Source organism: Pan paniscus, chromosome 12 (assembly GCF_029289425.2).
Source record: "Pan paniscus chromosome 12, NHGRI_mPanPan1-v2.0_pri, whole genome shotgun sequence".
Classification (NCBI taxonomy): domain Eukaryota; kingdom Metazoa; phylum Chordata; class Mammalia; order Primates; family Hominidae; genus Pan; species Pan paniscus.
The window spans coordinates 54,470,652-54,955,290 of NC_073261.2; the positions used below are offsets into that span (position 1 = coordinate 54,470,652).

A 484,639-nucleotide genomic window follows, 5' to 3' on the forward strand; every position below is an offset into this window, starting at 1 on the left:
AGGTAGTCTGAGCCTTTCAGCTTTGTTTTTCAAAATTATTTTGACTATTCTAGTTCTCTTGCTTTTCCATATAAATGTTAGGGTTAGCATGTCAATTTCTACCAAAAAACCCACTGAATTTTTATTGGGATTTCATTGAAACTATAGATCAATATGGGGAAAGTTTGGGGGTTTTGGCAGTTTGACTATATGTAATATGTCAGATTTTATTTCTTTTTTGTATTTTTTTTCTCTGAGCTTCTTGGATCTATAGTTTGTTTTCCTTCAGTAATTCTGGAAACGTTGTCACCCACTACCTCTTCATATATTTCTTCTTCCAAGTTCTTTGTCTCTTGTTCTGGGACTCCAATTTCACGTTGTCCTACAGCTTTTGGATCTGACTTAAAACCTTTTTTTCCTTTGTGCTTCAGTTTAGAAAATGTCTATGGACCTATCTTCAAGTTCAATGGTTCTTTTCTCTTCTGCATTGTCTGCTGATAGGCTTGTCAAACAAATTCTTCTCTGTCTCTGATGTCATATTTTCTCCATTTGACATTTTTATAGTCTCAAACTCTATGGTGAAATTTTTCATCTGTTTAAGTATTTTGCTCACCTTTTTCACTAGATCCCTGAATATATTAATCACCATTATTTTAAGGTGCCTATTTTATCATTGCAACATCTGAGTCATCTGTGGGTCTATTTCTGTTGATCACCCTATCTCTTGATAATTTTTAAATTGCTTCTTTGTGTCTTTTAATTTCTTTTTGAATATTAGACATGGTGTATAGAAAAATAGCAGAGATGGAGATAAATAGTACTTACACCTTGGGGTTGGTGCAGTGGCATGTGCCTGTAATCCCAGCCACTCAGGAGGCTGAGGCAGGAGGATAGCTTGAGCCCAGGAGTTCAAGATCAGCATGGGAAATAAAGAAAGGCCCCATTTCTAATTTAAAAAAGGAAAAGGAAAAAATAGTACTCACACCCTGAGATAGGGATGCCTCTTTTTTTTTTTTTTTTTTAATGTGAGGCCATTAGTGTGTGGGGGGGGGAAGGGGAGGTAAGGAAAGTGTTAAGTTAATCTAGTCAATAGTTGAACTAAGTTTCAGTTTTGTTATTGCTACAGTTATCTTTACCATATCAGAGCTTGCAAAGTCTTCCAGCAGTGGGCTGCTGCCACCTCTTTCTTCTGTGTTCTGCCAAAGGAAACCAGTTTGCATGTTCCATCTCTCCTCAAATGGGCTTTTCACTCTTTGAAATCCAGTTCATCTTATAGCCATGTGACAACAGCGCTCTAATGGGCTCAGGAAAAGTCAGTTTTGTAGATTTTCTGGCTTTTTACAAACATTGTTTATGGAGGGGAAGTAACATTTCCTTGTGATTTTCTGCATCCTAAGAGAAACCAGATTTTTTCTTGCCTTTTCATACCTATCTAGATGATTATAGAGTTTCTCCTTTGACCTAAAAATGCAGTGAACTACTTTAATAGATCTCCTATTAAACCATGTTTACATTATTTTTAATAATGTCAGTTGCCTCATGTTATATTATTCTTTTACTGTAGTGTTGGATTTGATTTTCTAGCATTGGTAAGTAGTTAAGTAGTTTATTTTATGCTATTCGTGTATTTATTGGGTTTTTGTATCATAATTAACCTAGGTTTAAAAAACTGACTGTAATCTATTACATCTTTTTTTACTCTCTGTAACAGTTTGTGTAGCATGAAAATCCTCAATTTCATGAGCATTTGAGTAACAAATCAGTCAGATTATTGTACTATTTTTGAAGGTAATTCTGCATCAATCTTTTCAATTTATTTCTTATTGTTTTTTAAAGGCTTTATGCTTCTTGAATTCATGTGGCAATTCATATTTTTCAAGAAAACAATGTGTTTTATTGAGTGCTTTAATGTACAGACTTGACTGAATCTAAGGCTTGGCATGACATGAGAAGAAGAAGGAGCCTGGACAGGACCCCAAGGAACACCAGTGTTCAAGAGCAGAGGAAGAAGTGTTGCAAAGCAGTTGAGCAGCGTCCTAAGAAATAGGAGGAAATCAGGAGGCCATGCAAGCACAGAAACTAAGGGGAGAAAGATTTTTCAAGATTGAAAGCAATCAAGCTGGGCTCATATTTCTTTGCAACTTTAGGTAGTGGAATAAACTAGAAATCTATCTGTAGAATTTTGAAAGGAAAAGTTGTGATCCAAGAATTCTATGTGCAAGATAAGGTGTCATTTGTGTATTAAGGCAATACAATTATTACATATTCAGGGAAAATACCACAAGTCTACATTTTCTGAAAAGACTTACTTAAAAATATAGTGAATTCACAAGTGGGGAGGTCATGGTATAAAAGAAATGGTGGTGATTATTGAAGTAATGTAAAACACAGAACTAAGTCTAAACAATTGTCCTTAATATTGTTTTGAAGCAGATGGCTTTTTAAGTTCTATTTTTAAAAGACAAATGTATAAAAACAATAATGACACTACTGAAGTAAAAATATCTAATTACTTGACAAAAATTGAGAGGAGGAATGTGGGATTACATAACAAAACATAAACATGTACCAGAGCTTTATCTTTTATGGGGATAGCTTGATAGGTACTCTTTTAAAAGATAAACTTCACTGGGGTAAAATTTACTACAATAAAATGCACACATTGAAAGCATATGAAGGATAAATTTTGACAATGTATATAACCATGTAACCACTACTACAGTCGAGATACAGAACATTTTAATTGCCCTAGAAGCTTCACTTGTGGTACTTCCCAATTAATCTCTACCTTCTACCTCCACCCTTGGCCCCAGGAAACCATTACTCTGTTTTCTATTTCTCTAGATTAATTTTTCAAGAGTTCAATATAAATGGAATCATATAGTAATGCTCTTTTGTGCCTGTCTTCTTTTGTTCAGTATAATATAGTAAGCTTTGAAATCAAGTATTGTAAGTCCTCCAAACTTGGTTCTTCTTTCCAAAATTATTTTGACTATTCTGGTTACTTTGCTTTCCCATATAAATTGTAGAATCAACTTGTCAACTTCTATTACAAAGCTTGCGGGGATGCTGATTGAGTTTGTAGTTGAATCTATAGATTCACTGGGCAGAATATGCATCTTAATGATTTTGAATCTCCCAACCCAAGAACATGATCTCTCTCTCTACTTACTTAAATTTTCTTACTTTTTCTCAGCAGTGTTTTGTAAGTTGCATGGTATAGATCATACAAATATATATTTTTACTCCTAAACATACCATGTTTTTGATGCTGTTGCAAATGGTGCTTTTTTAATGTTTAATTTCCAGTGAAGTTCCATTGCTAGTATATAAAAGTACAATGTATATTTGTTTATTGACACTTTATTCTGTAACTCTTCTGAATGCATGTATTTGTTCTAGTAGGAATTTTTTTGGTAGATTGATTCCCTATGATTTGTGTACCCGATCATGTCATCTCTAAATAGAGTTTACTAATATTTATCCAAATTTACTCCTTTGTTTCATTTTCTTTCCTTATTGTACTTGCTAGGATCTCCAGTAAAACACTGAATAGAAGAGGTCAGAGTGGACATCTTTGTCTTGCTTTCCACTTTAGGAGGAAAGCATTGTGTGTCATCATTAAGTATTATTTGAGGTATAGGTTTTTCATAAATTTTTTTTAAAAAACTGGTTGATATAGTTACCTTTTGTTCCTAGCTCATTGAAAATTGTTATCCATGCTCATGGGTAGGAAGAATCAATATCATGAAAATGTCCATACTGCCCAAGGTAACTTACAGATTCAATGCCATCCCCATCAAGCTACCAATGCCTTTCTTCACAGAATTGGAAAAAACTATTTTAAAGTTCATATGGAACCAAAAAAGAGCCCGCATCACCAAGTCAATCCTAAGCCAAAAGAACAAAGCTGGAGGCATCACACTACCTGACTTCAAACTATACTACAAGGCTACAGTAACCAAAACAGCATGGTACTGGTACCAAAACAGAGATATAGATCAATGGAACGGCACAGAGCCCTCAGAAATAACGCCGCATATCTACAACTATCTGATCTTTGACAAACCTGAGAAAAACAAGCATTGGAGAAAGGATTCCCTATTTAATAAATGGTGCTGGGAAAACTGGCTACCCATATGTAGAAAGCTGAAACTGGATCCCTTCCTTACACCTTATACAAAAATCAATTCAAGATGGATTAAAGACTTAAACGTTAGACCTAACACCATAAAAACCCTAGAAGAAAACCTAGGCATTACCATTCAGGACATAGGCATGGGCAAGGACTTCATGTCTAAAACACCAAAAGCAATGACAACACAAGACAAAATTGACAAATGGGATCTAATTAAACTAAAGAGCTTCTGCACAGCAAAAGAAACTACCATCAGAGTGAACAGGCAACCTACAAAATGGGAGAAAATTTTCGCAACCTACTCATCTGACAAAGGGCTAATATCCAGAATCTACAATGAACTCAAACAAATTTACAAGAAAAAAACAAACAACCCCATCAAAAGGTGGGCGAAGGACATGAACAGACACTTCTCAAAAGAAGACATTTATGCAGCCAAAAAACACATGAAAAAATGCTTACCATCACTGGCCATCAGAGAAATGCAAATCAAAACCACAATGAGATACCATCTCACACCAGTTAGAATGGCGATCATTAAAAAGTCAGGAAACAACAGGTGCTGGAGAGGATGTGGAGAAATAGGAACACTTTTACACTGTTGGTGGGACTGTAAACTAGTTCAACCATTGTGGAAGTCAGTGTGGTGATTCCTCAGGGATCTAGAACTGGAAATACCATTTGACCCGGCCATCCCATTACTGGGTATATACCCAAAGGACTATAAATCATGCTGCTATAAAGACACATGCACACGTATGTTTACTGCGGCATTATTCACGATAGCAAAGACTTGGAACCAACCCAAATGTCCAACAATGATAGATTGGATTAAGAAAATGTGGCACATATACACCATGGAATACTATGCAGCCATAAAAAATGATGAGTTCATGTCCTTTGTAGGGACATGGATGAAATTGGAAATCATCATTCTCAGTAAACTATCGCAAGAACAAAAAACCAAACACCGCATATTCTCACTCATAGGTGGGAATTGAACAATGAGATCACATGGACACAGGAAGGGGAATATCACACTCTGGGGACTGTTGTGGGGTGGGGGGAGGGGGGAGGGATAGCATTGGGAGAGATACCTAATGCTAGATGACGAGTTAGTGGGTGCAGCGCACCAGCATGGCACATGTATACATATATAACTAACCTGCACAATGTGCACATGTACCCTAAAACTTAAAGTATAATAATAAAAAATAAATAAATAAATAAAAATAAAAAAAGAAAATTGTTATCATGAAAGGAAGTTGCATTATGTCAAGTGCTTTTCTTGATTGATTGAAATTTTTATTGTATTATTTTTTACCTTGGTGAAACACATTGATTGATTATTGAAAGTTAAGCCAACCTTACATTCCTGGGAAAAATAAACCTCCTTTGCTCAACATTATACATATTGCTGGATTCAATTTGCTAGTGTTTTGTTGAGGATTTTCGTGTCTATGTTGTGAGGGATATTGTCCTGTTATTTTCTCTTTTTGCAATGTCTGCATCTAGTTTGGTATTACGGTAATGCTGGCCTCTTCCTCTATTTTATGAAAGAGTTTATATCTGATTAGTTATATTGGAAATATTATTTCTTAAATATTTGATAGAATTCATGAGTGAGCTAGTTGAGCCTAGTGTTTTGTGTGACTGTTTTTAATTTTAAATCTACTTTTAACAGATTGCTTACTTACAAAAATTATGTATTTCCTGTAAGTTGTCAAATTTATTGTCATAGCCAAATTCCTTTATGACTCTTTAATGTATATAAGATCTGAATTAACTTCCCCTCTTTTATTCCTGCTGTTGGTCATTTGTGTCTTCCTTTAATTTGATAAATTTAGCTAGAGATTTCTAATTCGAAAAATTCTTTTCAAAGAACCAACTTTTGCTTTGAGTTTCTCTCATGTTTTTCTGTTTCCTATTTCTTTGATTACTGCTCTTACTAATATCACTGTTTTCTACTTCCTTAGGCTTAATTTTTTTCCTCTTTTTGTAAATTCTTAGACTGATTAGTTATGTTATTAATTTTGGACCTTTCTTCTTCTTTATTTTTCTTTTCCCATGACACAGCCTCAGGAGATCCTGATGACGTGTGATCCCCTTTCTTCTTTTTAATATAAACAGTTTGCGATATAAATTTACCTCTAAGCACTGCCTTAACTAGAGACCATGAATCTGATAGACCTCTTTCATTTTCATTCTCTTCAAACTATTTTGTGATTGTATATGTAATTTCTTCTTTGGTCCATTGGTTATTTATAAATGACTTGTTTAATTTCCAAACACTTGGGTGTTTTCCAAATATCTTTCTTTTATTGATTTCTAGTTTAGTTCAATTGTTTCCAGATAACATACTCTATAAAGTTCAATCCTTTTCTAGTTTATTGAGATTTTTGAATAAGTGGCTGAGCATATGATCTGTCTGCTGACTGTGTCATATGCCTTTGAAAAGATATATGTTTTGTTGATGTATAGATTTTCTATAAATTTCAATTAGGTCATTGTCTTAGTCACCTTGAGCTGCTATGACAAAATACCATAGACTCAGTGGCTTAAACAACAGACACATTCCTCACAGTTCTCGAGGCTGGGAAGTTCAAGATCAAGGTGCCAGCAGACTCAGTGCCTGGTAAGGGGCCATTTACTGGCTTTCAGACAGCCACCTTCTTGCTGTGCCTTCACATGGTGGACAGAAAGTCTCTGGTCTCTCCCTCTTCTTACAGGAAACATAATCCCATCATCTACTCTCAAGACCTCATCTAAACCTAATTACCCCAAAGGCCCCACCTCCAAACATCATAACATTTGGGGTAGGGTGACATAAACATTCAGTTCATAACAATCGTGTTGCTTAATAGTGTTATTTGGGTTTTCAATAGACTTGCTGATTTTCTGTCTACTTATTCTTTCAATTACTGGGAAAGAAGTGTTAAAAATTCTAATTATACTTATGGATTTGTCAAATTTTTCTTTCAGTCTGTTGGCCTTTGTTTCATCTATTTCAAAGCTGTTTTATTGGGTGCAGGCACATTTATGATTGTTATATTTTTTTTCATGAACTTACTCTTTCATCATTATGAAATATCTTTATCTCACATATAATTTGTTCTTGAGTTAATCTTGATATTAAAATAGCCTCTCCAGCTTTCTTATGATTAATGTTTACATTGCTTATCTTTCTCCATCTTTTTACTTTTCAACTATCTGTGAATTTATATTTAATATAGTTTACAGCATGTAGTTGGGGTTTGCTTTTCTCCATAGACTGACAACTCCGCCTTCTATTTGAAGCATTTAGATCAAGAGTCAGCAAACTACACCCTGTGGACTAAACATGGCCACATTATTCATTTATGTATTGTCTATGGCTGCTTTTACTCCACAATATCAGAGTTGAGTAGCTTCAACACAGACTGTATGGACCACAAAGCCTAAAATATTTACTATCTAGGCCTTTACAGAAGAAGTTTGCCAAACTCTGGTTTACACCGTTTACATTAAATGTGATATAAATATGGTTGTACAGAAGGCTGTCATCATACTCTTTGTTGTCTGTCTCATTTACACATTTTCTTTTTATATCTTTTGAGTTAATCATTTTAATAATTTTACTTCATCTCCACTATTGCCTTATTAGCCATGCTTGTTTCATTTTTAGAGATTGCACTAGTGTTTATTATGTGTCTCTTAAACTAATCACAGTCTATCTTGAAATGGTATGATACTTTTTCATGTATTATGTAAAATCTTATGATGTACTTCTAGTTCCTCATCTCTTGTGCTTTTGTTGTCATATATTTTTACCTCCTCATAGATTTAAATCCTGTAAGGCATTGCTACTTTTTTTTTGCTTAAACAATTAATTGTATTTTAAAGAAATTTTTAAAATGAGAAAACGCATTTTATATTTATCCATGTATTTACCCTTTCCAGTGTTCTGCATTCCTTGATGTGATCCCAATTTTCCATCTGATATATTTTTCTTCCACTTGAACTACTTCCTCTAATATTTCCTGTAGTGAAAGCCTATAGATGATGAATTATCTCAGTTTTTCTCTGAAAATGACTTAACTGTACTTACATTTAAAAAATAAGTATTAACTGGATTTAAAATTCTAGGTTGACACCTTGCTGCAGTGCTTTATTTTTTGTTGTTTTTGTCTTGGTTTGTTTTGTTGAGACAGAGTCTCACTCTGTTGCATAGGCTGGAGTGTAGTGGCACCATCTCAGTTCACTGCAACCTCTGCCTCCCAGGCTCAAAGGATCCTCCCACCTCAGCCTCCAGCTATTTTGTTGTTGTTGCTGTTGTTATATTTTTTGCCATGTTGCCCAGGCTGGGCTTGAACTCCTGCACTGAAGCAATCCACCTACCTCGGCCTCCCAAAATGCTGAGACTACAGACTTGAGCCACGGTGCTCAGCCATTGTTTCAGTGCTTTAAAGATTTCATTCCATTGTTTTCTGGCTTGCATAGTCTTTGATGAGAAGTCTGTGATAAGCTTATATTTATCTGTATATGATGTTTCTTTTTCCACTGGCTGCCTTTAAGATTTTCTCTTTAAAAAGTCATTAAGAAATCTGAAAACCCATGAAAGCTCTTTTTGGAAATTTTTGTAATGGTGTGGTTCTCTTTGTGTTACTCCTTCTTGGGGTTTGTTGACCTTTCTGGGTCTGTGGGTTTATAATTTTCATCAAATTTAAATTTTTTTCAGTCAGTTTCTTCGAGTACTTTTATGCACCTCTCCTGTTTCCTTCTGACACTCCAATAACAAATGGGTACGCATTATACCCTTGATCCCTTGATATTGTCTCACACATCACTGAGACTCTGCTAATTTTTTCCCAGTTTTCTCTCTGTGCTTCATTTGTATAGTTTCCATTGTTATGCCTTCAAGCTCACTAATTTTCTTCTGCTGTTTCTAATATTCTATTGATTCCACCCAGTATAATTTTCATTTCAGATATGTGTATGTTTGTGTATGTATGTATGTATATGTGTATATATATATCTTCCATTGTCTCCACTCACTATTTTCATATCTCTTGTTTAAATTTTTGAATATATTCATAATAGCTGCTTAAGCAACCTTTGACAATTCCATCATTGATACCTTCTGTATCTTTAAACCTATGTCACCAGTGAGTGATTTTTTTCTGGTTATGGATTACATTTTCTGCTTCTTTTCATGTCTAAAAATTTTTAATTGGAGGCTGGGCAATGTATCAATGCTGATACATTGTTGAGAGTCTGGATTTTGTTGTCTTCCTTTAAATAGCATTGAGCTTTGTTATAGTAGGTAGTTAAGGTACTAGTGGTTCAGTTTTATCTTTTCACAGACTATTTTTAAGCATTTTTCTGGTGGGCCTTTAGGGCTAACTTAGTCCTACTACTAAGATGTGATTCTTTTAGGATCTCTACTGAATGCTTTGCATGTTCAATAAGGAATCTCCCATCCCTGTTTGATCTCTTAGAATTGTTCAGCTTGTGGCTCCCTGATTATTCTTTTCCCAGTCTCATGAAGCTTCATTCTATAACCACCTTAGTATTTCATCAAAGACCAAAGGGCACCTTTATGTATATCTTTCAAGCTCTTTTGCTACATGGCTTACTACACCTGGTAATTATTTCCTCAACTTTGTGAGACTGCCATTCACATCTTGGAATCCCTTCCCTGTTTGATGGTCTGGAGAGCTTACAGGCCCAGTGCAATCATAGGGATCTCGTCATTTGTTTTTCTTTCTTCAGGAATCATAATGCTCAGCTGCCTATTGTCCAATATCTAAAAATAGTCATTTCATTTATTTCAACTTCTAATTGTTTAGGTTGGAGGGCAAATCCTATCTCTGTTAATTCATCATCACTAGAAGTAGAAGAGTAGATACTCTTTTCATTCTTGACTTGGATAACTACAAAAATATAGATTCAAATTAATTGCAGAAATTAGTTTTGCTGACTTTGCTGATATTTACTGTAAATATTACCAAAATACAGAAGTTATGACAAAATAACTACGGTTAACATTTTGGCATGTATCCTCACAACTTTTGTCAAGATTTGGAGACATTAATAGATGTGAATTTTACAAATTTAATTTTGTGGTAGCCATGAAAACCTTGGGAATTAAACAAAATTCAAATAAGTAGTATAGATGTTAGAATGGAGTTAGTAATGTTATCATTACTTACAGATAATATGATTACCTATTTAGAAAGCCCAAGAAAACAAGCTAAAAATGACTAGAAAGATTGTTCAAAAATAAGATTTTTATATGTCAATAGTAACTAAAAATTAATGGGAAAATGATTTAATACAATAGTAACAAATATGCAATGTCATACATATTTAGGTTTATAGAAATAGACAGGAATAGATTGTATGAATAAAATTACAAAGCTCATTTGAATGATAAAATTTTAAAAAATAACTAATGAGACTATTACGTTCTCATTTGGGAACATTTAATACTGGGAAGTTTCCAATTTCTCACAAATTATAAATTTTTTGTGATCTTCATAGAAATCCATATGGATTTTTTTTAGAGCTAGGCAAATTGATTCTACAAGTCATTGAAAGAATAAATTTTGAGAAGATTTAGGGAATTTTTGAAAAAGGAGAGTAATGAAATGGGAGTTTTCCTACCAAATATTAAAATGTATAATAAAGTTGCAATAATCACAATCATATGGAACTAGGACAGGAATAGACAAAACACATCAGTTGGAACAAAACACAAAGCCCAGAAAAAGTCCAGAAATATTCAAGAATGTATTGCAAGATCAAAGTGGCATTTCAGTGGGGAAAAGATACATTTATTCAGTAAATACACTTGAATTTACTGTTTAATATATGTGGGACTGGAGTATATGTGAGGAGTTAAAATATGATTTATATCAGAATAAATCCAGGTAGATGTAAATATGAAGCTAATCAAAGGGGTGGGAAACAGGTACTCATACATTTTTTGTGAAGAGAAAATTTGTGTAACTCTTTGGATGGCTATTTGGCAATATCTAGTAAAATAAAAGGATGCTCATACGCTTTGGCCCTACCATTTCTTTTCTGTTAATTCATCTGGCAATTCATGTAGATATACCGGTCCATGTGCACAAATAAATATCTTTGGACAAGAATATTAATGGCAGTGTTATTTATGATATTATAACAAGATACTAGCATGGAAATCTTCTTGGCTCAGGACACCAGAGTGAATGTGTCATAGACTCCCTCTGTTACTGTAGATGGACAAAGGAATTTGGCCTAGAATCTGTGCAATGATTCTTGGGTTACTCAGCCAGATCAAGGATGAAAACAAGGTCAGAGACCGCCAGGGTGGGAGACTTGGGGAAGGAATTCTTTAGAGCTATTTTTTTTATGGGGTCCTCACTGTACCTTTAGGGGAGCAGCGTGGGAGCCTACCATGACAACTAGGAAGGGAGGTTGCACAGAATCTCTTGGATAAGTTCAAGAGGAACTTCCAGCAGTGAGAGACACAGAAGACCAATGCCCACGCTGGACTTGAGGGTGCTAAACTGGCCTGGGGCCAGGGATTGAGTCTTCTATGAAATCCAGAAGACAAAGAAGGGCTGCCTTGTACTTTTAGTGGCAGAGCCCTGCAATCACTGCTGTGTTGGGACCAGGGACACCTCGGTCAAGGGACAGATGAGTGTTTCCAAGACCAGATATGGGCCATGTGCCCAAGGTAGGACCAGCCCGAGGTTTCCCTGGGTCTGGTTCAATAAGACCAAGAAGAATTTGGTGGAGCAAGGTTGGAGATACCTCCACATGCCCATGCCAAGGAGTCCCAAAAGACCATCAGGAACAGATCAGAAGAACTGTAGGGAAGAGCTGCCTCCAAAACTCCCAAAAAGCTCCATAAGAGAAGGAGGCAGCATGAGCCATCCATCAGAAGCAGAGAATTCAGAATCATTCAGCCAAATGACAACAACGATTTCTTCCCTTCACCTTTCCTTTCTCACTCCCCAACAGCCCCACCTTGACCCTCACTGGGTAATGGAACAGCAACTAGTGGGGGGATGATGCAGGGAAGAGAGGCAGGTAGACAAGGCCCTTTCCCCACTGCAGGTTTCCTGCCAGAGGGGGAAAGATGTAACAGTAGGTCAAGTTCAGTGTTTTATTACAGAGCAACAGATCTAACTTCTGAATTGATGCTGTGTTTTTGACTAAAAGGGAAAAATCATGAGAAAAGCCAATATTTTCAAACAAAGGCAGAAAGTATTATCCTAAAGAAATACTTGTAAAGCAATGATAGAAGAAAAAGTTGTCTTTTGATGATGTCATGAGTCATGCTTGTTCAACATACCAGTTACAGCAGTAAAGCACTGGACAAAGTTAAAGGCCCACTACAAAGGACTGAATAAATCCACTGCTGTGTCCATATAATAAAATATGATGCTGTTCTTCAAAATATGAAGGAAGACTTTTATGCATCACTGATGAGGAATGATCTCCAAATAAAGTGTTCAGTGGAGACAAAAACATATAAAACACTTTATATAGTGCATCATTCTATGTGGAAGAAAAATCTGAAAATTACCTAGGAAACTGGTCATCCAATTTGCCTCTGAAGAAGATAAATTGGAGACTGGAGAGCAGGCATGAGAGGGACATCTCTTTTCTACTATGTACATTTGTTACATATTAAAATAAATCGTAAATTGAATTATGAAAGATTGAAAAACAAATGGGTGAATTTTACTTATTGAAATAAAACCTGGGCAGCTTACAGTTCAGTCTCAACATGGAATAAGAGTCAAACAGTCTATACAGAATAACATTCAAACCATCATACAGAAAAACATAGTTGAGAGACCTTTAAATCTTTTCTCTCTCTAGTAAACACCAATGCGCTGTAGTGATAGTATACACATGCATAAGAGAATAACATTCTTGATGAACCACAAAACATTTAAAAAACTTTCCCCACATCTCTGCGATTCTCTGTGTCCTCCACATGCATAGCAACTGGTAGCTACAAAATTCTGTCCTTATTCCACCCTTAAACTTCCAACAAAAACTTCCAAAACTGAGAATTCATGGCTCAAGTCTGTCTTCTTCTTCCCTCTCCTGTAGATAGACTTTTTTCTTTTACTAGAATTATTTCTCTTTCTATTTAAAGTCTCCCTACCTCTTTTCTAGCTCCTTCGGATTCTGCAGCTCTTTCTACCAATTCTTTGTAAACATGATAAAGAAACAGGAATCTAAGTAAACAGATACGGAATAGTCTTTGGCACAGAGAAGGATGGAAAAAGCTATCAACTATTTATACATTGTCCCTCTGACATTTATGCAATCTTGGGTGGGGCATACCTTTCCAAACACAAAACTAAATATAAGTGGGAAAATGTTATATTTGACTACATTTTAAAAAACAACTTTGGAAAAAAAAAACCTGCACAGGAACTTTTTTGATCATGCATCAAGACACCATAAAGGTCTGATTCATATAATGTGGTATTGGAGGAACTGGCAAGGAGAGCAGTCGGGCAGGACAGAGATCACAGAAACAGAATCACTCAGATACAGAAAGTTGATATGCCAAAAAAGGCAGTAACTTACCAGTGGCAAAGGATGAACTATTTCATAAATGGTTCTGGGAGAGCAGGTTATCCATCTGGAAAGAATAAAATTAAATCTCTATGTCACACCATATAAAAGATAAATTCTAAGTATATTAATGATCTAAATATGAAAAGCAAAAGTTTTTAATTTTTAAAAGAAAGTATAGACTATCTTTGTGATCTTTGGGTAAGGAAAGACGTATTTAAAACAAACACACACAGCCCAAACTCTGAAGAAGAAGACTGATAAGTGAGATTACATTAAGGTTTGAGACAAAGACACCATGCAAATTTATTAAGCCAACCAGAGACAGTAGAACAATCTGCAACATGTATAGTTATAAAGGAATACTGCAATTCAATGGGAAGGAAAAATAGAATTGGCAAACCATGTAAGGATTTGCCTTAGAGGGAACCCTGATGGCCAATGAGTGCATGAAAAGAGAACCAAAGTCACTTGCAATGAGGGAGATGTAAAAATAAAACAATGAGATACCACTTTTCACCCATAACATTGTCAAAATATAAAGTCTGATAATACTAGAAATTGGGGTGAAAAAGACGGTATTCGTAAGAGAGTAAAATGGTACCACTGCTTGTGGAAACTATTTGGCACTATCTGGGAACTCTGAAAATGTGTACATAGTTATGCAGACAGTTCACGTATTGGCATATGCCTGGAGAAACTCTTGCATAAAGAGTCATGTACAATAATGTTCATTGCAATGTTGTTCTTCTAATAAAAATTTAGAAAAAACCCTATGTGCCTAATACAGGAAAAGGGATAAATTGTGGTACGCTTATAAAATTGGAAACCATCATTCTCAGTAAACTATCGCAAGAACAAAAAACCAAACACCGCATATTCTCACTCATAGGTGGGAATTGAACATTGAGATCACATGGACACAGGAAGGGGAATATCATACTCTGGGGACTGTGGTGGGGTGGGGGGAGGGGGGAGGGATAGCATTGGGAGATATACCTAATGCTAGATGACGAGTTAGTGGGTGCAGCGCACCAGCATGGCACATGTATACATATGTAACTAACCTGCACAAGGTGCACATGTACCCTAAAACTTAAAGTATAATAAAAAAAAAGAAAAAAAAAGAAAAAGAAAAAGAAAAAAAAACTAAAATAGAGTATAATGCCTCCATTAAAATGAATGAATTAAAGCTGATATTTCAATATGAATACATTTCTAAAACATAATGTTGAACAAAACAAATTACGGAAGGACACAGATTACAGTATGATTCCATTTATGTAATGTTTCAAAACATGAAACACAAAAAACAGTTATCATATACATCAATTATGGATACACATATATATTGTACTGCTATTAAAACATGCATGGGAATGATAGACAAAAATATTAGGATAGTGATTAGATTTGGAAGGGAGTAATGGAAATCCAATCGTGAGGAAGAACACAGAGTACATCAATTATAATGGAAGTGTTTTGCTGCTTTTTTTAAAAGTTTTTTTCTGAGATGAATTGACGAGTTCTTGATATTTCATAAGACCATGTGACAGAATACACAGATATTTACTATGTGATTTTATATGGCTATTATGTCATAATGTAAACTGTGAAAAATATTTGCCATATGTCTAACAAAAAGGGGTTAATATTGTTTATATGCATGGAATGCTGAAAATTTAATAACAAAATTACATAATCACCCCTCTTAAAATCTAAATCTAGACAACTATGTAAGTTTGTCTCAAAAGAAGGATACAATTTCCAACTGTATTCAATCTGCCTAGTAATCAAAGAAACTCACATTGAAATAAGATGCCTCTTTTTTTTTTCAGATGGGCAAAGATGAAAAAGAATGATAAAATCAGTTAGTGAGAGTGAAGATGAGGCAAGCTCCAACAAAACGAACAAAATTATAAATCCCCTTATAACTGCTGGTAGGACAATATGGCGTAAATCAAATATTTTTTAGAATATGTATATCATTTGACTCACCAATTTCATTTTTAGGAATTTATCCTAACTGGGACAGGGGAAGGACACAGTAATTAGACTATTCTAAAAAGGAAGTATATTGTAAGTCTATTTAGAATACTAAAAATTGGAGACAATTTCAATGTCCTAAAATAGAAGCTTAATTGAATAAATTACAATTCAAAGACATAACAGCAATATGAAAGTATGGTATAGATATATTTATGTTCCTGAAAATGCTTTCATAATATAGAAAGTTTAAAATCCACGTTACAAATAACGTCTACTTTTATATCTATAAATTCATATTTTAAAATATATACACATATAAATTTGCATAGAAAATAATCGGAAAAGAAAATACAAATGTTAAGATAGATGGTTGCATTTCAAGTCAGTTTAATTAAAAAAATTTTGAACTATGTACATATAGTACTTGTGTGCAAAAAGGAAACAAAACTAGCACAAGGCAAATATGTGTTCTTCCTCTTGAGGGTCATGCTTTCCTCTTTGTTGGTCTAAATATTGAAGTGGAAGAGAAAAATGCCACTATTTGCAGATTATAATATTGTTTACCTAAGAAAACCAAAGCAAAGCAATTAGAAAAATATTAGAAACAGAAGGGACAGTGGCTTATTAACAAAAATAGATACATAGATCTCAAATCTTTCCTATACACTAAAAATAACAAACTAGGAGGCATAGTGAAAAAAAAAATGTATCACCAATAGCAATAAAAGCCATAACATATCTAGCAATAAGCTTAATAAGCACAATGAGATCCATGTAAACACACATGTGCACACATCCTACACACACATAACCCCTCATACAGGATCACATACATGCTTCCCCATGCATACCCTTCCATACACACAACCATACCAGAAAGAACTTTAAAAAACATTTCAAACAAAACTTTAATAAGTAGACATATGTCCTTTGATGGGAAGTTAGTTTTAATATTATAAAGATATTCTGGAAGAACTGACATCAATAAATTTAATACATTCCAATCAAAATCTCAGTGCAGTTTTGGGAGGTGGAGCACTTGTCAAATTGACTCTATAATTATCCTAAAAGAATAAACTCATGACACTATTGAAAGAGAAGAAAAATGGCTTGTACTTTTAGATATTAGAATCTACCTCAAAAATATAACAATCAAAAAATTGGCTGGAGTCTAGAGTAGAATAAAAAACTCAGAAAGAAACTCAATTATATGGTGGAATTTAGTACATATGTAAAGGTGTTATTTAAAGTCAGTAGAAAACTTATTTTAAAAAACTGGTGCTAGGACAATTGATGAAACACTGAAAAAAAAGTGAAATTAGATCCCAATCTCACAAGACATGTTCTAAAACCTCCAATTATATTTGAAATCATAAATTACCTAGAACAAAATTTAGGTATTTATCTCATCTCAGGATTGGAAGGCCTTTCTAAACACTCCCACAGGGCAGAATCCAAAAAGAAAGAGATTGCTAGATTTAACACTAGAAAAATACGTTAGCACATTAACCCAACCACCATTTTTACAGGTGTGTTATCTAGGAAGCTGACTCTGAGGTGGAAATCAGAGGGTAGCAGGTTGATCAGAGGGTGCTCTTGGGAACATCACATGTGAAAAGGAAGGAAGAGTGAAGGAAGGGAGGGAGGGAAGGAGGAAGGAAGGAAGGAAGGAAGGAAGGAAGGAAGGAAGGAAGGAAGGAAGGAAGGAAGGAAGGAAGGAAGAAAGGAAGAAAGGAAAGAAGGAAGGAGGGAGGGAGGGAAGAAGGAAGGAGGGAGGGAGGGAGGAAAGGAAGGAAGGAAAGGAAAGGAAAAGAAAGGAGGAAGGAAGGAAATGAAAGGAAAGGAAGGATTGGGCAGTGGGAAGTTGAGCTGTGTTGTATCTCAATGAAGGCTTCAGCTGACCCCACAGGGAGCTCTGAAGCTGGTATGGCTCTTCAGAGTTGTCCTGAATTGGGGGAAGGGCCCTGGCCTTTACATTCTTGGGTGACCATAAATTGGATATATGGGTTCCTCTAGGAATGCAGGATTGTGGTGGTTTAAAAATATGTCCACAAATTGGGAAGCTCTAATTCCTCTCCCTTTGCAGGAGGACTGGACGTCTTTGTAAGTCACCTCTATCAAATAGCATGTGGCAGAAGTGATGGCATGTGACTTCCAAGGCTAGGTCATAAAAGACATAGCAGCTTCTTCCTGGACTTCCCTTTTGAAGGAAGAAAGGCTGCCATGTTGTGGGGACACACAGGTAGCCCTCCATAGAGCCCCTTGGGTGAGAAACCAAGACCTTGTGCCTATAGCTATTTGAGTGAGCACCTTTAAAAGCCAATCCTCCAGCCCTAGTCAAACTTTCAGATGACAGCAGCCCTGGCTAACTCTTGACTATTACCTCATGAGAGACCAGAACCACCCAGATAAGCTGTTCCCATGTTCCCAACCCACAGACTTTAAGACAACAAATGTTTTAGGCTTCTGCTTGGGAATAATTTGTTACATTGGATGGCTATTACACGTGTGATCTTGAGCAAGTTGGCTAACCACTGAGAACTTTTTGTGAGCAGCACTCTCTGCAACTGGGTGAGCAAGCTCTGCAGTCCCAGAAGGAGATCTGGGAGGCATATCACAGTGTCCACCACAACCACAGAGAAAATGCATAGCCTAACGGTAAACTGGGTTCAAAATTATTTGCATAATCCAAATATCAACTCCTGGTTCTCCTAGGCATCTTGATGGTTTGGGTTTATCAGTTAAGGGAGCAAGGGAAACCCAAGGATAACTGGCTCTGATGTCCCCCAGCTTCATGGTTTGATGTCACTTCATGTCATCTGGGGTGCAGAAATCAGACCAAAAGAATCACATTTGCACCAAGCCTCCAGTGGGCTTCTCTGAAGGTTTGAGAGTCCTGGGGAAGCATCATATTCTGGAACTTGCTCATGTTTTTCTTTCACTCTTACCTCTTCCTCTCTCATTTCCATCTCTCCTCCTCACTCTGCCTTCCAGAAGTCCTCCACTTCCAAATTCTTCCCTTTCTATTATGCAGAGCAGTTCAGCTCTTCCCTGCTTTGTCTCATAAGCAAAACTACCCCAATCTTTGAAGCTCAGCAAAACTTAGAGCCTGCAGTTAACAGTCGCCACCGACCCCAGAGGGCAGTTGATTCTTAGTACATTTGTAACAAATGACAAACAAAGGATCAATATATTCCATTTTAGAGTAATAATCTCACTTGAACATTGATTATGTGTTCAACATTATGCTAAACATTACAACAATTTTCTCACTTAATCCTCTCAACAACTGCATGAAGAAAGTACTATTATTATCCCCATTTCAAATGTGAGGAAACTGAGGCACAGAGAGGTTAAGTAACTCACCCAAAGTTACATAGCTAATGAATAGTGGAGATAGATTTTGAACCCAAACTGAGTAGCTGCAGAGCATAGTTTCTTAACCACTGTGCAATATAATCTCCTAAATGTATTTACTGCTAGGGAATTATACCTGAGCAGCAAGAATGAGAATCTTGCATAAAGGACAAGACAGTGAAACAGGCAACAATAGTGAAAGCAGTTGTGGGGGTGGAGAGAAAGAGAGAGAGAGAGAGAATGCAAATGCGAGAGGACTTACATCAATCAATAAGAAAAGATTAAACACTTCAGTAGAAAAATAAGAAGTGGGTCTGCACAGTACTTAGGTGGTTGGAGGTCAGCTGCCCTGGTAGGAAAGGCTGACATTGGGGGCTGGTGCCAAGCAAAGGGTGATCTGGGGCTGCAGGATACCCTGCCTAGGTCCCAGTGCCCAGGACCACTCTTGGCCATGCTCCTCTCCCAAACCTGGGAAGTAGTTTCATGTGTGTGCAGCCGCAGAGCAGGTGAACTTCCTAAAGAGCACGTTTTCACTCTAACCCTAATGACTGAAAGAGAAAAATGGTATCAGAACTCAGAATTTAGGGTTGACCTAGATATTTGAAACATTTCATCCCAGCCTTTCGGGGAGTCCACTTGTCTTAGTCCATTCTCATACTACTGTAAATACATATCCGAGACTGGCTAATTTATAAAAGGAGGAGGTTTAATTGACTCACAGTTCCACATGGTTGGGGAGGCCTCAGGAAACATACAATCACGGCGGAAGGGGAAGCAGACAAATCTTACATGGCGGCAAGAAGGAAGAGAAGTGTGAGCACAGGAAAAACTGCCACTTTTAAAACCCTCGGATCTCGTGAGAATTCACTCACCATCACGAGAACAGCATGGGGGAAACTGCTCCTATGATCCAATCACCTCCCACCAGGTTCCTCCCTTGACGTGTGGGGATGACAGTTTGAGATGAGATTTGGGCGGAGACACAGAGCCAAGCCATATCAGCACTCTTTCTTCTTCTCTGTCCTTTCCTTCTCTGTGTCCTCTTCATTTGCTAATCCCTCCAATGGCCCATCCATCAGCCTGCCACGGTGTCTGAAACACCGCTGTTGGCACTTTTTCCCCCAGAGCCGTGGAGCCCCGGTCCCCGTGCCTGGATGTATCTGCTTCTCCCTTCATCAAGTCAGGTTCTGCCAGGCCCCCAGATCCAGCCCAAGTCCTGCCTCATCGATGAAGCCACCTTTGAATGCTCCCCTCACCTCCCCTGAGCAGGCAGTCAACTCACTGCCCCGTGTAGTGCTGGGCGGTTTAATCAGTGCTCTCTGACTATGCTAAGTGGTTTCATGTGTGCGCAGCCGCAGAGCAGGTGAACTTCCTAAAGAGCACGGCCTCATCTCTTCCCTCTGTTCCCTTACCGTGCAGCTGAACACAGGGCTCGAAGACAAGAGATGTGACCTTGGGTGAGGGTGCAGGTCCTACTCGAGATCTACCCACTCATAATCATGGGACATGGGGCCAGAGAATCCAGTCTGACACCAGCCCCTCGGGTAATGGCTGAGCCCCGTTAGGGTTTAGAACCACTGCAATGTACCCCACTCCTTACTTACCGCATGCATCTTGAGCCAGATGGTTTGATAGAACCTTTATTCCTTGGTGTCCTGAGTGGGGTGAGGAGGAGGGACTCAGGAAGGCCACCAAAAGAGCAAAGAGATAAAGGGAGGAAGATAAAAGCTGCCCCTCAGAAATGCGCCTGAGGCCAGGGGCGTACAGGGGTTTCAGCGAGGTGGACGCTCAGTGAGGCTGCGGGAAGCCTGGAGGTGGGGGCTGGATGCCTCCCCACTTTATGGGCAGCCCTTCGCTTCTGCCCTGGAGGTGAGGAAAAGCTTTCAGGCCCCAGTGGAGTCCTTTGGGCAGCCCCTAGCTGACCAGGGAAGGCTACCGACAAGGGGGAGTTACCTGGGGGAGAGGGGTTCAGGAGAGAGAGTGAACAAAAGAGACTGAGCCAGGCCCCTGGCTACCGACTGAGTCGGGGCCAGATTTGTGAGGATGGAGACAGTGTTCTCCACCTCTCTGGGGAATGGGACCTGAAGAAGTAGAATCAGATATAAGGGAACGTTTTCTGGATGTAAAATAAGTAATGGACAAAGAGAGATGGGCCAGCTTCAAGAAGAGATGGACCAGCTTCCATTGGTCCTGCATGGATTGCAGTTTTGCTCACAGGACACACGGAGCTGAGGAGGGAGCCTCTCCAAGTCCTCCAAGCACAAAGGCTCTAGGGTTCCTACCTGGGCGAGCAGAGGAAAGACCGGCTGCAGGCTTTGTGTATGTTTGCAGATCAGCTGGGTTTCCTACGCCCCTGCCCCTGCCCCTGCCCCCAAGTGCTGGGTTTGGGAAGACTCGGAGGCTGACAAATGGTTCTGAATGTGTGCTCCGGTGGGGATAAGCAGCCAGCTGCTTTTTGCCTGCTGCAGGCAAGCTGAGAGGTAATGGGGAGGCCCAGGTGTGGGAACCACCTGAGAACAGCATTAGTGCAGGGAGGGCGTCTGCTCCCACCCCTTCTGCTGCCCTCAGCTTGGCCTCTGGCCTAGTCAAATGTGCTTATTTAGGGGCTAATTTAGAACAGTTGCAGACAGAATTGAGAAAAGGAAGGCATAGTGGGTTGGTGCAATCAGGGAAGGCTTTCTGGAGAAGACCAAACTGGGTCTTGAGGTTCTAGCCAGGTTTGATGTGTGGATAGAACTACTCATATTTTGTTGTTTGTCAGGTTCCTAGAAAGCAAGCCTTAGAAAAGCCACTCTATACTGTGTCACTATATCCTTATTCCCACAGACTTTTCTTATCACACAGAAGTCCCGACAGTTTTTGGGTGGAAGGGAAATTGGAGTAGGTTTTGCTTCTGATTAGTCCCCAGGCCTGGTTTTAGGGCTGTGGAGGTGGAGGCCTAGGGCAGAGCTGCCTGGCTTATCTGGGGCAGGCACTGCATGGTGCAGAGCTGAGGGGCAGGGGAGCAACTTGACATTTCCAGAACAGAATATGGCTTCCTTCCTCCTGGCAGGCGGATAGTAGGTACTTAGCTTGTTCCTGGGCAGGGACCATGGCAACAGGCCCAGTGTTTCCCACGTGCTGCATGGCCAGGGCCTGGGCCTGCCCTTGGCAGTGCCTGGTGCTCACGGCCACGTGGAGCTGGCTGTGAGGAGGGTTCTGGGCCCCTCCCTGTGATGGGCCGGCACGGAGGATGCTGGGCTGGCAAGCGAGGAGACCACCTCTGTCCCCAGCACACCCTGCAGCCAGAACATCTGCCTACCTCCTGAAGGGGGTGTTCATGGCTTAATGAGGAACTTGCTAAGCATGTCTCGGGAGACCCCAAACCACATATGGTGGAACTATAGCCACATCTTGACCCTGAATTCAGACTGATGCTAACCGACCTCACATTGACCACAACCCTGCTTCAGGCTGGTGACTGGGGGCCTGGCTTAGCATTACGGGCACTAGAACCACACATTCCTTACTATGTGCCAGGAACTAGTGTGAGCACTTTGTGCATATCAACTTATCTAAATCCACACAGCAACTCAGCAAAGCAAGTCCTACTCTCACCCGAGGCACAGTAAAGTAAAATAATGTACCCCAAATTACACAGTGAGCAGGTGGTGGAGCAGGGCTGGCGCTCAGGTGGCCTGGCACTGGAGGCTGCTCCTTAATCATCACAGCATACCCTCTCCATCCTGTCCCTGCTGCTGGGGAGGAAGGGCAGAGCTCGTGCTGGCTGACAGATGGTCTGGGGCCTCATATTCCTGGTTAGATGAGAACACACTCACACTTGTCACCCAAAAGATGATAGAAGAGGGGCAGAGCAAAACTGGAAATCATCTGGCCCCCAAGCCTCGTCGCTGGGCCTCACAAGAGCCCACACTATCCAGGGGAGGTTTGAAGACAGCAGCTGCTGACAATTAATTCTAGACCCCCTGGACATCTGCCAGCTTCCTGCTCGACCCAAGACTTGCCCTCCTCCAACTATCCATCCATCCACCCATCCATCATTATTGTGTGCCCAACTCTGTGCTGGGAATGGGGGCAGCACAGTGACAGATAATGCTCCCTATGTGTCCTAACAGTCTGATGGAGGTGACAATTAAATCTATGTATGTATATATGTATCTATCTGTCTACCTATCTATCTGTCTATCTATCTATCTATCTATCTATCTATCTATCTATCTATCTATCATCATCATCTATCTATATATCAGTCTGGCCTGGGGGAGAGGAGAGTTGATTGGGGAAGCCTTCCTGGTATCTTAGAAGGAGCTGGGAAGAGGTGGCACCTTAGCTCAGTGTTGAAGAAGACAGGAGAGTTAGCCCGGTGTAGGGCTGGGGCCCTGAGCAGTGCAGGAGGAGGCTGCTGGAACAGAGACTCTGGGCTGAGGCAGCAGAGCAGGGCTGTTCAAGAGTTGCCATTTGGGGTACAGGGGGTGAGGGGCTTGGCAAGGGGAACTGCAGAGTTAGGTGTAGCTAACCTCCTAGGAGGCCCTTGGAAAATAGTCTGGAACTTGCTCCCCCAGGCTGAGACAACTGGCCCTCCCCAGGGTTGTTAGAGAAGGTCCCAGGTGGGCCTCCAGGGAGTATCCTTGGGTCCTCTCTCCTGAGCCAGGAGCTCTCTCAGCCGCACCCTAGGTTCTGGGAATGGCCAGGCCTGCTGAGGGGCCTATGGGCCGCATCTCATGAGTCTGCCCCATGAGTCACTCAGGTGCTCAAGGCCAGTTTTCCTGGGAGACAGGAGGCCATCCGTGAGCCCTGGGGGTGCCGAGCATTTTGGCAAAAAGGTGCTAGGCTGCTGGGTGACCAACCTGTCTGGTTGAAAAAGGGCCTGTCAGCCAAACCGCAGGTTGCATATGGATTGGTTGCTGGCTGAGCCCTTAGGCTTATCTCCAAATTCACTGACTCCATGCCCTACGGCGTTAGCCCAGTACCCTACAGCCGGAGTGAGGTGGCCAGCCAGCCACAGAGGAGCCAGGGGCAGTTTCCTCAGCTCTTCTGCTGTGAGGAAGTGTCCACTGCAGTGGACTGTTGTTCGTAAGAATAGCTGAGGGACTAGAAGAGACAAAAAATAGCAACCCCTATCAGCACCAGTGACTCTCTTCAGGAGAGACCTCAGAAATGTAACAAATCAATCTTTATAAAAATTAACATTTTTGGCAGGAGATTCTTTGATACTTCCTTGAAACTGCAGAGGGAAAGGATTTTGAGGAGCAAAGAGAAAAGGAGGAGAGAGGGAGGGAGAGAGGAAAGGAAGAGGGAAAGCAGTGGGGCCTTCCTGGGAACCAGACAGTCTAACTTTTGTAGGTCCCACCCCAGAGTATATAAAAGAATTAAAATGCACCCACATCCCACATTAAATGGAATTATTTTGCTATAAAATACTTGGAAAGAATTTTTATAATTTTGCTTTTGAAATTATTTGGCTTAAGTTTACTCACTTAGTTTACGATTGGCTCTGACTTCCCAGCCATCATCAGACCCAGACATCTGTACAAGGCGAGAAAATCGAAGGTACAAATTGTTTTCAAATGGAAAGAAACTTTCATGAGGACGAAATTGAACAATTAATAAAATTTGAATGCATTCATTAAATATTTATTATCTCCAATTTTTCTCTTTTGTATTTTGGAGCAAATTCATCTTTCCCAGGTTGTAACATTTTGTTGGGTAAAATGCTCATGGGTGCGAATCACTGTGAAGGGCTTGCAGTGGAGCCATCCTGGGGAGGGGTGAGAGGAGACGGAGCTCGCATGCGAGGGGCTCATCTCACCAGCAGGCGGGGCCACTGTCTTCTGGACAGTCCTTCCAGCTCCCTGTCTAGAGCCCACCCGCTGGACCAGGCAAGTGCTGGGGTTGGGGAAAGGGGCTGCTCAGCAGCTCCCTGCCTGGGCACCTAGAAGGGGCACCTTGGAAAATGTGGATCCACGTGGGTCAACCTGTCACACTCAATTGTGGCCCTGGGATTCTGAGAACCTCATTCCAGGGACTTCTGAGGCCACCTGGGGCCGGGCCACTTGGAGCCTGCACTTTGTAACTTGGACTCCTTGTAACTCGCCCTGGGGAGACAGAGCGGGAAACAGAAAGCCACTAGATGGGCTCCTGCTTTCAGTCACTGTGGAGGTTTTATGATCTGAGAGGTGAACAGAGGAGCAGCCGCAGGCCATTTAATCTTGATATTCACATACTGAATGAAAATGCAGACAAACCATTTTGTGTTTGGATTTTTTATTTTTTTAAACAAAAAAGAAATAAAACTCAGAGCTCACTTCAGGTAGTGCTGCTGGGGTTTTGCAACCTTCCAGGTGGAGCTGGAGTAGCCCCTGGTCTCCTGACAGCTTCCTGAGGAAACCTCTCAGCTTTGCCTCCGTGACCCCGTCACAGACAGATGCCCCCAGAAGCCTGTCTCTAGGGCCCAGAACTGAGGCTTGGAAGCCATGCTGTCCATCTGCAGGGTGCAGGCTGCCGTCCCGGACAGCCAGCCACCCACCCACCTCAGGACGGCTGGGCCTCCCTCCCTGGCGGAACACAGCCGAGGAAGTCACATTGGCAAATGAGGTGTTGTGATTAATGGGGTCTCTTCTGCACATCAGGATGATGTATGGGCTGCGGGGAGGGGGCCTGACCACAGGACAGGGGGCCGTGCTGGGACCACACCCAGCAGAGCCCCGTCATGCTGGGACTTCGTGCTAACACATGGTAGAGATGTATTACATGTTGAATGAATGGTCTGTTGATGAAAACTTCAATATAAAGTCAGCACTGCGTTGGGGAGGCAAGTGGTGGGCTGGATGTTGTCAACTGTTTTCTGAGGCACTGGCATATGCTGAGCGAGCCCTTGACTTTGTAGTTCATTGCACTCTTCCATTTCTCCAAGCTCCCACCACAGGTGCCCTTCCTCCCCACAGCTGCCCACATTGGTGTGTGTTTAGTTAAGGTGCTGGCATAAATTAACCCCTGAATTTCAGTGCCTCATTCAACTGTGGTTCGTCTGTCACTTATACGGCCATCCAAGGTAGGAGTTATTGGCTGACCAAAGACTTTCCTCCAGTGGTGACTCAGGGATCCTGGTTTCTTCCCTCTTGCCGCTCCATTGTCCCACAGGGTCTCAGAGGCCTCTCCATTATCCAGTGGATGGGCAGGATGTGGAGAAGGCACACTATTTTTCATAATCCCTTAGCTCAGAAGAGACCCCCATATACCATTGGTGAGAATTAGTCACATGGCACATTATACGTCTGGATGAAAGAGGGGCTGGGACTGCACCTCCCTGGACAGTTGATTTCCTGTTCTACAGAGCAGAACCATGGAGAGTGAGTCATTTCATCGTCCATTCCTCAGAGACCTTCATCAATGCCATTCTTCTCTTCAGTAGCCAAATAGCTAACACACAGATGGTGCTATGTGCCAGTCACTGCTCTTGGCGCTACACATATTTTAAGTTATGTAATTCTCACAGCAACTCTATGGGTAGATACTACACTATTTCGTTGGTTTTAAGATGCACATTTTTTTTTTCACTTTAGCCTCTCTGAAATCAGGGCATAGTCAATGGCATCTTGCAACTGCTGTCAGCCAGGCAGAAGTCATGGTGGCTTTGTGGAAAACCTGACACTTTTTTGAAAGATCAAGAAAGCTCTAGCAACTACAGATGTGGAAACTGAAGCCCAGAGAGGTTAAGTAACTTGTCCCAAATCACATCCAGTGAGTGGTGCATCCGAGATTTGAAGCCTGGCACTCTCCACTTCTCTGCTTCCAACAGATTGCAAGACCTGCTCTGGGAAAACAGCCTTTTAATCAACTTTTCTCTCCCAGGCCCCTCCTTGGGGGCTGAGAGCTCCTGGCCCTCTTGTGGAAGGTGAAGGGGAAGTATGTCTCCAAGTCCAAGATCAAGGCCCTGAAGTGTCGGAAGCCAGCTCCTGGCCAGAGTGATGGGACTGTAGTTACAAGGACATCTGCTAAAGCCAGGATGACTGCTACATTCTTGCCGGCTGATAATTTAATCTCTCAAAAAGCAACAAGTGGAACTGGCAGGATACACTGAACTCTGATCAACTAAGAGGGGCACAGTGGTAAAATGACAGGGGCGTGGGAAGAAAAGGACTTTATCATCCTTCACAATGTTACAGGAAGGGAGTGGTGGCAACACCAGTTGTGTAGGGTGGACCTTGAGAAAGTAGATTGCTTTCAAGTAGAGAGAATATAGTGGCCCAAAGAAGATGACTCAAAAGATCAATGTGGCCCCTTGAAAAATCCAAGACAAAAAAACAAAAACCACCACCGCCACCAAACAAGAAATAGGGTGGTGGGAGAAGGGAAATTCAGCATATAGCCAAGAACAAAAATAACTCCCCCACCAAAAAAACCCAAGTCCTCAGATCAGATGGTACAAATGTGTCAAGAAGGCAGACCCCAGGGCAGAATGCCTCAAAACTTATGAGGGCCTTTGATGAGAGGGATGGCTGAACCCTTGCCTCCTGAAAATGCTCCTATCTTCTTTGGAGAGTGAGCAAGCCTCCCTCAGAACAGTGTGCATGTGGGGGCGGCCACCTGACACCCAGGAGAAGTTTGGCTTGGTCTGGGAGAGCACAGAAGTCACTCTAATAGACTGCCATGAGTTGTGTTTTGGGCTCCAAGAGAAATGACCTACAAAACCCCTTAGATAAGAGAAGAAAGGTGGAAACCAGAGATGGATAAAGACTTTTGATTTTCAAGATAGATTTTGGAAGCTAGAGACAGGGAAGCCTATCTCCAGCCATAGAACAGGGCAGGTTTTTGTATTTATAAAATCATTAGCAGAGCTAGGTCAGATCCATCCTGTACAGTGCATTGGATTCTCTCAGTCCTGCCTGACTTCTGACCCCAGCAATGCTGCACCATCAGTGAGCAACACTTGAGGGTGCCTCCCACCCCCAAGGGCTTCTCTGCGGGTGCCGCAGCAGGGGCTCCCCAGGAATCTCCTCACATGCATAACCCGGAATCGCCAGAGAGTTAATGCTCTATGGCCCCTACCTCAGAGCAACGTGAAGCAGAAGCTGAGAAATGCTCCCCACTGTCCCCCAAGGCAGGCAGCCCTGAGGTGCATTTCCTGTGCCTTCCTGGGCAATGCCAGGGGACCTAGCAACCAGCCATCTATCCTGGAGGTCAGCTCCCTCCCTACTCCCCACTTCATTCCCAGCCTTCTGTCTGGGCCACTATCCCCAGGAAAATGCCTTCACTCAACCTCTGCCTCAGAAGCTGCTTTCTGTAAAAAAAGTTTGCAAAATAGAGAGGAGAAATCACCCATCATCTGGTCTCCCTCACCCAATTTGTACAATATCTGAATCCTCCCCATGCATGCATAGTACTTTACATATCCTCCTTCGTGGAGTGCACATAAACATGTAGCTTGCTTTTTCGAGTTCACATTTTATTTAAGTTTGTTGTCTGTGTTCACCACATAGTTTTTTGGGTTTTTAAGTGTTTTGAATTATTGTTGTAATGGTGCACATGCTGTTCCATGGAGAGGATATCTCACAATCCACTCAGCCATCTCCCTGCCTCCGGACTCTTAGATAACAGCTGTTAACTTTGCTGTGGGTTAGTAGTTCTAATAATTTGAACATCTTCCTGATTCTTGATACATATTGATAAACCAAGAAATGTCTTTGACAGCCCATAAGAGAATGTGAGGATCTCTAGGAGCCAGTGTGGCTTTGTGAAAGGCAAATGCTCCCGAATGAACTCATTCCCCCTTCTGGTGTAGGTCCCAGAGATCAAGGGAGTTCTGTATACTTCATTGTTTCAGTTTGGGACAGTCTGTCCATTTTGTGGACAGAATCAGAGATGGCTAAGTGATTATTCTCTATTTACACTGATTAAAAAGTTGACATCCACATGCAGGGAGGTCCCTGGTGGCCTGACTTGTGCAGCATTTTTGTCATGAAAGTGCATAGAGATAGAGAACTCCTCTGCGACACCACTGTGGATGAAGCAACTCTAAGAGAAATGAATAGCCTATTGAATGAAAAGACTTAAGATGCAAATAGATCTTGAGAAGTTGAAGGATGGACTATAACTCAGCAGGATGAAATGTTACATAAGGCATTCAGTTCAAAAAATCAACTGCATATGGACAGGATGGGGAAGCCTTGCCTTACTTAATAGCTGCTCATGTGAAACAGACCCAGAGACTCCAGTTGACCTCAAGCTCAATATGAATCATCTGTGCAGTGTGGCTGCCAAGGAGAATCATGCAATCTTGGGCCACGTTAATAGAAGTATAATATTGAGACCCAGGGAGGGGCGTTCCCACCAGGTTCTGATTAGTCAGACCACACTGGGAACATTGGGTCTAGTTCTCCAAGATAATTTCTCAGTGGAACATTGGCAAATTCTTTCCTTCATAAAACATTTATTGAGCACCTACTATGTGCCCAACACTGTACTAGATGTGAAGGGTACATAGATGAATGAGGCATGCTCCCTGCCCATACAGAGCTCATAGTCTAATGGAAGTATTTCACACAGCATTTGATAATTTACAAAGCAATACTTATAAAGCAAAATATATTCAATCAGCTATGCCTAGGGTCCTTTAAATGTTCTCAGGCATCACATAGAACACACAGTCTCTCTCTCCCTCTCTCTGTGTATTATCATGGTCTTCATTTGAGGTAGAGGGCTAACCCGGCTCCCTCCCCTCCACCTGCCCTTCCAAGTCCATCTCATGTGATTTTGTACCTCGAGTCCCTTTACCCAGCCCAACTATCAGGTTGCAGACTCCTCTCTCCCTGGCTTTCAGCTGGAACACCCTTAGAACCCCAGGGTGTGTTTGCTGTGGTGGGTATGCTGTGGTGGGTGTGATATCAAGGGTGGGCCCTTGGTATCAATCCATTGGGAGTGACACCTAGTATCACAGAAGCTGGGAAGCTAAAAGCTACATTTCCCAGACTTCTCTAAAGCTATGATTCTGGATGCAAATCAGGTTTTGCCCCCTGGATGTGGGATTTGGAAAGTGGAATTGCAGCAAGTGCTATCTTCCCACTGCTTTGGCTCTTGCCTTGGGCAAGCATAACTAAGGCAAGCAATGTCCCAGTGTCCAGTTGTGCCCATCAGAATGGGCTACACTATGCTAAGAAATAAGCAAGCCCCACATCACATGGGTGGTTGGGGCTGCTGGCCTCTGTTTACCACACTTGGGAACCCAGGCTGGTGGAAAAACCATCACTTGGAGCATTGAGGTCACTGTGACAAAGGAAAGAGAGAATACAGAAAACTACAGAATAGTACTTAAAGCTTCTACTACGAAGTGGCACATATTTCATTGAGTCACAGGGTCACTTAACTCCAGGGGGGCAGAGAAGGCTAATCCTACCATCTGCCTGTGGGAGAACTAGAAACACTTGGTGAACAACCCTGATGACCACGACACCAGTCATCAGCTTCTGAACACTGAGACCCACTTGTGGGGTGGTGGTGGTGACTTCCTGACCCCAGTCCCATAGAAGCCTTCTGACTCCTCACCATCCTGGTTTTGATGGGCGTACAAGCTCCCTTGGCCACATCCAGAAAGTATTTCCCAGAAGGTCAGCCTCAATCCCACTCTTCCAGCCCCTCTAGTGATTTTGTAATCACCTAATTACTGGTGTTAAGTCCCTTTCTGCTTAGCAGAGATTCAGTGTCTTCTGTTTCCTGCAAGTGAACCGTGGTTGAGACATGCTGCCTTCACACCCTGCCCTGATGTCCACGACCACTCCTCTCAGCCCTGACCTCACTTAGCCCTCTGCACAGGGACCATCAGCTCCTATTTACCAAGGAAATAAATGAGGCCCATGAAATTCCAGTGACCTATCCAAATTAACAGAATCCGAATGTGGTAGAGCTGGGTCCCAAACCCAGCTCTCCTAACAGCTTGTTACCAGCTCACTCCACCAAACCACAAGCCATGTGCAGAGAAGTGCACTATGAGGAGGGGACAAGGGAGGCCTGGGCATGCATCTCATAAGGAAGACAAACGACAGTTTGGGGAGAATGGCAGACAAAGAGTTGACTTAAAATACTTTAAAAAGGCATGAAAGGAGATTGCATTTTATTTTATTTATTTTTTTTCCTGAGATAGAGTCTCACTCTGTCACCCAGGCTGGAGTGCAATGGGTTGATCTCAGCTCACTACAACCTCTGCCTCCCAGGTTCAAGAGATTCTTCTGCCTCAGCCTCCCGAGTAGCTGGGATTACAGGCTCATGCCACCACGCCTGGCTAACTTTTGTATTTTTAGTAGAGATGGGGTTTCACCATGTTAGCCAGGCTGGTCTCGAACTCCTGACCTTGTGATCCATCCATCTCAGCCTCCCAAAGTGCTGGGATTACAGGCGTGAGCCACTGTGCTGGGCCAGGAGATTGCATTTTCAAAAAACAAAAAAATGGCTACAACAATATTTCTGGTCCAACATGTTCTTCCTGAACCTTGTTGTCTTAGTCTGTTCTCACATTGCTATTAAAAACTACCAGAGACTGGGTAATTTATAAAGAAAATAGGTTTAATTTGCTCACAGTTCCACAGGAAGCATGGCTGGGGAGGCCTCAGGATACTTACAATCATGGCAGAAGGCAAAGGGGAAGCGGGCATGTCCTAAATGGATGGGACAGGAGGCAAAATTGCAAAGGGGGCTGTGCTACACACTTTTAAACAACCAGATCTCGTGAGAACTCACTCACTATCATGAGAACAGCAAGGGGGAGGTCTGCCCTCATGATCCAGTCACCTCCCACCAGACCTCTTCTCCAACACTGGGGATTACAATTTGACATGAGTTGTGGGCAGGGACAGAAATCCAAACCATATTACCTGTCATTCCCCAACAAGAAGTGGCACCTATTTCCCCTCCCCATGAACCTAGGCAGGCATGTGTGACTGTCCAGATGAGTAGAATGTGATAGTGATGCCGTGTGACCGTTGTGGCTGGGTCATCAAAGTCACTGCAGCACTGCCTGGCTCTGCTGGAATGTTCACCCCAGAACCTCGCCACACACTGTGAGGAAGCCCAGCACACAAGAGGCTGCACATTAGTTTTCTAGCTTATAGCACCAGCTAAGATCCAGCCAACAGCTGGCATTGACTCTCACACATGTTCATAGACGGACCTTCAGATGCTTCTAGCCCCAGCCCTTGACCCAACCCAGCTAATGCTAGGTGGAGCAGAGACTGCCTGTCTCCACTGAGTTCAGCCAAAATCTCTGATTTGTGAGCAAAATAAATGTCACTTTTGTTTTCAACCAGTAAGTTTTGTTACACAGCAATAGGTAACCACGACAGGTGTCCACATTCAAGAAGAAGTCAACTTATTCTACGTAGCTGTTCATTCACTGTGCTAAGAATTTCTAAGTAGCTGCTGCTTGGCATTGTTGGATCTTGGAAGTCCAAAGGTGACTGAGACACCCTCCCTCACCTCAATAAGGTGTGGTCTTACAGGGGAGATACATGGGTAATGAGGCATTACAGTCCGCTGATTGCTAAAAAGGGCCGATGAGTACAACACCAAAGCAAGTTCAATGGGCTCTGATTGGGCAAGTCAATAAAGGGTTCACAAAATAACATCTTGTGAAAAGAAGGAGTCCTGTGAAAAGAAGTGAGGAGGGCATTCTAGCAGACGGAACAGCAAATGCAAGAGCTTGGAGGTGTGACTGAGCATGGCACATCCAGAGAAGACAGGGAGGCACTCAGTGGACTGTGGAGAATGGAGCGGAAGGCAAGAAACCAGAATCAAGGAAAACCAGCAGGAGGTGGTCATAGGGGGTTTCCTGTGACCTCCCTGTAGGAGGTTGTCCTGCAGGATCAAGAAACAGAAGTGATTTTGGAAGGAGAGTCAAGGTGGTTGGTGACACTCTAGATGGAAAAAGTGAGGAAGAAGAAAGCAGTGATGATGTAGAATTTCTGGCAGAAGAAACTCTTGTTGAGAAGAGGAATTCTGGAGGAAGAGTGATTCAGGAAGGAGTTGACGGGTTTGTTTTTATATTTGCTGATTAAGAGGTGTAAAAGAATACCTAACTGGAAGTGGCTTAGAATAAAGGCACATGTTATCTTATATAGCACACAATCCCAGGGTTCATTCACTGATTCAATCACATAATGACAATATTCTCTCATACTTTTGGTCTGCCAACCTTGGCACCTTAGGTTTATTCCCTCATGGTCACAAAGTGGCTGCTGGAGGTCCTGGCACCACCTTTAAATAGTAACTTCCGGCCAAAGGGCAGAGCTTCCATTCCTGAGCCTATATTAATAGAAAAACTTTCCCAGAAGCCCCTCGGTCTGTTGATCAGGATGAAGTCATATGCTCACGTCCTAGCTGCAAAGGAGGCTGGGAGAACAACTCTCTGGTCTTCACAGCCTCCATGTGGGAGGTGGATTCTGACAAAAAGAAAAAGGGCAGTGAAGGATGAATGGCTGTTGGGAGGGCATCAACCAGGTTGGCCTGTGCAGTATCCAGGTAGGAATGTCGGGGAGTCACATATGCAGGTCTGAGACCCAGGAGAGCAGTCTAGGCCAGAGAGTTTAAAGGTAATGTTGTTATATATGCTTTTCCAATATCTTTTGAAGGCTGTGCTAAACATTTTATGTAATTATCTTGTTAATCCTTCTAATAGTCTAGAGGACTTGAGTCCAGGCAACTGGAAGCTCTCTGCTTCTTTGAAACCATATGGGTTCTTCTTGTTCCTCTGTGGAGTGGACAGAAAAGGTCCCTGAGGAACCCAGTGCTCCTCTAGGCTCTCTCCCCATCTGACCTGGATGGATAAGTACAAATAATTGCTCTCTTATGCCTGTGTCCTGGGCATAGGAAAGCAGAGCCTCATTTAGTGAAATTCTGGTGGCAGAAAAAGGAGATCCTCTGAGGTAGGGTTGGGGTGCTTGTGGGAACCGCTCAGCCCTAGATATATGAGGGGGACCTGGAACCCAGATACAAAATACTGTACTTCTCTAGGGATTTTTGGAATCATTGAAATAGCTATGGTACTGGGCAAAGGAGGAGGAAAGATGGAAGGAGGAGGAGAAGAGTGAGAGCTGAGTTCCCCTCTTGCCAGGGGACAAGATGAGTTGAGTCAGTGGGATGGACTTCTGATGGCCCCGGGGTCTTTCTCTGTATTCCAGTTGCAAATGAAGGTGGGGTGGTGGGCAATGCTGCTGCCTAGGCTGTTCTTGGGAAGGGATAAGAGGACACAGGAAAGGGAAAGAGCTAAGTGACCCCAGTGGGTGGTCACCACTGAATGTTACCTAGGGAAGTTAGCCACTAAGAAGATAGGACTTCAATATGGACTTGGTCTAATTTGAATTCTATCACAGAGGTTTTTCCTTCCAGGCTTACCTGAGATTGGGCCCTACGCTTACACTAGCTGAAGTAGCTCGGCCTGGGTAGAGCGACTGTAGAGCTCAGAGCCCCTTGAGGGCATTCATAGTGATAGGACTTCCCAGGGGGTGTGGGAAGTCATTTAGGGTCCAGCACAGGCTACTGGACCCAGTGTCCGGCATCATCCATGGCCGTGGCAGATACTCCACATGCCCACCAGCATTCCATCTGTTCCCCCATTTGTCCTGCTCCCCTGCAGGTAGAGCAGGGCCATGTGGCTAGTTCTGACCAGTTCATCAGTGAACAGTCTCATCACCCACCCCAGTGAATGAGAAGTCTTCTGATGAGATGACAAAGCCCCAGATTAAGCCAGCCCCAAACAAGTTTGAAAGATACTTGCCCTGAAGAGTACTGCTGCAGATTTTCAGTGAGAGGAAGATAAACCTTTGTTGTTAAGATGTAGGGACTATTTGTTATGTGGCATAACTTCACTTATCTTTACCAACACACAGACATGCAATATGTGTGCAGTACGCAACCATTGAAATTAAGCCAGCTGCTGACTCATTATTTGAACTTGAGCCAGTCCCTTTGTCTCTGAGATTCAGTTTCTTCATCTGAAAACTGGAGGTGGCCACATTTGCTTCATAGGAGTGTGCAAGGACTGAAAGTGACAGTGCTTGGCCCATGAAGGGACACATACTAGATGTTCCATTCTTGTTGATTTCATCCCCCTTCCATGAATGGATACAGAGAGGTAGGAGGCGAAGACCCTGACCTGGAGGAGGTAGGTCCCAGTGTCAGCTGGGGCACAAAGTGAGATGGGCAATGCAACATCCCTCCAGGTGGGAAATGACATTCCCTGAGAATCAACTGAATGTGGGGCTGGAGCCTCCATTCCGTGATGGGTATTAAAGTGGGGATGAGGTGAAGCCTGTCCTGCTTTGGTAGAGCTCCCCCTGCCTCTTCTTCACCATCTCAAAACTGGACGGAAATCCAGAGGTCTTCCTAAGTGGGGCCACTTTGCTCCTTTATGCTCCCACCTTCTCCGGGCCTCCTTCAGGAGGGAAGTCAGCATTCACGGTTTTCCTAGGCTTCCAAATCATTCTGGAGATCCCTCCGTAGAGGTGAGGGAGAGTTCCAGGAGATTTCTGCCAGACTGGGTCCTCTTACCTGGTTGTGATAGGAAATCTTTGCTCAGAGGCTGCTGTTGTTCCCATGTGCCCAGCTGTGGGTGCAGAGACTTAGGAGAGGGATCATTTCCTGGTGGGAGGGGGTGTTTGTGGGGTCTGCTGATTTCTCAGGTGGTGGGCTGTGAGCTGGATGAAGGTGAGTCCCACAGGGCCAAGGGCAGGCCCACAGCCCACCTCCACGTGTGCAGGAACACCTGAGCGATTCTGTAAATATGACAGACTTTGGTTGCAGTTTCTTCCACAATGCTAACTTCTTGTGTGGTCCTGGACAAATCCCTTATGCCCTCTGTTTTCACCTTTGGAAACTGGAGAACACACACACCTATCTCACAATGCCTGGCACATGGTGGATCCTCACAGCGTAGTCAGCCACAGGCCAAACCTGCAGTCTGGTGGGGCATCCCACTGGGAAGCACAGCCCCAGCTGGGGACTAGGAATGGGGACGACTGGTCAGCTGGCTCTGCTCTGGACAAGGACAGCAGGGCTGGATGTGCAGCGAGGCAGGCAGGCTGGGCAGGAGATAGGGTGGCTCGCTGCCATGGCACGGGCATCCTGCGTGGCCTTGGAAAGCTGGCTGCTGCGCCTGGCCTCCCTCCCCAGCTGTTCCTTCTGTTTCAGATAAATAGTTTCCGCCTGAGCAGCCTCCTCCCTGCCACCCCCAGCCAGCTTCCTGTTGCAACACCTCAGCTGGACAGTAAACACAGGCCCTATCTGTCTCTACCACATCCCTGGCTCCCTGCCAGCCACAGGCTCACCCTCTTCCAGCCCAGCCCCAGCCAGATGTGCCCGAGGCTTCCACAGCTGTTCCCTTGACCCCTGAGTCAAAGCTCTCTCTGTCAAGGGATTGCCCTGTCCCTTCCTACCCTTTCCATATTAGCTCTGCCCTCTCCTCCCTATCAGGGCAGGAATTGAGAGGGCGCTGGGGTTGCCATTTAATTGTAGTTTTCTCCTCCACTCTCCACTCCTTAGCGGCCTCTGCAGTCTCCAGCCTTTGGCAACACTATAAACAATGTCCATTGTGTCTTCACTGTGCCACCAGCACCCTGCATCCCAGATCCATTGGACTTGTCTCCCTTGCCAGGCACCCAGGACGTCTGAGTGCTCCTGGACTCTCCTGACTGGGAGGAGGAAGTCTAACAGGCCCACCCGCATGAGGTGCTCCAGACTCAGCACCACACCCCTCCCAGGACCCATCTTCCTTTTAGGCTCACATATGGTCTTACCTTCCCAAGAGGGGTCACCTCCATCCCTTCTGCCCTCACCCTGGCCCCATGCAAGCTCCCTGGAGGGTGAGGTCCCCACACTCATTCCCACCGGGAGAAGAAGGCTTCTGTTGTCTCTGGGGCTCTAGGACCTGCTGGGAGACAGGTCCTAGTGTTGGATATGAAGAAAGCAGGGCCTCTTTCTGGCCTGTGCAAGAGTTTGGTGCTGTAGGTCCAACCTTTCTAGGCCCCCACCTTCTCACCTTAGCATCCGGCCATGGCTTCAGCATCCCTGGAAGACAGTAAGGATGTCCCTATCTGTCTGTTCATATGGCCCTAACAGGACACGAATGGATACTCACAGTTGCATCTCTCTTGTTCTTTCTCTCGCTCAATTTCCCCCCATTCTCTCTCTCTGTCTCTCTCACACACACACACACACACACACACACACATGCACGCACACCAGCACACTAGGAGAAAAGGAGGGGGTGCAACATTTTCAATAATCTTTTAAGATAATTTGACACAATGGTCATTCAGACCATGATGAAAAGATTATCTGGGGAAACGATGTGAAAAGAAAGATTCTTCTGCTCAGAATGCAGTGGAAACCTGAGGCTCAGCCTGAGCTGGGGAGAAGGCTTCCTCCCAGCCATCAGGGCTCAGGTTCCAGTCTCCCAGACCCGAGCCTCAGCCCCCTGCACTGAGCTTCAGAACTTGGCCTGGCTCCTGCTCCTGCACCAAGCCTTTCCAGAGCTCATCTCTGTTTCACCAGAGTCCCTGTGTTGCATCTTAAATCCCTTTTCTGTAGTCCCAGAGATGTTTCCTCAACTCATTGTTCTGTCATTTGCCACAAGGTCCCAGTCCCTGAATTGATTGTGCAGGGTCAAGGACCTGATTAGAGAAAATGACAGCTAGAGAAAGGGACTTAGAAATCATTCTTGCTATCCTCTTTTTTTAATAGAAGACGTAATTGAGGCCCAGACATACTAGCTGGTAATGACAGCAGCTGAAATTTGCTGAACGTTTAAATGACTTGCCCCAGGACACCCAGCGACTAAGTGATTCTCACCTGGGTTAGTCTGACTTCAAAGTCCAGTGCCTTAAACCACTAGCTGTACTGCCTTCCCTGTAGAAAGGAGATTTGTGAAGCAACTTGTCAAAAATCCCAGAACAAATTTTGGATGCAGCTGGCCCCAGAACCAAGGTTGCTGTCACTAGCTGTGCACTGTAAAAGGCGAGGACCTTGGTGAGCAACTGTGATGAGGGCAGGGCCAGACCTGGCCTGAAAACCTTCTGCTGCCTCAGGTCCCGGTTCCTTCCTTCTCAGACCCAGTCTGGCTCTGGTCTGGGAGAATGTCTGGGAGGGACCTGGGAGCCCATCTTGCTAACACTTCACTGTGAGTTGCTCAAGGTCACGGGAGAGCTGGGGCACAGCCTAACTCCCAGACCAGCCCTCTCCACCCTGGCTCCATTCTCTGACCCCTTCTGTGATGGGCCAGGGCTTTCCAGGGCCACGTCAGCTCCAAGACTATTTTGGTGGTCAAGATTTGGTGGCAAGTCCCAACAAGTCCTCTCTGAGGGGTTAAGATTAGCACAGGGACCTCAGCTATGACTCACAGAGGTGGCTGGGGTCAGGCCAGCCTGGCTCCTGTTACTGCTGTCGTCTGATTCACCAGTGGAAAAATGTTTGGCCCAAGACCTTTCCCCAGCTGCCAGCTTCCTCCCTCTTCCAATCAACTGGGTGCTGAAGAGTGGGGATGGGGCTTCCCCATTCCTCAGCCTCAGAACCTGGGCTACCAGCAGTAGCTGGGCAGCTGGTTTGGGTTCAGGGATTCCCTTCTTTGGGGCCACTCTGATGTTCCCAAAACCTTCTCTCATTTTATCCATATTCCTGGTCTCCCCAATATCTAGCCAAAGGGCTGCAGTCTACCTTCTCTGCTTCAGCGAGAAAACCCCAGGTCAGGAGGGGCCTGCTGCAGTCAGGTTCTGTCTCCACCCTGCCGAGACCTCTCAGAGTTCGCTGCACCTATTCAGGTGTGATGGCCTCCCTGTAAGTGTAAGGCATGCACCATGTATGTGTCTCATGTCACTCTCACAATCTTAAAGTCAGGGAGGTGTCAGTGAATTAGCTGTGTGTGTGGGTACACATGTGTGTGCATGTGTGTATGCACACATGTATGTAGAGGGAGCATGAGGAAGGAAACTAAAGGGCAGGCCTGGATAACCCATAGGGCTCCTAGCACCCTGAGTTCAGAAATCCCAGGTCAGTGCTGGCAGAACTCAGTTTTCACCATCTATAAGAGAAGAGTTTGGACTTGATGGCCTGGAAGTGTCTCACCCCTGCAGGCCAGATTTTCCAGAGCCATCTGCTTCTCAAATGCTTTGCCTCCTGAACCACCCTTGGTCTTGTCACACACAGACATGGCTTGGGGCTACAGATAGACAGTCATCATATTCCTAAGCTCCTTTCCAGGTCTGCATCCTGGAAGCACCTTTGAAGGGGCAGCCACGGCCGCCCGCCAGGCATCCCTGACCTCTCCAGAAGGCAGAAGGGAAGAAGCTGGAGGAAGGGGAGGGGCTGACTTCCGGCGAAACCTCGTGATTTCTACCAACAATCAATCAGCAGCCGCCTTTCTGGCCCCACCCACTGCCACCCCTGCCAGCTTTGGATTCAAGTTGGCTTTCACCAAAGGCCTCAGAAGCCCTGGAATGGCGAGTGCAGTGGTCATTGTGACATTTCTTTTTCCTTCTCTGTTTTTCAAGAACATGGCAGAGACGTGGCTGCTGTGGAGCTGTGACTCGTGAATGGAACAGTCCTGGTTGGAAGGATCTGGGGCCTGGAATGTGCTGCTGTGGGCATCAGTGGAGCTGCCATGTGAAAAGGATGCCACTTCCCCCTCCCCAGCATGGGGCAGTGAGCAGGGGCAGTGAGCAGGGCCAGCAGGGAGCAGCCTTCCCGGCATGCTGTGCCTCCAGGGACACAAGGGATGGAGGGCACAGTGGGGTAGGTCCCGGCAGGGAGGAAGGGTACCTGCTCCTGCCTCTTGCCTGGCATGAGGCCAAGCTGGAGAAGGGTAGTGGGAGCCCAGAGCCATCTCTGCAGCTGCAGAGTCCCTGGGACCACCTGCCCAGGAGCCCAAAGGCTGGTTAAACAAAGCAGCTAGCCCTGGAGAAAAGGCTGGACAGCAGCCCTTCAGAATGCTGTAACCCTTCTATGCAGACAGACGCCGCTTAAATAATCAACAGAGGATGTGAACAGATGCTCCAGCTGGGTCAGGGTCCCGATCTCACAGGGTGGGGCTGGTGGCCATGTGAGCTGGTGCGCAATAAACAGCAGTGTCCCTCCAGGGGCAGGGAGTGGTGTGGGCGGATGATGGCTTTAGATGGATAGTGTCAGCGGTGAGGAGGGATTGTTGTATAGAAGAAAGGATGATTCGGAAACCATGATGGAGCCAGAGGGAAGGGGAGGTACTATGACATGTCAAGACAAATCCACACAAGTGGGATCTCCTCGCCCATGAATGAGTGGTCCCTGTAGCCCCTAGTCACTGAGTGCTGAGGACACTGAATCCTCAGGGTGTGTGGCAGGCTCTGCTATGGTGGGTGGCTGCACCCTACAAAAGCTTTAGCTGAGCTGGGGCTCCAGGCAGGTCATGGAAGCTATGGCCACACACAGGGTGGGCTCACGCCAGGGCAAGAGGTTGCCTCTCTGGCTCACCCCAAGCCTGCAAGGCAGGTTTGGCTGTGCTGCCCAAGGCCACCCTGTGTGTGGGGAGCACAGCTGGTCTGCCTGGAAGAGCCCGGCATGACCCGCATCCTCCCCACTTTGTTCCTGTTGCCCCTAGGGACCAGTGGGGCCAGTTCAGGTTGTTCCAGCTGACATCTATCAGCAAACAACACACCCGCCCTCACTGACCAGGCCTTGTTTACACCACCGCCTTGGCTCCAGACCTGAGCATCACAGGACACAGGGTGGAAATTCAAGGGGGATCTCATAACACTGCCTGAGAGGAAGCCCATCCATCAGGCGCCTCCCAGAGTCACACAGTCTCTCCTCCATTGAGGGGAACAGCAGGTGGGGTCTGTGGGTACCTCTACAATCTTCTGCATCCTTGTCCCTACTTTTGATGGGCTAGTAACAGGGCAGGCACGTGGATAGTGGACCAGCAAGACAATTGAGATGACAGAGACCTCTCTCACATCAGAAGGAAACCTCTGGGACATCACTGTCACCTTCCAATGTCAACCTCTGTACCCACTTCATGGTAGGGGATCCCTATGATTTCTAGACACAACAAACTCATCCCTGCTTTTGGGACACTTCTCCACCCCAGCCTGCCTTGCCTAGATACCTGCTACATACCTGTCCAGGCTCAGTTCAGATATGACTCTTCTAGGAAGCCTTCATGGACTGCCCGCCCCACCAAATTTGTGTCAGGCACCCATGTTCCTCTGTGCTCCCACAGCCCCCTGGGGATCTCATGCTGTAGCATTTGTTCCTCTCCATTGACATTGCTGAGATGACCACATGAACTCTATGGCCTGCCTGCTACCCTGTGAACCCCGCACAGAGTGCTGGGGAAGAGATGAAGAAGGCACAGTCTCATCCATCCCCAGTTTCTAGGATGTCTTGTCCGTGTGTTAGTGCTATAACTGAACACCACAGACTGCACAATTTATAAAGAATAGATATTTATTCAGCACATTTTCCTGGAGGCTAGGAAGTCCAAGAGCATTGGCACCTGCTTCTGGTGAGGGCCCACCTGCTGCGCCATGACACAGCGGGAGGCATCACGTGGTGAGACAGAGCAGGCGCACTTGCTCAGGTCTTCCTTCCTTCCTTCCTTCCTTCCTTCCTCTCTCTCTTTCTTTCTCTCTTTCTTTTCTCTCATTCTGTCACCCAGGCTAGAGTGCAGTGGTGCAGTCTCAGCTCACTGCAGCCTCCACTTACTGCAGCCTCCACTTCCCAGGTTGAAGCAATTCTTGTGCCTCAGCCTCCCCAATAGCTGGAATTACAGGCGCCTACCACTGCGCCCAGCTAATTTTTCTGTATTTTTAGTATAGACGGGGTTTTACCATGTTGGCCAGGCTGATCTCGAACTGCTGACGTCAGGCGATCTCGAACTCCTGACCTCAGGTGATCTGCCTGCCTCAGCCTCCCAAAGTGCTGGGATTACAGGCGTGAGCTGCCGCAGGAGGCCTCTTCCTGTTTTTATAAAGCTATCAGTCCTATAGTGGAGGCCCCACCCTGATGACCTTATCTAATCCTAATTCCCTCCCAAAGGTCCCACTTCCAAATACCATCAACGTATACATTTGGGCATTCAGTTTCCAATACATGAAATTTGGAGACACATTCAAACTGCAGCACAGAGAAAGGCAAATATCTAAATTACTGTTAGAAAATGATGGCCTCACTCATGCCTGTGGTTGACTTGCCAGCAACTTTTCCTTCAGCTTTATCACCATCATCATGACGGTCACCAACCCCATCTTTTAGTACAGCTGTATTGAGGTATAACTGAGCATATAATAAGCAGCACCTATTTTAGGTGCCCAATTTGATCATGTCTGACACATACATACATCTGTGAAACCATCACCACAATCAAGATAATGAACATATTCATCATCTCCAAAAGTTTCCTCCTGCTCCTTGGTAATCGCTCCCTCCCTCCCCTCCAACTTCCACTCCTTGTCCCTGGCAGCCACTGCTTTGCTTTCTGTCACTATAGATTAGTTTGCGTTTTCCAGAGCTTTATATAAATGGAATCATACAACATGTACTCTTTTTCCTGGCTTCTTTCACTTAGCATAATTATTTTGAGATTCATCCAAGCTGTTGCATGAATCAGTAGTTCATTCCTTTTAATTGCTGACTAATGTTCCATGGGATAGATATACCAGAATTTGTTTATCCACGCACCTGTTGATGAATATTTGGGGTTTTTCCAGTTTGGGGCTATTACAAATAAAGTTGCTCAACATCTGCGTATGAGTCTTTGCACAACTTTGTATAGACATATGCTTTCATTTCCCTCATCACTTCCTCCCCGCGTGGACACCTCCAATGTGGGAGCAGAGACCCTGATTGGGAGGACATCCTGAGAGGGATGTGGGAGAGGAGGAAGGTGGGAAACACCTTGCTGAGGCCTGGCTGGGGCCTTGCACAGGCCCCCAGGGGGAGAGGTGGGGCATCCTGGGAGGTGCCAGCTTTCACACACCCCACACACCCCTTAGGGGCTCCTGACTCATCCTCCCCAGGGTCTCTTCCTCCACAGGTGGCTGCCTATGGAGCAAAGTTTTAGAAGCTTCTTCACTTGTCCCCCATTTAGAATGGAGAAATACCCACCAGCACCATTCTATTCCCACTGGGCAGAAGGCAGGGACCCGCCTTCCCTCCCCAAGATTGACATCCTTCATTCCTAAGTGCACACACACACACACACACACACACACACACCCTCTGCAGCAGAGGGACAGGAGCTGCGGGGCTGAGGGCTTAGAAGGTAAGAAGTCCCTCAGACCCCCTGCAGGTTCTGGCTGGGAGGTGGAGTTGACCTGAGATTCCTGCTCTCACCTGGAAGCAGCTGCCCAGCCCAGCCTCAGGTGACTGAGTGGCAGCTGACATACTGAGGAATTTGAGAAAGCCCATCGCTTTCCTGGCAGCTTTTAATCCCTCAGTCTCTCCCTCCTCCCCTGGACCTGAGGTCCAAAAATCCTTTGTGCCCCTAAACCTCCCACATTGGGCCTCCCTGAACTCTTCCCCACCTGGACAAACCCCAATTCAAACCCCTCTCCCTCCAGCTAGCCCAGCCACGAGCCACCCCCTTCCTTCACTTTAGGGTCTCCCCATCTTCAAAGTGAGCCATTTCTGTCCTTGGGCCCATTCCCAAGGCCATTCTTGCTTTCCTCCCCCTTTAAGAAGTTTCCTTTGATCCACTCAAGTCAAATCAACCTGATTTGCCAACCTTTGCCCTTTTTCCCCCGAGGCCTGTGTCCTGAGGCGGCCCCCTTGCAGAGCCTCAAGGAGAGAGAATGGGATTGTCAGCATCGAAAAGGTGACCTCAAGGTCCCCTTCTCTTCCTGCAGTTTCGACTGTAGGCACCGGGGAAGGGGACCTATCTCTCTGTTGCTGGTGGGCTCAAGGCTGCTACATTAGAACCAGGGACACAGAATCTCCAGGGCCTGATGAAGAAGGAGAGGAAGCAAGAATAAGCTGTTTTCCTGTCTTTCCCGTTGGATTGGGTCCCTAGAAGCCAGGAAAGGGGCCCCAGTTGGAGGTAGAACCCGAGGGCTCTGACTTCCCATTGGGTGCTCATCCCGCCCTCACATCAAGGCCAAACATTTTAACAAATGCTCTTCTATGCTGAATGTGCATGTTGATAATGAAGGCCCAGAGAAAGACAAATGGGATGCGGAGATGCGAGCTACTGCAGTTGCCTTCAGGGAGGCTTCAAATCAGTGAAGGCAGTAGGGGAAGGGGGGATCCAGTGGGGATGGCACAACAGAAAAACTATCAGAACTGGGTTGTGTAATCCCCAACACAAAGAACTCAAGCTGTGAGCCTAGCAAAAGAAGAGGGCCCTGCTGTCTGGAAAGGCTTCATGGACAGGCTGAGTGGGAGCTGGTCTAGAAGAATGGGCAGGTGCACCTGGAGAGCATTGTGGAGGGCCCTACACACAGAAAGCATAGCCCCCTCAAGGGGACTGAGAGCCCCTGCCCAGCACCCTCGCACCTTCACCCTCAGCTCAGCCTTCTCTCTTTCTTCACTGATCCACTCAACGTTCCCCAGCTCCTTCCCCCAACCTGTAAGCTCCCAAAGGCCTCCTCTCAAGGGCATCCAGGGATCTGTGTGGAGTCAGGTCTTGGCAGAAAGTGCTGGATGCCAACACTTCCCCTTTCTTCCTTGGCCCCTGACATGAGATGGTTACCAAGAAATGACCATCCCAGGCCCCTGCTGCAGTCCTGGGCCCCACCTCTTCTCCTGGCAAATCATCTATTCACCTACAGCTCCCAAGACCTTATGGGTGGAGCAGGTGAAGAAGTGATGATGTGGAAATATTGTTGCCTTCTACTATAAATACCCCCGGGCCCAGTGGCAGAGATAGGGGTTGCCAAATATAGTATCTGGGCACCGATCTTGATGAGTGAGTGTGTGTGTGTGTGTGTGTTTATATCAGAATCACCTTGGGAGCTTATTAAAAATACTTATGCTCAGACCCCACCCTGGACAAACTGAGTCAGATTGCCCAGTTCATGTTGCGAAGAGGTGTTTATATTTTTAACATTCACCAACTGATTCTGACCTCCCTCCACAGCCCCACCTTCCCTCTGAGTGGAAGACAAAGAGGGTGAGGGGCAAGAAAGGCACAGGTCTGGCCATGAGTCCTTCCCCATCTGGTCAGGAGCAGCCCTGGAGTTGCCAGACTCATCTGGCCAGTCCGGAGGCATGACAGCTCACTGTGGGTCTTCAGAGCCCTCAGACCCAATCTTGCAAGGGACTCCATAAAAACGAGGCTTCCCCCCTCTCAGCTTCCCAGTCTTGGTCCTGGGATCACACTTTGAGATGCTTATAACTTCCACAGCTTCAGATTTGGTCACTGGTGCTCCTGTTTCAGGTCTAACTTGAATCACTTTTGAATACAAATACAGCTTTGGTTTCCCCTTTCCACTATGGTTTAGCTTCTCCCCCAGCTATTCTGGATAAACGTCCCTCTTCTTCCCTCAACTCTCTGCTCTCCTTGGCACAGGACCCTTTTCTTTTAGGGCAGGTCTCCAGCAGGTGGCGATTGGTTTACAGTACCCACCACTTCCACCACCAGTGCCAACCTCATCCATAATTGTGGCCACCCTCACTGTTGCAACCACCATCAATACCACCTCCCTAGTTCTCCCCACCACATCCAGCACTGCCTCTTCCACCGTCACTGACACTACCAAACACAAGGCCTCCAGCTTCTCACCACATCCATACCATCACTGGCACCACCACCAGGTATCACTGCCCTCACCACCAGGTATCACTGCCCTCTTCATTACCAGCTTCATAAGCATTATGATGCCCACCATCATTTTCTTTTTAAAACCTGCATGGGCATGGACTGGCATCCTATCCTGACCATCAACTTGAGCGTGACTCAGATTCTTGATTGACACCTCCACTTTACTTTGACTGCTCTTGTCCAGGAATTGGCAAGAGTTGCCCAATCTGCTGAAGCTGTGGCCCTCAGGGGACCCACACTACTTAGGGCATCCCCTCAGGGGCCCCACACTGCTGGGGGTATCCTCTTAGGAACCCCACACTGCAGGGGAAGGCATCCCTTCAAGGACCCCACACTGATGGAGAAGACCCTTCCTTGATTAACCACAATGATGGAGACTCTGAGGGAGGAACCCTGTCAGGAAGCCCCTAGACTGATAGGAGAAGTATCCCTTCTGAGAGTCTCCAGACTGATGGGGAGGTGCAGTGTTTCCTCGGGCTTTTTCCAGATTGCTGAGGGGACCGTTTCCTCAGGAAGCCCCTTCCTCATACTGAGGAGAAAGAAAGCCTTTCAGAGAACCACTTGCTGACTAAGGGGACTGTCTTCAGGGAGCCTTTGACTAATGGGCGAAGGCCACGCTCATGGAGGTGGGAGACGGCCGGCAGGTGTGGGAATACCTGCAGAAGGGCCTGGAGAGAAGGGCAGTGTTTCCAGTGGCTATCATTTGAGAAAGCAGAGCTGAAAAGCATGCTGCAGACCATAATAAAAACCGTCAGGGAACATGGTGGATGGCCCTTGGGCCTCCTGCAGCCATCAGATTCGGTGGCCATGATGGTGAGGCCTGGAGAAGGTGGCTCTGGGCTGAGTGGGCCCCTTCTGCTCCGTGTCCCCAGGCCCCAGCTTCCCCAGGGGCAGCCCAGCCCATCTCTAGCCTGGGCATGGCCAGTGAGCTTGTGCCAGACCCACACTGTTTCCACGGCCGCTCCCTATTTCCAGGTTGTGTCCACCCTGCCTGACACCAGCCCCTGCCCTGGCAGCCCAAGTGCAAACACCGGGCCGAGGGGCACTCAGGGCCAGGAATGTGTGGAAAGGTGCCCTTGGCCAAATCCAGTGGAGAATCCTCTTCCCCCACAGGGCCAGGGAGGGTGGCCTGGGAGCTCAGATGTCTTCCTTCTCCTTCTCACTCAGGAGGGAGGTCACATAGCATCTGCTGATGAGCTGGACTCTGATCAGGAGGCAGCATCTCTTGGGGACTTGCACTGATATTACCTTCAATTGTGTCCAGCCATTCTTTTCAGTCCCTCAAGGTCTTCCTCTGCCACTGCCAGGTTTCTCTTTCAAGGTCTTACTAGAAGCTTAGCCCCTCCATGGAATCATCCCTGGTTTTTTTCCTTAGAGAACATCATGGTTCATTTCTTATGCAATCCCATAGTTACTTTGCTTCCCAAATACAGAATAATTCCAACCCTGACCTCAGACAGAGCCTTGACCTTGGCCTCATATGGATCCTGATACTGACCATCAATTGACTCTAACCCTAACCAAAGATAGACCGTAACCCTGGACCCAAACCCATCCCCCACCCCTATCTGCTGGCTTTCAGAGACAGGAGGAAACCAGGTAAGAATGGGTGGTGGCTGGCCTCAGCCCCTCTGCAGTGGTTCTAGTTTTCACACACAATAACTGCTTCCATGAAGTGTGTGTGTGTGTTTCCTTTATTCTATTTAGAATCCCTTTCATCACAAGTCCATCCCATCTTCTCCAGGGAACAGAGGAAATAGGAAATGGGTAGGAAATAGGAAATGGGTCTCTGGTTACAAGGGGCTGAATTCTGTGCTAAGCCTGGAATTCAGAGGAGCCCGCGGCCGCCTAGTGGGCCGGGACGTCACTGCACCATTGCCTCTCCCTGTCCCGCGCTCGGGATGGGCTGGGAATGTGAATGTAACGTGAGAAGGAGGGAGCCACTAGGACATATGGGACCTTTAGAGCTTGTTTGTCACCTCAGACAGTATCCAGAAGGAATGACACCCTCCCCAGTACATCTCCCCCCACCCCCCACCAGCCCAGCCCAATCCTGGGCCTCGCCACCCTGTTACTCCACAGCATCTGACCACTCCTGTCCTCTTTCCTGCTCATTCTCCTTCTCTCTCTTATTTTCTTATTTTTAGTCTTTCTTTTTTCACACCTTCCTTTCTTTCTTTCTTTCCTTCCTTCCTTCTCTTCCTTCCTTTCTTTCTTTCTTTCCCCTTCCTTCCTTCCTTCCTTCCTTTTCTTTCTTTCGAGATGGAGTCTCACTCTGTCGCCCAGGCTGGAGTGCAGTGGCGACATCTCAGCCCACTGCAACCTCTGCCTCCCGGGTTCAAGCGATTCTCCTGTCTCAGCCTCCCAAGTAGCTGGGATTACAGGCGCCTACCACCACACCCAGCTAATTTTTGTATTTTTTTAGTAGAGATGGGGTTTCACTGTGTTGGCCAGGCTGGTCTCGAACTCCTGACCTCAAGAGATCCGCCCGCCTCGGCCTCCCAAAATGTTGGGATTACAAGTGTGAGCCACCCCGCCTGGCTGCCACCGTTTCTTTCTTATCCAATTGCTCTGTGTTCTCCTTTTGGCCCCTTCCACTTTGTTTTCCCAGCAAAGTCTTATGCATCCCATACTTGGTTACCAAGTTTACTCTTGCCTGACAGTACAGGGCTCCTCGAGCGGATGCAAGCATCCGTCTTGCCTCTTTAACCAGAAACATGACCAGCCCCTTTCTCTTGTCTCTTCCACAGCAGGGCCTGGCTCACAGCAAAATCCAAAAATAGCAGTGAGGAAGACCTTAGAGATTCAATGCTTTCATATAAAAAAGGAGGAAAATTGATATCCCCCAAAAGGAAGGCTATTTCCCTGGACAGTCCAGCCTATTAATGATAGAGCTGGAAGCCTGACCAGTCCTCCACCCCAGCCAGGCTGTGCCTTCTCCTCTCTAAGGAAATGTCTTTTGTTCATCCATACCTATTGATTTCAACTGAATTTGATCGAGTTCCTCTGGACTGGCCAATGATCTAGAAATATAGTATCAGATAATCCATAGACACATAAAAACACATCCAGAACTATGGGGTCAGTTTCCCGATATACGAAAAGGAGGATGAGACCAAGTCAGCTGAGTCAGAAGCAAACAGGATGCTGAGACTTGGTCCAGACTCACCGAGATCTGACCCTCCTGGACAGTTAACTAGATGAATGGACAGGTGGACAGAGTGACTGAGTTCTGAGTAAGAAAACGATGTGAGGACAGGAGTCTCTCCCTCCTTTCCACCTACTCGCCGCACCCCAAGATTCTCATTGAAATGACCAAAGTATTAGAAATGTGTAAGTAGGAAATGTGCAGCATCACTGACAATATGGGAGAGGACCACTCACATGCAGAAGATCAAGGGCACTCTGCAAGATCACACACTGAGGGACAGTGGTAAAGCCGGTCTGTCGTGGTCCCTCTGAAGAGCAGCACCCTTCAAGAGAAGTGAGTTGAGGAGAGCCTGCAGACCCTACCACCGTGCCCTAACTCGAGGGATGAGGGTGAGAGAGGAGGGTGAGCTGGAGCAAATGAGGAACAAACCACATGAACTCCTTCCCTGTCACAGAGCAGCAGCATGTGTAAGAGGCTCTGTGAGGCTCCAGGTTTTGAGTGGCAGCGATAGTGCACAGAAAGCCTCCAGGGAAGTAGAGTTTGCTCCTGGTAGAGTGGATAACTTAGTTGGTTTGGGGTGCTATAACAAAATACCTGAGACTGAGTAATTTATTAAGGACAGAAATTTATTTCCTCACAGTTCTGGAGGCTGAGCAGTCCATGATCAGAACACTGGCAGGTTCAGTGTCTGACGAGGCCCCAGTCTTTCTGCTTCTAAGATGGTGCCTTTTTGCTATGTCCTCCAGAGGGGACAAAGGCTGTGTTCTCACATGGTGGGATGGCAGAAAGGCAAAAGGTGTTAAGTTAGTTCCCTCTGGCCCATTCATGAGGGTGAAGCCATTGTGACTTCATCACTTTCCAAAAAGAATACCACCAGGGAGATTAAATTTCACCGTGAATTTTGTGGAGGACACATTCAAACCATAGCAGAGGGCAAGGATCTGATCCATGGAAGGAGGCTTAGCAGGCTATGGTTTATACCTAGTATGAAGGCCAGATCAAATGGGAAAATGGAAGTAGAAAATAGCTTCCCCAAACACCAAGCCAGTATCCCAGACACACGACTTCCCTGCTAGCATGCTCATCGCTCTGCCTCCCTTCCCACTTTGAACTGATTGCGTAAATTATCACCAGTCACCTCTGAAGATCTTGCAGCAGAATTTGTAGAGCAACCAAGATGTGGTGGGAATTAAAGACAATCCACTCACTGGTTGCCCTGGTTGGGTAGACACCAGGTCTTATTGATTTGTCCTCAGGAGGAAGCCTAAGAATCTAGCATGGATCAAAGAGATTCTGCAAAATAAAGCACCACAATTAAGATGCATATGACAATTACACTTTTGTCAAATATTAAGAACAGGAAACAGAAGAAATATTGGGAAGTAAATGTTTTATATTCTCAAATAATTCAAAAAATGTGAACTATATGAAAAAAGGAGATAAAAGAGGACATGATGAAATATCAGACTGAAATGAAAAAGGAGAAGACTAAGAATTTAAGAGAAAAGAGGAGTTTGGTGATGGATAAAGAGAGTAAGGAAATTAGAAATGCCATCACAGAATTTAATCTTCATTAGAAATGGAAAGGGGAATTTGACATTGCAGAGGATCAAGGATGTGAAGGATGCTTAAGAAGTTTTCCCAGAATGCCAAGGAAGATAATGAGGAGACATCATTATTAAAAGAGTTCATGGATGGGAAGACTCAATATTGTCAAGATGTCACTTCTTCCCAGCCTTATTATGGGTTTAATACAATCCCAATCAAAATCCAAGACAGTTATTTTCTGAGTATCAGCAAACTGATTCTGAAGTTTATGTGAAGAGGAAAAAAAAAAAAAACCCAGAATAGTAAACACAGTATTTAAAGAGAAGAACAAAGTCATAGGACTAACACTACTTGGTTTCAAGACTTACTATAAAGCTGAAATAAACAAAATAGCATGTTATTGGTGAAAGAATAAACAAACAGATCTATGGAACAGAATAGAGGGCCCAGAAATAGACCCTCATAAACATCGTCAACATCTCTGACAAAGGAGCAAAGTCAATACAATGGAACAAAGGCAGTCTTTTCAATGAAGGGTGCTGGAACAACTGGACATCCACATGCAGAAAAAAGTGAATCTGGACACGGACCTTACACCCTTCACAAACGAACTCAAAATGGATCCCAGACCTAAATGTAAAATGCAAACTATAAACTCCTAGAAAATAACATAGGAGAAAATCTAAATAACCTTGAGTATGGTAATGACTTTTTGGATACAACACCAAAGGCACAAGTCATGAGAGAAATAATTGATAAGGTGGATTTCATTAAAATTCAAACCTTTGCTCTATGAAAGACACTGTCAATAAAATGAGAAGATAAGCCTCAGCCTGGGATAGAATATTTGCAAGAGGACTGTTTTGTACAAAATATACAAAGAAGCCTTAAAATTCAACAATAAGAAAACAAACAACCTAATTTTAAAATGGTCAAAAGACCTCAACAGACATCTCATCAAAGAAGATATACAGATGGCAAATAAACATATGAAAGGATGCTCCACTACATATGTCATTAGAGAAAAGCAAATTAAATTCAAACACCACTACACACTTATTTAATGGCCAAAATCCAGAACACTGATAATACCGAAAGCTGGTGAGGATGTGGAGCAGTAGGAACCCTCTCATTCATTGCTCATGGGTATGCAAAATAGGATAGCCACTTTGGAAGACAGTTTGGCAGTTTCTTAGAAAACTAAGCATACTCCATGTACCAGATGATCCAGCAGTTGCAATCCTTGGTATGTACCCAAAATAATTGAAATCATGGTCATACCAAAACCTGCACACAGAAGTTTAGAGCAGATTTATTAATAATAGCCCAAACCTGGAAGCAACAGGATGTCCTTCAGCAGGTGAATGTATAAACGACCGTGGTACATCCAGACAATGGAATATTTTTTCACTGCTAAAAAGAAATGACCTATCAAGCCATGAAAAGATGTGGGGAAAACTTAAATGCATATTATTAAGTGAAAGAAGCCAGTCTGAAAAGGCTACATGCTATATGACTCCAACTATATAACATTCTGGAAAAGGCAAAACTATGGAAACAGTAAACAGATCAGTGGTTGCCAGAGGTTAGGAGGGAGAGAGAGATGAATGGGCAAATCACAGAGGATTTTTACGGCAACAAAATTATTCAGTACGGTCCTACAATGGAAACACAAACCAGCCAAATTGCCACCTATGTGCGAAGGCTATTGTCAGATATGTAAGGGTCCAAAGAATACTGCACCCAGTTCCCTTCCTAGAAGAAAAATATGTACTTGAAGACATAATCCAGCAATAAAGAACTCAAGAGAGGGGAGGGTATAGAATAGGACTGTCAGTGAGCACTGTAAAACATAGACTTGGATCTCAGTAATTGTGGTTATGGTTTAAAGAAAAATGACTACACTTGTCCAAAATTGGAGAGAAGCTATCTGGGGCCTACATGGCCATTTCTATGTACAGCTTCCATTCTAGATTCATTAACTTTTTGACCATAAAGAATTGACCTGGCCAGGTGTGGTGGCTTAAGCCTGTATTCCCAGCACTTTGGGAGGCCAAGGCAAGCAGATCTCTTGAGGTCAGGAGTTCGAGACCAGCCTGGCCAAGATGGTGAAACCCCATCTCTACTACTACTAATACTAATACAAAAATTAGCCAGATGTGGTGGCGGGCACCTTTAGTCACAGCTACTTGGGAGGCTGAGGCAGAAAAATCACTTGTACCTGGGATGTGGAGGTTGTGGTGAGCTGAGATTGTGCCACTGCACTCCAGCCTGGGCAATGAAGAGAGTCTCTATCTCAAAACAAAAAACAAACAAAAAAGAATTGACCTAAGCCATTCAGGTGATAACTTGATATAAAGGTGGTTATATGAGCATATCCATATGTAAAAATTCATTAAGCTGTATACTTAAGATTAATGCATTTTATTGCATGTAGGTTATACCACCATTAAAAATAAATAAACAAAATGAAAGTACCAAAAAAAGAAAAACCCCACTTATATGAACAGCATTGGAACTCTCGCCACCAGGAGGAACTACCATTAGATGGATGAGTTTTTAGGGCCAATACTTGTCCACAAGATGTCTTTATGTGAGTTGGAAAATGCCGTTTCCTTTCTCAAGATCCTTTGCTTCCATCTCTTAAAAACCGTGCTAATACACATAGAGGCCTTTGATGACTATGATTAAATAATGCCCCCTTAGCTTTGGTGCAGTTGTGCAGTCCATAACGTGCACAACCCTATGATGTAGCTTTGCCTCCTGCCTGACTCAATCCCTTTTCCCCCAGCCTCTGCCTGCACCTAGAGTGGGAGCAGACTGTCACTGACCTCTTTTCTTGCTTGATTGGCAGAGCTCATCAATGCTGGCCTATTCTTTACTTCCAAACTTAATTTCTGGAGTTGTGCATTGGATTTCCCTGCATAAGGCAAGCTTGCCCCAAGGTTTGCCCTAAAATTCCTTGCTACAATGGCCAGAAATGACTGGATGACTCCCACCTCCCAAGGCAACTTGGAAATCCCTTGTCATTTCCTAAATCTATCCCACATGTCCTAGAACCTGCTTGTGTGTAGGGGATGAGCCTCTTGTTTGTCACAGCTGTCCTGTGTGTAATCAGGCACCCTAACGTGAGAGGCAAACTCATGGGCATAGTCTGCACAGAACCCTGGGCTCATTTCAGGAAGTCTACTGACTGAGGATGGGAATGCAGCCACTCCTGCTCCCCATGAACCAGTGTGAAGCCACCTCCCCCAGGACTGCCCTGGTGCCCCCTGTCTCCACCTTCCTACTTCGTGTATCCCCTGAGGGCAGCCAATGTCTTTACTGTCTTTTTCTTTTCCTGAATTAGTGTCATGAACCACAGGAATTCGAGGGCACCTTTATTCTCATGAGCTGTAAGCTTTTCTAGTCCCTGGATAGGTCTACAGTCCCTTAATTCTTATCATAGAATTAATTAATTAATTTTCTCTCAAGGAATAATGAGATCAACAAATTTTAACAGATTTCTATTGTAAAGAGGTCAGTGGCCCTAGAATGTGTGTGCACCTTTCCATAAAGATGAATTTTACAAATAGTGACAAATGAAATGTGTAAGAATGACAACATTCTTGTGCAAATTATTCTGCCCCAAATTGCACCAGTTTGGTAAATGTTGTTATTGCAGAACATAGAAAGAAACTTACCCATTATTCTCAAATGAGATCATGGAGTTATGATTGACATTCGTCGTGGCCAATAATTCTAGTCCCCCAAGATGTTATAAAAGGGGTCTAAGTATCTCTCCCCTTTGAAGGAAATGACCAGTTGTGAGCAAAACTTTCTGTGTCCATCTGGTCCCGCAAAAAAACTAGGGGATTGGGTAGACCTGCCTAGACCTTACTTGAAAGAAAGGAAGGAAGGGAGGGAGAAAGGAAGAAAGGAAGGAGGGAGAAAGGAAGAAAGGAAAGAGGGAGGAAAGGAGGCAAGTTTGTCAGCAGGTGGCTATGCTAATATCTAAGTATTATCTAACTTTTGGGGTATCCAGTGACTCATTTTTAGGCTCCTTCGTGACCTGAAATTTCCCTTTACTGCTATCTTAAAACAGTGTTTCTCAACTGGGAGGGATTTAGTAATGTCTGAAGACATTTTTGCCTGTCATGACCTGGGGAGGTAGATGCTGCTGGCATCTAGTGAGTAGAGACCAGGGATGCTGTTCAATGTTCTGGAATGCACAGGAAAGCCCTTTCCCACCTCCCCAACCCCAGAATTATCCAGCCCCAAATGTCAGTAGTGCTGAGGTTCAGAGACTCAGTTTGAAAAGAACCAGAATTAAGCCTAACTCAGAGAATGGGGGTCACCTCTGATAAACACAAGCACCCCAAACATGTTGGAAGTCTTCCCTGAATTCTCTTGGGCAGCCACTTGGTCCAGGTGGGTCTCATTTTGCTCTCTCTCTCCCTCAGCACCTGACTGTGTGGCTCATAACAAAATCTCTGTTGTCCCAGCATATGTGTGGAGGCCTTTTCTCCCTCTTGTTGGTTGTGGTCAGAAACCTTAAGGGCATTTTGGCACCTCCCCACATCCCCACCTACCCATTCGAGGGTTGGCAGGCCTGTGCCTTTGCAGATGGAAAGGCATTTGTGGCTTGGAGACCATTTGTGCTCCTCCTGTCTGTTCTGGCTGACCTATGAAGCTTTCTCTCAGCCTGGGCTCTCTGCCTCAGAAGCAAGCACCCCTAAGTTTAAACCACATGCAGTCCTCCCCATCGCCTCTCCTGTTGGCCAATCCTGACACATGGCCCTAGGGTCTGCAGCGGCCTTGGTCTGTAAGGCATAGGAGACACAGTGCCTGGGGCTCATGAGACTTTTAAGGACCCACTAAAGAGTTTTAGTTTTATCTACTATTAAAATCGGAGAAAAATATAGATAAAGTAACGTATAATAATTGAATTATATTAGTCTTTTACCAACACAGTTGTAAAATGTAATTATAAATACATACTTTTTTTTACGGAGGAAGAAGCTCACAAAGGCAACGGTGCTTGGGGTCCATGAAAGTCACAGTGGGGCCCTAGATTCCTGGAAGTACACAGCCCCAGGGTCAGGGAGGCAGGAAGTCAGGTGAATCAGGGTTGTGGAAGCTGAAAGAAATCTGGCAGGGATCTCCCTTCCCCTTCCAGGAAAGATTTTAACTTTTTAAGAAATCATTTATCTATCAAGGCCTGCTGTTTTCACCAGGGAATCTCTTAGACTTAGTTTAGTGAGTTGACATAACCCTGCATGACCTTGTTTTTCTGTCTGAGACATCCAGTATTGGATAGAGCCGCCCCCACAGGTTGTAAATCAGGCTCAGAGAGCTTCCCAGGCTTCCCTCCAACTGCGAGGTGGATCTGAGGGCCTTCGGCAGCTCAGGCGGGGCTAGTCTCTCCTTCAGGAACCAAGTGTCCCCGAGTCTGGCTTTTGTAGTGAGAATGCGCACCTCGGATGTTTGAGGATGATGATTTAATTTGTGCCACATCTGGGTACTGCCCTTAGATTTAATAAATTTGGGCAAGCCTCCAAAGTGTACCCAGGGTATGAGCCATCTTCACCAGACAGCCTGTCTTCTCTTTCCATACCAACTTGAAGCCAACTTGGGAAAAAGGAAAGGAAACAGTGCACATAGCAAAGAAGAGCTATAATGAACATGAAACAGCCTCAAAAGGAAGGGTACACAACACGAATGAATGATGACTGTCTAGCATATCCATCTAGGACATGCCAATTACAAAAGACACACCCATACTAACGTGGCACAGAGGACAGCAGCCAAAGAATGAGTAAAAGAATGTCAAACAAATGAGGAAAAAGAGAGCAGAAGTCACAGTAATGTCCAACAAAACAATATAATTGGACAAAGGTTCACTTGATAAATGCTAAAGGATGCATCTGCTTCAGTACTCACCAACATTTATGCACCTATTAGCCTACTGCTGGACTTTATAGGGAAAAATCTGCTAAAATGCAAGAAGAACTTGACAGGAGCATGGCATTATGGGAGATTTAGCAAGCCCATTTCACCATTTGACAAACTACACAGGCAAGAGCATACAGCATCTGGGTAATAAAGCAGGAATAATACGCTTATAAGCCCCACATCCTACAAACAGAATACACCTCTTTTTCAAGTATTTATAATATATTAAAAATGATCAGCCCGGTGCAGTGGCTCACGCCTATAATCGCAGCACTTTGGGAGGCCGAAATGGGCGATTGCTTGAGCCCATAAGTTGGAGACCAGCCTGGGCAACATGGCAAAACATCACCTCTACAAAAACTTAGCTGGGTGTGGTGGCATGAGCCTGTAGTCCTAGATATCTGGGAGGCTAAGGTGGGAGGATCGCCAGAGTCTGGGAGATCAAGGTTGCAATGAACCATGATCACGCCACTGCACTCCAGCCTGGGTGACAGAGCAAGACGCTATCTCAAGAAAGAAGAAAGGAAGGGAGGGAGGGAAGGAGGGAGGGAGGGAAGGAGGGAGGGAGGGAGGGAAGGAAAAAATGGCAACTCAGAGTACACTTTGGAAAATATCACATATTAAATGAATTTAGAGTGAAGATTAAGACCAGGTCTGATGTACTCTTTCCTCTACCACAGTCCCCTGCTGGGGCCCTCGTTTTCTCCAAGTAATGGGAGATGGTAGGTGGTTTCTAAGGGACCCTTCCAGCTCAGCCCTTCTGGGACTCTAAGAAACAAAAAAGGAGACAACACAGCTCTCAATTTGCCTCTATTCTAGCTGGGAAGATACGCTTTGCAACCTGGAAGCCCTCAGTGACTAGTCCACCTGGAGGGGAACGTGAATCAGCATGGGCTGGGGTGTGAAACCTTCATCTGATCCTATCAGACAGACATGTATTGGGCACCACTGGTATGCGTCAGCACTGGACATGGGACAAGTGGGCATCAGGGCTATAGAGGGCATGTGACCGGCTGTCTGCAGAGAGCTCTTAGCAGGGAGTGGGCACACTGCCCCAATATCTTTATAAAACAAGATACACTATGGTAAGAGCCATACTGGAGCCTCAGCGGGTTGGAAGAAACAGGGACAAGAGCTTTTGAGGACTAGGCTGGTACAAAGAGGAGAAGGCACTCCTGCCGAATGGGTGACATGAACAAAGGCTTGAGGACTGAGCCGAGTGCAACACTGACTGTGCGGGGCCCTGAGCAGGGCTGAAGCTCACTGTGCTCTCAGGCTGGAAGGGGAGATGTTTGGCTTTTCTTGCTTCTGAAGAGAGCCACTGTCTCACAAGCAAATGGGTCTCAGCTTACCTCCTCAAAGACATTTGCTAAGAATGAGATGTCTCTAACATCCCCACATTCTCCTCTTCTTTGCAGAATCCTCACCACCCTTCCCGATCCACAGTGCTTTAGGGACTCAGAGGTGGGCCACCCCCTGCCCTTCATGTCTTCTTGGCTCCTTTTGAGGAACTGAGACAGGCCCCTGTCTTCCCCATCAGACAGCCATGTCCCAAGGGCAGGGCCTGTGTCTCTGCTGTCTGGGGACCTTGAAGGGGTAGGTGATCTGTATTCTCCCACGCTCTTTGGCACCCACAGCTCCCTGGCATTTTAGAGGAAAGGACTCAGCATTGCAGCTCACAGACCAGGAAGGCTGGAACATTAGCTTCATGGAATGTTAGGGATCCTCTAGCCCAGCATTTCCCAGCCGCCAGTCCACAGGAAGGCATAGGGCCAGGGCACATTCTCACTGGTCTGCACAATTTTTCCTCCCCCACATTTCTTACCTCCTAAACCTACAAACTGAAACACATCCAAGTGACTCCCAGCCTCCACGGACAGATCCAGGGAGTCTGGCTGGGACTCCTGAGAGGCTGGGGTGATGGTATGGCATTGTCTCAGCGTTGAACCCAAATCCTGTCCTCCTCTTCCAGCATGCTAAGGAGCCTGCAGAATCCCATCTGTCCTCCTCCCCTGCCTACAGACCCCAGGACAAGTCAAGGTTTGCCTCCTCTGCAGGGTTTTCATGAACTTTTTCCTCTGACTGATGTAGTCTTTCTCCTTGTCTGCCTGGCAAACTCCTATTCAACAGGCATCGCCTGTCCTGGGAATCTTTTCTTGACCAGTGTCCCTTCTCTGAGGCTCACTTGGTGACCCTGGTCTGTGATCCCATGGAACGCTACCCTCCTGTCTCACTGCACACACATTTACACACATACACCTTCACACACTCAACCTCTGTGATTGTGCAGGTCTATCTTCATTCTCTACCTCACCTTTCAGACTGTGAACTCCTTGAGGAAGGTGACCTAGGCTCCTCCGTCACCGTGTTCTTGGGGCCTGGCATGGAATCTAGCATCTGGCAGGTGCCCAGTAAATATACATTGAACATATGAGGGGGTGGATAGATGGACAGATGGATGGTTGGATGTGTGGATGGTAGATGGATGAATGCATGGGTGAATGGGTGGATGGAATGGTTAAAAGAGGGTCTGGGCTTTACTATTTATACTCCAACATGAGGGTGGGAGCAAGTGTTTCTGGCTAAGACCCACAAGGAGGTGTACGCACCCCTTTTTCTCTACCTCATGCTAGGTGAAAAGTATATCCTGTAATCAAAGTGGAAAGATTTAAGGATCATGTCCTTGTTACCCCGTCCCCTTTCTCCTTCAGTGGCCAAGGGGACAATTCTCGATCCACTCCCTTGGCTCTTTCGATGACTGTAGCCTCAATGTCCAGAACAGAATATGTGTCTATCTATGTGTGTGCAAATGGCAGGGTGTATGGGGCATGAAGAGGAACGTCAGGCTACACTCTCCTCCCAAGCTGGCTTCAGGCTGCCATCAGCCCTTCGTCATCCCTCCCTGCCATCCAGTCCACCTCGTCAGTCATTTCATCTGCTGCAGACTTATCCCCTGAGGATGGACAGCCACTGTTAGAGGCTTGGGTGGATCACAGATATGAACAAACACTCACACATATTCACACATTTATATACATCCACATTTACTCATGCACACACACTCACATACATGCACTCACATGCTCACATGCAAATGCACACACTCGTGCACTCTTACACGTATACCCTGTATCTAATCAATTGGGAGTCAAACAGGGATCAAGGCACAGGGTCAGAAGCCCAATAATTTCACCATGCATTATTCCCTGGTGTAGGTGAGACAGGAACAAGGCTGGATGTCCACCTGTTACTTGAGTTGAGGCAGAGTCACTGGAAAAAAAAGTGACCCTTTTAGTGCAGTGACCCAGCCCGAGCTTAAGGGATCAGGGGACATCAGCGTCTCACCAGCAGTTCCCTCATCTGCTCTCTGAGTCTCCACAGCAATGGCAGAAATTGCTCCAGTGGAGGACATAGTGAGATTAACAAGCATTATGTTTTTGGGTTTTCTGGATAGTTTTATTGAGGTATAATTTACATGGCAACCCTCATAATGTCAATGTCATCAATGATTCTTAGCAAATTCACAGAGTTGTGCAATCCTCACCACAATCCGGTTTTCAAGCATTTCCATCGCCCCATCCAGTTTCTCTGGTTGAGGAAGTTGCCGTCCCTCCCTGGTTTACTGAGCATGTTCCTTGTAAATTGGAAGACCTTCTTTTGGGAGAGTAAGGAGGTTCTTAGTCATTGCTGCCTTAGCATGGGTTAATTTAATACACTGCTTTTATAAGTTTCTTTAATTCATTAAGCAAATATGTACTACTCTTTCTACCATTGGTGGGGCTGGTGAGACGCTGATGATCCCTGGGCCCCTCAGCCAGTGGCGGGGTCACTGCACTGAAAAGGCCACATCATTCTCCAGGGGCTCTGCCTGAACTCAGGGAAGAGGTAGACATCCTGCTCCCTTCCCACAGGCTACACTAGGGAATGCCACACTTGGGAGCAAAATAGGCATTAGGAGCCCATTCCCAATGAGCCGAAGTTTTATAGAGAGAATATAGTAGTTACACGACAACCACAAAACATATCAGAAAGCATATATGGGGTTAACAGAGGTACAAAGGGACAGGGTGCTGTAAACTTTAGAGGAGGTAGAGCCCTTTTCAGGGGACAGAAGGGACGGTGGAGTGACAAAGGCCCTGATGCAGGGTTCGGGGAGAGGGGAGGGGGCCAGGAAGATTGCTGGGGGATGGCAAGCTCGCTGGGACATTGTTGGGGGGGGCACTATCCTGGAGCTCCTCCTGTGAGCTCCATTCTGGGGGACCTGCCAGGCCAGACATTTCGGGGAGGAGGGGGTCAGATGTCCCTAGGTAGTCTGGCTGGCCCTTATAGATAGCAATTTCCACTCAAGAAGAGGCAGGGCAGAAGGCTCACCCACACCCAGGACAAGACAGGATCTGCCTCCAGATGCTGTCACAGGAGGCATGGACAGAGTTCCCTTGGCCCTGGCCAAGCCAGCCAATCCTCACCTCCTTCTTCCTTCACTTCTCTCTCTTCCAGGTCTTAGTTCCATCTCACTTTATTTTTTTCCTCTATCCCTTGCCCCAACCCCTGCTCTCATTTCCTCTTTCCACGGTGCAAGGGAATTTCGGCTGGAACAGCACACAGTGTGTGGTGGGCCTGGGGGGGCATCCAGAGGTCACTAGAGTTGGGAAGGCCCCAGGCAGGGGCTGAGCAATGTGTCACTGCCAGGGCTTGGCAGGGGCTGTGGCCCTGGGGGGTGGGAGCAAAGGAGAGCCTGGAAGGTGGGAGGTGGAGGGCAGAGCTGGGAGGCCTGGAGCTGCCAGAGGAGACCTGAGGTGGGAGTGGGGAGGACACCGGAGCTTAGAAGAGACCTTCTCATTGGCCACTTCCTGTCCCAGCTCCCAGGGTCTTTCGTAGGGTCTTCTGGCTCTGATTTGGGAGGTACCACCCCAGCCAAGAATTCCTCTTTCTTTCTTTTTTCACTAAATTAAATAATAAGGGGACTGTGTCTATCTCTATTTCCATGTAGCCAAGTCTGAGCCTCGGCTGATCCTGGAAGCCAACCAGGTACGTGGAAAGAGGAAAAAGCCACAGCCAAGGAAAATGAAGCGATGCCTTGAAGGCCAGATGGAGGCCATGGGCAGGGATCTGCAGGAGGCCCTGGACTGAGGGGCCGAGGAAGGGGGGCTGTCTGGCCTCAGACAGACAGGGGAGAGCAAGTCGGGGGTGGGTCCCCCACAGTGGGCTGCTGGAGGGTGGTCAGCCCAGGTTGGAGTCAGAACACGGGCATGGGTGTCCCATCAGGGTAGAGCTCCCTAAGTCTCCTTGAAGGTCCCACAGAGAGCAGAGAGGTCTCCAAGTTTGGTGAGGGGTAGGAGGGAGGGGTGGTGGGCTGGCTTGGTTGGAGGAAGAGGTCAGTCAGGGCTTGAACCCATTCCCCAGCCTGGTACCCTCGGCTCTGCGCCTTCCAGCCTTGAGCTCACGTTGGCCCACAGCTCCACTCCTCTTTTCTTCCGCCCTGACTCCCATGTCCCCAGGCCTGGCCGAGCCTCCCACTGAGGGCCATTAGGGCTGCACCCCAAGAAGGGAAATAGGGCAGTAGGGAGGAAGGAGCAGTGACTCTGTCCATGAACTATTCCTGAGAAGACACACTCACTACTTTGCTGCTGGTAGCTGTTACTCTCGCCCTCCCCTCCCTCCATGCCCGCTGCTTCTGGCGTGGGTGGAAGCCCTGACAAAGAAAGCCCCCTAACCAATATGCTGTGTGTGCTCCAGGCTCCTCAGACCCTCTCTCACACCCCAGCCAGAGTCGTGGTTCTACCTTCAAATTCCACCCTTGCCTCACAGCACGACCCACTGATGTTCCTCTCAGCTCTCAGGAAAAGTTATCAGGCATGGCCCCAAAGGTTCTTCCAGGTCCCTGATCAGCTCCCCCTACCCCTGCAACACCGCATCCCATACCCCCACCTTGCCAGTGCTCTCATACCCACTCTGCCCCACTAATAACTTCCCCAGCATTCTGCACTCTCCCTGCCCCCACACCGCCTGCCCCCTCTGCCAGGATAGTACCCACTGACATGCACCTGGTTAATACCTCTCATCCCAGCACCAAGGACAGCGCCTGGCACAGAGCAGATGCCCACAAACAAGGATGAACTGGTGAGTCTTTCAGACTCTGCCCTCCTTCCCTTCCCTCAGGCCAGATTGGGCTTCTCATTCAATATTGCTCATGTTGTATTGAAATAAACTGACCATTTATGTAGGTGATAGGATTTTTGCATCCTCATTGATGTATTTTTCCCTCCCAGTATTTATTTTCAGCCCATGGCTTTCTCCCATCTAAGCTGGACTGTGACGCATCAATGCCTCTGGAAAGGGCTGTTTCAATAGAAAGCAATAGACCTCTTAGAGTTCACAGCCTACCCTGAGTGGATGGAGGAAGTGATAGGATGCCCCAGCTTAGGATAAAGGGAGAGAAAGGAAGATGGGAGGAGAAGAGTGGAGGCTGGACAGGAAGACACTGCACTCGGAGAAACTGTGTATCCAGAGGTGGAATTGGCATCCTGAAAGGCATGGCCCCTTCTCAGTCTGCTCCATTCATTACCAACACCAGGAAGCCCGTGGGAGCCCATAGGTGTAACTCCAAACTCCCTGATCTCCACTTGAGTGGGCCCCCTTGGAGGTCCTCCCTGATATCTGAACAGCACACGCTGTAGGCAGCAGCCAGAATGCTGCCGACTGACTAGGAAGAGAAAGGGAAAAGCCTCCCTCCATGCTCCATGTCTACTCATTCCACACCCAACTCACCCAAGGTGGATCTCCACCATCACTGTGATATCACATGCACGCGGGACTCTGAAGGGGAAGTGGGACACAGGAGGCTATGGAAACAAAAGTTCCCCACACCCATTTCACACCTAACGGAAGAGAGCCTGCTCAAGGCATTCCTTCCTGCAGGACAGCAGCAAAGACAGCACATCCATTTTTCGCATTGCTTTCATACTAGGCCAGGAGCCTTGGGCTGGCTGCATCCCCAGCTCTTAGCATGCTCCCTGGCACATTAGAAGTTCTCAGTATATCTGAGGTAGTTATCCTCTTCCTCTCCCTTACTAACAAAACCTCACAGCTGTTCAGGGAAGCCATGAGATTCCTTAAAAATACTCAGCTTTCTAGAATCCCTTGCAGCTAGGATGGCATTAAGACAGTGTTCTGGATAATAAAATACAAGTGGGACAACGAGATAAAATATCTAGTGGCTGGAGCTCCTGGGCAAGCTTGTTAAAGGGGCTAACTCAAATGACATCTTCCTTTTCCCCTTTCATCCATATTAGTGCCTGGAACATGGACACTTTGCCTTTCATCCATATTAGTGCCTGGAATATGGACACGAGGTTCAAGGTTCATGAGGTATGGAAACCAGCTTGCAATAATGATAACATATTTCATACCCTAAGGATAGCAAAGCAGAATGGTAGAGAAAGTATGGGTCTCTAATAGCATTGTGGAGGCCAAACTATGCCATCCTTGGATTACTTATCTTTGGACTTCTTGGTAGTGAGTGTATCAGTTAGCAATTGCCTCAACAGTGCTGCGGGACAAATCATCCCCAAAGTCAATGGTTTAAAATAACAATGACTTACTCCCACTCTTGCATCTGAGGATCAGCTGGTGTTGGCTCCAAGCCGCAGGCTGAGTCTGCCCCATGTGTCTCTCATCCTCCTAGGACTAGCATTTACCCAGAGCATGTTCTTCCCATAATGAGAGTAGAATCCTGAGAGGTCAAGCTTAACAGTGCAACCACATTTCAAGTTCCTGCTTGCATCGCATCTGCTGGCATCCCTTTTGCCAAAGCAAGTCACATAGATGAGCCCACGGAGTTGTGGGTTAGCAAAGTATACTCCACCTCTAATAGCAGGAACCAAAAATTCACATGGCAAAGACCACAGATGTAGAGAGGAGTGAAGAATTGCGGCCAGAAATTAGGAAATGCAGGCTGAATGAATAAATGCTGAGTGACCATTATGTATCAGGAACCATTTTAGGTGCTTTGTGCTTATTAGTTATCTCATTTAACCTTTGCAACAACTGACGTGAAGCAGGTTTTATTCTATTTACTTTGCAGATTAAAGAAAGTGATGGCTTAAAGAGGTTAAATATTTCATCTCTTGTGAAAGGTAGGGCTTTGACTCAATCCGGGTTCTGGCCAATCCAAGGCCAATTTCCATCTATTCTATCATGTGCTCTAATTTTTTCCCCAGAGTCTTCTGGGAAAAAGCAGGTGTCTGACTTTGGAATCTACACTGAATGGAATATTAGCTTAGTATCTTGTCTCTGAATATCTAGACTGCAGGCCAAGTAGATTCTAAGTTATGGGTGGGAGGTGGGTAAAGAAAGACTCTGAGAATCCAGACCGCATCATTTATAAGCAACAGAAACTTAGTCTGGCCAGTTTAAGCAGAGAAAGGTTATTCAATGTCCCCCAGAATTGCACAAAAGGGTGGAAAGACAGGCTCAAAAAACAGATGAGAGTAGTGGAAGGCTGAAAAGCCAGGGCATAGCCCAAAGCACGTCACAGAAGGGGCTCTGAGATGCACCAGCTCTGAACACTGGGCACAACAGCTGGCACTGCTGCTGCTGCTCTCCCTCGAAACTGAAGGCTGCTGATGCTCAAGCGACCATCAGAATCATTCTTCCCTGTCCTAGGTTTGGTTTAGAGTCCAGGCAGGGAGTCTCCAGCCCTGATCAGATGCCCCCATCCCAGTTGCATGGGAAGTTAGCATCCAGCTTCAGCATCTGTAGCAGGAGTGGGAGTGGGAGCTGGCTGAGCCTATGCCTCTCCACAGCCTCTCAACAGGTGCAGCCAGCAATCAGCTGCTACTGTGGTCAGCGAGTGTATGAAGGAAAGGGAGGCCTGCCCTCTGGATTCCAGGCCTGTGCATACCCGTCTTGGTGTGCGGGCAGCGGTGAAGCAATGGGGTACAGAGTTGGAACCTGAGCATCCTGCCCTCTGGGTCCTCACCTGGCCCAGGGGCACTTTTATGATGGTATTTCTCTCAAGAGCTCCCAGGCTGGTGAGAGAAAAGTCTCACCCATAGAAAACTTCTGGAGACATCAGAACAAGGGCAAGAAATGCACCTCGGCCTTTAAGTGCTGCTAAGAATTCAAGGAAGAGATTGGGGATGTCAGGGAGGGCTTGGCTGAGATGGGCCTTGGAAGAAGATGGTGTTTCAGGATGGAGGGATGAGGGAGGGCATTTTGCTGTGAGTGGAGTTGTGAGCAAGAGAAATTTTCTGTCCCTTTCGCATCTCTTACTGAGATATGCCAGTGACTGGCCAGCTCTCTCCAGGGACAGGGGGTAAGGAATGACAGAGGGGGCCTGGGTTCATACCCCAGCCCAGCTAACCATGAGGTTTGCAGCTAGAGGCTTCTTAAGTGTTGGGAAGAGCACAGGCTTTCAATCTTGTTCCTGATTCTTCTGATTTTGAGAGCTGCTTCATATATCTCTGAGCCTCAGTATCCCCATCTTTAAAGTAAGCATAATAGTAGTGCCTCCCCTGGGCCTGCTGGGAGTGTTACAGTGAGGTAAGGGATATAAAGGGCTTAGGACATGGTCAGGCACATAAAAGCACATCTTATAGCCAGTGTGGCTGCTGCTTCTGGCAACGACACAGCGAGGTCAGAAAAGTGCCCAGCATGCAGGCAGGGTCCATAGTGGGCACCAGTGCATGTTTTCCTTCCCTATTCCCTGATTCCAGTGCTGTCCCTCCCACCCAGGTGCACAGTGTCCTCAGCGCTGCCCCTACCCAGGAATCCCTCAGCTCTCTGATCTTGGAGCATGTAATGAAGGGTCTGTGGGAGGACAGAGAGTGCAGGAAGTGTGGGCACCCTCAGCCTCACCTCCCCTTGTGTCCTGCAAAGTGTGATAGAGGCTCCTGGTCACTCACTCAGCCAGGAGGTGCTCCCTACAACCTCCTGGGTCTGACTGGGAGCTCTCTGAGGTGAGCCATGCCGCGTTACCTGGATGGGCACAGGGCTGGGGGTGGAAGATGGCCCCCAGGACAGTGGAGGGCACAGACTACAGCCTTACCCAGAATGGGCCTCCATCCCCCACTCACCTTCTCTCCACCCCACACACCCCCAAGGTAGAATGGGGGCAAGGAGCTCCATAGCAGGACATAGAGGCTTAGAGGAGCTTCAGGTGCCCTTGACCTCAAAACACTGGGGCTGGGTCAGCTGGATTGCCCTGAGCTTTGAGGAGAGGGAACAGTGTCCCTGTTCTTACACCTTCAGCCAGGCACAGCTCACACCACTAGTTCCTGAGGTCAGGGTCTGGATACTTTGCTCCCTCCAGCCCCGCAGGTCCAGGCTCCGGGCTGCCCTTTCTTCTCTCCCAACCAACCTACCGAGCAGCCCTGGGCCAGCCCCAGCTGCCGCTCCCCTCCCCGCCTCCCGTCCCCAGCACAGAAGCCCTGTCAAGGATCACTGCAAAGCACCACGTGGAGATCTAATCTGGGGCGGGGGCGCCGAGCTGAGGCGGGGTGGAAGGGGTCGACGAGAGGAGGAAATTAATGATTAAATAATGGGTTCCAAATGTAGCGGCTCCGAGTGAAATCCCCAGCCGCAAGCCGGCAGGCTGCACGCTCTCGGCCTGGCTCCAGGAGCCCCGAGGAGGCCCAAGTAGGCGGCGGAGATGCTGGTGGCGGCGGGCAGGCGGCTCCCCCCAGGCCCGGTCAAACAGTCCTGGCCGGGACGCGGGGTCACCGGGTTGCCTGTGGGGCCCTGGTGATTCCTGATGACAGGTGGGAGCCCTGCCACTTGGAGCGTGCCTGCCGCAGAGCAGGGACCCACCGGGGGTACACGGCAGTAGGGACTGAACGGGCAGTGAGGAAGTCTTGGCTGGCAGGGCTGCAGACACTCTTGGCCTCCATGCCTGGCACCCACTCCCCAATTCATTCCACCACTTCATTGTTCTGGCTACCCTGAGCCTCAGCTCTTCCTAGAGCAAGTCCCCAGAAAGAATCTGAGGAGAGGGGAGACCTTCCAAGACCACCAGTCCTACCCTGAACCTTCCCCCATGAGCATACACCCCTTCCTATGTGGAACTGTGACGCTTGCCCGATATGTGGGTGAGACAGTCCCCTACGATGAAACTTTGGTCTTATCGACAGCAGATTCCTTTCATTGTGCCTCAGTTTCCCTCTGAACACTGAGGGCTGGGATTCCTTTGTAGCATTCCCTGGAAGCTAGGATTGTTTTGTATGCATTTTTCTCTCTGACCAGTCGGGAAGGTGTGTGAGCCAGCCCCTGGACTCTACAGAGGTTTCTACTAGAGAGTTCTGCCCTGGGCTCTTGACACACCTCCTGCGTGTGAGGGGAGGGCCCAGGTCTGGGAAGCTGGGGACAAGTATCTTGGCCCCATTGCTCCTTTCCTCCTCCTCTGGAACCCTGCTTGGAGCCTGAAATTTTCCACACTGAGCCTTTGGCTGCGGACGCTGGAACTTTTGCAATTTCCTGACTTGAAAACTGCTCCCCCACCCCTACACCCTCCACCACATTCCCGTAGGTCTTGTGGGGGTGGTCACCTCAGCAGGGGCCCAGAGCCCAGGCTGTAGGGAGAGCATGCATCTAGGCCTTTGGCTGTGATGTGGAAAGGTGCACTCTTCGGCTGGAAGCTCCCATGCCACTGTCTGTCATTGTCTGCCTGTCTTACCCCAGGCCTCCCAGGAGAATGACTAACTTAAAGGCCCAGGAGAGTGGGGATCAGTGGGGCAAGAGGGAAATCCATATCCAGGTAAATTGAATTGAATGATGGTAGTAGAATTTCTGTGTGTAAGTCCAACCATACAGAACAGATTCTACCCTGGAGTTGGGGCACTGTCCCCCTCCGAGACCAGGTGGGGAATGCTGAGAAATATGTGGGCCTGGGAAGGTGACACACAGCCCCGAAAAGCACTGGGTTTAGAGCCTGGGACCAGACCAGACTCAGAACAAATTGGAAGCCAAGGTGCCCAACCCTGCTCCTGGCCATTTCTATATTGCTGAGGCTGCCACAGTGGGCCCTGGCTGCTTCAAAATGCTGCATCTGGCCAGGGGACAGCTGCCAAGCCCGAGCCTGCAGGTAGGAGCCGAGAGGGAGCAGTTCTCATATGATTTGTGCAACAGTGCAGAGCCATGTTATTTTCCACTCCTGCAGCTCTCCAGAGCTATTCTGTATCATATCATCTGGGGGCTGATAGCCCAGACCCAGTCCAAGCCTGCCATGGGCCTTGTGTCACATCCTGCCGAGCTCTGGGGCACCAATCCTGGGTCACTTTTATGGACTTCCATTCTCTATCACTCTGGACAGGCAGGCCAAATAAACACCAGGCCCAATAAGCCTAGGGCCTTCCTCTCCCCGGGTCCCCCACACCGCCTCATCCAAAATCCACACACCATCAGGGATTGCGCGTGCAGAAGAATTTTAATAAAAACAAGCAATTCAGAAGGGCTGGCAGGGCAGCCAGGCTGGCCTTGTAGACTGGTGCTATTCCTGGCCTGGGAGGCCAGGAGGCTCTCCTAGGAACAAGCACTCCCAAGACAAATATGGAGCAACAAGCCGGCTTTGTCTTTTACCTTTGAAGACAGAGTGTCCAGGCTGGGACTTGGCCACACAGGACGAGAGGGGAGGGTCTTGGAGGGAGGGACTAAAGAGGGATCAGGGCTGACAGCAGTGTGTATTTGGGGCTCTGGTCCTTTTTGAAGAGGGTGGCCATTTAGGGTCAGTGTATGGAAGTAAGGGGACAAAATTTTCATCAGCTTTGCCACCTGTCTGGTCTCAAGTTGTCACCTCACTCAACACCATTCCCCTGCTCGCCCACAGCTCAGTCAGGTGCCTGCTGTCCCCAACATGAAAATCAGTCACTAAGGGCCCCAAGCCATGGCACAGATGGAGTAAAAACAAAAATCAAAAACAAAACTGAGAACTTTTAATCCCTTGGTGCTGTGGAAATGGATTTTTTCCAAAAGGAATTTAATTAAAGACAGAAAAAGACCAACATAAACCAAGAAATCACACACACATGTGAAAAGTACTGTGACGGCCCCACAGCCCTGGCCTGAGAAGAGAAGTCTGGGCACTGGGTTCCAGGGCCCCCAGAAGCCGGGCCTGTGGAAAGCAACCTTGTCTGCAGCAGTTTCAGAAAGCCCTGGGGGTGGGGAGTCTCAGTCCTCCGCAAGGTGTGAGCCAGGCAGTCTCACGGCCCCAGTCAGGGAAGCTCAGCTCTTGGCGGCTGCCCGGTGACCATCCAGACTCAGTGGTCAGGATCCCTGCTTTCTGCCTTGAGACACGACCTTGCACTGCTCATGCGCAGTGTGGTGAGGGTTGATGCTCCCTGGTACTCACCAAAACTCACATAATAATATCTGCCCATTTTAGAGAAGTATCTGACCCTTCTCTCTGGTGGTTTTTCCTTTTCTTTCTTTTTTTTTAAGCAAAAATAGGTCTATTTTTGTGATTTTTAAAATTTGACAAAATTTTCTTAGTCCAAATCGATCCAGAAAATTGTGGTCAGCAACTCCCTCCCCTGTATGCAGCCACATCAAGGCTCTGGACGTGGTGAGCCTGCTCCTAACAGCTCTCCAGGCCCCTACGCCCTCCTTTCCGACCTGACTCCTGTCTTTTCAGATGCTGACAGTGTGACTCATTTCTTTCCAAAGCCCTCACTTTGTCCCTTAATGTGTGGCTCAGCTCAGGCTGGTGGCTTCTCCTTGTCACCAGGATGCAAGATTCCCACAGCTACAGTGCTCCTGCCCCCTGGGGAGACGCCTGCCCCAGTTCAGCCTGACTCTGGGCCCTTGCGTCAGGGCACAGCCCCTCCCAGACAGCCCCCTTCTAGGCTTACAGGGCCTAAAAGGAGGTTAAATGAATGAATGAGTGAACGGCGAACCCGTTTGCAGTCTACACACATAAAGGCCTTTCCCGAATGCTCAGGCAGAGCCACTCATTCCGTATTAACCCCTTTCTCATAACCCTTATTACACATTTCTCATATCAATGTCCAATACTGATTATCTCCAGGCCTGCCTTGTGTACCCTGTATCCTCCTAACATTTAGAACCATGCCTGGCACATAGTACATGCTCAGTAAATGTCCATGAATTAGTGACTGAGATTGATATGATTTCAATGTTTGTCCCCTCCAAACTTCCTGTTGAAATGTGATGCCTAGGTGGGGCCTGGGGGGAGGTGATTGGGTCGTGGGCAGATCCCTCATGATTGGCTTAGTATCATTGCCTTGCTAATAGGTGAGTTCTTGCTCAATTAATTCTCATGCGATCTAGTTGTTTAGAAGGGTCTGGGACCACCCCCTTTCTCTCTCTCTTGCTCCCGCTCTCACCATGGGACATGCTGGCTTCCCTTCACCTTCCATCATGATTGGAAGTTTCCTGAGGCCTCACTAGAAGCAGTGGCTGGCACCATGCTTCCTATGCAGCTTGCAGAACCATGAGCCAATTAAACCTCTTTTCTTTTTAAGTTACTCAGCCTCAGGTATTCCTTTATAGCAACATAAGAGCGACTGACACAGAAATGCCACTTGGAGTTTTCTCAACCTGGGCTGTGATTCTCTTTCTTCCTTTTGTGTCTGCACCTCTCACATCTCAGTTTAAGCTTTTTCTTTCCTTTCTTCATCAAAATCATTCAAGATTTCCCTGGAAGCCTCTCTCTCTCTCCCCCACCCCCCACCCCCCTTCTCTCTGTGTGTTTCTTTTCTGAGACAGAGTCTTGCTCTTTCATCCAGGCTGGAGTGCAGTGCCACAACCATGGCTTGGTTCACTGCAGCCTCAACCTTCCAGGCCCAAGTGATCCTCCTGTCTCAGCCTCCTGAGTAGCTGGGACTACAGGTATGCACCACCACACCTGGCTAATTTTTTTTATTTTTTGTAAAGACGAGGTCTCACTCTGTTGCCCAGGCTGATCTCGAACTCCTGGGCTCAAGCAAACTTCCTGCCTCAGCCTTACCATATCTGTCTCAAGATTCTGGGGTTGTAAGGGCCTCTGCCCTCTATTAGGCTTTGCCTTCTCAAAGGCAGTGGCCTTCCATTCTAATCTCCATCTCCTCTGTCGCAGCATAGTGCCCGGCACTCACCACTGTCCTATGAATAAATGTAGAAGAACCAACAGAATGCATGAACTAATGAGTGACTATTTTTCTCAGAGTTTTTGGAAATCTCACTGGCTATCTAATGGTCACTATTCATCAGAATTCCTCCCACTGTCACTTTTCTAGTTAATTTGTTCTTGCAGATCAGAATTAACTCCAAAGAAAAATTATTAACCCTGGGTGTTATAGACTTCTGGAAGATAACTCTTCTATCTTTTATCCACTTTCCGTCTCTGCCCCACAGAAGCCACATAGCAGTCAGTTTGGTATCAGTCAGCATAAGCAAAGTGATGATATGGTAACAAATAGCCCTCAGTATCAGTGACTTAACATAGCAGATCTGGGTGACTCTCCTGGCAGGCTCTTCTGTGCAATGTCTTAACATGGCCCCTCCACATCAGCAGGTGCCTACACAGCTGCTGCAACAAGACAGAGGTGGAGAGCTGAGCATGGCCAGGCAAGTTTGATTAACCAGAGGGGCACACAACACTTCTGCTCACATATCTTCAGTCAAAGCAAGCCACGTGGTCACTCTTAATTCCTAAGGAATGGGGAAGTGCCACCTCCCATGTACCTAGAAGGTGGGGAGAGCAGATATTGGGCAACAGTTAGTGGTCCCTGCCACACTGGAATTGGGGTCAAACTCAGCCTGCAGAGACTGGTAGAGGTTCCAGCTGTGGCTGAGGAGATGAGAAACAGAACAATGGAAAGAACCCCACCCTGGATCTGAACCAGGACTTGGACTTCTCAGTCACACTAATTACCATACCAGTCACTTCCTGTGATTTTTGCCAGGAGCTCTGCCGGGAGCCCTGAGTAATCACAGCTTCACAGTTACCATCAGGGCAAGCTTTTTCAAACTTCCCTCAGGCAGCAGATTTCAGCTCAGGTCCCTGGGCCTGGGGCCTGAGCATCTTCCTCTGAGGGCCTCTCATTCAAACCTTGTCCCTGTCGAAGGGACACTCCAGGGAAGAGTGACTAGAAGGAGATGGTCTGCTGAGTTGAGTCCGCTGCCACAGCTTCACCCCTGCTGCAGCCCTTCCCAGCCCCTACCTCTTCCCTCCCCTATAACCCACTGCCTGCAATTCCCGCATCTCATGAAGTCTCTTCCCCTTTGGCTTTCTTGGCCAAACCCTTGGTCTGGGTTCCTCAGGTGCAATCTAGTGGCAGGGCCAGAGAGCCAATTTGATCTCTAGTTTAAGAACAATAAGATGAAGAAAGGGGAAGGGGAGAGGGAGGAGAAGGAGATTATTGAGCTCTCCAATTAGGGCAAGACTGGTTACAATTCTTTTTTTTTTTTTTCTTTTTTTTTGATATGGCATTTGCCAGAGCCCCTTAAGGGTCAGCTGCCTGGCTCTTTGATCCAGCAGTCCATTGATTCTATCCTCATCAGCCCTGCCTCCTTGCTCAAGCCTCTCTGCTACCCCTAACCTTCCTCTCAAAATACCCAATGGCTCCTCCCCGCCACTCCTCAGGCACTAAGACTCCCACTCACACCAACAGACTCACTACGAGTCTGTCAACCTAATGCCTCAGATGAAACAGGGAGGCTGAGATCCCATGACTCTAGCCAGCTGCCTGCACCTTTTCACCCTCACTCCTGCTGATGCTGTGGAATGTGGCAAAGCTCCTCTACCATCCATGAATCCATGATCCTTTTACTTTTACTGGGATGCAGGCAATGGAAGTCTCACCTTTTGGCTCTGAATACCATATGCCCTGATTCTTAAATTTGCCCTCATGCCCAGAACATTCTTCTGTGCTCCAGACTGTCTTCAAGATGTTCTACTTGGAAACACCACAGCTACTTCTGTCTTAGCATGTCCAAAACTGAGCTCTCCATCTTGCCCCTATATCTCTTCCTCCCCCAGGCTCCCTATCCCTTTCACAGGCCTCTCTGAACCATGTCAGAAACCTGCAAGTGACCCTTGGCTCCCCTCCCTCACCTGCCATATCCATCCACTACCAGAACCTATGGATTCCACCTCCCAGATGTGTCCAGGATTCACTCACCTCACTTCTTTCCATCTCTACCACCACTACCCTAGTCTAAGCCTCCATCATCTCTTGCCTATGCTGCAACCCTACCCTGTCCTCCACTGAGCAGACAGGGTCATCTTCTTAAGGTATTGACTGGGTTATGCTACCACCTTGCTTAGAATCCTGCAGTAGGTTTTCAGCTGCTTCGTGATAAAGTTCAAACTCCTGACCATGGTTCTCAAGGCTGTGCATGGTCTGGCCCCACCCGCCCCCTCTAGTCTCACTCCTGCCATGTCAGCCACTTGTCATGTTTTTGAACAAGACAAGCTTTCTCCTATCTCTAGGCCTTTGCCCCTGTTGTTCTCTTGTCTGGAAGATTTTTCCTCCATTTTTCCCCTGGTTGATGTCTTCTCATCTTAGGTCTCAGATAAAATATCCCCTCCTCAGAAGGCCTTTCCTGAGCCACATTCTAAATGAGTTCTCTTGCTATTCCTTCACCTAGCACCTGGCACCTTCCCTTCGTAACACTGCTGAAATATGAAATGATGAATTTATAGGTAGGTTATTTGACGTGTGGCTTTCCCAGCAGATTGCAAGCTCCAGCAGAAAGGGACCATGTCCGGCTAGGACCTGACTTTGTTCCCAGTGTCTTGGACAGTACTTGGTACACAGTCAGTGCTCAAGAAATGTTTGGTGAGTAAATAAATGAATCATTGGCCTTACAGATGAGAAAACAAAGGATTGGATTGGCCAGGTGACCCGCACAGTGTATGAATGACCAGAGTAAGACTACAACTCAGCTCTCCTGAGAGTCCCCTGTCTTCCCTCCTGCCCAAAACTACCACCATATTATTTATGCCACCATTGCTGTTACAATGAACAACACACTGGCTTCCAAGGATGGTGGCGCATTGGGGAAGAGAACACAGGTAGAGGCCATTCTACAAAGCCACCACACCTTCTCACTGCTCCAGCCTCCCAAGCCTCCCCCCTGTACCCCACACACTACTCATCATGGCCAATCGGCCTATGTAGAAGGGCTCCCCACTTGGCATGCCACTCCCTCCTTCTCTCCTCACTCATTCCTATCATTCTGGGTCCCATGGAAGGTTCACCTACTCCAGAAAGCCTTTCTTCAACTGCCGAGACAAGCCCCATGACACCCTTTCCTAGTGTTAAGCTGCTCTCTAGCTCTTTCATTGATGTAGAGTTCTCCCCCCTCTAAAGACTATGAGCTTCCATGGATGGAGGCCACCCCTTTGTACCTCCTGGAATAATTCTTCCTCTGTTCCAGGCACTGTCTGAATGTCAGGGATACCAAAGGGAATAAGACAACATCTTTACTTTCGTGGGAATTAGATTTTAGTGGGGGCAGACAATTGATAAGTGAATAAGTCAATGCATAATATAATTTCCTTTGGGGGTGATAAGGGGACACAGTGGTGTTGAGGAGGGCCTGATTTAGACCCAGCGTTCCTGGGAGGAGATTGGCGTCATAGCAGTGACCTAAAGGGATGGGAAGGAACCAGAGTGTCCTGGCTGAAGGACATGGAAGGAGAGACCAGCCTTTGCCAGGAGAAAAGCCTCCTGCCTCTGACCCCAGGGATGCAGGGGTGGAGGAAGGTCTGTGGGGAGGTCCCTAGGGCATGGGAGAAGACACTTGTAAGTAAAGATGCCTCCTTCCTGTGGGTAAGGATGGCTTCTTCCCTTGTTTCTGTCACAAGTGGCCTAATAGTGCAGAGTTTCAGAGCAAGTGGTCAACATTGCCTCGTTCATTGATTTTTTCATGAGGTCCTTTCTTGATGCTTAGCCTAAATCCAGGCAGCTCCTACCCTGTTTAAATCTCTGAGTTTAATGGGCAGAGTTGCAGGGACCATTCTTCCTAAGCCAAAGAACTTCCTTTCTTCCATGCTGCTCCCATCTGCCTCTCTCTAGCATGGGTTATGTTTATAGAGCTTGAATCTTCTGCAGAAGTCCCATTTCCTCCCCAGGCTGGCCGAAAAAGAGCCTTAGGTCCCTGCCTCAGAAGCAGGTAAGAGGTCATCCCAGACAGATGCTGGCCCCCAGTCCGGCCTTTTGGGGCATCCTGGCCTTGCCTCATCTCCTTGGTAAATGCTGTTGCCTCCCAATCCTCCAGGGCCAGGGCTGCTGGCTGAGGCACATGTGGGTGAGTATGGTGTATTCACTGGAAGGAGTGTGCTGTTCATACAATTCCAGCCTGCAGGAGGGTGGAGGTCAGCACAAGGGCCTGAAACACTCTCTCCACTCAGAACAATTCCCAGTCCCACTGGCTTCCAGGCCTGTCCTGGAGGGACAGAGGGGAAAGGACTGGAGTGAGTCAAGAATGACTCAGAGGTGAAGACAGGGGCGATGCAGAGCAGACATTTGTGAAGTGCCTGAGCTAGGGATCAGGGTGTTGAGGAGGCCTGGCCCTCCTGTCTGGTTCCTGGGTGGGTCTTAGGCCCTTGGGAAGGGCACTGGGTCACCAAGAATGAGTGCTGATGGGCAGGCAGGGGCCCAGAACCCAAGGTTCCTGGTGCTACTGGCCTGAAGAAACCTTGCAAGTGAAGTGGGGCCTCCCTGGGGCAGAAGACGAAGTTGACATGCTCAGGTTGGGATAGTATTCTTCAAGGTTCTTGTTCATTGCTTACTTTTTAAAAGGTAAAACCCTTCTTCTCACCTTCGACTTTCAGCTTCATCTGCCTCAGCTTAGCTTTCTGGAACTATTTTTCTGCCACTGTCTATCAGGCCTCCCCATGCTGGGCCTCCACCACTGAGGACTCCACTTCCCCCCACCTCTCTCTTCTGGGTGTTCTCTTGCTCACATGGCTTCAATAGCACAAGCACATGCATGCATACACACACACACGTACACACATGCACACATGCATGCACACATACACACATGCATGCACACATACACACATGCACACACGCACATACACACATACATGCACATACACACACACACACAAACACATGCACACACACACAGTCTGTGCTGAGTGGCCTTCTGACATACAGCACACACCAGGAGCAGTCCCTAACTTATATCTGTAGGCTCCAGGGCCTTTTCATTGAACCACCATTCCCTCATCATCCTTGATGGGCAGGGCTCCACCAAGGCTGGAAACAGAAGGATGAACAGCATCAAAAAACAACGCTGAATGTGAGTGTGCTGGGATGGCCACAGGCCACATGTATCCTAGCTAAAGCCTTCCAGAGCAGGCCCTGATACAAGGATGTAAGTGAAGTTATGTATTTAAGAGGTATTTCCAGGAGTGGGGACCTGAGACAAGGAAGGGAGGGCCATCAGTGGGTGCCCTAACAAGACAGTTACCACTGTAGGCAACTACAGTTTAGAATCTGACTAGAGACTATCCAGGGGCCAACATAAGACCCCTGCTCAGTCATTTTACCCAAGAATGAGGAGCTGGGTATGTATTGGTTGAAGCTGTTTGTAGGGAATGTTAACATACCCATACTTCTAGCCCGCTGTATGGAGGACAAAGCTACCAGTGACCAGAGAAACCCCTCTGGAAAATAAATATGGGGGCTAGTCCTTGGAAATTGAGCCAGAATGCACTAAAATGGAAAGAGCAAGAGGATATGGGCACATACACCATCTGTTAAAATTTACCAAGGGATTTGTTTAAAGGAGGCAGAGATAAGGAATGGCTTCATATAGGAGTTAAATTTGAGGTGGACCACGTAGGTTGGGCAAGGTTTTGAAAACCAGAAGTAAGAGTAGGGAAAAGCAAAGAGAGGCATTCAAGGAGAGAGAAACAGCAAGATCAAGGCCATGGAAGGAGACCACAGGAACACTGGGATCTTAGAATGAACTGTGGGTAGAGATATTTTGTGAGGTGATGTATAATCTGTGGGAAGTATGAGGAGACCAGAGCTCTACGCATGGGTAGGAAGTAGAGTACTCACTGTGATGAGATCCAGGCAGGTTTCAGGAGAAAGATGATGAGTAGGGATGTGAGTACATTGAATTTGAGGTCCCTGTGAGTCATCTATGTACAGATGTCTGGTAGGTGATTGTACACAGGGGTCTGAAGTTGGAGTGGGAGGACTGAGCTGGAAATGGAAATTCAAGAGTCACCTGCTTAGAGGTGGAGGTCAAAGCTAAGGGACTGGTGAGCCCACCAGGAGGAAAAGGAGCAAAAGGAGAGAAGAGTCTAGGGGAAGATGAGGGAAGTGGAAAAATACCTTCACTTTAGATATGAAAAGGAGAAAGAGATGGAAAGTAAAGACGTAGATGAAGAATGGACAGAACTCAGGAAGCCAACAGAGGAAGTTTCTAACAAAGGAGTCAAGGAACAAGAGGAAATCCTGCCAAAGCCAAGGTGGATAGGGGCCATAGATGTAACAGTTAGAGGGTCTACTGAAGACCAGAGCAGAGGTGTATACATATATATACACATACATAAAATGAGGGAACACCTGGACTATGGTATCTATCAAATTTAGGATTAAAGCCTGCCACTGCTAGTAACTAGCTGTGTGATCTTGGAAAAAAATCACTTAACCTCTCTGAAGCGTTGTTCCCTCACCTATAAAAGTGAGAATAATAATACCACCTTTTAGGGTTGCACTACGGATTAATGGGATGATGCTTACACAGAGTTCAGCAGAATGCCTAAGTTATCATTTAAAAACATCAAGTTTCTCTCTTTTTGTTGAATTTTCCACGATGTAAAAGAAGTTGGTTGAGCCCCCATGAATGTAAGCAGTTATGTTTTAAATGGTCTCATAGTATACAGGGGTTTCTCAAACTCAGAAATCAGGAAGCTTGAGTCTCAGTGCCCATGTGGAAACAAGAGACCAGACATGGGCCCATGAAATATATTCCCCACCAAAAATATCAATGGTCCATGGAATTTATTTCCCTTCATAATTCCAGTAGTGTGGGATATGCTCTAAGTGCAAAAATGAAATCGAATAATATTCAATTGCCTACTTTCTCTGTCTATGATTTAGATGTGGGAAAAAAATTCTCTAAAGTTTTTTAACCATTTGTCTGCCTTCTTGGAAGCTTGGGCTTCATGTTTGTGCTCCTCATAGGATCCTCAGGAAAAGCAGTTTTATCCCAGTGATATCCCTAAAATGTCTGGCAGAAGCAAACACAAAATCTTTGAATAATACGTGCTTAACCCATATAGCACTAGATTTCCATAAAGACCCTCTGAAGATGAAACTTGGAGGAAAAAAAATCTGTAATTAACTAGTAGTTGCAGTAAACTCCTAAGAATTCTGATAATAGAACTATCGATAAATACTGTAAAATAAATGTGTTTTAATTATTAAAGACAAAATAAAGTATTAAATGTATGAAAAAACAAAAATGCCTTCTAAAAAGACCAGGTGAACCTTTAAATGAGCCAAGTGGAACTTCTAGAACAGAAAAGTAGGCTCACCAAAATTAAAAACTCAGTGGGTGGGCATATTAAACACAGCCACAGAGATAATTAGTCAACTGGAAGACCATTTTGAGAATATTCCCCAAATTGCAGGACAGAAAGAAAAAGAGATGGAAATATAAATAAGAGTTTAATAAATGTTTCAGGAAGAAAGAGAAAGTACCAAATATAAATTTCTGAATGGAAAGAATAAAGAATGAGGAAGAGGCAATATTTAAAGAGAGAACAGTTAAGAACTATCCATGTTCTTGATGAAAATCATGACTTCTCATATTCAAGAATAAGAATTCCTAACAGGAGAAATAAAAAGAAATCCACATCTAGACACTTCATAGTCTATTAAGTGTCAAGAAATTGCAGAACCCAACGGATAATAAAAGCAGCCAGTAGAAAAAGACAGATTACTCACAAAGGAAAAATATTTAAAAGTACAGACTTTTCATCAGCAATAAGAGAGGTCAGATGACAACTGGACCATCTTCAAAGTACTGAGAGAAAGCAACTGCCAACTAAAATTCCACACCCAGATAAAGTATAATTCAAAAGTGAGAATGAAATAATGAGATTTTCATAAGAACAGCAGGCGCATACTTGCAGGCCCTCACTGAAAAGCCTACTAGTGGATGCTTTTCAGGAAAAAAGAACTGAACCCAGAGGTTAGTAGTGGGATGTGAGAAACTATAGTGAACAAAAAAGTTGGTAAACATATAGACAAATCTAAAGAAGTATTGATTCTATAAAACAAGAATTATCATGATGATTAATTTGGGGGCATTACGCATGTGGGAATGAAATATAATACTTTAAATACAATAAATACTTTAGCATGCAAAAGTTAGAAGATGCTTGGTCCTCGTACTGTTTAGAAAGAGTATAGATATATTGAATAACTTTGGACTTTGTTAAGCAGCAATGTAGACAAGGTAAGTTCCCATAGAACATAAACAAATATGTATTTTCCAAATAAGAGTGATCAAATGGAATATTAAGCCCTCCAATAATTCAAAAGAATAGAGAAACAGAAAAAAAAACTAGAGAAATTGGAGAAAATAGAAAATCCAAAATAATATAATAAAATGAACCCAAATGAATTAATAATCACAGTAAGTGTAAATTAATTAAACTTTCCAGTTTAAAGGGAAAGATTTTCATCACTTTATATTGGTTACTTGAGAATACAGCTAAGTGCTTTTAGAAGATATATTGTAAACATAAGAACACAAGAAAGTTAAAAACAAAAGATAAAAAAGTATATCTACTTGGCAAATATTTACCAAAAGAAAACTGGTATAGCTATATTTTTTCTACTTTGACCTGGGTGTACAACCTTTATTAGTGTCAAGTTTTTTTTCTTAACAATCACCTCATGCTTGTGGTTCAAATCAGTCATAGATAATTTGAGGCCATATTTCTTTATCATATGAACTATTACTGAGCCATGTTTTCACCATGCTGTGCTTACAAATTTGACTTTTTAATTTTTATTGAGATATATTTTACATACAGTTAATTGCACACTACAGCCTGATAAGTTTTGACCCATATATACACACTGGTGAAAACCACACCTCAGTCATGGTAGAGAATATTCCCATCACTTTTATGCCACTTTCTGGGGGGTCCTCCCCTCCTCCACCCCCAAAGCAAGCCACTGTTCTGCTTTCTATCATGTTAGTATTATCTGTTCTGGAACTTTCTATAAATGGAATTATATAGTATGTACTCTTTACACCTGACTTCTTTGATTTAAAGTGATGTGTTTGAGAGTCATCCATGCTGCTGCAGTCGTGGTTCATTCCTTTGTATTGCTGAGTAGTATTCCACTGTATGATTAGACCACAATTTAAAAAATCTATCTGTTGATAAACATTTGGGTTGCTTTTACTTTGGGGTAATTATGAATAAGCTTCTGCAAATTATGACCAATCATGAACCATCTTTTTGCGGATCTGTGTTTTTATTTCTCTTGGGTAAATACCTGGAAGTGGTATTGCTGGTTATACATTAGGTATGTGTTTAACTTTATACAAAACTGCCAAACCGTTCTTCAAAATAGCCATCTCTCAATATCCATGGGAGATTTGTTCCAGGATCCCCCTACCAAAATCCATGGATACTCAAGTTCCTTCCATAAAATGGTGTAGTATTTGTATATAACCCATGCACATCTTTCCATGTTATTTTAAATCATCTGTAGATAACTTAGAATGCCTAATCCAATGTAAATGCTATGCAAACAATTGTTATATGATATTGGTTTTTTATCTGTATTATTTTTATTGTTGTATTATTATTTGTTACCGGGTATTTTAATAATTTTTTTTTTATCCGTGGTTGGTTAAGTCCATGGATGTGGAACCCACAGAGGGCTGACTGTATTGATATCAGTATAAGTAGAATTGTTATTATTGTATTGTTTATCTTTTTATTATTGATTTGTATCTTTATTCTGGATATGAATCAGATAGAGTTCTAGTTTGTATCTTGCTTTTTAATTTTTCTAATAATAATATTTTTTGATAAGCAAATATTTTTTATTTTGATGAGCAAAAGTTACGTTTATAATTTTAAAAATTTTATGGTTAGTACTTTTTTTGTCCAACCTAGGAAATCTTTTCTCCGAACTCATAAAAATATTATCTCATGATTTCTTCTTGAAGCTTTATAGTTTTAGCTTTTACATTCTGATCTAATCCAGGTCTAATAAATTTTTGTGTTAGGAGTCAGCATTGAATTTTGTTTTCCATATGGCTATCCAGTTGTTCCAGCACTATTTGTTGAAAAGACTTTCCTTTTCCCATTGAATTGCATTGGTACCCTTGTGGAAGCTGCAATGCAACAAACAAAAAGTTACATTTTCCAGCTTCCCTTTGCAGCCAGATATGTCCAAGTAATTAAATAAGCTCTAGCCAGTAAGATATATAGAAGTATTGTAGGAAACTTCCAGGAAAACCCTTTTAAGGGGCAGAGACGTTTCTTTATCTTTGCTTCCTGTTCTGTCCTGATACTTGAAAAGGGTGAAATGATTGGAGCTTCAGCATTGATCTTGGAATATGAGGTGTCCCTGAGAATGGAAGCCAGGGTAGTGAAGCAGAAAGATCCAAACAGTGTGGATTTCTTATGACTTCATGCACTGCTCTACTAACTGTGGGCTGCCTACCTTAGGCTTCTCTCATGGGCAAAGAGAAATAGTTTTTTCTTTAAGGCACTGAAGTTGCATCTCCAGTAGGCACTGCCAAATCAAACCTTAGCTAGTATAATTGTTTAATAATATTTCTTCACCAATATACTATAAGACCCAATGAGGAAGAGACTGTTTCTAGTTTGTCCCCTCCTATATTCTGTAATTTGGTGCAGTGCTTATATAAATTGGATTTATGAAAAGAAAATAAAGAAGGGAAGGAAGGTAGGAGAAAAAGAAGGAAGAAATCAGGGGGAAATGTAGTCTATCTGTGGACTCTTAACTATACAAATTATCATAATCCAAGAGGGTTTGTTAATGAACCAGTGTCAACCTGAAGACTATGCTGGTTCCTGCCTTCCTCAACATTTTCATCAGTAGTTTGCATGAGAATAATGGCTGGACGCAAATCAATTTGACAGATGCTGTAACTGTTAACAGAAATAAATAGTACATTAGACTCTACAATCAGGAGCCAAAATATCTTAACTGGTTGGTAGGCAGAATAATGGCCCTCTCAAAATTGTCCATGTCCTAATCCCTGGAATCTAAGAATATGTTACCCTTCATGGTAAAAGGGACTTTGCAAGTATGATTATGTCAAGCATCTTGAGAAGGGAAAATGATCCTGGATTATCTGGGTGGGCCCAATGTAATCGCAAGAATCCTTTGATACTGCTGTGGCTGGTCAATGGAAAAAAAAAAGAAAAAGAAAGAAAGAATCTTTTGAATAGTTAGAGAAGGAGATGTGAGGGTAGAAGCAGAGTAGGAGAGAGGTTTGAAGATATTGTGCTGCTGACTTTAAAGATGGAGGAAAGGGTCTTGAGCCAATGGATGCTGGCAACCTCTAGAAACTAAAAAAGACAAGGAAATTGGTTGTCTCTTAGAGCCTCAAGAGGAACACAGCCCTGCCTAGGCCTAGATTTTAGCCCAGTGAAATCCATTTTTGACTTCTGATCTACAGGGCTACAAGATAATACATTTGTGTTGTGTGTTGTAATTTTTTTACAGCGGCTATAGGAAACTAATACTCTGGTTGAGATGATAAGGTGCATCTAGCAAAACTAAGTATTTTAAAATGTAGGTTTAGTACAAAATCATATATTAAGGTCTTGGAAAATAACCAAATACAAATTGCCAGGACATAGAAGACTATTTCAGTTTGTAAAGGGCCTAAGAATTTTGATTGACTATAAGCTCAGTGGAAAACAAACAGACAGACACAAAAATACTTGCAGTCTTGGAATGAAAAAATGCACCATGTCATCATTTAGGAAGGGTCCCAAGGGTACCACGCCATCTCTGATGCATGGCGCTAAGTTGTGGCTTCAACCCTTTAAACAGGATATTGACAAATAGAAGGGGCAGCGAGATGGGGAGGAATCTGAAATCCATGTTTCAAACAGAAGAAATGGGGCGTGAGAATTTCATCAAAAGAAGAAAAGGTCTAAGAATACTTGCCATTTTATTAAAAATATGTAACTTATGCTTTGTGCTCCCTAGGGTAGAACTCAAACCCAGAAGTACCGAGAGGTCTATTTTAGTTCCACATGAAGAAGAAATCTTTAACTGCTGAGGTGGCCCTGAGATGGGATTATTTCTTTGGGGGCAGGAATTCTGGGGTCCCTTCCCCTAAATGTATCTGAACATAACTTGGAGGTGTATTTTAAGGTCCCTCTGGCCCTCAGAGAATGTGTCCCTTGAATGGGAAGTGTGTTAGGAATGGGGTTGTGGAAAGGAGGGGAATTACTTTACTTTCTCATCCAACCATCTCACCTCCACTCAAGGCACAATTACAAGAAGAAACCTGGACAGTTAGAATTCTGGCTTCATCTTGGAAAGCCCCAAATTTTGCTGATACAGGAAGAGGGGCTTGAGTTCTTGTCAGGCAATTCACGCCCACTCTCACCTCAAGTCTCTCCACCCCATCACCAAAGGAAAAATACAAACCAAAATAAAAACATGTTATTACATCAGTAGGGCTTCTCACAATCAGTCAAGTCTTAAAATTGAGGAAATATTGTATTTTCTGTTTTGTGCCAGTTCTCAAAAAAAAAAAAAAAAATAGAGTGCCAAAATTAGCTGTGGTGTTCTATTCCTCACAGAGCCTCACTCCTGCTGATCATGGAGAATAAGGAATCCCCCTCCCCAACTCCTCCCTTCCTGGGGCACTCTGAACCCAATCCCCCAGGAACCCCAGCTTTGTGGGGGAAGCATGGGGGAACTCCTTTCCCAAAGCAAGACATGGCTCTTGACTTTAGGGAGGGCTCAGGACTCTGTCCCTTGCTGGGTCCCAGCCTTAACATCTGCATGGGGAGAGGTCAGATGAGGGACACAGATTGATGAGAGAGTAGACAGCCTATGCACAGTAGACAGCCCAAGAAAGTAAACAGCTCAAGAACCTCTTTCAGGTTCCAGGGAACAGGGGACCCTTGGGTACAAAGGATCTCAGGTTGGGGGGTGCTAAGAATGCATCCTTCCTGGAACAAACTTGAAGCCACAGATTAGTAGTTTCAGTCCTGCACATGGCACCCCCAACTATTGCCAACTTTAAGGGAATTTCCATCTCTCCTTTGCCCCTCAGTTCACCCTCCGCCCCTGCCCAATCCCCAGGATGGTGGGAAGGGAACTGTGGAAATTCCCTTTTTAGGAACATGGGGTAACAGAGAGCAGGATAAAGGGATACTGAGAACAGAAAAAGATCCTTCGACCCCCACCCACCCACTTTCATCCTCAGCCAGGGCACTCTCCGAAAGGAAGAGGGACTCACCAGACTCATCTGCAGGTGCTGAATTTTCCCAAGGCCTCTAGCCCACCCTCCTCCAGTCTCCCAGCCAGCCCATCCCACTGGGGAGTCAGCAGGCCCAGCCGACAGCTGGATTGTGCAATCAGAAGCCCAGATGTGGCTGGGACTCTGGCTTGCGGCAGCTGCCTCTGTCATCACCCAGGGCCTATGGCCTTCATTTCACCCTTGAGCTGTACTCTAGCAACATTCCTGTCCCCATCCCAGACAGGTCCCACCCAGCCACCATCCTCCTCCAGCAGCTCCAGAAAACACTTGGCAGCTGAGAATCAATGGCCTAGCTCGGCCACAATATGTCATGCGACCAGTGTGGGAGGCCTTACCCTACCTAGGCCTTAATAGGTATGAGCTAAAGCTTGAGCCCAAGTTCTCCAGTGAATTTTCTCCTCATTCCTGAGGTCTTTGAGTTTAGTGATGCATTTATTGCTCCCCACAGGAACTGGAAAAGATATAAAATTGCTTTTATTGCCCTTGGGTATTCTAAACAGGGCAAGGTCACATCCCGTTGTGCAGCTACCATGACCACTGTTTTCATAAAACCTTAGGTGTGGTCAATGTCATGCAATGCCATTGATTGGCCTCAGAGTTGGCAGCTGGTCAGACTTACAGTAGGCCTACTCACTCCTCCAGATAGAAGAGCCTGGCTCAGCAGATGCACTGTAATTATTTGCTAAACAGAAAAATAAAATGAAGATTCACAGAGATGGAGAGAATTGTCCAATGCCACACAGCAAATCAGCAGCAGAGATGGGATCAAAGCCCAGGTGTTAAGCCTTGCAATCAGATTCTTTTTCTCCATACCATACTCTCTGACTTCATAATGATAATGGTGGTAATAATGGTGATAGTACTGGTGGCTGGTGATAATGGTAGTGGTCATGATGGTGATGGTGGTGGTGGTGATGATGATGATGATGGAAATAGTGGTGATAATATTGGTGGTGATGGTGGTGGAAATGGCAATGGTAATGGTGATGATGGTGGTAATGGTGGTGGTGATGATGGTGATGATCCTGCTGGTGGTGGTAGTGTTGATGGCAATAATAGTGGTCATGGTAGTGGTGATGATGTGGTTAGGTGATAGTGGTGATTATGGGAGGAATGGTGATGATACGGTGATGATGATGGTAATGATGATGGTCAAGGTGGTTATAGTATGATGATGGTGGAGATGGCGGTAATGATGGTGACACAGCCTTGATGTGATAATGAAGATAAATTGCCTTGTCTCAGGGAATTCTCTTTAGGAATACATAGTTCATTCCAATACTTTTGGATTTAATTCTTCAACCTTGGAATGATTTGGAGTTTGCGTCCTCATTCAAATCTTCATTCAGCAGCAGAAACCAAGTGTTGTGTGGCTGCCGTGAGAATGCCCTGTTGGAACTCCTGCTGTGATGAGCAGATGGACAGGTGGCTCCTGCTGCTGTCCTTATAGATCTGCCATATCACTTGTGCCAAGGCCCTGCTTCCCAAGGGCTACTCTGGCCAGTGACCAACCACAGCGAGGTGAGTGGCTCAGGCACTCCCCGTCCGACTCCACATCATGGATGAAATTTTCTTAGAACTGCACTGCAGTCTCAGACTCTTCCTCCCCAGCCCTTCTTTCTTCCTTCTCTCCTCCATAGGAGTCCAACATGCAGTGCCATCTGAAGGCTGTGCTCGCCTTCTCTAGCTCCTTCTCTTTTATTCCTCACCGCCATTTCCCCCAACAAATCTCTTCCATGTCTGCTCATGTCTTGTTCTATGTTTTTCAGCAGAATCATATTAATAAGCCTAGGTCACCAAACTGAGTAATACCACTCTGGCAAAAATAAAAATAATGGCTAAAATATTTTAGCAATGAGAAGAATTTTCTTCTGTGACTTAGAAGCTGTATCTGAGGACAGTTCCAGGCAGGAATGTTTGTAAACTTTGAGAAGGAAATTTGAGTTTGCCTTTGGCTAATTAAATCCTTGCTAGGGATCTGACATACAGTGGAGAGAAGGGAGGAAGGTGGGGGATCCACAGGACAGAGATCCCCTAAGGGGAATAAGCTAGATATGTTTCAGGGATAGTGAGCGACTCAGAATGACAGGAGTGGAAGAGAGGAGGAGGGGAAGAGAAGCTAAAGCTGGGCAGAAGCGGGGAACCAGGTAAAGACCTTGCAGCCAGAGCAAAGACTTGAGATTTGATGAGACAAGAAAAGAGGTAACAGAAGACTTGTGAAGGGGTGGCAGTGGCATTGCAGAGGGGCAGGGTAAGAAGGGGTTTCAGGGAAGGTACCACTTGGGGGCTGTGGGGGTCATCCTGCCAAGCAACAAGGAGAGCTGGGATTGAAATGGTAGATGTGGCAGAAATGGAAAAGTGGTGCTGAGAAAGGATGGACCCATTTTGCTGCCTAACTGGATGTGGGAGGTAAAGAAGAGGAGCCATGTCACAGGGGCTCAGCCTGGGAGGAGACTGGAGGCATCTCTGACATAAACAAGATGGCCAAAAGGAGTTACATTCTGGAGGGAAGACTGTGAATTGTTTTGGGTCATGATTCTCCAGTAGTCATGTCCACTGAGGACTTGAAAACATGAACCTAGAGCACAGAAAAGAAGCTTTAGACTGGGTTGTAGCAAGGGAGCAAATGAACTCTCCTCTAGGAGCCATTGTGTGCACTATAGATTCCTAAATGGAGAAAGCAGAGTCTTAGAAAATAACCTGCCCCTGCTTTGCTGGCAGAGAGGTAGGAAATGGCGATGGAGAGGGAGGGAGCTGGAAGGTAAGAAGACAGGAAGGGCAGAATTCCCGGTAAACAAGGTTGAGGCAGACATTTGCAATCCTGAGGGCTGAATCCCACAACCCGTGTCCTTCCACAGCCTTCCAGCCTGAGGGGTGCCCATATTGGCCCTGAAGGAAATGGGGACAGGCATCTGGGGCTTCCCATGGACCTCAAAGAAACTCTCCTCTAGGGTCATGCCAGAACAGAAGGGTGACATTCTGGCAGAGCTCGGGACTGTGGAGCCTCCCACGGGACAGCCTCCTACAGCCTGCTCCCGTGGTGCAGTGGACACGTCGCTCTCCTGGGGTCAGCGCTGGGGCGGCAGCAGCCTCTGTGTGAGGTAGTGGTGCTGGCATCTGCTTCCTTGGAACAGGCACTAGGAAAACAGATGACCTCAGGCTCAAAGCTCTTAGAATCATTGCTCAGAAGAGGGCAGAAAAGACAGGCTAAAAATACATGCAGACCCAGATTCCCTACCTCTCCAGAAAAATTCCAAGAGAGTGTCCTACAAATGCATCTGATGCAGGCCCCTGAAATCGGCTGTTTCCTCACCAGCCTATCCATCACTCTCTCCTCGGGGCTTACACACCTGCCTTCCACCCAGGCCTGGCTCCTCTCCATCTCCAGAGCAGGCTGGGCTCCTTCCTACCTCCCAAACTTTGTCTGCATTCTCCCCTCCCCGAAGCACTCTCTCTTCTCCTCGTGGTTTATCCCCAGCTTGTTCAGGACTCATATTCATCTCACAGATCACCTCTGACCTCTTCTGGGGAGGCTCCCAGGCTTCTAAGCTCCTTTTGACTAAGAACCTGAATCACACAATGTGCCACTGGATGGTCTATCTTTCCCTCAATTTCTGAAGGTTAGATTGATCTTCTTATAAAAGAATCTTCTCAATGGCAGTCGGGGGAGGAGCGTGAGGAATCTCTGTATTTTTTTCCTTTTTTAAAGAGATGGAGTCTCACTGTATTGTCTAGGCTGGACTTGAACTCCTGGCCTCAGGGTATCCTCCCACCTCAGCCTCCTGAGTAGCTAAGACCACTACACACGTTTCTTGGTTGTTTTTTGTTTGTTTGTTTTGCCCTTTTATTCTATCTCTAAAAGCAAACAGCCTAATATTGGGCACATAGTAGATGCTTAATAAATGTTTCCTCTGATCGATTGAATAAATAGGATGGCTTAGTTCATCGGAATATACTCAAATTCTTAACGATAGGGAAGAAAGAGTGGGGAGGGGTTCAGGGAGAGTATGCAGAATGATGGGGGTGGCCAGGAGCCCTCACCCCAACGAGTGTGTGTGTGTGTGCACATGCACCTGCCCTTGAATACGACATGCATGGAAGAAACTGTACCAATGTACTAAACCAAAGGAAAAAGCTAGAATGTTTGGAATTCTTGAGCAACTTCTAGGGTTCTCAAGATGGCCCTGAATACCCTGAAGAGCCGGTGCCCCCATCTTTTGCGCTATGACTGCCTGGGCTTTGCCCTGTGCCTCCTCCCTTTGGTTGAACCTCTGGGGGCCCTGGTGAGATCTCACATCAGAAGCTGGATTTCGATTGCTGCCATTGTAACTGACTGTGATTTTTATTCTTTAGTGGCAGGAATGAGGACACGTGGAGTCAAGGGTGTGTCTCATGGCTGACCATTCCTATACAACTGTACCTTTGCTCTTCCCCCAGGGCCCTCTCCTTCTCACTGCCTCAGTCCAGCTGTCTCACTCCGAATGTGGGAGCCTCTGAACTACAGAAGCCCTGGGCGTAAGCAAACAATCTGACCCCTAGCAGGTCTCTAAAAGTTGCAGGTCGATAGAAGGAAGGAAGGGAGAGATGGAGGGAGGGTGAGAGAAGAAAATTAGTTTTTATATCTAAAACTTCTGGCAGAAAAATGGAAATGAGGAATAAATATGTAGACTTTCTATAGCACAATTTAGTGTGTAATTATAACACACAAACAGTACAGTGGCTCACAAAGACATCAGTCTATCTCAGTTTTAACAAAGTAACTACAGATTATGGTCAGAATAGTAAACATTAAATCTTTCAATATTCTGGAGAAGAGCCAGGATGCTTACCTCTACAGCTTAGCTTGACTCACAAAGGGAGGGAAGTCCTCCTAGCTTCTCTCCAACCTTGGGCATGGCAGGGGGAATGATCATGAACCTCCTCCTCATCTTCCTCCTATCTGGTCCTTGAGAAATGCGTTGCTCTAGTCAGAGCAGAATGCTCCCTTGACCAGGCTTTCTGAGAGTGGGCTCACTCAGATACCACCTTCCTTTCCCTCTCACTTCCTGGGACTCAGCCTTCCCAGGCAGGCACGACCACCTTCCTGCCCACTCTTGCTTACTGTGATGTGTCACACCTCCCAGACACAAAAGCAGCCATGTCTTTCTCTGTTTGCCTGTGGGTAGGTGGATGGGACATTTCCAGCCTATAGCTAGGTGGAGACATGGATGTTAGGGACTTGGGGACAGGAAACATCCCTTGGGCTTCCAGGAAAGGGTCTCTGGGGCCAGCCCAGCTTATCAGAGAAGTCCCGCTTCAGGGAGATACTGGGCATTCATCAGAGATTGAGCTACTACTGTGTTTCCCTTTTGGATTTTATCCTTATGCTGTGATTCCCTTGGCAGGAAACCTGGAAGGAAGGGAGGTGAGCAGCCGGATTCAGGCCCCAAACCTCCCTGGAGTCCCTAACAAGAAGCCAGGGCAGCAGTAATTCAGTGAAGATGCTGAATATGCCGTTCTCAAGGTCACACTCCCCCCATATCCCGTACATTCTGTGAAATTCTGCCCACAAGGCAGTGGAATAAGGTGGAAAGGAAAGGCTAAGAGATAGGAGACCTACAATTCCATCTCTGCTCCTAAAGAAATCCTTCCTCCTCTGTGGCCTCAGTTTCCTCAATGTAGAATGAGACTCCTCACTTGAAGCAACTTTATGGCCAGAATTTAGTTTGATACTTACAACCTTGTGTGCAGGAGAGAAGCTGACATGATCCCAGGCGTTGGGATTTAAGGGTGGAGTGGTGGAGTTAGGAGAGGAAACTCACATGTGTGAACCAACTGGCGAAAAATGCAAGAGAGAGTTTGATTGAATGCCTGAGTTAGTGGATCAGACCAGCAGTGCCTGGCTTGTGGGCTGGAGCTCTTGCAAGAGATCTGTACATCCATATGCCCTACAAGCATCGACCGAAGGCTGAATAAATAATACAACTTGCACGTATATGTGGGACTATTTTTCAAATCATCAATGCTGCTGTCACAAATAAAATGCAGATTCATTTGAAAGTGGTCCTGAATGCAGACTGCCTTTGGGTTGCTATGCATTTTCTCAAGCAGCAGACCTTATAAAGACAATTGTTGTTTACAGGGACATAAAACAATATCTGGCCTTTTATTTAAAATACTTGAGGGAAAAAAGGCAGGGGGTGGATGAAACTGGAAGGAGAATGTTAATAATTATTGAAGCTGGATGATGAGTATTTGGGGGATTATTATACTCTTGTCTCAACTTTTGTATGTTTGACATTTTCCATAACAAAATGTTTCTTTAAAAGTATAAATGCTCTTTCTTATGTGGTCATTCATGAAATCTTTTGACATTAAAAAAGGGATTCTTTGTGGAAAGCTGCTCACAACACACTGTTGAGTGAAAAAACACAGTTATAAAGCCATATGTAAGTATGAGTCTAATTCGCTTTCTTTAAAACAGCAAGGGTGTGTGCGTGTGTGTATGCAGGAAAAAACCTTCATTTCAGACCTTCACTAAGATGTGAATGGTGGTTAACCCTAAGTAGAGGAAATGGGGCAGGTTATATTTTCTTTATTTTGTTTATCTGTATTTCCAATGAACATACTTTCCTTTTGTGATCAGCCTGAAATATTTGTTAAGATTTATGGTAGGTATTCTTAATTCAATAAGGCTGGGAGTTGCTCCTTCAGGGAGATGGGCGTGGGTGCCAGACCTTGGGAAGCTGTCATGGTGGACAGCCTCACCCTGGATCTCAAGAATGGGTAGGATTTAGAAATCCCCAGGCGGGTGAGAAGGCGTGCTGGGCAACACATAAACAAGGACATCTTGTCTTGAGAGAGTGACTTTCCCAGGGCAGGGGTGAGCCCAAGGGCCAGGGGCTGCAGAGGGTGTAGAGCAGGGATGGAGGGGCTGGGTGGGGCAAGGTCTTGAAGGGCCAAAGGGTTCTGGGAAAAGAGGAGCCTGAATTTCTGGCTCAAAATTGCCCTGGGTATGTGTGTGAGTGTGCACGCGCATATTAGCTGTGGCATTCAGAGCAAGGAATAATTGGAAAAACATGGCCAATGCTGAGCCACACGCATTTGGGGACATGTGGCTCCAGTTCTAGGATTGTTTGTCATTCCTTATTTCAGGGAAGCAGGAAGACAAAAGATGAAGCATTGAACTAAACGAAGATTCAGATGACACCAAGGAGTCAACGTGAGACCAAGACCATCAGCTATCAAAAGCCATCTTTTGGGGCCTCCACCCAACCCATGACCAATCACACTCTGAGGTTATCCATATGTCCTGCCAGCTGCCGCCAGGACCAGTGCCTTAGCAACAGGAGCTTTTGCACGCTGGGAGAGGGAACTCTGGCACCTTCCCAAGGGTTTGCCGGAAGGGAGCTGGAGGGGCAGCAGGATGGAGAGGAAGAGGGCGCATTACAGGCAAACTGGAGACAATCCGGGAAACTCCCAGAAACCCCAGCAAAGACTGCAGAGAGAGCCTGGGGATCCACAGAGGCCTACATGACCTCAAGGCCCAGAGTCACTGGCTTCCAGAAGGCAGGGAAGTTGATGACATGCATCTCTGTACCTCTGTGTCCTTACCGGTAACTAAAGCAGAGGCCTGGGGGCCTGGTGGGGAAAGTGGCCCAGATCAGACCTCTAGGGAATCCAGAGAAGGCAGAAGACCTTAGAGGATTCAGAGCCTAGGCTGGGAAAGTAGTCTCTTGCTGGGAAGACCTGCAAAGGGATGGCCATTTGCAACCCTCTTGAGCAAGATGGTGGAAGGTGGACTTGTAAACTGCTAGCATGAGGCTTCCCCGAGTTCTCTTCACTCATTGCTACCTAGAAGACCTTGACTTCACCTAGGGTGCAGAGTCTTGAGGTTTTAAGACTGAATGCGACCTTACCCAACATTGCTCTGCCCTTTGCCAGAACACTACACGTGGTACTTGACTCTGGAAAGACAACAAACGTGAGATTCCCTTCCCAGTCCTGCATCCCTAACTCCTTTCGCCTGGCTTATCTCCTCCTAGGAGGCCTGGGCGGCAGCCTTCACCAGGAATGTAAGAGCTTCCTCTTTGCTCTTCCAGCCAAGTCCCTTTCCCCCTTCACTTAGCTAAAATAAGATTGGACTTTCTCAAAATGTTTACTAGGAAACTAAGAAATAAACAAAACAAAACCAAAGGCAAGTGATGGAGGTTGATGAACTATTACAGGATTGTAGAATCTAACAGCAATCTTCGGTCAAAGAACCCAACTCAAATCTCTCAGGATTTTTTTTAGAAGTGCTTCTTATTTCTTCTTTCTTATTTTATTGTACTAGTCCTCATTCTCATTATGTTTTGCTAATCCTTTTGAGCACATGCTATGTGCCAAGCATTTTGCAACACGATCATTTATCATTTTATCAGGCAAGGCATTGTGTACATATATCATTGTATCATGCTCAGACGGGTTAAATAATTCATCCACAGCTGTTCCCCTGGAAAGTGGCAGGGCTAGATGTTGAAACCAGGCTCTCTGACCTTAAAACTTATGTATTGATCACCCTCCACCCTGCCTCTCTTTGACTGTGTGTCCACACCCCTCCTTGTAACTCAAGGCATCTAATGTGAAGTGCCCTGCCAGGGACACATGTGAACCTTTGGACCCATTCCTGCTCCAGGTGAAATTCATGTAGAAGCTCCTGACACTGGTTATGAATAGTTTGCAACTTCAAGAAAACAAATAAATGCGATCGTCTTACATTTTCTTTACCTTTTCTTCTTACGGACTTCAGGTGCAGAGTTACAGTATCTGCTTCATGATTCATCATCATTAGTTCACATGTGGATTTCCTTTATTTCTTATATATGTATTTGTTTATTTTTAAGAAAATAAACACCCACAGACCACCACCCATCTCAAGAAACAGAACATTACAGACAATTTACAACTACCTATTTTCCTCCCCAATCCTGTTGCCTGGCCCCATCTCCTTATCATTCTCTTGCTTTTTTAAAAAAAACTCATTTAAACTTATATATGTATATATGTATTTTAAAATATAATTCTTTAGTTTTATTTGTTTTCAAACCTGTGGGATTAGAGCTGAGGGCCAGAACCTTCTGAAGTTTCTTTTTTTCATTCTAAATAATGTTTCATCCAAAATGTATGGATTCATCCATGTAAGTAGTACATGGATGTATACTTTTTTTTCTTTTCCTTGTTCTTATAACTACAAATAGACATATAAGTTTAACAAGATTTTTCACCACCTTTGAATCTAAAATATCTTGCAGTAGCTCTAGAATTTAGCTCTTTTCTTAAAAGATACTTCAAGAAGTATCTTCAGTGTGCGTCTTTTGCAGCTGGTCATCTGAGCCCATGTATAACTGGGAATATTTTTACTATGTCATTCAGATGACAATTTGGGTATATACAAAAGTCTTAATTCAAAGGTTTTCCTTCAATATTTAAAAAATATTAATCCATTGTCTTTTTTACTCGCTGCTGCTATTCAGAAGTCTGATGTCAATACAGCTCTTGCACCTTTGTAGTTGTTCAGTCCTTTCTCTAAAGAAGCTTTTAAAATGTTCTCTTCTTTCATATTCTTATATTTTACTGTAGTGTATTCAGGAGTGAGATTTTCCTTCTTTCTCCTGTTTGCACTTTATTGCACTTTATTGATCCATTTAATCTCATATTATTTATTTTTTAATTCTGGCAAACATTTCTCTATTATTTTATCAAATACTTTCTATATATTTTTATCTTATTTCTTATGCTTTTATCTTCTTCTGGGACTCTTATTATCTGGATGTTAACACTTGCATACTCTATATTCTTTAATTTTTTTTGTATATGTTCTATTCCTTTATCCTTTCCTTTCACCTTCTGGAAAGCTTCTTCAATCTGATCTTCCAATTCATTAATTTGTTCTCTGGCTGTATTCATACTATTATTTATTTGTGTATCATGTTCTTTATTTCAACTATTATATTTCTCTTATCTAATAATTCTACTGGGTACTTTTAAAATTTTTTAAATTGTCATTTCATAGTATTACATATATGGTGCTCCATTTCTGTAAATGTGTTTAGCTTATTTTAAATTTTCAATCCAGTTTTCTAATATTCCTACTTCAGAAGTAATGCGGTTTTACTCTTGAGGTGGTGGCATTCCCTCGGGGTTATTTGGGCATGTATTCTCCAAGGGTCTCAGTTACTGTCTTAAAATACATAGTAGAGAAGGGAAGGCCACACTCTAGTCATGGGGCCAAGACATTGAGACACCTGTTTACCATCATATTTCAAAGCAACTCCTCAGGCCAAAGGTTGGTGGAAAGAACAATCTCTCTGGATAGAAACCACTAGCTTAGGGTGGGAGAGGAAGAAGATAGAATATGCAGCTGAGCTTGTCCCAACCTGTCTTCCCCAACTACCTCCTCCAGAGGAGTAGGTGCATTGCCCAGACAATACCCCTACAGATACCTGCTCAAACTCCATGGCCACTGTCTACAAAATCTGCTGTAAGAGGTACACAATGCTTGCCCTAATGTAATGTAGGGAAAAGGCAAGATCAGATCTGAAACCACTTTTCTCTCATTTAACCTCTCATTGTCACTATCAATCACCTTTCATTCAGGTTTTTACCAAAATACCAGTTCAAAGTACCTTTCGGTTTCCCTGGATATTTCTAACTTTTTTTCTTTGCTGGTGTGTGGGTGTGTGTGTGTGTGTGTGTGTGTGTGTGTGTGTGTGGTGCTGGTGATGGTTGTGGTTTTGTTTCCTGGATTCTGCATTCTCCTTTATAGGTTCCCCTTTATAGAGGCTGATTCTTGGAGAGGGAGCCATTGTGCTGTGACTATTTGCACCTAGGTGGGAACCAGATACCCTCTTCTTTACCATTTCTATGTCTATGTTCCTACAATCCTTTCATCTGGACATTCCCAGGAAACAGATTATCTCCGGTTCCTTTTTGATTTTTAAATGACATTCTACAACCCATCTAAAAAACTGAAACATACTTAATACAGAATGCTCTAAAAGTATACAAACACACAAACAAAAGCCATCTACAGTTTTACTACTGTGAGATTTCTCCTATGAATTCAATGTGAATAGATCCTGTCAGAACCTTCAAGAGGGTTGTAATTGTGTACATGCCAGCCAGGTGTCTCAGATTCCTATTTCCTCACACCCACTACTAATACTGTATGTATTATTGATTTATTAAAAGTTTGCCAAGCTGGTGGTGGAAAAATGTGTAATTTCTTATTGTTATAACTTGTAGTCCCAGGTCTAAAGAATAGTTGGGCACTGTTCCATATGTGTACTGGATGTTTGCCTTTCTGTGAAATGCTCATTCTTACCTTTTGCCCAGTTTGCTCTGAGTTGATTTTTTTTCTTATTGATTTGTAGGGCTTCTTTATATATTACAAATATTGACTCTTGCTATATGTGTTTCATATATTTTCTTCTCTATGGAAAAATGATTTTTATTTAATTGTGTTAACGTTGTCTTTGAAAATAAAGATGTTTACACTTTTCATGTGGTTGAATCTTTCAATATTTTTCCTTTAAGACATCTGAGTTTTGTGTGTTGCCTAGCAAGGTCTTTCCCACCCCATAATTAGAAAAAAAATGTCAAAGGATAAAATAAATATTTCTCCAGAGCAAATATGCAAATGGCCAATACTTATATGAAAAGATGCTCAACATAATTATCCATCAGGGAAATGTAAATCAAAACAGCAAGGAAATACCTCTACACACCCATGAAGATGACTATAATCAAAAGGTCAGATAACAGCATCTTCAATGAATGGTGCTGGGAAAACTGGATATCTTTATGCAGAAGAATGAAACTAGAACCTTATCTCTCACCACTTGCAAAAATCAACTCAAAACAGATTAAAGACTTAAATGTGAGACCTGTAACTGAAACTACTAGAAGAAAACAGAAGAAAAGTGCTGCGTGACATTGGTCTGGGCAAGGACTTTTTAAACTAAGATCTCTAAAGCACAGGCAACAAAAGCAAAAATAGACAAATGGAATTGCATCAAACTAAAAAGCTGCATAGCAAAAGAAACTATCAACAGAGTGAAAAGACAATCTACATAATGGGAAAAATATTTGCAAACTATGCATCTCACAAGGAGTTAATATCCAGAATATGTAAGAAACTCAAAGAACGCAATGGCAAAAAAAAAAAAAACAAATAATATGATTTTAAAATGGGCAAGTGATTTGAATAGACATTTCTCAAAAGAAGATATACAAATGCCTAGAAGGTATATGGAAAAATACTCAACATTACTAATGACCAAAGAAATGCGAATCAAAACCACCATGAGATACCATCTTATCCCAGTTAGAATGGCTTTTATCAAAAAGACAGAATGATAGATGTTGGCAAGGATGTGGTTAAAGGGAAACCCTTGTACATTGTCTGTGGAAATGTAAGTTAGTACAGTCATTATGGATAACAGTCCTCAAAAAATTAAAAATGGAACTATGATATGATCCAGCAATCCCACTACTGGGTATATATTCAAGGGAAATGAAATAAGTATGCTGAAGAGATATCTGCACTCCTGTATTCATTGCAGCACTATTCACAATAGCCAAGATATGGAATCAACCTAAGTGTCCTTCAATGGATGAATGGATAAAGAAAACACGATGTCCATATACAATGGGATACTATTCAGCCATAAAAAGAATGAAATCCAGTCATTTGGGACCACATGGATGGACCTGAACGACATCATGTTCAGGGAAATAGGCTAAGAACAGAAGGCCAAATACTGCATGATCTCCCTCATATGTGAAATCTTAAAAAGCTGATCTTACAGAAGTAGAGAGTAGAATAGTGGTTACCAGAGGCTGAGGAGAGAGTAGTGGAGAGAAGATAATGGGGAGAGGTTGGCCAACAGGTTTAAAGTTGTGATTAGATAGGAGAAATAAGTTCTGGTATTCTATTGCATAGTAGGGTGACTATAGTGAATAGTAATGTACTGTATACTTCAAAATAGCTAGAAGAGAGGATTTTGAATGTTCTCACCACAAAGAAATGACAAATGTTTGAGATGCTAGATATGCTAATTACCCTGATTTGATCACTACACAATGTATGTATCAAAATATCACACTGTACCACATAAATATGTACAACTCTTATGTGTTAATTAGAAACAAAATAAAACTTGTAAAAAATAAAAATAAATTCTACTTGTAAAAATAGGTTATATAATAACAAGTAGCGAAATTGGAACCTTTATACACTGCTGCAAAACAGTACAGCCATTTTGGGAAGAGTCTAGCAATTTCTTAAAAGAATAAACATAGAGTTACCATAGGACCCAGCAATTCCACTCCTACATAAATCCCCAAGAGAAATAAAACCAAATCTTCACGTGAACACACACAAATATTGTACACAAACGTTCGTAACAGCAATATTCTTAATAACCAAAAAAAATGGACACAGCCCTCAAATTCCTTACACTAATGAATAAATAAATAAAATGTGGTGTATCCATATAATGAAACACAATTTGGCAATAAACAGGAGTACTGAGATATGCTACAACATGGATGAACCTAGAGAACATTATGATAAATGAAAGAAGCCAATCACAAAAATACCACATATATGTTTTCATTTGTATGAAATGTCCAGAATAGGCAAATCTATGAGCAGGAAAGTAGACTAATGATTGCCGGGGGCTAGAGAAGTAATGTGGGGGGAAAATGATTTTTTCAGGGGATTGATGGAAATGTTCTAAAACCAATTGTGGTGGTGGTTGTATAACAGCGAATATACTAAAAGCCATTGAATAGTACACTTTAAATGTGTGACTTGGATGGTATGTGAATTATATCTCAATAAAGCTATTTTTAAATGCTTATATTTTATTCTAATTTTATACAGTTTGCTCTATAAATCTTTAAACTATATGGAATTAATATTTTGTGTAGGATGTGAGAAAGGAATTTTATTTTTTTAAAGGATAGTTACTAGTCCCAACTCCATTTCTTTTTTGCATAACCTATTCACCTGGCACTGCCTTGAAATGAAATGTTTATTATATACTGATATGGTTTGGCTATCCACTCAAATCTCATCTTGAATTGTAGTTCTCATAATCCCCATGTGTTGTGGGAGGGACCTGGTAGGAGGTAATTGAATCATGGGGGTGGTTACCTCCATGCTGTTCTCATGATAATGAGTGAATTCTCAGGAGATCTGATTGTTTTATAAGGGGCTTTTTCCCCTTTTGCTTGACCCTTCTCCTTGCTGCCACCATGTGAAGAAGGACATGTTTGCTTCCCCTTCTGCTATGATTGTAAGTTTCCCGAGGCCTCCCTAGCCGTGCTGAACTGCAAGTCAATTAAACCTCTTTCCTTTATAAATTACCCGGTCTTGGGTATGTCTTTATTAGTAGCATGAGAATGGACTAATACATATACTAAATTTTCAAAAATATACATGAATCTGTTGCTAGACACCATTCTCTATTTCCTTGTCTATTTGTGCTTGCATCAATATTGCATAGTTTTGGTTAGTGTTGCTTTATAGAATATTTTGGTATCTGGCTGGACTCTTCTCAAGCAAAATAACCTATGCCATTTTCTTTCATTTACTCTTTCAAATGAACTTTACAACCAATATGCTAAACCACATAATTTCAAAAAAGAAAAGAAAATTGGGACTTGATGGAATTCCATTGAATTTATTGATTTGGGGGAGTGTTGCCATCTTTGCAATAATGAATCTGTCTTTCCATTGAAACAAGTGTTTCATCATTCAGTGACATCTATGGTTTCCTTGCAGATGTTGAATATTTATTGTGAAGTTTATGATTTTTTTTACTATTGCTAATGAGAAATAATTTAGTTTTATTTTCTAATGATTATTGACAACATATAGAAAAGCTATGTTTATCTTATATTTAGCTAACTTAGGATATCCTCATATTAATTATCATAGCTTTTTCATTTATTCTTTTGTATTTTTTAGTAGCTGTATTAACTAGGAATTTTTAATTTTAATTTTTTTAAAACAAAAAGCAAACATATTTGCTCTCAGAAAGAAAAATCCAGAGGAAAGACTGACATTAGGAAAATATAGTTTTTCTCCATATCTCTCCTTGGCCTTTGGATCTGTAAGATTAATTCTCAGGCTACATGCACTTGGTCATTGCCATCACCAAATGACCTGAGGGCATAGAGTGTTTTAATTGGCTAGGCCTGGGTCACAGACTTCACTCTTTTGCTGAAAGAGGAGTTCCATCCAGATTACATGGAGCAAGACTGTATGAAGGAATGGATCCTCAAGTGAAATTGGTGAGGAAGAAGAAGCAACAGATGCTGGAGAGCCAATAGATATTCAATTTGGAGACAATCAAATGAAATGAAATTATGAAAATAGTGGTGTTGTTGCCTCTTCATTTCCCATATTTGTGCTACTCATTTTTTTTCTTATTGCATTGTCTAGGATGTTCAGAACTAAGCTGAAAAACTGTAGCAATAGTATTCCCTGACTTTATTGGTATTTTACCATTTTGGACAAAGTTATCTGGATAAACTTTGATATTCTTTACTAAGTAAGAAAATATCATTCTACGTCAAGCTGATTGAAAATTTTTAATTAAAAATAAATGATTATGCATTTGATGTCTTATTTGTGTGATACATTACATGAATAAATTTCTTAACATTGAACCATTTCTGCATTTCTGTGAATTGCTTTTATAATGTGGGGCAGAGTGAACAGACTTTTTTTTAAATAAAAAGCAATGAGCAAGTTGTGACATTTTTCCATTATGGGTGAGCTCCTGGTTAAAGGAGAGAAATGTGGTGGGCATCTATGGAGGGCATTTGTGAGCCAAGTTTGAGGATATGGCAGCTGGCTCTGTTTTCAGACCCAGACTTTAGGTCTGTGCCCTTCCAGGACATGAGCCACAAGGATGGTAACCATGTTAGAAGCAGGCACCCAGGATAGCCCAATCCACCAACTGCTCCTTCCATATGACCTCTATTAGAATGGCCTTGGAGGTAACAGACAGGATTAAAGTCTGATGGAGGGGGAGAGGCGCTCAGAAGACAGATCAGGACACTGGGACAGCCATCCTGTGACTTGCCCCAGTCACATAGGTTTTGAGCCCAGGCAGTCTGCCTGCAAAGCCTGAGCTCTCAGCCTCACTACCATATTGCCTTGAGGGCTGATCTATAATGCTCAGAAGAAAGACCATAAATATGAAAATGAAAGTTCAGGAAAAGAGGAAACAGTTTCCTTCCCCACACCTACGTCTGACATTACCTGGGCCTGAAGCTTCTTCTGGTCCACAGAGACCTTTTCATCAGGATTGGCTACTTGGTCCCCTGCTGTCTAAAAGGGTTCTCAGAGATGGAGGTCTCCTATTCTCACACCACACACATTTTTTTCTAGAGATGGAGAGGTGTTAGGAAAATAAAAATTTTATGGAAATCCTAGTCAGTCCTCGACTGGGAAAGGATTGGCCCCATCACAATGTTCATGCAACTACCAGCTCTGTGTTCACAAACACTAGAATTGACATAAAAATGAATCAGAGTTGCTGGAAAATCCACAGGACTTTAGTAATCCCTGAAAAGTCTGACTTATCTGACATTTGCTGAAGAGAGATTGGGAAAATGTAGGACAAACTTCAGTAACAGCGAAAGCCAATGTGGGAAGCCCTTGGGTTAGCCGTCTCTTCCTACCAGAGAACAGTGTTGATTTTGTAGGACTGCAAAAAAGGAAAACAACTCTTTTTCATATAAATAAGTATGTATCTTTTTGATGCATACTTCTTTAGTCCCTTCTGTGTGCAAGGCAGCCCACCAGCTGCTTAGTATATAGTGAAGAACACATGCCTGCTTTGACAGACTTTAGAGTTTAGTGAAAGAGACAGTCAACGAGAAAACAAATGTTAAATTCTGTTATGAAGGAAAGTAAAGAAAGAATGTGCTGTGGGAGAGAAGGAGAGAGATACACACATGGAAGTGTCAAGGGTGAGAAAAGGGAGAGCAGCCACTACATAGGCAAATTCTTGGCAGCAGGAGAGCGTTTGGCTTCTCTGAAGAACTGGAAGACTCAACCATGTACAGGAGCATCCTGCGCAGGGGGCTACTTCTGTGAGAGGATGTTGAAGATGTATCAGGACTGAATCATGCAGGCCCTTTTTTGACCTTGTTAAGGAGGATGGATTTTATTCCAAGTACAATGAAAACCCACAGAAAATGTTTTAGGCAGGTGAATAAAAAACCTAATTTTAAAAAATTGCTCAAACCTCTAGGTGTAAAATAGATTGAAGAGGGAAGCTTAGGAAATAGGAACACTGGTTAAAGGCAAATCCCCAGTTGAAAAATTAGAGAAGCTTGGACAAAATTGTGTCAGTGGAAATGGAGAGAAGTAAATGATCTAGAGATGTATTTTGGAGGGAGAATCAGCAAAACCTGCTAATGATGTAGACATTGTGGGAAATAAGAAAGAGGGGAGAATCCACAATTACTCCCAGGCTTCTGAATGGTGTGACTTGTTGGGTGGTGATGCTATCTTGAGTTGGAAATGCTTGAGGGTGTGGTGAGTCTTCAAAGGATAAATCAGGAGTTCTACTTTAGGCATGCAGAAATTAAATATCTACCTTTTGAACTCCTTCTTCTCTAGGGCAACACACTAGGCCTCACCCATGGGGGACCCTAGTCTGGTGGGTGTGGCGTCAACCACCAAGGACTCTAGAGCACAGAAGAGCCCTGGAAAACCCTATCTCCTACTCTTTGGCCAAGCCCCACAATAGCTGTTCTCCAACTGCCCCACAGTGCCCCAAGCACTGCTCCCCCATTGTTCCATCTGGACGGAAGGATTGGTTTGACCCTGGGAGTAGCTCTTGGCCTCCTCTTGAGAACTGGCTCCCAGAAACCTCATCCCGCTGCGTCAATCCTTTTCCTCTAAATGCTTCCCAGCTTTCCAGATGGTCTCCAGATACCCCCGCACCCTCCCCTTGGGTACAATCATCATTCCCAGGGTCAGTTCAGCCCCTTGGATCCCTCAAACTTGGGACAGTCATGAGTCCATCTGTCATCACCCACCCCCTGGGGACTGAGGAGGGCAGAGAGCCAGGCCAGTGGGCAGAGCACATCTGCATCTTCTTGCTCAAGCCCAACTCTTTTGGTTAACCTATGGGAGAGCCCAGCTGGGAAGTCTATAAAAAAAAAAAAAACACAAGAATTGTTAGTGTGAGCCTTCTACCCACACACGCCCCCTCCCCATCATCAAGCACATCTTGCTGATCATCCCAGACTTATCTCAAATGCCCCCTTCTTTGGAAAGCCTTCTTAATTCCCAGGCAGATCCATTCACTCTCTCTCCTCTACTTCCTTGACCCAACCACAGTGACAGCTCTGACCATGCTGTCCTGATCATGTAACGGCCTGGTTACTTGTCTCTTTCCCTTTAGATTGTGCTGCCTAATATAGCTTCGCTTAGCCACAGGGGAATGTTATGTTTAAAGTTAAATTAATTACAATTCAATAACATTAAAAACTCAATTATTCAAATGCCCTAGCCACATTTTAGTACTCAGTAGATACATGTAGCTAGAGGCTTCCATGTTAGACAATACAGATTGAGAACATTTTCTTCATCACAGAAAGTTCTATTGAACACAACTGCATTAGACTAATGACTCCCTGAAGACCAAACTGGCTCTTATTCATCTTTGTACTCCTGGCCCTCAGCATGGTACCTAGAAAATAGAATATGCTAAATATGTTGATTGAATGAGTAGAAGAGAGATTAAGCTCTGAATACTACATGTCAAGAGGAATACAGACAGCTCCATGAAGCATGTTCAAAAGTCAGGGACCAGGAGAAAATATGATGCTAGGGAAACGCAGAGACAACAACTCAGTTTGGGCCGGATGGTCTTTATCTGTCCTGAGATGCTAGAATGCTGATGCTGGTAGCCTCCAACAGCACCATTCTGTTGGTGCACAGCCACACAGGGCTTTTCATTCCTACCAGCCTCTCTTCCATGACACCTCTTTTCACCTCTCTTCCAATCTATGCCTCTCATTGTCTTTGAAGACCCCTCAGATGGCTCTCCTGGTCAACTTCAGCTGGTCCCACTCTCCATGGTCTACCCAACACCCCCCCCCCAGCATAGTTTTGAGCCTGCTGCAATCACTGTTCATTCTGTGTTCCTGTGCATATGTCTCATGTCCATGAGTCCTCTTTATTCTTTAGGCTGAGCAGTGGATCTGCAAGGGTGAGGTTCCCTGAGACCTAGCTCACCGGGGAAGAAAATGTATTTTACTGATCAGAACAAATAGAAGTTCCCCAAAGGCTAGTGTCTGTTTTCTCATAAGGCAAAAGGCTTACAAGGGAAGGGCCATAGGTCTAACCTTATGGAATCAAATCAGCCAAAGTCTTGTCCACCATGGCAGACACAAAGCAGACATTTGAAAAAGCTTAAGATGACACTGTTTCTCCTCTGCAACCTCAAGTGAATTTTATGCAATGGTTTTTCCTCAGGGCAAGTGGCTGCTCCTCTTAAGTGAGGAGCAGAGGCCTGAACCCTGAGGTTTTGAAGAAGCAGAATGTCCCATCCTCCATGGCCTGCTTGTTGCTGTTTTCCTGTATCAGCTTCTGTGTGGGCACTTTGAGCCTCATCAGCTTCCCTTGCATTTTAAGAATCCATGGCAGATGGACTGGATAGTCATGCAGCTCTTGTTTGGCTCCCTAAGTGTTCCTAAATAACCCTAGAGCTATCCCTGCATTCACTGCTTCATAGAGATGGCTCTGCCATCAAAAGGGTTCTTTGGAGTCCTACTCTGACCCTGGGCCACTTCTCTGTGGCTGCTGGTCTTGTCTGGAGTTTACACACAACGTTCCTGTTAGTAAAGCTCTGCTCTCCTCTTGGGGTCAGTTCGACTTCTTCCCTTATTAGAACCTAGGCCATAGGCCCAAGGCCCAAGATGGTGGCCCCACTGATGGCAAGGTTGTGGAGGTGGATATGATATGTACAATGTCCTCAGTTATTCACCCTGTTCATCCATGGACTTTCAACACTGGCCTCTTTTACCCAAGCACTGTCTCTTAAAGGCAACTGCAGCTGCCTTCTTTGTTCCTTAAAAGAGAGTCTGGTCTTCAGAAGCTCATCTTTGGAGCCTGGAGAGTGGACACCTGCTGTGCCCCAGGTGCCTACTATGCCTTCTTACTGATTCTGCCAGTGAGAGGGCAGTCTCTCCTAATCGTGATTCTGAAGGTTCAACAGAGTTAAGCTGTACAGGAGCACACACCTTCACTCTGAGAAGGCTTAATCTTGCACAGACAGTGTAGTGTGAGAGGTGCTGGAAAAGCTTCCTGATCTTACAAGCTGTCTCAATATTTGCTCTTTACCTCCATTTCTCTGGGTTGAGGCATGCCTTACCCAACCCTTAGTTTTAAACAGTAGTCTTCCTGCCTCTCCTGAGAGGTCACTGGGGTGGGTACATAGAGGTGCTTTTGTGGGTACCAGGTGGCTCTGTACCTGCTCCACAAAAGGGCAGTGGGACAGGTGGCCATCCTAAAGACTACCCCCTTTGCTCCTCTTCTCTCAGCTGACATGTCTGAAAGTGGAGGCTGTCTTTCCCATGTTCAGGGCAAAGGAGGAGAAGAGCTGGAAGTCATCAGGGTGCTGTTTTTGCCAGTGGAGCCCTTGAAGTAGAGACAGGAGAAAAACAAACAAACTCATGTCATTTCCCCAGGGCCCTGAAAGAGGTCCCTTTCACAGCCAGGAATGTGACAGGGAGTGAAGTCAGCCAGGAGGCTGCCTGCAAAGGGAGGGGTGCAGCCAGCCCTGGGGCTGAGAGCAGGAGATGCAGATCCAGGAGATGGGACTAGAGCTGGGGGGATCGGCTGCCACCCACACCCCCAAGGAAGATCAATGAGCCATCAGAAAGAGCTGTACCCCAAGGCTCAGAGGGCCCCTAGGCACAGAAAGACACACATCTGAGCATCTACTTATAGTCTACTAAAGGAATTCAGCAGATGTTCCCTGGAGACCAGTTTTGTGGTATCCATGTAGCGATGACACAGATTGGCCACAACTGGCGGGGAGATCAATCATAGGAAGCAAAAGAAGGTCAGAAGTAGAGACATGGAGAGCAAAGAGAGTCCCAGGGAAACAGAGTACCAGGGATGGAAAGCAGGTTCAGGCTGAGAAGCAGAGCTGGAGAGAGAGACCAAGCAGAAGAGGGTCAAGGTTGCGCTGAGCAAGCTCAGCTCCAGCACACCAAGAGGCCTCTGACAGGCCAACACAGGCACCATTCTGCTATTGCTTCAAGAGGCTGGACTCCGTGGGGCATCCCCCCATATCAGGGCCGGCAGCCCTGACTTCTGGCTTCATTCTCAGCTCGGCATGGCCCCCAGGAACCAGGGGAGAGGAGGTGAGGGGAAAATGGAGGATTTCCTTACATATTCTCCTTCCTCATCTGAACTGCATTTAGGGTTCCCTATATCACAGCCATGACCACATGACAGAGCTCTGGCCCCACCTGCTTCTTCTTGTTCCTCTGTCCCTTTGAGAGAGACTAAGGCATTCCTTGCCTCCAGCCCCTGCTCTGGGTCCCAGCAGAATGAGGGGAGCTGCCCGGACTCTGCAGAGCAGGCACGCAGGCCTAATTCTACCAGCAGCTGTCTTTGTAGCATTGAGCTCACCCTGAATGGTCAGGAACTCAGTGTGCCCATTTGTAGAAGAGGGAGACAAATCCTGACCCCTCACCCCACCGACATAGTGGGGACTAACATGAAACTCCAGCTTCTCAGGCACCCAGGAAGAAAAAAGGCAATTTGAAGTATTCCAGAAGAAATCCTCCCTTGCAGGATCTTCTGCTGAAAATGTTGAATCCTTCACCAGCCTAAGAGGATGGGAAGACAGAGCTCCCCAGGTCAGACAGCCAGCGCATGCTCTGAACAGAGCCAGGACCCACTCTGCATACAGTCCCCAGCACACACCCCTCTGTTCCTGACACTCAGGTGGGCCAGAGGGAGGAGGGGCCTGGGCAGCGTAGGGCCCATCTTCAGGCAGCCTGGACCCTGGGCCCACAGCCTGCCAAAGGGTTCTACCTTGTGCCAGTATCCAACCAAACCTGTTCCTGAGTCTGAAGCTCTGCTGTGAGATCCTCTTAGCATCACTCTGAAGCCCAGGCCTGGACCTCGCTCTTAATCTCCTCCCAGAGGCCCAAGCTCTGCCCAGCTCCCAGATTAATGGCCAAAACCCCCTCCCTGTTCCAAAACTCCCCACTGCCTCCCACCTACAGCTCTTCCAGACCTGGGCTCTCACTGGAAGGTGAGCCCCATGCAGGCTGGACCTTGGTGTCTCTTGTTCACAGATGTTCTCTTGTCCCAAGTCTCTCAAGCAGTGCTGGCACAATAGAGATGCTTGATATTTATTGAATGGATGGATGAATGAATGAATGTGCAAAGGCCTGAACTCACTATAAAAGGATGGGAGAGAAAAAGGAGCCCAAGAATGGATGGGAAACAGACAATGAAAGACACCATGGGGCAGACACCTGCAGTCCATCCTCTCTTCCCTCACCACGCATTGCAGCTTCATCGGTCTCTCTAAAACGAACCAATCCATCATACAGAGAACAAACTCCTCCCACCTGCCCAGGACCCATAGCTCCCTAGTGCCTGGTTGAACTTTCTGGCCTCTGCCTCTCTTCTTGGGTGTCCAGTGTCCGCCACAGCCTTGGGAATGGTCCCCGATCCTGTGGGATACAGACTCGCCAGCCATATGGACCTCAAAGGCTCCATCTGATGGCTCCTTTTTTGCCATCCTGGGGTGTGGGTACTCAGGGCTCACCCCTATTCTGGAAGTGGTCAAGAGGAAGGGAGGCCTGGCTGGACCCAGCTCCCAAAGCCCTGATGAATGTTGTCAAGGGAGTGGGTTTCTTTAGCCTCCCTCATCTATACACCCCTGCTCCTCCATGCTGGCTCCCTCTCTACTTCCTCAGCACCTCCTTCCACTTGCTGGATTCCCAGGGGGTCCAGATCCAAGGCCACCTCCTGCCTGCCGCCACCCAGAACATGAGGAGGCAGACATCGCTCATCCTTGGACTCCAGACACCAGGGAAGGCCAGAACATTTTGTTCCCCTACAGCATTCCAGGCAAAACTCTGAAGGACTGACAAGGAGGCCACCAAGATGGTCTGGGCTCCCAGGAATAGCCAGGCCCCCTCTCCCATCTCACTCTAATATCTCACCACCTCTCAAGCCTCTGGCTTTCAGTTGCCTGCTGGAATCTTGGCCTGAATCTCCACAAACCCTCCTTCTATCTCCCCTCAAGGCTATTTCATTCTCTTCCTCACTGTCAGGTCCCAAGAACTGCCACCTCCTCACCCAGGAGGCTCCTCCTGTCCTGTCACTCCCTTTCCCTGTCCCTGAAAAGTAGTCTGCTGGTTTAGACCTTTTAGAATAGTTCTTATGAAGCCGGAGCCCCAAAGCATAGGCCCCATTTGAGGGTATAATTTCTGTACCGTTAGCTTCACCCCAGCAGAGACAGGCCCATAAACCAGGCCCAAACTGAGACCATACTCTAATCAAAGACCAGCTATCCCTCAGGCTGTCCCCTAAGCCTGGCTCAGACCTCCCTGACCTGCACAATGATTGACCCTTAACTCTTACCTTCATTTGACCCCAGCTGTCCCCTCACAATGACCCCAAAAGCTCATCCAGCCAACTCTCAAGTGTGGGATGTGAGACACCTGAGAGACCAGATGTCTGAGGCCTCAGGGGACACCATTTCCCCTGGCTTGTATGAAGCTCATGGCAATACTCTGGGGTCCATCAAACTTCTTTCCCCACTAGAACCTAGGTCATTCTCATCAGCAGCCCCAAATAAGATGGCAGCTTCATCAATGCCAATGTTATGGAGGGTGATGCAGTGTTTACGATGTCCTTATCCCCTTTAATCAAACACTATCCCTTCCAGACAGCTACAGTTGTGTCCTCTCCTAGGCCTCTCTGAGGACTCTACTACTGTGCAGCTCTCCTGAGGTCTCCAGGGGTCTCTGAGCTCCCTCCCTTAACTCTCACCTGAATCTCCACCAGCACCCTGAATCTCTCCAAAATGTGGAAGACACTTATTTCATACTTCTCTCATCCCATTCGTGTGGGCTCCTGAAACTCCACTCCATGTGCTAAGTCATGGCCTGGCTGTCTGCATGTATTTGGGTCTCTGGTGAGATGGCTCCAAAGTGGGGCCTCAAAGGGTTGAAAAGGGAGTCCCAAGCAGATGTTGACTCCAGAATTTCCTGTGCAGTCCTGATACCCTCTGCTCCCACCCTCCCTGCTGCCCCTCTTGTCCATATGGTGACCATGGACTCTGGAGAGGAAGACCTGGAGCTTATCTGGAGGCACAAAGGGCACAGTGGGAGGAGCCTGATGCTCCTGTGGTCAGGTTCAGAGGGGAAGGCCATCCCCCAGGTGGCCAGAGTCCCAAACAGCTGCCTTTCTACCACCTTGACTTTTTCCTTCCCTTTCCCCAACTCCCTAAAAATGTGCTTACTGTGAATTTGTTTGAGGAATAATATGTTTTTTAAATGCAAGGCCCTCTGCAAAGTCTAGGCCTTGTCCTCATGCATACTCTAGAGTTCCTGCACTTCCAACTGAGACCAGGACCCTGTGGGCACATGGGTGTCTGGAAGAGATAGTGGGTAGAGGAGCAGGGACCCCTGGGAGCCCATGGGGGTTGGGAGCATGGTGATTGTCTCTGGCTGGCTAGAGGAGGTGCTCCAGAAAAGGAATGAGGGCAGGTCAAAGACAAGAGCCTTTGTGGAAATTTTGCCCAGAGTTAGCTCTTGACTAAGGTTTCCTTCTCTTTCTCCTTTGCCCCTCCTCCTCTTTCTTTCCCTTCTCCATATTGACCTTGTATCACTACTCTCCTGATCATAATAGAACTTCATCAAATTGCAGAAAGATGGGGCATCTCTACTGTTGGTTTTCACCAACTGCCGCTCTGTTTCTCTACTGTTTCTTCGTTTGCCAAATATTGATCAAGACCCTGCAGTATACAAAGTGCTGGGCTCTTTCTATCTTCTTCCTCCATTAAAAAAAAAGGATTATGAAGTACAATCAGGATTCCAGCCCAAGATGAAATCTGACCAAGGGTTAGGCTGGTCCAGCCCAGGTATGGGTGGAACACAGAAATTGGTACACAGAATGGAGACTAAATTCCAAGAGCCCCCTTTGAGTTAGACAGAATTCCAGGGAGCACCTGCTTCTCTGCAGCTCCAGCCTTTCTAATGAAGCTGCTGTCAACCAACCTCCCCCTTCTCTGTTCTGAAGTTGTTCCCACTCAGCAGCCAGGGAGATTTTTCAGAGCACAAATCTGAGAATGTCATTGTCCTGCTTAAAATCCTTCCAAGGCTTTCAAGGGCTTTTAGGGTAAAGGTCAGCATCCTTAATGGAATACCAATTTCAGCACAATCCGTACCCTGAATGCCCTCCCATGTTATCTTGAGTTGGGCATCTTCTCACCTATTACAGCCACAATGGGTTTCAGGACCCTCCACGTCCAAGTTCCCTCCTCCCTCACTACCTTTGTTCCCCTGCCTACCACACTTTCCCAATCCCCACTCTCTTCTTGCTAACTCCTACCATTCATTCACATTTCAATGGAAGAGTTACCTCTTCAGAAAGAGACATCTTACCTGACCTTCAGGCAAAGTGAGTACAGTTCATGTGCTCTCATCATTGCCCTTAGCATATGCTAAGTAATCATTTAAGTAACCATGGCTTCCTTCCCGTGACTATCACAAGCACCTCAAGAGGAAGGACCCTGTCTGGGTTCACTGCAGATATTGGGCTGACTCAACTAACCCCAGGCCTTTGTGGTGGAAGAGCTTGGAGAATACTATCCCATTTATCCCTTCCAATGGCCTGGCTAAAACCTGTAGGCCATATTGGAGTAACTGGGATGAAGACAAGCTGGGTTGGAAAAGACGCTCTAAGCACATTTAGAGAAGTGCTTCATTAGCCTGTACAGTGCCTTTGTGAGGTTAAGAAAAGATGCCCCTTCTTCAGGGAGGATGCAGCCCCACAGCAGAGCACAGGCCTGGTACATTTCAGTTCCAAGCCACCCATTGGTGCAAGCATCTTATTACAGGGTATGCCCTGATTAAGACCCAGGTACAGAAATAAACTCATTTTCAAGCCAATGAAAGGCACTGACCCATGTTCAGAAACTCTGCAGCTTTCTCAAGACCCAGTTGGGCCTCAAGAAGCTGGGTCCCCTTTTCCTCCACAGTGCCTTTGAGCCTCTTTCTGAGTTTTATTTCCTAGTCCGCAGACATCTCAGGGCCTTCCACAAGCCCTGGCCACTTAGTTCCTTGGTTCTTTTTAAATCAGGGATTTAAATCAGGGATTTTAAATCAGGGATTCGCCCTCCTCTACTCTCTCCCCAGTTCTGCTGACACTTGTCATGGGCCTTGCTCAGAATCTTGTTTGAGGAGGGGCCTTTGCCATGCAGACAAGACATCCCAGCCCTACATACTTCACTGGGCTCCCAGTTGTGTCTCTGTGTTTAATTATGGGGGGTTCCCCATTCAGCCAGGGAGAAACACGGGTTGTACTTCCAGAGCAGGATCTTGGGGATGATCGGAGACGCAAGGGCTGCATCTAGCTGACCAGAAGGAGGGCCTGTGCTGGGTGGTAAAACACTGCAGCATTTCCAGTTCTCAGCAAGGTCTGGATGACCGGTCAGTGAACAGCTGCACTGCAGCTGGGACAGCTCTGGCCCGCCCTGTCCTCCCCACGGCTGACCTCCACATGGCCCCGTAGATCACACTGCCCCCCTAAGCCAGCAGCCTGTCGTCAGCCTCTCATTTCACTCTCTCCCATCCTCCAGCATACAGTGCATTCTGTGGCTCACACCCTGAGAGTGGCTGGGTCCAAGCAAGCCACGGTGGGCTCCTCCCATCTTGGATGGCAGGTGTGATAAGCACTCCAATCCCCATCAAGCCTAAGCCTTTGGTCCCTGGAGGTCTTCCCCGACACATTGCCATAGTGGCCCCATCTGGCCATATGAGGCCATGGACTTACTCACTGTCCATGTCTCTCTCCCTAGGTGTGGGGCTCTCTCCAGGACAGAGGGAAAAGGATCCAGGGACCCAGATCTGTGGATTCCGGCTTGAGAGGGTATGCACTTTGCCTCCTTCATCCTACAGCTGACCAATCTTGCTGTGTGTCCTTACATGTGTTTTCTCTCATTCTGTCTTCAAAGAAGCCAAATCAGTGCTCACAGCACAAGCCCTTCATCCTTCCACTTCTACCCTGGCTCTGGTTCATCAATTCTTCTCAAGAAAGGAATTGGTGCCAGGAGTTCTAATCTTCTCAGCTCATAGAATAATTTGCTCAGAAAATCCCTCTTTGCTTGGGAGCTAGATTTTGGGGTTGGGTTTTAATGGGAAGGAGAAATCCAAAACAAGAGGCATGCTGGCCATAAAGATCTGGGCATATCTGTAGCTATCATCATCAACTTACTGCCATTAAAACCATCATCTTCATCACCACCATCATTACCACCATAACTATAGTCTTCACAACCATTACCAACATTGCCACCATTCAATAAGCATCATCACTCTCATCATCACTGCCATCTTTATCACTATCTCCATTATCTCCACCATGATCACCATCACCATCACCATCATTGAGAGTCATCACCACCACCACCACAATCATCCCCAGTTATAATCACTACTATTAAGATAACTACATTGCTTCTCAGCCTGTTGGCTAAGATCAAGTGTATTAACATCACCACAATCATTGCCACCATGATCACCATCTTCTATCATTGCCCCCTCACCACTAGTAATATCAACACCATAATCATTATATAGTCACCATCTCCTTCACAAACATCATCACCATTGTTATCACCAATCATCACTAGGATCACCATCACCACCACCTTCACAAGCATCATTATACATTGCCATCACCATCATCATGACTATTATCATCAGTACCATTGCTAGTACCAACACCCATTGCTACCACCCTTCATCAGCATCTGCATTGTTAATTATCCACTCTATTCAGTTGTTTTCTCTGGCTGGTGGAGTCTATGAAGTTCAACTCTGTTCTGAAAATCTTCACAAAACACAATCCATGAGTTTAACACGATTAGTTATTCAGGTTGATTTAGTGTAGCTTTTACTACATAACAAACAACCCCAATGCTTAGCATCTTAAAACAACCACCATTTTATTTAGTGCATGATCTTTGGGTCAGCTGGGCAGTTCTGGGCTTCTTCATGTGTCTGCAGTCAGCTAGCAACTGGATTAACAAAGATAGCCTCACTCACGTCTGACAGGCACCTCAATTTTCTTTCATGTGGTCTCTCATCCTCCAGAAGGCTACCTCAGGCTCATTCACAGCAGTATCATGTTCTAAGCTCAGCCAAGGGCAAGCCCCAATGCACAAGGGTGCTTTCCAAGCCTCTACTTGTGTCATGTTTGCTAATGTCCCATTGTCTAAAGTAGATAACATGGTCAACCCAGATTGGAAAGGTGGGGAAGTAAACTTCATCTCATAATGGGAGGATCTACAAAGTCACATTGCAAGGGCATGGATTGAGGGAAGGGAAGAATTTATGGCCATTTTACAATCTACTATACAGGTGGGCAAAGACAAAACAGACCTGTTCTTTACAACCAGGAGCATACACTGTCTGAGAAGGTTCTAATTTAATGTGCTTTATTATCCAGAGGATGCCCTTGAAGTAGCTTCCAGAACTGGAGTAGCTTTCGATCCAGAGTCACTGGGTCTTTCTATTTTGCCTACGTAGACTTCCATGACACCCTCAACTTCCCACCTTCATGTTTTCTCTCCTAGAGTTCCTTCTTCCCTCACTTTCAATGATCTCTAAGTACCTTCCCTCTCTGAAGGGATCCCTTCTTTCCATCCGCATCCTCTAGGAATCCTCTCTATTTCTGTTGGGCACATCTTATGCACCTCTTCAGATTCTCTTGAACACTCAGACACTTGCTTCTCCTCAGCTGCTTCCACAGTCAACTGACTCCTTTCATACTTGCACGGTTCTGCCATCTGAGGTTGACCAGCTGCCCTGCCAGAACCTCAGACTCCTGCTGCATTTTAAACTTGGAAGAAGGAACAATATATATGGTGTGGGATCTAGCTTCCTAAGCCACTGCTGAAGGGGCCAAGTGATACAATCAGGGAGTTCGGGTGAGTTCCCTATAAGAGTAATTTCAAAAGAGAAAAGATGGAAGAGAACTTTAGATAAAATTCTCCCTCCTTTTCCCTTCTAATTGTTGGTTCCAAGGGCAAATGTTTTCTGAACAGCTTGTCCAGAGATATCCTTCCTGGCTGATGGGATGCATCTACATCTTGGACAGCGGTGTCTCTTTGCAACTTGTCAGAAAGCAACAGCCAGTGCAATAACATGTCATCTTGCATTGTTCCCTACCCTTTACTGCCTCACTTCTACCTTGTTTCACTTTTGCTTCCATGGGTTTCCACTTCCAAAATAAAGCATTCACACTTAAGCGCTGCTGCAGTCTCTATTTTCTAGGGAAACCAAAGATATCATCTTGAAGGATTTCACAACGAGAGATGTCTTGGGAGGAAGTCTAGGACTTCCACCCAAGTCACTTAGCCCTAGGTCACTTAGCCCTAGTGTCTAACTGAGAACAGCACACAAGTGAGTAACTGTGCCTTTCGCAAGAGAAGACTCAGAATTGACAAAGATAGTTTGTGTTGTTAATGGGAGTAGGGGTGGTAGGACATCCCTTCCCCATGAAAAAGCTAGTAGCCCATTTCTAGGAGGCCAGGGTTTAGGGATAAGGATCCAGGAACCAGTATCCCTATTGTTCTAGCTCCCTGGGAAAAGGATCTCATTTTTTTTCCTTTGTCCTGTCACAAGTGCTCAGATGTAGGTCCAAAGAGTCTTAGCTGTGCTAAATATTAGAACGGCTTTCTCAGACTTGTGTCTCTGCCATGTGTCTGAGTACATGGACCTGAGACTTCTGAAGTCCAGAGGTTATCTGCTCATCAGACTGGCAGCTCCAGCTGACTAGGACTTTGACTCCTTGATCAGGGGAGGCTAGGTCAAGGAAGGGAAATATGTGAGTCCCCTTAAAATCCAGCCGGGATAGTAGAGGGCAGTCATGAGAACACATGTTCCTCTCTCAACTGATGGTCTCCACTTGCACGAGAGTCCTTCCCCCAGCTGTATCCTAGTCTTCCTCTCCTCACTCCTTCTTCCCAGGGTCATCTCTCATCAAAGAGCTCACCATTGTCCTCCCCTCAGCCTTCCTTGCCAGAGATTAAGTCATATGCATAGAAATGCAGCCCCTTTTGGCCCTCTGTATGTGTCCATGAAACTGGATGACTGAATTTTCAACATGGTTGGGAGATAGAAAAATGCTAGCAAGTAATCCCACAAAGGAATTTATACAGTGTAAAAATGTTTTCATTTGGAGAAATTTAAAGCCCCTCCCACTCAAATCACTTTTTATTTGGGTTTCCTGAAATTCCCAGTAAACCAGAAACAGGCCACATAACACTTCAGTCCTCGTGTTTCAGGACTGAGCCTGAGTACACATAGTACACATGTCCCTCTCCAGGCCTAGAGAGGAGTGGCAGGTCACTTAGCCCTAGCCTCTAACTGAGAACAGCACCAACTCCAAACCTGTCTCCTGAGTAGCTCTCCTGCCTTTAAAGATATCTGAGTCTAAAACAGAGGCAGGGAAAATATTACTGGCTGCCCATTTCTAGCTGTGGCCCAACCACTTTTTCAGGAAGTCTCCTTGCAGCTGACTCAAACCTTTATGGGTGTAGTTCAAGCTTGTTTCTACCTGACTTTTTACAGTGAATGTTGGAGCCCTGGTGCCATGCTATGTTCATTGGCGCTGGCTTTCAGGGGCACAGCAATATCTACAACACCAGGGCACAGAGTTTAGCCAACTCCTTGGAGATCTGGTTAGCACTGGGTTCTACTTTACATGCAGTGGTCTCAGAGAACTATGCAGGCAGGGCTGGGTTCTTCACTTTACCCTGCTGGGAATGCTCTCACCAGGCATGAATGACCAGGCCCTCAGTTTCCAGTATTTTCTAAGGCAACTGCTGCTGACATGGGCTGCATCCCTATGGTCATGCAGCATCCCTGGAAGCGGAAACTCTTGTGTTCTTGGATCCATTATGAGATGCAGTCCATCTCCCAATGGTGTTGAATCATAAAATGCAGTATTCAAGACACAGTGAGGTTCTGCAATGCTCCTTCCCTGTTGAAAGCCCCTAGGATCTGATTGGTTTGGGATCAAGGGCAGACACTGGGATTCCTCCATTTGAGCCCTTGTTTCCCTTTTCTTTACTAATGGCTATCTTCAGCATGCAACAAAGACCTATGAACATTTTGTCTTTGCAAGCAAAACAGCAGGGGAAAGGGGATGGAATGGAGCCCCTAATGAGCCTTTATAGTATGTGTTTTATCCTAGAAGGACCTCAAAATGGCCCAGTGATGCAGTCCTAGCCATCCCTATTTAGTCTCAGAGGTGGCCTTGGAAAAAGACCCCTTCTTTCTTTCTGGGAAGGAAGAAAAGGGAGGGAGAGAGGGTAAGGTCTTTGTTATCAGTCAGCCCCAGTTCAGCTCAGCAAGGAGTGCTTCTCCAGCCTCCTTCCACCTCTTCCCATGCAGGTAGGCTGTTTTATGGCTGTAAGTAGCAGGACATTCCATCTTCAGCTAGACAACATGGTGAGAGAAACTGATGATCTTGTTTTCTAAGAAGGTTCATCAGGGCTCCTGTTGCATGCTTCTGAGATGCTCTTTGCTTGTCCTCATCTGTGTCATGGCTTCATCCTCAGATGCTGCAGGCATTCTAGCATCTCATCTAGGCATGGATACGCCCAGAGGAAAGCAAAGGACTTGTTTTCCTGTGTCACTGTATCTCTGTCTTGGGTGTGAGAAAATATTTCCTCAAAGCCCCCAATAGACTCTTCTCATATTTCATTCATAAATTGTTACAGGCAAGAGAATTATCGTGATCAGCTAAATTAGTTCAATCAGCTGAGACTCAGGGACCTCCCAAAGGTGCCTAAGAGGCTGTTCCAAATCCCTCCAGGGGTGTCTTCTCTGAGCTCCACCTGCACCAAACAGTGTTATGGAAAAATAAAGGCTGCCCTCCTGGCACCTTCCTGCCCAAGGGGCTCATAGTCCGGGGGGGTGTAAGACAAAAGTAGCAGAGCTAAGCAACTGGCAAGGCAAGACACCACCTCACTCACTCCTCTTCCCAAGCTTCAGCCACTATGTTCTTTGGAGTCAGACAGGGAAGGCCCTAGGGAGAAAGTGGAGCCTCGGCTGGGCCTACAAGAAGGCATCTAATTGCAGAAAAGAAGCAGAGGCAGACCCAAGGTTGGACACTTGGGGGACAGTGTAGAACTGAGTAGGTTGGGTAGAAAGAGGGGACAATGAGATCAGGAAGGAAAGTGGAGGCAGATCTGAGAGGAAGGAAAGCTTAGTTGCGCTTGGGCAGGTTTCTTCCCTTCCCCAAACCCGAGTCCTCATAAAAGGTCTCCTCTCGGGAAGACATGTGGGGCAAGGGGACAGGAGGAGAAGTTGGGGAGCCAAAGGCCAGAACAGGAGAAGAGAGCAGCCCAGAGGCTGGAGATGCCCTGCAGACTGCGCAGAAGCAGAGCTTCTCCTGTCCACCCCTCCTCCAGGGAGCCCCTGGCAGGGAAGGAGGCACCAGCACCCTTGAATTTACCTTCAGGTCCAAATGACAATTGCAGTGGAGACAGGAAAACTTGGGAGAGTGTGCCCCCCACTGGTCAATGGGGACAGAACTGACTGCCAATGAAGGGCCCGAGGCCAGACTGGGAAGGCTTTCAGGCCTCCGTTCATCTCCCCCAGGAGCTGCGCAGGCTGGGGGAAGAACAGCAAGTGCCCAGGACATCTGCCTTCTGGGTCCTGGGAGGGACTGTGGGGCCTCTTCTGCTCTGGAATCAGCCTAGGCGCTCCTACTGCTGAGACCCTGGCCTTGCCCCTGCGGTCAGTCAGAGAGCCCAGGACAGACGGCCTCCGTGTCCACATGCCAAGGGCACCTCTCGGGAGTCTCTTTCCTTCCCCTGGCACTAGGATTGGCAAAGTTACAAGGAGGCAGAGTTCATAGGGGAGAAGTGGGTCCTTCAGAGGGCAGGAGCCTAGAAGCCCTAAATGATCTTCTGAGGAAGGCATCCCAGTGAGGGGGCTGGGAAGGGCAGACTCCCAAAGATTTCCCAGCCCAGCTGGCTCCAAAAATGAGACTGAAGCTCCAGTCTCTCCCAGCCCAAATGGAGGGAGGGGTCCCTTCCATGCTGTGAGGAGCCTCACAAGGGAGGCTGGAAGTCAGGGTTTTCCGGCCTCTGGATTCCACTCTCCTGGGTGTTCAGGCTTATAAGGAAACCTAGGAGTTGAACGAATTCATTCCTTTCTCATTTACAGGAGAAATCACACCTTTTAAAAAGCTTTCCCCAGACCTTCCTAATACATAATGACATTCTCCATCACCTCTTTCTTTCTTGCCTGAATCCCTCCCATTGCAGCTTAAACCTCTGGAGAAGAGTGACATGTTAGGCCAAAGGCCACAGAAGAAGAAAATATGACTCCCATCTTTGGGGACCCCCTGTCTGATGGTGCCTGTCCTGAAGAGACTTACTGCTTCTGGGGTAGACTGGTTAGGCCCTCCTCAAAGGAAAGAGTCCTGAAGCAGACAAATATACAAAGTAGAGCAGAAATCATAAACACATTTTATTTCTAAATAATTTTAAGACCACTGGCATTGTAGCAAATTGTAATATATTTCCAGAATCAACTCAAAGAGATTTTTTTTTATAGCAACATATGAAAAATGTCATTTAAATATCCACCAGCAGCTGCACCACATGTTGGGCTCTTAGGAAAACACTTTCATTCCTTTCATCAAAGTCCCTTGATTAATGTTCCACTTTTCTTTGACACTTTTTCCATAGTTTAAGAAAAAATTCAAAGCCTGTACTATTATCTGGAAGAAAATTAAACCGATAAGATTTAATGTCTGCTATATTCTACAGTCATGGCAAAAAACAAAATATATAGTTTAGGCCTTGGGCCAAATGCAAATGAATATTAAGCAGAGGGTGCATCCCCACTGGAGGCTTTGGGGAGGGGTGGGGCTGGAGGAAGATGGGAGCAGCAAGGGCCTGGATGGGGCATGGGTGGGGAGAGGCTGGTGTGCAGGCTTACAGACCAGCCTGGAGGGAGGCAGGAGTAGGACTGGGCAGAGGTGATTTCCCAGCTGCAGTGTCCTGGAGCAGAGTTGGGAGGTGGGGAGACATGGCCCTGGGGGAACACCAGCAATGCCCGAATGCCACCTGCAGCAGGGCCAGCGACATGGCTGGGATTTTGTGAATGGGACTCAGAGGGAGGCAGCTGATGGGGGCAGAGGAGAGAGAAGGAGAGAACGGGAAGGAGGGAGGAGAATGCAGCAAGCTAGAAACTGCGCCAGTGGGAAGGCTGGGCAGATGGAGTGAGGGGAAATCGCAGCACGTCTGGCACGACAGCTGATGCCATAATTTAAAGGTCAACTCAGTGGAAAAGGAAGAGAAAAGGGGGGAGGGGGTGGTGTTGGAATGACTTTGCCTCCACAGTATGGCTCTTAACCCCTCCCATTCCGGTGCAGCTCGACTTGGCCTTTTCAGCCACTGGAAGGTGCTTGTCCTCTCGACTTGATATCCTCTAAGTTCTGGGGACCCCCTCTCCCCTGCAGTATGGGCTCTGCAGGTCAGCAGACCTGGCTCTGCATCCTGCCTCCTCTTGTTACATCAGAGTAGAAGCGGCTTAACCACCCTAAGCCTCAGTTTCTTCATTCACAAAATGGGGATGGTAACACCTCATCTCCCTGGGGTTTACTGTACAAGTTCAATTGCATAACAGGGCAGAGGCTGGACGAACTCACTTAAAAATTCAAATCTTTCTGGGCTTCCCTAAAAGAAGTAGCTTTAATTTACCTTTGAGAAAAAAAAAAAAAAAGTCCCTTTGTTCTAGGAAAACCACCATTTGGACAAATGAAACCTGGCAGCCATATTTTGTCCCAAGGCATCCTTTGAAGGCAACTGGTCACCCTTGGACTAAAAGCTGTGAGGGTGACATTGCTTCACTTCCTGCCTTCCCATTGTCTGTCCCCAGTCCTCAGTCCCCAGTTCTTTTAATACATAGGTATATCTTTTAGCAGTCTCTCTCTCTCTCTCTCTCTCTCTCTCTCTCTCGGCTGGCTGGGCTGCTTCTTGGGGAGGAATGTTACTTTTCTCCATATGGATTTGGACTGCCTTGTGCCTATAAATTATGGCAAGTTCTTGGGGAGCTGTGAAGGTTTTTGTTGGAATAGTTATTTGCTAGAGGGCTGAAGAGGAAACCCCAAGGGGTGCAGGAAGGACTTGGAGGCATAGGTTTCAATTCCAGCTGGGGGAGGCCGTGTAAAGTAGCTGGACAGGCCCAGAGACTTCCCACTGTGGTGCTACTTAAGAATGAGAAGCCCAAACTGAATGGAGCTATTACATGCAGGGGCCATGAGACAAGCCCACATGGCCAGTTGTCCCTGGTGGGAGAGAACATAGGACTTGAGCAGGGGTCTTGAGGCCATTCCTATGTTCCCAGGGCTGAGGATGTGGGCCAGGCTTCAGACTCTTGGCTACAGTGCACTGGTCTCATGGACCCAAGGGCTGGCCTGTCCCCACTGGCCCCTCACTTCCCTTCCATTATCTCCAACAGTTTAGTGATTCTCATTTAAAGTCACAGCCTAGAGCCCCATCCAGCTCTACCCACCAAGACATGGCTTATGAAAGGCTTTGGCTGGAAAGGTGGTGAAAGTAGCCATGGTGGTGCGGCTGGTGGCAGGAAAGATGGAGGGCCCTCCTTCACAGCTCTCATCACCACTGGGGCCACCGATTGGCAATCATGTTCTAATCCAAGACACAAGGGGAGTTGCACCCCTTCTCCTGGTCTCCCAGCCCTGGTAAGGGTCCTTCTCCCATGGACTAACAGTGACCAGGACACTTCAGCCCCGGGCGGGTTAGATGACAGCAGGGCCCCAGCCTGACAGCAGGCAAAGATGACATCGCCTGGCTCCCCGCCCTTCCCGCTGTCTGTCTCCAGTCCGTGGTCCCTTTTTCTCCCCTGGTCCTTGGTGAAGGAGAAGGGGCATTTCAGCAGTCTCAGGGACAGCCTGAACTCTACTGTCTGGTCCTGTATGTGCCAGGACTTGGCAGGGTGGCGTGAGAATGTTCAGGAAGAGGTGCTCAAAGAAGGTCACTGCAGGGAGAGGACGGTGGGCCTTGGCCAAGACCTTTGACCTTCTGCCTGGTGGGCGGCACAAGGAAACTCTAACCCAGGGGCCTTTGCTGGCCAAAGGGCCTTTACAAGGGAGCCCCTGGCAAGGAAAGATGAGCCCTTTGTCCACTTGAGGGCTGCAAGGGAACCCTCCAGGAGAGCCGCACAGCTTCATAGTGACCACCAGGGGGACTCTGGGAGAGCTGCCTCTGGAAGAGAGCCTGCAGTGACCCCTGGCCTGACCTGTGGCCCTAGAGCAGGTGACAGAACCTATGATCAAGTAGCAGGCAGTGAGCTCCCTATCACAGCAGGTATGCGATGGAGGCTGGAAGGGTTGTCTTCCAACAGGGGAATTTCTTCATCATGTAAAAAGTTGTCATGGGTCCTCCCAGCTCCAAGATCCTGTTGACACAGCCCAAGCAAATCAGCACTGTGTCCCCATTAGCTGACCGCACACATCGCACTCCACCACCAGCCATCCAGGGGACAGTGAAGGCTAAAACCAACCGAGACTTTTAGGGACAAATACAAGTTTCATTCATAGTCTCAATCTAGCCAAATGTATAATAGCTGTTGGCAAGTCCTTGTAGATAATTAAAGAAACAGCTCACATTTTCCTAAAATAACTGAAGAATTATAGAAATACAATCATTAATTCCTGGGCAAAGGAGTCCAGGGGTTATGATATGTCAATACATCATAAACCAAAGAGTGGCCTCTCTGAAGACAGGGACAGCATCTCCCCGCTGGGACAGAGGCTTCCCCAGCAGAGTCTCTGTTCCCTGCCCCATGCCACTCACCATCTTAGGCCAGGAAACTCTCCTGGGGCACTTGAGAGAACTGATGTGCCCACCTCTCAGGAGCCCGGTTGCTGACTGGGGTTTTGAGATGGGTTACCGGGTAGAAACACTGCACCCCTGCAGCAGCACAGGCTAAAGGCAGTCGATGGCAGCCCCAGGGTCCCAACAGCATCTGGTCCCCCCTCAGCAAGCTCTACCCATGGCAGGACCCTATGGCCACAATAGAACTCTATCCCACCCTGAGTGCTGGCACCTGGCGCTACTGCTAGCATTTCTCTGCTCAGCATTTTCAAGAGCCAGATGCTCCTGTTACACAGGCACCCTCTCCCCAGGGAGTACTGGCCTCCAGCCTCCACCTACTTTCCAGAGCAAGCGAGCCTCCCTGACCACATGGGGTCCCCAAAGCCAACTGCAGCCGCTTCTTCATGGCACTCCCTGCTTGATTTCTTCCAGCCACTGGTCCCACTCTCTTGCCTGAGTTCTCTTCTATGCCAGGCCTGCCCTGGGCACTGGGGACACAGAAGCCAGCTACCCTCTATGAGCCCCATACTCAGGTTGCTCACAGTCTTGTGAGTCCTCTTAGGGCTTTGATTTTCAGAGGCCCATCCCAGATCACAGACCCTAGCATAGACCAAAGGCTGAGGCCCAGGGCAGGATGTTGTGGCAGGAAAGTGACAAACAGTCAGAATCAAGCCGGCCTGGGATAGGCTGTCAGATTGTTCGGGGTTGCTGGCCAGGGAGCTGGTAGGCAGGGAAAGAGGAAAGAGCATGCACCAGCTGCCAGGTTGGGGACTGGGGTCTTAGTCTCTTGGAATCTGCTTGGGTTCAGAGAGAAGGGATATTGAATCAAACTCACAGTGGACTAAGTAGGCTTCACATCTGGGTTCTAGCCTAGACTCCAGCACACATTCACTGCAGCCTTAGTTTTCTCCTCCAAAAATTGTCAAGCTCACCCCTGCCGTACCCACTTACAGGGACATAGTAAGGATCACAAAAGATTTAAAGGCCACTATGAATGTGAAAGATTTTATTCACAGACCTGCAGGACGGGGAGCTCACTACCTTTCAGGTGAATGCTGAGTCTATTGATAGCTTCACTTAGCTTTCCAGAAGAGCTCTGGAAAAGAAGGGGGTTTGTGCAGCCTTAGCTGGAGACCATGACTTCATGCAAACCAAGACCATGACGGGGTGGACAGACCCTGGAAAGCCAGAAGGTGATGCTGTCTGCTTTGGGAGCCTACCTGCAGCCTCTCCATGGCCTTGGCCTGCTCTGCCCTTGCCCAGTGGCACGTGTGCCAAGGTCTGGGTCCCTATCACTCACTCTGAAGGGGACTCATCCAAGAAGCTGAACAGATTCTGCTTGGTGAGCAGTGGCTGAGCCCTGAGCTGCCCCAGGCAAGCTAGGGGATTTCTGGCCTATCCCAGGAGACAAATTCCTGATGCTGGCCCTCGAGGACGAGCCCCCTGGGAGTAAGGGCGTTTAGGGTAGTCCAGGGGACTGGGGTGAGAAGCAGGCGGCAAAGGCAGGCAGCTGGTTCAGACCTGTGGCAGGAAGTCACAACCAAGATTCATCCTGGAAAAATGCAACTAATGCTGCGCAGCTGGGGCCGCTAATCAGAAACACAGGCCCAGAGGTGGCAGCAGGGACAGGCCCAGAGGGCAGGGCCGGCACCGAGGTGATAATGGGCAGCCAGCTCTCAGGCCCTCTCCGCTGCAGGCTGTGCTGCTGTTTGGAGAAGGAGGTTGTCACATTGCAATCTGGAAGGGCAGTTTCTCTCCTGAGCCCTGCCTGCCTGGAGGGGGATTTGTGCGCTGTGCTGTTCGTCAATAATGCTAACATCAGTTTAAACAATAGCTAAAGCAAGGGACTACAGGGTGTAGTGACCTTTACCTGTGGAGTCCCCTTCTCAGGTAACTGTGCTTCCAAAACCCTTGGGGCCTGTCTCCCTTCCCCCAGCACAGCCTGCCAGCAGGAGATTTCTGACATGAGCCTCCCAGCCCTCAGTGGGCTCCCTCTCCTAAAGGTTTCAGCACATGGGCACAGGCTCTCCCTCTGAGAAAGGTGTGTGGCAGTGACTTCCTGCCACAGGTGTGAACCAGCTGCCTGGCCTTGCCACCTGCTTCTCACCCCAGTCCCCTGGGCTGCCACAAATACCCTTATACCCAGGGGGTTCCTCCTGGAGGGCACAGCCTCAGGAATTTTTCTCCTGGGGTGGGGCAGATGTCCCCCAGCTTGTCTGGGGCAGCTCAAGACTTAATCACTGCCCACCAAGCAGAATCTGTTCAGCTTCTCAAATGTGTCCCCTTCAGAGTGGGTGATAGAGGCCCAGACCTTGGCACATGTGCCACTGGTCACCAGACAAGGGCAGAGCAGGCTGAGACCAGGGAAGGGCTCAGGACAGACTCCCAAAGCAGAGAGCATCACTTTCTGGCTTTCCAGGGTCTGTCCACCCTGTCATGCAAACTGTGGCTTCATAAAAACCAAGACTAGTGCCTGGCATGCAAGTAACAGCTGAGCTTATGGGAGAAAGGTGAGGGTTGGGCTCAGCCAGCACCCCTGAAAATGCAGTTCTGTTGAGCTCATTTAGCACTGAACAAGCTCCTGCTGTTACCCACACTCCGGGCACTGGGTTACAAAGCAAATTCTTTGTATTCTCTACTCTCAGGAGGCTCACAGTCTAGTTGGAGAGAAAAACAAGAAAAGAGCTGTTTCAAAAGAGGTGAGTACAGTGACAGGAGAGCACTCTGGAGCTGAGGGCTTGCAGAGGGGCCCCTGCTCAAGAATGGGAGGCTGGGCTGTCCACTGGATGCTCTGTTGGTTCTCAATCCATACTCTCCCACCCCCCACCTTCCCAGCACCCCCTTCTCTCATCTTTTTTCAAGCTTCCCTTCTGCCCCTGATGATGTCTTCCTCTGGAAAAGCCCTCAGGGCTAAAGAAAGGGTATGGCCCGTCCCCAGGGACATGATGGAGAGCCCTTCCCAAGGGAGAAGAGACCAACCCTGTAGACCCTCGGTCCGGAGGGGGTCCCCTCTGAAGGAAGTTCGCAGTCCTCTGAGCTTCCCCATGCTCAGTGCCTCCTCTGCCCCAGGCCTGCCTGGCTCCATGGAGAGGGATCTGAAGGGCCCCTTGCACCCCCACCAGGAGCCCCTCCGGGAAGGCCCAGCTTCTGCTGGGGCATTTCAGTGATGCAAACATCTGCCTCTGGAGACATCCAGAAGCCACTTTTTGACAGCTTTGAAGGAGCAGAAGTGATTCCCTGCCCTATACGGGGGAGCATCAGCCTCCTTGAATCCTCCAGACTCGAGTCCCAGGTCTGGGTTCTAAGGCCTCATAGAAAAAGTCTTGAAGAACACAGCTAACATGGCTGCAGCTACCTCAGGACCAGGTTACCCGGAAGACCCCTTCCCAAGCGGCTTGCCCCTCCCCACTCTGGCCCTGCAGCCTCAGGGGCCTCCCATTCTTCTGCCCAACTTCCCCCTCACCTCCACCCAGGACTTCTCACTGCCCTGAAACCTAATGCTTGGCGTCTCCTTCACTCTGGCCCAGACAAATCATCTGCTGTAGCCCCAGATCACAGGGCCCCTGGGTGTCAGCCCAGGTGACAGCAGAGGCCCCTGTCTTTAGCATAAGCATCAGATCCCTCGACTTGTCTCACTCTGTCACTATGTTGAATTTACCGGAGACATGGAGCACCCCTGTGGCTCTACCTGTAGATAGGACCTTTTCTTTCCCCACTCAAACTGTCTCACAGAGTCAGCCGCAGAGAGGCTCAGCCTCCCAGGCACATTGATGAATTGCACTGGGATGGCCACCACCTGCCTCCTCCCATGCTTTCACGGGCCTTGCTTTTTTTCCCTCTCTCTGCACACTGTGCCTGTAGACTGGATGCTGGGTGTGGGGCTGGGCTTCCAGCTGTCCCTCCCAAGTCTAGGAAGGAGAAGCAAGGTGGGAGGCAGGGGTGGAGGTTTGAGAAATGGAGGCAGAGGGAAGGGAGATGGAAGAAAGGAAATTTGGGCCAATGGATGGGAGGGATGGAGGGGGAATCTGGAGGGCTTGTGTCAGGTGGAGGGGGTTGGCATGATATCAGGGAGCTTGAATGGAGGAAGCAGGGGTCAGAGAGGTGGGAGCAGGGGAGAGGAGATGGGGAACCACAGCAATGGCAGGAGCTGAGAGCTGCTGCGTTGGAGGTTTCCTTACTGTCTGAGTGTTTGCCATGGAATTTCCCAGCCTAATAAAGAAGAATTTAAATAGACCACAACTTGCTTAATGTTGACTGTGTAAATAATCCAAATCCCCAGTTCCCTTTGTTCCACAGGCTATTTGTGTCAAGAAAGAAAGGGGTGGGGGGGAATCCAACAGAAGCCGCTGTCCCAGATAGCGAGAGTTGGGGACTCTCTGTTCTCCTCCATCAGGGCCCCAGGGAGCAAGGGTTGAGGCCTGGGACGGGGAGACTTGGGTTTCCCAGCCAAGCCTTCCATTTGTGAGCCCACACACGCAAGCACGTAATCCCCACACTGACTCACGTGCATACATGTACAGTGCGTATGTGTATGCACAGCACATTTTCCCTATACTGACTCATGTGCATGGATGTATATACATACACACAATTGCCCACGCAGGCTGACTCGTGTGCAGACAGGAAAACATGCAAGTGTGTACACACTCAAACACAAGGAATCTCAGCAAGGGTCAGCTGAAGGGGCCAGGCACAAGGTCTTAGCATGGGTCAGGTCTCAGCCACTTCCCTCCACCCCGTTCTACCTCTGAGCAACCCTGTGGCAAGGCCCTGGCTTACATGGCTCAGGAATGGGATCCTGTTGGGTGGGTAGCAGAATGGCTTTGGTCACACTAAGTCACATCTAAAGAGGGTTCCTGTTGGAAGAACAGCATGAAAACCAAGTTCAGAGTTGTTCTCCAATCCCCACTCTTGGCCAATGACACATCCCCTCCTCCCACAAGACCTGTGTACCACCACACTCAGCTATGCTGAGGACTCGGAAGAGAGGGAGAAGAAACAACCTTCCCTCAAGCTTGGGAACCGAGCATGGCAGTTTCTAGCCCCTTATTCATAGGCATGGCATAGGCAATTGAGATATATCACCACCCAGTCCGAGGTATCTGAGAGAGAGAGGAAGGAAGAGAGGGAAGGGAGAGAGAGAAGGAGAGAGCTAAGAGGACAGGAGTGGAGAAGGAGATGACAGGAGAAGAGAGGCAAGGGGAGGGGAAGGTGACCAGTGTCATTTCATTCTTGCGTGTGTGCCCAAGCAAACTCACACACACATCACACAGAGCAGGGAGAATAAGGTCTGGCAGTGGGGAAGGGGCTAGCCATGCACATATTCCCAGGTTAAAAATCCCTGCCCCAGTCCTAATTCTGCTTGGTGCCTGAACCCTGGGTCTTTCCTAGCCACCTAAACCATGCTCCCACCCACTTCACTGCTACTCCTGCTCACAAGGGCATGGCTCAGACTGAAACAGTTATTTCTGTGCTCAGCCTCAAACTCTGGAAGGCCCAACAGAGGTCCCAAGAAATCAGTGGCAGGGGCTGGCTGAAGACCAAGCCCAGACTATAGAAACCTTGGAGGGGTGCGATCAGGGCTCCTATCCCAGGAAGTCACAATGTAATTACATCCTGAGAATACAAGAACAACCAGTGAGTTAAGAGTAACCACTCCAGATAACCCAGGAGGTATCAATCACCAGCGGCTGCCTTAATTCCACGAAGCCCCCAGTCCACTTTCTGTGCTCCCCCTTTAGGGCAGGGCCTCCAAGGATGGAAGAGCAGGCGACTGGTGCCTCCTTTTCTGGGTGGGCTGGGGGCTCCAGGCTCGGCACTGGGGCAGATGGTGTGCATCTCTCAGGCTGCCTGGGAAATGGACGGAAGTGGGGCTGTTCACATGCCCAGAATCTCTGGGCTGTCACCAGGTCCCCTTGATCCTCTTTCCAAGAAGGAAGAGGGGAAAATGTATCTTTCCAGGCCCTAATCCTCTCCACATGGGTGGGCACTGGAGCCGCCAGGGCCCCGCTGCAACACGCAGGCCTGCAGGAACACCAACGCCACTGCACGGGGAGGACCCTGCCCCCAGGCCCTGCAGGTATGTGATTGTAGAAGCCTCTGCCTCCCCAGCATTTTTTACACAGCCTCCACACTGCCCACCTCCTACCCCAGGCTAGCCTCTGCCTGGTATCCCCTTGCATGCTTCACATCAAAGGGAAACTGAGTCAGCACCACCCGATGGACACCTGGGTGGAAGAAGCCAGGCAAGGAGTCTGGCCTGAGCTGAGGCAGCCGTCTGAACCTGAAGCGCTCACAAGGGCATAACAGGCAAAGACGTCCAGGAAACCTGCCCGGGAGTTGGGGGACCAACTCCTGCAGATCGCTGCAGTGCATCAAGAGGGGCTTATCTGCCTCCCTGTACACTAGGAGCAGGACCCTAAGCAGCTGTCCTCTCATCATTGAGCAACCCCCAGGGCTAGTTCCCCAAAGGGGGCCCAGGCTGGTGCAAATAAAAGGAAGGTACTAGAAATGCCCCAGGATGGAGCCCTTTGGGCCAGCAAGGGGAGCTAGGGGATCCTTGGGAGGAAGGTCTGTGTATGGAGACCCTTGTCCAAACCACCCCTGAAGCCCTCCCAGCCAGGATCCCATGAAAGGCCAGCTTGCACAGCAGTGTTACAGCTCTTTCTTTCTATAGCAAGATGGACCCCCCAGCCATCTCCACAGGCTGCAGGATCCAAGGCATGGCTCATGTAACAGTTGATCTGGGCCATATGGAACCCAACTCCCAAGTTCCCACGACCTGGGCATTAGTGACCTCCACGTTTAACATCTCATCTGAGGACACAGAACCAGCATGATAAGCACAGGCATGCGTGGACAGCAGATATGGGCTATATCCACGGCTGCAGCCCCCCGCAGCCCACATCCTGGTCCTCTAGCTTGCTCTTGCTCTGGGCCTACCAGGGATGCCAGGCTGCCTTGCCCTCTCCAGCCACCATGACCACACAGCCTGGACCCTGCAGGCAGAGAGGCTGCCAGGAGGCCTGGAGGCCAGGATGGCCTGGCCCTGCTTTGATCTTGGGCATCAAAGGCCAGGAAATGCAATCAGCTCTGAGGAGCACTCGCTGTCTGGTCGTCCCCAGCAGGCACAGGCCCAGAGCCCTCCCCGTCCTTCTCAGGCTGGGCCAGTCCCTAGCAGGCCAGCCAAGGGCTCTGGGCAGGGGGCTGGAAAGTCCACCCCCATCCCCAGCCAATTCGACGGAAACTATTTTAATAAGAGCTAATTCTGCTGACATGGCATCTTCTTTCTGCACCCCCACCCCTGGTTCTATGCTCCCCTCCAACCCCACCCCCGTCTTCCCCCCTGACTTTTATTGTCCCAGACATTTGCGTGAAAACAGGAACTTTGTGCTCTGGGCTCCATCTGCTCCTGCTTATTTCTCACTTGGAGCTGCAATCCTTGGCCACGCATGCCCCCTCCCCACCACCTCACCCTTTTCTCCTCAGACTGCCCCCAGCATCAAAGACTTGTGGGGTCTCTGGTCCCTGGGACAGGCTGGGGTGGCCAGAAAGATTGGCCTCCTATGGGACCCCTTCTCTACCAGGCTGTGGTCATGGACACAGGGGGCTAGGAAGCTGGGACTGAGGCAGGACTTAGAGATGGACACCCTCTGCCTTGGAGTTGAATTCCCACCCCTGCCTGCATCCCTCTTTGCCCCAGAGGAAGAGAAAACCTCCCCCACCACCCTGAGAAGAATTCAAGGTATTAGGGGAGCCTTGCAGACACCAACAGCATCTTGTGTGAGGAGCTGGAGTTTGCAAGTCCCAGGGATCTCCCTCCCTGAAGACCTCTGGCTGAGCGTCTGGGAGTCGCATGCTTGAGCGAACGCCATCTTGTGTTGCTCAAGGGAATTAAAATGAATAGCCAAAGGCTGTTATTAAATAAATGAATAAGTGAATAAATACTACACAAACCTGTCATGAGGCACTCACTATGCGTCAGGCATTTGCCTAGAATTTTACAAACATGATGTCACTTAACCAGGGCGGCATAGTGCTGTTACAATCCCCACTACGCAGATGAGGAACTGAGGCACAGACAAGTTAATTTGTTCCAGGTCGCGCTGCTGGGGAGAGTGACAGAGCCTAGCCTCCTGCATACCTGAAAACAGTCGCCGTCCACTCTCCCCTCTGAATCGTTGCTTCTGCTTTGCTCTGGAAGGTGCTCCTTCCTCTTCCTTCCCATCCTTCAAAGCCCATTTCCATCTTCCCCATGAAGCCTCTGTTCTCTTACCGCCATTTTAAAGCTAAGGAAACTGAGACCTACAGCGCAGTGACTGCATTGACCGTCAGCTCTTGCAGGGGCCAGGCTGCTATCTAAAACTGAACTCTTGGCTGGGCGCAGTGCTCATGCCTGTAATCCCAGCACTTTGGGAGGCCGAGGCGGGAGGATCACCTGAGGTCAGGAGTTCGAGACCAGACTGACCAACATGGCGAAACCCTGTCTCTACTAAAAATACAAAATTGGCTGGGCGTGGTGGCACATGCCTGTAATCTCAGCTACTTGGGAGGCTGAGGCAGGAGAATCACTTGAACCTGAGAGGTGGAGGTTGCGGTGAGCCAAGATTGCACCATTGCACTCCAGCCTGGGCAACAAGAGCAAAATTCCGTCTAAAAAAAAACCCAAACAACAACAACAGCAACAAAAACTAAACTCTCTGGTTACCTAAAAGTTTTAAAATCTCTTTTGCTATTACCCATGGGGTTGGAAATTTGGAAATTTTTCTTGCCAAGCTGTCCAAATCAAGTGTCTTCAGATGCCAGGGGGGCAGGGCAGGGCAGGAGCCCAGACAATCAGCATGCAGGCCAGGCAGCGAGGTCTTCCGAGGAGGGCGCAGCATTGGTGGTCCTCAGTCCTGCTTGGCCAGGATCCTTCCCATCTCACCAAGGTCTCTGCCCCTCAGTCCCTGCCAGCTTCTATGCCTGGACAGCACCTCAGCTCTGCCAAACCCAATGTCATGTCAGCAATCAGAACTTGGGTGCTCTGTTTAGGCCTGCCAACCTGGGGAGATAGGCCCAGCCAAATGGACATGGTGTGACTGACCCCTGGACTGGGGAGGAGAGCCAGAGTCTATGTCTGGCTCTGTTTATTTCTGGGCAGGTCATTTGGCTGCCCTGGGCCTCAGTTTCCCATGACGTAAAATAGGAAGGGGGGCTCATTACGACAAACAGACTGACTACCGATTGTGGAACAGGATGGAAGGAGTCCACAAAAGCAAGGTGTGTCTTTTCAAAAGATCTGGCAGCAGGTACCAGAGAGCAGAGAGGCAATTCTGGGGGCTTCCTGGGGGAGGTGAGCTGTAATCCCAGATCCTGGAGGAGGGGAGGGACGCCAGCTCTGCAATATATAACTGGCAGAGCCTTCCTGAGCTAGTGCTTGAGTTGCTGGTGCGGGCCTGGTGTGCTACAACAGAGGCCAGGGAGGGGGCCGCCAGCCCCACAGGAAGCTCCAGCATGTTGTTGGGTAACTTCTCCTCCTGTTTTCTGGGAACAAGCTATTTGGAGAAGAGGGGGAGGGAGACTTTAAAGGCTTCCAGATGGGGGGCCCTTCTGCCCAGGCCCGCTGCTGCGCCGCCACAAAGTCTGTGCATGCTTTCTAAGAATCCCAGCAAATGCTAGTCAGGGAGGCTTGGGGAGGTCTTCTGGGCCATTCCCCTGCCTCTGTGATCCCCACTATCCCCAAGCTAACAGGGGGCCATATCCCATCCTTTAGTAGTCATCACAGTAGTTATTCAGGGAGTGCACAGACGGAGAATGTGGTGTCATTTTTGTTACCCTCTTTCCTCCCTGAGATGCTCTCAGTGTCTTGGCATCCCCTCTAGCCGCTTCATCTGGCTGCTTTGCCCTGAAGGCAGGGAGGTAGAGGGAAGGGCCTTCCTCTCCCAATACCAGGAGAGACCATTTTCCCAGAGAAGAGAAAACATATCCACTGTGGGGCCTCTGTGGAGGGGACGGGTGGGAGCTAGGGATGGAGGGAACAAGGGGAAAGCAGCAACTTCCCAGGGGAAAGGAGAGGAGGGCTGGGATCTGCTGGGGGCGGGTCCAGCCCCTCCTGCAGACATCTCCCTGTGCACCCAGCCAGGGCTTGCTGCAGGGTGGGCTCCCACTCTTGTCCCATCATTCCATGATGCCCGTGCTCTGAGACAGCCGCCTAGCTGCCTTTTAACCTTCTTACCATCCTGGCTCCCATCCTCTCTCCTGGCCTGTCCCCACCAGCAGCCACTCCCTGAGCTGGAGTGGTCAGAACATGCAGCCCTATCCTGGGGACACCTAGTCTCATCCAGGCTGCAAGGACAGAGCCCTGGAGAGGTCAGAGGAGGCCCAGAGCAGAGACATTGTTGTCCGGGCTCAGTCTGCCAGGATCCCTTACCCCTGTCAGCCCTGGCTGGGATTTGCCCACCAGCCTCAGGCTGTGGGATGGGATGGGGTGGAATGGGGAGGGGGGCGGGGGCAGGAAAAGGAGACTTTGAGAGGGGTCCTCTGCCCCTGGGGCCAGACTGGAGCTCTACCCGTGTACTGCTGACCCTCTGGGTCCCATCTTGGAGACGGAAGAAGGGGGTCCCCAGGCCTGGCTGCCACAATGGGTTGGCCTGGTTCAGGGAAGAGCCCACCCCCAAACCCTGCCAGAACTCTGGGTCTCAGAAAGAGCATCAGGTTCCCCCAAAGCCTCTCTCCCCAGACTATTGCAACACAGATGAGAGGGCATGTTTCAGTCCATCAGAAACCCATGATGCACGCACCCCACGGGTGAAGGAGGGAGCATTCGTGCAGACCCAGGGGTGACCTCCTGGAGCAGAGCAGCTCCTTGTCCTGGTCACCGGCCAGCCCTGGACCCAGTTGGGAGCACGGGGTCTCACCCATAGGACTTCTGCTTGGAAGACGGAATGGCCCCTGGGTTCGAGGGAGGCAAAAGCTTCCCGGGTCTGCCATGGCTCTCCCTCCCGCTTAGGGCCCAGAAAGACCTGAGCTTTGGCTCTAAGGTCCTGCCCGGGTGGAAGGGGAACATGAGGGAGGGCCTCTGTGGGTGCTCACCCTTGGAGAGGGTCTGTCATAAAAGGCCCCAGGGAGGCTCTCCCTGAAGCAATGGACTGCTCTCAGGTGCACTGAGGCTGTCTGGCACAGCAGAGGCGGAATGGTAAGGTAGGGGGCTCAACAGAGGAGAATGCTTTGGCCATGCCAAGCTCCCACCAGGTCTGGGCCTTTCTGACAGATCACTCGTGTCCAGGTAGGGTCCTGGTCATGACTGACACCAGCAGGAAGCCGAAGGAGCCAAGGGGACCCTGGCTTGCGTGTTCCTGCTTCTGGCATCTTCCTTCCTTTTCCCGCTTTTCCCTACAGAGGCCTGGGTGAGCCCACATCAGAAAGTCCTGTCCTCAAGGACTGCCTTTGCAGGCTCCCCTCCAATGCTCCCCCTCTGTGGAAACTTCCTGATAGGTGTCCTCAGGCCTCCCGGTGGCCGTCCCCGCTGCCGCCCTCCTTCCACTGTCCTCTCTCCTTGCCCTGGCCTTCCAGGGTGGGAATCCGGAATCTGCTCACCGTAGGCATTCAACTTCTGACTCTCTGTTCTACTTCTATCTAAATCAACCCAGCTATATCTATTGAAATCCTTCCTGGGTCCAACCCTACTCTGCCTCTGCCTTCCACTGTGCCACGGACAGGTCCCTGTCCCTCCTGAGCCTCAGTTTCCCCTCTACAACAGGAGCTGAGGCAATGGAGACTCTCAGTCCCAGTGGCTACAACTTCCATACGGTGTTTCAAGGCAGGCAATTTAAGGGGCAAATGTATGCAGATGGATATGCAAATGAGCATCTCCAGGATTTATGGGTGGCCTTAATTTCAAGGGGAGGAGGCGGCCTCAGCCTGGCTGGGCCCACTAAATCCTGGCCGGTGTCAGCACCGTAAAGCACTGTGATGAAGGGCCGGCAGGCGCTGGGGGCGGCCCTGATTTACAGCCAAGAAGCCTCCTCCCCGCGGCCGCGCAGGCAAGCGCCATAGGACAGGGATGAGGAAGGATTTATGTCCCCCACTTCCCCACCCCAGCAGCAGGCAGTCGGGAGAGCGGCAGAAGGTGACTTTCACCTTCAGAGCCATCACTACTCCGGCGGAGCAGCAGGGGCACTACCCCAGGAGGGGCAGAAGAAAGAGGTGGGTGGGGTCCCAGCAGGACCGCTGCCCAGCCCTAAGCCACAGCTGCCTCTTCCAGGCGGCCTTCCAGCACTGACACAGCCCTGGGTAGCCCGGCCCTCTGCCACCAGCTGTCACCTTCTCCAGTGGGGCCCCAGCTACATCTGACCTACCTTCTCAACCCTGACAAGGTTCAGCCTGGAAGACTGAGGGGAGCCGCTCCACTGCTCTTCCTCTACAGATCAGTACTCCCCAAAGTCTAGCCTCACTCCCTTCTGCTGGGGAGAGAAAGAACTGCATTTGGATCTATTTTGGGTGGCCATAAGCAAGAAAGTTCTCCTTCATCTTCACCCAGCTAAAAGCTGTTTGCAGTGTCCTGCCCTTCCTCCCCATCCTGCACCATCAAGCAGGTGAAAAGGGCGATGGGAAGGAACAAAAATCAAACTGCAGGCATCCCTCTCTCTACACGACTGCTGAATTCCTGAAGTTGCTGGAAAGTTAAATTTTGGAAAGGTGACACTGCTTCTCCAGTGACTCATCTGAGCGCCTCAGGAATGAATGAGTCATCTGTCACTCATGTTGCTGACACCAGGGAGTCCTGCTGGGTGCCCAGGCTGAGACATCAGGGGCAGAAAGCTCAGAGACAAAATTCCCCACCTGGTGGTTATCAGGGCTGCCCAGCCCCAAACTTTAAGGGCCGGCTTCCACCCCGGCTTGGAGTACTACCTCTCCATAAACAAAGTTTCATGTCCTGTTCTCATCATGAAAGGAACCCAGCCAAGAGTCCCTCAGGTAAAGAAAGTTTCCCTTTGGGAATGTAAACACATAAATCAAAGGGCCTAGTTCAGTTGAGCTGTTCATGTAGTGAGTTGTATGTTTTGAGCTGAGGCAAATGTGCCCTGGCCTTCTGCATGCGTGTGCCATAGACAGCCCAAGGACTTTGGCCTTGGGAAGAGATGTTTTCCAGATCAAAGGCTTCACCTTAGGGTACTAAGAACCTGTCTCCAGGCCCTCAGCACCTCCCTGCTGTAAACCGTGAACTCTGCAATATCTCCTGGGGCCCCCAAAAGTTCTGTGCCTCTCTCTGGCTCCCCTCAAATAAAGATCAAATCCAGTCACCATAAATGCGGCTGCCTTGAGCTCATCTCTGTGACACTTTTTTTTTTTTTTTTTTTGAGACAGGGTCAGGTCTCTTGCTGTGTCTCATTCAGGCTGGAGTGCAGTGGTGCAGTCACAGCTCACTGCACCCTCAAACTTCTGGACTTAAGCAATCCTCCTGCCTCAGCCTCCCGTGTAGCTGAAATCACAAGTGTATGCCACCATACCAGGCTAATTTTAAATTTTTTATAGAGATAGGATCTCCCTCTTTCCCAGGCTGGTCTCCAACTCCTGGCCTCAAGCAATCCTCCCGCCCCAGCCTCCCAAAGTATTGGGATTACAGGCATGAGCCACCACACCCAGCCTCTGCGACACTTAAATTATTTTGAGAACCAGACTATTTAAGCAGGATTTCTTATGATTCAGTAGAGATACCAAACTTCAAAGAAGTTTCTGCCTGTAGATTTGACCTAGAGATTGGCACCCACATTTCCACAGACCCAAGGCAGCAGGACAGGGGAAGGTGGAGGACAGGGGAAGTCACCAGAGAGAAGGGGAGGGCTGTGGGGAGGGCAGAGCAGGCACACTGATGAATACGCTCACCTCTTCCTTTCAACTCGGTCTGTTCAGGGTGCTTCGGTTGACAACTTGTGGGCCAAACAGAACCACTGTGAATAACTATGCAGTTTGGGCCAATCCCAGCACCCTAGTCCAGGGCTGTATCAACCCCAAAAAAGGGACACCTTCACCTAATTCATGCAAAGACTAACGGAAGCCCTGATGCCAGGCACTGTGTAGATATGTTTATGTCCATTGCCTCATTTAATCTCAGCAGCAGTAAATGTTACATCCCTGTTTGCAGGTGAGAAAATGAAGGCATGGCAAGTTTCAGTTACTTGTGCAAGGTCACATGGCTGATAATTGATGGAGGTGAGATCCCAACAACACTGTCCATTCCCCATCTCAATCTCATTCTTCTTTATTTACCTGCTCTAACTGTATTGTCACCTCCAACTCTGTCCCTTTAATGTTGCTGTTATAACCCACATGACCTCAGCCCTCATCTAAAAAGATTTACAATACCAAGTATTGCAAATAGGTGGAACAACTAGTACTCTCATAGGTTGCTGGAAGGGATGTAAAATGGGACAGCTACTTTGGAAAACTATTTGTGAGTTTGTTCAAAAGTTAAACATATACCTACTGCATGACTCAGCCATCCCACTCCTACATACATAACCAAGAGAAGTGAAATAAGATGTCTAAAGATTTGTATCTGGAGATGGGTGGGCAGAAAGGAAGAGGGGGAAATGCAGAGGCAAGGCAGTGCTGGAGAGACGGGAGCATCCCTAGGCTGCCTCAATTAGCTGCATTCCTCTTGAATCCAAGTCAAAAGCTCTTGGGAGTCCCATGCCAACATCATAAGGGCTAATCTGCGAGAAAGGGGAAGCCACTGAAAAGTTTGGACAGTGCTCAGAGAGGGCCCACTTGTGGCCAGGCCTCCAGCTCTGGCCCCTGCTGGTGGCAAGGGCTGGGGTGGGGGCTAAGGAAGAAGCAGAGGTAGGAGTGGCCCAGGCACAAGAGAAGAGTCGCATGGCAAATAATTGGGCAGACAGTGGATGGAGGCTGGCTGAGAACAGAGGTTTGGAGGCCCTGTCATGGGAATTAGCAGCCTGGCAACCATGTAGGTGCCCAAAGATCCAACCCATGCACCTGAGATGCTCATTATAGGCCCCAGGACTCATTCTAAGGCCCAGTCCCAGGTGGGCAAAAGACCAACCTAACTGAATTTTCCCCCTGGATGGGTGCAAACCAGCTTCCAGGCTGAAAGTTTCAGGGAGCTGCTGCTGGGTGAGGCCAGGCTAGGGTTTGACTCCCTTCCCACGCAGACTGCACCCCACCACCCCAACATCTGCCCCTGAACTGGTCATGGACCAGTTTATTATTAGCCTGTGAGCCTCGGATTCAGCTCACCCAGGCTCTGAGCCAGAAGATTGGCCTAGAGGGACACAGGGAGCCTCTTCCCCTGCTGGCAACCAGAGGCTTCAGGTCTCGGTCTAGCAGGCTGGTGTGGCAGAGCTGAAGTATCCCCAAGAACCTCTGGAGGCAGCCCTCCCCACTCCACTGTCCTCTGCCCCTGCCCCTGGTTCCCTACTTCCATTTCTGCTCTCTGCTGGGATGGAAGCCTCAGCTTTCTGTTCCAGGTTGCTATACCAGCCCCTGCCCTGGCCCCCCAGAGCCCCACCTTGGCTGCTGTCTACCCATCCTTGGTGGCAATCAGTATGGAAGGCCAGGTCATTTATACCCCAAAGAGAAAAGATGGTGCCTCTTGGGCTATTTCCAAGCATCCTCAAAATGACATTAGCCCTAAAGAAGAGCTCGGTGGGGTTATTTCTGAGGTGGAAGGGCACCCTAACTCCCCACACCTAGCCCAATGTCCATTATCAGTTTGGAGTCATATCTGGGACATCAAGCAGCCCTCTGTCATTTAAGGTATAACAATGCCTTCCAACACCAACCAGGAGTGCTCACCCTTCACCACCAGCATTTTGGATGACCCAGGTCAGCACCGGCTGAGGGCAGGGCTAAGGGAGCACCTGTTGGTTTGTCTGTTCTGCCAGGGTAGCACAGACTCCTTGATTGGATGGGAGATCTGCCTGTCCCTACCCACCCCAACTCGCAGTTATTCCCTGTTATTCTGTCCTTCGACTTCCATGCCACCCACCACACCTCCCACCTGAAACATGAACCACTCTCAGTTTCAGCTTACAGAGCTTTTTCTCCTCATTTAAAGTTTTTCATTTTTGTTTTACTTATTTCTTTGTTTTAAAGATGGGGTCTTTCTCTGCCACCCAAGCTGGAGTGCAGTGGCACAATTATAGTTCACTGCAGCCTTGAACATCGAACATCTGGGCTCAAGTGATCCTCCTAAGTCTCCTCCTCTCATTTTTAAAAGCAATTTCTTTTCTTGTCCCAAATCTCCTCTCTTCCACTGCCTACCTCAGGCCTTCACACATTCTTTTCTGAACTCTAAAGTTCTTCCTCCAAGGTCTTCTGTCTTCCCTCCCCCTCTCTCCACCAGTACAGCTGTTCAGAAGAACAATTATTTATTGCATGCACGCCACCTACTGTATGCCCCAACCCACAGGAACTAGAGGCAAGACAGGTCTGTGTTTGGGTGAAGAATGGATGTGAACCAATAAATGCAGCCCAGAATATGCCCATGGTACAGTCTAGGTCCCAGAGATACGGAACACTTCCCAACAGAGAGGCAATACCTGAGTGGGTAGTGATTTCTCCCTACTCTGCTTGGCTTCTCTAAAACATAATGGCATGACTGACAAAAAGGAGCTCCCTGTCTTTTCCCTTTGTTGAATGCTCATCCATACTTCTAGGAGATGCTTAGCACATCTTCTTGGAAGATATGTACAGTGCCTTCTGATCTCTCGCTCTCTCTCCCCACCTTTCTCTCCTCTCTCTCCTTCTCTCCCTCTCCCTCTCTCTCTCTCACACACACACACACACACACACACACGCAATTGTCCCATACAAGGATGAAACTGCACCATTGAGAGCTGATGCTCTTTCCAGCCTTAGGTGATACAGGATAGACAGCAGAATCTTCCTTCCTTAATGAATGCCCTGCAAGAGGAATGGAGATCCACTAGGCGACAATGGTGTTCTCAGTTGTGGGAAGCCTGTGCAAAGCTCTGATGCTAAACTTCAAGGTCTCCCACACTCTCTGATCACACTTACTTACTGTACTGGTTAAGGCTCTGCTGGCCATATGTGACACAAAGTTCACCCCAGACTGACTTAAACAAAGGGAATAGGTTAACTCTCAAAGCTTGACAGGTTGATCCAGAGAAGCTCAACCCAGTCACCTAATGGATGTCACCAGGGACTGTTTCTCTCTAGGTCTTTGCTTTGTTCTCAGCTCTGCAAGCTGGCCCTTCAGCTCTCCCCTCTGGACAGCCATGCCAGACCCACTTTCTGGCACACTGACCAAGAGAGAAGAAATTCTGTGCTCATTACACACTCATTCTCTCTCGCTCGCTGGAGGTTCACTTTCACAGAAATTCAGCAATGTTTTATTCACGCTTATTGGTTCTGACTGAGTCAAATATACATCTCTACACCCCTCACGGAGGCCTGGAGAATATGATCCTCTGACTGGCACAGACAAGATTGTGTGCTGCACCCTTGGGCATATAGGCTGAAAGTGGGGCACGGCGGGCACCATGGCCAGGAGCACTTAGGACAGACCCAGGGCCGAAGAGCAACAGACAGCCTGGGCACTGTCTGTGTGATGTGGGTGAGGCGGTCACCTGGGATTTGCTTCAGACCAAATGACAAGTCACCTTGAGAAGGAAGACTCTGCTATCTATCCCATATCACCTAAGCCTAGAGAGAGGGAGTGTTAGCTCTGGAAGGTACAATTTCATCCGTATATGGGACAATTTGTGTAAGAGTGGTGTCTGTGTGTGTGTGTGTGTGTGCACGCGCGCACGCACGTGTGCATGTGTGTAGAGAGAGAGAGAGAATGGAGAGAGGGGGGAAAGAAGGGAGAGAGAGAGAAAGGGAGGAAGACACTGTATATATACAGTGTTCATTGTTGTCATCATCTTCCTCTGGAATATGGGAAAATTGGAGGCTTGAAAGCCCTTCCTTCCAAACACTAAACAGCCAAGAAAAAAAAGACCACACATACAATGTGATGCTGACACTGAACCCAGCCCAGCCTGAGAGGCTGCCCCCATTGAGCATGGCTCTGGGAGGCTGAGGCAGCTCCTACAGTCCCACAGCCTGGAAGGATATGCACCTGGAAGAAAATAGGGCTGGGACTCTGGGCACCTGTACCCTCAGACTAAGGCCAGTTTCTCTTCGCCAAGGAAGAGCCCACAGCCCCAGCCCTCTGGCGCTTGCAGGGACAGACTGAGGTGGGTGGGGAAGTCTGGAAGGGTCCCGGGCCTCCAACTCCACAAATCATCCTGTTTTAATGTAAATGATGATTGCCAAGAGTACAGCATGTTTGCCTGTGTCAGCAGCTCAGTGACTAATGCGCCAAGATAAATGGCTTTGTTTTGCGTTGTTTGGAGGGATTCTGTAACCTTTCTCCCCTTTCCACAGAGTGAGCTCCCCAGAATGCTCCCAGTCACAGCCTGGAGCTCAAGATACCACCCAGGGTTCAGGGCCTCTCACATGTGGCGGGGTCACTCCCAAGTGCAATAAGAATCTGGGAACCTGGCCCACTCTGGAGGCTGAAGGAGTCTGAGCCCCCGAGGCAGGGGCTGGTGAGAACCTAGGCTGAATGGTCTAAAGTGATCTACCCTCAGTTCTCAGCAAATGACTTCAGAGGCGCTGAGAGCAGGATTTGTGCCATCCAGCCAGGCAGGAACTGGAGTTGAGGGGAAGCTCCAGAGGGCCCAGGATGATTAGGGAGAAATCTGGGGCTTGGAATAAAAGGGGAAGAATAGGCAAGTGGGATAAGGGAGAGATTACACTGCCATCTTGTGCCATGTGGGTGTTACTAAGCCAGGATTTTTTGCCAGTGGAGACAGGATTTTGGCAGACACATGGGCCGTGGACCCAGATCCAGGTAGCTGGAAATCTTGGCAGCAGCACTTGCTGGCTGTGGCACTCTGGACGGTATTGCTTCCATTTAATAGATGAGGAAGTTGAGGCTTATAGTAGCTAAGCAATTTGCCTGAAGTCACACATCTAGTTCGTGGTAGAATGTAAACTTAAACCAGGGAAGTCCAGCTCCAAAGTCAATTGTGTTGAATGAAGGAGAATACATCTCCCCAGCTGTCTGTTGACCTCTGACCACCCACATGAAACCCAGCTCCTCACCCTTCCAGAAATGTGCCCTTGCTTAGCCACGTGGCAAGTCTTGTGGTTGACTTTTGCCGCCTTATGCTCTCTGAACACACTTCCTGGTCCATGTGGTATGTGTCCCTTCCAGGCTGGAGCTTGTCATTGTCAGTGTAAAGCCCTCCAGAGCTCTTTCCCTCTGCCACCAGATAGGTTCCAAAGAGCCTGCTCTATCAGCCTGGTTCCTATATAAGGATAACATGGAACAGGCTCCAGCCAGTCCACAGTGGACAGGAAGCATGAGTGAGAAATAAATCTCCATTGTTTTAAGCCATCGAGATGTTAGGCTTGTTGCTGCAGTATAACTTGTCCTATCCTGACTGACTCTCTGCTCTTTCTGGAAGGCAGAAGCAGGTGAGTTCTTCTAGATGTACCCAGAAGCATTCAACAAAGGGAACGAACAGGGAGCCAGTTTTTACCAGTTGCCATCATGTTTCAGAGAAGCCAAGCAGGGTGGAGAGAAATGGGCCTAGGGAAGATAAGGATTCCAGGGGCTGTGAGCCAGAGAGAGCTTTCAGACTGCAGGAGGGTGGTGCGGTCCATTTGAGGCCAGGGAGAGCTGGACCAGGGAAGTCCTCTCTCACACAGTCCAGATCCAGCCTGGAGCCTGGAGCTGCCCAAGCCTCACATGAAAGGAGTCAGAGCCTGGCCTCGGGAAGGGCTGGATCACCCTCAGGCCTCTCAGCTGCAGATGGGCATCTTGGCAGACAGGCCCAGGGCACTGGTGCTGAGACACCCAGGTGCAGGCTCCCTCCTCCAGGCAGACATTGTGTACAATGTATGGGATCCTCAGTGGGTATGAGCCCTAGGAACAGAAATTGCAGCATCAGACATTGGGCAGTGGGACCGTGAAAGGAGTTCCTGTTAATGGGTCTGAGCCCTGTGGAGAAGTGCGGGCATTAATCCTTCTCCAGGATCATCTCCTCCCCGCTCCAGCACAAACAGAGCCCTCTATGCAGCTCCATGCTGGATTTCTAAGACAACTAAAGGGAAAGTGGTTAGACTACAAAACCACCTTTTCTGGGCAAGGTGGTCTGAGGCTGGATTTGAACTGGGAGAGATCCTGGAATCTGGTTCTCAGAAGGGACACCTATTAGAAGAGGATGGGGAGTAGAGACTTTTCTCTTAAGTGGCAGAAGTCTGATTGGTGTGGATAGGGGGATGCCTCCAGGTGACGTGACCCCAGTACATGTTCCCACCACTTTCACCTTTCCCTCCAGGCAGGGCTAGCCTATGCCCATTCTTCCCCTGCCCATCTCCCCCTCCCAGTTCCCCAGCACCAGCCCACTCCCCAGAAACTGCATAGAAGATCTGATCACCCTTCCTACACAATGCATAAGTTTCTCCCAGAAGATCTTAGAAGTGTTGTGCCATTTCCTGGAGAAGCAGTGAATTGTGAAGTCCCCTCTAGCCCTTTCCCCAGCCAGGATTAATGATTTGAAAGCTACCTTGGGCTGGGCATGGTGGCTCATGTCTATAATCTCAGCACTTTGAGAGGCCAAGGCAGGTGGATCACCTGAAGTCAGGAGTTCAGGCCCAGCCTGGGTAACATGGTGAAACCCCGTTTCTACTAAAGATACAAAAAATTAGCTGGGCATGGTGGCAGATGCCTGTAATCCTAGCTACTCAGAAGTCTGAGGCAGGAGAATCGCTTGAACCTGGGAGGTGGAGGTTGCAGTGAGCCAAGATCGCGCCACTGCACTCTAGTGTGTGTGACAGAGTGAAACTCTGTCTCAAGAGAAAAAAAAAAAAAGCTACCTGGGAAGCCACTTGGGAGTTAGCTTGGAAGCTACCATTAGCACCACATTTGACTCTTGTATCTGTTAGCAGAAGAGTATGGAAGAAACAGCCCAGCCCTTGAGATCAGATAAACTTGGGTTTGATTCCCAACTCTACCATGGGCCAGATGTGTAAACTTGGGCATGGGGCTGAAATTCTGTAGGCCTCAGCTTCCTCATCTGTAAAATGATTATCTCAGTCTCCACATCATGATAGCATCCAATTAAAGGTGAAAAAAGGATGAAACAAGACAGCCCTTAGCATAGGGTCTGTCTGGCATATAGCACATAGAAGTGCTTAATAAATGATGTTTAGTATTAGTGTGCTGTTTCAAGGGAGCAAGAAGCAGAAAGCCTCCTGCAAGCCTCCCCAAGCAGTCAATAAATTTGCTTGATTCAAAACAGGAGGTAGGGGAACAAAACAGGATTGGGGAAACCATGCAAGGGGCCTGGCAAGGACCCTAAAAGCCTGGTTAGCTGCAGCATCCAAGTACTCAGCACACTGGTAACAAAGTGCAGGCAAGAAGGAGGCTCTGGGGACTGGGAGTCCTGTCAGCCAGCAGCCCTGGAGCCTGCCCAGTGCTACCTCGGGTGAACATCTGAACCTATTTGTTCGATGTCCATAAGAGTTCAAAACCCAGCCCTGGGAAAGCTCTTCCTTAGTTTTACCTCATCCATCTCTGTCATCACTCTTTTGTTTCTGTTGCATTGTTATGTTCCCTATTTTGACCTTCGAGTTGCTCATGGATATTTCAGAAGCTGTCAGGCTTCTCCATCCAAGCCAGCGTGCATGAGGAGCAGAGGCCATGAGGAGCCCAAGGTGCTGTTCTGGAGTCCAGAGAGACCCAGAAAGGCACAAGACGAACCAAGAAGATGCCACTTTTAGTGCTGCTTGAAGAAGACAGGGCCCCTCCTTCCTGGAAGATAGCTGCCTGGATGAAGAATTTCATCCTAAAGTATTCCAACACATGTCAGTCATTTAACTCCAGCCTAATGTGTATGCAAATCGATAATATGGGACTTTCAGGCCAAGGTAACAGAGCGAGCATGTACCCAAACCCTACCCCTCCATCCCAGCATATAGGAATGACAGATTTGTCATTTAATTTAGAATATATGTGCGTAACTGTGTTAAAGAGAGTAAAGAAAGGAAGATCTTCACATGTGAATAATGGCAGAGGAAACCAAAGCAGGAGCTGGAGTGCAGCTAAGAACTTGGCACAGAGAAAAGTCACTGGGATTAGGGCTGCTATGCCAAGACTGGGCACCTATGTGAAGCCATGAACACATAGCCCACCCACAAGGGGAGGCAGCTGACTCTGCTCACCCACCTACCCATGTGTCTGGAAACATACTGCTTATCCATGGCCAGAAATAGAGATGTGGCCTAAGAAAGAAATTGCTCCCTGTGTCGATATGAAGTTCAGAACTACTCCATCCACATGGACAAGACCACAAGACAAACCTGTTCACATGATACCTGGTTGACAACTCCAAGCCCTGGGGAGCTGAGGCTAAGGAAACTGCAAAACCACCCTATAGAGAATGGCATTTAGGGAAATACCTCCATAGAAAATGAACCGTCAAATGAGATTATCCACAAATAGGATAGAAACAGATGTGTAATTTACAAACATGTAAAGGAAAAAAATAATGAAGTCAATTCAACAGAAGGCAAGAATGAAGGGGAAATGAATAAGCAAAGAAAACCCATGGTGAAAAGGAACAAAAATGGTATTGCCAAAGTAAGTGAAAATATATTTATACTCATAATAAATGGATATAAATGGGTCAAATCTTTATTCAAAGACAGAATTTCATAATGATCTTTACCCTCTTTAATTCACTTATATGCTGTTTATGAAAAAAATCTAAATTGGGAGAGGAAGAATGGAAATAAAGTTATGCAAAACATACACATGTAAAATGCTATCTAAATAGAGGCTGGTGAAATGTCAATGAGAAGAAGAAAACATTAATTTTATAGAAACGCAGAGGAACATTTCCTAGTCTTAAAAAGAATAATCCATTAAAATGGTATAACAGCCAAGCACAGTGGTGCACCTCTTTAGTCCCAGTTACTCAAGAGGCTGAGACAGGAGAATCTCTTGAGCCCAGGAGTTCGAAGTTACAGTGAGCTATAATTGCATCTGTAAACAGTCATCACCCTCCAGCCTGGGCAACATAGCAAGACCTCCATCTTTAAAAATAAAAAAATAAAATCAGCCAGGCAGGGTGGTTCACGCCTATAATCCTAGCGCTTTGGAAGGCTGAGATGGAAGGATTGCTTGAGGCCAGGAGTTCAAGACGAACTTGGGCAACATAGCAAGACTCCGTCTCTACAAAAAAATAAAATAAAATGAAAGTTAGGAGGCACTGTGGCGCTTGCCTATAGTCTCAGCTACTCAGGAGGCTGAGGCCTGGAAGTTCATTGTTACAGTGAGCTATGATGGCACCCTGCATTATAGCCCAGGCCACAGAGTGAGACCCTGTCTCTAAAATAAATAAATAAATAAATAAACAAATAAATAAATAAAAATAAATTAAATAAATTTTTAAAAATGTAATGGCATAACCATAATGCCTTATATTCAACTAACAATGCGCTTAAAGTATGCAATTGATATAGCATCAAAAAAGAAATTGACAAATCCACAATCAGAGTAGGTCGCTCTCTCAGAGATGAACAGAACATGCAGTCAAAATTTCTAACATCATAAAAATATTTAAATAATAAAATCACAAGAGATTTGATATAATAGAGCCATATAGCACTTTGTACTATATAGTATGTACTCAATAGAAAGCACATACTCCTTCTAAGTATATATGGTCATTTAAAATATTTGACTTGCAATGTCTGTCAAAAGAAGTCTTATCAATATGATACAGATACAGACCATGTGTTCTGACCACCACACAATACAACTCAAACTATTAACGGAGGCCCTATTCCAAAAAAAATTTTTTTAAAAGACCCATATATTTGGAAGCAAACAAGCAAAACAATCCCACTGCCAAATAATTTATGGGTTAAAGAAGAAACCACAATAAAAATTATGAACCTTTTAGAACTGAACAATGATGAGAGATGAGAGCAGAACAGCATGCCACATCAAAATTTGTCAAGCCATAACTAGAGAGATGCGTCTAGACCTAAATATATTTATTAGAAATTGAGAAAGTTTTAAAATAAATGGATTCGGGATTCAACTCAAGAAGTTGAAAGTAGAATAATGGAAAAAAACAAAAGGAAATAGAAAAAAAAGGAAATAATATAGATAAAAGCCAAAAATAATAAAACGAAAAGAAACAAAAAATAGAAAGGAATAATGAAATAAAAAGTGGTTTTTGAAGAACTTAAAACAGAGCTGCCATTCATCCCAGCAATCCCATTACTGGGGCCATACCCAAAAGAAATAAATCATTCTACCAAAAAGACGCATGTACTTGTATGTTCATTGCTGCACTACTCACAATAGCAAAGACATGGAATCAACCCAGGTGCCCATGAGTGGTAGATTGGATAAAGAAGATGTGGTACATATAACTATGGAATACTATGCAGCCACAAAAAAGGATGAAATCATGTCCTTTGCAGCAACATGGATGGGGCTGGAGGCCATAATCCTAAGCAAATTAACACAGGAAACCAAATACTGCATGTTCTCACTTATAAGTAGGAGCTAAGCATTGAGCACACATGGACATAAATATGAGAACAATAGACTGTGGACCACTAGAGGGTGGAGCGAGTGGGGTGGATTAAAAACTACCTATCAAGTAATATGCTTACTATCCGGGTGATGGGATCCATACTCTAAACCTCAGCATCACACTATTCCTGTGTAACAAATCTGTACATGTATCCCCATATCTAAAATAAAAGTTGAAATTTTTTTAAAGTGGCTGTTTGGAAATACATAAAACTAATGAAATACAGTTATGCATCATTTAACGATGGCGATACATTCTGAGAAAAGCATTATTAGGCAATTTTGTCATTGTGCAAACATTATAGTTTGTATGTACACAAATCTAGACGGTACAGCCTGCTACACACTGGACTGTATGGTATGGCCTATTGCTCCTAGGCTACAAATCTGGACAGCATGTTACTCTACTGAATACTGTATGCAGTTGGAACACAATGGTTATGTACTTGTTTATCTAAACATAGAACAGGTACAGTAAAAATTTAGTATAAAAGATAAAAAATGGTACACCTGTAGAGGACACTTACCATGAATGAAGCTTGCAGAACTGGAAGTTGCTCTGGGTGAGTCAGTGAGTAAGTGGTGGGTGAATGTGAAGGCCTAAGACATTACTGTATACTACTGTAGACTTCATAAATAATTAGACTACACTTAACTTACAATCAAATTTACCTTAAATTACTTTAAATTACTGTAATTGTTTTTACTTTATAAGCTTTTTAATTTTTTAACTTTTTGACTTTACACATTCAGCTTAAAACACAAACACATTGTACAGCTTTACGAAAATTATTTATTTCCTTATTCTATAAGCTTTTTCCTATTTTAAAATTTTTCCTTTACTTTTTAAACCTTTTTGCTAAAAACTAAGACATAAACACACACATTAGCCTAGGCCTCCACAGGGTCAGGATCATCAATATCACTGTCTTCCACCTCCACACCTTGTCCCACTGGAAGGTCTACAGGGGCAGTAACATGCATGCAGCTGTCATCTCCTATGATAACAATGCCTCCTTCTGGAATACCTCCTGAAAGACCTGCTTGAGGCTGTTCTACAGTTAACCTTTTTGTATAAGTAGAAAAAGTACACTCTAACATAATGATTAAAAAGTACGGTACAGCAAATCCATATACTAGTGACATAGTCATTTACTATCATTATCAAGTGTTATATACTGAACATAATTGTACATGCTATAATTTTATATGACTAGCAGCACAGTAGGTTTGTTAGTAATGTGTTACACTATGACATTATGATGGCTACACTGTCACTAGGTGACAGGAATTCTTCAACTCCATCATAATCTTATGGTACCACTGTCATATATGCAGTCAGTTGTTGAATGAAATGTCGTTATGAGGTATATGACTGTATACAAACCTTTGGCAGTATGGAAAGCAAAAGGAGAGCTAAATAATATGTTATAATAATAATAATCTTTTCTTTAACATATTATCATTAGAAACAATCAAGCGTATATATAACTACAGATACGGCAGAGTTATTTAGGGGGCTTCTCGTAACTACTTCTGTATTCATCATGCCTTTTTATTTTCTGTATTTCTGGGGCTTCAAAATCTGGAGCCTTGCTGACCCTGGAGAAAACATCTCTTCCTAGTCAATTTCTAGAGCTAGTAAAGAACTTCCTTGGAAGCGTGCCTTTCAAATGCAAACTAATGAATCCAGAGCCCAGACCCTAACCATCTCCTTTTTAGGGTTCTCACAGGTCTCTCACACTCTGGTCACTATCCATCCACCCTAATCACCCCAGAGCCAGGTATCAGGCATCTAGGAACAGTCTCTATGTCCCAGAGCTGCTGAAGTTATTCAATTATTCAGCATTATTCAAATTACTTAAACTAGCTAATTCTAAGCATGCCTACCCTGCTTCACCCATTCCTTCCCACAGAAACTACAGTAAAGGCTCTTGCCCACATGTTCCCCACTCCCTCTGCCTCCTGACTGACCCTGGTGCTTCCCAGTGTCCCTCTCACTCACACCCATGGCATATTATGCCTTCTCCTCTTGGGACTGTGAGTAACAAACCATCTTTTCAATGGTGGTTGTGTCCTGATCTGTTGGCCTCGCCACACCTGAATAATAATAAAACCTGTATTTAAAAACAACTTCATTGCCATTCCAGAAGGAGAAAGAGGAGCAGATGGATCAAGGGGGAAACATGAGAGATGGACAATATCTTTAACCACAGAAACAAAAGTTCCTGTGAAAAAAACAAGCATTATTAATGAAAGAGAGGCCATGCTTAAATATCTCCTGGTGAAAGTTTAGGATGTCAGGGATAAATTTTAAAATCCTTTATGTATTTGTGGGGTGGGAGGAGGGTGGTGGGTTACACGTCAGGGTGAAGAGAATTGAACTGGAATCAGACTTCTCCTCTACAATCCTAAATACAAAAAGAAATATGATAAATATAATATCTACAAAGTTCCAAGGAGAAAAGACTGCAACTGAAACATGAAGGTTATAATTCATTTGTGATGGCAGTTAAGACATTTTGAAGCATGTAAGCATTTAGAATGTATATCACTCCCTCAACCAACCAGAAAAATTTGTTCAAAGCAGTGCTCCAGCTAAGCAAGAAAAAATGAAAAAATTAGTAGAAATTAGATACATAATAGAGTGAACTTATTAAAATTGATATTAACATGATTTTAAAAGTAATAGAAATGTCTAAAGCAATTACTAAAAAAGAAGATACATAAATGTAAAAAACAAATTCATAATAATAATCTTAATCTAAAATGTCATTATATCAAGAAAAAATGGGAGGTAGAAGTGGTGATGCAATTAAAAAGCATGAAATTATCCTACACAGGGGAAATAAATGCATACCATGTTCTTTTTGAGGTTGATGAAGAAACAATGTACAGTATATATAGTGTCTATATATATAGACATACATATATATACACATATACTTCTTCCCTTAAACACATACACTGCATATATACGTATACATATATGTGTGTGTGTATATATGCATATATACACATATGTGTGTATGTATGTGTATATGTGTATATATGTATACATATGTGTGTGCATGTATGAATGTGGATATGTGTATATATACACATATATGTAGGTGGATATGTGTATATATACACATATATGTAGGTGGATATGTGTATATATGCATATATGTAGGTGGATATGTGTATATATGCATATATGTAGGTGGATATGTGTATATATGCATATATGTAGGTGGATATGTGTATATATATACACATATGTGGATATGTGTATATATACACACATATGTGGATATGTGTATATATACACACATATGTGGATATGTGTATATATACACACATATGTGGATATGTGTATATATACACACATATGTGGATATGTGTATATATACGCATATATGTGGATATGTGTATATATACGCATATATGTGGATATGTATATATACGCATATATGTGGATATGTGTATATATACGCATATATGTGGATATGTGTATATATACGCATATATGTATGTGGATATGTGTATATATGCGCATATATGTATGTGGATATGTGTATATATGCGCATATATGTATGTGGATATGTGTATATATGCGCATATATGTGGATATATGTATATATACGCATATATGTATGTGGATACGTGTATATATACACATATACGCATATATGTATGTGGATACGTGTATATATACACGTATACACATATATGTATGTGGATGTGTATTTATACATGTATACACATATATGTATGTGGATATGTGTATATATACATGTATACACATATATGTATGTGGATATGTGTATATATACATGTATACACATATATGTAGGTGGATATGTGTATACATACACATATATGTAGGTGGATATGTGTATACATACACATATATGTAGGTGGATATGTGTATATATACACATATATGTAGGTGGATATGTGTATATATACACATATCCACATATGTGGATATGTGTATATATACGCATATATGTAGGTGGATATGTGTATATATACACATATATGTAGGTGGATATGTGTATATATGCATATATGTAGGTGGATATGTGTATATATACATATATACACATATAGGTGGATATGTGTATATATACGCATATATGTATGTGGATATGTGTATATATACGCATATATGTATGTGGATATGTGTATATATACGCATATATGTATGTGGATATGTGTATATATACACGTATACACATATATGTATGTGGATGTGTATATATACACATATATACACATATGGATATGTGTATATATACACATGTATACACATATATGTGGATATGTGTATATATGTATATATGTATTTGTATGTATACACATATACACATACATATATGTGTATATGTGTATATAAGTGTGTATACATACACTTTTTGTATATATACACATATATACACATATATATGTAGTGTGTGTGTGTTTAAGGAAAGAAGTAGACTAAAAATAGAAACTATAATTTCCTATATATACACATTATATATATATGCACACACATATATACACACATATGTATATATACATACATATATTTATATATATGTAGTGTGTATATGTGTAAGGGAAGAAGTAGTTGACTAAAAATAGAAAGTGTAATTTCCTAATTTCTAAATACAGTCATGTGCCACATCACCACATTTTAGCCAATGAAGGACCGCATATGCAATGGTGGTCTCATAAGATTTTAATACCATATTTTCACTGTACCGTTTCTATGTTTAGATGCACAGATACTTACCACTGTGCTACAATTGCCTACAGTATTCAGCATATAACATGCTGTACAGATTTGTACCCTAGGAGCAGTAGGCCATACCATATAGCCTAGGTGTGTAGTAGGCTATACTATCTAGATTTGTGTAAGAATGCTCTATGATGTTCACACAATGACAAAATTGCGTAGAGATGTATTTCTCAGAACGTATCCCCGTCGTTAAGTGATGCATAACTGTATAAAAAAACTTGCAAGGCAAACCTGAGGAGATAGGAACACGGTAGGGGGAGTAAAAGGGAGAATGAAGAAGAGAGAGCACTATCATGAGATGAATGATGAAATTCCCTGACTCTAGAGGCTCAGAACTAGAATGACACAGGGAACTCCAGGCTGTTAGGAGTCTTTCCCATCTCTCATCCCTCGGTTTCTTGTGCATCTCCTTCATTTTCCACATTTGCACCAAGCCATGTCCTCTGCTTTCCATCTTTTCCTGGAGGAAGACGGCCATAGCACAGGCAGCCCCAAGTGTGTATCCCCTCAAATCTAGACAACAGCAAAATGAAGTGTAACCCATTGGTCCCAATTCCCACCAACTCAGGGAGTATCTGATTGTTCCAGCATGGTCACATGCCCATCTCTGGAGCAAACAAGCATAGCTTGAGTCAGGGCTTTACAAGGCTTCCTATAAAGTAGACCACTTTCTGGGAAAGAGTGAACAATCTACTGGGTATCCTCTACCCAAGTGCAAACAAAAAGAAAGCAACATTAATATTAGACAGTACAATTCACAACAAAAAAAAGCATTGCAAGGGATGTTGGTAAGTGAGGTAAACTAGATGAGGATATAAGATCCATTAATCTGTGTGTGCCAAATAAAGCATCAAATGTACAAGTACAAAAAGGTTAAGTATTAAAGAGAAATTGAATAAAACCATGGCTGTAAAAGAACACCAAACATGCTTCGCCATTTCTGAGAAATCAGGTAGACAGGCATTTCAATAAGAAGATAGAATGATTAAAAATTACTATTAAACTTTGGCTTCACAGATCTATATCAAAATGTGTTCCTAGAAACAGACAATACATATTTATTTCAAATGACCAAGAAACAATTACAAAATTTGATCATATCTTAGGCCACAAGGAAAATCTCATTAAAATCTAAAAAGTGGAAATAGTACAATGCACAAATGCAAACCACAATGCAGCAAAACTACACTTTAAAAACAAAAAGAAAAACAAAGAAACAAACTGAAGCCACTCTAGAAGGGTGTAGAATAGTTTTAATAGCCCTAAAGTCAAAGAGGAAATCAAGACTGCAAGTAATGAATGATTATTTAGGAAACAATGAGAGCCACAGCAAAGAGAACATATGAAGCTCTAAAGAGCAAAATATATAGAGTTTTATGTTTTTCTCATTAAACAGAAGAAAGAAATTAAATGAACTAAGTTCTCAACTCAAAAAAGCAAGTAAAAGGGCAAAGTCAACAAAGCTATGAAAAGTTAGAAGAAAGATTTTATCATCATCTAATAAATTAGATGATGATAAAAATAAAAACTATAGATCCAAGAAATCTAAGAGTTGGGTCTTTGAAAAGACTATAATTAGGATAATAATAACAGCATTTATTAGGCATTCAGCTAATGGCCAGGTACTATGAAGTATTAGTCAGCATTCTCCAGAGAAACAGAGATGAGAGAGAGAGAGATTTATGTTAAAGAACTGGCTCACCCTGGATGCAGTGGCTCATGCCTGTAACCCTAGCACTTGGGGAGGCCAAGGCAGGGGGATCCCTTGAGCCCAGGAGTTCAAGACCAGCTTGGCAATATAATGAGACTTTGTTGTGACCAAAAACAAACAAACAAACAAATTTAATTAGCTGAATGTAGCGGCACGCGCCTGTAGTCCCAGTTACTCAGGAGACTGAGGTGGGAGGATTGCTTGAGTCCAGGAGTCCGAAGCTGCAGTGAGCTGAGATTGGGCCACTGCAGCCTGGGTGACAGAGTGAGACCCCGAATTTAAAAAAAAAAAAAAAAAAAGAATTGGCTCACATAATTGTGGAGGCTGAGAAGTCACAGGATTTGCTGTCTGCAAGCTGGAGGCAAAGAAAGCTGGTGGCGTAGTTTGAAGGCCTGAAAGCCAGAGAGCCAATGGTGTAGATTCCAGTCTGTCTGACAGACTGAGAACCAGGGGCACTAAGGGCCGGAGAAGGTCAGTGTCTCAGCTCAACTTGTTGGGCAGAGAGTGAGTTGACGCTTCTTCCACCTTTTATTCTATTCAGGCCCTCAATACATCAAATGCTGCCCACTCACACTGGAGAGGGTCATTTGCTTTGCTCAATCCACCAATTCAAATGCTAATCTCTTTTGGAAACACCCACATTAGGCACACCCAGAAATACTGTTTAATCAATATCTGGGCATCCCATGGCCCAGTCAAGTTAATTCATAAAATTAACCGTCACACATGATAAGCAGTTTAACGCTGGCACATTCGGTTCTCACAGTTGCCTCATAAGGTAGGAAGTATAGTTAATCCTGTTGCCCAGATGGGAAAAGTGAGGCTTTGGAAGTTAAATATTTTATCTCAGATCTGTCCACCACCAGAACCCAAACTGTTGGTCATTACAAAACTGCCTCTAGCAGGGCAAATCAAAGAGGAGATGGCAGCCACAGACACACAGCACAGTGAAGGAGAGAGGCATGCATCCCTATAGAGGAGAATTAAAAATTAGGAGAAAATACTATGCACAATTTGGTGAATAGGATAACTTTCACTTAATCTTTCTTTATTGCATGTTTTTGTTGACATAGGATCACACACCTCGTTGAGTTTTGTATCCTTTCTTTATCTTTTTTTATGTAGAAATAATTTCAAACTGAAAGTTTATAAGAACAGTACAAATAACTTTTCCTCCTTAACCATTTCAGAGCAATTTGCCAATAGGATGTCTCCATACACCCCAATATTTGAGTGTGTATTTTCTTAAAACAAGGACATCTTTCCACAGAATCACAATATGACCAGCAGAATCAAGAAAATAATATGAATATGTTACTACCATCTAATCCGCTGACTTCATTCAAGTTTTGCCAATTGTCTCAATAATATCCATAGCAAGCAGATCTAATCCAGTATCATGTGCTACATTTTGTTATCGTTTCTCTTTAGCCTCATTCAATCTGGAATGATTCCTCAGTCTTTTCTTGGCTCTCTTAACCTTACACTTTTGAAGATTTGACTTGTCTGATGCCTCCTAATGATCAGATACAGGTTCTGTATCACATGCATCTCAGTGCATCTTATCAGGGTTCACATAATTTCAATTTGAACTTGATCACTTAATTAAAGGACTGCCTTCCACTGTCGAGTGACTCTTTTTCCCTTTGTAATCAATAAGTACTTTGTAGGGGCGTGCTTTGAGATTTATGTAACTATCTCATTCCTCATCCACAGTTTTAGCATCCATTGATGTTTCTTGGCTGAGTCATATTACTGTGAGTGTTGTCAAATGGTGATTTTCTAAATCTATCATCCCTTCTGTAGAGTTGGCATTCTACTCTCAAGGACAGATTTCTCTCTTTTCCCCATTTATATATTCATTTATTTATCTATATCCGCATGGACTCAGGGATTCCTATTTTATTCAATGGTAAAAAAAAATAACAAAAACAGTTACTATTCTTTTGTATTGTGTCAAGTTATCCCAGATTTGGCTAGTTAGAGTGGCTTCAATCTGGTTTCTATGTCCGTTTGATCTGGACTCATCATTCTCTGAGCACTTCTTTACTTTCTGGCACACCACGATGTTCCAGGCTCACTGTGTACTTTTTCTGCCCCAGTCCTGGAATCCACCATTCCTTCAAAAGCCCTGGTTCCTTTTAATGGATAAAGGTACTTAAAAGCAAAGATTTGGGCACTATGTGTGCTCAGTGCTATTAGGATGTTTCAGTACACAGAGTTGAGAAACCTGTGTATGTCTATCTGTATCATTTATCTACCTATATCATCTATCTCTATCATCTATCGCTATTATCTATCTATCCATCTATCTATCATCCATCTAGCTATCATATATAAAGGTACTTAAAAACAAAGATTTGGGCACTATGTGTGTTCAGTGCTATTAGGATATTTCAGTACACAGAGCTGAGAAATCTGTGTATGTCTATCTATATCATCTATCTATCTACCTATATCATCTATCTCTATCATCTATCGCTATTATCTATCTATCCATCTATCATCCATCTATCTATCTATCTATCTATCTATTATAGGAGCTACCAGTGATTTCCACCTCCTAGTATTCAAGTTCTTAAATAATCCCCTCCCCTTGAGTGCAGACTGGGCCTACTGACTCACCTCTAACAAACAGAATATGATAAGAGTGATGGGATGTCACTTTCAAGTTTAGGTTACAAAAAGATTGACTTCCAACTTGGGCATTCTCTCTCACTCAAGAGAAGCCAGCTGCCATATTGTGAGCTGTCTTCTGGAGAGGCTCACAACCAACAGCTAGTGAGGAAGTGAATCCTGCCAACCACATGAATGAGTGTGGAAGCAGATCCTCTGCTAACAGAGCCTTCAGATGAGACTACAACCCTTGATGACAGCCTTGTGAGAGATCTTGAGGCCCCTGGCTATGCTACGCCTAGATTCCTGCTATACAGAAATTATGATATAATAAATATGTCCTACTGTTTTAAGCCAGTAAGGTTTGGGGTAATTTATTATACAGAAGTAGAAAACTAAATACACAGAAATACATATATTTATTTCTATATGTGTATTAAAAACAGTGAGTTCACACCCATAATCCCAATTCCAATTCAACACCACAGGATTAATTCTAGTTCTCTTCCCCTTCCATAGTTGTAACTCCCTTCTCTGAAAATGTGAAACTTAGCTGTCATTATTATTAATATATTTACTTATTGGATCAGTCTCTTCCCCCGACCCAACTTATAAGCATTTTTCTCTCACTGTCACACCTCACCCCATTCAGTCTTCTTCTTCATCCTGCTCAGATCCTGACACCCCAACTTAGAGCCGTGGTCACCACCTTGCCTGTATGGAGCCCTATCTTGTTCAGTCCCACCTAATGGCTTCTGGAAGAATAATTCAAGAAAGGAGAGAGAAAGAGGCAAGGAGGCCGACAGGCAGGCAATATAGAATATCAAAATTGATTTCAAAAAAGATAGAAAGACAATAGAGAAATAAGCTTGAAATAAATGGAAAAATAATTAGAGACCTACTCATCAAAAGGTATTTCAGATTCTCAAGCAGTAGATCAATCCTGTGCTATTAAACTGTTCTAAGACCCAGAGAAAGAATTAGTATCTCAAATCATTTTACAAAACCAGCAAAACTTTGGTATCAAAACCAACTAAAGAAACAAAAACTACACATAAACGATAGTAAACTGAATTCAGCAATATATTTCAAGGTAAGTGCATGACCAAATAGATTTAACTCCCGGAATGCAGGGTTAGGTCAATCTTAGGAAATACCTTCACTTAAAGTTATAAGTAGAAGGAGATATATGGATATAACAGTTAATATCAAGAGGATTTATTTTTTAATTCAGACTCTTTTCCAGATGTGTAAGTCAGGACTTTTTTGGTTGCAAGTAACATAATCCAAGTCAAGATTAAGCAGACATGGATATCAATAAGTCAAAAAAAATAAAAAAGAATAGAATAGAATAAGTGTTGGAAAGGAAAAAGCAAAACTGTTTTTCATATCTATCTATTACAGAATAAATATTCTAATCAACAACTTTCCCACCAATCAACAATAACCAGCTTGAAAAAATAATGGGGAAAAAATCCCATCTACACCATCAACAAAAACCATTAGGTACCTGGAGGATTGAATCTAGTAATGTCTTATCTATGGAAGAAATGTAGAACACGCTACTTAGGGCGATGAAAAGGTGACTTGAGTAAGGGAAGAGATATGGATTGTTCCTGGATTAAAAGATAGATTTATAAAAATAATCATCTGCCTTAAATAAATCTGTAAATTGAATGCAATTCCAATGTGACCGTTTTTAAAATTCAATAAAACAATTCTAAAGTTGAGTTGGAAAAATTAATGAAAGCAAGGAATTTTCGAAGATGTTGCCTACCAGATACTAAAAACTTAATTTAGTTCTTACGCTATATGTAGCACTGTGGTTTTTCACAAGCATTGTGGATTCTATTTACTCCTCCCCAAAACTCAAAAAAGTACAATAGCCTGCAGTTTAGCAATGCTAAAAAAGTTTTCCAATATTACAGAAGTACTAAATATCAGGAGTCTATATTTGAACCCAGGACTCATTATTTTCAAGCTTAAAGTTTAACTACTATGCTAATTAAACATATTACAAGGCTAGAGAATTAAAAACACCTGGTATAGAAAGAGGTCTCAATTGCACAATAGGAAAAAAATTGTATACGTATCTCATTCCTACCATAAGAATAAAATTACAGATGTATTTTTTTCTTACACTTTATTTCTTCTATGATTTATTATGGTGAACATTATAAGGAATAATTTGTTTGTTTTATTTTTTCAAAGGAAGAGTTATTGAATATATTTAGCAATTCTATTACTTTTCCCATCCTTATTTCCTTTTGTACATTTTGTTCTTATTTAAGTTTCTTGAGCTGAATGCTTAATTTTTTATTTGGTAATGAAGCATTTTTTGCCGATTTGTTTTTCCTAATAAACTTTGTATTTTCTTTAAATTCTGAAAATATCTTATGGGGAAATTTATCTGAATTTTATTAAAGGTATCAATTAATTTGCAGTGAAATGACACTTTCACTTATTGAATCTTCCCAATGAGGAGTATGTTTCTCCATTCATTCAAGTCCTCTTTTACATCTTTCAGCAAAACTATTAAAAGTTTTTTTCCTATGGGTCTTGCACAATTTTCAATAGTTTATGCCAAGGAAATCTTTTCCCCTAACTAGCTATTGCTATTTTATAAGAAAACTCTTGACTTTGTTAACTGAATTCATAACTGATTCCCTTATAAACTCTCTTCTGCAACTTCCCTAGAATGTTCTAGGTAAAAAAAAATTATATACAAATCATAATCATTTCATTTCCTGTTTCTTAGTTACTTCTTTCTGTTTCTTAAATAATTGCATTAGCTAAAACCTCTACAACAATGTCAACTAATAGTGGTTACGGTGGGCATCTTTGTCTAGCTTTTGATTTTAATATTTGTAAATGTTCGAATGTTTCATTTTTAATTACCCTTTTTATTTTGAGAAATCTGCAAATGTACATGCAGTTATAAGAATATGTACAAAGAGACCCCATGTACCCTTTACCCAGTTTCACACAAACTTGTATCTTAAAAAACTGTAGTTAATATCAATAAACTTGATATTAACATTCATCTAATTGACTCATCTTATGAAGATTTTCCCAGTTCTTGTATTTGTGTGTGTGTGTGTGTATTTTAACTCTACAGAATTTTAGCACATAAATAGATTGTTATATTCACCACCACAGTAAAGATACAAGTCCATCATCACAAGGGCCCTTCAAGTGGCTCTTCTACAGCCATATCTACCTCCCACCCCTTAACCCCATTTACCCTGTCCCTGACCCCTGCCAGCCACTAATCTGTTCTCCATTTCTATAATTTTGTCATTTCAAGAAAATTATATACAAGAAATCATACAGTAGTAACCTTTTAGGAATGGCATTTTTCACTCATCATACTTCCCTGGCAATTCATCTAAGTTGTTGTATCAGCAGTTGGTTCATTTTTATTGCTGAGTGGTATTCTACGTATGGAGGTACCACAGTTTGTTTAACCATTCACCAGTTGAGGACATGGGGATTATTTCCAATTTGGGGCTATTATCAATAAAGCAACTAATGATGTTGGCCAGGCGCAGTGGCTCACGCCTGTAATCCCAGCACTTTGGGAGACCAAGGCGGGCTGATCACGAGGTCAGGAGATCAAGACCATCCTGGCTAACACGGTGAAGCCTCATCTCTACTAAAAATACAAAAAAAATTAGCCAGGCGTGGTGGCGGGCGCCTGTAATCCCAGCTACTCGGGAGGCTGAGGCAGGAGAATGGCGTGAACCCGGGAGGCGGAGCTTGCAGTGAGCCGAGATCGCACCACTGCACTCCAGCCTGGGCGACAGAGCGAGACTCTGTCTCAAAAAATAAATAAATAAAAAATAAAGCAACTAATGATGCTGAATATTATTTCATGTGCTTGTTTGCCATCTGCATATTCTCTTCATGTGAAATGTCTGTGAATGCCTTTTCCTCATTTTCTAATTGGGTCTTTTTTTAACTGTTGAATTTTGAGAGTTCTTTGCATACTCTAGATACTAGTCATTGTCAAATACGTAGTTTGCAAATATTTTCTCCCAGTCTGTAGCTTGTCGATTTCTTCTCTTCTCATGGGTTCTTACAGAGAAAAAGCTTTTAATTTTGAAAAGATCAAATTTATCATTTGATTTACTGTATGGATGTGATTTGGTGTCAAATTTAAGCACTCTTTTCCTAGCCCCAGATTCCAAGATTGTCTTCTATTTTTTTCTAAAAGTTTTATGCTTTTATGTTTTACATTTAGGTCCATGATAAAGCATTTGACAAAATCAAACACCCATTCACGACAAAACTCTCAGCAAATTAGGAACATAAATAAATTACCACAACTTGATAAAAAGCATCTATTGAAAAACCTACAGCTAACCACAGTATTGCCATAACACTTAATGGTAAATGACTGAGTGCTTCTTCTCTTGGATCGGGACCAAGGCAAGAATGTGCTCTCACCACTTGTGTTCAGCACAGTACTGCAAGTCCTACCTCCTGCAATAAGGCAAGCAAAAGGAATAAAGGGCTTATGATTAAGAAATAAAACGGTCTCTACTTGCAGATAACATGACTGTCTATATGAAAATTACATGGAATCTCCAAAAAAACTATAATAATATATGAGTTTAGGAAGGTTACAGGATATAGTATCAACAAAAAAATTAATTGCATTTCTATAAAATAACAATGAACATATAGAAACTAAAATGTAAATCATAGTATCATTCACAATCAGTCAAAAAAAAGGCAAACATTTACCAAAATGTGTATGATAAAAAGTATGAATCTGTAATTAAGGATTTATATACTAAAAATTATAAAATGTTGCTCAAAGAAAACCTAAATGGAAAAACATAGCATGTTCATGCCCATGTTATGACCCAACATAATAAAGATAGCAGTTTTATCCAAATGGGTTTCTACATTTAATGCAGTTCCTATCAAAATCCAGCAAGATTTTTTTGTAGACAAAGACAAGCTTATTCTAAAGTTTGTATGGAAGGCACAGGCCCTAGAATAACTAAAACAATCTTCAGAAAGAAGACTTGTGTGAGAATCATTAACTCAGTTCCATGCTGAACATCTTCCAGTACTTTTCTAAAAGAAAAAACGTGGATCACAAACTCTTACCTGCAAAACTAAAAACTGTAAATATCACTATACTTTCTGTTGGCAATTAGTGTTGCAGATCAGGAGTCTGAAGTCATCTTAACTTGTAGATAATCTATTTTTTCACTTCTTAATTCCTATAGAATATTTTATCCCAGTAAATATTATTATATCCTTTTTAGAATTTTATGATTATATAATTTTGAGTTAATATCCTATTTAATAGAATTACTTTTAAAATTTGTCTAGACGAGATCTCCTTTTATTAAATCATCTAGAATACAGTAAAACATTTCTGAACACATACTTGGATTCCTTTTTAGCTTCTAAGAAATTAAAAAGGAATTGTTTTGACTGATCACTGCCTTCGTTCCAGTTAACCTGCTTTTCCCCCAACAGCAATACCTATTAGAGTTATCCTCAGTATCTGCAGGGATTGGTTCCAGAACACTCCCCCCAGATACTGAAATTGGCAGATGCTCAAGTCTCTTATATATAATGGTGTAGTACTTGCATATAGCCTATGCATATCCTCCAGTATACTTTAAATCATCTCTAGATTATTTATAATACATAATACTATGTAAATGCTATGTAAATTAGTTATCTTGTGTTGTTTTTATTGTTCTATTGTTACTTTTATTATTTTTTTTAGCTATTTTTGATCCACAGTTGGTTGAACCTGCAGAAACAAAAGGCCAACTGCATTCTTTGTTCAGGTGCTTGCACTAGTCAGGGATCTTACTTCCAAGCAGCAGAAATTAACTCTGGCTGTCTTCATCATGAAATAATTTATTAAAAGGATATTGGGAATCTTACAAAAATATCAATAAGGTCAAGACCCAGGCTTAGAAAATGAGCAGTACAGTACGAGGCTCAGCAGCAGCCAGAGTGACAGCCACATTACACACAGAACACATTTAATGAGGACTGAAGGTATGATACCACTGAATGCTAGGGGCGTGGCTTGCAGCATTACTGCCGCTTGCTCCATGGCTTTTGCTGCCCTGGACGTCATGCTGTCAACCTCAAAATGAATTCTTCCTTGTTCTTTCATCTCTGTGCTACAAGCTTCCTTTTCAGAGTCCTGGATGGGTGTGCCTGATTGGCTGGCATAGTTCACGTGCTGGTAACCTAGCAAGCAGCCTGAGAAAATGTGATTCCGCCCTTTTCAGATTCTATGTGTAAGGCAGTTTCTGTCACCACGACACCTAACATGGAGGATTCCATAAACACAGAAAGGGGGTCCCACTATGACCTTGGTTCCCTGTCCTCCATCCTCTCATTCATTATTTTATCTCTCTATCCATTCATACTTTATGGGAGAACTACTCATGTTTGTCTCCCACATCATTATTCCAGTTTTCCACAGTGTTAATTCTGCTCCTCACACCCTTTGGTGTGGATAGTAAGTCTTTTAGTTTCTTTCTCATCCTTTTTTGAACCTACAATTCCCAGGTAGGTTGACCACAAAAATGGCTGCCAACAACTCCTCCTGAAGCTGTATGCATATGCACCTCCTCCCAAGAGAGGAGATGATTTCCCTTCCCTTTCATCTTGGCTGATCTTGTGACTTGATTTAACCAATAGAATTAGTGGAACTAATGTTTTAGAAGACTTCTGATCCTGGATTTGGCACTTTCTACTTTCTCACTTGGGGGATCCAGCTGCCATATAAAGAAACTCAAGTCACATGACAGAAAGGGGGTCCCAAAATTCTCTGGCTACCAGGTGCCAGATGTGCACGTGAAGCCATCTGAGACATTCCAGCCACAGCCCAGTTCTCAACTGCTACCACCCCTTGGAGCAGGCCATGGGGAGCAGAATTGCAAATGACCCTGTCCTAATTCTTTCCCACAGAATTGTGAGCAAACAAAATGGTATGTTTTAAGCCACTACATTTTAGGGCCACTCATTACATCACAATAGGTAAGTTGACACACCTTTATATCTTTCCTAGTTCCCTTTCCATCTCACTTTGTCATCTTTTTATCTCATCTTACTACATCTTGGTCTTCTCCCTCCTTATGGTTTTCTTTAGTTATTCGTCATAGAGATCACTTTTTTTTTTTTTGCAAGTTAGTGAGGGTTCCAGACAGTTTTCTAAAATTGTCTTCTAGTTACTCTCTGCACTTCTGAGTCATCAGGATGAGGTTTCCTTCTCGTGCTTTGCCCTTTGCCTTTTTTTAATAGACCAAGTTGAATGTTTTCCTTTTGTATTCATTTTCAAAATAAAGGAAATATATCAAGACTTTGTTTTAGTGATGGACAAAATATATAGATTTCCCTTGGTTCCACCACTGCCCATGTGTAATCAGTAGAGTCTCCTTATATCTGTAGCAACAGGGCTTTTGTGGGCTCTGTATCCACAGAGGTCTCAGCCCAACTACCAGGGACTGGTTTCTAGGCTTTCTTTTAATACAGTGCTGCTGTACTGTGGTGGAGTCTTTTTTTTTTTCTTTCTATCCCAGCTAGGTAAGCATATGAAGGAATCTTATCCTGCTCCTGAAACTTCCTGAAACATTGTGCCTATGATTTCCCACATGCATTGCTACCAGGTCTGTGTGTCCTCACCCACAGGCGTGGAGCTGCATATGAGGGTCGTACACTTCCTCAAATGCAAAACACCCCTTTGGGGTCACCCCATATTACCCTGTTGTTTTCCAGCAGTTGCAGTCTCCAAATGAATGTAGAAACATTAGTGGAAAGGCAGAATAAGCAGCACCCACACAGTAGTGGGTCAGCTTCCGAGTTTTTAAATTAGTTTGCTCTCAGAATGGCTTAGGGCAACTAGAGCAGGAGTAAAGAGGTATTCTGCTTTCTTTCAAGAGGAGCATCAGTATGTCACTTGTTTCTGGTTTTGTGATACAGCTTTATCTGTATTGCATTTAGTAACTTCCTCCTATAATCTGACCATACGTTGTACATCAGCCTTGCTTTTCAATGATGTTAAACATTGTCATGTCTTCCTAAGTTGTCACGGATTTTTAGAGAGAAGGTCCTGGAGGCCACATCAGAGACAGCCAATTGAAAGTTCAAATTGATTCATTTTAATTAATTAATTGTAATGGACTAGGAACCCTGCCTTCATTAAAATCATTAGCAGTCAAGAATAACTATCTGATAGAGGTCCGTATTAGCTCTGCTAGAGAAATTGCATGAGTAGCAATAATTCTAAGAAGACACTGTGCAGAAAGAATTTTAATTCCACTTTCTCAAAAGGTGCAAAAGTCCTGTGGAGAAAAAATTGGGAAGGAAAATGTCTGAGGTGAAGGAGAGGCTTGATGGAAAAGATTCCTTAGCTGAAGACAAGATACTGAACCAGGAAATTATGGATCATCACAGTGCCAAACTTTAGACTTGAACTATATCAAGGTAGGGATCTTGAACACTACAATTGGGATGTTGAAGTCAATCAGTACTTAAATTTGGGCCAATAAATTTTCAAACCACAGACCCTCCTGAATCTAAGTATAGATACAGCAGAAGTAAGAAGCCATTCTAAAATCAGGGTATTGAGTGAAAATCTGCAGATTATATCATATGACGCAGCCCCAGGCTCTCATCCTCCATTGTTTTAGTTATCTATGGCTGCATAACAACCACCCCGAAATCCAACAGCTTAAGACAACAAGTGTTTTATTGCTTACAATTCTGTAGATTGGCTGCACCCAGCTAAATATAATCATATGCCACTTAACAATGGGGATAGCTCTGAAAAATGTGTCAGGCAATTTTGTTGTGAGAACCGTAGGGTGAACCTTATATAAACCTAAATGGTAGAGCTGCCATACAGCCACCTAGGCTGTATGGTATGGCCTATTGATCCTAGCTACAACCCTGTACAGCATGTCATTGTACTGAACACTTGGCAATTAGAACACAATGGTTAAATATTTGTGTATCTAAACATATCTAAGCATAGAAAAGGTACAGTATAAAAGATTAAAAATGGTCATCTGTATAGGGTACTTACCATGAATGGAGCTTGCAAGAGTGGAAGTTGTTTTGGTTGGGTGAGTGAGTCAGTGAGTGCTGAGAGAATATAAAGGCCTAGGACATTACGCTACCATAGACTTAATAAACACTGTACATTTAGGCTACACTAAATTTATTTAAAGTATTTTTCTTCCTTTAATAATAAATTAGTCAGCTTACTGTAACTTTTTTACTTTATAAACTTTTTAAATTGTTTTAACTTTTTGAGTCTTTTATAATAACACAGCTTTAAACACATTGTACAGCTGTACAAAAATATTTTTTCTTTATAACCTTATAAGCTTTTTCTATTTAAATTTTTTTTTTTTTTTTTTTTTTTTTTTTAGTTTTTAAACTTTTTTATAAAGTCGCAGACACACACACACATACACACACACATTAGCCTAGGCCTACACAGCGTCAGGATTATCAACATCACTGTCTTCCACCTCCACATCTTGTCCCACTAGAAGGTCTTCAAGGTCACTAACAAGCATGGAGCTGTCATCTCCTATGATAACAATGCCTTCTTATGAAACACCTCCCGAAGAACCTGCTTGAGGCTGTTTTACCATCACTTTTTTTTAAGTAAGTAGGAGTGAACTCTAAAATAACAATACAAAGCATGGTATAGTAAATACATAAACCAGTAACATAGTTTTTTACTGTAATTATCAAGTTATTATGTACTATACATAATTGTATGTGCTAGGCTTTTATATGACTGGCAGCACAATATGTTAATTTACACAGACGTCACCACAAACACATGAGTAATGCATTGTGCTACAACGTTATGATGGCTACAAGGTCACTAGGTGCTAGGAATTTTTCAGCTCCATTATAATCTTGTGGGACCACTGTCATATATGCAGTCTGTGATTGACCAAAATGTCATTAATGTGTGCAAGACTATAATTCTTCTACATTATGCAGTGTTGGCTGGGTGCTATCATCATCTGAGGGATCAACTGGGCTAGAACATCTAAGATGGCCAACTCAAATATCTGATGCTTTGGTTGGTCTTGCTTGAAGGCTAGAGTCTACTGGGGTGCTGGGATGGCTGGGCCTCTTTCTCCACATAATCTCAGGGCCACTTCCTCTATGCTTGGCCTCTCTACTTGGCTTCTTTAGGAAGGTGGCTAGACCTCTCACATGGTGTTAAAAGGATTTCAAAAGTAGGAGCTTCCATTAAATTAATTCCATTAAATTAAATTAAGGCTTAGAAGATTAGATTCCAAAAGTAGATGCTACCATGTCTTCTTAAGGCTTAGTCTCAGAACAATTATCCATCACTTCTACCATATTCTACTAGTAAAGCAGTCACAAAGCCAACCCAGTTTGAAGAAGAGAGAAAATAACTCCACCATTTTAAAGGAGAATTCCAAAAGCTCAGTGGCCATCTTTAATGTACCAAATCAACAAAGTTTCAGAACACTAGCAGCATCCATATGGTATAAGTGAGGATAATTTAAATTTTTTTAAAGTTTTTTGGTAGGGAAATTAAATTACCTTAAAGAATAGATCCGTTGGAGGTTCATAATAAGACTCTGAGCTATCTGACTACCTGTCCACAAGCCCTACCTTCTTTCCCAGCTTTTGATTCACTTTTTCATCCTCACTTCTAAATATAAATGGATAATCAAATATTTCCAGATATCTGGGGGAAATCCTCCAATGAAAAACAGAGAATTTCTTTTCTTGCTATCTTTGTTTCATCTGATTAATTTGGATGCTATAGCATCCAAATAAAATAAATGGGATGCCTCAAAAATGTATATAATTAACATTTTTAAGGAGATAAAAGAGAAAATTGCATCAATGAAATATAAAGCATGTCTATAAATACAGAACAACCAGACAACAATGAAGAGCCTTTGAAAATTAAACATATGAACAAAAAATTAATAGGAGAGTTGGAGGATAAAGAAAGTAACTTTTGTTATAAAGTAGAGCAAAATGACAAGGATGTAGACAATATAATAGAAGATTCAAAAATTAAAGAATAAATTCAGAAGACTCCATTTTCAACATCTGGAAGTTCCAGAGTAAAGAAATAAAATGGTACAAAAGTAACTATTGAAAGAAAGAAGGAAAGGAAGAAAAAACTCACATGAGGATCCATCATCATGACATTTTAGAATACCAGGCGTAAAGAAAACATTCTAAAAGCTTTTTGAGAGAAAAGATAGCCCAAACAAAGAACTGAGAACAAGAATGAAACTGGAGTTTTCAACAGCAACAATGGAAGCTGGAAACTCTAATTGTTAACTATTCTCAGCCAAAAATTCTCTACCTATATTCCATCTAGACTGTGGGTAGAATAAAGACATTTTCAGGGATTCAGAGTCTTCTGACATTTCCCTCTGTTGTGCCATTTCTCAGGAAGCTATTGGAGGATATGCATCCCCAAAGCAAGGGGCAAAACAAGAAAGAGGAAAACATACATGGGATCAAAGAAACATGGAATAAACATAAGAGAGGGTCAAAGGGAATGCCAGGATGTTAGTGAGAGAAAGAGTCAGGATGAGGCTGTGCAGAAGCCATAGATCAGTGAGTCCAGTTGGAGCAGTAGATCACAGAGTACAAGAAGACATGATTTCAGAGGGGAGAGAATGCAAGTAATGAGTTATCTGGTAGGTTTAACCTATCTGGTAGGTTTAATCAGACTATACCATTTGTGTCAACCAATCATAAAATTATATTAAAAGGTACTTTACAAAGCTGTGAAAGGTTGTGAAATTAATCCAATGTTAAAAGGCAAGTAAACAAATGAAAAACTGAAGCAATCATTAACTCCAGGAAAAACCAAAAGTTGTCCAAGAATGAAAGTGTAATCAGACTATACCATTTGTGTCAATGCTAAGCAAAATGTATAGCCATAATAATGAAAACTCTGACAATGATTTTAACTAAGAATTAAGATATAATGATCTTAGGAGAATAGATACAGAAGAGTATTTATAAATGAGCCTAAATTTTCAACTACCATGATATAAAGTCAATAATGTCTGAAATTGGTGGACAAAAAGAAGGCAGTGTATCCATTTAGGTTACAAATATGGCTATAAATACCAAAAGAAGCACTTTAAAAAGTTTAATATGTTTCTTTCTGGGAAGTATGTTGGGAGAGGAATAGTTAAGTACAGTCTTGAGGGGAGTTAACAGGGCCCTTTGCTGTAGCATCCAAACAACCTGCTCCTTATCCTACAGCCACTTCCCTTTCCCAGCCAGACACCCCATGCCCGATTATAGCTCCTTGCAACCCATTTCCACTCTGTCACAAATCCCTTTCCACATTAACTACCCCCATCACCACTCCAGGCTCAGATATTGCCCAGACACACTTTACTGTCTGTTTGAACTTACGATTAAGCCTTTGAGACAAGCATGTCTGTTGTCTGCAAGTCCCAGAAGAAAGTGCAAATGAGGGACTGTAAAAAACTAAGAATCTGGGACCAATAAGATCAGGGGAAGGGTTTTTCAGCCTAACACATGGGAGGAAAGTGGACAGCCACATTTATTCAGTTTTGAAAAGATTGTTAATCTAGTATGGATAGTCATGTTTACTGGTTCATACTCCTTCCCAAATCCATCTTTCAGGTCTCACCTCCAGCACGAAATCTTAACCTCCCAACTTGCAGAGTCATCTCCTTTTCAGGACAGCAGTACCTTCAGACTTGTCTAACCCACAGCCCATCATATCTCTGGGTGTTTCTCCAGACAGCTTTGGGAGAGAAAGCACAAGACTATGCCTTTCTATTTACTTTAGATCATAACAGTGAGCAATGAGGGCATTTAAAGACCCCCAAACAGGGGCTGAATTTGTTGAATTGCTTGACTCACCTCTCAGCAAATGCCTTCCCATGTGTCCTCTTCCCAGCTGAACTGTGAGCTGCCTGGGAAAGCCAGTGCCTGACTCTTCATATCTGTGTTCACAGCTCAGAGCACAGCAGGGCCACTTAGTAGGTTCCAATAAATGCTTATTGAACAAATGAATGAATTTAATGATTTGTATATTTTACTAATAGTTCTTGCCCTCCTTAGGTGATGTTAGCACAGCAAAGCTTGGTTAAATTACACTAAGGTAGTGGTTCTTAATGTGTGATTCCTGGACCAGCAGCATCAGCATCACCTGCAAACTTGTTAGAAATGCCAGTTCTCAGACTCCACCTGAGACCTGCTGAATCAGAAACATTGGGGGTGGGGCCCAGCAATCTGTGTTTAGACAAGCCCTGCAGGCAATTCTGATGCACGCTCAAGTCTGAAGACCACTGCACTGTTTCTTCTCACACCCATGGCTATATCTTGCTGTGCATTTTTCTCACACACAGGTATTAGTGAGTGAGATAAAGTAACCACTGCAAAAAGTAAGACTAGCTCATAGGGGCCCTCATTGCCAGATGGCAGGACTTTAGGCAGATAATTTGCTCTAAAGAAATGTGATCTGATATTTTTAAGTCCTGTTAAGAAATTCCTCTGGCATTCTGGCAGGAACCGTGGCCTTCAGCCATGATTAAAGGTAGCCAGGTTAGATAAGAGGAAGGTTGCTGGACCTGAGTAACCAAGGAAGGACCTAGAATCTCACCACTGAAATGCAAGGGAGTGGACAAGATGATTCATGGGGCCACACACCAGACCTAAAGAGCAAGCGTCAGATTCCTGTTCAGAACCCATCCTGCCTGCCGAACACCTCTCCTGTCCTGGCAGCTGCTGCTCTTCCCCCACCACCCTTCCCTCAGTCTTCATCCTCCATGGCCGAGCCAGCAGCTAGCTCCAGCAGCAGATTTATGACTTACCACCATGAATAATGCAGCAGCCTAGCTCTCAAGGCAGAAGCTTCTCAGCAGTCCATAAATCACTACTGACACTGTGCCAGGCTCCTTAATCAGCTGTCCCCAGGGCACCTCAGCAGAGGGAAAGAGGGCACCCTGGCCACATCCAGTACCCCATTAATAAGGCCCAATGCTACAGCAGCTGACCCCTCCCTTCAAGCCTCACAGTCCTCACATCATGGCCCTGCAGGGGAGGACATAGAGGAGACACAGTGTTTGATCCGGAAGCCCCAGCACACACCCATGTGTGAGTATCTGCTCTAGAGCTCAGGGCCACAGTGTGAGGCTGTACAGGTCATGCATTCATTGCATAATGGTCCCAGTAGCCCAGATAGCACCCAGCAAGCTTTGTGCTAGCTCAGGGCTATACCCAGCCAGAGGGGGTATCTATTTCTGATTTCCACAAAGGTGTGATCTTTGTCCACAGTTGCAGTGATGAGCGCACACCTAAATTCCCACCTCCTTCCTTGCCCCACCTTCCCTACCTCAGGACACTGGTCCTGCCTCCTTCTAGAACCCCAGTCTCCCCAGCTGCTTTTCCTTCTCCTGGCCTATAAGCTAAGGCCCTGCCCCCCATGCCCCATCATCTTTAGGCATTGACTATGTAACAGGATTTTTCAGTGCCATTTGCCCCAGACTCACCACCACCTGTAAACTACTAGAAATGGGATGCCCAGAGCTGACACTGCTGCAGATTGCTGCAGTCTGCAGACACACAGAGCCATGGACATGACTTTCCCTGAGACAGCCTGCAGCAGGGTCATCGTGAATTCCCTGATAGGCAGGTCAGGGCAGCCCCTTGCTGTGAGTAACTAGACAATAGATGACCCCCAACCAATAGCAGAGTATTCAAATTCTCTCCAGTATATTTGCCTTCCAAGTGGTGTACATTTCCTACCAAGACCCTTCAGGCAAGTTTTAACCAAAATCTAGCAGAAAGACCTTCTCAGATTAAGAGATAGTTCTCAACCCACTAAAATCTGATTCAGGAATCTACTAATGATTCTTATTCTTCATTGGGAAGAATGATATTACTCATAATAAAAGGGTATGTTTGGGATGCGGGTGGGGGGGTATGCACAGGGGAGCGGACATCTGAAAATAGAGTTAAGAATTCTAGAAATGCATGAAGTTCCAGAACCATGTCTCCTATCACATGACCCACATGGAAAATTGGACCAAAGCAGAGAGACACAGCTTCCCCTGGGAGGCGGGAAGGCTGGAAAGCAGAGGGCCGAGCATCCCTGGGAATGGCGATTCCCTTGGACGTGCGGTTTCATGAATAAGCCAGGTTGCCTGCTCTGGGAAGAGCCTCTGAGGCCCCAGAGGTCATAGGGGCAGCCAACCCTGGCCACAGCAGGCCATTTCCTGCTTTGGCCACACTCCCTTCCCCAGCCACTGCTGACTCCAAGCATTACATGACTCAGCACCCAGAGCCACTGACCAGTGAGTTTATCAGCACCCCTGGGAAGGCCTAGGTACCCAGAAGTCCCCAAGTTCACTAATACCCACTGGCTACCTGTGAAATGATGCCCTCGTCCTGTTGGAGAAAATGCAGCCCTGCCCTCAGTGGGGGCCTGTCCTGTGGCCACACTGTTGGCCACCACAGCTGGGCACTCAACAGATATTCATCACATAACCACAGCAGCCAGGACTCCATGGGGGAGCCAGGCCTATGGTCCTTTCTCTAGCTATGAGTCTGACCATCATTTAGTCATTCAACAAATGCAGCTGAAGCCTACTCTGCACCAGGCACTGGTAGCATATGGTGTGCAAAGATAAATAATAATGGCTACCATTTAGAGAGCATTGCTGGGTCCCTGGCACTCTTCTAAGCACGCTACATGTGTTAGCCCTTGTAAGCCTGACAGCTACCGTGTAAGATAGGTATTATTATATTATTCATATCATCTTTATTTTACTGGAGACTGAGGTACAGAAAGGTTAGGTAATTTGCCCAAGGCCACATAGCAAAGTGACAGAACAGGTTTTGAAACCAGATCATCTGGTTCGAGTTCAAGCTCTGAGCACAGCATATCTTACTTCTCCAGGAACAGGTCTCTCTCTCAAGAGTTCATCCCCGAGACAGTCAGACAAGGAATCAAAGAATTAGAATACTGAGCACCCTGAGCCAAAAATACTAACTCTGCAGGGCCCTGGTGCCTGAAATGGGTGTCAACATAGGGTTGCCAGGGGCACCAGGCCTTTCAGCAGTCTGTGAAAAATATCAGAGGGATAGAGCTTGGTAGGAAATGGCAGACTCTCCACAGCTGTAATCTAGAAACAGGTGAGCCATGAGTCTGGAGAGGAAGGCTGAGGCCTGAGTCGAAGCCCTCAGTGCCAGTCAGGGATCTGTGGGCTCTGCTCTGCCTTGTGGGCAACGGTAAGCCACTGACAGTTTCGAGCAAGGCAGTAACATAACATCCCCATACAAAGAGAGGCCCTGGCATAGAGGGGGTGGGGCATCTGTGGCTAGCTGTGGCTGAGGACCTAGTGGCTGGCTTCCCCGGGGCCTGGCCTGGCCTTTGCCTGCCCTGGGCCCAGGGCGGGGCTGGGGGAGCCGGCTGGCTGTCTCCAGATGATTAAGGAACTGGCAGCAGCTCCGTGGTCCAGGGAGGCTCCAGCCAGCAATGCAGTCTTCCCTCTTTTCTTTTTGGCACCAGGCGGGCCTATTGATGTTTATCAGCCCGTGTTTATTATTCTTAACGCTGTTCAGGATGTTCCTCCCGGCTGGGGAGAGTGAGGCAGGCCAGGGAGAGAGCCTGGGGCCGGGACCTTGGCCTCGCTGCCACCCAGGGTGTGTGTCAGAGCTGGAAGGCTCACAGCTCAGCCAGCTCAGCAGCCTCATTGACAGATAAAGAAGTTGAGGCCACAGAATGGGAGTGATTTGCCCAAGATCACAAGCAAATTAGGTGCAGGGGATTCTCTGCAAAGAGAACTTAGAGAGCTTGAACTCAGCTCTCTCAGTTCCTATGGCCCCTGAGCAGTGTCTGGTGTTTGGTTCAACACTTACGGCGTGCCTGTTACATGGGCGTGCTCTGGAAGACCAGGTAGGAGTTACCCAGAGGATGAAGGCTGAAATGGGGGTAGGAAGTTGGTAGAAAGGGCAGAGAAAACAGCCTGGGCAAGAACTGGGAATATGTAGATCCTTCCAGAGTTGGACATATCTAAAAAACAGGGTGAAGGTGGGCCGAGGCAGAAAACATGGCTGGAAAAACCAGTAGTACCGACTTTTTTCCAAACTGGAGAACCCCCTGAGAGCCCTCGCTGTTCAGGTGCAGTGTGCAGAGGCAATGCAACCAGCCTGCTTCCTTCCTCGAGCATTATTTATACTCAAGCTCATGGCTGCTGCCTCAAATCCCACCTCTAGAACTGTATTTCTTAAACACTCATTCCCCTACTTATGCAATTGACCCCTACTAGGATAGGAGAAAAGATGGACTGGTGGTTGTATCTGCTCACTGGGAGACTGCGTGTCTCCCTCCAGAGTAACTGTTTGATGGGTATTTTAGCTCATTTGTGCTGCTAAAACAGAATACCTGAGACTGGAATATTTATAAAGAACAGAAATGTATTTCTCACAGTTCTGAAAGCTGCACAGTCTGAGATCAAGGTGTCAGCATCTTGGTAAGACCTTCTTGCTGTGTCCTTACATGGCACAAGGCAGAAGAAGTGAACCCACATGCCCTTCATATAGCAGCATGGCTCCATTGGTAAGAGTGATGCCCTCATGACCTAAACAACTCCCATTAGGCCCCACCTCTTAATACTGTTACAATGGCAACTGAATTCCAACATGAGTTTTGAGGGGAATAAACATTCAAGCCCATTCAAGCAATGGGCAGTGGCAGCAGCTTAGGCTGAGACCTGGCTCAGGAGGGTCATGGTGGGGAGGTAATGTCCCTCTGGAACCTAAGGCTGAAGATTCCATGCCAAGGGCTACAGCCCAAGACATCAGCCTGAATAACCCCTCTAGGTTGAATCTCAGCCTCCCGGTCTCTCCCACCCTACAGAGGATGAGGCCTTCCACTCCCTGAGCTAAATATGGTGACACTTCAGCCCCAGCATTAATCGAGGTCCCAGGACTAGGGGGACATTCTTCCAGCTTCTGTCCCTCCTCTTTTCCCAGTCCACCTTTTCCCAGGTTCCCAGTGAACTTTCCCAGAGTTTATCTCCTCCAGGAAGTCCTCCCAAAGTGGATCCTCTTGATGCTGAAAACTTAAGTGGTGAAGACTCAAGAGTCAAGCACAGAGTTTGCCTCATATTTATCCAAACTTGTTTCTCTTCTGTTTATGGCCTTTAGCCGGTTGTGCTCTCCCTCCCTGATCAGTGAGCACCCTTAGCCCCACTGAGATGGATGAGCCTGTAGTAATTCCACTCTGGGTCCTTCTCAGCCCTTTCTGAGCCTGCGAGAAGTTGAAACAGGATCAGCGATGCACCTGGATGACCTGCTGACTTGAATAAGTCCCAAGAAGGTGATTCTAAGCCCTGGGATTCTGAGACCCAAACCTGTTATCACCAAGGCTGAGGTCTCTTTGTCCCTGCAATAGATTCTATGCCCCACATACTAGATGGGAGGCAGATAACTATCTGCAAAAATAAACAATAAACAGAACTGGAAAACAGTGAGGCTGGCAATACCTGGAGAGAGAGTTTGTAGGCAACACTGGCTGAATGAGAGGGAGCTTGAGCCGCCCAGGGCTCCTGAACATCAGGAGGAGGGGCAGTGGCAAGAGGAGACAGCTGAGCATGAAAGGCTCACTAGTGAGCATGGACTGGGAGTCAGGAACCTGGGATTCTAGGGCTGCCTCTCACCAACACGGGGGACTGCAGGTCGAGCCCTTGCCTCCAAGGACCTCATCAGTACAGTGAAGACGTTGGTCCAAAGCACTCCTGTGACGCTTCTCAGGTCTGAGTGTCGTGATTTCATTCTGCTTCAATGCTCATGCTCTGTGATTGCAGTGCACATGGAAACACACCTAGGGGGATGCATTTCCAGCCTCGATATCTCAGAACCAGGACCCTGGAAACACAATAAATGTTCCTGACCTTCCTGCAGTGTCTGAAATGCCCAGCATAGATCAGGGTAGAAGAGTGAAGTTTCCCTAACAGCTGAGGTAGCAAAGATCAAACAGCTGACCCACGCACAGAGCTTCCATTAGTCCTCTGTGTGTAAGGCCAGTCATTAGTTAGGGCCAGAAGAAGGCAATGAAAATAGGGCACAGTTCAGAGCAGGGAAGCAGATGCAGCACACATTCCTGTCTGTGCCAAGAGCTGTCATGCAGGCAGGATTGATTCATCACTTCATTCATCTCTTCAGCCATTCACCATTCACTCCTTGAGCTCTCCCCAGCTGTCATTTGCAGGCCAGGTTCTGTGCAGCCAGGAAGGATTAGATGAGTAAGATGGCCCCTGCCTGAAGGAGTGCATGGCCAGGGTGGGGACACAGATGAGTACGAGCAGTTAGGGGCCACCAAGGCTTCGGGAGGCTAAGGGAAGTGTCTGCATGGGCAGGGACTCTGAGGAAGGAGCACGCTGAAGGAGGGGCCAGCCCCTGGCCTTGAGGAGTGAACAAGAGAGAAGGAATAGCACCACCAGGCCTGCATTTGGGGTCTGAAGAGAGTGGACTTGAGCCAGAAGATCAGGGGAGGCCACCAAAGGGTTGGGAGTGCAATGTGCTCAGACCTATGCTATCGGGTGAAGGATGTCAGTGTCCTGAGCCAGGGCAGGGGTGGCAGGGGTGGGAGGGGTGGCAGGGGTGGGAGGGGTGGCAGGGGTGGGAGGGGTGGCAGGGGTGGCAGGGGTGGCAGGGGTGGCAGGGGTGGGAGGGGTGGGGACCAAGGAAGAGAAGTTGGGGAGAGCATACAAAGGTCATTGCTGCAGGAAGTAGGGGTGATGTGGGGTATCAACCTAGACACACGTTTTTCTGGTCTGAACAACTAGGGAGATGGTGTTGACCACACACGAGTGGGTTTAGGGGGAGATGATGAGTTCAGCCTTCTCAGAACCACACACAGTTGTATTTTCTTCAAGCACAAAGGTTTTATCAACAGTCCACACGATTTATTGTTCCATCTATCTGCATCTATTATCCTTTAGATTCTGAGTCCTTTATAATCAGAGACAGAGAAGATCACAGAGACAAGGGGAACAACCCACAGGGAGAGACCAGCAGAGCCAACTTTTCTCTTCTCTTCTCTTTCCTTCTTCCCTTAGACCATGCCGCTCATGGCTGTGAGCTCATCCCATGGGCTTGCACGGTCCTGAGTCTACTCACCCACCTCATTCTGACAGCGGCCCTGGAAGGTTTGTGAAATGGAGGCCTCAGGAGGAGTCGTAACTCGTCAGAGGTCACACTTCTCAGGCACTAAACGTTTCCTGATGTCAGTGGGGCCACTGAGACAGGTGGTTCTGCCTCCCCTGGTCGCCATCAAAAGTATCAGGGCAGGGGATGGTGGAGTGGCCCCCAGGGCCTGGGAAACAGCAAGACTCCTCCTGGCCCATGGAACTGGGTGGCCAGGGGATGCCTCTGGTGGATGTAACAGGGGTCTCCTCCCCACATGAAAGGTTGAGAATATGAAAAAAATGTCAGGTCTGAATTCCTGTGGAAAGGCCTCCTGACCTTCTCTAATGTGGTGTTGTTTGAGTTTTCCGGAAACCAAGCCCCCGACTAATGGTTCCACTCTCTTTTCTAATAAATACGTGGCCCTGGGCCCGGCTCCCTTCTCTGCTTTGTCATGAGGGACCCGTTATTTATGACTTGGAGATGAGTCACAGGCCTTGGCAAGGAGTTCACTGCTCTGGGCTCAGTGTATTTTTCCACTCAGTAGCAAGCGAAGGAGGGTGCTTGTAAATTCTCCTGTCGAAACAACTCCGTAGGTGTCTTCACAGGGATGCTCCTCCTAGCTTGGCCATAAATCTATTCCCTGTTGGACATTCCTGGTGGTCTTTCGTTGCTGCCCAGGAGAGTGGGTGGGGGCTCTTATGGACTCTGGACTCAGCTCCCATCCCAGCTCACAGGCCACACAAACAAAACTGCCATATCTTCTTTGGGGATTTTTCCAAGATACCTTGGGGCACAGTGAGTTGGGGAGATGAAGGGGTCAGGTCAGTGAGTCCTAGAGAAGAAAAAGGGTGGAACATGGGAAAAAAAGGCAACACGATATAGGGGCTTCTAGAACTCCCCATGACCCACAGAGCCCAGTCTGCATTCCCCAACTGGGCACTCCTGACTCTCTGTGTTAGGGCCAACCCTCACCTAGCCCAGGACTGTCCTGGACACCCTGTGTTTACTCCCTGCTTTGCTCCAGATCTTCTTCACACCTAAAATACCCTTCCCTCCCTCCCATCCACTCTCAGAGCCTCTACTCAAGGACTATGCTGTTATTCATCAGGCAGTGTTGTAGATAATTTCTTATTTCCTACTCATTTGTCTTATTTCCTCAAGTAGATTATGAGCTCCCGAGCAGGAAATCTCATGTCTCTTTTCATCAACTACATGATGACCACGGACTTTGGGGTGGGGGATTAGGGAAGAGGTGTCAAGAACTGTGAAGGAGCTCAGATTCTGTCCTTCTTGCAAGCCAGCAAGCTGGCTGCCACTGTTTCATGGATGCTGGCAGAAGACACAAGACTCCTGGGTCAGAGACAAAGGATAGTTCATTACTCACAAAAATAAGCAGTAACCAGAGAATCAACATTGGCACCAGTCCCATGAATCCTAATTCCTACAGGGTAATGTAAAGAAGGCCAGGTGATGCCTGCACACACAGTGGGTTGCATTACAGGAGAGAAGGGATCTCTAGCTTAGGGATCCTGAATCTTTTATAATAGGCATAATAATGCCTAAATTTTGATCAGAGGAAGGCCTTGTCTTTATTATATTGGATAGTAAACAAAGGTGTCCTTTGCTCCAGAGGGAGATACCTTTATCTTCTCAAACTATTAACTAAACAAACAACCTTGAAAAGGTAGTCAGGAATAAAAGGAGCCTGTGCTTCTTCTGGCAAGATGTGCAGAAACATGACAGACCCATGGAAAACTGTCTCCCACAGGGCACTTCATTAATTTTTTTTATTCATCTCATAATGACCATCTCCAGCATTATCCAAAAACCTTGTCATAGCACACCAGCACAGTGATTCGTAACTCTGGATTGCACATCAGACTCTTGGTGAGGTTTAGGGCAAGGGTGGAGGATGTACCTTATTTGTAAAATCATATTGCAGCAAGCTCTCTTGGTGCCCTGTCCAAAGCCCCTCAATACTTCCTCCACAGACCAAAGACTGCCTGCTATACAAACCTGTGACTCTGCTTGTGCATGGGACAAGCCAGAACACTGGAGAATTAATGCTCCCAGAGGTAGCCCTCAGAAAAAGAAAGATGGGAAGATGGAAGATAAATATCCCAGCTTCCTTCCTCCTGGCTTGGAAAACTCTGTCTTCCATAGTTTCCCGTAGATGGAGCCCCAGTTGCCCACATTGATAGCTACTTGATAACACTCCTTTTATCGGCTTCTTCTCTTCTTTTTCTCTCTTCTTCCTTCCTCCCAGTGCTTTGGGGGTTACTTTCCTGCTTGCATTTAAATCCTTGTCTCAGTGACTATTTCTAGGGATCCCACCTAAGATACTTAACTAGCATCATGATGCGCTATGTTTGAAAATGGATTTTACATTTCAGTCTTTAATCCATATTGAGTTGATTTTTGTATATGGTGTAAGGAAGCGGTACAGGTTCAATTTTCTGCATATGGCTAGCGAGTGTTCTCAGCACCATTTATTAAATAGGGAATCCTCTCCCCATTACTTGTTTTTGTCAGGTTTGTCGAAGATCAGATGGTTGTAGGTGTGAAGTCTTATTTCTGAGATCTCTATTCTGTTCCATTGGTCTATATGTCTGTTTTTGTACCAATACCATGCTGTTTTGGTTACTGTAGCTTTGTCGTATAGTTTGAAGTCAGGTAGTATGATGCCTCCATCTTTGTTCTTTCTGCTTAGGATTGTCTTGGCTACTCAGGCTCTTTTTTGCTTCCATATGAATTTTTAAATAGTTTTTTTCTAATTCCGTGAAGAATGTCAATGGTCATTTAATGTGAATATCATTGAATCTATAAATTGCTTTAGGCAGTATGGCCATTTTCACTATATTGATTCTTCCTATCCATGAGCATGAAATGTTTTTCCATTTGTTTGTGTCATCTCTGATTTCCTTGAGCAGTGCTTTGTAGTTCTCTTTGAAAAGGTCCTTCATTTCCCTTGTTAGCTGTGTGCTTAGGTGTGTGTGTGGCAATTATGAACGGGAGCTCATTCATGATTTGGCTCTCGGCTTGCATGTTGTTGGTGTATAGGAATGCCAGTGATTTCTGCACATTGATTTTGTATCCTGAGACTTTGCTGAAGTTGTTTATCAGCTTAAGAAACTTTTGGGCTGAGACAATGGGATTTTCTAGATATAGGATCATGTAATCTACAAACAAAGATAGTTTGATTTCCTTTCTTCCTGTGTGAATACCATTTATTTCTTTCTCACCTGGTTGCCCTGGCCAGAACTTCCAATACTATGTTGAATAGGAGTGGTGACAGATGGCATCCTTGCCTTATGCCTATTTTCAAGGGGAATGCTTCCAGCTTTTGCCCATTCAGTATGATATTGGCTGTGGGTTTGTCATATATGGCTTTTATTATTTTGAGGTCTGTTCCTTCAATACCTAGTTTATTGGGAGTTTTTAATATGAAGGGATGTTGAATTTTACCAAAGGCCTTTTTTGCATCTATTGAAATAATCATGTGGTTTTTGTCTTTAGTTCTGTTTATGTGATGAATCAAAACCCTAGAAGAAAATCCAAGCAATACCATTCAGGACATAGGCACAGGAAAGATTTCATGATGAAAATGCCAAAAGCAATCGCAACAAAGCAAAAATTGACAAATAGGATCGAATTTAACTAAAGAGCTTCTTCATAGCAAAAGAAACTATGATCAGAGTGAACAGACAACCTACAGAATGGGATAAAAATTTTGCAATCTATCCATCTGACAAAGGTCTAACATCAAACAATTTACAAAAAAAAAACCATTAAAAAGTGGGCAAAGGATATGAACAAATACTTCTCAAAAGAAGACATTCATATGGTCAACGAACATATGAAAAAAAGCTCAACATCACTGATCGTTAGAGAAATGCAGTTAAATACCACAATGAGATACCATCTCACACTAGTCAGAATGGCTATTATCAAAAAGTCAAAAACCAACAGATGCTAGCAAGGTTGTAGAGAAAAAAAGAATGCTTTTACACTGTTGGGAGTGTAAATTAGGTCAACCATTGTGGAAGACAGTGTGGCGATTCCTCAAAGACCTAGAGGCAGAAATACCATTTGACCCAGGAATCCCATTACCAGGTATATACTCAAAGGAATATAAATTATCCTATTATAAAGATACATGCACCCTTATGTTCATTGCAGCACTACTCAAAATAGAAAAGACATGGAATCAACCTAAATGCCCATCAATGCAGATTGGATAGAGAAAATGTGGTACATATGTATCATGGAATATTATGCAGCCATAAAAAGGAACAAGATCATGTCCTTTGCAAGGACATGGATGGAGCTGGAAGCCATTATCTTCAGCAAACTAATATAGGAACAGAAAACCAAATACTGCATGTTCTTACTTATAAGTGGGAGCTGAGTGATGAGAACAAATGAACACTTCAAGGGGAACAACACTCTGGGGCCTGTCAGAGGGTGGGGGTGGAGTGGGAAGAGGAAGAGCATCGGAAAGAATAGCTAATGGATGCTGGGCTTAATACCTAGGTGATGGAATGATCTGTGCAGCAAACAATCATGGCACACGTTTACCTATGTAACAAACCTGCACATCCTGCACATGTGTCCCTGAACTTAAAATAAAAGTTGGAAAGAAAAAAAAAAAAAAGAAAATGAGGCGTGTATTGTTCTGACAATACAAGGTATAGAACGTAGAGCTTACCACTCTCCTCTTGAGAGGTGCAAAAGCTAGCAATAATTCCTTTCAAGAAAAGGGTAAGGCCGGGCGCGGTGGCTCACGCCTGTAATCCCAGCACTTTGGGAGGCCGAGGCAGGCGGATCACGAGGTCAGGAGATCGAGACCATCCTGGCTAACACGGTGAAAACCCCGTCTCTACTAAAAATACAAAAAATTAGCCGGGCATGGTAGCGGGCGCCTGTAGTCCCAGCTACTCGGGAGGCTGAGGCAGGAGAATGGCGTGAACCCGGGAGGCGGAGCTTGCAGTGAGCCGAGATCGCGCCACTGCACTCCAGCCTGGGCGACAGAGCGAGACTCCGTCTCAAAAAAAAAAAAAAAAAAAAAAAGAAAAGGGTAAATCAGTGGATGGCAGAAAGAGATGTACAGGATTAAAGAGGCTGAGATACTCTAATGTAGACCCTGTACTGGTTCTTGAGAACATGGAATCTGAAACCATCCCAGCCAATACAAAAAGAAGACACACCAGGACCACTGGCATTTGCCTGCAGTCCTCCCTTCTGTGAAGCTGTCCCCTTTTGATCCAACTCCAAGTCTACCCTTCCTTAGTCCAGACTCTTCCCTTACAGAAATCTCTTTCATACACAGGTGTGAGAATCTGAGAACAGCTGTTAATGGAATCTCTGGGGCATTGACTTTATAACAAGCCTAAAGGCCTTGAGCTAAAGTAAGAAATAACCAAGAAGAAGGAGGGGATGCGAGTCAAGAGCATCAGAACTACTCAGGGAGCTTGTCCAAACCACACACCTAATGATTTGGAGACATCCCAAAGTGGGTTGAATGTTTTCAGTTCAGCCATATCCCTGTATAATTTACATTCTGCCCAGGACCACTCTGCCCAGCTTCCTCCTTGCCATATACACTGGAAATTCTCCCCTCCAACCCTTAACAAGTGAATGGAAGCATGTTAGAAAACTACAGTCATGCACCACGTAACATAAGAGGAGTGTGACATTTCCGTTAACAAGGACCACATATGCCACAGTGGTCCCATAAGATGATAATACCATGTTTTTACTGCATCTTTTCTGTTTAGATACACAAATATTTCCCATTGCACTACCACTGCCTACAGTATCCATGTACAGCAACATGCTGTACAGGTTTGTAGCCCAGAAGCAATGGACTATGTCATACAGCCCAGGTGGGTAGTAGGCTCTATCATTTAGGTTTAGGGAAGTACACCCTATGATGTTCACACAACAATGAAATGTCCTAACAATGCATTTCTGAGAACGTATCCCCATTGTTAATTGACACCCTGACCACTAGCATTAATTAGCACCTATAATTATTGCTCAGCATCATTATCCATTGAATTAAAATAGTTTTTTATACTATTTAAAACTTTATCACATTGACCATACATCATTGGAGCCTCTTCCTTTCCCTCTGCCCATAAGATAATTGAGAAAATAATATTATCCTCACTTACAGATAATGAAACGTTGGTTTAGAAAAAAAAACTTGATAGAAATGCTCTCATTTTACAGATGAGGAAACTGAGGCTCAGAGAGCATGGCTAACCCAAGGTCATACAGCATGTTAGTGTCATGGAGTAAGAGGAGCATTCTGTCACATAATACAAGCAGTAGCTGTCATTAGCTCAGTGTTTACTGTGTGCCAGTTCCTGCATGCAAGATACATCCAGCACACAATCTTTGATCATCCTTATGACAACCCTTCCAGTAGGTGCTATTATTATCTCTGTTTAATGTATGACGATGTCAAGACTCAGTATGGTTAAGTGATTTGTCCAAGGAGGGATGCAGTGTCTCTAAGTGATACTGGCTGGGTGGGCACGGAAGTGCATGGAGTGAGGCTTCCCGTCCTGCCAGCTCCCTCCACGCATGAGCTCAATTAGACCTGACAGCCAGATGTCTGGGGTGGTGATGTCAGGGATTAGGGCAAGGGCTGGGGGGCAGCCAAGCTCTGGTTGGTAGCCCCCGCCCAGACAGTTCCCCATGTGCTGGGAGCCACATGGGAGCCAGAATGAAAGAGTATGGCTGTTCCTCCCAGCTGAGGACACCCCGCTGATGAGCCTGTGGCTGGTCTTTGTACACCAAGAACAACTAAGTATTTGTGGGTCCCTGGATGGAATGGGTCCTTGGAGAATGCTGGACTCAGTCCCTACAGCTCCAATTTCAGTGAGGTAGCTCCACCTTCTTGCCTTCACTAGAAAGGGCCCCTCAGGGACTTCCCCATCCTAGTGGCTCCCAATGCTCCCAGTGAGCAGAGAATGGTGCCTTCCTCTCCTCCATCAAAGCCCCCTCTGTTCAGCCACGACCATTTCGCCATCCTGTTCTATGGACCTGCTCCATGGTTTCCTCCCAGAGGAACATCTCGCTCCTCTCCCAGGCCTGGCCCGTGCTTCAGAACATACACCCAGGCTGACCTCACCACTGTACTTCACAGACGCTTTGGTCTGAGTGCCGGGCAGTCTCGGGTCACTGGCGGTGAAAGTCTCCTGTAGCGTCCCTTTCCCCAAGCCCTGACACTTCCTTCTGGCAGAAGCCCTTGAAGCCTCTCCAGTGTCCAGATGTTTGGTGTCCTACAACCTGGCTGATCTCCAGCCACACGGCGGCAGCGTTAATGGACTGTGCAGGCATGGAGGTTTCTGCTGGGGAAGATGGTGGTCAGTTTACTTAACTCAACTGTAAACAAAAGCAATAATTATCCCAAGTTAGGGGGGTAAGGGAAAAGGAATAAATTAAACCCAGGCTCAAAAAACCACCTGTGGAAAGGGTTCCCTGGCCCACGGAAATAGTGGCTGTAGTAAACAAACCATGAGTGACCTCGGTTCACAGACTATTAATTTGCTGATTGTTGATGGGTTTACACAGCTTAAAATGGGAATAAAGCCATGGTCAGGCAGCAGCCCAATCTTCCTGTGTGTGAGCATTTAGTCATTGAATTAGCAAAGGTGGATCAGCCCTGGTCTGGGCTATGTGCTTGGGTGAGAAGAGACCTGGACCCTGCCGTAATGGGGTGCACTCAATATGGCTGTGTCCTCTACAGACTTGGAGAAAAATAAGGGAGGAGTCTTTTTTGTACTCAGATAGCTACACTACTAAGTAGAACCAAATAGGTTTAAGTACTAGTTAGCACTCTTGAGTGCAACTTGAACCAGATTAGGAAAAGAGATGGATATCATCCACTCAAAGAATCCAACCATGTCATGGCAAGAGCAGGATGCAGCTGGGCTTCAGGAAACCAAATGCTCCAGAACACTCCCCCACTCTTTCTCTCACCCAACCCCATGACTCTCTTGGTGTTAGCTTCCTTCTCTTACTGAGCAATGGCTCCCTTCCCATACACACATAAAAAGGCCTCCAATAGCTTCCTGGCTATATATCCTACCATTTCGATCTCATTCTATTTCTCAGTTTCTGTTTTATTTATATATATATATTTATATATATTTTTATATATATTTATATATGTATATATATTTATATATATTTTTATATATGTTTATATATATTTATATATATATATATCGGGCTGGGATCAGTGGTGTATGCCTGTAATCCAGGACCAAGAAATGGTCCTTCCTTATTCTTCCTTTTGGTCTATCTTCCCCTTTATCCTTCCTCCCTCCTCCCTGGATCCCCAGCCTGCCCCAAGCCCTTAGTCTTGCTTTCCCCAAAGGTTAACCTCAGACAGAGCCAGCATCCCCAACACTGATGACATCGATGAAACCTGCAACTTGAGAGGGACAGCTGTTTGATGGAAATTTCTGAAAACTTTACTTATCCTTTTCTTCCCAGACCCTTCATGGAGCACCCTACTCCAACCCTTGTCCAGCCTAAAGCAGCCACTGCCTCCAGCACTTCAGGAGGCAGAGACAGGAGGATCGCTGGAGCCCAAGAGTTCAACACCGGACTGGGCCACATAGAGAGACCCTATCTCTTTAAAAAAATACAAAAAATAGTCAGGTATGGCGGCATGTGCCTATGATCCCAGCTACTCAGGAGGCTGAGGTGGGAGGATTGCTCAAGACCAAGAGTTTGAGGCTGCAGTGAGCCATAATTGTGCCACTGCACTCCAGGCTGGGTGACAGAATGAGAGCCTATCTCTTTAAAAAATATATATATATTTAGATATTTATTTTTAAATTAAATATTTAAAGAAATATTTAAGTATATTTTTATGTAAATATATTTTGTTTAAATATATTTAAATATACAAATATACTTTTTATATAAATATATTTAAATATATATATAGCATGTATGTATGTGTGTATATATCAGGGAATAAATATATATGTGTGTGTGTATGTACACACACATGCACACACACACACAACATATATATATCAGGGAAGGAGTCTGATTGGCCTGAAGGACACATGGCTGGTCTGGAAGCAATGAACTAGAACCCGAAGGGGAGGAGTTATGACTGGCTTAGCTTGAGAAAGTCCATCAATTATGATCATAAAGGTAGGGTTGTCAAAGACCAGGGCAGTCCCCTCTCTTCAGCCAGGTGAGTGGTGGGGGCATCAGGGAAGGGAGAGGACTCCACATGAAAGAAGGAATGCTGGATGTTACTACCTCAGTGAGGCACTGCACTCTGATGACAGACAATAAGAACTATATGGCAATGTGAGCAGCAGGGTGCAGAGGGAACACTTTGTGACTGAGTTGGGTGGATCGAAGGAGGTGACATGAAAGTTAGTCCAAAGGATGAGCAGGTGTTCAACAGGTGAAGGAGGAGGCAAAGGCACTCCAGGCTGAGAGGAGCAAATGACAAACACTGGAGCCCAAGAGTGGGTGGTAATGCAAGAAACGGCATGTGCAGGTGATGAAGAGGGAGTTGAAACTGAAAAACCTGATGGTTCCTGATATGGTTTGGCTGTGTCCCCACCCAAATCTCATCTTGAATTGTAGTTCCCATAATCCCCATGTGGGAGGGATGTGCTGGGAGGTAACTGAATCACAGGGGTAACCCCCACGCTGTTCTTGTGACAGTGAGTTCTTGCAAGATCTGATGGTTTTTTAAGGGGCTTTTCCCCCTTTTGGTCAGCATTTCTCCTTGCTGCTGCCATGTGAAGAAGGATGTGTTTGCTTCCCCTTCCACCATGAATATAAGTTTTCTGAGGCCTCCCCAGCCATACTAAACCGTGAGTCAATTAAACCTCTTTCCTTTATAATTTACTCAGTCTCAGGTATGTCTTTGTTAGCAGCATGAGAATGGACTAATACAGTCTCCAACTGAAATGCCTTGGAAAACAGCATGGACTTTATGATATAGTCAAGGAGACACTATGGATATTTCCTGAGCCAGGTTTACATGGTTACCATTAGTACCTCATTCTATTTCTCAGTTTTTGTTTAAAATACATGTATATCAGGCTGGGCTCAGTGGCTCATGCCTGTAATCCAGGACCAACAGATGGTCCTTGCTACATGGTCATGCATTCAACAAACACCTTGAGGATGCTTGTTATCATCCAGCATCGTGCCAGGTGCTGAGGACTGGGAGAGGGAAAGCATGTGGTTTTGCCCTCATAGAGCTCCTGGGCAGGTGAGAGACAGATTCATAAATGGATCATCATAATTCTGGTATGGGACAGAGGTTGTGCTTATGCAGGCCAAGGATCAGAGATAAACCGCAGCCCCCCAAAATTCATGGAAAGGGGAGTGAAGGGGCTTCCCAGAGGGGTTGACACTTAGGCCAAGTCCTGAGGGCTGAGAGGATGTTTGCCATGTGGTTGAGGAGAAGGAGAATGAGACGATGCAGAAACCCAGGCAGAAAACAAGGATGTGCAGTTTTCAGAGCTCACCAAGCTGTTTGGAACAGCAGAGCAGGACGAAGAAGAGGCAGAGCCCAGGGGTTGGACGGGAAGGAGCAGCCAGCGGGAGGTCCACTGTGAGCAGTGAGAGCCAAGGAGGTCTATAAGTAGGCAACGGCTTGATTGAAAGCACATTTTGAAAGAGTATGGCTGTATCATAGATCTCCCAAGGTGAATGCAAACAGAAGTCAAGGGGACAACCAGCAGGCAGCTACGAGGCCAGGTGAGAAATGAACAGGACATAGACCAAGGCAGTGGAGATGGAGAGAATCAAAGGCTTTGAGGGAGCTTGAGGAATGGATTACATGGGAATGATGGAGAGAGACCAGGGGAGGGTGCCAGACACAAGAGCAAAGGCCCCAGGAGGAAAAGGAGATTCAGGAAGCAAATAATGAGTTAGGTTTGGGGAATACCGATTTTGAGGTGCTAGTGGGATCACCAAAAGAAATTACTCAATTGTGAGGTGAAACTGTGCGTGTTGTGTCAGGAGGTACATCTGTACTAAAGTTAGCCTCTTGGAACACATATAGAGAGAAGAGAGTAGGCCTGAAACAGGAACACTGGGAGCAGCAGCACTTGACGGGGCAGACAGAGGAAAACAGCCCATGAAACACACTGACAAGGAACCATCAGGGACAGGCACCCTCCCTCCCCTACCCCCGCCCCTGCATCTGTTCTCCCCTCCTTACAGGCAATAGGATTTTTAGCCAGGTACATGTCCACCTGCCTGGAGAGTATCGTCCTCGGTGAGACATGGCCAGGCGCTTGTGTTCTGGCCAGGGGGAAGGGAGTTGATGTGACATTGCAGCCTCCAAGTCCTGTCTTTCAAGAGAAGCTGCTGGCATCCCCTTCCTCTTCTTTTTCCCCAATGACAGGGTCTGGAGCATCCATTCCAGGCCAAGAAATGAAAGCACATTGAAGATGGCAGCACGAGTAGAAGGAATAGATCCTGACACCATCAAACCACCGCACCAGCCATGCACCTAGCCTTGTACTCAAGAATGGAAGGAATTTGTGTCTTGGTTAATTGTATTTGAGTTTCCATCAGTTCAGAGGGGTAACAGAGAGGCCAAGGAGAAGATGTGGTCCGTGTAATTGGCTTTGCAGAGGTCAGAGGAGGACTTGGCAATGAGGCACTAGTGACCGCAGTGAGCATAGTCCACTGGAGTGGAGGGGCCTGAGTCTGAGTGGAGTCGGCCACACTGTGGATGGCAGGTTGAGTGGAGAAGCGAGGGTGGACAGCAACTTCAAGAGGCATGGAGAGCCAGGAGATGAGGTGTGGGTAGGAGAGAGGGGATAAGGAGTCACCTTTTCAGGAATGATGTGGAAAACATTAAGCCCTCGACTAAAGCAGTGTGGCTGGGTTAGCCAAGAAGGGGGCAATGAGGGGTGCTGCCAATAGGTAGGGACATCCCAGGCCACAGGGACCCATAAAACACCCCAAGGTCATGAAAGGGGCCAGGAGAAATGAGAGCATTGCCAAGGCAATGGCTGCTTTGGACTGGACAGAAGGGGAATCTAGATAAGGCCTGGAGTAAGGTGCTTCATGAAGGGTTTGGGAAGAAAAGGATAAGTTTCCAGAAAGGTCTGTCACACAGCTGCCCCTCTCAAGTCACAGCATTCGTGGACGTCATCACCATTGAGGATACTGGCTCTGTTTGAGCTGAGTCTATGGGGCAGGCAAGGCCAAGGGCTCGGGGCAGGCTGGGGGCAAGGGGAGGAGGGAGGAAGGCTGAAGGGGAAGATAGACCAAAAGGAAGAAGAAGGACCATCTCTTGGTCCTGGGCTTTCCATCCCTGGAACAGGAAGAGTGGGGACTGGAAAAGTCTGGGTCAGGAGTAGGTGCCGCCTGGACGGCCAGCCACACGCTAGGCCCCAGGCTCCCCTGGAGAGTAGCCGGGAGACAGAGGGTCATGGGCTCTGGTTCTCACGTTGCCAGGGCTGAGGAGAACATGGCTGGAATGCACCACAAGCCAGCAGTCATCCCTCAGGGAGGCCAGTGGGGAATCTCCAGCCCTGAAGTCATCGTCACCCGAGGAGCCTGGACCCCGACATGGAAAAAGGGTCCCGCAGGGGCGCCCGGCGCCGGCCGGCACGGATGAGCTCATCGTGCTTGCTGCCTCTTCCCCTCTTTTCCAGGCATCTCAGATTTCTAGATGTCAGGAGCATGTGACAGACAGTGAAGAGGACAAGAAGGGGGCTGGATGTGGACTCAAGGTGGAATGTGGGATGTGGGGGGCCAGAGATACGCCCCCACCCCAGCACTGCTTCTGCCTCCCTTGCTTTATCCTGGGCCAGAGGCAGGCGTGCTACCTTCCCTCTTCACTTCCCATTAGGGTACCAATGGAGTCCTCCATGATCAGGCCCTTAAGAAAAGACACCTGTGTTTCCTGGAGGAGCGCATGCACCTCTGTCCTCTCCCATCAGCCCAAACTATTATCACAGATTTGCTCTGGAAATGAGAGGCCTGGACTCAAACGGAATAGGAGACAGGAGGTCAGTGGCAGGAGCCTGGTGGGGCTGGGAGCATCATGGTCGGAGACAAGGAACTTTCACATTATGCTACAGACAGAGCACTGTGCTAAGAGTCAGAGATACAGCCCTAGCTCCTCCTCCGCCACTTCTTAGCTCTGTGACCCTGGAGAAGCCACTTTCTTTCTCAGAGCCTCAGTTTTCTTTCTATTAAATGGAAATGCCACCTGACCTTAAAGTGAGGATCTATTGAAAGCACAGAGGTGAGCTTTGAGACCTTAAAGTTCTTTGCACTCAAAGAGAACATAACATTAATGCAAATAAAAAACAATGGTGCCCCCTGGCACCATTCACATTGTAGCCTTTAAGCCTGGCTCCCCTAGGAGCACAAGCCCATTTACAACTGCAATGTGAAGGGTGCTCTAGGAAGTGCTGCAGACCTGCAGACCTGACATGGTTTGGCTGTGTCCCCACCCAAATCTCATCTTGAATTGTAGTTCCCGTAATCCCCATGTGTTGTGAGAGGGACCTGATGGAAGGTAATTGAATCATGGGGATGGTTACCCCCATGCTCTTCTCGTGATAGTGAGTGAGTTCTCACAAGATCTGATGGTTTTATAAGGGGCTTTTCCCCCTTTGCTCGGCACTTCTCCTTCCTGCCACCATGTGAAGAAGCACGTGTTTGCTTCCCCTTCTGCCATTACTGTAAGTTTCCTGGGGCCTCTCCAGCCCTGTGAACTGTAAGTCAATTACACTTTTTTCATTTATGAATTACCCAGTCTCAGGCAGTTCTTTATAGCAGCGTGAGAATGGACTAATACAAGACCCAATCCTATGGCTGGGAAAATAACTGTGCAGAAGGGTCCTTGGGTGGGGAGTGGGACTGCTATAGTCATCTGACCATTTGGGTGGCTAACTGGGAGCCAGGTCCTTGTAGAAGAACAGTTCTGCTAAAGACATTCTAGTCTAAACAAATTCATGCTGCTTCCCAAGAGGGTGCTGCAGAAGGAAGTCAGCCCATTGCCACCCCATTGCATCTCCGAAAGCCAAGCCAAGAGACAAGGAAGATACAGGAACACCTTGTCAGATCTGGCACCTAGGGGGCTAAACCAGACACCCCTGGATCACTTTGCCCAGAACCCTGTGAGTTTATCAGTTTTAAAGACTAGATTTCTTGTCTTACAGGGCATACCAGATTGTCAGGGTTATTGCCATTGTCAATCAGAAATGTTAAAGGCCAAAAGTGGCCCTGAAGTTTGAACACTTGGGCCTGACCCCTCCCCATTATAGAGTCTCCATTGTGGGAATCTGAGGGACAAGGGGCAGCCAATCCTTCAGCTGGACAGCTCTCTTTCAGCACCCAGAACTAGAGGTTTCAAGGTGGGAAGTGTCATTTCACCAGCAGGGAGGATTTTCTAAGGGAAGAGAGGGAAGAAAATGAGTTACCAGTCACTGAAGCCTTGATGTGTGCTAAATATTTTACCTACTATTGCCCAGCATACAGTAAGTGCTCAATAAATAAGGTGCTAAATGAAAAACTAGATGAATGGGGAGAGGGGTGGGAGCCAAAAGTCATTTAACACCCTAACTGCAGTAATTCCATTTCCTATGATATAATGCCTCTTTTAAGTAGATACCTTAGTGTTAAACTAAGCACCTCGGAGGACCACATGGTGGCAAAGCCAGCCTCGGAAGAGAGACGGAAGGCAAAGTGAAATAAATTGCCCAGCATAGAAAAACAAAAAGTTGACAGATTTTGGAGAGAATCCAAGGGACCAAAAAAGGATGCCTGGGACCTGGGGAGAGGGGCTGGGCTGGGCAGTACAGCAGCAGGCCTGGGTCTGCAAAGAAACACAGCCAGTGAGAATGAGCAGCAGACTAAAATACTTTTCAGAACAGTAAGGTCTAGAGATCACTCTTGAAGCTATCACCTAAGCTGCACTTGCAGGGATCTAACCCCTAAAACATCACCCCCCAGAGCATAAGTAAAGGCTGCCGTGCAATTCCGTGTGAATTAGGCCATCAGAACTTTTAGGAAATGGAACAGGTTGCTCCATACATGGAGAGTGCTCCACTGCTGGAGGTTTCTAAACAGAGTTCTTAGAAGCGGGGTTCAAGCCTCAGAGGTGGGTTGAACTCCCAGGTCATTCCTAATCCTGATAATTTGCGATTCTGATAAAACGGTCAAGAAAGTCCTTCCTTCCATTCATTGAGCCAACGCCTGCCTCTTTGTATGTTTCTCTCTTCTGAAGCAATACTCAGAAAGTTTTGGCCCTTGTTCACATTCAAGTCCTTCAAAGATTTGAGGTGAGTTCTCATGAAGCAACCGTTACATGTCCTCCAAAATCTCATCTCTCTGGATGTGGGCAAACATTCAGACTATACTTCCCAGACTCCCTTGTCATTAGGTGCATCTATGTGACTAAGTTATCTCCAGTGATATCTGAGTAGAAGTGATGTGCACCACTTCCTGGCCTGGCCTATTAATAACCTCCCATGGGCCATTCCTTGTTCTTTTTCCTCCCATTGACTAGGATGTTGACACCCGGGGTGACTTTGGAAGCCCTGTATTAAGGATTGCAGTGTTGTCACCAGAGAGCTTCCTGATGTAAAGAGAACCAATGTACAAAAGGGGGACAAAGCATACAGCATTCCCCAACCTTATTTAACTATGGTGCATTTTATTTATGGTTTATGTTGCAAAACATCTGAGCATGGCATTTGAATCCCCTTCAGGCTCTGGATCTACCGATCTTTCCATCCTTATCATCTGCTGCTTCTCTCAGTGAATGCTGTGCTCCAAACAAACATTCTCAGAATCTGTTGGATTTCTGGGAAACCAGAAATACCAGAAAAACCGAGGACCAATGGCAAGCAGGTTTGTGGACTTTGCCATGACTTGTCCTGTCTCTTGCTCCTGGTGTTTCCTTCCTCTAAATTGTTTTCCCCTCATCCCTAAGCCCCTGCACATTGGCCAAGTTCCTCCCCCATGACCATACCAGCCTTACGTAATTCCTCCATTGCTCTTTCTACCTCCCACACTCCATGAGCAAACAGTGCCTATCATAGTCATTAGAGAGTTCACAAAAATTCCAGTTATCCTCTTTCCAGGCACCTAAGAAGATTATATTTCCCTGTCTCTTTTGAAATTAGTTTTGCTTTAGCCAATAAAATGTAGGCAGAAATGATACGTGTCACTTCTGAGCAGAAGCTTGAAAATCCAGCACATGTTTAACCATATTCTCTTTTTCCTCTGCCACAAGACTGGCAAAGTTACAGATGGAGGCTGAACCATCAGCCTTGATCCCAGAGTGAAAATGATGAGGAGCACAGCCACGGCCAACCCACAGTGTCTAGAGAGTGTGAGTGAGAAATTCTGTTGGTAAAGGCTATAGAAATTTTGGAGTCTTTCATTACCACACTATAACCTAGCCCAAGCAGACCAACACAGAAACAGTGCATAACTCATTACATTCTCTCCTTACTGCCATGGTGATCCTAAGAGCACACCAAATTGGATCCTTCGTCAGCACAGGTCCATAGGTGACAATGAGAGCAGGTCCCCCTTCTAACCTATTTTAAACATTTCGTATGAGGATTTAACTTTTGCTGTGCAAACTCCCTAAGATGTGGGAGCTGGCTGTTACTGCAGCATAATCTAGCCTGACTAAACTAATGACTTTAGATGCCCTACATATATATCTGTCTTTGATCTTAATATCCTCCTGTTTACAATAGTGTCTGTCATTGCTGCAGCTACCATCATTGCCGTCATTTCCAATTCCACCATCCCCACTACTATGAGATTCAATCATCTTTGCCAACATTCCCATCACTACCACTTGCAACAATTCTGCAATCACTCCCACCAACCCCATCATTGTCATCACTAAGTACCACCGCTTATTTCCACTTTCATTGCCGTAATTATCAATGCTATCCTTATTCCTAACCCCTCCCCTTGCATCGCCCTCATTACTGCCATCAGTCCCATTATTACCATCTCTCTCAAACCACCACCACTACTGCCACTGTATCACCTCCACTATCTTTGCTAATAGCACCTCCTCTGTCATGTCTGCCTTTGCTGCTACTATCACTTCTATCATCACTAATACAATCACTTTTGTCATAGCACTGTAACTATTTCACCATTATCTCCAACAGCATCATCAATATCATTTTCACTATCACTGGCACCATCACTGCCTATACCTTCTCCTGTCACTTCCTCTTATGCTCATTATAAAAACCCCCACTGTCATTGCCACTTTTTCCACCTCTGTCAACTCCATCATCACACTGTCACCTTCAACTTCACTGCCACCATCACTGTTGGATTCTAGGAGTCATTCACAGCTCTCCCTTCCCCTTGTCCTACCCTCAAGGAGGAGGATGGCAATAGTTACTCAGGTCTGAGAAGAGCTTATGGTGCACTGTACTGAAGAGACAGTGTGCCAGACTAAATGTCTAGCCCACATGGATGAAGTATGAGGGCTGGGGACTGCTCCCCCAGTGAGAAGGCTTTTGGCTTGAACCTTTTCTCCCCACTTCTCTCTCTCCCATGTGGCAGCCACATGGTCCTGGAAAGGCCAGAGCAATGGAGCAAATGCAAGATGTTTCTGTGTTTCTTAAGCTCCCTTTTGTGGCTTTCTGGTGAGTGTGGACATATCCAAGACTTGGGTTTGGACCTAGAGGCAGTAGATGGAGCAGGTCTTTTAGCTGATTTTGGTTCTGAGCCATTTGGACTGACTTATTTGGTCAATATGTTCTCCACATCATCTAGCATGGCTCACTAGAGTTCTCATTTTTATATTCTATTTAAATCTTTATTTTTATCAAAGTAATACATGTACATATTTTTGAAAGTAAAATGTTCTACAAGGTTTATAATAAAAAACATCAGACTTCTGCTCCAATCTTGCTCACTTCTGAGTCCTCTTCTCCTGAGGCAAGCATTTTGAATTGCTTTATTTCTAAGTGACATGATAATATATTTTTGCATTTTTCAGGTTTAGATTTCATCTTTTGACCTATCAATAAGTATTGATCTAGATGCTTATGGAAGATGAGAATTAAGTTCTCTTGCACTACCACTTACCCACACATATCACCCTCTAACACACACACACACAGACACGAATATTGATACTGATCACAGCCATATTCAGGCTTTGCATTACTATTACCATATGACTATGACTATCATTCACAATTGAGCCACTTTCCATTCTTATACAACTTTTTTGTTCTCTAGGAGTTAGTAATTGCCTTGTTTTGCCATTTGCTCAATTTTCCATGTATCATTTACCAATTCATTCCCAAACTGTCCAACAGAACTGAAAATTTCCTTTGACTGTAAATTACAATCAGTTCCATTTTATTCTTGTGGATCTCTTTCCTGATGAGTCCTCCATCCTTATGGCCCATCTGACTGATTGTTCTCTACATATTTGGATGACTGTCATCCTGAAACTTTCCTTCCATGATTCTCAGACTTCCCTTTGACTCTATCCTGATTGTTGGATCCTTCAATTCCTTTCTCTTCCTTGGTTTACTTCCTAATTCAAAATGGATAACATTTGTCAATATCCTCCTTAAAAAAGGATGCTTAGAAAGTAGTTTTTAAAGATCATTCATGTCTAAAATTATCTTTATTTTTACTGTCACACTCAATTGTTAGTTTGGCTGGGTATAGAACTCTGGTTTGGAAAGCATTTCCCTCAGAATGTAAAAGCATTGTTTATTTTCTTCTAGCTTATATGGCAGTTGTTGAGAACTCTTATGCAATTCTGGCTCCCAATAATTTGTAAATAAACTATTTTCCTCATTCTGGAATTGTTAAAGTTTTTGTCTCCAGAGTTTTGAGATTTCACTGCAGTGTGCCTTTGGCTGAATTGTTTCTTGGTTTGGTTGATGTTTTTTAATTCAGCTTGTCATGTACTCATAGAAAATTTTCCATCTCTAAATTCATGTTTTATAGTTCTAGGAAATTTCTTATATTTTTCCTTTGGTAGTTTCATCTCCTTCCTTTATTCTATTTCTCTCTAGGACTTACAGTTGTGAATGCCACTCCTAGACTGATAATCTAACTTTTTCTGTCAATTTCCATTTCTTTGGTATTTTTGTTCTACCTTTTGGGAATTTGTCTTTACTTTATCTTCCAACCCTTCTTCTGTTTTGATTTGATCTTTAAATCAAATAGGAATGTTATATTTGTATTTCTTTTCTATGTTCCTTTAAAAAATATAACATTTGATTCTCATTTAAGAGAGGCATTGGCTGAGTACAGTGGCTTACACCTGTAGTCCCAGTGCTTTGAGAAGCCAAGATAGGAAGATCACTTGAGGCCAGGAGTTTGAGACCAGCCTGAGCAACAAAGCGAGACCCCATCTCTACAAAAAATTTAAAAATTAGCCAGGCATGGTAGCATACACCTGTAGTACTAGTTACTCAAGAGGCTGAAGTGAGAAGATCACTTGCACCCAGGAGTTCAAGCCTATAGTAAGCTACAGTTGTACTACTGCCCTCCAGCCTGGGCAACAGAGTGAGACCTTGTCTTCTAAAAAAAAATGTTTAAATGGGCAGGGTGCGGTGGCTCACACCTGTAATCCCAGCACTTTGGGAGGCCAAGGCTGGTGGATCATGAGGTCAGGAGTTCAAGACCAGCCTGGCCAATATGGTGAAACTCGTCCCTACTAAAAATATAAAAAATTAGCCAGATGTGGTGGTGCATGCCTGTAATCCCAGCTACTCAGGAGGCTGAGGCAGGAGAATCGCTTTAACCCGGGAGGCGGAGTTTGCAGTGAGCTGAGATCACGCTACTGCACTCCAACCTGGGTGACAGCGTCTCAAAAAAATAATAATAAATTTAAAAATAAAAGTTATTTCACCTCATTTCATCATTCTGAAAATGTTAGTTGTAATTTCTGTGCTGTTTTTTTTTCTTCATCGTTTCCTTTACCCTCCTTTTTCCTCTTTGTTTTGAACTCTGCCTTTCATGTTGAAGGACTTTCTTAAATGTCAAGTAATTATTAGGTCCCCATTTATGTCGAAGTGTGAGACATTAAAGTCTTGATTGAAAGCAGTGGGAGGAGAAGAGAGAAAGGTACCGACAGGTGGGCTTTACCATCGAGTGGCTGAGTGGGCTCACAGTTTCCCTGGGAGACCAAATGTCAACAACTCTTAAGTCTTTTCTCTTGGGAAAATCAAGAGAAGTTTTTCTGAGAAAACTTTTCCCAGGAAAGTTTCTTCGAATGTCTTGCTCATGTAATATTAACCTGGCTACCAGTATTCTGGGATTTGAATGAGAAGAGAGCTAACAGCCTCACCTTTCAGAAAACAAATTTATCCTTAATATCCCTGTTTTCAGATTGGCTCCTCTCTCCTCCCTCAACTGTGTCTGGTGCCCCTGTGCCCAGAACCTTTCTGGTTTAACATCTCAGAGCATAAACTCTCTGTTTTCTGCCAGCCTGGGAAGGGACGATTACCTGAATGAACAGAGTAAAGGAATACATCTGGGATGGGGAGGTTCTTACCGCTTCTTTAAAAAACTTGCAATCAACCCTCCCATTTTTCAGCCTTACTCTGAATCTGTGCCTTCAGAAGTAACTGGTGCCTCCAACTCCCCGTCCTCTGTGGCTAGAAATAGTTTGCTACCTGTTGGTTTCTACCATCTACCCGCACACCCTTGCAGTCTTGGGTTTCAGTTTTCTGTGGTCTGCTAAGTCAGATACCACTCATCCATCTACTTTCCAATTTCCAAATTGTTAGCTTCTCTTATTTGCTGATGTTTCCTTTCCCATTCTCTTTTTCCTTGTGGATTTATGCCTTTAAAAAAAACTATATTAATGACATTTTAGTGGGGCTTCTCGAGGTAGCCAAAATAAACATGTGTGTTCAATCAGCTACAATTAAGAAGTTTAATGTTCTCTATTGTAGTTTAGGGCCAAAGTAACAGTTAATCATAAAGCATTCTTCTACCTTGCTTTGCCTGCCTTCTCTGTGCCTTCATCTACTGGAGTGGAAGACTGGTTGAGGTAGTCCTGATAACAAATCACCCTGTCTCACCATGACACCAAATCAAGTGTAACTTATCCATCATCCTAAACAAGCAAATATTGTCACCTCTAACATAGCCTTCATCACCACCATCACCATCAATCACTTTTATCCCCATCACCACCACTATCCTCACCTTTACTTCCCCATTACCTGCATCATAGCCTCCATTACCACTTTTACCACTACCTCTACCATCACTTTATGAACCTTCTCCATCATCTCCTCCATGATTTTTATCACTACGGTCACTTCTGCCACCACCACCACTCTCTTCACCATCATTATCTCACCATCAACTACACTGTCATCGGCTCCATCATTTTCACCAAGACTTCCACCATCCTCCAGCATTATCTCCTTTAGAAAGATGTTTTACGTTCTATATTGAATATATCCTTCTCTCATAAGTTGCCATAGTGATTTTCAGTAACATAAAGAAGTGATTTCCACATTTGAACACACATACTCTACTTCTTTCAGAAAAGAAAGTGGTAGAAAAGAAGTTACTGATTTCTCCAGCTCAAGTCACATTCATGGGTAGAGAGAAGAGGACAGGGAACATGTGTTGAGCCCTTTCTAGGCAAGAGGCATCATACTAGGTGTGTTAGAAAGAGGATCTTCTTGGGTAAGAATCATTGCCCCGGTTTTATAAGGAGGTAACTGAGATTCCCAGATGCTAAATAATGTACTCAAGGCCACACAGTTAATAAGTGGTGGAGCCAAGATTCCAACCCTGTGTGACTTCAAAGTCCATGTTCTTTCCATTACATTATGCTGGCAAGAAATCTCAGGAGCTTGGTTTAAGCACAATGGGATATGACTCTGAGCAAAAAAAAAAAAAAAAAAAGTCATAGTCATGGTCTCTAATCCCAGGGCAATCTGGTCTGATGAGACAGGAAGAAGCCCCTCTCTCAAACAAAGAGATAATCACTGTTATCTGATGAATAAGACTAAATCCCTGCCTTTACAAAGTAAAGGCAGACCCTTTACTTTGCCTGAAGTCCCCAGCAACTCTTCCCAATGCACAAGCCCTGCCACCTCTCCCTGACCTTGGGTTCCCTGAGGGAAAGAGAAGGAGTGTGGACATCCAGTCCTGGGAATGCCTGGGGTTGGGAGAGCTGAGTTATTTTGGGATTGTTTACATTTGGAATCTTCCTGATCTTTGGTCCCAGAAAAACACCCACATGTTGGAAACTCTTCCGAGTTATTCACTGTTGGGGTTTTTCTTCATCTCCTTCAGCTTTTTCTTCTTCTTGGATGGAAAAAAAATCTGCTAGTGATTAGTCACAACCTGTGAGGCTCAGCTTTTGACAGCCCCACTGAGAAGAGAGAGACAAAGAGGCTCAGAGAGGGGCCCAAGGGCAGATGCTGCTGGGAAGGAAATATGGGTTCACAGCATTGACCTCCCCGGGGTGAGGGATGGTCCGTTCACCTCTATCTACCAGGGGACAACCACTCCCTGGATGTAGGGCCCTTAATGGCTGTTCCATTCCAAGCCCTCATCCCAACTTCACTGGGGAGCATAGGCCAGGGCATGTGTTAGAAAGAAGCCAGGGGGTCAGGACTGGACAAGCAGGCTACAGAGAGAGGAGAAGAGGAGTGGCTACCAAGAGCAAAGGATGCTTGCCCCATGGGGTCCCTTTGACCACAGCCTCCATGGATAACCCAGAGTGCCCCATATCAAGGTGGAAATAATAGCTGTAGATGAAAATCCCAAACCTCCTTGGGCAACCATGTGATCTCTGGCAGGTTTTATCACATCTTTGTTCTCCTGGAAATCCCAGGGTGTAAGTGGGCCTCCTGCTTTTTTGCAAGAAGGCTAAAGGTCGAATGGGGCTAAGCACTGTCCACTGAGGCCAGGACAAAGGGATATTGTTGTAGCTGAAGAACTAGGGCCTGGAAGTCAGATCTGGATTCAATTTTAAAATCTAAGGATTGTGAAACATGGTGGGGAGGGGGTAATAAAGGGAATTTGGGAAATCTCCCTTGGTGTAGGTCTTTCTAAAGAGGTTTCAAAGCAACAAAGGGAAAATCAATTTCAGTACAATAAGCAACAATACAGCAAGATGGCATAATGTCAGGGAGATGGCAGAGCCTTCCCTAGGGTGGATGGGACCCTGGGCAAATATTTTCTTGCCAGGCTCCTGTCTATATAAACAATTGAGTCATTCAAAATCAGCATGTCAGCACCATTCTGAAAGCCCAATTTCATGTGATCCCACATAAAAAATTCTTCACCAGCCAGGGGAGCAATCCACTCACCAGACTGCCTGCCAGGAACCAAGTCCAGCTATGTGGCCCCAAGATGACTGCACAGGCATGAGGCCCATTGCTCCTTGGTACATCTAGTCAACCTCACACATGGGTTTGAGTGTCAGAGGGTACCTCAAGGAGGAGAAACAGGGACTGGGGCCCACACAGGTGTCAGTTCAAGCTGAGGATGCCCCAGCTAGATGGCACTGCCAGTCCTGGTCAGTTCCAGCTACAGATAGAAACCTAGAAGATTTCAAGGTGAGTGTTACAAGGCATGAGGTCCTTCTTGCCCAGGTCTTAGGGTGGTCCTGGGGCTGGAGGCAGTAGCCTCTCAACAAGGCTCTTTATACTTCTACAGTGAAGGAGGCTGAGGGGCAGGCAGCAACACCAGGTTTTCAGTCCAAGCTCTGTCTGTTATTGGCTATGTGACCTCAGGTCACCCTCTGTTCCTCTCTGAGCCTCAGGTTCCTCATCCATAAACCAGTGATGGCAATGCCCACCCTATAGAGCTGTTGTAAAGACTAATAGTCCAGTTTCCTGATCCTGCCTTTGCCTGCAAAGAGCCGACTTGCCTATGGGCAGTGTGGCCCAGGTCTAGAATCTTGGCCCTGCCTCCAGGGGCTCTGGGGCAGGCCTGTGCTAGCACCATTTCTCCTTGTCCCTAGTGCTAGCCTTGGGAACATGGCTCAGCCTCATTTGAAAAGAGGGGCCGCCAGGCCAGGGGGGAAGCACAAGGCCAAAGTAAAGGCCTGTTATCCAAAGTAGGCAGTCAAGGGCAGTGAGTCCAAGCTGCGGGTCTGACAGGAGGGGAGGAAGGCCCAGGCTGGGTCACCAAAGCAGGGTGCTTGAGGCTGTTATTCCAGCAGAAATACTGCCAGCTTGGACTGACGGAGACAGAGAGGAGAAAATAGGAGAAGGCAGCCTGACAATGAGAGCAGAATTGCAGGGATACAGCCAAGAGCCAAGGAATGAGGAAAGCATTCACCCTGGAAAAAGAAAGGAAATCACTTATTCTTTATGGGAACTACAGGGCAGGGGGCTGAGGAAGGTTCTCGTCTGGGGGTCATGCTGACCTTGTAGGAAAAGGAGGTGGCAGCTGAGCCCTCGGAGAAAACTATTCAAAACTGTTCAAGCCTCCATCTCCATCCAGTGCTATGTACGACTGAATCCTGGTGGCTGCTGAGCACAAGTCCACATTCTCTCCTACAAAACTGCCCCAGGAGCTGGCTGAGGAGCAGCCAGGACCTGGGACCAGCTGGGAAGTAGGGATCTGGAATAAGCTAAGCATGCCCTCTCTCTGTCTCTCTTTCTCTACTGACTACCCACCCCCATTCTCCAATACTAAGGGAAAATCCCCTCTGATGGCACCTGCTCTTGCCTGTGGAGATAGAGGGAGGTCCCCTAGGACCTTCAGAATTGTCAAACCAAGCTAGAACAGCCCCCAGAGGAAAACACAAAGGACACCCTTGGCAATGACCCAGCAAGGACTCCCCTGGAGCCTGTCATGGAGACACTCCATGGACTTGCCATCTCCACAACTCTCCCCTGCCAGGCAGCTACCTTGGTCAAACACTGTGGAGCCCTCTGCATTCCCAGCCTGGGGAACAGACCCCTGCCCAATTCTCACCTCCACTAGGGAATGCCCCACTACCCCATTTATGGCCACTTTTTAAAAAAATCCAAAATGTAGTCTGTCAAAGAATCTTTTATCTTACTCGAAAATTTAAATGAAAAGTCTTACAAAGATATAAAAGTCAATTTCATCTCATTACAGTACACATTTAATGTACCAACATTATCAGAAAGAAGAGGCTCTTCTGTACATAAATGGCCCCAGAGCAAGGGGTGGAGCTGCAGGTGCAATGCCATAGCTGGCAATGCAGTCCTGTCCTGGTGACAGAGTATGGGACAGGTACTGGCCCTACCTGAATAGGGGGAAGAGCTAAGTTCCTGCTGAGTTTAGAGTTCCAAATGGGTGGAGGAGAGGTCTCCATAGTTGTATCCCAGATCAATCAGTCATCCAGGCCTGAGATTTGCCAGAGTGAAGGGGAAGGGTGAGAAAGACCACTGGGCGAGGAGAGCAATGAAAGCGTCTGCACCCAAGGGGAAAATGGAGACACAGTGTATGGGGATTGAAGCCACAGGACTGCTGGGGTTTGGCCAAGTTTGGTGATATCGGGAGGCTACAACCCCTCAGGTCAACCAAGGCCTTTCTGCTCAGAATGTGATTCTCATTTATTGTGATAATGAATGATTGAATATCCTTTTAGATCACTCTCATACCTAACAGCTCCAGAGAGGGAGGCTGTACATTATTTCTGCCATTTGACAGTGGAGAAACTGAGGTGAAAGGATGGCAGCATGTCCTTCCCCTGCACCACCCTCTTCAGAGGCAGGAGTGTGGTGAGGAGCCTAGGGCAGCTGTATGGTGCCCCCAGGGCCTGGCCCACCCCAGCATTTGGGTGGAGCCCTGACATCCCTCCTTACCCTCCCCTGATGGAGGGAAAAAGAGCCAAAGTTTCCCAAGCCAGGGCATGAGAAGATGGCTCTCCCCAGGATAGGAGGGGCCACTAGTCACCAGGAAGCAGCCCAACCATTTTCACCAGGCACCCTTGCCCACACTCACAACCAAACAGCCTGGGTCAAGGCCTCTGACCTGGGCCTGTTCTCCGTGATAACTGGCACCTTGGGAAGCAGCCCTCATCTTGTAGGAGAAAGATTTAGCCTCATCTTGGGTGCCTGTGACCAAATATGCCCACTTCATCCTGCTTAGGCCACTTAATGCTGAGATCAAACCTAGGCACAGTCCCACCAAAAGACCAGGAGCTCCCAAAAAGCAAATTGAACTGTTACGCATTTACTCCCAAGACTAGTTCTTGCCCATCTATTTCCTGTTTGCCATTCAGTGAATGAGCCTGAGTCTCCCCATTGCCCAGATGGAGAAAGCAAGTCCCAGAGACATCAGGTGACTTGCCTGTCAGAAGTGTTCTTAGTCCTGGACCTCTGGCCTCCCACCCTGGGGTCCTTTCCTCCAGACAACCTCACCATGGCCTCATGGTGTTCACCCCAAGTAAAATCCTGGAGCCAGGACAGGAACTGGGACAAAGAGAAGGAGGACACTGGGGCCCAGGCCTTGACCCCAAGTTCCTATTTATAATCCTTGTTCCGGAGACGGCCACTTAAACACACATTCCTGATAACTGAATAATCTTTGGCACCAAGCAAAAAATAGCCTGTGGCCCAGACCACAATTGCACAGCTGGAGCAGGGTGAGCAAGGACGGCGCGGCCCCAGTGGGACAGGACAGGCTGCTGAGGGGGAGGGGTGGCGGGCGGGGCCGGGTTGGGACAAGTGAGTGGGACAGCAAATATAGCTGGTTAAATATAGCCTTGCCGACCCGGACACAGTGCCAGACTCCTCTGCAGTGAGCATTTCCCAAATCGGCTAGCATCTCCTGTTCCCAAAGGAAGTGATATCCAGAGGCCTGGAGGGGAGGGGCTTGAGGGGCCTCGGTGACGATGGACCCCAAGGCTCAGGAGAAGTCTGCAGACAAACCGATGCTCTGCCAGCATCTCCTGGAAGTGCCACTTTGATGGAGGAAGCGTGGCTGTGCCCTGAGGTGGATAACAGAGGTTATCTCTTTCCCCAGATGAGCTGGTCAAGACCCAGACACCTTCCCATCCCCGGAGGACTGACACTGAGGCCTTTTCTCCAAGAGGTCTCAAGTCAGAAATGGAAATGAGAGAAATGGAAAGTTTTGAAGTCCAGAGCCCAGAGGGGTCTCTGAAGCAAGCCAGGGGCCTGACCTAGGTGGGGGCCTCAGAGATGGCAGCCATGGACCTCCCTACCCATACCCGCTCTTTCCCCTGAAGGATCCTGGCCATGCAGGCTGCTTGGGCTGACAGTCTCGCAAATCTTTCTCTGCACCAAGCCGTTTCCTCTCAGGGCCCCTCAAGTTGCTCCTTCAGGGCCAGAGCTTGGTTCTGAGTTGTGAGACTTGGAGAATCCGTCGTGCGCCCACCTAAGGAGTTATGACAGTGGTAAACAAGGCAGACAGCTCCAGATCTCAGCCCCTCTGCATGGTGGTGTCTCCTGCACTCCCTGGAGGTCCCAGGGAGCATCTCACTTGTAGCTGAGAACAAGCCTCCTCCTCATCCATGTCTACTCACCTGTAAGCCACCTGAAGAAGGCTCACCCCAGCCCTTGCTGCCATTGTCCCCTGAGACCCCATCCATACCCAGGTGTGTCCCCAAGCTCCCAAGGTCACCAAGCTGTACTACTTTTCTGCCAGCCCTTCCTTGGCTGGAGTCATCAGGGTCCCACGGGGAATTTCAGGAGAACATCCCTGTCCTCATTACTATCCTCACTGCCTACGCCTCCAAATCCCACAAAGCCCAGCACTTTCTCTCTAAGCAGGATATGATCCATACTTATCATACTTCCACCATTCCTGCCTTCAGCCTCCTTCCAATCCGGGGGAATCCTCCTTGTATGTGCTCTTGTGGGAAGTAGTGGCACACTCTCCCCACTCAGAAAGTAAGATGTGCCAAGCCCTCCCCATCACTGTTCCTGACAGTCAGGCCAGGTACTCTATGTCAGTTCAGCAAGGACCCTGCAGAGAGGAACTGCTAAACCTCCCCAAGCTGCGGCTGTTAAGGTTTCTGCAGTTGTGTGGGGGAAGGGGCTAGGGCATGCAGGGTCGGTGCAGCCAACTTTGGGGTCCCAATGTCAGACACTGGGCCCTTCATTCCACAAAGATGCCCCAAGAGCCCACAATATGCCAGGCAGCACTGTGTGTATCGGAGGGAATGAGACCCAGGAGCTATTCTGGCAGATGCTCAGAATCAAGTGTGCTGAGAAGGAGAGCATGAAGATGAGGGATGTACAGGAAGCCTAGCCAGGGGATGGGGTCAGGAGAGCCTCTGGGTGGCAGGGGCCAGAGGGGTGAGGGACTCCAGGTAGGACCCCTGTGTATAAAAGGGCTCCAACTGCAAGAAAGGGGGCTGTTTGAGGATGTGAAAGAAGGGCAGCCTGGCTGGCGCTCAGAATGAGACAGAGACAAGAAAAGACAAGAGAGACAGGAGGAGGCTAGAGAAGTGTGTAGGGGCCAAATCATGCCTTGGACTCTGTGTTAAGGGAACTTCTCAGGGCAATAGGAAGCCACTGAAGGGTTTTAACCAGGGGGTAGCCTGATCTATTTATATGTTACAAGGATCCTTCCAGCCACAGTATGGAGAGTGGATCGGAGAGGGCTTGGATGGGATGTGGGCAGGCCACTTAAGAGGCACTGTGGACATCCAGGGGAACCATGGCAGCAGCCCGAACTCAGCTGATGGAGGTAGGAGGTAGGGAGAGGTAGGCAGTCCCAAGACATCAATAGGAAACAGAAACCACAAGACACAGTGAATACTTGGAAGACAGAAGGAGAGACAGAAGTAAAACACACATTCATTCATGTATTCAGCAGCAATGCAATGAGTGTCTAACGCACATCAAGTTTTTTGCTAGGCACTGAGGATACAGTAGTGAACAAGACAACAAAGTCCCTCCTCCTGGGGTTTACACTCTAATGGCATGGGAGCAATGTAAAATAAACAAACACACACAATCATAAGCCACATGCCAGGAAGACAGAACAAGTTGAAACTGTTTGCAGCCTTCCAAGCCGCTTGTTGTCCCTGCTTCTCCTTCTGGAATAGGCAGTTTCTGGGACAGCATATTAAAGGACATGAGCTTCAGGCAAATAAACTGCTTGATTGCCACTTTCCTTGGGCAGAGAAATTACCTTGAGTGAGGTCCCTGGTTATTTTAGAGGATGAGGTTGTCATTCAGCCTTGCTAAAGGCTTACAAAGAGTCCACAGTCAGCTCTTCAGATGTGAAGAGCCCTAGCCATGGGCCACATTCCACTCCAAAGCCTGGCCTCCAGGTGTCAAGCCCAGAGTCAGGAAAACCATTCGCCATAGCCCTCCCAAGGCCCCTCAGACTGAGGCCATATGCAGGAGGCCCGCCAGTGAGAAGCTAAGGTCATCCAGTTATGGGGACACATGGCCCGGGAGCCCTGCTGTCCACTGCCCCAGGCTTCACCAAGGAGTTTGGAAGTGAGAGATGCTAACATTGGGATATGGCAAGAGTATCCATCAGAGGAGTGGGCGGGAGACCTTTCAGCAGCTGAGGCCTCGCTGCAAGTCTCATCCACACCAGCTACACTGAGGATCAACTGCTTCCCAGCCACACTCAGCCCTGATTCTAGTCACATCAATTTGACCTCAGACTGACCACAACCATGGCCACAGACCAATCCCGAAACTGACTCAGACTGATTCCAGTCCTGGCCAAGACTAACCTCTGATACTGGCCACAAAACTGACCTTGTCCAAAGACTAACCCTACCCTGGCTACAAAACTCATGCTGACTTGGACCAGAGACTGACTCCTGACCTCTGAACAGGGTTAGTGGTATGTACCATGCCATCACAAGCCTCACAGGGCCCACAGGTGACAGTCTGGCTCTACTTGAGTGACAGCCACATGTGCCAGAAAAAGGAGGATCTGTCCTGTGCAAACCTAGGGCCACCTGCAGCAATCAGGCTCCCAGGCAAGAGGGCTCTGAAGCAGCATCCAGAACACCAGAAAGAAGCCACGCAGTTGTCCAGCATACCAGCTTATTGGCCTGTGGATCTTTGCAGTGCAGTTCCCCGCCAGGCATGCTTCCTTCTCCTCTCTGCTTACTCTAATCCTGCCACCTGCAATCTCACCCACCCTAGGAAGCTAATCTGACTGCTCCACGTAGCTTTTCAAAGATCTTTGAAATGGGCAGGAAATGTCTTCTAAGAGGGCTACTGAAGAGTGTCTTTCTCCAACCTTTCAATCCAAGAGTGGATGCAGGACCTGCCCCTTCCTTCCTCCAGCAAAACTCAGTGGAGACCAGCCTGGAGTTTCTAAAATAAGGTTTCACTGTTTTCTTGTACATATCATTGCTCGGGAGAAGTCTGGTGTCAATTTGACTTGGATTTCCTTTTGTAGGTTATCTGTTATCTCTCTCTAAATAAGGCAGGAAGAAATGGGTTTGGGACCAAAGGATCAAGGAGAGGCTCATCCCTTGGGACAGTGGGTATGGACAATGAAGTGGGAGCCTGGTTGAGGGTTCCTGGGTCATGCTGTCCCCCACACTCTCCACTGTGCCTCTGCTCCAAGCGCCACTTGTTCTTCCCGCTGTCGTATTCCAGAGCCTCCAGGTTCCTGGGAACCAGGATGCTCTCCATACACAGTCCCTATTCTCAGAGCACTGGACCCCCCTTATTTCATGTCAGGGGGCCATCCCCCATTCCTGCATGGCTGGCCAAGGGACCTTGCACATATGAGTACCTCTTATGCAGAGTGTGTGAATAATTGTATCCATGCATGTGGATGTACATGCATGTGGATATGAGTGTGTGCATGATTATATGTCCCCATGGGTACATGGATATGCCTGTCCATGAACATGGATGGGAGAGTATGTAGAAGGCACCTGTATGTATGTGAATGTTTGGTATGCATGTAGACCTGCATGAGGTATGTGGGTATTTGTGAATGTGTTATGTTTCTAGGTGTGTCTATATGTGTGCACCTGGGTGTGTGTGTGTATGTGTTTTAGATGTTGCTCTTCCATCCCTGAGCAGCAGTGTTCTCCTTGCGAGAGACTCCCTCCAGTGCGCCCTCACCTGTGTTTCCTACATACTCCTCAGACTGGATGTGGCAGATTCCCAGCAAAGCTTCAGGGCTTGGGTTCAGTGGGCCAAGGTCCCAGGCCTCCCCTGTCTGTGGACAGTAGCCTTGACAGAGCCAGAAGCCTGTCAGCAGTTCAGTGCCCATGGGTGGCCTGGAGAAATGAGAATATCAGAAGCCTCTGGGGTGGGCTTGTGCCTCAAAGTTGTTACCCCAGTGCCAAATCCAAGTTCAAGGGGCAGTTACTGCCAGTATATGCCACCTGCAGCTAAAATCCTGCCCCCAGGCCCCAAGACCGCCAGTATGCAAAGTACTAGCTCCGGCCCCTACTCCGCCCCCACATCATCACTAACTCCAAGGTCCACTTGCCCCTCTCCACCCTCCACACACACCCTTGCAGAGAACAGAAAGAAACAGCCTGTGTGTCTTTTACCCCCAGGAAGTTAAGGCTTCCCACAGTTGGGATTCTGAGCAAGCCTGAGGGGTAAAACCAAAGAGCACCAGTGGACAGATCCTGCATCCCTCCCTCTCAGCCCTGCCCACCCGTGAAGGAAAATCAGAGGCTTCAGAAACTGTTTAGGGTCCTACCCCACCCTGAAGGCTAGGAGAGATTTTTAGAAGGTGAACTGACTCCCTCTAGCTAGCTTTCAAGTTCTGGAAGGAGTCTAGGATCTCAGCACACAGGCTCACACACTGATCTACACTATCCTTCCTGCCAGGTGGAGGGAGAAGCAGAAAGTGAGACATCTTGGGAGTGCTGTGAGGAATTCTGGGAGGGTTGTGGGGCATCCTGGGAGAACTGTGAGGCATCCTGGGAGGGTTGTGAGGCATACTGGGAGAACTATGAGGCATCCTGGTAGGGTTGTAAGGCATCCTGGGAGAACTGCGAGGCATCTTGGGAGGGTTTAGAGACATCCTGGGAGAACTGTGAGGCATCCTGGGAGTGTTGTGAGACATCCTGAGAGGGTTGTGAGGCATACTGGGAAGCCTGTGACACATCCTGGGAAGGCTGTGAGGCATCCTGGGAGGATTGTGATGCATCCTGGGAGGGTTTTGAGGCATCCTGGAAGGGTTGTGAGCCATCCTGGGAGGGCTGTAGGGCATCCTGGGAGGGCCATGATACATCCTGGGAGGGTTGTGAGGCATCCTGGGAGGGCCGTGGGGTATCCTGGGAGGGTTGTGACGCATTCTGGGAAGACTGTGAAGCATCTTGTGCAGGCCGTGAAGCATCTTGGGAGGAGCATGTGGTTTGGGTCTGGTGCCAGCTGAACTGCTTGTTAGCTTCATGACCTTTGGCAGGCTCTTTTGTTTTCTTATATACAGGGATGAAATCATTTGAAATCCAAATTGGAGCACTCTTGAGAGTGAAAGGGGGGTAGGATTAATAAGTATACCCAGAGAACAGGTATCAACTCCAAGTGTTGGAGGGAAATGGATCATATGATCACCCTACATCATCTAGAGTAGTGATGATGATGATGATGATGATGATGATGATGATGATGATGATGATGATGATGATGACAGAAAAGGACTGTCCCTGGTAGATGTTCAGGCATTTCTATTTGGCCTGGAACCAGGGGATGAACATGAAGGGAGGGAGAAATGACTGCAGACACTCCCTGCACCTTCCCAGTGTTGGCAGCCTGCCTCCCAGCCCCTCTGCCCCAAAGCCTTCTGCCCTCTCCCTGCCCTGTTCACCTCCACTTGCCCCAACTCTACAACAGCACTGATGCCTTTAGCAGTAGCCTACGTTTATCTCCAAGCGAGTGCGAGGTTCAAAGATCAGATAAATTTTCTGGCAGACATGGGCTGATGGCAGACTGCCAGAGGTGGGAAGGGCCCTGCAGGCGTGGGGTCAGTCGGGTTATTTTGATTTCTCCATACGGAGTGAGGGGATCTTGGGAAAGAAAAATCTACAACGTGGAGGGAGAGAGACTGAGTCTCTGATGAGCTGCACTTGGCTTTGCCATCTAGCTTGGAACAGGAAAGGAAGAAGAAAGAAGCCCCAGGGCAAAGAGCTGAAAAGGCGGGGAGGAGAAGGAGCCAGGGAAAAAATAAAGCTGGAGAACCTATTTTAAAAGTCCTTCTTTTTGGTTCCAGCTCCCCCACCACACCCCAAAGCCCAGGCATTGGGCCACAGGGTGTGGTGACAAGGTGTGTGTGGTCAGTGATGGGAAACCCTTAGACATCCAGAACAGCTGGGGAAAGGCCAGGTGGAAGTGACGGGGTGGGCAGGGCCAGGCAGAGGTCACCACAGCCAGTCCCCTGTCTCCCCACCCTTGAGTGTGCCTTAGACTTTTGCCTTAGACTTCAAACCTTTTTTTAAAGTGATACACATTATATGCCACAACCCAGGATACACAAAATTTTCCTCCAAAATACTTGCCCTTATTAAGTTGATGATCCTATATTTTTAATTCTATTGTTTTATTTTTTTTTTTAACACTGATTGTAACTCATGACATTGCTTTCACAACCCAGTATAGGTCAGGACATGTGGTTTTGAAAAATCACTACTCCGGACTGGTACTTCTCAAACCTTAATGTACCTGCCAATAAATCACCTGGGAGCTTGTTAAATGCATATTCTGGCCCAAATGGACTGGAATGAGACCTGAGACTCCGCACATCTAACAAGCCCCCAAGTGATACCAATGCTGCTGGTCCTCAGACCCTGGAGTAACAAGGCCCTGGACCACATTTCCTGGGCAGTACCAATTTCAGCAAAGTGTTTTGGGGATCATGCATGAAAAGTCAAAGGGGAAGATGGAGGGTTATCCCACTGAGGGCTGTCCATCACTCAGCCTCCAGGCAAGGCTGCAACTGAAATGCAGCAAAGACATGGTGCCATATGATGGCAAAGAGCTGCCTCCAGGGATCCAGGTCAACTACTATGATCTTAGGGCCAAGTGAGGGTACAGTGGCCAGTCAGCATTAGGAACCTTACACAAAGAAGGAATTTGTGGCCAAGCACAGTGGCTCACACCTGTAATCCCAGCATTTTGGGAGGCCAAGGCGGGTGGATCACGAGGTCAGGAGTTCAAGACCAGCCTGGCCAAGATGGCGAAACCCTATCTCTACTAAAAATACAAAAATTAGCCAGGCGTGGTGGTGGGTGCCTGTAATTGCAGCTACTCAGGAGGCTGAGGCAGAGAATTGCTTGAACCCGGGAGGTGGAGGTTGCAGTAAGCTGAGATTGCACCACTGCACTCCAGCCTGGGTGACAGAAGGAGACTCCATCAAAAAAAAAAAAAAAAAAAAAAAGGAAAGAAAAAAGAAAAGAAAAAGAAAACAGAAACCTGTAAGTCTGGGGCCCTCACTCAGCACTCTAACAAGTAGGATTGATAACATCACAAACTGAGATTACTCATTCAAGGTCTAGTATTAACAAAGAAGAGCTCTCTGGTTACTGTCCCGTTCTCTGGGGAGAACAGTAATGTTGACCCTGTCTGTAAGGTACTCAAGTTAGAAAAAATTATGCAGGAATTGATTAGGGCAGCAGGTCCCAAACAGAGCTCCAGAAAACACTGGCTCTGCAAGATGATCAACCAGAAGTGAATTCCAAGTCAAAATGTGTTTGAGAAACACACAGCATGTTATTTATCTCCTCCAGTCATTCACAGTGAAAGGTTCTGAGAAGACCTGCAGTCAAGAATCCTGTTCGATTTGTTTGAATTCATCCTCTCCCAAACTTACTCAACCATGGAAGTCTTTTCTTTTCCTTCATTTTTAAACCATTGTTATAGACTGAATTGTGCCCCCCACCACCAGAATTTATATGCTGAAGTTCTAACACCCAATGTGACTATTTGGAGATAGGGCCTTTAAGACAGTAATTAAGGTTAAATGAAGGGCAGGGTGGGGCCCTGATTCCATAGGACTGATGTCCTTGTAAGAGAAGGAGACACCAGAGCTCTCTTTCTCTCTGAGTGCACACACCGAGGAAAGGCCATGTGAAGACACAGCAAGAAGGCAGCTGTCTAATAGCCAGGAAGAAAGACCCACCAAAAACCAACCCTGACAGCACCTCGATTTTGGATTTCTGGACTCCAGAACTATGAGAAATAAATTTCTGTTGTTTTAGCCAACCAGCCTGTGGTATTCTGTTATGTTAGCCTGAACAGACTAACACGCTTGTCTATTAATCATAGATTATAGATAGCAAGAAGTGAACCAAAGTTACACAACCTGTGCAGAGCCGGGCACACAAAATCCAAACTCAGCTCCAATTGAATCAGAAGACAACATCCTCAACTCTCCAGAGGTTTCAATCCAGTTGTGTACAGATATGATATACCCACTCGTGATGAATAGATAGCTCATCTTCCCAGGCACAAGACCATGTATTAAGAAACACTAGTGTTCTCAAAGGTTTCTCAGAGAAGGTTGATTCTAGAAGGGGGTACAGGAGTGACTACATGAAACTGGTGAGATCAGCTCATGGCAGGAACTTAGGTGCTAGGCTGAGGACCTAATATTAGCACAGTTAGAGAATAGAGAGCTATTGTAGGTTCATGAGCGGCAGGGGCATGATACGGCCTGAGTTGGCCAAGACGTGTGTGATGGCCAAGGAGGAGCTTGGATCTGGGATGCCTAGGGGCCAGACTAGCCACAGAGTTATTCTGCAGTGGTAGAACACGGAGGGGGTGAGGAGGCTAACTTCACCATCCTGCCCCAGTCTCTGCCCCTATGATCTTGCCACCTGGGGTAGGAATGTATGGCCCCAAGTTGGATTTTCCAGGCCTTGACATTTAGAGTTGGTCCTGGCAACCAGCCCCTCCCAAAGTCTTGCTGGGGAAACACAGTGAGGGGTGGAGGGCAGGTGGAAAAACTCTTTAAGGTAACACACACACACACACACACGTCTAGGATGGCTAGGGGGGCTCTCTCTGCTCTGCTCCTCTGCTCCCTGCATATGAGTGAACCGCAGCTCAATGCTGTCACCTCCATGTGTTCTCCCCAGGCCAACTCACTCAGCTCAGAATTGTCATCACATGAGACAAAGGAGAGTGGCCTAAGTCAGGCTCAAGAGAGACTAGCTGGGACATCAACCAGGCCACCATCTGCCCCCTGAAAGATGCTTAGTTGGTCCCCTCAGGACAATGACTCCCCAGTGTGGGGAGTCCTGAGGCTCAAGGTATTTGGGGGTGCCCAAAGGGGCCAGGTACCCCAGCATCAGCCTCCTCACCATCACTCCCATCCAAACCAGACCTAACCCAGCTCAGGTCTGCTTTTACCTGTTTTCACTTAGTGAAAAAGATCTAAAACTCAAAAAATATCATCCTAGGGTTTGGGGGAGCAGAGGTGCTGAGCTGCAGTGGATACTTCTATCCTTCCAGGCAGGGATTGGAACTGTAATAGGGAGGCCCTGCCATTCTCTATGTAATGCTCAGTTCCAAGCACAGTTTTCCCATTTTACGCTACACACTGAGTATGCAAGAAATAAACTGCCTTGCCTGGCCCTGGCCATGCAACCAGGATCTCCCATCTCCCCCAGGAGGGGTGACAGTATTTCCAGCACCTATTGGTTCCTGGAGGGAAAGGCCCCAGGGCCACTATTGCCCCACTCCAGGGGGTAGCATGCACAGTGTGTATTCTAACGAGGCAATCAGGCACAAGGACAGAGAGCAGAGATGACAGGAATTGGGATCCTGTCACCGCCAGCCTCTTATAACTCATGTGAACTTGTGCAAGCCATTCAACTATTCTGTTTCTCGTCTGTGGAAGGGGGACAGGTAATAGTATCTATCTCATAGGGTTAGTGTGAGGATTAAGTGACGATATTTGCAACCACTTATAACAGTTCCTGTCTCCTCATAAGCACTCCTCATACGTGAGTGTTCAATTAATTCATTCACTTGAGTCCACGTGACTGGTGCCCAGGAGTTGGTGCAACTCAGTGGACCAGGAAAGAGGACAGCCACTAGAGACAAGAGAGTTCAAGACTGGGTCAAGACCTTGGATGTGAACCCTCTGACACTCACTGAATGATGATTTGGGCTGGCAAATCCTCTAGGAATTGCCCGTCATCGGGAAAGACTACTAAGATTAAAGCCACAGCTTCTTCCAGCCCTCTTTTTGAGCTCTCTGATTTCCCTCACAGACCTTTCTTGTCCTCTCCCCACACACAGATGGCAAACACTCTAAGCCCTGAGCAGGTTCTCTCAAGTGAGGTCCTGCAGGGAGGGCCTAGGCATAGGGAGACACTGGCTCTTCTGGCCATGGTCAGAGGGGGCATCTGACTTCTTGTCTCCTGTGCTGTGGCCACAACTCACTTCCCAGCCTTCCCTGCAAGGGCCAACATGGCCAGGGCTGGGGAGGCACCTCTCCTGCAGCCCCCACCGCCCTCAGAGGAAGGTTCTGTGTCTCTTCTGGCCCCTGCTGCTAGAGGCCACAGGGAGGGGCTGCTATTTGGGGGCCCTGGCTGGAGGCTTCGATGTCTTCCAGGTGTGGGGAGGCCCAGCTGGACGGGCAGGTGTGGAGAGGGCCAGAGCAGCTGTGAGTGTCTGGAAGGCATTCGGGCAGCTAATGAGTGCAGGATCTAATTAAAAGATTGGAGGAGGAATCTGGGTCCAAGCCACGTGGAGCAGGAAGTGTAGACCAGGGGCCTGCCTGAGCCTGGGTTCGGTGGGGTAGGAGGAGTGCTTGGCTGAGGAGCTGGGGCCAAGGGGGAACACAAATATGGTCCTGACCCTACATTCCCAGCCCTGCCTCTTCCTTCAGGACCTCAATCGTATGGATTCTAAAATGGCTGGGGATTTTGACACCATGTCACTAATCTCTGCAGAGACAATGGGCTCTGGGCTGAGGGCTGAGGAGAGAGGCAGGGGTGAAGAGTAGGACCTGGGCCAGTGAAATTCTCCAGGCCTAGCCCAATTCAGCCCACACCTGTTTCCAGGACAGACACTCAGGTGGGGGCTGCACTCAACCGAGTCCCATGGGGACAGGGGCCAGGTCTGCCTTTGCTGTGACTCAGAACTCCACAGCTTGTAAATTAAGATCTCCAATTGAGGCCACTTCCCTATGGTGTTTCTGAGGGCTGGAGATGGGTGGACGGGGAGTGCTGAAGAGGAAGCTGAGAAGGGTCACCAACCTGATACCCCCTGAACCCCATGAAAGTGGGCCAAGCAAGGACATGTCTCTACCACTATCACCGCATCCCGCTGTCACACGGTCATTGTCAGCACTGTCACCGCCACCTCAATCCTCCACATCACTGTCACCACCACCGTCACACCTCTAATGCTGGTCACCAGCCAGCAGTGCCCTAAAGAATGTCCCCTCTGTTGGACTCCCACCTCACTCCCTGCAGGCTGCGTGTCCCCCTCCTGCTCTGGGCCAGCAGACCCCGGCTTCCTCGTACACAGTCCAGATCCAAACGTATGCTCCATCCTCACCTCACCCCCGCCAGGGTCCTGGACAGGGATCTTCGGACCCTCGAGGGCTCAGGTGTGGGCCAGGACAGTGTGGCCCCCAGTGTCCACACACAGGAGCTTCCACTGGCACACACGCCCCGAGAGACACCTGGCTCTTGGTTCCACCCTCCCGAAGACCTCTGCATACCCCAAACCTGGAATTCCCTTCAGTCTGGATGGAAAGATGCCCTGTGGAAGACCTGTTTCCAGATAATGGGCTCAGGACCCCAGAGGTCCAGTGAGGGTCTTCCCAGGCTCCTCCACACATGCTCCCTCCCACCCCCACAGGCTTCCTCCCAGTGTCCCTGCCCCTCACCACCCCTTCCCATCTGCTCCCAATCACTGCAGCTAACGTCTCCCAGCATGCCTTTCCCCTCCTGGTCCCTGAGGGAGGCTGGGGAGCACGACGCCCCCAATTCTGGTCCCTGACTCAGGGTGTTAACGAGGAACAGGTTTTCACCCCAGCTGTGGGCTGGGCCCTGAGACGGGAGTTTCCTCTCTCCTGCCTTCTCCTTTATTCTTCAAATGGCCCAATTTCCCCAACAGATGCTGGGGGATGAGAGGAGAGAGGCAGGTGGGGAAAATGAAAGCTGCTTTCTGCAGTGGAGGTGACAGGGAGGGGAGGAGAAGGCAAAGAAAAGGGGGTGACTGAGAGGCGCCTCAGTCTTGAGGTGAGTGGGAGGGGAGGTCATGCAGAGGTCAGATCCACAGACCTAGAGGGAAAGCAGGGTCCTAGGAGAGAGCCAGACACCAGGGTCCCTGCAACCAACCCACAGCTCCTCGGCCCTCAGCCTCAGCTGCCTCACCAGGACAGCCTGATCCCATCCTCCTCATCCCACAAGTCTCAGGGCAGGCGTCTTCCTAGGGACATCCCACCCTCCAGCAGGACAGATCATTCTCCCTGTCCCAGAAACAGCCTCTGTCACCCCGCAGGGCACAGGGACACATGCTTGCCCAGATCTTCCTGCCTCCCCAAGGGCAGGGGCAGTCTTATTTATCAGCTCCTGGCATAGCCTTCTGGGCTCAGCACACACTCAGCACATACTGGCTGATTGAATAAATGAATGAAGTAATCACACTCATGCAAGTGGGCGGCAAGAGAAAGAGTGGAGCTCTGCTTTCTGCTCCCCGCTGTGTGGCTGTGCGGGCCCAGGCAGGCTCCCACCGCCTCTGGCCTCACAGGTGGACTGGATCAACTGGGTGGGGGCCCTGCCATCTCCCCATATGGAAGGATCTGAGGGCTAGGGCTGAAAGGTGTATGCAGAAACTGCTCTTCCAGGACAGAGAAGGCAAACACAGCTGTGGGGGATTGAGCTGATCCCTGAAGTCAGCACCCAGGTTGGGGAAGAAAGGCAAGAGCTCCTCCTCCCCCGAGAAGGTTGGCACGTGGTCCACCCAGCTCTAGATGTGGACCTGGGGGTGTCTTTGCCCTCAATTTCCAGGAAGGAGAAACCCCACACATGCCTGGATTTCTGGTGCAGGATGCATTACCAAGTGGGGCCATCCAGAAGTCCCCCTTGGTGTCTGACTGCCTTCCCTTCTGCTGCCTGACCTGCAGAGGTGCCATTCCGAGGGGCAGGCAAGGACAGGGAGTGTAGCAGCAAGGCCCCCGCTGCCGTCCTCCATCCTCCCCTGTTCTGCCACACATCCCCCAACTCAGCTGCTGTGGCCACGATGGCAGGGATCCTGAGGAAGGGCTTGGCATCTTGGAGCTCACTCTGCTACATCATGCACAGTGAGCATAACACCAACAGAGCTGGGTCTTGAGCCAGGCAGGAACAGTGCCCGGGGTGCCTGATTAAGGGACAATGTCTGCTGAGAAGGCAGGCCTGGGTGGACTCGATGGCAGAGGTCCCCAGTTCTACCTCACCTGGATGCATACAGTCATTCTGCAAAGGTTAAAAAGTCTTTTCCCAGCCCCAGACCGAGCCCTCACCCTGGTCCCCAAGAGCATTCTCTCCACCATCTCTCCCTCCTCCCTTCTCTCCTCCTCAACAGCCCCTGGTCTCCAAATTCCTGGTGAAAGGACTCTTCCTTCGCCCCATGGAGAGTTCCCTGCACACTCTCAGCCTCACAGTCGAGATCAAACAAGCCCCATGGCCACTACCAAGCATGAGGTCCAACCACTTCCCCAGGCATCTCTCTCCCAGCCTTCACTGGGGATCGGGTGTTTGGTGGACTGGCTGAGGCCAGCTCAGGGTAGGCTGTGGCCCCCAGCCCTTTCCAGGGGCAGAGCAGCACAGTGGCCGTGGCCCCTGACTATGATTTAATTTGCTTCTCACAGACCACACAGGGGTCTCTCAAGACGCTGCCCAGGATTCTACATGGGAAAGACCCTGAGATGCTTCTGCAAGCCTTGGCTGCTCTGACCTGGGGTTCCAACTCCTGGCCCCCCTTGCCAGGCCAAAGAGAGGTATAAGAGGCAAGTCAGCGGCCACAGCCGGGCTCTGGATGAAGGAAGAGTCGGCCCCACGGCAGAATCCTCACACTCATGCAGGGGGAGCTGGCTCCAGGGCTCCGCCTTGCCTGCCACTCACCTTTGCACTGTAGCTCCTCACAGGGCAGGGGAGCCCGTCAGCTACCAGAGAGACTTCTCCTCACCATCTCTAATGTGGGCACCTCTTGGGAGTCCTTTTATACTAGCAGCCTTGAGAGGACAATGTGCACCCCAAAGAATAGGCAGGCTGATGGACAGACAGAGACATTCTCAGAGCTCCGACCCTCCTGCCACCTCCTCCAGGAAGCCTCCCTTCATGGGGAACTGCCCCCTGTGATCCAGGGTCCCTTGGCCCTCAAGGCTTCCAGAGGAGCTGCTGCCATGCCACTTGCTCCCCCTGTGGCTGGGGAGGCAGCTGGCCCTGCATCCAGTCACCAATCACTTTCCCCTTCACAGGACCCTAGTGAGGCCCCCCCATACCCACCCACTCCCAGGGAGTTCAGTGGGTCATAGGAGTTCACGCAAGGGTCCTAGTCCTCTGGGCCTGCTGCGCTCCCAGCCTCCACTGCAAGCTGCACCCCAGCCCCGGGCAGGCAGGGCCCCAGCCCACATGCTGCTCTACCAGGAAAACACCAGCCTCTGCTATTCTGGGGCTGACACCTTCAGGAGCATCCAAGCTCTACCACGCTCCCTGGGTCCTCTGAAAAGTCCTTCTGATCCTCCCAGGACCCCATCACAAGCCCCACAGGACCCACATGCCGGCCTTCCTCTCCTGCCAGGGCCTGGCCCCAGCTCTTCCTCCTTGGCAGCTCACTCATAGCGGTCTGTGTCTACCCAGGGCCCTATGCTCTGCCCTTGGTCAAACTCCCCCATACCCTGAATGGCCTCGAGTCTCAGCAGGGACTAACCCTGCTATACACATGTGCACGTGTGTCTATCTGGTCTTTGCCATGGGTCCTAAGGGCCCCCAAGGGCAGGGCCAGTATCTCTACCATTTGACTGTGGGCTCGGTAAAGGCTCTGTCTTCCCCATCAGAATACACGTTTGCCAATGGCAATGGCCATGCTTTCCCCACCAACATCTGAGCTCTCCAAGTGCAGGGGCTGTATCTCCCCATCAGACCTGAGGCTCCCTGAGAGCACAGATGGGGTCTCCTACATAGGCCTGGGGGCTCACAAGGGGCAAAGGCAATGTATGCCCCATCAGTGTGCATTCTAAGGGCAGCCATGCCTTTTTCTCCAATCTAAAGGCTCCCCGAAGGACAGCAGATGCTCTCACATCAGACCTGGGGCTCTGTAGAGGCAGAGGCCGTGGCTCCCTCATCAGACTAGTGGTTCCTAATAGAGCAGGCCCACCTACGTAATTCATAGGGCCAAGTACAAAATACAAATGTGCCTTTTTCCAAAATTATTGGGAAAGTCAAGGTGGTGATAGTAGGGCATTAAGCCAAGCGTGGGGCCCTTCTGAGCGTGGAGCCCTGTGTGACTGCATAAGTCACATGCCCGTAGAGCTGGCCCTGTATGGAAGGGACTGTGCCTCCCCTGTAAGATGAGGCGGCAGGTGAGGAACTCAGAGGCCAGGCGGGCACAAAGCCAAAGGGAATGGGAAGAGGCCTGGAGGTGAGCAGGGCAGGCCCCAGGCCCCGAGGAGGGACACACAGGGTCACTTCCCCAAACAATAGGGCATTCATGAGCAGCCTGGCTCCACAGCAGGGCCCTGACGCCAGGCCCCGACGCCAAGCTCAGCCCTGTAATTCATGCTCCAGTCCCTGAGCCGAGCACTGGCAGGGGCTCAAGTAGGAGAAAGTTGATGCTGCGGAGGTGGCCGCAGTGGAAACATCTATTTTTACCCTGGCAGACGGGGAGACAGGTCAGCGGTGGCTTTGAGTGAATCCCAGTGCAGCCACCCAGGGCCTAGTCCCAGCCTAGGGACAGCCCAGACCAGCGGAGGGCCACCCAGGCAGCCCCCATGCAGCACCAGGTCAGGCCGGCCTCAGACCAAGGAGCGAGTCAGAGCATCCCCGGAAGGGGCCCCACCAGGGCCGTCACATTTCTCCCCGGCTCTGCCCCTGACACTCACTTCTGTCCCTGCCTTGTGAACAATGTCAGCTCAGAACAGAAGTGGAGATTCCTGAAGCCCTTCCCCAGCCATTCCTGTTCAAGCCCCACCACCCCCTCCCCCGCCTCCCCCCACCGCCTCCCCCGGGGTTCCTGGGGATGCCCTGGGCCATCAGAGTTTGAGAATGGAGAAAGCAGAGGGAGGCGTACAGGGTCTCATCTCGCCTGCCCTGAGGTGGGGAGATCTGCTCAGTGACCCTTATCTGGGAGAGGTTGTTGCTGAAGCCAGTGAATGAACACTGATGGGTGACTTTCAGACTCTGCACCAGCCTGGCTAGCACACCGGTTAGGTGGCTCCTACCTGGCTTCCGGGTGAGGCCAGCTTTTCCTCAGTTCTTATCTCCAGCAGCCAGCACTTGAGGCCCCCACCTGTCCCCCCTGCAGGTGGAACACTGTGTGCTGAGGTGTTTACATTACATAAACCCAACCACGCTCGTCAGGAAATTTGTAGCTCCCCTGAGGAATGAAAACTCAATGCCTTCTTGCACAGGGCCAGGCAGGGATCCTAGCCACGAGCCCTGGGTCCACCTCTGGCTCCTGGATTCCTCTGGTCTGCTGCCAGAGGGAGTAGCATGGGGCGGGTTGGGGAGGGCAGGAATGTCCCCAGCCCACTCACCTCTCTCTGCTCTGGTGGGCAGACAACCAGCCCCTCTGGCAGCCAGCTAAGACTGAAGCAGAGGAGGACCTGGGTCCCCTGCCCTGGGGTTCACCTCCAACCTGGAGAGCTGTTGGAGAAGCCACCTGCCTTTGAGTGGCAGTTTAGCATCCCACTCTGGGAAGCTCTCTCCTCGTTTAAGGACAGTCTGCAGTCCTCATAATCTCCAGTGTTGCCACCCAAGTCTTCTGGGCCCACTCCTCAGCCACCCATCCTGATCCATCGCCTCCTTGACATACTACAAACACTCCTATCCAGTTCTAAGCATGTATTAGCTAGTGTACTCTCAGGTCCAATTTGCCGTCCTTCCTCCCTGTCCAAGTCCCCTTCCTTTGGGGCTGAGGAATGAACAATTGCCCTCCCCAGATGAGAAGGTTGGGGTCAGAGATCCTTGGGGCAGGAGCTACCCTGGAGGATCGGGCAGGGATGGAGAGCCAAGAACCATCCATCCACATATGGCTGTGAAGTCGTGTCCAACACAGCCCTGGGTTGGGAGGGTGACACCTACATCATTGTACTTCAAGACGGGGCCCTTAGAGGTGTGCGGTGCTCTGCCGACTTCTGAGGAATAACAGAGGATCTGGGCTCCCCAGGGGCATCACTCACTTTTTATAGGTCTTCTGAGCAGCCCTGAGGCCATCCCCTAACAAGTCCTGCCTGTTCTATGGGGCCTCCCAGATTAGGGTCTCGCTCATAAACCACAGAGGTCTGAGCTTCTATGGGAGGAAAGAAGGGCCATGCCCCAGCCCCAGCTGGGGGAGGAGGGAGGAAAGGGGGCTGCAGACAAATGGTTTTTACACTTTGAGTTAATGAGGGTCAGGCAGGGGCACCCACTGGCAGGAGGGAATAAATGAGAGAAAAATTGATGGGGGGGATGGAGGAGAAGGAGGGGTGAGGGCTTTGAATGAGGGAGGTGAGAGGAACGCCTAGTCATAAAAATCTCTTACAGACGCACACTCACACAAAGACATACATCAGCCCGTGCAAGCTTCCTGAGCCCCGCTGTGTGCCCAGCCTGGGGCTGGAGGCTGTGAAGCGGTGACCTCCGAACGCACTGATAGCAAACCTCCACTGGTGAAAAGTCTGAGCATGCACTCTCCTAGATGCTGATTTATCTCCCCACACAGTCTATCCATGGACAACAATGAGGACTTCAAGGCAGGTTCTAGGTCTAGGATGAGGGCCACTGCTGCAGGTGACCCATGCAAGGCCTCTGGGTCATTCAGCAGTGTCACTGACTTCCTGGCAGATCTGATTATGTCCTTGTTGTTTTTCAAGCTGGAGTACAATGGTGCGATCTCAGCTCACTGCAACCTCTGCGTCCCGGGTTCAAGTGATTCTCTTGCCTCAGCCTCCTGAGCAGCTGGGATTACAGGCGTCCACCACCACACCTGGCTAATTTTTGTATTTTTAGTAGAGACGGGGTTTCACCATATTGGCCAGGCTGGTCTTGAACTCCTGACCTCAGGTGATCCACCCACCTCGGCCTCCCAAAGTGCTGGGATTACAGGCATGAGCCACCGCACCTGGCATGTTTTTTACTGCCTAATGCAGCTTCTCTGGGGAGCTCCTGCATGCGGTGGATGCATGGGTTAGCTGTGCCCTCGTTTCTACTTCACATGGTTAGCTTATCTCCCATCCACCATTGTCACCTGTTTGTATGCTTAGCTTAATTTCAATCAGAGTAGTTCCATGGCAGGAATTATTTTAAGCTGTGTGTCCATTTCTGTGAGGGTTACTTTAGTTAAATCCAGAATGTGTAATCTCTAAATCCCCTTAACTAACCAGGTTCATACCAAAAGCTAAGACACAAAAAGCCATACACCAAAAGCTGAAAAACAAGGGTGGCGCTACCACTGCCTTCCCTCAGGACTCCTATGCACTTAGCATAGAACACATGACCATAAGTCACATGGCATAAGTGGCATCCAAGGTCTAGCCAAACATCATATATTAAGAAAGAGTAACAGATTGGATTTGTAAATGTTTTCTTCCCATACCCCAGTGAAGTGTTGTCCACCTCCCAGGGAGAGGTTTAGAGACAATCCCTGGGGAGGCACAGAGATGAAGATGCTTTACATCCCCTTAAATATTTAGTCAAAGGTGGGATAAGAAAATGTAAAAGAAGATTTTAAAGCTGAGCATCTACCAGGTGCCACATTCCACATTCCTGGCATCTGAACCTCATAGGAACTGAAGGAGCTCTGATGACCTGACCGCGTTTGACTAGGGGGAGCAGGGACAGAAATGCCCCAGGCCTCACAGATGGTGGGGAGAGAAGCCAGAGAGCTGGAGTCAAGTTCAGCCTGGCCCAAATTATTCCTGTTAATGTAAGCAGCAGGGGGTTAAGGCCCTGAGGAGATACAACCATGAAAGCAGGAGCTCCAAGCCCGCCCTGATGGAGAAATCAGAGGCAGCCTCATGAAGAAGGCAAAGGAGGTTTTTCACCCTTGGTGACACCCAGACAGCCTCTCTCATCCACGCTACATCTACACATCCCTGGGGGCCTCACCTAATATCCCCCACCCGCATCCCCATCCCCAGCTTTCCCGTAATGCCTTCCGCAGAGGAGGCAGGTGATCCTCACCACCCCACCCCTCCTGACCGGTGACCTCATTCCTCCCACTATCCCCCACCCCAGCCTACTATGGGCAGGGGTCGTGGAGGTGCCCTGAGGCAGGCGGAAGGCCAGAGTGTCCTTCCTCTATGGCGGCACTGCTTGTAGGGAAAACACCACTTTCCCGGTTTAATCCTATCTCCTCAGTCTTTCTAGTGATTCAACTTTTGCCTAGGGGTGTCTGAGAGACTTAAAAGATCCCTGCCTTAGACAAGGAAGCAGGGACTCACCTACACACCCCAGACCCGTCAGGACCTCTGGCCTTCTGAGGCTTCTTATCCTGCCCTTATATCTCAATGACTGCTTAGCCACTTCAAAACAGCCACCTAGGATGGCCATGGAAAAGCCCTGCAGACAAGATGCTCAATAAGAAAAAGGAAACTACCTAAAATCCATCAATAGGAGCCCTGACTAAATACACCATGGTTCCTCCGAGTGATCAATGATTATACAGCCATAAAATCATGTTATAGATGAATATGTAGACACGGATGGGTGTTCATGGTACAGTGGTTACAAACCACTCTGCACAGTGAGATCACATTTAAAAAAAAATACTAACATATACTTTATACTCACATGGAAAATTCTGGAGATACCCAAGTGCCAGCAGTGGTTCTCTCTGGGTAATAGGATTAGTGGCTGTTTTATACTCTTCCTTTTGCTAGCTGTTTTCTCCAGTTTCTATAATGAACATATATTACTTTTGTAATAAGACAAAAACCAATAAAAGCTATTTTTAAAAATAAAATAGTCTCCCATGCCCATCTGGAAATAGTGTGCTGCCCTGATCGCCAGCGGGGGTTAGAGTGGGCAGTGAGGAGTGTGAACTCCGGAAGCATTTCCCAAGCCCAGGCCGGGGGCCAGGTGGCCAACCACAGGAAAAAGACGGCCAAGGGGGCTCTGTACTTGTCTTGCCAGCTCAGCCTAGAGGGGTTAAAGACACCCGCTTTGGTCCTAGAAAGAGCCAAGCAGGGAGCAGATAGGAATGAGCAGAAACACCTTCCCTGGCCCAAAGTTTCCGATGAGCCACAGAGGGCTGAAGGCCCCACTTCCAGGCAGTACAAACACAGTCAAGCCAAGCTCAGTCCTGCCTCAGGCCCTTGGCAATTGCTGTGCCCCCCACTGCGATGCTGTCCCCCAGGTTTTGCATGGCTCACTTTTGTCCTTCAGCCAGGTTTCTGCTTCTGCTTCACATTTCCAGAAGGCTTCTCCCCTCTCCCATCTAAAAAGGCTCATTCGTTTAGTTCCCATCGTAGTGATTTGTTTATTTATCTCCTCACCTGGCTTTATTTTTCCTCCTAATGCTCCCTTATCACCGCTTGAAATTGTTTCTCATCTGACTCCCTGACCAGGAGCTTTTACAAGGGCAAGAAGTTTGTGCTTAGAACAGAGCCTGGGCACAGGTGTTGTTCAGTAAGTATTTGTTGAGTGAATGAAAAAACTGTAAGCTTCACAGTGCCAACACTACCTCTACACAATGGCCCCCACCTGCCTCCTGCGTCCCACCCCTACCCACCTGGTGGGAGTTCTGGATCCAGCCTGGAAGTCAGCAGATGTGAGATTGGTTGGGGCGGGGTGACTGTGCTGGGGGCAGAGTCAGGAGGTGGGGTAGCACGAAAAGCAAACATTTTGAGTCCACGTGGCTAGGGTTGCCTTTCGTTAACAGCTGCGTGACCTCCCTGAGACTCAGTTTTCTCATCTCTAAAATGGGGCTCATAATAGCTATCTCTCACAGGTGAGGACTAAAGGTGGCATCGTGCCTAGCAGAGTGCCTGACACATAGTTGGCACTCGGTAGCTGGGGCTCCCTCTCTGACCAGCCTGGAGGCAGGCCAGTCTCAAACTTCATCCTCAGCCCTGAATGAAGCATCTCTGGGGGGTGGGGGAAGGGCTAGCTTCTGGGGAGCACCCTGCTCCTGCTCCTCCCTCCTCTCCAAAGCTCCCTTACCTGGTGCAGATAGGAGGGAAAAGGAAAGGGGTGGAGAGGAGGGCTCATCCTGGGTGAGGGCCCGGAAGCCTGGCCTGGTGGGATGTGAGTCCCAGGCACCTGAAGCAGCCTGACTATACAGGGTGTGGAGCCTCCGCCATGCAGAGACCCCGGGGAAGGCAGACTGGATGCTGACCCAGGGCTGGTGCGGCTGCCCACAACACACACGGGCCTCTGCTCCTTCCCTGTCCTCCTCCCTCCTCCCATCCATGGCGGAGGTGCTCCCTCAGGCCCATTCTTTTCATTCTTCTGGCAGCCTGAGTCTTACTGTGAAAACCCAGCTCTCCTTGGCCAGGCCTAGGTTACTTAAGGAGGCCCCAGAGGACCCCAGGGAGCGGCAGAGCCCCCGCTTCCAGTCTGAGGCCTGCTCCTCCAGGCCCTGGACTTCTCTCCAAGGGACCACTTCCTGTGGGGGCTTTCCCCTGGGGGCCTCGGCTCCCCTACCAGGACCAAATTTCTCCATCACTCTCCTTCCTCCCAGCCTCAGACACCCCGACTGACCACTCACACCACCTCACCACCACCTGAGAAACAACAGCAAATCGAATCTCCTCCAATTTGTCTCTCCTCTTTCAAAACTGGCTTCCACCTGGCCTCCTCTGGGCATTCTTATGCAATCAAGCCCAATTCAAAGACCGCAAGGGATTCCCTTAAAGTAACTGACTCCCCATCGCGGCCCTCCCCTCTGGAAGAAGAAGAGGAGGAGGCAGCTATGTCACAGAGGACTGCTCCTAGGTCTGACAGGAGATGCACCTCATTCCTAGCCTGGGTGGACATGAATGCCCAACCTCCCCGATCCCATGAGATGGGCGTCTCCAAGGAGAGGCTGGTCATGTCTCCCCCAGCAGGCCTCTCCAGGGACATTCTCGACCTAGGAGGGCTCCCAGCCTAGGCATGCTTGCAGGCTAAGACCCCTGACTGTGTGGGTCTAAGGAAGGTGGGTCCAGAGTGTGTCCCCAAAGGGGCAGACTCTCCTTAGCAGAGCTCAGAGAGGGGCATAGAAGCCAAAATGCCCCCATGTGAATGCACAGTGGGAAACACAGCTTGCATCAGCATAATTTACACATGCACCGCCTGCAAACAGGCCTGTACCGGGAGCCACAGCACCATCAGAAGGCTGCCTGGGAATGTGGAGGGCAAGGGACATATCACGGCCACACCCCAATAGCCATGGGGGATAGAAAGTCTTGCCCTGGAGTCACAAGCCAAGCCTCTCTTCCCTGGACATTGTCAAGGTGGGCGTCTGAGACTCACGTTTTTCTCCCTGGGTGGGTGAATGCATGGGCCATTAAGAGTTGCCAGGACCTGGGACCAGTGGCCTCCTTGGCAAGCCTTTGCCAGTCTATGCTCTGAGCCCGCACGCAGTCCCTTCCTAGTTCAGCTCCCAGAAGGCAGTTCTGCTTCCATTAGCTCCACATCTTGGATGGCACCTTGCTGCTGCCCCATGATCTGACTGGTGTAGGGAATCCAGGAATCCCTGCAACTCTCTCCCGGATCCTGGACAGCAGGGAAGGGGAATGAGGGTGTGGATTCAGAAGGATCCCCTGCCCTGCCCCATTTTCCAGGCTCAGCCACGTACTTGCTTGTCCCCTCAGTTCAGTAGCTGGCAGAGAGTCATAATTGAATTTGCAGTAGGGCCGAGAATGAAAAAAAGAAAAAAAAAACCCTTTATATGTCTGGGATTAATTTATCCCTGATGGCCACATTCACATGCTCCTTTCTGCTTGGGTTTCCAGAGCATATTCTGGCCGACAATATGAAGCACGCACACACGCACACACACACGGAGAGGAAATGTATGTGCGGAGAGCACACTTGGGTGCTTGCTGTGTTGATGCCTGTGTTGTGAATGGGTCTGAGGGAGTATGGGTGTGTCCTGGGTGAGTTGGAGTGTGGCCGGGCATAACCAGCTGCGTGAGTGGGTCTATACAAGGGGTCTTCAGTGTACATATCTGGAGGGTCCCCCATTGCGATCATCTGAGGTGACAGCACACCTGAAGGCCGCATGTGGAATAACCAAAGTCACACTGCTAGCTAGCTATGAAAGGAATGCCCAGACATGGTGGCCGAGACAGGGTTGGGTGGAGGGCACTGCCGGGACATCAAGGCAGCTGCAGTTTCTCTGCGGTCCCTCCCCATTTCTAGGGAGAAAGCCCAGCCCTTTCTAGATGGAGAAATGAGTCAACATCGCCCCACACTGGAGGAGCCTCCCAACAAGGGGAGCCATCTCCCCACTGCTCCATCTTCTTTAACCCTTGCCTCCTCCCCAGCACGCAGGACAGACAGAGCTCCTTGTTTAAGTGAATGATTACAAATCTCATGTGTTAAGTACCTGCTATGCATCATCTCAGGTAGTCCTCACAACACCCGATGAGGGAAAAGCCATCATCATTCCCATGTTTCAGATGAGAAAACTGAGGCCTAGAGGTCACACGACTTGCCCGAGGTCACATCGCTCAGTGGCAGGGGCAGGACTTGGGCCACTGTGTGACTGATTCCAAACTTCATGCCCTTAACCACCAGGCTGGAGGAAGATCTCTGCTGTCCAGGCATCTGTTAGGCTGGGAATCCCTTTTTAGACTGAAGAAGGCTTTGGCCCTGATGTGCTGCTGCCACACGGAGCCTCCCAGCTGCATCTGGATCTGCAAGGTTGGGGGAGAGCTCCCAGGCCAGTGGCTCCAATGAGAGCTGAGAGGGGCACTTTTCCTGGGGTTTCAGGGTATCTTTCTGTCTTCCGTATCCTGAGGCATCTTTGACCTTGTCCTCTTCTCCAGGCAGTAAGCCCGGATGGTAAAAGTGCTCCAGGGGAGGGAGAGGGAAAAACAGATCACAAAGAGGCAAAATACACCAGCAGGTATTTTAAAAATGTATGACCCTTTATACATGTGAGTGATTTGTGTATTTTGCTCTTTTGTTTTGCCCTTGGTTCTCGGTCAAGTTCCTTTAGAAAAGATCCCAGAACGCCTCTGTTGACGTAAAGGGAAGAGTGTCCTACCTAGACCTGAGCTCAATGGGGACACAAGTGGGCTCCACAAAGTCCCCCCAGGGGGGCCCCGATCCCCCACAGGAATGCGAGGTGGGAGTCTGAGGAGGGAGTCCGAAGAGTATGAAGCAGAGGCAGGCTCCAGGCTAGTCGGGTGGTGGAAACAGGGAGAACCAGCCAACAGGGGCAAGCGGTAAGCCTGGGCGCCAGCAGAATGGTGTGGCTCCGGAGCTGCCTGGATGAGGAGCACGTGGAGGAAATGCTCCGGCGATTGCGTGAGGTTCTTGGTCTTGTTCCTGTCCCCGGCTGCCACTGTCATTCTGTCTCTGCCCCTCACCATGAGTCTGTTTCTCTCTGCATCTGCCTCATCTGTTGTCTCTCTGTTGCACACACACCCCCCACCCCATGAAAAACCGAGACCAAAACAAAGGCAGAGAAACAGAGTCTGCAAGCCATGCTGGGCCAAGCCACAGGGAATAGGAGCCGTAGCTATTTTTCCCCGGAGGGAGGAACAAAAGCACATGGGGAAAGGGGAGAGGGGAAGGTTGGCGTCACTCATTTCAATAGCTCGCAGCCGTGTGAGGACCTCGTGTGTCGGGGTGAACCCTTGCCCTCACCCAGTTCTCTTTCCAAAGCAGGAAACGTTTCCTGGGCTGTCACCGGGTCCCAGTCAGGGGATGCCCACCTGGCTCCTCTGGAAATCCCATAATCCTACATTTATGAAACACATGGAGAGAGGATTGAGACAAGTTTGAGTTCCCTGGGGGTGGAGGCAAACTGGGGAGGGGTTGTGGGCTGGACAGCAGGGGCTACACTCAGAGCCCTTTCTGTCTGTCCACGCTCCCATCACCCCATCCTGGACTGTCCACACAGCCCTGGAAAAGGAGCAGAAAATGGTGTGTGTGTGTGTGTGTGTGTGTAATCTCTCAAAAACACCAGCAGACAAAATAAAGGCAGGGAACTGAGTATTCTGGATACAAAAGGCTTATCAAGCTTTATTGAACCGCTTTTCTTTCACAGATGAGAGTTATTCTCCACCTTGCTGCAAGAATTGGTCTCAAATGTTGAGAACTAACTGAATTTAGGAACATAAAACCCTATTTGAAATGGCTCTGAGAGCCTGGCTATTTAAAGAAAACTTGCAATGAAACACTTAGTAAAGTCCCTTCAGTGAAGGAAGCAGACATCTCATTAAGAATTGAGATGTGATTTCAGCCCTGGAGGCGCAGACTCCAGGGGTGGGGGTGGGACAGTCAAGTCTGCCGGTTTCAATGGAGTGTTAACAAGCCCTGTAACCGAAGAGGGACCGCATTGACTGAGTGTGGCAGACAGGCACCAGGGCAGGACAGGGGGAACACCCGGAGGAAAGGGCCAAGCTGAGACCCAAGAGATGGGCACGGCAGAAGGAAAGGCAAGAGGTGAGCAGGGAGAGCGAGCAGGGCTGGCCTCCCTCCTGAGGGCAGTGGAGAACCACGCAGGGAAGATCTGAGAGAGAGGAATGGCCAAAGGCAGTAGCATTTGGGTTTCAATGACGTTGGCCTGCTAGGGGCCTGATCATAAGTGGAGACGGTGGTAATGGGAAAAGAAGTAGCTTGACTCAGATTCAAGAAGCAGAATTTGTGGGATTTGGTGATGTGTTGGATATGAGGAGTAAGAGGCGATAGGCCTCAAGGATGCCTCCCACAAGTGCAGCTCCAGGGACTAGATGGGTGGAGGGAACAACAGAGCAGGAGTTTTATAATGGGGTGGAGGATGGAGACTTTGAGTGGGAGGGTTTGAGTTCATAGTGCCAGTGAGTAAGCAGTACACTAAGACGCCTGCAGCGGAGGGGAGAAACTGGGCTACAGTGAGGGATTCCGGGTTCATTCACCTGTAGAAGGCAGAGAAAGTGGGCAGGTGAGGGTGCCTAGGAGCCATACAATACGAGAACAGCGCCAGGGAAAGAGACCTGGGGAACATCACAGACGAACAGAGAGGGACGCCAAGCCACAGGGAGAGGAGGACCACCAGGCGACTGTGGTATCACAGAAGCTGGGTACAGACAGAAGGTTGATCAAGAAGCAGAGAACGTCCGTGCTGTCAGCCACAGCTGAGTCGTGAAGGGTGAGCGCCCACAGATTTAACCACCAAGGCTAGATTGTGCCCTTGTGTGAATTAGAAAAAGGTGCCCCTTCCTCAAGGTAATTTACTTCTATCAGAAAACTACTGTAACACACTGATTTTATTAGAACAAAACACTTTACTGCCATCTGTGGGAAAATTGCTATAATAAATAATAAACGTATGATGTCTTAGATGTGGTGCCTGTGCACGGCAGCCGTGGTTATTGCAGATGGCAGTGAAAACCGGTTTCAGAGGAGCAGAATGAAATTTGCCGGCAAGGAGGCTTGGAGCTGTGGGTAACACAGGACCCAACCAAAGATGGCTTACGCTACAAGGAATGTATGGCCCTGAGTCACAAGCTGTCTCCTCTGGTGGTAGGGCGACTTCAGGGTTGGTTCTTCCTCAATAGCTTCACCAAGAACCAGGTCCTCCCCAATTCCTCTGCCGTCCTCTGTGTGCTGGCTTTCTTCCTCAGGCTGATCGCCTCAGGATCACAAGATGGCAGCCACAGCCCCAGTCATTACATTTTTCCATAATATTAAGAGGCAGAAGATGAAGATGTGTCTCCTTTTGTGCCCCTTTTTACTGGGGAGAAAACCTTTCTAACAGTGCCTCAGTCCCTCTCATAACCACCACCCCCTGCCCCCACTAGTTGTGAAGTCAAAAATATCTCCAGACATTGCCAAATGTGCCCTGGAGGACAAAAGTGCCCCTGGCTGGAAACCATGGCCCCATGCCCATGTAGAAACTCCTAGAGATCTTTGAACCAGCTTCTGGTTTTGAACTACTGCTCCCTCTATTGTCTTTTCCATCCCTGCTCTTGACTCCACAGCTCCTGCTCATCATCCACCAGTGTATTATAATTGCCCATCTACTTATCTGCCTCTTCTACTCAACTGTGAGCTCTAGGAGGGTGGGAACCATGTTTATCTTACTCAAGATTGTATCTCTAGAGCCTACCACCCTGCCTGGTACACAGATAGCCCCCCCAGTGCATATATGATATATATATATTTCTTTAATGAGCGAATGAATGGATGGATGAATGGATGAATCACCCTGAGCCCTGCCTTTCAGACCTTTCCCATTTGGCTCCTGGATTAGCGAACCACTCTTCTAGAATGGCCCTCTGCAACCAGCCGCACAGCAGCCTGAGAAATTGTCCTTTGCCATTTGTGACCATGGACCATTTTAAGAATCGAGTGGGATCACTGGGCCCTCACCCCATCAAAGGCAGTTTGACATAATGTTTATATACCTGAAGCTCACCCATGTACCCCCAGGGGACTCCTGTCTCCCAAGAACAAAGCTAGAATGGTTTTTCAGAAAAACATGATTCTGATCAAGGTCTGTTCAGCTTCGAGTCCTTCTGGTCTTCCTCAAGTCTCCATAATGAAGTTCAAACTCCTCAGCCGCACACGCAAGGCCCTCCCCACCTGGCCTTGCCACCTGGCCTCTCTTCCTTCTCTGTTGGGCCACTTCCCTCCAGACTCACTCTCCCCAGCCATGCCCTGAACCAGCTGAGTTCTTCCACAGCTCCACCACTCAGCTTCCACTTCTGCCACTGAGAACACCTTTCCTCTCTTAGCCGCCGGGCCAGTCCGATGCTCCACTCAAATGGTATCCCTTCTTGAGAGAGTCTCCTGCCCCTTCCTTCCCCAGGGCAGTGGGCACTCCTTCTTTGATACTCCCAAAAGGGAACAATTTCCCCACCATGCTGGGAGCTATGGAAGGCAAAGAGTCACATGCAACTCATCCTCAGACCTTGCTCTAGGCCTGCCACATAGAGCATCTCAAGGCACGTTTGCTGGGGATGGTGTCCCCTTGCCATCCATTCCTCATTCCCCTCTGAGTTTTTCTTAGTGGTCTATGTGGTCTCAGAGAGCAGCTTCAAGCCCAGCACAATGAATGGAGCCAGCTTTAAACTGAAGCCAACCTTGAGAACACAAACTCTCAATGATCTCACATTGAGGAGCTGGATCAGCCTTTACCTGAAGCCAATCATCTGGGTGTTTCATTTCTGTAAAGCCATTGAATTCCCTTTCCTAGCTTGAGTGGGGTTTTCCATTACCTGCAACCCAGAGAATCAAGAATAAAGTGAAGGAAGAAATGAAAAAATGAGCACAATGACCCCTAAAGCTCTTTTAATCCAGCTGATAGTTGCATGGTATTCATTCATTTCCTCTTGCCTTTCCGCCCTGGAAGACAAAACAGACCTTCTTTCCAAAGCAAACCCCCTCCTCTCCTTCTCCAGAAACTGATTCCATGAATTACCTCATACTCTTTCTTGGGTCTTTGATCTTTCCCTAACAAGTGGCTTCCTCCTTCCTCCCTTCAAATATTCTCAGGTTTTCCCTCTCCTAAAAATCTCTCTCGGGGCCTCCTGAAGTGGTGGCCCCACCCCTTCCTTCCTCTCCCTCTAGCCCTCCCTAAAGGCCAGCCTCCTCTCACTGCCTCCCCACAGGCATGCTTAGTGTGCTCAGTGAAGGCTCAGCACCAGACTGACCTTCCCAGAAAAGCTCTGACCCCAGTCCCTGCTGTGTCCTACGTGCGGCGTGGCCCCTGGCTCTAGGGTTCAGGTGTCAGGGTCTCAGGACTCATAGCCACCTCTAGCCTGAAGCTCTCCTGAAGTAAGAAGCAGCCTGCTTTCAAGGTGTAGCTCCCTCACCCAGGCAGGTTCCAGACATCAACCCTGTCCCAACCACCCCCAGTCCTGCCAATCAGTGAAGAGCCAAGGAGGACTGGGCCAGGATGCAGGGTCACCGTGGAAAACAGGGGACACCCGCTGGGTAACGGGAGTGGAGGCTGCCAGCTCTGTGCTCACAGAGTTCAGCCCCTCAGGCGAGAGACGCAGGAGACTCTTGGAAATGTGATGTTTTCAAGCTCTTGGCTTTCTCTCCAAGTATGTTCCTGCTGCTTCTGTAGATTAAGCCTGATTCCTGCAGGAAATGTCAAACCAATGGCTACAACTAAGCGTTAGACCACAAGAAAAAGGTGTCTTTGTCCGGATCAGATTCTTAAAGCAGAGAGAGGAAGCAGAGAGAGAGAATCGCAAGAAATCCCAGGATTCTATGGGAATAGGCCAAAGCCAGAGGTACAGTGGCCTCCCTGCCTAGGGGATTTCTGGCCGAACCCTCCCCACTGGAGTTCCCTTTCTATAAAATGGAACCTCTTCCCTAGCATGGTCAAAGAAACCAGAAGATACAGGTAGCTGCCCTCCTAGGCAAAGGGCAGCCTGGGAGACGGGGGGTGCCCGAGTAAGGAGAAGGCAGGGGGAAAGGGGAAAGTCCTGGATTGGAGAGGAGACAGAGGAGGCCGGGGCTAAGGCAAACCAGACACCAAGCCCCAAGCCCACCCCACCCCCAACCAGTCTTGTGAAAGAAGAAGCAGTTCCACGGGCCCCACCCACTGCTTCTCAGCTGCCTCTCCCTCCAGAAGGCTGGGCTGGAAGCAGCACCCATACCCCGTCCACCCTCCCCGCCCACCCAGGCATATCCCCCTTCACAGTCACACCCTGTTCAGGTACTGTAGAGATACATACACTGACACTGCTGTGTGGTTCAAACTGTTTTATACTGAAATATGTCTGAGCTGATCCAAAAAAGCGTTGGGTTGGGGGAGAAGGAAATGATGGAAGTGGGGTGATCTCAGAGCTCCATGTTAGCAACTCTGGGAGTGTGGGCCGGTCCATCTGTCTGTCTGCCCACCCTGGCAGGACAATCAGGCCTCGGAGGTCTGGAGGAGCTCGCCGAGCTGGGCGGAGGAGGCAGGCCAGTCCCATGCTGGAGGGGACCCCACGCCCCCTTCTACAGGGCAGGAGAGTCCTCAGCTGAAGGGCTTCACCAGCTTCATGGCAGCATAGTTCTGGAGGGAGGGAGGAGACAGGGACCCATGGTGATCCCACTGTGGCAGGCACAGCCAGAGCAGCTGTCCCAGACCTGGGGCTCAGAGGATGGGGCTAAGCTGCCGACAGGCAAGAGGCTGGGAGAGGACGCTCGTGGCTCTTCAACCACCTGCCCACGCCTCGCCCTCACCACTTGCCATCCATACCATGTGGGGCTCAACACTCGGCCCTGCCTAGTGCTCCAGCCCATCAGGCAAACCCATACCCTCCAAAACTCCACCCGCACCCTCCCACCTGGGGGCCAAAGCTGCCCAAATTGCTCTGTCTTCTCCCCCATCAAGCCAGGCCCATTTCCAGGTTCCAGCTGACTGCCCAGAGGACTCTGAGCACCCTGGACCTGGCCTCTTCCATCAGACAGGTGCTGAAGGTGGGGCCCAGGGTCCTCCCCCACATGGCAGCCCAGGGCTTACAGGTCATCACACCCCTGTCCAGAAAGCAGAGAGAGAGAGTTGGGGATGGGCTGTCGTGGATGACCCACGGCACAGCCCAGCACTAGAGACAGGGCACCCTTGATTGAGCCCTGCCTGCTGCAGGATTGACAGTATCCTCCCCTCCCCACTTCTCCCCCCAAAAACCATGAAAACACATACAACACAACACAGGGCTCCTAATTGGGACAGTATGTTCCCCAGCGCCGGCTGGGGAAAGCCAACTCTGGAAACAGAGCCGGCCCTCCTTCCCCGCCAAACGCCTCCTGCCTCCCCATGCTGGCCCTGCTCCCGGCTGGCTCTGAGGGGGAAGCTGAGAGGAATCAGACAGGCTGCCCCCTCATACCCCTCCCAGGGGAATTTCCAAGAGGGTAGGGGATTAGGCCAACTGGAGGAAGCTGCCCTGTCCTTGGGCCCCTCTCCACTAGACCCTGGCTTGGGGCAGGCAGCCTCTGTCCCATGGCCTGAAAGCCAGGTGAGGGTCACCAGGGCCCGGCCCTCATCATCTGGTACTGGCCAAATGAATGAGTGACTTGGGTAGAAGGAGGCAGGATGTGCTCAGCTTGTAGCAAAGACCTGTGAGCAAAGCCAGTCTGTAGCCTCAGGCCCAGGCCGCCCCCTTCATCCCTAGACCCCTTACCTAGGATCTGACACCCCCACACCAGCCCTGGGAGAGGGGAAGCAGGGTCCATATTTTAAAGAGGACAACTTCCAGAAGAACTCAAAGGAGAGTGGCCCGCTGCTGGGGGGACAGGAGACAGGGAGGAGCTCTGACCAGGCCCCCCACAGTACCACTCTGCTTCTGCCCACAGCGATGAGGAAGGACCACAGGCTGGAAGTGACTGGAAATCTTTCCTTCCTCTCCCAGCCAGGCAGCAGGGCCTCCTTCCCCAGGCCCCTGGAGGCCTAGATCTGCTGCCCAGTAGCCTAGCAGTGCAGGGTGCAGCTGGCAGGGGCTGGGCTTAGGCATGTCATGGGTGGTGGCGATGCCACTTTGGACCTGCCTTTCCCCTCCCCTTGGCTTTTCAGAAGGAGGCTTGGCTTAATATACAGCAGCCAGGGAAGATGACAGTGCTCCCCTAAGCACAGTCCCAGCCACAGAAGGCCAGAGCTAACCTAGTGCAGCCCCTTCCTCATGTGAGCAGGAGGGATTTGCCAAGGTCACAGGAAGAGTCCGTAATCCTGACTCCAGCGACAGAGCTCTGTCACATCCAACAGGGTTTCTCCGACCATCATGTGCCTACATGCAGATTCCCCCTCAGCAGGCCGGGGCCGGCCGGGGACTCTGAGTTTCTAGTGAGTTCCCTGGTGCTACTGCTGCTAGTCCTCCGACTACACCGAGGGCAAGGGTCTGCACCAGCTCTTCTCTTCCTAAACTCCCACGGCCTGAGCCTCCCAAAAGAGCATTTGATCATCCACAGTACTTTTCCTTACTCTCTGGTTTCAATGTCTCCCCAGGGAAGTGAGCACTCCCCAGTGGCATGAGGCCTCATCCTCTTCTCCCTCATCCCCAAAACACGCCCTTACCTCCCAGACGCACACACATGCTTAGAGTCTCTGTGGCTAACTGAACACTGGCCAGCTGGGCTCCAAATGGGAGGAGGAGCTTGAGGCAGGCTGGGAAGGGTGCCCCCTGGGCAGGAGACACCAGGCAGAAGTCCTGGGGCCTGACCCCGGATCTCAGGTCACAGCAACAGCTCATGCTGCAGGACACCACACGTGCACACACCCTTCCACAGTCCTGTATCTCAGCTTATATTTGTAATCTCGTCTCCCTTGGCTTAAAGAGGCCTCCCACATCGTACACACCTCGAGTCCCTGCAACCTAGATCTACCCTGGACCACAGTCAGATTTTGCTGATGGACAAACCTCAGAACCTCAGAAACATTTCTCCATTGCGCCTCAGGTGACCACAGCCAGCTTAGCAGGCCTGGCCTGTAGGCAGACCCTTCACCACCCTGGTTCTAGACTCTCCTTAGTCACTATGGCCCAGATGGTAGCTGGTCTGGACATCCAAACCAGACATCCTTTCCCCAGCTCCTCTCAGTTCAGCTGTCAGGAACGGCATGGAAAGGTGTGTGGTTATAACTCTCTTCCTCTCTGAGGTGCATTCTGCAGACACGGGCATAGCCAGCTGCAGTGTTGGGGGGGGGGGGGGCTCTTGCCCTTTCCTCCTCCTGGAGGACTCACAAAGCAAAGAGCTCACCTGGGGGCAGTTCCCCAAGCAGCCTGTCTGCCATGGGATCAATGCTCTGGGCCAGTGGCCTGGTGCTGACCAGGACTGAGGCCTGAAGTGGGAATCACAGTGAGCCCTGGATTGGGAGTGTGCATGGAGTACTGTGCAGCCTACAGCCAGGCCATTTCCTTCTCTGGGTGTTTGCGTCTTTGCCACCAACATAAGGTCCTCAAGGGGTGGATTACACCATTCTCTCCACTTTTATATAGGGTTGGAGTTTTCATATTAAAAAGATTTCTTTTAAATTTTAAAGAGCATTAGAAATCAGGTGTCAGCCTGAGAATGCTGCAACCCCTTCAAGGTCTAAAGTATCAGAGACACTGGGGGAGGCTCCCTGGTGATCCGGGTTCCCTGATGAGCTGTACGGGCTGGGGAAGCACAGGCAGGGACCTTCCTCCCCCAGGCAGGGCCCCACAGAGCAAGGGCATGACAGCCACCTCTGGTATGGCCCTACAAGCTCATCAACTGGCTTCTTACCAAGTGAAAGGAAACCCAAATGGGCACCGAGCCAAGTAAGGGCTCCTGGGCCAGCCTCCCGCTCCCCGACAGCTTCCCTATGCCCACCTGCTGCAGGAGGCAGGACACACTCTATTGAGTGCCTCAGGTGGACCCTGAGATGCTCTCCCAGCCCCAGCTCCTCCCTTCCTCTGGATTTGCAACTGCTGTCAAGACAAAGGGACCTTCTCTGCTCTGCCATCAACATCTCACCTTCCTTTCAGACCCGGTTCCACACCTCCCTTCCAGAAAGTCCCCCTGCCCACCGCAACCCAAAGGGACTCATCTTCTCCTAACCCCTGGATTACAAATTCTAGGGGCTTGCTGAGGACAGCTTTGTCTCACCATGAAGGGCAAGAACTCAGTTTCTCTCACTGGACTAAGAGCCTCCAAGGGTAGAACTTTGTACACCTACCAGATTGGAGACTCCCCAGAGCTGGGCTCTGTATCCTCATCAGACCAGGGGCTCTCCAAGGACAGAGGTTACTTCTCTCCATTAGACTGGGAGAGCTCTTTGAGGACAATGATGAACTCCCCCATTAGACCCAGAGTTCCCCCACCACAGTGTCGTCAGGCCTGCTCACCGGGAAGGCGTAGATGAAGATGGCCAGGAACAGCAGCAGGATGAAAAGGATGATGAAGAGGATGATGGCCCACCGGAAACGCCGCCACAGGATGAACTTCATGGTCTTGTATGGGGAGGTAAACCACAGGAAGGAGGTGTCGGGGCGCCTGGAAGCGAGATCCCGGAGGTCAACTGGGCATCCTGTACTAGGGCTGCTTTCTCCAAACTCTTCTCTCAACAGCAGGTCCAACGGCCTGGCCCTCCACAGTCCACCCCCAGCACCTGCCCAGGCCCTGTCCCTAAACTAGCCCTTTGCACCTTGCATTCCCTCTCCCCCAAGCCCTTGCTACAGTATCACCCCCACCTGTGCTGCCCTCCTCTTCTGGGTGCTGCCCTAAGCATCCTCAGTGGCCCAGTTCTCTGCCATCCTCTCCAGGACACCTTCCTTGGTGCCCTCGCCCATTCCTGACCCAGGACTTAATCACAAACTACAGATTTAGGAGCTGGGCAGTGCTTCAAAGTGCTCTCCAGCCCACCGAGCCCCAGATAAGCCAAGACACCTGCCCAGATGCACATGGCTAGTCCATGCTCAGGGAACAACGGTGGGAAGAGAACATAGGAAGCTGGTTCTCTCACAACCAAGAATCTCAAAACCTTTCCCTAGGCCAGCTCCACAACTCAAAATACGTGGAGGATTCTGGGTCTCCATCATGGCCCCGTTAACATCAGATTGCACACTGGTGTCTCACGGGTCTCTCTTTTCTTCCTGTGCAGATCCCAGCATCCTTAGGCAAGGGTGCCTCTCACTGCTCTGCCAGCCCCATGGCACTCAGGCACACGGTGCTAATCACAGCATGGTGACTAACTGAGCCATCTATGCTAAATCCACCTTGAGCCAAGTAGGCTGGTGGGGCGGGATCCAGCAAACACATTCCTGAGCCCCCACAGCCATCTTTCAGTGACTCTGCCCCTGTAACTGCCTTCACAGCATCTACATCCATTGGCTTGGTCTATCTCCCTAAGAGGTCTGTGATGTAGGGAAGACAGGGATTGGGCTCCCCATTTCACAGATGGAAAAATGAAGGCTGAAAAACCATTTGAAAGTCACACTGGCACCATAGGAGAGCCACCGAAGGCAGCTTGGTAGGGTCAAGACCTTGATCGGGCTCTGGAGCCAATCAGACCAGGTGAGAGCATTTCTGCTTCACCACTGTCCTAGCTGGAATGCCCTTATTTAACTTTGCTGAGATTGTTCCTCATCTGTAAAAGGGATAATAACAACTACCCTGCAGGGAAGGTTCCATAGCACAATGTACACATGCATAGGATAGCATGCTTGGCACACAACCAACAGGTACCCAATAGCACCTGCGTCTTGAATTCGCTGAGCCCAGTGTTCTCTGGACAGATGCCCATCACCTTCCCCCTAACTTACTGTGTGGCCTTGGATGAGTCGTGCCCCTCTCTGAGCCACGTGGGCTTTGTGACTTCTACATGGCCATGCAATGGGATGCCTCCTGGACTGTGGCCTATACCCCCAGACCTGTGGGCATTGGGGCTCAGGGGCTGGGCACTGACCTTGGGTCCTCAAGCTTAGGGTTCATGTTGGGCTCATCCCGGCCCTGGCCAGCAGGCCGCTCCTCATGCTCACTCTCTGCTACAATCTCCAAGGTCATTTCCAGCTTGCCCTGAGGGGACAGAAAGCACTTGGTTAGGGGCACAAAGGCTCTGCTCAGTGGCCTGGAAAGTAACCAGGCCAGAAAAAACATAAGGGCCACTTCATTATTTAAAAAAAAAGATGTAGGGTTTCTGAACATAAAAGCAGCACCTGCTCTTTGTAAAACATTTGGAAACTTCAGAAATGTATAAAGAAGGGAGACTGCCACCCATACTTCCACTACATGGAGACAAGCACTGTTAACATCTGCATGCATCATAGCTGATTTTCTCTGCAAGCGTATGAAATGTCACACTGTGCATATACAGTTCCATAGATGGCTTTTTTCACTTCGGAATATATTTCACTATGTAGTTGTCTATTCTTTAAAGTTCGGTTTTTAATGACTGCCAAACATTCTATGGGATGGTTGACCATAATTATTTAGTAAACTACTTATTTTGGTTCATTTAGGTTGTTTCCAACTCTTTGATAGGGTAAATAATGCTGCAACAAATATCCCAGAACCTAGACTTTTAAAATTTATTGGGTTATTTATTTAGAAGGATTTTAGAAGTCGGATGACAGAGTCCGAGGGCATAAATATTGTTAAATCTGTTACTATATGTTATCAAATTTCTTCCTCCACACAGTGAAACCATTAGCGCTCCCAGCAGAAGTAAAAGGGGGGCCTGTCTTCTCTCTGCATGCTCAGCAGCAATGAGCATTTCTGTTTTAAAAATGTATATAATTTAACAGACAAAAAAAACACATTTAAAAATACAGTAGTCCTCCCTTATCTTCGGGTTTGATTTCTAGGGTTTCAGCTACCCGTGGGCCAGTACAGTAAGATATTTTGACACACAGAGAGAAAGACCACATTCACCTAACTTTTATAACAATATATTGTTATAATTGTTCTATTTTATTATTAGTTATTGTTGTTAATCTCTTACTGTGCCTCATTTAGAAATTAAACTTTCTCATAGATATGTATAGATGGGAATAAACACAGTACATAATACGGGTTTAGTACTATCTGCAGTTTCAGGCATCCCCTGGGGGTCTTGGAACATATCTCCTCCAGATAAGGGGGGACTACTGTATCCCTTTATTTAATTACTAGAGAGACTAAACCTTTTTAAAAATGCTTTGCAGACATTGGTAATTATTTTGTGAATTATCTGTGCATGTCGTTTTCTCATTTTTCCTTTGGGGTACTAGTATTTCTTATTGTTACCACTCTTTATATAACAAGTATATTCAATTTCAAGGACCACTTTCAGGGTTGGCTGGCTGCCTGAAATTTCTAAGTAAACTTTCAGGGATTAACTTCCTCTCCATGGCTGCTGTGGACTCAGGGGAAGGACGGTTCTCTCGGGCCCTCCAGTCACCCCTCTAAGCAGACCTCTCAGAGAGCAGAATAAGGATGGTCCCTTGGAGGGTCCTGCTCAAATGGGAGAGGCATGACCCCCGCCCATTCACCCAGGAAGTCCAGATCAGAGGGAACCCAGGACACAGGTCACTATTAAAGCCAATGAGTAGAGTATAAACAGAGTAATCTTTTGGTTTAAATAGGCTTCCCCTGGGATGTGAGCCGCAAAGGAGAAGGCGGCTGGGAATTGGGAGGAAAGAGGGAGAATGCCTTGGAAAATAGAGAGAGAGGGGGGATGGGGGCAGGAGAGGGGGAGAAAGGAGGAGGAACAGTAAGCATGTATTTTCTGATGACGTATTTTCTGACAATTTCTATGGAAGAAGCTTCCCCCATGCCCTCCACTGGGGCTGGAGGAAGTAGACTTACCGCCAGTATTTTCTTCTCACCCTCTTCTGCTACACAGGGCCACCAGCCCTTCACTGTTTTCTGCTCAAAAAGGGACACAAACCATTCTGGGTGGAAAGCATCATCCAGCTGGTCCAAGGAGCACTTCTCGGCTGTCTTGGCTGGCTTGGGCATGCGGTTGAGATCGAGCTGCAGGGAGCCTGCAACAGAGAGGTGGTTTTTGGCCAAGGGTTTCTCGATCACTGCCAGCCTGTAGCCACCCTTAGGCAGGGCAGGTTCAGGAAAAACTCAGTCACCTCCTCTGTCACCAGCTTCTATCCATGGCCGAGCCACAGGTAAAATCTCACGAACTCTCCACCTCCCTACCCATTGTCTCCCATTCCATCTATAGAGCTTCCCATTCATCTACTCATGCATTCATATGCATGTTCATCCACTCCTATTTACTCACCCTTAACAAAGCCACACCTCTTCAATTACTCATCTATGTACAAATCCATTCATACACCGTCTATAAACAGCCATACATCAATTTTTTTAATTGTTTTTATCATGGTAAAATACATATAACATGAAATTTGTTATTTTAACCATGTTAAGTGTACAATTCAGTGGCTTTAATTACAGCCACAATGCTGTGCAACCATCACTACTATTTCTAAAACTTTTTCATCCCCCAAACAAAAACTCTGCACCCATTAAGCAATAACTCCCCATTCCTCCCTCCCCTTCGCCCCAGTAAACTCTAGTCTACTTTCTGTCTCTACGAATTTGGCTATTCTAGATATTTCATATAAGTGGAATCATACAATATTTGTTCTTTTGTGTCTGGCTTATTTTGATTTCCATAATGTTTTCAGGGTTCATCCTTGTTGTATATATCAGTAGTGTTTTTTAATCTGTATTTTTTTTATGGTTGAGTAAGATTCCATTCTAGGCATATACGGGTTGAACATGCATAATCTGAAAATCTGAAATTTGAAATGCTCCGAAGTCTGAAAGTTTCTGATTGCCAACATAATGCTACAAGTGGAAAACTCCACACATACGTACTTAAACTTTGTTTCATGCATAAAATTATCTTAAATATTCTATAAAATTCCCTTCAGGCTATGCTTACAAAGTATATATGAAAAAAAATTTGTATTTAGATTTGGGTCCTATCCCAAAGATATCTTATTAAGTATATGCAATTATTCCAAAATCCAAAAAGCATCAGAAATCTGAAACACTTCTGTTCCAAGCATTTCAGATAAGTTATATTTAACCTGTACCACACTTTGTTCATTCATTCATCTGTTGATGGACACTTGAGTTGTTCCCATCTTTTAACTTCATATTATGAATAATGTTGCAGTGAACGTTAGCACACAAATGTCTGAGTCCCTGTTTTCAATTCTTTGGGGTACACACACACCTGGAGTAGGATTCTTTGTTCATTAGCAATTCTATGATCAGCTTTTCAAGGAACTGCCAAACAGTTTTCCACAGCAGCTGAATCATTTTACACTCAAACCAACAATGTCCCAGCACACCAGCAATTTCTCCACATCCTCAAAACACTTGTTATATTCTGGTTTATTATTATTATTCTTACTATTATTATTACTATTATCTTAGTAGGTGTGAAGCGGTACCTCACTGTGGTTCATCCAACAGTCTTTTTCATCTACCACCTAGTTATCCAAGCAGCCATCTTTTTTTATTGTTTTATCTAATCATCCCTTTTATCTATCATCTCCCAGGATACCTTCAGCTATTAGGTTGAACCATATGAAAATTCTTGTATTTAACGATCTTTGACCCATTTAAACAGCAATTTCATGTGGTTTCACCTAATCTAATCATAATCTGATAAAGTCAATGGGATTGGAGCATAGGTTGCCAAAGGGATTAAGAGAGATCAATAGAAAAATTATTTTCTGAAGCCAAATTAAAGAAATTCTCAAACACCATGCAAAAGTGTTTCAATTTTTTTCAGTGTAGAATGCATAGTTACTATAACCGAACATTAAATATAACTCTTTTTCTAGTTTTCTTTCTTTCCACTCATCCATTTATCAATCCGTCCTTCCATCTGTGCGTCTGCTTTGACCTAACTATCCACATTCCTCTATAGCTACCATTTGTTAAGCACTATATCTATCCATTAATCAGGTTATTATTCCACCTGTCTGTCCACTTATTCAACTGTATATCGGCATTCATCTATGCTCCACCCACCCATATATTTCTCCATCCCTCCAGTGCAGATGAATGAATGTTTATTTTCTATTTGAAATATGGTGCCAATATATTAAGCAAATGTCAGAATATTAAACCACACACACACACACATACACACACATTATCTCAGCATGATCTACATAAAAGACTGTAAGGAAACACAGGCTATCTGGATGGTGAGCTTATAGGTGCTTAACCATTACCTTTAAAATTAAAAAGTAATAAATATTCAAAAGACACAAGTTATGTAATTAGAAAACAAATTATGAAGGTGGAAAAGAAAAATTTCGTGGATATAAAAGCTAGTATTCGTTAATGGTTTTATTTTTTAAAACAAAGGATGAGTCTGTTTAACTTTACTTTGAACATGATTTACTCAGTCAGTAAAAAACACAGGGTTTTTTTTGTTTTTCTTTTAAAAACTAATTTTCTAAAGCCTCACTTCATAAAGGAAAGATTGATGCCATAAATTCACAAAGTCTGTAAGAAAAAAAGTCTCCATAAAAATTTTAAAGCATAAGAAAAATTGGGAGAAATTATTTGCAATGTATTCTTAATACATAAAAGTCTCTGAAAATCAATAATAAAAGATGAATATTGCAAAACCATGAAGAAAATTCCACAATACGGATAATAAATATATTTTAAAGTTCTACCTTAAATGCAATAAAAAATGCAAATAAAAAGGAAATATCTTATTGGCAATTTTTTTTTAATGTACAGTGGTAGCAAAAGTTTAGGGAAAATGGCACCCTGTACAAACAGGGCACAGGTGGGAGTATAAACAAGTAAAACCTTTCTAGAGGGCAACTGAACAAAATGTTTCAAAAGCCATTAAAATGTACAAAAACATATCTACTTCTCAGAGTTAAGGAAAGATATGCACAAAGGATCGAAGGATGTGCATATGCCGAGGGTGTTACTCACATTGGGAAACCTGGAGATGACCTGAATACCCACCAGGAGAGGATTAATCAAAACAGGGCCCACGTCTATGACAAAACATAGGCAGGCATTAAGTGTGATGATGGAGATATAAATGCAGATCGATACCTACTGACCAGAAAGGATGTTCTTGGAATATTAGGTTTTTCAAAAATCAGGATATAAAACAGTCTGTGTAATAGAAATCCATTCATATACATATGAATATATGTATATATTATATATGTATGCATGTACATGTGTATATATAAATACATATATAAAATACTTATGTTTGTTTAAGTCTCAAATAATATATAATACAATAATACATGCCAAAATGTTAGTGGAAATTGGGTGGTGAGATTAAGGTGGGGAGGAGGCATTGCTTACCTGCATTTTCTAATTCCTCTACAGGAATTATGTACAAAATAATAAGTAAAATAATAGAAGTCAAACTTGGTGCCACCCTTTTTGCACCTGATGCTTTTATAACAAAGTTCTCTGTGCATTTGGCCAGGCCAGGTGTGCAGGGCGGGGGAACAGTCAAGTGAACAGGCAGCCTTCTCCCCACTGCCGGAAGCCGCGCCTCAGAATATCCCCTGCAGGGGCCCCAGGGCTCAGCTAAGAACGACTCACCTTCTCCATCAAGGGCTACCCCAAGAGGGCTCTAGGCCACCCTGCTCCCAAGTGGCAGAATGGATCTAGAAACCAGGGATCCTGACTTCCTGGGCTGCCGTTTTCACAAGCTCACTTTATTTTTTAATCAAGGTAAAATCCACCTCACATAAATGCACCACTTTAACCACTTTAAGTGTACAAATCAGTGGCTTTGAGTATATTCACAGAGTTGTGCAACCTTCACCACCATCTAATTCCAGAACCTTTCCATCACCGCAAAAAGAAACCTCTTACCCATCACAGTCACTCCCCATCCCCCCTTCCCCCAATCCCTAGCAACCACTAACCTATTTTCCATCTCTATGGATTTGCCTATTATGGACATTTCATATACATGAAGCCATATAATATTTGACCTTTTGTGTCTGGCTTCTTTCACCTGGCATGTTTTCAGGTTCACCTACAGTGTAGTATGTATCAGTATTTCATTGCTTTCATGGCTGAATACTATCCCATTGTATGGATAGACCACATTTTCCAGAGTTAACCTTTATAGCCATGACAGGGCTATCTTGAACTCACTGCTCTCACAGATGAGCGTGCAGGCCCCATACAATGTCTTCCTCCTTGTCCCCATATCCTAACCCTACAAGGCCACCATCACCACCTTCCATTCAACCCAGCCTCCCTGCTCCCCAGTCCCAGATTTCATCACAGCCCTTCCCACTAGAACCCTGTCTGGGGGTAATGGGGATGGAGCCTGGGTTTGTTCACTCAGTCGGTCACACAGGCACAAGGATGAAGACTGACTTGAGACCCTCACTCACAGGGCTCAGTCTGTGTCAAATGTGAGGCCAGACAGCTGGCGACAGGCAGCACACACTTGCGTCCTTCGCATACTTACATATCTGAGTCCCATCATCCAACATGGCCCAGTGTTCAGTGCCACCTCTACTGACAGGCCCACCCTCAGTGGCCACCAATCACTCTGACACTGCTGTGTGTCATACACCTCACTTAACACTGGGGACACATGACCCTGAGCTCCCTGAAAGCAGAAAGTGGGATCACTCCTCCTGCTAGGCTTCCCCAAGGGTCCAACAGTGGCATAAACACACAGTGTGGGTTCTGGGGCAGCCCCCATGTGCAGAATGGGATTCTAGCAATAGTGCTTACCCAGAAAATCATCAAAGGAGAACTTGTCATTGTCCCAGATCTGGAACACCACTCGTGCTGGGATTTTGCTCTCAGTCTTGTCCAGCCTCCAGAAGGCATCCTGACCCGGAAGAGGAACAGAGAAGGATGCAAGGAAGCAAGGTTAGAGAGAGGCAGTGTTCCCTTCCAGCCTGGAAGGCTGCCTGGAGGAGGCAGAGGAGTAGGATGTCCCCAAGGGACCTGCCAGAGCCAGGTCCTGTGGGAAGACTGGGAAGGACAGATCCCAGAAGGCAGTGTTCAAGGGCCCAAAAGGGCACCGTGCAGGCTCAGTTCACATAAGATGGCTCCATTAATCCTCCCAACTCTGTAAGTCAAGGTTATCACTCCCATTTTACAGATGATGAAGGTGAGGCTTGGAGAAGTTAAAGGAATGTGCCTGAGGTCTGACCACTAATAATAATAACATTAATATCGTGCTTCCTACGCGTTGGCCCTCTACTGCTATGAACTCATTTATCCTTCCAACCACCTGTAAAGGAGATACTATCTTTACAGTGGAGGAGACCAAAGCAAGTAATTTGTCCAAGACCACATAGCTAGGAAGTGGCAAGCTGGACTCAAACCCTGGCAGCTGGGTTCCAGAGTCCTGCTCTCTACCTTAAACCTTGCTCTGTACCTGGCATCTCAGGGTCAGGGTGGGGTAACTGAGACCCTGAGGGACCCCACCCTACCCTGGCTGTCATAGAAGGATCTCCCAGCACGCTGCTGTAAGGAGCTAGCACTGGAATCTAGACCCCAGCTCCTCTCTCTCCACCCCACCCAACTTTACTCCAAGAGCTTGACCCAGGGCAAAGCCAAAGCCTGAAATGCTGGGAAGTTCCGTCTCCTGCTGAAAGGAGAGGAGGGGCCCTTCTCTCCCCACCCCACCTCCCTCAGACCAGCTCGCCTGGAACAAGGTCATCTTGGGCTTCCTCCCACGGAGGCTTCATGGAGCAACTGAGCGGTCTGGGACTGCACATGCGGAGGCCGGGGAGCACCCCTCAGTCCAGCCACACTCAACCCACAGCACTGTCACTAGGGCTTTCCAGCGCAGTCTTGTTCTCTGTTTTCTCACTATAACTCTCCCCTGGGTGAGTGGCAAGGACAGGAAACAGTGTGACCACCCTGCAGATGGTGGGTGCCAAGTCCTGAGTGCCGGGTCAGAGCAAGGGCCTGGACCCAACTCTGCAGGGGAAAAGCTCCACCAAATGCCTGGTAAACCCACCCTTGCTGTCCAGCCAGGGCCTGCTGTGTGGCCACCCCAGCCTCAGAGGTTGGCCGCGGAAATCCCAGTGAGCTCCCGAACCGGAGACCATGACCCCTGCCCCGTGAGGACTAGTCCCCGTGCAAAGCACCCAGCCACGGCCTGGACTGCTGCCTGGGTTGGGGAAGGGGCTCAGGTCTCCAGCTGGCCCCTCACCTCCAGCCCTCTGTCTGGTGCCTCCCCCCTTTTCCGGGCCCCAGCCCTTCTGCAGGTGCCTCCCTCCTCTGGCGAGCTTTTATGGTCAGCTCCGCAGGCCCGCCTGCATGGCCCGCCAGCAGCCTCCATTCCTCTGGCCAGCTTGGTTTATGGGCTCGGTAATGAGCCAGAGGTTCAAACGGCCCCTGGTGGGAGCAGCTGGGCTGGGGCTCCAGCCTGGAGAATGAACCCCCCCAGGTCCCAGGCGCTCATTATGCTCCTGGCCTGGGCGCTTTTACTAGCTGTTTATTTGCAGGGTGGGTGCCTGACGTGCAGGCAGGCCCCAGTGGGTGTGCTGGGCTCCAGGTGGGGAGCCAGGCCGGGGCAACCAGTGGTGGTTCAAAGCCGCCGGATGAAAGGAGACCTTGTACTTTACGACAGTCTCGTCTGGTTAATGGGGTCCCTGGAGGGCCTGCCTGCCAGAGGCCCTGAACCCCACAGCAGAGGGCTGGCTCCGTGGCAGGCCCAGGGAGCCCAGAGGCTGTGCAGTGCCCCTGCACGAACCCATCCAGACTCGATCCTTCAGCCCAACCCAGCTAACTGGTGCCCCACTGAGGCCACTGCTCTGCCTGCCTCCCAGGGTCCCTTCACTCCAAGAGGGACCCTCTGGCTCTGCCTTCGGCCAAGCCAGTTTCTGTCTCCGCCTTCGGCCGAGCCAGTTTCTGTCTCCCACCTCTGGTTGACTTCAGAGCCACGTGTCCTCTGTTTCTGTTTCTCAGCCTCCTCTTCTGACCTTCTCCGCCCCTCCTTCCAGCCACCTTCTCCCCAGAGTCTGGCATCACAGAGAACGTCCCTTCCCCTCTGGCCTTCCCTCCCAGTGAGCCTCTCCTTCCACTCTCTGACCTCTCTTCCTCCTCTCCACCCCTGCTCCCCTATGAGCTTCTCATTCTCCCAAGTCTGACCAAGACCCTCTTGGCCATCAGGCAGTCCCTTCCATATCCTCGACCCCTGTCTTCCTCTGGAACTCGCCCACGGGTTGGCCCCACTCTCCCCTTCTTCCTTCCTCCTGACCAGGCCCTATGATGCAGAGACAAAACCACAACATTGCCAGAATGGAGCCACCCCAAATTCTTAATCAGCAACCACACCTGGGTCCCCAGAACTGCCGGGTAACCCTCTCTGTGCTGCCAGTCACATTCCCTCCCCATCTCTCTGTGTCCCTCCCTCACTGTCACTCATAGCAGCTCTTTCCAGCCTTTTCCACTGGTCTCAAGTCACCTGCCCCAGTACCAGATCATCTCTCCTCTTACTTCAGAGACAAAACAGCCACTCCTAATCCACATCTCCACCTGTCATGAGGAAGGGGCTGTCCCACCTCCCATTCCTCTCGGTCTCAGTCTCCAGCCCTTGTAGGTGAGCCCTGGGGGTGCCACTGGGGGCGCAGCCCTCCCTCTCCACTCCCAGGCCCCCTCTCCCTCTGTCCACAGCAGAGCTGGCTGGGGCAGTGCTGTGTCTTGGGGCAGATGCAACCTTGGCTTTCTGATGGAAACAGGCTCATGACAGGGAAGCACACTGAACAGCAGCAAACGAGGCTCAACCTGCAAACGGCCCATGCTTTCCTTGACCTCCCAGAACCCTGTTGCTCAATTCTGCTTTCTGCCAGTCACTCCACAGCAATGGCTCGGTAAAGGGATCCACTTAACTCTGTTGAATCCATGTTTTCTTTTGTTTCATGGTTTCAGAATGTTCCGCGGAACATTTTGCTTTCTCTAATGTGCAGATGATCCTGCATGTTAGGCTGGGAAGGGCCATGCAGAGGGGATGTAATGAAGAGAATCAAGAAAATCCAGGCACTGGAACGCGTCATATATCCCCTTCCTTTCAGGAGACAAGGAGTCATAGGAGCTTTGAGGCTTAAAGCCTTGAGCCACCTCTGGAAGGAAATCGGGCCAGCAGAATCCAGATGCCAGAGAGGCATTTACCCCCTTGAGTTGGAGAGCACCTCAGGGTGGAATTTAATGCCGGGTGGGACAAGGATGGCCAGAAGCTACAGCAGAGACCCCTCTGCCTCCAACCAGCATAGCCCTGAAGTCTCCACTGCCCTCAGCACCCATTCTGTGCTCTGGGGGCTGCTCTCTGAGGGCAGGCCTGGTCCTACCAGGAAGAGGCTGGCTGCCCTCGAGTTCTGCCTAGTTCAGGGGTAAAAAGTTGATGCCCCAGATGAGACCTAAACTAGCAGATGCTGAGACACAGAGACCGAGGTCCCCAAATCCAGCCTCCCCTCTGGCTGATGCAAGCCAGGTCTCCCTAGGTGCCTTTGGCCTGTAGTGAGAGGTGGCAGTGGAGAGAGGAGGGTGATGGCTGTGGGCCTTGCAGGCACACTTGGACTGTGACCTAGCTTGGACGGTAACCATAGGCACAGATGTGGAAAATGGGATATGAGAAAGACTTAGCCAAGCAACTCCCAATCCTGTGGACACCATGATCTATAGGCCAGACTGGCCTTCTTGGGAAGCTCCCCCATGGGGTCTGCCCCACTGCCCTTTTGAAGGCCATGCTGGGTGTCCCTACTCTACCCACTCAGACCCCATGGTCCTTCCTGCTGCTTAACTTGTCTGAGGTAGGGAGGGAGGCAGTGACTTTGGGATCTGGATTTAGCTGCAAATGATGGATATGGCACTGTGTGATCATGAGGTGGCCATGGGGTGGCGGCAGGGCTGGGGATGGGAAAGATGGTGGAAGAGAGTGGAAAAGGGGTGGATGCAGAGATGGTGGAGGTGGCTTTGGGGGTAATGACAGCAGGGGTGGGACCACGGTAGTGCCATGAATGACAGAACAGTGGTGGTGACGTTTGGCAGTGAGGAGGCAACAGTTGTGATAACACCAGTAGTGATGGAACAGCAGCCACGGTGACATTGGCTGTGATGGGACAGAGGCCATCACACAATGCTGAGACAGCAGTGGTGGTGACACTGGCAGTGCTGGGACAGTGGAGGTGGTGGCCATGTGGAGATGGCAGTGGTAGCTCCAACATGGTGGGGCAGCAGTGAGATTGTGACAGTTGCCAGGCAGGGACTTGGTGGTCAGGTCAGACTAACTTTAGAAGCCCTGGTGCTGGCACCACAGGGAATCGGAAGGACACTGACCTTCTTGGCAATGGTACAGACTTGCTCAGCTGGCAGGTAGTCGAAGGGGAAAATGAACCTCCAGTTGAAGTTGCCTTCACCTCCCAGGGAACGATAATGCACGTCTGTCTTTTGCTTGTGTTCTTCAAAGCCAATCATCCAACTAGACATACATGTTTTTAGAGAATAGTTCTCATTAAGATTTCCAACACAGTATATACATCGTCAACTTAGGCAGACAAGGAGTTAAGAAGGTAAATGAGCTTATCGCAAAAAGAATTCCCAGGAAATCGGCACGATGTACAAAATGTGCCATAAATTTGAAAACATTCTAACTTCCCAGCCACTAAACTTGTAAGTTCAACCCAAAGTTCAGTGCAGAAAAAGAAATCTGGTGGGAGAGCGATTTCCCCAAAGGCAGGGACCACCCCCAGGAGCCCTCATTGGAAGTTTGTTTGTTCTCCCCTTCCCTGAGCCAGAGCCCCCCGTGCCGTGCACAACCCAGAGGGAGCACGGGAGCTGCGGGAAGCTGGACAGGCAAGAGGACGCTGGCTCCCTACCCTTTCACATAAATGTCGCTCATCTTCTCCCCCGTGAGGCTCAGGTCATCCAGGATCACATCTCTGGTATTCCAGATAATACAACGCAGGAAAAACCTGGGGAAAGGTATGACTCTAATCCACCTAGATTTCCTACCAAAGGATGGGAAGGCCTTAAGAAGCCAAGAAGCCAAGAAGCAGACTGGTCCAAGAGGACTCGATGCCTACCTGGCTGGACACTGGCCCAGGCCCAAACGAGAACTGTATTCCATGGCCCAAATAGCCTGAAGCCCGGCAGAAAAGAGCAACCGCCTAGTCCCGCCCACAGCAGGCTGCAACGCCCCCACCCCTCAGCCCAGCTCAGAGCCTGTGGCTGGGCAAGTCACCTTCTGGCTCTCCGTGGGGTGATGTTGAAGGGAGGTCCAGGCCGCCCCAGGGCCTTCGGAAATAGGTCGACCCACATCTGCAGCTTCCCCTGCGGAGACAGGGTCCGTTCTCTCCCCACCCTTCTCATTTAACCAGCTGTTACCAAGCACCTGCTCTGGGCCAGATGCTGAGGGCACAGAACAGAGAAACCCAGGCCCTTCCAGAGAAAGCCTCACTGCCCTAAACAGGGGACTACAGGGTCAACCGCAGAGGTGACCACTGCCCCACAGGCCTCTGACTTGGGCCTGTGCCTGGGGGTCAAGGGTCAGGGCGGGCTTCTCAGAGATGGTGGTGGCTGAGCTGAGTCTTGGCAGCCAGGGGAATGGCATGTGCACAGTCGTGGCGTGTCAAAGAGCACCGTTCAGCTATGGAGGGCTCAGAAGGCTTCCATGGCAGGACATCACTCTCCCTGCCCACCCCTTATCCTCCTCCCTCTCTGCAAGCGAGGTGTGAATTTGTCTCATCTTAGAGCAGAAGGAGCAGGAATTGAAGTAATTCGATTAAGTCACTTCTGCAGGGTCACAGAACTAGAAGATGAAAGAGCTGAAGTTTCCACACCTGTTGTGCCACTTTGGGGAGGCCGGTAGCCAAACCACCTAGGTGGAGAGAGAGCTCAGTTCCAAACAACAGAGGTAATGTCCTCTGGCATTCACAAAGGCATCCTCATGGCTCACTTTGGCCTTTCTCTTTGCCTATAACCTTGTCTCCCCTTCTCCTCTTCCAAAACCCAGCTCTGAGCTCACCTCTTCCAGGAAGCCCTCCCTGTCACCATCCCAAGGCTGCTGTCTCTGTGGTCCCTGCCCTTCAGCGTGGGAGGATTCCCCTCCCACTGAGGACTGCTCTCTGTGGGTGGCTTTGTCATTTGGTCATAGGATGCCAGGGCCACCCTGGCTGCATACCCCACAGCAGCCCAGCACAGGGCCGGGCATCTGAGACTGAGTCACTGACAGATAGTGGTTGGATGGGGGAATCCAACCTGAAGTCAGGCTGAAACAGAGAGGCTTCAGGGTGACAAGGAGAGGTCGGAGGCCAGGCCTACAGGGGTGAGGGGAGAAGCTCAGCCTCATTTCGCAGGCCCTGAGGGATGGAGGCAGCCAGAGGAAGCCAGGACCTAAAGAGCCCCTCCCAGGCCAACCATGGCCGCACTCAGACTGTGAAGAAATGGGTCAAGGAAGGATTGACCAAATCTCAAGGGACCCACTGGCTCCTCTGGGATATCCACGTTGTCCCTGGGGTTGGGGCTTTCTGGAGTTCGAGGACTCTGGGACCCAAGGGTCAAGGTCCTACCTGCTCGATGTCTGGCTGCAGGGGGCTGTAGAGGGGCCGTGACTCCACGTGCTCTGGGACCAGGCCCTGCTGCTGAAGCACATGCAGAGCCAGACGCTCCTCCACTGGTCCCAGGTGTGGGTTTGGGATCCTGCCAGCCTCTGCCCCAGAGAGAAGACAAAAAAGTTGCAGGAGCTGGGGAAGCAAGAGATAATGGGGCTGCCCAGTGAACGGGCTGAGCAGGGCTGCCTAAGAGTCATAAGAAGCTCTAACCCCTGCAGCCTCACCCCCAGCACAGATGCACTTTTTCTGGTCCTCATGTCTCACTTTTGATAGGGGAAATCTTGCTGTCCACTAGCTCCAGGCTTAAAATCCAGATTCCCCATTGCCATCATTTCTACCAAGCCTGTTCTATAGTTTTTATTCCTATTTTCCACCATACAAATCCTCCTGTCTCCAAAGCCCACTTCTTCCAGGAAGCTCTCCCTGACTGCTCCCAACTCTAAGCCTCAGCAACCTTTACTCCTAGATTTGGCATCTTAGTGCTGTTAGTATTATGCTCTCGTTCACATAAGTTGTTCTACTATTAGCAGTGGCTAAAATAATAGCAATAACAGCAAACACTTCCAGAGCAGGAACCACGTGCCACACACTATTCTTCAAGCTATTAACATATTTAATCTTCATGAGGATCCTAGAAGCTGAGTGCTGTTATTATCCCCATTTTATAGAAGAGAAATCTGAGGCACAGAGAAGCCACACAACTAGCAGCAGAGCAGCTGAGATCACATGCTCACTTAGGAAAGGTGCGTGACTAGGCATGAACCTAGGTGCCTGTCCCCAGGTGCCTGTCCCCAGGTGCGTCCCAGGTACAGCTCCTCCCTGCTAGGGGATGGGTCAAAAACTGGTGCTACAGGTGGGGAGAAGACATGGGGTATTCCTGACCCAGAGAAGCCTGGCCAACCATCCAACAACATGAACTTGGAGCCCACTATGTCAAAGGCCTTGGCTTGGGGAGCTGATGGTGGACACACACATCTGTACATGTACCCAGGTGTGCTCATGCACACCTATATGTACACACACGTGTTCACCCATCAGACCTGCCCTGCCCATTTCAGTAGGGGCCTCAAAGGAAGAGGCATGCACCTCAGAAGGCACACAGGGCCAGGAACCTGGCTCTGCCCCTAGCTGGTTGGGTGACGTTGGGCAGGTCGTTCACCACTCTTGGTCTTACCAGCCTCATCTGTAAAAGCAGGCAGATGTTGGACCTCACCATCTCTAGCTTTCTGGCTTTTGTTTCCTATGACTTTATGACCACGAGCCATGGCCCTGTGCTAAAGTTGCTCACAGACTAGTAGAAGGAAATGAGACTCCCCCGAAAACAGATGCACATTCTATGGGAAAAGGGAATGAAGGGGGGCAGGGCAGGGGGCGCCTTATGGCCGAGCCTGGCTCAGCCATGACCTGGGAGAGTCAGGAAAACAGAATGAGAAGGAGGAGGGGGTGGGGGATGGGGGCATCAAAGCCATCATTTCCCTTTTATAACCTTGGCACCAGCTCTGACATCAAACATCTCTGAAGCAACCAGGAGGCAAGGGGCCAGCTGGGCCTGTAAACACCTCTGGGGAGTCTGAGCTGCTCTGAGTGGGTGATGCAGGCCTGCGGGCATCTCAGACACACGGAGAGCATGTGGCGGGATTCTCAGCCAGGAGAGCTGGGCAGGACCCTGGGCAGGACTGGGGGCACTACAAGGCTTGCCTGCCTTGGGATCCTTTAGATGCATGGGCTGTGAGTGGGGAGCTTGGAAGATACCATCAGGGTCAAGCTGCCAGGCTGGTGCAATTCAAGTAGAAAACTGTTTCTGAGAAGTGAACTGTACCCCAAACTCCAACCAGAGTCAGACCAGCCAATGCCGGAAAGAGACTGAGCCTAACTCTGACCCTGACACTGGCTTCAGACTCACCTCTGATCTTGCCCTCAGATGGGCCCCAACCTGGCCTTGGACTGCACTCTGACCCTGGCTGTGCCCTGACCTCTAATTTTCACAGTGGCATCACAGGTCAGTACTGGTCCTCAAAGTACCAAGTGCAAGTGGAGCCCATCTGTGCTGCCCTGGAGAGACCCACAGCCTGCTGATGTGGGTTATGTCCGCTTGGGCCTTTTATGGTAGCAGAGGGTCTGATGAGAGAGGGAGGGATACAGCGAGAGCCCACCATGGTTTGGGGTCATGTGGCAGCTCACCTATCTCTTCAATGGAATATTCTTTATCCTGAAACATTACACGGTCTGTCCGGTACACAGGTGCCTTGACTCTATGCTGCTGGCAGAAGAGGTGGAGGAGCTGGGAGGGGCGGAGCTGGTCCCGCCACTGGTTCGGTCCAGAGCTGAGGAGCAAGCACAAGACATAGATGAGATGCTTCAAGGACACTCATGAGGGTAGAGGGGCATGCAGGGACTGGTGTACCCCCATGCACAGCATTGCCCACTCCTTGCTTTTACAGTGGGTGTCCCATCTGATTGCTCACCATGACTGGGCATCTCCATTTTACAGATGGAGAAATGGAGGCTCAGAGAGAAAAGGACTCATTTAAGTATGGAATTGCAACTTAAATGTTTTCAACTTCCAGAGTTAGATAATCAGACCCAGAGAAGACTTGAGATGGTGGGAAGAGGGGTGCAGTCCTCACATGCATTCCCCTGACATAAACCATCACAAAATTCCCCTTCGGGCCCAGTTGCAGCACACATGTCCTGTCATCTGTTTCCCCTGCTTCTTTCCTGCCTTCCTTCCCTCTCTCCCTTTCCAGGTACCTAGCCCTCTCTAGGCCTTCTATGTGCATTACAGATAACTGGATTATAACAATGTGATGAGCCAGGTTCTTGGTTCAAATCCTAATTCCACCACTTACAAGCAATAACATCTCTGGGCCTCAGTTTCTTCATCTGTGGAGTGGGGATAGGACTCCCATTGGACTCAATGAGAGAACGCCTAGGAAGTGCTAAGCCCAGGGCTGGCACACAGTAAGTGCTCAGTGGTGGTGTGTTGTCAGAGAAGACAGGGGTGGTGTGTTGTCAAAGAAGCAGGCAACCAGCCCCCATCCACGTACACACAGTAGGTCTGTGGGAGTCCACAGCGAGCCCCAAACTTGGACAGCAGCCTGTTTTCCAGGTCGATGACCGTCTCACCGATCTTTTCGTCCTTGGAGAGGAGGTCATAGTCATAGAGAGTGATCTTTAGGTCCTTCTCCAGAGGCAGAGTGCAGGTCAGCTCGAACATCCTGCAGGAGGGGCAGATTCCCGATGTCAGCCAACACGGGGCACCCAAGGGACAGGCAGGGCAGGACAAGAGCTCGAAACTACCCCAGGGAGTCTTCTTTCCTTGGGCCCCCTACAGATCTTACAGGCCCAACCACCCACAGCACTGCTGTACTGGGCCTGAGTGTGTGTGTAGGGGGAGGGGGGACAGGACTTTCCCAAATAAACTGTTTTGGGCATAAGGCAAGTGCCTGCCTGATGGACCACAGACCGAAAGAATGAATTGGAAATGCACATTAAAACTGAAGCTTTGACCACGACACCAGGAGACAACAGATGCAAGAGATGTGAAACTCCAGAGCCAGGGGCCAGAGCTTTGGAATTTACCGACGACTGGTACCTCCAGTCCAGGGAGGACTCCCGGTAAATTGGGGGACTCCAATTTACCGACGACTGGTACTCCAGAGCAAGGGGCCAGAGCTTTGGAATTTATCGATGACTGGAAACTCCAGGCCTGGGACCTGCTTTCTGGACTCTTCACATCCACTTCTGGGATGGGATGGAGGGAGAATTTCTGAAAAGATTTCTCTGGCGAGAGCTCTTGCTGTATCTGAGAACTCCATCTACCATGGGCATCAAAGGGAGAGGTATTCTCCCTTCTCCCCCTAAAATGAGCTCCCTGCAGGTGGGAGACACAAGCCTGGCACCTGGTACATGCTCAGGGAAACTTAAGCAACTTGTGGCATGGAGAAGGAGGGCAGGGGCCACATTTGGGAGGAGCTGCACTCTGGCCCATGCCTGGGCAAGGAACACAAGGACTTCCTGGGAGGAGAAGAAACCACTCTGAGGCCAGACTGGAACTGCTCTGAATCCTGCCCTGTGAGACCCCCAGAGGGTTGTAGCAGCGAGAGATTGTGGAGTTGACCATCTGAGAACCAGGGGCTGGGGACAGCAGCTAAAGGGACGCAGCATCTGCCATATCCCAGAAAGTGCAGTGGGAGGGCTCACGGGGGGCTCTCTGAGGAACCTCTGGAAAGCACCCACAGGAAAATAAGTCGGCTTTCAACATCCGTGGTCCAGAGAGTACCCGGATGACAGCGGTGGTGGGCACATGAGACGGGCCCTCTCCCCAGCCCAGACACTGCAGGAGTCAGAACCTCAGAGGTCAGCCAGAGCAGGAAGGGAGAAACACTGGACCAGGAAGGGAGGAAGGCAGGGCCCCTCCTTCCCTACACCACGCGCGTGCGCGCGCGCACACACACACGTAAACATACACAAATATACACACACCACACACATATGCAGACACATGGACACAGACATACACACACACACACAAATATGCACGCAGACACACACATGCACATACGTGCACACATATACACACAGGCACACAAATGTACTCACGTACACACACACACATACATGGACACAGACACACACACATACACACACATATACACAAATGCACATATACACACACCACACACAGACACACAGACACAAACACACATACACACACACATACAAATACACATGCACATACACGCACACATATACAAATACACATACACACACATACATACAATACACATACATATACACACACCACACACATACACGGACACATGGACACAGAGACACACACACACACAAAATACACGCATGCCACATAGACACACACACATAGACACACAGACACATACACCTACACACATATATACACACAAATACACATGCACACATATATACACACACCACACACACAGACACACGAACACAGACACACATACACATATACACACACATACACACAAATACATACACACGCATGCACATATGTGCACATATACACACATACACACACATACATACACACATATACACACACAACTGCATCCAAAGAGGGGACACACTCCCCTAGAGCCATCAGGGAGCTTGGGATTCCATACAAATGGGCAGTGGGTTATGGCCTGAGACTGGGTTCGTGAGTTAAAGTGGCTGAGCTCAATGTGAGCAGAAAAGTCACCTGCCTGTCAGTTTCCTCAGGGGAAAGGAGAAGGTAACGCCATGGAATACATGCTGACAAAAACCACCTCATGCGCTGTGTTCGTCTGACACATGGGTTATAGAACGGAAGGGTTTCTGTTGTGATCTGAAGGAGGCTTAAAGCACCAGGCAGACCAGCTTGCCCAGGACTGGGGGGAGATGGGGAAACAGGCATGGGAGGGGTGTGTTCCTGCACTGGCTCCCCTATCTCCCCTGAGTCCTGACACACCCCCACCCACTGTGGAACAGGCCCTTCCCACTGCCCCATCAGCATTAGCCTGAGGCCCTGCGCCAGCCCCTGGAGCTCGCCAGCCCCTGGAACTCATACAGAGTTCCTCTCTCCCACCTACCACTTCCCTCCAATCCCTGCTTGGTGGGGGCTCATCACTGGCCAGGGCTGGTTCACCTTCAAAAGCTGCATTTCTCCAAGGAGACTGGGTCCTCACTGCAGGGTGAGTGACCACAACTAACTCAACAGACTCCAGTTTATAAGTGCAATATGTGACTTGATGACATCAGAACAGTAGGTGTCTTCTGCAGGTGCGGGAGAAATAGCTGCCACCCTCCCTCTGCATCCTCCCCTCTCTGGCCTAAACAAGCTCACATCCAAACAGCAATTCAGGATGCCTAGGAATTACTCCCATGCAATGGGCATTGATTCTTCCTTTCCTTGTTCTCAGATTTCAGGAATCATTTTACTATCTTGGGTCTACATTCTTCCTCTAGCTCTTGCTACAAACACATGTGGGACACTTACAGAGAATTAATTACTAAATGCAATGTCGTATAACAGATTGGATCCTGAGACATTAGTAAGAGGACATTAGTGGGAAAACATGAAATCCTTTTAAAAAAAGTCTAGTTTGGTTAATCGTAATGCACCAATGATGATTTCTTCATTTTGACAAATGTCCCATGGTTAGGTAAGATGATACCAGTGGGGGAAATTGAGTAAGGGGTTACCAGTGGGGGAAATTGAGTAAGTGGAAATTATGCACTGTCTCTGTAACTGTTTAGTAAATCTAAAATTATTCCAAAGTAAAAGTTTATCTTAAAAAAAAAAAAAAAGAATTAGCAAATGCATCTTCTGAGCTTACACACAGATTTCTACTTTTTCTTTCTTTCTTTCTTTTTTTTTTTTTTTTTTTGAGACAGGGTTTTGCTCTGTCACCCAGGCTGGAGTGCAGTAGTTTGATCACAGATCACTGTAAGCTCAAACTCCTAGGCTCAAGGGATCCTCCCACCTCAGCCTCCCAAGTATCTGGAACCACAGGCATGCACTACCATGCCTGGCTAAGTTTTTTATTTTTTGTAGAGATGGGGTCTTGCTATGTTGCCCAGACTGGTCTCAAACTCCTGAGCTCAAGCCATGTAGATTTCTGATCTTAGACGTAATTGTTTAGCGTTTAACTAGGAGCTTCTGTTGGGATCAAGTCTTTAGCAGCTAAAGAAGGGCTAACTGAGGCTATGCCCCCATAGACATGCAAGATTTAAGGAATACAGTTTTGCTCCAAGAGATACGGACTTCACAGTGCCAGTCACATCTCTCCCACTAGACGGTGGGTTATCCTGTCTGGCTCCTCCACCCCAAGACCCAAGATGCCCCAATTTACTTTCCAAATACGGGCTCCAGCGTGCAGGGGATGTAGTTATCCTGGTCACTCACTGATTTCTTCCCTATGGAGATCTTGATGTAAGGATCACACTGGAGGAGGAGACAAAACACTTCTGTGAAAACACTTTCCAAACCTGTCTTTGAGGCTTCATGAGTGCCTTGCCTCTGGATGGGATGAGGGAGCAGCCATCAGGAAGTTGAGATGTGGGCTGTGTCCTGCCAAGACAGGGCCCCCTCCCACACACCACACCACTCCACTTGGACCCTGACAAGGGCTTCTGGTCTTGGCTCCAGCCGTGGGAATGGGGCACCTGAGTCCTTCACACTCCCAATCTACTGCTCCATTGGGAGAGGCCAGGCCCTTATCAGAAACACAACAGTCTGCATTACACACATGACGAGACCAGGCTGGGGTCCTCTCTGTGACCTCTGCTTAAGCATATGGAAAGACAGAGGGGCGGTCAGCCTATGTCAGCCTAGGCTAGCCCAGGGAGGTCTCCCTCCATGCTTCCTGGAAGCAGCAGCACCCCTCAGCCAGCGACCCAGCAGCTGGGGCTGCAGAGTGCCCAGGGTTAGTCTAGCATCAGGAAGGCTTCAAGCATATAAACCAACCCACCGGCCATGACCACACCTTGGAGGCTGTCAGTGGTGCCTAGGCTGAGAACTGCTCCATTCTGTCCCTTGAAAGGTGAGGCTACAGGGTGGGATACCAGGCCTCCACCCACCACCTGAAGGACACATGCTGGGCCTAAACCTGCCTCAGGAGACAAGAGGGGACCCTAGCCTCATGCCTGTAAAGGCAAATCAGGCCCCACCCCTGCCTCTCTTCTTTCCTCTTTCTTTCTCTTCCCAACATTACTCTGCCTCCCACCTCTGTCACCTCCCCATAACTCCAGACTCCTTTCCTCCTTCAAATCTCCCCTCTCCATCTCAGGCAATGACTAGAGGGAGACAGCTCATGCACTTATCTTGGGCACAAAGTGTAAGGAAGGGCCAAAATAGTTATTAAGATAAACAGTATTTTAATGAAATATTTTAAAAATTAAAATCAGTGTCAATAGTCCATGATGAACAAAATATCAAAATTTTAAATAAAGACCGGGTGAGTGTTACCAGCATTCCGTTTTACCTGGGACTCTGCCATGACTAGGCATAGCAGTCACTAATGCTGCTCCTTTCCCCCATCACTCCTCCCCATTCACCATTGAGAGTCCCAACCTATACCCTCAGCCTTACTTATCTTTCTGCTTTATTCTTGTTCTAGACACACATTAAGCAATTTTCTTTCAAACCTTTGCCTATGCTTTTGGCCCCTCTTAAAACACTATTTTCTTCTCCCTCCTAGCCTATCAAAATCTCATCTATCCTAAGAGTCCTATTCCTTCCAGGAAGCCTTCCCCATTTTCCCAAAGTCCTGTACTGACATTGGCCTTCCCTGACCTTCTAGAGCACTTGGTCCTTAACACAACTCCATCCAGGCACCTCTCGGTTTTGTGTGTTTGTCTGTTTCCCAACCTACTATGAACTCCCTGAGGCAGAGTTTGTGTCCAGGTTCTATAGGCCACTTGTACCTGAGCCTGCTACTCTGGGGGAGGTGAGGGCTCTAGGAAAGTTACCTTCCCATTGGGGTCCTTGGGCTGCAGGCCAAATGCTCGGACAATGTAGATACGGACCAAGCACTCCTGGGGTCCCTGGGCGGCCAGCTGGTGGAACTGTCTTGGGGGCATGGGGATGGCTGGGTCTTCTGGGAGGGGATAAATTTTGAAGAGGCCCTGAAAAGAAGGAAGGGTTAATTTTCATTTTTATCATCATTGTTGATATGGTTTCGCTGTGTCCCCACCCAAATCTCAACTTGAATTGTATCTCCCAGAATTCCCACATGTTGTGGGAGGGACCCAGGAGGAGATAATTGAATCATGGGGGCCAGTCTTTCCCATGCTATTCTCGTGATAGTAAATAAGTATCACGAGATCTGTTGGGTTTATCAGGTGTTTCTGCTTTTGCTTCCTCCTCGTTTTCTCTTGCCACCACCATGTAAGAACTGCCTTTCACCTCCTGCCATGATTCTGAGGCCTTGCCAGCCATGTGGAACTGTAAGTTCAATTAAACCTCTTTTTCTTCCCAATCTTGGGTATGTCTTCATCAGCAGTGTGAAAACAGACTAATACAGTAAATTGGTACCAGGAGTGGGGTGTTGATGAAAAGATACCCAAAAATGTGGAAGCGACTTTGGAACTGGCTAACAGGCAGAGGTTGGAACAGTTTGGAGGGCTCAGAATAAGATGGGAAAACGTGGAAAACTATGGAACTTCCTAAAGACTTGTTTAATGGCTTTGCCCAAAATGCTGATAGCAATATGCACAATAAAATCCAGGCTGAGGTGGTCTCAGATAGAGATGGGGAACTTGTTGGGAACTGGAGCAAAGGTGACTCTTGTTATGTTTTAGCAAAGAGACTGGTGGCATCTTGCCTCTGCCCTAGAAATCTGTGGAGCTTTGAACTGGAGAGAGACGATTTAGGGTATCTGGCAAAAGAAATTTCTAAGCAGCAAAGCATTCAAAAGTTGACTTGGGTGCTGTTAAAAGCATTCTGTTTTAAAAGGGAAACAGAGCATAAAAGTTCAGAAAATGTGCAGCCTGATGATGCAGAAGAAAAGAAAAACCCATTTTTTGAGAAGAAATTCAAGCCAGCTGCAGAAATTTGCATAAGTAGCAAGGAGCCTAATGTTAATCCCCAAGACCATGGGGAAAATGTCTCCAGGCCATATCAGAGATCTTCACAGCAGCCCCTCCCATCACAGACCCAGAAGCCCAGGAGGAAAAAGTGGTTTTGTGGGCCAGGCCCAGGGTCCCTGTGCTATGTGCAGCCCAGGGACTTGGTGCTCTGTGTCCCAGCTGCTCCAACCATGGCTGAAAGGGGCCAATGTACAGCTTGGGCTGTGGCTTCACAGGGTGGAATCCCCAAGCCTTGGCAGCTTCCACGTGGTATTGAGCCTGTGGGTGCACGGAAGTCAAGAACTGAGGTTTGGGAACCTCCACCCAGATTTCAGAAGATGTATGGAAACACCTGGATGCCCAGGCAAAAGTTTGCTGCAGGGGTGGGGCCCTTATGGAGAACCTCTGCTAGGGCAATGCAGAAGGGAAATGTGGGGGCTCTGATGCCCCACATCTGGGGCACTGCTAGTAGAGCTGTGAGAAGAGGGCCACCTTCCTCCAGACCCTAGAATGGTAGATCCACCAACAGCTTGTACCATGAACCTGGAAAAGCCTCAGACACTCAACGCCAGCCTGTGAAAGCAGCCAGGAGGGAGGCTGTACCCTGCAAAGCCACAGAGGCAGAGCTGCCCAAGACCATGGGAACCTACCTTTTGCGTCAGCATGACCTAGACGTGAGACCTGGAGTCAAAGGAGATCATTTTGGAGCTTTAAAATATGACTGTCCCACTGGATTTCAGATTTGCATGAGCCCTGTAACCTTTTGGTTTTGGCCAATTTCTCCCATTTGGAATGGCTGTATTTACCCAATACCTACACCCCCATTGTATCTAGGAAGTAACTACCTTACTTTTGATATTACAGGCTCATAGGTGGAAGGGACTATGCCTTGTCTCAGATGAGACTTTGGACTGTGGACTTTTGGGTTAATGCTGAAATGAGTTAACTTTGGGGGACTCTAAGGAAGGCATAATTGGTTTTGAAATGTGAGAACATGAGATTTGGAGGGGCCAGGGGCAGAATGATATGGTTTGGCTGCATTCCCACTCAAATCTCAACTCGAATTGTATCTCCCAGAATTCCCACGTGTTGGGGGAGGGACCCAGGAGGAGGTAACTGAATCATGGGGGCCAGTCTTTCTCGTGCTATTCTCGTGGTGGTGAATAAGTCTCACAAGATCTAATGGGTTTATCAGGGGATTCTGCTTTTGCATCTTCCTCATTTTCTCTTGCTGCCACCATATAAGAACTGCCTTTCGCCTCCCGCCATGACTCTGAGGTTTGCCAGCCATGTGGAACTCTAAGTTCAATTAAACCTCTTTTTCTTCCCAGTCTTGAATGTGTCTTTATCAGCAGCATGAAAACAGACTAAAAACAAATACAACTGTCACTGACACAATCACCATCATGACCACCACTCTCATCTCTACCAGAGTCACCACCACTGAGATCACCAAGCCCAACACCATCCCATCACCAGTCAGATTCTGCGTCAGCGGCATCACCATCACCACCTCCATTACCCACGTGGTCACCAACATCAGCACCAGGGTCACCAGTGTAGGTACGACCCCTCCCCTTCACTTATGGCTCCAACACCATAGTCTTAGGCCCACCTGGGTTAGGGACATGTCTTCGAGGATTTACCTTAAATTCACCAATGACAGATGGATCTTCTGTCTCCTCCTGCGTCTTGCCCCGGTACAGCTTGAAGGTGTTACAAAAGTCAGACAGGCCCTCAAAGGCCTCCACATTCTCCAGCTGTGTGTCATAGACCTGCCACACATGGGGATTAGAGGAGGGGACAAGAGACAGAAAGAAAGTAGAACAACAGCAAAGGAAAGGAAACAAGAGAAGGAGGGGAAACATGACAGTGTGAGAGTGAATAAAGAGAGAGAAGGAAGAGAGAAGAAGAAAAGGAGGGAAAGTGACCAAAAACAAAATAAAGGAATGAAGGCAAAGAAGAGGGCAGGGTTGGAGAGATGGAGAGGTCACAGAGGGAGCCAGAAAGGAACAGAGGAGGAGATGGACAGAAAATTCCAGGGGAAGGGAGCAAAAGGAAAGATATTTGTTCAGCTCCATTAGGGAATAGGGTTTTCTGGTCAATCAAATATTTTAAGTACCTGAGAGTCATCAGAGACATGGGCAGTACATTTTTTAAAAGAACAAGATTATGAATGAGCAAAGGGTGGACCGACATTTTATTTGAAGACTGTGATAGATGTCTGGAAAATTAACAGGTCAGCATTTCAAGTAAAAATGTTCACATACAGGATATCCAATGACAATGGTATCAAATATCAATCCAAGTGTATCTTTGGAGCATCACTTTAAACTTGTTAGCTCAATTGATTTACTTGTCTCTTCTCAAACAGCCAATGATTATTATTTGTTAAAGCAGTGCTTTAGAATTGCTTAGGATTTAATAAAGCAGCAAGCTGTTTTTTATTATGCTGATAAAATGTACCTAATAAACAGTAACATTAAACAGGTTAACATACATGCTAAATTCGTCATATCTGAAATCATCTTTCTAAATATTATTTCTCATTTAGGCCCAGCTCAAATTCTGTCTCTTCCTTGAAGGTCAAGTTCTATCTTTTCTAATAAATATTTAATTATGCAAGTGACACAGGTTCATTATTAAAATTTAGAAAAATATAAGCAAATATTTTTAAAAATTAATATTGTCTTAAATTCTAATTCTCAAAAATAACTAGTTATTTGATCAGCATTTGGTATATGTCCTTTTGAATATTTTCTTTATATATATAATTTTTTAACCAAAATTATGGACTCAAAAGATACAAACTTGTAACTTGTTTTGTGGATGGGGGGTGCAAGTGAGGGGAGAAGTCTCACTCTGTCACCCAGGGTGGAGTGCAGTGGCGCAATCATGGCTCACTGCAGCCTTGAACTCCTGGGCTCAAATGATCCCCCCACCTTAGCCTCCTGTAGCTGGGAGTACAGGCGTGCCACCACACTGAGCTAATTTTTCTATTTTTTATTTTATTTTATTTTTGTAGAGATGAGTTCTGGCCATGTTGCCCAGGTTGGTCTCAAACTCCTGGATTCAAGCAATCCTCCCACTTCATCCTCCCAAAGTGCTGGGATTACAGGTGTGAGCCACTGTGCCTGGCCTGTAACTTGTTTTTTAACCTAATGATGTACCATGAAAATCTTTGCAAGGTCAAAAAATATACTTCTATAAAACTCTTCCTTCCTAATGGCAATATGATATTCAATTTTATAAATGTATCACAAGATATGATGAACATTTAGTTTTGCGGTTTTTCAATATTATTATTTTTATTTTCTGTAGAGATGGAGTCTCGCTATGTTGCCTAGGCTGGTCTCCAACTCCTGGCCTCAAGCAATCCTCCCACCTCCGCCTCCCAAAGTGCAGGGATTACTGGCGTGAGCCACCAGACCCAGCCATCAACATTATTTTTTTAAACCACTTATACGGTGTAGGAGTTTTAAAATCTCCTATCCAAGTGTTTTGTGCACTTGTTTAAATTCATCTTTATTATAAGCTCCCAGAAAAAGAATTCCTGGACAAGGAGTATGCACATTTTAAGACCTCTGATGTGCACAAATTGCTCTCTGGAAAAATTGTATGGATTTATATACTCCTATCTACAGTGTCCAAGTGTGCCCACACTCCCAGCCTTTCACCATCACTGCACACTTTCACCCTTTTTTAACTTTGTTAATTTGATAGATGGAAGATGGTATGCTGAATTTTAAATTGCATTTATTTAATAGAGATAATAATAGAGAAACTTGCACGGGTTTATCAGCCATTTGTATTTCTTCTGCTCATCCTTGTCATTTGTACATTTTCTATCTGTTGGTGTTTGTTTTCTGTTCTGTGGTGATTTGAGAGACTTCTTGGTATATAAAGGATATTAAACTTTGGTCTATCAAATGTTTGTCCCAGTCTGTCACTTGCCTTTCAGTTATGTTTATGTTATATTTATGATATTTTTATTTATGGTATGTTTATGTTTGCGTTTATGTTATATTTATGGTTACGTTTGATTATCTTATGTTTATATTTATAATTTTTAGCCATATCAGAAATTTTTTTTATTATTATTTTTTTTAATTTTATTTTTTTATTATACTTTAAGTTTTAGGGTACATGTGCACAATGTGCAGGTCTGTTACATATGTATACATGTGCCATGTTGGTGTGCTGCACCCATTAACTCTTCATTTAACATTAGGTATATCTCCTAATGCTATCCCTCCCCCCTCCCCCCACCCCACAACAGGCCCCAGAGTGTGATGTTCCCCTTCCTGTGTCCATGTGTTCTCATTGTTCAATTCCCACCTATGAGTGAGAACATGCGGTGTTTGGTTTTTTGTCCTTGCGATAGGTTGCTGAGAATGATGGTTTCCAGCTTCATCCATGTCCCTACAAAGGACATGAACTCATCCTTTTTTATGGCTGCATAGTATTCCATGGTGTATATGTGCCACATTTTCTTAATCCAGTCAATCATTGTTGGACATTTGGGTTGGTTCCAAGTCTTTGCTATTGTGAATAGTGCCGCAATAAACATACGTGTGCATGTGTCTTTATAGCAGCATGTTTTATAATCCTTTGGGTATATACCCAGTAATGGGATGGCTGGGTCAAATGGTATTTCTAGTTCTAGATCCCTGAGGGATCACCACACTGACTTCCACAATGGTTGATCTAGTTTACAGTCCCACCAACAGTGTAAAAGTGTTCCTATTTCTCCACATCCTCTCCAGCACCTGTTGTTTCCTGACTTTTGAATGATTGCCATTCTAACTGGTGTGAGATGGTATCTCATTGTGATTTTGATTTGCATTTTAGCCATACCAGAAATTTCTAGATCATCTCATCTAAAGATCTTTTTCTTTATAGTGTCTGCCTCTCAAATTATACTTACAATGTCTTCATAGCAAGATTATTCAACACTAAATTCAATTTGGTACCCAGCGTAAGGCAAGAATTTAATTTATTTTTTGCTAAATGGTTAGGCAATTATCTAAACATCATATTGTTTAAACTTCTTCTCCCTTTCCCATGACTTGTGTCATACGCCAAATGCTCACGCCTCCTTTTGTTTGTTTGTGATCTCTTCTCTGCTCTATTGATCTGTGCGTTTTTTCACCAATAGCATGTTTTAATCACTGTGGCTTCATAACCTGTTTCGTTACCTGATGTTCTTCCAGATGAAATTTTAAAACATTAAGTTCCATTCTCAACAAAATGTTTCTTTGGAATTTTTGTTAGGCTTGCATTAAACTTAAAACTAATTTTCAACAGGGGAATTGATATCTTTATAGTATCAACATTTTAATACAGGAACATGATCTGATTCTTAACTTACACAAGACTGTTACTATTTATAGGCATCTTCATACAGAGCCTAAGTGTTTATTGTTGATTTTATTCCTCATGAAGCTTCTTTTGTTGGTACTATGAATGTGAATCTTTCTTCCACTAGATTTTCTAAATAGTTGCTGCCATCTTACTGGGTTCTCCTGATGGTTCTACTAATTTTTCAGTTGGTTCTCTTCCGGTGGTAAGCAAGTCAGTCAGACACAGGGATAATTTTGTCTTCTCCTTTCTAAAATGAACGACCCGTTTCTTTTTGTTGACATTGAAATGGTTAGAAGATATGGACCAATGTTAGTGATAACATGAACGTGATCACAGTGAGTCTTGTCTTGTCTTTGTGAAAGGACTGCCCTAGTGTTTCACTCAGTACCTTAACCTATATTGAGTCACAGAGTGCTTCAGCAATCTACAGTCAATAAGCCATGGACTCTCTCCCCAGACAAATGCACTTAGGAACATTCTTGAGAAATACAAGTTCAATTTCTACAGTAAAGAAACCTTCTGAAGTCATGAAGTTGGATGTTGGCTGTTGGCTTGAGAGATGTTCTTTTTAACATTAAGGAAACTCCTATTTCCAATATGTTACTTGATCTTATTAATCATCAATAGATATTAAACTTTATTGAATGCTTTTCAGCACCAACTGAAATAATCTTTGTTAATGTTACCTACTGATATGATGAACACTGTTCATGATTTCCTAATGTTGAACTTTTTATATTCCTGGAATGAAGCAAATTCGGTTATCATGACATTATTTTAATATTAGTTAGGTTTCATTTGCTATTATTTCTCTAAGATTTTTCATATATATTCATGTCATAGATGATATTTATACATATGGCTGAACTTTATCAGATTTTGATGGTAAGGTAATTCTAGCTCTATAAAAATCGAGGTTTTCTACATTTTAATATTTTCTCTGCTGTGAAATACTACATATAGCACAGGAATTATTTATTCTTTGAAAATTTAGGAAATTCACTTTATAATTCCCTGGCTCCAGCTCTCTCTTTGAAGGTAATTCTTTGATAATTTTCCTGTTTCTTTCATATTTTTTGCTGCTTCTTGAGACAGTTCTGTTTCTCTTTTCCTTCACATTATCTCATTTTAAGGACATTTTCAAATCTATTAACATAGAAATATACTTAGAATTTTTCTAAAATTCCTAACTCCCAATTATCTCTGCTGTTATGTCCCTGTTTTCATTGTGGATTTTGGCTTGGTTTTCTCTACTTCTCTAAAGTAGACTAGCTGAAGAGTTATCTATTTTAGTTGATTCATTCCAATCAAAGTGCCAATTATTTGATTTTTTTCAATTCAATTCTATAATTTTCTCTCTTCTAATTTTTTCTGCTTTTCCTTTTCCTTTCTCTTTTTTTGTCCTGCTGTTTTAAGGGCTTTTCATTATCATTATTCTAGCTTCTTGAATTGAAGCTTTACTTACTCCCTTTTTCCAGATAATGAAAATAGTTACTCATATGAAATTGCCTCTGCTCACTAATGTCTTGGCATTGCCTCATTTGTTTTGATACATGTTTTCATTTTCATTTTCCTGGCATTCTGTAATTACAGTTTTATCTTTATTATTTGATCCCAGAGTTAGATACTTAATTAGTTTTCTTTTTTGTAATTAACATAATATCTTAAGGCCACAAATTTCCTCTGAACGCTGCTTTAACTATAACCAGTAAGTTCTAATATGTAGTGTTTTAGCACTGTTTCCTAGATGTTCTGTGATTTCTGTTAGTATTTTCTCCTTCACCCAAGAATTGTTAAAATAGAGGGTTTTTTAATTTTCCAGGTAGAAGAGGCCTTTTGGGCTTTTGATCTTGTTACAAATTTCTAATTTTATTGCATTACAATCAGAAAATGTTTTCTTGGTATTGTCACTTTCTGAAATTTATTAAAGTTTTCTTCATGGCCTGTTACATGGTCAATTGTAGTAAAAGTGCCACACGTGTAGTCTTTATTTTCAGGCTACTGGGTTAAATCAGGTTACTAATCATGCCAAGCCTTCTATATCCTCTGACCTTTTATTTTTTATTTTATTTTTTTATTTATTTATTTTTGAGATGGAATCTTGCTCTGTCACCCAGGCTGGAGTGCAGTGGCACCATCTTGGCTCACTGCAATGTCCACCTCCCAGGTTCAAGCGATTCTCCTGTCTCAGCCTCCTGAGTAGCTAGAATTTCAGGTGCACGCCACCACGCCTGACTAATTTTTGTATTTTTTGTAGAGACAGAGTTTCGCTGTATTGACTAGGCTGGTCTTGAACTCCTGACTTCAAGTGATCTGCCTGCTTCGGCCTCCCAAAGTGCTGAGATTACAGGCTTGAGCCACCACACTTGGCCTCCTCTGACATTTTTGTCTCCTTGATCTGACATGAACTGAGAGAAGGGAATTAAATCTCCCCCTACCAACCAGTGTGTTTCCATTGCTTCTCATATCTCCTGTAAGTTGTGTTTTGTAAGTATTGATGTTGTAGTATTTAGCACATAGATATTCTCATAAGTGTCATATCTTGGAATTGTACCATTTAGCATTATAAAGTGTCATCCTTTGTCTCATTTAATTTTAGGAACCTGAATACCCTCTCATCTAATATTAAGATGATGACTTCTGCTGTCATTTCATTTGCATTTGCCTGGCACACATTTTCTTAATCTTATTTTCAAACTTTATCAATCTTTTCATTTGAGAGTTAGATTCTGCTCTGAGATCTGATTTAAATTTTGTAATTAGTAAGTGACTGATGTAACATGTATTGACAAGACAGATATGTTTGGTCTTGGTTTTACTTGTTTAATTATATAGTCATGTAATGTATTTATATCACATTTCCTCATTTCATACGTTCTTTTTTTTTAATCTTTGCACGGTCCACTTTCTGTGTGTGGGGCGGATGGGAGTGGTGCATGTGACAGTTCTGATAGCTGGAATGATCTCAGCTTCTGTTCTAGTATTTATATACATTTATATATTCTGATAATACTTAGTCCTCTATGTCTTTAGGCATAGTATTTATGGGGTCCCTACTGTAGCAATAATAAAATAATCCAATTTTATCTCCCTCCTTCTCCCTATCACCCAGTTTTAGACAACAATATCTTCCTTAACATTTACCTTTGTGCTGTTTGCTTGTATCTTGCTTCTATGCTTATTATGTGACTTGCCAATTTCAAATAATATCTGTTCACTGTATTTATTTTATTATATGTCAATCATTGTCTTTACTCTATATTCCATACTCTTTTGTCCTTCTCCACCTAATTTTTGTCAGTTTTACCATCTCTACATTTTCAGTATATATGATATTTACATTCTTACCTATTACCTTAACCCTTCCATTTGTTTTCATTTTGATTCTAAGGTAAAATATGACCATATTCACTTTTTTTTTTTTTTTTTTTTTTTTGAGACAAAGTCTTGCTCTATTATCCAGGCTAGAGTGCAGTGGTGCAATCATAGCTGACTACAGCCTCGAACTACAACCAGTCCTTCTGTTGTGGTTTCTCCAGATAACTTCCCAGGTTAGCTGAAGTTAAGCCCCTAGGAGTTCCTTCAAGACAGGCTCATTGGAATCACATTACTCCAGTTCCTGAATATGTACAAATGGTTATCTGTAGCCTTTGTGCTTGGAGGGGAGCTTGGCTGAACACATAATCCTCAGGTCACCCTGTCTTTCTTTGATGATCTTATATCAGTGTGTTATTGTCTTTGGATATGGAATGCTGTTACGAAAAAATGGAAGCCATCTTGATTTAGTTCCTATTTTAAATGACTTAATATTGCTTTTTTCTTTTCAAGAGGTGGGGAGGAGGTATGACTACCCAAAGAATTATTTCTTTATCTCTAAAGTACAGTAATTATACTAGAATATGTCTCAGATTGACCAATCTTTGTCAGTTTTTCCTGACACACCATGAACTTTTTCAATATGTATGTTCAACTATTCTTTCATTTCAGTAAGGTTTTATTAAACCATTATGGTTTTTTTCTGTAATTTTTTTACTATTTTGGTTGTCTTCCTTGGAGACTCCAATTATGCAAATGTTAGGTTTCCTTTCCCTGACGTCTATATCTGTCATTTTCTCTTTGTTCCTTTATAACTTTTTCATTATTTCCATTTTCGTTTGCTTACTTTTATAGTTTCTGTCCTCTGTGCCCTTGGTTGTGTTTTCCATGTGGCCCTTCTGCCCTGTGCTCCTTCCAACTTCACGTTTTCATCTCTTTCTTTCCTGAGTCCTGCCAGCCCATAGTTTATCACTCATTTTATCAGCCCTTGACTACTTTCATTTTTGCTTTGCATTCTGACTGCCCCATTTCTAAAAAGTTCATAGCAAAGCATTTCATCTCATCTGCTCCTTGGCAAAATTTTTCAAGTAGGTATATGTCCTCTTCTATTGATAAGTTTTCATTTTGATTTTCTTTTCTTTTTTGCAGGATTTTTGAATTCAGGCTACACCGTTTTAAAAAATTATTTCTCACTAAATGAGCTGAATTTTGTTCCCACCACAGAGGCAGACTGCTTCCTGCAAATATGGCTCATTTGTGTAATTCTTGTGTAGCTCCACCTCTGCTTCTCTGAATCAAATCAGGTCTAAGAGGCTTCTGTCATGAGCTTCAATCTGTCTCCAAAGTTTCCATATCCACGGTTGTAAACAAAGGATGTAACATTTATATTTCATGGTGAAACCTCACTTTCAGGAACTGTATTTTGAAACTATTATGAAAATTTTCAAACACACACAAAAGTAAAGAGAATAGATAATAAACCCCCATGTAACCATTATCTGTCCTAAATAATTATCAACATTCTTCCATTAGAAAGTATATTTTTGCTAGGCTTTCTGAGATCTGCTACCACTCTGATCTTTCAACATTCTGCATGTATCTTCTCTTCACTTACTGCTGAGTGGCCTCTAACCAATTTCAGTTGTCTTTGAGCAGCCCTTACATATATTTTGAAGTCTGTGGCTTCTATTTGTTTCCAACTTTTCTGAAAATGGATTTTGTGGGTTTGAATGATTTCCAAGAGAAAAGGGGAAAAATGCTGACTTATGCAGCCATGTTCATACTGGAAGTCCCAATAAAATATTTTTTAAATTTCTAAGCGGTTGAACTTTTTGTTTAAACTTTTGTTATTAATTTCTCATTTTATTGCATTATAATCTGTCTTGTATGATTTCTGCTTTTGGTAACTTACTACAAAACTAATATGTGATCAAATTTTGTAAGTATTCGCTGAGCATCAGGAAAAAATGTATTCTCCATTTTTTATTATTTTTATTCTCTATTTTAAAGCTATAACTTTAATTTCATGTAGCTTAAAAAACATTTACCTTGTTATTCAGATCTTTTATCTTCTTATGTATTTGTTGTCTGCTTGATAGTTAAGGAGAATGGTGTAATGAAATCCCCACTGCAACTTTAATTTCTGTCATTTTGTGCTTTTATCAAGTGTGAGATATTAGTTTATACATTCTTATCCATTTTTGCTTTAAGTATTTCTAAGCTTTACTATTCTATGCATAAATATTTGAGAGTCTTTTCATTGAAATATACATCTTTTATTTATATAAAACTCTCTATTTTGTTTCCTTTGCTCTTCACTTTAAATTCTGTTTTCCTTTGGTTTACACTTACCTTGTTTGCTAAAATATTGTTTTCCAAAATCTTTATTTTTTAGCCATTCTAAGTTGTATTGTTTTAGATGTGTCTTTTAAAGACAGTACAATGAATTTTGACTTTTGATATAGTCTAAGAGTCCTTGTCACTTAATGGGGAAGTTTAGTCCATTTTTATTAATTAGGAACATTAAGATGTTTTGTTCTTTTTTTACTATGCATTTTCTGTGGTTTCTGTTTTTAATGCTTTCTTGTTGTGTCTTTTATTCCTTTATTTTTCTATTTAGATTAGGAGTTGTTTTGTCCCCCTATGCTAGTGATTTCTAAAATCTGTTTTCCTGTACCCACTGTGTGCTCCATTCTCTCCATAATGTGGCAGGCTATTTTTCAAAGAACCACGTTGGTGATGGTGGTTTTCTTCCATTTACTTATCTTTAAAGAACCAGCGTTCCTTCCAGGTCTAGTGTTCCCCCCAGAAATAGTTTGAATGCATTTTGCTTTGGACAGCCTATTTTCACTTGGATGCTGTCAGAGACCTCCTCCAGAGGTCAAGCAGGAGGGCTGGGTGCCAATTCAGCATCCGCACCTGAGGGAGCAGCGAGGGGCCAGGGCCATGGGCCACCCTGGCAGGAGTCCTCATTCTTGCTTGGGTTGTCTGACTTTTTGGCAAGGCCACAGGACCACATGCCAGACCTAATGTGTCAGACCTTCTTCCTGGTACACAAATAGTTCTGTCTCTTTGCCCAACCTCACACACCCAACTACCAAGTCGAGGAGGAACTTGCTGCCTCAGGATCGCAGCCGCTGCTGCCTGTGCCTCATCTCTGAGCAGCCAGGTCTCCAGGCACAATTCACCAGGCAGGCCCATAGAGCAGAGACAACTTTTGCTGACTGGTGAAACTGCCCTCCAGAGTGGCTAGCAGAGACTCTGCGCCAAAAGAATCACCTGAAAGCCCGGGCCACCTGCTACCCTGACAAGCTTCAACTCTCTCTCATCCAGTCCCCTTCAAAGGGCTCTTGGGGCCTTTCCTATGTGTCTAACAGCCTGTGCCCACCTCTCATTTTCTCCTCTCCAAGCCTGGGAGGTAATTGCGGGGTACAGAGTCTCCCCCATTTATAATCCAGAAGTAGTGTTGCCAGATTTAGTAAGTGAAAATACACAATTCCCAGTTAAATCTGAATTTCAAATAAATAACTGATACAGAACGGGGTCAGGGAAGTGCTGGGTAGAGGAGGACGGGGTCCCTGGCGAGGGCTTCATCCCCCGGGCCTGTGCCCACAGGCCTAGGGAGGACAGGCATTTCTGTTTTCTTGCCCAAATGCTGCATTTCCCAAGACCATCCTGGCCTGCCACACCCCCATTCTGTGCCTATAAAAACCCCCAAGACCCTAGCGGGCAGAAACACAAGTTGCTGGACATCGAGAGGAACACACAAGCAGAGGAACACACAAGCGGCGGGATGTCGAGAAGGACCCACCGGCGTAGGAGCACACCAACAGGCCTCAGCAGGCCAGCAGGCCATTGACCAGCGGAACAACGTGGAGTTTGGTCCTGGTGGTGGGAGGAGAGTCCAGGCCACTGAGCAGCACGACTCCAGGGGAAAACCACCTTCCCATTCCATCTCCCTTCTGGCTCCCCAATCTGCTGAGAGCTACTTCCACCCAGTAAAAACTTGCACTCAATCTCCAAGCCCACGTGTGATCCAATTCTTTCAGTACACCAAGGCAAGAAACCCCAGGATACAGAAAGCCCTCTGTGCTTGTGATAAGGCAGGGGTCTAATTGAGCTAACACAAGCCGCCTACGGATGGCTAAGCTGAAATAGCCCTCTGTAACACACATCCACTGGGGCTTCAGCTGTAAACATTCACCTCTGGACACTGCTGTGGGGTTGGAGCCCCACAACCTGCCCATCTGCATGTTCCCCTAGAGGTGTGAGCAGCAGGGCACTGAACAAGCCAGCCACACCCCCACTGCACACCCTGCGAGGGGGATAAGGGAACTTTTCCTGTTTCATAACCAATAATTTTTAAAGAAATATGCCCCGTGCAATATTTGAAGCATGCTGATATTAAAAAACTATTCATTGTTCATCTGAAATTCAAATGTGACTGGGCATCCTGAATTTTAACTGGCAACCCTAGCCAGGAGACCATGAAACTCCTTTAAGGAGTAATTTCTGAGTCACCTCTGATTATCTTCTTTAAAAGTAGTCTACTTTTTCAAAGCATAATTATATTTGTATAATTTCCTCAAAATACCACAATTTGGCTGACTCATTGCTGTTTTTTTCCACAGAAACAGGGTTTCCCATATTTTCAGATTTGTAGGTAATTTTCTGGCCCAATTGTAGGAGTTAGGGGTCAGGAGTACATTCTCAAACCGACTCTCTTTTTATTTTAACACAAATTTTCTATTATAGAAAAGTTCAACTAACACTGAAAAACATGGAATAGGACAACAAATCCCTGCGTACCCATCTCCAAGCTTTAACTGTTTTCAATGTCATGCAATATTAATAATGTTGACTATTTTGAAAATCGGTGAGGGGGCCACCCTGATCTTGGGAAGGGGTAGGGGGCTGGGGCACATTAACACGGATCATTTCACCTCTAAACACTTCCATATTCTTCAGCATTCTCCCGGGAATACTGTCTTGGTTATCCCAGCCCACACTTGCTTCGGGCTGTAAATCGGTGGGTGGCTTTCTCACCCAGCTGGTCTAGCAGCATTCATCACCCTCAGACACCGAATGAGGAGACAAATGCAAATACATCTACTGCATGAGCTCTCTTTCTGTTGTGTCTCCCACTGCCCAGCACGCGCACACACACACCGACTGTCAGACTGAAGGGAGGCCTTACCTTCAGGTTGTCAAAATCCTTCTCCAAGTAGGAGCCGCACTTTTCCCTCTCCCCTATGGAGGCAAAGAATTTGCTCCACCAATCGATGAACTCTTCCTCCTGAGTGGGTAGAAAGAAAGAGACCATTTCAGAAACAGGACTCGCCAAGCAGCATCCTTCAGAGTTGGAAACCCTCCCTCCGCTGCTGGGCCACTCTGGACCACAAGGCTTTCCTAAGGGTGATTTGGGGGAGCAGAGAGAGGAAACCTCCGCCTCTCCTGGGGCAAAGACGGCAGACTGAAGAAGAGGTTTCAGCATTTGGTTGGTGTTGAGAGGCGGAGGCTCTAGCCCTGGCTCTGCCCCCCAAGCATGTGTGTTTCTGTCAAACTCCCCAGCCTCCCTTTTCCTTTCTGTGAAGTGGGCATAAGCATCTTCGTAGTTCCTGCATCCCAGGGACACAACACACTGAGACCAAAATCAGAGGGTACATAGGGTAGCTCTTAGGGGAAAATGTCAATAATGTATTATTTATGAACAAAATGCAGTAGGTCCAGGAAAATTCAGACCCAAAAGAGTTTTATCTATTCTGCCCATCCGCCTCCCTACCCAGGCAATAAAGGAAGCATTGGAAATCAGCACTTAACCTCCCCAAGGTCAAATCAAGGCAGAGTCCCTGAAAATCAACTAATACTAAGTGCCTTTATTCAAAAGACACTGCTAAATGTGAGGTATTAGGTGAGAAGAAAGGAAGTATGTGACAGCACAAATTTTCTGTGTGACATCCGCATCCTTCCTCCAGTCACTCCTATTTGCAGGAAAAGATGGACAGGCCTGTTGTGGCAAATCCTGACCTCCCCACCATTTAACTCCTCCTGTACATGGTGTGTCTGCAGGCCCTCTTAGCTCTGGTGTCTAGAATATTCCTTCAGCTGTGTCCTGTCTCGGTGGGTGGGGTGTCCTATCACCTAGAGGGTCACCAAGCTCCCTGAAGGTGGGATGGTCAGTTCACCCCAAAAGCCCACCAAGGTCCCATCACTCAGTCTGAGCCCATCTGTACCATTAGAGCTTATCTGGTTTAGTGGGAAGGGCCAAGGACACGGCATCAGGAGCTCATTCTGGAACTCGCTTTCCTCCTCTGTATGAGAAGGTAGGCTAGAAGATCTCCCAGGAGCCTGCTCTAATTCTCCACCAGGAACTGAACATCTATCACAGAGTTTCTGAAAATGCTGGTGGCCCCTTCAAACTAAAGCCAAGTGCTCTGAGCTCCAGCTTACTAAAGGCAAACACAAGCTGGTGCCCAGCCAAGGGTTCCTGAACAGGCATCCTGGGGAGACGGTAGGATGAGGTTCTCGAGTCTCCACCCGTCCTGGAAGTGTGGTCCTAACACACCTTGTGTGGCCAGGTGGTCTCCAGACACACCACACAGGGAACGTGTACCAGAGTGAGGCTGAATCTGCAGCCAGGCCCTACCAGACCCACTTACCCGGAGGGTCTTCTGCAGCCAGGAGAGAGGAAACAAGGTCAGGTGGGGTAGCGTACAGCATGGCAGAGCTTTCTGACTTGTAACCACTCTAGAAAAAGCCAGCTTAGAGCAAGGCAGACCCAAGCCTTGATGTTTAAAGTTCAATTTAAAGAAAAAGATGCTATGGGTGACACACATATACAGACATACATATCAAACTCACAGGATGACCCACACGCAGAAGAACAGACTTACACAGTCACGTCCAAAGGAGATGTGTATGCTAAAACACACATATGCCCCCACAGAAACACACAACTGCACATACTGGCACACAGGCAAACATGGACACTTAGGTAGAAATGGTTAGAATGGAATCCAATTTAGCTGTTGAGTTCCCCTAAATCTTTATTTTTCTTTCCCAGCCCAAATACTTAAAGGTTTGAGTTTATAACTCAGGCTCAGAGTCAGGCACAGACAGACAACCAACCAGTGAGTTCTGTACAAAGAAAAGACGGGAACAAGAATTGTGGGGAAGGTATCACACTTCCCTCAATCCTGAATAACCAAGTAAATTTCCAAAGGAATTAGAGACAGATAGTCTGAATAATACCATTAACAGTGACAACTAAATAGACAAACATTATTTACACTAAAAACAGAAGATATACCTTCTTCTCCAGCATCTTTGGAGCACTTAGAAAAAAATAAAAAAGCCACAGAGCAAATCTCAGTAAAGTCCCAGAAATAAAACCACTATCAGTCACATTTTCTGACCATACTGCAATAAAACTAGAAAAATGAGAAATTTTAAATAAAATACTAACCTTTTGGAAATTTAAAGGCATATGCTTAAAGACCTCCTGGGTCAAAGAGAAAACCAAAACTAAAACCTCGGATACTTAGGAAATACCAACAATAGGAGATATATGTCCCAAAACGTACGAGTTGTAGCTAAGCCTGTCTTCAAAAAAAAAATTTATCTTAAGTGTTTTCACTTTTATACAAAAGGAATGAAAATAAATTACCTGATAATTCAAGAAATTAGAAAGGGCAGAAAGACCAAAGAAAATTGTAAATAGAAATGAATATATTAGAAAGGAGAATATTATAATTGATAATTAAACCCCAGAGCAAGATTTCAAAAGACCATTAAAATAGATAAACATTTATCAAATCTAGCTTTTAAAAGTAGATATACTATTAGGAATGAGAAAAATCAAATAAAAAGATATTATAGCAGACAATGAAAATATCAATAGGTTTATGAGGCTGAAACCAATGACAGAATCTTAGAAAATGTAGATGAAGTGAATGATTTTCTAGGAAAATATAAATTGCCAAAATTGATTCAAAAGTAGTAGAAAACATGAAGAGATCAATAACCTTAAAAGAAAGTGGAAAAGATCTCAATGAACTACTTCCAAAAAAAGACAGGAGGCCAAGATCATTTCTTTGGGGGAAAATTCTATGAGTGTTTCAAAGAATAAATCATTCTGTGTTCCACAGCATAGAAAAAGACGAAAGTTTTTACATTCGTTTTATGAAGCAAAGCTTGACGAAGCAACACAAACACACACACACACGGATTAATCTCATTCCTGAAGAGAGACATAAAGATCCTAAATAAAACACTAACGAACAGATGGCAGCAGTCAATCTGGCGTGGTCAAGCTGGGTTATTCCAGAATACAAGAGTGGCTCAGCATCAGTGAGTCAGGAGAGGAAACCCACAGGATCATCTATAGCAGAGATTTGAAAACTATGGCCTACTGGCCAGCCACCTAGTTTTGTAATTTAAATATCAATATATTTTGTAGCAGCTTTCAGCTACAATTGCAGAGTTGAGTCTTTGCAACAAAGACCTTATGTCCCCCAAGCCTAAAATACTTACTATCTGACCCTTTAAAAAAAATTTGCCAGCCCCTAGTTTATAATACGCAAAACAAAAACAAAAAATGGATGTTTAAGAGGTTAGAATTTTTCATTTATTCTTAAATGAACCTCTCAGTAAATTAAAAATAAAAGGAAGCTTTCTTAGCATTATAAAGAATATTTTAAAGCAATAGTCAGCATTGTGTTTGACAGTATCAGGCTTTCTCCCTTCTGGGCTCTTGCACATATAGGTGCCTCTGCCAATAATTTTCATGTGATATAGACATAAAGAAGCAGTAAAGCAGGGTGGGTGAGAGCCAGGACCCAGAAGCTAGACTGCCAGTGTTCAAATCCTGCCACGCTCAGTGGTGTGACATTGGGTCACTACTTAACCTCTCTTGGACTCAATTATCTGTCATGGAAAAATAATAGTATCAATTTGACAGTTATTGTGAGGAATCAATGAGTCAATATAGAGAGAGTGCTCAGAACTGTGCCTACACATAAATGCAACGTAAGTGTTTATTGCTCTTACTGATAATAGTAATATTGCTGTTGTTGCATGGACCTGGTTAGCTTCTTGGCCAAGAGCTAATCTCCTACAAACTGCTGGTGGGGCACGGATGGCCACAATCATTCCAGAAGGCAAACTGGCTGCACATTTCCATAGCCTAAAAGAACATGCACTTTGACACAGCAATCTTATTCCAGAATTCTACCCAAAGAAAGCAATCATGGATATGCATAAAGATTTTACTTCATTTAAAAGTGAAAAATTGGAAGCAACTTAAGTGTCCAACAATAAGGAACTGTTTGGACCTGAACTGCTTGGAACTGAACGGTACCTCCATATGATTAAACATTACACAACCTAAAAAGTGATGCTGGAAAAATATATTTACTGACATGAAAAGTTACTCACAACTGATGAGATTTATAAAGGGTTAAAAAATAATGTGATCTCATTTTAACAAAAGGACTAAACCCCAGAAGTTCATAGTGGCACTCCGAATGGTAAAATTGTACATGTTTTATTCCTTTTTGTGTATAACTCAAAAATTTCTAATTTTTCATTGTATGCAAGTATTCCTTGCATAGCTTTAAAAATTAAAAATTTTTAAATAAAGAACAACAGCAAGATGCTTCAAAATACACTACCAATAAAGTGAAACGACAACTCACAGAATGGGAGAAAATATTTGCAAATCATATATTTGATAAGGGATTTGTATCCAGAATATATAGAGAACTCACAACTCAATAATAAAAAGACAAATCATCCAATTTTAAAATGGGCAGTGTATTTACGTTGCCATTCCCCAGAGAAGATATACAAATGGCCAATAGCACATGGAAAGATGCTCCACATCATTAGACATCACAGAAATGCAAATCAATACCTCAATGAGAAACCACTTCACACCTGCTAGAATGGCTATCATCATAAAGTCAGATAATAAGTGTTGGTGAAGACATAGAGAAATTGGAACCCTTGTACACTGCTGGTGAGGATGTAAAATGTTGCAGCACTTTGAAAAACAGTTTGGCAGTTCCTCAAAACATTAAACGTTAGAGTTGCCATATGGCCTAGCAATTCCATTCCTAGGTATATATCCAAGAGAAATGAAAACTTATGTCTACACAAAAACTTGTACATGAATGTTCAAAGCAGCATTATTCATAACAGCTAAAGGGTGGAAAGACTCAAATACGAATCAACTGATGCGTGGATAAAGAAAATGTGATATATCCTTACACTGGCACATTATTTGGTAATAAAAAGGGAATGAAGAACTGATACATGTTATGACATAGATGAACCTAGAAAACCTTATGCTAAGTGAAAGAATTTAATCACAAAAGACCACATATTGTAGGATTTCATTTATATGAAGCTCCAGAATAGGCAAATATATAGAAACAAAAAATATTTAGTGGTTGCCAGGGGCTGGGAGGGGTTGGGAGAGACTGCTCACTACTTAACCTCTTTAGGACTCCATTTATCTAATCTGTAATGGAAAAATAATAGCATAAATTTGACAGTATTGTGAGGAATAAATGCTTTTCAGTACTTTTTTTTTTTTTTTTTTTTTTGCAGTGATGAGGATATTCTAAAATGGATTCCGGTCATGGTTGCACAACTCTGTTAATATACTACAAACCATTAAACTGTACACTTTAAATAAGAACCTGTATTCACATGGATTATCTCAATAAAGTTGCTAAAATTAAAAAGAACAAATGATCAAATACAACCATATAACATCAAACAAAAGAATAAAAGCAGGAATCTCAAGTGTTTCTTTCTAAGGAAATAAGAGTTCAATTTTTTTTTTTTAATAGAACAAGCTATTTACCACCAACAGGACCTAAATCTTACCACACTGTTTTCCCCAAGTTCCCCTCTTGGCTGCAATTCCCTCTTCCTTCAAAGTTCCAGGTGATGTCTGGCAGCTGCTGTTCCCCAGCAGACTCACAGCTGCTGAGACGAATGGCCTATGACCTTCCTCCCGGCCACACCAGCTGGCCGGCTGCTCAGTGACTTTTGCCCCCATTTTCGTCCTGCATCCCACAGGTAAACCCTCTTCTAATCAATGGCCTGCACCTTTAACAGCAATTAGGCATGTGGCAGAATCATGATTTACATATTAACTAATATTTTCTTGGTCCTACAATGCTTTGTTTACCCCCTTGCCCTTTCCTTCTCCTAAACTCCTTCCACCTCTCTTGTTCCATTGTACTTCTGGCCAATGCCACCTGGGGTTAAATCCAGCTCTTCTCCACTTCACATCAGCCCCCCACAACCAAATGTGGCTGAAGGAAACCATGAAACCAGCTGCTGGGTCTCACACCAAGTTCCTGGCACAGCTTCAAGGAGCCCCAGTGCCGCCCGGCACCTCATCTCACTTCCCTGGCCCTTTACTCGCCCCTTCTCCTGATACCACCTGCCACACTGGCCCTCTCCCCAGCCCTCTAGCACCTCCTCCCTGGCCTCATGCTCAGCCCATGTCCCTGCTTCCTTTCTCCTAAAAGCAGAAGCAACCAGAAGAGACTTCCCCAAGCTCCCACAAGCACCCATGCCACGTGCTACCTTCCCTTCTGCTCCTATGGGTGCTCGGCTTGCACCCGAGCCCAAGGCCAACCTCTGCCCTCATGCCTGGGGCTCATCCCCTCTGGTCCATTCAAGGCCATCACTCCGTGACTCTCCCCACCCTCTCCTGTGTCACCAACATCCCTCCCCTCTGGGTCACTCCAGTTAGCCTTCACACATAGGCACCAGTGCCCCACTATTCACAGAATACGTCTCTCTCTCTGCCCACACGTTCCCTTTGGGCTTCCACCTCATTACCTTCGCCCCTTTACAGAAAAACTTCTAGAAAGAGTTGTCCACACTTATTGTCTCTAATTTTTATCTTTCCATTCTCTGTCCTCCCTCAAAACATTCTTGTCAAGGTCACCAATGACTCAGGCCTCAATAATCAATCCAGGAGCAGTATTTGGCAGAAGTGGTCACTCCTCTGTCCCTGAAGCATCTCCCCTCGCCTTGCAGAGCTCCACTGTCCAGAGCACCACAGTGCTGTCCTCCCACCTCAGCGGCCACACCTGCTCAGTCTTCTTTGCTGCCTCCTTCTTGTCACCCACGCTTTGGCCATCTGAGTGCCTCAGGGCTCAGTGCTTGAGCCCGTCCTCTCTATCCACTCTCACTCCCTTGGGTTCTCCCTGGGTCTTAGCTCTTTAAATAGCACATACATTGATGAGTCCCACCTTGAGCTCTGTCCAGCCTGGGTGCCTTCCCTGGACTCCAGCTGCCCATGTGACATCTCCCACTGGACATCTGATAGGCTTTGCAAAGGTAAGTCCAGATTCCTATCTCTGAACATCCCTGCCCAGTCTGCTCCTCCCACATCCTTCCTCATATGAACAAATGGCAACTCTCTCCTTCCAGATGCTCAAGCCGAAATCCCTGCACTCACCTTTGACTCCTGTTCCTCACGACCTGCACTCAATCCATCAGTCACTCATGCTGGCACTACCTCCAGTGTATACTCAGAACCAGACCACTCTGTCACTACCGCCCCAGTCCAGCCCCATCATGCCATGTGGGATGATTGCAGCAGTTTCCTAACTGGCCTCCCCACCTTCACCTTTGCCGTCCTGCTCCCTAAATCCGTGCTCAACCCAACAGCCATGTACATCGGATCTTGTCACCCTCTGTGCAAATCCCTCCAGTGATTTGTCAGCTCACTCAGAATAAAACTAAAGCCCTTGTAATAACGTCTAAAGTCTCTTGTGATCGAGCCCTCACACCTCCCTGACCTCGCGTCCTTCAACTTTCTTCCTCACCCATGCTGTTGCAGCCAACAAGCCTTCCTGGTCCTGAACACTTCCAGCACCCTCATGTCCTTCCCCTGGCAGGAACACTATTCCCCCTGATAGATCCCTAAGCCACTTCCTCATTTCCTTCTTGTCTTGATTCCAGTGCAGCCTCAGTCTCACCCTCATTATTTCCCATATTGTAAATCACAATCCCGTCTCAAGAATTCCTATTCCCTCTTTGTCGCTTTTTCTCCACAGTGATTATCTCCATCTGATATCCCATAGATTTTACGTGGGTATTAATATTGTTTATTGTATCTCCTTCTCCATGAAGGCAGAGCCCTTCATCTTTTTTCTTTTTCTTTTTTCTTTCTTTCTTTCTTTTTTTTTTTTTTTGAGACAGAGTCTTGCTCTGTCGCCCAGGCTGGAGTGCAGTGGCACTATCTTGGCTGACTGCAAGCTCTGCCTCCCAGGTTCAAGCAATTCTCCTGCCTCAGCCTCCCAAGTAGCTGGGATTACAGGTGTGTGCCACCATGCCCAGCTAATTTTTGTTATTTTTAGTAGAGATGGGGTTTCACCATGTTGGCCAGGCTGGTTTCAAACTCCTGGCCTCACATGATCCACCCGCCTCTGCCTCCCAAAGTGCTGGGATTGCAGGCGTGAGCCACCACACCCAGCCCCCTTTATCTTTTGTAACACTCATAACCTCAACGCTTAGAACATTGCCTGAAAGACATAATTGCAGTTCTGTCAATATTTGATGGATACAGGAATGCCTAAACAGCAGAATGTGGGGAAAGAGGGGGTGATCCTTGGCTTTTAAGTTTACAAAGGCTGATCATGTGCCATTAAAATAATAGGTTTAAAAGAATGTTTTGTCCAGCCAGTTTTTCCCCATCATAGGCGAAAGAAATGAAAGTGTAGAAGGAGAAAGGAAGCGAGAACTAGAGACTTGTGATGGTTTCTGATAAGGCACCGCACACCCTGCCTCCAGGTCAGCTCCAAAGTGTACATGGAACAGACCCCTCTATAACTTTGGGGGTCCAGGCAGCAGCAGCCACCCGGAAGTTGCCAGAGGAATTGGCTGTGGGGCAGTTGATTGGAGATGGCTGCGTGGGTGTCATGGGAGACAGAGCCTAAGCCCTTGGAATTTCCCACAGACCCCAGAGTGTCATGGGAGAGCTGCTTAATGGTGCCCCACTCCCTGTAGGGCTTGAAAGTTAGTGGAGAGAGAAAGAGCCAGGAAAACTAGAAGGATTTGGGGGCTGAAATGAGAAGATGCAGTATGGCCTGTGTGCCCAGAAATCAGTGGGTCTCTAAATGTCAGAGTAGACACATACTGGTGACCAGGACTTCCTCCCTGTGGAGGTCATGACATTATGGAAGCCCAACCCAGAACTGAGCTGCCTCCCAGGGTTAAGGAGGAAAATAGAAAGCCCAGACTGCCTAAGTTTAAACCTAAAATGTTGACGATTACCGGGGTTTTTCTGCCATCAGGAAAAATGTGGGCTCACAGGAGAGATTAAGTTGATTTACAGAAAAATAAAGTTATATTTTTAACACACTCACAGATGTGACTTGAAAATGTCATTTCTGCTATTTCACTCATCTGGCTTCTGATGGACTTATTTCAAGCCCACTTCTCCCTTCTCTTCCCCAGGAAGTCCAGGAATAAGTTAGCACACCCATAAGAAAGAGCCCCACAAAAAACAGGACAGCTATTCCATGTCTGAACTCAGAGGTGCCAAAGCCAACTAACCCTCTGATGTTAATGGAATCCCATATTCCAAAGCTCCAAAAGGGAAATGGTGGTATGTTTTCTCATTCCAAATGTGTTTTTTACCTCATTTTGCAATAGCTAAGCATCCAGTTTTGGAACATGGCAAGGAGGAAAAAGAAACACAAAAGGTTTGATATTTGAAGTGTCACCTTAGGCTTTAACAAGAAGTCTGGCCATTAAAACACCACTCCCCCATGCTCAAGGTTCAAGGCCCCTCATTGTGCAGTCAGCCAACCCAGTAAGTCTGACCAACGCATGGACTGGAAGCCTCTCCAGTTTCAGCTAATAGCCAATATGCAGTTCCTGGGCAGCCAGAGAAAATAGCGGAGATCTATTTCTCCAGGCTTGATCCAGTCTAATGAGCACCTTAATCCCCCTGAAGACCCAAATCAGTATGATACGTTCCAAATATTTAATCTCCCATCATCATTCAGTAGACCTAACACATTTCATGAATATGGGTGGAAAAACCGGCAATAATAATTCCTTTCTGTGAAGTCAGGAAGCAGGAGACAGGGGGCAGGTACAGAACTTGTTTTCTCTCCCCAGGATGACCAGTTGGATCAAAGAGAAAAATTTCTGGTCAAATCCATTTGTCACCAAGGTTATAACGTTAAACCTTGGGTCACTATGCAAAACTATATGCCCAACTCTTAAAAAAAAAAGTGGTCTATTATTTATAATTTTAAGTAGCCCTTCATGCCTATGTCAACCCAGAGATAGACATCCTAGACTGTGCTGAAAGTAATTTCCCTCTTAGTACAAATCATCATCATCAAGATAGTAACATAACAACCCAACACTGGGGTTACTGTAAGGCTCAGAGTAGATATCTACAAAGATATGCTGTAACCTGTAAAGTTTACCATGATTAATGTTCTTGTTGATATTGCCAGTGTCATCAGTTTGATCTCCGGTACTGCTACCCCATAGCTCTACATCTGTATTACTGGAATCACGGTACAAAGGTTCCTCTAATTCTTTCATGTCCTGAGATTTAGGAAATGGACTATTTACTCATGCACACATGAATAAACACATAAGTAACATAAAATTACTCATGCCTACATGTAGACCAGACAAACCCCCAGACATGCAAATACTCCGACTTCAAAACTACTCCACCCTGTGTATACCAAATCACTTATGCCCCCCAAAGCCACAAAGACATATGCCCACAGCCAGCCACCGCGCTGATTCAGCAGAACTCCACACACTCATAACAAAAGTCACTTAATTATTTCTACAAGTGGAACACTGGGCTTTCAACCTCTTGTTGACACTCCCTGCAGTCCAGCCTCCTCATCTGTGGAGGGGATCATTACTCCACCTACTCTGATTTCTGGATCAGCAGAGGTGGAAAAGAAGTAAAGACCTTTAACCAAAATGCTGAATTGCTTCCAAAGGTCCAGAGACTACATGGGCCTGACATCCAGTAAAGTCAAACAGATGGCAAGGGGACCTGATCACTTGACTATTGGCCTGCTCCAGATGGGGGACTCACAGAGTGTCGGGGAGCTGTGGGGAACCCGAGGTTGCTGGTGCTTTCTCAATTCAGGAGCCTAAGATAGATCCTTGGGGGCCCATGACTGGATTCTCTGAGGGCACCATGATCCCACACAATTATGCAGAAAGCCTAGAGGAATGGAACCTAGCCAGTAGGTGAATGAAAGAAGCTTCCATCAGCCTCTTCAAACATATGAAGAAAGCAACAAAACATGACTAATTCAGAATCTGTGACAATTCCAACAGGGCCTGGGCAGCATACCTTATCTTCCTTCTGCTTATGTAGACAATTTTGCTTAACAAGAGTTACAACTACTTAAGAGAAAAACTATTTTTGAAGGCCTTCGCAAGACTGCAGAAGCATTCATCAAGCTACAGACACTAATATTAGCTCTCCTAAATTCAATTTTAAGAGGATTTGGGGGGAATCTACTATGTGCCCAAGTCAACCTACTTTCTAGTTACTGTATACATTTTCATACACAAAATCACATTACTTTTCAAATATTTTATATTTTGAACTTGTTGCTAATTTGCTCTGATTTCCCTGTGCCTTGGTTAATGTAGAAGAGAGTTAAAGACAAAAGGTGGGTTAATAAGCTTCACCAAGCACACTCAGAGGGGTCTTGTGCTCAGCAGTGAGCGCTGTACCAACTTCCAAGCACTATTTTGACCCAGGCTAGGGAGTAGCCAGTGCATAGGACCAATAGAGATAGGAAGACATCAAGTTAGACCTCAGAGAGAGTTGCCTATGCTGTAGATTTCCAAGGGAAGCCAAGAATATCCCTCTAGGAAGAGATGAGTGTTTTTTCTCTAGATGGGAAAACAGATCCCTCTCAGACCAGGGGAAAGACCTCTTGGGGCAGGGGGTGGTGGAGGGGTTATGTCAGGATGAGGTGGAGGCAAGGAGCGCCGGATGGTGGGAGCCAGGGCCTCCTCCTCCCTGATGGAGCCCTGAAGTTTGCCAGACAAGTTTCACCCCAGGCTGTCCCCCCTGCAGTGTGCAGCGAGGGAGGAGGGGTGCACTCCCGAGGAGACCACAGGAATGCCAAGCAGGGAAAAGGCACCCCGAGCCAAGGGCTCCGGCAACGAGGATCCAATATCGGAGGGTGACTCCAGCCCCCGTAACAGGAGAGACCGTGAAGTATGTGCTCTGCTTCCCAACCAGCAAACACAGCAAATAACCAATTACTCCAAATAGCTAACAGATTTCGGCTCTGATTCCCTCCCCTCGCCTCCCCCTGTGCTTTCACTTGTCATTTGATGGGCGATTTGTATTTGCTCTGAGAAAATGAGAGAAAGAATGAGTCACAAAGGAAGGTCCAGATTACACCAGTGACGGGCATCAAACCTCCCTAATCAGAACTAATAGGAGTGGGGGGAGGCCAGGCTTCACTGGCAACACTTCTGAACGGGTGATATTTTTAAAGAACTACAGTTACTTTCAAGCACATACAGTAATTCTTGCTAAACCAATATTGCCAAATACGTGTCCTTAGGAAACCTACTTTAAGGAAAAGATAAGTGACTTCCTAATTAGCACATCTGATATGTACAAAAGTACAGGTAAAACCATGAATGTTATTAAAGTTAAAATACTCCCCCTCTAAGTCTCAAGTTCAGAGGTGCAACCATGAAGTTCAGAGACAAACTGCCTTGGATGCCTTCTGAAAATGCTTCCTCACTTGGGAGCCACACCCTGTAATTGATTCCTTTGCTCAGAAAACCTTTGCTTCAAAGTCTTGGAATAAATTGTTGTCAGTACTCATGAGCTGCAATAAGGCATCCCACATCCCCCCAACCTGGAATTAAGGGAAATAGGGCTGCCCTTGGAGAATTAGACCATGAAATAACTTCATAGTCGGTGAGAGCAAGGAGAGGCAAAGTCATCTCAACAGGGAAGAATGCCTCCTACACTAAGACTTAACCATAATTAGGAAGAATGTATTAATCCAGAGAAAGAGCATATCCATGAAGAAAGGTACTAATCAGGCCTGAAGAACAGGCAAACAGGAGTAAGGAGTAAACACTGACAGGTGTCCACACCAGCACCATCACGGGAGAGCAGACCTAGGCTTAGGGACTAAAGCTGCCCCTACCTTTGGAGATGGATGTGTCAGTGCCAAGTCAGCTGGCACTAAAGTTCAAATTACAGAACTCTCTCTCCTCATTCTGATTTCTCACTCTTAATCACAATTTGGCTTCCCACTGACTGAGCCTATAGGAGACTATGGGCTGCACCAGCCACCGAGGTCACATGCCCCAGGGAGCTATATTTCTCGTGTAAGTTTACACATCTAGCCGTGAGAAAATTGACCCAACAGGTGTCTGAACCCACAAGGTTAAGGATTCACTCAGCCAAAACTGTAGAAACTTCCCTAAAGTAACACCCTGCCTGGTGGGCCTAGTGGGAGAGGGTCAACTCTACTTTACTTAAGAAATTCCTACATAGGAGTTCATTGGTAGGCGCAGCAGCTCTGGCCCTCTGGCCTACCCTAGCTAACCCCTGACTACCATAACAAACATAGGAAATAAACTCTTCAGCCCAGAAGAATAGCCCCACATAGCTGCCTCTGATCCTGGTTTCCTTCTTACTTCTCCCACCCTGCTGGATTTCTAACCAGCAAAGTGAAACTACTGCAAATCTAAACTATTTCCTTCTTTTTGTCTGAGTTTGAGATTAGAAGGGCCCATGAATTTATGGAAAGAATCTAACTGAACTCCCAGTATTTGACAAGCAAGGACTTCCCTCTGTAAGGATAAACACAAGGGAAAAAAAAGAAGATATTAAGGGCAAAAGAAGAAGAGCGATCTGAAGACAAAGACAAATGTCTCCCAATGCTCTTAAAGAGTTGAGTAAAAAGCAGAAGAAAACAAATGGCTCGTGTATATTCATAGGAAGTCTTAAGAGGAAACTGCAAACAAGAAATTAGAGTACACAACCCTGAAGGAGATAAACCTGCATGATGAAAACCATGACTTCAAATTTAAACCTCTAATAAAGACATTGATTTCCAGCAAAATGACAAATTAGACAACCAGAGAAACCCTCCAAGTAAGAACACCTAAATTAACAGAAAAGATATTTCTAAAATCCATTTTAAATGCATGGCTGAGCTGATGGGAATGTAAAGAAAATCCTTAAGGGCAAATGAGAAAGGAAAAATCCAGAGAAATAAGGAGCCAAAATGCATACTAACTAGTGGACCCAAAAAGCCACACACTGAACATTTAGTTTTAAGTTAATCTGGGTTTATAGTGTCTCCAGACATCTGGTAAAAGTAAACACATATCCTCTCTAAAAGAATGTAACTTCCACCCAGGCCCCAAAGAATTCTCAGATAAAGTTCCAAGGAACATGAGTTCACAATCAAACACATAAGGAACTAGGCACCATGAGCAAGAGCCAGCTAGAGCCAACCAATTGCAGAATCAGACAACAGAAGTCAGAGTAGTCAGAAATAGGGCTTTAAGGAAAAACTGTTTAAATAAATAAAAGGCATTAAAAATATGCCAAAGGGACAGGAGACCTTCAAAAATAAACAAGCAGATTGGGGGAATAAAACTTTTCGAAATAAAAATATAGTACTTAAGACTGAAAACTCAATAGATAGGGTAAAATAGCAGATTAGAAACTGCTAAAGATCAAGTGAACAAGAAGATACATCTTCAGAAATTAGCCAGAGTGCAATCCAAAGAAATAAACAATATGAAAGAAAATTTGACAGACATGAAGAATAGAAGAGGTCCATTGTATATCCACAGTTCCAGAAATGATGAGAGAATGGAATCTGTAACATTTGAAGAGATAATGGTTGAGAATCACTCAGAATGAATAAAAATAACATCTTTTAAAAATTAAATTAAACTAATTTTACTTTTTAAATTTTTTTTTTTTTTTTTTGCAACAGGGTCTCACTCTGTGGGCCAGGCTAGAGTGCAGTGGCACAATCATGGCTCACTGCAGCCTTAACCTCCTGGGCTCAAGCGATCCTCCCACCTCAGTTTCTCGAGTAGCTGGGACTACAGGTATGCACCACTACACTTAGCTAATTTTTTGTATTTTTTGTAGAGACGGGGTTTTGCTACCATTGCCCAGGTTGGTCTCGAACTCCTGAGCTCAATGATCTGCCTGCCCCAGCCTCCCAAAGTGCTGGGATTACAGGCATGAGCCACTGCACCCAGCCAAAACTAAACTTAACTTTAAAATAAAAATTTTTTAAGTCCTCAGATTTGTGAAAACAATAGCACAATGGAAGCCAGAAAAGAGTGCTGAGAGAAAATAACTGTTAGTGAAACTATTATTTCCAAGATAAGGGTGAAAAAAATATTTTCAAACAGTTAAAAAGTGAGAAAGTTTATAATGAACTGACCTCAATTATAGGAATTTCAATAGGCCCTACTTCAGGAAAAAGACGACTGATATTAAAAAAAAAAAAAGTAAATGTGAATATAGCTAAAAGAAAAAAATGATTACTTAAAATAAAATAATGCTTTAAAAAGGTAGGTAAAAAAGATAAAACTAAAATATTGTACAAAAGTTTGCAAATTGATAGGTGATTGGAGTTAAAGCAGTCTAAGTTCCTTGTAATATTCTGGAGGAAGATATAAATACCAATTAAATTTAGACTTTGCTAAGTTAAATATGCCATGTTAAAATTTCTATACTAATCACTAAAGAAATAGAAACATATATAGTTTTGAAACTAAAAAGAAGAGAAGGGATGGAAAAAAAGAGGGGAATATTTTAATTGAAAAAAGACTGATAGAGATACAAAATATGATGGCAGAAACAAATTCAAATATATTAGTAAAGATTGTCAGAATGCATTAAACACAAATAGAATCTATCTATTTGCTGTTCACAGGAGAGATAGCTAAAACTTAAAGACAGAAAAGTTGAAAGTAACAAGATGGAAAAAGCTATACAAGGAAAATACTAACCAAAAGAAAGCTGGGGTAGCTATATTAACATGAACAAAACAGACTTTAAGAAAAACTCATTAGCAGAGATTTTAAAAGACAGAAATGGGCAGAGGCTTGCTACATATTGTTAAAAGATTCAATTCTCCAGGAAGATATAAGAATTCTCTATAGAGAGAGAAAAAATATAGAGAGCATCAAATATATAAAAGTTGGTGGAATTATAAGGAGAAATTGACAAATGTCACATCAAAGCAGAATATTTTCATGTCTCGCTCAGAAATTGATAAACCACACACACACAAAAATCAGGAGTACAGATTTTAATAACAATTAACAAGCCTGTTCTAAATGCACATTGAATATTTAAGACATCTGGACAATACACATTCTTTTCAAGCACACACAGGACAGTTACAGATTTAAACTAGGCCATAAAGCAAGTGTCAGGCCATTTCTAAGTATTATATCGTTACACACAGACTACACTCTCTGGACCATAGAGACCATTCCAGTTAACCTAGAAATCAATAACAAAAGATAATTTAAAATATAAGTTAGTAACTTCCAAAAACCATATTTTTAGACAATTTAGGTGTCAAAAAGAAATAATAAAAATCTGAAAATACTCAGAATGGGAAATAACAAAAATATTACTTGTCAGAATCTACAGGATGCATAAAGCAGTAGTGAGAGGGAATTTTAGAGCCTTAAATAGAGCCTTACATAGAGGTTAAAATATAATAAACTCCCCCAAAATGGAAGAAAAGAAATAAAATGGAAGGAATAAAATAGAAGAAAAGAAGTTAATAAATTATAAAATAAGGAAATAATAGAGAGGATCAACTAAAAATTCTTTGAATAGACTGAAAAGAATCTGATAAATTCTGGCAAGAATAATAAAATATAATCTTGAGAATGAAAGGAGGCATAACTAGATGGAGAAGAAATTCTTTTTGAAAAATTAAGAGATCATAAAAAATATTACACCAATATTTTTAGGAAGAAATAGATAATTCCTAGAAAATTTAAATCACCAAAAGTCACTCACTTAGAAACAGAAAATCTCAAAGGTCCTATAAACATTTTTAAAAGTTGCAACAGCAATTTAAAATATTCCCAAAAAGAATACTAAGTCTAGACAGTTTTATGAGTGAATCTACCAAACATTTAGGCAATGGATAATGCCAATCTTATGGCTTACACAACAGAAGTCATTTTATAAACCTGAAAATAATAGTATGAAAAAGAAACACTTTAAGCCAATATCATTCCAAAAAAATGATGCAAAAAAAGTCCTAAACTTACTGTTTGCAAACTGAGCCCAGCAATGCAGAAAAAAGATAATATATCATGATCAGCTTAGATTGTTTCAGAAATGCAAAGTTGTTTAAGTACCAATATAGATATATTTATTACTGTATATTAAGCTCTCTAAAGCTGAAATTCCTGTTATATATATTTTAGATAACTTGGGTTATCTAATTAACATATATGTAAATATATTATATAATTATGTATTATATATTAATGTAATTCACTACATTAACAGGTTAAAGGAGCAAAATTATATGATCACTTCGATGGATACTTTAAAAACATTCAATAAAATTTAACAACATTCATGAAAAAAACAGCTAACTAGTAAGGTTCTAACAGGTAACTAGGTTCACCTGATAAATTTGATGATCAGTGGTAAAACATAAAAACATTCATTTTAAAATTAGGAGCAGAAAAGAATACTCTCTATAACCAAGTACATAGAACATCAGCTGAAGGTTCTAGTCAATGGCAATAAGACAAGAAAATAAAATAAAAAAGTAAAAGAAATATAGACAGAAGAATTAAAATTGTAATTAATCACAAATTATATGATTGACTCTATAGAAAATCCAGGAGAATTCTCAAGCCAGTATAATTCATAAGAGAGTTTAGCAAAGTTTCTGGATATAAAATCTGTATATGAGAATCGATTTCATTTATATACAAGCAAAAGCCAGTCAGAAAATGTACCTTTAAAAATTCAAGTAAAGAGAACAATAATGCATAAAATTGCTAGAACTAAATATGATAAAAGTTGTACTAGACTTTTTTGGATAAAATTATAAAAATGCATTAAATTACCATTAAAGAAGGCCTAAATAAATGGAAAGATATATTATGTTCATGGTTAAAAGGCAATATAATAAAAATGTCTGCTTTCCCCAAACTGATCCAGCAATTCACTATAACTCTGTCACAAATCTCAACTTTTTTTTAAGTTGACAAGCTGATTCTAAAACTGAAGTGGAAAAGCAAAGGACTAGAATAGCAATGATACTTCTGAAAATGAACAAAGTACTTCCTTATCAGAGATCAAGACCTATTAGAAAGCTATAGTAAATAAGATAGTAAAATAGCCCAGGGAAAGACAAACAGACCAATGGAACAGAATAGAGAGCCCACAAATAGCCCACACTTATATGGAAACCCAACAAATGACACCGCTGTCACTGTGGATCAATGAGAAAGCACAGGTCATTCTATGATGATATTAATTCATTGGTTAGTTACATGAGAAAAAAACTACCTCACAGTTAACACGCACGCAAAATCAATTCCAGGTGAAATAAATACTGAAGTGTGAAAAGCAAAACTTCAGAATTTTTAGAAGAAAATATAGACAAATAGCTCCCTTTAACAGTCTTTTCTAAACAAGAGAGAGAGAAAGAGATAAAGTGATAACCCAAGATATCCAGAATACATATAATAGGAATTTCAGATTGAGAGAGCTTAAAAATGACCTGAATGTAGAAATTAAAGAAACTAACCTATTATAATATCAGCAGAATTTTTAAAGAGCTGGTTCTTTGGATGGAAAACAATTATAAAATAGATGAAACGATATGAAGCCTAATAAAAAAGGAAAATAACATAAATACATAAAATTAAGAATGAAGATGAAAACAGAATAGATACAAAGCTTTCATTATAGTAATATGTACAAATTTATACCAGTGTTAACAGGCAGTATCTGATGACATCTCAGCTACCAAATTGATTGAAGAAGTACAAAATGATCAAAGAATCCCCTCCCAGAAAATGTGTTGAGCCCAGTTTTACGAATGCATACAAGACAGTTGCATCTTATACAATTATATAAGATATGCGTTCCTGAAAATCTTCTATAATTCAAAACATATAACACCATTTTAGAGAAAAAATGATGGCTACCCTGTGTTAGGAAACCATAGATACAATTTCACCACCTTTTAAATTACATGATTGTCAGTCATTTTTTTTAAATTTAGGTTTCCTACTATTACACATTTTGTACATAAAGCCAAACTATTGAAATATTTGTATCATATAATTTCCAAATTGCATAATTTAAGTTCATAAACAGTGGCTCTGGTGTATTTTAGGGCCTTTCAGCAACAATAATTATCATGCCACAGAGCCTGTTTAAGAGCACAGAAAGTAGAAGTACACCTGAAAAGAATTTTAAGGGACTAGTATAACCCCGATATCAAAGTGTAACAAAGACAACTCGAAAGTCATACTTATTAAAACAGACGTAAAAATCCTAAGTAGTAGCAAACCTAACTCAATAATACATAATAGAAGCTCTCCTTAAAACTTCTTAGCCAGGATTAACAAATGCTGTCTGTCCTGTCTGCCAACAATCTGCCTGAGGTCCAGAACCACTGACTGTCCACAGCTGTTCTAGGATGCCCACTGCAGCTCCAGAAGATGAGCTGGGTTGTACTAATATGGTAATTGGATAAACAAAGTATATATTTAAAAACACATAGAATTTGAATATAAAAAGGAAGGGCATTGTATCTATGAAAACTAATTTAAGGCTTTTGTGTTTTGGTGAGGTTGTTTGTTGCAACAAGGTCTCACTTTGTCACCCAGGATAGAGTGCAGTGATGCTATCACGGCTCACCGCAACCTCGTCCTCTGGGGCTCAAGCAATCTTCCCACCTCAGCCTCCTGAATAGCTGGGACTACAGGCATGTGCCACCACACCTGGCTAATTTTTGTATTTTCTGTAGAGACAGGGTTTCACTATGCTGCCCAGGCTGATCTCAACTCCTGTGCTCAAGCAATTTGCCTACCTCGACCTCCCAAAGTGCTGGATTACAGGCAAGAGCCACCACACCTGGCTTGCTTTTGATTTTTTTTTTAAGTGATGAATATCAAGTACAAGTGAGATAACATAAAAGGTGGAAGGGCATCTTAAACTTTAAGAGGACTCTACACTCAGATTTTTTTTTTTTGCAAGTATTGTTAAGTTCTCATCAAATTTTAATAAACCTAAAACTAAAAATCCTGGATAATGCATTTTGGGTATGATTTATACCAAAAGGATGACATGACACACAAGTCAGCACATCCAAATTCAAAAAGAGGGTGTGGCACATGTCAAATGATTGGCAAATAAAGTTACATGGACATGGTTAAAAACAAAATGTTTGTGGTACATTTGTAGGACTTTTAATCAGTAAACTATCTCAAGAACAAAAAACCAAACACCGCATATTCTCACTCATAGGTGGGAATTGAACAATTAGATCACGTGGACACAGGAAGGGGAATATCACACTCTGGGGACTGTTGTGGGGTGGGGGGAGGGGGGAGGGATAGCATTGGGAGATATACCTAATGCTAGATGACGATTTAGTGGGTGCAGTGCACCAGCATGGCACATGTATACATATGTAACTAACCTGCACAATGTGCACATGTACCCTAAAACCTAAAGTACAATTTTAAAAAAAAATAAGTCCCTATTTAATCAACTTTGTCAATTAGCCAATCAACTACCTGTCTTGACTGCATTGGATAAGAAGGCTGCAACTGTAGTAAACTATAATACCACGACCAATTGACCGACTTGGGTTTACCCCAGGAATATAGCACAATTATACACTATATTAACAGACAATGGAAAATAAAATTATCATCTTAATAAATGCCAAATGACATTTGATAGAATTAAACTTCCATGACTAATTTTTAAGCTATTAATAAACTAACAATCAGCTAGGTGTGGTGGCTCACACCTGTAATCCCAACACTTTGGGAAGCCAAGGAGGGTGGATCATTTGAGGTCAGGAGTTCAAGATCAGCCTGGCCAAGATGGTGAAACCCTGTCTCTACAAAAATACAAAAATTAACAGAGTGCGGTGGTGGGCACCTGTAATCCCAGCTACTCAGGAGGCTGAGGCAAGAGAATTGCTTGAACCCAGGAGGCAGAGGTTGCAGTGAGCCAAGACAACACCACTGCACTCCAGCCTGGGCAATGGAGCAAGACTCCATCTCAAAAACAATAAAAAAATAAACAAACAATAAAGGACACAACCTTGCCAAAATCAAATATCTGTCTGAAACCATCAATCATCATCCCAATTAATGGAAATCTGGTAGAGGCAGTCACATTAGAATGAATGACTAAATAAGTCTGCTCAGCAGCATCTCAAATATCAAATGGTATTTGGAAAAAGGAATGAGGCATACTATTAGAAAGAAACTAACACGTTTATCATTATTTGAAGAAAACAATCTTACCTACTTGGAAAAACCAAACAGAATCAATTAACAATAGTCAGAACTAATAAATGGGCCTTAATAAAGAGTCAGTTCCAAAGTAAATATACAAAAATATTGTTTTCCTATATTCTAGCGATAGTTCGACAAAGTCATGAGGAAAACATATATTCCATTTAGAACAGCACCAAAGACCATAAAATGCCTAGGAATACACTTTAACAAGAAATGGCCTGAACAGGTGTACCTGGGTGTAACAAACAAACAAAAAAAAACAAAAAGAAATCGTCTGAATGGACATATATAAAGTGAACTAAAATAAGTCCTTTAAGGGACAAAAGAAGACAATAGAAGAAATAAACAAATTAAATGGCAAATGATAGGGAGTAGTTAAAAGTTTACGAATGTTCATGTGACATGCAGTCATATCTTTAAAGAATATAAGAATAGGCTGGGTGTGGTGGCTCACGCCTGTAATCCCAGCACTTTGGGAGGCCGAGGCGGGCAGATCATGAGATCAGGAGTCCGAGACCAGACTGGCCAACATGGTGAAACCCCGTCTCTACTAAAAATACAAAAAATTAGCCACGTGTGGTGTTGCGCACCTGTAGTCCCAGCTACTCAGGAGGCTGAGGCAGGAGAATTGCTTGAACCCAGCAGATGGAGGTTGCAGTGAGCCAAGATCATGCCACTGCACTCTAGCCTGGGCGACAAAGTGAGACTCCATCTCAAAAAATATATATATAATATACATAACATACATATTATACATATATTATATATACACACATACAAATATGGAAAAATATTCATATATACTTTTAAATTTAAAAAATCCAAATTATAAAAAAGTATGATTCCAATTTTGTTTTTAAAAAGTATTCATGTGAGTTTAAAAGATATCTAAAAAATCTAGGCACATCAAAACCCTAACAGTGCCTATCATAAACTGGTAGGAATAAAAGTGGTTTTAACTTCCTACTTGACACTTTTTGTGTTTTCCATATTTTATTTAAAATAGATAAATCAGAAAAAAATATGTATATCGATAGCCTCCTTCTAGAAGATCATGAGACCCCCAGTACAGCAGTGCCTCCTCTTGACACCATAAGTAGAATGTAACTCACTGCCTTTAGCAAGTTCTGTCTCTTACGCCACCCTCCACAGGTCAGGGGCTCCCACTGGCCCTCAGCATGGGACTTCAGGAGCGCATGCTGAAGGCCAGACATCAAAGTCATCTTCCTAGAGGGACCCACAGCCCAGAAAGATGACACCTAAGGAATCCACTCAGGCAAGCAGAAAGGAGTCCTGCTGGAAACTGCAGGAGCAGACTGTTGGCCCGAGCAGACCTCTTAGCACCCGAGGGGCCAGCCAGGGTTCCTCAGTCACACACACCCTTCACACATCAGGGAGGAGCACAGAAAGTCAGCCTGCCGTCTGAGGTCCCACGCCCAGAAGAGCCTTCTGGGGTCCCACACTCCAGAAGTCAGAGTCTAATTGAGAGATTTCCCCGCTTCCACTGGCCCATGCAGCCCCACCTAAGCCCCCAGCCCTCACACAGGTAAATAAGGTAAATCCCAGGAAGTAACCTAGGGGTGTCCATTTCTGAGCATCTACTCCATAGCTTTCTCTCACCCCTCCTTTTCAGTGAGGCAAAGATAGGTGACTTCCCTGCTAGGGCTCAGGAAATACCTCCTTTCTTCCCTCCCACTCTCCCCTCCCGTTTCCCTCCTAACCCCCCTACCCCCAGCCCCACAAGGGAATACAAGGAGCCCACAAATAAGTAAACAGTACATACATGAGGACTGGATGGAGGAGAAGCCGTGTTAGTGGGGGCCAAGCTCGACAGACCGTCTGCAAGCTACAAATGAAACATGCTGGTTAGCAACAGGATTAGAGAACCCACTTTAGGGAAGGCTGGACAGTCCCCAAGAGGTAGCGCTCTCTGACCAGGCACCCTCTGCTCTTCCTCCAGGGAGAACATGTGCTTTGGAGTTGGACAAGCCTGGCTCCAACACCTCACCAGATGTGTGACTTTGAGCAAGCCCCTTGACCTCTCTGGGTCAGCGTCCTATCTGGAGAATGGGCCCAAAGCCCACCTCACAGGGCGACAGTGAGTATGAATGAGATGAAGGCTGTGCACGCCCAGCACAAGGCAAGGCACGTGGAAGGGGCTCAGCCAATGCCTGACTCTTGCCCACTCTCTCATATGTCCTCCCTCTCTCTCCAAAATCTGCCTATTTCAGGGACACTCCAACCCCAGCATCCTAACCTCTGAGCCACACCAACACTGCAGGGCATGGTTCCCAAAGCTACAGCAGGTTACTCAGTCTTCCCCACTCCAGGACAAGAACCAGGGCATCATATGTCTTCCCCAAAACCTGACATCAGTGGGGACTTTAGGAGTCTTATAGTCCAACCTCCACTCCATGCTACAAATCACTTTCTGCATCCTTTTCTGAGCATCAGCTCCTTGCCTACAATCTCCCAGTACTGTGAATCAATCTCCCTGTACTGTGAATCCTTGGGCTGCAGCCTGAGGAGGGCCTCAGGGCTCAGGGCTGAAGGCAGGAAGACTTGTTCAGAGACCACTACGATACTCTAGGATAAGGGGATGGGGCTCTGGGTGAATGAGTACCAGGCTAGCAGGTGGGCAAGGTGAGAAGACGCATGCTAGGCAGAGGGAATCGCAAGCGCAAAGGTAGAGGGGAAGAAAGAAGCACAGCTGGTTCGAGAAAGAGCAAAGGGGTCAGGAGGGTAGGTGCTGGGAAGCTGCCAGCTAGGACCCAGAGCTGCTGGGGCTGGCCCCTCAACCTCTAAGCCTTGAGCAGGGGGCTCTGGGAGGACTCCAAGGGGCGAAACCCCAGGCTGCCCTGCCTTCCTCAACAGGAAGATCCTGGAAGACACTCCCCCGATGCCCAAAGAAACCCACGGAAGGTGAAGCCCTGCTGGGCCCAGGAGGGGCATTTGGGGACTCGGATCCCTCCCTGCTCTGTGAAAAGACACATCACTGAGGGGCCCCTCAGGGCTGTTCAGAGCCAGAAGCATACGCAGGAGGGCAGAATCAGCCTTGGGCACCTAGCCAGGGCTGCTGGATGGCCCTGGGGTGCTGGCCACATGTCGTGTGACCCCTGGAATAGACTGGGTGAACTCCATGTGCCACCCCTAGCTGGCCAGAGACGGGCCTCGCCAGGCAGCAGCTCTGCCCCTCCCATTTGCATCCTGAACCCCACAGAAGCCTTACTGTTATTTTTAATGCAGTTCTTTTTTAGAAAGGTGAGAGGGAAACCGGCAGTTCACCAGAGCAAAATAAAGCTAAACATAGTGCTCCAAAGATCTGGTCCAGCTTCAGAAATTACACGTTCCCCTTTGGGACTCGGGCATAATTTGCCACTCCGGTTCTGGGAGCACGTTCCCACCTTCACGGCATCCCAGAGACTATAACTGGAGCAGCAGGCTCAAAATTAGCTCCAGCCCCAGCGCCTGGGAGCCTGGGAGCCTGGGAGTCCCAGAGCCGGCCATCCCTAGCACCCACCCCACAGAGTGAGGAAACAGTCTCCCGAGGCCTCCTGCACACTAGCAGGCCAGGCCTGTCTCCTGCTGGCACCCCACGCTCACCACACACACAAAAAACACACTCGGACACACACCCACCACCTCTACTCCACATACACACCCACCTCTGCCACACACACCATCTCTACCACGCACACACACTCACATCCCACCTCTACCACACACACACCTCCTCTGCCACACACACCACCTCCTGTAACACACACACCACCTCTACCACAAACACCCACCACCTCTACCACACACACCACACCTCTACTCCACACACACACACTCCACCTCTACCACACACACACACCACCTCTACCACACAAACTCTACCCCACACAAACACACACACTCCACCTCTACCACACACACACACCCCACCTCTACCACACACACACCTCTACCAAACACACACATCACCTCTACCACACACACACACCCCCCACCTCTACCACACACACACCCCCCACCTCTACCACACACACACACCTCTACCACACACACACAACTCTACCCCACACAAACACACACACTCCACCTCTACCACACACACACACACCACCTTTACCACACACAACTCTACCCCACACAAACACACACACTCCACCTCTACCACACACACACCTCTACCAAACACACACACCACCTCTACCACACACACACCTCTACCACACACACACACACCACCTCTACCACACATGCCACCTCTACCACACACACACCCCACCTCTACCACACATGCCACCTCTACCACACACACACCCCACCTCTACCCCACACACACCCCATCTCTACCACACACACACAACCACCTCTACCACACACGCCACCTCTACCACACACACACACACCCCATCTCTACCACACACACACACCCCATCTCTACCACACACACATACCCCACCTCTACCACACACACATATACCCCACCTCTACCACACACACACACACACCCCACCTCTACCACACACACACGCCACCTCTACCACACACGCACACACCCCACCTCTACCACACACACACCCCACCTCTACCACACACGCACACACCCCACCTCTACCACACACACACACCACCTCTACCACACACACACCCCACCTCTACCACACATGCCACCTCTACCACACACACACCCCACCTCTACCACACATGCCACCTCTACCACACACACACCCCACCTCTACCACACATGCCACCTCTACCACACACACACCCCACCTCTACCACACACACACCCCACCTCTACCACACACACACCCCACCTCTACCACACACACACACACACCACCTCTACCACACACACACCCCACCTCTACCACACATGCCACCTCTACCACACACACACCCCACCTCTACCACACACACACCCCACCTCTACCACACACACACCCCACCTCTACCACACACACACCCCATCTCTACCACACACACACACACACACCACCTCTACCACACACGCCACCTCTACCACACACACACACACCCCATCTCTACCACACACACACCCCCCATCTCTACCACACACACATATACCCCACCTCTACCACACACACACACACCCCACCTCTACCACACACGCCACCTCTACCACACACACACCCCATCTCTACCACACACACACACACACCACCTCTACCACACACGCCACCTCTACCACACACACACACCCCATCTCTACCACACACACACACCCCATCTCTACCACACACACATACCCCACCTCTACCACACACACACACACACCCCACCTCTACCACACACACACGCCACCTCTACCACACACGCACACACCCCACCTCTACCACACACACACACCACCTCTACCACACACGCACACACCCCACCTCTACCACACACGCACACACCCCACCTCTACCACACACACACCACCTCTACCACACACACACCCCACCTCTACCACACATGCACACACCCCACCTCTACCACACACACGCACACACCCCACCTCTACCACACACACACACCACCTCTACCACACACACACACCCCACCTCTGCCACACACACCACCTCTGCCACACACATCACCTCTACCCCACATACACACACACCACCTCTACCACACACACACACACCACCTCTACCACATACACTCATACATACACACACGTACCCCTTTGCCACATAAAACATACACACAGAGTCCCACTTCCAAGCCTTTGCCCGAGCCCTTTTGCCTGCCAGGAAAGCCTCCCTGTCCTCCCCTGTTCACCCACCCGCCTCAGAGGCCGCCTCCCCGGAGAAGCTTCCCTGGTTGCTTAGCCTATGGTGAACTTGCAGGGCCAGGAGACTCCAAGAGTTTGGTCTCCTTGTTAATGAAACATCTCCTCACTTTGACATCACTCATTTGAGATCTTCTGGACACCCCCTCATCCCTTGTCTCTTTGTGACCAGAGTCGGAACTTCCTAAAAGTTATTTCTCTAATTCTTCAACACTCACATATTCCCACCTCCCGAAATTCTCCTTCTCTGAGGACTTGAAGAGGAGCCCCTCTACCTAGGAGTGCTCTCTCGGAATGCTAAGCAAGAGCCGCCCTTGCCATACCCAGCTGGCTCTGGGGGCATCTCAGTGCCTCAAAGGTGCAATTTCTGGGGGCACAGCCTCTATTTGGAGCTTCAAGACCCTCTATAGGAAATGGACAGGGGGTGGCAGGCTCTCTGTGTGTTCCTGAACACTGCTTTTCTTCCCCTAATCATAATCATAACACCAAGAACTGCCTTAATAAAAAAAAAAACAACAACTAGTGAACAAAGGCCTTAATTTTATTTTAAAGGTAGAAATGAAGTCAGAGACAGAATCAGAGATAGAAAGAGAAACCTAAAAAGAAGAGGAAAGAATGACAATGAAATGTTGGGTGCAGTGCATTCCAATTGCGTGTTTGGTTGGAGGTAAACCCTATTTTTTCATTATTTTTCTATATTTTCCAAATTTTATATAATGAACACGTATCATTTTATTATCTGAAAAAATGAATATATCGTTTTCTAAAGCAGAGAACTAGATGGAATAGGATACTTCTGCTCTCCCTGTGTGAGGACACACCCAGGCCTGCCCTCAGAAAGTTCAAAGTCAAGGCCACAATTCCTGCAATGCCACCACCAAGCTTAGACACACCTCTGGCCAGCACCCATGGAAGCTCGTGCACACACCTGCTCCTACCCCCCCCCCACCTGTCATGCTCACTCATGTGCACACACCACCCCCACCCCTAGTCTGCCACTCTAAAGTCTACACATAGGATGGCTGCACAGACCAAGAACAAGTGGTGGAGTTAATCCGTGTGAGTATTTCTCATCCCAATCCTCATCACCATGGAGAACAGTTTAAACAGACCAGGCACCCCCTAAACAGGGCCCCCCACCCTTACCCCTAGAGACAGACACTGATCTACGAGCCCTGGGATGCTGAGCACAGACCTGCCTTATACACCTTTTGAGTCACCTCCAGAATTGGCCACTCTCGACACAAACCAAAACATTTCTAGAAACCTAAGAAATGCTCCGTGGTGAGTGCCAGCCCATGGCCTGAACATCAGGCAAGGGTCTCCGGTGACATGTTCTAAATGTGTGGCCAGCTCATCCCAGGACCTAGGCAGATGCTGGTAAGAAGGCTTTGGGAGCAGAGAGAAGGTGTCACAGAGGAAAGAGACAGGAAGGGACCAAGATGGAAGGGTAACTCTGGCAAGAGCAGGTTTGAGCTAGGAGGGGTCCTAGGACCACAGCCAGGACACAGTGAACACATCCAGCACCAGCCAGGGCTGCATCAACTGTGAGGACGGAACAGGCTGCCGAGAAACACCGGTGGGGCAGACAGAAGCCAGCCAAAATCCAAATTCTGCCAGACCTCTCGTCCCTCCTGTCCCCAGAAGCCAGGGCCCTTCATGCTATCTGCACTGGGGAAGGAGGGAGAGGAAGAAAGCCCAGCCATAGTTATCTAGCAAACCATTGGAACTGCACCCAGGGTCAGCTGCCTCCTGGGTTGGCCTTGGAGCGCCTGTCCTCCAGAGTGCCAGGGACAGGGAGGAGAGGCGAGTGAGTGAAAGATTTCCTGGATCAGCCAAATCAGAGCAATAGATCTCAGAGAAAAACATGGAACAAAGTCAGATACCAGAAAAGGGGCTTCCCCAGAGGGCCAGGGCTCCCTGCAGAACAGAACTGGTCTCCCTGCTGGGTTTGAGGCTTTTGAGAACAGAGTTTTGTCTCTTTCATCAGACAGGGAGCTCCATGAGGGCAAGGTCCAAGCCTCCCCCATCAAAGCAAATCAGTGTCATTTCCTCCTCCTCCCCTGTTCCAGGCCAGGGGAGGCCCAGCCCCTCCCCAGGTGGGTACACCTCCAGGAGCCCCATCCCAGCTCCCACCAGTGCTGCTGGTCTGGCCGGCAGCTCTAGCCAGAGTGGCCGTGTGCTCCCACAAACAGCACAGGCCCAGCTCTGGCTCAGACCCCAGCCCCAGTTCCCTCATGTCAACGCCGGGAGGATGGCCAGGCTGGGCCTCCTCATCGTCTGCCTCTGGCTGTGCTTGTGGCCAGCAGGACCTAAAATAGTCCCTCCCCATCCGAGTGTGTAGACATTTTGAGGGCAGCACACACAGAACGGAAATCCTGCTGGGCAGGCCCTGCACTTCCCTACACAATCTCAGACAGGCCCATGGAGCAGCCGGGAAACAGGAGCCAGGAGCAGGCAGCCAGAGTTTGGGGCAAATTATCTGCCTAATTCAGCTATAAACACCCAAGCAGCCCAGAGGCACTAGCACTGAGTTTAGCTAAATTTCACATAGGGACATCTGAAATTTCCATTTGGGTTTCCCCAGCCAAGAGAGAGATTCCTCCTCAGATCCATACAGACAGTAGCCAGAAAATTCGTCCATCCATCCATCAACCCATGCACCCATCTACCCACTTGCCAAGACAGACAGACTTTCATTAACACCTCCGCTAAGCGAGGCCTTGTGCTGAGCATTGAGAATACAAAGAGGAAGGAGCCGCAGTTGCTCCCCTGAGCTTAGCCTGGGGAATATGCTAACATTGACAGAGACAGCAGGCCCTAGAGCAGCACAGTGACCCAAAGATAGGCAAGTCTCACAGGAGAAGAGGAGCCAGGAAAGACTCCCCCAAAGAAGCGACCATGCCTATGTTAAGTCTTAAAGAATGATCAAGAGTTGGCCAAGGGACAGGGGGCAGGAGGTCTTCCCAGAAGAAAGGCTGGCAGGGCAGAACCCTGGAGAGCCACAGAGGCTGGAGAGATGGAACGCAGGGCTTCTGAGGACTTTTAGCATCAGTGAAACTACAGATGCAGCAAGGCCCGAGGACACAGGTGTTGTCTATACAGGCCTGGAGGCTCTGCCTCTGGGTGGCCCAGAAGTTCTGGGAGCCCCAGGGTGCCAGGGGTATGACCAGTATCTTGCAAAGCCCAGAGAGGAGGGTGACAACCTGGAACAGATGGTGAGTTCAAGGCTGGTGCTCACAGTGAGACCTTTCTCCATGTCTACTGTGGGAAGGACCAGATGGGCTCAACCCTACAGAATCCAGAGCCACTCCATGGCCCACAGTCGGGGGAGCGCTGCCCCTCAGCACAAGGTGCCACAGACCTCCTGCCATGCTCTGTGGCATTGGCATCTGCATCACAGGCTGGCCCTCAGTTGCTGAGTATGCAGCAAAAGGAAGACTCCTACCTCCCCCAGGGCTGGAGACCTTAGAATAAGGCCCCTCCCTGCCTCCTTCCTCCTTTTCCCTGCAGATGGAGGAATGGGGCGAGATGGACTCTTGGCTTGGACACAGCCTCTTCTTTCTAAGCTGTCTCCAAGGAGCCACCAAGCACAAGCCCACAGAACAACCTTCCCCCTAAGAAGGGGCCTGTCCCAGATAGGGAGATGGGGCTGGAGGACCCCAGAGATGGCCCACTCACTCCCTCCCCTGTCGTCCTTCTCTCCTTTGCTCCTCACCCTGATTTTCTGGTGATCTCCAGGAGAAAGCCCTCACCATGGCCCCCAGGGTAGATGGGCTATTTTTCACATATGCATCCAAGAAAAGGGATTGAGTCTTGCCCAGATGAGCACACCCCACCCCCCTCAGCCAGACTGAAAGCTCCCATCTGGGTCTCTCTACTGGACAGTGTCCAACCGCTGGAGCCCAGAAGGGGATGTGTATAGAGCCTGTGTGATAATGAAGGGTAGGGGAGAAGGGGTGGGAATTGATGAGGAATGGAGGGGAAAGGTGACCCAGGCCTCCCTGGAGGATGCCCATCCTACCTGGATGGGGATGAGGGGCTCCTTGTCATCAATGTCGATGAGCACGTCTTCCCCAGGACTGAGTAGGCTCACATCGTCTGCAGGGGAGGGAGCCATCCAGGCCTGAGAGGGGCTCTCTCAAAAGGCTCGCCCCTCACCAGCCCCAGGGCTCAACCAAGGGACCAAGACAAGACCCTGCAGTCTCTCCACATTTCTCAGTCGGTATCTCTCTCTTCCTACTTCCCAATAAGTCCCTCTCTCATCTCCAGCTCTCCCATCCTCCTTCACATGCTCTGTCTCCCACTTCTGTCTTCTTCTCCTCACATTTCTTTCCTCCCTCCCCGCATCATTGTCTCCCTGCCCTCTCTCTCCCTCCCCCTGGGCCCACTTTCAGCCCTCACCCCTCAGCTCCAACGGGTATCAGTCACCTGCTCCTGGTGCCCCTCACCCAGAGCTAGGCTCTGCCCTAAGGAAGGTCTCCACCCTGTGGTCTAGCAGAGCAGAAACCGCTTCTCATTCAGGTCTCCATAAGAGAAGGGTTTCAGGATGCATCTCAACTAGGAAGGGTAGCTTGGCCCTGAGGCTCCCCCTTCCCTGACCTGCCCATCATCTCCCCTTCCCCTACCTGGGCCACCCTGTGGGGATGGACTCTCCGCCGAGTAGGGGTCACACAGGAAGCTCTCCAGGGAGCGGATGGTACACTGGCCCACCACAGGCCGGCGGCCAAACTGGCGGTTATCGATGACCTTGACGGTGATGGGGGGGCAGTAGAGCTCCTCCCTGGGCAGCATCTGGGTGGAGGAGGAAGAACGCACTGGCCTGAATCCCCCTCTGGGAAGTCTCCAGGTCAAGCCCAAAGAGCAGAAAACGACTATAAACCGCAGATAATCCCCACAGCCAGAAATCCAAAATGGTGGCTGGCCCAGAGCTGGGCAGTCGAGCGAAGCCACACACCTTTTCTGTCGGCCCCTTGAATGCTGCATGCAGAGGCCGGCTTTCCCCCCACAGCTTTACCTTCCAAATGCATCCCGTTCAGCCTGAAGTGGAAACGAGGCTGCGCTCCCTCACTGGCTGGGGAGCGGGCGAGGGGAGTTGGCCCGGGACTCAACATTTCTTACAGACAGTCCCCCCAAGTGGATACTCAAGAGTTGGCTTACAGACCCAGATTCTTCCCCCCACACACCCCAAAAGCACTTTGAACACAACTTGAAATAATTTATATGCTCTCCTTCAGGGGCGGCTTTGGCTCGGCCAAGAGGAGGCTTCTGTTGACAGCCACTGGGCCTGGAATTTCTACAGCGCTTTCATCTTGCAAACCATTTTCTTTTCCTCAGACCTGCCTTACTCTGGCCACTAGGTCTAGGCATCCCAGGGAGCTGGAGAGGACTGGAGGGCCTGAGGGCTGTGGGGGTGAGCTCCTTTGAGGGGGCCCAGGCTGGGGGAGGACATGGTCAGAAAAGGTTTGGAGGAATCCTGGAAAGCCAAGCCCTAGCAGGTCCCCAAGGGCGCTCCAGGGGACTGAAACCTGTCCCAGAGGGACAACAGCCAGGGGATGTCTCCTTGGGACTTTTGCTGATCTAGGATTTGGGTATAGGAGGAGCAGGTTGGCCCCGTTTGTCCTACTCAGAGGCCTGAACCCTTCCAGTGAGGAGGGTATGAGCATTTCTCCCCATGTTCACAGGAAAGTGAGGGGTCCTACCCTGGATCCCGCAGGGAATTGGAGCACAAGCCCCAGGCTGCTCGGGGACATGTAGAACTTCTAGCCCCAGGACTCTGGAAGGGGACAGTAGGGAGGTGGGGCTCACCACTTCCATGAAGAGGGTGCAGATGTCAAAGTTGGGGTTCTTCCGGAGGTTCCTGATGACACAGGACTGCACCGTCTGGCCCCCACACTCTACCACGAGGCTGGGGGAGGAGATGTTGGCCAGCTGGTAACTCTTCATGTTCCGCAGGCCCCATGCCAGGATCTAAGCACACAGAATGAGGAGAGTGGCTCAGAAGGCCCCGGGCCCCAGGAAAGGCTGGGGCCAGGAAGGGGAAGGGCAGGCTGCTCCCAGCCCCCACGCCCAGGCCCGGACGGCTCACCTCTATGGCGGTACGCTGGAGCGCTGGCTTGATGTTCTGAGGAACCATGTAGATGTTGGCCTCCCTCTGGGGTGGTGGGTAGGGCAGGTCTGTGTCCTCAGACTGCAGTGGACAGCAGGTAGAATGGAGACAAAGGTGGAAGGAAGACCAAGGCAAAAAGACAAGAGAGAAGGACAGATAGGACAGAAAGAAATGCCAAGTGCAGGGAGAAACAGAGAAGGAAAGACAGATGTGGACAAACAGGGAGGCAGAAACGAAAAAGCTAGGTCAGTTTCGGCCAGGCATCATCTTCTCCAGGATCACAGTTCCAGCACCTTCATCCAGGGTTCAGGTCACCTTGTTTCAACTGAATCCCGTCACCCCTCCTCCCATAATGCAGGCTCTGATGCCCCCTGAGCTGCTCCGGGTCTGCCCCTCCCTGATAAGCACACAGCATATGCATGCACACACTGCCTATTCCATCCTGGCAGATCCACTTCAGCCCCTCTCAGTCCCAGAGAGGACCATGTGCCTGCCCACCAGCCTGGTTCTCCTGCCTCCTGGCTCAGACCCTTCCGGGTTATCATCTGTCCTGGTATTTCTTCCCCACCCCTAGACACCTTCCAGCCCCAAACCCCCACCTCTCACACCTGTCCCCTGTGAGGACAGAATACTTGCAATGTGAGCCAGAAAGAGGAGAACAACTGACCAATGGGAGAAGGGGCTCCCCAGAGCACCAAAGCACACTGCTGGGGAGGGTCTCTCTCCACTACAGAGACGAGCAAGTGTGTGTCAATTCTGGCTACTAAGAGTTTGCCAGAAAGAGTTGGGCAGGAATCCTCAATGATCACAAAGAACTACATGAGGAAGCAAGGTGGGGCAAGGGAGGCAGGTACTGCCTTAGATAGTTAACCACCAATAACAGCAGTTAGGAACACAGGTGTGAGTCCTAACTCCACTATGTATGATGTTAAATAAATTATTTCACCTCCTATAGCTGAATGTTTTCATCTATAAAATGGTTAGCAAAAGTTGTCAACCTCTAAAGGTTAGGGTGAGGGTTGAGGAAGTTAATACCTGTATAACATTTAGAGCTTCACGTAAACCTTCAACAGGACTATTAGCCCATGTGGTGTCTTTGTGACGATTAGAGAAAGATGTGCTTAAGACTCTTTACTTCCATGTCAGAAAGTTATCATATTTTCTGAGTTTATTAGAACAAGACACTTTACTGCCACCTATTGGGAAATTGTTATAATAAATACAAGTATATGGTGTCTGTGCTAGAAATGCAGCCCCTTAGACACAGTGTCCTTGTGCAGTGCCCAACCTGCACATCCATACGTGGAGGGCCTGACACTCAGGAAATGTTAACTATAATTAAAAGGACTGTGATAGACACTTTACAGAGCTTGCCTCATGTAATCTCATTTATTAAACAATGAAATCATTGGATTCATTCTCCAAGTGACTTCTGTTGGGTTCCTTCTGCGAGGATGGTACATCCATACAGACGCTCTGCCATAGATGGTGGGAGCAGTCAAAGCAGAGAAAGATATCAGCTTCCCCCCACCTCCATGAGTCACTTCACAGCCAACCCAAGCCACACTCCTGTGCAGCGACACCCTGATGACACCATGTTTCCCCCAACCTACAGCAGTTGGAAGCTTAGTCCTAGAATCAGACCTCAACTCTAGTTCCAGCTCTGCCACCTCCTCGCCATTAGACCTTGGGCAGATTACTCAACTTCAGTGACTCAGTATTCTCAGATGAAGATCTGAGATAAGCTGCTCTGAGAATTAAATGAGAGAACAAATCTGAAGAGCGCCTGGCACACAGGAGGCGCTTAGTAAATGGCTGTGACTATAACTATTACTAGAATTGTTGTTAGTACCATTGTTTTTGCCATTGGTGTTGGTGTTGATCTCCCCAGGGTGACTTCAAGAGAGCTGAGCCATTAGAAGCATCTTTCAGGGCAACACTGGCTTTATTACTATCTCTAAGTTACCAGGGCATAAAGCAAAAAAACTTATCATTTTCCTCCAGACCCACAATGCAGGTGACATGATGCAGGAAGCACCTGCATTCCTGACCGTCTGATAAGCAGGGGTGATGGACAGGGCTGCTGCAGTGCACAGCTCCAGGGGCTGCTATGCATGTCACAGTCCACATGAAAGGTGCCCTTGGAGGATGGAGGCAGGGCCTACACAGCTTCTGCAGTGACCTGGCTGCTATGGGGACCCCCAGTTTGATGTCCTCCCTAGGCACTCCAAGGCCACCAGCTGCAGGTGGCAGCACAGCAGGGTGTCCTCTTTAAAGACAGGGTTGCACTTGAATGCCTGCTTGTGGTCTGTTCATGGCCCCTTATGGCTAGTGCCCAACCCAATATGGACCCAGAGCCAAAAACCCAAGACAAAGAGGGACCAAAAAAAAAAAAACCATCAGGGAGGGAACAGCCCCAGGATCCCCTGAGTGGAGTGGCAGAAAGACCAATCTTTCTCATACACTTGTTCTCTTAAAATCACTAAGGAAAACTCATGAATACATTCCTCCCAGAATATTTCCTCTCTAGGCCCCCAAACGCTGGGCAGTATCCACTTTATCCCTTGCTTCCTCGGTCTGTCTCTCCCTCGGGGCTCCCTCGAGCTCCGTGGTGATGACATTCCTCTCTAAAGGCTGGGGAACAGGCTCCGCATCTTCAGGAGCCTGCTTGCTGAGGACAGGGGAACAAGAACCTGGAGAAGGTTAAGCTCCAGTACCGTTTGGAGAAGGCCCTGGAGGAAGAAGGCAGGAGCACACAGCTGCGGAGCGTCCGGCCCAGCGGAGGCAGAAGGAAGAGACAGGCAGAGACAGTGGTTAGAGGTGTGTCCAGGCAGCTTCCTCAGCATGAGGCCACAGCATGCATCCCAAGGCCATCTCTGTCCACCGTGCTGTCCCCAGGGGTCCCAGGACATGCTTCTTCCCTGCCATTTCCTGCCACCTCCCAGGGTTGCCTGCCTCTGTGGCTCCCCCTATGACCATGCGTCCAAATGCTCCTCCCCAATTTTTCACACTATCTCCTGGATCTGCTCCTTCCCAATTTAAAGACATCCCCATCTCCCAAATCCACCCGCGCCCTCCTCTCTGCAGGCTCCCTCCTCTCCTCTCTCTAATCCTGTCTCCATCCACTACCTCTCCTCCCTCATGTCCACACCACCCGCTGCCCAGTGCACCCTGCTTCTGCCCTCAGCACCCCTCCCCGGAAATTTGTCTCCAGAGTCCCCTACCCGAAGGACACTCGTGGGCTTTTCCCTCTCTCACCCCCTCAGCAGCATCTGGCCAGCTAACCTCATCTCCTTCCCAAACAGTCTCTCTGGATCCACACTGCTGGCCCCCACCCTGTTTGCTGAGCCTCCTCTGCAGCCTTCCCATCTTCCTCCACCAAGCCCTGATCTGCTCCTTAGCCCTCTCCTAGACTTTCTGCTCCCAAACATCTCTGCTAAGCCCCAATATCTTACTGCTTAGTTCATTAATGTGTCCTACTGGCCTCTCACACTGAACTTGTCCAAAACTGGATTCTTCATCTTCCCCCTCAGAACCTGCTCTCTTCAAGTCTGACCCCACCATCTAGACAACCAAGCCAAAAGCTCCCACGCCACCCTTGGCTCCTCCTGCCCCTCATCGCCCTGCCTGACTGATCACCAAACACTGGTAATCCTGTCTCCTGAACATCTCTCACGCCCGCCCACCCATCTCCTTTGCTCAGCGCAAGCCACCACCCTCTCTTGCCTGGATTCACCAGCATCCCCCTTTCACTTGGTTTTGACACCCTCTCCCAACAGCCCACGCGTGCTACAATCTGCAGCCAAGGCAGGCTTTCTAATAATGTCACTCTTTGTTTCAAGTCCTCCAATGTCTTCCCATCTGCTCAGGATGAAGTGCAGACTCTTCAAAGTAGCCTCCACAAGACCTCTAATCTTCCAGCTCCTGCTGCCTTCTCTGGGCATGTCTCTCATGAGATAAATTTCCCCTTGATGACCCCAAGTAGTGATGAACCACCTCCTGGGACACACGCAACCCCTGCCCTTCTGAATGGTAGCAGCTTGCAGGAGGCACCATGCTCTTTCAGCTTTGAGGCTTGGAGCTCAGTGGTCCCTCTGTCTGAAATGCACTTCTACCCCTACTCCTTCTGTACTTCCTATTCAGACAGCAGGTGTCCATTTAAATCTTTCCTGGTGCCCCAAGCTTAAGTACCCCCATAGCTCCCATAGCAACTTACACTTATTCCCATAGAAAGACACATCAATCCATCACCCGTGCTATATCCACGTGTTCATTTGATTGTGTCCTTGGTTAAACCAGCAATTCTGTACACAGGGACCATAGCTGAATTCCCCCGTCCAATAAATAAATGATTATGAATGGATAACTGAAGGGGAAGAGGGAGGGTGAAGACAGAAGAGTGGGTGGATGGGAGGATAAAGGAATGAATCCAACACACACTGTCCTCCTTCCCATGCCTGCTCCAGCCTGACCCTGGGTCCTCCCCAGGCCTGCTCATTACTCCCTCTGGTTCAATGGGCTTTCTTTACTGCCAACTGAATCTAACCCATTTTTAGGGCCTAATTCAAGGTCTCTAGAAAATCTCCCCAAGACGCTCCAGAAACGTCTTATAACCTGACTCTGACTCTCTTAACCCCGTCTACATGACCCTTTCCCCACATACCCCATTCCTATGGTCCTAAGGGATCTCTGATCATCTCCCAGGCAGGAGTCCTGAGGTCTCTGCCAGCTCTTGAGCCTGGTTTTCAACTTTTTTTCTGGTCCAGCCCACTTGAGGGGTACAGCACCCCCCCTCCAGGACAGTAATTCTCAGTGAGGGTGCTGCGACCCTCACTGCAACTGGGAAGCCTCTCAGCACTGCTGGGCAGATGGGGTGAACTGAAAGTGCCACCAGAACATCCTGATTCACTGTCCTATGGGTGATGGGGGACTCTGATAAGCCTAATCAGAGGAAGCCACATTTGACCAGCTCCCGTCTTGCTCCCCTCAAATGCAGGGCAGACCAGGGGCGGCTGCAGAGATGGGTTCTACAGGTGTGCAGAGTGTTGATCAAGCCAGCCCAGACCACGAAGACCCCAAGAACAAGTGAAGCTCTCTCCCCTACCAGAGCTGAAGCCATCCTCAAGCCCACTTCAGTCTATCAGTCCCGCTGGACAGTTTACCATGAAGAACCAAGGCCCTGAGCCATGAAAGGGGCTCCCCCAGCCCAGTCTAGGGGCCACCATGTTAGACAGGAGTCGCTCCCAGGGCAAGGGAAGTGTTGGCAAGCCTCCTGCATCAGCCGGGTCACCAGTAGCCTATGGACCCTCACCTCACCCAGCAGGGGACAGAAGACGCTGCAGTCACATCCTGGTTCCTCGGGGAGCTCCAGGCAGGGGGCAGCCAGGCAGGCTGGGAGGGCTCCATTGTCTGCCTGCCCCACCCAGCTCGTTAGGAACAACATGTTGCTCTAATTACACTTCCCAGGAAAAACAGTGTTTTAAATTAAGGCCTTGGGGGAGGAATGGGGGATGGGGGACCACTGGCTTTATTTTCCTGATTGCAAAACACCAAATTTTTCCTTCCAGTGGATTTGGGGGTACAGAAGAGTACCCCGGGTACATCTTAGAGTAAAAGCCATATACCCTGCAGCCTGGATGGGTGGATGGAGTGGTATCCGGTGGCCCCCACCCCTGAACTGGCAGTAAAATCAGCCACAAAGCATACGATCCCTCCCACCAGGGCATCCCCTGCCCCAGCAGGAGAGCAGCAGCAGAAGCAAGGGTAATTCTCTAAACCACACCCCCTCCCCTCCCCACCTCCCCGAAATGGTCAGGATCACAAGCCCCATGGGTCTTCTTCTACACATGTTCTGTATCCTAGGGGGCCCTGGGCATTCAGGGACCCCATCACCTCTGCTGCTGTGTGTGCGTGCATGTGTGTGCCCTCGAGAGTGTACACACTCGCACACGCTCACACGTGCATGCACACATTCTCCAGTTCTCAGGAAATCTAAAATTGCAGTTTCTTTGAACTCATTCCCCTTGGCAGCAAGGACTGCCTTTGTTCTCCAGACAAAAAGGAAAAGAAACGAGACAGAGGGCTCAGAAGAGGCGGGGAGAAGGAGGAAGCTGGGGCCAAGGAGCAAACAGGAAGAGTGAAACACGAAAGGAGAGTGGGAAGAGACTCAGGAAGAGAGGGAAAGACAAAGAAAATGCAGACTGGAGAGCGAAAAGGAAACCCTTCCCTCCATCTGCTCTGTCTGCGAGGACCCAGATCTCCCGGACATCATCAAAGCCTCAGACACACCATGCAACAGCCTCACTTCCTGACCAAGAGCCGCAGAGAGAGGTGTCCCAGATGGGCATAAAGCCTGGGAGAGGGGAAGTTTGTTGTCCAACAGGCCACATCCAGGAGGTGACATGCCCCCAGCCCAAGACACTGCTGCCTGGGCCACCTCCCCACATTTTCTACCAATCCCAACTTCAAAAGCTAGCTCAGTGGCACTTCTTCCGGGAAGTTACCCTCACTGTCCTGCTCTGGGAGCCTTCGACAAGGGCAGACAGTACTTCATCTCATTCACAGGCACTGTGGCTTGGAAATCTCCACACCTGGCTGTGCTAGCTGAAAGGCACTTCCCACAAGAGAGGATATCCTTAAACCATCCTTCAGAGTCACTTGCCCCATCCGTTCCTACTGGCCTGTCTCCAGTCCAGGCCCCTATCTCAACTGGCTCAAGAGCCTCCTAGCTAGTCTCTCAAACCCACACCTCCTGCAGCCAGACAGCTCCCCAACACACCCATCTTCCCTCACTGCCCCCTGACTCTCATGGGCTCCCATGGCCAGAGGCTCAGGAGGAGGCTCCCAGCCCTCCAGGAAGGCTTGAGCACTCTTCACAGGGATCGGGCCAGGAGCCTGGGAGCAGCCAGATGGGAGATACAAGGCAGGAGCTTGGTCACAGCAAAGAAGACAGAAAAACCCTGCTGCGGCAACAGAAGGACCACCCAGCCCTAGGGCTTCTTAAAGCGAAGAGGACTCAGCATCTTGGCATCAGGCTTAGCCTTCAAGTGAGAAGGACGTGGGCTGAGCTAGGGGTCCCAGGGCTGTCCCCTGGGACTGAGGGAGGTCACAAGGTCATCTTCTGGGGCTGGTCCCTGGACCAGCAGATCATTCATCTCACTGGGATAGGTCCTCCTTGGACCCTTTGAACCTGCTGGCCTGGCCCAGCCCTGTGCCTAGCACACTCCTAGGACTTGCTCTCCCCTGGCCCTGCTGACCCACACCCACCCTCAGCCTGCAGCCTGCTTGGCCCTGCAGGGGGCACTCGGTGCTCTTCGGGCTCTGGCCCATGAGCTGCAGTTTTGATTTGCTTTCTGACGAGACTGCAGCCAGATCCCTGCCCTCGGAATCTGAGCCTTCACTGTTATATATTACGAATCCAGTTATTAAGGATTTTAACTTTTTTTTAAATAACTCATCCCTGGGCTGGGTCTTCTTCAGAGCAGGCTGTGGGTTTTGGCCACAAAGTGCACTCAATCAACAGAGAGGGCTCCGTGCTGCTTCCCTGGACAGGACTCCACCTCCCTTTCCAAATCGGCAGTCTTTTGCAACTGCAGCCAGAAGCAGGAGGCCGCCTGTCAGGCGCAATTACAGCGAGCTCACTTGGCGGACCCCACCTCGGTCTGGGAGCAAAAGGAAGTGAGGTAAGGGGTGCGGGGCCTGTGGATCCCACATCCTGACTCTGCACTTCAAGTCCAAATTGCACTGAAAATGTCAAATAGTGTCCGCTGTCAGTCTGGGGATTCCCTAATGGCAGGAAGTGGCTGCCCTTTTCCCAACGCCTCATCTGACCAGGGCTCTCCTTCCTGTCTCTCCACCCAGGTCTCTGCCACCCACCCTCTGGCCTGGCTCAGGACAATCCACCCACAGATGCACAGGAGGCCATAGGGAACGTGCATCTCTCCTCCCATGGCAAAGGATGCAGCCTTGCTTTATCTAAACGCAAACTCTAAACTTCTTCCAGTCCCTAGGAGGTCCCCAGCTCGCCCCATCCCCCAAACCAGCCAGGACCCAAACTGGTCCTTGGCCTTTTGAGCCAAAGCCATGTTTCTCACTTTCTTCCTAAGTGCTGATGGGCATAAAGACATTTGACTAATGCCACCTCCACCAGAAAGTCTTCCTTGACTATTCTGGCCCCTTCCAAACAATTTATTCTTCAAAATGTGCCACCTGGTACTTAATCATTTAAGAATCTGTATTGCTATTCATGTTGTCTGGGTGAAATCTGGCCTCCCAGCAGGACAGCAAGCCTTCTTAGACCAGGATCACCCCCAGGACACACTCTGGGCAGCCCTGAATCCACACACAGCATGGGGAATAAAATCCAGACAGGTCTCCATGTGACAGGTGCCTGCTGGGCACCAGGAACCTGGAAGGCTCCAGGTGTGTGCTTGAAGGCTGGCTTCACCTTCCCTCTACCTCGGCCCACCCACCCCAACCACCATGCCCAGCTCACCTCATCCAGGATCCTTGATGTCTCCTGCACCTGGCCCACAGCCATGGGATGTGGCACATCCAGGAGATGGTGAGAGGTGTTGGAAGGGGAAAAAGTTCTCTATTAGTATCAAGGAGCACTAGGCGGGGCCAGAAGTCAGCATGCCAGATGCCAGCACTAAGAGGAGCCAACAGAAACCACCTCCTACCAAGGGTAAGAATGATGCACTTCCCAGCCACGCCCCCAGAGTGGTCCCTGGGAAAGAAGGTGTGATGGATGTCAGTGCAGAGGGACGCTGGGAAAGGCTAAAGCATAAGCCTGGATGCCAGGAATCTCTGGAAGCAACAAAAGGAAAGAAAAGAACAGCAGGTGATGGGAAGGGCCTGGGGGTCTGGGAGCCTGTGGCCTTGGCAAGCTGAGGAGAACCAACCTAGAACCCCCAGGAGCGGGCAGCACTGAGAGCAGGAGCTTAGGACAGGGAGGGAGAGCTGGAGGGGCAGGGCTGGTGAAGGAGGGCTTGCATGAAGGGAGGGCCTCCCAAGAACTCTTTAAAAATTGTGTGGGCTGCCTTGTGAAGGACAATGGAGGTGTCCAAACACAGCCCAGATGACTACTTCTCATAGAGCAGCTGAACTTGGCATGGAATCAGGGAATGCATCCAGTGCATCTGGGTACCAGTCAAAGCTCAACATTTTCTACCAAGACCTCCAGAAGAAGGAAGGAGAGCAGCAGTAAGGGAATGAAGTCCCCGTCCAGGAAGAGGAAAGAAAATGAGGTCTTGGTAAGAACAATTCAGTGGGAAATGTGGTCTGAATCAGAGCTTCTGAAACTCGTGCATGTGTGAGAAGGCCCTGGAGGGCAAGTTGATACAGAGGTTGCTGGGCTGCCCTCAGAATTGCTTCAGTGGGCTTGAAGTAGCACTCAAGAATGGGCCACACTTTCAGAACCCTGGGGCTAAGTCAGTGATTCTCAGTCCTGGATGTGCATTAAGATTCCCTGGGCAGTGCTGTCCCGGAGATTCTAATGCTCAGCCAGCTGAAAGCCACTGGGCTGGACAATTATGAGGATCCTTCCATCTGAGATCCTGTGGTTCTTGGACTTCTCAGAGAAGGGCAGCAAAGGCCTGAGCTTGGCAGAGACTTTGAGCTCCCTCCAGCCCGGGCCCTCCTCTGCTTGAAAGAGCTTCCCCGGGGGCTTGAGGCAGCATCGTGCTCATGCCTGACCACCCTTCCTAACCCAGAGAGATGCCAAACACAGGGAGACCGGCAATCAGTTTGAAGAAGGAAAGGTCAGAGCAAGACTTACCTCAAAACCAGGAATATGGTGGATGGCCGGCTAGAGTGAAGAAAAGAGAGCTCTGGTCATGTGCTTGTCACCTAAGGCCCCCATCACCCTCATGACACTCATGGACTATGTCAGTGATCAGACAGTCCATGGTTTGCAGCCTCTATTCCTTGAGGGTAGAAGGGATGCTAGGCTGGCACTGTGCCCATTCCTCCAGACACTTCACCCAGAGCAGCCCTACTCCTATTCAGTCTACATATTGGGGTTCACATCATACTAAGAGGAAGTTTGAAGGTACAGCTCCAACCCAAACCTCTCATTTTACAGCAGGGGAGTGGCTGGCCCAGGGCCATGAGGCTAGGTCATGGTGAAGCCAGCAATGCAACGGGGATCCTGCCCTTGCCTGTCCCTGGAGTCCCTCACATTGTGGCAATTAAGGCTCCCTTAATCAGACCACAGAGGTCCTCCTCCCAGAAACCACGTCAGGAGATGACCCAAGGAAGATAAAAACCAGTGACCAGAGGACTCAGACATTCCTGATCCCCAAATTCTATTCCGATGTTAGATGGTGTCCTGACTTAGGGTTCAGAAAATGGGTCTCAGCAGGAGGCCTGGCTTCAGAGGAGGTGTTCCAGGCTCCCACAGAGGGTTGGCCCCCACCCCACTCCTGCCTGGGCCTCCTGGATCTGGATACAGACCAGCCTCACCTTCTCTCTCTGGATGAGCTCAAAAGAGGCCAGCAGCTCCCCCGATGGCTGGCTGCCCCTCGTCAGTGGGAACCAGGCCAGCCGGGGCATCCGTTCCAGACTCGGTTGACAGATGCAGCGACCCATAAACTCGTCTGCACCCTAGACCAAGCGTAGAGAGACAAGAATCAGCATCCCTTACCCAGGGCTCTAGGGAGCCTCAGAGAGATCAGGTCTACATGTGCCTTCTGAACTAGAAAGGGCCTCAGTAGTAAGGGCACCCCCTCCCACAGAATGGTGAATTCTGCTCTCCTTAGTAGGACTCAAGGACAAAACAAGCTGTGAGCAGCCTGTGGTGACTGTCACTAGGTTTGAATTCCCATCATGGTTGGGAAGTCCCTCTGGACAGTTAAACACTGTCCAACTAGTGTTTGCCCTGCTATAATTTAATCAGCGCTAAGACTATTGGAGACCAGAGAGACGGCTTCCTGGCATTTCTCTAATGCGCTCAGCAGTACAGGTTTTTGCAGTTCCAGGGACTTCTGTATCTCCTGCTCATTTCACCCTTAAATTCCCCCTCACTTTGCAACTGGGGAAACTGTGATCACGTTCATCAAATTAAATGAGCCTGGACAAAATGATGTTTCATCAAGGAAGGTGCCTTTTCTTCAGGCACTTTCCTTAACTCCCTGCCGCCCAGAAGACAGATCCGTCACACTGGATGCAGGGGCAAGCCCCCTCAGGGCTCTGGCAGCCTGCAGCTCATACCGCTGCCCTCCCGCCCTGTTCTGCACTTGCACTCAGTCCTGCCGAGTCCCCCTGAGAAGTGCCAGCCCTGCCACCTGCCTCCCTCCTGCTCCGAAGGTGCCAGGGCCTGTGCCCTTCTCCAAACAGTCCCACATGGACTCTTCCTCCAGTTGCTCATTCCTTCCCATGGTACCAGCTTTTCCTTCCAAGCACCCCAGCGTTGCATCCCCAGCCCAGGCCAGCTTAGCCATGGCCAGCTGCCCCCACCATGTGGTGAGGCATATAGACAGCAGCACCTTCCCCCACCCCTGTTCACCACACCCACCCAGGGAACCTGACGTCTGGTCAGGGCAGCTCTTACTGACAATGTCTTCCAAACCCAGCCCCTCCCCTTTCATCCCACCGCCACCTCCAGCACAGGCCAGGCCTCTTTACCTTGCGCCCAGTGGATCTCTTCCGGCAGCATCCAGCCTCCTCTTCAGAAAATGCTGCCCTGACGTCAGCACTGTCCTGCTCCCCTGGCCTCATACTCCCTTCTCCTCCTTCCAGGCCTCTGCCTCGCACTGACACCCCAACCCCACATTTCCTCCAGGGCCTGGGTCTTTCCCAAAGGCTTTCCTGACATTCCAGCCCATAGCACTCTCTCCCTCCTGGGAGCCTCCTAGAGCTGCTCTGTCCAATACAGGAGCACCAGCCACCTGCAGCTATTTAAATTTTAATTTTACTTCGTTAAAATGAAATAAAATTTACAATTTCATTTCTCAGCTGCACCAGTCCCATTTCCAGTGCTGGGCAGCCTCGTGCAGCTAGAGGCTCCCTTTTTGGACAGCACAGCCCGAGAGCTCGCCTGTCACCACAGGAGGTCCTGTGGGACAGTTGTGGTAAGAGGCCCTGCCTGTGGCACAGAGCTGAGAGGCACTCGGGGACCCGTGCTCTCACATGGAGGATTCTCCACTGTGTGGGTGTCTGGGCTCCCACCTAAACAAGGAACCCCAAGTGAAGGGCCACTCAGCCAGTAACGTAAGTGTTTGATGTACATTTAAGGATTCCACGCAGCTCCTCGATGAGAAGAAGGGACTGGCCTGGGATCACACAGGCGAGGCAGAGGCAGAGAAAACCCAAGCCGCTGACCCACAACCAAGCGCCTTTTCGGGATATGTTCCCTTCCACTGATGAGCAATGTCTGCTGTGGGAATGGCATCTGTGCTAGCAATCCATTTTTAATGACTCTAAAATAGTTTTAATTGTTCTAGGGCCCGTGGAGTTAGGAGAGCACCCATCTGGCTGGGCAGCCACGAGTCCCTGGAGACCCCACCTTTGCACATGGTCCCTCCCTGTGAGGGGACGAGGCAGGAGCTGGGCAGACTCACATAAGTGTCATGGTCGTACAGCTCCACCACAATGCTGGGCGGTTGCTCAGCAACTGTGGCCGGCTCGCCAAAGATCTCGATCTCGTAGAAGATGAGCGTCTGGTCCCAGGTGGGGTTAAGGGTGTTCTTCACCACCACCGTCTTCTGGCTCTGGTGCAGGAAGGAGACGATGGCATAGGGATCTGCATGGGCCGGAGAGGGGGAGGGGAGACAGGACACAGCAGGGACCCTGAGAGATGTCTGCTCCAGAGCCATGTGGGGCCACAAAGCTGGAGCAGGGTTGTGGCTGCCACTCTGGAGCAACAACATTCATGCTGGGATGCATCTTCCCTATGGGGCTCTCCTAGCCCCACCATGAGGCCAGCTGGAGGCCACGGCGGGGACATGGAGCCTGGGTCCTGGCAAATGGGCACAAGATCCAGAGAGCATCCCCTTTTGTGCCGCTTCCTGAGCTGTGGCTGCTGGAAGCAGGGTCCAGCTGGGGGAAGTGAGTGCCTGTATGGTATATTCATCTATTCATTCATTCATCCAGCAAGCATTTAATGAGTGCTTTCTTTATGCCAGGCTAGGGGCTAGGTGCTAGGGGCTGAGAATACAATTTGAACTAAATATAAAATATCTACACAAGCTAATGTAAAATTACAATTTGGGTCAGAGCCTTGAAGAATAGACATAAAATGCAGTGAAATGTGTTAGGGAGGGATCTGGCTTCCTTGAGGAAGGGGAAGCAGAGCAGAGCTGCTGGTGTCTGTGAGCTCTGGGATGCCACCAGACTGACGTGGCTAGGTCTGCGTTTCAGCAAGCTCACTCTGGCTGCCACATGGAGAACAGACTGGAGGGAGCATGAGGTCTAGGGAGACCAGTTCTGAGGTCACTGCAGTGGTCCAGGGAGGAACAATGGTGGCTTAGATGGGTGTGGGGTGCTAAAGGGAAGTGCACAGACTCAGCAGCTATTTAGCAGTAGGGGTGTGCGAGAAACCCAAAGGCCCCCGCAGCTCCCTGCTACCCCCAAACTCCTTTCCAGCCTGCCAGCCTTGGCCATGCCACCCTGGGACCCAGCCACAACTCATTCCCTCTACCTTGTCCCAGAGGCAAGTTGGTGTCACTAGAGCAGACTCTAGGGCAGTGGTTCTCAAATGTGAGCATGCTGCAGAATCATCTGGAAGGTTCATTCAGGCTGCTGGGTGCTGCCCCCAGAGACTCGGATTCAGCAGGGCCGGGGTGGGCCGGAGAATGTGCATTTCTAACAAGTTCCTAAAAGTGATGCTCATGCTGCCTTCTGGGACCACATTTTGGAAACCAATGCAGAAGAGGGTCTGAGTGCATATAACTTGGGAGAGGAACACAGGGCTTGGAGGAGGGGACTCCCTTCAGCTTCTCCTAATGGGATGTCACCTTGAGGGCTGAACCCAGTGCCTAACCATGCACTCAATACCCTTGGCACCCTACTCCATCCTGCAATGGCCTGTGCCCTCTGAGCCCCACAGTCCAGCCCTAGCACTGCCATTCACTCCCCTTGTGACCTCAAGAGGGCCTCAGTGGCCTCAGAGGTAATGGCCTCTGTGTCGCTGGCCTCAGAAGGATGCAGGTTCAAACAAAACCCAGGGGCTGGGATGGGGAGAGAGGGCTTCCGCACAAAGGGGAGAAGAGCAAGACAGGCTCCCTGGCCACAAGAAGACCAAATGGGACACCATGGCCACTGCACAGGTGGCAGAGAAAGGGGCTGGCAAGGAGTGACCAGGAAATAGGTGGGAAGGTTGGGGTGGGCAATGGCAGGAAACCCATCAAGGGATGGAGAGAGCAGGGTCCAAGGTTGTGCCTGTTGCCTAAAGAGCTGATTTTAAGAGCAGGAGGTATCTAAGTTAAGGGGCGGACTCAGCCATGGCCACCCACTGGCTGAGCAATGCTGGGTCTGGTTAATAGAAGGCAGCCACCAGCCTGGGATCAGCCTGACAGCCATCAGGCACAAATCATGGAGGACTTCCTGCAGGAAAATGGTTTTGAGCCTGATTCTGTGGAACAGAAGAGGGCAATGGGAGGCCCTTGGCAGGGGAAGGAGCCAGAGAGAACTGCCCACCCCCACCTGGTGGGAGCCTCCCTGGCATGGGGCTCCCCTTTCCATGCACTGGACCTGGCAGGGCCGGCCCTGAGCCCTTTCCGTCCTGCCCCTGGCAGGGCCCAGAGGCATCTGTGCATTTAATGAAACCGTCTGGCTGTGATACCATCAGCTCCAAGCTCGGCAGAGAACCTCTTCAGGTTCCAGTAAGGAAAGGAGGGCGCATTCCGATAAATAAAACCATATTAGAGAGCCAGCGAAAAAGCCCCTTTTGTTCCCGCCCCGCCCCGTGCTTCCCTACGCTTTATTTTTATAAGCATGCGGGCCCCAGACCGACCGCGTTTACACAAAGATCACAATTGCACATTGTAGCGGCTGTGCACGCTGTATTGGTGTTGGCAGCACCCCCCACGCTGGCCCCCGAGCAGGCTGACTCCTTCCAGCAGCCCCATCAGCCCAGGCAATGAGCTCAGCGCTGGGGGGAGAACGGGGAGGGGGTGGCTTTCAAACAAAAATCACCCAGACCTACACACGTGCCCCACCCGCCCATGGGAGGAAAAAACACACAACAAAGGCATTGTAAAGAGCAGGCCTGGAGGCCTGGGGCCTCAGACACTGGGCTACTGTGTGCAGGGGCCTGGCCTCTCCCTGCACGGGACCCCACTCCTCAAAAAAAAAAAAAGGAAAAAGGGGAGTAGGGGTGTTGCTAGAGCAAGGTGGTCAGATGAAGGACAGCCAGACACACTCACAGACAAATCCCTCTTCCAGGAAAGCTAAGAGGAGGGAGAGGCAGATTCCCAAAAAGCGGTGGAGGGGAAGGTGAGGGGCTGGGTTTTGCATGTGCATCACAGCATAGGGCTCTCCCCAGGGCCACACCCACAAGCCATATGCAGTGCGCAGCGTGCCCTAGCTGAGGCAAGCACTTTGGATTGCAGCTCTGAGGACCACGGCTGCCCCAGGGAGGATCCAGCCATGAGCACACAAGGATTCTACCTCACTGCATCACCACAAGGGAGTCAGGGACCTATCACCAGGCCCCAGGCAGACGATTCCTTAGCTGGATCCAGAGCCCTGTACCAGGCTGTTCGGGCTGAGCCCTGCTGCTCCAACCTTCCTGGAGCTCCGGGGAGGACCTTCTGGGTTCACAATACACTAAGCTTTCCTCCTCGGCCTTCCCACCAACCACTCAGACCACCAGGGTCGGGGACAGAGTGGGAAGTATCACCCCAGTTTTCCTAAAAGGGAGCTTTCCCCAGGAAGACCAAGTCGCTCGGCCATGATCGTATGTACTAGACCCCCTGACTCCTAGTCCAGTGCTCCTTCCACCATGCCACCTCATAGGAAAGGGCCCTTCAGAGAGGGTGGGATCGCCTGCCAATAATCAAGACAACGCAAATTAAAACTAGACTCCAGCAATATTTTTCCTATAAAATTAAGAAAAATTGTTCAAAATTATAAAAAGCCAGTATGGGCAAAGAGTTGATGAAATAGGTACTCTCCTTTATTGCTGGAAGCAATTCAGCAACCCTTCAGAAAAGCAATTGGGCACTATGCCCTGAAAAACATAAAACCATTTATACCCTTTTCCCATATTCCTGGGAGTCATCCAGATTCACCAAAAAGCTAGATGTATGTACAAAGACGTTCACTCTTGCGTTATTTGTATGCATCATTCACTATACAATTATTGATTGGCTATCCTGTGGGAGGTTAGCACAGTGCTAGGAATAGGAAGATGAATGAGACATAATCCAGGCTTTTAAGAGTGTGACTACTGGTTGGAAATTGTAACCTAAACAGGTATAATACAAGGTGATGTGCTACTTAATAGTGGAGTATACAGGGGCAGGGGTGAGGAGCGCCTGATGTCGCCTGCTGGCACCAAGTCAGGCTTCCCAAAGCAGGCCTCAAGGATGAGAAGGTAGGCCGTGCAGACCAAGGAAAAGGGGGCATTCCAGGCGCAAGCATGGCAAAGGTAAACACACCAAAGACTTTAGGCACTTGGGGATCAGCAAGCCATTGGTCTGGCTGAGGGGATGAAGGGAGCACCAGGGCAGTGGGGACAGTGGAGGCAGGAGGGGAGGAGGGGCAGATCACAAATGGTCCTGGATTCCTGCTGAGCAATTTGGACGGAATCCTGTAGATCAGTGTTTCCCAAAATGTGTTCTTTGAGTGGTGGGTTCTCTGGGGAGCTAATGAGTGCTTAAACAGATTAAACAGCCTCCCTCCCTGCAGCCGCCTCAGAGCCTCTCATATGCCACTGTGCATTGTAAATCTCGAAGCGTGCAGTGTTTCCCAGTCTCTCTTACTCAGGAACCCTTTTTAAGTGGAGCATTTCACAAGCCTCCAATGCACTTTGGAAAACACCTCCTTAAGCTCGTCTGGTGGATTGCCCCAGCCAGAGCCAACCTTAACAAAAAGCTGTGCTTAAAAAGGGGTTGGGAAGGAAGACTGGAGTTCAGACTTGGGAAACCCAAAAGCAAGAAATCCCCAGCACCACCCAGGACTGAGTCTGAATCTGAGGGAAACTAAGGCACCGGTCATCAAGACGTGGCCCCAGCTGTGGGCAGCTCTGGCTAATCAAACCTCACTGCAGCCTGGTCTGGCAGGACCATCCCATAGGATCACCTACCTGGCCCACCACTGTGACCTTACCTGGAGCTGTAAGGCCAGCAAAGAGGGCACAGGACCTTCTACTTTCTTGAGAGGTACTCACCCCTGTAAATTAATAAATGACGTGGCATCTGGTCTATCAGCCATCTCTCATTGGCTCAGTTAGTCAAGTTGGACCCCCTGAGCCCAGTGACCTGGCAGGGCCTCAAAGAGGGATTTCTGGGCCCCTCCTAAGCTGAGGGTCATCCCTTGGAATGGAACGTGGTGACCTCATGATAGAGCTGCCTGAGGGTCCTCCATCTGGGCGGGCAGCTCTACAAGCAGAGCTTATGATCCCTCCAACCACAACAGCAGTTCTTAGCTGGCAGAGGGGGCCAAATTGACACCTTCTTCCCTGGTTCCCTGTGAGAAACACCAATCTACAATGAAGAGTAACTCAGCTCAGGCTACCGTTCAGGGAAGCAATGCTACCCACTCCACACCAAAGGGGTGGGCAGGACGGAGCTAGGTGTGGTGTTGGTGACGTGTTCTAAGTCCTCTCAAGTCATAGCCTTTCATTTCAAAGCAAACCCAGTACATACAACAGATGTTCACAAAGCAGTGGCAACCCCACCCCAACAACAAAAAGAAGTCATTGAACTGGCCGGGCACAGTGGCTCACGCCTGTAATCCCAGCACTCCGGGAGGCCAAGGCGGGTGAATCGCCTGAGGTCAGGAGTTCAAGACCAGCCTGGCCAACAAGGGGAAATCCCATCTCTACTAATACAAAAAATTAGCTGGGCATGGTGGTAGGTGCCTGTAATCCCAGCTACTTGGGAGGCTGAGGCTGGAGAATCACTTGAACCTGGGAGGCGGAGGTTGCAGTGAGCCAAGATAGTGCCATTGCACTCCAGCCTAGGCAACAAGAACGAAACTCTGTCTCAAAAAAAAAAAAAAGAAGAAGTCACTGAATTAAGTATCACTTTCTGTTTTTTATGACTAATTGCTGCACAGGGCACACACATTAATAAACACACAAGCACATACCACAGATGCCCTTCCACTGGTCCACAGAATTGATATCCCAGCCATACACTCAAACCCCACCTAAGGTGCAACCCTCAGGCCGTCTGGATGGCAATATCTCTAGGACAGCCTCCCTCTCCCAAGTTCAATATTATTCAACAAGTGTTTTCTGGGCAACCCCTGCCTATCTCCTCAAATATTCGACCAGGGAGAAGGAGCGGCCATGGCCCCAATGTCCGGGCAGCCCCGAGACCCACCATATAGAGAGAAGCAAAGAGCACAGCAGAGGGCTGTAGGAGCCCCCGGGGAAAGGCCCAGAGAGCCACAGGTCAGAGGCACTGGGAGAGTGGTTCGAGGAGGGCCCTCTCTGCCCCAGACACCCGGCAGGCAGCTGGAAGCTGCACCAGTGACAGACACTGTGCCAGGCCCTCCCCTGGCCCCAGACATTCCGGATTCACACATGAGTTTCCTCAGAGAAATGCCAGCCGGTGGCCGTGCACAGCCTCCGGCCGCCAGCCGCCCCAGGGTCAGTTCCAGGGGAGAAATTGCTTTGGTTTAGGGTTTGGGAGTGAAAATAAACACTCTGGGTTTTATAGGTTCACCCATGTTGGCTGCTGTTTTCCTTTCCAGCAGCTGCTCAATCGGGCCTTTCATTCAGAAGCCAGTGGCCTCTGAGGAAGCCCTGGGCAGTGCCCTCAAAGCTCAAGGGATGTTTATTTGGGGGAGGGGGTGGGGCCAGGATGGAAAGTGTGACGTCTCCGCAGACCAGTGCCACTGCCCTACCAATGCCGTCTCCAGAGGGGAACATAGGCTCCCAGTGCTGGGCCCTTGGAGGAGTTCCCTCCCCTCTCTGCAGAGTGCTCGGCCCGCAGGGCCCACAGAGGACAAGGGGGCTTCTGCCTGGGCCCCCCCCGGCCATCCCCCTCTCACAAACCGGCTCCCGGCACCCTCACCTCTCACGCCCTTCCGGGAAGGGAGAGGAAGCAAGGCTATAAACTCGTCCATGTCCTTTTTCTCAGAGTAAGTTCTAATCGTCAGACTCCTGGACAAGTTTCCCAGGACAAGTTAGCCACTGCAGATGCCTATCTGGCCTGGGCCTGTCAATTCTGGTGGGTTGCTGCTATATACACTTGCAGAGGGAGCTCTCAGGACCCTGGCCCCAAAGCAAAACGGGGTAGAACTTCCTCATCCACCCCGCACCTGGCTGCACAGAGCTGGAGGATGGGCCACTGAGGGCCACAGCTGCTGGAGAGAAGGACACAGACCGGACCCCACATCGCAGAGGAGAGTGGACCAGCAAGGAAGCCGGCAGATGGCCATCAGCTGCAGAGCCATGCTGTGACCAGGAAGTCACTCCCATGGAACTCAGTTCTACTCAACCAAACAGCAGGCACTCAGACAGTGATAGCCTTGGGTTCCCTTCCAAGCTCTGTCACTTGGTAGCTATTTTAATGCAAGCATTTAGTTAACCTATCCGAGTATCTGTCTCTTCACCTATAAAATGGGGATGTTGACCACCTACTTCACAGGGCAATTGTAAGGGTTACATGAAATAGTGTCAGCAAAACGCCTGGGCACATAGTGAGCACTCAGCAAGTGTTTGTTCTTTAGCCATCAAGTGCTGCAGGTTCAAAGTAAGACGAGACCATTTCCTGGGGGAGCTCATGGTCAGAGCAGGAAGGAGATGGCAGAGATAGACCACTGTTGATCTGTGCAGAGGGGAAGGCCTCTGAGGGAGGTGCTGGTAAGGCACTGGCCAAGTGCTGAGGGAAGGAGCAAACAGCTTGGCTTGGGGAAGTCAGAGGGCATCTGGGCTGGGTCTTGAAGGATAACTAGGAGTTTGCTGGTTAGAAATAGGGAGCAAATGTGTTCTAGACAGAGAGCGCACTGAGTGCAAAGGCCAGGCATGGGCAACGTGGACAGAGTTGGTGGGGCTGGAGCTACTGGATAGAGGGCAATGAGCAAAAGGTGAACCAGGTGAGGACCACAGGGTTACATCACAAGGGACTTGTCTGCTGTGCTGAGTTGGAGGTTATCTGTCAGTGTCTATACTTGAAATCAGGGGAGGGATGTGACCAGGTGTGTCTGGGGCAGTGTGAAAGGTGCCAGGGAGATCAGGAGATAACCAGAATGACCTAGATACAAAGGGGCAAGGCCAGTGTCAGATGGCAGTGTGACATTAAAGAGGAGGGAACAGATCTGAGAGGGATTCAGGAGGTAGAATCCTCAGGACTGGGTGACTGAGAATTTCCAGCCTGGGTAACAGATGGCTGCCAACCCCAGGGCCATGGCAGGAAATGCAGAGGCAGCCTGGATCTGGGTGGGGGGAGCTGGGGAGCAAGGTCACATGGAGGTTTGCACAGGATGAACTGAGGTGAGTGAAGGTGGAGAAGTTGGGGGACCCCGGTGCCCAGAGAGAGGACACAGACAAGACTTCTTGGAGCATCAGGCTTATAGGGCAATGAAGCATCAAGGAGGAGCAGGTCAGGGAGGAGGCTGCAGGGACCCTCCAGAGACTGGCAGCTAGAGCCAAGGCCAAGGGGCTTTCAGGAAAGAGGGGACAGTCAGCGAAGCCTGATCCTACCAAGAAGACCAGCAGGCCATGGACAAGAGTTTGCTGCACCTGACGACCAAGAAGCCACAGGACCCTGGTGACAGCACCCATCTCCATGCACCCAGCAAACAGCACCCCTTGTTGCCCGAAAGCCAGATGTCTCCATTCCCAGATCTCAGCCCACAGTCTCTGACTCTCCTGCCTCTCTCCCACCTACCAGAAAAAGAGTCCTTGTCCATCGCAGCCAGGTCCCGGGCTTGGTACATGTAGCAGCGTAGATGGTAGCGGTTCCCATCTTCACCAAGGGAAAAAATAGAGGTGCCAGAGTGAGTGGCTGGAGTGGTTAAGAGCTGGGGCTCGGGGGGAGGTGGAGTCTGTCCCTAGAAAGGGCAGCAGACAGAGGGGCTGAATGAGGGAAACCACACAGGCCACTATGCGAGGTCAGGAGAACAGACCACAGCTTGAAAGCGGACACCTGACTAATTAACATGTCCTTGGGCCAGCCTAGGGCTGGGGAGAAGAGGTAGAGGAAGAGGGGAGGAGGGGAGGCCAAATAGACAATGGGAGCAGCCACAGAGCACAGGGCCTTAAATGCCTGATCTCAGATTTGAGTGGGTGGACACACCACACAGACAGGCACGGACACGTGCACGCACGCGCGCACACACACACACATACACACAGCACTGACCCACCAAAAAGCACACAGACTCAGCTCCCCAGAGCCCCACATACACATCTGATCATATAACTCCATCCAAACAGAAGCATAAGGTGACACACCCTTATCACCCCATAGAGGCCTCGAAGCCTCACTTACAGTCGAATATGCAGGAAATCGTGGGTCTGTTCACACCAAAGCTCAAGGTGGAGACGGACATGGAATCTTCACTCTTCTCATCCATCACGCCGCCCTGGAGACACGAAGCTGGTTATGGCAGATTCTGCCCCCAGGCCTGGGGGTGGCAGGGAGACTAGCCCAGAGAGTTAGATCCCCAGGGCCAGGAGATCTCTCCGCTGCTGAAAGCTGAACTGTCAGCCTCTAATTTCATTCTGGGGAGCTCAACCTCTCCTAAAAAATCACCAGACTCCAATGTCAAAGCACCAAAGGACTGTAGGAAATTCTTCTCCCTCTCTAGTGAAGACCAGATGAGTCAGAACGGAATTTTTAGTTGTTCCAGGCAAAGAGATTAGAAGGAATGACCCGAAGGGGCTCTCCAGGGGAGAATCAAATGGGGATCTGCCCACTAGGGACAAGTCCAGTGGAATCGAAATGTGGAGGTTCCAGGCTAGCATCTCTGGGTCCCCATCTCTGCCACCCCCTGCTAACATCGAGCTGGGTCCCAAGCTCTGGAGGAAGCTGCACCACACACCCACCATCTCTCACCAGTTCCCACTCTGCTGAGGGTGAGCAAGGCTCAGGCTGAGGACAGAGGTGGGGACAGGAGTGGGTGGACAGTCAGGCTCGGAAGCCAAGCTGTCTGTTTACTGTGTATAAAGCTAGATGGTCAGCCCTGCCACCTCGCCCTCATTAGCACTGGGCTCCAACCACTGAGCCACAAACCACTTTGGGGAGCACCAAGACCAGACCACTTCCCTGGGCCAGACACCCAGCTCTCCGATGCACTTTCCCAGCCCAGGGCCAGAAGCCCAAGCCACAGCCTACAGAGGGACTGGGGAGAGTCGGTGGCCGTTACTAGACACCCCGTGCCGTCTGCTCCCTCTGCACTCACTCAGATTTCTCCATGTGCCTCTCTCCTCTCCCTCCTGCCCACTACCCAAACTGTCGCCTGCTCCATTTCAGAGGGGTGGGGTTAAGTAATAAAACGGTCTCTACTCCACTTCCTTATTCAGTCCCACATCTCACAAATGTGTACACACCCTTGAAAGAAAACCCTGGCCTCTTCCTCAGACGGCCCATTCATCCCACCCAGAGTGGCCAGTTCCCAGGATTCTTCTGCTGGGCCACCCTGACCTTCACCCTGGAACCATTTCCCAAGAATTTCAACCTCTCCCCAGGCTCTGAAGCTACAAAGCCCCCCAGTGCCTCCAACACAAGACACCACTGCCACTACTGTGCCCCTGCTCTCCAAACCATGCCCACCCTCAAGGCTCAGTCCCAGAGCCCCTTGTCCAAGAAGCCTCCCTGGACACCTGCTCTCCCACCTCTGGCCAGCCATCCCCAAGCCAAAACCAGCTTCATCACCCTCGGTCACTATGCAGCTCCTCGGCCTGAATCCTTCGGTGGCCTGAAAGGTCCAGTCCAGCGTTCTCCCATTCAGACCCCCAGTGACCCGCCCTATCTTTCCCCATCCAACACCAAGGCTTTCTTCCCCCAAACCCGGCCCTTGGCTTCAGGCAAACCACGATCCTTAAAGCTGTCCCAGACACACTCACTCCCATAGCAAGCTTATGCTGTTCCACAGCCAGAGGTGCCGTCAACCATCCCAGGCCTCCCCGTCTTCAGATCATCTTAGGACACCTAAGCAAAGCCTGCCCTGGTCACTCTGGGTCAAAAAGGAATTGCATCCTAAGGTAGGCTGGGTCTTCCTCTGCTCCCTTGCTGCAAAGGGCCTGCAAAACACACACTTGGGAAAGGCTGAGTCCCTCTATTCTCCCAGGGGACTCTCCAAGGTCCTGCTATCCCTGGGTGGGCTCTGACTTCCACCACAGGACATCCTCATTTCTCACAGGGAGATGCCTGGACTCTCCTCTTCCTTTGGCCACAACTTCAACATGGGCTCTGAAACCAGATTCCTCGGGCTGCAGTTCCTGCTGTTTACTACTGGCTGTGTGACTTTGGGCAAGTGGCTTAACTTCTCTGAATCAATCACTTTATAAATTTGGGATAATTATACAGTATCTATTTTAGAGAGTTGCTTTGATTATTAAAGAAGATAGAGAACATGTAGTTCTTAGCACACTTCCTGGTTCACAGTAAATGCTCAAGAAATGTTAGCTATCAATGACCTTACGAGGGAAGGCACAGGGCTTGGGGAGGGGGCGTGTCATAAACTATAAAGTTTGTCATGTGCTGGGAGTGGTGTTCACCTCACTCATATTTGTTGAAAATGATTCCAAGGTGTAAAAGTGGACATTTCGGTAAGAATCAAGCAAACCAGCAAGAGCCTCTCCCAGTGCCTCCAGGCAGTGGTGGTTTGTACATGGAGTTTCTTTCTCCCTCTCTCGCTCTCTCTCACGGACCCAAAGGCCTGAAATCCTCCCTCATGAACAGGTATGGAAGCCCTGGGCCCCTGCCAGGAGAGGCGTTTGGCCTGGCCCTGCAGCGCTGGCAACCCACTGGAGGGAGCACCAAGCCCAGCAGTGAATGACCACAGAACACCCCCCTGGCTGCAGGGTGTGCAACACCAAACGCAAAGCAAACCTGGAGGCCCAGCAGGCCTCTTAGACTTGGGAGGCAGGGACACTAAGGAAAGCTGGTTAGGACGCTGGAAATAGGGCTTGGCCAGCCCGCAGGTGCAACAATGGGTGATGCCTGCATCTCAGCACCTCTAGCTGCTGGGGCACTGGTAAGGGGTGGGAGCAGTGGGAGTAGGGAGGATAGGGGGTGGACTCAGCTGCAGGCAGGTGGGATGGACTCTGTGGTCCGTCTACCTCAGTCTGGCCACACACATGTGCCCCACCCGCAGGTAGGGGGCTAGGGTGAGCATAGGGAGGGAGGCGCCTCCGGCTCCAGGGCCCCATCCTTCCTCTCTCCCTCCCAGCGCCTGCAGGGACCTCCCTGCTCACGGATGGCTGCCAGTGCACATCCCCACTCACCTCGCACCTCCTCTAGATGGCCCCCCTCACTGGGCCCCTGTCAGCACCACTCCCAAGGCCTCTGTCTGAGGTTCTGGCAGCACGTTCTGGGTCTCTGTCCAAGGGCAGGGCCTCCTGCCTGCAATCAGAAGCAGCATCTCCCTCCTTGGGATTTCCATGTGGACCTCACTGAGTCCCTGGCCCTGCAAGTGACTGTCCTGCAGGGGGAGGAACCAACGCTCCCACTGAGAATGCCCCTCATACTGCCTGGGTTCCAAAACCTGACCTGGCTCCAGAGGAGGGGCCCAGCCACACCACACCTGGTCCAGGGGCCTGCTGCCCACCCTCACCCCATCTGCCACCCAAGTGCTGACCTTCTCCCTCTACCTCAGGGAGACAGATGGGAATTTTTAGGAAGAAGTATTACTGGGGCACCAGGGGAGACACACCCCCCAGAGCCAGGCTGAGGGAAGCCACTAAGCTCAGTCCCTCTTTGTACCACCCTGATTCACAATCCGGGCAAACTTCCACCCACACGCCTGGCCAACATCCTTATATCCTCTGGTCCACTGGCCCTCCCAGGGGAGCCTGGGCTCTCCATACATCCCCATTAGACCCAGGGAGCAGAGGGAAGGCCACCCCTCCCTCCTGGCCTGCTGTGGCCTCTAAATTGAGTCTCTGGCAGTCAGGACACTACCAAACCCACAGACCCCCAAACCCCTACACCCCCTACCTGCTCACACCAGCTGCAACACTCTGAGGTCTCCTTTCTTGCCCCCAGGCCCTTGCCCCATGTGTCCCCTGACGTTTCTGTGCAGTCTTATCATCAAGGTCACCCTGCAAGGATGTGTTAGGTACCCCTTCTGGGCACTCCCACTTCGCCCTGAATTTCCCCAGCCACTGCACTCACCACTTTACATTGCGAGCACCCATCTGCTTGTCCCACTGAGAGCCCAGCCAGGTGCCCAGCGTGCACCCATCACCCAGCAGAGCACCTCACAGGCAGCAGGTGCTCAACACATCATTGGTGAACAAGTGAGTGAACTCACGAACAATGGGCACCTGCCTCAGGGAAAGACAACTGTGTCGGCCTTGAGGAGGGCAGACGACACAGGCCGGCCCGGTGGGGATCCGCCAACGTCATGCCTTCTTGATTTTGAAGTACATTCTGGTTTTCAGGTGTGGACATCAGCGTGGCTCAAGCTTGGGGAATTTCTCTCAAAGCAAGTAACAAGGCCTCTTGAAAACCCAATCTGGGAACTTTGGGGAAGCATCTCCCTCCCGTCAGTCTCTCCTCTGATGTGCCACCCGTTTATGAAACACCTACTCTGTGCCAGGCATTGCCCATTCAAGTTGTGAAATGGCTACTGCTGCTCACGGGGCCAGTGGCACCTGCGCAGAGAGGCCATCCCTGCCCAACCTGTTGAAAATTGCATTCTAACACACATAGCTTCACAAGCACCCACACAGGGCTACTGTGGAAAATGCAGGGCTCTTCAACCTTGGCAATTGGGCCTGGAATATTCTTTGCTATGAGGCTGTCCTGTGCATTGTAGGATGTTTAGCAGCATCCCTGGCCTCTACCTGTTAGATACCAGTAGCATCTCCACTGAGTTATGATCACTAGAAATGTCTCCAGACATTGCCCAATGTCCCCTGTGGCCAGGTTCGGGGAAACTGTGCCCTGTAGAGAACTAGTAGTGAAAACTGAATGAAATGATACCCCACAGTCCTTGGCAGGTACCTGGTTTAACTCTTTCATCTCTCTAGGCTCTTGTTAAATACTCCTCCTCCCCTCTGGCCTTCTATAAATTTCTTGAATTCATAATCTTTCCTCTGCCACAGGGCCTTTATGCAGGGATGTCGTCCTCTCCATTTGGAATGTCTTCTCAAATGAGCTAACTCAGGCTCTTCCTTAGCTGCATCATCTCTGAGGTATGGGCACCTCCTTGGCTACCCAGCCTTCAGCAGCAGCCCCTACCCAGCCTCTCCTAGCTTCTCCCCTGCATCTACCCTCCATGTATGCAGGCAAGACATGCACACTCCTTTATCCCCTGCACCCAGTCCAACATCGAGCATGTAGTGGGCATCCAATGAAGATTTATCACATGCAGTCAATCACCAGAATTCCCTCGCCCTAAGCCACATGTGCAGCACCCAGGCCTAAGGTCCCAGGGCAAAGGACAGGCAAGGTGTATCAGACAGCACCTCCTACCTTCAGGAAGCTCAGAGTCGGGTCTGATGTTACCATGGAAAAAGGGATTAATGTGGACTCACTTACACCCCAGGATGAAGCCATCTGTGGGGTGGGATGGAATGGGGTAGGCCTTTGGAAGCCCCTTCAGGAAGGCTTCCTGGAGGAGGGGAAGGAGAGTGCTGGAACTGGGAGAGCAGCAGCAGCACACTGGAGCTTAGAGGAAAGGCTTGGCCAGGTGGACAAGGCCAGGACAGGGAGGGCCGCTTTGCCTCTGCTCCCACTCTGAGCCCCGTGCAGAGCCAAGCTGCAGGAGAGGCTGATGCCCTGGTTTCTGCCCACCCACCCTTCACCCCCATTCACACACACACACACTCTTGCCCAGCCCCAGGGCCAGGCCCAGGGCATTGGGTTTCCCACAGTCACATTCCTGCCTTGATAGCTCATGCCACCGCAACTCCCAGGCTGGGGCTGGCAGCCACGCGGTCTGTGGCCACGCACTCCATCTTGGGCTAGCTGTGTAAGGGATCTTGCTGCTTGTCCAGGGAACTGGGTGGCCTCCAACCCGCTGCTGCCCGGCTGGAAGCCATGGCTCCCTGGAGGAGCCTGAGCATAGGAATATGAGGAACTCTCTGCCTCCCAGAGCCACAGGGCTCCCCCAGGGGTCCCCAGAGCCAATGGCCAAACTCACCTGAGTCTGCCAAGGACTAATATCCAAGGACCACAGCCAGGAGGAGATAGTCAGGTTCTGGGGAAACACAGCCTACAAAGGGGACTCCTCAACCCACCTAAATCAGATCAGTACCAAGATCGAGCCCACCAGCATGTCTGAGATTCCTTCTGCACCACGGGGTGTCTGTGCCCTCTGTCTGCAGACCCTCTGTTTGCAATGGTGCCTTGGTCTAAACAGGGCCTAGAGTTCTGGCTCAGGATCTATAAAGTGGAGACAGTAAGGTGACAGAAGGGCCAGAGCAGGGGTGGACACAGCAACAAGTCACAGGCTAAGCAGTGAGGCTTCCTGGGGCTGAGCGGGCAGGGGAAAGCCCCACAGTGGCCAGAAAGGAAACATCTCAGGGGCCACCAGGGAGGCCACAGAGACCTTCCCTGCTCCAGCAGAGTCAAGCAGATGGGTGTGGACCAGCTGGAGGCTGGCTACCCTCCTTCACTTTATGGGGAGGACTCAACTCCTACACAGGATGGGCCTGAAGAGCACCTGTGGCAGGGCTGTTGGAAGGGGGACTACTGTTGGGGGCCATCCCCCATCTCTTATGTAAAAGAGGTCAGGGGGCCCCTGAGAGCAGCAGGTGCTGGAGTGAGCGCATGTGGTTCACGAGAGCAGATTATATTTTCAGGAATTCTGCAAGCCAGTTGTTAAACACAGCCATTAGTAAAAATTAAATCATATACATTTACCACTAAAGAAACTATATTTAAAAACTCAAGGTGGTAAATACTTGAAATCATTCTAATTTCTCTCTTTTTTTTTTTTTTTTTTGAGATGGAGTCTTGCTCTGTCACCCAAGCTGGAGTGCAGTGGCGCAATCACAGCTCACTGCAGCCTTAACCTCCCTGGGTTCAAGCAATCCTCCCACCTCAGCCTCCCAAAGTGCTGAGATTACAGGCATGAGCCACCACGCCTGGCCCATTCTAATTTTTGTACTACCTTTTCCCGTTATCTCTGCTCCTGAGGCTGCTTCCATCTCATGTATCTGCGATGAAAATATTATGTATCAGTGTGCTACTGCCCGTCTCTTCCCAGCTCTGTGTTCAGTGGTGCCACATTGCTAGCTTGAAATTGGTCATGGCAGGAACAGCTACACCATGGAAATCAGCAAATGCTACAAACCAGGGATGGGGATTGTTTTGTTTTGTTTTGTTCTGGAGACCTGGTTGTTAAACATTGACCAGCACAGTTCTAGGGTGACCTTCCAGGTCTTCACCATCTTCACTCTCTTCACTATAGGCTTTGCTGGGACATCCAAATGCCAACACGATGATGCAGTGTACACTACTACAAACCCTGCACAACCCAACCATTATCCATAAAATTTTTCACAATATTCATTGGAGGAAACACAGCTAAACAATTACTACTTGGCTTCTCGGTTACCTCAGTTTGCTTAAGTGTAAAATGGAATGGGAGTGCTGACAGACCCTATCTCCTAGAACTGCTGGAAGGGTTAAATGAGATACTATGTGGACAGGGCAGAAGGCAATGGCTGGCCCATGGTACATGCCCTAGAACAGAGGTTGACAGACCTTGTCTATAAAGGGCCAAGTGCTAACTACTTTTGACTTCGTGGGCCATAGGGTCTCTGCTGCAACTGTTCGGCTGCTGTTGTAACAAAAAAGCAGCCACAGGCACTACATAGGTGAATGAGTACCAGCTGTGTGCCAATAAAGCCTTTTTTTTTTTTTTTTTTTTTTTTGAGATGGAGTCTCCCTCTGTCTCCCAAGCTGGAGTGCAATGGCACGATCACAGTTCACTGCAACCTCTGCCTCCCAGGTTCAAGCAATTCTCCTGCCTCAGCCTCCTGAATAATTTTTGTATTTTTAGCAGAGATGGGGTTTCACCATATTGGCCAGGCTGATCTCAAACTCCTGACCTCAGGTGATCTGCCTGCCTTGGCCTCCCAAAGTGCTGGGATTACAGGTGTGAGCCACCGGCCAATAAAGCCTTATTTACAAAAGCAGGCAGAGGGCCAGATTTGGCCTGTGGGGCAGTTTGCTGACCCCTGCTCCAGAAGAGGAGGTTATTATTTTTGTTGTGTTTTTAGCATTCCCACCTGATAAGCAAGAAAACTGGGGCCCAGAGAGGTTAAGGTCTTCCCTGGGGCTACACAGCAAATTAGCTGGCAGAACCTGGGGTCCTCCTGCCCACTCTCAAGGCTCTTCCCAGGCTCCTACTACCCCATCAGAGCTCAAAGCACCTGAGCAAAGTTCTGGAGCTACAGATGGTTGAATGCCAAGTCAGGGCTGTGGGGAACCCAGGGCCCACTTCATTTCCCTGGCTGCTCCAGCCTCAGCTTGCAGGGAAACCCCACACAGGCCAGGAGCCCAGGCCAAAGGAGGGGAACCCTTTAAAAGACAGAATGGAACACAGGAACACACAGACTCCCTTTCTAATCAGGGCTGATTGCAACCTTAAGTGGAATAGCAGGCGAGAGTGCAACCCCATTTAATTTACAGCTGGAGCCAGGGCTTGGAAGCAGCTGCTAAACTCCTTGCAAAACTACTGGCTGGCCCCTGGGGAGCTGAGGGTGGAATCAGGAAACCTGGAGAATCCACGATGCCACGTGTGGGCTGGCGCGAGCATGTATGTGTGCGTGTTTGTCCCTCTAGGGTTTCCATGTCTCCACATGTGGACGTTGCAGAGAACACTGGAGCAGGTTTCATCCCACGCCAGGGTGCCTTGGTAATTAGGACAACTCTATGGCCCAGTTTGCCTGGAATGGTCCTACTTACGCCTGCTTTTCCAGTGTGATTATTAATAGTGTTCCAGACTGGACAGTAAATTATATGGTCACTCTAGCAATGACAGATGAAGACCCTCATGCATGTACAATGACCCACATGGGTGATACTCAACACATGTGCCCAACTGTAACACACTCCTCTGCAGCCATGAATCTGGGTGCTGGCATTTTGCCTGAGGCACATGGACATGCAATCGAATCCTCCAGACCTTGGGGTTCAAATCTTGAGCGAGACAGATGCAGGGTCCACGCATTTAGAGTTACCCAAATTGTCCCCTACTGAGGGGCAGTAGGAAGAGCAGCGAGGCCTCTGCTTGAGAGGAGATCCAGCCCTCAAGCCGCCCATGCTAGCACAATGCCAGGTATAGAACAGGTGCTCAACATGAATATTCAAGAAACAGAGTTCAGAGATCCACAGAGCTGCCTTTCAACACCCCAGCCCCAGCCCCAGCCGTAGGCCTTGTTTCCTAATGAGGTAAACCCCTCGCACCTCCCAGGGCCTGCCCTTGCTCACAGTGCCAGCTCTGGGAACCAAGCCTGGGTCCCCTGCCCACAGCATGGCTTCCTTCACGTGCAGAGCCGCCCCTCCCTCCCCATCCACATCTGACCTCCTTTTCAGCCAGCTCAAGACCCAAATTACTCCTCTCTGGAACCAGCCTTTCCCTGACCCACATCCCTGCACTTCTGACTCCCAACTGGCCTTGCCTCGCCGGCCCAGGCTTGAGCCGCCTGTCTCTGAGGGTCCTCTCTACTGCAGTCGGGATGCTGGCCTCCACCAACCCTCTGGAGGTTTCCCAGGGTTGGGGCCGGGGGGCCAGCTCCTCTCTAGCTGCCCGACTGCCCCAGGACTGCCAAGCTGCCTGGCTATCAGGTGAGGAGAAGCCTGCCCAGGGCAGAGGCCTCTAGCCAGCAGCATCCAATCCTCCCACCCTGGGACCCCACCACAAAGGGACTCCATGGAGCAGGAGAGACATGATGCCCTCATAGAAGTGGGGGAATGAAAGCGCCAGATGGGGTTTGGCTGCTGGTCAGGGGACACCTGGAGAGAGGGGCAGAAGAGCCACTGCCTGGACCTTGGTTAAGCACTGACTCGTGCTGTGCTGCTGGACATCCCCACTCAGGCCTCTTCCAAGGTGACATTAGGGCTCGGAGTCATTCCAGAACAGCACTGTCCAGAAGACCTTCCTGCAATGATCAAACCGTCAACGGCTGCACTGCCCAATGTGGTAGCTGGCCACTCGGCAGGTGTGGCTACTGAGCACTGGAAATGTGGCTTGTCTGATTGGGGAATCAAATTTTCTTATTCTGATTACTTTAACTGTAAACTTAAGTAGCCACCCACAGCTAGTGGCTACTGTGTGGGAGAGTGCAGCTCTAGAGCCTCAGTCTCCCCAACTATAAAATGGGGCTAATAATAGAATCCAGCCTTCTGGGGTCACTATGAGATGACGCATATAAAGCCTGGTTTTTAGCACGTGGTAAAATGAATATTAATAATTCTTATCCTCTATGGGGTCCTGGATCCCCTGGAGCATTGGATAAAACCATGGCCCTTACACCAGATCATACATGCGTGCGTACACATGCACAACTTTCCATCCAATATCAAGATGCTCCTACAGCTCCCAAGGCAGATCAGGCACGCCTTTAGAAAATGAAAGTTTCTTCCAGCAGCAAAAATCTCCAAGACTCTGAGCACACGTTGCCGACGTTTCTGTCCCTCCCCTCCCTGCCAGGCCCAGGCATCTCAGAGAACCTTTCCCAACACTCAAGCCAAGCACAGAGGCAGGGCTTGGAAAAATCCTCGATCATGGAGGGCAGGCCCAGGGCAAGGGCAACAGGATGGATTCTGTGAGCTCATCCCAGCAGCCGTCACCAGAGTTCCCAGAGAGGCCGGTGGCGTCAGGAGGGGGTGACTGGGTGGGAGGCGGCGGTGGTGGCTGCTGTGGCCACAAGGGGTGTGGGGTGGAGAGGGAGGCTGGATGGAACGCGCTATAATAGCGGCTTTGTGCTCTGCTTCCCAGCTCCCTGGGAACGCCAGGAAGATTATGAAACCCGGTGTCTTTGGAAATGCCAGGATATTAGCTGGAAAAAGAATAATACGAAAATAAAATAATGCTCGGGATGGAGACAGCAGACGATTAGCAGACGGAGCCAGGGCCTCCCGCTCCGTGGAAGGAGCCAGGCTTGGCCCCTGCAGAAGGTTTCAGGGAAAGGCTGCCCGTGCTAATGAGCAGACAGGGCCTGCCTTCCAACAAGACGCCTTCCAGAGGGGAGCTGGCAGGCAAGGCCCAGCTCGCTGGTGGACGTGTGGGTCAGGGAAAAGGTGGCAGGAGGCAAGGGGGCACCACAGTCCTGGTCCAGAACTGTCAGATTACCAGCAAGGCTACCTGGCTTCCACCCACAGTCTTTCCCCAGCCCCTGCAAGGCCTGCCTCCCAACATCCTTCTTCAAGAAGCCTCCCCTCATTAGACACTGCCACTCTGGAATGACTCTTATTCTACCTCCAGCACTTCAAAGACGCAGATTCTAGGGGTTTAGTTGCACTCACATGTGAACATCTCTCTTCTTGATCAGACAGGAGTTCCCCATGATCCAGGCCTCCACCATCAGATCAGGGGATCATTAGAAGTAAAGACCACGTTTCCCCCACCAAGCAGCAGGGAGAACATGTCATCTTGCCATACCTCCCTCTCCAGGACCCTGGCCACACACCTCCCAGCAGGAATGCACATGCTCTGCCTCTCTCAGAAGGGCACCCAAGTAGGGGGCCAGTGGGAGCCCCATCTTGATGAGGCACTTTGTACTTCACATCTGTGCTACTCCGAGATGGCCCCTGGACCAGCGGCATCAGCATCATGTGGAGGCTTGTTAGACACAGAGATTCTCGGGGCCCACCAGACCCTGAATCAGAGTCTGCATTTTAACAATATCCCCAGACGGTGCCTGCTTTTGCTAAGTCTGAGAAGTGCTTCGCTACATGCATCGTCATTCATCCTTAAAATGGCCCTGGGATTCAGTTACTTGCACGAGTGAGGTAACAGAGTTGCTAATGGCATGAGTGACCCGTCCACAGCTAGTAAGCAGGGAAAGCAGAATTCAAGCCACAGAGGCCTCACCCATCCCACCAGTGAATCACCAGGCATCAGGGACCCGTGGGCAAAGACCAGCTCTCAGGACAGAAGCCGGGTCCTAGCATCCAGAAAATCCAACCACCTTTCCCAGGAGGCAGGGAGGACCTTAGCCCCAGTGCTGTGCTGGGGCATCAGGACATCCCGGGACAAAGACAGCAGCTCGGCAGCGGCAGCCCAAACCATTCCGGGTCCCAGCAGGAAGACGGAAACGTGACTGTGGAGAGGGAGTGTGAGTGTGAAAGTGTGTGTGGGGGGGGGGTGTGCATATGATTATGTGTGAGTGTGTGTAAGAGAGTGTATGTCAGAATGTGTGTGTGTCTATGTGTTGGTGTGTATGAGTGTGTAGAGTGTGTTGGTGTGTGTGAGGGTATGTGTGTGATTGTGTACGTGTTAGTGTGAGAGAGTGGGTGTGTGTGTGTTGGTATATATGGGAGTGTGTAGAGTGTGTTGGTGTGTGTGAGGGTATGTGTGAGAGTGTGATTGTGTAGGTGTTAGTGTATATGGGTGTTAGTGTGTGGGGGTGTTGTATGAGTGTGTATGTGTGCATTAGTGTGCTTATTGGTGTGTATGAATGTGTGGAGAGAGAGTGTGTTGGTGTGTGTGTTCATGTAACAGAGTGTGTTGTGTATGAGTGGAAAGAGTGTGTGTGTTGGTGTGTATGAGTGTGTGTTGGTGTGTGTGCTGGTGTGTAAGACAGTGTGTGGGTGTGTGTCACTCAGGTATAGAGTCTTCCAGACAGTCAAGTGGGCCTGTGGCCCTGTCCAAATGCCAGACACACCTAAACCTTCCAAAACTCTCTGGTCCTCCAGCTGCAGGTCTGTGGGATCCGCCCTGAAGCCACCGCCTCCCTTTCTGGTTCTCTCTGCCAGCCAAGCTGTCCCAGGACTCGGGGCTTTGCCACTTTGGTCTCTTCCATGTATCATAGGCAAGTCACAGGTGAATTACAATCCATCACCCGCCCATGGCTGCTGACTTCAGGCCTAGTTTCAGTGATCCCTCAGGACAGTCTCTTCCACAAGAAGAATACGCAGATCGGTCTCTCTGCTTCTGGGAAGTGCCCCCCTCATTCTCCCAGGCGCTGAGCCATGAAAGCTTGGCCTGGGTCCCCCAGCCTTGTCACTTTCTTCCTCCAGGCCCTAGCCAGCCCCAGGGCCCATCCACGCTTTGTCCACGTGTCTCCAGTCACCTCTTCCCCACTCCCGGCCCCCTCGGCTCCCCGCTCCAGCCTTCCTGCCCTGGGCCGCCTGGCAGGCAGCCGTCAGCTCTGTCTCCCTCACACAGCACTTCACCGTGTGTGTCAGCCTTGCCAGGGCCAACCGTGAACTCATCACAGCCCGCCCCACCCCGCCCTGCGGCCTGGCAACCACAGGGTCCCCACTGTCCACCTCTGACCCTTCCCTCCCCAAACCCTTCAGTCCCACCTCCCTCCACCTCAGCCCCACGGCCTCACGCCAGGTGGTCACCTCTCCTGGATCTCTAAGCAAGACTCCTGGGGTTTCCTGATGGGAGGCTCTGCCTCCCAAGCATCCTCCATGGCTGCTTGACTGATGGTCCTAAAGCCTAGCTCTGACCAGAGCACTCTTCTTGTCAACAACTCATACTGGCTCCCTACTGCTCTGGTCACCGTCTGGACCATCTGGAGCTCTTTGCCCAACATTGCTTTGGTTTTTGTTTTTTGTTTTTGTTTTCAGAAGCTCCTCTCCCCAATCTGGTGGCGCTGTCAATCACAGAGAAGGGGCATGGCCCATGCCGGCCAATCAGAACGCTCCATCCCTCACCCAGGTGCAGGGGCTGGCTGGGCACCACCAGGCTGAGCCGGTCAGTCATGCCGAAGACTTCACTGACATTACTGAGAAAGCAGCACTCAGGGGTCTCCAGCTGCATGGAAAACAGAGTGTGGCGCTGTGGGCTGGGCTACTTTATCTAGCAGGACTTTGCTGGCTGGAGGGATGATGTTGGCCTTTCGTCACCAGCAGCATCTTTGCTACCACACAGAGAGAGCCCGTGTGAGACAAGGCCAAGACAGGGGTGCGAGTCCTGGGGACACTGTGTGAACCTGTTTCCTGCCAGGCCTAATGCCTGCTTCACCTCTCAGGTTCTTCCCAGCTCTGTAAGCCCACAAACCACTTTTCTTCTCAGCCCCTTCGAGTGGAGCTCTGGCTGATGAAAACAGATCCTGATTACACAGGGTGCTTTCCTGGCCTTCTCAGACCTGGCCCTGACTCTGAGGCCTGCCAAGGTCTTTATACCCCACCCCTCAGCTAGAGCCGCAGGATCATCACCAGCCCCTGCCCAGTGCCCAGGCCAGGCCCTTTCTGACTCAAAGCAGAGGGGGCCACAGAACACCAGCCCCACCCCAGAAGGCTCCCCAGCTGCTCTGACCTGGGCAGCAATTCCATCCTATCCTGCCCCACCCTGGCCAGAAGACCAGTCCATAGCCCAGAGAGCCGAGAGCTCTGCTATCTCCCCTCAGCCTCCCCTTGACCTGGCCCCAGGACAAGGGAGGGGCTCTCTCCGAAGCCTATGGCAGGCTCCTCTGACGTCCTCAGGCCCCCAGAGAGCTTCCTCTCCTATACTGCCACTGTTGGGCCTTGCCCACCATCGAGGCCTGAGACTGACAGAGCCTCCCCAGCCCACCCACTCCCTCTCAGGGCCACTGCTGGCTTTACCTCCCTGCCAGTGGCCAGCCCGACAGATCCTGAGCCACCCCACAGCACTCCTCCAGCCTTCAGAGCCAGGCTGTCCTACAGATAGGTGCCCAGCCTGACCCCAACCACACAGCTGGCTTCACATGGACACCCTCACGTCCCATGGGGCTTGCTCCCTAGGGCCCCAGCCCAAACCCCTAGGGAGGTGCCAGTCCTGGCTGGATTTCAGAGGGAGCAGCTCCTTCCCCAGAGCAGCAGAGTGGGGACTGGCTGTGTGCCAGTACCGAGTGCTCGCTCAGACTGTCCCCGAGACACCTGCTCCTCTCTTTTGGGGAGCCCGTCACCCCAGCCCTGGAGAACCTTGAGCCTACCCCAGTTCCACTGGCTACAGAAAGCGCACCCTGAGCAGGAAAGTCATCCTGGGGCTCAGCTTCTAAGGCACACCTCTTCCCCAAAATTGCTGGGGATGCCCATGAGATGGTCTCTGCCTCAAGAGGATGCACATGCAACCAAGGACACTCTGGGGCCACAAGACCTCTCTCACTCCTCCCATGGGCCTCCTCGCCCATCTTCACACCAGCCAGCCAGGCACAGGCCAGCCACACGACCAAGGCCATCTTCCCCTCTGCTTTCATCTTGACACCTCAAAGTAGTAGCAGCAAGTGTTTCAGTGCCAAGGAAGGAGCTTTTTCATTTTAGAAGAACACCCAGACTGGGGCTGCTTTCCCCACATGCCACCCCACAGGTACTGACGCCAGGATGACCAGCCAGCGTTCCATCCAAAAGTCCTAACCTGGAGTCCCTGTGCCTCTCCCACATCAGCCTGAACAGCCCTGGGAAACCAAGATATACCCTACCCAAGCCAGGACAAGTGCAGCCCCACATACCAGGGCCCCCTCAAGGGCAAACACAGCTGCAGGCCCCGTCTTCTCCAGTGGCTCCATGCGACGGCGCCAGCGGCGGCGGCGGAAGGCATCTGTCTTGCGGTACTCGAGGTGGAACTTCCAGCCAAAAAGAGAGGCGTACTCCCAGCCCTCGCCCTCTGCCTCCGCCTGCCTGTGCTGCACAAGAGAAGGGGCAGACTCAGAGGCCGGTGGGAAGGCTGGGGGGAGTTCTGTGCTCGGCTCCACCTTTGCCTTCCTGTCTTCCATGACAACTCCCCACCAGCTCCCACACTAGTGCCCTCCAGGTGGGAAAACCTGGGAGGGCCACCTAGAGGAGAGGGGCTTTCTGCAGCCACAGGAACCCCAGGTCAGAAAATCAGGAGGGGAGGCCAGGCATGGTGGCTCATGTCTGTAATCCCAGCTACCAGGGAGGCTGAAGCAGGAGAATTGCTTGAACCTGGGAGGTGGAGGTTGCAGTGAGCCGAGATTGTGCCACTGCACTCAAGCCTGGGTGACAGAATGAGACTCCATCTCAAAAGGAAAAGAAAAAAAGAAAAAGAAAAAGAAAAATCAGGAGGGGAGAGGAGGCTCCATGGGCTGCGGGAAGAACCAAACAGCCAGAAAGGAAGGTAGGCTGACGCAGTGACGAAAACACTGGGCTTTTAACTTGCTTATTTGAATTCTGGGTGGATTTCATGAATCCAAAGTTTTCTTGTCATTTCCTTTTTCATCTTCACATCCTGTAGTGGGTCTGCAGCTCAGAGGTAAAAGGAAGATCCTATTTCCCAACCACAGCCAATTTCACCCCTGGGAGCTAGACCCAACTCAGCTATGGAGGCACCCCTGTACCTCGTTCATGGGGTCCCTTTCCTGGGCCTGAAGGGAGTCCTGGGAGCCCCCTTGCCATTCAGCTCCTGGGAGAGGGTGACCTGGCACTGTTGTCAGACACCACCTCAGGTCTGGGCCAGGAGCACAGTGACAAGGGCCAGTCCTGGAGGCCAGCTGTGCCACTCTCCAGGAAGGATGCTGGCTGTGGGGTGGTGGGCAAGGCACATGAGCCTGGGCAGGCTTTGCCTCTGTCTGCTGGGTGCCCCTTCAGGGAGAAAGTTGAATCTGTCTGGTTCATAGCACCAGGAACAGCTGGTTGTCCAAAAGCCTTGCCCCTCCCTGGACCCAGCAAGAGTCCTCTCTAGGTTCTCTGCCCCCAAGGAGAAAGGAAGGAACCTAGGTCATGCCACAGGCTACTCCTGGACTAAGGGAGGTCTGGTTCTTGAGCCAAAATTCAAATATGTGTTTAGGAAGGAAGATCATAGACCAAGAAGGTCCAGGACAGGCGGGCACAGAGGCTGTGCAGCGCACAGGCCCCTGTGTGACCCCGGAGCAAGTGCATGTGCTTGTGTGTGCTCATCCATGTGCACGATGGGCCTGACAGTATCCCGTGGCATCTGTGCTCAACTGTGGGCATGTGTGCTTGCATTGCATGAATGCCAACGGGGCCCACCCCAGCCCCCTCACCAGCCAATGTACACGTGTGGCGCACCCATCCCCAGCTGCCATCAGCATCGACAGCTCCCAGCTCCCAGAAGCCACCTGCTCCAGGGAACCCCCATGCTAAAGGAAACCCCCTCACTGAAGAGATAGGTATGTGCCCCAGCTCACCCCAGCAACCCCAAGCCTAGACAGATGGCTGAGAGGATACAAAGCCCAGCCCTGCCTCCAGGTGAGGATTCTGTGGTGTTCCGAGTTGTGCACTTCCCCAGGCCACAGCTCAGGCCACAGCTGACCTGCCTGAAGCTGCATCCTTGCTCCTCACACTCCCGAGGGCACTGCCCCAATAATGTGCAGCCAAATCCACGTCTTAGCTTCTGCCTCCAGGAAACCCAGCCTAAGACACAGTCTGTGAGTGTCTTTCCATCTTCCAGGTTGGTGTGTGAACTTTGCATGTGACCTCCTGTAATCATGGGCATCTGAGTGTGTCTGTCTATAAGCATCTGTGGGTGTGCTGGGTGTGATCTGTGCTGGGTGTGATCTGTGGGTGTGCTGGGTGTGATTTCTGTGTGCTGGGTGTGATCTGTGGGTGTGCTAGGTGCGATCTGTGCTGGTTGTGATCTGTGCATGTGCTGGGTGTGATCTGTGCTGGGTGTGATCTGTGCGTGCTGGGTGTGATCTGTGTGTGTGCTGGGTGTGATCTGTGCTGGGTGTGCTGGATGTAATCTGTGCTGGGTGTGCTGGGTGTGATCCATGCTGGGTGTGATCTGTGGGTGTGCTGGGTGTGATCTGTGCTGGGTATGATCTGTGGGTGTGCTGGGTGTGATCTGTGGGTGTGCTAGGTGTAATGTGTGTGTGCTGAGTGTGATCTGTGCTGGGTGTGCTGGATGTGATCCATGCTTGGTGTGATCTGTGGGTGTGCTGGGTGTGATCTGTGTGTGATCTGTGCATGTGCTGGGTGTGATCTGTGTGTGTGCTGGGTGTGAGCTGTGTGTGCTGGGTGTGATCTGTGTGTGCTGGGTGTGATGTGTGTGTGGTGGGTGTGATCTGTGTGTGTGCTGGGTGTGATCTGTGTGTGCTGACTGTGATCTGTGTGTGGTGGGTGTGATCTGTGTGTGCTGACTGTGATCTGTGTGTGGTGGGTGTGATCTGTGTGTGCTGACTGTGATCTGTGCATGTGCTGGGTGTGATCTGTGGGTGTGCTGGGTGTGAGCTGTGCATGTGCTGGGTGTGCTAGGTGTAATCCGTGTGTGCTAGGTGTGAACTGTGGGTGTGCTGCATGTGAACTGTGGGTGTGTTGGGTGTGATCTGTGTGTGCTGAGTGTGAACTGTGGGTGTGTTGGGTGTGATCTGTGTGTGTGTGCTGGGTGTGATCTTTGGGTGTGCTGGGTGTGATCTGTGCATGCGCTGGGTGTGATCTGTGGGTGTGATCTGTGTGCTGGGTGTGATCTGTGTGTGTGCTGAGTGTGATCTGTGGGTGTTCCCAGTGTGATCTGTGTGCTGGGTGTGATCTGTGTGTATGCTGGGTGTGATCTTTGGGTATGCTGGGTGTGATCTGTGAGCACCTCCAGTGAGTCCCAGGTGTCTGTGCATGCTGTGTGCACACATGCATGTGTCTGTGGGCATGCAGGTCTGCATCTGTGCCTACTGGCCACCTGTGACCAGAGGCCTCACTCCCACCCACCACCTGCTGGCTCACCCTTTTCAGTGCTTCCATTTGGCTGAGATCCCTCCTGCGCAGGCGCACCCAGCGCCGCCGTCGGTGTGTGTAGTACATCTTCTCAGCAGGGACCCAGTGCTTCGGCTTCCGCTCCGGGGGGATGGTGATGCTATACTCCCAGCCTGGGGGAGGGGGAACCGGTCACTCATTGCTTGGCAGTTCCCCCCATCTCTCCTGGGACCATCTCTGAATTTGGGGCATGGTCACAGACTCTTGAGCGGCCACTGACTCTCGGTCCTAATTTGCAGCTTGGAGTGGGGGGTGCCTTCAAGAAGCGTCCCTGGGTGAAATAGCCCAGTGAAGGGCCCTGGCATTCAGTCGTCCCCACCAGCATGGCTTGAGAGCTTGCCGGGGATGGGGCTCGCCAGGTTCCACATGCTGCCCACCTTGCTCATCGACAGCCCGGTTGAGGTCTGTGGACCATTCCTCATCTTCCCACTTCCAGCCCAGTGGGCACTCAATGTCATCCTTGGGAAGCACCTTCTCCCCGTTCTAAGGACAAAACCGAACAGGCAAGCAATGAGAGGAGACAGACAGATGTGAGCAGGGAGGCAGAAAAGATGCAACTTGACAACATACGTCCTCCAAGTCCCAGACAGAAGGGCAGAGCCCCAGAGTCAGTGTCCTGCCACCACTGCACCCCACACTTTCCCTTTGGAAATCAAAGCATGAAGGCTCTGGAGGTAAGAGGGGGCAAAGAGAAACATGCCCCACCTGTCCCTGAGCACCAGGTGCCTCCAGAGACCAAATGTCTAGACCCCACCTGCCCCTGAGTGCCTGCTTTACCACATCGGTGTAGTTGTCACTCATGTAGATCCACTGGCCTCCGGGAAGCCGGGTCTGGTTCTCAAACACCTCTTCCACGAAGCTCAGGTGACCGGCATCCATGTCATGGAGCAGACTGTGGAGGAGGGCTGGTCAGAGTCTCTGCTGGAGAGGCCCCCATCCATCTACCACCTCCTGGAGAGCACCCCTGCCTATGTCAGCCTCACCCCAACCAACAATGAGAGACATGGGGGGTGGGGAGGGAAGGGTGCCAGAGACCAAGGCAGACAGTGAAAAGGAGACCTAGGGACACTCCGAGATAATCGGGGACAAAAGAGCACATCACCCAAGATAAAGAGAAAAGGAGGCCAACTGAAGACAGCAAAAGGAGGATGGGCAGTCGAGGCTTGATGGATAGTTGTAAAAATATAAAGTTTTATCAAGTTGTACTCATAAGATTTGAGTGCTTGACTGTATAATATGTTATACTTCAATTTTTTTAAGTAAAAAAAAATTAAACACCACAGAGTTGAATGCCAACCAAACAGGAAAAGGAGAGGAGAGAGAGGCAAAGGCGGCAATAGACATGGAGAAGGACCACGTGGATCTGAGAGGGACTGACAGAGAAAGGACCACTCAGGGGATGTGTGAGCAGCCCAGACATGAGAAGGGTTCATGTGCAGAGGAGGTGATGGGCTTGTCCTGGGTGTCTTTGAGGATGGGGCCACACCCAATGGGCACCACACAGAACGAAGGCTTAAGAATAAAGGCCTGGGCCAGGCGCGGTGGCTCAAGCCTGTAATCCCAGCACTTTGGGAGGCCGAGGCGGGTGGATCACCAGGTCAGGAGATCGAGACCATCCTGGCTAACATGGTGAAACCTCGTCTCTACTAAAAATACAAAAAAAAATTAGCTGGGTGTAGTGGCAGGCAGCTGTAGTCCCAGCTACTTAGGAGGCTGAGGCCGGAGAATGGCGTGAACCCGGGAGATGGAGGTTGCAGTGAGCCGAGATCGCGCCACTGCACTCCAGCCTGGGCGACCGAGTGAGACTCCGTCTCAAAAAAAAAAAAGAGAGAGAATAAAGGCCTGGCCGGGCGTGGCGACTCAAGCCTGTAATCCCAGCACTTTGGGAGTTCAAGGAGGGAGAATCACTTGAGCCCAGCAGTTCAAGACCAGCCTGGGCAACATAGCGAGACCCTGTCTCTACAAAAAATTTAAAAATTAGCCAGGCATGATGGCGCATGCCTGTGGTCCCAGCTACTCAGAAGGCAGGAGCAGGAGGATCACCTGAGGCCAGGAGGTTGAGGCTGCAATGAGCTGCGATCATGCAACTGCACTCCACCCTCCAAACAGAGTGAGACTCTGTCTCAAAAAAAAAAAATTTTTTTTTTAATGAAAAGAATAAAGGACCGTCTGACCATCCAAGCCCTTCTGGAAAGGACTGCTGCCTGGAGAGCCTCAGTCCTGGGAGAGTTCAGTGGAAGTTCCTATGACCAGCGCAGGAGCAAGCAGAGGGATCAACAGACCCCAGCCTGCCTCCAAAAGGAGGGTGCAGTCCATGGTGGGCAGCCTGGCCTGGCTCTCCCCAGCCCTCCCTGCCCACGACTCACGTCTTCTCCGGACACACGAACCAATCTCCAGCCCAGGTCCAGCCGGCCGAGGGGCGGAAGCTATCCTTGGGTAGCTTGATCTTGCCCGTGACATCAGAAAACTTGGGGTAGGTGAGGCCCGTTGTGCCCCAGTTCCCAACCAGGGCCAACTTGGTCTCGTTCTCATACTGGAGGGCCAGGAAGAATGAGACGTGAGCAGGGGGCCAAGGCAGCTCCAGGGAGTGGGAGGCAGAGGTGGGGGCTGGCAGGTACTCACAGTTTCAGCAAAGACAGACAGCTTCCCCTCAGCAAACTGGTTGAACTCCTTCTCATCCACAGAGAGCCCAAACCACAGCTTGACCCGTATCTGCACTGGCATCCGGGCCCCAGGCACCTTCTCCATCGGATACTGGGTACCAGAGAAGGACAGAAACCCACAGTCCCCTTCAGGATCCGGATGTCCCAATGAGAGGCTGGGGAGGAGGAGTCCTCCAGGCCTGGGTAGACCAGGCTGACACCCTCACTGGGAGTGTCCCCTGTGGGAGCGCTTACCAGAATTGCATGGAAGGGGAGTGTACAATTAAGAAACGTCCACCCCACCCCCTACCCCTCACCAAGATTCCTCCCCATCAAAGGCAAAGGCTACATCATTCCCTCCTAGGAGCGCTCTGCAGAGAAGAACCATGTCTAGCCCAGGACCTCTCCTCTCCCCTTCTCCCACCACATCCTCGCTTCCATTTTCTTCTGGAACAGTGCTTGCCAATGGAACTTTCTGCTATGATGAAAATGGTTTATATCTTCACCATCCAATATGGTAGTCAACTAGGCCCATGTAGCTACCGAGCACTTGAAATGTGGCCAGTATGACTGGGGAGATAAAGTTTTCGTTTCATTTACTTTTAATTAATGTAAATTTAAATAGCCATCTGTGGCTACCATATTGGACAGCGCAGTTCTAAAACTTGTCTCTAAAGGAGATACAATGATACAGATCTGGAAAGAGAAGAAATTAAAGCCTCCCCCTCCATGTTTAGTATTTTATTTCTTTGGTTAGTGTATCATCTAATATCCCTACCCTTTCAAGTGATTATCAGCATGTCAACCACTATTCACTGGTCTTCAACTGCTTTTTATCCTGAAACTTTCAGAAGCTCTGCCAAATGGAATAACCACAACAACCCAACATGAAACAAAAATTATTCTCCACAATTACTTCACCATTTGATTGAAACCAAAGGTCAGACATGGCCTGAGGAGCAGAAGCTCCTGCTCTTAAAATTCACATTGTCCCCTAGAGGAGAAAACACATGAAGTACCCAGGCCTAGTGTCATGAGCTCAGAGCAGTATAGCCAAGTGAGAAAACGGGTGGGTTCAGAAGATGAAAGGGCAGCTGAGGTAAGGGGTCCCACGCTGGTCAGGGAGGCCTGGATCCCTGGAGGGAGAGCCCAGGGCAGGTAGGAGGCTCAGGAAGGGGCAGAGGACATGCCAAGGCTAGGGCCACCTCACGCTTCCCTCCTGCGGACACAGCCCCCCTTCTTTTGGTTCATCTTCAATGAAGCCTGTAGGAGCCCCTGAGTCCACGTGTCATGCCCCGGGGAAACCTCTCCATGGCTGTTCGCTTCGGCTGTCCTCTCCCCCGGGTGGTTAACTGCCTTTACCCTCCAAACCACCAGCCCCAGGGAGATGGCAGGAATGCCTGACCCCCACTTCCCCCATCCACCCCCGGCTCTCTCCCCTGTCCTCCCCCAGACGGGGCCAGCCTGCCGGACCCAAAATAGCAACAGCAAATAAAGAAATGTCTAGTTTGGGGCTCCTCTCTCTCTCTGCTGGTGCTCATTTTTTCCAACTTTGGTTTAAGTTAAGAAACACCAATGTTGTTTTCTTGGTCTCTGCTTGCTGCCAACATTTTTGTAGAGCTTGCTCAGGAGCTACTGGCGGGGCTCATAAACTCAGTGCGGAAGACTTCGAGAAACAATTCTATATCTTTTTTTTTTTTTTGCTTGAAACCAGGGAAAATTTTCAGTTTGCATTTCCCTGAGGCTACATGGCCAAGAGGTCAGAACCTGGAGCTCATCCCCTCCCAGCAAGTCCACCAGGCACAATTCAGCAGCACCCCCCGCCCCGCCCCCGCCACTCTCGCAGACCGCCTTCCCCGGTCAGCCCCACTCAGATATGGCCACTCCTTGACTTCCTTTCCTTTCTGCCCTACCAGGCCAGGAACTGGCTTAGGAGGTAGACTCTCAGAGGTTAGGCTCTGACAAGCACAGAAGGTTAGAATCTAATGGGAAACATGCCCCAGGTGGCATGTGAGCAGGTGGATGGGGGCAGCCTGCTGCCCAACACACACACACACAGACACACTCACTCACACAACTGTGTGCAGACATCTACTATCCCTGGCCTTGAGTTGGCCTCCAGTCATGGCACGCATAGAGCAGGGGAGCTCCCCAAAAGGAAAGGGGGAGAGGTGGGGAGACAAACTAACATCCATTGATCACTTAGTTCCAGCAAGACCCATCACCTGTGTCACGTAACTCAACCCTCAAAACCTGTAAAGTGGGCAGCCCCACCCACCCTCATTTTACAGATGATAAGACAACAGGCAATTCAGAGAGGTTAAGCAACCTGCCCAAGGCCACGTAGAGCTCCAACCAGCCCTGGCATCCTCTGTGCTACTGAAACCTGCCCTCTCCACACCCCCCAGGGGACAACAAGAGGACTGGCCAATATACGAATGCATCAGCATCACTCAGGGTGCTCTGCTTCAGGGTTCCAGGCTAAAGTAAGTCAACAACGACTTCCTGGAAGAGGGGAGGAGGGAGGAGAGATGTAGGGAAGGGGAAGGTCCAGCGTGGAGGGGCTTTGGGGAGGTGGACTAGGCTGGATGAAAGTCTGGTGCCTTAGGCTGAGGAGTCCTTGAATGCTAGTAGAGCTATTCAGGGCAAATGAAAAGAGGTAAGGAGGGCTGGCGCGGTGGCTCACGCCTGTAATCCCAGCACTTTGGGAGGCCAAGGCAAGCGGATCACCTGAGGTCAGGATTTCGAGACCAGCCTGGCCAACATGGTGAAACCCCATCTCTACTAAAATTTAAAAAAAACAAAAAAAAAAGAGCTGGGTGGGATGGCAAACGCCTATAATCCCAGCTACTTGGGAGGCTGAGGGAGGAGAATCCCTTGAACTTGTGAGGCAGAGGCTGCAGTGAGTGGAGATCACACCACTACACTCCAGCCTGGGCAATAGAGTGAGATTCCATCTCAAAAAAAAAGAGAGGTAAGGAGCAGGCCTGCTTCTCAGGGCCACTCACCCCAAGCAGGGGCAGCCTTGCTGACAGCTCTTCAAGGAGGGCCCTCCCTTGGGCCTGGGCAGCCATCGTGCAGGGAGGGATCTCCCGCATTGTGTCCTGCACGCCAGGCCACACCATGACCACAGCAGCTTTGGCTCTATGTCCGCACATGAGCCTAGAGAGGAGCACAGATGGGCTCTCCCCAAGCACCCACTCACCTCCCTGTCACCCGTCCCCAAAGCTGGTGACTCTCCTGGAAAGGAGGAAGAGGGAGCAGGGATGGGTGTTAGAAGAGGAGAAAGGGCAGGAGAGGTGGGGGCTGGTGAGACCGAGGGACAGAATTACATGCTCCCAGCTCTCCAGTGGGTCCAGATTGTGGTGTGCCTGTCCCAAGCCCCAGATACCAGCCTTCCCAGCAGGGAGGACCTGAGCCTCAGAGTGGCTCCAGCTCCAGTCCAGGGCACTCAGGTTGGTGTGGAAGCCAGGTCATGCAAGGCCTGCTAGTGCCTGGGAGCTGAGGATGAGGCCTCCCTATAAGGGACCTGCCTGGAAGGACAAACACAGCCCCAGGGGTCAGCTCTCCCAGATACCCTGGGCCACAGACTCCACCTCATTCACTCCCAGCGCCAGTGATTCCGGCTCAAACCTGCTAACTTCCTAGACTAGGTGCAGGGGCCTGGAGACTTTGGGGGGAACCGAGGAAAAGGGAAATTGTTTTACCCAAAGACCTCTTCTCCTTCCAAGATCACAGCCTAAGAACTAAGATAGGTCAAGAACAGGAGGGGGAAACAGAAGAGGTGGGAGAAAGGCCTTATGTTGGGAAAAATACGATCATGACTTGGGAAAAAAGAAAACTCACTTTCAGAAAGATTGTCTGCAGCTTCCCACAATTCTTGCCACAGTAGTTGGCACCCCGCCGGGAGAAGAGGACTTGGTGGGCGGGCACCCGCTGGTATGCCACACGCTTGTCTCCCTGCAGCATCCAGATGACGATGTCCGGCAGGCTGTTCTGGGGCTGAAGAGAGGGTGGTGGTCGGGGTGGGGATGGTGACACACCAGGCCCACGCCCCACAGCCACACCGTGAGCTGACCTCTGACTCAGAGGCCACAGAGGCCTCTCCTCTCCCAGCTTCCATCCCACACGCTGTCCACCCTGGCCTTCCCCCAGACCTCCCAGGGCTGGCCAGTGTCTGGCTTGAGTGGCGGTGAGCCCCCAGAGAACAGAGCATAAGGCTGCCCCCAGCTCACATGAGAAGCCCGCCAAGGTTACTGAGCTGAGTACATCCTTCTGGGAAGAGACACTCCTGCCTGGACCTCAAACCTTACATTCTTAGGTCCTCGCTACCAGGTAGACATTCCCAGGGGGCAAACATCAGAGAACTAGATTTGACCAGGGAGGTAACATTACGCCTAGGACACCACCCGCCTTCCTCAGCCCCAAGAGCAGGAACAGATCCACAGAAGGTATGCCCTTCCCAGAGGACACACACCCTCCTCCAGTAGCAGCAGGACTCCCATGGCCTGAAGACACTGGACTCTGAAAATGGTGACTAGTCCAGAACAAAACTGTGAGGCCCCTAAGCCCCTCCAGCATGATTGACAACTGCTCCCAGCTGCACACTCTAGAGAGCAGGCTGATTGGGTAAGGGTCCATTTGCTTCCAAGGATGATGAGCAAAGTGAGCCCAAGTGAGCCCCGGGTCTCCACCCAGGGTCCTGCTGAGCTGATGCTCCTGCAGCACAGGTGAAGCATGCCCATGCATCGCTTCACTGAACCCCAACAGCGAGCCCAGGAGGCAGGACAGGCAGCCCCATTTGACAGGTGAGGAAATTCAGGCTTCGAGAGCTTAGGAGCCAATGCAGATTTTTCTGACTCCAAATATGTGTTCCTAACCACTATACCAGGGGTTCTCAAAGTGTGGCACCCACAGCAGCAGCAGCTTCCAGGAACTTGTTAGAAATGCATATTTTCAGGCTCGCCCCAGTTCCAGGGGGGCAGGAACTCGAGGGGTGGGCCCTAACCTGCTTTTCACAAGCCCTCCAAGGGATTCTGATGTACATGCAAGTTTGAGAAGGGCTCTCTCCACGGGGCCCTTACAGTGACAGCACTGTTCGACCTTAACCCCTTCCAGCCATATCACAGTTTGTGCTTACAGTTCACGGGTCAGTCTGGGCTGAGATTACAGAGGGAAGCCCGTGACCAGCCTGAGGGGTTGGTCTGCTGCCACTGTGAGGAGTTGGTCCACAGCTGAGTGACACAGTGTCCACCAGGGAACCAGCCTGTGCCTATAGGCCCTGCTGACTCCAGGGACCCACATCCCTTCCTGAGCAGCCTCCCTCTCCCCTTCCACAGCTTCCTCCAGCAACCGCTCTCCTGGCCCTGCCCTTCTCACACTCCTGCGGAGAGCCCCTACCTCCTCCCTGGGAGTCCCACATGGCTCTGGTCAGAGCAGGCAGCAGCTGTGTCCGCCCACCACTTATGAGCAGACCCTTCTCATTCCAGACAAATACCGGACCTGCCTATTTGCCACAGAACCGGGTGGGTGCATCTGGCCACAGAGACCTCAGGGGGAGGGTCTGCAGGTGGGGAAATAGTTCCCCAAAGACAAACCAGAGCCGGTTCTCTCTGATCAGATAGAGCAAAACTCAGAGTTACTGAAAATGAAGCCTCCTTGGGCCTGGGGTTCAGAGGCATCCAGGACAACAGGAAACAGAGGGTCCAGGCAGGGCAGGTTGTTGGCCAGGTGCAGACAGGCACTGGCTGGCAGGAAGTAGGAGTCGGGAACCTGGGGAAGCTGGCCCTGGCACTGAACCTAGAACCAGGTACCTTGGATTCTGGTCCCAGCTCTGTCTCTGACATACTTTGGCAAACAGAGGGCATTTATTAGTTACCTATTGTGTGCCAGGCTCTGTGCTGAGCCCCATAACACCCAGTATTCCATCGTACCCTCTCTCTTCCTTCTGCAAATTGGTCCATTGAGGTTCAGAGAGGTTAAGTCACCTGCCCAAGGTCACCCAGCAATGGAACCAGGGTGGGTAATAATCCAGACATTCGCCTTGTCCCTGCCAGTTCTGATGTTCCAGGCAGCAGGAGAGCAGAAGAAGAAAGGCACCCCCAGGCTCAATTACCTCCTCTGCCAGGGCACGCAGACGCAGGAGCCAGTCCTCCGCCTGCTCCAGAGCTGCAGGGAGCTCACTGTGGCCGAGCTTCAGGGCCAGGGCAGCCTCAGTGATTTGGCTCAGGTGACGGGTGCGCAGCTGGTACAGGTACTGGTCCAGGTGGGTGGCAGAGGGTGTCTCATGGATATCACCCAGAGGCTGGCTGTGAGGGACGGACAGATGGAATGCGCCTGATGAGCCCAGGGCTCTCCCAGGTCCAGGCATGCACATGTGCCAGGTTCTCACAGCAGGCCCCACCCCCTCCGCCTGCCTGCTGGGTGCCTTCTCCAGCCCGCTCCACACACACAGCCATCTCTATGTGATGTGCTCCACCCTCACCTCCTCCAGGAAGCCTTCCTCACCCATGTCAGCCTACGCGCCTCCTGATCTGGAGCCCCCAGCCCTCGATTCCAGGACTGCCAGTTTGGAATCTGTCCTCAACTCCAGTCCAGTGAGTTCTTTTGCATGTGTGTTCCCCTCTGCCCCACTGACTACAGGCTCTCGGAGGGCCCAGGGGGTCCTGCTCCTGCCTCCTGGATCCTCCTAGAGTAGAGGCTCCAGCGCTGAGTGCCCTGCACTGAAACAAGTCTGCTCTGTGCAGTGTCCACATTCTTCAAGGAAGAAATTTAGGAACCCCTGAAGAGCTACCGCAGGCACTGCAGGGAGGCCAGCAGCTCAGATGTATCCACCTGAGGTGGGGTGGGGAGCCACAACAGAACCCTTCCCAGAACCCTCTGCTTTGGGAAGCCTTTGGAGAGGAGGTGGGGGGTACATGCAATGCCAGAAACACAGCCCTGAGCCCTGAGAGATAGGAGGTCAGGTTTAAGCTCAATCCTGTTTAGAGGCAAAGAACTCTGACCTCCCCCATCCCACGGAGGCGCCCTGAAAGTCCTTCATATGGCTCCTCCTCGCCATTCCAAGCCCAGGGGTCGGTACCCACACAAGGGCCATGCAGAAATGCGGCGGGGCAGTCTGTGCACTCCCTAACCAAGCGGGACTCCTCTCCATTTTCCATTCTCCACTGAGGGTATGGGGGCTGCCCCGCCCCCACCTCACCCCCTTGACTCCCAAACAGGACATTAGTCAAACCCACTCCACCAGGTCTGCTCCCACCACTTGCAGCCCCCCCCACCTCCCCTCCCTGCAGCGTCTGACTCCCGGCTCCCGGCTGATTTATTTTTCTGCCAATTTCCCCGAGCTATGCAGAACCAATTACCGCCGGAGCGCAGCGGCACCGCCGCCGCCAGATACACCACTCTGGCAGGCCCTCGGCGCACTACATTTTTCCTGTTATTTTTTTTAATTGAATTTTTAGGATGGGGGGAGCAGTACGCAAACTCCATCTCGGGAAACTTAAGCCCCGGGGCCTGTCTCAGGTCACGTACTGCACACCCTGTAGTAATATAATATTTACTGCCCCGAGGGTGCCGCGGATGGGCTGCCCCAGGCCGCTCCTCGGTGGTGGAGGGGCATGCTCGGTGGGTAGCGGGGCGGGGGGGCCTGGGCCGGAGCCCTGTGCTGGGGCCTGCCTGGGAACCAGGCCTGAGTGGGCCTGAGAGCGGGGGCAGGCGGGTCTGGAGAGGGATAGGGAGAGCCGAGCCAACCAGGGTGATTTATGCGCCCAGCCTGGCTCGGGAGCCGGGAGGGGCTGCAGTACAGACCACCAAAGGGAGATTTTCATGGAGGCCACAGCCCAGCCAAGACTCCCCAAGAAACATTTAGGACCTGTGAGTGCCACTAACAAGCTGTCTCCGTGCTGTCTCGGCTCTTTCCCTCCTCAGGAAAGCCCAAGGCAGGGGGTACGGAAAGAAGGGGAGACCGGGAAGAGGAGGCTGATGGTGCTCCACCCAGCCCTAAGCAAAGCCAGGGGCCCCGCCAACGCCGGCTGACTTGGAAATTGCAGGTAGGCCCAGCGCAGGGCTCAGCAGGCTGAGAGCAGAGTGGGCTGGGCTGCTCCCAAGGTCCCTGCCTGCCTCTGCGGGGCCAGGTGGATACCTGTACCCTGGGCAGTGTCCAGCCTGAAAGATGAACTGGCCTCGGGGCATTCATTTCACTCCTAGTGAGCAACAGCTCTGCCCTGGGCTTGGACTGGATGCTGCCTCCAGAGGTGAGACCTGGCCCTGCTCTCAGGAAGTCCGCAGAACAGAGACGCAAACAGATCCCCACCTGAGCAGCCTCAGAGTCAGGAGCCCTTCCTGGGGGAAGTGGCCTTGAGCTGCACCTGGCAGGGCCAGCAGGCGTTAGTAAGGCCCAAAGAGTGGGAAGGGCGTCCTGGCTGATGGAGCAGCATGTGCACAAGTGCAAAGACACAGAGGCAAGGGGGAGCCTGTAGGGGTGGGGGGGCTGAGGGCCGGACAAACTAGCGCAGAGCTTCAGAAGCGTTAGGGCTCCGTGAGGCAGGTGGTGGGGACAGAAAGGCCTGTCCACCAGGATGAGAGCAGGGGCTTTTCCTGGATGCAGCAGCAGCCACTGCAGGGCTGACATGGAGGCAGGCATGACACAGCTTGAAGACGATGGGGATACTAAAGGAGGGGTGGGAGAGGAAGGAAGGAGGAAGGACATGGATGAGGCAGAGCCACCAGGGCTGGGGCAGAGAAAAGAGGAGGAAGGCAGTCAGAGCTGGCTCAGGTTTCCAGCGTGGATTCTGGGGACCCAGGAAAAGACAGTGCTGGGAGGTGATGAAACCTGTCTGCAACATGTGTAGCCCCAGACGCAGCATGGAGGTGCTGGTGGGACATCCACGTGGACATGTCCAGCACCTTGGGTTCATAGGTCTAGAGATCAGAGAAGAGGGCTGGGCTGGAGGAACAGAGTGGACACCACCAGCCCTGGGGAAGGGGGAGGCTCCCAGAAGATGAGCCGGGAAAAGGGCTGAGATGGAATGAGGAACACCGATGCTGGAGAAGTGGGCCAGGCTGGCTGGAGAAAGGGTGAGCTGCTGTGTTCAGCTATGGGCCTGAGTTTGCTCAGGGCCCCCATGCCGGGCTGCTCTGCCTATCAGCTGTGATGGTGCTCAGCACTGCAGTGAGAGGTGGAGGAAGCCCTCTAGCTGAGGTGCTGGGCCACTCAGTGGCCTCAGGTGGAGCTGAGCGAATTGCTCCTGCTGCCTGGAATTCCCCCCCCCAAGAGAGCCATTATGCATTCTCAAGAGGACGGGAACCCAGTTCCCCTCCCAAGCTCCTGAGCTGGAACCAGCCTCCCTGCTGGGAGGCCCAGCCACTCTTCCAACCCCAGGAGAGTGACTCAAAGGCGCCAGAACTGTTTGTAGGCAGATCCTCCAAGAGCAGAGCCCTGCAGAGGTCACTGAGGGCAGCCAAGGACTCAGGGCCCACAGGTCTCAGATGTCCCAGGCTCCTCAGACCTGCCAAGCTACAAACAACACGGGGGTCATGTGCAGGGCCACGGGTAGAACCCAGAGTCCTGGCCCACCCACCTCACCCAAGGTGGTGCCAACATGGCACCATGAGTCACCTTGCAGGTGGGATCTGGGGCCCCGGGGATGCCCTGGGGAGCTCACCCAGTGGCTGCAGCCACCACAGGCTGACCGTGCCCATATGTGCCCCTCCAACCCCACTCTGTCCTCCCACCTCCAGACCACAGGCCAGCTTCCTCACAGATACCTCAACACAGCCTGTCCTGAATGCCTCACCTCCCCCTCAACTGGCTCCTCCTCCTGCTGACCCTCTCAGAGCACAGCCCCCATGCCCACCTAGCCCCCCTGGCCAGGATCAGGGGACCATTCTGAACCCTTCTGTGGCTCCCATATTCACCCCATCATCAGGTTCTGTCCATTACAGAGCAGCACAGCAAGGGGGTCCTGCCACTCACTAGGTGTGTGAATCTGGGCAAGTTAACCTCTCTGTGCCTCAGTTTCCTATCTGTAAAACGAGGGTCATTTACTTTTTTTTTTTTTTGAGACAGAGTCTTGCTCTGTCACCCAGTCTGGAGTGTAGGGGCACAATCTCAGCTCACTGCAACATCCACCTCCTGGGTTCAAGCAATTCTGCTGTCTCAGCCTCCCAAGTAGCTGGGATTACAGGCACCCGCCACCACACATGGCTAATTTTTGTATTTTTAGTAGAGATGGGGCCAGGCTGGTCTTGAACTCCTGACCTCAAGTGATCTGTCTGCCTCAGTCTCCCAAAGTGCTGGGATTACAGCTGTGAGCCTCCACACCCAGCCTACTTTCTAGTTCATAAGATTTCATGGTTGGTTAATACATGTAAAATTCTTAGGACAATGCCTGGCACAGAAGACTGCTTGTCATCATAATCCCTCCTAAATAGTCCATGCTGCCCTAGCCCCCACCCCTCCCACTATCACTGTCTTAGTTACACCATCATCACAGCTCACCTGCCGTATGTCCAGTCTCCCCTCCCCTGGTCCCAGCACCTGCCATTCGCCGCCACCACCAGTCCATTCCTCACATTGCAGCATTTAGACCCTGGGATCACCTTTCCCTCGGCCTTGCTCCCAGGGCTGAGCTCTCCTTAGCAGAGACCCTCGGGGCCGCCCAATTGGGCAACAGCCTCTCCTGCCACTTCCCCCACCCAGGAGGCAGCAGGCATTTCAGGCTTCTGTGCCTTTGCCCTGGCAGTCCCCTCTCCAAAGGCTAACTCCTGCTCCTCCCTCAAAGTCCACCTCAGGCATCCCCTTCTCCAAGAAGCTTCCCTGAATTCAATTTGTGGGAATGAGATGCACCTGCTTGGAGCTCCTACAGTGCTCACCTCTAACTTCCTAACGCACTTTACCTCCTCTGCCCATTTTTTGCATCCAACCATCCCTGGAGGGCTGAAGTTGTACCTTTGTCAGTATGCTCTGGGCATCTGGCACTGAGCCTGCCAGGCTTCAGGAAGGTTGGGGGAAATGGGTGAATGGCCTGTCTGGAATTCCACTACTGGGCCGGGAGCATTTCTCTGGGGTAATATTTTGATAAAGATACACTTCCTAACTGAGCCACAAACAATAGAAGGGATGCTGGATCAGTGACCATGGTTATCAGTTTCTCAGATGCGTTCAGCAGGGCTGTACAGCCAGGCTGAGGGAGGGGTGATGAGGCGTATGGGAGCATAGAATACATTTGCATATATTCACACATTTGCATATATTAACCCCGTGGAGAGCAGAGGGGCAACTGTTTAAGTCCATTTAACAGCTGAGAAAACTAAAGTCCAGAGAAGAGAAGCTTCCCAAAGTCACCAAGTCAGATAAAGAGACTAGGAGCTAAGTCTCCTGACATTTCTTCTTCTGAGCAATAATTATAGCTACCATTTATTAAATCCTTCCCAAGGGCCAGGCACTTTGTTTAGAAGATATTATAAAGTAGTTATTCTTCATGCCAGGTTGAAGTTGAGAAAACCAAGGGTCAAAACCCATGGGTGGCTCCCCAAAACCACATGGCAGCGGAGGAGATGTGAGATGCACCCCTCTGCTGGGCCTCCACACCCCGGGCCCTCTTTTCCTGAAGTCAACAATCAGCCATGTCAATAGAAAGCTAAACAGAAACCATGATCCCCGACATGGCCTTGAGGGAATGAGGGGCGCCGTCACCCCACCCCCCAGCCAGCTCCTCCTGGAGATTCCATCAGGGAAATAAGAGGTCGGGGATCAGAGACACAATGCTCCCCATTCAGGTGAGCCGGCCGCCGGGCCCGCAGCTGCCGCTGCTGCAGGGAGATTTATGACCTGCTCTCAATGTCACCTTTTCAACTCCTGCGCTGGCTCCACCACCTTTGGACTCAGCACGGGCTGGACTGCTGGCCAAGCATGGCTGGGAGACGTGCCATTGCTCACTGCCACACACGAGCACTCCCAGCGAAACAGGCCCAGTTGAGCCAGGAGAGGTGGGCACCAGGGGCGCCAGGTCCCCCCTACCTGCAGCCTGCGATGAGCTCATCCGTCAGCTGAGCCACCAGCGAGTCCACGTCCTCCGTGGAGCACTGCGCCTTCAGGGCCAGGTGGACCTGCTCCAGGCCAGCTTCCTGTGGAACGGGCAGGCAAGGGTCAGGTGTGTCACCACAGGGCAGAGGGTGCATGCTGGACCCAACCCCTAGGCCTTGTCACTGCTACTGAACCAAAAAGGAGTGAACAGTTAGAGCAAAGAAGGCAGAATCCAGGCCCAACAAACCAGGGTCTATCCTGGCTCAAGAACCTTCTGAGGCTTCCCACGCCCAAACACATCCAGTCTCATGCCTGTACCTCCAGCCTCACATGTAGTCACGAGGAGCTCAGGGGGTGTCTGCAGACTTGGGCAGAACTTGATGGCTTCTGACTCCTCCCTGCTACCCTCAAACCAGGCCTGGCTTCCCAGAGGTAAGTGGCCCTCTCCGAGCCTGCTCTTGTTCCCCACCTGGAACCCTCTCTCCTTTCCAGATTCTACCACCCGATGAGGCTCAGACTAAGAGCTCCCTCCTACAGGATTGGTCCTGCCACCTCTAATCACAGACAGCTCCTTCCTCAAACTCCCGTGGCCTGCTCACTCCCTGTGCTGCCTCCCAGGGAAACAGGCCCTTACTGAGCTCTTCTCCAGCCCTCTCCATGGGGCCTCAGCCCTGAGCTGAGAGGCCAAGGACTGTCCCTCAGCCCCCGACACACCCCTCCCCACCCACCAGCCTTCCTGAGCAAGGACACCTCCTCAGGACTTGGACTACCAATCTTGTAGAACTGGAAAGAACACGGTCCCTGCCCTCTTGGAGTCTGGAGTCTTGCTGTGAGCCAGTGATGGGCCCAGAAGGCAGATACTGGAGCTATATAGCATCAACTCCACGTTCTCCCCATCTCAGCATTCGCTGGTCTCCTCTTTCCTCTAGAGCTGCCAGTCTCTGGGAAGGTGGGGCCACCATGGCCTCTTTCCCTTCTCTGTCCACCTTTCCTTCAAGCCATGCTCACCTCCCCACCCACAGACAGGCCCAGGCCTCTCCAGTCCCCCTTCCCTCCACCTGCTGATCTGAGCATGCTCCTGCAGTAGGGCCTGCACATGTCTCTTCCACTTTCTCACCAGCTGTCCCCATCCATGCCACAGAAACCCCTACAGCCACTGCCAGGACCATCAGCTTCCCGCCCAGCCTCCTCACCTCCTTTAGCCTCTACACCTCTGCCCACCTGTGATTCTCCTCCATTCTGGCCAAGTGCCAGGACTGCAGCATCCAGCATCTGCAGGGGGTTCCCCAGAAGGCTCCTCCTCACCTCCAAAACAGAACCTGACCTCATATGCTCTGCTCTTCTCCCCAGCTTCCCAATTCCCCAGCCACTTGAGTTCCTCCTTATAGCCCTTCCTCAGCCCCAAATCCAGTCGGCCACCAAGGCCTTGTAGCTCAAGTCCTGCAATTTCCCCCCAAGGCCATCTCCTTCCCAGGGCTTGGTCACCCTCCCCCAGGTCCCTGCAATGGTGGCCTAGCTGGGTTCCCACCCCCCATCTCCTTGCACTGGACACAGCCCCCTCACTGGCCTATGATGCCTTCCTGATGCTCCTTGGCCACCTGCCCTGCTCTGAGCCCCACATCTCTTTGCCCCTGGAATGTCACCTGTACCTAAGTTTGGAAAGCCCTGTATGAGAGGTGCAAGTGAGCCTATGCCCTCCTTTAATAAACTGACTCCCTGAAGACAGAGCCAACTGCTTGCTCACCTCTAGCCTCTAGCTTCTGGCTAGAAGTTTCTAGCACAAGCCCTTGTGTGCATTACGAGTCCAAAGGCCTGTAATGAGTGAGTAAGCGAGCGACAGCCAGGCCGTGCCCTGCTGCGTGGCATAGGTTTTCCTTCTGCTCCCTTGCTCTGTGTCCCACTGCACACTGGGGCTGCCTCAGATTGCTCACATCCCCTCTTTTCTCTTCCAAGCATGCAGGACAGGACCACAAGCCTGGTATTGCCAAGACATGGAGGACACCAACCACAAAGGTCAGTAGGCACAGCCGTGTGTCAGTGTGTGCACCAGTGGGTGGTGGTCTGAGACACCCCATGCAGCGGGGGTAGCAGGTGCATGCATAGGCATGTGCAGCTTTGGGCAAGTTTTCACTCACCAGCCGGTCAGCAATCCCAAGCAGCTGGTTCTGAGTCTCGATTCTATGGCTGATGTCCTCCCAGTAGGATGACAGCACCACCACAGGTTTCACGTTACCCCAGGGTAGGTAGTAGTAGTGGCACCCTGGAATGGAGAGACGGGCCTGAGCACTGTGCCAGGAGTGGAGGGCAGGTGGGATGGGGTGCTAAGAGTGCCAGCCTCCTGGGCACTCCAGGGCTAGGACTGGCAGAGCTGGGAAGGGGACCACACGTGGGACAGAGACAGGCACCTGCTCACCCTTCCCATCTAAGAACCCCCTTGGACACGTGGAGTGGCCCGTACCCGTGTTCCCTAGTGTCTGAAGAGGTGCCTGAGCTCCCTTCGTGAGTTGAGCAGACAGCTGCAGCTCTCATTAGGGCTCCTGGGCATGTCAAAACTGAGGAGATGTTAGAGCTGCCCTGGGAAACCCAAGGCCATACTCCCTAAAATGTCCAAACCAAGGCTGGCTGACTCCTTGAAATGATCAGGATGGGTCAGGGTCAATGCTGACCACAGCTGGTCCCAGGAGCTGCATCTGTGGGCACTAGTAACAGGGCCCCTCGCCTGGAGGAGAGCAAGGGGACGGCTGGAACAGGTTTGCCAGGGCCAGGACCAGGGCCTTTAAGTAGACTCTGGCAGCTTTCCATGGGAGGCGGGATTTAAGGTGTGGCCCCCTGCTCTATGATCCTGTGATCGGGGTCCCAGCCAGGAGCACTGCCTCACCATCAAAGACTGCACGGCTGTACTGAGTGGTGGAGGCCAGCGGCAGGCAGGTCATGTCGAACTTGTTCCCGTAGTTCCCGATGCTGACCTCAAACTGGATGGCGTCATCCACATCCTGCAGCATGGTGGCTGAGTAGAAGGCCGCAAACAGGGAGTACTTGCGCCTCCTAAGGTACTTCTGAGAGCAGAGAGTAGACCAGAGGGTCACGGGAGGAGCAAAGAAAGGCACCCGGGCTGGGGAGGGGACATACGTCTGGCAGGCCCCGGCCATAACCGGCACCCAATAGCTCCTGGCTGGACTGACGGGTGGCAAGTAGCCCAAGAAAGAAACAGCATCCAGATTTCATTGCTAACTGAACAAGCTCATTCCAGGTCTGCGTGTGTCTGGCCACGTTTCCCTAATAAGAGCTACTCCTCCAAGGTCAAGCTGCCCCTAATCCAAACCAGCAGCCATGGTACCACCACGTCAGCTGAGTGGGGGCTCCCACTGGGCCCGCAGGGGCAACCTGGGCCTTATCTGCCATTCAGAGGGGCTGAAGGCTTTTAAGCCACCAGGCGCCTGCCCAGAGCTCCTGCCCCATGCCACTCAGGGTCTCTCCCTCAGCAGCCAGCTCTTCAGGATACACGGGCTGCCACTGTCATGTGCCTGGGATGAAAGGGTCTCATTGTCCCCTCCAGGCTCTGAGCACGGGGTGGGGACAGGACAGGAACTCAATCCTACGACTGAGAGAAGAGGGGTCAGACAATTGGGTGTTAGGTGAATGTAAATAGTAGCAACAGCTAGCACTTAGTAAGTGCTTACTGCATATATGTATTAATTTCCTTAATTCCCACAACTGTCTTATGAGATAAGTATAATCATTACCCCCACTTTCCAGATAGGGAAACTGATGCAGCCGGTAAGTGCTAGAGCCAGGATTCAAACCAGAGCCATCTGACCACTGTGTCTAAGAGCTTAAAGCACCACACAGACTCCACACAGCTGCCTCCTGGACACAAGGCCCAGCTCTACCATTTGTTGCTCTGATATATCTGAGCCTGTTTCCTCATCTGTGAAATGGGGATAATAATAATAACAGCAGCCACCTCATGGTGCTGGAGGAGTCAGTAATGGCAGAGGTGTCAGCAGCACAGTGCCTGATACATGTTCAGTGCTTATTTGACTTAACAGTTAGCTATCCTTATGTTATTATTATAAAATCGCATCTCATTTTGCATCAAGCTCTAGACTTTTTGAATATTTTCATTTATCTTCTCTGAGCCTCTGATCATCCCTCCAGGGAAGTAGGGCAAGTGTTGATTTATTCCCACTTTACAGCTGAGACCTGAGGCCCGGGGAGGTAAAGGCACGATGCGTGTGGGCAGAGCTGAGTCCTCCCTCCGCCATGACACCTCAAGGCCAGTCCCGGCCTGGCCATCCCTTCCCCGCCCCGACGCCCAGCTCCCACCCAGAGCCACACCCGTCACCTCCACCCGGAGGATGTCATCCGCAGGAAGGTCCTCCACCTTCTGTTCACTGTGCTCCACCAGCTTGGTCTCCAGGGAGAGCAGAAGCCGGCCACGATAAGCCACACCTTCCCCCTGCCAGGGAGGTCAGGTCACAAGGAGCAGGGGAGACAGAGGGGAGGAGGGGAAGGAAAGGGGCACCCTCTGGCCCTGAGGTAGCTCATCTCTCAGGCACCCAGGAGGTCCCTCAGCCAACCTCATTCCCCCTGCAGGTGAGGAAAGCATGGCCCAGAGAGTTCGGGGGATATGACAAGCCACCCAGATGGACAGTGCCAGATGCCAACTCAGCCTAAAAGACAAAGACAGAGAGACGGGGCCTGGGTGCTTCAAGGCGAGGAACATGGAAGGATCAGACTGGCACTCAGGCAGAGGCAGCGTCAAGGGGCAGAAGGAGAACTCCCTGAGGGGTTGGCTGCCAGGTTGTGGGCCCCCAGGAGGGGCTGGAAGACCCTGCATGCAGGCCTGGGCTCCTGAGGGACCTGGGCATCTGGCATCCTGCCCTTGCCAGGGCTCCAGCCGGCTTACCTTGCCTGTGTTGAGCTCTGTGTAGGGGTCTGGGAAGCCCGTGAACTCTCTGGGACTGCCATAGAGGTTGATGTAGCAGGGCCCAAAAGTGGGGAGGAAGCCCAGGTAGTCATCCACTGGGAGACACAAGTGGCAATTAGAGGGATCGGCCCAGTGGGGCTTCCCAATGCTCCACCCAGCCACCTTCCAACCTGAGCCCACCCCTGGCCCTCAGTTCCCCCCCACATGCACCAGATGCAGCTCCTGTCAGTGTATAAAGAAGAACGCCATGAGCGATAGCTCTCACGCCCTCCCCTAAGTCTCTTTACTCCTCACCATCATGCTGAGATGCAATCATATTTTTATTAGTCTCATTTTACAGATGAGGAAACCCAGGCTTGGAGATGCAAAGAAACACAAGACTACAAGGTGGCAGGGTCCAGAATGGTGCCACCTCAAAGCCCATGCACTCAGCCAGCACACAAAGTTGGGGTTTGAGGCCCTCTACTGCTCATGCCCCTCCCCAGCCCCACCCCCAGCATGTCCTGCATGTGCTCTCCATCCTACGCTTCTATAGGCACTGTAGGCCCTGCAGCCAATGGGGAGGGGCTAAGAGGTCCCAGAGCCCGGTAACCAGAGAAACCATCTCCCAGGAGGCCAGGGATGGAGCCCAGCTAGCCGTTCCTCCTCCCTAGGGTAGCCCCCAGGCACATACCCTCTGCCCTAACTGCGTTGCCTTATCCCAGAATCTCCTCCCCACACACACATTGTACAAAGAACAATTTTTTAACAGAGCAGGTCAGAGGAGAGTTCGAGAATTACACTCCTGAAGAGGGGAAATCTCTCCACATTCTTTCATCCTTTTCTGGAGGCTCTCTTTTACTAACATCATTTTCCAGCTCACAGCTGAGTTTCCCAGATGGGACTTTACTGGCCATGCTCTGAAAACCCTAAAATGCCACAGTGTCCCTTTCAGAGGAATGGGGAAGAGGTTGTTTCCAAAATGCCAAAGGTAGAAAGCAGGGCCAGAGACAGGAACCCTCTGGAACGACCCAATCAGTCCACACAAGGATGGGCCAAAGTAGGCACAAAACAAATGGCCTCAGCAAAGAAGCGTTTGAGCTAGACCTAAGGTCATGCACTGTGAGTCGAGCCCCTGCCCAGACCCTAGGGATGAGGAAGGGGCCAGGACAGGGAGGGACCAGAAGGCTGGAGCCTCACCTCCCCTCTCAGCCAGGGGCCTCCCCACCTCCTTCAACACCTTCTCTCTCCTAGACCCCAGCACAGACAGGGCACTGGCCTTCAGGAGAGGTGGGAGGCCCAGGTAGGTGGGCTAACAGGAGCATTACTAATTATTTGCGTTAATCATCTCAATTATGATTTACCTTGGGGATTTCAACTCCAAGAGTTTTTAACTCCTCTTGGCCTCCTCCTGGCCCCTGAAACACCTCACACTCCCCCTGCCCCACTCCAGACCCCCATGCCTGCCCCTACCCCTCACTACCAGACAGAGTGGTCTAACTCGAGCATCAGCCCAAGCCTATCCCATTTAGGAAGGGTTGGGGGAAGTGGGAGGAAATTGCCCCTTAAAGCATTCCAGATGATTTACATGCTCCACAGAGGCCGAGAGGTGACAGCAAAGGTAAGTCCAGGGACTTACCTTTGTGGGGGAATCTCAATCCCACCTCAGGCAAATCAAAAACCCTATGCCTTCAGCACCCTCGCCCCTCTAGCCAAAACCCAAGGCCCCACTCCCCTGGTTGTCCCCAAGGTGACAGCAACGTACAGTCTGAGGCTTTCGAAGGCTTGACAGCACCTGCAGGCTCCTCTGAAGCGTAAAGAAATGGAAAAGGGGTTAGGGTGGGCATGGCTGGGAGAAGGACGGGTTACATGAACAGGCTGTGGATGGAGAGCTGGCAGGCAGACAGATGGAAAGACAGCTCCCGGGTGTGAAACAGATGCGGCCCGAGGCCCCACCCTCTTCCCAGCTGTGAATTTATCATAAACTAAATCATCACGGCCTCTCCAGACGCAGCCCCCAACACCCCATGAGCCCTGGGGGTCCCACCTGGCCTGCCCATCACTCTGTGTGTTCCGTTTGCCAGTTGAAAACCAGACCCAAAACTTGATTCAATACACTCAAGGAATAATTCAGAAAAGAAAATGTGCTTTTCCATATGATAGCCAGATAAGTGAGGGGAACAAAGTACAGACACAACGGGAGGGTGGAGAGACACAAAAGGGCCAGAGCTAGGCAGCAAGGCACACCCCACACTCCAAGCCCGCAGGCAGGTCGTGCTTAGAACCAGGCGCTCTGAGCAGGGACATTTCAAGGCACAACATCTCCACCTAGTGGCCGTGTCCAGGATCACCCCCCTGAAGGCTCCACGTTGCATTTTCACAACAGCAGGCACTGGCATCTGGCTTCTGACACAGGCCGCTTCCAGGGAAGCACAGAGCCAGACACTGTCCACAAGCTGAACACGCTACACACTTGGGTGTGCCCCTGAATGTTGGTAAGGAATGTCTAGAAATAAGAAAAGCACGGAAGGAAATGCTCTGGCACATGTATGGACTCTGAATCTGTCCCTCACTGCTAGGCAGGTATGCGATGCGCCAAGGAAACGGACACCCCTCAGTCTTCCTCCACTGTCCTCTCTGATTTCTGCCTCTTCCCAAATCTGATCTTCCCATTCTCCTTCTCCAACAGTAAAGTGTAACGCAGTCTGAGGTCACGTGCACACCCGGGACATGGTTGGTGAACTTGCTGATTACTTCCCTTCCTTGTTCACCTTTACCTGTTGCTGTCCTCCAGAAAACACTCGTTTTGCCCCTAGCTCTGTGACTGCAGTCAGAAGTCAAGGGTTGAGGAAAACTTTGTGAAGGAAGAATGCACAAAGACACAGAAAGAGTGGAGAAGAGAGAAGGGAGCGTGGCCATCCAGAGTGAGGACAGGGCAAAGGCAGCAAGGAGGGCCCGGCCCAGCCCCTCAGCCCTCCTCAGCGACGCCTCAGCTATGAATGCCAGCCAGCAGACACCAGGGCTGCAGAAATCATAGTTCATGGTCACCTTCATCTCCAAAGCAAGAGGTTTCCTTCTGTGGGCGAGCCAGGGCTCTGCTCATGGGGAGTTTTCTGCAACAGCGAGAGGGCCAACACAGGCACAGCTGCAGGCCCGAGGAGAGCAGTGGCCAGGGACCACCGGAAGGAAACAGATCACATTTTAAGCTCCTTCTAAATGATTACTAACAGGCCTTGCCCGTTATCTTGGGCTAATGAGGCCAAGGTCACAGTTCCAACCCCCATGTGCTTCTTAGAGAGGCAAAGTTGGCTTCCCACCCAGACTGATTTTGAATTCTGGCTGCAGACTGGTGTCCAGCCCAGATGCAGATGTCCCCCTAATCCCATCGGCCATCTGACCAACACATGGCTCTGGTGGCTCAGAGGATCAAGTGGGTGGCTGCGGAGCAGCCTGCCTCCCAACCACACCTTTTCATTAATTCACCCATTCTTTCTTTCTATTTATTTATTTATTTATTGAGACAGTGTCTTGCTCTTGTTGCCCACACTGGAGCACAGTGGCGCAATCTCGGCTCACTGCAACCTCCGCCTCCCAGGTTCCAGCAATTCTGCCTCAGCCTCCCAAGTAGCTATGATTCCAGGTGCCCACCACCACCTATTTCTTGTATTTTTAGTAGAGATGGGGTTTCACCATGTTAGCCAGGCTGGTCTCGAACTCCTGAACTCAGGTGATCCACCCACCTCAGCCTCCCAAAGTGCTGGGATTACAGGTGTGAGCCACAGCACCCAACCTAATTCACCCATTCTTTCATTCATTTGTTCATTCAGCAAACCTAACCAGGTGCAGGAGGAGGCACTGGGAATGTGTAATAAGACACGGCCCTGTTGATGTCTTAGGTCAATGACTCCTGACTTGAGGGCGGATCGCAGTCTCTGGGTGTGAAGGTCCATCCCGGGCTCTCGCCCCTGTGTCTGCAGACAGTTCAAGAGCACAGTGACCAGTGAAGCCACCCAAGACAAAGCCTCTATTTAGTCCACATCACCGTTCTGCCAAAACACAAGTGTTTTATTGTGTTTTCCCTCAGCCCAGGAAGCTGGGGCTGTGGAAGCCCAAAACACAGATGAATGCTCCCAGTTCTGTGGCCCGAGCAGCGAAGCCCAGCTGCCTCACCTGGGGGAAGCTGAAGGAGATAGACAGCAGGACCTCCCAGCCCAGTGAGCCACAAGTCCCAGCCCTGCACACAGTCCCTGGAACATGCATGAAGAAGCTGAGGCCGTCACCTGCGGTCTGCCCCACCAGCTCCCTCTGCCTCTCGGCACATCCCCAAGCCCATGGCGGCTGGCTGCCTGACTCTCGCTTGCGCCAGGCAAGAGGAGAAACTGAAAACTGCTGGGAAATCAGCATCATCTACATTCCAGAGACAAAAGGAGACTAACTTTGGATTTCTTAACTATGGAAAACACTAGGATACAAGTGCTATTTATGGAGCATGAGTTTCCTATGTATAAAGTTATCAAAGAATCTGTGTATGTTTCACAGAGCTCATGTGCCTGTTACCTCTCAAAAGACCTGCAGCTTCTAAGGAAAGCACTCTTTTTTAAAAAACAAAATTCTTACTTAATACTTCAGAGCACAGGGTCCAAGGAACACTCTAGTGCGCCCAGGCAAATTTGTGGGCAGAGGTGTTTAAGAGGTTAGTGTCAGGTCTTGTCCTCACTGGAAACAAAAACAAAAACAGAAAAACAAAAACTGCTAGTTGAACCAAATCATCTGGTGAACCTTGAGGTGGGGAAATACAGAGAAAGAACTTGTTTTTACAGTTCAGTTTCATTTGGTCTTTGAGAGCAGTGAGGAAACAGAAGTGTTGTCTATTGCCCCAATGGGCTACAAGCCCACAACGTGGAGAAACAACATAAAAAGGGGCTGAAAGGAAAGTTGGAGCGACGCGTTCTGAGGGGGCTGCAGGCAAGTCGGGGAGGCTTGGCCCGAGCAAGGCAAGGGCCCGACCTCAAGGCCGGAGAGAGGCCCTGGCCCCAGAAAGGGACCCACCTCTGCAGGAACGAGTCGGCAGAGTCCGAGAGTCATCAAGGACAGCTCCAGTTGGATGCACAAGTTTAACTCTTTTACTGCCACTTAAATCAAGCTATTTAACTGCATGTTCAAAACCGGTTAGCTGGTTGCAAGAAGATTCTCATTTCTTTCCAGAACCATCTGTGATGGAAGGTGGTCCCGACTTTGAATGCCTTCCGCAGCATGCTGGGTTGCCCATGACCTGAGCGCCATCTAGTGACCACATAAACATCTTTCTTACCTTCCCACCAACACACTCCTGCGGACACAGAGAAAGGTGAGGGCTCACACAGCATAGAAATGAAGACAGGTCGGGGGATGTTAACTCTCCATCAGGGGGCTGGTGGTAGGCACGGCTGCAGCGTCATGAAACACAACTGTCGGAAAACAGTCAGAAATGCCACAGTGTGCCCCCACCACTGTCTGCCCCTGGATTGAGAGACGAGAGACAGTGCCAGTCAGAAAACTGAAGACGAGGTTCCTTCCATACCAAGAGTACTGACCTGTGAGGTGACCCTCTGTCTGCATTACCACCCCCAAATCTCTCTACCTGTGCAGGAGACAGCCCTCCTCAGAAACTATCTGAACAGCAATTAGTGAAGGGGCCACATCCCGGAACAGATTGTTCCCCCAGAGAGGAAGGGAGGGGCTGGGGCAGGAAGAGGAAGTTCGCAGTGCCTTCAGGAAGGTCGTTTCTGGGACTAGTCCTAAGTTCCAACAACGAAATCAGAAGGCAGAGAGCAGCTAGATGTGGAAGCTCAGGGAGGGTATCTGGGAGTTTACTGTACAATTCTCTACTTCTGCGTGTATTTGAAATTTTCTATAATTAAAAATTGCCCTTTAAATGTTTCAGAGAACTCAGCCAAACCAGTCTTTTCATTTCTTTCTTGCCACATGGCCTTGGAATATGTCATCACCTCTGCCTGGAACTCTTTCCTACTCCTCACATGCCGGTGGCTTCCCCTCTGGCAGCCTAAGACACCTCCTCCTAGAAGCCTTCCTTGATTCTATCAGGCAGAAGCAGCTCTCCCCTACTCTGTTATTCTCTTTCACCATGCATGTCCTTTTCTTCGAGGGCACTTAAGACAACTTATACCCATATTTTTATTTGTCTATTTGTTTGTCGCCTGCCAGGACTCTAAGTTCCCTGAGGGTGAAACCAAGAATATTTTGTTCAACCCTCTATGCCCAGCCCCTGACAGAAGGCATATGTTCAATAAGCATCTCCTAAAAGAATGAGGTGAATGAAAAACAATGTCAGGTATATGCCTCTGATAGCTGCCTACATTTACAGAAGGATCTGAGGACATCAAGCAGCTAGAAGTCTAAGTTAACAATGTCTTGCTTAAAAACGATGTTAACATTTGGGAGGCCAAGGCAGGTGGATCACCTCAGGTCAGGAGTTTGAGACCAGCCTGGCCCACATGGTGAAACCCTGTCTCTACTAAAAATAAAAAATATTAGCCAGGTATGGTGGCAGACAACTGTAATCCTGGCTCCTTGGGAGGCTGAGGCAGGAGAATCGCTTGAACCCAGGAGGCAGAGGTTGCAGTGAGCCAAGATCACACCACTGCACTACAGGCTGGGCGAAAAGAGCAAGACTCCATCTCAAAAAAAAAAAAAAAAGAACATTTTAAAAAATGGTATCTCCTCCAGTCTCCTCTTCTAGGAGAAGAACTCCTAGAGGTCTCCTACAGATCTAGAATCTGGAGACGATCTCCAGCTTCAAGAGCACTGGGTAGAGTCGGCCAGAAACTGGGCACGTTAACCTGTCCTCCAGCTAAAGATCTGAGAAGATGGATGGACAGAGAAAGACCCACACACCCTATCTGTGAGAGATACCAACACTGAACAGATCTTGTGGGAGAGTGAATAAAGCAGGGAGAGGGCAGAGAGCCAACCAGGGTATGGAAACCGCATCCATAAGATTCAGGAAAGCATTCACCTGCATATTACAGAAAATGATTTGGAATCCTCAGTAGAGTACAAGAAGATGTAGTTTTTGTGGAACAAAGCAGAACTGCCGGGAGAGAACAGACAAGGAGCAAAGAAGTAAAGGAAAATATAAAAGGAGTGACAGGGGGAAAAGAAGGCTTGACAAGAAACTACAAATGCAATAGCCCATTTTAAACCACGTACGAAGCAGTAAAAGGCAGAATTGGTACAGAAAAAAATCAGATTAGCAACATAGAAAGCCCATCTTAATGATGATAAACAGCAAATGTTACTCTAAGGTTATTGTGTACTAGACATTATAAGAACCTTACTTTTATAACCTCATGATTTTTACAACCGCCTCATGAGGGTTGGGACTTGTAAGAGCCCCATTTTACAGAGACTGGAGCAACTCACTCAGTTACAAAGAAGCAGAGCCAAGAGCATTTGAACCCAAGTTGGTGGGCTGGAGAGCTAGAGCTCTCCCCACTCCCCCACTCTGCCTTCAGCTGTCCATGGCATAATGTCAGAATTTTTAAAAAACAATCCTCAACTCAGATTTAAGAATTCATCATGTCTCAGACAAAATTCAATGGAAAGTGTCCTGTACCAAGATAGATTAAAATAATTTTCTAAACTATAAGAAAAAAGATAAATTCCTATGAGCAGCATCTAGTCAGGAAAAAAAATAGACTAACTATGAAAGAATCAAATCAGACTGCTGTCAGAAAACACACAAAAATAAATTCAAAATAGATCAAATGTTTAAATGTTAAAAAAAAAAATTAATAGAGTTAAATATAACCTTAGGGTCTGCTGAACCTTAGGGTTTGAGCATGACACAGAAGGCAGAAACCATACTTTCATTATTTAAATAAGAAATTTTAAAAATAAAGACAAGAAGCTAGAAAGTTAAAGAAGGAAACAATAAAATCAGTCTAAACAGAGTTAAAGAGTGCAAAGATTAAAAGTCCAATAAAGTTTTAAAATAAACTTCTAACCAGCTAATCAAGAAAAAAAAACTCAAATACATAGCATTAGAAATAAGAAAAAGTAAAACACCACAGGTAGAGAGAATTATTCAAATTATAAAAATTTGCTCTGTACACTATGTAAATAAATTATACCTCAATGTAATGGATGCTTTTCTAGGAAAATATAAATTATCAAAATTGACTAGAGTAAAAGCGACAAACTAAAAATAACAATCATCACAGGAGAAATTGAAAAGTTTTTAAAGAGCTATTACTATACCCACTCAAAAAGGGCACCCAGCCCATATGGTTTTATGGGTGAATTATTTCAAACCCTCAAAAGACAGTATTCTTATGTTATAGAAACTGTTCCAGATGTTAGAGAAGACTTTAAATCTTTACAATTAATTTTACGAAGCCAGCATAACCCAGATATCAAAACCAAAGAAATAATAAGCAGACATACCAATTGAAGATAATAGAGAAACAGGCCCAAGAACACATTTAGGAATTTAGTAGGTGATAAAGGCAGCATTTCAAAATATAGGGAAAAGATTACTCAAAATACAGTGTTTGTATCACCAAAGAACAATTTTGAAAAAAGTAATGCTAGATCCCTGCCTTATTCCCTAAGGAAAAGACTAACAGATTTGGCTACATAAAAATTTTAAATTTCTATAGGTCAAAAACTATTAACTGGTAAAATAAAGCCAACAAGAATTATTTACTACATATATGACAGGGGAAAAGTTAATATCCATATATATACAGAACTCTTACAAAGGTATGAGAAAAAGATAAACATTTCCTCATATGGACCGAGAACATAAATAAGACATTTATAATAGAATGAATATAAATTATATAAACATGTTATATATAAATATAAAATAATTATTTAAATATATTCAAATTGAAATCGGTCAACTTCACCAGCTATCAATAAAATGAAAATTAAGGCAACAATGAAATACTATTTTCACCTATAAAATTAACAAAGTTCTTTTTTAATATTATTATTTTACCCTGTGTTGGGGAGGGTATAGCAAAATAAGCCTAGGGGCATGATGAGAGTATAAAGTAGCCCAGCCTTTTTGAAGGGCAATTTTGATAAATATCAAAAGTCTTAAAAATGTTGAAATCCTAGGCTGGGTGCGGTGACTCATGCCTGTAATCCCAGCACTTTGGGAGGCCTAGGTGGGCGGATCATGAGGCCAGGAGTTCGAGACCAGCCTGGCCAACATGGTAAAACCCTGTCTCTACTAAAAATACAAAAATTAGCCAGGCGTGGTGGCGCGCGCCTGTAGTCCCAGCTACTCGGGAGGCTGAGGCAGGAGAATTGCTTGAACTGGGGAGGCAGAGGTTGCAGTGAGCTGAGTTTGGGCCACTACACTCCAGCCTGGCAACAGGGCAAGACTCCATCTCAAAAAAAAAAAAAGAAAAAAAAAGTTGAAATCTTTTCACACAGCAATTCCAATTTTAGGTATTTATCCAAAAGGAAACTCATGAATTATATAAAGATTCAGCTACAGAAATATTCCTTGCCAATTTAGTTGCTTATAATGTGGAAAAATTTGAAAACACCTACATGTTCATCATTAACTAGTTAACGTGGATCATGATACATTCACATAATGGAATATGTGTATTCACTTAAAATTGTATTATAGAAGAACTTTTAATAACAGGAAAAGATATCTATGTTGTATTGTCAAGTATCAAAAAGCAATTTTCAAAACAATTTGTTCTAATGTATATATACACATACCCATGTATTAAATACACACATCTTCCATGCATGTACAGACATATACATACATACATACATATATACATACATACAGAAAGGTCTCGGAGTGCTAATAGTTCTTGTCCGGAGGGGTGGGCTTATGGGTAATTTCAGGTAAATTTTATATTCTTTCAGATTATTTCTTTACTTAAAATTTTACAAAATGATGATGAGTTGCTTTTTTAATAGAACAACAAGAGCTATTTCAATAGCTTTTGAAACTGCTAGAGCACAGTCGGACAAGGCAGGACCTGATGGATGGCATGGCCACAGCCAGCCAATATTCTCTGCAGGAGTGAATTATCCTCTTTGTGCCCTTCAGTGGCATATCCCACAATCCAAGTGTGGAGAACCCTAAATGTCTGTAAGACATCTCTTTCATTGCCAGAGCTCTTCTCAGTGGAAAATGGGCAACAGAGGCCTTATAATCTCCCCTTTTCTGCAAACTCTCAAAACTAGAAGTGTAAGCTGGATAGAGGGGGGACGGGGGAGAGCACAGGGGGTCAAAAGGCAGAACGAAGAGGGAACATACCTTCTATTTCTCCTCCAGGTGCAGAGATTTTCGACATACTCAGGTAGGTGGTAGCCACGATGTCATTGTGAGTCAGGCGGTCCCTAGAGCAAGGGAGCAGAGAGTGCCTGAACACAGGAAAGGAACTGCAGGCCACAGCCCACCCAGGAAGTATGCGGCCTCGGTTACACATCATGGGGGGGCAGGGGGCGGGCAGAGAGCGCTTCTGGTCTTCACTTTGGTATGTTACTGAGGCCTGGTAATCCCAGAGATGAAGACACTGCACAGGAGGTTTGCCCAAGACTCTCTGAGAGGGAACTAGTTCATCTCGCCAACCACCAGCATCCCATCAGGCAACCAAACCAGGCTGCCAGCCTGGATCTCTACAGACACATCTGCAGGCTGACAGGGAGGAGGCCAGAGGCAAGGAGGCAGGGCCAGGGACTGGCCTGTTCAGGGAGCCAGGTTCCCGGACCCAGGAAGAACTGAGAGGCTCCAGGAGCTAAAGAAATGTCCAGATCAAGGAGAAAACTAGGTGACCAGGAAGAAACTATCTCCAAGGCCACAGTCTTGAAGTAGCCAATGGTAATACACGATTCCTTTTTGTATCTGACTTTGTATGTAATGGGGCACTTTTAGCCTTTATCACACAGGAGGCTCACACAGCCTTGAGAAACAAGCACTTTTATTATTATCTCTGTTGCACCCATGAGGAAACTGAGGCTTAAAGCCATGTAGGTACTTGCCCAAGGTCATCAGGAGAGGAAGGGCAAGCCCAGGCCGGAAGCCCTGGCGTCCTGACTCCTGGAACATTGCTCCTGCATGGCATAGGGCCTGCTTCCAGGGGGACACTTCTTGGCTCCCCAACCAGGGTAGGGGACTGTGGCCAGGAGCTCAAGGAGGTTAACTGCTTGATTCACCTATTAGCCAACCACATCCTATGCAGACCCTCCCTCTGAACCCCACTCCTGCCTCCTTTGATAATAATAAACAGTAACAGCTAACATTTATTGAGCACGTACTAAGAGCCAAGCACTGTGCTAAAACCATCAGGTGACTTAACTCACTCATTCTCACATCAGCACTACCAGGTAGGTACTACAATTAGCCCCAAGTTCAGATGAGAAAGCCAAGGTTGAGAAGGTTAAATAATTTGCCAAGATGGCAAAGCTGGGATTTGAGGCCAGATATGCTGACGTGGAGACCAGAGCTTTGATTGCAGCCACCTGCTGCTTCCCGGGTAGGCTAGACCTGGGGTCAAAACCACTAGGTCGAGAACCCCCACAGCAAAGAATATTCCAGCCCCAAATGCCAATGATGCAGACGCTGAGAAACACTGGGCTGGGCAGGACCCATCTCCTTCAGGAAGTTCCTCCTGGGTAATTTCCCCTTCTTCTTGGTGCCCCTTAGACCCCCTCTCCCTGTTGTGAGTGCCTTAGCCATGGGCAGCTTCAGATGACACATCCCAGCCCCATTGTGAAAGGCACACCCTGGCATGGTGCTTCGATTTTTCTTTGAAATCCTAACCCTACAAGGTACCCTAATCTCTGCGCAATTTCTGTGCTCCTTTCTTCCTCTTTGTATTTCCCAGGGAGGTGATTAAGCTTTGATTTTTAAAGTTTTCCATCGCCGGCGCTACATTAGGAAGAATGAATTGTCAGCACAGACAGATCTGTATCATTTTTCCAAGTAAATGATATTAATAAGAACTGAAAAGCAGGGTGCAGTGGCTCACGCCCGTAATCTCAGCACTTTGGGAGGCCAAGGCAGATGGATCACCTGAGATCAGGAGTTCAAGACCAGCCTGGCCAACATGATGAAGCCCCGTTTCTACTAAAAATACAAAAATTAGCCAGGGGTGGTGGTGTGTGCCTGTAATCCCTGCTACTCGGGAGGCTGAGGCAGGAGAATCGCTTGAACCTAGGAGGCAGAGGTTGCATGAGCCAAGATCACGCCATTGGACTCCAGCCTGGGTGACAAGAGCGAAACTCCATCCTCCCACCGCGCCCCCTGCAAAAAAAAAACTAGAAAGTAAAAATTTCCTGCAACATTTTACAGTGATATTCTCAGCACCAGATGAGTGACAGTTAATGGCATTTGTACCCAGTCTTCATGACCAAACCCTAGAAAAGGTCAGCACTTGAAAAGGAATTGGATTTCTGACCTCCAGTCTTCTCTGAATTGGGAGAGGAGGGAAGGAGAGTGGGAGGAGAGAGGTTCTGTTTTATGGAGGTAGGGGGTGGTTTGGGGTTTTTTTGTTGTTGTTGTTTGGTTTGGTTTTTTAATGAAAAAGGAATTTCTGAAGAATTAAATGGAAGATTAAGTTACAGAGAAAAGGCCATATGGACTATATCCTATTTCCAGGATTCAGGTAATAACAAGAGCTTATCTGCATTTTCTGGGAAGAAAGCACTCTTCTGGATAGGAACTTGAAGCAGCAGAATGCTTTCTGGCCAAGAGCTGGGTTTTGGGGCTTGGGGTTGCTTTTGGAAAATACAGCAAGTCTGAAAATAGACTCACAATAAAAATGCCACTTCAACCCAAACCAGAGATGCAACCACCAGATTCTGTAATGTGTTTGGATTGTACAGTACGCCGATGCCTTTGACACAGCTCACCCGGACTCGGGCCAGACACATCCACAACACAGGAGACAACCGCACCCACTCACATCCACATGCGCAAACATGCAGAGACACGCACAGCTCATCGCCCGCAGTCAGAGCGGCACACATGGAGAGCGGAGATGAAGAGATCATTCTGGGATGTAAAGCACATCTTTCCTCCAAACCGCTTCCCCACAGTACATACCCGTGGTCGCTGCCCTTGCGGCCTCTCCCTCACAGGCCCTCGTGGCGGCTCTCTTTCCTCTCCTCTAATTCTCACAAGCTGTTTTCTTTAGGCCTGGGGAACTGGCACACAGCTTAATGGCTCTGTGGCCTGGGGGTTTTTCCCTAGTCTCTCATTATCCTCCTGGTTGGGGGTGTCATGGGCATGAGACCAGAGGAGAACACGCTGGGGAACCACAAAGCCAAGACTTCTTGGGGGCAAAGAAAGGACAACTCTCTCTTTTTTGGGAAGCCCAATGCCCTGAGATCACACGTGTGGACCCCAAATATTCCCCTCAAGTGTAAGAGACAGCTCCCCTCAACTAGCAGGAGGTGGCATGGACTAGTGGTTAGGAACACAGGCTTTGGAAACAGCAGGCTTGGGTTCAAGCCTGGCCTTAGCTACTTTCCAGCTAGCTGTCAGCTCGGGCAGGTCACTCGGTCTTTCCCAACCTGCCTTCTCATCTGTGAACTGATGTCGGTGAGTTGATGGTCAGATGAGATGACTCGTGTCAAGTGCTTGCTGGGAACAAGGTTTGGTGTATAGTAGGTGCTCAACAAGTATTAGATGCTGTGATCTTTCTAAGACGCCCGTGAGCTGCTGTCCTCACCTGCTGCACAGCTGCCATGGTGTCCCCTGCTCAGGCAATCTGGTCTGCTCCTCCACCATGGGGACCCTACCTTTTCATCCCACCAACCCAGGGCAGCACCGCAGCCCATCCTCCCTGAAGCTCTCCTCTTTTCAGCCCCTTCCCTTAGTTTGTGAGCCTCTCCTCACTGGAATGTCCTCATGGTGAGCTTAGCAAAACCCCACCCCTCCTGCCAGGCCATCACCTGCCCCACCTCCTCCAGGAAGTCTTCCCAGCTCCTTCTGCCCTCAGAGATGATTCCTCCTTATCTGCCTACCTCCCAACAAGCAGGTGTGAGTAAGCTTCCCAGGAACTGCCCACACCCTCTCCATCCCTGGCTACCCCAAGGGGAGATTACCTCACCTGAAACTTCTCCCTCACACTCTGACTACCAGTCACTGAGCCGAATGAAACTGAGGGACCCAGCGCCCCCTCAGGACAGCCCGCCCTAAAGACTCCAAGACTCAGAACTCACCAGTCTATGACACGAATCCTCATTTTTTCACACATGGAGGGAAACTGAGGAAGGAATAGAGGCGTGTTGGGAGAAGAGTCCTTTTGAAGATAGAACAGCCCCTCCCCACCCCGAGCTGAAGTCTGGGATACCGGCAGGATGCTGGGGAGGCAGGAGCCCTGGACCTCCCGAAGCCCAGAGCCCCAGGGGCCTCCTTGGGTTTACTGGGGGCAGGAGGCTCACCATGGCAGGCAGTGTGATGTTCTGGTTCCACTGAGGGTTGGCCGTCTTCTCCAAGATCTTGCTGCACAGCTAGAAGACACAGGGAGGGGACAAGTTGATCGAGCTCCATGGGGACTCTGGGCTCCCCCGGGGCCACATGCCAACGAGTAGCCATTCTCTGCCATGCTGGCTGCCCTTAGGGCTGGGTGTAAGACCCTGGGGTTGGGGCCTAGTGCAGGGGGCTCATACACAGGGAATCTTTGCGGAGACAAAGCTCAATGGAAGGTCAGACCCAGAGCTGGGGAGTGGGTAAGGGTGGGGTGGGTTGTCAGAATGCCACAGCCCTTCTACCCTTAACTCACACCTCTGGCTGAAAATCTCCCTCCATACCTCCCATTATGGCCATGACCCTAAATGTGGGGGCCCTGAGTCCAGTCCAGACGGGCTTTCCCAGAGGCCCTTATGGCCCAGAAGGCTCTTTTGCCCATTACCCCCAGATCATCCACCATGTAGGAAGACTGTGACCCCTAGGAGATCAGAGATGGGAGAGGGGAGCCATGCACAGAGGTCACAGAGTGAAAGAAAATTCAGTGAAGATACAAACCTTATAAGCCATAGTCTGCCTCCAACCAGCCCTGCCCTAAAGACCAGGCTTTTCCCACACAAGAAACCTCACAGGAGTGGAAACCAGATCCAAACCAGCAGCTCACAGGCCAGCCCTGGCCTTGGAGTCCATAAGGAACACCAGGCCCCTTAGCCAGCCCCAGGGATCCTATACCCACACACGGGTGCAGCAGGTAAAGACTCAGTTTCAGATACACAGATCCTGGTAGATTTCCATGTTCTACACATGAAAATAATGAGCAGCCTTTTCAGAGCATTTACTATGATAAGCCCTGCATTGTGCTAAGCATTTCATGTGCATTATCTCATTTAATGAGCATCTGACTTAAATCAGAGACTTCAGGTCCCCAGGGGTGAGGATGATGTCTCCATTCCTGGTCCACCCAGTGCTGGCCCCTGCCCCCACCTTCCCCCTCCTCCCTATAAAAAGAGCCCCAGACAAAGGCCACACAGGGCTGGGTGTGGGGCTGAGTGCCAGGATTTCGCCCTTGTGTTAGTTAGCAAAGAGAGGAGTAAGGAAAGAAGAGAGACCAACGATCCAATCCAGTGGAAGAAAGAGCAAAGAGTGGAAGAGACAGTTCACAGAATGAAGATGCAAGGCCTTGAGACATATAAAAAGATGCTTCATCCCACTCAGAAAGAAACACAAAGAAAACCAACAAAATACCATTCCTCACCCATCAGATTCATAAAAATCTCTAAAGTCTGATAGACCACTGTTGGCAAGGCTATGGGAAAACTGCATGCTCATGTTTTGCTGGTGGGAAAACAAAATAGTTTGACCCCTCCAGAGGACAATTGGCCACTATGTATTGTAGTTTCAAATGCATGTTCCCACTGCCGTATGAATCCTACCTCTAGACACCCGTCCTACAGAAATACTTGCACATGTGAGGAATGACATATGTGTGAGGCTATTCACTGCAGCATGGCTTGAACTAGCAAGGATTTGGAACAACCCATGTGTCCACCAATGGAGAGCAGGTTAAATGAAGTATGGTCCGTCCGTACAATGGAGTACTAGGCAGCTGTCAAACAGAATGAGGATGCCTCTAGGTAGTGACGTGAAACCATCTCCAAGTTATATGATTAAGTGAAAAAAGCAAGGCGCAGAGTGGTATGATACACAGCCATTTGTGCTAAAAGCTAAAAGATAAAAATCTATAGTCGGCTGGGCACGGTGGCTCATGCCTTAATCCCAGCACTTTGGGAGCCCAAGGCAGGTGGATCACTTGAGGTCAGGAGTTCAAGACCAGCCTGGATAATGTGGCAAAGCCCTGTCTCTACTAAAAATACAAAAGTTAGCTGGAAGTGGTGTCACATGCCTATAGTACCAGCTACTCGGGAGACCAAGGCATCAGAATTGCCTGAATCCAGGAGGCAGAGGCTGCAATGAGCCGAGATTGCACCACTGCACTCCAGCCTGGGCTACTGAGTGAGACTCCATCTCAAAAAAAAAAGAAAGAAAGAATCTGTAGTCATATTTGCTTACACGTGCATCACAAAACCAGAATAATAGAAAAGAAACTAATTGCAGTGGTTTTCTTTGAAAAGGAAGAAATGGATTGATTGTTGGATGGGGTACAGAGCAAGAGGGAGATTTTTCATGATAGATGATAGATAGATAGATAGATAGATAGATAGAATAAATGTACTACCTAATTCAAAAATTAGATAAACAAAATTTTAAAATAAGATACTTTAACAAGACCCAGCTGAGCGGCCCTGCCAACTCTGTGCCCCAGGTCCCTGGAATAAGAAGGCACAGGCTGCCCCAACACACACATAGGATGCACACGGGCTACTTCAGCCCCTGCCCCAGGCATCTGGCCCTCCTCCATCGCAAACACTTCAACCTGGCTACCTTCACCAGGATGTGGGTCTGGGGGCTTGAACAGCAGCTGGTCCATCTGCCACACCCCAGCCAGCACTGCCTGTGGCCCCAGAGATCCCTGCCAGCCTTCCCCCATCCTGTTCCACCCACAGGCACTCAGCCAGGGCCACACCATGCTGCTTCTTCCTCTTCCTCTGCTTCTCTTTTTTTCTTGCTTTACCTTTTTTCTTTACCTTCCTTCACTACCCAATGGAGTATTATTAGTACACTCTCTCTGGAAGGCTATTTGTCCATCTGTATCAAATACTTAAAAATAAGCCCCCTGGCTTAACAGCCCCAATTCTAGAAACTCCCCTACAGAAAAGCAATCAGAGTGTGGACAAAGATTCCTGTATGCTGATGTTTGTCACAATGTTGTTTATAAAAGAGGAAAATTTGAATTATATATATCCAAAAAATAGGTCAAATGTTATGGTATACTCATCTGACAGAATATTATGCAGCCATCAAAAAAAATCATTTCAATGACTCTTTAACAACCTGAGAAAAGATGAGACAACACAAGCAGTTTGCCAAACTGCATGTATATAGTTGATTCTCATTATTCATGGTAGTTACGATCTATAAGGTCACCATGAACCCTGAATTAGTGAATGCTGACTCATTACCTCAGAGAAGAAGCAGGGTTAAATTCCTGGCAGCCTCTGTCACAACATTTTTGTCAACTGATCAATACATAACCTTGGTTTATGTGTGCTTCTGTTGAAGGACACCTTACTTTTTAATGTACATTGCTGAGTCATCAGCATTGAACTCACAGCCAACGGCACTGTGACTCAAGCCTGCAGGAAGCTTACCTATCACACGCACTTCCTCCGTAAAGCACATCACAGCCTTTCTGAGCTGAGGAATGCCACACAGCACTTCAGCACGACATTTGGGGCCATTTTAAACAGTGAAGTTGCCAAGAAAAGGCACAAAAATGTGAAAAACATGAGACTACACAGGACACATATCAAAGGACACACATTTTATCTGTGTCCTTTGATACTTGTCCTGTGCAGAACCATGTTTTGAGACTCTCTGCCCCCCGTTTCAACTCTCGTGGAGTAAATACATGCCCTTTGATCATGGACATGTCGTATTTACTCCATGAGAGTTGGAGCGGGGAGGCAGAGAGTCACCTTGTTCAACCTCAGCAACCAACATACATGCTGGGAGACTCAAATTTTTCAAAGCCCTGAAAGTGTCCACAAATCATCACTAAAGTGCCATGAGTGTTGATTTTGGGCTTGCAAATACATTTTAGTGAGTAGGCAAATTGGCAAATACAGAATCCTTGAATAAGGAAAATCAATATTTTCATGATTTTTTCCCAGCAAGTGGGAAGAGGGGAGGTAACAGGGTAGGTAATACAAACCAATGTTATCAGTAATTCTCTCCAGGGTGGTGCAGGGTACAGAATATGGTGCAGTGGGAGTTTTTGTTGTTTTCCTTGTCTCTGATTTTTTTCAATTTTTTGCAATTAATGGGTTTTATTCTTGAATTCAGGAAAAAAAAAAGTTGTTTTAAAACTTCCTGTCCTGCCCTACAAGTAGGGCAGGACCTTTTCTTTCTTCCATACCATGAAGTGCACAGTTGCACACACTCTCCCACACTCCTATCTTCTTAGGAACTTGGCCAAATCAAGTATGGTTCACATCTTGGATAATACTGCCACCAGGTGTCCATAAGGGGAAATGCAAAGAAGGCCAGCTGGGGTGGGTGGGTACACAGAATGTAACCTCAGGGCTCTTCAGCTTAGGGTGTAAAGAGAGAAAAGGGACATGCAAGCAGGCTAAAAGAGAGGGACAGGCAGAATGAGACATGCCATAAGAGCAGCAGAAGCGGGGACGCCACAAGGAGGTGGCTCAGGGCAGAGAGGACGCAAAGACCTGGGGCCCACCGAGGAGGCTGGCCAGGTTGAAACTTTCAAGACGGAGCATTCCAGCTGCCTCCTTCACCATAAGGTCATTCTTCAACTCCCTCCACCTCCTTCTAGAGGAAAAATGGGAGGCGGAGCTTCTTGCATGAGCCCAGATGCCAATCCACTGTATACAGTGCCTTGCCTTGGCTGCCTTTGTCCTTTCACCTCCCCCTAGACACTGGTACCTTCCTAAAGAAATCCCCAGGGCCAGCCAAGGGCATCTCAGAACAGAAGACCCAGGGAGATCAAAGATGCTGGCAGGGACCCAGGAGCAGCCAGGAGCCCCGGAGCTCTGAGGCTTAGTTCCAATGAATGTGAAGGCATGTCGGTCTTGGTTCTAGCCACCATCAAAATACCTTCCATGTTGGGAATGCGAAATAAGAACAATCTCAGGACATGAATTCCCCCAAGTGTCAAGTGGAAGAATTAATCCTAGTGTTTGGAGCTAGTGTCCCACAAAAACGTACAGCCGCAGCTTCCTGTTTCCTTCCTACCTTCAAGCAGCTGTCCCCATTCCTCCTGATGCCAGGCGCAGGGCGTAAGACCTGGACCCTGAGTCTACACCAAAACCTGCACTCAGGTGAGGATCTGCAGTAAGCATTTACACCTCCACATGAACGAGTTTAAAATCTGCATTACATCCCCGTGTACATTTTCACTGGGACCCTGTGCTAGTCTCTGAGGAGAGAGAGCCCAGCTCAAAGGGGCTCCTGATGGCCACCTTCAGTATAATTCATACATCGACACAATAATGACTGATTTAACATTAGAAATAAAAAGTATTGAGGTCCATACTAATACTCAACGAAGCGGAGGGAGAAAGCTCTTCTTTACAGAAAAAAATGTTGGCTAATCAAGAGAAAAAGAATGATAATGAGAAAATCACCACTTTGCAGTCCCAACTAAATGACTTCTTCAGACAGGAAGGTCAATGGATGCTTAGACCATTAGATAAGAGGTAGCTGAGAAGTAGGACATCCGTACAGTGCCAAGATACCGCCCACAGTTTACTTGCTAATTACAAAGTGGGAAGATTTACTTTTATAAGGGAGCTGTCTGGAGGCACCATTTTAACTGTGTGATCAGGCGATCATCCCTAATGATGGGACAACCTGACATTATGGCTCTCTGTTGTGATGCCATATGACATGCAGAACATCAACTACGCTGAGTTCTTGCCGAAATACTTCATCTGAATCTAATGGAGTCTCTAGACCTAACTTTCAGTTTACAGGAAAGAGAGGAGCCAGAGAAACAAGTTAAACAACAGAAGGAAACAATCGAACAAATCCAGTACTTGGACAAATGGCCTGGGCTGTTCAAAAATTCAATGCCATGAGTTGAGAGACAAGGGAATGCTCCTGGAAAGAGCTAGCAGTGGCTGTGGGGGCACAAGGTAGGGATGGGCCCTGGGGACGAGTTTAAAGTCAAAAGCTAGAGATAGCATGTGGGATGTGGAGAGAGAAAAAAGAGGGAAGAATCAAGGCAGGTCCACATTTTCTGCCTTTGATGGTTGTACCTGGTTAAGACAGAGGCTTTTGGATATGGGGCAGTTTGTGCAGAGAAAATGACTCCCTCCAGGGCTCAGAGGGGCAGCAGGCGGAGCTGTTTAGAGGCACAGAGAGGCCTGGGGTTGAAGGGAGGGGTCGGAGAGCTACGGAGTTCTCTGCAGAGAGGTGATGGCTGAAGCCTGGGAGGGCTGGGGCTGCCAGGAAAGCCTGTGGGGGGTGCACAGACACTGGGGGGTGGGCAGCCTGTGTGGAGAGAAGGGCTGGGACAGAAGTCAGCAGGGACTGGAGCCACAGCCCCACCTCAGGGCAGGAAGGTGGGCTGTAAGGAAGAGGCGAGGGTGCCCACCAGAGGGGCCTTTCTCTGCCCAACTACCCCCACAACATTTTTTTAATAACCATTATGTTTTTATCCCACATCTTTAAAATATAGTTTCTCTATCTTTATGCCTTCATGTCTGGTTTCCATGCTATTGCTCCATTTTCCCCCAAATGTTCCTCTACTATCCACCGTCCGACGTCCTCTCCTGGGCCATCCACATCTATGTGTCTGTCTGGGACACCCCCAGGCAGACCTGTCCACATTCGTGTGTGGGGCAGTCCGTGAGAGCTGGGCCTATGTGGGTGTCTCACCACGCACCAGGATCAGCCACTCCTTGTGCACACACCTCTGGTGGGGGCATCTCACTCTGTCTTGCTCTCACCCGGCACAGTCCACAGGGCATCAGAAAGTCCCCTCCCGAGAGAACCCTCCTGCTCCCTTGCTCCTTACCATTTTCCCCGCAAAGCTGACCTCCACAAAGGGGTCCACCAAGTTCTTCTTGTTACTCTCAAAGCCAAAGATCTGTTTCACGTTGTCCATCACGGCATCGTCCACTGGGAAGAGGGACACACCAGTCACTGCCTGCCTGCTGTCTCTCCTCCAAAACCCTGACTGTCCCCCATCTGTCTCCAGGCAGTCCTGGGACTACCTGAGCAAGAAGCTTTGGCCCCTTCACACAGGGACTCAGCCCAGGGGCTCCCCAGAGGGAGGACTGTCTCAGAGCAGCAACTCCTGAGAGCTCCGGGCCACTTTGTCACCAGTCCCAAACAGCTCGTTCACTGTCCCCGCCCTGCATTCAAAGCCTTTCAGATCAAATCTACCTGCCTGACTAATTAGAAATCTACATCACTAAGGGCAGTAAGTACTCAGAAAAGGACTGGCAGTTGTTATAACAATATCCCATTATTGGTGCCTGGTTGACATTTTCCTTTAAATCTATTAGCGCAGCGATTTACCTGAGGTTAACCAAGAAGTCAATTCTGTTGTTGTTTTTTTTTTAAGAGTTTTTAATCTATGCTGCCCCAAACCATTATTTTTTGAATCAGCCAGATTATTTATATATGTAGATACAGATAGATAGATATGTTTATGTGTATACACATACATATGTGTATAAAGCATGTTATGTTTACAGACATATGAGTGGGTAAGTGGAGGGGGATAAAGATTATATGCTAGCTAATAACTACATGAATACAAAAGGCAACAACAATTAGCAAACATTTATGATCTGTTTGCCCATCTATTTTGTTTTTCTTCAAACAACGTTGCACGGAATTCAACACAAAGCTCTTTCACCTTAAGAAAAGCAAACATTTCTATTTCCCCATGCCCCTCTTGAAGTTCACCAGCCTCACTTCTAGTTGCAATCAATAAATGCAGAATATTTTTAAGCATGTGTTTTAGTACTGAATTAATACCCATTACTTATTTACAGGCTTTCTTTAGGATTTGGTCTAAGTAAGCATGTACATTTCATTTCTTGACGTCAGCAGCCGAAGCAGAAACTCTCAAACAGTTACCTTTATGGAAAAGTTGTAACCAGGGACCCAAGTTGCAAACCTTCTCACTGACTCTGCTGTGGACAGTGGCTTGGTTGGGTTAATGCATGCTCTAAAATAGTGGCTCACAGCGGGGCCTCACCACAGAACAACCTGGGGAGCCTTTAAACCCTACCAATGCTGAGCCCTGCCCTAACTCGAGTCAATCTAAAATGCTGGAGGTGGGGCCCCGGCATCTGGACCGTTTTGAATCTTCCCAGGGAATTCTACTATCAGCCCAGGTTGATAACCAGAGCTCTAGAATATTTGGTATAACTCCCCAGCATTTACTAAACACACAGATGGGTCTAGTATCGGGCCAACCACTGTGAGAAACCAGGCAGTGGCCACATTGGCCTTCCTGGGAGGAAGAGATGGTTGCAAGTCGGGTGCCCACTGTCCCAGTTTGCTGGAGACTGCAGGGTTTCCTGGAACAGGCACTTTCAGTGCTAAAACCAGGACAGTCTCAGGCAAGCCAGGATGGTGGGTCACCTTGTGGATCTGTGTCCTTCATCTGTGAAGATAGTGGGCCCCAGGAGTCCTTCATGCAAACCCTTCCAACATTAGAGCAACTGTTCCCCAGCCCAGCTCTGCCACTAGCAGGACGGGCTTCCTCATAGAGGGAGGGAAAATCAGTGAGAGCCAGCCCTAAGGCCAGAATAGAGTCCAGATGGTGCTGACTTCTCAATGAGAACTAAGAAAATGGGTCCACAGAGTGGCCAAATATTGCCAGACCAGGCCCAGAAGACACTGGAATGGAGCTGAGAGGCAGCTATTACTCTCAAGAGTTCTTGAATCTTTGTAACTCCACCAGCACTGATTACTTTTCATTAAACTCTGATTGTTTTCCTAGACGCCTCTCCTTCCCCCAGGGAGCTGACCCCGCCCGCCATCGCCCACCCCCACCAGCCCTGCGCCTCCAGCCTCCTGCAGACCCCCCACCCAAGGGCGCGCCCCACGCACTCTGCGGCAAGTCCTCGGCCCGGAAGACCTTCAGGCAGAAGTGGGCTCCTCGCAGGGCTACGCCTGTGGGCCGGAGCAGGTTGCTTTCAATGTCCTCCTTGTCTTCAGAGGGGTCTTTTCTCTCCAGCTACAAAGAAAACCAAATATGATTCCTTCATGCACTCCTGAGCACAGGGTTTTACTTTCCTTTTCTAAGAGTTCCAGCTTCGCCACATAAATGCTGCATTCTGCAGTAAGGCAGACTTCGCTCCGACACTTACTACCGCATGGTCTCGGGCAAGGTCCTTCACCTGAGCCTCAGCTTCCTCTTGAGTACAGCAGAGACCATGATACTGACCTTCCAGGACTGTGCGAGGAACATCTCCAATAATGATGTAAATGCATGTGGCACACAGCAAGCATTCCACCAACCTCAGTCTCCTTCCCGCTCTCCCCCACCTCCCGGTTAAAACATAGTACAGTAGTAACTGAGGTCTAAGCTGGCCACTCTGTCTTTAATAACATGCAGGTGTTCATTCACCCAGCCATTAGCTACTGAGTGAGTACTAGGTGTCTGTATGGTGCTGAAGGGCAGGGGATATGGCAATGAATAAGGGGATGACATGAATAAGCACCCTGTTCCCATGGAGCTGACTATCATGCAGGGAAAACACTTTCAGCAAACGAATCCAATAACATGTACTGTGTCTTGTGGTTGGAACAGTAATAACAAAAATCACATCCCACATGCATTGATGTGTATGCACTCTCTCATTGAATCCTCATAGCACCCCCCCACCTTGAATGGGTCTCAAACTTGGCTGCACATTAGAAACACCTGGGGAAGGCTGGGCGCCATGGCTCACACCTGTAATCCTAGCACTCTGGGAGGCCGAGGCAGGCGGATCACCTGAGGTCAGGAGTTCAAGACCAGCTCCCTAACATGGGGAAACCTTGTCTCTACCAAATAATACAAAAATTAGCCAGGCATGGTGGCATGCACCTGTAGTCCCAGCTACTCAGAGGCTGAGATGGGAGAATTGCTTGAACCTGGGAAGCAGAGGTTGCAGTGAGCCAAGATTGCACCACTGCACTCCAGCCTGGGCAGCAAAGTGAGACCTGCCCCCTCCCCATCTCAAAAACAAAAAAGGAAAAGAAAAGACTCACCTGGGAAGCCCAGGTCACACCCTAGACCAATTAAAACAGAATTTCTGGGAGAGAGTACCCATGCAGCAGTGGCTTGTAAAGCTTCCCAGATGATTCCAACTAGCAACAGAGGCTGAGAATCAGTGTCTTCTAGACCACTGCTGTGCATTCCAACTAAAATGCAGGTTCTAGTTCAGCAGGTGTGGGGTGGGGCCCAAGATTCTGCATTTCAAAAAGTGTCCAAGTGATGCCCACACTGCTTGCCCACAGATGATGCTCTGGGTGTAAGGGCCTAGAATGCCCCCACTTTACAGATAAGAAAGCTGAGGTGTAACACAGGCTGGAAGCAGAACTCACATGCTTGGAGAGCACAGAGCAAGGGGGCTTGTAACTATACTGAGGTGGGGTCAGAAATGCTTCCCAGCTTGAGACCTGGATGATGAGCAACAGGTGGAGGCATCCAGACGAGGAGGCAACTCATGCAGAGGCCCTTGCACATGGGGAAGTCGGCAGCTGGAGGAACAGACAAAAGATCTGGTGGCTGCTCTTGGGCTAGCGAGCAGCGAAAGGACAGGAGAATAGCAAGGTCAGGCTGTGCCCAGCAGCCAACTCCTTGGACAGTTGCCTGGACTAGCCTCACCCCATTTCTCACTCAGTCACACTTGACACGTAGAAACCTGCTTCAGGATCCTTGCTGCAAAACCCTCAATCCCAGAATGCCCGTATCACAGCATGCCCAAAGGGATGTGTTCTGCGTTTATTCTCCTCAGCTCATATCAGAAGAAAACAATCATCTTTCAGGCATCCATAAAAATGTCTATTCCCCTAGACAATAAGCACTGATTGAGCACCTACTGTGTACAAGACCTGCCGTACTAGGCAAGATGGGAGATAAAAGATATCACATTTGCTATATTGTCCCCATCATCAAGAAACTGAATCTCAGTGATGAAGACAGACACATAAACTGATTAGACTACCAAAGGGCTGGGTGGTGGCCCAAAGGAAAGACCAATACATTTTCCTGGAAGACGAGGCAAGCTTCAGGGAGGAAATAGCATCTGAACTGGGTCTGGAAGAACAAATTGGCTCTTGGTAGGCAAAGAGAGGGAAGGCATTCCAGCAGGGGAAAAGGCTAGCGAGGGATGGAAGAGCATTCTGGAAAGAGTCACATCATCTGGTGTTGCCACAGACGGGGCCCATGAAGATACATAACAGCAAGTGGGATTGGGAAACTAGGCTGAGGGCAAATGTCAAGGGCCTTGAATGTCATGCTAAGGATCTTGGACTCTATCCTAAAAGCAGTGGGAAGTCACTGGACATTTTGTAAGAGGAGACGCGCGTGATTCTACCTGGGTTTAAAAGTGATGACTGGCGGCCAGGCGCAGTGGCTCACGCCTGTAATTTCAGCACTTTGGGAGGCCGAGGCGAGTGGATCACAAGGTCAGGAGTTTGAGACCAGCCTGACCAACATGGTGAAACCCCGTCTCTACTAAAAATACAAAAATTAGCTGGATATGGTGGCGCATGCTTGTAATCCCAGCTACTCAGGAGGCTGAGGCAGGAGAATCACTTGAACTCGGGAGGCGGAGGTTGCAGTGAGCCGAGATTGCACCATGGCACTCCAGCCTGGGTGACAGAGCAAGATTCTTTCTCAAAAAAAAAAAAAAAAAAAAAAAAAGATGACTGGTGATAAGGTGGGGATAGGTGAAGTATAACGTAAGAAGTTAGGAGACCTCAGAGGACACTTAGGATGGATGGCAGAGACTGCTAGTTGTTCCCGCAAATCCAGTCTTTTCTGCCTCCTCTAACAAACCCTCAATTTTTAGCTGGACAGCATTAGGATGGACTTTATTTCCCAGGCTCCCTCGTAGTTAGATGTGGCCATGTGACTAAGTTCTTGTCAATGGGACCTAAGCATAAATGTGTACAACTTCTGGATCATGCCTTTGAAGGAAGAGATGTGGCCTCCATTGTCCTTTACTCCCATTTCCCTGGCTGGAATACAGACATGGTGATGGGAACTGGAGCAACCATCTTGGGCCATGTGACGGAGGCTGCATGATGATCTCAGTGGAGAAAAGACCAGGAGCCTGGGTCTCTGATCATTGCCGAAGCACTGTGCCAATTCTGGACTGTGGCATTCATGAGAGAGAAATAAACCTCTGTCCTCCTTAATGCCTATTATTTGGGGCATCTTTGTTACACCAGCTGAACCTATATTGTAATTCACAAAGAGACCCAAGTGAGAGAGTGGGAGCCGGACCTCAAACTCGGGTCTTGGGATGGGAAAAAGAAGAGGCATACACTGAGGTTTTCACACCAACAAGATTGGCCAACTGCTTGCATGGGGATTGAGGGGTAAAGAATGAAACTCTGGCCTCTGGTTTGGGCGACTAAGTGGATAACCATGCAATTTCCTAAGATGTCACCTAATACAGGATGGGGAACAGGTGTGGGGAGTGGGCAGCAAATGATACAGGCTTTGCTATAATAAGTTAGATTTACTATAATAAGTTAGAGGGGCCTAAGGGACACGTTAATGTGGCCTGATGACAAGGCAACTGAAACTGAGCGTCCAGCGCTCAGAAGATCCAGGCTGGAGAAGAGCAATTTACAAGTCTCAGGTGGTGTCTGAAAGAGATAGACTCCTCAACAGTGAAGGGCAGGACACAGCAAGGGAACAGGGACTGAACTGCAACATCGAATTTGAAGAACCCACTGGAAAAGGAGCAAGGAGAGTCATGAATACTAAGGGAGGAGACAGTTTCAAATAAGGCGTGGGCTCCAGAATCGAACGCTATGGAGCAGTGGTGCAGACTAACAACAGAGGAGAGCTCCTAAGCTATGGTAATGAGTGACCCTTATACCAGTGGCTTCAGGGAGGGGAGGTGGTGGGATTCCTACTGAAGAGGAGAAGGAATGAGCAGCTGGTAATGGAGTGGAAAAAGGGGGATGCAGTGCACGCTTTCAAGAAGTTGGTGATGACCAGCAGTAGGAGAGAGAGAAAATAGTAGTGGAGAGGGTGGGGAGAAATGGGTCAAGGAAGGGGTGTTTTAGGATGGGGAAATCTTGAGCCTGGTACAGATCATGGAGAAGGAGGCAGAGGAGACAAGTGTGAGAAGAGACCAGAAAGAGGAGGCTAAAGAAGTCAGTGGAGGATGTGAAGTCATGGCCAAGGAGGTGGTGGGATAATGCAGCAGGAGGGGCGGAGGAAGGGAGGGAAGGTGGATGAAGATGGAGGGCAAGTTGAGGACCACAGGAGCTCCCAGAGCTCTCACCACTCATCTCTGTGCAGCTCTGCCTCTCCAAGGGAAGCTGAGGTTGGAGCTTAGGAAAGGGAAGAAAGTCTGGGAACAGCCAGGAGAGATAAGGAGTAAGGAGATGAGGAGAATTAGATAAGGAGTAAACTATACCCAGGTAAAGGAAGAGGCGGACAGCACCCGGGGCCCAGCTAAGTGGAGAAGTAGAAACCCACATTCATCCAAGCAGCACGTCCAAGTGGCCAAGGAGCCAGTGTGTGGTGAGGATGGGGGAGACATGAGGCATGGCAGGAGACCCCAGGGGCCCTGTCCTCCTCTCCCTCCCTGCACAAAGCCATCAGCCATATTCAGGTACCTCACCCCTGACCTTCACCTTACCCCTGACCTTCAGCACTCCTGGCTTGCCCTCACCCAACACGTCCACCACCCACCTGCCTCTCTTCTGCTTCTGCGCTGCTGAGCACCATGAGGCAAGTGGCTCCACTACAAACAAAGCGTCCAACCCAGAGTGGGTGCTCTGGTGTTTGTACAGAAATCCTTTCATTAAATCTAACCCCTCACTCCTCTCCCACAAAGATGATTCCAAACCTTTTCTCCTCTTCTCAAACATAGAAAGATGCAGATACCTCTCCTGCTCTCAACATTTTTCTCATTCTTACCACCTCCAACTTATAACTTTACTTACTGACATGTGGAGATGAGCATGATACATTCTTAGGCAATGAAATTCAAGTCACAATATAATATATATAGAATAATCTCACTGTTGCAAAAAGAAAAATATGTGCATATATCCTTCCAGAGGGATGTGCAATGAGACAATAATAGCTCTCTCGGAGTGGTAGGATTATGAGTGATTCATTTTTTATTAATACCTTGCACCCAGAGCATTCATTTTTTATTAACACCTTTCTACGTATTCCACATTTCTCATTAATTACCACGTATTAGTTTAAATCAGAAAAAAATATAGAGTTTTTGTTTGTGGTTTGGTGCCTCCGCAACCAAGTGCTGCGTGGGGGACCGTAAGGAAGACCCAGGGAAATGTACTCACAGGCGCTTCGTCCCCAGGCCCCAGCACACAAAGGCTTGTTTTCAGGTAGCCTCTGGCCCCAGCAGAGAAGTCATCAGGGTCTGAGAGCAGCAGCCACTTCCTGAGATAGGCGTGCCCTAAGAGAGACAACATCCTCTGGTGATCCCAGAATCAGAAGACCCCAGGCTGTGGCCACATCCGGGAGCCCAGGATGGACTGCACAGGGGAGGTAAAGGACTCATCCACTGGGTCATGAGCTCAGGACTCAGATTCTAGAATCAAAAGGTACTTTGAGTGTTCATGTGGTCAGAGTCAGAAATATTAACAGAAACCCCTGTAAGAGGCTGGCAGAGCCAAACCCAAGGCATTTTCCTCCCCTTCAGGAAGTGACCAGATCAGAATGGAAACCGGGGTGAGGAGAAATCCTGGCTTGTCACCCAAATGACCTGTCCCTGTCTGCCGTGAGCCCAGTCTCCAGTAATGGGGCCTTTCAGATCTAGCCTCCCTGAATGGGCCAACGGAGACACAGGTGAGTGTTACACCCTCCCGAGGGCCTGTCTCACATGGAGGATGAATGACCTGCTTTCTCTCCCAAGATCAAACCCTTCCTCTAGATTCTAAAACCCCCAGGAGGGACAGTGAGGATCCCAAATGAGTGTCCCCAGTCAGCCTCCAGAACCAAAATGCAAGGATACGGCCAAAGTGGTGAGAACTCACGGGGCTCTCTGTAAATGGTGCCCACGTCCATCTGCAATCAATGAGAGGAGACACAAATCAAACTCTTGCCGCCAAAGCGTTAAATAAAGTGTGGTGCATCATACGATTCCATTAAAAACCATGTTTTTGAAGAACATTTGGAAACACAGGCAGTCAACATTTGATACTACATGAAAAGAAAGTGAAATATATTTTGATCCCAGTTTGATAAAGAATGCTTATGTACAGAAAAGAAAGAGGAAAGGAGGCTGGGCGTGGTGGCTCATGCCTGTAATCCCAGCACTTTGGGAGGCCAAGGCTGGTGGATCACTTGAAGTCAGGAGTTCGAGACCAGCCTGACCAACATGGTGAAACTCCATCTCTATTAAAAATACAAAAAAAAAAAAAAAAAATTAGCCGAGTGTGGTGGTGCATGCCTGTAATTCCAGCTACTTGGGAAGCTGAGGCAAGAGAATCACTTGAACCCAGGAGTTGGAGGTTGCAGTGAGCCGAGATCATGCCATTGCACTCCAGCCTTGGCAACAAGAGCAAAAATCCGTCTCAAAAAAAAAAGAGGAAAGGAAATTCAACACAATAGGACTATGTTATACTATGTTATCCCTGCATGGTAGATTTGGATTATTTTTATTTCATTTTTTATTCCTTCCTGTGTTTTACAATTTTCTATTAAAAATCCACAGATGATTGGGATGATGATAGTGGGGAAGGCTGCAGGGGGCAGCGGGGGCAGGGGGCAGGGAGTATATGGGAACTGTTTACATTCCACTTAATTTTTGCTGTGAACCTAAAACAGTCTATTTTTAAAAAGTCGTCTTTTTTTTTAAATCATAGATTACTTTTATAATTAGATACAAGTAAAATAATTTTTTGACTTAACCCTTGGGTTCTCAGAACAAGAATATAAAGAGACTCAAAACATAATTAAGATTTAATTTGTTACAGAATGACTTGGGCTCAAGCTCATTCTTTTAAAAAATGCTTCTCCAGGTAAACAGACTTAGTTTTTTATCTTGTGACTTCTTCCCACAGGCAATGATTTGAGAAGACAGCGCAAAGACAAAGAAATCTCACCCACCGATCTAGCCATCGGGTCCAACCCAGCAATTTTTTTTTTTTTTTTTTGAGATGGAGTGTCGCTCTGTCATCCAGGCTGGAGTGCAATGGTGCGATCTTGGCTCACTGCAACCTCTGCCACCCAGGTTCAAGCGATTCTCCTGCCTCGGCCTCCTGAGTAGCTGGGATTACAGGCGCACACCACCATGCCCAGCTAATTTTTGTATTTTTAGTAGAGGCGGGGTTTTACCATGTTGGCCAGACTGGTCTTGAACTACTGACCTCAAGTGATCTGCCCACCTCGGCCTCCCAAAGCACTGGGATCACAGGCATGAGCCACTGCGCCTGGTCCCAGCAATTATTTATTGGGCAGAATAAATAATTCTAAGGTAACTTCTGACAATAGGCAGAACCAAGCCCCTTATTTTAAATTCGTATTTAAAATACAAATTTAAAGAAGGAAGGCATGATATACTTGGATAGAGGGGAGAGGGTAAAATAAGCTTGTGCTCTTTCTTTCCTTTTGAGAAATCCTTGAAAATTTCAAAATAAGAAAATTAGTAACAATTACATCAAATTACATTAAAACACCATGCAGGCCAGGCACGGTGGCTCATGCCTGTAATCCCAACACTTTGGGAGGCCAAGGTAGCCAGATCACAAGGTCAGGAGTTCAAGACCAGACTGACCAACATGGTGAAACCCCGTCTGTACTAAAAATACCAAAAAAAAAAAAAAAAAAAAAAAATTGCCAGGCGTGGTAGCACACGCCTCTAATCCCAGCTACTTGGGAGGCTAAGGCAGGAGAATCACTTGAATCCGGGAAGCAGAGGTTGCAGTGAGCTGAGATCACACCACTACACTCCAGCCTGGGTGACAGAGCAAGACTCCATCTCAAAAAAAAAAAAAAATCATACAGGTCTCCTTTAGTCTGTGCAATTACTAGTTACCTTTACTTTAAGTAATCTGTTAAATCCATTGGCTCTCGGTTCTCAGAAGAGGACTATTCACTTCTGAACTGTCTGGGACAAGTGAGGAGGCTGGGGCAGGGTTCCCCTCTCTCCACTGCCTCTCCCTCCCCCAGCGATCCATATCTGAACCCCACTCCCATCCCAGAGTGAGAGTGACGTCAGGGCAGAGAGCGCTGGGTCTCACTGGCCCAAGATGGCCAGGATGAGGAGGAGGGCTGCCCAAACTCAGATCTCTCACTGCCTTCCCAGAGGTGGGGGAAAATCCAAATTACAAATAAGGGTCTTGATTCTGCTTGTTGGAAATAAGGGAAGAAGTACTTCCCTCCCCTCTCTTTTTGTCAGAACACTTACCTTAGAAAACTTGTAAATATATTACACTTTCCCTGTCTCTTTGAAATGCATCTTTTTAAGAAACTAAATAAGCCTTTTGTCAGCTTTAGTATACAAATGTCATTCTCAGGACGTCTGAAATATAAACACCAAGGGAGACGGCTCCCCTGTGTCCCAGCTTCTGTGGGAAGATAGGAGCCTAACTCCCGTGCGCACCTTGCTCCAAGTTGTAAAACTACTTCCTGTCATAAAAATATGAGTTTGATTTTTGTTTGGTCTTCTGGACACAACAAATTAGCTAACATAGATGGTCACCCCGATTACCAGGTGACTTTGGGATGAACTCGGTGTGACCAAAGGTGCTGTACATCTTTTTAAGAAACTAAATAAGCCATTTGTCAGCTTTAGTATACAAATGTCATTCTCAGGAGGTCTGAAATGTAAAGTCCCCTGACCTGAGGGCGGGGCATAGCTTCTCTTGAGAACGTATGTGGTGGGCAATGGGTTGGACCCGCTGGCTAAATTAGCGTGAGATTTCTTTCCGTCTTTGCAGCATCTTAGTGGATCATTGCCTGTGATGTACATCTCACTCTGGTTTAAGGCCTCTTCAATGACAAAAAGTGCTTTCTTTCTCTTCTACCTTTGTGGAGAGGTTTTCTGGGGTGAAAGGAGATGCTGTGCAGAGGGCTTGGCGTTGTTCTTTGAAATTATATTTTCCCAAAGCAGAGAAACACAGGATCTCTGGAGCCCCTGCCCATGGTCCACAGAGGCTCCACCAACACGGAGAAGTGAGAACTGACTGCTTTCATAGAAAATAAGCAATTACCCGGAACTCCCCGAGGAGAGCATCTGTCCTGAGAGAACGAGAGTCTACCACCTGCAGAGAAAGATCATGGAAACTCACATTCACAGGGAACATGTGGCCCACACGGCCAACCCAATAGCTCTTCCCTCCCAAACAATAACTGCCAACACTTCACACTTACTCAATTCCAGAGACTGTTCTAAGCAATGTTTAGCCCTCACAGGAACCCCATCAGCAGATACTGTCATTATCCCCATTTCACAGGTGAAATACGGGCACAGAGACTTGTACAGAAAACACAATCCCTACACGGCATAGACAGAGCTGGAATCCACTCTAGTGCCGGAGCCTACACTTTCAGCCACTAGGCTGCAGTGTGCTTCAGAGGAGATGGGGGAAGAGCCAAGGCCCAGAGAGAAAGAGAATCTCGGTCAGAAGCAGGCACGTGGATTAACAAAATAAGATGGAACCTTAAATGTTCATTGCCACAAGTGATTTAAGGATCCTGACCTGAGGCCCCAGGGGGATGCTGAGCAGTGGGCTCTCCCGCGGCTGCTGCCTGCCAGCTGAGCTGTTGCAGGCATTTCTGTGACCCGTAGAGCCTGACTGTGAGTTACTCCACATCATCCATATGTCAGGCTTTAACACGTCTCCCTCTCACGCACATACTCACATACACACCGACAGGCACACACGTGCATTCACGCATTCACACTGACGTGCACATGCACACACGTGCACAAACACACACACGTGTGCACCGACACCTATGTGCATACATACAGCCCACGGAGAACACTTTGACTGCTGAGACGTACCGTGATGAAGATGGGCTCATCAAACAGCTCCCCAGGAGAGTCAAACAAGTTGAAGAAAAGAGTCTGTTGGTTCAGAGCAAAGAGAGACATATCAGTGCCTGCTGACCCCTCAGGCCAGGGAGAGGGAGGACCACCACCCCCAAGCCTCCACGCCTAGCAGTTTAGTCCCCTCAGAAAATGTGGATTGGGCACAGTTCTGGGGATTGGACAAGTTCTGGGGTGATCTGCCCCTGGCCTCACAGATGTGGTCATTTCAGGGTTGGGTGGGTGGCTGGCCCTATAGGGTGACAGGGATGTGGAGCAGCAGGAGAAGTAAGAGCAGGAGCCGTTTCTCCAGTCCCACAGATAACCTCCTTGGGAGCCAGCACATCTCACCACCCAAGGTCAGCGCCATACATAAACACTCTTGAATGAATTGCCAGGTGTCTGCACTGGGCTTCCAGATCGGAAGGCCCACCAAGGTTCTGGCCCTCATGCCCCGTGTCTCCCACCTCATTGAAGAGTGGGCTGTTTCCCTTGTGGATCCGCGTCCGCTTGGTCTGCCCTGCAGCGGTAACCTTGACCACAGGCTTGATGTTCACCCCCGGCAGCTGGCGCCCCTCGATCACCTGGACCCTGATCTGAAAGCCAGAAGGAGGAAAGAGCAGGAGGAAGGGGGAAGAGTTAAGGAGCACCCACCATCCACCCCAAGAGTCAGAAATCTCAGGGACCATCTCACCACTGGCTTCTTGGGGAAAGTATTAAAAAGGAATTAGGAAGAGCATTATATGAACTATCATATTTTCCCACCAAGGCCCCTTACATCTATAAAATTCCACAGCTCCATAGAAGAGCTACTAGGCTGCCCCTCGTTGGCTACCCACATTAAACCCCAGGGGTGGGCAGATACAGCCCCCATTTATGTCATTCAGCCATTGGCACAAGCCCCACCCAAGACCCCATTGATACTGGCATTTTTAAGTGGCTTGAATATTCTTTATTGACAATTCCCTCAGAGGTCGAACTTACACCGTGAAGTGACCCCAGAAATAGTCTTTATTCTTTATAAGATGCAATGCTTTCTTACATTCTGAGAAATAAAGAATTTTTGCCATTGAGCTGTAAGTAAATGAAGACTTCAAGAACGTCTATGCTTCCAAATATTAGGTAAGATATTTTAAAACATGAAATTTTACAATATTAAGGCAATTCTATGGAAAAAAATATTTACCGGCTCCACTTTAGAATCAACTGTTATTTATTGACCAACTGGTTTTTTTTTGTAAATTGCATAATATGGAAGGATATATTCTTAACAGCAATGGGAAGGTGGATGGGTGATTTTTAATCTCCTCATTTTAATATACTTTCCAAACTTTCTAAAATAAACATATGTTATTTCCATAAAGAGAACAAAGGCAATATGAACATGTTTGGGGAATAGTAGTATGGGGGCTAGAATTTTGTCTTTTGGGGCAAACAGTGGTTAGAGCTAGGACTTCTGCTTAAATTACCATGATTTAGAATAGAAATATATTTTTGCAATTTGTTGCACTTAGTATTATAAATAGAGATTTAAGATTCTTGCTTTTAACCTTAAAAGTAGTTGTAAAGAGTTAAATATCACTGTGTGACTACATCAAAATAGAAAATTCTTTTGAAAAGAAAAAAAAAAATAGGCCAAGGACCAAAGTTAAAAGCAAATAAAATGGGATGGATTTTTGGATAAAAATGTGTCAAAGTGTTCATATTAATAGCTTTTATTCTGTGATGAGCTTGAACAAATTCAAATTCCACATGACTCTCAGAAAAATCCATGGCTATATGCAGGGGGATAGATAGAGGGAGAAAAAAGGATGTTAGACAGAGCTTCTTTGAGGTAAGGATCTTGTTAAAATGCAGATTCTGGTAGAGCAGGTCTGAGTAGACTCTGCATGTCTAACAAGTATACAGGTGATGCGGAAGGTGCTGGACACAGACCACACCTGAATAGCCAGGAGCTTGCTGGCTGGATATACCTGGTTAGAAAAATCAGGTTTTTCTCTGATCAGAGATGCAAAGACATGCTGAATCTCTGCAGTGACTTTTTTTTTTTTTTTTTTTAAGCGCAAAACCACAGGGCTGGGCAGAAGCTTATTCTGTGGACCTAAGATGTGAACTCCCTGTTTGGCATCTGCCCAGGCCCAGGGAAACTACAGATTCCCCCACAGGAGGGCCCTGAGGATCCCACACACATCTTCCCCTGAAGTTGGACAAACCAGGCAGGTGCCTGGCACCCGCAGCTGATGGCTGAAGAGGAGCCTGGGGTCAGAGAAAGCCCGTTCATCACCTGGAAATCCTGCGGTTTGTCTGACAGCAGCTTTCTAGATGTAGGCGCACTTCGCTTTCTTTTGATCCCGGGGTAGTGGGGCGGAGGACGTGAAGGTAGTTTCCTTGGGGTGGTGGGAGCCCCCGGGCCTCCGCTTTGATCCAGGAATGGCTCCGCCTCATCTCCAGTGAGTCCCTGGTCCTCTGTGTCTTCCTCTCCTCCTGTGTCTAAGAGGAGAGGGCCCTAATGAGGCCTGGATCCCTCTGGCCCTGCCCCTGCCCCTGCCCCTGGGACCCAGCCCAGGGGGCAGAAGATCCAAAAGGCATGGGCACTAAGACTCATCCCCTCTTCCTCTCCCTCCTCCCTCCCCATCAGTGAGCCAGGATGGATAAGGTAGAAAGAAGAGGAGCTTCCAGCAGCTGAAACTTGAGGGCAGTCAGTCCAGTTAGTCAACAGGAAGAAAACAGAATGGCCCTAGCCCTCCCACCCGCCAAGTCCTGCAGGAGGAGTCCTCTGCCACCTGGCCCCGCTCCAGCAAGCTGACCATGGCAGCTAGTGAGACAGTTACAGAGAGGGTCTGGGATCAGGACAGTCCTGGCCCGTGTCTCACCCGTGGGGGCCGGCCACTTCTTTCCAGAGTATCTCGTGTCCACGGTGCTGTCACTGAGCAGGGACCAAGTCTCGGCCCGGCTCTGTCCCCCGCCTGTCTTGTGGGCAGGGCATAACCCCGGGAGGGGAGGGAGGAGGTTGGGGTGAAGGAAACCAACCTACTGCACCCCCAGCCCCAACCCTGCCTTCCCCGTCCACCCCAGCCTGGTGCAAAGCTCAGAAATAGCTGTGGGGCCCAGTGGCACCTGTTCCTTCTCACCACCTCCCAGGCGTGTCTGGAAACCTCCACTGATTGGCCTGCACCTAACTCTGTCAGATCCACCTCAACACGGTCCCAGAGTATTCGGACCCTCCCCACTCCCCACCCTCTGCCACCACGGGCACCTCTCCTTCCTCCCCGAGCCCACTCCAGCTGCACAGCTCAGGATTACCAGGTTACTCCAGTCCAGACTGATCTCCCATCTCTAAGCTCGGACAGTGCTGAGCCCCAACAAGACAGCTCTGCTCTGCCGACCTCACCACAGAGCCCTGTGCTGGGCTGGCCCCAGGTCAGGCACAGGGCACACTCAATTGAGACATGGGCTGCTCCGGTTTTAATGCTGTGCTTGCTTCTAGCTCCCTTCAGTAAGAGAAAAACTCTAGAATCTTTCCCATGGGCAAGTGCCCACTAGACCGTCTATGTAGCTTCCTCCCAACCCCAGCAGGCTGGACCACATGGAGGCTCCCACGCCCAGGCCCACCAGTGGAGAGCCAGCCACCCCGGGCTGGGTCCTCGCTTGACCAGCCTGGCAGAACCAAGTGAAGAGAGCTGAGACAGGCATAGCACTTAGCTAACTTAGTCTGCTCCCTTCACAAATAATCTATGGACCCAGAGAGGGAAAGTAATCAGCCCAAAGTCACACAGAGACTCAGTGTCAAAGGCAGGACTGGAACCCTGAAGTTCAGTTCAGGGCTCTTTCAAGAAAAAAACTAGTTCTTTTGTCACACACCATCACCAAAGGCCTGCTGGGTGCCGAGGCAGGGAAACATTCGGTTCTGGGGAGTTTGTGGGGCCTCAGGTATCACCTGGGCCAGACCCCGTCCCCACACACCCTTCTCAGAACTGCACAGCTCAGAACACCCAGCCTGGGCTCAGCCCCGTCCCCAGGCAGCTGGGGCTTGGAGGCATCCTCACATTACTCCCTGCACTGCCCAAGGGAACGTGCCTGCTGCCCCTTCTTTCTGCATGGCAGAAGGCAACCCTCAGGACTTCCCACCCACTGCACCCTCTTCTTTCCAGGCCTGGGCAGCCTCCAACCTGGGGAGGGCAGCAAAGGCTGGGAAGCCTCGCTGCAGCTCCCAGCCCCCAGGCTCAAGTGCCACTGCCGGCCTTCTTGCTGGGGCCCAGCCAGGCCAACGTGGGCTACCCACCTGCCACTACATCCAGGTCAGGCAGAGTCGGGGAGGGCTCCAGAGGAGTAGGGGGCGGGAACAGGGGCACAGCTCCAGGCAGCGGTGTGTAGGACACCTGCAGGACCAGCGAGGCCTGGAAGAGATGAGACGTGGGGGACAGGTTGGTGCGCTGGCCTTGGACCACTGCCCTCCAGTATCTTCCCTGTTTTTGGCATCCCTCCACCAAGGAATATGACTCTGACAAGAGCCAGGTTTGCAGGAGTCTGTGGCAAAGCCACCCCCAGGGACCTATCAGCATAGTCAGGTGGTTCGAAGCACAGAATCCGGGGTCAGTTTCCACCACTCAGGAGCTGTGTGACCTTAGGCAAGATCTGTGACATCCCTGTGCCTCAGTTTCCTCATCTATAAAACGGGTTAGTCATAGCAATAGCACCTTCCTCACAGGTCAAATGTGAAGCAAATTAGTTGATGTAGCACGTAGTGGACTTCTGCAAATGAATCAGGGATCCAACCTCACCTGCAGGATTTTTCCCACTATCCACTTGGCCTGTCTTCAGGAAAATGTCCCTTTGGCCACTCTGCTCAGTCAATGGCTTGCCCCTACTTCTCCAGGGACAACTCAGCTTTGCTCTGCTTTGCTCGGGCTGCAGCTAGCACTGAGAGGGTCTCAGGGTGCTGCCAGGCTTGCAGAGCCCTCTTCCTTCCTGCCCCCCACCACATCCTCAGCTGCCCCGGCTTGCACCGGCCAGAGAGGAGAGGGACTGGTGACATCCCTCACAGGCGAGGTTGGGTTGCCCATGCGCCCACCCCACCCCAACCCTCACCCTGAACCTGGGAACGGCACAACCTCAGCAGGATCTGCAGCCTGGCTGCTCCCGGGCCTGCCTGAGTCCTGCCCTGGCTCCACAGGTCCAGCAAGCCTCCTGGGGCAGCCAATCTCTCAAATTAGTGCAACGGATACTCTAAGAAAGTTTGGGAAGCACAGAAAGCTTAAAGAGGAAAAATAAGGCAAAAGAAAACCAATTGTCCATAATTCCCTGACTCCACATTCCAGTTCTCTCCAATCTTTCAAACAAATAGTAGACAGGTCTGCTGTATGCAAAATGATTTTCTTTTACTGAATGTCAGGCAATAAGCTCTCCCCAGGTTTTGACAAACCCTTTATAAACACAATTTTTCCTGAGGCATAATGTCCCTCTGAGTGGCTCTGGCACAGTTCACTGGACCTTTCTGCTGAATGATGTTAGGGACGTCCAGGGACTCACGGAGCAAACTCAGTCCCAAGAGAGAAGGGCCTGAAGGCTCCCGACATACTCAGCTCTTGAGCTTGAACTCTCCAGACTGGGGCCTGGGGACAGCCACACTAAGGAGAGCAGCACTGGTGGAAAGCAGGGCTCAGAACACTGAGGAAGGAGACAAGAGCTAGCTCAGCATCCCAGGAGACCCAGGAGGAGGTCAACAAAGGCAACTGAGACCCTTGAATTCCCTCACCCAAGGAATGAACATAACCTGCCCTGTGGGTTCCTGAATCACCACCAGGTGTCGCCACGTGAGCAGCCAGTCCCTTCAGCTCCTGCAACTCGTGGAGGGGAAAAGAAGAAAGTCCTCCCCTCCGCCCAGATGCCACACCTGACTCCTAGAGATGCCAGTTCAGTAGGTCTAGGGCGGGCCTGGGTATTTGCACTTTTAACAACTGTCCTGGGACTTTCTTCCACTTCAGCAAAAGGTAAGTTGGGCTCTTTGGAGAAATAACTACTTCCAGGGCTAGGGCAGGGAAGATACAAGATGAGCCTGGACCATCTTCTTGCACCAGAAAGGAAGGAAATGCTCAATGAATGACTGATTCTTAAAAACACATCAAAAGAGCCTGGGCGAGGTGGTTCATGCCTGTAATCCCTTTGGGAGGCCGAGCCAGGAGGATCTCTTGAGGTCAGGAGTTTGAGACCAGCCTGGCCAACATGGTGAAACCCCATCTCTACTAAAAATACAAAAATATTAGCCAGGCATGGTGGCGTGCACCTGTAATCCCTGCTACTCAGGAGGCTGAGGCAGGAGAATCGCTTGAACCTTGGAGGCAGAGGTCGCAATGAGTCGATCACACCACTGCACTCCAGCCTGGGTTACAGAGCAAGACTCTGCCTCAAAAACATAAAATAAAATAATAAATAAATAATAAAAAGTAAAAACAGGTCAAAAGGACACAGAAGCCAACTTTCAAGAGCTCCCACAGGCCAAATCTGAGACAACAGAAACATGAAAATACATAATAACAGTAACAGATTAAACAATTGAATAAAATAGAAATACCCAAATTCATACCACAGTAAATAAATAGGAGAGGAGAAAGCTTTTCCTGACCACGAAATGCCAACTGACTAATGCGGGAAAAATAACTGAGAATATCACTATTTAGCAATCATCAAAGCAATAATGAATTCAACCAAGAAACAGCAGTGATATTAAAACTCCTGGGTACGGCCAGGTACAGTGGCTCACAACTATAATCCCAGCACTTTGGGAGGCTGAGACAGGAGGATTTCTTGAGCCCAGAGTTCAAAACCAGCCTGGACAACATAGTGAGACCCTCATCTTTACAAAAAACAAAAAATTAGCCAGGCGTGGTGGCCCACGCTTGTAGTTCCAGCTACTCAGGAGGCTGAGGTGGGAGAATCACTTGAGCCTGGGAGGTCAAGGCTGCAGTGAGCCATGATTACACCACTGCATTCCAGCTGGGCAACAGAATGAGACCTGTCTCAAAACAAAAACAAAAACACTTCATGACGGCTGGGCACAGTGGCTCATGCCTGTAATCCCAGCACTTTGGGAGGCCGAGGTGGGTGAATCACCTGAGGTCAGGGGTTCAAGACCAGCCTGGCCAACATGGTAAAACCCCCCATCTCTATAAAAATACAAAAAAAAAGCCAGGTGTGGTGGCATGCCCCTGTAATCCCAGCTACTCGGGAGGCTGAGGTGGGAGGATTGGTTGAACCCGGGAGGCAGAGGCTGCAGTGAGCCAGGATCGTGCCACTGCACTCCAGCCTGGGCAGCAGAGTGACACACCGTCTCAAAAAAAGTAAAAATACAAATACAAAACAACAGCTCATAGAACTCACAGGTAAAGGTTAGATGACAAAGAGGATATTACAAAGTCACAAAATTCTGACATGAGAAAGGGGAGTAGATGAACGATTAGCGGGGACACCCAGCAAATGCTAGTGTAATCAAATGATCACAGTTAACAGTGTGGTAACCAAACAAATCACAATCATCCCACCTGATAGGGCACAAAGACAGCCACGCAGCGTCAGTGTTACACTCACACCCAAGACACACAGCCTAAATCTAAACACAGGAAACATCAGACAAAACCAATGTGGGGGACATTCTACAAATAATTGGCCAGAATTTCAAAAAAATATCCAGCTACAAGGTTATAAAAGTCAAAGAAAGACTGAGGAATTATTCCAAATGGAAGGAAACTGAAGAAACAAAACAACTAGGTGCAACACATGAGCCTTAGTGGGATCCTTCTGCTACAAAGGACACTGGGAAAAATGGATGAGCCGCGACTGGGGTCTGGGGATTAGACGAGAGTGCTGTGTCCACGTTAATTTCATCGTTTGGAAGGCTGTGTTGTGGTTATGCAGGAGAAAGTCCTTAACTGGAGAACACACACTCAAGTTCAGAATGATGGGCCAGGAGGTTGGCACCCTCATGTCAAATGGCTTAGGACAAAATACTCTTTGTACCATACTTGGCAACTTTTGTCTAGATCTTAAATACTTCCAAATAAAAGGTTTTGAAAATCTGCTTCTTTTTAGGAATAGCCACAGGAATCTCCTTAGGCAGAGACAAATAAAGCCCCCTGCCCATCCATGCTGACTCCGGCCCTCCAAGATTAGCATGAGGTCAGGACCAGCTGCATAATGTGCAAGCCCAGCACAAATGAAAATGCAGAGCCCCTTATTCCAAAATCAAAAACTAGTTGGGCGTGGTAGCCACGCTTGTAGTCCCAGCTACTCAGGAGGCTGAGGCGAGAGGATCACTTGAGCCTACTTGAGCCCCGGAGGTCAAGGATGCAGTGAGCTTTAAGAATTTCAAGATGGAAACAGTAGAGAATTAAGCCAAGCACGAGGCCCTTGTGAGCGCAGGGCTCCGTGCAGTGGCCCCAGAGGCCAGGCCTGTGGGGGGTGTTTGTTTGACTTGGCCTGAGTTGGGCCCACATCTGAAAGATGAACACTGAGGGCCCTGCGTGACATGTCTGGCCTGACCCATTCATTCATTAACTCACATATTCATTCCCTCTACGTGTGTGTGTGCGCGCGCACACGTGCCTGTGTGTTGGGCACCTGCCAGGGCCAAACACACTGTTCAAGATTCTGGGGACGCTTCCATAAATAAGGCAAAGGTCCCTGCCCCCATGGAGCTGATGTCTTGGCAGAGAAGACAGACAATAAATAATAAACAAAATAAATACATAAAGAAAAGAGTATGTTAGAAAGAAAAGAAAAAGTAAACCAGAGCAAGAAGGATCAGGGGAATGAGACATTTTGCAGATTGCAGTGTTAAATCAAGCGGTCTGAGTGGACCCCAGTGAGCTGAGGAGAGTTAAGCAAAAACTTGAAGGGGCCACACCTGGGCTGCCCTTGGGCCTCTGACCTTGGAAACAGGTCCCCTGGAAGAGCGCCCCTTCCTGTTTCTAGGGGCTCACCCTGCTATCCACTCACTGCACACCACCTGGGGGCTTCTATACACCATCTCTGTGAGAGGTGGAGCCGCCGGAGTGTAACTCCTCCACACCGTGCCCCGTGCCAGCTCCTCAGCACTGGGGCTCGGGAGCAGCCCTCTCCGGGATGCAGACAGGAGCAGCCCTCTCCAGAGAGAGGGCTCCAGAGACCACTTAGGCAGCCCCTTCTGGGGTTTCCTGAGCATCCGGTGTTTCTACACCGACAGCTCCACACCAACCTCCTGAAGAACTGGCACCATCCAGGTTGCTCTGGGCCCTTGAATGAGACTTCCAGCACAGGTCTGTCTTCTAGCTGCCCATCAGAGAGCCACAGGGACATCCCTGCAGCTCCAGAGGCTCTGGAGCTCAGGGTCTAGAACAGACCTCAGCACTAGGAGGCGGGCCCCAGGGACCATGGCTTCAGGATCTGATGGTGAATACTGAAGTTCTTTGGCTCTGCTGAGGCTCTTAAGGGAAAGTGGGCGTGTCTGTGGGCCCCACCCAGGACCAGGACCTTGTACCCTCACCATGACATCACAGCTCAACCCCTGTCTCCTTCTCTAGACAAATAGAGCTGAGATTTTCTTCCTGGGGGATATATGTGAGCCCTGTGCTCTCCCGGACTACACAACCTGGGCCTAGAGCTCCCAGTGGGACCTTCCTCAAGGTCCTCCACATCACGGGTCCCGCGCCTGACAGCCCAGGTCCTCAGGTCTCCAACCCAGCAGCACTCCAGGGTTCTCCACGCACAAGGCCATTGTCAGTCAATCGTGTGTCCACCAAACACGCTGCCCTGGAGCAGGGTAACCTTGGTCGCCCTCGTCTGCTGCCTTGGGGCCCACAATCAACGAGATCAGCAGAACTTGAGACTCCTGTCTTGCCCCAGGCTAAGAGGGCTCAGGAAACTGAAGGCGAATGACCTCCTCAGACCCTCCCTGGCTGTGACCCTCCTCCAGGTTATGTGGTCAGGCTCTGGGGTCCTTCGCCCACCCTGCCATGCCCAGCCCATTGTGCGCCACCTACTTCCTCGACCACAGCTCTCCAACACTGAGCTCATCAAAACCAAAACCCAGACCAGCCCACTCTCACCTCCCCTAACACATGTGTCCCGTGTGGACAAGACAGGCCTGATATGTGCATGGCCCTCACTAACCTCTCCCTCAGACAACCTCCAGAAGCAGGCAGAGGGTAGCTGTGGCCCTGAGCTGATACAGGGTTGGTTGGCAGAAGCTCCAAACCTTTGAAGAAAGCTCAGGGACTCACTGAGCACTGTCCTGCCCGCCTCAGGTCCCCGCTCCCAACACACAGTGCCCTCCTGGCTTCCCTGACCCACACACCACTGGGCTTCGTGGGCTCTTGTCCTCCTTTGTGATCCGATTCTGGCTTTAAGGCCCGGGTGATGCCGACTGAGTTTTCTCCATGTATCCACACCTTCCTGAGTGAGCTCCTCTTAAAATACATCTGAGAGGATGCTGCTTCTTTTCCTCCATGTGTGTCCTAAATCCCCATGGCCTGGAGGTTCCTCCAGGACTGGGGGAGTGTTTTCCCCATCAACCTAGCAGCTGTCAGAGGGTAGATTTGGCACATAGCCAGATCCTCCATGGCACACAGCCCAGCGTGCTATATCTGAAGGGACTTGGGTGAGAACACTGAGCAAAAGGCAAACGGGGTCTGCAGTCAGCCTGCGGCAGGACTCCCGGCCTCCCCCACGCCTCTCAGTCTGCCAGAGTTTCCTAAGGATCCCACTGGCTCTGTGTTCACTCGTATCACCCCATCAGCAGGTTCTTTGGCCCTTAGAGGCAACTGTGAGCTACAATGAAATGGGGGCACCTGGCATGCTCTGCTGATTGGGCTTAGCTCAGAAATGAGGTCTCAGTGAGCGGCCAGCGAGAACCCTCAATGTTGTTGGCTGTCTGTCCCTGCCAAGCACACCCCCAGTTATCCCTGCCTCGCACTACAGTGCAGCCAGCCCAGGTCCCAGGCAGGAAGCCCCAGCCCAAAGGGACATATGACCTGTCTGGGGCTGCACTGTGACCTTAATGCCATCACATGGACTAGAATCTAGTCCTAGACCCTCTGTACAGGTGAGGACTGCCTCCTGGGCAACAGGGAGGAGGCTCCCCCACTCCATTTCCAGCCTGTGCTCAGCTAGTGGGGCTCAACCCAGCAGGGTCCAGCACTCTCTCCCATCCGCCACCTCCTGGATCTCACACACTCTTTTTGGAGACATGGTTGGTGAAGGATTGTAAAGCTCTGCAGACAGCCAGGAATCCCCAGCCAGGGAAGAGAAGGCAGCAGGCTCCCCACTGGTAAACATGAAGCCCAGACAGTGTGGGAACAAGGAGCAGGAGGAGGCGAAGGGAGTTATGGAGGGGATGGCTCCAGCCTGGCACGGCTCATGAATAGGGACCAGCTATGGAAAACTCTGCCTTGGGGCTGGACAGGCCTTTGAGGTTGGAAGGGACCGAAGGGCAGGAAACACCAGAGTCATGGATGCACACAGAGCTGGAGTGGAGAGATGCTGGTGTCCCAGCAAGGAAGTGAGAACCAAGCCTGACTCCAAGGCTTTCTCTCGCCAGCTACCTTGATACCTATCATCCCTCCATCTGTGTCCCGTGCCTTGAGGGTTGGGTCTGAGCCTCCTCAGGACCCCTGAAGGGGTAGTTCCAGAACCCCTTGGGGTCCTCCTTGACCACAGGGAGTGTTAAGAGACAGGAGGCTCAAACGGAGGATGAGAGGGGACTCAGGGTGATGGAGACAGGCTCAGTGAATACTGCTCTAAACCAGAACATTCTGCCAGTGAGCCCTGTGTGGGAAACGGATGGACTTTCCTGGGAAGTGACATCTTCCATCAAGGGAGCAGCCCAGCCATCCCCAGCCTAAGACCCCTTGGGAGCAAAGTCCAGCACCGAGAGGGCAGCAGACTGAGAGTTCAGTGAACCAGGAGTCCATCCACAGCCATTCCACCAGAGGGTCTAGGGGATGAGCTCCTGGTCCAGGCCCCCATGGGAACAGCCACTGACTATGTGACTTCAGTGGTTCCTTTTCTCTAGGTCTCAGCATCCAGTCTCGTTCCATTCAGAGATCTGCCCAGACCGGCTACTTCCTGACTCACCCAGCCAGCCAGCAGCCCCGGCCTCACACACCCGCCACGGGGCAGTACAGCTGCCCTGTCTGAGAGAAGTCAGGGCCTGAATCCCCCAGGCCTCACAGGGCAGAAGTAGTTCCAATCCATGGTTCCTGGTACATCCTGGAAGGCGGGGCTAACCCACAGGAGAGGTCAGGAATTCTACCAGGAAGAGAGAACCCTACAGGGTATATTTAGCTCACTAAAAATAACAGGCAGAGAGGAGGGCTGGGAATTGTCTGATTGGACTTGGGGAGCACTGAGAAGGCCGGGGAGGGGCAGGAAGAACAACGGAGGAAAAGGAAGAGGGTCCTGGTGGGCAGGGGAGAGGGCTCTTTCCCTCCATCCCTCATGCCCTGTGACCCAGATGGTTCAGAGATTCTGAATCTGGAGAAGAGGGCTGGATGGTGAGGGAGGAAGGGAGGTCTGCCAGGGAGACTAGGTGGGCTATAGCCAAGGCTGACCAGGAAGCTGGGGACAGGAGGTGGCCAGACCGGCAGCACCAGACCAAGGGGCAGGCCAAGCTGCTGCGAGCCAAGGCTGACTTGAGCCCTGCAGGTGGGGTCAGGGCTCCCTCTGCCCTTCCCATCCCCCCTAGTCCAGTGCCCCTCCAGACACTGCAAACTCTGGTCAGGGAGGGCCAGGCCTGCTTCAAGGGAGCTGAAGTCAGATGCATGTCTGGGGTCAGAATGGCAAGGCCCAAAGAGGAAGCCACCTGGCAATGCCTTGGACCTTAACCTGGCAGAGGCTGATGGGCACTTACCCCTGTGGGCTGCTTCTTGGTGTCCAGCAGGGGGGCATTGAAGCTGGCGGACAGACTAGGGGTGGCGAGGACCTCTCGGAGTGGGACCTTGGCTTCCCCCAGGAACCTGAGAGGAGAGAGAAGTCAAATGTAGAAAACTAGCCTAAGGCACCCTGGCTCTTCTGCCAGACCCCTCACTGCCACCACTCAGATGAGGCTGATCTGCCTAGACCACACAGTCACCCAGCACCCCACGAGGGCTCTCCTGCACCCCCACACCCAGTCACCACCATGCACCATCCCTGGAAGGCCTGGCCCCTAGGGAAATACTTGGGCATAGGAAGGGGTAAGAGATACCTTTCCTTCTCCAAGGTCCACCTTGACCCCTTCCTGCCCCTCCCCAGAGGCCCAGCCACGCCTCCCCAGAGATGAAGGGTTGTCTTCCCATGAGCCCTTGACAGTCCACCAGGTCAGTATCTCATCACCCCCACACTGCCCCTGAGCCCCAGCAGATCATATGACCCATGTCTACACAGGCCGTCTGTATTGGAATCCCAGGGCTCCGCCGGCAGTGATTGATTGTACATGAAAAGCAAGGAAAGCTTCCTGTCTTCAGGGACAGGGAGAAAAGGATATTGGGGCAGGGGAAACCGGCCCCACTCCTGAGAGGCCCTGGGCGGTCCACACCACACGCACCAGAGGCTGCATTTCTGACTGACAGGAGGGGTGGGGCACATGTATGGGCTATTAGGAAAGAGTAGGTCAGCAGCGCGATGGTTGGCACATGCTCCCTTCAAAGAGAGCAGAGGAAGCTATGAAGTGGGCTCACCATATAGTCTGCCCCTCTGTAGAGGCAGCAGGAAACCATGGGCAGTGAGTGGCCTGTGACTGTAGGAACCTGTCGCCTGGTGTCTGTGTGTGACTTCTGCTTGCCTCCCTGAGAAATGGACTTACCCTGAACATTACTGTCAGGGCACAAGGCCATGTTAGGCTGGTGAACAGCCACAGGTGTACTTATTAACTGCTTTTTCCTGATGGATGAACAGCACACCTGTCATCTGGGCTCATCCCTTTTCTGGTCTCTGCAAATATTGATTGGAATATAGATTTTTATGACCCTATCAAATAAAGCTGCAACCTCGACCTAACTAGGTGATTTTTAAAACTGACTACTCACACTGAGATACTACTTCACATCCATTAGGATGGCTATTATAAACACACACACACACAGAGAGAGAGATGGAGAGAAAAATCACAAGTGTTGGCCAGGATATGGAGAAACTGGAATGCTTGTGCATGGTGTGTAGGGATGTAAACGGTGCAGCCACTGTGGGAAACAGCATAGCAGTTACTCAAAAAATTAAACCTAGAATTAGCATATGATCAAGCAATTCCACTTCTAGTTATATACCCCCAAAAAAATTGAAATCAGGGACCTAGATATTTGCACATCTGTGTTCACAGCAGTATTATTCACAATAGCCAAGAGGTGTAAGCAAACCAAGTCTCCATCAACAGAGGCATAAACAAGATGTGGTCCATCCATAAAATGGAATATTATTCAGTCTCAAAAAAGAAGATTCAGACACATGCTACAACATGGATGGACCTTGGAGACATTCCGCAAAGTGAAATCAGCCAGTCACAAAAAGACAAATATTGTATGAGGTAGCTAGAGTAGTCAAATTCATAGAAAGTAGAATGGTGGCTGCTACAAGCTGGGGGGAGGAGGAAGTGAGGATTTATTATTGAACAGTTACAGAGTTTCAGTTTTAGAAGATGAGAACATTCTGGAGGTGGACGGTGGGAATGACTGCATGACATCGTGAATGCATGTAACGCCACTGAAATGTATGCTCACAAATGGTTAAAATGGTAGCGTTTATGTCGATTTATCATAATAAAACTTAAAATTAAAAACTAGCCACTTATTTAAGCTTCTCAACAATGAAATCCCTCTTTTTCCATCCTTCTTGAAAGCAACAGACTCTGCCGCCTTGCTCGTGCCCTTGCTAGCAAGGCAGTAAATGTAATATACGCTCAAGGTCCATTTTCTAACCCTTCCTGAAAGAAGGGGATAGAGGGGGAGAGATATTCACTAATATTCAATCCAGGGTTTGAAACCTCCTCACAGTGTTAGGAGACATATTTTCTAGAATGTGAACTGATTTGTGTTCCATTCCTTCACAGCATGGAGCAGGATTTTTACCATCACTTAATAAGCTGGGGATCCTGGAGTGTCTCCATCCTAGGGGCTAGTGCCAGAAGGTACCCGTCAGTATGTTGACTGAATTGTCCTCAGGACCCAGACAATGTCAAAAAGACCAGACAGTAGGTATAGAGGATGCATGAGTCCATGCGACATCAGAGATCAGAGTAACCCTGCCCATCACGAGAAAACTGGGGTGGCAGAGGGGAGTGACTTGTTCAAGCAGGAGAATGGCTGAGTCAGCCCCAGGACCCGGGTATCTAGGTTCCCTGTCAATCCCCTAGAGCACTGAGGCTTCTCTCCTTGGGGACTGGGAGGCAGGGCCCAAGGAGGCCTCATGGACCAGAGAGCTGTACATGGCAGCTGGAGCTCCAGCTTAGGAGCCCTCAGGACTGAGCAGAGCAGAGTTAGCAGCCAGGTCATAGGGTGCCGAGAAAAGCCAGACCTCCTCTGCCTCCCTTGCGGTTGTCCAGCCCTCCCAGCCCAGGGAGAATTCCCAGAAGTGGGTCAGGGAACAATGGCAGGAAATGCAGAAGGAAGTAGCACCCCCACCCCTGCCAGCCTGGGGTGCCTCTTGGATGCCCAAGAGACAGCAGCCAGGGTTGACTGCTTGTTATTTCCTCCCTGAAATGCTTTTTGGGGCCATGAAATGCACCCCCAAACCCTGCTATCGGCCTGGGGGCAAGTCCCTCCAAGAAGGATGGCTTCACCAGCCCCCACTCCTGTAGGAGGAAGGGCTGGAAATAGCAGAGCAGGCTGCCTCTCCCGCAGTATAAGGAGCAGGCTGTGGTAGTCAAGTTCACAAGAGTCAGAAATTCAGAGCCTCCCAGGAAGCATTGCTCAGGGAGGAGAGGTGGGGGGCGCAGAAGAGGGACCCCTGGGAGGCTAGAGGGGTCTGAGGTTGGTCACAGAAAACCCAGAAGGCCACTCATCATTCATCCATTCATTTCACAGGGATGGAGGAGATGTGGCTTTATCCAGGGGCCTCTAGGTCTGGGGCCCTTGAGGAGACCCGCCCCATCTGGAGTCAGACTGAGGCACAGGCTCCAGGGCCAGGTGCCCTCTGCTCATCAGGGATGCTGCACTCTCAGTCGGCACCAACCAGGGGCCTGGCAAGTGGCAGACAGGATTCCAGAGGCTCAGATGAGGCAAGGAGGGGGCCAGGGGTCCTGCACAGGGCCAGCTATGAGTGTGTGCAGAGCAGAGCCTACATGGGTGGAAATGACACCCGTGGGTCCTGGCCACACCCCCTGCAGCCCACATGGAGGAAAACACCACAGGTGCTCCCAGCCTCCTCAGACCTCTTGGCTAGCTGTGCTCTGGAGCCATTGGAATGTGGGGGGTGGAGAAGTGTGGGGACCGAAAGAGCCGCTGCCATCCCAAAGAAAGAGAAGGCAGGAACTGGCATGGGCAAGGGAAGGAGAGGCCAAGGCAGCTTGCGGTCTGACAGGGCACATGCTTTTCCTCCGTAGAAAAAGAACTAGTTCCCAAACTCACCATCCAGGGGTGCTACTACTGCCATATGGCAGAAGGGAAGGAGGCATGGGTGGCCCCCAAACCTTAGCCTTAGGCAGCATGTGGGAGGGTGGGAATCATGGTGACCAAGTCATTTTATTTTAATAAAGCACAAAGAAATCAAAACAATTTTATTTTAAAACATTGGGTCTTATTACATCATTGTAAGAACAAAACAAAACACAGGAGGCAATTCACGTGTCCATCATAGACAACAGGTAAATACAGTACATTCATACAATGGAACACTAGACAGCTATAACAATAATGGGGAATTATTCACTTACGTGGAAAATCTTCAAGATACACTGTTAAGTGATAAAACAAGGTGCAAAAGAGCATGTATAATAAGCTACTTGCTGCATAAAAAAGAGGAAAGTTAGAATCTATATGGGCGATTAAGCAATAATATAAGATCTCTGGAATGATCCATAAGAAACTAAGAAGAGGGGTTACTTGTTAGGGAACAGCAAGAACTGGGCAGATCAGGGACAAAGAGGCCAGGGAGAATTTTCACTGCACTTTTAAATATAGTTTCTGTTTTTATAACTTCTTAAAGTTTTTACCAACGTAAAAAATTAAATTTAAAAACAAAACATAAAAACTCCTTAAAAATCTTAGAATTTATTCATTCAACAAATACTTATTTAGTATGTCCAACAAAATACAGTCTCTGACCTCATGGAACTTCCATGCTAATAATAGCAACTCTCTTATTAATGAAACCAGCTTTGCAAAAATTATAAAAATGAGAGAATGATGACAGTGAAAGAGATCTGACCCAACCGACTCCATCTTGCCTTTAATCTCCAAAATGCCCTTATTCATTCGTGGGCATAGGCCAGCTAACCATAGAAAATTTTAGTTTATAGTTTAACTTTGAAACAAAGATGAAAACAGCCCTTTCCAGAAACAACCCTCGTCCTTGCCTGGAGACCAGAGTAACTTTGTAAAACTCAGATTAGCCACAAGCTTAGGAATTATGACTCAGGAGTCATGCAGCCAGAGGCCACGGGATTCCTAGCCTCCCCAGCTGCTCCTGTGGATAACGTCACTATTGTAGAACCTAAGATTGGTGTTTGAGGTATTTTTCAGACACTGCATTCCTGCTGGCACTACCTAGACTGGTAAACTGGCTCATCTGGTCATGTGGTCCCCACCCAGGAATTGACTCATGGCTAGAGGACAGCCTCAACTTCCGGTGATTCCATCCCTGACCCAACAAATCAGCACTCCTATTCCCTAGCCCCCTGCCCACCTGTGGCAGGCCAGATCTCGCTAACAGCTGAACAGGCAGGTCTTCATAACAGCTGTTTCAGCACTGACTGAGTGGTGAAGTTAAACATTCAAAGCTGATAGAGCCAGCGCCATCACACAAAGGCTGGAATGTAACAAGAGCCCACCAAGAGTTTTGCCCAGGCCTTTCCGGGGACTTGAAGCATGACAAGATAACAAAGGAATTCTTAACAGGACCCATTTAGGATTAAACAAGTTTTTACTGGGGGTCTGAAGAAACTCCCCAGGCCTCAACAATCAAGTTTTATTGGGGGTCTAAAGGAGCTCCCCAAACCTCCATGATTTAGCAGGAGACAAGCGAAGGATAATCACCCCTGGCCCCTAGACCCACCTAGATTAAGTAAATTTACTGAGGCTCCAGAGGAAGGTCTTCAAAACTCAGACCTGAGTTTTAGTTATAGATTCAAAGAAGTTAGACACTTATGTCTTTAGAAGAATGCACGCTTACATGTAGAGATATAGCTTAGAAGGTATATAAGCTCTGGAAAACTTTGTAATTTCGAGTTGATCTGCTGATATTTTCCAGGCCTTCTGCCTGCACCTGATTACAGAAATAAACTCTCTTCTTTCCCAGTTCATCTTCATCTCATTATTGGGCCATGAGAATAAGCAGCCAGACCCTCAGTTTGGTCTGGGAACACACCTGTATTAGTCTGTTCTCACACTGCTAATAAAGATATACCTGAGACTGGGTAATTCAGAAAGGAAAGAGGTTTAATTGACTCACAGTTCAGCAGGGTTGGGGAGGCCTCATGAAACTTACAATCATGGGGGAAGGGGAAGCAAACATGTCCTTCTTTACATGGCAGCAGCAAGAAGTACAGAGTGAAGTGGGGGAACCACTTTATAAAACCTCAGATCACGAGAACCGGGTGAAGATAACTGTCCCCATGATTCAATTACCTACCACTGGGTCCCTCCCACAGCACATGGGGATTGTGAGAACTACAGCTCAAGATGAGATTTGGGTGGGGACACAGCCAAACCATATCACCACCAAACAGTCTTTAAAAAACTCTAGCCTCTGAATTTTCGAGGAGGCTGATTTGAGTAAGAATAACACTCCAGTCTCCCATTTAGCCAGCTCAGTATTAAACTCTTTTTCTGTTGCAATTCCCCTGTCTTGATAAATCAGCTCTATCTTGGCAGCCAGCACGATGAATCCGTAGGGCAGTTACATCAACTAGGTACATATTAGGACACTAGTCCTGTGGGGTAGGTACTGTTATTAGTTGAGTCCACCTCACAGACAAGGAAACTGGGACTTGGGAAGGTGTTTGACTTGCCTGATTTCACACAAATAACAAGGCTGACAGAGCCTGAGGCTTTGCTTTGAACTCTACAGTGAGCCTCCTGTGCCATCTTAGAGGCCCATGAGTGCATCATGAAAGAAACAGAAAGGTCATTGGTTTGTTTAATCCGTGGGAAGGGGAGCCCAGTCTATATATTTGACCTGGCCCATATTTTTTTAATCTTATGCCAAGCTATATTTTTTGTATTTTTGATGCTTTGACATCTGGAGCCTTGTTGACCTTGGAAGCACTCTCTTCCCACAATTCCTGGAGATGGTAAAGGACTCCTCACTTGCCAGCAGGCCTTTCATATGCAAACCAGCCACTCTGAGACCATACCTCACACCTCCTCCACAGCCTGTCACACTCAGGGCCCACATTCCCCTGTCCTAAGCACCATAGGGCCAGGTTCCAGCAACTCAGGACAGCCCCTACTGTCTATGTCTGTACATAGACAGCTATATGTCTACGTGTAAGTGTGCCCAGAGCCCACAGAAATTATTCAAACTGGCCAGTCCCCAGGCCTGTTTACCCTGCCTCGCCCATTCCTTCCCTTGGAAACCACAATAAAGGCGCTTGTCCCTGTGTTCCCCTCGCTCTCTCTGCCTCCTGATTGACCCCTGCACTGATTCTGGCACTGACCCCAGCACTTCCCTGTGTGGCCCTGCACAGCGTGGCCTCCCACTCTGCTGCCCAGACTGGTCTCAAACTCCTGGGCTCAAGGGGTCCACCCACCTTGGCCTCCCAAAGTGCTGGGATTACAGGCATAAGCCACCATGCCCAGCCTTGAGTGGCCATTTTAAAAAGCTTTTAAAAGCTAATTAATTCTATTTTTCAGATGGGTTAAAGTATCATATGAAGAGGAGGCTGGGAGGTCTAATAGTCTACACTATGCAGGGATGGCATTTGGAGTTTTCAGGAGGTGGCCTTGAAGGCAGGGCCCTAAAGAGGGAGGGGAGGTGGAAGAGAAGGTGCACTGAGGGTGCAGCTCTGCATCACGGTAGCTGGCAGAGACCCCAGAGAAACAAGTGGGTCAGAGAGAGGCAACCCTGTGGTGGGATGCCTGAGGACCCAGAAGAGAGCCACCAATGAGAGTGGTCTCCATGCCTCCACACCCACAGTGAACCCTTCTCTTCCACCTCTCCTCCCTCTTTTAGGGCCCTGCCTCCACGCCTGCAGAGGGTAGCAGAGCCCCTGCCCCAGTGACTCCGGGCCTTCCCCTATGTCAGTGGCGGTTTAAGCTGAAGAATGTGGGTGTGCAGGAACCATGGCTGGGGCAGCCTAGAGGACCACGGCCCCTGGTGCTGAGAGCCATGTTAGCTGCAGGAAGATGGGAGGAGTGGGTACGGCTCAGACTGAAAAAGAAGTGGACAGGAGACAAGCTACCTTCTCCCAAATGCCCCAAAGGAAAGTGATCCAGAAAGGCTGGCAGGCCACATAGCTCCTGTTCTATTGGGTTCATGGAACAGCCCAGGTGGTTGACCCTAGGATGTCACACTCACCAACCCAGTGTTTTCAAACTGTACCTTTCAACCTACAGCAACACTTTGAAAATGTTCTTTCTCTCAACTATCTTCCAAAAGTATTAATCATTCAGTGATTTAACAATAAGAGCCCTCAAGTCATCCTACCATGCCAGAAACCTAGCCCTGCAATCTGACCAGCTGCGTGGCTGGGCACACATGACATAAACTTTCTGAGACTGTTTCCTCATCTGTAAAAGTCATTCATTCATTCATTCAACAAATATGTAGTGAGCACCACTCATGGGTCAGGTACGGTTGTAGGTACTGGGGATACTGATGAGAATAAAATGGACAACCCACCCTGCACTGTTGGAGCTTGGAGGAAATAATGCATACTTCAGAGAGTTCTGGTAAAATTTCAGTTAATGCACCTATCGCCCCCCACATGTGCCTGGAACCTAGATAGAACTTGGTAGGTGTCAGTTCCCTTCTTCCCCTCCCCACTCACCATGTTCCTGTGCTTCTCTGCACATTCCCATCCCACCCAGTGACTGTCAGCACCACATTAGACCATGACTTGAAGTGCTGCCATATGCAAGAGGGTTAGATTTCTTTTTGATCATTCCTGAGGGTAGAGAAATAAGATCCTCAAAATGTCAGGGAGAAAAACTGTAGCCAATAGAAGGAAGGACTTTCTAATGAATAATCCAGCCCCAGAATGGGTGTCTGTCTCACTCCAACACTGTCTATCAAGGATGGAAGAGATGAGACACCCAACCTAATGACCCAGAGGTCTTTCAACTCTGAGAGAATGGCCCTGAGCCAAGGGGTGAGACTCAAGGCATGAGTCACCAAGGCACAGTGCTAGGCACAGGTAGGGATCAATGCGTGGTGGCCCTGGGGTTATGCCAGCACCACTGTGACCACAAGAGCCTCACACAGCCTAGCCTGGTACATGTGGAAGGAGTGCTGGAGATGAAAATCAGCTCATACCCATCATGGTAAGGATTGGATCAGGCAAGGATCATCCATGGATGCTAAGTTTAGGGGGACATCTTGAGAAGCAGGATATTTGCACCATCTTCAAGTACATCTTAACAAACTTCAAGGGGGAGAAAAGAACTTTAAATATGCAATGGAAAAATCAGACAACACCTTGACCAGGTGATTGAAATTAACGTTCCCCAGTAAGGAACATCACGTGCCTCCAGATCCGGAGATAGACACAGCATCACTTAGACAGTGTTCTGGCCAGGGATGAGTAACCTAATCCAAGCTTGAATCTAAGCATGAGAAAACATCAAACAAACTGCCACGAAAGTTGTCAGAATAAAAATGGAGTCGCTAATGTTAAGAAAACCCTAACAAAAAGAGCTAAGGAAGGCCATGAAGAGAGGGTTCTCATGCTTGTATGCCTGATAACAAAAACCCTCACAAAAGACTGCAAAAACACAGTCTTGCACAAAGGCTATAACAGCCTTACTCAAAAAACACTTCTGCAAGAACATCTGCCCACTAATTACCAGTCCAACCTTGGACCAGAATCACCCTTGTAATTGATTTTTATAGCCAAGGATAATATTTCAAAATAATTATGTAATCCTCATTATTTTCCTCTAAAAAACCTTTGTGTTTCTTTCTTTTTTTTTTTTTTTTTTTTTTTTTTTTTTTTTTTTTTTTGAGACAAGTATCACTCTATCACCCAGGCTGTAGTGCAGTGGCACGATCTCAGCCCTCTGCAACCTCCACCTCCCGGGTTCAAGCAATTCTCCTGCCTCGGCCTCCCAGGTAGCTGGGACTACAGGCGCATGCCATCACGCCCGGCTAATTTTTGTATTTTGAGTAGTGACGGGGTTTCACCATGTTGGCCAGGCTGGTCTTGAACTCCTGACCTCAAATGATCCACCCACCTTGGCCTCCCAAAGTGCTGGTATTACAGGCGTGAGCCAGCGCACCCAGCTGAAAACCTTTGTGTTTCTTTACCTCCTTAAATACTCATATGGTTTACTATGGCATGCATATTCCCATGGCTGGCTCTATTCCCTCATAAATATCTTTTTTCTCTGTTCGTTATTTAGGTTGACATCCCAAATGAGGAACATTCTATTAGAAAAAAGGGATAGTATATTATTCAAAACTGTAAATTGTCATGAAAGACAAAGACTATGGAAACGTTCCAGATTAAAGGAGGCTATGGAAACATGACTAAATTCAATATGGACCACAGGCTGAATCCCGCACTGGGGGAGAGGGAAAGGGAAATTGCTATGAAATGAAAAACATTATTTCATCCATTAACATGACTGGAATACAAACAATATATTAGATAAAAGTATGGTATCAGCCAGGTGCTGTAGCTCCCTCCTGTAATCCCACCACTTTAGGAGGCTGAGGCAGGAGGATCCCTTGATCCTAGGAGTTCAAGACCAGCCTGGACAACATAGTGAGACCCTGTCTCTACAAAAAATATATATATATTAAATTAGCCAGACGAGGTGGCTTGTGCCTGTGGTCCCAGCTACTCAGAAGGCTGAGGTAGGAGGATGGATTGAGCCCAGGAAGTCAAGGCTACAGTGAGCCTTGTTCAAAGCACTGCACTCCAGCCTGGACAACAGAGTGAGGCCCTGTCTCAAAAACAAACAAACAAACAAAAAAGTATGGCATCGTGTTAAATTTACTGAAGTTGATAACTGTGTCCCTACTCTTAAGAAATATACACTGAAATATTTAGGAGTCAAAGACCATGATGAATATGACTTACCTTCAAACAGGAGTAAGAGAAAGAGGGAGAAACAAGAAGGGAGAGAAGAGAGAAAGAAAAGGGAGGGGGGGGGAGGAAGGGAGATAATAATAATAAGTATAATAAAACATATATACTAAAACTAATGGAGTAAAATGTGAATAAGTATATCTGAGTAAAGAATATATGGATGTTCTTGTACTATTTTTACAACTTTAAATTTGAATTAAAAAAAATGTTCCAGAAGGGTTACCATGTATCCATTTCTCATTCTTGCTTTGAAATGAAGAAAAGCGCATGCCAATTAAAACTATATATGTATTGCGAGTAACTCATCACTGACTCACTGTATCTCCCCCTGGTTAGCGTCAATGAGCCAGGTGACAGGAAAGTGAGAGAGCCCTGTCCTGGAAGGAGACACATGCCATACAGGGGAGGAAACACCTGTCCTCTGAGCCCCTCCAGCTCTCCGCTATGCGTGCCAGGCAGTGAGGGGCAGGAAACAGGGAACAGCAGGACATTCCACAGCCCCTGAGTCCCCTGGCCTCTGGCAGCCTTCCTGCCAGTATCTGATTCCCCAGGGCCTGCCCAAGGGTAACTCTAAATAGTTTTCCACTTCAGTCTAGAGAAAGACAAAAGAAAAATGATTCTGAAAGCCAGGGATGTCCTGGATAGAATCCAGGGCAAAATATAGTCATAAAAATCCTTGAAAATAAGGATATGGTCAATGCTTTCGGGCCTGCTGAAAACAATGAGGCAGTGAAGGGTAAATAATCCTGCCCAAAACAGCCTCCCAAGCATGCCAGAAGCGGGGGCTGGCAAACCAGCTTGCCAAAACCAGAGGCCAAGCCTATGCCTTTTCCCAACTTCTAACACAGCAAACCGCCACTCTGCCTTTATAAAGGTCTGTGTGCTATGTATGTTCATTGCAGCACTATTCACAATAGTAAAGACATAGAATCAACCTAAATGCCCATCGATGATAGACTGGATAAAGAAAACGTGATACATATACTCCCTGGAATACTATGCAGCCATGAAAAAGAATGAGATCATGTCCTTTGCAGGAACATGGATGGAGCTGGAGGCCATAATCCTTAGCAAACTAACCCAGGAACAGACAACCAAATCCCAAATGTTCTCACTTATAAGTGGGAGCTAAATGATGAGAACACATGGGCGCATAGAGGAGGACACACACTGGGACCTTTCAGAGGGTGGAGGGTGGGAGGAGGGAGAAGATCAGGAAAAATAACCAATGGGTCCTAGGCTTAATGCCTGGGTGAGGAAATAATCTGTACAACAAACTCCCATGACACAAGTTTACCTATGTAAGAAACCTGCACCTGTACCCTGAACTTAAAAATTTAAAACAAACAAATAAAGGTCTGTGTGCACACGTGCACCTCTGGGTAAATGCCTGTTGCCATGTGAGTGCAACTGACAGGTGAGAAGCAGAGAGAAAAAAGTTTTATACAGATAGAACAGAATGAGGGTTAGTATTCCTAATAATATTCCAAATATATGTAATTATTATGAATTAAAAGGAAAAGACGAGCAACCCAAAATACAATGATTGGCAATCACAAAAGAAGAAACAGAAATGGGCAATCAGCACACAAAAGATGCTCAACTTTACAAATGGCCAAGGAAACACAAATTACAACTTTTTTTGGTCCGTTCTACTAGCAAAAATAAATTAGGCACTTTATTGCATTGTTGGTGGACATTAATTGGGACAACATTTTTGAAAAGTAATTTGGCAGAATCTACAAAAAATGTTATTTTCTTATACCCTTTGATCTAGTAATCCCACTTCTAACGACCTATCCTAAAGAAAAAAATAGCATAAGAACATAAAAATATTTGGATAAAGATGTTTACTGGATAATCATTCGAGAGCAAGACATTGGAAAGAAACTAAATATCAGTCAATGAGAGTACAGTGGGGTAAATTACGGTGCACACATACCGCGGAATACCACATAACCATTTAAAAATGTGATGAACTGACCTGGGAAAGAGTCAATGATGAAGTGATAAAAGCAAAGTGCAGACCAATACATATAGCATAATTCCATTTTTGTATAAGTAAATGAGTATGCATGTGTATAAACAGATGTCTGTAGATAACTTAGGAAAAGTCCAGAAAGATATGCACCAGGCCGGGCGCAGTGGCTCACGCCTGTAATCCCAACACTTTGGAAGGCCGAGGCAGGCGGATCACCTGAGGTCAGGAGTCCAAGACCAGCCTGGCCAACATGGTGACTACAAATACAAAAATCAGCTGGGCGTGGTGGCAGGCACCTGTAATCCCAGCTACTCCGGAAGCTGAGGCAGGAGAATCACTTGAACCCGGGAGGCAGAGGTTGCAGTGAGCTGAGATCGTGCCATTGCACTCCAGCCTGGGCAACGAGAGCGAAACTCTGTCTCAAAAAAGAAAGAAAGATACGCACCAAATCATTAACAATGGGCACCTCTGGAGAAAAGAGAAGAAATTCATGGGTAGAAGATGGGAGAACTTGTACTTTTTCCTTTAAAACTTTTTGAGAATGAAATGCACTTTTATACTTATAAAAATTACTTAGGTTTTTTAATACTTCCGTGAAATTTTTTGGTTGTTTTAAATTTAAAAAAATGCATGTGCACATATTATGCAATGCTAGTGCACACTCAGGTACAGCCAGGTGTCCATACGGGCCATGCACATAGTGTTCACATGTTTGTGTGGTTTACGTAAGTGCATCTATATGGATCCTGCTCCCAACAGCCCCCATATATTGCACCTTCAGTATTCCAAGCACTGAGCAGGCATTTGACACACATGCAATATATTATTTAAATTTCACAGCAACCTTGCAACATAGGGACTGCTTTTGCCATTGTCCTGATGAGGAAACGGTTTCAGAGAGGTCCAGGTTTCAGAGAGGTCCAGGTTTCAGAGAGGTCCAGGTTACAGACAGTGCCAGGATAGAACTCTGCTGACAGTGGGGTCCCTGAGCAAAGCCCCTGACCCTCATTCTCATTCCACCACCCCTGCCCTGCAAGCTCTGATGGACAGCCTGAGAATTAGAATACCTGCCCCTCCCAGTACAGAGCCCCTCAATCCCACCAGCACACTCCAGGTGTGGGAGACAGGCCTCAATTGGCCAGGCCCCCTCCCCAGGCGCCTCTGTCGTCTCCCATGCATGGCTACCCTGAAGAACTAAGAGCATGTTCAGCCCCTTCCTGGAAACCTCCACATTCCCTCAACAAATGAAACTCATTGTCATAGGAGGCATCAGGCCACCCTTGCCTCCGCCCCGATGGCACCAAGGCCAGGCTCAGAGATGGCCCTATGTCAGGAAGAAGATACACCATTCCTAAAATATCTCCTCATAATCTACTGCAGTGGCTGGACACCTACCATTAACACTTCTCTCTTTTCTAAGCAGAGTCTGAGCTATAAAGCAGCATCCCCCCAATTCCTAAAATAGAGTGAAACATGAAGCCATAGGCTGCCACCTATGCATTCATATGATTTGGTGCTTTTTCAACCCACAGCTGGCTAAGAGCAGCCTTTGCTGGGAGAGGGCTGGGTCAGTGGGACTTTGAGTGGTGGGGGCAGCAGAAGGAAGCACGGGGGGACAAGAGCAAGGCAGCAGTGCAGAACTAACATTTAGGGAGCCCCCCGTTGTGGCAGGTCCCTTGATTTGACACTCCCTAAGAATGGAAGAAAGCAAGGTTCAGGGAGTGTAGTGATCTGCCCAAGGCCACAGAGTGTTGCAGCTAGACCCTGGTTCTTCTCAAAGTCCACGCTTATTCCCCTGGGCCAGATCATCCAGCTCAATGTGGGGGTGGGAGGAGGAGCAGCTGAAGGAGGAAGGAGGAGAAGGAGCACTGGGGCTCAGGAAAGTTCTCGGGTTGTCTCCTGGGTCCCCTCCAGTTGCAGGCACCATGACTGATGCTCAGACCATGGGGAAGGGTGAAGGCAGAAAGGCATCTGAGTGCAGGTGAGAGGCCCCTCAGTGCCCACTTTACAGAGTCACCAGGTCGCTAAAAGATACAGAGTAGATCACACTATTCCAAAGAAAATGCCACTGTGAACACCTAAGAGAGCGTCTTTAAAGGCAATCCTGACTAGACCTCCTCCTATACCACTTGATTAAAGCAGAGAGGCTGGGGGCACGGTCAGGCTGGAGGGTAGAGTGACCAGGAAAAACACAGGGAGCCCACTCAAGTCTGTATCTCAGAGAAACGATGATTAATGCCTTAATATAAGGTGTCGCCTGTGGTATTTGAGACCTCCTCATTTAACAGGTTGTTCTGTATGCTTCCTTGTTGCATCTGGGCCCCCTGTCTTGGGGCCCGGTTAGGCCTGGGGTTAGTGAATCACTGCAGTCAAGGTGAGCATCATTTTGACCATGGTGCTTTGCCAGGTGGATGTTTTGACCCCATGGAGATTTTTGCTTCCATGTTTATATTTACCAAACATTTAAATATAAAAAACACCTACAGTAATTAATTTCCACTGAGAAGGCATTTTTCCAGAACAAATTAAATGAAGCCAGTTTAATGTGTTGATATGTTTTGCATACAGAGCAATTAAATTGTTTTCTTTTTCTCTTTTACCATCTTTATTTTCATTTTACCAAAATTCTTTTCATTGGGGACAATTAATCCCTGCTTAAATTTCCCAACACAGATTTGGCTCACAGATTTTTAATTTTTTTTTTTTTTTTGGTTGACATTAAGTTTTATCAAATATTGCTCCTTGCCATTTTGAGTTTTCTTTTGTGGAATTATTTCCACTAAGTCCAACTTCCCAGGTCAGTGTTTGCAGTTACCAACAGGATTCTTCCATCTGTTTTTCAGTTCTGTAACAATTTTACCATGTGCAGTTTCAGCCATTATTACTTGATGGTGATTATTTTGCCAATAATCACATACATAAACAATTACAAGAATGACCATTTCTATTTATTTCTTAGCTAATCCATGGAAAAATTGAGAGCAATTCCTTTCAGAAGTGCCAGCATCAGACCAGGCACAGTGGCTCACACCTGTAATCCCAGCACTTTGGGAAGCCAAGGCAGGTGGATCACCTGAGGTCAGGAGTTCAAGAACAGCCTGACCAACAGGGTGAAACCCTGTCTCTACTAAAAATACAAAAACTAGCCAGGTGAGATGGCGGGCACCTGTAATCCCAGCTACTCGGGAGGCTGAGACAGGAGAATCGCTTGAACCTGTGAGGCAGAGGTTGCAGTGAGCCGAGATCATGCCACTGCATTCCTTCCTGGGCGACAGAGCGAGACTCTGCCTAAACAACAACAATGAAAAAATGCCAGCATCTCTCTAACACAGTGAGTTCTCTACCCTGCGGGCACACTGCCCCCCTGCCATCCTGGGTGGTTTCCAAAAGTGCTGACTCCTGCAGCCCACTCCAGAGGTTCTTGTTTAATCAGCTTAGTGCGGAGCTCAGACCCTTATTTTTTTTTAAGCTCCCAGGTCATTTCTAGATGCAGCCAGGATGGAAACACTGTTCCAAAAATCTAAAGCTGCTCTGTCCAACACAGTAGCCACTAGCCACATGGAATTAATTAAATCTAAGTCATTAAAATTAAATACAATTTAAGATTCAATTTCTCAGGCACACTAGTCAACACAAAGACAACATTTCCATCATCTCAGAAAGTTCTAGTGGGCAGCGCTGGTCTAGAGTCCAGATCAGTGGCTCTCAGCCCAGGCTGCGCAACGAAAACACCAGCACCTGGAGAGTAGGTGATGCTGCACAGACCCTGCCCCAAACCAACGAACTCAGAACCTCAGCCAAGGCCCAGGCATGAGTGGGTGTAAAAGCTGCCCAGGTGATTCTATTGTGTGGCCTGAATTGGGAACCTCTGGGCTGAACATCCCAGGGGTCAAAACACCTGGTCAGGGACCTGGATCATCTCCCCTTCAGCTTCTCTCTGAGAAGCCCCGAGTAAACAGGAAATTGTCCAGTGCAGCCTGGAACAGGATCCCAGGACCACCCGCTAGGTTTGCCTGAGTGTCTTCCACCCTAAGGAGTGGAGCTTCCTTTTATGCGCATTGGAAACCTGATTTTAGCCAGATAAAGTCGATCCATCCCTGAAGTTGGCTCAGGGATCCTCGGGCTTAGGGCTGCCCCTCTCATGGGTTAATGGCATGCTGAGCAGCCCAGAGACAGTTCCCAGATGGAGATTTCCTTCCTGAGGCATGAAAGGATTCCCCAGATCCCACTCTGGGCCAGCAGACCACTCTGGTTTAACAAGATCACCCTAAATTGCCAGTGATCATCAGGGAAAACCCAGAAATGCCAAATGCCCCAGGAGCCATAGGAAAGAGAGGACAGTGGCGGTGAGGATGGTGAGGATCGAGGAGGGGCAAGAGAAGGAGGAGAGAAAGAATAAAAGGAGGGGCACAGGAAGGAAAAGAAGCAAAGCAGGAGACACAGAGACAGAGTGACAGGCTGTAAAGAATGAGGGAGGCTTGAGGGGAAATCTAGAAGCAGAGAGAGCCAGAGGGTGGAGGTGGGGAAGAGGGAGGGGAGGCAAGGTGGAGGGGGACTGAGAGGGTTAACAGATGCAGAGGGCTGTGATCCCCTCACTTGGAAGAGGATGAGGTTGGACAGCGGGGGAGCTCACAGAAGACACGCGCAGGATTCCCACAAACAAAACGGGTGGCTGCATGATGACTCCGGGGACCCTCACTGGAACCCACCAACTGGAGAGGCCTGAGGACAGTTGCAAGGCACAGCCACCTAACCCTTGAGTCCCTGTTTGCTTCCTGACACAACAGGCAGGACTGGAGGGCAGTGAGGAGGTCTTCAATTTAAAATGCTCATTGAAGGGCTGGGCACGGTGGCTCACGCTTGTAATCCCAGCATTTTGGGAGGCCGAGATGGGAGAATCACTTGAACCCAGGAGGCGGAGGTTGCAGTGAGCCAAGATCGTACCACTGCACTGCAGCCTGGGCAACAGAGCAAGACTCCATCTCAAAAATAAATACATAAAATGCTCATTGAACTGGATTCCCTGAAGGTTTTTCCTTTCCTTTCAAAATTTAAAATGTCATGCGTTCATTCTTTTTTTTTTTTTTTGAGACGGAGTCTCGCTCTGTCGCCCAGGCTGGAGTGCAGTGGCGCGATCTCGGCTCACTGCAAGCTCCGCCTCCCGGGTTCACGCCATTCTCCTGCCTCAGCCTCCCGAGTAGCTGGGACTACAGGCGCCCGCTACCGCGCCCGGCTAATTTTTTGTATTTTTAGTAGAGACGGGGTTTCACCGTGTTAGCCAGGATGGTCTCGATCTCCTGACCTCGTGATCCGCCCGCCTCGGCCTCCCAAAGTGCTGGGATTACAGGCGTGAGCCACCGCGCCCGGCCCATGCATTCATTCTTGTTGCTCCCTGGTATGGTTTTCTTTTTACACTTTTGGAATTTGTATTGCTGCTTGTCTTTGGTTGTTTTCTCACATCCATGTGTAGGGTGGAAGTACTTTGCCATCTGGTCATGGGGTGGGGTGACAGAATTACCTTGCAGGTACCTGTGCTCCCTCCCCTGAGGCAGCGCACCTGCCTGAAAACAGCTGAGGAGGCCACACATCCCATGTTCTCCTGGCACAAAGCCAGTGATCTTGGCTCACTGCAACCTCTGCTTCCCGGGTTCAAGCGATTCTCCTGTCTCAGCCTCCTGAGTAGCTGGGATTACAGGTGCCCGCCACCATGCCCAGCTAATTTTTGTATTTTGAGTAGTGACGGGGTTTCACCATCTTGGCCAGGCTGGTCTCGAACTCCTGACCTCATGTGATCTGCTGCCCTCGGCCTCCCAAAGTGCTGGGATTACAGGTATGAGCCACAATGCCCAGCCATGGAGCCAAAATTCTATCATTTCTTCTCATGACAGTGTTGCTTTGGCATATTCTGAGAGTCCTCAAGTATTTATGAATGTACGTGCACATTTCAATCTAGTTTAATTAAGACAAGTTTTAATTGCTAGAAATCTGAAACTGAGAAAAATGTTTGGAAAAATCAAAAATTACATTTAAATGTTATAAGAAAGGTGTTTCTGGTAAACTGGTGAGGTTGGTGAATTGGCTGTCCTATAAACTGATCTTTGAGGACCTGATTTCTGGCACACAGCCTTGCAGTGAACTGCTCACATGGGGCACTGCTTTTTAGGGAGGTAGCTGCCCCCAGGAGCTAGAGAACACCCACAGGGGCCAATGGGAGGACCCCAAGGTTCGAAGCTTCCCGTTCCCCATATGACCTCTGCTCCACAGAGCCAGAACAGCCTGCGTGTGGCCCTCACTTACTGTTACCCTGAGGGCTAGCCCGGCCCTTGAATTGGTCAAAAATATGTTCACAGCTCTCATTTTGCCTTTGTGGTCTTAGAAATCTCCCTACAGAGAACTAATTTTTAAAAAATTGAACTTCCGGAGATAGAGTAGAATCCAGAGGCAGGGAAGGGTAGCAGGGAGAGGGGGATAAAGCAAGGTGGTTAATGGATACAAAAACACAGTTAGATGGAATGAATGAGTCTAGTATTCCCTAGCACAATAGGGTGACTACAGTCAACAATAATCTATTGTATATTTTAAAACAACTAAAAGAGTAGAATTGGAATGTTGCTAACACAAGAAATGATAAATGTCTGTGGTGATGGATACTCCAGTTACTCTGACTTGATTGTTATACATTATGCCTGTGTCAGAGCATCACGTGCACCCCATAGATATATACAACTATTATCTACCCATAATAATTTCAAAAATTTTTAAAGGAAATCTCTGGCCAGGCATGGTGGCTCATGCCTGTAATCTCAGCACTTTGAGAGGCTGAGCCAGGAGGATCACCTGAGGTCAGGAGTTCAAGACTGCTCTGGCCAACATGGAGGAACCCTGTCTCTACTAAAAATACAAAAATTAGCCAGGTGTGGTGGTGGGCACCTGTAATCCCAGCTAGTAGGGAGGCTGAGGCAGGAGAATCGCTTGAACCTGGGAGGTGGAGGTTGCAGTAAGCAGAGATCGCACCACTGCACTCCAGCCTGGGCCACAGAGCAAGACTTCGTCTCAAAAAAAAAAAAAAAAAGGGGGAAATCTCCCCACAGAGCCTGTAAAAATGCTGGATAAGATAATGAAAATGAAACATGTGCTTCTGCTGCATGACCTGCAGTAACCAGACTGTCCTGCCTCTGCCCCTCTAAACTCTGTCAACGCCGGCATTGTCAGGGGAACTGAACTCTCCAGAAGAGACCAACACCATCCTGGGGCTTCCAGGAGCCTCCGAGAGGCACATGGGGCTCAGTGACTATGAGCGTGTCCCAAAAACCTGCCTTCCAATCACAGCTCTGCCATCACTAGCCTTCAAGAAAGTTGCCCAATCTCTCAGAGCCTCAGTTTCCCCATCTGTAACGGTGACAGTTACAATAGTCGTGCCTAACTGATGGGAAAAGGTCTTGTATATAAGACAGCATGCGGCCAGACACTCAGCTGTGTGGCAGTTGTGTGACTTTGCTGCTATTCTCCTCAGCCTGGCATTGGAGACCCCCCTCTCAATTCTTCCCCACCACCCACTTCTCACAGGGCCGCACGTGTCGTGAGACTGAGTCCCACCTGTGAGGCCTGAGCCTGGCTGCCCGCCACATCCACACGCTGGAATACCCTCCCCTTCTGGCCTTTTCAAAGCCTACCCCTGCCTTCAAGTCAGTCTGAGTGACCCTCCTCCAGGAAGCCTTCGAGGACTGCCCACTGTCCAGGGCTGCTCCCTCCCTGATCTGCGGGTCCACCATTCATGCTTGTTAGCGGCTGCCTTGCCTTCCACAGTGTCTGCGTTGGAAGGTAGCTGAAATGATTCCAATCCCTGTCCCCCGTGCAGGTGGAGATGTCTGAGGTCAACAGCTGGAAGAGACGGGCCCAAGATGCCCTGGCCCACAGGCCTGGGCCCCACACCTTGCAGCCACACTTTTGGGGGCCCAGTGAAAGTGCCCCACCCTCCCCACACCATGCACCCATGGCCAGCACAGCCACAGAGAGAAGGTGGCAATTGGGTTTTTTTCTGAGTTTTTAACATTTCAAATTTTCCAGGTGTTTTGCAGCCGGAGACCCTGATTGCCCTTCCCTAGGTTCCTGAATTCTCATCCTCCCCAACCCCTTCTGCCCCACCCCAGGGCAACACAGCCAGGCTTTCAGGCCTCAGACACCACTGACCCAGTTCCCAAACAAAGGCTCCCCTGTGAGCAGGTCACAAAACAGCAAGCCCATCCCTGATGCTTGGGCCTAGACCTCCGTAAATGGCACTTGAAGCACGAACCCACTCCTGCTGGCATCTAACGCAGCTGCCTCCTCTCATGCCCAGCAGGGACAACCGGACTCCCACTCTGATGCTTAAGGCTCATCATGAGCAGTTTCATGTGCTGTGTCTCCCAGTCCACCCACAGCCCCAGTCCAAGACCCACCCATCTGCAGGTTGGGTTGAACTTGTCCACCCCACCACCTCCGTTTACAAGGCCCAGGGGCTCAATGGCAAGAGAAGGGATTCATCGCCTGCCTAGGGGGAGCCTGCTTTTGCCACCACAACTTTGATCCCGCCACCAAGAAACCCACCACTAGGTACATGAAAAACTCAGCAGAAACCCCAACACAGGGAAGCGCCCAGGCCGGGCTACTCATTTTTACTGTTCTGATTTCTAAACCACGAATCTTAACCTCTAGTCCTACCCCTTCCATGAAGCATTCCTGGAAAGCTCCCTGCTAGCTACAGTTTCACTTTGCCTGCCTGCCTGCCTCCTGCAGGGGGCCTCTGCCCTCACTGGCCTGGGCTGGGCCGGGAAAGAGAGCCCACCTCAGGGAGCCTCTGGGCTGGAGCAGCAGGCAGTGAGTCTTCCTGCTCCCTGGGGCACACACTGTCTGTGCAAATGCGTGGACACCTGATTCCAGCCCATCTTCCCTCCCCTGTAGCCTGGAAGCTCAGCTGTACCCATGGCTGAGTTCCTGAAGCCACAGCCAGATTCTCCCAACATCTATCACTGGGCCAGTCCCATGGGAGGAGGTGGATAAATGCTAATTGAAACCCCAGCTCCCTGGGGCCTGGGATTCTGCAGTCTGTATACTCCACAATCCTACCTGCACCTTCAAGCCATGGAGCACCCCCCTCTGGCCACCTTACCTGTTCCTCCCCATCGTCTCATGGTCTTTGACCACCACATGAAGCTCAGAGCCCTGGTCCAGGGGGATGCCCTTGAGGTCCCATTCAAAGCCCTGGAAGAAAAAGAGAAAAGGCATCTTAACCTATGGCCCTCTAGGAGAAGAGACTGTGTCTGGTTCACCTTCATGCCACCAGGGCACTGAGTAGGCATTCATGAATGATTCTAGTGGATAGGCAGATGGATCAATGGATGGATGGAAGCATGGATGGATGGATGGATGGATGGATGGATGGATGGATGGATAGATGAAGACCACAGCTCCAGAAATTCAGAGGTGACAGTATGAGCTGAAGACAGCAGAAGAGAGGAGAGAGGGCTTTCACAGGCCCCTCTCCCAACTCAGTTTCAACCCATCCCCAGGAAGCCAAGCCAGGAGTGTGGCTGGGAAAAAGTCAGGTGACCCTGAAGCATCCTCAAGGACCAAGATTATTGGGCTCATCCAGACGCCAGGCCCTGGTAGGCAGCACGAGTTAGTGCCATGTTGGCTAGGCCCCCATGACCCTCCTCAGAGCAAAGGCTCCCCTGTGCATCCGACCCCATCCATGCAAGGCAGCAGGGCTTCCAAAGGACGACCCGGGAGCCATGTATGCAGGGAGCTGGTTGAGGGGACAGGGGCTAGCAGGAGCCAGAGGAAGACCGGCCTCATCAGGGAGGGCTGTGGGGAGAAGGTGAGCTTTGAGCAAGGAAAAAGGAACAGCCTGTGTGAGAGAAACAGGCAGGCAAGAGAGTCCCTGAGCACCCTTTACCTGGCTGGCCAGAGCTGGGGGGAAACAGAAACAAAAAACATCTAGCTCCCCTCCATTTACCTAGTAGGCCAGGCCACCAACCCTCCTCCCAGGTTCCTAGAGTAAGAAGGATTTCGTTGGCAGGCTGGACCACCAGCCCCTCCCCACCTCAAGGACACTGCTGAGAAGGCACCTCCTCCACAAGCCCCCTAACTTGTCCCTGCAGACACAACTGCAGCAGACAGAGAGAAAAGGAAGGAGAAAAACTCACATACCTCATTCCATACAGGGTTCACGCTGTTCTTGATGACTTTGGTTCTCTTCTTCACCCCTACAAGAGACACAAAAGGGAGAATGGAGAGACACGTCCCGCCTTTCACCTTCCGCTGAGTTAGGCTCAGCTTCTGAGACCTGTGCTTCAGCTTGATCGCCAAGGGAAATCTTACAAAATCAACAGATTCCCTGAGAACCCGCCAGTCTGCAATGAATCCCCAATGCCAATCACACAACTTCCCCCTCTCAGCTCTGGGACATCAGAAACATGCTTTCAAAAGAAAGTACCCAGGCTGACTCTCCTTAATGAGTTTGTTATTGTTATTTCTGACTTTTTAAATAATTTTTTAAATTATAAATTTTCTGATTGTAGTATTATTTTTTTTAGAGACAGCATCTCACTCTGTTGCCCAGGCTGGAGTGCGATGGTGAGATCACAGCTCACTGCAGCCTCAAACTCCTGGGATCAAGCTATCCTCTCACCTCAGGCTCTTGAGTAGCTGGGACCACAGGCACACACCACTAGATCAAGCTGGTGTGTATGTGTGTGTGTGTGTGTGTAGACGGGGGCCTCACTATATTGCCCAGACGGGTCTCGAACTCCTGGCCTCAAGCAATCCTCCCACCTTGGCCTCCCAAAGTGCTGGGATTACAAATGTGAGCCACCACATCCAGCCTTCTAATTCTAACAATGAACAATCTCCCTAGAAAGTATTTCATTCCTCTTTTGAACAACATCCATCTCCAGAAATTATATGATTCCATCTATAAGAAATGTCCAGAATAGGCAAATCCATAGAGACAGAAAGCAGATTAGTTGTTTCCAGGGGCTAAGAGAAGGGAAAGGGAAGATAGAAATGGGGACGTGATTGATTAATGGGTATAGGGTTTCTTCTTGAGGTGACAAAAATGTTCTGGAATTAGATCATGATGATGGTTGCACAATATTGCAACCTAAAACCAATTAAATTATATATGTGGAAATTGTTCAAATGGTGAATTTTATGATATGCTAATTTTATTTCCATTTAAACAAAATCCACTGCACCCTCCAAGGCCTTGAAGGAGTCCATCTGAGGCAAGCTGTCCCAAGGAAGCTCTATGTGGCTGGGAGGGCTGGCTGAGGGAATGCAGAATGGCTCTGAGGTGGACAAGAAGAACTAACACTTTGATGGCTGAGAGCTGACCCACTGTGCCCCAGACGATGCACGGCAGAAGCCCTTCCTCTGGAGCAGTGGGCATGAAGGGGCAAGTGCCTGTCCCCAGTGAGGTGGGCAGGTGAGGCTTGAAAGAAAGGTGGCGAAGGAGACGCACAAGGAGACCCTCCTCCTAGGGTAGGTTCTACAGCAGTGGGCAGGAAGGTCATTTCCATGGAAGAGTCGTAGGCTGGGAGAAACAGGCAGGTGCTGCAGCCCCTGGTCCTTTACTGGGCTGGCAAGTGCATTTCTCTCTCTGGATGATCCACAAAACAAGGAGTTTGGACAGAGCTTTGGCCCTCTCTGCTTGGCAGCCCACCATGTGGACTGACAGGTCAGGGTGAGGGGTTCCCCCACTAAGCCCAGTAGGTCTGGAGACACATCTTCCATGAAGACACTGATCCACAGAAAAAGAGTGTTGAAGGTCCCAAAGAAGAAGAGAAGGCATTTAATGAAGCTTTGTTCTGCAGTGCCCTGGGCACTTCCAGTAAGCATCAGGAAAAGAAACGATGGGGCGCTCAACAGACAATTCAAAGGGTTCAGCCTGACACAGAACTTTTATTTGGGTCGGCTCTTAAAGATCACCTCATTCCACCCAACCTGTGCAAGACTCAGTGGAAAGCCTTTGGTCTACACCTGGATGGCTCAGCTTTCAGAGAGTCCTGCCTGGACCACGAAAGTCCCTCGAGCCTCTGGCCACATCTCCCAGGAGCCCCAGTAGGCTTTAGAGCCAAGCACATCAGAGTCCATCCAGCCTGGAGAGGTGCAGCCTCCTGTGGGGTCGGCCCCGCCCTGCCAGGTTCAGAGCCTGGAGAAGAGGAGGAGGGAAGCAGAGAGGGATCAAGGAGGCAGGCAAGGGGTGAGGGAGGATTTGAAGAAGAGGAGAGAGAAAAAAAGAGAGAGATAGCACGTGAGAGGGAGCAAAAGACCATCTGAGGGAGGGAGGGAGGCAGAGAGGGGCTCAGGGAGATTCTAAGGGAATTATCTTGTAAATATTTGCTCATTGTAGTGAGTCCCGCAGAGATTCCGATAAACCTCCCTCCGGGGAGAGGGGGAGCTCCCAAACTCCCTCTCCCACTGTGAATCACTGATCATGGAAAAAATCATGAAATTTGAAATCACAGGCCACTATAAAACACTTATTTCCTGTGATTCTTTGGGGCAGCAGTTCAAACTTTTTGGTCACAGGATGTCACTCTTAAAAATTATTGAGGATGCCGGGGCCGGGCGCGGTGGCTCACACCTGTAATCCCAGCACTTTGGGAGGCTGAGGTGGGTGGATCACGAGACCAGGAGATTGAGACCATCCTGGCTAACACGGTGAAACCCCATCTCTACTAAAAATACAAAAAATTAGCCGGGCATGGTGGCGGGCACCTGTAGTCCCAGCTGCTCGGGAGGCTGAGGCAGGAGAATGGCGTGAACCCAGGAGGCGGGGCTTGCAGTGAGCCGAGATGGCACCACTGCACTCCAGCCTGGGTGACAGAGTGAGACTCTGCCTCAAAAAAAAAAAAAAAAATTATTGAGGATGCCAAAGAGCTTTTATTTAGGTGGCCTGCATCTATGAATTTTTACATTAGAAATTATAACTGAAGCATTTAAAAATAATTATTTAGTAATTTTAAAATCACAATAATAAGCCCAATAAATATTAACATAAGTGACACATCTATAGCAAAAAAAAAAAACTATAACTTCCCAAAAAAGGAAAAGTGACACTTTTAGATTTTTGCAAATCTCTTTAATGCTTGGCTGGATTCTCATATCTATTAATACCTCAGCATTCAAACTGCTGAGACTCCTCATTTTGATGATGTCTATGAAGAAAATCCAACCAGATATGTAGTTGGAAAGGGAGGCCTATTTTAATACACTTTCAGATAACTGTGAATATCCTTCTTTGATACTACATCAAAACTCAACAAGTAGTAGTTCTTAACTTCTTAACAGTAAGTTGCAATGTGAAATCTGAAACCAGATCAATGAACATTTCGTACTCTGCTACATTAAAATTCATTGTTCTATCTTGCACTTTGAATGAATCTTTCACCCACGTATGATTCTGTAACAGCTGCATTGGTCATTTGGAAAATTTTTGTTCAATCAGTTATGTAGATCTTCCCAGATGTTGACACATTTCACAATGCCCTACCAAAAAATTACAGTCATTCATTAATGTCACCATCAGCCTTCTGTAAGCAGGTAGGGAGATTGAGCAATCTGCCTGCTTTACAGCTTTCTGTCTTACAGCCTGTTTTTTTCAAGCTCTGTGTAGTAGGCGGTCATCTAGTGGGCTAAAACCAGCTCCTGACAGAGCCCAGCAACTTACAGATGAACCCCAATGAACTTTCCTCATGACCATGCTAAAGCCTGCACCCCAGGAGACCTGTAGCTTCATTACCATAACATGTGACCTATGTGCTGGCACCATGACTCACAGCATCTGTGCCACTGGGAACCCTCCTCTACATGCGATGATGCACCCTCTCCCCTCTCCATTGCCCCACAAAACCCTCCTGTCACTTTCCCTCAGGGAGACACTGCTTTGTCCCAGTGCTCCTGCTTGTGACAAGTAATAAAATTCCTATTGATCAAAACCTGCATTCTCATGGAACGTCGTTTGTTACTCACCATGTGAACAAATCCCAGAGTTCTGGGGGAGTAACACTTTCAGTACTGGGAAGCTGGAAGTTACTTCTCAAAGTTTTCTAAAACTCCAATTTCTGCTTGAAAAGCTCAAATTTTTTGATTGGCAGCAAGTGGTATTTCAAGCCATTTTCCTTGAAATGGCAGGCTCACTCTTTCATTTTTAAGAAAATATCTGCCCAATGCCCAGGTCAAATAACTATAGTTTGTCAGTCATTCTTTTTTTTTTTTTTTTTTTTTTCTTTTTTATTGATCATTCTTGGGTGTTTCTCGTAGAGGGGGATTTGGCAGGGTCACAGGACAATAGTGGAGGGAAGGTCAGCAGATAAACAAGTGAACAAAGTTCTCTGGTTTTCCTAGGCAGAGGACCCTGTGGCCTTCCGCAGTGTTTGTGTCCCTGGGTACTTGAGATTAGGGAGTGGTGATGACTCTTAAGGAGCATGCTGCCTTCAAGCATCTGTTTAACAAAGCACATCTTGCACCGCCCTTAATCCATTCAACCCTGAGTGGATACAGCACATGTTTCAGAGAGCACAGGGTTGGGGGTAAGGTCACAGATCAACAGGATCCCAAGGCAGAAGAATTTTTCTTAGTACAGAACAAAATGAAAAGTCTCCCATGTCTACCTCTTTCTACACAGACACGGCAACCATCCGATTTCTCAATCTTTTCCCCACCTTTCCCCCCTTTCTATTCCACAAAACTGCCATTGTCTTCATGGCCCATTCTCAATGAGCTGTTGAGTACACCTCCCAGATGGGGTGGTGGCCGGGCAGAGGAGCTCCTCACTTCCCAGTAGGGGCGGCCGGGCAGAAGCGCCCCTCACCTCCCGGACGGGGCGGCTGGCCAGGCGGGGGGCTGACCCCCCCCACCTCCCTCCCGGACGGGGCGGCTGGCCGGGCGGGGGGCTGACCCCCCACCTCCCTCCTGGACAGGGCAGCTGGCCAGGCAGAGGGGCTCCTCACTTCCCAGTAGGGGCGGCCGGGCAGAGGCGCCCCTCACTTCCCCGACGGGGCGGCTGGCCCGGCGGGGGGCTGACCCCCCCACCTCCCTCCCAGACGGGATGGCTGGCTGGGCAGAGGGGCTCCTCACTTCCCGGTAGGGGCGGCCGGGCAGAGGCGCCCCTCACCTCCCGGACAGGGCGGCTGGCCCGGCGGGGGGCTGACCCCCCCACCTCCCTCCCAGACGGGGCGGCTGGCTGGGCAGAGGGGCTCCTCACTTCCCGGTAGGGGCGGCCGGGCAGAGGCGCCCCTCACCTCCCGGATGGGGCGGCTGGCCGGGCGGGGGGCTGACCCCCCCACCTCCCTCCCGGACGGGGCAGCTGGCCAGGCAGGGGGCTAACCCCCCCACCTCCCTCCCGGACGGGGCGGCTGGCCGGGCGGGGGGCTGACCCCCCCACCTCCCTCCCGGATGGGGCGGCTGGCCGGGTGGGGGGCTGACCTCCCCACCTCCCTCCCGGACGGGGCAGCTGGCCGGGCAGAGGGGCTCCTCACTTCCCAGTAGGGGCGGCCGGGCAGAGGCGCCCCCCCACCTCCCGGACGGGGCGGCCGGCCGGGCAGAGGGGCTCCTCACTTCCCAGTAGGGGCGGCCGGGCAGAGGCACCCCTCGCCTCCCGGACGGGGCGGCTGGCCAGGCGGGGGGCTGACCCCCCCACCTCCCTCCCGGACGAGGCGGCTGGCCGGGCAGAGGGGCTCCTCACTTCCCGGTAGGGGCGGCCGGGCAGAGGCACCCCTCACCTCCCGGACGGGGCGGCTGGCCGGGCGGGGGGCTGACCCCCCCACCTCCCTCCCGGACGAGGAGGGAGGACGCTCCTCACTTCTCAGACGGGGTGGCTGCCGGGTGGAGGGGCTCCTCACTTCTCAGACGGGGCGGTTGCCAGGCAGAGGGTCTCCTCACTTCTCAGACAGGGCGGCCGGGCAGAGACGCTCCTCACATCCCGGACGGGGCGGCAGGGCAGAGGTGCTCCCCACATCTCAGACGATGGGCGGCCGGGCAGAGACGCTCCTCACTTCCCAGAGGTGATGGCGGCCGGGAAGAGGTGCTTCTCACTTCCTAGATGGGATGGCGGCCGGGCAGAGACGCTCCTCACTTTCCAGACGGGGTGGCTGCCAGGCAGAGGCTGCAATCTCGGCACTTAGGGAGGCCAAGGCAGGCGGCTGGGAGGTGGTTGTAGCAAGCCGAGATCACGCCACTGCACTCCAGCCTGGGCGCCATTGAGCACTGAGTAAATGAGACTCTGTCGGCAATCCCGGCACCTCGGGAGGCCGAGGCTGGCGGATCACTCGCGGTTAGGAGCTGGAGACCAGCCCAGCCGACACATCGAAACCCCGTCTCCACCAAAAAAAAATACGAAAACCAGTCAGGCGTGGCGGCGCGCGCCTGCAATCGCAGGCACTCGGCAGGCTGAGGCAGGAGAATCGGGCAGGGAGGTTGCAGTGAGCTGAGATGGCAGCAGTACGGTCCAGCTTCGGCTCGGCATCAGAGGGAGACCGTGGAAAGAGGGGAGAGGGGAGAGGGGAGAGGGGAGAGGGAGCTCTATCTACCACACAGTCTTCTGTCAGTCATTCTTTAAAGTAAAAACAGTATTCCACGAAAAAAAAAAAAAGCAGCTAGTTCAGTTTGTCACTTAAGCAGTGACTCCAGTGCTTTTCCTGGAGACAATCATCATTTTGTGATGTGCAGCAGAGGTGCGCTATGCATACTTCCCATTTCATCACACAGAACATTCTCAACACATGTACAGGAGGATTCAAACTAATCCTTTTACTGCTTCATCAAGGACACTCTTAAATGAAACTGCCTTTTTATTTTTAACTGTGAGTGCATGCAATCTAAAAAACACAACAAGAAGCACAATTTAGTGCCAAGGCCTTTTTTTTTTTTCCTTGAGATGGAGTCTCGCTCCAGTCATCCAGGCTGGAGTGTGATGGTGTGATCTCGGCTCGCTGCAACCCCTGCCTCCCAGGTTCAAGCGATTCTCACGCCTCAGCCTCCCGAGTAGCCGCGACTACAAGTGCCCACCACCTAGCTTGGCTAATTTTTGTATTTTTAGTAGAGATGGGGTTTCACCATGTTGGCCAGGCTGGTCTCAAATTCCTGACCTCAGGTGGTCTGCCCACCTCGGCCTTCCAAAATGCTGGGATTACAGGCGGGAGCCACCACACCCAGCCTGCCAAGGCCTTGATTAGTGTTAAGGTGCCAGTAGCATTAGCTGCCATTGCTGTTGTACCATCAGTACAAATGTCCAAACAGTAAAAAAGGCAGATAGCCTCTTAGTGTTGTTGTGAAGGAGTTTTGACCTTCTGACCTGCTCAAAGAGTCTTGAGGATCCCCGCAGTTCCATGTACAACACTTTAAGAACTTCTTAGGGGCCAGTGAGGTCCTCACACTTGTAATCCCAGCAGTTTGGGAGGCTGAGGTGGGAGGATCGCCTGAGGACAGGAGTTCAAGACTAACCTGGGCAATATAGTGGGGCTCCATCTCTACAAAAAATTTTAAAAATTAGCCAGGTGTAGTGGTGCATGTGCCTGCGGTCCCAGCTACTCGAGATGCTGAGCTGGGAGGGTTGCTTGAGCCCAGGAGTTTGAGGCTGCAGTGAGCTGTGGTCGTACCACTGCACTCCAGCCTGGGCAACAGAGCAAGACCCTGTCTCTAAAAAATAAAATAATCTCTTAGGAAATTCATTTAACATTTCTGCCTCAATTTCATCATCATAATATCTACCTTATAAGGGGTTGTTGCAAAAATTACCGAGATAGAACGTTGAGGTGCCTGGCACATAGTATGCTGATTACATGTGAGTTTCCTTCCCCTGCCCTCCCCTCTGTGCCCACTCTGATGGATCTAGTGAACTCCTACTGACTCTTCAATACCCAGCACGGTTGTCTCTCCTCTGGTAAGACTCCCCTGACTCTCCCAAAAGAGGTAGCTGATCTCTCTTTGGTGCTCCCTAACCAAGCTGTGACCACATGTGCAGGACAGCAGTGTAGCAGTGTGCTTCTAGCTCTGAACCCCCAACTGGGCTGGGAGTTTCTGGTGGCAAACACCATGCCTTACTCACATTACTAACTGTAACCCTAGTCAATAGCGAGGTGGCCAGTAATCAGGTGCTGAATGAATGGGTCCTTTTCTTTCCACGTTGACTGCAAGTTGACTTCCTCACAAGAGGATAGAAGTGCTGTTTCCAGGGAACGCCCCAAGACTTCATTCATGGTGTGGCTGTTTGTCAGCGGAGGGAGGATGAAAGGAGGCGCCATGTGGGGGAAGGGTCCTGGCTGAACCACTTTGAATTCTGTGTGGCCCATATTGGTGTGGCTCCAGCAGGAGTCAGACACACCGCTTTGGAGTCACTCAACTAACAGCCACTACTATGTGACCTTAGGGAGGACTCATAACCTCTAGGCCTTGCTCCTCAGCAATCAGTGGATCATAATAAAAGTGTCTGCTGCACAGGGTTCTGAGGGGGCCTGAGATGCAAGCTACGTGTCCACTTCCCCTCCCCTATCACAGATCAGCTTCCTGTGACCTACAGGAGTAACATGGAAAATTCCATCTGCAGCCTCTCTTGAGTTGCACACTTGGAAACTCATTTCCTGGTGCTCCAGGCTTCCTTAACTGAGCGTTATCTGTGTGCCAAGCCCTGTGCTAAATATCTTTTAATCATTTTCCACTTCCTACCTTCCCTGTAATGAGGAGAACAAAAGCTCTCAATGAGATTTCACTAAGTCCTGGTTAGAAGGGCCAACTCTGGGACCCTCTGGGTAACATGAAGGAAGGGGTCACTCATGGGTGCTGCAGCCCCAAAGAGGAGAAAGAAAGAAACGAAACATTCACTAAGCACAATCACGTGATTTACAGGCACCAAGAAAAGGGAAGGCACATTGATAATTAGGAAACTGTTAAGAAAATAGTTCCTCATCATGGATTTTGGCCTGCCCTGTTCCTGATTATTAATTTAGGCCTTGAGAGATGTGGCTTTATGCATGTAATTTAACAGAAGTTGAAGATACAGGAGAGCTCACAGCTTATGCTGGGTGAGGAAAGGGGGCCATGCCCTCTTCCCAAACTGCTCTGAGGAACTGGGGACCAGCAGCAGGTGTAAGATTCATGATGAAACCCTGAGGGTTCCTCTAGACTGAGTGACTCAGCCAGTTACAAAAAGACAAATAGTGTGTGATTCCATTTATATGAGGTACCTAGGGTAGTCAAAATCGGCCGGGCATGGTTGCTCACGCCTGTAATCCCAGCACTTTGGGAGGTGGATGCGGGTGGATCACCTGAGGTCGGGAGTTCCAGACCAGCCTGACCAACATGGAGAAACCCTGTCTCTACTAAAAATACAAAATTAGCCAGGCGTGGTGGCACATGCCTGTAATCCCAGCTACTCGGGAGGCTGAGGGAAGAGAATCACTCGAACCCGGGAGGCAGAGGTTGTGGTGAGCCAAGATTGCACCATTGCACTCCAGCCTGGGCAACAAGAGAAAAGCTCTGTCTCAAAAAAAAAAAAAAAAAAAAAAATCATACAGAAAGTAGAACTGCAATTACCAGGGGCGGTGAGGGAGGAGAATAGGGAGTTAGTGTTCAATGGGTATAGAGTTTTGGCTGGGGAGGATGACAAGTTCTGGAGATGGTGATAACTGCACAATGATTATGCCACAGAACTGTATACTTAAAAATGGCTAAGATGGTGCATTTCATGTTACGTGCATTTTACCACAATTTTTTTTAAGTCCAGGTGGGAAATGGTATGGACACAGACCGTGGGCCTGAGGTCTACCGGCCAGTATCGGCTTGGCGAATGGGAAGCAGGAGGAGCAGAAGATGTCTCCCAGGCTCGGATGTCCCTCCTAGAGAGGGAACAGAGAGAAGGAGAGGAGTTGCAGTGTCTCAGACTCCCAGTGAGAGAGACAGAGAGACAGCTGCATCTGCCCATGAGTCAGGCAACAGGAGTTACTCTCAGAAGCTGCAGGGGGCTTTGGATCCTGCAGCAGCCTAGATGCAGACTCTTGCTTATCCCCCAGATATTTATTGAGGGCTTACTTTGTGCAGGGCGTTTCTTGACGGCCCCATTAGAATACTCATAAGACCAAGAAAGTGACAGAAATTCAAAGAATCAGCAGAAAACCCAAAGGCAGCAGCAAGTGAAAGGAGAAAAGATGGCCCTAGCGTGGGCTGAAGGAAGGCCTGTATTACCTCTTGGTACAGACACCCCCAAACAAAAAGCAGAGGTAGATGGTCATTCTGACACCTGCCCTGCCATGGTGTTCTCAGGCCTGGACACCCCAAGAACTGGGCAGCTGTCTCCCCTATCATCAGCAGAGCACTGCTCCTCTCCCCCTCAACCACCCTCCACCCCACCTTCCTAAATCCTAGCTGGAACCACAGAAGTGGCCAAAAAGGGAGGGAGCCAGGGTGAAATGCACGTCAAGAAGAGTAGTCTTTAAACTCAGAAGGCCTGGGGAAGATATTTACATTAGAACTGGGGAAGATATTTACATATAATTTTTACTTGCCAATTAAAGAAAAACAAACAGAACTGGGGAAGATACTAGAAACATCTATGACAAAAATGGTAACATTCTCAATACACAAAGAGCACTTGCAACTAATGAAGAAAAAGACAAACATGCTCCACCATGGGCAAATGAAAAAGTAATTCAGTAAGAATAAATACAAATAGGTGATAACAATGAAGTATCACAAATACTATTTGAACCTTAAGAAAGTGTTGGCTGGGCGCAGTGGCTCACGCCTGTAATCCCAGCACTTGGGGAGGCCAAGGCGGGTGGATCACGAAGTCAGGAGATCAAGACCATCCTGGCTAACACGGTGAAACCCCGTCTCTACTAAAAATACAAAAAATTAGCCTGGCGTGGTGGTGGACGCCTGTAGTCCCAGCTACTTGGGAGGCTGAGGCAGGAGAATGGCGTGAACCCGGGAGGCAGAGCTTGCGGTGAGCCGAGATCGCGCCACTGCACTCCAGCCTGGGTGACAGAATGAGACTCTGTCAAAAAGAAAAAAAAAGAAAGAAAGTGTCAAAGATTTACAGGACGATGCTGTGTGTTAGCAGGATTATTAGAAAAATAAGCCCTCATACTTGGCTGACAGGAGAATAAAGTTGATACAGACGTCAAGAACAATTTGGGAAATGCAGCAACGCGTTAAATCTGTCTATAACCTCTGACATAGCAATTCATCTTCTGGTATTTACCCAAAGGAAATAATTAAATATGTGGCCAAAGATTAAGTCACCAGAATATGCCTCACAGTGACTGTATAATTTAAGCACTGGATATAAATATAAACACTTATATGACCTAAATATTCATCAGTAGGGGGTTGAGTAAATTAATGATGGTGCATCCATATAATAAAATATTATGCAGATATTTTTAAAGGTGTTATAGAAGAATACTTACTGACATAAAAAATGCCCCTGGATTTTTTTTGAATTAATTAATTGATGTTTTTGAGACTGAGTCTCATTCTGTCATCCAGGCTGGAGAGCAGTGGTGAGATCTCGGCTCACTGCAGCCTCCACCTCCTGGGTTCAAGCGATTCTTGTGCCTCTGCCCCTCAAGTAGCTGGGATTACAGGCACACACCACCATGCCTGGCTAATTTTTGTATTTTTCAGTACAGACAGGGTTTCACCCTGTTGGCTGGCCTGGAACTCCTGGCCTCAAGCAATCTGCCCACCTCAGCCTCCCAAAGTGCTGGGATTACAGGCGTAAGCCACCACACCCGGCCCCCTGGTTTATTTTTCAGCAAATGTGCAAACATTTGGGAAAAAAAAAAATCTATGATGGGATTACTTCTGGTGGAGAAATGGGGCTGGCCAGGTGCTATTTCTTGACCTGTTTGACCTGGGTGATATTACATAGGTATTGTCTTCACACACATATTTATTCTCAACCGTGGCATGATTACTATGTGGGCTGAATCACTCTGTGGTTGGTGTGGGGGACCTCCCCTTGCACTGTGGAATGTCTAGCAGCATCCTCAGCCTCTACCCTGTAGATACACACCCTGTGCCCCCCAACCCCTGTGGCAACAACCCAAAATGTCTCCAGACATTGGCAAATGTCATCTGAGGAAAAAACTGTCCCCAGTTGAGAACTACTGTATTAAATCATATATTTATATCTTCTGCACTTTCCTTGTATGTTAAATTTTATAACTAAAATTTTTAAGAAAAAAAGTCTTGGAGGAAACGTGTCAAATTGTTAACAAGTTAATTCAAAGTGGCAGGATTTGGGGCTATTTTTTACTCTTGCCTCATGCCTTTCTGTAGTTTGTCATTTTTAACAGCAAGTACATATTATGTTTATAAAAAGAAAACAGGCTAGGCGGGGTGGCTGACACCTGTAATCCAAGCACTTTGGGAGGCCAAGGTGGGTGGATTGACTGATGTCAGGAGTTCGAGACCAGCCTGGGCAACATGGTGAAACCCCATCTCTACTAAAAATAAAAATAAAAATAAATTAGCCAGGCATGGTTGCAGGTGCCTGTAATCCCAGCTACTCAGGAGGCTGAGGCAGGAGAATCACTCGAACCTGGGAGGCGGCGGTTGCAATGAGCCGACAACGTGCCATTGCACTCCAGCCTGGGTAATAAGAGTGAAAGTCCATTTCAAAAAAAAAAAAAGAAGGAAGGAAAGAAGGAAGGAAGGAAAGAAGGAAGGAAGGAAAGAAGGAAGAGAAGAGAAAGCTCTTTTCTTTTTTTTTTTTTTTTTTGAGATGCAGTCTCACTCTGTCACCCAGGCTGGAGTGCAGTGGCTCAATCTCGGCTCACTGCAACCTCCGTCTCCCGGGTTCATGCCATTCTCCTGCCTCAGCCTCTCGAGTAGCTGGGACTACAGGCACCCACCACCACACCCGGCTAATTTTTTTTGTATTTTTAGTAGAGACAGAGTTTCACCATGTTAGCCAGGATTGTCTCGATCTCCTGACCTCATGATCCACCCGCCTTGGCCTCCCAAATTGCTGGGATTACAGGCGTGAGCCACCACGCCTGGCCGCTGTTTTCAATATTTTAAGTCATTTGTAATGTGTAAACAGCTAGGTTCAGAGAGTCCGGGGCCTTCAGCCCACTTTCCCTACATAGGTGAGTTAAGAGTGTTCCCTGAGGACAGGAATCCACCTCCAACTAGTTCTATAAGCTCCCCCAACTCCTGCCCAAAATCTAGAGACCCCCAGGAGATCAAGAAGAGAAGAGGTGGGAGGGGGAGGCTGGAGGAGGAGACGCCCTGACAGGATGAGAGAGAGGGAAGTGTCAGTAATGACTTCTGGGTTCCTGGCTGATGACACAGGGCAGAAATTCACCAAGTGGGGACACAGCAGATCTGGCCTTCAAGGAAATAAGATGTTTCAGCTTTAAAGCAGTAGGGATCTGGTTTTGTTCTTGTATGCATCCAAGCACCTAGAACAGCACCAGGCACATAGTAGGTACTCAGTAAATATTTGTTCAATGAACTAACTGCATGAATAGAGGGATATAAATAATCACATTAAGGAATGGAAAATGGGCAGGGCAGAAAAGAAGTACAGACAATTAAATGCTATAGGAAATTAAGCTGCTCGTTGACACAATCAGTCAAAAATATCTACTATGGCCCAGTTACTCATGGTAGTTTTAGTTAATGAATTAATTAATAGAAAAACAAAAGAATGAGAAGTATTCATTAGTAGCCTCTACTATTAATAGAGGTGCTTAGACAGGGAAGCCAAAAAATTGCCCTCAGAGTCCAGCCTCCCAGAGCTCATAGTCTATTTTGGGAGGCAGGTCCTGAAATTACATCCGAGACAGGGAACAACTGCAAGGAAAGTGGGGCCAGCCCAGCCCCATACATTTCAGGCTGCCTGTAGGAGCCAAACACACAGTGCAGGCTGGCTTCTCTGCAAGCAGGCCGCTGTCCCATCTGTGCCATGAGGAGCTGGGCTCAGTGGTTCTCAACCCTGACTGCACATCCAAAACACCTGGAAATTTGACAGAAACAACACCTATGCCTGGGGCCCCACCGGAAGGGATCTGGCTTCAGAAAAGGCAGGCAGGGAGGTTGGCAGTGGTCTTTGGTGAAGCTCCCACACACAATGTTGACCTGCAGCCAGAGTTGAGTCCCCCCAGCCTACATGCTCTGTAAGTTCTGAACCTGGTTCTAACGGTTTCCCTCCTTAGGCATCAGCTCAGCCCCAAACTCCCCAGTGAATGCTCCCGCAATGGGGAGCGCATTAATTTCACCTGCCATCACATCTCAGACCCATTTTTCCCAAGATGCGGTTCCAAAATAACCTGCATCGGGTATTTGTTAAGTGCTGATTCTTAGGTCACCTTCCAGACCTGCTGCATCGGAACCTCTACAGATGGGGACTCTGGAATCTGTTTCTCAAACACGTTCTACAAGTGATTCTCAGGAACAATCAAGTGAGCGGACCATGTCCCAGACTAAGTGAAGCTCCCAGGCACACCTGGAGGATGGCTAGAGGCTGGGCCAGAAAGCGCACAAACACTAGAGAGCACCTACTTGTGCTCAGCACTGGGACAAACCAATGAACAAATAGGACAGGTCACTGCTCTCAAGGCACCTAAGCATGGAGCTGAGCACAGGCCAGTCAGGGCGAGGGTGCTAGCATCCCTAGCAAGGTGCTGCTGCTTGTCATCCAGAGAGGAGAGACTCTTGAGAGCCAGGGGGATCCAGGGTGTCCTCCTGGAGAAGGTGGCATTGCCCTGGGCTTTGAAATACAAATAGACTTGAAACGGTTGGAGATGTTACATTCTATTGTATGGTATTTCTGTTTTCCGAGGAGATCATCAGTGCAAATAAATAGTAAGGCATTACAAAGAAGGAATACAGAGATCTGGGGGGAGATAGCAGCTGCACGTGTTCCGGGTACTTGGGCCAGGGCAATAGTAAAGAGGGGCCTCAAGGGATTTGGTCATCTTCCCGACTCAAGGGCAATACCCACTCCAAGCGCTGGTAGCTCCCTGCCATGACCACTGACCTGAACACATTTAACTTCCCTGGGTTTCAATTTCCTTATTTGCAGAATGGAGACATTGGTAGCCACCACAGGACTGTTACAGGACAAGGGAAAGAGCTGTGAGCAGACCCAAACGAGTGTTAGAGCATCCAGAGCCCTATGCTAATGTGTGCCCTGCCCAGTGTCCTTAGGGAATTTCTTTTCCAGCCAATGGTGACACCGCAATTTCTGCATAGCAAAGCCTTAGGCAGCATCTGATGGACACTGGAGAAGGAAGGACTTTGTCTTGAAGTTGCTCTTGCATAGTGAACTCCCAGGCATGTCACCAATCAATGAAAATAGTGAAATTTTCTTAAACGTTTCAAATCACATCTTTCAAAAGAGGAATACATATAACTTGTCCCACAGCAAAGAATAAAAGCTACACATAAATCTCCCTTTGCCAAATCATGTCTTTCAGCTATCATTATTTTGGGGGTGCTTGGAGATATGATTCAGATCATGGGTCAGACTGAAAAGAGTTCCCTTGGTGCCTGCACTGAAGGAGGCTTATGAAAACACCAGCTACTCTTCCTTCTTCATTTGACTATCTTTTCTGATACGTAGATTTTTATTATTATTATTATCGATTCCACAAAGCTACAGGGTATGGCTCCTGGCTAAGTGGAAACCCTCTTTCCTCTCCTGATTTATCTTTCTCTGCAGAACTGGGGTCCTGACTCACAGCTATTGTTCCTTCTCTTAATTTTGACAGATCCTTCCTCTTCCCTTTCCCCTCCTGAGACACCCGCTCCCGTGGGAATCTGCCTTGGAGGGGTTGGGGGAGGGGGTTCAGGACGCCTGGTGAGAAGAGGAGTGTGTGTGTGATTTCTCTGCTGCCCCACACAGAAATACCTGTATGTATTCTAAGCACTACATGTAGGGACTTAGCTTCTTGAATTTAGAGAAAATATCCTTGACATTCCTCAAAACTCCTTGTGTCAAGGCCATTTCCATCCTATTCTGTTCCTTTTCCTACTGATTAAGACGGGGCAGATTCAATACAGCCAATGTTGGATAAAGATGGGTGAATGAATGAATGAATGAATGAAAAAAGACACAACTTTCAAAGCACATCATCTACACGCCCCGTTTTTCAGAGGCCCTGATTCCTCTCTACCTTCTGCACCCATCTTCCAACTTACCCTTATCCCCACTACCCAGTAAAAGCTCGGACTTTATTTCCTCTGGGTGTCAGTCTTAGAAAAGTGATAACTGCTGACCTACGGCACTTTCGCTTTTCCAATTTTTCAAAGCCCTGTGGCATTTATTGTGCTCTGCTTATTCCTCATCGCCCCCATGCAGAAGTCGGGGCTGGGATTTCCGTCCCTGCTGACAAAGGGAGAAACTGTGGCCTGGACTAGGGTTAGCTCCGGAGCAGGGGCTTCAGACCCGCCAGTGAGCGCCGAGAGTCGGGTAGCACCCGAGCATGGGCGCGGCAGCCACGGGGCTCTCACCTCGGAAAGTCAGGCTTGCGACAGGGTCGCTGCGCCGGTCCTTCTTCGCACTGGGGAGGTTGCTGGCCCTCACCAGCAGGCAGCACAGCATGGCTGGGCAGCCCCGGCGGCACACAGGCGCGCAGTCAGGGCGGGAGCGGGAGCACCGGGCCCGAGCACCCACCCAGCAAGCGCCCGGCTCCCAGGCAGCCGCGCCAAGAGAGCTGTCGCCTTCGCTGCTCCTCCGCGGAGAAGTGACCAATGCCTGGGAGAGGCTGCAGGGAGGACACCGGACACCCGCTGGGCGGACCCTCCCCCTCCGGCCCCTACCCAGATCCGCCCTGCCCGCGGCGGGCGGGGAGGGACAGGGGTCAGACGGGCGCCTGTGGGGGTGCTGGTCCCTAGCTCCGCGGGTCCCAGCTCCCGGCCAGGAACGAGGCGCCGCTGACGCGGGCGCGCAGCTCGGCCTCCGAGAGCGCACAAGGCGCCGTGGGGCCTGCTCCGCGGGGGCCTCCGGTGACCAAGGCTCCACACCAGCCAGGGATCCCGGGCCCGGTGCGCACCGGTGCCGACTTGGCAGCCGCCCTGTGCGCTCGACGAAAGGGTGAGAAGGAGGCAGGAGTGCAGGCGGAAGGAGTGGGCGATCAGCGGCGGGGACGAGAGTGTGTCTTCGGGGAAACCAAGTCGGAGTGAGCGCTGAAGGGGGAGTGTGCGGAGCGTGCCGTGCACCCCGAGCCCCCCGCCTCATTGCCTCTCGCCTCTCTCCACCTGCCCCATGATCTGCGCCCGGGAGCCGGTCCTCTCCCGTCCGCAGGCTGTCTAGGTGGCCGTTCTGGTTTGCTGGGACCCCCGGGTCGGGAGAGACTCCGAGGTTCGAGTCCCCACCAACCCTCCTCGGAGCCTTCTCCGCAGCGGTGTCGAGTCACTCATCTCTGGAGGCAGAGATCTGTATTCAAATCATACTGCGTTCCCTGGAGAACTAGGGTCCAGCTGCGGCCCATTCTGTCCCCTGCAAGTCCCCCATCCCCAACAATCTCTACACTCCCTAGTCTCCACAGTGGAAAGCTGTTCAAGGTGTAAGCCATGAACGGTGACAGTCGTTTCGCTTATTATGTCTGGTTCCTTTCCAGCGTATGAACTTCTTGACACAGGGGCCCTGGCTTCGCACTTCTATCCCCCAGCACTCCAGCACCTAGCCCCTGTCAGGGCACTGTCCGTCTTCCCACCGCCCAAGTCCTCACTAACCAACCTGCTCACTCAGCCTAAATGCACTGCTGCGCAAAATCTCAACTCCCTTTCCCCTGTCTTATTTCGAGGGATACAGCATTCTCACAGGGCTAAGCCATAACCCTGGCGAATCCAACTCCGCCTCCTCCACACCTGCCCCCAACCAGTGATGTGTTGGAGAGTAACACAGCCGGCCTGAGTGGTGCCTTTTGTAGTCATGACCCTTAACTCAAGCGAGCCCTCACTGTTGGGGGCAATCATACTATATGTCTTGTCTCCCTGTCTCCCGGATGCCCCTAGGACACCCCATCGCCCAACCTCACTCTCAGTTTGCTTCCTCTTTACGGAGCAGAGAACTTCTTCAGGTCCCCAGTCTCCTTCTAACGCCCGCCCTCGGCATCTGTGCCCAAATCCTGTGAGCTCTCCTGTTCCTACAAATGAATCACCCGTACTCCCCACTGGGAACAACTGGACACTTGGGCATAGACCCCATCCCCTCTCGCCCATTCAGTGGTGAGCCTGCAGTGATTCTCTCCCTCTCTTGCCTTACCAAGTTCCCCTGTTTACCAGATCATCCCATCGGCACACAAGCATGATGTTATTGCTCTCAAGAAAGCACACCGTTGACCCCACATCCCCTTCAGCTACTGGTCATTTCTCTCTTTTCACAACAATGCCCTTTGAAGGAGCTCTCCATACTTTCTGTCTCCAATCTCCCTCCTCCATTCTCTCTTGAACCCACCCAGTGACACCTTCAACCCCACCAGGTCACCAAAACTGCAAATCCCCCTCCCACTGTCCTTCAAAAAATGTCCAAAATCCCACCATATCTCACCATCTCCATTGTAACTGCCCCCAGTGGAAGCCTGTCATCCCTTGCCTGAGTCATTTAATCGACTCCATGGACTCCCAACATGTCTCCTGCTCTGCCCTTGTCCCCATGGTCTATCCTCAATCCAATTCTCATGACCTGGTTCTACTCAAAGTCTTCCGTTGGCTCCCATCTCACTCAGTGCAAAACTCAAAGGCCTTACGTGACCTTGAAAGCCCTGGCTGACCTCTCTGACCTCCCCAGGACCCATGCTAGCCTTCCAGCTGTTCCCCAGACAGGCCAGACCAGCGCCTCCCCAGGGTCTCTGTCAGCTGTTCCCTCTGGCTGGCATGTCTTCCTTTCCTTCAGATATCATCTCCAATGAGACCAACCCGGCCACACAACTGAACACCACAACTTTCCCTCTTTCATCTCCCTTTCAGGCTTCTTCTCTAGCACCAATCACTGTATAGCACATGTGTCTTAATTGTTTTCTGTCTTCCCCATCAGAATGTCTGCTCCAAGGAGGCAGGGGTTTTTGTCTGTTTTGTCCACTGCTGTTTCCTCAGTGCCTGAAACAGCACCTGGTGCAAAGCATGGTCTCCATAAATTCTTTCTAAATGATGGACTGAAAGAATAAACATTCACCCATCACCTCTGACTTGCTAGGAATAAGTCACATCCCTGCCCTCAGGGAGCTTCCAGTCAAGGGGTAGAGATCACAGAGGGTGGCAACCACATCTACAGCTCCCAAGAAGTGGAAGTTCGGTAAAGGACAGAGCTAGGATGAGCATGGGGGTGGGGAAAAGGAAAGAGAGGAGAGTCTGAGCCTGTTCTCATCACAGCGCCTTCTCTAGCTGCTTGGACCCTTGCTGCTTCCTCCCAGCTCTACCCTTCTCTTCTCCCCTCAAGATGAGGAGGACATTTGGTTCCCTCAACATCCATCCAGACCCCCTTCCCTTCTAGCAGAACCTGACTGCTCAGTTATGCAGCCCCAGCTCCAGGATGGATCCCACTCTATCTGAGCATATTTCTTGGCAACGGCTATTGGTCTAGCTAGAGGTATGTGTCCTAAGTTGTTCCCCTGGAAAGACAGATTTATATGCCATGAATAGAGAAGCCCAACTCCCTCTCCTGCTTTGTGTGCATAAGGAAGCTTGCAGATCCAATTGCTGACCAGTTGAGGACATAGCAGACATCATGGACAGCAGATCAGAGAGAAACATGGAGCCTGCCTGGGTACAGGATGATACTATGGAGTTGCTGGCAGCAGCGGCCCATCTGGAGTGGCCACTGCCAAGACGTGGGCTGCAGCGGAGAGTCTGGCCAGTGTTGTGCACTCTGCAGAGCCGGTGGGGGCTGGGAACAGGTGGGAGCCCCACCCCCTACCAAGTTGGTGGGGTGGGAGCCCCAAGCTCCCAGGCACAGCTGCAGCCGTTTGGCTGCGGCCCCAGATCCAGGCATCCCTGCACTCTCTGGGGCCCAGGAAGCTTGCAGGCTCAGAAGTGCCTTCTCCCCATCTCTGGCCTCTCCCCACTCCAGTCACCCACTCCAGGGTGGAGCAAAGTTGTGTCCAAGCCCACATGCTGTTGCAACCCAGCCAGATGTGTGCACACTTGTGGTGGCAATGAGATGCCAGCCCCCTGCTGCCTCAACCCCCTCCAGACTTCGAGCACTGACAAGCTCAGGAGGGAAGCTGAGGGGTAGCTCCACCTGGAACTGCAAGCACCCCTCTGCATGAACAGCCTAGGTGCCCTAGACGACATGTTGATGGCAGCAGGAGGCAGACAGGCTCCTGGGCAGAAAGGGGTGGGTCCTCAGTGAAACCCCACCTACAAGCCAGGGATGGCCTGAAGCCTGGGGGCTGGGCTGCCAGTTCCAGGTAGAGTCCTCAGCCCAGAGTGAGAACTTATGGTGCTTTTTCCCCCAGCCCGCTCCTGGTCACCCATGGACCAAACAGCACACACTTCCTCCCTTCTGAGCCCATAAAATCCCAGGACTCAGCTAGACTCAGACAGATGTTGGGACTACCAGGTACAGGAAGGAACTACCCACTCCAGGTCAGGTCTCCTCCACTTGTCGGGAAGACCTGCCTGCGGTGACGAGCTACCCTATGTGGGTCTCCTCTCTGCTGAAAGCTAGACACTTATCAGGAGGACCTGCCTGCAGAAAGGAACTACCCACTTCGGGTTTCCTGAGAGCTGCTCTGTCACTCAGTGAAGCTCTCTCCACCTTGCTCACCATCCAGTTGTCTGTGTACCTATTCTTCCTGGACATAGGATAAGGACCCAGGACCCACCGAACAGCAGGACTGAAAGAGCTGTAACACAAACAACGCTGAAACAGCCCACCCCCCACCCCAACCCTGCTCGCCATGTTGCAGGCAACGAGAACGAGAGATAAAGCTTCAGCCCTTCGGGGAGCCCAGACCTAGGGGTGACATGGCTGTGACACCCTCTTTGGGGCTCTGCAGTTCCTGGTGCCTCCAAGCTTCTGGGCACCACCACATTCCCCAGTAGCCACAGTGGAAGCCCCTTCCAGTATGCCTGGCCCAGCCGCAGCCTGGCACAGAGCCAGCGCCTGTACCAGCACCTGGAGCTGCCTGCCCCACCACAGCTGGCATGCCTGGCTGTGCGCAGTGGCTGGACCCTGCACTCACTCACACACCCCTTGCTGTTCAGTGCCTGGCTCGCCCTTCGCAGGCGTGGGATCAGGGCTGGTACTGAGAGCTGAGCACAGCCTGCCAGGCTGAGTGGGCAGAAGGAGCCCAGTGGGCCCAAGCAAAATTCAGGCAAAGGTGCTACCAGCCACAAAGGTTTCCAGCTGGAAAAAGCAACACCCTTAGGATCCTGTGACAGAGTTGTATAGTCTATATGCCCAGAGCTCACTGGGTCTCTGGACACCAGTTAAGTGAGCTGATCCCCTTAAGACTACTTATCATTTAATAAATTGATTTTCCCAAGGCTTAAACATGGGGTGTCCAGGAGGCAAACAAACCTTGCCTCTCTGCTCATTTAAGTCTATTTGAGCCAGGATTTCAGTTGCTTGCAGCGTAAATCATCCTTACTGACCCCTGTGACTTTGGTACCATCTGTGTGCCCACAGCATCCAAGTGACTCCACCAAGTCTTACCACCACCCTCTCCTGCCCAGGCCACTGCAGGTGCCTCCTGGCTGGTCAGTCGCCTCATCACATCATCACTCTGGCTATGTCTGGCCCATTATCCACACTGCAGCCAGGTGATCTTAAATATGATCAGGTCAATCTCCTGCTAAAAGCCTCTTGGGAGGTTTATCCAAAGGCCTCCTGTGCTCTTGGGATGAAGCCCAGATTCATTTCCTTGGGCCAAAGGGCAAGGCCATTCCACCTCTCGCTCTCCTAGCTCTAGCTCCGGTGCCTCGTCAGTTTCTAGAATATGCCAAGCTCCCTCTCAGCTCTGAGGTCCGCTGTTCTCTCTGCCTCCAGCTGCCTTCTTCTCTTTCTTTGCAGAACCACCTATTCATACTTCAGGCCTCAGCTTAAAGATCACCTCTCCAGGAAAGCAGTCCCTGATATCCTGGGGTCTAGACGGGTCCCTCTGGCAAATGACTGCACAGCAGCCCTTTTCCTTCTTAGCACGCATCACAATGGTCAGGAATAACTATTAGCGTAATCACCTGTTTTGTGTCTAGCTAGACTGTGGAGCTGGTCAACGAGGGGAGAGACCAAGTCTGTCTTAGTGACCCAGGTATTCCCAGCGTGTAGTACAGGACTGGCCTGGCATTGGTATAGTGCACACTGCACGTGGCTCCCGGGTGTGGGTTCTGCCCACTGGTGAGTTCAGCCAGTGGTTCTCAAAGGGGATAGTACTGCCCCCTAGAGGGATTTTTGGATATTACAAAGCTTTTTTTTCTTTTTCTTTTTCTTTCTTTTTTTTTTTTCCTGTCTATCACAATGATTCCTGGCTTTGCTTTTGCCCCTATCATACCCCACCCTACCCCAGCTCCAGTCCTTCAGAGTCACCACAGGAAATGGAAATCTGTAGGGGGTATAACTAATATTTCCATAAGAACATTCCAAGGGACTTCTGCCTTCCCTTGGCTTGCGTCCAAGGAAAAGGGTCTCCCCACATCTGTTCTGCAAATCAGAAAAGCAACTGCTGGTGATCTGACCCCTGGACACTCCCTGAGGCCTCCTTTTCATCCCAGCCTCCAACTTCCTAGTCTGGCTGATGTTCACTGACCTGGACTTCTCCCTAATCAGATAACTGACTGTTCCCTTGCAGACTTCATACTGAGGCCTAGTAACTCAATAGGGCTTCCTCCCGAGGGGACATTATCAGGAATTAAGTTCTAATGGAGAGTGTGGCTGAGACCTGACCTCCACCTCCCAGTATATGTTCTCCCCTTCATCCACAGAAATTTTCCATAGCACTTTACTTGGGTACATGCTCACCCAAATAAAAACATTTCCCAGCCTCCCTCATAGCTGAATGTAGCCAGGAGACTAATTGATGACCAACAGAATATGAGCAGAAGGGCTGTATATAACTGCCTGGATATGTCCTTAAAGGGAAGCGGCACGCCTCCCCGGCCCCCTTTCCCCTCTGGCTGGAATATAGACAGAGGTGTGCGCCATCATGGACCACGTTGTCAAAGGGAACTTCTGGGGATAACAGAGCAATAAAACAGGAGGAGCTGGGGTCCTGGACAGCCTGTGGGTCAGAGTCTTACCAGTCAGGACTGTCTACATTCAACTATGATGTGAGTGGAGAGACCATCATGCTTATACCAATGTTAGTTAGGGCTTGTTTACAAATAGCTAGATCTGCATCCCACCTGAGGCTTCAGGTGAGGGCAGCTCCTCGGGACCCCAGGCTACTCCAGCCCCACTGTAAAGGTGATGGGGCCAGCTTAGGAGCCATAGCCTGGAAGGAAGGGCTTGAGGGGCCTGTTTGGAAACTGAGTTTCATGCTTATTGCAGTGTTTCATGGCTGACAGAGGTAAGGGGGAAGGGGACTAAAGCTCTCCCACTCACTCCATCCTGTAGTCACTGATGACAGGTGCTGCCTGATGAGCCCAAGGGAGAGGACACTGGCTCTCTGCCCTCCAGAGAGCCCAGGCCCAAGGTCTCCAGGATTGAATGAAATATGGTGTCTCAGAAGCGGTCACTGGTGTTCTCTGGGACACATCCAGCCCACAGACATGTTGTCTTTAATCAGTACAATGTTTTATAACAAAATTGTACCTTAAATATTAGAAGATTTTTCCGTATAAATCTGGATTTACAGCTTCTCTTGAAAAAAATCAGAGAATGTGGCACCTGGGCCTAGATTTTCCACCTAACACTGACCGTCTGGCACCTGTAGACCAGGTGTCCCCCCTCAGCTCACTCCCAGTATGCACATAGGATTTCCCCTCCAGCTTGATCTTAGTCCACCTGCCACGTTTCTGGAAGTGCATGAGTTTGTGACCCCTGTCACTACTTATTTGTGGCCCTACCTTCCTGACCATCGAGGAAGGCACGCTTCTAATCCTCTCTTGCTGCTGGAGTTGGGCCAGTTCTCCTCTGGCCACATTCTCCTAATGTTAGCTGGTCCTTTGTGTTTCCCAAGACTTAAACATGGGGTGCCAGGAGGCAAACAAACCTTGCCTCTCTGCTCAGTGACACTGACCTTTAGAGGAACATTCTACATGAGTTGACAGGACTCCTTCAGGGCATATTTGCCAATGTCCAAAGGCTTCCGGAAGTATAGATGAGGCCTATCTTCCCTCTCCCTTCACATTCATTTAAGAATATGTGTCCGGTGGATATCCCAGTCCACCAGGTGGAATTGACAGGGGACCTGTGTATCCAGCAAGAGGGTAGAGCCCACATGCAGTCCTGGTTCTGACTACAGCCATGATTAGGGCCTGTCAGAGGAGAAATCGTGCATAGTGGAAACAATCAGACAGTCCTGGGCTTCTGTCCCAGGCCACCCTTTCCTAGTGGTGTGACCTGAGGCATGTGATTGGACCTTTCAGTGTCTGTTTCCACTTCTGTGCAATCAAAAGAATGAGGACAGTTTGCAGCGGTGTTGGGAGGATTAAACAAAACACTAGCAACTCCAGCACAGTGCTTGGGGCACAGCACATCCACAGCAGATGTGAACGCTCTCTCTGCTAACATCCCATGCTAGTGGACCAATCTGGAAAGAGACTAGCATGCAGGAAGTAGAGAAAGAAAGTGAGTTTGGCCTGGGGAGAGGGACTGAAGAGGTTTGTGGGCTGCTAGTGAGTCACCAGAGGAATACTTGTTCCCAGAAAGAGAAAGTACCCCAGTGAGGGCCACTGCCAGCCATCAGGCAGGTGGCCAAATGACTTCGCCTCAGAAGGGACTGCTCTAGGCGGGGCAGCCAGAGAAGACAGGCCCAGTGTCCCTGGGGGCAGACAGATGGCCACCCACCACTTGGCCTGTTGTGTCCAGCCTGGCAGGACAGTGGATGGAGAAACAAAGCTGAGGATAGAATTCACCAAGCAAAAAAGACATTGAAAGCCTTTGTGGATGTGTACAATTATTTCTTAGTACATGTACAATATATGTTAATAGTAATGATTATAATAAATTTATGTAAAATTATATGTAATAATTATTATAGTTAACATTTATTGCTTGCCTGGCTGTTTGAAGTGCTTTATATGGACTAACACATAAACTCTCCAGAATGATTCATCCAAAGCAGGTACAAGCTATTGTTTTCAACACTTTACAGATAAGGAAACTGACACAGAGTGGTTAAGTAACTTGCCCAAAGCCACATAGCTTGAAAAGTGGCAGACCTGGGATCCCGAGTTCAAGATGCAGGCAGTCCTTCTCTCCCTCTTGTTCGATGCTGTTATCCCACTGGACTGTGACTCAGGCTGCCAGCTAGCCGCTCTTCTGAGCCCCCCGCCCAACTTTTACGTTCTCCTAGACTGGCTAAGCTTGAGATCTACAGTTACATGACCCCCTCCCTGGAAGTCCCGGAGCACCTGCCATACCCACCACAGGTTGCCCATGTCAGTGCCATGTGACCATTGCCCTGGCCTTGGCTTCTCAGACCCTAGGCAGCCACCATAGTCCTGTCAGAGCTGTGAGCTTGCCCGGAACGAGAGCACTGCTTGGAGGGAGCGTCCTGCATCAACTGGTGACTGATTGGTCCTATCAGATATAGAGAGGGTGAGGCAGAGAGCAAGGACCCCTTGAGATAAGAAAGCATCTGCAAGACCAGAACGTAAGGGCTGAGGATGTCTGTGCTTGGGTGAGCAAGCAGCAGTAAGGACCACGCACGCGATGAGAGGAGTCAAGGTGCAGACCGAGGGGGGCATCAGGGTCTCAGCCAGGCCTGGGTTCAGGTCCTGCCCCTCCACCTTTTCTTGCTTGTCTTTGGTAAATCCAAGCTAAAGCCAGAGGTAGATAGCAGAGTGGTTAAAGCTGGGGATATTGTGGGGGCTCAGGAGCCAGATACTTAGACTCAAATCATAACCCCACTACTTACCAGTGTATAACCTCAGGCAACTTACTTAACCTCTTCATGCCTCAGTTTCCTTATCTGTAGAATGGGAGTGATGACAGTTGCTACCACATATGCTTGCTAAGAGGATTGAGGTGTATATGTCTACATATAAGGACCTGGTACAAATTATAACTGGGTCATGATGTAGCTTATATTAATGTTCTAGTTAGAACAGTATCTGCCTTAAAATAAGCATGGTGTCAGTTAAATAGATCTCTTTCATAGGACTGTTGGTGGGATTTTCAAGAAACACCATCTGACAATGGTATGCTTTTGTGCTTAGCAAAGGTCCATTCCCTCTGTTTGTGAGGAACACGCATTTGAAACCCCAGAATCCTCCATCTTTTGGTCAATTGTTTCACACCATGCTCCTGCAGCCCTGCACTCCCCCTACTCTGACTCAGCTTCTTGCTGGGGACCCCAGGCACCACCCTCCCTGGCTGGCTCAGGTCCGAGTGCCCTGGTGCCCTCGGTGTGGGCAGCACATGGTATGCTCTCCAGAGCACTTTCTTATTCATGCGCCAAGGATACTGAGAACAACAGAGGGCACTGATGAGGGGTTGGGGGTGGGGATGCTGTGGCCACTATGTGACCTTGGCCAGGCTCCTTCACTTCTCTGGGCCAATATCCTTGTCTTTAAGGGGGGATAATATCTTTGCCCTCTACTTCACAAAGCTTCTGTGAGCTTGCAATGAATGTATACATGCACAAAGGGGCTGTGAAGTGTGGCTACAGGGTATTATAATCATGTAACCAAAGGAGGGGCTTTATGGGACAACAGACAGAGTCTGGGAAGAGCAGACCCAGCCCAGCTGGGGAGGGAAGGCTTCCCAGACTGGTGTTTTGCTTTGAGCTGCATCCCTGAGACCAAAGTCTTCTGTGTAATCATTCATCAAGCTGACCCTGCCAGGGAGGAGAGCGAGCAGGCCTGAATGTCACAGGGAGGCCAAATTTGGACATGGGTTAGGAGCTTGGCTAATGCAGGATGTGAAATGTGGCCAGGGGCTGGGGGAGGGGAGGGACTGCATTCCCCAGGACTGCCTGGCGGTTTCAGTGATGACCAGGGGTGGGGGCTCCAGCCAGTCTCTTCCTAGGCTCAGGGGCTCATGACGGATTGGCACAGAAAATGTACTTCCTTTCCCCAAGGTGAGCTGTGTGCTCTGGGCCCTGGAAAGGGGGAGCCTACCCCGAAGAGCCAGGCAGCAGGCAAAAAGCAGATGGGGGTGGAGAGAGGATTCAGCCAGGGATGTGTAAATGGGAGGATGCAGGATGGGGGGAGCTGCTCCACACACAGGCCCTTGGGGCTGAAATAACAAAAGAAAAGCCACACCAGCAGCACTTCCTGCACTTCTGGGGTTAGAAAGTGCCTGCCATTTATTATTCATTCTTTCCTTTCTCCAACCAGAGGTCTGAGCCTAGCCTGGGTGAGGGACCATGAGGTAGAAGCCTAGTGTATTGAGTGTATGGGGGTGCAGAGGGGGCATGTGGTCAGGGAAGGTGGAAGAAAATCTGGTTCAGGCTGAGTGGAAGCCAGAAACAAAGCCCCTGACAGCAGGGGCTGCTGCAGCTGAGTGTACATTTGTGCACCTGGGGAGAGCACCATTCACAAAGCCTACTCAGCCCCCAGGTTCAGGGGCTATAAATGGGGAAGAGGTGCTGGGGTGGGAGGAGGCTGCTTCACCCACAGAGTGCCTGTCCTCCCTCCCCTCCGCCAAGGGGCTATTTACAGTATGAATGGTGCCCCCTGGGGTTGTGCACCAGGAGCCCAGAGCCCTCAGCCAGGCTGCTGAACAGGGCCACTGACCTGGCCTGCCCAGAGCTGAGGATGCAGACAGGAAGCATGAAAGACTCCCATGTCCTCCCTGCTGGAAACACCTGGATAAAGCTCATTTCCGGAGGCCACGTGGGAAACTGACTGAGAGCAGATCAAAGCAGCACGTTAGGAAAAAAAGCACAGCTGGTGTGCCACAGCCACCCCCTTGGTCCCCACTCTTGGTGTACACTGCTTTCCAGGCCTCAGGACCATTCACCAACTCCTCCTCAAGCTCTGCTCTGGTCCAACAAATCCAGAAGCCCTGAATCTCACACCCAAGAGAAGGTACTCATGACATGATCCCTTGCTCATGCTGAGCTGGACACGGGCCTGTGCTTTCGGAGCTTTTATTCCTTGGAACATCACAGGTGTCCCACACGCTCCAGGGTGTGCATGTGCCTGGGATCATATGTGCAGATGGTGTCTGTGAACAGGTGTATCCAGGAGCTTGTGAAACTGTGCTGAATGGCCAGAAACCAACTAATGCTATGATTTCTGGAAGTCTGGGATGTAGTTAGAAGTCAGATCTCTGGGGAGAAGGGGAGTGGCAGGTAGTGGAGGCTGAGAGGAAAACCCACAGGCTGGGTGAGAGGTTCACACTCTTTCCCCCTAGTTCTTCTCCCCCAGTATGGTTCCAAGCCCAAAGACCCAGCTGTGTAGATCCTAGCTCTGGCTTGGTCCTGAAGGGTTCCTGGAGAGCAGCCAGGGCCCAGCCCTCAGCTCCTGGAGGAAAAGTCAAGTCATAACTCTATGAAGGCCCTCCTATGGGAGGTCCCAATCTGATAGAGGAGTGGCTTCCCTGCTCAAGGAGGCCTCACTCTGATGATAGAAAGCAGATACGACCCCGGCTCCCTCCACCCACTGGTCCGTTGGGGGCAGGGGTTGGGGGCAGAGAAAGTCTGTAAAGGTTGGTGCTGTGACAGCTGTGCCCAGCTGCTAAATTTCCCCCATCCTGTGCCCAAAGCAAGGGTAGGGTGCCTTCGCCTCCAGTGGCTGCCAGCCTGCCAGGCCAGCCTCTGAGAGAGAGCAAAGGGCCAGGAAAGCAGCCAGGCGCAGATCGGGGCGGGAAGAGAGCTGGGTTATAAATAGGCCTGGGACCAGGCCTTCAGGGGAGAAGGAGGAGAGCCCTGCAGTACAGCGCTTCGCCGCCGGCAACGCAGAAAGACCTCTTTTCAGAGATCCCGAAAAGGTGAGAGGAGAGACGCTGGTCCCACCTTCCTGGCCTACCTCAGTACCAACCTGGGCTGAAGCTGCCAGGAGAAGCGCCATTCAGACACCTCTCTCCTTCCAGCCTCAGTTTCCCTCTGAGTCGCCCTCTGCAGACCTGTGTCGTTGCAACACTCAACGTCAGTCTGGCGGGGCCAGAAAGTCTCCTGTCTCTCAGCTCTAGGTGCTCTCCAGGGTTGAGAGCCGCGGCGCCCCCTCCTCTACCCCACCCCGACCCCCGGCGAGGGTGGTCGGCCCCTCCTACCTGCAAACACCGCGGAGCAGTAGGCATCGCTGATGTCGGTGTCGGGTGTGTGGACGTTCTCGGCATAGAGGATGAAGACCCTTAGCATGCCTGGCGCGTGTAGGGCCCCGTGCGCCCAGGGCGCAAAGAGGGCTCGGAAAGGTCGGGAGGGCCGAGGCGCCGCTTGTGGGTCCCCTCGCTGGAGAGGGCTGGCTGGGCGAGGCCGGCTCGGATCTCTGGCTCCTGGCTTAGAGCGGTTGCTCTTAAAGGGGAACGGGCCACCCCCGGCTGCTCCAGTGGGCTAGGCTGGGTCCCCGCCCCGGCTGCGCTCACCCCGCTTGTCAGCCGGCGTTCAGAGAACAGGGGCTTCTGCTCATCTTCCACCCCCGCCGCCCTTCCCGAGCTCCGTCGAGCTGTAATCTAATGCTCCGGCTGCGGAGTCTCCCAATGACACGGCATTTTGCACCTGGCTGGGCGGCGGCCGCGATGGCCGGGGGCTGGACTAGGGCTCCGGGCGCCCGGCGTAGCCCAGATCTCGCTCTTGGACAGGAGAAAGGCTCGGCTCCTCCCCTGAGCTTCTACCCGCTGGCTGAGTGCTGCGCCAAGTCGGTTGCCTCCTTCCGCCTCGGGGATTGGAGCAGTCTCTCCAGAACTCAACCCGACCGCCCGGGGTAGGACGGGGGATCCTGGGGAGGCTCTTTCCCTAAGAGAAGCCTGGAGTTGAGAATTTCATTGACAAGCAAGGCAGCTGCCTTAAAAACTTTGCCCCCTTTTTCTGGCTTTAAAAGCAACACATGCCATTTTAAAACAAAAAGCATAAAGAAAGGAATCTCTGGTTCTGAAAAAATAGTATATTAACATTTGGGTATTTGGCAGCCCAGGCTTTCTCCTCTGAATGTATATACACATGTAAATTGCAGTATTTATTATATATCTGAGTGTAGAATGCAGTCTGTGTCCCACGTTTTCATGTAACATCTTACATCATTAAAAAATTATTCATAAACACTATTTTCAATAGCTATATAATTGTCTGTCATATGAATGTACTAGATTCACAAACTTTCTCTTGTTTCACATTTAGGCTCTCCCCAGATTCTACTATAATAGTGAGAAAGGGAGTTTCTTTTTAATAAAAAAGATATAAACTCATCTTAGCCCTCCGCCTCCCCCCACCCAGTTCTTCAGATTAGATTGTAAGGTCACAGGATATGACTTTTTTTTAGGTTCTAGTACCTATTGCTAAACTGCCTTCCTGCAGATATGTAGATCCACACTCCCGGCAGCCTGTTGACTCACCTTCTAAAGAGGGCCAGTTGGATGGGTGTGCAGCTGTCAGCAAAACTCCCACAACAGCTCCTGGGGGCAGTAGACACACCCAGGGCAGGATGGGCTGGCCGCTGACAGGTGGCTGATTTTTTCCCCATAGGGAGATACTAGAAGAGAGCAACACTCCCCAAAAAGGTCTGTAATTTCAAGATTAGGGTAGCAAACATTTCCTGTGGTCACTTAGGGTCCTTCTGTAGTGATCTATGCCTTCTTTTCTTTGCCTTTAGCACAACGTATGGTGGGGGGCGGGGAGAGGAAGAGGAAGAGGAAGGGGGGAGCTGAAATGCAATCATTCATTTAATGGGAGTGTATCAAGTCCTAAAATAAGTCAGGCACTGTCCTGGGTGGGGGACACAGTGGTGGGCACAAGTGACACAGTCTGTGTTATGGGCTGAATTAGGTCCTCTCGAAATTTCTATGTGAAAGGCAACTTCCAGTACCTTGGAATGTGATTCTACTTAGAGATAGCACCTTTAAAGAGGTGAACAAGTTAAAGTGAGGTCATTAGGGTCATCCAATCTGACCAGTGCCCTTATAAAAAGAGGAAATTTAGATACAGACAAACCAGGGATGCATGCACACAGAGAAAAGGCCATGTGAAGGACACAGGGAAAAGGCGGCCATCTGCAAGCCAAGAAGAGAGGCCTCAGAAGAAACCAAGCCTGCTGACTACACCTTGATCTTGGACTTCCAGCCTCCAGAAGTGTGAGAAATAAATTTTTGTTATTTAAGCCCCCCAGTCTGCAGTATTTTGCTATGACAGCCCTAGCAAACAAGTAGAGTCCCTAACCTCAAAGAGCTTCCACTTCAGTGAGGGAAACTGACACTTATGGAATAATCACGTCAGTCACATACCATTACAAATATGTAAGTGCCATAAAAGACAGAAAATGTGGGAGTGTGAGAACAGAGAGCAGGGAGTCCTCATCGCGTGCCCAGGACAGTTGAGATGAGATCTGAAGGCCAGCTAGGAGTTTACTGGGCAGGACTGAGGTGGGGGCAAGGAAGAGAGTATTCCAGAGAGAAAGAAGGAAGCGCTCTGTCAAGGCCATGGGAGGAGAGGAGTGTAGATTAAGGGGTTGTGGGATGGGGCAGGCAGGCTGGAGGGCACCATGCAGGGCCTGGGGGAAGCTGCCTGAGGCCTGCTAAGTCCAGGGGAGTGGCAGGATCTGATTTACTTCTCAAAAGCTCCCTTGGGCTGCCTTTGGAGAATACAGTGCAAGGGATCAGAGTGGAAGTGAAGAGTTAAAAGCTACAGCAGAGGGTCAGAGTGAGAGTTGATGGTGACTTGGACCAAGGTTGTGAAAAGGGGGATGGCGCAAAGTAAGGCAAAGCTAGGAGGAAGAAAGGAAATTCTGCAAGAGCAGGTGAAGCAATCAAGTTTCCCATTACAGAACTTGGCCATTATGTGTTGCTGGAGAAAACAGTTTTGGCTTGGATGTAGCAACTGATTGATTGACTCAGTCATTCATTCATTTACCAACATTTATTGGTACCTTGTCTGTGGCAAGCATTTTTCAGATTCAAATTTTACAGAAAGATAGCAAGGAGGGAGTAAAATTTAATTGCTTTGGGAAGAAGGGCAGGAGGCCCTGTTGATGTAGGGAAAGCCCAAATTATGGTCTATTTTTAAAGAAGTACAGTTTGGCTCTATTCAGATGTATAAAGTAACATGAACCTGCTCTGTGGCAGAGCTAAAATTGGACCTAAGAAGCAGCTAGCTGCTTGCAAATATGGTGTGGCTACAGTGATTTGAAAAGAGCCAGTTTGGCTGGGTGCAGTGGCTCACGCCTGTAATCCCAGCACTTTGGGAGGCCGAGACGGGTGGATCACAAGGTCAGGAGATCGAGACCATCCTGGCTAACATGGTGAAACCCCGTGGTGGCGGGCGCCTGTAGTCCCAGCTACTCAGGAGGCTGAGCCAGGAGAATGGTGTGAACCTGGGAGGTGGAGCTTGCAGTGAGCCGAGATCATGCCACTGCACTCCAGCCTGGGCGACAGAGCAAGACTCCATCTCAGGAAAAAAAAAAAAAAAGAAAAGAGCCAGTTTTCTGTATAGGTTAAACACCTTCCTCACAACTTCACTACTTTATTCATACAGAAGGCTGTCTTCAAACTTTTTCTGCACAGCCCAGTCTGTGCAGAAATAAACCTCTAGTGAGCATGTCTGCCCCCAAATTGTAGGACATGTTTGGGGTATCTTCTCTATTTAAAAGAACCACTTTCTCTGAGACTACCCAACCTGAATCAATCACATTCTCTCTCCCAAAAACGTGGAATTGGGACTGAGAGAAGCTAGCTTCTGTGTGGCTGGAGCTGAGATGAATAAAATGGGAGGCTCAGAAGGGGCCCCGCACATGAAGTGGAGAAAGTTTCGCAGTCAGAGAAAAAGAGATCACGTGTAGGGGGTGAGGTGGGGAAAACAAGATCCAGAAAGAGACCCTTCTGGTTGTTGTTCCTGGCTCTCATTCCTCGAGTCTCCCTGCCTGTGAGTGCTGAGATAGTCCTTGTGGTGGATATTTGCCATTTTTGGCTTCCAGCTTTTAATCTCCCTCTTCCTAAAACATCCTTTTCCCACCCCTCTTGGTGGGCAGAAGTGCCTGCCTTTTTTCTGGAAGCTTTAGAGATAGGGCCTCCCTCTCTGTGTCACTGGGCAGTGTGGCCTAGGCTCAGACAGTTGGATGCTCTCTCCCAAGACTTGAAACAAGTTCTTGAGCTTCAGGAAGTCAGACATGGCAGCTGCCGTGTGACAGCAAATGACCAGGTAGGGCGCCTGCTGTGCGAGTCCTGTCCATAACCAAAGCCAAGTTCTCCAACCTCCCTCCATTCTGTTAGCCCCCAAAGCTCTTCTGAAATCCTCTCTTGCTTCAGATATCCAGGCTTGGCTGCTGTAGCTAGCAGCCAGGGATCCAGACCAACATGCCCAGTGTCTTTATAGTGAGTCGCTGCACATTTTACTTAGGTTAACTTGAAATGCAATTCTTTTTATTTTTAATTTTTTTAGAGACAGTCTCCCTCTGTCACCCAGGCTGGAGTGCGGTGGCAAAATAGCTCACTGCAACATCCAACTCCTGAGCATGAAGCACAGTTCTGTTTCTTGCTATAAAAGAACAAGTTCTTGTGGCCCTGATGACACTTTGATCTTGAATTTCTGGCCTCCAAAACTGTGAGAATAAATTTGTTGTTTTTAAGCCACCATGGTTGTGACAATTGGTTAGAGCAGCCACAGGAAACGAGTACACCAAGGCTTTGTCAACACAACCAACCACTGTTAAAGAGGGGTGGTTTTCAGGCCACTTTTACTACTTTACTGTTTCAGGACAGAAACGAAAGGGAGGGAGGTGGCTCTCCAATTTCACTGAGAAACTAAGGGACAAGTCTGATACTATTTTCCAACAGAAAATAGAAAAACAACAACAACAGGTTTTTCGCCAAAGAGGTAATGTGAACACACTACATTATTTCTATGTTCTCTGTCTTCTGTAAAAACCACAGATCTTTGCAAAGCTTGCTAAGGACCATAGACCCTGGTAACAGCCTGGTCATTTCATCTGCTTCCCCTAAGAAGAAAAACTAATGGTAGTGTCAGAGAGTTTCAATTTCCCAAGAATCTACCATAATAAACAGTAAACACTCAATAAATAGAAACTATTTTTTGTTCAGGCATGGCTGCTGATACAATGGAAAGGAGTGAGCTCAGCATGAAGGTGCAGGGGCTTCTGAAAGCCCTCACTCCTCTTGAGCAGGGAGTGAAGAGCGGCCTATCTGCTGAGCTGCAAGAGCGCAGCTCTGGGACTAATGTGAACAGGTCAGTCTGTGTGCACAGTCCTCCTTTTGGATTTAGTCCAGAGGGTGAGGAGTCTCTAGACAGCACGAAGGAAAGCCTCCACACACAGCGATTGTTAGAAGAGCCACTCTTTCTTCTTGAACTGGACATTCATCTCCTGCTCTCGGACATCACAGCTGAGCTCCTGGTGGGCACCCCCCACCTCCATTCCCAACGTGTGGTCTTTTCTGATTCTCCAACATGAAGATGGCATATTGTAGGACTTCTTGGCTTCCATAATAGCATGAGTCAAATCTCGTAACAGATATTTATTTACTCTCTGTTTCTACTCCATTTTACTCTCTCTCTACACACACACCTCCTATTGGTTGTTTCTCTGGAGAACCCTGAGTAATACACACATAGAAGGCCTCTGAGAAGTGAGGGAGATCCAAACCAGGGTGATGAGAGTGAGGAACAGAACAGGAGTTCAATTCTTTCCAAAGTGGGGTTATCTCATCTGCTGGAAGAGGCCACAACATCCCAGGATGCAGCAATCCTAGCAAATGTGAGGAAACCTGTTATAGGTCCCAGCAGCGAGAAGAGTCAGGTGCTGCTGATGGCTGGTTCCCGGCTAGGATGCAAAATGAAGGCACAGGCAGAGCTGATGCAGTCAAAAGGAGCAGGTTTGGGTGTCCCTATTGCATGTCTCAGGGCAGAGAGGGGCCAGAAAGCTTTCTGAAGCTCATACACCAAAGGACTCCTATTGATTCATGGGAAGACATCACCAGAAAAGGCCTAAAGAACATCTTTAGGAGTTAAGAGGGCAACAAATGTCTCACTTTGTTTCCCCCTTGGCTGATGGCCAGGACTTTGGAAAAGGGGCACCAAGAGAAGTGAATATTTGACTTATGTGTTTTGTTGTTGTTGTTTTTTATAGAGACAGTGTTTTGCCACGTTGCCCAGGCTGGTCTTGAACTCCTGGGCTCAAGCAATCCTGCCTCAGCCTCTCAAGTGCTGGGATTACAGATGTGAGCCACTGTGACTGGCCTAGTGTTTCTTAAAGTACTATCAATCTAAACGTCTCCTGCATCAGAATCTTCTTGTAAAAAATGGAGACATCTGGGTCCCCCTCCACTCCCAGACCTACTCAATCAAAATCTCTGGGAATGGCCCAGGAATCTGGCTTTTAAAAGTTCTCTTATTTTTATGCAGACCAAAAACCAGGAACCACTGACTTAGGCTGTGTCAAAGAACAGACTTTGGCTCTTTGGATCATAACCTAAAATGCCAGATGAATACACTCTTGAATTTGGATGGAGTACATTTCACAATGATTGAGAAGACTGTCTGAAAACTGGCTTTAAGTGAAAAAAGGGGTACTCGGGAGGCAGGGGGAAGACAGTGGGAAAGATAATATTCAGCTAAGAACTGTAAGACCAGTAGGACAAGACAAGAACAATGACAGTAGTGTAAAAGGATGACGCTAGAGTCAGACTACCTGGATTCACATCTTAGCTTTCTTTACCTACTAGCCATATGGCTTTGGGCAAGTGATCTTACCTTCGAGGTTTGGTTTCTTTATCTGTAATATGAGAACTATAGAAATACCTGCCTCATAAAAGAAATGCTTTACATACATTATGGTGCTAAATATTAGCTAATATTACTATTATTGGAATGTGTGACTAGTATTTCATAGGATTAAAACTTTAGAAATGAAGCCACAAATAATGTTTATGATCTCTGATATCCATAAAATGTTGGAATCATTTGAGGTTTGAACAACAGAGGTATTGAAATGGTGAAAGATACTTCTTGTTCAAAGAAGAGTTACTACTAGGGAGAAGAGAGTTCTGCAGATTAAGAAGACATATGCCTGCATGGAAATCCTTACCAAGACTCATGCAAGATAGGCTCTAGTTGAGGATGAAAGGAGAGATAATCTGAAGAGTATGATCAATGGAGGTGCATGGGCAAGCTGAGGTGGTGAGAGACTTCCACTCTCTGGACATTTGGGGAAGTTACATTAGCTCAAAGATATGCATCTGGTAATGTCGACTTATTTTAGGGACAATTCCATCTCTAAGAAGATGAACTGAGAGAAGGGATCTCTTAGAACCTAATCCTGACCAACAAGGAAGAACTTTTTGGAGAAGCAGATGCAGCAGGAAACCTGGGGATAATCATCTTTGGGATGAATGCTGCCAGAGCCATGTAAAGTTTTCAAGGCTCAAATCCTGCCACTTTGGTGGGGCTCTGTCTTTCCACAACATGCCCTATTAACCAGGCTCCCCAGAACTCAGGGAACCCACTTAATTCCTTGACATTAGCAAATCCCTGGCCTTCCTAAGAGCTTTCTTTTTATAGGGCCAGCTGAGGAACACTTCTTGAGGTTCTTCATTATTCCACTTGAGAAAAACAGAACTGAGCTTTATAAAGGTCCTGCTGAGACTACCGGATAAAGCAGGGTACAGTCTTTCATACTCAGCCAGTCCTTCACAGTAGCCGTGCTCCCTTGCCCAATCATTACCCAGTCGTCTGATCCAGAAATCGGATCCTACTGACATCCCTGACATTTAAGAATACCTTCCCCTCCAGTGTGATCCCCTTCAAGCCTATAGCCTAGGCTCTGAGGTCAATCTTTACCCATATTCAACCTTCCTCAGTAGTTTTAGGGTGGGTACTTGTCAGAGCATCCTGAGTTTGTATCATCCAGCATATAATGGAGGGGAACGAGATTAAAAACAACAATCACCACACAAGGATGCTGTAGTCTCCACTTCTGTAGCTGGTGGCAAGGCCTATGTTGGGAATCTGAGTTAAATCTTTCCACTTATGTTTCTCTCACCCTCTGCCAGCATGAAGGCTAGGCAGACTGGAGTCCTTGGTGGGATTATCTTTACTGGATTGTCAGTTTTCCATTGACCAGGACTATCAGGCAGGAGAGACCTAAGGGGCGCTCCCATGAATTTCCTGGGTTCTGAACAGTTCTTCTTGTCCCCACTGTGTAGCAGCAATTCAATTTCCCCCTGGTAAACAGATCATTCCCATTAGGCACAGTGATCCTTTTCCTATTGGTTTATTGGCATGAGGAACTCCGAAAGGTGAGAGGGCAGTCTCAGCTCCCAGTTCATTAGAGTCACGTTCTTATTTCCTGGTATATGAATTCCTCTCTTGAGCACTTGGGCTTCCAAAACACTGAGGCCAAGATCACAGACATGGGAACTAAAATCCTACAAGTGGGTCAGTAGGTCTAATAGGGAGAGGGGGCACTCTCACCTCTACTTCTTGGTTCCTAAACCCTTAAGTTCTAGCCATGGGAGAGCTAGCACCACATGTTGGCCTCTGTTTTAAGGCACATAAAGTTTCCATAGGATAACAGCTACATTTCTTAGGATGCTGTATCGGGGGAACCCGCCTCCAATATTTCAAGGTAGGTTCTATTTTCCCTAAGTGTTGGCCAGCTGAGAAATAAAGAGTACAAAGAGAGGAATTTTACAGCTGGGCCTCTGGGGGTGACATCACATATCGGTAGGACCATGATGCCCCCTGAGCCGCAAAACCATCAAGTTTTTATTAGGGATTTCAAAACGGGAAGGGGTGTACGAACAGGGATTAGGTCACAAAGATCACATGCTTCAAAGGGCAAAAAAGGAGACCAAAGTTCACATGCTTCTGAGGCCAATAAAGATCACAAGGCAAAGGGCAAAGATCACAAGACAAGGGCAAAATTAGAATTACTGATGAGGGTCTATGTTGGGCTGTGCATGTATTGTCTTGATAAACATCTTAAACAACAGCAAACAGGGTTCGAGAGCAGAGAACCGGTCTGACCTCAAATTCACCAGGGCGGGATTTTTTCCCCCACCCTAATAAGCCTGAGGGTACTGCAGGAGACCAGGGCGTATTTCAGTCCTTTTCTCAACTGCATAAGACAGACACTCCCAGAGCGGCCGTTTATACACCTCCTCCCCAGGAATGCAATTTTTTTCCTAGGGTCTTGATATTTAGTATTCCTTGCTAGGAGAAGAATTTAGCGATGTCTCTCCTACTTGCACACGCATTTACAGGCTCTCTGCAAGAAGAAAAATACGGCTCTATTCTGCCCGACCCCATAGGTAGTCAGCAGACCTTATGGTTGTCTTCCCTTGTTCCTTAAAATCGCTGTTATTGTTTGTTTTCAAGGTGCATTGATTTCATATTGTTCAAACACCCATGTTTTACAATCAGATTTCATATTGCTCAAACACACGTTCTACAATCAATTTGTACAACAGTGGTCCTGAGGTGACATACATTCTCAGCTTACGAAGGTAACAGGATTAGGAGATTAAAGTAAAGACAGGCATAGGAAATTATAAGACTATTATTTGGTAACTGATAAATGTCCATGAAATCTTCACAATTTATGTTCAGAGACTGTAGTAAAGACAGGTTTAAGAAATTATAAAAGTATTAATTTTGGGAACTGATAAATGTCCATGAAATCTTCACAATTTATGTTCCTCTGCTGTGGCTCCAGCTGGTTCCTCGGTTCAGGGTCCCTGACTTCCCACAACAATGCTGTCTCCAACTTGTGCCATAACCAGTCTTTAGCAGGTCATTCCACCTAAAAAGCCAGCTGCTTCTGGGTGATGGACCATATGGTAAAATTTGTCAAGTCTGCATGCATGGGCCCATTGCCCACATGCCCATTTACCAAAAAAATGCATCTCCTTGTTAAAATGAAGTTGGATGGTATTCCATGGTGATGGAGAAGTCCATCCATAAAATCTACAGTGTGCCATCAGAAGCCCTGAGTTCAGGGAAGGCAAATCCATATCCATAATATATCCCATGAGGACAAAGCATTGTACCCTCCATGACAAGAGACTGAATATAGTCAACCTGTTACCAGGTAGGTGGTAGAAGAATGTGTCTACCAGAGGCTCCTCACCCTTACCTGCTCTGTGATTCCAAGAGATAAGGGACTCCTTCAAAGCTACCATGGAGGCCTTCTGGTTCTCCGTGCCTGTCTTAATTGTATGCTCTTAACTTTTATTTCTCCTATTCCCAAAATATGCTCAAGAGGGCTATAAGAAACAGGTGGCCTCAGTTTTAATAATCATTATTGTTGTCATACTGACTTAAGTGCCTCAGACACTTCATCTCTCAATGCCTTGTCCTCTACCTGCACTTCATTCCATGATGCCATTGGCAATAATCTGAATAACTGTGATGACACTGCATATCACAGATTACTATGTCCCACTCACCCCTGGCAAAGAGGTTATCGATGCACTCCTTGAATATATGACCAATCCAATCCCAGAATCCAATTATTTTAACTTTTTCTTTTGAAATAATTATAGATTCATAGCAGGTTGCAAAGACATGTACAGGGAAGCCCTGTGCTTCCTATCTCCATCCTCTCCCAAGACTAAGATCTTAAACAACTATAGTACAATATCCAAATCAACACATAGCATTGGTACAATTCATAAAACTTCTTTAGATTTCACCAGTTACACATGCACTAATTTTCATGTATATGGCTCTATGTAATTTTGTCATGTGCAGCTTTGCATAATCACCACCATCATCAAGATACTTCACTATCACAAGATTCCTTACTAGTACCCTTTTATGATCCTCTCATTCCAAATACCTGGCATTAAGTAATCTGTTCTTCATCTTTGTTATTTAATGAATGATACATAAATGAAATCATGTGGCATTTATCATTTTGATATGAGCTTTTTTCACTCAACATAATTTGAAGGTCAAGTTGTTGCATGTTATCAATACTGGCCAATAGCTTTCCTTAAAAACAAACAAACAAACAAAACCTGTTAGATAGTATTTCATGGTATGGATGTACCCACAGTTTGCTTAACCATTCACACATTGAAGGATATGTGGATAGTTTCCAGTTTGAAACTACTATGAATAAAGCTGCTATGAACACTTACGTAAACATTCTTGTATACATCCTATGTGAAAATAAGTCTCTATTTCTATGGGACAAATGTTCAAGTGTGTAAGTGCTAAGTCATATGGTTACTTGCCAGACTGGCTGCACCATTTTACAATCTCATCGGCATTGTATGAGTGATCTAGTTTCAACTTCATCCTTTTCAGCACTTGGTGTTATCACTATTTTTCATGTTAGCCATCCTTATAGATGTGTAGTGTTATCGCATTGTGGTTTTAATTTACATCTAACAGCTACTGACATTGGACATTTTTTTCAGGTGTTGTTTATCTGTATATGCTCTTTAGTGAAATATCTTTTGCTGATTTTCTAATTGGATCATTTTTAAACGTTAATTTTTGAGACTTCTTTATGTATTCTAGGTAAAAGCCTTTGTTGGATTTGTGATTTGCAAATATTTCCTATTAGTCTATAATTTTTCACAGAACAAAAATTTTGATGAAATCAGATTTATCCGTTTTTCCTCTTATAAATTGTGTTTTTGATGTCAAGTCTAAGTACTCTTTGCCCAATCTTAGGCCCTGAAGAATTTCTCTTATTTTCTGTAAGTTTTATAGTGTTATGTTTTACCTTTAAACCTATGGTCCCTTGAGTTTTTATAATTTTAAATATATAATTTTGAGTTTTTTAGTTTTAATATAAGGTGTGAGGTTTAGATCAAGGTACATTTTCGGCTGATGGATGTCTAATCGCTCCAGCACAATTTACTGAAAAGGCTCTCATCTGCTGAATTGCTTTTGCTTCTGTGTAAATAACTAGGTGATTTGTGTAGATTTATTTCCAGGTTTTCTATGCTATTCCATCAATGTATGTTTCCTTCTCTCTGCCAATACAGCACGCTCTTGATTACAGGACCTATGTAGTAAGCATTTGCATCAGAAAGGGATTCCTTCGGTTTTATTCTTCTTTTTCAAAACTGTTTTAGCTATTTGCATAATCTTTCCTTTTCCATATAAACTTTAGAATAAGATTGTCTGTTCCTACAAAAAATTTTGATTGGATTTTGGTAGAAATTGCCTTAAATCAATAGAACAACTTAGGGAGAACATCGATATTGAGTCTTCCAATCCATGAACATGATAAATTACCTTATTTAGGTTTCCTTTAATTTCTTTCATCAGTCTTTTATAATTTTCATCATATAGATCCTACAAATGTTTTGGTACATTTATACCTAAGTAATTTTCTTTGGTGTAAATGTAAATGTACTTCATTTGTTATTTTGGTTTCTACTTGTTTGCTGTCAGTACACAGAAAACATAAATGACTGTTGTCTGTTGATCTTGTGTCCTTCAACCTTACTCATTGATTCTAAAAGTTTTATTACACATTCCTTGAAGTTTTCTGGGTAGACAGTCATGTATCTGCAAATAGACATAGTTTCATTAAATTTCTCATCTATATGCCTTTTCTTTTTCTTGCCTAGAATTGCAGTGGCTGGAAAACTGCAGTACTAAGTTTGTTGCCTAACGATGGCAGGAATGAACATCCTTTCATTGTTCCTAATCTTAAGAGGGAACACAGACTTTAAACATTAAGTACGATGCCAGATTTTTTTTTCTGTAGATCCTTTTTATAAAACTGAGGAAGTTCCTTTTTTATGATCTACTGAGAGTAGTGATGAATGTGTTGATTTTTATATCAAATGCCTTTTCTAAATGAATTGATAGTCATATTTTTTTTTCTTCTTTAGCCTATTGATCGTTTATTAAATGGACTTTCCAGTATTGAACCAGCCCTGCATGCCTGAAATAAGTTCCTCATAAAATGTAATCCCAGCTACTCGGGAGGCTGAGGCAGGAGAATCGCTTGAACGCAGGAGGCAGAGGTTGCAGTGAGCTGAGATCGTGCACTCCAGCCTAGGTGACAGAGTGAGACTCTGTCTCCAAAAAAAAAGAGTTGAGAAGTGTTCCCTCTTCTATTTTCTTTGGAAGAGGTTGCACAAAATCAATTCTTCTTTTGAATGTTTAGCAAAATTCTCCAGTGAAACCATCAGGACTTGGAGGTATCTTTTTCAAGGATGTTTTCATTACAAGTTCAGCATCTTTAATGGTTTCAGAATTATTCAAGTTCTCTATTTCATCTTGGCCAAGTTTTAGTACTTTCTGATTTTTGAGGAATTTGTCCATTTCTTCCTAGTTATACTTGAGTAGAGTTGTTCACAGTACTCCTTTACTATTGTTCTCATGGCTGCAGGATCTGTTGTGATATTTTCTATTTCATTCATATTAGTGGTTTGGGTATTTTTTTAGTCAATCTTGTTGGAGATTTATCAATTTTATTGTTTTTGAAGGACCAGCTTTTCGTTTCACTAATTTTTCTCTATTGTTTTCCTGTTTACAATTTCATTAATTTCTGCTCTATTATTTCCTTGCTTCTGTTTGCTTTGGATTTAGTTTGTTCTAACTTTTCTAGTATCTTGAGGCAGAAACTTAGATTACTGATTTGAGATCTTTCTTTATATAAGCACTTAGTGCTATATATTTCCCTCCCAGCATTTCATTAGATGCATCTCAGAATTCAATTTGTTGTTTTCATTTTCATTCAATTCTATGTATTTTTTGAAATTTCCTGAGAAATCAAGAAAGTAATTCCATTTACAATAGCTACAAAATAAAATACCTAGGAATTAACCAAAAAAGCGAAAGATCTCTGCACTGTAAAACACTGATGCAAGAAACTGAAGAGGACACACAAAATAAAAAGATATTCCATGTTCATGGATTAGAAAAATCAGTATTGTTAAAGTGTTCATATATTGTTACAGTGTTCATGCTACCCAAAGCAATCTGCAGATCCAATGCAATCCCTATCAAAATACCAGCAACATTCTTCACAGAAACAGAAAAAACAATCTTAAAATTTATACAGAACCACAACAAAAGATCCAGAATAGGCAAAGCTCTCCTAAGCAAAAAGAACTAAACCAGAGGAATCACATTACCTGACTTCAAGTTATACTACAGAGCTATGGTAACAAAAATGGCATGGTACTGGCATAAAAACAGACACAGAGACCAGTGAACAGAATAGAGAGCACAGAAATAAATCCAATAAATCTATAGTAAATTCATTTTCGCAAAGGTTCCAATAACATACCTTCAGGAAAGGACAGTCTCTTCAACAAATGGTGCTGAGGAAACTGAGTATCCATTTGCAGAAGAATAAAACTAGGCCCCCAACTTTCCCCATATAAAAAATTAAATCAAAATAGATTAAAGATTTAAATCTAAGACCTCAAACTATGCAACTACTACAAGAAAACACTGGAGAAACTCTCCAGGATACTGGAGTGGGCAAAGACTTCTTGTGGCAAAGACCACACAAGCACAAGCAACCAAAGCAAACATGAATAAATAGGATCACATTAAGTTAAAAAGCTTCTGCAAAGTGAAGGAAACAACAAAGAGACAACCCACAGAATGGGAGAAAACATTTGCAAACCATCCATCTGACAAACGATTAATAACCAGAAGGCATAAGGGGCTCAAACTACAGGAAAAAAAATCTAATAATTCGATAAAAATAATGGGCAAAAGATCTGAATAGACATTTCTCAAAAGACATACAAATGGCAAACAGGTATATGAAAAGGTGTTCAAAATCACTGATCATCAGAGAAATGCAAATCAAAACTGCAATGAGGTATCATCTCACCCCAGTTAAAATGGCTTTTATCTAAGACAGGCGACAACAAATGCAGCTGAAGATGTGGAGAAAAAGGAACACTTTGTACACTGTTGATGGGAATGTAAATCAGTACAACCACTAAGGAGAATAGTTTGGAGTTTCCTCAAAAAACTAAAAACAGAGCTATCCTATGATCCAGCAATCCCACTCCTAAGTATATACCCGAAAGAAAGGAAATCAGTAAATTGAAGATACATCTGCACTCCTACATTTGTTGCAGCACTATACAAAATAGCCAAGATTTAGAAGCAATCTAAGTGCCCACCAACAGATGAATGGATTAAGAAATGGTTCAATATACACAATGAGTAACATTCAGCCACAAAAAAAAGAATAAGATCCTGTCATATGCAATAACATGTGTGGAACTGGAGGTCATCACGTTAAGTGAAATAAGCCACTTACAGAAAGACAAACATCACATGTTCTCACTTACTTGTGGGAGCTAAAAAATGAAAACAATTGAACTCATGGTGACAGAAAGTAGGAAGATGGTTACCAGAGGCCAGGAAAGGTAGTTGGGGTAGAAGGGGATGGTTAATGGGTACAAACAATAGAAAGAATAAGGCCAAGTGTGATGGCTCACACCTGTAATCCCAGCACTTTGGGAGGCCAAGGTGGGCGGATCACTTGAGGCCAGGAGTTCGAGACAAGCCTGGCCAACATGTCAAAATCCCATCTCTACAAAAAAAATACAAAAATTAGCTGAACATGGTGGCATGCGTCTGTACTCCCAGCTGCTCCAGAGGCTGAGGTAGGAGGACCACCTAAGCCCAGGGAGGTTTGAGGCTATTGTGAGCTGAGATAGTGTCACTGCACTCCAGCCTGGGTGACAGAATGAGATCTTACTTAAAAAAAACTTTTTCAATTATACATTTAAAAATAATTAGAAGAGCATAACTGGACTGTTTGAACCACAAAGGACAAATGCTTGAGGTGATGGATACCCAGTTTACCCTGATGTGAGCATGCCTGTATCAAAGTACCACATGTAACCCACAAATATATATACCTAGTATGTACACACACACACACACACACAAACACACACACACATAAACACACACAAAATTCCTTTGAGACTTCCCCTATGTGAATGTATATTCTTAATGAGGTATTCCCTAAGGACAAAACAAAACTGAAAAAAAAATTTTTTAACTGTTTTCAATAATCACATTGTTGGTTAAGGTCTTGGCATTGTTACTGTGACTGTGATGCGTATAAGGTGAGATAAAAGCTAAGCAATTATGCGACAGTTTACGTCTATCATCTTGATGTCCTGGAGAATTGTAATACCTGACACAAGACAAAGAAGATCTATATTTAAGATAGAAGAGGTTATGAATTTGAACCAGAAGAATCAGTATAATGATGATGAATTTTCTCTTAAAAACAAAACATACATGCATTGACAGGCCAAAGCGGGTGGATCACTTGAGGCCAGGGGTTCGAGACCAGCCTGGGCAACATGGTGAAACCCTGTCTCTACTATAAATACAATTAGCCAGGTGTGGTAGCACATGCCTGTAGTCCCAGCTACTTGGGAGACTGAGGCACGAGAATCACTTGAACCCAGGAGGCTGAGGCTACAGTGAGCCAGGATTGCACCACTGCACTCCAGCCTGGGTGACAGAGAACCCTGGTCTAGAAAACAAAACATACACTTCAATTTCCATCTATGGGAAAGCAATAACCAGTCCAGAAGCAATGAACACACCTAATCAGCCACTGTTCTTTAGAGAAGTAGCTGACCCCAGGTCTGGAGAAGTGAGCCTGAAACATCTTGACATACAGATAACTACTAGTAGAAATGAGGAAATCAAATCAAATGTGGGACATATAAGGATCAATAACACTAATACTGCAGAGGTTTCAAACATCAAATATGTTAAAATTTACAAGTTCATACTAATGCTTAAGAAAAAATTTATCGCAGTGGATGCCAAAGAATCAACTCATTCTGAAAAAAATAGGTAAGTAAAGGAGAAACATCCCATATCTGTGTCTTTCTTACACAAACTGTACCGCTAATAGCCAAATAGCAGATGAGGGGGAGTTTCTCCTTGCAGAGAAATATTCCTGCTTACACATGAAAAAGGGATATAGAATTAAGATATCATTATTTTGCAACCCCTAATGAATAAGTGGATCAAAACTAAGCATCAGCTGCTACTCAAATCCCAAAGAAGGCAATCAGTTTGCGCCTCCTATCAGGAAGACCACATCACTGCCTAAAGTAGTCTCATCAAAAAAAAGAAAGAAAAAAACAAACTCTAATCAAGTGTCTATATTTACTTACCAATTTATGAGCTACAGAGAGAGCAAGGGACACGTTAAAGGTACTACATGGTTGCAAGCAACAAAGTCAGACCTGGGGAAACCTGTCAGCATTGCTTCTCAAACTATGTGCTTGATCAGTTTTCTTTTTCTCCCTAATTTTCAATTAACTATAGACCAATAATTCTGTAAAATACAAAAAAAAAAAATTTAAAAAACCCCACAAAAACATACAAACTCCAATTTTTTTATTGTTAGATTCAATAAATGAACATAAAATCACTGTCAAAATGTTTCTAGAAACTCTCAATTTCTGTACTTCAGTAATCATAAACTAATACTAAAGTTTCTGAACTGGCACTGCCCTGGGTCCCAAGACATTTTGAGCAGCACTGCTTGGCACAGCCAAGAATCTAGTTTCTTTACCAAATAAATTACAAGGAGGGAAGTAGGGAGGGAAGAACCTATATATTCAAAATAGTATAATTTAAAAGACCTACCAGCCAGTCACAATATATGCATCTTATTTGAATCTGGATTCAGACTTAGTAAACCAACAACCACAAAAAAACGATTTATGAAACAGTTGAAAATCTGAACCAAACTATTATTTAAATAAGAGATTTTTAAATGGTACTGGATATTTTTAATATAAGGGTTAAAAAGAACCCTTATATTTTAGAAATACACAATGAACAATTAACGGGTAAAACATACTGATATTTAAAGTAATACAAGAGAGTTGGGAGTAGAGATACACACACACAAACACAACTGGCCTTAAGTTGATAATTATTGAAACTAATTAATGTATGAGGGTAATTATCCTATTGTCTTAATATGCTTGACATTTTCCACAATCAAATAACAAATTAGTAAAATTAAAAATTTAAGTTTTAAAAACCTGACTCCCCTATAAATGTTTTTTAAAGAAGGATTAAAAAGGAGTAATTTTGGAGA

At 47.8% G+C, this 484,639-nt stretch overlaps 1 protein-coding gene across 15 annotated transcripts; it reads right to left on the reverse strand.

Moving 5' to 3' along the window:
- Positions 1-232,933: 232,933 nt before the first annotated feature.
- Positions 232,934-467,569, reverse strand: DYSF (dysferlin). Of its 15 annotated transcripts, XM_063594854.1 has the most exons (60): positions 466,662-467,569; positions 437,534-437,589; positions 436,494-436,585; positions 414,835-414,940; positions 406,237-406,351; positions 404,828-404,920; positions 404,239-404,444; positions 402,422-402,550; positions 401,931-401,993; positions 401,134-401,184; positions 397,954-397,984; positions 397,258-397,373; positions 391,816-391,942; positions 389,762-389,865; positions 383,079-383,147; positions 382,857-382,900; positions 378,946-379,028; positions 370,411-370,452; positions 368,646-368,761; positions 368,082-368,195; positions 366,615-366,792; positions 365,872-365,996; positions 363,731-363,837; positions 357,827-358,019; positions 355,558-355,713; positions 351,692-351,823; positions 351,436-351,602; positions 349,847-349,961; positions 349,447-349,552; positions 349,040-349,182; positions 345,856-346,029; positions 330,578-330,671; positions 329,975-330,052; positions 321,530-321,711; positions 319,434-319,574; positions 318,748-318,777; positions 317,464-317,493; positions 311,687-311,728; positions 308,949-309,050; positions 308,669-308,830; positions 307,489-307,654; positions 306,885-306,961; positions 298,853-298,915; positions 277,790-277,814; positions 277,140-277,264; positions 275,678-275,776; positions 263,448-263,576; positions 260,704-260,859; positions 259,086-259,177; positions 255,276-255,446; positions 254,410-254,552; positions 252,187-252,326; positions 250,860-250,948; positions 250,495-250,590; positions 249,956-250,097; positions 245,393-245,492; positions 240,467-240,645; positions 238,587-238,696; positions 237,028-237,175; positions 232,934-233,243 (listed from the first exon to the last, which is right to left on the reverse strand). In XM_063594854.1, exons 1-60 carry the CDS (start codon positions 466,747-466,749, stop codon positions 233,205-233,207), a joined length of 6,591 nt encoding a protein of 2,196 aa, XP_063450924.1. In that variant the 5' UTR covers positions 466,750-467,569; the 3' UTR covers positions 232,934-233,204. The 15 variants fall into 15 exon arrangements, with proteins under 15 accessions (XP_063450924.1, XP_003808225.3, XP_003808222.3 ...); XM_003808177.8 differs by lacking the exons at positions 277,140-277,264; positions 277,790-277,814; positions 311,687-311,728; positions 404,828-404,920 and having other exon boundaries at positions 466,662-467,567; XM_003808174.8 differs by lacking the exons at positions 277,140-277,264; positions 277,790-277,814; positions 311,687-311,728; positions 370,411-370,452 and having other exon boundaries at positions 466,662-467,567.
- Positions 467,570-484,639: the final 17,070 nt, after the last annotated feature.

Excerpts from the sequence above, each read along its gene's own strand:
- DYSF (XM_063594854.1), bottom strand. The coding sequence starts at position 466,749 with ATGCTAAGGGTCTTCATCCTCTATGCCGAGAACGTCCACACACCCGAC. Across the intron at positions 330,672-345,855 it reads TTGCCCTTGAGGGGGCCCTG|GGCGGCGTGATGGATGAGAA; the intron begins GTATGTGGGGCT and ends TCGTGTCTCCAG. Across the intron at positions 317,494-318,747 it reads ACCATATTCCTGGTTTTGAG|GTGCAGGAGACATCAAGGAT; the intron begins GTAAGTCTTGCT and ends GCTGTGGGCCAG.